The sequence below is a fragment of the Eleutherodactylus coqui genome, chromosome 4 (genome assembly GCF_035609145.1).
Source record: "Eleutherodactylus coqui strain aEleCoq1 chromosome 4, aEleCoq1.hap1, whole genome shotgun sequence".
Taxonomy (NCBI): Eukaryota; Metazoa; Chordata; class Amphibia; order Anura; family Eleutherodactylidae; genus Eleutherodactylus; species Eleutherodactylus coqui.
In genome coordinates this window covers 58,891,606-59,468,321 of record NC_089840.1, presented here as the reverse complement: position 1 = coordinate 59,468,321, position 576,716 = coordinate 58,891,606, and the positions used below count along the sequence as shown (strand labels likewise).

General features: G+C 44.6%; 5 protein-coding genes across 8 annotated transcripts in view; 1 reads left to right on the top strand and 4 right to left on the bottom strand.

Annotated features, from left to right (window-relative positions):
• Window positions 1-36,896: 36,896 nt before the first annotated feature.
• Window positions 36,897-82,269, bottom strand: TRARG1 (trafficking regulator of GLUT4 (SLC2A4) 1). Its single transcript, XM_066599538.1, has 3 exons — window positions 81,633-82,269; window positions 48,186-48,315; window positions 36,897-42,280 (listed from the first exon to the last, which is right to left on the bottom strand). The coding sequence occupies exons 1-3, from the start codon at window positions 82,032-82,034 to the stop codon at window positions 42,270-42,272; spliced, it is 543 nt and encodes a 180-aa protein (XP_066455635.1). The 5' UTR covers window positions 82,035-82,269; the 3' UTR covers window positions 36,897-42,269.
• A 28,024-nt stretch (window positions 82,270-110,293) lies between these two features.
• BHLHA9 (basic helix-loop-helix family member a9) lies at window positions 110,294-114,251 on the bottom strand. Its single transcript, XM_066599537.1, has one exon. It carries the CDS (start codon window positions 114,142-114,144, stop codon window positions 113,386-113,388), a length of 759 nt encoding a protein of 252 aa, XP_066455634.1. The 5' UTR covers window positions 114,145-114,251; the 3' UTR covers window positions 110,294-113,385.
• A 48,219-nt stretch (window positions 114,252-162,470) lies between these two features.
• LOC136625386 (uncharacterized) lies at window positions 162,471-169,402 on the bottom strand. Its single transcript, XM_066599536.1, has 4 exons — window positions 169,093-169,402; window positions 168,024-168,128; window positions 166,334-166,403; window positions 162,471-164,832 (listed from the first exon to the last, which is right to left on the bottom strand). Exons 1-4 carry the CDS (start codon window positions 169,396-169,398, stop codon window positions 164,546-164,548), a joined length of 768 nt encoding a protein of 255 aa, XP_066455633.1. The 5' UTR covers window positions 169,399-169,402; the 3' UTR covers window positions 162,471-164,545.
• A 28,712-nt stretch (window positions 169,403-198,114) lies between these two features.
• ABR (ABR activator of RhoGEF and GTPase) lies at window positions 198,115-559,474 on the top strand. Of its 4 annotated transcripts, none has more exons than XM_066599543.1 (23): window positions 198,115-198,750; window positions 331,090-331,274; window positions 397,553-397,657; window positions 416,607-416,792; window positions 423,620-423,727; window positions 437,943-438,003; window positions 462,841-462,893; window positions 467,214-467,354; window positions 473,087-473,208; window positions 474,098-474,266; window positions 475,396-475,518; window positions 481,535-481,610; window positions 483,530-483,634; window positions 486,584-486,658; window positions 493,476-493,573; window positions 495,689-495,820; window positions 543,540-543,599; window positions 545,985-546,094; window positions 547,954-548,093; window positions 548,176-548,310; window positions 549,711-549,816; window positions 554,886-555,033; window positions 555,892-559,474. In XM_066599543.1, exons 1-23 carry the CDS (start codon window positions 198,261-198,263, stop codon window positions 555,979-555,981), a joined length of 3,018 nt encoding a protein of 1,005 aa, XP_066455640.1. In that variant the 5' UTR covers window positions 198,115-198,260; the 3' UTR covers window positions 555,982-559,474. The 4 variants fall into 4 exon arrangements, with proteins under 4 accessions (XP_066455640.1, XP_066455641.1, XP_066455642.1 ...); XM_066599544.1 differs by lacking the exon at window positions 198,115-198,750 and adding an exon at window positions 257,478-257,538; XM_066599545.1 differs by lacking the exons at window positions 198,115-198,750; window positions 331,090-331,274 and adding an exon at window positions 374,012-374,594.
• An 8,397-nt stretch (window positions 559,475-567,871) lies between these two features.
• The window catches only part of TIMM22 (translocase of inner mitochondrial membrane 22), an 11,568-nt gene continuing 2,723 nt past the window's right edge, over window positions 567,872-576,716 (bottom strand). Inside the window, exons 2-4 of the mRNA XM_066599535.1 lie at window positions 576,190-576,386; window positions 572,395-572,467; window positions 567,872-570,260 (exon numbers count right to left, since the gene is read on the bottom strand). Coding sequence (XP_066455632.1) covers window positions 570,184-570,260; window positions 572,395-572,467; window positions 576,190-576,386 — 347 coding nt within the window. The 3' untranslated portion in view covers window positions 567,872-570,183. The remainder of the gene's footprint in view (window positions 570,261-572,394; window positions 572,468-576,189; window positions 576,387-576,716) is intronic.

Here is a 576,716-nt window from a genome sequence, read left to right as displayed (position 1 = left end):
GGACTGGCCACCAGTATACTATGTTGTACTTTTCAGCAGTTGTCCCTTTAAATGTGTGGAGGAGAGTTTACATCTTCTCAGTTAATGACTGGACATTGCTGCTTGGTCTCTGGAGGTTGTATCAGAGCTTTCTCTTCTGCTAACCTGATCTGATTTTTTTCCACTGAAGAGACCATTAGGCTAAAAATCAGCTTATTTTTGAACAACTCTATCAAATGACTGTACTTACAAACAGTCAATAGCAATAATTCTAATGGAGATATTACCAGCAGCAGCTGCAGGTTCAGTGTACAATTAAATACGATAAGTTTGCCAAGCCTTGTCCCACGGAAAGACATCTAGAGCTTTTAAGCCACGGCTCATCTGATGCTGAACCTTTACCAGTAATGTCTACCTGATGTTATTTAGCCAATGGGTACTTGGGGTGAATTTGTGAAGACTAGCATTTCATTTGTTAATCTTCATCTTATAAGCACTGGATGGAGTAAAATACTCCTAATTCATTAAGAGGTGTGAACTCCTCTGTAGCAAATTTGTCAAGTCACCGATGGACATGCGCCTCCCAATAAAAGGGGTTGTACCAAGATATAAAGTTGTCTCCTATGCTGTGGATTGGGGATACCTGTATGATCGTGGGGCTCGACCACTGGGAAATCTGCAATCCTGACAGTGGGAGCCCTAAGGCCATCTCATGAATGAAGTAGAGGCTTTGCATGTACGACCCCCATTCTATTCATGCAGGGGCTTTCAAGACCCCTGTTGTTGGGTTCCAGCGGTCAGACCCCACCGATCATAAAATTATTCCCTATCCTGTGGATAGGTGATAACTTTATATCTTAGCACAGCCCCTTTAAGCCCCGCCTGATACTCAAAAAAAGGGGCAAGTATGGGAAAAAAGTTGAAAAGTTTTGCACAAAACAGGTATGTACCAAAACATGCGGTTTTTTTAATTTCATTTTTTCCCCCTATCACAATTCTGGCACACAGCCAATGATAATTTCGCCCCAATACTAAAAGAGGCCCATTTTCTAAAGCATTGCTTGCTTGGCAATGATCAGTGAAAAACGTGTCCACTATGTTTTTCGGGTTTTTTTTTGCAAATGTTATAAAGGAGTGAAAACAGACCAGAATAGGATGTACTGCAACCTTTTTAGAATAAGGGAAGGGACTTGTTATTTGTATAGTGCAGCTTATTCCGCAGGAGGGTGTAATAAATAAAAAAATGGAGGATGGAAGGCTGGGTCAAGCCTACCTGGACCATGCAGGGATTGAACCCACAACCTTCAGGTCGTGAGCAAGAGCTTAGGACTGCATTTTGCTGCCTTAACACTCTGTGCCACACAAAAGAATTCGAATAACGAGTAAAGCAAATAGTAACTCATGCAGTTGTAGCAATTGTCAACAGGACTGATGCAGTGTTATAACTTGATGTAATACTGGAAGTAAAATAAGACAGTTGTTATTTGGTGGATGCTCCTTCAATCTGGGTCCATTTGCAATCCACATGTGTTCAGGTTCTGCTGGATGTGGGCCTTGGCATCTACTTTTCTCCGATCCAAGGGGAAAGGGAGCTCCCAGGGTTTGGGAGCAGAAGTTTGCCAGAGCATTGCTTGAAAGGCGATAAGATGACATTTCTTCTGATGGCGTTGATTCTAAGGACGCCTCCCCACTAGCGATATGTTTTCTTGTGATGCAGGAGCAAGTGAAAACACATGATTATGAAACCAATGATTTTCAATGGTTTTATACTCATTTGCGATTTTTCACTCAAGCATCGCAGCGCTAAGAAAAATCTGCAATATTGCTAATTGTTTTCAATGGGGCCGGCGGCAGCAGCATCAGCCCCATTGAAAGCATAGGAAGTACATTGCGGACTTCTGCCACAGCTGTGACAACTGTGACAGCTATGGCAAGGGATTCCTTCATCCCCGCGGGGATGAATGCATCCTCTGCCACAGCTGTCATAGCTGTGGCAGAAGTCTGCGATGCTATCCTATTGCTGCGGCCCCATTGAAAGCAGTGGGTTGCAAGCTACCCTCGCAGCAATTATTTTCGGGGAAGAGCTTGAAATATAAGCCCTTCCCCGAAAATCATCCCTAGCTGTAAAAAAAGTAAAAAAAATAGATAAAATTTTACTCACCTAGTAGAGCAGTCCAGTTCTTCTCTCCAGCTCTGGAAGTCGTCTTCTGTCTTCTGGAGGCCGGAGATTGAAAAATCCCTGCCTCCAGAAAGTGCTGCCTCTGATTGGCTTGACGCTGTGACCAATCGGAGGCAGCACCCAGCCGTCATTGAATGTTTAGAGCATTTAATAGGACCCATCCCATGTCTATATCAGCGTTGCTGGCTGCATGACTCTGTAGCTGACTCTATTCCTACCTGGATTTTCTTGATATTCTCCTCCTTTCAACCATATGGGCTCTTTTGTAGATCCAGCTGCTGATGTTGTTATTAATATGTCAAGTGGGTGGTCTCCTTCACTCACTGTCAATGGGTGAAGAAAACCTGATCTCACCCATTGACAGAGAGCAGAAGAAACCATCCATTTGACACACTGACAGTGCAGGTAGCTGAATCTAGAAAGAGCCCGTAAGAGGTATAAGGTACTCGTTCAAGAGTAAGAGTTGCAGGCTGCAGGTAAAAAAAAATAGTGGTACAACCTCAGGATGTGTGGGTATGGATCACTAAGGAAGTAGTCCATGTAAGGAAAGAAATTGGGTCAATGGCCCTTTAAATTTTATTTAATGATAAGGTGCTTCCATGAGTCATTCATAAGTCGTCTTCTGGGGGATCACAGCAGACGCTGTAATAAACAAAATGTCATTAATAAGATATACCGTAAATGTAGATCGATAGAGAGTGCAGTCATGTGCGGTGTATGACGGGAGAATGCGCTGCTAGGGAGGTGATATCATATGTTGTATCTCACTATTGTTAAATTTGCAATATCTATCAAAACATCTATAAAAATGACCTAACGAGGGAAATTGTTTCTAATCTGATTATAAATAAATAAAGCAAAATACTACTTATGTGTAGCAACACAGGGCTGACATCAAAATGATCAGAAGGGGTATTTGAACTATGGTAAATGCTGGCAGGCTTTGAAAACACTCAATCCTTTCCTGTATACCTTCACTCCATGTTCTCCTCCAGATTCCTAAAGCAAAGAGCAGGGGTGTCCCAAGCCTTTGTGCTGCCTGAGGCAAAGTATGAAATGCCCCCCACACCCCACCCCACCCCACCCCAATAAAACAACATGTATTTTACAGGCATTGAGAGCACTAGAGATGAGCGAGTATACTTGCTAAGGCACATTACTCGAGCGAGTAGTGCCTTAGCCGAGTATCTCCCCGCTCGTCTCTAAAGATTTGGGGGCCGGCGCAGGTGACAGGTGAGTTGCGGCGGGGAGCGGGGGGGGGGGGGGGGAGAGAGATCTCCCCTCCGTTCCTCCCCGCTCTCCCCCGCCGCTCCCCGCCCCCCGAATCTTTAGAGACAAGCGGGGAGATACTCGGCTAAGGCACTACTCGCTCGAGTAATGTGCCTTAGCGAGTATACTCACTCATCTCTAGAGAGCACCAATACACAAGATAGCAACACATGTTTAAACCATTGAGACTTGTCTGAATTAACTGAGTAATAGTGCACCCAGTAGTGTCCCCAATAGTAATAGTGTCCCCAGTAATGGTCCCAATAGTAAGTGTCCCCAATAGTAATAGTATCCCCAGTAATGGTCCCAATAGTAAGTGTCCCCAATAGTCATAGTGCCCCAGTAATGGTCCCAATAGTAAGTGTCCCCAATAGTCATAGTGCCCCAGTAATGGTCCCAATAGTAAGTGTCCCCAATAGTAATAGTGCCCCCAGTAATGGTCCCAATAGTAAGTGTCCCCAATAGTAATAGTGCCCCCAGTAATGGTCCCAATAGTAATTGATACCAATAGTCATAGTGCCCCAGTAATGGTCCCAATAGTAAGTGTCCCCAATAGTCATAGTGTCCCAGTAATAGTCCCATTAGTAAGTGTCCCCAATAGTAATAGTGTCCCCAGTAATGGTCCCAATAGTAAGTGTCCCCAATAGTCATAGTGTCCCCAGTAATGGTCCCAATAGTAAGTGTCCCCAATAGTCATAGTGCCCCAGTAATGGTCCCAATAGTAAGTGTCCCCAATAGTCATAGTGCCCCAGTAATGGTCCCAATAGTAAGTGTCCCCAATAGTCATAGTGCCCCAGTAATGGTCCCAATAGTAAGTGTCCCCAATAGTCCTAGTGCCCCAGTAATGGTCCCAATAGTAAGTATCCCCAATAGTAATAGTGCCCCCAGTAATGGTCCCAATAGTAAGTGTTCCCAATAGTCATAGTGTCCCAGTAATGGTCCCAATAGTAAGTGTCCCCAATAGTCATAGTGTCCCAGTAATAGTCCCATTAGTAAGTGTCCCCAATAGTAATAGTGTCCCCAGTAATGGTCCCAATAGTAAGTGTCCCCAATAGTCATAGTGCCCCAGTAATGGTCCCAATAGTAAGTGTCCCCAATAGTCATAGTGCCCCAGTAATGGTCCCAATAGTAAGTATCCCCAATAGTAATAGTGCCCCAGTAATGGTCCCAATAGTAAGTGTTCCCAATAGTCATAGTGTCCCAGTAATGGTCCCAATAGTAAGTATCCCCAATAGTAATAGTGCCCCAGTAATGGTCCCAATAGTAAGTGTTCCCAATAGTCATAGTGTCCCAGTAATGGTCCCATTAGTAAGTGTTCCCAATAGTCATAGTGTCCCAGTAATAGTCCCATTAGTAAGTGTCCCCAATAGTCATAGTGTCCCAGTAATGGTCCCAATAGTAAGTGTCCCCCAATAGTAATAGTGACCTCCTTAATGGCTCCAGTCACTGGCACAACTATAGGGGATGCAGGGGATGCGGTTGGACCCGGGCCCAGGAGCCTTAGGAGGGCCATAAGGCCTCTCTTCTTCATATAGGGAGCCCACTACTATGAATAAAGCATTATAGTTGGGGGCCCTGTTACAGGTTTTGCATTGGGGCCCAGAAGCTTCAGCTTATGCCTCCATACTAGCCCAAGTAGTAATAGTTCCCTCCATAGTGATTCCAGTAGTAATAGTGTCCCCCATAGCGGCTCCAGTATAAACCCCTCAAGGACATGGTCTATTTTGGGCATAAAGGACGCAACGATTTTTGGGGGATGTTCATCTCCCCTTTTTTATTTTTCCGTTGACACGGCCATATAAGGGCTTGTTTTTTGCGTGGCGAACTGTAGTTTTTATTGGTGCCATTTTTGGGTGCATAGACTATATTGTAAAACTTTTATTAATTTTCTTATGATAGCAGGGAGAGAAAACGCATCAATTCTTCCATTGTTTTTTTTTTTCTTTAACAGCGATATGGGCTTATTTACACGAGCGTATATCGGCCGGCGTTTTTCACGACCGGCTAATATACGCTTCAACCTGAGCAGTCTCCCTCTTCCCTCCCCCTCACCAGCTCTCTTACTCTCTCCTCCCCTCTGTCTGTTTGCAATGAGAGTGGGTGGGATGGGGGTGAAGCTAAGCTCCCGCCCCCTCCTTGCCCCTTGTCCGCAGCCAGCAATGGGAGTGGGTGGGACAGAGTGGATCTTAGCTCCGCCCCTCCCCCTCCCATTGAAACGCCAGAGTGGAGGAGAGAGGCAGAGAGCCAGGGATGGAAGGGGGAGACAGCTTAGATGGAAGCGTATATTGGCCGCCCGTGAAAACGCTGGCCGATATACGCTCGTGTAAATAAGCCCTTATCATGCAGCATAAATGACACAATACATTTTTTCTGTGAGTCGGTACAATTGCAAATATACCAAAATTCTTTTTTTTTTTTAGGTTTTTCCACTTTTTCACAATGAAAACCCTTTTTTTGGAAATAATATTTTTTTCCTAAGTCACTGCATTCAAAGTCCTATAACTTTTTTATTTTTTCATGGACGGAGCTCTGTGAGGGCTTGTTTTTGTGTGTGACAAGCTGTAGTTTTTAAAGGTACAAGTTTGGGGTATATACAGCTTTTTTGACCACTTTTATTGCGTTTTTGGGAGGCAAAATCAAAAAAATAAGCATGTTGCCTCAGTTTTTTTATTTACACTTTTTGCTGTGAAGGATAAAAAGTGTGTTCAATTTGTTGTACGATACCAAATGGATCTTGATGATACCAAATATGTGGGATTTTAATTTTTCTTTTTACATTTTTTTACACTATTTTTATCTTTTTTTTTTACACTATTTATTGCCCTGTAGGGACTTGTGCCCTAACACTTATGATCGCTATGATAAAGCATTGCAGGACTTCTGTACTGAAATGCCTTATTGCTTATAATAGCAATCATAGGCAATGGCAAAGCAGGACACCTGTATCTGGCATCCTGTTGCCATGGCAACCCGTCGACCCTCCACGATTACATCACTGGGTTCTGATGACGTCATAGGGGGAGCGCGCAGGGAAGAGTGAAGGGGGAGGGGGTGGCCACTACTGCTAATCAGTTTGTGACCCCTGATTTCTCTCAGCATCTGCACTATGTACAGGACAGCATCTGCATACTAGAATGCGGACGTCCAGGTTGGGGTGGGGGTGAGGTCAGGGATCACATAATGACTACAGCAGCAGTGGCCATCTCCAGACCAGAGTTACAGACCGAGTGAGTTAAATGCTTGTCAGGTTGTTACCCAGATGGCTCGCAGCTGGCAATAAATGTTTACAAGCAATTAATATGTCCTGTAAAAAATAAATACTAGCAACCCACCACTGCACATATAAGACCTGCAGCTGTCACCTGAGGCAGCAGGCTCAGGCTGCCTCATGGTTGGGGTGACCCTGGAAAGCGGAGAACTCATTATCTGGTTTGCACCAATTTTTTGTGTAATAAAAAGTTGCAAATTTTGCCATACGTCTTTTTGTGGAAAGATTTTCTTATTTTTCTCTCCTCTTTGTTTTATGCCACTCTGGCCACTTTTCAAATATGTTGGCAAGGTCTGGTGGAAGGGACTGGAACCTCTCATGGCCTGACAGATTTACAAAAATTGGAATGAATCATAGGGCAAATCTATGCTAGCCTATAGCTGGTGTAGACTTCATTTTCTGTCACACGGACTGCCAAAGATGCACCAGATTTACTAAGAGGTGTGCTGATTGTATTTTGTGTTTAATAGCTGACACTCACCCACAACAGCTGCAATAGGAGATAATTCAAAGCCACTTAACCACTTAGATGCCACAATATCCAAGATGTTAGCTGGGGGGCCCTTCATCTCTCTATCACAATGCAATTGTGGGATGCCAATGAGTTGCCTGGGTCTTCTGAACACTTTCAGGCCTGTCATGTATTGATGCCTATTAAGCCGTGTCTTTGGCAGGACTTAATAGGCTGACTTTGAAAAATATAATACATGGCAATACTGAAAGGAAGTTTCACGCAGATTTTATTGGAAAAAAGTCACAATTTTTGTGGCAGTTTGTTGCGCCAAAGCCAGAAGTGGATTCAGCGGGAGTGAGAAGTATAAGGATGCTTTCATACCTGGGTCAGTTCAGGGTTTCCATCTCTCTGCTCCATTTGTAGAGGAGAGAAACTGAAATAAAAGGGAAAAAACTGATCCGTTTTTTTCCCTATTGATTTCAATGGGGTTTAAAAAACGGAAAGCAAACGTAAAGCTATCAGTTTGCTTTTGGGCTATTTCAGACGACCGTATATCGGCCGCGTATTCACGCCGGTAGATATATGGCGTCTCTCCCGGCAGCAGTGCTCCGAGCTCCCGCCCCCCTCTCTGCCTCCTCTCCACCCCCTCTGCACTATTTGTAATGAGGGGAGGTGGGACTGGGGCGGAGCTAATTCACAGAGCTTAGCGCCATCCAGCCTCCTCTCATTGCAAATAGTGCAGAGGGGCGGAGTGGGGGTGGAGAGGAGGCAGAGAGGGGGCGGGAGCTCAGAGCACTGCTCCCGGCTCTTCCAGCCTCCTCCCCCTGCAGAGAGAGAGGCCGTATATCGGCCGGCGTGAATACCCGGCCGATAGACGGTCGTCTGAAATAGCCCTTTATTCCGTTAGATTTCCTTTTTTTTTTGGTCGGCTTTCTTTCTAGCCAAATAACACCTTTAAAGTGGATTTTTCTAATTTATACAATCAGATAATTGTGCCAGTAGGAGGGAATAATGTGTAATGGGCAAAAGAAAAGATTGCTTACCTCCAGCTGATAAAATCATAGAAGATTTGTCTGTTGCGAGACGCACAAATTTTGCACGAATATGAACCCCATTCTTTTGAATTTTAGGCCTTATGGTGTCCATATGAAATCCTCAGACGCGGAGATCCCAATACCTCATATATATGGAATCTGATGGAGCATGCCACTATTTTGTTTCTCTTGAGGGGAACCTGTCATGTCCCACAGCGCTATAGATTACGTTATGGTGCTCTTAGGGAACATGACAGGGAGTTGGATGATGTATTTTTTTTATACTCACCTGCTTTTGCAATTCAGCAGTATACCTCTTTGAAGTTTGAGTGCAACTGAAAATCTGACTCTTTTCAAAGTCCTGTGCGAGCGCCCTCCTGTACAAGTTTATGGGAGAGCATGTGCACAGGAGTCTGAAAAAGTCAGATTTTTGTGCCACGCACCGACTTCAGAGGGGAACTTTGCTGGATCGCAAGAGTGGGTGAGTATAAAAAATACATGAGCCTCGTGTGGCGCAGAGTGCAAGCTCTGTGACCTGAAGGTTGCAAGTTCGATCCCCGCATGATTAAGGTAGCTGGCTCAAGGTTGACTCAGCCTTCCATCCTTCTGAGGTCGGTAAAATGAAAACCCAGCTTGGTGGGGGGTAATAAGTAATAATTACCTGAAAGCACTGTGGAATAAGTTGGCAAATACCAAGATTAAACATCATACATCTCCCTGTCATATTTCCTAACAGCACCATAACTATACCTTAAAAAATCTGCTGTGTGCTCCTAACCCCTTTAGGCTAACTTCACACATGGTGGAAATGCTGCAGAATTTCTGAAGCAGACTTTGCTGCGTATATTCCGCAGCATTAATAGCACAAGCCGTATAGAGGAGATTTCTAAAATCTTCTTCACATGGAGTGGAAGGTTTCTGCAACAAATCTGCAGCGGTTTTGAAAAACGCTGATTATAAATCCACAGCATACCTGTTTATATTGCGGATTTCAAGCCTTGAAAAATAAGAGTTAAAATTGGCAGCAGATCTGCTACAAAAACAGCACAATCTAGGTTTGGATTTGGCCACTGCAGTTCTCCAGCTTTTTTGCTGTGGAAAGCCTGCAGCGGATTTGCTACGTGTGAAAGTACCCTCAGAGCTCCATACCAAATGGTGACTTAAAGGAAACTTGCCACTGTAGGGGCCCAGTACATACATGCCTGGCCCCCTCCATAATATCATACATGTCATGTCTTATGTGGGTGCGCTGTGCAAACCTGTCTAGTCATTCTGTTATGTGTATTGGACAGCTGCAGCATGGGATGCTGCAAGTGAGAATATAAATAGGAGTGTGTGAGAGCGGGAAAGTTAGTCTATTCTTCTGGGTTTCTGAGGCTTTAGAGTGCCAGCCACATGGGGGTACCTTCAACCCTCATGTGGTGAAGAATGGAGGAAGAAGAGAGTGTATGTTCCAGAGATGAGTGAGTCCCAATTGAAGAGAGAGAGTGTGAGCAAGCAGGCGCCACTTCCAAGGCCTAGTGCAGAGGTACTCTTTATTTTTCCTACGCGGCCGTCCCAGCTAGTGGATCACCGCATGGAGGTACACCCATTTATTTTCACATCCGGCCGTCCTGAAGTCTGGGATCACTGGATGGAGGTACAACCATTTGTCTTTCACACCTGGCTGTCCTGAAGTCTGAAATCACCAGGTGGAGGTACTCTTAAGCCGGTCTAATACCTGTACTGCAAATCATTGACATTTGTGCCTTGTATGCAAGAAGTTGTTCCAGTAAAGTTTTGCCAGGGTCTGACCGTTCCCAGGGACCTGAGGTATGTTACTTCTGTCTGCGGCTCCATTTATTTACCGTCGAGGGTCATACTAGTGGGTAACAGAATTGTGACGTTACCCGTGACAACTCCCTATCCCTGTTCTCCAATTTATTGGGCCTCACTATCCTAGGGGTGTCCGGAAGAGGCCCAGCGCTGCCCTGGCCAAGGCTTTGTGCGTCAATCTGAGAGGGAGCCTCGTAAGTGCCGCCGTGACAAGCCAGCATCTTGCCCTTCCAGCTCCTCAATGTACTCCCTGTGTCAGGAGTCACCCTACGGGACGCTGCACCACCTCCTATACAAACTTAGTTATGGTCCTTATAATACAAGTCCAATTGCGAGGGTGTAATGTCTATGCTTTCCAAGCTCCCCATTCCCATACTGTCACTCCGGAACATCAGTGCTTTATCTTTTACGAGCCTGTATAAGTGCAAAATACTGCCTCCCTATTTTTAAATAACAATCCACGCACAGGTGCATATATGTATACTAGTAATTATTTGCAAGATTATATAGTACCAGTGTTTCTGGTGGCGCCACACAGCTCTGCTACATGCACGTCACACACAGCATTGCTACATGTACATCGCATACAGCTCTGCTACATACATTCTTCATACAACAGGGATGAAAAGCAGCACAGCAGAGTCCTTCACATATTGATCACCCCCTGGTCATGTGACCCCAGACTGCTCCCACACAGGTGACTGATCACATGACGATGACATCATCACAAGTCCTGTAAGCACAGGGCTGCTGTAGGTGTTCATTAGTATTCCATCCCCTACAAACCCCCGCGGCCTCAGTTGCTGTGGACTACTAACGAACACCTAGCCGGACAGCAGCCGTGTGCGTACATGACCTGTGATGACGCCACCGTCATGTGATCAGGGGCGAATCATGTAACTCACTTGGGATGAAGGACCTGTGATGATGTCACCATCATGTGATCAGGGCGGAGCTTGTAACTCACTCACGCACGGATGGACGAGTGGTCATTAGTAGTTTGATACTTTTAATTTTTTATGCACAACCATTTGCTGTTCTCCGGTTCATAAATTCCTGCCAATGGGAATCATTTTACGTTTACATGTCTCGAAATACTTTACCGGCCCCATGTATGTTTTTTATGCTCATTCTGTTACTTAAGCATTTTAGTAATTTGCTGTATTATTTTAATCTATTTGTTTCTTAATTCAAATATTAAAGGGGTTGTCCGGCCATGCAGGGTATTTTTATAATAATAATGCATTCTTTTCACCAAGCATTGTAAAACACAGCATACAGGGGCTCAAAACGGCAGGAATATTAGCTGTAATGTCTGTTTCTTACTTTGTTAACTGATGCTGTAAGCAGCTTTCAAAGATGGCCCTGTTGTGCTGCATTTCCCATAATGCCCTGCGCCTCTCCCCTTAGGGCGCCCACCCACTGGCGATTTTTTTTTCTTTGCGTTTTGCGTTTTTTCTGCAGAGCAATTAGAATTGAATGTACTCCTGTCCACTGGCATTTTGCGTTGCGTTGCGTTGCGTTTTTTAACATAGGAACTGTCAGTTGCATATGTGTCCTTATTTTTCTCCTAATGCACCCATGAAAGTCAATGGAAATTAATGGAAAAGCCGCGAAAACGCCGCGAAAACGCAGCAAAAAACATCGGGAAAAACGCCGCGAAAACGCGGCGTTTTTCACGCACGAAAATCGCAAACGCCAGTGGGTGGGCGCCCTTACTGTGCACTCTCCCGCTAACAGCAGGACGACGCATTGAACAAAAAAGCAGTGTCTCCTGGCCTTGCACAGCTCCTGCCCAGGCCCCGCCCACCTCCATTGAACTAATTGAAGGCTCTCCTGGCTCCGCCCCCTCTAAGTTCGCTCTACAGTATGCAATGTTCTCCTGCTGTAGAGTGAACTTAGAGGGGGCGGGGCCTGGGCGGGACCTGGGTGAAGTCAGGAGAGACAGTCGACAGTACTGAACGGCCGCTATGTTAGGTGAATGGAGAGGGGCCGGGGAGAGTGAGAAGAGAAATCTTCTGCAGCCGCCCCGCTGTGAAGCAAGGATACCCCCTCCTGTACAAAAGCATGTGAGTGGGTTCTTGCGGGGACGAGTGCCAGGCATCATTTGCCTGACATTCATCCCACCGGCTTAGATACATCTTAAGTTCAATGTGCAGATGTATCTAAGCCAAACCTGTGTGATACATCTGCACAGCTTAGATACAGCAGCTCAGCAGACATATCACCCATAATTGGCTTAGACATATCTAAGCAGACGTATCTAAGCCAATCATGGGTGATATGTCTGCTGAGCTGCTGTATCTAAGCTGTGCAGACGTATCTACGTAACTATTATTCTGCAAAATTGCTTACACTCGAGTGAAGGGGCCCTTAAGCACAAATGATACACATGACAAGTAATCCTATACATCAAGTCAGGGGTATACTTACATTATAAGCGGTGCAGAGTGGCACCCAGCATTACAAATGGCACATAGTTTTGAGGCCCTTTTTTGCATAGAGCTATGAAGGGGTTGTGCCCTATTATAAGGTGACCAGATTTTCCCTGGGTCAAAGCGGTCCCCAGCGGCCTCTTCAGTTGCGGCGCTGCTGGTCAGGTCACTACAGGCTTCTGGGAACCAGAAGCCGGAGAGCACTGACAGTGTGAAATCCTTGGAGGAGGTGAGCGAGAGCGCCCAATAGTATGAAATAAGCTGTGGGTACGCAACTGATTTTGAGTCAAAATCTGCACCAATGGTACGGATTTTGACTGTTTTTGGATCCGAAAATGCTGCTGAATTTGCTCCCTGTCTTTTTTGAAACAGCCATGTAATTTTTATAACAACAGATATGACCCCTGTATTGGCCCCAGTAGTAATAGTTTCCCCTATATTAGACCCAGTAGTAATAGTATCCCCCCCTCCCAGTGGCCCCAGTAGTAATAGTGACCCCTATGTTATCCACACTAGTAATAGTGACCTCCCAGAGTGGCCTCCGTAGTAATACTATTACTACTGAGGCTGATATAGGGGACACTATTACTAATAACAGTGACCTCTACAGTAGCTCCAGTATTAATAGAGCCCCCTGAAACCCATATACTTACCTCCTCCTGGTCTTCAGAGTTGTGCCACTCCTCTTCTCAGCACTGCTGCGGGTGGCAGTGTGTGAGCCCAGAGCAGCGCCTTCTCCTCTCCTCCTGCAAAATTACGTAGGAGAGGTCAGGTGAGGAGGGGAAGAAAATCCCGGATGCACACACTGCCATCAGTGTGTGTATCCGGCAGTGGCGCCGCAGAGTGATTACCAGCCAGGGAGCAGCGGCACCCCGGCTGGTTTTCACTTTAATGCTGACCCTGCGTCCCGAAAGCGAAAAAAAAGGGGACCATCCTGCCTAAATCGGGATGTCTGGTGACCTTAACTATTAGGACATATGAACGTCATAAAGAGGGGGCTTTCACTCAGGAGCCCCTATATTGACAGAACGGGGAGCTGCTCCATAAAAGCAGGTCTCATCCAGCCAGACTGTGTGCCATCTTTATCACTGGGAGTAGGACTGATTGCTCCAGGCACGGCATTCCGAAAAGGATTGTACATGTGAGCATCAGCCCATTACGTTACACCTCTGATTCAAGTCGGAGAGCTCTGTAATAATGTCAAGTAATATAATGTGCCATCCGAGGAGGATTCCTCTGACATTCACATACAGTAATTGATTATAAAAGGGTTGAGACATTCAAGAAGCTAAAGGGAGCAGTATGTGAGGAGGAAACAAGAAAAGTTAATATATATATATATATATATATATATTTATTTTAGATCCATGGATGGATGGATGGACAGTGTGGACATGTCTTCATATCATGTGATCCATGACGCACGTAAGTGTAATCTCACATTGTTTGACATTGACACATCTTTTTGTCCGCACGGCAGGAAGGTAGTGGAGGGGACAAAGGAAATGTAAAAATATCTATCATGCTGAATCAGGGACTGTGGTTACATGCCATCACTGGCTAGACTTGTGCTGACTGCAGTTGTATGCAGACCACGTTTGCAGTCGTTCCTTGTTGTGCAGGGATTCCCTGTGGGCAACTGAATTTCGGAGCGTGAAAGCTGAAGGCTGCAGCCGCTCATTGCATGGTACAGTAACGCAGTACAGAACCAAAACCACTTGTAAGGAGCCGAACCATTAGTTATACCACCCATCTATCCTATGCCCATCATTAATCTATTAACGACTGCCCATGCACCTTTTTATGGCGGACGTTAACAGGCTTTATTCTGATGCATAGACCTTTTTTATGGCGCTGCATCAGAAGCCTGGCACAGGTGCTCAGCTGACTGATGGTAGTCCATCACCTGCTCTAAAGGCGAAGAAACTGCCAATCCCTGCTATTTCACCCTTTACATGCCATGGTCAAGGCAACCGCGGCATATAAAGGGCTGAGAGAGGAAGGGGGCTCCCTCTGTCACCCGTCAGACTCTTGCAATGTGTTCACGGGAACCCGATGGGTTGCTACGGCATCCAGAAGCTTGACAATGGCCTCCGGGTCTGCCATGCACGGTGGCCTATGATGCCCAGCATCTGGCGGAGCTTCATAGGCAATATAATCTAAAGATATTAACTTGCAGTTCCGTAGTGGGACAAAAGTAAAATGTTTTTTGTTTTTTTTTAAAAAGTGTACAAAATAATACAAAAATACAAAACAAGTGAAAAAACAAACTCTGAACCCAACTTTGCAATAAAATCAAACAATCAGTGCATTTTTTTTGTGCCAAAAATGCAGTTGTGCAGGTAAATAGCACATATTGAGCTAATTAACTTAAACACAAATACGCAGCGTGCACAAATGTGCTCATGTGACACCGGCTTAGGCAACCGCAGCATGTTCTACTTTTTTGTGCATTTGCGCACCAAAGGTCCCCATTGAAGTCTATGGAGGGTGTGGAAATTCATGCGCAATACACAAGGGAATGCATGAAACACTGCGCAATTCCACTGGAAAAAGATTGCATCTGCAACTCCTTAGGCTAATTAGCCATTTAAATCATGGCATGTTTGTCTACCGCGCACAAATAAGCATGCCCTGTGGGTGCACAAAGTACAGTAAAATACACCGCCATGCGCGCAGAAAACCTCATTCACAGTGCAAATATGTTGCGCAAGGAACATGGTTTGAGGAGGTAGATTTACATGCATATCAGAGCATAGTACTGCACATTTTGCGCACGAAGGGCCAGTTCACATGCGCGCATGACACCCCGCCCGTCGTGACATTATTTAGCCTAATAAGGTCCAAATGTGTTATTTTTTTTGCGGAATTGCACAGCATATTGCGCATATATTGAGTTCGCATTTGTGCACCTCCCATAGACTTGTATGGGGTCCTTGGTGCACAAAAAATATTTTTCCCACATGTGCTAAATGCATGCACAGATCACATTTATGAAAATGAACCCATTGACATCAATGGGTTCTATCTAGAGATGAGCGAGCATGCTCGGATAAAGCAGTTACTCGAGCCAGCATCGCTCTTCTCGAGTAACTGCTTATTGGTCCGAGCAGGCCCGAGGCGGCGGCGGGGGTGAGTGGAGGGCGGCAGGGTGTAGCAGGGGGGATAGAGAGATCTCTCACTCTCCCTCCCCGCCGCCCCCCGCTCACCCCTGCTCCCCGCTGCACCCCCGAGCCTGCTTGGACCAGTAAGCAGTTACTCGGGAAGAGCGATGCTCGCTCGAGTAACTGCTTTATCCGAGCGTGCTCGCTCATCTCTAGTTCTATCCTCTGTGCATTGCTCATGTATATATTTTACGCACGCAGAAACAGTCGTCTAAAGAAGCCTTTAGTCCCTTCCATCCTGTCTTCATGTCCTTGTCCATAACTACGGCCATCAATCACATTTAATGCAAGTGCTTGCAGTGCATATTGGGACCAGTATCAGTATGAACACGACGATCACCCACAGTGCTGGGGTGAAAATGGCCAGATAAGTATTCGCTTACTTTTTACTTGGCGCAGTTCACACTTGTCTTAATGGGCTCTGCCCAGGTTCCTGGATACTCTTACTTCAAGAATAGCACAGCCATCCAAACTTCAGAAACCCTGTCTGCCATCTGACTTTATGTAATTATACCTATATTAGCTTATATTACATTTCCCTATGCAGCTATATTAAATTTTGATCACCCCTTCTTGCCTTCCATCGTACTCGCCCATCATTTTTGCCATATAATTTATTCATGAGAATCGCTCTCTTTGTCATTACGATGAATGTGATCCTGTCACCTTCTTGTTCCCATTACCACCATCACTCAGCCATAATCTGATCTTATAGGTCACGACCTGTTAGAGTAGTTGGACAGTTTACTCATTTCTCCACCCAAATATGTCTCGCAGGGATCATTCGCACTGGGTAATAGTGGGGCAGGTGTGATTTCTCGTGTAAAATTATTTTAAAAAGTACTTTTTCTGAGTAAATACTACAAAAACAGTTGATTTGCATAGGTCCGTCTCTTAAGATCTCCGATGATCAGCTAATTGTCCAGCCCGTTGTCAGAGCAGTGGGGCTGCCAGTGTAATAAACGGCTTCACTCCCATTTCCATGGGAGTGAGACTGTCTTTGAGACTTCCTGCTGCAACCGCGATGACGTTGCCCGGCCCGCTACACTGACAACAGGCTGTATGATCAACAGATCGCTGGGGATCCCGGATGGGGGATCCTCGAAAATCAACTATTGATGACTTATCCTGAGGTTAGGTCATCAGTACTATTTGACTGGAAAACCCCTTTAACTTTCATTTTTTCCTCATTGATTTCAATTAATTTTCAAAGAAACAGAAAGCAACCGGAAATCTTTCACTTTGCTTCTGTTCCGTTACGTTTTTTAACAGAACAAATAGTAGAAGACAGAGGCCATTGGGTAGGTCAATATGGGCTTTTCCTTTATTTCACACCATTATCACCCCCAGGTCCGACTCCAGGTTTATGTGGACCCTTGGGCGATAGAGTTTCAGTGGGCCCCTTTGTCACCCACCCTGAAAAAAATCCGCTTTTATCTAGATCCGCCATGGGGACATTTTTGTCCTCTTGCCAGTAAGATCACATTTTTTCTTGGTTTTAATCTTGGTTTTAACTACATGTTTGGTTAGATTTCATTTTTTTATGTTATAATAATAATAATAATAATCTTTATTTGTATAGCGCCAACTTATTCCGCAGCGCTTTCAGGCATGGATAAATGCAAAACAATACAACAATTACAATATGAGGTACATTGGGTTAGACACAAATGGGTTGAGGGTGGTACAGGAGGTGCAGGGGGTGGGGAACACAGGCAATAGGAAATTTTATGTACAGATCATTTATCAGAAGGCAAACAGGGTGGAGCACCATAGGGAGGGGCGAGGGACTAGGTCAGGAGATTTGGTATGCTTCCCTGAAGAGGTGCGTTTTTAAGGCACGTCTGAAATTTCGTGCATCGGGAATTGTCCGGATGCCTTGGGGTAGAGCATTCCAGAGGATGGGTGCTGCTCTAGTGAAGTCCTGTAGGCGAGCATGAGAGGTTCGTATTACAGGGGTGTTTAGTCTGAGTGTGTTAGCCGATCGGAGTGAGCGGGCTGGGTGGTGTACTGACAGTAGGGAGGCGATGTATGGTGGCGCAGCGCCATGCAGAGCTTTGTGAGTGAGGTAGAGGAGTTTAAATTTAGTTCTGCAGTGGATGGGCAGCCAATGCAGCGACTGGCATAATGCAGAGGCGTCTGAATAACGACTGGATAGAAAAATGAGTCTAGCTGCTGCATTTAGTATGGATTGGAGCGGAGAGAGTCTAGTGCGGGGGAGGCCAATGAATAGCGAGTTGCAGTAGTCAAGCCGGGAGTGGATGAGCGCAACCACGAGCGTCTTTAGCGTGTCTGTGGTTAGGAACGGACGTATTTTAGCAATATTTCTGAGGTGCATGTGGCATGTTTGGGCCAGAGATTGGATATGGGGGGCAAAGGAGAGGTCAGAGTCCAGTGTGACCCCAAGGCATCGGGCATGCCGTCGGGGGGTTATGATGGTGCCAGACACTGGAATGGAGATGTTGAGGGGAGGTCGGTTAGAAGGTGGAAAGACAAGGAGGTCAGTTTTAGAGAGGTTTAGTTTGAGAAAAAGGGAGGACATAGTGTTAGAGACAGCGGACAGACAGTCGGTGATATTTTGGAGGAATGGTCCAGAGATCTCACGAGAGGAGGTGTATAGTTGGGTGTCATCAGCATAGAGATGGTATTGGAGGCCGAATCTGTGGATGGTTTGTCCAATTGGGGCAGTATAGATAGAGAAAAGAAGGGGACCAAGGACCGAGCCCTGGGGTACCCCGACAGCGAGAGGAAGTGGAGCAGAGATAGAACCAGCAAAGGAAACACTGAAAGAGCGGTCAGAGAGGTAGGAGGAGAACCAGGAGAGAGCAGTATCCTTTAGACCAATAGAGTGGAGCATAGTGAGAAGGAGATTATGGTCGACAGTGTCAAATGCAGCAGACAGGTCAAGGAGAATTAGTAGGGAGTAGTCACCTCTCGACTTTGCAGTCATCAGGTCATTTGTTACTTTTGTAAGGGCAGTTTCGGTCGAATGTAGAGAGCGGAAGCCAGACTGGAGGGGGTCGAGGAGTGAGTTGTCAGAGAGAAAGCGAGTAAGCCGGGAGTAGACCAGGCGTTCCAGTAATTTGGAGATAAAGGGGAGGTTTGAGACGGGTCGGTAGTTAGCAGCATTAGTCGGGTCCAGGGTTGGTTTTTTAAGCAGAGGGGATATAATGGAGTGTTTGAATGAGGAGGGAAAAGTGCCAGAGGTTAGGGAGAGGTTGCAGATTGTGGTAAGGTGAGTAATGAGAGCTGGGGAAAGGGAGTGGAGGAGGTGAGAGGGGAGAGGGTCGCTGGCGCAGGTGGTAGGGCGGGCAGCGGAAAGGAGCCTGGAGACTTCTTCCTCTGTCGTTGGTTCTAGCGTAGATAGTGAGTAGGTGCTGGGTGCAGTGCTGATGAAACTGGGATCAGGGCTAACCATGCAGCTTTCAGAGATTTCTTTTCGAATGTGGTCGATTTTTTCTTTGAAATAGGCAGCTAGTTCTCCAGCAGTCAGGTCTGTCGCAGGGGCCTGTTCCTTGGGGCTGAGGAGGGAGTGAAAGGTCTCAAAGAGTTGTTTCGGGTTGTGGGATAGTGAGGAGACAAGGGAGGTGAAATAAACTTGTTTGGCATGGTGAAGGGCTAGGTTATACATTTTAAGCATGAATTTGAAGTGGAGGAAGTCTGCTGGCAGCTTTGACTTTCTCCACAGCCGCTCGGCGCACCTAGAGCACCGCCGGATGAAGCGCATTTGGGACGTGAGCCAGGGTTGCCGTGGTCTGCGTTTGACAGCTCGCGTCACGGGCGGTGCCACTTCATCCAGGGCACGGCTGAGGGTGGTGTGGTAGTATTCGGCTGCCAGGTTAGGGCAGGGGAGGCGAGAGATGGGCGATAGGGAGGACTGAATAGTTTCGGCAAACTGTTTAGTGCGGACAGGCTGGAGGTTCCTAGAGGTGCGATAGATAGGAGGGTCAGGAGAGATGCTAGGGTGCCTGATGGAGAAAGAGAGAAGGTTGTGATCCGAGAGTGGAAGTGGGGAGTTAGTAAAGTGAGAAGCAGAGCAGAGACGGAGGAAAACTAAATCGAGAGTGTTACCATCTCTATGAGTGGGGGAGTCAGAGATTAGTGATAAGCCAAGGGAGGAGGTAAGTGTTAAAAGCCGGGAGTCAGATGAGGAGCTAGAGTCGTTAGTAGGAATGTTGAAATCACCAAGGATGAGGGTTGGGATTTCACAGGATAGGAAGTGGGGGAGCCAGGCAGCAAAGTGGTCTAGGAACAGGCGGGTAGGACCTGGGGGCGGTAAATAACTGCGACACGCAGAGGCAGTGGGCGGAAGAGTCGCAGGGTGTGGACTTCGAAGGAGTGAAAGGTAAGCGAGGGAGCTGAGGGAATGACCTGGAAGGTACAGTTTGGGGAGAGGATGATGCCTACTCCTCCACCGCGTCTGTCATCCGATCTGGGGGTGTGGGAGAACTGCAGGCCATCATAGGACAATGCAGCGGGGGAGGTAGAATCAGACTGCTGTATCCAGGTTTCCGTGAGGGCGAGCAAGTTCAAGTGTTTACTGGTGAAAAGGTCATGGATAGTTGGGAGTTTGTTACACGCAGATTGGGAGTTCCATAGGGCGCATTTGAATGGGGCAGGGGGGGCATTTTGGTAGAGAACAGTACGGGGTGGGCCTGGGTTGGGGGAGATGTCCCCTGCAGCTAGGAGTAGCAGAGTAGCAAGGGTGAGCACATGGCTAGGGGATTTGTGTGGGTGTCTGAGGTGTTTCTTTGCAGTATTAGGGAGTTGAAGGCGTCTTAGGAAGTTGAACAGTGCATGGGAGCCATACATAGGTGAGGAGAGGAGGGAGGGGCTGATGTGGATGGAGTGTGTTGGGCCTGGGCGTTGGAAGAAAGTGTGAAGGCTTGAAAAGAGGATAGTGAAGGAGATCAGTGCTAAGAGGAGAGCATTTCCCTCCAGGCTTTGGGCAGTTGTGCATGTTACCTGTCTCCTGCTCTGTCGAACTGCGCTGTATAACTGCATCATTCAACAGCATCAAACACTTGTTGCTGGACACATCTGGTGAGGCAGCCCTCTGGTGAGGCATGGAGGGTAGAACTGACTTTAAAGTTCTGGCTATAGGACTTCAGCTGGGAGTGGCTTGTTACATTTCACTAGTCACCCAGCTGACCCCACCTTTAGATAGCTAATGAACAAGATGGGGGGGGGGGGGGCGCTTTATTGCCCTCTTACAAAAACAAACTGTGTCCAGCAACACTAAGATGAGACAGGGAGAAAACTATTTGGGGGAGGTGATGAGGAAAATACATATAGTACAAATAGAGTCAATTCAATTTATATGAAGCAATGGGACATACCATTGCGCACAGATTATGACAAATTTAAAGGTATCACAGCAGGGTCACTGGAAGGAAGGCGGAGCAATCAAATGCAGATGGAGTGGAGCAATGGATGAGTGAAACATACCATTGTGCACAGATTATGACAAATTTAAAGGTATCACAGCAGGGTCACTGGAAGGAAGGCGGAGCAATCAAATGCAGATGGAGTGGAGCAATGGATGAGTGAAACATACCATTGCGCACAGATTATGACAAATTTAAAAGGTATCACAGCAGGGTCACTGGAAGGAAGGCGGAGCAATCAAATGCAGATGGAGTGGAGCAATGGATGAGTGAAACATACCATTGCGCACAGATTATGACAAATTTAAAGGTATCACAGCAGGGTCACTGGAAGGAAGGCGGAGCAATCAAATGCAGATGGAGTGGAGCAATGGATGAGTGAAACATACCATTGCGCACAGATTATGACAAATTTAAAAGGTATCACAGCAGGGTCACTGGAAGGAAGGCGGAGCAATCAAATGCAGATGGAGTGGAGCAATGGATGAGTGAAACATACCATTGCGCACAGATTATGACAAATTTAAAGGTATCACAGCAGGGTCATGTTATGATAGTATTTGGTCTCAAATATCACTAATTAGAAGAATGAGCAAGGTAGGAAAAACGCATAGGGTAAACATTTTTCTTTTCTATAAGCCATAATAACTTTTGTCATTTGTATGGTTTCTCTTGCTGTTATGTGCTACACTATAATCGTCAACAGAAAGGATTGACTCCAGTGGAGATTATTGCTGCATTGAATGATCCAATTGACTCTCGTAGTGACAACGAAGAACCTTAGTTGCTGATCTCAGGTTCTGTGTCAGAGATCAAACCTGGGACCTCCTGTGCTCCAGTCGGCATCTCTCACTGCTGAGCCATCCAGCCCTTTGGACAGTTTCCCTGCATGACCTAAGCCCTGTTCCCAGATCCTGCAATCCGGTGTCTGTTCTAGCTCTGCCCTGTTCCTGACCCTGCCACTGCACAAGTACATGATTATTGTGCCTAACAGCCATAGTCAAGCTCCTCTACCAGCCTGCTCATCTACTGCGAACTGAGACCCACTGTTGCTGACTCCTGGCTCTCCCCTGATTACTCTCTTGATCTGCATGGCTACTACACCTGTGGCTCCAACCTAGTGTCTGAAACGCTACAAAATAATCATGCCTAAGGTGGAGTCTGTGGTGGCCAAGAGTTTTGTGCCTTCTAGGAAAGGGTTGCTGGAATGCAAAGAGAGATCGAGGATTTACAGAGTCAACTTCTGGAGATGTGCAATTCTGTGCCAGATGTCCACATGCCACTGCCAGTGAAATTTGGTGGAGATTATGGCCAATACCAAGGTTTCCTAAATGAATGCTGAATCTATTTCCAGATGCAGCCCACTTTATTTACCAGTGAAAGGAAGAAGGTATTCTTTATCATCAACCTCTTCACTGATGAAGCGCTTGCATGGGCCTCGCCATATGTGGAGACTAATAGTAATCTCCTCGATAGCCTTGCTGCCTTCACGACCACTAAGGATCACATCTTTGATGATCTGAATCACTGTGCCACAGCCAAAAGTAGGTTACATAGCCTGCAACAAGGGTGACGCTCTGTTGCAGAACACACGGCAGAATTTTATTGCTGGGTGACTGATACCACATGGAACCAAGCTACACAACAGAACAAATTTCGACAGGGATTATCTGAGTGTGTAAAGAATGAGCTTGCCAGAGTGGAGACCCCAGATAACATGGAAGATTTCATTCAGCTATGCATCCGAATAGACCAGAGGCTTTTCGAGTGGCGAATGGAGAAACTGCGAGATTTGAGCAAGAACCCTACCTACTCCTTCAGTCAATCCATGTTGAGCCCCAACCAAGGGCTGAAGCTCCACCGGAACCAATGCAGGTTGAGGTAATCCGTAAACCCCTTTCTACCACTGAAAAAGAAAGGTGCCGTGCTGAAATCTTTTGCCTTTATTGTGAGAGCCTGGGACATTATGCCTTAAACTGCCCAAATACATTCCAGAGGTTTCTCGACCTAACCAATGTCAAGACCATGACCAATCCAGCTGTGAATAGGCAGTGGGATGCTGACTTTTCCCCTGCAATTCAAGATGGCGTGAAAACCTTTCAAAATCTTTTACTTTCAAAATGATATTGATGCTAATTTTTTTTCTTCCTCAAAACGATTTATTTTTCAGGAGACAGGTTGGTTTGTAGAGCAGCATGTCTGGCTCGAGGGATAGCAAGGCTGCCTATAGGACAGCAGGGCTGTCTCGTGGGACACCAATGCCTGTTCAGGATGCCACGGTCGCAGTCGTGCTGAAGATGCCCCAACCTTAGTGTGATTACACAGTTAGCTTAAGACCCATCGCGGGTGAGGTGTCAAACCATGACCGTCGAGAAGGAAGAGGGCTCTGTCGACCACCCTGGTCATGGTGCAGATGTCAATGGAGCAGCAGGCGAGCAACCTGACCATGTTGTTGTTGCCCATGTGAACCCCTGTCTAAACTCTCTGTTGGGGAAGTCATTGCAAAGTTAAATAAGTACTATTATCATGCATAACAAAAAACACAGAAGAGATCCGGCAAAACTGCAGTAATGTCAAAAATAGCACTGGGGACAGATGTGTCCCCTTGGCGGTTCCAGGGGGCGCCCAACACCGATGGTCCTAGTGTTAATACATTTGTCTTATCTGGTGGGACCTTCATGCACTAGATAGAAACTGCCCAGCTCCAAACATTTGGCGTACATCATAACAAATGGGATGGGCCATATGCAGCTATGCCACCTAATGCTAGATCGCCCACTTTTTGTAAAAGTTGACAAAGCCCACTGTAAAAACCTGAAAAGTCTCAATTGTTCACATGATTGGACATACTGTAATAAAGAATGATATAAGGTCTACTAGAATGGGAGCCCTTACCTGAGCGGCTCTAAGACCATAAGAGCGGCTCTAAGGCCATAAGAGCTGGAGTTGTGCTCTTGGCACAACCCTTTTAAAGACTTGACCAGACTGCATTTTCCAGCTACTCAGTGACTTAATACTTCCACTGTTTAGCTGCGCTATTATAATACAATGCACTTCCAACAGAGTAGTCATGAAAAACAAATATGTTCCTGCCCTGTGCTGGATAAGTGGATGATGCTTGGATGGAGGAAGGAGAACCAAGTGCCATTTCCCACCCATGTATTATTAATCAGCACATCAGGCTGCTTTATTAATTATTCATCTATCCAAAGCTCTGACTGCTTCATTCCCTTTCCTACATAATATAGGGAAATAGCGCCACTTGGAACGTTTGGCATGCTGGTACCTTGGCCAGTCCCAGATTCCCTGCAGTTGAAGGGGCATCTGCAGTCATTTCATCATAGGTTGTCCCACGATTAATATCTTGTCTGATGCCGGACCCTACTGTTATAATTATTGCTGCCGCACATGCATGCCTATAACCCACAGACTAGACATGAATAAGCACTGGATATCGCTCACTACTAGAGATGAGCGAACCTACTCGTTTCGAGTAATTACTCGATCGAGCACCGCGATTTTCGAGTACTTCAGTACTCGGATGCAAAGATTCGGCGGGTGCCGGGGGGCGGGGGGAGGCGTGATGGAGCGGGGGGTAGCAGCAGGGAACAGGGGGGAGCCCTCTCTCTCTCCTTCCCCCCCCCCCCCACTCCCCGCTGCAACCCCCAACTCACCCACGGGGCCCCCCGAATCTTTTCGCCCGAGTACGGAAGTACTCGAAAAATCGCGGTACTCGGGCGAAAAAGGGGCGTGGCCGAGTAGGCTCGCTCATCTCTACTCACTTCCAATCTTTAATAATTAGTAAGTTCTGTGTAACAAGAATTATTCTTAATTATCCTTTGCTTGCACGCATGTAGATATATCTATACAGTATCTTGCTTTAGGGCTCTTTCATGTGAGTGCTACGTTTTCGCGTAACAAACGATGCTTTTTTGCGCGACTGCACTTTTTCCATCCGCAGGGCATGTTCATTTGCGTTTGGCAAACAAGACACACAACATGAAATAGTTGATTGGTTCTATATGTGTTCCTTTTCCAGCGGAATTACGCAGCATATCACGCATCACCTGCATATTGGATTTATTTGCGCACCCCCATTGACTTCTGTGAGAACCTTTGGTGTGCAAATGAAATGCGTAGGAACAAAAAAGAGCATTTGAATGCACTTATTGAACTCAATGGGTTCTATTTTCTGCGTATTGCGCGCAAATACGTCTGTGTGTAGGAGCCTTTTTAGAGTGAAACATAGATATGGAAACATGTAATTGGTTGAGTTCTTGGAATTAGCAAAATAGTTACCTATAACACCAATTAAAACAATAGACTGGCAGGAAAAAGTGCTGGCTATGGAGAAGTGAAGACATGTTCTGCTTCAGCTCCTGTCCTCTCCTTTTAGGGAATATCCACCAACCTATGTCTTCCAGGGCTTATGCTACTAATAATGGGAAATCAGAAGGGAAGAGTGGCCAGGAGGCTTTCCGGGGGCACTCCTCACCCCACAAGTTCCAAACAAAGTTTTATGAGGGGCACGAATGGAGGAGACAACATGCGGCTTACACCTGAAGGAGCCAAGCTGGCAGATAGCTCCTCTTCGCCACCAGCCTACCCAGCAGCGGTGGCACCACAGATACCTGTTCTGCATTCTGTCCCCACTTTCCGTGATATCCCTTACTTACAGACTGGACAGGTTTCCACCATGCATGATATATACCATACCTCCTGGTTCCACGGCATGAATCCTTTGACTAAACCCAGAGGAGTCTTGATCACCATCCATAAGTCCCTCTCTTACGGGATACTAGATCGACAAGTGTTTCCCATTGTTTTGAATGAGAAGCCTCGCATTGCACTCATATGCACCTCTCAGGCCATGCAATGATTTTTTTGGCCCCATTGAAAACAATGGGTTAAGCGTTCTTAAGGGGAACGCCCAACGATAGGATATGCCATGTTTTTTTCCAGCGGCGCAGTGCAATACTCCGATGTGTGTGAAAGCACCTTCAAAAGACAGATTTTGTAAATGAACACAATGCAGCGCAGTGCGTCAGGCAGAATAACAGAGCGAGGTCTAAGTACCCGATCAAAAGTGGTTTAAACTTTTCTAAAATCCTAGGGAGTTTTAAGAAGAGCAAATGATGGGTAAAAATTCCATATGCTCATAGGCTGAGTGCCAGATGTAGCTATTAAGGCCATTCAACCAGATCTCAGCATGCTGCTGGGTGTAAATCATTGAGAACACTGGAAACATGTAATATGACATACTGTAAATTATATTGTTTGTTGCGTCTTTCCTCTTCTGCTGTGTCACTTTGTGGATTATTCCTGCGCTGTGATGTACGTGCCTGGTGCTGTACAGATGTAACAAACATTAACTTGACACTCAACACATTATAACTTAACTACAATTTAGTACAGTGATGTAAATCGAGTTATCACAATGTGTGGCAGCTGAGCGCAGGCCTTCGGGAAGAGATAGCAGGGATTAAGATGTTTTGTCGACAGCAGCTCTGTTGTCTCTCCCTAGAGCACCCAGGCATGGTCCAGCCCGGCAGCGCACAGTGAAAAAATAATAGAAAGAATGATAACTGTTTGATTTGAAATGTTCACGTGACGCCAGTGCCTCCTAAAGTAATAAAACACACAAATCGAATAAAGCGACAATAGTCCAATCATTGGTTAAACTGGAGGCACGCCGTTTACTTAACATTTATAACATGGGTTTCCTCAGTACATGCTGCAACCGTCTTAGGTAACAACAAATCTGAACCATCTGTTCCATGAGCATCGCCAACCACCTTCTTTTTGCTAACACTCCATCCCATAAACACACTTGCCATCAGCCTCAGGTATCTGATGGTGGATTCCTGAATGAGTGCTTTTGGCGTGGCAGGGAAATAAACAGACAATCTTTTTGTTCGTAGTTCCTCTCGTGTTGAACCTAACGAGCACTCCATACACTCACATCCTACTTGTACTCCAACTAGATGTGAAACCGAACCCGTTGCACCCTTCTGTGGATGGGCATGAAAGTGGGTAACATACTCTGCTGACTTTCTTTCCGACGTTCCGCAGAATCTTCATTCCCGAAGTGATCTCAACCTGACTCACAGTTAAAATGGGTTTCTCTGGCCTTTTCACGGACTGTGACGGCGTCAGAGCCTGAGCCTCCTACACGCGTCCTCCCTTCCCGACTACATCTTGTCTTCTCTCTCCCACTCTCTGTTTTCTGCCCCTAACCTGCCCACTCTTTATTCCCTCAACTACGGGCAGGTTAGGGTGACAGGAACACAGAAACATTACAGTTTGATGACACAAACACTAAACACATACAACACACAAGGAGACAAGAAAGAGTTGTGAGGTCCCTACTGTACTCTGGGACACTACAAATATGCCAGTCATGTTAATGATTGCTACAACTGTAATTCATTTAGCTGGTTGTTTTGTGCTGTAATGTCCTGATGGTAACATTTTCTTGTAGGATTTTTGTTTACTTTTATATCATGATGTATATTATTCTTAAAAAGTCTAGGAAAACCCTTTAAGGGTATGTTCCCACATAGGGGAAAGGGTTACGGTATGTCCACATTTTCTGCTACATGGGAGCATATCCTTAGGGTACATTCATATTCAGCAGAAATAGTTCAGATTTTCAGCAGTGGAAGATCCACACCAAAATCTGCACCAATTTCCACAGCAAATAACAATGATTTTGATGTGGAATTTGCTGCAGATCAGCTTTCACCCAATCAATGGAAAGGGTAAAATCTGCTGCAGATCCACAGAAAGAACAGTGTCAAAATCTGTGTCATAATATGCTGTGGATTAACACCAAAATACGCCTAAGGGCTCTTTCACACGAGGGTAGCTATTTTTGATCGGCTGTGTCACGGCTACAGCGTGAGTGAAAATCTCGTGAATGGGCGCATCAATCTGCCATTTGTGCATCTGTTCCGCCTCTCCCTTTCCACCCTCTTGCTGGCTCTCAGCACGTTCCTGCCCCTCTTGGCTCCTTGTCGGCTACCAGCAATGGGAGGCGGTGGGGCGGGATGGGAGATTAGCAACTAGCTAAGCAATGACCCATCCCGCCCTCTCCCATTGCAAGCAGCTGGCAAGGGGCGGAGAGAAGGAGGGAAGGGAGTGGGAGTTCAGGAGACAGGCTTCTAAACTCCCTCGCACCTCCCTTCTCCAGCAGCTACCATAGGCTCCCATTGGAGTCAATGGGAGCCGCCACCGTATTCTGGCCAGAAGATAGTTCCTGAACTATCTTTTTCAGACCAACGTAAAAGCGCCCAGCCGAAATGAGCTCCTATGTGCTGTCTTGGCCGGCCGGGCGCTTTTACGCTGCGGGAATACGCCCATCTGAACTGATGCATTGTAGACCAATGCATCAAATGGGCAGTGTATATTGGCCGGCCGTGAAAGCGAGGCCAATGTATGCTCGTGTGAAAGAAACTTAAAGGTGCGTTTCCACTTATCTGCAGAATGAAAAAGAGCCAGCGCTCGATGAACCAATCACAGCCATTCAATGGTGGCAGCTATCCCCAGTGAGCTATCAGCCTATTGAACAGCTCCTCTTCTGAATCCTGTCCTTATTCCCTGCTCCTGTTCCTATTTGGCTCTGCCCCATTCCCTTGATTAGGCACACTATTTAAGCCTGGGTTTTTACCTCCCTCATTGTGCGATTATTCAGCTCCCAGTCAATAGTCAAGCTTCACCTTACCTGCTCCTTCATACTGAACAGATATTGCCTGTTACCGACCTCTGGCATTCCTCTGACTACGCTACCTGCCTGCTCCCTTTGTACTGCAACTGATATTACCTGTTACCGACTTCTGGCTTTACTGACCACACTATCTGTCCGCTCGGGTCGCAACGCAAAGCTCCGAACCAGCACCTGATTGTTACAATAATAGAATCAGCAGGTGATGCTGTTCTAACATTAGTCCTGGAATCACAGCTCTTACTTACACAGCGCTGACGGCGGGGGATGACAGAGCCGAACAAAGAGGATGGCGGGGGATGACAGCGGAAAGAATTTAAGCAGCCTGCCGCACCGCCGCCGGAGACACAGACACCGGCTGGGAGGTGAATAAGGAGGGCTTTTTTTTTTTAAAGCCTTCCCTGACTCGAGTATAAGCTGAGGGGGGCTTTTTCAGCACGAAAAAATGTCCTGAAAAGCTAGGCTTATACTCGAGTATATACAGTACTTATGGATTGGATTTAACTAGAAACGATATTTTTCATGGGAAAACCTCTTTAATCTAACTGTCTACAGTCAAATCAACATCAGTCTATACATTGTGTGAAAATTGTTTTGAGCACAGAACAGGAGAAATCTCCTAAGACCAGTGAACAGAGGTAACCAATTAGGCAACCGAATAATCAGGTGGAAAAAAACAATAAAGTCATGCAATAACAAAGAAAAACGGTTGCAAAATGACTCTTTTTATAAATGTGCCTTGTTCTCTTCTCCTGGCAAATAGGAAAAATGATACCAGGAGACTCTTCAAATGCTGCCTGAGACAATACAATTTGTAGAGCCGCGGTAGTAAGACAATAAGAACAATTCATCATGTGTCTCCATTATGGTGACAGCCGTCTTCTGGGAAACCCCTCAGTGTAACTCAGCTTAGACTTTTCTAGGACAAATAGTGTTGTACACGAGGAAACTGAGTTGTCACGCTCCACATGTCCGTTCCCATCAGGTGCAAACAGTATGTTTCACTTATGAAATTTTAATCTTTGAACATTCAGAAAGGTCTGATGAGTTTTTTAGCCCTTTGATACTGTCATTTAAAACATAATTGCATTCTTAAACTTTTACAGTTCAAAGTATACCTGTCCTTACGAAAAGAAATCCCTCTTTAGACAAATGTTGTGTGCAGCCTGCATATTTTGAGGTACTACTTAATTGGGTTGTCCGGTTGTAATTATTGGATGCTATTCTCAGGATAAATCACCAATTGGTGGGGGTATTTTGCTCCCGATCAGGTCTTCGTCGGGCCAGTGCATTCATGTGCTGAACCGAATTCTGTAGGAAGCAGACAGCTCCCTTCTTATTGTAGTGGTCAAACCTGGTATTGCAGGCCAAGTTCCCATTGAAATGAATGATATTCATCTTGATATTTCGCTCTGTTTCTGAAAAGCCCGAGGCATAATGGAAAATGTAGGCCGCATCAGGGGAACCGTATCGAAGGGGAAGAAAGAAATCAAGATGGCACATCAAATAAAACAGGTATACACAAGACATATACAAAAGTCTCCTCCAATAACATCATATTAATATAGTATTGAAAAGAATTATAGCTATCTATCCATCTACCTATATACAGTATATATATATATATATATATATATATATATATATATATATATATTTGCTATTCCGTTATTACATTGCATATTAATTGCATTAATATCATTATCTACTGTAATAATATATTCATTATTATATGCTCTGATAGTATATGCTGCTCTTCACAGGCAGCAAATGCAAAAATAATAGCTGAAGTGCTTCTTAAAGATTTGGTCTATTTCTATTTTGTTTTTAGCTATTATGTGAGCTCCCATAACGCACTGCACTGATTAGATGTTGATGCAAGTTAAAGGGGTTGTCTGGTTACTTGACAACATGCCCCCCTTCAGTGCCCCCTGTGCTAAAATAATAAGAGGAGAAGTACTTACCTGTACCCTGCTGCCATGATGCAGTCCTGCAGACCCGCTGGGGTGCCAGCCTTTGTTGCCACAGATGATGTCACCGGAGGTCAGGTGATAGGTTCAGCATCATTGCTCATTCTTTTGGTATCAGCGCTCATATCTTGGGCACCATGATGCCAGGAGTTCAAGAATGTGATCCTCTGATTAGCTACAGTGGACACATGACTTCTGGTGATGTCAGCTGTCACAGAAAACGCTAGGACCACAGCAGTGCTGCAGAGCTGGATGGTGGTGACAAGGAACACCTAAGTACTGCTCTTCTTATTATTTTAGCATAGAAAGGCACTAAAGGGGGGCATGTTGTCAAGCAGCCAGACAACCCCTTTAAAGGGGTTGTCTAAGTTATAGCTTAATGGTAAAACCTATTCTGCATGCAATAAGTAACAAATAAGCTTATATTCACCTCTCCCCTCTCCGTCTGCGGCGCTGCTCTGGGTCTCCCATCCTACGTCACTGTTACAGGCTTCCCCAGTCTACTTATGGGAGGAAATGTTATGTTCTTGCAGGGCATGTGAACAACGGCCTACACGATTGTAATATATTTATAGCTAGAGGTATAAATACGCAGTCAAAACTGGACACAGAGATCACTAAACATACCAAATCAGAACCAAAATAAGGAAAAAGGGGAAGTCTAAGGCTGGGTGCACACAGGGCGGATTTGCTGCGGTTTTGCCGCAGAAGTACTGCTTCTGCGGCAAAAACGCTTCAAAGGTTAATTTTGGCTTGCGGATTTTCTTGCAGAAAAATCCGCAAGCGTTTTTTTCCGCAGCACTTTTTTACTTTTTGCAGCGGATTTTGCTGCGTCCATAGAGGTCTATGGACAAAAAAGCGCTGCGGAAAAGACAGAAGAATGGACATACTGCATCTTGAAAAACTTTTTTACTTTTTGCAGCGGATTTTGCTGCGTCCATAGAGGTCTATGGACAAAAAAGCGCTGCGGAAAAGACAGAAGAATGGACATACTGCATCTTGAAAAACCGCGCCGCAGTTGCATCTCCGCACTGCGGCTGTGCGGAAAAAATCCGTCCTGTGAGAACAGCTTTTTGCCAAAACTCATGTGTGCTGCATTGCACTGCAAACATAGCAGTTGCAGTGCAGATATGCAACGGCAAACCGCGGCAAAACCGCAGCAAATCCGCCCTGTGTGAACCCAGCCTAAGGCTGGGTTCACACAGGGTTGATTTATTGCGGTTTTGCTGCGTTTTTTCCGTTGTGGTTTTGCTGCTGAAGAACTGCCTCTGCGGCAAAACCGCTTCAAAGGTTATTTTTGTCTTGCGGACTTTCTTGCGGATTTTCCGCGCTGAAAATCCGCAAGTGTTTTTTTTCCGCAGCGCTTTTTTACTTGAAAAAATCCGTCCTGTGAGAACAGCTTTTTGCCCAAACACATTTGTACTGCATTGCAGATATGCAACGGCAAACCGCGGCAGAACAGCAGCAAATCCGCCCTATGTGAACCCAGGCTAACTATACACCACAGAAGTAGGGGAACCCTGCCTAAAAAACAGAAAATCATCCCAATATGAAAGGCTCCACACAGGAACCTAAGGAAAACCTGACTCGCCCTGGGTGGAAATAGGCAGAAGACTCAGATCAGTCAGGGAAAAACAGACAAGAACAGAGCAGCTACAGACAGACCTTAGTTCAGACACAGGTGTCTGCAGACATACAGATGGTGGGAATTCAGACATGAACCAAGCAGGACTTATTTCAAGGGATTCAGACATGAACTCCGCAGGACTCGGTTCAAGGAATTCAGACATGAACCAAGCAGGATTCAGTTCAAGGGATTCAGGCATGAACCAAGCAGAACTTGGTTTAAGGGAATCGGACATGAACGAAGCAGGACTTAGTACAAGGGATTCAGACATGAACCCAGCCGGACTTAGTTCAAGAGATTCAGACATGAACCAAGCAGAACCTAGTTCAAGTGATTCGGACATGAACCCTGCAGAACATAGTTCAAGGGATTCAGACTTCAACCCTGCTGGACTTGGTTCAAGGGTGTCGGACATGAAACAAGAATGACGTAGTTTAAGGGATTCGGACATGAACTAAGCAGGACTTAGTTTAAGGGATTCAGACATGAACCCTGCAGGACTTTTAATTCAAAGGATTCAAACATGAACCATGCAGGACTCAGTTAAAGGGATTCAAACATAAACTCTGCAGGACTTAGTTCAAGGGATTTAGACATGAACCCTGCAGTGCTCTGTTCAAGGGATTCAGACATGAACCAAGCAGAACTTGGTTCAAATGATTCAGACATGAACTCTGCAAGACTGAGTTCAAAGGATTCAGACGTGAACCAAGCAGGACTCGGTTCAAAGGATTCAGACATGAACCAAGCAGGACTCGGTTTAAATGATTCATACATAAACTCTGCAGGACTCAGTTCAAGGGATTCAGACATGAACCAAGCAGGACTTGGTTCAAAGGATTCAGACATGAACCAAGCAGGACTCGATTCATGGGGTTCAGACATGAACGCTGCAGGGCTCGGTTCAACGGATTCGGACATGAACCCTGCAAGACTTAGCTTAAAGGATATATACATGAACCAAACTGGACTTAGTTTAAGGGATTCGGACATGAATCCTGCACGACTTAGATCAAGGGATTCAAACATGAACCAAGCAGGACTTAGTTTAAGGGAATCAGACATGAACCCTGCAGAACTTAGTTCAAGGGATTCAGACCCGAACCTGGCTGGACTCGGTTCAAGGGATTGCTGCAGTTGTTGAACGGGAACTGCAAGACGTTCAAGCTGGCTTCCACAAAGGATGTGGCACCAGAGACCATATCGCGAACCTGTGCTTGATCATGGAGAAGACCCGAGAGTATCAAAAGAATGTGTGCAAAGCTTTTGATTGTGTCGAACATGACAAGCTTTGAAGTGTCTGAAGCAAATGGGCGTCCCAGAACATATTGATTAGCTTATAAGGTCGCTTTACAACAACCAAGAAGCAACAGTCAGGACAGCTTATAGAAACACGGATTGGTTCAGAATCGAGAAAGGCATATAGCAAGGCTGAATTCTATCACTAGTCCTTTTCAATCTATATGCAGAAACTATCATGAGGCGGTGCAATCTGGACAAATTAGAAATCGGAGTCAAAATCGGTGGCAGAAATGTCAACAACCTCCGATACGCAGATGACACCACCCTTATCTAATGAGTGCAAAAGGAAAGTGAACGCATGGAACTGTACCTCAACAGCAAGAAAACTAAAGTCATAGCAACGGTACAGTAAACATAAAAATTAACAGCGAAAAAAATGGAGACGGTCCAAGATTTTATCTTCCTTGGATCTAAAATCAATTTGACCGGGCAATCTGGACCGGAGATCAAGAGACGGATTACACTTGGTAGGAATGCAATGCAAGGAATGGAAAAGATCTAGAAATGCAAGGATATTAGCATTGTAACAAAAACCAGACTGGTCAATGTAGTTGTCTTTCCCATAACGACGTATGGTTGGAAAGTTGGACGCTCAGGAAAATAGACAGAAGGAAAATTGACTCGAAACTCTGGTGCTGGAGGAGAATGCTACGGATACATTGGACTGCCATGATAACGAACAAGGTAATGTTAGATCGCGTCAAACCAAAAATATCACTAAAGGGCAAAATCATCAAACAGCGGCTCTCTTTTTTGGCCACGTGATGCGCGCTAACTCACTGGAAACAGTACTGATGCTTGACAAGTCAGTGGAAAGAGAAGATCAGGACGACAAAGAACAAGATGGCTAGATACAATCAAGGCCACCACCAACATGCAATCACGGAACTGAAAGAAGTGGTGAAAGACAAGAATGAGTGGAGAACATTGATCCATGGGTTGGATGTGACTAAACGGGTAATCATCATATAATGACCAGCACTCTCTAGGGAGATGGGCTACTGTGTGCACAGACCCCAGGTGATTGGCTGGCTAGAGCAAGCCGCACAATCAGCCAGCCAAACAAGCCCCCACCTGCAGCGATGACTCCTGAAGGTGCATAGCACCACAAGGCCCAGGAGCACAAACTATCACGACATGACAGGTCTCAGGCAATAAGAGCTCAGTGCTCGATTGTTGAGCTCTGTTATTGGCTGCAGTGCCTGTGATATCACATAACCACATGTGCAGAGGGCAGGGGACACAGCAGGTGCGGGGAAAGGTGTGTATATGCTTATTTTACTGCATGCAGAATGGGTATTGCCATTAAGCTATAACTCGGACCACCCCTTTAAGGAAAGCAAGTTTTGTGGAAATATGCACAACTTTTTACATAGGGTCAAAAAGTAGAATTTGCCCAATAGGAAATAAAAATAAGGAGGCAAATAAGGAATAATGAATTATATACGGATGCATTGTCTTTTGAAACATGTAGGTAATACAGATCCAGGTTATGGACATGATTTTATATGCTTGTTTAAAACTGACCTAAGCGCTCATTCACATCACCGGTTTTTATTTCTGTCTTGCATTTCCATCGGAGGAGCTACAAATCAATATAAAGCAGTTCAGTTTTAACTCCCAGGGATTTCAATGGGAATTTCTGTGCTTCGGGTCGGATTCACATGACTGTATCTGTATTTGTGCCCGCATGAACGCAGCTTTTTTTGCAGAATGAAACGAATGTTGCATTTTCACGCGTGCATCGCCATATTTTACACCAAAAGCTCGTGCTAAAAATACAGCAGGCATCTTTAAAAGGGTCATCCGGTTCGTGAAAATAATAAATAAAATGTGCCGCACGTGTTATGGGAAAAAAAAACTCTACTCACCTATTTAATGCCCTGCCAATCCAACGCAGATGCTCCAGCTGTCCCTTGCTGGTCTTACGATCTGTCAGTGATGATGTGCCTTACTGGTATATGACTGCGGCACGAACCAGTGGTCATGTGGCGTACATGCTGTACTATTATCATGGCTCGATGCTAAGTGGTGATGCCAACTACGTGTCATGTGCTGGCAGCTTGTAAAAGCCAGAGCTGTAAGCTTAAAGAGGCAAATAGTAGCATTTTTAAAAAAAACAAAAAAACAATAGTCTTTTTTTAATTTTCCACATTTATATGGTGTGTGCTTATTCCACAGCACTGTACATCACTTGATAACCCCATTGAAGCTCACCTATTAGTATGGTTTTGAGTGTGGGCGGAAGCTGGACTACCTGGAGTAAACCCATGCAAGCATGGAGCGATCATACAAACTCCATGCAGCTGTTGCCTTCTGTGGGATTTGAACCCAGGACCCCACTGCTGCAAGGCAACAGTGCTGAAGACTGAGCCACCATGGTGCCCCTTTTCAAAAACTCATTAAGAAATGTGATGCATTTTACTATTCCTCTTAGCCATGCCACTTTTTCTTTTTTTTCCAGTTTTGGGACAAAACTCTGTCCCAGGATGGTGGTGGATGGTATATTACCTGCAGTTATTCTTCTCTGCCACCCATTCGGTCTACCGGTTTTGAGTCCCATTTCTGTCTGTCCATGATAGCCAATACAATTCTCAAACTACATAATCCCCATAGTTCATTGGTCATGTTTGACTACCAATGCACTGCACCTGCTCTCTGATTAGTTAGCACTGCTCACATGATCAGCAGTAGCAACCAGAGAACAATGCACAGTGTGCATTAGCTAGATAGAGAGCACTAATCTTCAATGGCTAAAAACCGGGACCACAACTGGCAGATCCGATAAGAACAAGTGCCGGTAATATATAACCCCAACCCTTCTGGTCCAAGGACAGAATTTTCTGCTAAAACCGGAGGCTCGCTTTCAAGTAGCTAGCAGCTTTCATGATGTCTTAGATCTGTAACAATAGCTTTGAAGCTATAATGTTTAATAGAATAATTTATAGTTTGATTGGGTAACTTAAACTTCCTTGGGTTGGATGACAGTTCTCTGTGAAATTGGAAGCTACCTGAAGTGCAAAGACTAATACTCAGGAAACCCAGCTTGATGGATGTTCCCCTCCTGTGAGCACAACCTGCTCCTTGTTTCATCTCATTTTTCACCATTGATATATTGTAATCCTGGCCAGTTTCCAGCATGTTCAACCATCCCGATGCACATTCTCTCCTTGGTGAAGCTGCCAAAACCATCCTGCAGAAGTGTCTCTTAAATAAAGGGCAAACCAAGCTCTTTACGGCTGTCACCCTATGGGCGAGCAAAAAGATTAGACCCAAGACAAGTGGCCCATGCATTGTCAAACTTTATTTCGTTCATGCCAAAAATACAAAATGGAATGCATTCAATCCCTCACCTCCTCCCCTACATTTCTGTATATATATTCCTAATAACATGCCCTTGTCTTTTGGCAAGAGGGAGTCAGTGTGGGATTTCTGCATGCTACTGTTTGTTGATTGAGTGATATAAGACTCTAGGAAGGACCTCATTATCCGGGGAAGGTCAGCTGTGTACGCTAGAGGAGAATTGTGGGGGGGTTTTATGCAAATGCTTAATGGCCATGCCACTTCTTAGCGAGGGTTGGAGCACGGCCACGTAGCTTCTAGTCTCATGGCATGATGCCCTACCTGCATTGCACCGCATTTCATCATAAATACTTTCCTGCTATGTCTCCATTAAGTGTCTTCTCTAATCAGCAAGAAAAAAAAAGTTGCTGATTACAGAGATTAGAGGAGTTACTGAAAGGGGCATAATGTGATTGTTCTCAGCAAGAGAAACGACGTAATCTTGTAGATATGATACCTTTTAATGGCTAACAAAAATACATGATGTAATAATAGCGAGCTTTCGTACCAACGCAGGGTACTTCTTCCGGCTTAAATGGATTGGATCTGAAGAGGCATGCATATTTATACACACTTATAACATACATACTTATGACAAGGCACAGATATGGATGTGATTGGTTCGCACTTAAAAGGAGTTCTGCAAAACAGAAAACAAACTTTTTTTGTCTAGGCACTGATAGCGGAGTGAAAGTTTTATGGTCTCTAAATTACTGTTGGAGGGGAGGAAAAGGTCAACAGGCTCGAATTGTTATAAGAGATACACAAACATTTTTAGCTAAATACTGATAAGGGAGTGAAATTTTGGAGAATCGAATGCACATTGCATGTCGAACAAAATATTGTACAATGACATTTTTTAAATACTGTGGCATAACAAAATACATATGACATAACAGCAGAGCAGGCAGCTTTCAGCAGCGCAGCAATAGACCTCCGGGGTGGTAGGGGTTAATGGGGTTGTACACAACTAGAATAACATGGTTGCTTTCTTGCAGCCCCTACCTATCTATGGCATGTGCCAGGTATTGCAGCACTAGTCTATTGTGAATGGAGCCTGGCTGCAATACCACACATAACCTGTGAAGAAGTGTAGCGCTGTTTTGGAAGAAAGCAGCCATGTTGTTCAAGTCTTTCATATATGTTTTTCTTATATGAAAGCCCTAAGCTCATTTGTTCTCATAAACACCAGTACTTATCTATATGTAAATATAAATCATGCCATCTATCCAAGGTCTATCGCTGCTCCCAATAACTATAGTACTAATAGATATGAAAGAACAAGGAAAGGAGTGGGTGATAACCTCTAAACTCAAACACCAGGGGCAGACTGTGGAGTAGATAGTCACTTAATGCACGGTTAATTGGGTTGCCCCACTTCTAGCTGTTTTGTTGCAGGAAGTGGGCAGCTCCATACATTGTACAGTGGCCAGCGTTGGTACTGCAGGCTGAGTCCTACTCACTTTAATAGGTCTCTACTAACCTGGGCTACTGTGCAATGTATGGAGCTGTCCACTTCCTGTAGCAAAACAGCTAGAAATGCAACAACCCTTTTAAGGGAAGTGGGCACGATTTGCAGAGTTTTTTCATTCTCTGCCTTTCACTCTTTTACAATTGTTGTATAATGGCACTGGTGGGGAATAATGGAACATGGTACAATTAAATTAATGATTGTCAAACAGTGATGATGCTGAACCTTAGGGACAAGAGGGGGTGCATTTTGAAACCACTGCCTAAGGCTTCATTCACATGGGCGTGAAGGTTTTCGGCTGTCCGTATCTCGACCACAGCGTAGCCGAAAATCATGTGAACGAGAAGCAGCCGTGACCAAGTCAAGACTGCAACTCCCGGTTTAACGCCTGTTCAGACGGCCGAGTGCAGCGATTAAACGCTGCACCCAGAATATCGTCAGGCGGGATAGAAGGTTTAGCTCTGCTAAACTGCCTCCCCCTCACCGCTCCGTCGCCGGCTCTCCGCAAGGGGAGGGGGGCAGGAGCTAATGTGTAAACTTCCGCCCATTGTCAGCTGCCAGGAATGGGAGGGAGTGGGGTTGGGGCTTAGCACACTAGCTCCCGCCCCGTCCTGCCACCTCCCATTGCCGGCAAGGGGTGGAGGGAAGGGGGTGGGAATTTAGCAGACACACTGCTAAACTCCCTCCCACCTCCCTTCTCTGACAGCTCCCATAACAGTCTGTGGGAGCCGCCGCCATATTCCGGCCAGAAGGTAGTTCCAGAACTATCTTTTCCGGCCAGCGTAAAAACGTCCATCCGAAATGCACACTGTATGCGCTATCTTTGCCGGCCAGACGTTTTTACGCATCGGGAATACGCCCATCTGAACTGATGCATTGGAAACCAATGCATCAGATGGGTAGCGTATATCGGCCGGCCTTCAAAACCTGGCCGATATACGCCCGTGTGAATAAAGCCTTAGCCCGCAGGAAAGCTTACCTCACTCCTTCTGACCAGCCACCATGCATATGAGTGGAGCAATGAATAATCACATTTTTGCACTTGTGCTGAAGATTGTCTACTCAGACGTGACTTGAATTCTGAATGTTGCGTAGTGAATACACACATAATAAAACCATACAATAACAATACTGGAAATCATAAACGATGTCAGCGATGAAGATATTTGGCAATCATCAGCAGCATGGCTTATTCCTGACCTGAGTTCCAACTAGACGTCACTTTTTAGCACACGTCAATCACTATTATTGTACCTGCTCACCAAGTGCCGGCTCTAGAGATAATGGAAATGATCGACATATATGAAAAATACTGTAATGTCAGATTGGCTCAGCTCACAACTTTGTGGCTTATCTTGCAAATTGGATTATGTTATTAGGCATACATTATGTTTGTAGGACAGTGTTTAGCTTTGTCCGGGCTGTGTGAGCTTTTAAGTGGTTTTTCAGCACAGAGAATGTTGCTATAAATTATGCATCTTGTAGATTTTACACTGAGGGAACGTCTAAAATACAAGTAAAATTCAGCGTAGAGGACAAAAATGGTGATTGACTGTATACTCGTTCCTGACTCCTGCACATACCAGTTTGACAATCTGAGGTTCGAGATATGTAAATGCACAATACTTTAACATGGTAGAGTTTGCTAATCATGTTCCTGTTTAAGGATGCATTCACACATCGCTGATTTACTGCAGATTTTGTCATAGATTTTGGTGCAAAGATTTAACCCCTTCAATCTGAATTCAATTGCAAGGGTGAAATCTGATGCAGATCTGCTCCAAAATCTGCAGCAAAACAAAAATGTGAGAACGCACCCTTAATCAGGGTTTTGGTTTCCGTTTATAACAAAAACCACCAAATCCATCACTCAGCTGACACCACTTGTGCCTGATGGACTCCATTGACTTATAATGGGGTCTGTCAGGTTTCACCGAGGTCTCCATCATTCTTCCCATCGATGGAATCTACAACAGAGCCTAAGGGGTCATTTTTTTGATTTATTAAATTACGTCTCTTCTAATCTGGGTGAGATGATTGGAGCCTATGAGAGAGCATGTTCTTGCTAATTTATCATCACTGCCACCTCTATGTGTCAGAAGCTGCAAAAACACTGCAGGATGCATAAGAAATCCAAAGGATAGATCAATAAAATATTTAGAACTTTTTGAAATGTTATTGTGTAGAGCTAAATGTATTTTAAATGACTGTTTTGCTCATTAAAAAGTCATTAAAGAGAACTTATAGCTCACACTAGCTTTTAATGGCCTTTCTGGCTATGTTGATATTCTGTTGTCATAAGTAGCCCAACGTAGGAGTATCAATGCAAGATAAAAGTGTATTACCGCATCCAAATCATTAAAATGGCCTTTTGTTGGTGACCTAACAGATAAAAGATGTGTAACTTACTTATATAACTTTTCTGTCTGATATATAAGTTAAGGACATGGTTCTTGGGATATTAGTAACTTGGAGGATCTAATAGCGACTCATCTAAATGTTCTTGCTTATGGAGATATCAGAAGATGTCATTGTTGAACCATTATTAACCCTTTGCAATCAAATTTTGGATTCAGGATTTTCCTAGGGGGATTTCTTTTTCTGCCATTATACAATGGCGCCATCTGCTGGCTAGAGCCAGTACTGCGGTATTGGACATGCTGGAGAGGACCCAACAACAGAGCGGCCAGTAATATACAGTAAGAATAACCTGCTGGATATCTTCCGACATCGGAGCTGTACAGCCTTCAATCAGAATGTTTTGAAGACGTCAGACAGTGGATTGGAAAGGGTTAATTGGTGCTATATATTGGCTTCAATATCCTTGGACACTTCAATTTGCTATAATAGTGGACTGGTGGGCTTATATTTCTTTTTCATATCAATATCCTTCAAGTCTAGTGAAACTCTATCACCTCATTGGGTTGGGTAAAAAGCAGTAGAACTTGTGGGCTTCCTAAATCTTCATGTGAGATCATGTTCCTATCTCCTGAGACGTGTCTTTTGATGCCTTGCATTTCGGTGGCTATGATCTTTGACCGAACTTTTAAAGAAAGAATTACTAGCAGCATTAGCTATATATAACTACTGCATATACAGTATCTGGGTCATTTCCTACAAATGCCAAGTATGCTCTTTGTAGAAGCCAACCCGTGTCAATAACCCCTTGACTTGTATGAATGTCACAGCGCCAGTCTGCTGCAAGCAAAGGAGAAGAGGAGGTGCTTCGAGAGAGCAAGCAACCATGCAAATGGTTAGCTGCAGTTTTCTGTATATGTTGTATTTTCAAACAACCCATGAAAAATGCTAAAAAAGAGATTAAAAGTCCTGTTCCATTTTGTCAGCGAGGAAGCAGCATCATCCAAAACAGGGGGAGGTCACACAGCACAATGTAGTGTCAAGTTCTTTCCTAATCGCAACCCTATATATGGCAGTTTTCAGCTTTATTATTTAATACAGACAATAGCTTTCATTCCTTTGATACAAAAGCTGGAAATAAAAAAGGAGTTGTGCTATCACCTGATTGCCAGTCCCCAGATGACCCTCCATAAATTGTCCATCTGTAGGGTTTTTTTTAGGATAGGAGGGCAACTGCAAGGCAACTTTCTTTTTCCCCTTTTGCAAGTCCCTCTCATTTTGTGCTGTTCTCCTGCATCTCTCTCAATTCCCAAGGGCGTGTAAAGTGCTGCATGCAATCCCTTGGACCTTGGGAAGAGCTGTGCCTGTTCTTTCCTCCAGCCAGCCTCCAAAATAGAAGGGCCTTTTTGCAATGAAGAGGTTAAAAACTGAAGGAAACGATAAGGCAGGCCATTTCTGGATTTCCGTCTGAGCCCCAGATCATCAGCAAATCTTAGTGGAAAACTGTAAGAGAAGTAAGCAGTGGTAATTACAGCAGAGAAATGTTTGAGGAAGGCATTAAGCTAAATGCATTAGTCTCACTTCTAAAGGATTGGAGAACACCATTGAAGTAAATTGTTTCCACTGGGGCATGAGCAATAATGTGATATATTCTAAGAGACAGTTTTCATGACTTGGAAGTAGCCAGTGATACATCAAACAAGAGCGTCTATAAGATGGCCATGGACACTCATGTAGAATGCCAGATGAACATCCCTCTGAAGTAGAACCTGCTAGTTCATGCTAATTGGAGGAGAACCACTGATGATAGGACACTTGAGATTTGCTTCCAGTTTAGCAAGATGTCAGAAGCAACCATCCCGCTCTTGTTCATAGGGCTTTATTTTTTAGGAGCAGATAGAAACATGGGATATATTTTAGATGACAGGGGTATTCTTCAGGAATAAATGAGACAAATGGCGGCACCATCCAGTACACAGAACCAAAATGTGATTGTTCTCGGCAAGAGAAACCAAGTTATCTTGAAGATATAATACTTTTAAATGGCTAACAAAAATACCTCATTGTATAGCGAGCTTTCGAACCTCTTAAAGTCCTTCCTCAGATTTCTCTAGCTGGGAACAATCACATTTTGCTCTACTGGCTAACATGATACCAAACCTTTTTCATTGTACAGAGAACCCACGTGACAGCGGCTGGAGTTAGAAACATATTGCATGCTTAAAATGGTGACGTTCATGTTCCAAGTACAGCGTGTAATCATATGTTTTCTTCACCTGTGTGGAATGGCGCCCATTGGCATTTATGGTCAGTTGCACGAGAAACGCAGTGAAGAGGTCATGGATATGGAAAACGTGCATTAGTGGTGGACATTTCAAAGAAGGCCAAATGTCATGCGAGAACGAACCAAAGAAGCCTTCCAAGTGGTTATAGAGGACTGCCAAATGACGGTGCCGCAAATGTTGAATGACGATCACAAGACTGCACAGTTGTGCCACTTTAGCATCACTGATTTTCCAGTGGGAAAGACAGACCCCAAAAAGAAGTGTTTGCTTCCATCATGCAATGGTGCCGATTTTGTTGTGGTTTTTGCCTCGGAATTTTGTCTAGGTTTTGGTGCGGATTTCCACCTGCAGAAATTACTCCCCATTTCCGCTACGTGTTCCCTCACTTGGACCCCTCCCGAAGAGCCAGAATGGAGAGCCGTTATGTAACAGCAGCTCCCGGTCTGGTGGACTTTCAGCCATCCTTGTATTACAGGACAGCCATTTATCTAAATGGCTGTTATGTAATACCATACTATACTTCCTCTGCCCAGCAGTTGGCCGCAGGTGTCACATTCTGAAAAGAGTTGTGTCTAATGGCACAACCCTTTTAATCATAAAGTAATACAAGAGGTGAAGAAAGAATATGGATGACACTTTTTTGCATACTAGGAAGCATTTTTATAGAACCTACAAAATGTTTTTTAAGCCATGTTCACACAAGTTGTTTTTTTAATTTTGTTTCCGGCTCGCTATTCCATTGTGGGAGCAGCTAAACGGTAAAAAAACGGAAATGAAAAACGAAAGCAACTTAACAGTAATATAAAAAAATGGATTCATTTTGGTTCTGTTTTAAAAACGGAATGGCGATGCAAAATTGATGAACACATTGAAATGGAAGGTCTTCAGTTTCAACCATGTCTATGGCCACAAAAACCGAAGCATTTTTCCCCCGCTTAGCTGCTCCCACAATGGAACAGATACAGAGAAACGAAAAATGCAAGCATGAGCATAGCCTTATTTGTGTTTTCAATGAGTATTCCCATCTCCGCTGACTACCCAACCCACCTGGTGAGGTTATTGCTTGCTACTACACCCAAGTGGAAAATGAATGTGGAGGTGTCTCCACATGTGAGGTTCCCAACATTCTGTTCAATGGGAGTTACGGAAACAGACAAACAAGCATTCTCAGGTGTGTCCATAATTGCTATAGAAGTGAAAGCAGAGAACTATAGACAATTTTAGACACTTTGCCATTCATTCTCCACCTGGATGTGGTGACCGGTAGCAATCTCACCCAGTGGGGGAATGGTCAGTAGAACTCGGTTTTAGGGCTTATTCACAAGAGCATATGGTGGGCGTCGTTTTCACGGTTGCAGATATACTCTACCATCTGAGCTGTCCCCCCCGCCTCACCAGCTCTCTGCCTCTCTCCTCCCCTCCGGCTGTTTGCAATAGGAGGGGGCGGGGTGGAACTGAGCTCCGCCGCATACCCCTCTCATTGCTGGCTTTGAACAAGGGGTGGAGAGGGGGTGGAAGCTTAGCTCTGCCCCCTCCCATTGCAAACAGCTGGAGGGGAGGAGAGAGGCAGAGAACTGGCAAAGGGGAGGGAAGGGGAAAGACAGCTCAGATTGGTAGCGTATATCAGCCGGCTGTGAAAACGGTGGCTGATATGCGCTCCTGTGAATAAGCCCTTAGACATAGATGTGGTTCCTAGAAGTAATACCTGTATCTATGAATCCTGTGGATATGCCATAAATGTCTTTGATGAGAATAACCCTTTAAATTCTGTCATCCGGTTCATGCTGCCCGAACCACGAGGGACAGGGTTGCCTGTTGTCCCTATAGGTGCTTTATTCTAAAATGCTGTAGTGGGCCATACTGGCCTCTTCCTTCCCGCATCTTGCAGAGAGACCGCTATCTCCCCTTTTGTGTATAGGAAGGGAGCTGTCAGTCTTCATGCATTAGGCGGGGAGAAGTCGGTGCGGCTGATCCTTGTGACTCGGAGCTCAGCTCTGACTCAAACTTCAAAGTGCATTTATTCTGAAACATTGCAGCATTTCTGAATATAACACCCATGGAGGCAACAAGGTTCCCTGTCGCCGCTTCATGCCTCCTGCGGTTCGGGCAGCATGAACTTGTTGACAGAATTCCTTTACATTGCTAGACATAAAAAAGATATAAACACATGAGGCTGCGGGCTTGTAACCGTGATTGCTCATTCACATGGGTGTATTTGCACTCTGTATTATGTGCATAATATGGAGAGCTGAAACCCCATTGATTTGCAACGGTTAATCAGATATGTATTTTTCACTCACGAGAAAAAATGCAGCATGTCCTATTTTGGTCCATACTATCGACTGAAATAGCCCATTAGGGCTCTTTCGCAAGGGCGTATGCATTTTTGCGTGCACCACAGTGGGTAAATATGCAATGAATACACATGATATATCCATATTTACACATGCACAAATAATGAATACGTGCAACAAAAAAATATCACAATAGGTAGGGAATATGCACAACTTCAGTCCGTGAAAACGATGCGCATTTCATGGACCACAACTCCATACGCCTGTGTGAATGAGCCCTGAATATGTTGTGTGGTCACAAGGAACATTAAATATTCTAGTACATCAACATGATTGATTCATTTGTGTATATGGGAGAGCCTTATTTTTGTCAATTAACCCTTTGCAAACCAATTTTGGATTCAGGGTTTCCTAGGGGGCTTTCTCTTTCTGCCATTATACAATGGCGCCATCTGCTGGCTAGAGCCAGTACTGTGGTATGAAACATGCTGGACAGGCCCCCAACAACAGAGTGACCAGTAATATACAGTAAGAATACCTGGCTGGATGTCTTTCGACATCAGAGCTGTACAGCCTTCAATCAGAATGTCTTTAGACGGCAGACAGTGGATTGGAAAGGGTTAATATTAGAGATGAGCGAACGTACTCGTCCGAGCTTGATGCTCGGGCGAATATTAGGGTGTTCGGGATGTTCGTTATTCGTAACGAACACCACACGATGTTCGGATGTTCGGGTTACTTTAACTTTCTTCCCTGAGAAATCTTTTCTATATGCGCTCAATGGGGCCGGCAGCAGCAGCGCCAACCCCATTGAGAACATATAGAAGACAAATCCTTCTTCTCTGCCACAGCTGTAACAGCTGTGACAGAGAAGAACGATGTTTGCCCATTGAATTCAATGGAACCGGCAATACAGCCGACTCCACTGAATGCAATGGGCTGCCGGCGATCGCGGGATGAATTGTCGGAAAGGGCTTAAATATATAAGCCCTTCCCTGCAATTCATCCAGAAATGTGTAAAAATAAAAAATATATATATACTCACCTGGTGCCGGCAGACGGAGTTCAGCGCGGCAGGCTGCAGTTCTCCTGAACTGCTCTGAACAGCTGTGAGTAGTATTCAGCAGCCGGGGATTTAAAATCCCCGCCTGCTGAATAAGATGCCTCTGATTGGTCACAGCCTGACCAATCAGAGGCCAGCCCTCACTCACACCCATTCATGAATTCATGAATGGGTGAGTGAGGGCTGCCTCTGATTGGCTCAGGGGGTCTCACTCTTGCCGCTATTGTGGCTTAATAGTGGGACCTGTGAACTTGAGATGCAGCCCAACATGTAGCCCCTCGCCTGCCCTATCCGTTGCTGTGTCGTTCCCATCATTTTCTTGAATTGCCAATATTTTCACACATGAAAACCTTAGCGAGCATCGGCGAAATACAAAAATGTTCCGGTCGCCCACTGACTTCAATGGGGTTCGTTATTTGAAACGAACACCCGAACATCGCGGGAAGTTCGTTTCGAGTAACGAACACCCGAACATTTTGGTGTTCGCTCATCTTTAGTTAATATCATTTTCATGTTTGTATTTTGATTGTCTATATAAATGTATGATGTCTATAGTGTTTTTGCATAACTTGGAACACACTGTCCTACCAAAGGCATTTGGACCCCCCTATCAGTAGAATGCATCGTGTCTTATTAGCATCCTAACCCATGCTACATAAGATGCAGACCCTTGGAGGTGTCAGCCATAGTTTGTGATGGGAGCTGCATGCTATCGGATATACAGATTATGCTTCTGCACAAAAGCTGTTCATCATGAAGCATTATACATCAGCCCATCTACAATTATGCAAAGGTCGTCACCATTGGACATGGGAGAACATTGTATGGAGTGGCGAATCACACTTCTCCATCTTCATATCAGATGGATGCACCTGAGTGTCTTGTGGCAACAGTTAATTACTGTGGGGGTTCCGATATGGTCTGGGGATGGTTTACATGGCATCGTCTTGGTCCATTGGTTGGAACCATGAACACGGAGGTGTACTGTGACATCCTAGACAATAATGTGCTGCTCACAATGTGGTAATACTCTGGGAATGATCAACAGTACTTCCAACAAGACAACGTGCCTTGTCACAAATTCAATGCTGTGTTACGTTGATTTGAGGATATGGATGTTCCATGATTGGAGTGGCTGCACAGAGTCCCAACCTGAACCCTTCTGATCATCATTGGGATGAACTGGAACGTTGGGTCAGGAAATATGAACAGCATCCATCTTCTTTGAGAGAACTCACCAGATGTTTGCAGGATGAATGAAGGGAAAGACCAGCTGAAGTGTATCAGACGTTAGTAGAAAATATGCCATGGAAAGTATCTGATGTCATTAGTGCCAAAGGAGTTCCCACTAAGTGTTAACATGTGGAAATAGATACTACTTTTGATTCTTACTCATGTATCCAATTACTTTTGGTAGGATAATGTACCTTGACGGCATGCCAATGATCGCCATCTAACTAATAATAGAACTACTAAAACTAATATGCTGTTCCAATGATGCGTTTCTGTAATGTGACAGTTTCAATAACTACGATAATGTAATTTACAAGGAACCTGCATGTATAGTTTTGATATTTGGTAATTGACATTTGCATAAAAGTTCTTGGTACACAACTCCTGTTGGAGCCTGAGAATACCATAGCAGACAAGACCACCCGAAGCAATTCTGTTGCCCTGCTGCATGGGAGGTTTGGCATATTATATTTCTGATAATATATGAAGCCTCTGACAAATCTTAAGAAACTTGAAGATATTCAACTTCTTACCTGTTAAACTGAGGATAAAGAGGATGATAATGACAGTTCCCAGCAAGATAGATACAACACTCAGTAGTCTGGCCAAGCGCCCCAATCTCCGGGCTCCATCCATATCTCCCTGCTGCAAGCTGTTCCGTGACTAGTGACATGTGGGGAAAAAAAGAGTAAGAAAAACTAATGTTACTAAGTAGCAACAGTGACTACATACAGACACGTCTCCCTTCTTATGTATATGATGCAGTTTATGACATATTGTAACTTCTCATGTCTCTGTTTTTGTTCTTCAGATGTCCTTTTACAACTTTTTTTGTAGTTTTATAGAGAAGTTTGTATTGCAGTTCAATTGCAGCTTTTATTGAGAAACGGCAAGAGGCTAAAAACTGCATCAAGTCAAACCCGAAAAAAGGAGAATTACAGGACTCAACAGAATCATCCAATTACAGGACACTCCGTTTGATTCGCTCCAGCCTACCTCATCTGGGGTTTACAGATATGCCTGCTGTATAACTGATGTGCTGTAGCTGCAATTATTGAACCTGTTGATTCCTTTAGCATACTGTACTTTAGATTGAATATTCAATTATCTAGAAAGGCTCATGCTACTCTGCATGGAGGAGCAGGCTTGCAGGAATCTGTTCGTGTATACAGAGTCCCATAGAGCACGCCACATTTTCTGAAAATCGGAGACACATGGAGGTACAGTAATGGACCTATGGATGGACCTCTATGGCAACTCTGTTATGGCTTGGTCTAAAAGCTCCAATATGGTGGTTGCATGAGCTCTTAAGGCCACTAATTAGTGTAATTATAGCAGTTAGGGCTCATTCACATCAATGTTTTTGTTTTCCATTCTGCTGTTCGGTCAGAGCAGCAAATCGGGAAAAAGTGCTGTTTTACTTCTCCTTGATTTCAGTGAGATTTTTTGAGCTTCAGTTCTTCTCGGTTGAAGGCTTCTTTATAGGAACTATCTTTTGGGCCGGAATATGTCTGCCGCTGCATGGGCTCCTATGGGAGCCCATAGCAGCGGCCATAGGTGGGAGGAAGTTTAGCAGCGTGGCAGCTAAACTCCCTTCCTCTGCTCTACTCCCCCCTTCCCCCATGCAGGCTCACCTCTCGTCTCCTCCTTGCTCGTTCTGTACAATGGAAAGGGGCGGGCAGGGGCTGAGCTCAACGGCGGCCCGCCCTGCCTCCTCCCATTGATGGCTATGGACAAGAGGCGAGACATGGACGGAGCTAATCTACTGCCCTCTCCCCGCCCATTGTTCACTGCCATCAATGGGAGAAGGCGGGGCAGGCTGCCGCTTAGCTCCGCTCCTGCCCGCCCCCTCCCATTGCAAAGAACGAGCGGGGAGGAGACGAGAGGTGAGCCTGCATATGCACCGGGCCCAATGCCGTGTGAACAGGCACACAAACGTTAGATTTGTGTGCCCGTTCACGAGCTTTTATGCCCCAGATGGAAGCATATATTGGCCGGCCGTGAAAACGCTGGCCACTATTCGCTCGTGTGAAAGAAGCCCTACTGCATTATGTCAGTCTTTAATTTTTTTAATGCTATATTCTTGTGGCAAGCCAGTACACAGAATAGACTGCAGGGGGCTGTAAAGGCCCATTTACACTGGACGAGTGTCGGGCAAACGATGCCCGACACTTATCCCTGTATCCCTGCTCTCCCGGAAGCTAGCACAGCTGGCTCGCACACGGAGTGGCCAGCAGGGGGGGGGGGGCAGTGCAGGAGAGTTCTCTCCTCTCGCTCCCCCGCCTCTCTTCACTCACATAACACAGCCGCCGTTCGCTATTGAACGGCGGCTGTTTAAACTGCCCGATGAGCGTGGTCTTCATCGCTCATCTTTTATGCTGCATGATGTGACATTACAGTTTCCATTATAATAGAGGGCATCTCCCAGTGAGAATTAGAGGTGAGGTTGGCAACAACATCGAATTGTCCTTGTATGTTGGTTAGTTCAGTGTTATACTAGGCTTGATAAAGGCTATATGAAGCCAAAACCTTAACATGTGTAATCCTTATCTAATAAACGCTGAGTCTTATTCGGATACTCCGGTGCCTTGGATTTCATTTATCTTACGTAATCTAGTGGAAAGTTCATACCGAGTTCAGCACGGAGAGATACAAATGGTGCATAAGATTCATGATGTGAATAGTTCAGTAGCGGGAATATACCGTAGTAACTAACATGCATATGTAGTTTGGTGGAATACAGCCCTAGACTAGCATACTGCTCAGACACAACACATTTATTTAACAAAGCCGCGCAAGGCAGAAAAATCTACAAAAATCCGCCTACAGTTTTTGCTGTAGATTTCATGAACCTACATATAAGTGGTGAAATCCACAGCAGAAATTTACATGCTGCAGAGGGGGTCCTATATCAATTGTAAGGGGCCATAGGCAGTGTCCCGCTACTAAATGGGGACACAGAGGCATCGCTATTACTAATTGTGGCCACAAAGGGGGTCACTATTACATAATGGGGCCACAACGGGAGAACTATTACTTAGTGGGACAACAGCGAGGGTATTATTACTTAGTGAGAACTACAGTGAGGGCACTATAACTTAGTGGGTCCACAGTGGGGGCACTATTACTTGGTGGGACCACAAAGGCTGCGCTATTACTTTGTAGGACCACAGAGGGGGCACTATTACTTACTGCAGACATAGTAGGGGCACTGTTACACAATGGGACCACAGTGGGCACATTATTGTTATATAGGTGCACTGAGAAGTTGATTAGGGGTTACTGTCCAGTGCCTGTTGTCAAATGATTGACAGGAGACATGCCAACAGCAGAAGATGAGTCAAGGTATTTATTAAATTTTATAGAGTGCAGAAGGAAGGAGAGAAGGAGAAACTCACATACATGCTGCCTGCAGATAATAGTAAGCTGTTTACTGTGTTTTTAGCTACTTAAATGACATTTCCACTGTTCAGTCATGTACTCTGCCCGACATGATGATATTATGTGTGTGTTGCAGACAGTTACAGAGCAGGATCTGTAGTTTTCTGCGTACAGAATACAGAACACAGCACAGCTGCTAGGCTCGCACCAGTCCTGAGAGAGAGCTGAGAATCAGATATACAGTATGCAGAGGGGGAAATGGGGAAAATACAGGATACAAGTTATATGATGGCCAGATATACTGGTTTTCCTAATGTACACAGATGGCAGCTTAGTCTAAAAGGTCAAAGTTATGTATACTTTAAAGGATCAGCTCTTAGAGAGGTTGCCCAGTTGTAAATTATGGATGACCTATCTTCAGGATACTACATGGATAGATTTTTGTGTTTTCATGATAGGTTGTATGGTAGTCTTGTGTGCACCTTAGAATAATGTTGGCCTGGCAGTGATCAGCATCAGAACCCACTAACCAACTAATATTAATGCAGTTAGTTAGAGTTGTGTATCAAAAAAGGTCACATAAACCAATGTGCACAGTAAAACAATGTAGAAGAGTAATGTACATGTACCGTATACGCCTAGTCGATTAAAGTTACACGTATGAATCTATTCTGGTACATTTCTGATAATCTATCCATCTTTTCCATATCACCATATATTGATTCTGCGTCTCCTTTATTCTCCATCTTACTTTTTCAAAGATACTTAATGCATTTACTTCTCAGAGCCATTCTTTTAGAGCTGCAGTGACTGTATCCTTCCAATACTCAGGTATAAGTGCTTTTACTCCATTAATTAAATGTGTTATCACAGACTTATGATTTAGCCTTAAGCAGAGCCGTTAAGTATAATGCAGCGTGATCAGAGTATAGGAGAGAATTGCATTCGGTCATTTTGATATACCTTTTATGTACAATCAATATGGTTTGCTTGAGCCAAATCTGCCTGGTTGGACTCTTCTTTCCCAGTTTTAACAAACATGCTCTGAGCATTCGTGTAACATCTTTCTGAATTCAGAACTTTGAGCATAAACTATTTTGACTGTAATTCATTTATAGTTCGAAATAGTTTTTTTTGGAGGGTGGTGGATGATAATATGAAAGTAATAATAAGAAGGTTTACATGCATTGGTCGGCAATATTAATCCTACCTACTGCACATTGCATTTGCATGGGCCTAAAAGTGGACCCACCAGCAATCCTGACATCTGTAAAATATTTGCATTGCTCATAAAATAACACTTCTGGCGCTTGGTTTCTGAGAACCCTGCATTGTGCTGTTCCTTTGTTATTCTCCTGGAAATTATGTAATTGATAACTGGGTGTTACGGCTCATTCACACAAGCGTATATTGGACAGCATTTTCATGGCCGGCCAATATATACGCTACCATCTGTTGTACGGGCTCGGCGTATATGCCGTCAGGCAGGGACAGACAGCTTAGCTCTACTAAGCTGGCCGGGGATGGGGTGAGAGTGAGTGTGCTGAGCTTCCGCCCTCTTTCTGCCCCTTGCGGCTGTTTGTAATGGGAGGGGGCGGGGCAGGAATAAGCTTAGCCCTGCCCCTCCCTTTGCAAACAATGGCAAGGGGGTGGAGAAGAGAAAGGGGAGGGAGTTTAGTAGTCTCGCTGCCAAACTTCTCCCCACCTCCCTTCTCCGCCCGCTGTCATTGGCTCCTATAGGAGTCTACAGCAGCGGCCATAGTCTATCCAGGAAAATAGTTCCAGGACTATCTTTCCTGCCTGGTGTTAAAGCGCCCAGCCAAGCACTTTTACGCCACAGGAATATGCCAGTGTGTTTTGATGCATTGGAATCCAATGCATCAGACGGTAGCGTATATCGGCTGGCCGTGAAAGCGGAGGCCGATATACGCTAGTGTGAATAAGCCCTCACAATTTCCTTTTTCTTAATAGGGTGTGTCGTTTTAAACTTTGACACTCTCACCCCTGAGTAGTGGACAGTGTTAAAGTATCAATGGTCATGACCCACTGAGAAGAGTTGTTAATATTTTACATACATTTCCAGGAGGAATAACAGAGGAATGGTGCAATATAGAGTTCTAAGAAAATATGCTGCTGAATTTTTATTTTATGGGCAATGCAAGTATTTACTTAAAGAAGACAAGTCAGCAGAGCTGATAGATCCACTTGAAGGCAAGTTTCACATGAGTTTATATCGGGCGCATTTCTGCATCTGTAATATGGACGTGTGTCCCAGTAGACTGTGGGATTTAATGACTTAAACTGCCACCCTCATAGGAATGAATGATAGTGACAATGTGGGTTAGTAAATCCACGGTCGGCCCAGGGGACACATGTCCATATTATGGACACAGAAATGTGCCCGTTATACACTCGTGTTGCAGTAAGTAAAACTTCACCCTCATCGGCTGTGTAAATGCTAAGAAAAAAAAAACTATGATTTTTTTCTTTGTGCAAAAATATATTCTCTTGGGGGGTCGCTTTAACAGAGTCTACAGCCAGGAGGACAGAATGGAGTAACAATGTATACCAGTGGTAATTTTAATGAGTCTTCCCCTGAGCCAACAGCAGCATCAGAATCAGGTCCTCCAATAGCCATGGGAGGCTAATTACTGTGCATTACAAACATTCTTATGACACTCAGATATTAAATTGCTTTGCCAGGCTTGACTACATCTCTAAGTCATAGCTTACAGTTGCAAAAAAAAGTAAGCGCCCCCTTTGCAATTACCTGGATTTCTGCATTTATTACTAAAATAATGTGGTCTGATTGTGTTTGTCTATAATTGTGACGTAGATAACAATCTAACTAAACTAATAATACACAAAGGGTTGTACCATCCATGTCTTTTATTTACAACATTGAGTAAACATCCACAGTGTAGGGAAAATATAAGTGAACCCTAGAATTTAATAACCTGTAGATCCCCCATTAGCCGCAATCACCTCCACCAAATGTATCCTGTAGCTGCAGGTATGATTTGCACATCTTCCCTACAAAGATGTTTTAGTTCATAAGTATTTCTGGGATGCCTTGTATGCACAGCTCTCTTCAGGTCTTGCTATAGCTTCTCAATAGGATTAAGATTAGGACTGACTTGGGCATTCCAAATTACAATTCTTTTTTTTCAGCCATTCTTCAGTGAATTTACTTGTGTTTTCTGGGCCATTATTTTGTTGCATCACTCAACATCTCTTCAGCTTGAGGTCATGGATGGCTGCCCTTACATTCTCCTATACAATGTTTTGATCCACTATAGAATTAATTGTTGTCTCATTGATCACAAGGCATCCAGGCCCTGAGGCAGCAAAGCAGCTCCAATCCATGATGCTCCTTCCACCATGCTTCACAGTTGGGATCTTGCAGTAATCTTAACAGGACGTCCACTCCTGGGGAAAGTAGCAACAGTGCAGGATTTTCTGCATCTGTATAGTTTGTCTAACTGTGAATTAATGAAAGTTGTTTGCATTGAGGTATGGTTCACACTAACGAATCTATTATGAGAAGAGCAGATTTGTCAGTAACCAGGCTTTGTGTGCCTTTATTTAATGGGCAAAGCACCTGTGAAACTGCAACTTCCAATATCATTTCCTTAACTTAAACACTTTTTGCTAATTAGCTCTTGGAGAAGTCCATTAACACAGAGGTTAACTAACCTTTTCTCTCTCAGCTGCAGATGCTTGCTCCTTGTGTTTAATGAAAGTGTCAGGGACCAGATGTGAATCAGGTTTACCACACACTCATTTGGCTTTGGGAAAATTCTGGAGGCAGCACCTAGAGTACCCCGATTTTCACCTTTTCATCTCACCAATTCCGATCTGGTCTCACTGTTTGCATATGGGGAGAGGACCTGTCAGTCTTCATGCTGAGGGTGGGGACAGGCCGGTGTGGCCTGCCCCTGTGACTCGGAGCTCAGCTGCAAGTCAAACTTCAAAGTGTATTTATTCTGAAACAAAGCGCCATTTCAGAATAAAACACTCACCTGGACCATAAGCAACCCTGCTTTTGGTTCATGTTACTGGTGGTTCGGGCCTCATGAATCTGATAAGGAATCCCTTTAAAGTGCAGCTTATAAAATAAAAGTCCCTTTCGCAAATATATACTAGTATAACTGTACCATCAAGTGACAATTCCTCAATGAAGTCTCGTTCTATACTTACCATGAAGGTCTTCAATAAGTGAAAGGGGTTTTACAGCACTAAACTATTGATGACCTATCACTTGAGATCCCCACCAACCAGTTGATTGAAGTAACAGGGGCGCTTAGGTGAACACCACCGTCACTTTGTTTCATACCAGGCACAGCACCGTACATTGTATAGTGGCTGTGCCTGGTATTGCAGCTCAATCCCATTCACTTGAATGGGACTGAGCTGCTCTTAGACAATGTGACTAATGAACGTGATGTCACATGCCTAAGAAGAGGTTGCACCCGAGAGCTGTGGTCTCTGCATTTAGCTATTGAAGACCTATCCCAAGGATAGATCATCAATAGTTTAGTGCTGAAATCCCCTTTAAGTAAAAAAAATCTCTTAATGCAGTATAGTATGTGCATTTCTACTTGAGTTGCTGCAACATTTTACCATTATTGCCATCAAGGACATAGCAAGAGGGGAGCTCACAGGGTGCCAGGCCATTAGCCCTTGGTGCCAGGGGGCGGAGACACCTGCAATTTAGCCTGTTTTGTCTCAAGAACAGAGATAAAAGGCAAGGGCATAAAACCAAATCTTTACTGTGGATGAAGGAAAGTCTAGCTACAAATCTGATTAGTATTTCTTATAAATATGGAATCTCAGCTAAATCAAAGTAATCATTACAGCAATGTCGATAGAGTCCTGGCTATGAATAAAATAGCAATTTGTTGTGGAGCTGTCTTGTAAATCTCAGTGTACTTTTGCCAGTTATTTGCAGACACCGGAAACCCTGCCAATACACCAGCAGTTTTCTACTGCATTAATTTGCAAAGAACACAAGCTGGATTCAGCAAGTAATCTCAAGTACGTTGCTGCTTCACAAATTCTCTGAAGCCAGCTACTTGTTCTCCAAGGGAGTTTAATGGAGCTTCATAAAGCATATAGAAGGGAAAGCTGTACCGATACTGACATATAAGCAATAGTTCAGTGAAATAAAAACTGAAATTCCTCTCTATATTCACTACATTGTACATTTTTGCTCCCTTTAAGTCCGTTTTGTACGTGAAAACCTCATATACTATATATATATAAAGTGTTTATTCGCCGTATAGCTAGAGCAGGCAGGGTATGTCAGCGTGGTTGAAAGAAAAAAGTTTGGTACCATGTTACCAGTAGAACAAAGTGTTATTATTAAAAGTAATCTTGTAGATATGATATGGCTATCAAAAAGAAATAATGTTACAGCAAGCTTTCAAGACTGCTTAGGATTCTCCATCAGGCTTCTAATATCTAATGACGAAAGCTAAGACATTTTGAAAGCTTGCTGTAACATTATTTCTTTTTGTTAGGCATTAAAGGTATCATATCTACAAGATGACTTTGGTACTCTTATGGAGAACCATAACATTCATAGTAGAGATGAGCAAGTATACTCGCTAAGGCACATTACTCGAGCGAGTAGTGCCTTAGCCGAGTATCTCCCCGCTCGTCTCTAAAGATTCGGGGGGCTGGGAGTGGCGGGGGAGAGCGGGGAGGAACGGAGGGGAGATCTCTCTCTCCCTCTCCCCCCCCCCCCTGCTCCCCCTCGCTCCCTGCCGCAACTCACCTGTCACCCGCGCCGGCCCCCAAATCTTTAGAGACGAGAGGGGAGGTACTCGGCTAAGGCACTACTCGCTCAAGTAATGTGCCTTAGCGAGTATACTCGCTCATCTCTAATTCATCATTAATTTACATGGACGAGGTGGCAGCACATTTAAAAGGGAACCTGTCACCTGCCTATAGCATCATAAATTAACTAATGGGGCTTTTAAGGTAGGTGTTTTTCATACTGCTTAAGTCCAACTCTTGGTCCCGTGCTCTCATATTCCCAGATTCTTGTCTGTAATCTACATCTCACATACAGGGCCCAGATGCATGTGTAACTTCAGTACAGCTCGCCTATCAACTACTCTCTGGTTCCTAGTTAATAGGGGATTGAAGTTACACATGCTGCTGGGCCCTGGCGATTTCCCGGTAGCATGTGTAACTTCAATCCCCTATTAACTAGGAACCAGAGAGTCAGCATCCTGATAACTCTTCTGAGAACCGGACACAGTATTCCAGATAATGACCTCACATGATATAGACTCTATGCTTTTCTTAATACTTCCCAGGATTGCGTTTGCCTTTTTTGCTGCTGCATCCCACTGTTGACTTATGTTCAGTCTGTGATCTCTTAGTATATGCGTGTCCTAGCCTTGTAAAACAAAAAAAGGTTTGGTACGGTGTTAGCCAGTAGAGCAATGTGTGAGTGAGAGAAACCAAGTAATCTTGTAGATATGATATCTTTTAATGGCCAACAAAAATACATGATGCTAATGCGAGCTTTTAGGGATATTTCGCCCCCTTCGTCAGGCTAATGCATGAAACTAGTTTGGATGGCACATAATTATAATATACAGATGCAGAGGCGATGGAAACACACTCCTCTTGATCTAAATAAATGTTCACACACAGAAATTTGAGACTGTTTTGCACTCAAAACTTAAAACAACAGACAAACTGAGCTGGGACATAAATCCCAAATCAGTGCACTGAGCTCAGGACAGTTTTATGATGTGTCTTATCTCTCCTTCAACCTGCACATCGAAGGAGATTCAGCACCACCTAGTGGATGGCAACATTATTACAAGTCAAGTTCTGAATTTTTATCAAGTTTTAAAGAAAGGAAAAAAATAATGATTGTGAAGAGGACATCCCTCTTGACCTCTTTCAGACGTTTCATGTTTTCCACTTATGCAAGAATCCCGGGCTGGGGTTCATTCAATTTTTGAGGGTATCAAACATGGCCATAAATTTCTACTCCCAAATTCTTCTGTGATGCTGCGACTTGAAATTGCCCTTCAGTATATTAACTCTCATCTGCTCTATGTTGTGTCCCTGACCACAAAAATATTTTGCTACAGGTAATTCCGTCTTTCCCTTTCTAATTGTGTGGTGATGAGATCTCATCCTGGTCCTTTGCAAAATGGTGCAGATTTTTAAGCTGATCTTCCACTGTGGAAAAGCCACACCATTTCCGGTACGTGTGAATGTTTCCTTAGTGAGTGTTCCCACAGCATTTTTTCTACGTCGTGAGATTCCATCTGTGGGTTCTGTTATCAGCATTAAGATAGCACCCCAAACAGAGAGGAACTAAACCATTCACTGTCATTAGTGAAACAGACACCACTTTGGTATGTGACAGGGTTTCTGTTCATTTCCGCTATATTTGGAGGATAGAATTAGTTTCAAGGGCAAGGTGTATTATTTTTTTCCAGTGGGCACAGTGTTTTATAATTTATTTCTGAGACACAGTGAGTAGCACTATTTTCAGGTGAAACAGTGTATGGAGCTATTATTGTTAAAGAGGCCCAAAATGTCTGGGCCACTTAGTAGGCAAGAATTAGCTAGAGAAGTCATAAAGGTCTGGAGTAGGTGGAGAGGAAAAGGAATAAGCCCAGAGGACGTCACCTGTGAGTCACTCACTGTCATCATGTGTTCTGTCTCTGATGATGTCCCGTCAGTATTGTGCAAATAAGGACGTATGGAACAATACCTCTACAGCGCCACCTATTGGATGGCAGCATTCCTTCAAATCTCAGACCCTTTATACAGGTCTTTATAACAATGATTTAGAATAGGAAACCAAGCCAGTATTGTGATCACATGTAAGGTCACTGCATTCTACTTTGTAAAACTACAACTCTCAGCATAACCTTACCATTGTTCAAGTCATACTAAGAGCTGCAGTTTCACAGGGTAAAGACTTCTATAGCACATGATGTTCGCCAATAGTGTTATGGTATAATAAATATATCAAAGCATTATCTCAGTGATACGCACATGTACAGTATAGCCGAAATCCTGACAACTTTCATAGTAAATGAATAAAAAAAAACAACAGTGGAATACAGTTCTGCAGTTTTACTGCTGTGTGCTGTGACATACTACAAAGGGACGCACTAAGACTCTACAGTCCAAGAGCCAACATAAACCTGGAGCCGGCCCTGAAAGTAGTAGTAGAGCTGTGTAGCATTGACTGGGCAAGGTTATGCTATACAGCCCCTGAAAAGGACAGGGAGGGGGAGCTGAGCTTGTGCATATTCATAAGACCAGTAAATCAGTGCTAGCAATGCCCCCAAGACTGCAATTTAGGTATGAGGCTATCTAAATGCATGAACAGGAAAACTCAATGAAAAAATAACAAATAAATGCTTTTTTTTCCTGCAGGGACTTAGTAAGATGTGTGTATTGATTTTTCATGCACAAAGGTCTCCATAACCCATAGGCCTCATGTCCACGTACACGCACGGATTCCACTGCTGAATTCCGCAGTTGTATCCGTGCGTGCCCAGGGACATGGAGAGGTAAAGACAGTTTCTTACCTCTCTGGATCCAGCGCGGGTCTCCTCTGAGCCAGACGGATCTTCTTTCTTCAACGCAATGGATGCATCCAGGAGCGTTGTCCAACGTGCCCGGTGCATGTACAGTACTTTCTTTTTTGTTTTTGAATCTCCAGCTTTCACGCGGATCTGTGGCACCTCCACAGTGACAGCTGCAGGTGTGCCGCGCATCAGACAGCTTTCATTGACTTCAATGGAAGCTGTCCCTGCAAGGATCCGCAAGAACATGGAGCATGCTGCGATTTCTTCCCACACGTGTGACCCGCACACCGGGAAAAAAATCACACCCGCATGCTTCCTGTGGGCGGCAAGAGGTGCGGATCTCCTGCACAGGAGACACATGCAGATTGGGCCTAAAGAGAGCTCAGCATCCAACTACTTTGCATCCTCTTAGTTTCTCAGCTACATTTTCTGCTTCCAGTATAGAGTCATAGGTTAGGCCTCAGACTACGTCCATATTGGTAAATCACTGTAGACCTCTCTACAGCGTTATACCGGTGTTTGTAAATAGCGGGTCTGCCGGCAGAGACCATGTATGACTGTGAGTGTACTGCTCATGCCCACGTATCACATGCAGGGTGACGTTTTTTCCTTACTTCCTCGCTCTGTTTTATAGGGGTGTTGCGTATGAAAACTCCGCACATAAACGATGTATTCTGTATAGATAACGTTGTATACGAATGTACAGGGCTCACTCTATGTGGTACGCAGAGAAATAGAACATGCTGCGATTTATTTCTCGTGCGTATCTACACACAGTGTCTACACGTACATGTGCAAGGATCAATGAAAGTCTATTGCCATTCATTGACTCCATTCACTGTGTATCATGCGGCCGTGCAATGAACGCGTAATACGCGGTCAAAAAGCCGCTCGTGGACATAAGCCCTCAGAAAGATGAAATTTATGATTGCATACTGCCTGTCCACAAATGTAATAAATCTAGACAATCGATGGCCTGATAAACACCTTTAGTCTGCGTTCCCACGTACGGGTATCAGCTTTCGGCTGATCCTGCCGATATGGTCAGCAAAATTGTGCAGCTATTGGCAGCTGAGCGGAGTCTCAGCCACAAGACGGTACATGTATGTGAGAAGGCAGCCTTAAACCCCTAAAGACATGGCCTTAGAGATGAGCGAGCGTACTCGCTAAGGCAAATTACTGGAGCGAGTATTGCCATTTTTGAGTACATGCCCACTCGTCTCAAAAGATTCATGGGGCCGATCTCCCTTTCTCTCCCCCCCCCCCCCGCTTCCCCATGCTCAGTCCCGCAACTCATCCCTGTCGGCCCCCGAATCTTTGGAGACTAGTGGGCATGTACTCAAAAATGGCAATACTCGCTTGATTAATTCTTGATTAATTTTCCTTAGCGAGTACGTTCGCTCATCTCTAATGGCCATCTTTCATTTTGGTTTTCTTCTTCCCACTTTCAAATAATTGCAACTTTTGTATCTTTTTCTAGCAACATACTGTAACTGTATGAGGGCTTGCTTTTTGTGGAATGAGTTATAGTTTTCAATAGTACCATCTAATGTATCCTATAATGCACTGACAAACGTTCAGTGCAGAGTTGAAAAAAAACGTAATTAGGCCATTTAAGGGTGTTACAGCATACACAATATGGCAAATGACACTTTAAGGTTACTCTGTGGGTCGGTATGATTACAGCAATGCTAAATTTTATAGTTTTTTTTCTTCGTTGCACTACTTAAAAAGTATGTATATATATATATTTTTTAAATTGCGATTTATTTCAGTGATAATCACCCCGTGTAAAAGTACCTTAATTCAAACGGGCGAATTCACACGGTCTGCATTTGTAACTGAGTAAACTTAGACAGAACTTGGATGCATTAAAATCAGTGCGCTTGTTCAGACAAGCGATTTTTTTTTCCCCACAGACCAATTGCCTATGTAAAAGAGTCATATTCAGAGTAGGACATGCAATGTCCACTGTCCCACACATCGGACAGCACATGGATGATATGTCCAAGTGCTGTCCAATGTGAGTTGTGTCCAAGAATTGGTTGTCTCAATGTGGCCTAAGGCCTTTTCACAGGAGGGTATATCGGACACTGTTTTCACAGCCGGCTGATATACGCTTCCATCTGAGCTGTCTTCCCTCTTCCCTCACCCTCACCCACTGTCTGCCTCGCTCCTTCCCTCCCGCTGTTTGCAATGGGAGGGGGCGGGACAGGGTGGAGCTAAGCTCTCACACCTCCCTGCCCCTTGTCTACAGCCAGCAATGGGAGGGTACAGGGAGGGGGCAGAACTTAGCTCCACCCCCATCCCGCCCCCTCCTATTGCAAACAGCCAGAGTGGAGGAGAGAGGCAGAGAGTTGGTGAGGGGGAGGGAAGACAGCTCAGATGGTAGCATATAATGGCCGGCCGTAAAAAACGGCGGTCGATATATGCTCATGTAAATAAGCCCTAAGACGGAGGTGTAAATAGTTTCTGGCTTCTTAGACTCATTACACGAGAAGCCAAGTGAACTCCTATAATTTCTATTATTTCTAAGATCTACCGTTCCGCAGAGTGACTCTTCCGTGTTTTACTAATTTTATGGAATATAATCTGACATTACAAACTGTTGGCTTGCATACATGCATATTGTAAAAGGGTTTACATGAAATAATGATGTAGTACAAGTTACAGTCTACAAGCTGCGGTCTATTCATTGCCTTCTCAGAGGGAGCACAATACTATCATCATAGAACATTTAGATGTTTCAATTAGTATTTTGAACATCTTGGATAATAGAAGCTGAGCGTCACCTGTAATCACTGCATAAATGATTTAGAAGTTAACTATGTCTCCAGGGGCAGGAGAACACTACCATGATCTGTCTACACTGTTACAGGTTCGTTAGGATACGCTTTACAAATTAGAGGCTGGAAAAAGAAGATTTATTCATATCCAGATTTGCATAAAAAATACAATACTGCTTTCATGCATTTAATACATTAAAAAGTAAATCTCCCTACATTAACCAGAACCAATTCCCAAAAGAAGCCCCATTGGTGTGGCCATTTAAATCCCCTTTTATACTCAGACTACCCACTAAATCATTTACCCTTTTGTGTTTCAGTCATCACAATTTTTTCCTTTTTTGTCAATGTAGCTGTATGGCAGCTTGTAATTTGCAGGATGACTTGTAGTTTTTACCATAACTTATTCCAGCTACATATAATGTATTGAATAACTTGTACAATTTTTTTTTGCTGGGGGCAATAGAAAAGAAAAGCACTTTTATCACTGTCTTTTGAGATTTATTTTTACAACCTTCACCATGTGGGGTATAAATATGATGTTACCTTTATTCTACAAGTCATTATGATTATGACAACACCACAATTATATAGGTTCTATTCTGTTTTACCATTTTTGCACATATAACCAGTTTAGTTTTTCTTAGAAATAGACTTTTTCTGTGTCACCACATTGCAAGACCAGAAGATTTTTTTTTCCGGTCGACAGAGCTGTATGAGGGCTCTTTTTGTGGGACTCCTTGTAGTTTGCATTGGTACTATTTTGAGGTATAGATGACTTTTTGATTATTTTTTATTTCAGTTTTGGGGGATGCAAGATGAAGAGAAAACAGCTATTTTGGCACTTTACTTTTTATTTCTTTTAACAGAATTTACTGTGATGTTTTATAGTATCACTTCAGATGGGTTGTTGACCGAGGGATTATTCCGAATGCCATACCTGGAGTGAGGAAGGATTTTTTTTCTCCTAAGGCCTCTTTCACACGAGCGTCAGTTTAACGTTCAGATAGCCTTGCTAAAACATTGCGGCTATCGAGGGGTTAAATCACGTGAACGAATAGCAGCCACGAGCACTTAGCGGATAGTATTCGTGAGTATGCAGCTCCCCCTCCCTTTGCCGGCCAGCTACTCTAGAAGTCTATGGGAGCCGCCGGCATTGTGCCGTCAAGAGAAATCTTTAAAGGGGTTGTCCCGCGGCAGCAAGTGGGTCTATACACTTCTGTATGGCCATATTAATGCACTTTGTAATGTACATTGTGCATTAATTATGAGCCATACAGAGGTTATAAAAAGTTTTTTACTTACCTGCTCCGTTGCTAGCGTCCTCGTTTCCATGGAGCCGACTAATTTTCGCCGTCTAATGGCCAAATTAGCCGCGCTTGCGCAGTCCCGGTCTTCTTCTTTTTTCAATGGGGCTGCTCGTGCTGGATGCCGCCTCCGTGTAGCTCCGCCCCGTCACGTGCCGATTCCAGCCAATCAGGAGGCTGGAATCGGCAATGGACCGCACAGAAGCCCTGCGGTCCACCGAGTGAGAAGATCCCCGCGGCCATCTTCATCAGGTAAGTAAGAAGTCACCGGAGCGCGGGGATTCAGGTAAGCGCTCTCCGGTGTTCTTTTTTAACCCCTGCATCGGGGTTGTCTCGCGGCGAACGGGGGGGGGGGGGGGGTTGAAAAAAAAACAAAAACCGTTTCGGCGCGGGACAACCCCTTTAAGTAAAAAAATGCGCCTATTGCACTCTTTTTTGATGCGCAATTTTTTTTTGGCGTATCAAAAATCGTTCGTCTGACAGAACCCATAGGAAACCATAGGTTCTTTTAGACACAGTTTTTTGATGTGCCTACTCTGTGTTAAAATGACGCTCGTATGAAAGAGGCCTATATTAGAAAAATTGGCTTTTATCTGATGGGTTTTTTTTTTGTTTTCCTCTGAATCAACATTGGGGAAGTAATAGGCTAAACTGGATTGACATATGTCTTTTTTTAGCCTAACATACTAGATTTATGTTAGTATTGAATGTTATGGATTACCAATTATGTATAGTTTGCTTTTGTTCTCCTTATTTTTTTCATATATAAAAGTCTTGTGTAAGTGGGGGGAAAAAACTTTACATTTTTGTAAAAACATTTAGATGCTGCGGTCAGCAAAATGCAGGGTTAAATGGTGTAGAGGAGTGATTAGATGAGCAAGTCCTCATCTTTTCACTTCCACTCCTTTTTCTAAGAAAAGAGACTGCCATATGTGACAATGATAGAGCAAATATTCTCTCTGATTGATGGGAGGTGATAACATGAAGAAAAGTCCCGGTCAACCCTTCCCTGGGAGAAGGGTAAAGATAGGAATCACCAATCTTCAATGCTGCTTGCTCATCCTCCCTGCTTCTCTGCTCTGTACACAGGATGAAAAGTAACAGCTGTAAAATCAGTATTCCCAACCCCACTTCAAATGCCTGTAGCTTGGGGCAAAAATCTTGTGTTTAAAAATACACTAAAGGTATGTCAGCAGCACTGATGGTATCGGAGCTACAGCCGTTTGAAGTTGGACGAGCTCTATTAGTCCAAAACTGTATTATGCTTTTACTGTAGAATGAAAAGAGTTTCTCCTAAACTGTAGGGGGAGTTAAGGCTATCCACAACCTGTCCTGTCCATACATCTGTAATAGAGATGAGCGAGCGTACTCGGCCACGCCCCTTTTTCGCCCGAGTACCGCGATTTTCGAGTACTTCCGTACTCGGGTGAAAAGATTCGGGGGGCGCCGTGGGTGAGCGGGGGGTTGCAGCGGGAGTGGGGCGGGGGGAGGGAGAGAGAGAGGGCTCTCCCCTGTTCCCCGCTGCTACCCCCCGCGCCGCCACTCCTCCCCCCACCCCCCCGGCACCCCCCGAATCTTTTCACCTGAGTACTGAAGTACTCGAAAATAGCGGTACTCGATCGAGTAATTACTCAAAACGAGTACGTTCGCTCATCTCTAATCTGTAACCTAACATCCCAATACCTCCCCACATGTAATCTCCGGTCGTCACGAGACATCCTTCACGGCTCTCCTCACACAATTATCTCTGAGATTTCTCTTGTGCATCACCTATGCTCTGAAACTCGTTATCTCAACCCATCAGACTCTTCGCCATCTTAGAAAGCTTCAAAAACATCCTCAAACCTACCTCTTGGGAAAGTCCTACAACCTACAGTAGACCTGCTGTTACTATCATATTAGCACCTTTTACCCTCACCTGCTGTCTCCTTCCCCATTCCCTTGTAGACTGTAAGCCTCTCGGGCCGGGTCCTCTCTCCTTGTATTCCAGTTTGTAACTCATTTAGTTCATGTTTATTGTTCATAGCAGTAATTATTATTGGCTGTAATATAAATAACAATATTTGACACAATGTAGTGGATTTCCTCTATAAAAGTAGTTATGAGCTTCATTAGGAAATATTTAGGCTTCAAATTGTGTAGAAGTGTCTAGATTTACTGTAACAAGATTTGGGGTTTTAGCAGAAATACATATTTTATCACAACCAGCACTAATATTCCTATTCCCTTCAACCATCCAAAATTAGGCCGGCACCCCCCCAGAGACTCCAATACTTACCTGCGGATCCCATGACGCTTCGGCGAGCATGCGCAATAGAGCGCGTGACGCGCCGGCCGCATCATATGACACGCCCACAGCGTCACATAACGCGCCGGTAACGGAAGATACCGTGACGGACGGCTTCCATTGACTGCAATGGAAGCCGTCTGCGCGTACACCCGCAACAAATAGAGCATGCCGCGGGTGAGGACGGGTGATTTTACGGTGCGGAATTCCGCACTGTAAGCATTGTGCTATTAGGTTCAATAGAACCTAATAGCTGCGGGCAACGCAGCGGATTTCCGCCGCGTATTACGCGGCGGAAATCCGTCCGTGGGAAGGAGCCCTTAGTTCTTTATTTTCCTGGGTTAGAATATTCTAAAGCATGGACCGGCATAGTGTGTATTTGTAAAGACTCTGGGGGAGATTTATGAAGGCTCATGTACCTAACGTTTCGTCTATAATGTGACTTTTTTCAGTCCAAGTGATGTGCCAGATTTATGAAAGCTGTGAGATTATTTTCTATTATTTCTGCCTGGTCACATCTTTAACTTTTCGTCTGAATTTGCGGACATGATATAGGTGAGGCAATGGTTTACACCTGATTCATAACGTGTGACTTTTTAAAAGGTCGCACAGTTACTCTAGTGCTGAGGAGGTGTATTTCTAGCACCATCTTTCACACCACAGAGGAAGAAGGTATTTGCTCCTAATTTAACATACAATGTGTGACTTTTTGATGACTGTGTCTCATAATAGATCAGTACTCCGACCTGAAATCGCACGTAAAAGTTTTATAGGATAAGATTATCTATAATCCCTAAACAAAACAGCTTCAATTTTGCATTATACCAATATTGATTAGTGCAGGCATCTTTCCATTATAAATGGATGGAAAAGTCTGTTGTTGTTGTTAGGTGTTTAGTGGTTCACGACCCTCGGCGACCCTAGAGGCGAGCTCCCTCCATGTTCGGTTTAGCACTGCTTCTTTCAGTTGTGTGATATCCATGCCAGTATCAGCTCTGACAGTATCGGCCATCGTGTTCTTTGCCGGCCGGGTCTTTTTTGCCTCTGATCTGTCCAAGCATTATAGATATTTTAGCGCCTCTGCTCGCATTACATGGCCGAAATCCGTGAGTCTGAGTCTGGTCATCTTCCCCTCCAGTATATATTGGGTCTTGTATGATTCAGGACTTCTCTGTTTGTTACTCTCACCGTCCAGGTTATACGCAGCAGCTTTCACTGGCACCACAGCTCAAACGCATAAATCCTCCTAGCAGCTTTTTTCGCAGTCCAGCTTTTACATCCATACATGGCTATGGGGAAAACGGTGGTTTGCACTACCCTGCGTTTAGTTGCTACCAATATACCTACTTTTCCAGATTTTGTCTATGTTTAGCATTGCGCTTCGCCCCAATGCTATCCTACGTTTTATTTCTGGCATAGAGTCTCCATCCTGGTAAATTTTTGAACCAAAGGCGATGAAGTCTCGCACGCATTCTATGGTCTCATTTTGATTTGAATTTGGCCATTTTTTCAGTTGTCATAATTTTTGTCTTCTTTAAATTCAGGTAGAGGCCCATTTTTTTTACTTTTAGCTTTAATCTTACATATCAGCTGCTTCAGACCGGCTTCTGTTTCTGCAAGCAGAGTTGTGTCATCCACATAATGAATATTGTTGACGCTTCTGCCACCTATTCTCACCTCTGTTTCCAATCCGTCTAGGTCCATTTTACACATGATCACTTCCACATATAGGTTAAACAACAAGGGTGAGAGGATGCAGCCCTGTCGGACGCCTTTGCCGATCCCAAATGAATCTATGTCCCCATACTGTCTATTCACAGCGGCTTCTCGATTGGTATAAAGAGATTCTATCAGCGTAACTAGATGTACCAATACGCCCAGTTCTTGTAGGGCGTGCCATGGCTTGTCATGGTCGACACAATCATAGGCCTTGATGTAGTCGATGAAGCACATGTAGATATTCTTTTGGTATTCTCAAGCTTTTTCCATGGTCCATCGCAGGTTTGCAATATGGTGGCGGGTGCCGCGTCCTCCCCAGAATCCTGCCGGCGCATCAGGAAGTGCCCCTTCGACTACTGATCTCAGTCTTTCCTGTGTAATTTTGAGAAGGATCTTGCTTGCCTGCAGAATGAGGACTATTGTACGGTAATTGGGGCAATTCTGGGAGTCCCCTTTCTTTGGTAGAGGGATGAAGACATATCTTTTCCAGTCCTGTGGCCATTGTGTGGCTGCCCATACTGCCTGGCACAGTGTTGTGATGGTTTTCACTGGTACTGGCAGCAATAGCTCTGCCGGTATGTTATCTGTGCCTGGTGCTTTATTTTTGGCTAGTTGTTTTATTGCCATAACCACTTTTGACTCCATAATGGAGGCTCCAAGTCCACAGGCTCCACCTCATGCAATGGTCCAGGTATGTGGTTGCAGGCATATAGTTCATCTGTGGTCATTCAGTTTCTTCCCATTTTTGTCTTTGATTCTGCCATTGCATGCCATGAAAGGTTTTCGGACCATCTTGACCGGTGAGAATAGGCCTTGGATATGGCATTTCATGGCTTCTGTTTTGAATTCTTTGCAACGCTCATTCCAGCCCATTTCCTTATCTTTCCTTGCTGCTCACTGAAAATCAGCATTTAGTTGCCAAACTTCGTCTTTGTTGCCGGCCGCCTTTGCTGCTCTTCTTTTATCGGCTCTTCTGAGGGTTTGCTCGGACAACCCATAGCGTCGTTTTTCCTGCTTCTTATAGGTGAGATGCTTACTGGCTGTTTACATATCTGTGGACTGTATATCGTGCCATAGTTCCTCTGGATGCTTTTCTGATGTGTCAAGCAAAAGTCTCCTTCCCCCCCCCCAAAAAATGGAAAGAATAAAACATATGTTTAAAGATCGGAATACGCAGTTTTGGATCACAGACTATTAAAGAGGTTATTAGGATTAGATTTTCTAATGTCCTAGGGCATGGCCAACCTTAGCTCTGTGCAAACTATGCGGTTGCACATGGTGCCAACCACCAGCATGTATTGGGGGGGTCAGGCGATTGTTATGAGCTTACATCTGGTATTGTATATATAATGGGAAACATCACATCACACTTGCGTGCAAATCGCACAACATGCGATGTGTTTGACTATTCCATTGAAAACGATGCATTCTGAGTGATGCAAAAAAATAGAACATGCTGCAAATTTTTACCTCGCTGCATCGCTGTGTAGGAGAAAAAAAAAAATCGCTCATGTGTATGACTCCATTCAAAGGGTCGGAAGGGGCATCATCTCTCCACAAGGAGAGAAGGAATGCCGCCATCCAATAGGTGGCGCTGCAGAGGTATTGCTCCATCTTCCTTATATGCACCCCATTCAAAAGAATGGAGTTATTCCATAATGGAGTTCATATTCGCGCTTCTCGCAATGCAGAACACTTGTGTGAGATTCACACTCACGTGAATGCAACCTTACACATACATCCCATTGGCTTTCATCTGAACTGTGTAATGCTTCATCTTTCCTGTAGCTGCAGTGCAAGGAATTGAACATCTGCTGTTGTTTCTCCACATATAATTAAGCTGATAGCTGGGTGTTTTTCTCGTAAAACTGCTCTTTATTCACTTCTATCTCTTTAATTATTCATGAGATGCGTGAGTATGGAGGGATTGTGTATATCCTTAATGCATCTCTCCATCTGGAGTCCATATATCTGGTTTTTAATGAAAGAATTACATTTCTAACAAAAAATGTAACAGTCCTATGATGATTAATTAACTTTTTTTGTACATAAGAAGAATCTTAGGACTGTGCCAGGGTTATTGTATGACAGATCCAAATCTCACCTGATGGACCGCTATGAACATAATGGGGTCCACTGGGGTTCCAAGTAGCTTTGATGGCAAGAACAGCCATGCTTGCTGCACTATTCTTGCCATCAAAAGTGACGGAAACTCCAACAGATCCTCGGATGGGGATGCCAAATGCAAATATGAATAGAGTTAGTCAGTTAACTCTTTCCCGACTACACTAAAAATATCACAGAGGGCTTTGTAGGACTCGTGAAAGAGAACTTGTCATCTAAGCCGGCTTCCAACCATCATGGCGGTCTGGTGTTTATTATTTTGACAGGTATAGGTTGCAAAACTGGCTCCTCATAAAATGTCCATGGAAATGCGTTGAGCCTTAGGCAGGGGGTTTATATGAGGACAGTCAGCAAGTAGACGGATGAGCATCTAGTTAGTAATACAATGTACTCCAGCAATTATCAGGGCAAGCCAGCTGGGCTTTTCGGTAACGTATTGGATCATATAGCCAGTTTTTGCTTGCTAACTTGATATGGGGATATATTGAGTATGGGATTTTGGGCTGGAAATAATTGAAGGAATTCCAATAACCATAACCCTAATTAACCCTTTAACACCTTGTTTTGCAATTTTGCTAGCTTTTTTTGGGCTGGATTTTGTTCATCCAGCCATTACTTGAACAGGATCTATGGATTCTGTGTTAGCTGGGGGGATCACTAATTTAGGGAAGTGACCTTGGCTATATTGCTTGGTCTAGCCCTTCAGTTGTGAGTACCCCACATGTGCGAATACCCTCCTGATTCTGAATGGGCAGATGCAGGGGTATGTTTTATATCATGGCATCTAAAACCTGTTCCATAACAAATAGGGTTTTGCTACTGTGGGTGTTTCAATGTGAATATGGGCATTGGGGTATAAAAAACATATTATGAGTAACCCCACCACACACATGTGAGTTTCAGGTATAGTTTTTTTTTTTTGGTCGTCCTGCTCGGATATATATTTAATCTAGAAAAAACAAAAGTTAAGCTTTAGGACGTCTTTCTGGGACAACGTCCCGACTACATCACCTAAATATACAGTAGCCTTCAGTAGTGTGCCAGTTTGCAGAGCTGACGTATATTTACAGTCCCCCTTTCCAGGGCAGTCATGGACTTCCCAGTTCATGAAAGGTCCAGCTATGGCTATAAGTAATGACCTCTATGCCAACATCAGGACTTGATTGGTTCAGGTCTGATAACAGAATCTGTACTAAAGGCTGGTTAATTGTCAGATGTCAAACACTCCTGTGCTCAAGGAGCGCTGCGAGCGTCGGGTCCCTGCAGCACAGCTGTCACTTCATCATTTCAGGTCCTAAAGTTAACTTCAGGTCCTAAAAAAACTGATCACTTTTTTTTTTTCGTTTTCCAATTTGGTTTTTGCCATAAAAATCAATAAGACTTCAAAATACACATCAAATGCAAAAACGTGCCTTAAAACAGAGCGTTTATGTGGTTTATTTAGACAAATTTTGACGCTAATTATTTCAGCCCCATCAAATACGCTAAACTGCGCCACAGATCCACATCGAAATCCGCATGCTACATATGCAGATATTGGTTGGTATTTCCACGGCAAGATATTACACTGCGTGTTGTGGAATATTCTGGTGTTTGTGTGAAGGCACCCTAAAAGTTTAATCATTTATTCATACGAACCACCAAATGATTCTATTAAAATGACTCATCCTACAAAAAACACAAGCCACCAGTGTTTTTATTGTGCAAAAGTAGAAAAACATAAAAAAAACATATTTGCTATCATCAGAATTGTACAATGGCGAAATTGCTGTTTTTTGACGTTCTTTCCAGAGAGCATTAATAAAAGCTATTCAATAAGTTACAGTGCGGCTGCCTGTCCACGGGCGGATTTTCATTGCGTTCCCCGTGGCGATAATCCGGCCGCAGGGAACGCAGTGAAAGCTTTCCATAGCGTTGCTATGGAAAGCACAGTCCCCCTGTCCACAAGCGGAGAATCATAGCGATTCTCTGCTCGCGGGCGGCAATTCGCAGCATGCTGCGAATTACTGCAATTCTCCGCAGTCAGCCTATCTGTCAGATAGGCTGACAGCAGAGATCCGTCTGCCGGCTCCTGCTCCCGCCACAGGATACCGCAACGCCCGTACACAGGGGGCCTAAATGTACCACAATAAAATGCAACTCATTTCACAAAAAACATGGCTACATCAATGGAAAAATAAAGAGGCGATGACTCTCAGAAGGCGGTAATGCAAAAATGTAAAAAGTTCCTGAAGGACAAAATAGGAGATTTAGGTGGAATTGTAGACCTCATTACCTCCTTCACATTGATATGCATACTTTCCACTTGTTCAAAGGGAACCTGCCACTGGCCATGAGCACCATAAACTAAGTTATTATAGGGCAGGTTCCCAGGAGTGCAGGGAGGTATTTCTTATACTTACCCACCTCCCGCTGCCCATACTGCCAGCCCCAAAAGTCCGCGCTCTGCTCTGAGTCGATCACTGAGTTCTGTTATTGGCTGCAGTCCCCGGGGAGATCCTGTAAACCCTGCAGGACTGCAGCTGTAAACAGAGATTGGGGAACCAAGCACCGCGTTGGACATAACAGGAGGGGGAAGTATATGCTGATTTGTTATGTTATGCATGTGGAAAGTCTTTTACCAGTAAACATATTTCAGACAACCCCTCTAAGTTAACAGATCTTTCAAGTTGTTCCTAATGTTGCAAACATATAAATGTAGTGCGCTTCAAAAAGTGAAATCGCCAAACGACACTAAATGCATGGTCATGTACGCGGGTACATATTTGCAAAAAATTACAAATGCATCGTTAAATATTTTTTTAAAGGAGTATTTTAAGGCCTATACTAGTTTGCACCATTAAACTTTGCCTATATGCCCACAGCTTTCGTGGTAAAGAACGCAGATTCATGATATGATGCAGCAGGAGGAGTTACAAAAACAGGCAGTTTATTTAGGAAAACCGAAATGTAGGTGAATAACAGTATATGGAAAAACCAGCAATTAAACTTTTATCATCTCAGGAATCCTATTTCAGTGTGTTTATGCACTCGCCCATAAGATGTGTATTTCCAAAATGCTCCGTACTCCAGATATTGCAGATTTCGATTCCTCTGCCCTCTGGTTATTTACTGCTTGTTGTCAGGGAAATAGATGACCTTTTCTATGGAAGGAAATAGCCCTTCTCTCATCTCAATCTGTTGGTCGGGATCTCAGAAGCACATGCACATTAGCTTTTTGGCCCGGCCACCAGCTACTGCTGTGCTGTTATTTCCCTGGAAGAAGCGGTCTGTTTTCCTGGTAGTGAGCAGTAAACAGAGGACAGAGGAATCAATAGCTGCAATATCTGGAGAACGGAGCATTTTGGGGGAAAAAACATCTTTTGGGTCAGTGCATTGTTTTGCGATTTCAAACACATTAAAATATGATTCCCAAATAGGAATACCCCCTTATTGTTACCTATGGATAAGTAGCCCTAGGATTACGACTTCTTGGGATATAATGAAATAACAGCCAGAACAGTAAGTAGGATAACAATACTGCTGAGTAGCGATCAGTTCCTGTGCATTTCCAATGTACGGGGAAATAAATGTGTAACATATCACACAGTTCAGTTTGGTAGGATTAACACTCCATTAAGATCAACACGGTATATAGACAATCCCATCTATGGACTCCAGAATAACATCTCTATACTATGAGCTCCTGCTCCTATATGCTTATCTCGGTCCGCACCTGTGAGCAATATGCTTTTATTCTACAGTCCAATTCCATTAACGTCACAACCCCAATCAGTTTATATGACACCCAACTATCCAACAGGCTTGTGGATTTACTATTCTCGTGCCTGGCAGTGTGCACATCTAACGTTAGGCTTGAGGCCGATCTCACTTACAGTATGTCATTGTTCAGATGCATTCCCCAGCTGGTCTCAGATTGTTCAGTCCAGAAGAACCAGGGGCTCTTGTAGCGGTGCTTGCAGCTCCTTTCCTTTGTGCAGGCCATTGAACCCTCACTTCACAGCACAAACAGTAGACTCAACTCAGCTTCTGCTGCTTCTCTCACCCAGATGCTGTGCTCCCAGTGCTCTTGTGTTGCGTCCTGCTGTTTTTTTCCACCCGCTGGCAGCAACTGCTCTGTAGTTTATACCACTTCTCGTTGACAGCAACTCTCCCTGCGCTCTGCCTGTGGTGCAGCAGAAATTCCTTTTTGTGTCCCAAGCATCAAGCAATTATCCAGCGTCTTTTGGGAAAGCTCAGTTATACTATGCTAACATTTTTGGTGCAAATTTTGGCGCACACAAAAATTTAGTGCTATTTTTATATGCAACTAATAGTCCATCACCTTAGCAACCATTTAACTCTTCAGGGGAGCCCTTTATACAATCCCATTAAAATATATAATCATTACTTGCTCCATACGGATCTGCGTCTATCCAAGCTAGTCACACGGTACTACCCCCATTCAGTTTTCAGACTACCACTGATGCCACGTCCATTGGCTTGCTTCCAGTCCCAGCCAGTGACAACAGCAGCGAGCTAAGCTATAAGAATGGAGGGACAGGACCCGATATTGCATTGCGTTCACGATGCTCTGCCTCCACGTCACCTTTGTGTAATGTAATATGGGCATTGCAGGAGAGATGACCTAGAAGCAGCCATGGCTGGAAATCACAGCTCTAAACAGAGTGGGCACATGGCAGTGGATTCAAGGGGTGTGCAAAAAGAGGCAGAGTTTTTGTGGGTGGGATAATGAGTGTGGGGAACCCTTTAAAAAATATATATATTTTGGCACTGGAAAACCCCATTGGAATGCATTAACACTAAAAAAATGCTTTTTTTCCCCAGAGATTAGAACAAAGACAATACAGGCAGTGGAGGTTAGTCAAAGCAGCATATAGAGTAGATAAAATGTCCAGAACTACTTTACAATGTAAAGACTCTCCAAGAAAGAAAAAATGAACAATAGAGCGGCGGGTAGTTTTTTCCACGTGTTACAGTAGGAATTGTAATACAATTTAACAATAATTTTATCTTTATTTGCCAATTGTCAACACATTGTGAGCTATCATAAGTGAAGAGTTTAGGAGACATACTCTCACCTAGTCAACATAGAACGCGTATGGAACATAAAATATGGCTGACATAACAAGGCTTTTTTAGATGCGGCAGCGCGCGTTATGCGGTGAGTAAATATGTTCCGGAGACTCAAACATTTCATTCTTCAGATGAGAGAAACACATTAAAACTATTGTTTTAATTCTGACACAAAGAATAAAGTTTATAATATTTATTGCACACAGTGGGATTTAATCATTGTGGGCTCTGCAGTAGGAAAGCTGAAGATAAGAATAGCAGAACATATAAATGGGATTGATGAACAGGATAGAAATGCCTCAGGGGCAGCCAAGCATTTCCAGGACTATCATGCTAATTCCTTGGCAATTTTAAGTTTGCAGATATTGAAAGAGTTAAAGTGAATCGGTCATCATGTTGCTCAAACCACGGGCAGCATGAACCCTTGTAAGTAGACTTTTTCGGAAACGCTACAGCATTTGCATAAACACTAGTTCTAGGGTGGTCTTTTTTTCTTTTTTAAAACCCTTTATCCAATAATCAGGGATTATTCCAATTGACAGATTGGAGTCGGGAAGGAATTTTTTCCCTTAAATGGGGAAAATTGGCTTCCACCTCATTGGTTTTTGTCGCCTTCCTCTGGATCAACATGGGGGGTGGGGGGAGGGGGTAATAGGCTGAACTGGATGGACATATGTCTGTTTTCAGCCTTACATATTATGTTACTAAGTGATTTTGTCTGATAAAGAAGATCCTTTTATGGCGCTGGACTGTCTGGATTTTCTTTATATGTACTACTGAGTGACCTGCAGTAAAGATGCATTGAGCCGGAACGATTCATTCCAAAAATCGTTCAAACGAACAAAAGTGAGTGACAATCATTTAGTTTAAGGGCTTATTCAGGCGTCCGTATATCGGCCGGATTTCCACACCCGGCTGATATACACTGCCCTCTTTGCAGGGGGAGGAGGCGGGATGGGCCGTAAGCAGTGCATTGAGCTCCCACCCCCCACCACTATTTGCAATGGGAGGGGGCGGGGATGGCACTGAACTCCGCCCCCACCCTCCCATTGCAAACAGTGGCGAGGGGCAGAGAGGGGGTGGGAGCTCAGTGCACTGCTCCTGTCCCGTCCCGCCCCCTTCCCTGCAGAGAGGGGCAGCGTATATCGGTCAACCATGGAAACAGCAGCCAATATACGCTTGTGGGAAAGAAGCCTAAACGTGAGCCAACGACTGGATGAAAGAGAATCATTCGTCATTTAGTTTCAGCCAGCATAAAAATCATTGTTAGCTTTTTGATACAGTTAAAAACTGATTATTCAGGGTTCCACATAGGGATGTGAAATACTGAACGAGAAGTTCATGATTCCCAATGCTTATTTCCCTGTCTAAATCAGCTGCACGGACGAGCTGGTATTGACGTCACCAGCTCATTCATTCGGGCAAACGAGAATCGTGAGGTTCTCATTCGGTGTAAAAGGGCCATAAGTCCATGCACTGTAGGAACTTTGACTGGTTTCTGTTTAAGTACAAGTCCGGGTGAGTAAGACATTTGCCTTTCTGGTGTACAAGAAGAGTCAGAAGGTATCTGGGGTCTTTGTGGGTGGAATAATGAAGATCACGGCTCATTTTAAAAAATTATTTAGGCACCGGAAAACCCTTTTAAAACATTTTAATAATTAATGAACCGTTATGTAATTCTCTATGGGGTTCGCATTGGACAGGGAACCACAAACGAACTCCTAAGTAGTTTTTCACATGAAATGGGAATATGTGTAAGAACATATTAGTTTTTTACTGTGGAAACAACCAAAACTCATTGCTGCTCTGATTCACTCTTGACTACTGTAACTCAATACTAATTGGTCTTCCCCTCTTTAAACTCCCCCTCTCTAATACTGAATACAGCAGCCAGGCTCCTCCCTTTGTCCAACCACAACAAGGATGCCTCCACCCTGTGCCAGTCACTATACTGATTGCTCATTAACTTTAGAATACAATCATTACTTATCATTCTCGTCCAAACAAAAGCTCTTCACAATGATGCACCGCCCTATATTTCTTCTCTCACCTCTTGCTATCACACTACATGTGCTGTATGCTCTGCTAATTATCTAAGATTACCTTCCTCCATAATCTGAACATCCCCCTCTCAACTGTTTTGTGCTTCACCAGTTCTGTGGAATGTGCTTCCTCGGTCAATCAGGTTCATTCCCAACAGCCACAGCTTCAATTAAAGGTTGCAGAAACATTTTGTGCATGAAAAAAATCAATAAACACGTATCTTACTAAGTCCCTGTAGAAAGCAATTATGCACTTATCTAGTTTTCATTATTGCATTTTCCTTCTTATGCATTTAGAAAGCAGCATACCGAGTTTGCAAGCTCAAACTATTGCTGGTAGGATAATGCTTGTAAATAAAACTTGTAGTAACCACATATCACACATATAGCAATATAACACAAAAAGGATACCAACGGGCGTTCTGCCAAAGCTTCATATATTTCATTTATTGCAAGATTAACCCCTAGTTGCACTATGTTTGTATCTGTTGAGTTGAACCTCACAATTGGGTTAATAAAAATTGTATATATAGAGGACCATACAAATTTCCCTTGCTATGCGATGGCATTATACTTAGCTCCCCTTTTATATAAAAATTAGCCTGCATGTTCAGGAACAACAAAACAAAAAAAATTTAAAAAAAAAAAAAATTAATTTAAAAATTAAAAAAAATAAATAAAAAAAACCTTTTCCTTATTTCTCTTTGTCAAAAGATAAGTACAAACATGAGCATATATGTTGTTTCTATGTACATGATATTAGTCTGACTTGAAGTATAGCCCCCATAAAGGGATCTGATCCCAGAGGGAGAAAAAAATAAATAAATAAATTCCATTTATTTTTTATCCTGGACAAATATACTCATATTGGTTTTCTGCATATATGATGTTTCTATATATATGGTGCAGGTTTGACTTGCAGTATAACCCCCCCCCCCCCCCCAAAAAAAAATAAAAAAATTAAAAAAAAATAAAAATAAAGGGTCTGGTTTAAATGTACTTTCTTCTCTATGTTTGATTCCTGTATATGCAATGCAGGTCTGACTTATAATTTAACCCCTGAGGGGATCTAGTCCCCAGTTTATGGATCCTAAAGGACTCTCTGATCAGTATATCATTGAACGTTGCTTTGCCGCGCCTGTTATTGGTTACTTTCTTTATACCAAAAACATGTGAAACTAGCGGTACTGCATGAGTGTGAATTGATGAAATGATTGGCCAGATTTGAGAACCCGTTTGAGCAAGCAGTGGATCGTGAGACATATGAAGTGAGCAAGTTGACAGCACAGCACACTATTGTCAAGTGTCTTTTTCTGTAAATTACATCCCTCTGCAATAGCATCTTTTTCTGCTCTCTGTCCTGATCTCCTCCACCATCCCCCTCCACTGTCATACAGCCCTCTGTAATAGTATCTTTCTCCACTCTCTGTACTAATCACCATCATCACCCCCGATCTCTGTCATATAGTTCTCAGTGACAGCTCCGTGGAAAGGCAGTGAATGCACCTTCACAACAGGGGAGCAGGCATGGGGTGGAGCTGTCAGTTTACTCTGGCTGAGTTTGCTAAGATTTGAAATCAAACCATTGCGCACTTTTAATGAAAATCACAAGGGTGTACATAGTCTTTAAGCATACCCTACAAATACATCTTAATAGGCAGGTCTACCACATTCCTTAATCGAACTTCTTTCCTTCTAACTTCTAACTCTGTCCCTCTACATTATTCCTCAGACCCTGACCCTTTCTTTCTACAGTACCCCCCTCAATCCATGCACCCAAATGCACTTCATATATGTTCAGACGCAAATACAGTCTCTGACCAGCTCATGCAACTTTATGTATATTAATTTATTTTTTATTGGGCAGAACAAGCACTCTTTACCTTTTGTGCCATCCGTGTTTCCTCACCGGTTGTAAATGAACAGGACTCTTACACTACTTGCTACGGCCTCGTTCACACGAGCGCTGCTTTAGCGCAATATAGGCATGCAAAGAAAGCGCTTTATTAGAACCAATGGTTTCCTATAGAACCATTTAGATAAGGGAACTTTAGACACACTAAATACTCTCACCTAACAAAGATAGGACATGCGACTGCAATGTCGCATCTAAGGTCTGTGGTGCGAGAAAAGATAGGACCTGACCTATCTCTGGTGTGTGCTTTCCATAGACTCCTATGGGAGCTGAATAACACGCACCATGCATCTCCGATCGTGTGACCGTGCAATTTCACAGCTAATTAAAATCACCCATTCATTCGCCTATAATGCGCTAAAACAGCGCTTCTGTGTTTACTAATTGAGACCCCAAGGTAGGTCCAATTTCTAAATGGGGGCACTCAGGGGGTCCTATTGGTAGATTTGGCACTGAGGAGCTTATTACCAAGTGGGGACACGCAGAGGGTCACTATTAACCCAATCCCACCCCAGGACATATATGCATGTCCTGAGTAAGAAGGGATTGCTAAGAAAGGACATATAGGTACATCCTATTGATGGCGCGGTCTCAGGAGGTGATCCGCAGTGGGAGCAGGCATCCTGCTGTAACAGTGGATAGGTGATAAAACTCAATCTTGGTACAACCCCTTTAAGTAATTTGCTACTGTAATGTAATGTCTGATTTTGTCCGTTCATGCAACTTCTGAATTGTAAAGTCCAGTGGAATATGGTACCACAGTATAAATATAGGTTATTGTTACTTAGCAGTGAGTAGATCCAATTGACTATAGTTTCTGATGAAACAGTATATGTGTATATATATATATATATATATATATATATATATATATATATATATATATATATATATATAATTTCCTATTCCAATCCAATTAGCCTTACATGGATAGTACATATCAATGTCATTGAGTTCCTCCCAAAATAATCTAAGCTGTACCATGTTATAATGTAATGCCTGTAATCCGTGACTGTAAACTGTACCTCCCTTTATGACTCATAAGTAGGACCATGGAGAGCTCCTCCCTGGGAATGCCCTATCTCTATACACACTTATCTACTATGAATCTATGTGTCGTATGTACTGCAGTGTCCTCCCTATCAAACTCCATCAGATCTATTCCTACTGTTTCAGAGAGAGAGGGAGAACTCACCCCACCATCATCCCACACATTAACTCTATGCAATACTGCAGTAGCAGCCTACATTTACATAAAATATGCTAATAACAGCTGGGTATTTGGCCAAGCCTAATTTTTCTATCCCTATACAGATGAGTTAAGGATGAATAAAAGTGAGAAACTGAAGTCAACCAAATCTGCAGGTCTGATGTAAATCCCAGAGCCGAGTATTGATCCCCATCTATCTGTGAATCGATAGCAGTGTTTTATTAGGAAATTAAAGGACCCCTCCCATGCAGGCGCTTAATTGACCCTTTGCATTTGTTAAACAGTCAATTCCATGTGACCCTGCAGCACTATACTGTATAGAATACATTGCAACCTAGAGACTGGATGATTAACCAACAATAATACATCAAGACGTGAACATAAGAAGAGCTGAGCTCATCAACATGATTTTTCCATTTGTTTCAATGCAATATTGGCTATGATATAACAATCAGTTACAATGTATCTCAATGATAATGCATCAAAAGAACGAATTTGTAAACTATAAACATCCCCTTTTGCTTAAAGGGAAACTTCCCCCCCTTGAGCATTTTGAGCAAATCCTTAAATATACATCTACAGTATTGCCTGACTTGCTCATTTTGCTAGTAGAAGGAATTGAGGTACTGGGAGACTAAAGACATTTTCCCTGCAGCTATTTTCCTTGAATAGTGAAATCGGTTTTAAAGGTGGAGTTACACTTTATAAGTCTGCATTATATTAATGGGGTTGAGGCATTATTTGCATTCATCTAAGGACATTCCTTGAGTGTGCAGTGGGATAGTCAATATCCTTGCCTTGCTATGTACCCTGGGGTGTATTTGAGGCAGTTGACATAATCATCCATTACTGAAAACATAGCAGCTGAACGCACAATGGCTGGAAAATGCTGACATTTCACAAAACGATATTGGAAGTTCTTGCTCATGTGACACAAGCAAGGGTTAAATGTTGAAAATCCGCTACCGATATGACATAAATCTTCCCCTGATTGCCTTGCATGCTCCCTTCTTTGCTTCTCGGTCTGATTAAAAGAAAAGGCTCAATTTCCAACTGCTGAGATGATCACAAGTATATTGGATGCGGGAAGCAGCAGGGAGGTGTCTGATTCTTGCTATGTCCCATTAACAGAGATGGCATTTGTAATATGGTACAGTAAGCAGCACATGGAGGGCACGCTGCCAAACCCAACCTATACCAGGAAAGCAAAGCTATTTATTATTGCAGAATGAGTAGAAAGAAATATATCACCTATATCATCATGCTCTTGGTTATACTCCAGGTATAGCCTATAGCATATTGACATGTCTGTGTGATGATGGGTTGCTGTTAGCAAGAATTTCATTTTTTCATTCCCACTCACTGCTGGGTGGGGCCTCACATGCATTAGGATGCAGTAGCTACTTTTTGATACAATGTTTCTAATTGATAACATAGTAGCGAAAACAAAATACTAAAAACATAAATATAGTCCATAAAGCATTTCATGCAGTGCACTCTGTGACAAAGTGAGATGCCATGCTACTAGCAATTCCCAGCTGGGACTCTACTCACCATGATAGAGAAGACCAGAGCCACTATGTTGACTGGCCAAACAGGACAAAAACAGGATAAGATGGCCAAGACCAGATAGTCAGTGGGTCTGTTTTGCTCCTGGGCGGTGGTGGTGGCTGTAGAAGAAGCCCTGGCAAGACTGCCCCTGGAAGGTGAGAGGGGAGCAGACTCCAGTTGTCCTGCAGAAACTGACTTGTAGGGCAGACTGTGCCCATTCTGGTCCAGGTCTCCTATTGACTTTTCGCTGGACATGGTAACTGAGAAAGACTTCTTCATCCCATTTTCTTCTTTTGCCTCAGAGGCAGATGTAAGGAGTTTTTCAGTTTCATGAGCATCTGCAGGTAAAGGGTTACCTGATCCACTGAGTGCCTTCTCATACTGGGCATCTGTGTTAATGGCCATGACAGTGATAAGACGTCTCCTCAACACTGTCTATTGCAGTATTTACAAAAAGTGATTAAAAAAAAAACTTCTTTTTCAGAGCCGCTAAAATCCCATGGAGACAATAAGACAGAGGCTAATGCAAAGTAATAAATGTGGGGTATGTGATGGAGGAGAGAGAGGGCTTAGTGAGTTAGAGAGCAGCTGGATGAAGAGTTGGGTGGTGTAGGATCCTATGTGATGCTCTAGCTCTTTGGTAGATTTGCTGCAGACTGCTGCTGCCCTGCCCCAGCCTCTGCTAAAGGCTTCTCAAGTGGAATCGTCCTCTCAGGACGAACCAACTCAGATGCTGGGCTGATGACACAAGCAGATTATTGCAGTTTTCACAGTGAACAGCATCACAGGATTCTCCTGGGTGTTAACAGTGGAATTCCTCAGCCATAAAAGCTTTTATTCTTTACCGATGTTGTACAAATATTCATACCTACTTAGAGTCTTCGCATCGCATCCTGCGCTCATATTTGCATTATGCGGCTGATTTTATTATCAAATACAAGAAAACAATAAAAAAAATACTAGCGATTTCCTTGATATTTAGAGAGTGCAGTAATAACTCCCTTACTGGAAGCCAGATTTGAGTTCAATTCCAGGATGTATTCACACACTATACCTTAGCAGGAATTTATACATATAGGTTAATAAATATGATAATGGTTGTCAAAAAGGCAACAGCTTAGGTAGCCTTCACAGTTCGTTGCAGAAAACCAGTAGCAAATACACCGCAAAGCTGCTGCAGCAAAATCATCGCCTACATGGTTCGGATTTTGTGGCAGATCTGCCACGGATTTTAGCCTTTGTATTTCGAGGGTTGAAATATACCACATGAATCCACAGCATAAATTGCAGTGGATTTAGAATCTGCAGCGTTTTTCAAAAAGGTTGCTGACTTGTTGCAGAAATGTTCTGCTGCATGTGAAGGAGGTTTTAGAAATTTCCTCCTACGGCTTGTACTGTAAATGGTCTGGAAATTTTGCAACAAAGTCCACTGCAGAAATTTAACAGCATTCATGCTATGTGTGAAGACGACCTTGGGCCAGGTTTACGGATTTGCCATAAATTTTCCATCCGCACAGAAAATTTGCAGCATTTACAGTGACAGCAAGGTGGACGAAATTTTCAAAATCTGGTCCACATGCTGCAGGAAATTGACATGTGGTGTGTCATTTAAATCTGCAACTTGTCAATTATCAAAACCATTGCCAGTGGCCATAATTACTGATACACCAGGGCAGGTAAAAGCACCACTTCCCAACAGAATGCACATGGGCAAATTGCTATATGCATTGCTTAGGTGCAAAATACTGATGAACAACCACCCACATACCTACCACATATAAGAATGGGGGGGTTGCTGACTAGTAAACTTACACATAGATTAGGCATATTTTTGTAGGCAGCAGTCTGGCTTTGAAATGTTGGGGAGCTTGGAGTGCCAGTTCTGGTGTGGTTCACTTATGAGGTGCAGGAAAGACCACTAAAGAAAAGCTTTATCATATGGGGTGTCATTAATAGGCTGTAAGTCTGCATGTAAGACAAGGGAACCCGGGCTTGTGAAAAAAAACTTCCTGCTTTATTAATATACAAAAGTGCTTAATACATCAGGATGACTGAAACTGGAGAACGCGTTTCGATTACATTGAACCTTATTCACCTCATCTTGACATCACATCCTGTTTCCTTAAAAACATTACTCATTAAAAACACCTGATTTTTAACATCTTCTTGTTTTTAGGGATTTCAACAGCATGTTAACTCCTTTTGTTTCCACTTACTTAGTTTTACCACCGTTGATTCCCATCGAATACCAAGTATCATATGTAAGTCTGCATGGTTACTACATGTATCAGTGGACTGGCACCCTTTATATGCCTTATCTAAATGCAAGTATAATACTAAGCAAACACCCCCAATAAGTCACAGGAGTGCAATTAGTTGTTCATCAGCACTTGTGTAATGCTCCTCCGCATATCAATCTCTCTGCCTGCATTCTGTTGGGAAGTGGTGCTTATGCCTGCCTTTGTGTATCATGATAGCGTAGGGACTCGCAAGATAACGAGGACCCTTGACGTGGGTTGCAAGCTTGTGTATTTTGGCCAAAGTATTAACTAATACCTCATATTTATTGGTATTTGACATTATTTCTGCAGGAAGCAGTCTGGCTTTAAATGCTGGAGGAGTCCAAACTGTCAATTCTAGTGTAGTTCACTTGTAGGGTTTATAATATGGGGCATCATTAATAGGCTAAAAGCTGTAATGTTGCACTACACATATCATTGAGACTTTCTATGCTTTCTGTGCAAGTATCTAAGCAGCCAGTCCCCTGAATATGTGGCAGGCATTGTGAGTGGTTTTTCATCAGTGTTTTGCACCTGTGCAAGCTCCTCTATATTGCACTATACCTGTCTGTATTCTGCAGTCCACAAAAATATAGAAAAAGCCCCCCAAAATAAGCTAGTAGCAAGGTATATTGCTGTTCAAACCCCCTCAGTGATCAGCTGTAATCCATCAACCTGGCAGAGGGTATTTAACTCCCTTACAGGCTTTACTGAAATCAATGGGCTGTCTTTGTAATGCATGGACAGGCTGGGCTCTCCAAAAAAGAGTGATGATCTTTATTGCTGTTCTCTTCTCTGCCTAATTGATGGAGGTCCCAAATTAAAGATATCAATATATAAAATTAGAATGCCTCAATAGGATATTTGAGGATGGGATTTCTTTAACAAAGTACCCTTTTAAAAGGGGTTTTCCAGGGAATTTTTAGCGATGAGGTATCCTCAGGATAAGTCATCAATAGGTGATCGCCTGGGGTCCACTGCTTCGGACCCCAACCATTCAGCTGTTCGGGCACCCCTGTCACTGACAAAATACACAGGGTACAGAGTGGAAGCAGATGCTCTGAGCCCTGTCTAGTGGGCAGATCTGGTTATTGCAGACACAACTCTCATTTAATAGGGTAGTTTGGGATCTTTTTTACTGATGACCTATTCTCTGGTGATGTCCTGCCCAGCAGAGAAGGAGGAAGTGCTGCAGCAGCGCAGCTCTTCTATTGATTTCAATGAGAGTGAAGCCGGTGCATGCACTTCCTATGCTGACAGCTAATGACAACTTCTGGCCTGCTGCACTGACAGCAGGCTGGACGATCAGCTGCTAAACGGGGGTCCTGAGTGGCAAACCCATTCAGAGGATAGGTCATCTCTGAAAAAGACGGCAGACAACCCCTTTAAATCAATGACAGCTACTACTGCAATTACCAGTGCTGCCCACTACACTGGGGTTGGAGCAATCTGCTCCTGCTCCTTCCCCTTGTATTTTGCTGGTGACAGTGGGTATCGGAACAGATGATCAGTTGGTGTCCCGAGCTGCGGATCCCAGTCAATCATCTATTGATGAACTATCCTGAGGGTAGGTCATCAATAAAAACAGCCCAGAAAACCTCATTAATTGAAAGTAGAAAAACTCAATTCACTGAAATAATGCAAGAAGAAAAGACGTGAATGTTTGTCCGGAGACACCGCAAAACATTTGCTGAATGGATATCTGGACACGGTGCTGACCCAGGAGATGCTGTTATTTAATTTTCTTTACTGTACTTCAAATCTGTGATGGCAAGTCTAGCTGCACCATTCATAAATTATATATTCTTCTTTCAGTGCAGTTGCATCCACACAAAGCTGAACACTTAAAGGGATTATCCCAGCAAAATCCTTTATCACCTATCTACAATGACAGACCACTGGGAATCCAACTGCTAGGCCCTTCAGACATCACAAGAATGACACACCCCAAATCTCCCCACTGAATGGAGTGGTAGTGTACATACATGACCATCACTCCATTCAATGTCTATGGAAATAGCCAAGTGCAAGGCTCCGCTATCTCTGTTAGCACCATAGAAGTGAATGGAATGATGGTTATGCACGCAAACTGCCACTTCATTAACCAAGCAGCACTCGGTTATTACCCACTCAGGGTGAGGTGAAAAAAATGTAAGCCACCGAATCAGAGTCTGAACCTAGAAACTGCAAATATCTACTATTTATACTACTACTATTTATGCTGCCACTTCTTTATACTATTTGGGGTTCTGAGCGATGGGACCCCCGGCCATCAATCATTTATCAACTATTCTGTGGATAAGCAATAAATGATTTTGGTAGGATAACTCCTTTAGCAGGGGCGTAAATAAACGGTCAGGGGCCCGGGTGCAAAAGGTTAGCTCGGGGGTCCCACCCCACCTGTACCTGTACCCATACAGCTGCAAAAAGAATTTACATACATGATCTAGCCCCTTGGCATAAGCCTTCCAAACATGACTCATTTCCTGGACTACATGAAAATTTGTTTATAGCCCCTAAGGCCAGGCTCATACGACTGTATGGTAAAACGCTACGTAAAAATTGTTTTACTGTCATGTGGCGCTGCGTATCACAGTGTTTGTGATCGCGCATACCTGCGCAGGAAAGCAAATCTCACGCATGCTGTCATGCACTGGGTTCCTGGTTTCTTCCTTTAACTTTCCTTCTATTGTCTCTAAGCAATGCTGAGTAAAAACACTGCATATATGCAACGTAATTGTATATGTACAGCATTTTGTACGCACCCAAAGAGAACAATAGGGCTCCATCGTGTGTAATCCGCGGTAAAACAAAAGATGCTGAGTTCTCTTTTTGCGCACGTATTATACCCAAAGAATATACACAAATGTAAATGGATCAATGAAAATCAATGTACTTTTGACTCCATTCACCACGTATTATGCGCGCGTACTTTGTGCATGTCATACGCAATTAAATTACGCTTATGTGAAAGAGCTTTAGCTTGTGCTCATGTATTTTTCTACATTTTTAAACCCTAATGAAAAAACACATCAAAAACCACATGTGTTTTTAAGAAACGTGTGTAAAGTGTGCAATCATATACAGGAGATACCCAGGTTATACCAGCATGCTCCATAGCACTAGATACAGGGAGAGGTATAACTTATACCAGCTGTACATATATAATTATATACAGCAGATACTCACGTTATACCATACTCCATATCATTATATACAGGATGTACAATTTATGCCAACTGTACATATTGTGAGTGATAAGGGGATTTAATAAATTAAGTCCTTGAAGCTTCTTTCACATGGGCGTTGCGATTTTCGGCTGTCCACATCGCGGCCAAATGTCGCATGAACAAAAAAAAGCTGCGGCCGAATTGCTGCTAAATCTCCTGTTTTCTTGCCTGTTCACACGGCCGTTCTGCTGCGTATATACACCAAAGCCCGGAATTCCATGGGCCAGGGTGAGAGACTTCAGCGCTGCTAAGTGTGAAAGAGACCTTAGACTGGGCGAGATGTGGCACCCTGCTAGTATAAGCAGCATCTAAGTCGTTAACAAGTTAAATAGTAAATTCTTGTATTTGCAAGGTTCCGCTTACCCCCACGCTTCGTTCTCATGGGAAAACTATCTTTCTACCTTCTCCTGAGAGCGACTTCACCCCTCTCGCTGATAAGGAGGTGAGCTCCAAACCCCTATCCTTGCATTCTTTAACTTAGTAATCATTAAGCTTAGTTTGTAGTTTCATCTTCTTTGCCCCAAATCAATTTCTTGGAAATTACGCATTTAAATAGTACCATGTGATCAAGGTACACCTTAAGGTGTTGACATATGTTATTCATTAGCGTTTTAACCTATCCTGAATACTCATGACTTTTAAGGGTGTGAATCTCTACTGTTATGTCATTTTGTGTATATATGCAACCTGATGCTATTAGTATACAGAGAACCATTTTGATACCACCAAGTCGCTAATGTCTGTCTTTGATTCTCTCAAAGCTTGTTAAAACCTATTATACTATTAATTTGGTATGAGACATGAGAGGGTTAAGGACTTATTGGTCCAACGATGATACATATATAATTATATACAGGAGATATCCACTTTATACCAGCATGCTCCATATCACTATATACAGGATGTACAAGTTATACCAGCTGTACATATATAATTATATACAGGAGATACCCAGGTAATACCAGCATGTTCCATATTACTATATACAGGAGGATGTTTATCTTATACTAGCTGTACATGGATAATTGTGTACGGGAGATACTCAGGTTATACTAAATAGTAAAAGTAGGTGCCTTCTACAGGCAACACAGTAATTTCACAATGTTTGTGTTCGGGACACAAGGGTGAACACTGATACCTACCTTGGCTCTTGGGGAGCTCAAAGTCATCACAGTAGATGCTGAAAGTGGCCACCACCAACCTCCAGACACTTCTCAACAGTCAACAAGGACAGTCTTAGACTGTTTTGATAAATGAACTCCACCTTCTCCAGAAATGTGAACTGCATGCTGCAGCGTCCAAAGAGCGGGCTCACAGCTGAGGAGATAGCGGTGTAAATAAAGGCATTGTCACAGGGCTCTACCATCAACTCCCCTGGGGGTAGCTTGGGACCCAACCAAGTTACTCCTTGGGGAGGAAGAAGAAAGTCCACTTTACAACACCGGTTTGGCACAATTACAACAGAAGAAGGTGGTGTAACAGAGAGGATTCCCAGGGTATTATGAACAATCCACAGTCCTAGTTATCTGTGAGATCCTGCTCCCGGCGATTCTCTCTCTCTCTCCAACTCTCTACCGGTCAACACTCATGCTTCTGGTGCCTTTCTCTCGCCAACAACAGTTCTTCTGCCTCACTTAGTGCTTAGTAGTAGCACCAGCATCCCCTAAGTAGACTCTTCCCAGGCTACGCATAAGAAATCGCTCCGCTTCTTCCATTCGGTCTACACACAGGCCGATTACTGAAGTGTGGGTGTCAGACGTCTCTCACTTGCAAACTCAGACTCCAAACTCTTGCAAGACTAACTCTCTCCCTCTCTTCTGTCTAGCATAGCATCCTTCCAAACACATATATAAGACATAGTCACATGACACACAACATAATACATTTTCCAGACATAATCCAGACATTAACCCTTTCAGTGCTGCAAAGGTGCAATACACATAGCTCTGATGCATTCCACAATTAAGACACTGACAGGACAATGGCATAAGACAGACATATAACATTATGGAGGGGCCCCACTGACTGTGGAATATGTCGCTACTAGAGATGAGCGAGTATACTCGCTAAAGGCAATTGCTCAAGCGAGCATTGCCTTTAGCGAGTATCTCCCCGCTCGAGACTGAAGGTTCGGGTGCCGGCGCGGGGGAGCAGTGAGTTGCGGCTTTCAGCAGGGGGGAGCAGGGGGAGAGAGGGAGAGAGATCTCCCCTCCGTTCCGCCCCACTCTCCCCCGCAGCTCCCTGCCCGCTGCCGGCACCTGAACCTTCAGTCTCGAGCGGGGAGATACTCGCTAAAGGCAATGCTCGCTCGAGCAATTGCCTTTAGCGAGTATACTCGCTCATCTCTAGTCGCTACTATATAAAGATTACTGTTATAATATGTGATATCCTATAGTACTTTTGAGGCACCATATTCTCATTTTTTTCTGAGGGAGAATGTCTCCATAATTAGGCTGTAGTGGAGCATACTATGATTTTTTGTTTTCTGACAGAGCTTGTGAAAAAAAAAACCGGAGCAACAAGACAATGAAGACATGCTAGTACCACTTATTAAAGGGTACTCCTATTCTGAAGACAATGTTTTTTCAATGTTTCAACCATCCACTGGATGTGTAGTGTTTCAGGTGCCAGGTTGGAGCAGCGGGTGTAGTAGCTGTGCAAATTCAGAGAGTAGTCAGGGGAAAGCCAGAGGTCGGAATCAGGTGGTCTCAGGTTCGCAGTACAAATGGAGGGGCGTGGGTATCGTTGTCAGGAGAAAAGCCAGAGGTCAGGAACTAGATTTAACAAGAGCATGGAACAATGCTAGGTTCAGCAGGGAAGCCTGTGCAGCTAGCCGGATATCTCACTGGGGAGACACACCATCCAGAGCACAGGAGGTCCTACGTTCAAATCCTGACAGAATAGGTGAAAACTGATAGATCGGTGTGGGTCTTATCACTGGGACCCCCACCTACTGATCCTGAGAATGGAGTCCAGTTGGTCTCCAATGTAACAGAGTGGAGGTTACACAGGCGCACTGCTGTTCCATTCATTGCAATGAGAGTGCTAGAGATCGCCGAGTTCAAGTTCATTGAAATGAATGGAGCAGCAGTGTGCCTTCGCAACCTCCACTCCATTCCTTTGGACATCAACTGGACCCCCATTTTTGGGATTGGTGGGGGTCCCAGTGGTCAGACCTCCACCAACCTATCAGTTTTCACTTATCCAATAGATGGGTAAAATGTTTAAAAAAAACTGTAAATGGGCTTTCCAGGCAGAAGCTATTGATGACTTATAAGCGGGCCAGGGGATCAGCTCATCGCCAAGGATCTCGAGCAGACGGTCCCCAGGAATTAACTATTAATGACTTATCCTGGGCATAGGTCATCAATAGTTCTTGCCCAAAAAAACCTTTAAGTCTCCAGAATATCTCTTTAATGAAGCTGAAATTTTCCTTTGATATCAGCCACCTTCATGCTTATGTAAGGAGTAGGCAGTAAAATTCTAAACAATCTATAATTAATATGGGCAACTGAATTGCTGTATCAGTGTCAAAAATGCTTCTATGTGCAAGTTACAAGCCCATTGCACAGAATATTCTCAAATATATATATACTGTATATATTATGTATAAGAAAGATGCACATCAAGAACACAGCCAAATCCTCTCTTTATATTGAGACACCTTAGAATCATCCACTTTACAGCTGGCTTTGTTACATTTACATTTTATATTCAATAGAAATTTTTTGGAAACTAATTTCACTCAAAATTAATCCCTCCCCTAGAAGGAGTTGTCAGAATCGAATGAAACTTTCTATATGCGATTGTAACGTTGATATAAGGAAGTGATTACAATATCAGAGTGACATTATAATTTATTGTGGAAACTGACTCCTTGAAGGGAGGCTCTGGTACCCTGTTGTACCGCCTCTAGCTTGAATACAAGATATGATATAGGCGGGCATGGAGGCTCTAGTACCCTGTTGTACCACCTCTAGCTTGAATACAAAATATGATATGGGCGGGCATGGAGGCTCTAGTACCCTGTTGTACCGCCTCTAGCTTGGATACAAAATGTGATACGGGTGGGCATGGAGGCTCTAGTATCCTGTTGTACCGCCTCTAGCTTGAATACAAGATATGATATGGGCGGGCATGGAGGCTCTAGTATCCTGTTGTACTGCCTCTAGCTTGGATACAAGATGTGATACGGGCAGGCATGGAAGCTCTAGTACCCTGTTGTACTGCCTCTAGCTTGGATACAAGATGTGATACGGATGGGCATGAAAGCTCTAGTACCCTGTTGTACCACCTCTAGCTTGGATACAAGATGTGATATAGGCAGGCATGAAGGCTCTAGTACCCTGTTGTACCACCTCTAGCTTCGATACAAGATGTGATATGGGTGGGCATGGAGGCATACAGGTTCCGTATGGTATCCTGCGGCATATCGCTATAAAATTGCTGTAACTGAGCCTCTAGATTGTGCAAATTCATAAGCTATCGAAGTTGGCATCCCAGATGGTCCAATACATGTACTATTGGTGATAAATCCAACAGTGGGGGCAGTGCGCCACTCCCCAGTAAAGGCAAGATTGAGGCACTCACCCCTAGATGTCCAGACAAAAACACGGCCGTTGTCAGTGCCCAAACTAAGCCTAGATACTTCACTGAAGGTAACACACTTCTACTCCGTAACAGTTGTTTCATTGTTCACTACACCACTGCGTTCAAACTACTAAAGCAACAAGGCAGCGAAGAAGCGCTAAAATCATACAGGGAAAAAAACAAAATATGCAAAGATACGATTAAAACTGCCAAAGAGGAAGCGGAAAGACGGATCGCAAAAGAGAGCAGAAACAACCCGAAGCTATTTTTCAACTACATAAACAGCAAAAGGATTTGCAGGGAGAGCGCTGGCCCTTTAAAAAACAATGCAGGAGAAATCATTGACTGTTGAGGGTGTCCTGAGCCCGCTTGTCTTGTGTGCATGCCTTCATGTATCCACTTGTCCCAATGCTGGTACTGGTGCATCTTGTCTCCACTGGAAGAATGGGTGGAGACATGGGTTGGTCGCCCTTACACACCACCTAGTGAATCTCCAGCCTGGTGCACCCATCAATCTGAAGGCCGGTGCACCCTACCCTGAGGACGGCCTTTTTGGGAAGCAGCATGCCGCTTGTTGTCCGGCTTCTTCAGCTCTGCCGTCCTGAGAGCAGTGTGCTGACAGCGGCCCACACCAAACCATACAGCTGCAAGCTGCAGGTGTAGCACTCCTGGTGCGGAGCACTGCAACATTGCACAGGACAATGCTGCTGAAGAAGTCTGGCTCTCTCTTCAGCAGACCCTCGGCCAATCCTGCCCTGCCATCTGCGCTGGCCATGGTCCCAGCCCCGCTGTGACTATCTCCGCTGGCGGCCTCCTAGCTCCGCTGTAACTCTTGTCCCTGTCGGCCTCCCATTTCCGCTGTCACAGTCCCCGGCACCCTACCATGTGTCCGGTCATGGCACCGCGGTCAGTCTTCCCACTGGCCTCCCCTCTGTGCTCTCAGCTCTGTTGTTACTCTGTTCCCCACCAGCCTCCGATGGATGAATGGATGCGTGGATGGACGGCTAGTAACAGTGGGGATGGGACAGCAGAGACCAGGGGCCAATTGGCAGCTAGGGGCGTGACCAGGGCACTACCTCCAGCTAAGGCCGGTCAGCCCCCACCTGCTGGTGGAGACAAGATGCACCAGTACCCAAAACGCATCCTAATAGTCTGGTCAGAATGGCCCAGGTGGTAGAAAGTTTGTTGATACCACCATCTTCTTGCATTCCCATAGGTACCCCCTGATAAACTCTGTTAACTGGGCTAAATCTCTTAGATTGTATCGTAGAGGCGTCTAGTGATCAACAAGCTCTACAGAAGCAGAAAAAGAGGTCTACTACACACAAGTAGCCACTGAGAGCCTTTTTATAGGCCAGGGGTGGAACCACTTTTAGGGCCTCAGATGGCAAGACCATCCATCTAATCACGGCACACCTCTAATCATTAGCATACTTGCCTGAGATGTAACTGCATGCTGAGTTTTGCAACAAAATAACAACTCCTTCTACATAGTAACATAGTGGTGACATAGTATGTAAGGTCGAAAAAATACATATGTCCATCCAGTTCAGCCTATTAACCCCCAATGTTGACCCAGAGGAAGGCAAAAAAACTCAATGAGGTAGAAGCCATTTACACAACACCTGCTTCACAGGAGCCAAGTCTGTAGCTTGTGATTAATGGAATACCTGCGTGTCTTATGTACAAAATGAACTTGCTTAAAGGGAAATTGTCAGCACCTTTAAGGACCATAAACTACATTATGGGGCTCAAAATTGAGGGAATGGGGAGTCCATGGAGATGTGTCTCAAATTCACCAGGTCCACTGTTCTAGCACTGTGCCCCCAAGAAATCAGCATGCATACACAGCGTGACGCTTTTCGGACGCCTCTCTGAGCTTCTCTCTCATTGATCTCTATGGGAGAGAGCGTGCACATAGCTTTCCGGAAGAGTCCCGCTGTGCGCGCTGATTTTTTGCGGGGCACAGTGCTGGAACAGGAGGTCTGGTGGGTATAAAAAGCAGCTCCCCGGACCACCCGTTCCCTCACCTTTGCGCCCATAATGTAGTTTATGATCCTTAAAGGTACTAACAGGTTTCCTTTAATATGTATAATTAAAAATGGATAGCAAAGTCATAGTCCGGCAATACCGAAGGGCTATGCCTGGAGTACAAGAGGGAAGAAAGAGGAAATGTTTGTTAATATGAAATCAATTGTGAAATAGGAGCAATGGCTGGGGAGAAAGATGTATAGCATGTTATATTCCTGTTGGATTCCCTCCAGGTATCAGCCAACCCGCAGTGTAATAAATGAAGATTAAGTTGGCCAATATTACATTTTACAATGCTAGTAAGGTAAAAATACACTGCAGCATTTGCAGTTGTAAGTATGTACCCCTGTTAATAAGCTTCATGAAGAATCCTGAAACGGTCATATAAGAAATGACTATTATATAATTACATGAAATTATTAAATTTTAGCTTTTTGAACGTAAAGAACATTAAAAATAAAATGTCATCAATGAAAAAAGCCTGCAGCAAAACCTGGAAACAAGTCGTCTGATTATTCTGCCATCTAGTGGACACACGTGATACTTCACAAACATTACGACTTCCAACGTCTTAAAAACGATGGTGCAGATTTACGAATGCTGTCTAATATTTATATAGTAGACTAGACAGTGTGAAATGCACCAGATTTATCATAGTAGCTCTGCTGGATGAGAAATCTGTCAATTTTTTAGACTGACTATTGTAAATTTATACCACCTATGAGTTGCCATAGTGCAAGCCAGAAAATTGTTCCAAAACTTGCAGCAATTTTTGGCACAATTTGGTAGATTTAGGCCATGTCAGCTGGGGAAAAGGGTCCCTCTTGTCCGCCCAGCTAAATGATCCTCTTCCTGAGTGCAACAGTATGAATTCTCTTCCTCCTGGCTTTATTTCCTTTCCTTTGATGTTCTGTGGTGCCACTGTGAGCCAATTGGCATCCCTGCAACTGAATTGCTTAGTTCTGCAACTGTAATAATATGATGAGCTTGGTTCTGGGGCTGTATCTATATACTGAGGTTGGTTTGTGCAGTATTTATGTGCTGAGCTTGGTTCTAGTGCTGCATTTATGTTATGAGCTTGGTTCAGGTATTGTTTCTATGTACTGAGGTTTGTTTCTGCTATATTTAGGTACTGAGTTTGGTTCTGGTGTTTTATTTATGTACTAAGGTTGGTTCTGGCACTGTATTTATTCACTGAGCTGTTCTGGGGTGGGTATGCTGCTATCTTGTGTTACGGCACTCTGCCCCCCGAGCGCCAGTTGGGGTGCCCTGATCTCCCGCACCCCCACTGTCCCTGCCTACTTGCCTCGGCCCTGGCTAACCCCAGGCGGACAACTGGACGGCGGTCCCTGCCCTGGCTAGGGACCTGGCGACTGACAAGCAGGAACCTACCTAATGGGGGGAACAGAGTGCCGACAGAGGAGGCAGATGAATCAGACCAACAAAACTTACAAGGCTGGAGATGGAACTCACAGGCAAACTGGCAGGGTGCTGGATAGCAACTAGTGCTGACTGGGCCAGACTAGATTAGAGGCAAACAGAACCAACTAAAACAGACAGAGTAACAGGGGACCAGAGGGAGCTGACCGACAACTAGGGACTGACTGAGGAGAGCCGCAGACAGACTGGCTAGGTGCATGCAGAAAGAATAACTGGCAATGAGCTCAGTTCACTGCCAGTCTTTTAACCACAAGGTTCCGCCCAGGGGCGGAGAGTGGGAGGAGGTAACTCCCCCCACTGCTGTATAAGAAGCACAGAGGAGTGCGGGCGGCACCCTACGGGCGGGCACGCCCACGCCGCCGCCCACTGGCCAACCCAAGCTGCTGGGATGACCTCGACACAGGGCTCCAGACTGCTGGAGCCGACGCCGGAGCGACGCGCGCCAACCGCGGGACCCCATGCCGCACTGTATGGTAACATTACCCCCCCTCTGATGGGGGACCTCCGGGCCCCCGGAAACTCGACCAGGCTTATCCAGGCAAAGGCTGTGAAAACGCTGTACCAACCCGAGAATGTGACCCTCCTGAGCGGACACCATGGACTGATGCTCAGGTCCATGACTTCGGTAGTCTGTGGCTGCCCCATTTCCTTCAGGGCCCACCGTTGACATATCGTCATGTTTCAGGTCGTCTTCCGAGTCAATGTCCAACCATTCGCCACTGTCTTTTGACCCATCCTCGCTACCAATGACGCTGCCTTCAAAATCTGAGGCATCTCTAACTTTAAAATCACTGTCATCTGAGCTATCATACTCCAAAAAACTCTTCCGGGCCCCCAAATATTGTACGGTTCCTGGACCCCGGCAAGAATCCAGGACCTCCTGGGCCTTGTGTTCAACTTCATCACAGACCAGGGTGGGCGGCGGGGGACCGGAGGTGGGCATCACCGAAGAGACAACAGGTTTCGACCAAGACTTATGGCACCCCGTGCGACCCCTCCTTTTGCGATTTCCAGAGGACCGGTACCCCTTCTGTTCGACTGAGCAGGGGGGAGGGGGAGCGCGATGGCTATGGCAGGACGGCCCCCACTGGGTTAGCTCCCCAGTGGCCCAATCGAATTGGGGGTTGTGCAACGCCAGCCACGGCATCCCTAGTACCATGTCTACCGACATTTTCTCCATCACCAGGAATGATAGACCTTCCGAATGGTGACCCCCCACCCTGAGTTGTAACACTGGGGTCCTCCATCGCACCAAGCCCGAAGCAAGAGGAGTAGCATCAATGCTAGCAAAACGAATTGGCGTCTTCAGCGCCACAAATTCAGCCCTCAGGGGCTCAACGAGACGCATGCTTATCAGGTTAGCAGCTGCTCCGGAATCAATAAACGCCTGCCCTAGGCGGGAGAAGTTCCGGAATCTAACCTGGCAGGGTATCAGAAGTCTAGGACGTACCTGAGGTCCTAGGCGACCCTCCCTGCAGTCGCCTAGGACTGGAAGTCTTTCTGCCGATTCAGACTGTGGACGCTGAGGCCTCCAGGGGCAAGTTATCACCCGATGTCCAGCTTTCCCGCAGTAGAGACAGAGATTATGTAATAACCGAATCCGGCGTCGCTCCTTGGGGTCCAGCGGGTCCAGTTCCATAGGTTCGGGAACAGAGACTGGTACGGACGGGGAGGGAACAGGACAAATGACCTCCCTGACTCTATGGGTCGGTCTATCTTGCTTCCCAGCCCTGAGCCTCCTATCTGCCTTCACTGCTAACTCCATAGCCTCCTTTAAGGACCCGGGAACGGGATGGGAGATCAACAGTTCTTTGACCGCGTCTGAGAGACCTTGCATAAAAACGTCTTTCAGGGCACTATCGTTCCATGCAGTATCACCCGCATGGCGTCTGAAATTGGAGCAATAATCCTCCACACAAAGCGACCCCTGATGCAGCGCCAGCAACCGAGAAACCGCCAACCCCACTCTGTCCGGTTCATCGAAGATGCCCCCAAGTTCCTGAAAAAAGGAGTCCACCGAATGCAGGGAGGGGGAACCCTCGGGAATGGAAAAGGCCCAAGTCTGGGCAGAGCCCCGCAGCAGGGACATTATGAGCCCGACCCTCTGGACCTCCGAGCCGGAAGAGCGGGGACGCATCCGAAAAAACAGGCGACACGCCTGTTGAAAAACAAAAAACTTGTTCCTCTCCCCAGAGAACACCTCGGGAAGAGGGCACTTGGGTTCGGGACTGGTAACAGCATTCTGCTCCTGCGACAATGCCCACTGCTCCTGGGCCACCATGCGAGCTGACAAATCCCGGATCACCGGCACCAGGTCTTGCAGCTGGTTTGCGAGGGCGCTGATCGCCGCCATGAAAAGAAAAACAGTATTTTAAGGGCCAGTTATTATGTTACGGCACTCTGCCCCCCGAGCGCCAGTTGGGGTGCCCTGATCTCCCGCACCCCCACTGTCCCTGCCTACTTGCCTCGGCCCTGGCTAACCCTAGGCGGACAACTGGACGGCGGTCCCTGCCCTGGCTAGGGACCTGGCGACTGACAAGCAGGAACCTACCTAATGGGGGGGAACAGAGTGCCGACAGAGGAGGCAGATGAATCAGACCAACAAAACTTACAAGGCTGGAGATGGAACTCACAGGCAAACTGGCAGGGTGCTGGATAGCAACTAGTGCTGACTGGGCCAGACTAGATTAGAGGCAAACAGAACCAACTAAAACAGACAGAGTAACAGGGGACCAGAGGGAGCTGACCGACAACTAGGGACTGACTGAGGAGAACCGCAGACAGACTGGCTAGGTGCATGCAGAAAGAATAACTGGCAATGAGCTCAGTTCACTGCCAGTCTTTTAACCACAAGGTTCCGCCCAGGGGCGGAGAGTGGGAGGAGGCAACTCCCCCCACTGCTGTATAAGAAGCACAGAGGAGTGCGGGCGGCACCCTACGGGCGGGCACGCCCACGCCGCCGCCCACTGGCCAACCCAAGCTGCTGGGATGACCTCGACACAGGGCTCCAGACTGCTGGAGCCGACGCCGGAGCGACGCGCGCCGACCGCGGGACCCCATGCCGCACTGTATGGTAACATCTTGCTACTTTCTGCACAAGCAGAATGCAAGCAGATTGCCTACCAGGGGAAGGGGGAAAATTCTACACTGTGTGCCATTTAAACTAAGGCCAGCAGTGCCTGTATATACAGTACTGTGTAAACATTTTAGGGAAGTGTGGGAAAAGTGCTGCAAAGTAAGAATTTGTTTTCATAAATTGAAGGCATCTGATTAATTCCAAATTTACTCTGCAGCAGAACAATGACCCCAAACATCTTTGGGCCACTCCACTTCCATTCATTGAGCAATCATAGCTCCTGTGTGAAAGCACAGAAGCGATTATTGTTGGGACAACTGTGGGGTGCTGAAGTTCCCAACGGTCGTCCCGTGTACAATGACCTTTACTCTATAGCATTTTTTCCACGTGTCTAAAACTTTTGATTGATCTCTGGTTTTCTATTGAGCTCTGGTATTCACTGCAGCTCCTGTGACGTCCTGTAAACCAGGTGGGACTGCAGTTCTAAACAGAGACCGGAGCGGAGGATTGAGCAGGACACAGCGAGAGCAACGATAGATGAGTATATCACCAATTGTTTTACTGCTTGGGGAAGGGGTTGTCCAGAGTTTTTACAATTCGGATGACCCCTTTAATATAAAATACTCAAGAGCTCATATAGGTATGATCCCACATATATACGTGCATATGTATGTATGTGAGTGTGTGTATATGTACAATCCGCCCCTTTCTCACCATAGACACACTAAAAATGCTCACTGTCGCCCTCATCCACTATTGGCTTGATTATTGCATCTCGTTGCTGATCGGCTTCCACTGCATCAGACTCTCCCGCCTCCAATTCATCCTGAATGCAGCAGTCAGGCTCATCTTCCTGTCCAGACGCTACTCGGACGCCTCTGCCCTGTGTCGGTCACTGCACTGGCTGCCCGTCAAATACAGAGTTCAATTCAAACTCACTACCTTCATCCATAAAGCTCTCCACAGCACCGCGCCGCCCTACATTGCCCCTCATCTCAATCCACCACCCAGTCTATACCCTCGGCTCAGCTAATTAAATCAGATTAAGCGCCCCTTTAATTCAAACCCCTTATTCCCGCCTCCAAAACTTCTCCAGAGCAGCACTAGTCCTCTGGAACACGCTACCCAAAACTATCTGGGCAATCCCTGACACACAAAACTTCAGGCATGCTCTAAAAACACACCTCTTCAGGGAGGCATACCATATCTCCTAAACAAACTCCTCTGTATTCCGCCTGATAACATGCTCCCTGTCCTACCAACTGCAATCCGTGCTAGCCACAATCAATCACCCCCTGCAGTCATAGTGATTCAACCACTATATGGCTTATGTCTGACTATTGTCTGTGTATAGCATCCCTCACTCTCCACCCCGCCATACCAGGCACATCTCCATCCCCTTTACCTTCTGTATCAACCCGTTATCTGTAGTATGTAAGCTCGTTGGAGCAGGACCCGCACCCCTACTGTTGCCTTAAAATGATTACTTTACGTAACAGTGGTTTTTGTATCTTTGTTTCTTGTATCTGTTCTCTCCTGTTTTGTAAGTGCTGCGGAATATGTTGGCGCTATATAAATAAAGAGAATATACATATATATAATGCTGTCTTATATTAATTTTTGCCCCCAAAAAGGCGCTAGGTCTTATTTTCAGGAAATGTCTTATTACACTTACCTAGCAGGCTCGGTCCAGGTCCCTCCTGCCACTCTCTGGAACTCCGACATGCTTCTTGCTGTTTTTGACTGTGTAGTAGAAATGATGATTAGTTAGGGTAAAATGTCTATTGATTTGTATAAACTAGATGTATTACGCAGCTGTAGTGATTTAACATTGTAGAGGCTAATGGCCGCAGAATTTCATTATGGTAATTGCTGGACAATGGCATGGTGAAAAATGTGTGCTATAACATTAGCCCAATGTAAAGTTCCAGTGCAGCCTCACTAGGGTTAAATTACATTGCTATACAGTAAGACTGAAAGTATATCTATCTTGGGTGTATCCCCAGCCCTTCCCCACTCTCAACTTCTGAGACAAAGAAGCTGGTCTTTGCCTGACCACATTTGAAGAGACAAAGGCTGGCTTGTACACTGGGCCTGAGAAGCACGTGGGGAGGGGATTCTATATGGCTCAACGAATGAAATATATATATATATATATATATATATACACATATATATATGTTACTAATGTCATATGTTATACGCCCATAAAGTGCAGGTATTATGTGTTTTAATAAAACTGGAGTTTTTGGCATTGTACCCAGTTGAGATTCGAGACTAATCGCTTGTGTCTGACTGGTTGCTTTTATCGCATGCGCATGCCATACTACATAATTAGGAAGCTACAAAATACCCCAGAACCTGCTGGAGAAATTGATATCCAGATCAGTGGAGTCCCGGGTGGGCGAGTAAACTGTGATCAGTCGCAGTCTAGAAAATACAGAGATTGACAGATAACACGCAGAATTCAGGGGACCGAAAATCTACAGAACACGGTAAGATTGCTTTACGTTAATCTACCTGTGTGAACTGACTTCCAACTGTTCATCTGCCTATCCTTACTCCAGACTGCTAACAAATCACTAAAAGGCAGGTAATGTAGTTCTGTCTACTCCAAATTTCCACCATGTAACCTGTCTAGGGGTATTCTGTATGCTGTGAATGTTGTGTTTGGGACGGTTAAAGACTGTGTACACAAAACCGAGAGACAGATTTTGTGAGGGTTAATTTGTAGTAGGGCGGACTTGGGCTGTATAGCAGGACACAGTGTGTTCCTATAACCTTTGAGGGAGCATGCCCGGGGCATACTCTCCTATGTAATGGTGACACTTAGAGAGCAGGGCCAGGAAAATTTAAAATAGGCGTATTTACTTGTATGATTGAGTGCGTTATGTTCTCATATGTGAAAAGCGATACGCGGGGATTATAGGCGTGGTGTGTGACGGCTGGATACTCCAAATACGGTTGAGGTTTTGGTCACTGAATATAATTGTTAGTCTTTGTGTATAGTCAAATGTCTTGTCTAAAGGAAGTGCAGGGTTTGGTAATGGGGATTACTAATAGAGGGTGGACTGTTGCACAACCGTCCACAGAAGATCACTTCCTGGTTACGGGATTCATAAATCCTGCATCCAAGAAGCGATGGCTGTAATTGGTTCATAAAGCGCTGCATTGATTGGCTGAGCAGCGGTTGAAGAACCAATCACAGCCATCATGTTGTGAAGGTGGGATTTAGGAATTCGCAGAGCTGCGGCATTGTTTTCCCACTTTGTAAATCTCAATCTGAGTATTTTATATTCATTGATAATAAAGATTTTATTTTAATTATTAGGGATATTCTAATGTGGGCTCTTTTGCCAATAGGATTGTGTGGAGGCACAGATCTGGAGATGGTTCTGAAAATATTTCTGCTGTAGTGAAAGCTCCCAAGAGCACAGCGGCCTCTATAATTTTTAAAGGGAAGTAGTCTGGAACAACTAGGACTGATATATTTCTTTGAAAGATCAAGTGATTTTTGGTCTACAGGACAAGACTCTAAAACTATTATATTATCCCAAATAGTAAATACTGGTACTGTTCATCCTACCTCACCAAATAACGTAATAAGAACTGATCAAGAAAGTGTATGCACTCCAAAATGGCACAAAATGAACCCCAAACTGGTTGGGTTGCATCTGCTAGAGCTACTTTTTATTTGCACCGCTCCACTCTTCCTATTATCAGGAGTGGAGTAGCCCAGTAGTTTATATGCACTAATAGAGCATACAGAAAGGGGGTATCTTGATGACCGTGACCCTTTTAATGCATGCTCTATGTGTATTAACAGAAGGGTATATGTAGCACATACCAAATTATTTAATCTTTGCCCGACACGTTAGTTTTATTTTTTCCCCTTGAATCATCTTTAGCAATTTTGCAGTTTTTCATAGTGCAGAGATTTAATGACTCAGCAGCAAAAAGAGAAAGATACATATTTGGAAAATTAGTTGTAAAGTGCACTTTTTCCTGTGATTGAATGCATGCTTAATGCTTTTGACATTTGCATTGACAAAATATGTAGTGCGTTGTTAAAGTGAAGGAGTGTGGTGATGGCCAAGAATAAAGATAAATACAATTTTCGAACAAAAACCAGTGTCAGGTAACTACACAGTGATGACAGCACACTTTCCAAGTAATGCTTCTATCAACTGCTAAGACAAATAAGCTGTCAGGGACGTGATAAGACTATCGGATAATGACATTTAGGTTTTGAAAGTTTAGGAAATTTTAAGGTGGACATGCACGTTATATAGCGGTCAACTTAACAGCTATACCTCCTGACTCCACCATAATCATGGACACTTGGAGTGGGTCAAAATGCATATGTTCTTCAGTGGGGAGAGGGGAATAAACTGATGCCAGACACCTTTGGTAGTGGCTTATGGTTGGCCATACAGATTAGATCTAGACCGGCTGCACTTGCCAATTTCGGCTGGACTGGCTGATCATCTAATGTGCATGGGGGCTCCTGACTCTTTTCTGATGACAAATATTGAGGGAGACAAGGATTGGGCAGTTGGATGTAAATTGCCTGATCATTTTAGTCTTTGGAAGCAGGTTGTGTAATGGTACAGCACTTGGGCCAAATGTATGAGTGTCTGAGTTGCTTACATACCCCTCCTACTTAGAGAACCAGTTATGTTTGGGGGTTTGCTGCACTTCGCGGGCCGTTACTAGCGTCTTCCTGCCGACTATGCAATTTATGAAGCAGATGATGTTGTGTTGCAACGTGCGACAAGCAGGAAGAGCGGTTTTTAAAGGGTGGCTGAGATGCCATGTCACAGTGGTGATGAGTGCAGTGCTATCTATATAATCTTATGCACAGATGAAGGTAAACAACAGGATATGGTCGACTAATGGAATTAGATGTACGTGATGCCAGTGCCTGATTTAAAAGAACATGGTGGAGAAATAAGACTAACACAACTATTTAGGTAAACCATAGGCACACCATTTACTATTGAACGTGGCAGTATGCAAGAATATTAAATAGTAGAACTTGCATATACACAGTTTAAACCTTGATACATGGATAAACAAGCCCTGGGGAGGCAGCACCTGAGAGCTATAGAGAGACTGACTGAGACTGACAAAACTCTTATCAAACCAACTAACAGTAGATTGCCAGCCTGAAACATGAGCCAAAATTCTCCAGTACTCACTCAGTGGTACCATCTGGAGGATCTCTGATATCTGGAGCTTGCAATGCTGTGTGTGCATTGGCTGTTTGGTGAAAGCAGGGATGAAAGGCACGACTTGGAAGGTTTTAAGGTTTTGAAGACAAATGCAGGCTTCTATTAGTGTAGTGAGTGATTGATCAGCTGCATGCAGAGTTTCTGGAAGTTGTAAGTAAGCTTCACTAACTACAGAACAGGAAGGGAAAGCCAGTAACAGGGCTTCACCTGGCTGCCGAAATTCTCCTACCCTCTCCTTCTGCTTCTCTTCTCTATTTATTAAATACATCTTAAGATTTGTTCCATTATGCCTGAGGAAGTACCCTGTGAGGTCTGAAAGCACACTAAACCATCATGTATTTTTGTAAGCCATTAAGAGGTGTCATATCTAAAAGATTACTTGATTTCTCTTACTGAGAACAATCAATGGAAACCGCCATACACATTAGATAGTAGGCTGGTTATATCCCATTTTGGGGAGTTGTATAGAGAATGGGTGAATCTCTGGTAATGATACCACCTGGATACTAAATGGCTGAAATCGATGCAGAACTTGGCTTCACCTTTAGCAGCCACCTTTTTTGGCAACTACCATGTTCTCCTGAAAATAAGACACTGTATTATATTAATTTTTGCCCCCAAAGAGTCCCGGTGTCTTATAATACTCATCAGCTGCTGCAGGCTGGCCTGTTCTTTTGAACGCCAACAGAATATTTCTCCCTGGTAGCGGGGTTTGAATACTCCGCCTCCAGCAAGCTAATGCTCTGATTGGTTAATCGAGTGCCGCGTCAGCCACTCAGAGCTGGTGCTTGATTAACCAGTCACAGCCATTTAATGATGTCATTCATTTGTAGCCCTCCATCTTGTATTCATACAGCCACGAATGTTCAGTGTATAAATTATAAGGATTGTATAACTGAGTCTTATAGACTTGCTGGAGACCATCTTAGTATCTGCACATAGTGCCACCATTGTCTTGTACTTCTACCATTATTGTCTATAGAGTCTTGTGATCTATTGTCTAATTAATCATGCATATCTATCATCATTGTCTTAAGACTGAACTGGGGCCTTATGTATACTTGGAGCTTAGTGTTGTCATCGTTTTAAGAATCAGTCTTGTTTGTCTGATCTGGTTAATAGTATAAACATTTAATAGTAAAAACATTTATGTAATATCACCTATTTGTATGTAATTGTTTTATTTTATCATTTATTCATTTGTAATAATAAATTGTGTTGTATCAACCCACTTGTCCTCCTTTAAAGCCGTATTCAAACTTGATGTTTTCCAGTTGGCAACTGGTTGATTAAGATGATGATGAATATATTTAAAACTGACAGTGAAGACAGATGGACAGGCATGGAACTGGAAAAAAATTCAGAGAAATGTTGACCCAAACACTAGCTCTCTGTTACGTCTGTCAGCACTTAGTTTATTATTGGCCAGCACACTTTATTCTGCAGGTTCTGTCCAGACAAACCAGGGTTAACAGCTCCTGTGCCTCCTAGTCTAGGTTAATTATTCTGCTAGTGTCTGAGAGGTGTGGCTAGTGATTGACTTGTCTGACAGCCAACCAGCTTCTCCCGCCTTTCTATCAGGTCCAGCTCTTGCTGCCTGGGAGTTGCCGATTATTCTCCAGTGATCCCTGAGCAGTCTTGCTGTTCAGACCTGCTGAGTTCTGGCTCTGGTACTTTGACCTGTTCCCAGTTTATGCCAGGTGTTCTGCTGCTGCTCATAGTACCTGCTACGGGTTTATCAGTAAGTTGTTTTTCTGCATGGGTACGGGGGTTCCTTCCTGTCTTGCCACTAGGCAGCGTAGGGTCAGTGTTGGCGGCCTGGACCTGTCCGCCTTTGGGGCTACCTCCAGGAAGGGACATTGGCGTGGGTTAGAGTCAGGGAGTCCCGAGCCATGCGTACCTGTGCACACTACCAGTATTGTAACATACCCGTGCCGTGCGTTCCTGTGCACACTACTAGTACCGTAACACTCTCCTTACATCTCACTTTAATCTCTCCCTGACCCTGTCCCTCAACAACAGACCCCACTGCCCCTAAATAGTCCTAAATTGTGCCTTTGGGTGTCCCTGTTTTCAACAGTATCCCTGGGAACTGGAGGGAACTAGAACCAAGATAAAAAGCTAAGGAAGCAAATGCTAAAATGTCCCAAGACAGGCAGAAACAAACAAGAAAAGATTAGATAAACCATGAATTACAGAACCACAAACAGGACTAGAAAACCAAGGAGCAAGACCACACAGACTGAACAGACAATACAAGACTGGACTAAAACTGGGTGCTTAGAACTAGAACAAGGAATATTGGATAGAACACATGTTGTCACAGCTATCAGCCACACCACAGTCCAGAAACCAAAAGTATTTAAAGAGGGACTAACCAATCAAACTATCCCCTCTGCAATGATGCTGAGCGGTTTTCATGTGGTGCAATGCAACTTTTACAGTAGGAAATACTACTGTAAAAGCCCTAAAATAAGCCCGAGCTACATAAAAAAAAAAACCAAAAAAAAACAATACATCACCTAACAGGCATCTCCTCGTCGGCTTATTCAGTCGTTCACATTTGTGAATATATGTGTGTGTGTGAATAGTAACGACGGAACTTGCACTATTTAAACTGAGCGCTAAGTGAATGAGTCAACGATGATTTTTATGACTGCTTAAAATGAACGACGAATGAAAAGTAAATGTTTATCATTCGGTATTTGGTCATTGGCTGCTTTTACACTGAACGATTATCGCTCACTCATTTGAACGATATAGTTCTGTCTAAAAAGGCCTTAGCGGTCATTCATTCAGTTTACATACAATACCCCATTAAAACATCTTATTGGGTCCTAATTGCAGTTTATAACAAATTACAACACAGCAAACAACAATGCAAAAAAATGCTAAACTGCAATACCAGGCACTGCGGTTATTAGAAGTACAACTGTGCATTGAGTAGTGGCGTTTCAAACAACTGATCTGCAGGAGTGATGAAAGTCAGACCCCCACCGATCTAATATTAAGGAAAGGCCAGCAATTCTAAAAGTGTAGATTTTCTGGAAGGTGATAGTGCTTTCAGTATGGGAGTCACAAGACGCATTCCTCTGATGAGTTACCTCTGGTCGGAGCGCCGCCTCATTCCTCTCATTCCGTAGCTGCGCAGGAATAGTGTCTCCACTGTCATCTAGAAAGGGAGATGAAATGTTGTATTTTGGGCTGTGAAACAATTATCAGTGGTTATTTCTTGGAATGACATACCCTCTGGCCAGACAATAACTAGTCAGAAAGTCATTTCCAGTAGTGAAAGGGTTATCTGACATGTAGAACACTGCCTTAACATCTTTATATCCACGCTGCCTTCCAGGTAAAGTGCATTAGACACGATCACCTTCATATCCCAGTGTTGACTTATCTCTCTAAGAGCAGACACCCACTTGCGTTTTTCTTGAGCGTTTTTTCACGTGATATCGCTGCGGTTTTCTTATGCGATTATCAATGGGACTTTCTAATGTTAAATACGCATCGCACAAAAATCTCAAAGCACCAACTTGCAATGCGTTTTTAACATTAGAAAGTCCCATTGACAATCGCGTGAAAAAATCACCCGCTCTCTGGCGCAATTTTAAAAGGCTGTGGCGCAGTTAAAATCCTTCAGATTGTCGGTGCCATTTTGGACCTCTCTGGTGCGACAACACAGTTTAAGGCTGCATTCAGACGAACATATATCGGCTCGGTTTTCACGCCAAGCCGTCATACGTTGTCCTCGTGTGCAGGGGGGCAGGATGGAAGAGCCAGGAGCAGGAACTGAGCTCCCACCCCCTCTCTGCCTCCTCTCCGCCCCTCTGCACTATTTGCAATGGGGAGAGGCGGGACGGGGGTGGGGCTAATTTGGGAAACTTAGCCCCGCCTCCTTTCATGGGCCAATTACATGGGCTTTCATTACTTTCTTAATTTAACTGGCATTTGACTTTCCCTTTCCAAGATAGCTGATGATTAACCCTTTATGCGCTGGCACAGATTTAAAGTCACTTTTTAAAGCACAAAAACTCATTTTCTTTCCCAGAATAAGGATCTTATCCTTTCACTTAGGCTCAGAGGATCTGCAAACCTCGTCCTTCCCTTTTTTCCAAGCTCAGAGGGTCCGCAACCGTATCCTTTCCTCGATAAGGCGAAGAGGATTGGGGGAAACATGTCCTTGATTTTGGGGGGGGGGGGGGCTCAGAAGGCTTGACAATCTTATCCCCTTGCTTTAAGGCTCAGTGGATCTTATCCTGTATGTTTTTGGCAATAAGGCACGGAGGCTCATCCTGTTCGGGATGCCCAAAACTGTGGCATGGTGCGGGTGAGAGCAATGACAGTGAAGGTGGCTCTGCTACTCCCCCTGTCCCAAACTGCGCCTGTGGGGAAACTGTACTTTTTTGCACCCTGCTTATGTGCTGTGGTATGTCTGTTGTGCTATCCTAATTAGCGGCAACAGAGGGTATCCACAGAAATAGCTACTGTGGGCAAGAAAGGGAAAGAGGACTTGTATAGCGCCAACTTATTCCACAGCACTTTTTTTCGGTAATTTATTTATTACCCCCCAAGCCGCCCCTGCAGGGAAACGGTAAGCAAGCTGGGTACTCCAGCCAACCTCAGAAGGATGAGTCAACCTTGAGCTGGCTACCTGAACTAAGCGGGGATTGAACTTGCAACCTTCAGGTTCTGAGAGCTTAACACTCTGCGCCAGGCCTCCAGCATTGCATGCAGATATGTGTGTGGAGCTGCTTGTTCCAATGTTAAAATAACTAAAGGCAATCAATTTAAGACAAATTAGTGTAATAAATAATTTGCAACAGTAAATGATAAACACAAATGCAGGACCTGAAACAAAAAGTCAGAGGTGGAGTCCGCGGGACTAGCAGTGATTGCAGGGCGCAAGGAGACTGTGGCAGCAGCGGCACAACTCAGGCACTGGACTTGGGCAGGTCCTACTGAAGTGGGATTATCTGACAGAAAATATTTGAAGCGTCCACTGTCAGTGACTATACAAAGATGTACACAGTTCAGCATTGCGGAATGGACGGCACATGGCATTCCTGGAGTCACAGTTTTACAGGCCGCTTGTATTTGTATTTCAGAGCCAATCAGAGCAGGCACTCGATCATTCACAGCCATTCAGTGATTGACATCACTGAATAGCTGTGATTGGTTCATCGAGTGTCGGCTCTGATTGGCTGTCGCTCAATCCAATCACAGCGCTTGCTTGCTGAAGGCGGGGTATTCAAAGCTCCATTATCAAGAAGAGAATCCTCTGTCAGCGCGCAGAACACAACAGCCTGTCGCAGCACTGGGGAGACAAGTGCGAGGGACCAAGATGCCAGCGGCTAGGTGACTATAAAATAAGACGATCTGCCTCTTTTGGGGCAAACATGAATATAAGACAGTGTCTTATTTTCAGGGAAACACGGTAGCACGTGGTACAATGCTGCTGCCGGCCCAATTGAAAACAATGGGTGGTACGATGCAAGAGCATGCACAACAAAAAACATTCAGGACAAAAACCAAGCGTTAGCCTCCATAGAGGGATATTATGACTTTAACAGAACTGAATTTTAGAACTAAAAAACAAGTGATGTTCAAAGTTGGAGTTATTATTATATATGAATATATTGTGTATAAGGCCACCTTAACTTTGCACTCCCAAAAGTTGGAATATCTTCTGAGTAAAAAGAGATACGAATAGGTAACCTACCACATAATTCAACATAATAACTTTATTAATACTCAACATGACATCATCCATAAAAATGTCATGTATCCCATGGCCTTCTTACCATTGTAGTTTCTTTGGTAAAATCCAAGATGGCTGCCACGAAGGTAGCTGACAAACATCATCGTATTGTCAAAAAGATTTCCCCCACATAATTAAGGGTACACGTGGCAGAAATGCTGCGGAACCTCCGTAGCGAAAAACTCTTTAGCAAATTCCACAGCATTTCCGCATTCATAATCCATTGGTGCGGATTGTGACTTGAAATCAGTTGTGTATGTGCAGCTGATGGCAGAGGATTGCAGCGCGCCCCTCACCTCTGAAGCCTTCGCTCCGTCAGCGCACCTTGTCACCCAGCAGCCTGTGGTGAGCGCAGCGTTGCTGGTCAGGTGATGTGGAAGAGGCATTATCTGACCAGCAGTGCGGCGCTGACTACAGGTCGCCACCAGGGATGCGGAAATGCTGCGGAATTTGTCACCGAATTTCCTCTGGTGGAAATTCCGCAACATTCTAGCTACGTTTAAATGTACTCTTAAGGCCGGCTTCACACGGGCCAGGAAATTGCGTGAGATTTGTGCGTTTTAAATGGGGTCATACACATGTTTTTGCACATCGCACCGCGATGCAATGCGGAAAGCAAATCGCGGCACGGAGCGTGCTCTTCGCATTGCATCTCCCATTGTTTTCAATGGGGCCGGTGGCAGCAACGCACACGTGCAATGCAAGCTTTCCCCGTTGAAAACAATGGGAGAAACTCCGCGATCCTCCGTTGTGGCGGAGGATTACTACTTCACCAAAATAATGCGAGGCGATTGTGACATGAAAATGCTTCGCATTCACGGGGAAATCGCATATTGGCGAGTGCGATATGGGGGCGTGATTCATGGCCTAATATCGCTCTCGCCCGTATGAAGTTAGCCTTAGTGTCCTACAAAGTTTCCTACTTGCATTTGTTTTCATCCAGAAGATATTCCGAGCGGCCTTGCCTTTTGATTCACCTATCATAGATTTAGTGCAAACACACCCATAAAAGCAAAACATATATAAAGAATATAAAATCTTTATTTCCAAATAACAAAATAAATTCACATTACCTTTCAGTGTCGTGAACACATTTTCTTTCTGTCTCGGCACAGATAACAGAACGAAAGCACCTGAGAAATGTATTGCACATTGACCAGTGATAGCATATGATATATATGAGACCAGCGATCACTGAGATCAGAGCTCATTAACTAAAATATACCAAAAGGCAAAATATCTGTATGACAGTAATGTCCTGTATCTGGAGCTCAGTGCTCAGTCCAGAACATGTGAAGGGTTAATAATGACTGCCTTAGGGCCTGTTCACATCATACTAGCTCCATCCAGGGGTCCCATCAGGGTGTATATTTAAAATCCCGAAAACAGAACCCCTGGACGGAATGTATGATAAAAAACTGCTGAAGCAGACCAACAGGTCTCCGTTTCTGCAGATTTCCATTCCTTTGTGTTATTCTGTGCCGGAAAGAAAAGTATTGGAGACCTACTTTCAGGATTTTAAATGTACCCCTGGACAGGGCCAATAAAGAGAAGTGAACAGGCGCTTGTACAGTTATGGCACCAGACCTACAGACAGACGGGAGGTGAATATGTCATGCCGTGTATATTTCTATGGCTGCCAGGGGCCAAACAATCTTTGCCGTAAGAGTTACAAATATATAGAATCTCCTCCATATATCAGATTATTTCCCTATTTGTCTCAAGAAAGCAAAAACAATACTAAGGGCTTCTACCCACTAGCGTTTTTTTAACGCTGCGATATCACTGCATTTTTTTCAATGGGACTTTCTTATGTTAAAATCGCATCGCACAAAAAACGCAAAAGCACAAATTTGCCATTTTTGTGGTCTTGGGCAAGGGAGACTGGACATAGCAGCTTCAGGGCTCATTCACACGAGTGCGCTTGCATGCACCAAATATGCGCACGCATTGCACAGAGAATAGAAGCCAGAGTTTTCAATGGGTTAATTCACACTATTGCTTTTGCATGTAAAAAAAAACCACACGCAACATGCTCTATTTTTGTGCGCATTCGCACACCTAAGGCACCATAGGTGTTTATGGGGGTGCATAAATGCGCACCCGATCCCTACAAAATTGTGCAATGAACTGCGCAATTTCGCAGAGAAATCGATAACACCGGGGACTAATTAGGCTGCACAGCCTTTTCAATCATGGCGCGGGTGTGTCCTGCACTTATGTAAATGGTCCCCGGCAGCGCAGAAAGTACAGTTTCTGCCCATGTGCAGGGGGCCTAAAGAAGAACAGGGAGTCCTGGAAGTGATGATACAGCCCCACAAAGCCCTGATCTCCTCATCATCCAGTCTGTCTGGGATTACATAAAGAGACAGAAGGATTTGAGCAAGCCTACATCCACAGAAGATCTGTGCTTAGTCCTCCAAGATGGTTGGAACAACCTCCCTGCCCAGATCCTTCAAAAACTGTGTGCAAGTGTACCTAGAAGAATTGATGCGGTTTTGAAGACAAAGGGCGGTCACACAATTTGATTTAGATTTCTCTTTTGTTCATTCACTTTGCATTTTAATTGACAATAATCTATTCACACGGGCGTATGCGCAACTACGCTCGCCACTATGGAGCGTAGTTACACATGAACAAGGTAAAAATCTCTTTTTTCTACTTTTCAAACTCTTCGTTATTCCATACAAGTTTGAAAAAAAAAGTGGAAAGATAGGTCCTCGCTCGTAGTATTAACGATATCCAGAATCCCGATAGTGGAAAGGAACACATTGAAAGCAATGGGTTCATTTTGTTCCATTATGCGGCCGTGATTTTCATGGCCGCGTAATGGGACTAAAACACGCCCATCTGTTTAAGTCCTAACACTTGTATTTTTGAAAGCATTGTTACTTTGCAGCATTTTTTCCACACCTGACTAAAACTTTTACTGTATGTGGTGTACAAGTCCACCTTTGCAAATATTTTCTGCATAAGATTAGAATTCTGACAATTCCCCTTCCTCTGTTGCTGACAAACTCCCACTAATCACGTAGGTCTGAGCATGGAAACTTGTCATCATCTGCTGAGGTTCAGCTGTCAGAATGTTGTGCGGCAAAATACATCAAAGATGAACTTGTATTTAAGAATCTTCCTACAGTTTAGGTCAAATTTTTGAAAGTTTTATCTAGTTCTGGAACTTTATCTATTAGTTTATCTAATATTCTGATTCCTGAATCAGCAATTATTTGCTTTTATATACAGTATCTTGTTAGAAAAGAAATTGTATACCATGGAAAGTGAAAGTGATACATGCTATTAAAGACAAGTTTGTTGTCTGTCAGAGAAATGGATTCTTCATGACATTTGCTCGATCACCCCATATCCTTTATCATAAATCCAATCAAGCAGTCCGTTTCATCAAATACAATAAACAGAAAGAATAAGATGGCTGCCCATACATTTTAGCTGGTTGAATGCTAATTCGACAAATGGCTATCTCACCTGACACGCTCATACACATTCATACTTGGCTTGGGTGAGCGTCCATGTGTTGTGAACTTAGAGAGGAGAGAATAACCCTTTAATCGTACTTTATCTCCTCAGAACAAAAGGATTGGGCAGTTGATATCCAGCTGGCTGTCCGATGATCCTTATCTTCCCTGATATCTGCCATCAAGGATAGTCAAGAAGCCTTCATACACATTAGATCAGTGTTTCCCAACTCCAGTCCTCAAGGAACCCCAACAGGCCATGTTTTCAGGATATCCTATAGTAAGAACACCTGTGGCAATGTCTGAGGCACAGACAATATTTACATCACCTGTGCAACACTGAGGAAATCCAGAAAACATGACCTGTTGGGGATCCTTGAGGACTGGAGTTGGGAAACACTGAATTAGATGGTAGACCAGTGGGTTTGGCTGATCTAGATCTAATATGTATGACCACCCTAAGTCCAGTTCAACAAATCCCAAAAATATAGCACATGATACAAAGGACTGATTTTATAAGTTGATGTTACCATCTTGCTTGAAGGAATATAATTCATCAGTCTTATTCCCAAGTGTTTGCGTAGAACCGTTTTTGCATTAGTCTCTCAGATGGTCCATGAGGACATGTTGCAAAACTTCAGCTTAGTGCATGGACAATGAATGTTGATAGCCTGATCCTGGTAAGTAACCAAGCTGCCATGTAAATGGTCCAGAGGAGTGCTCTGAAAAACTGTCCATCTGATGAGGGAAGCAGGTGCCTCTTACTCCTATGCCATGTGCATAGTAAGAGTAAGGGAAGCTTGGCATTGAATTATCCTCTGTTGGGCTTCCAAATTGGCACTGTAAAGAAGTAGACTCAGGTGAGTATCCAGTGTAGTATGGAGAGTGACATTGCTGATGATGTGCGGCCTCCCCATAGCCCAGCTCTGAGTGTACATCTGGATGGGTCTGAGGTGGCCTTATGCAAGCCTGAGAACTGTCGTCATCGATCTCTGGCTGTCGGCAACTTTCATGTTGAAGATGGCATTCTGTGTGGTTGCAAGCCCATTTTTGCTCAGAACTTGAATGCAGAACCATGGACAGAGTAGATATCCTATTGATTGCTCTCCTCAGAGTGGCTATCTTAGATAACCTCTTTCCCCTTAAGTCATGTTTAAGAGCAAGTCGTAATGCATTGAAGGCTTGATTGTAGTCTAGGATCCTCTTCCTTTCTCTGACATTGGCTGCTATCCGCCTGGCCTTTGACCTCACTGGTCTAGTCCTTTTCTTTGCTTTGACATCTTCTCCTTCACTCTCGCTCTCTTGCATTTGCGGTTGTTGTAGAGACGGCTCACCTTTCTCAATTGTTCCATCTTCTGTCTCTTGCTCATCATCGGAGAAGTCTGACTCAATGAGGCTCATTGTAGCCGTTGTCACAGTTCTGGGATGAAATTGGTGTATCTTGAATTTCTCTTCTCCTTTCTCTTCTTTTAAGGATCTTGTGTTATCTTTAGTCCTTCCACTCCTTCCTAAAGTCACTCCCTGTAAGGACGGCCTACTTTTTTTTAATTATACATCGTAAGTATCCTAGTTTATTACCTGCCTGCAGGGAGACAAGGCTTGGTTTGATAGCTTTGTCAAAAAAGATCATAGAAAACATGCAAATTCCTGGAGTAAGTACTCTGACATACTGATGTGCCAAATTACACGGCATCCATAGCTCTCCTTTTACAACAAATTACAGGTCTTTCCTCCTAATCTTTTCTGGCTTGTACTGCCCGAGGGGTCAATGATACATGCAGTGAATACAATTTGCACCTTTGTGGTAGAAAGGATATTTACATGTCATCCACTGCAGAAACAAATGACATGATACTCATAGATCATTTTATGGCATTACTGATGTAATGTGAATGAGCCTGTAAAAAAAACAGCGATTACAGAATATTGTATGTTAAGTCATAAAAAAACATTGTCAGTAGATATCTTCCCCGATATAGTTCTTAGTATGTGAAACCAGCAATTTTGCACACTAGCGCATGAAAGTGTAACTAAACTTTAAGGTGCTAAAAAGTTGCAACCCTTTCCTTACTGCTCTTGATGCTAGCCAATGGCTTGGTCATATTTGACCACTTAGTGGCAATTTTTGGATACTGCAGAAGCAAAAGGTGGACACAAAAATATGGGTATTTTAAGGGGATATACAACAATTACAAGTTATCCACTGGATAGAGAATAACTTGCTTATCTGTGGGGTCTCTGCTGAGACCCCCGCCCATCCTCCTCCCTGCACATCCCACCACCCCCGCAGTGAGGAGGAGAATGATTGGAGCGAGGGTCATAAAGGTGTGCTGCCACACCATTCATTTTCAAAAGTAGCAAGCACTCAGGTATTTCTGTCACCCCATTGAAATGAATGCAGTGCCACTGTTTGCACTGTCTAACCTAATGGCCCTTTTACACGGGCCAACGGTCGGGTAAATGGCTGCAAGAGCGCTGATGTCACCACTGTGGTCGTTAGCGCTTGTGCAGAGCATTTGCACTGAAAGACTTCACCGCTGGATCGCAGGCTTCTCTCGGGCTTCTAATTGAGGCGCTGAGCGGGGAGGGTTTACACGAACGACAAGCCCGCGATCCAGCCATGGTTTTTAAGCTGGCTGAAATTCAGCGATAAACACCTGTGAAGGAACTGTGCATTTACGCTGCACGATTATCGCTCAAATTAGGTCTTATGAACAAATTTTGAGCGATAATTGTCCCGTGAAATTGGGCCATAACCCAACAAAAGTTTAACATTTGTCCCAGCATTCTGCAACAATTCTAAAACGTGTCAACTCCCTCCCTCGGCGCCTCCTTGGAGAGCACAGCTACTTTTCTCTGTATTTTTCAAAGTTGGTGAATGATGAGAAAAGTCACAAATTTTGCACACTTTGGGATTTCCAACTTTTTTGGCTCAGTTGTGGCAGAAACTGATTGGTAAATGTGTTCAATAGGTTGAAGCTCTACCCTCCTACCTAAAGTAATTGGACACCTGAGCAAGAATGAAAAGTAGTATTTATTTACATATGTTAAGGGTGGCTTAACACAGCATATTTTGGAAAATACACTCCCAGTTGTTGATGCAGTTTTTGAGCCAAAGCTAGAAGTGGATTGAAAAGGAATGAGAACTGTAAGAAGGACTTAGACCAGTGATGGGCAACCTTTTGAGCTTGGTATGTCAAAATTCGCCAAAAAAACGGGCCTAACCCAGGTGGTGTGTCACGTTGAGAAAAAAAAAACATATTTATAGTTTAAATAACAAAAATGTATAATTGTAAAGTATAACTGTATTTAATAAACCCAAAACACCCATAGCACAGGCCCTTGCCTCTCGTAGCCTTCCCCTCACTTATCTTAGTAATGATGAGCCCCCAGCAGTGACAGCACCCCCCACAGCAGCCCCCAGCAGTGACAGCGCCCCCCACAGCGGCCACCAGCAGTCACAGTGCCCCCCACAGCGGCCCCCCAGCATTGACAGTGGTTCCCCACAGTGGCCCCCCCAGCAGTTACAGTGGTCCCCCAGCAGTGACAGTGGCCCCCCACAGCGGCCCCAGCAGTGACAGTGCCCCCCTATAGCAGCCCACAGCAGTGACAGTGGCCCCTCACAGCGGTCCCCAGCAATGACAGTGCCCCCCCTACATTAGCCTCCCAGCAGTGACAGTGCCCCTCACAGCGGCCCCCCAGCAGTGACAGTGGCCCCCAGCAGTGATAGCACCCCCCGAGACCCATATACTTACCCACTCCACCTCCTGGAAGCTCTGCTCCTCCACTAGCAGCGATAATCTCCGGCGCACACCGTGACGTCAGTGTGCTGCCAGACGCCTCCTCCCCCAGACACTCTCGTGGAACCAAGTGGTAAGAGACATCGGGGGAGGAGGATCCCGACTGCACACTGACATCACGGTGTTCACCGGGATCAGCGCTGGTTAGTGAATACCAGCAGGGGAGCCACGGCCCCTGACAGTATTCACTAACGGGGTGAACGTCCGACAGCGGCCGTGTGTCAGTGCTGACACGCGTGTCATATGTTTGCCATCACGGACTTAGACTTCTCTTCTATCTGGTGGGTCTACTTCTGGCTTTGGCTCAAAAAACTGCATCAAACACTGCAAGTGTATTCTCCAAAAATATGCTGTGTGTGAAGTCACTCTAAAACTTAGTTGGGGTCAGCACCCACAGCGTTTGAAAAACAATTTATCCTCAACCCTAAAGCAAAAAGTAAAATCACCAATCTTTATAGCCACATGATAGAGGCAGATACGGGAAGGTGTGGGATAGCACTAGAAAGAGAATGGACAAGGGAGTTGGGCCACTCACCCGCCGAGGAGGACTGGAGGAAAGCCTACATCCTAACGCATAAAATAAATATATCAAGCAAATACCAAGAACTCAATTATAAGATCCTAACGAGATGGTATAAAACACCAGAGAGGCTGGCCAGAATCTTTCCCCAGTACTCGGACACCTGCTGGAGATGCCAAAAGGAGAGGGGCACATACACTCACATCTGGTGGTCGTGCACAATGATTGGTCCCCTCTGGCAAGAAATAGGAGCCCTGTATTCCTGGATCAGCAGGGAAACTACCCAGCTAACGCCAGAAATGGCGCTATTATCAATGATACCGGGGTCGCTGGCGAGGACCAAGAGATCATTGTTAAAGTTCTTTCTACTGGCGACCCGACAAGTGATCCCACTGAAATGGAGAGAGTCAGTGACTCCCTCCAGGTTGATGTGGATAGAAAAACTAGACGAGATCGGGTACATGGAGGAACTATGTGCCAGAGACGAAATGCGTCTCAGCAAATACCTAACGATATGGAGTGCTTGGACCTCGCAAAGAAAGACGGTGGAGATCTCGAACTGGGTCCAAAATGGAGCAATTCCCGCCCCCAGGGCTAACACACTTCAAGTTAACTAGAGACAAACAGAATAGATTTGAACGGAAGAATTGACAGGTCAGTCAACCCACCCCACCCCCTCCCCCCTCTTTTTCCGTCCCCCCTCCCTTCTATACTACTTTCTTAACTATATTTTTTCTCTATTTGTTACGCGATTTTAGATTTTATTAGAATATTAATTGATAAGTAGATTATATACTTATATATCAAGTAGTTAATACTAAATGGCTTAAAGATCACTATTAGGTGTATTGTATTGATTGCAAGCAAGAGCCAGATAGACAGCAGTTAACAACAGTTTATTGTCAAAACACAAAATTGATTTGATGTTGTAATGTGGCCAGAGTTACTGGCCCCTGATGATATAATGCCATATTTCTGTTAAAATGAAAAATGAATAAACACATTTTGAACCATAAAACTTAGTTGGGGCTCCTTGGCCTTAATGACATCAGATATTCTTTGTAGCATACTATGCACCAATGTCTGATGCACTTCAGCTGCTATTTCCCTCCATTTATCCTGCAAAAATCTAACAAGTTCTCTGTAAGAAGATGGGTGCTGTTCATATTTCCTGACACAACATTCCAATTCGTCTCAAAGATGTTCAGTAAGGTATAGATCAGGACTCTGTGTAGGCCAGGCCAATCATGGAACATCCATATCATCAACCCAACATAAAACAGTGTTGGATTTGTGACAAAGGCCATTGCCTTGTTGGAAGTATGGCTGACCATTCCCAGAGTATTACCATAGTGTCAGCAGCACATTATTGTCTAGAATGTCAGGGTACACCTCCGTGTTCATGATTCTTGCTGCTACAACAAGTGGACCAAGACCATGCAACGTAAACTTTCCCAGACCATAACAGAAGCTTGGCACAACACACACAGGCAAAAGGCGTTCCCCAGGCCTCCTCCACACCCAGGTTCGTACAACATTTGACAATGGAGTAGCGCAATTCGTCCCTCCGTAGCACGTTCTTTCATTGCTCAACTGTCTAATAATAACGTTCCTTGCACCATTGTAGATGGACCAATGCATTGCGCTTCATGGCAGAAGACTTGTCTGCAATTGTATATGCAATATATCCCATAGCATGCAGTTCCCATCACAAACTATGGCTGACAACTTAAAGGGTTTGCATCTTATGTAGCATTTTGGACACGTGACATGCTAATAAGACACAATTCATTGTACTGATTGGGATGTCCAAATACTGTTGGTAGGATAGTGTAAATTTTCACCAACATTGAAAACTGTATAGTATGGTGGATTCTAGAAGATTCTTTTTAAATCTGTGTTATGGTCTGTATTCATACAACATTTGTACGACATTCTCAAGAATACCCAGTGGTGCTCATTACCAGCGATTTTTCCATTCTCAGTCATATTTGGCCGAAATATGGAAAACCCTTTAAAAAATGGACAGCAGGGCCATTCATCACACAGGAGAACCTACATTGCAGTGCTAGATAGCAGAAAGAGACCTTACTTTTTCTCAGAAAAACAAGTGATCCTCCTGCATCCAACCAATTGTGTCGCTTCAGCATCTAGGCCCTGTAGATGTTCTTAGGACCAGGGGTGTAACTATAGAGGGTGCAGGGGATGCAGTTGCACCCAGGCCCAGGAGCCTTAGGGGGCCCATAAGACCTCTCTTCTCCATAAAGGGAGCCCATTACTATGAATAAAGCATTATAGTTGGGGGCCCTCTTCCAAGTTTTGCATTGCGGCCCAGAAGCTTCAAGTTATGCCTCTGTGCAGCATGGTTTAGGTATAGGTACGGGTACAGATACAGATAGAGGGGGGGCCCAGCTCACCTTTTGCATCAGGGCCCCTGAGCCTTTAGTTACGCCCCTGCTTAGGACTGTAGATATGTAATGTGTTCACGCATTCATTGCTGTTTATCTTCCATTGGTTTCATCATGTAAGATACAGAGATTCATGTATAGTCTGCTATTTAGTAATGTAGCATCCATGCACAAAGGTTCCACAAAAAAAGAAAAGGGTGCAAAATAGTAGACTCTGTCTGCCTTTTCCTCCTTAAAATCCTACAAACAAAAACAGTAATTCTAGCATATGCATGTGTGTTGCATCATTAAAACATATGTTGCCCTGAAAATAAGACCTACTCCTATAATAAACTCTGCCCTGATTTTCAGGGTGTGGGATTTGAAATATAAGCCCCCCTTCCCGAAAATAAGCCCTAGCTACACTGCATGGAAAAAAAACCAATACTCACCTAGCAGGCAGCGTCCGGGTCCCTCACACTGGGCTCTGGCAGTCTTCTGTGTAGTCAGCAGCGCTGAGAGAGCATTCTCTTCCTGGCAACGGGCTTGAATACCGTGCCTCCAGCAAGATATTGCTGTGCTTGGATCACGAGCGCTATGGCTCAGCCAATCAGAGCCGACGCTCGATGAAACAAATCCCAGCCATTCAGTGAACTACATCATTGAATGCTCCCTCCACGCTGAGGACTACATAGAAAGACTGCCGGAGCACCACAGCCCAGCAAGAAGGACCCGGACATTGCCTGCTAGATGACTATTAAGACACCCCCCAAAGATAAGACACTGTGCCTCTTTTGGAGCAAAAATTTATATAAGACAGTGCATTATTTTCAGGGAAACGCAATATTGAAAATGCACCAGTTTTCTGCTACATATTGTCCCAAAAAATGACTTACATTCTTTGCACCACCTTTATGATGTGTTTCAGATAGCTTTTCACATCCAAATTGTGGACGTGGCTTTACAAGGGTGTCATTTCATTCAATTTTGGTGCAAAACTAGCATTAACCCTTTCCAATCCACTGTCTGACGTCTTAAGACATTCTGATTGAAGGCTGTACAGCTTCGTTGTCAGAATACGTCCAGCAGGGTATTCTTACTGAATATTACTGGCCGCTCTGTTGTCAGGGGCCTCTCCAGCATGTCCCATACCGCAGTACTGGTTCTAGCCAACAGATGGCACCATTGTATAATGGCAGAAAGAAAAAACCCTAGGAAATCCTGAATCAAAAATTGGATTGCAAAGGGTTAACTAATAGAGATGAGCGAACGTGCTCGGCCACGCCCCTTTTTCACCTGAATACCGCGATTTCCGAGTACTTCCGTACTCGGGCGAAAAAATTCGTGGGGCGCCATGGCGGCACGGGGGGTAGCAGTGGGGAGTGGGGGGGGAAAGGGAGAGAGAGAGGGCTCCCCCCTGTTCCCCGCTGCTACCCCCGCACCGCCACGCCTCTCCCCGCCCCCCGGCGCCCCCCGAATCTTTTCACCCGAGTACTGAAGTACTCGAAAATGGCGGTACTCGGGCGCGTAAGTACTTGAAACGAGTACGTTCGCTCATCTCTATTAACTAACCCAACTAATAGGTGGTATAATGTCAGATGGAAGTGTCTAGAAATGCTGCGGATTTACTAGCACAGTGGTTCCTAACCTTGTTGGAGGTACTGAACCCCGTGCATTCACCAAACCCTTCGTAATTGGAAAAATAAAATATGATGTTTTCAAATTCAGAACATAGGTATATATTTTATTAATTCACAATATAAGCCGTGCCTCAGCTGTACACAAGGAACTCAATGACTATTTCAGAGACAAGATCGGAAATGCGCGGCTTCACCTTGGCAAGCGCCACTCTCATATTTTTGCAACAAGGTCTGTTCCTTTTCTTTCTTTTTATGTCTACCATTCTCGAAAAGGATTGCTCACAAAGATACGTTGTAACAATTGGTATGAGTATGTCAAGGGCTTTTTTAGCAATAAGATGGTACGCTACGATTTGGTGACACCAAAACATTGAAAGCGTTGAACCTGAAGAGTTGCTATTGAACCTGGCTCTGCTGAAGTTCAATGATACTGTCAAGGTATTCATCATTGACAACTGCTGTCGCAACACTAGAATGTGGACGGCTGTTTCAACCATGCTGGATATGACTCTCTCATGGGGAAGTATCCGTCAAGAGACTTTGCGAGCTAATCTAAGTGCATTGCTTGCTGTCTTGACCTCTGCTGAACCCCTGGGACTGACTTACCGAACCCATGTGGTTCGACTGAGGATAAGAACCACTAATCTAGCATCAGCCACTTTAATAAATACAGTGCATTCAGTTTGTACTGTATAATTATTATACAGTGGGGCACAGAGGCGTACCTAAAGGCTCAGGGGCCCTGATGCAAAAGGTGAGCAGGGCCCCCCCCTCTATCTGTACCCATAGCCATACCTAAACCATGCTGCACAGAGACATAACTTGAAGCTTCTGGGCCCCAATGCAAAATCTGTAACAGGACCCCCAACTATAATGCTTTATTTATAGTACTGGGCTCCCTATATGGAGAAGAGAGGCCTTATGGGCCCCCTAAGGCTCCTGGGCCTGGGTGCAACCGCATCCCCTGCACCCTCTATAGTTACGCCCCTGGTGGGGCATATGTATTAAAATTTGGATGCCAGATTACGGAGTAATGCCATAATGTGCGAGATTTTACCTTTATATAACTAGCTGATTGTTGAGGGTCAGACAACTGGGAGCTCTATCGATTGGGAAAATGGGTGTTTGAAGCATTCCCAAATGAATGGAGTGGTGGTCAAATGCACACCACTGCTACTTTCATTTTAATAGGACCATACCAGATAGCCAAAGACTTTATTTCACTTCTTGTATCATTATATACACTGAACAATCACTGCATTAGGAACACCTACTCATTAATAGATTGGTGCACCTTTTTGGGCGATCATGGGTTTCAGATGTCAGGGAACAGATTCCACATGATGGCAAATATCCTCCATACTCAACTCGAACCATGCCTGCTGCAGCAGCTCCGTCAGTTGGTGCACATTTTGCAGGTAAGTTGAAGCAGATCTCACAGACATTTCCAGCATATCCCAAACACGTACAATGGGGTTACAGTCCAGTAAGTTTGGAGGCTAAGGCAGTGTAGAGGATTCACTGTCGTGTTCGTCCAACCTCTGCCTAATATCCTCAACTCGATGACATGGAGTGTTGTCATGTTCAAAGATGGCACTGTGATCGGGAAAGACTTCCTAAAGTTATGGGTGCAGATGGTCTGCTAACAGGTCCCTGTAGTGCTTACCATTCTAGGATTGTTGTATGTATGTATGATGACCAACGGTCCTAGACCATGCCAGGAAAATGCTTCCCAGACCATGACACTGCCACCACTGCCCTGCTAAACCACAATAGTGAACCCATGGAGTACAGTTTTATGCTGTTTTTGTCATCGTTGTTTACCCATCCATCTGTATTGTTCAACAGGAAACATAACTCCTAACTCCAGATGACCTTCTGCCATGTGTCCAAGGTCCACTGACGTCTTTCATGGGCCCATGCAAATTGTTGTTGGCAATGGGTTATCAGGGTTACTCTTGTGGATCTTTGACTATTAAACTCCAGTCAACACAATGTATACCACATGGTCATAGTCTAAATTTGTCTGACTTCACCGCCTTTGTACTGCTGGGACAGTTGGTCCACTGTGGCATGTTGTTACTGAGATACCCAGGGGCATAACTATAGAGGATGCAGGGGATTCGGTTGCACCTGGGCCCAGGAGCCTTAGGGGGCCCATAAGGTCTCTCTTCTCCATATAGGGAACCCAGTACTATACGTAAAGCATTATAGTTGGGGGCCCTGTTACAAGTTTTGCATCGGGGCCCGGGAGCTTCAAGTTACGCCTCTGGAGATACCAGACATGCCATCTGACACTCTCCACTAGGATCAACCATATGTGGCCTGCCACTGTGCGATTTTCATTCAGACGTCTGTCCATGGTTCAACCAGTCCTGGTACACTCTTGATACCATAGTTTAGAAACAGTCAACAAGTGTGTCTGTTTCGGAAATACTACCAATACACCTCCAGGCACCAACAGTCAGTCAAAGTCACTCAAGTCACCACGTTTACCCATGACTGCCAAATGTTGCCAGATGAGAGGTCGGCACATTATCTGAGAGCAAATCTTGACGCAGCCGTCACATGGTACCGGGTTAATGATCATAAAGTGCCACACGCCAGATGTTCCTAATGCAGCAATCGGTCAGTATATTTGGAGTGCTACTCCTTTTCCATTAGTTTTTAGGTAGAAAGAGAGAGAGTGGGATAAACAGGCCATCATTGAGCGTGATATGCTCCAAATTTTGAGTAATTTGCTTTTACGTACATTTACGTGTCATTGTGAAATAAGTGATTACTTGACAAATTGAAGCTTCATTTTATACTTCCCAGGAGCTCAAAAATCAAAGTCGAATTTAATTTATTAACACAATTTGATTACATAACATATAGTTTTATCAACAGGTACAATTAGTGATGGGACAATTGTCTTTCACAGTCCCTTTTCCCAGCCCTTTGAAAAAGAAAATAATTTCAGTGTCTGAGCTGTAAGAGCCCAATAAATCAGAGGAAGGCTGCCTGAGGGATGAAAATGGGCTGAACCTCACATCAAAGCATCTAAAAAAGGAGAAAGAGCTCTTTAAAGACTATCTCCCCATAATCACCCGCAATTGTTTCGGTTTTAGATCATTACGTGGTGATCACTTCTCTTTTCTTCCTTACCCTGGGTGGAAATGATCTGTGCCCAGAGGAGCAGCTTATCTCCTGCTAAAACAGAACATCTTACCTCTGACATGGCTCAGTAAGTGCTGGTACCATAAGGTTTCCACAAAGAAAATAATAAAAGTCAACCAATTCCCAAAGTGGACTTTACCTAATTAAAAAGACAAACAGTAATGCTTTTGCTTAGCTCATGGCCTCATTGACTCTGTGGGGATGGTCCCGAGAGTGCCATACCTGGATGTGATCAATAGTAGAGTGTAATTACCACCTTTTCCGCTCTACTCATTTCATTTGGAGAAAAAAATCGGATTAAAAATACAGGCTGATTGGTACTGGTTTGGCTTGCGAAATGCTTCTTCTGTTTTCTGCTGTTAGTATAATTCCAATGCACAGTTGAGATATGCACACTATATTATCAAAAGTACTTGGACACCTATCAGTAGAATGGATCGTGCCTTATTAGCATGTTACGTGTCCTACACCATGTTACATAATATACAGACCCTTGGAGGTGTCAGCCATAGTTTATGATGGGAAATGCATACTAATCGATATACAGGTTATGCCTCTGCTTACAAGCCATCCATCACTAAGCGAATTGCATCGGCCAGTCTACAATGGTGCGAGGAGCGTCGTCGTTGGACAGTTGAGTGATGGAAGAACATTCTACAGAGTGTCGAATCACACTACTCCATCTTCACATCAGATGGCTGTACCTGGGTGTGGAGAAGCCTGGGGAATGTTGCCTGCCTGGGTGTGTGTGCTAACAGTTAAGTACAGTCGAGATTCCGTTAAGGTTTGGGGATGTCTTACGTGGCATGGTCTCAGCCCGTTAGTTGTAGCGACAAGAACAATTAACACGGAGACAATAATGTGCTGCTGACAATGTGGTAATACTCTGGAAATGGTCAGCAGTACTTTCAACGAGACAACGCGCCTTGTCACAAATCCCACACTGTTTTATGTTGGTTTGAGGATATGGATATTCCACCATTGGACTGGCTGCACAGAGTCCTGACCTGAACCCTCTAGAACATCCTTGGGATGAATTGGAACGTCAAATCAGGAAATATGAACAGCGTCCATCTTCTTTGAAAGAACACGTTAGAGATTTGCAGTGTGAATGGAGGGAAATAGCAACTGAAGTGTAACAGACGTTAGTAGAAAGTATGCAATGGAGAACATCCGATGTCATTAGGGCCAAAGGAGGCTTCACTAAGTATTAACATATGTGAGTAAATACTACTTTTGAGTCTTACTCAGGTGTCCTATTACTTGTGGTTGGATAGTGTAGATGGAACATACAGTACAAGACTGGTTGCTAGGAATAAACAGCCTAACAGCAGCAGATTTGTGTTGGTGGTCCACATACTCCCATGAATTAAAGGGGTTCTCCAGTACTTTAACAAATGATGACCTATCCTCACATTAGGTCATCAATAGTTAATCAGCAGGGAGGGGTCCTCAACCACTCAAGATCCCTTTTGATTAGCTGATTGCCAGGCCACTGACAATGTGGACAGCAATGAAATCAGATAGCCTTGTTACCATTATAGTGGCCCGATTTGGTACTTACAAGAGGAGCTACCATTGAATTCAGTGGGAGCTGTTCTGCAATACCGAATTTGGCTGCTGCACCATGGACAGCTATATCTCCTTTCTGCACTGTCTGCACTGATAGTGGCCTGGTGATCAGCTGATGGCGGATCCCTGCTATTCAGCTATTCATAACCTACCATGAGCATAGGTCCTCAATAGTAGAAGTCCCTGCGAACCCCTTTAATGACTTGCAGATTTCTCTATAGCAGTAATCGTCTCCATCAAACCTTTCATGTAGCAACAAATAAGATTTGCACAAGGTTGATAAGGAATTTTGAAGAATTCCTCCATGCATATGTATTTCCGTTCATCAATATTTCTGGAATGCCTTAAGGTGAAGTCATACACAGTGGAATTGGTGTAGAATTTTGGCTGTGGAATGCTCCCCAAAATTCCACAGCATTGTACAGTACAACATAAGTGAATGGGTTTTAAGAAACCTTGTACACTAACAGTGGAAAAAAATCGAGAGCGGATTCTGTGAATCTTCCAATCTTCAGCGTGCTGTATTTATTGCCAAAATGCCATGAGTGAATTCTGCTGTGACTATCTGCATCATAATTGCATTTAGCCCACGCTCATCATACCCTTAGCTGCGCAGGACTTAGATCTTAGATAACAATGAGACCTCAAATTGTAAGTATTCAATGTAGAAATCCTAGTCATTCTAAAGCAGGGGTCCCCAACCACCGGTCCGCGGACCAGGACCGGGCCATTGAGCTTTTTTTGCTGGTCCGCGGTGCCGTACCTCCCCCTCTAACATACGGGCACTGGTACTGTTGTATCTTGACGCCACCGAAAGTGGTGGGTGTAGCCGAGTGTTAGGCTGCTTGACAGCCAGGTGATGCCCCCAGTACCTGATTGGCTGCACTCACCTCTCCGGCGCTGATTGGTTGCACTCACCCCTTCGCCGCTGTGTTTTGTGCTGGACTGCTGAGAATGGTCTCCGCCGGCTGCGGTGAGTGATCCCGGTGCTGTGGCTTGTCGTTGGCTCCTCCTCTCTCTTCTCTCATGCATTGAGTGCTGTTTGAAATCTGGCCTCCTAACCCTGGCGGTTGCCGTCAGTAACGCTGCGGCGTGTGGGTTCCCGGATCGGCATCGGCACTGATGGCCGCGGCGGTGGGGGTTCCAACTGCAGGGGAAAGTAGCTCACACAGGCTGCAAGGTCCTAGTGGTGACGGCAGCAGTAGGGGAGGGGGGTGGTTTAGACACAAGCAGATAAGTTCCTAGTAGCGTGGAAGGAGTTTGTGCTGGGATGGAGGGTTAGGGTTAGGGGTAGTTTAACAGTTAGCCGTACATTATTAGCTGTAAATGCTTCCATGTTAATAGCCCCGCCTCCATATGACCAAAACCGCGTCCCTGCTCCACCCACACCCCGCTCTTGCAGGCCATGGAAAAATGGTCTTGCTTTACGCCAGTCCCTAATGCAAAAAAGGTTGGGGACCACTGTTCTAAAGGGTTCACTTAATTTTCTTGCAACTGTTTATGCATGAATGATTATGATGGGAGACCCCCTATATTGTTCACTTCGCTTGAATATTAGATTATCAAAGCTTCAGTTGTGATTTTTGAAAACATATTCTCTTACATACTTCAGACTCCTTGCAGGACAACTTCCCAGTCATAAATGTTTGCAACTGTATGATTAAAAGGATTGCCCAGGGTAAGATAAACATGGAAGTCAATGGGAGCGGAGGTGCAATACCAGACAAAACCCACGGACAAGGGTGGTGCTGTGTTTGGAAGAAAGCAGCTTTTTTTTCTAACCCTGGACAACCTTTTTTTACAGTAGCTGAGCTCCAATTCACTGTAATGGTTACATAATAATAAGAGATGAGCGAACGTACTCGTTTAGGGCGATTTCGCACTCGAGCACCGCTTTTTTAGAGTAACTGACTACTCGGGCGAAAAGATTCGGGGGGCGCCAGGGGGCGGTGTGGTGGAGCGGGGAGTAGCAGTGGGGATCTCTCTCTCCCCCCCCCCACTCCCCTCTGCAAGCCCACGCTCACCCCCGGCGCCCCCCGAATCTTTTCACCCGAGTAGTGCGAAATCGCCCTAAACGAGTACGTTCGCTCATCTCTAATAATAATTTTTTTTTTTTCACAATATGTTATTTATATAATGTTTATATTGGTTATGTGTGTGTAATGGCTTGCTCTGTTTTCAGTGTAGAAATAGAATTTACATATGGAAAAGAATAAATGGTCGGCTTTTACATATAGCGTAAGACATAGGTCATTATGGACACAACTCAAGAGGTGGACATTGAGGAAATCCGTCCTATTGAAGCACTAATCACATTCCTTTTGTCTAGTAATGTAAAAGCGAGTGTCCTAAATTACACGCCAATAGCTCTGTGTTGTGGTGAGTTTTATGAGGCCAGGGCAACGTCCCCGAGGCTGTAAAAAGGTATAACAGGGATTCCTTGTCGTAGTCAGTGGTTCTACAGCAATATTTTTGGTCTCATGGACTCTGTAATTGAGCACTGACTGACAGGTTGTAATTAAAACCATCTACATAGTAAAAATGGAGGTTGTAAAAGCTTAGAACTGTTGAAGACCATATTAAAGTATAGGGTAAGGTCCTGCATGGGACGCTGCAATTAACATGCAGGGATTGTAAAAGAAGGGCAGCAATCTGTATTCTTCATATGCCTTTATTAAAGGATCCTATCATGAGGTTCATAAAGTTTGACTCTGAGCTGAGGTCCGAGTCAAGGGAGTGGACCATGCCAACTTCTCCTCACCCACATCATACAGACTGACAGCTCTCTCCCCTTTTGTGTATAGGGAGAGAGCTATCACTCTGCATGCTGTGGGCAGGGCGAGGCTGGTACGACCCGCCTGCATGACTCAAACTTCATCAGCCTTCTGGCTTGCCCAGGTGATCTTTAGCAAACTGCAGCCGGGCAGCAATGTTCTTTTTGGAAAGCAACGGCTTTCTCCTTTCAAAAACTTGCCATGTACACTTTTATTGTTCAGGGTCCTCCTGATGGTGAACTCATCAACATTAACATGAGCTAATGTGAAAGGCTTTTTCTTGCTTAGATGATGCCTTGTATTCCTTTGAGACCTCATAATCATTGCGTGAAAATGCTGACATTGTTTACTTTTCGGCCGAACAATGATTTTTAGGTGAGCATAAAATCCATCCTTCGGCCGGCGAGCTAATAGCAGGGACCGCATGCTATGCTCTTTATGCTCTTTAGTGCTGATTACATTGCATTCTGCTTGCAGACCCGTGGCAGAACAAAGGAGCTGTATGCAGGAAACAAAAAGCCTGCTGTTCTCTGCATACAGCTCCCAGGGCTCATTTACATGCAAATGAAGTTAATAAGCTGCTAACGGGCATTAGTGCAGCCTATGTTGGTGCTATATAAATAAATATTATTATGCAAAACAATCACTAAAACTGTCAATCTGCCTATCTTTTGAACAAATTTTGAGCGATCATCTTTGTGTGTAAATGGGCCTTAACTCTTGGAGAGGGTAATAATGGTCCTGAATTTCCTCCATTTGTACACAATCTGTCTGTAAACTGGTGGAGTCGAAACTCTTTAGAGATGGTTTTGTAACCTTTCCAGCCTGATGAGTGTCAACAACTCTTCTTCTGAGGTCCTCAGACATCTCCTTTGTTTGTACCATGATACAATTCCACAAACATGTTGTGATAATCAGACTCTGATTAATACTTATTCATTAAATAAAACAGGTCTCCCACTCACACCAGATTGTCATCCCACTGACCGAAAACATCTGACTAAATTCACCTTCAAATTATCTACTAATCCTTAGGCGGGCTTCACACGGCCGTGACGGGCTCCGCCGCGGAATTCTGTGGCGGAGCCCGTCACGGCCCCCCCCAGAGACCCCAAACTTACCTCCGGATCCGTCGTCCCACGTCCCGCATGACGCTTCGGCGCGCATGCGCAATAGAGCACGTGAAGCGCCATATCGTCATGTGACACGCCGACCGCGTCTTATGACATGCCCACAGCATCACATGACGCGCCGGCCGCATCATATGACGCGGCTGTCGGTAGGCGGGGAAGCGGTCTCATGCTATCTTCCACTGTGCTACAGTGGAAGATACCGTGACGGACGGCCTCCATTGACTGCAATGGAAGCCGTCCGCACGTACACCCGCGGCAAATAGTGCATGCTGCGGGTGAGGACGGGTGATTTTACGGTGCAGAATTCCACGGTGGAATTCCGCACCGTAAGCATTGAGCTATTAGGTTCAAGAGAACCTAATAGCTGCGGGCAACGCAGCGGATTTCCGCCGGAAGGAGCCCTAAAGGTTCACATACTTTTGCCACTCACAGACGTTTGATATTGAATCATTTTCCTCAATTAATAAATGACAAAGTCTAATATTTTTGACTCATCTGTTTGATTTGGTTCTTTTTATTTACTTTTTGGACTTGGGACAAATATAAACAGAACTATGAAAAATCCTGAAGGCTTCACAAACTTTCAAACTCCACTGAAATTGGAATACTCTTAAGTATTAGTATTAATTTTTATTAAGTATAAAAAAGCCTATATTATGGGGGTTAATACAGTGCAGTATTATGGGGGTACAGTGCAGTATTTGCACACCCAATAGAATGTGTGGAGGACAGCAATTGTACAAAATAGTAGCTGCGCGAACACCTTGAAAGCTATGGAAATTCCAGTCCTAATTAATACTGTGCGGATTTCAAATTCCACGATACAGAACTAGAAGAATTGACAGGTCAATTCTTGATCCCAGGGGCGTAACTATAGAGGATGCAGGGGATGCGGTTGCATCCCGGCCCAGGAGCCTTAGGGGGCCCATAAGGCCTCTCTTCTCCATACAGGGAGCCCAGTACAATGAATAAAGCGTTATAGTTGGGGGCCCCGTTCCAGGTTTTGCATTGGAGCCCAGGAGCTTCAAGTTACGCCTCTGCTTGATGCGATTGTCGGGCGGCTACATTCAGATTAGACTGGGGCTAAATCCACATGCGGATCCACATACAAATCCAAGACAGAACTTTGAGACTCGGCCTCGAATTCCTCCTGCAGATTAAGTGTTTGAAAAACCTGATGTGCATCCGGCACTTTATAATACTAATGTATTGATGGTTCTGTATTCTGCTCCTACTCCCTACAGTCACAATGAGATCTTTTATAGGAAGTCCTAATATATTTTAAAATATTCACATACCATTCGCGATACCTTTATAGTAAATTTACAATTACACACATCCAGTAAGTATAATAAATGATTCTTCTCATGACATAGTAGGTAAACAGTGTAATTTGTAACATCCTGTTTAACTATATCTGCTAAACGGCTTACACAGCCCTCAGCGGCTATATCTCTTAAATGATTTATAATGAAATTGAAAATGCATTTAAATGCAGGCATATAGATGTGGGTTGTGAATTCATTCCGGTGAGCAGGCAAAATGTGGAACCCAGACAATAAATCATCATCTATGCCATAACATAGGAGAGTAACATCCGGCAAGAGGGTCTTAAATGTATGGCAGGAAAGGCTTAACAAGCAGGAGATGGTAAATTGGGACAGGTGCATTAAAGGTAGCTGGAAAGACAATCAAGCAGGTGGGAGTTTCGTGTATCAATCATTCAGCCCCGGATGGGAGAAGATTACACACATTTTCGAAGGGAGGATAGTAATTTGATAATAGGAAATAAACTACTGTGAGATATAAGTGTAGGGCAGGTGGCGTGACGGAAAATAGAGGAAAAATTACTTAGCAAGTCTAATTCTACACGAAGAGGATTCTGCAGATTGCAAACCAGCCATTTCTCAACTGATAATTTGCACATTATGGATGATACAGAGTGCTCACATGTAACAAAGCAACTGTGTGCAATTAAGAACTTGGTCTATAGTAGTTGAGTTGGAAAACTTATTTGGACGCCTGCAAATATAACTTCTCAAAGAGAACACATCTACACTATCGAATCTGATCGAATTTGAGCAAATTTTGAGCGATAATCATGGAGTGTAAATGGGCCTTTATTAACAAATGAAGGTTAGTAAAGGTGCATTTGCACGCATCAATTATCGCTCAAAATTTGCTCAAACGATGTCTTTTGAGTGATAATTATTGTGTGTAAATGCTACCATCGTTTACTTTTCGGCCAAACAATGATTTTTAGGTAAGCATAAAATCCATCCTTCGGCCAGAGAGCTGATAGCAGGGACCGCATGCTGTGTTCTTAACAGGAGCACTGATTACATTGTATTCAGCTTGCAGTCCCGTGCCAGAACAAAGGAGCTGTATGCAGAGAACAGACAACCTGCTGTTCTCTGCATACAGCTCCCAGAGGATCATTTACATACAAATGAAGGTAATAATCTGCTAATGGGCATTAGTGTCCATTAGCAGTTTATGCAGAATGATTGCTAAAACTGTCAATCTGCCTATCTTTAGAATTTTTTGCGATCATCTTTGCGTGTAAATGCGCCTTAACTCTTGGAGAGGGTAATAATGGTCCTTAATTTCCTCCATTTATACACAATCTGTCTGTGGATTGGTGGAATCCAAACTCTTTAGAGATGCTTTTGTAACGTTTCCAGCCTGATGAGCATCAGCAACTCTTCTTCTAAGGCTTTATTCTAATGAGCGTATATCATTCAACCGTTTTCACGGCCAACCGATATACACAGTGATCTGATGCATTGGATTGCAAATGTAATTTCTCATAGAGAACACATCTACACTAAAACTATGGTGAGGTCTACTCCAAGGTGTTATGTACTGTGTGTTGTTGTTCTAAGTGAGAGAAACCAAGTAATCTTGTAGATATGATACCTTTTAATGGCTAACAAAAACACATGATGTTACAGCAAGTTTTCGGGTCTTCTATCGACCCTTCATCAGGCTAAAATGAAACTGGTTTGGATAGGGCACAAATGCAGAGAGGACACACCTCTTGATTGAAATACAAATGTTCACACACAGAACTTTTAGACTGTTTTGCACTCAAGACTTAAAACAACAGACAAAGTGAGCTGAGAGATAAATACTTAATCAGTCCACTGAGCTCAAGAATGTAACAGTTTTATGATGTGTCTTATCTCTCTTTCAAACTGCACATGAAAGGAGATCGAACACCACCTATTGGATGGCAACATTGTTACAAGTCAAGTTCTAAATTAAAAAAAAAAAAGATTGGGAAGAGGACATCCCTCTTGTCTTCCTTCCGACCTTTCATATTCCCCACTTATGCAAGAATCCCGGGCTGAGGTTTATTCCATTCTTGAGGGTATCAAAGATGGCCTTAAATTTGTACTCCCAGATTCTTCTGTGACGCTGTGACTTAAAATTGCCCTTCAGTATGATAACCCTGATCTGCTGTATGCTGTGTCCCTGACCACAAAAATGTTTTGCCACAGGTAATTCCGTCTTTCCCTCGCTAATTAAGTGGCGATGAGATCTCATCCTGGCTTTCGGTTTTTGCTCTGACAGCCTTCTATCATGTCTAGGAGTAACCTTTTTAAGCATTTGGTGGTACAGTAGCTTTTCTGTTGCATCGGACTGAACGAGTAAGCCTTCATCTCAAAGACAAAATGAGTGGGAAATTGTAAGGAGGATCGCCGAATTAACGAGGTAACGGGTTCAGAGCAAGTTTTGTTAGAAATGTAGCAATCGGTGTATAAATATGCATGAGTGTCACCTCTAGTGGTCTTGCATTATTGTCATTTTTCTTTTGCAAGCATACATTTACTGTTACAATTGGCTGCAATGGGTCACGAAGAGCGCGCGGATGTCGGGGTAACGTCTGCTCACTATAAAAGGCACTTGGGGCCACCACTGATCATACATATAACATCTGCGACCTATGATCTGTTGATAGGTGATAAATGTCGATTTTTGAGAATACGCCCTTAATATTTTACAGTAATGGGTAAAATGAAATTGTAATGACTGAAATTGTTTTCAAGGAGGTCATTAGAATCGGAATTTGCACTAAATGATAACAATCTGCTTATTTCTATTGCTTTTCATAACCCTGACATATGAAAATATGCCCAATTTGTGTAGGGGACATGGAACGTCATTAAAGACAGTAGCACAAATTCATCGCAGAGGGCCAGTGCAGCAATGTTCCTGCTTCACCCCTAAGCATACTGATATAGATATATGATTTATTGTGGCATGACAGATTGATGAGCTGATGCAGAGAGCATGAAATGTGTTGCTGGGGCACTCCCTGAGCACTCTCCCTGACTGATGACAGTGAGCAGTAATTATCAGTCGCCAGCACTAAATCACTGCTATGTCTACATAGCCCCTGGTACTGATATCCTTGAACATATTAACTCCATAATGAAGAGTTACATCTGCATACAGTTGGGTCCAAGAGTATTCGGACAGGGACAGAATTTTTATAACTTAGCCTCCGGCTACCACTACAATGGATCTGACGCTACGCTGTCGATATGTGATTGAAGTGTAGACTTTCAGCTCAAATTTAAGTGGCTTAAGAAAAATCTAGCATTAACACTTTAGAAACTACAGACATTATTTATATTGCCCCTCCCTTTTGACCAGCTTAAAAGTAATTCTACAGTAAATATGAGGATTAATTTTAACACCTGGGTGCAGATACTTTGCAGTCAATGGCTGCCTGAAATCGGGAATACACAGACAGCATGAAATGCTGAGTTTTCTCCCTTCGGTTACTTTGCCAGGCATTTACTGCAGCTGCCTTCACTTTTAGTTTGTTTGTGGGTCTTTCTGGGTTCAGTTTTGTCTTGAGCAAGTGAAAAAGTAAATCGGGTTGAAGTCAGATAAAATCACATTTTCTTCTAAATCTCACTCTCTTTAATATGACTTATTGAAAGATTTTGTTGTATATTGAAATTGGTGTTCCGATCTCGACCAAAATCGGAACACTGCTAATTACAAGGTGGCCGGGATGACGTAAAAAGGTGAGCTACGCTGTTTGTGTAATCCCAAAAATATCATTGGGAGTTATGCAGACAGTGGAGAACAACTAGCTATGCCATTTCTGCCGCTCGTGAGTTAAGGATAGCTTGCTGGGCTACACTGTGTGTGTAACTTTTATTGACTTCTATGGGAGTTAAGGAAACAGTGTAGTGTAGGGCACTCAGCCATTTCAGTCCTCCTTGCCACCACACTGATGGTCCCCAGGGATGGTTGGAGGCCAAACTCCACATGGGTGTGGATTCTAGAGGTAGGACCCACACCTATCCATTGTTTGGCATATCCTGTTCATATAACTCTTGAGATGGGAATACCTCTTTAAGCCTTATGTTAAAGGAATATTCCCATGTCATAAAGTGATGGCATAAGACTAGAATATGCCATCACTTTATAATTAGTGGGTGCCCTACCTCCGGAATCTTTATCAATCCAGAGAATGAAGTGTTTAAGCGCTGTGTCCCCTTCACTGTTACTCTACTGCTAAAAGGCCCCCAGCTTTGCAGTGAACTGCAGTATGACCCCATTGCAGTGATTGGGGTAGGCTACAGTTGCCTACACAGCTGGGTACCCAGGAACTCCACCATGCAGAGGAAAAAAATTACAGTGGCCCTGCATCCCCCTTTCTCTCAAGATCGGTCGCTGTCCCAGAGGTCGAACCCTTCCCTATCGTAAAGTGATGATATATGCTAGCCTTATGCCATCACTGTATGAAATGAGAAAATGCCTTTAGGTGACATTGGCAGGTCAAAGGCTATGCTCACAGCATATTTGATGTGTATGTCCAGTGCATATGGTGAACAATGGAAACCAGCAAACCATGCTTTTCTTCACAGCAGAAAAGGGAGGTCTTATAAAAAAACATGCTGCATGGTACTTTTTTCTTTTTCTTCTTTTTGCAATGAGAGTCAAATCGGGGAAAAGTGCAACTATAATGGTACACAATTGCACATTCCAGGGCTTTATGTTTGACATACACATATATATCTATGTTAGAAAACAACATGAACAGAGCCTAAACTATGAAGGCATATACAGATGTGTCCACCCTTGCCTTGAATTTAGTTAAAGGGGTTAGCCACGAAGGAAAAAAAAGGTCCTCAATGTTGCAGCTAGAAGTAAAGACCCGCGGGTGATTGGGCAACAACAGACTGGCAGAGGTGGAGGCAAGTAGGGTTACTTATTTGTTATTCCACCACTCTGATCCTGTTCAATAAAAGAATTTCCTCCCTAGAAATTAAGGACTCCTTAATTTCCCATGATGCAAAATCAATGCATTCTCCTGCCATCAAGTAAAAAAAATGTATGTTAAATGTATGTTTGTTCTTTACTTCAAACATGGTAGCCGGAGGCTGATGGATGGCAACCACCAGCGACCTTTTTTTCCCCCATTTTGCGCCCTACATTTTGGGATAAATCTAGTCCCTTTTAGAATCATAAACTGCATTATGGCGCTCAAAGCTGAGCAAACGGGAAGTCCGGAGAGGTATATTTTATAGACAACCAATTCCCTGTTCCTGCGCTGTGTCCCTGAAAACTTGGTACATGCAGAAGCAGCATGGCTCTCTTTAGACAGCTGTGTCTGCACGCTCTTCCATTCATCTCTATGGGGGAGCGCGCACACAGAGCTGACTGCAAAAAGTCCCCATTCCCTCAGTTTATGCTGCTCAAAGGTTTTAACAAAGGTTTTTAAGGGAGGACACATCTGTATACCATGTGAATCTATTAGAACAAACTTTTCAAACACAAGACATAATCACACATTTAATACGCAGCAGAAATCCTGAGGCTGAGCACATGCAACCGCATGTGGATTTAGGCCCAGTCAATGCCGCAAATCCATATGCAGCCACCCGACATGGAAACTGCAGCAAGAATGGACAAGTCAATTCTTTTTTTTTTTTTGCGGCACCAATTTCAAAACTTGGACTGTGCAAACTTTGGCACAGATTTCCATAGTATTTAATAGAATGCTAAAATGGCGTTGACTTATCCTTAGCTGTTGTTCACATGGCATAACTTTGCCATGGATTCTGCATTATTTAAATATTCCATTGAGAGCTATGGGAATCCCTATCGTAATGAATACTGTGCAGATTTCGAAATTAGAGATGAGCGAGTATAATCGCTAAAGGCAATTGCTCGTGCGAACATTGCCTTTAGCGAGTACCTGCCCGCTCGAGACGGTGAGTAGCGGCAGTCAGCTGGAGGGAGCGGGGGGGGGGGGGGAGAGGGAGAGAGAGATCTCCCCTCCGTTACGCCCCGCTCTCCCCCGCAGCTCCCTGCCCGCTGCCGACACCAGAACCTTCTGTCTCGAGCGGGGGAGATACTCGCTAAAGGCAATGCTCGCTCGAGCAATTGCCTTTAGCGAGTATACTCACTCATCTCTATTCGAAATCCATGATGCGGAAATGGAAGAATTGACATGTCAATTCTTGGTGCGGTTGTCAGACGGCTGCATTCCAATTTCACTGGGGCTAAATCCACATGCGGATCCGCATACAAATCCAAGGCAGTACTTTGAGGCTCGGCCTTGAATTCCTGCTGCAGATAAAGTAGTCAGATCCACGTTGGAAAATCCTGACGTGCATCTGACACGCTACTTAACCGTGTGAACAAGGCTCTATATATTGTAAAGGTCCGGAAGCTGGATCCTCACGGCTGTCCTGAACAAGGGAGTCCTGTACCTTATTTTAGTGGCACAATCATAACATATGTATAGTCACGAGTAAAAATCACAGAAACCCTTTGGCTTTATTACTAGAGATGAGCAAGCAGGCTCAAGGGCGCAGTGGAGGGTGGGGGCGGTGGGAGGGAGAGTGAGAGAGATCTCTCTCTCTCCCCCCCGCCGCTACCCGCTCCCCAACCCCCGCCGCCCCCCCCCCCCAAGCCTGCTCGGACGAGAATGCAGTTACTCGAGAAGAGCGATGCTCGCTCGAGTAACTGCCTTATCCCCGAGCGTGCTCGCTCATCTCTATTCATTACATATTAAATTATCTCCTGTAAGAACAGTGAAAGTAATGAATGTGAATTGCTGCCATTGTATATAACTGATTGTGCGATGCGATTTTAACATTAGAAAGTCCCATTAAAAAAAAAATACAGCAATATCACAGCGTTAAAAAAAACGCTAGTGGGTAAAAGCCCTAAAACTAGCATTCTCCCAACTGTTCTTCTAACAATGGGACACAATGATCCAGATATGATCATCAAATCAACCAGTCCTTCAGACCTGCAGACTAGCACTTAGATATCACTAGCCAGAGACATAGACTAAAGGTTGATAAATACTTGTGCTAATAACAAATAAGCAAGTAAACGGTTACCATAGCATCACCTATAGTTAATTGTAGCTAAGTAAGTCCTAGAGACATGATTACTTGGTGTAACACGAAACAACTGTAACACCTTTTTGAAGTGATCTCAATACTACTGCAGAAATCAGTACTGCTGCATAGAAATACAGAGTCATTGATATAATGTGCAGTCCTTCTTAGCAGGATGAACACTTCAATACAGAAGTCCATAGAAAATACAGTGTACGAAATCTCTCCAATGAAAGCTTGTTGACTAGCTAATAAAGTCCTCAATGGTGTGCACACCTACGGTAGATTGAGGCTGGCCTCACTAACAGTATGCCAATTGAGAGTAGTAACTTTGACTGACTAATCCAGAGTAGGTAGCATTTCTCAACCAGGGTCTCCAGAAGTCTTTCAAGCTGTCCAGGCTTTTTTCTCCAAACAGTCTCCTGTAGCACTGCAGATAGTCCCAGGTCTTCTTGGGGTGGCAACTCTCACTCCAGCAGCAAGATGTTGATCCCTCTATATCACTAAGGCCGCCTGCACACGAGCGTTCCGGATTCCGCTAGCGGATTTTCACGCGCGTATGGTACCTAAATGTGCTTGCGGATAGGTGCGGATGCGTGAAAAATCACGCGCGGATATACGCGGATGTGTTGCGGAAAAAAACGCGCAGAAAAACCAGCAGACACCCCTTATTGTAAACCCAACCCCTAGAGAACTGCCCATTCCTTGGAAAACAGCTTAAAAACCAACACCCAGACTCCGTTTTGTCCCTCTTGCTTGTGCGAGCACCGTTAAATTATTCTGGCAACATGCTTGCACCCGGTGAGCAAAATGTCTTTGTGGGCATGGTTGATCCATGTAACTTTTTTCAGGCGCTTCTCCAGCGTGACTTTATTTCAGTCACTGCAAAAAAATTCACAAGAGGAATTCATTACTACAGATTTTGCGTTCTTACATCCTGCATTAGCAAGAAATACTACCTATCTCCCTCTACACATTGCGGGTGTCTGCTGAACAAGGCTATTAACCCAATAAATGCCGCTTCAGTGGCACCAGTGGAAAATACAACTGTTCCCACAAAAAACAAACAGGGAGGGCTTAGTAACTTGGGTGCATCCTGGCGGCTGATGCACCCGTCTTCCTGCACAAGACGGCCGCAATGCAGGATGGACGTCTTTCCACAGAGCTGGAGGAAAGAACACAAGTCCGGCAATGGAGCCGGTCATGTGCTCTTTTCTGCCAGTGTTGCGGAGAGTCGCCCGTCCTGCAGTGTGACCGTTTTGGTATCGCTGCATCCGTAAAAGTCTGATCTATCAAAGTAATGTATGATTTACCCTGCACGGTGAATGTGGTAAAAAAAAATAAAGAAACTACGCCCGAAATGCACTTTTTCGGTCACCCTATTTCTGAGAAAAAATGTAATAAAAGGCAATCTAAAAGTCAACTGTATGCGAAAATGGTACCAACAGAAACGTCAGGACATACAGCACAAAATGAGCCCTCACACAACTATGTCGCCAAAGAAATAAAAAAGTTATTGCACGCAGAAAATGGACACAGAAAATAATTTTAAAAAATTAAATATCTTTAAAAAAAAAATACAAGTACTACAGCAAAAAAAATACTATATAAGTTTGGTATCGTAGTAATCGTACTGACCCATAGAATAAAAATATCAGGTCGTTTTTGTTGCACTTTGTGCGCTGCAGAAACAGGACGCACCGAAAGATGGTGGAATGTCTTTTTTTTTCTCTCCGATTACAATTTTTTAAAGGTTTTTCAGTAAATTATATGGTACAATAAATAGTGCCATTGCAAAATGCAACTCGTCCCGCAAAAAAACAAGCCCACATACAGCGACGTCGATGGATAAATAAAGGAACTACGATTTTTTAGGGAGTAGGGGAAAAAAAAGGAAAAAAGCAAAAAAGCTCCGTCACTAAGGGGTTAAAAGTGGGGATGGAAAAAAGCACAATAAAACAAAAGTAAAACTGCTTGGCCACTAAGGGGTTAAAATGGAAAAAAAAAGGACATTTGACGCAATAGCGAATAATACTCACGCACGTTCTTCTTTTCCGCTTCTATTGCGTTCGTCCAGGCATCCCCATAAACCTGAGCGGAGAGTTGAAGCCAGGATTGTTCCTTTCGATTCTTGTTTAAGTACTCTGGGCAGTTACTGTCCCATATGCTAGGGAAGTCCTGCATCATTGCGACAAGTTTGCCCATGTCGATCATTATTCGTTACGCCTGTTGGCTGCAGGCTGGTGGCTGATGGCTGGTGGCTGCAGGCTGGTGGCTTGTGGCAGGCTGGTGGCTTGTGGCTGCTGTCTGGTGGATGAGGTGACTGGAAGGACAGTGCTGCTGCTGAAATTTGCCTGTGAAGCTCTGTGCTGTGTGTTGGGACGCCTCCTACCATGCCTACTTCCTGTAGTCATAGCAACCAGTGACTCCATCCGCAGCTGCACTGCGGATGTACTGCGTGAAAAAACGCACCCATTCACTTGTATTTGAGGCTTCACGCGCAGAATCCGACCCAAATTAGAAATCCCGCAGCGGGATTTCCGCCCGTGTGCAGGCGGCCTAACGCTGTATGCTTCTGGCAGCTCCTTGTCTCCCCGTCACTGTTGATACAATGCTGTGTCTCTTACTTTAGTCTGCAGTAATTGTGCTCTCAGGAACTCCTGTTCGAGCCCCAAACTCAGTGCTCTCTCTTTCTGCCCCACTGCTCTCCTGTGACGCAGCTCCAATGACCTCATCCCTCTAGAAGATTCCTAGGGAACATGCTCAGTACTATAGTGTTGAAATTTGGCACAAATTTTGGCATACAAGGCCACCACTGAACCATTCATATGCCTAAGGAGATTTATTGCACGCCATGGGCACTTGCCTACATCAATGGGATAATGCTGACTTTACATATGTCTGGCAATCTAGAGAGTGTAAAGTCACCTTGGATGGGAATATTGGCTAGATACATTGCACTCAGCGTCACCCCACCCCCTTTCCATTCCATAGGTTCAAATAGGGCACAGGATCGAAAAATGCTGCAGTCAGCATTTTTTTTATCCAATACAGTTGCATTGAAGGGAAACTAGTAGTGATGAGTGAGCACGCTCGGATAAGGCAGTTACTCAAGCGAGCAACGCTCTTCTTGAGTAACTGCATTCTCGTCCGAGCAGGCTCGGAGGGGCTGCGGGGGGGAATGGGGGGGGACGCGGGGTAGCTGGGGGGAGAATGCAGTTACTCGAGAAGAGCGATTCTCCCTCGAGTAACTGCCTTATCTGAGCGTGCTCACTCATCTCTAGATACTACATCCGATCGCTGGACATATGTGAACCTAGCCTAAGAGGTGCAAAAGCCTAAATACTACTTATGACATAATATCTGCATGAAACTCAAATCTTATAATCCTTTCCATTCTTGTGGATGGGGGGGGGGGGGTGCTAGAATCTTGTAGATTATTGATACTAATACATTTTTTATAAAACCTGCACTTTACCCAGATGTACAAATTGCTGGTGCCCAAATTATACTTCCACGAATGATGTATGAGGTTCTGCATAGTCCATCTTCGTTATAAATGACTTTCAAAGGAGAATGCATCATCCATTTGTCATGACAGTGACCTTGTAACTGAATTAAATAGTGATAAGACACCTTTAAAGACAATGCATTACTAGTATGTTTTTATCAATTAAAACCAGATACTTATACATTTTTTTCTAAACTTTTTATTTTTTGACAGTAGATTTTTAACTCTATTTTCTGTATATGACTATAGGGACGGCCATCTTGCCTGAGCTGCTCGTAGCAGCATTCAGAGAGACACTTTATAGCAGCCAGGTGGGACCATGGAGATAACTTATTGACTTCTGTGAGGGTGTTGTGGCATGCCCTGTGACCTATGCAGAGGTCTTTGTGCAGGGAAGGGGAGGAGGAGAGCTGTGAACATTACCTACTGAGAATGGTGCAACTTGTGTTATTTACAGATGCAGTGCAGACTGCCCAGCACTGTAAGCAACATTACACTTATTGTGTAGGGTGGCCACTGCCATTCACTTTAATTAACCCTTTGCAATCCAATTTTGGATTAAGGGTTTTCTAGGGGGCTTTCTCTTCCTGCCATTATACAATGGCGCTATCTGCTGGCTAGAGGCAGTACTGCGATATGGGACAGCGCGAGAGAGGCACCCGACAACAGAGCAGCCAGTAATATACAGTAAGAATACCCTGCCGGACGTCTTCCGACAGCAGAGCTGTACAGCCTTCAATCAGAACGTCATCAGACAGTGGATTGGAAAGGATTAAATGGTGGTCGTGCTACGCAATTATCCTTCAACTCATTACCTCAGTAGCATGCTCCTACATTGGTATAAGTTTTACACTTCATTGTGAACCTGCTTGTAATGATTGTAAATGACTGGTGAAAAAGTTATCTCTAAGGAACAGGAAGTGTCAGCCTATTATGAGGCTTGGGGACTAGAATTAAAACTGCAGTATTTCTCCCAAATATACTGAAGAAAGTGACGTATAAAATAAAATAAAAAATACCAAACACTTTTGTAAAATATGATTTTAAGAAAATACTAAATAGTAGTAGTAAATTGAATTGAATGTCATCAGAAAATGATATACACCAAAGTCTTTGAGTATTCGGTCACTACTTCCAAGTCTTTAAGCTGCATCATTCCTTAAATTTACCTTATATCAGCTTTAGGGCCATAAGGGTCAATACTAGAGATGAGCGAACACGTTCGGCCCCGCCCCTTTTTCGCCCGAACACCGAACCTTGCGAACACTTCAGTGTTCGGGCGAAAAAGTTCGGGGGCCGCCGTGGCAGCGCGGGGGGGTGCGGCGGGGAGTGGGGGGGAGAGGGAGAGAGAGAGGGCTCCCCCCTGTTCCCCGCTACTGCCGCCCGCGCCGCCGCGCATCTCCCCGCCCCCCGGCGGCACCCGGACACTTACGCGCGAACACTGCAGTGTTCGGCAAAGCGGGTGTCCGGGTGCGGATGTGTCCGTAACGGACACGTTCGCTCATCTCTAGTCAATACTGTTAGCATATTCTATTTTTCTATGCACAGTTGCCAGAAGGTACAGAAAAAAGAAAATTGCCATCATCTTCTGCATACAAAACAAAAAGAGATCTTCAACTCACATTCCAGGTTTTATGAGGACCTCAAGTCAAGTAGAGGGAAGAAGAAAATTTTATTATTCATTTTCGACTCGCCTTTAGCTAAACTAAAATAAGCCCTTCTTCCTAACTGCTTGTTAGCATACCAGGACTAGCACCCTTATAGGTGAGCTGTTGGGTCAAGATTTCCCTCCACCCCACCTGTGGGAATATATACCATATTTATGTCTAGAAACCACTTCTATCATTTGTTAGAGAACCCTTGGACAAGAGAGAAGCTTAATCTTACTGACACCATTAGTGGTCCTAACATGCTAGTTTATGCCCAATGTAAAATATAGCAAGTTAATGCTTGCCAGCATTTAATAAAACTAGATCACCACCCAACCACTTTGAGGCTAGTTTCATACAAGCACATTAGAAACGCATTAGTTGACCTGTAATAAGCACACATATCCCAGCCTAACTGCTAGTCTATAATGCTGTGAGTTGGGATCAATAAACCTGCCTCTTAGACAGGAGTACTTAATTTCCCAAAAACTGCCAAAAGAGAATAATATAAAATTATATACTTTCTTGGCATATGTGTGCTCAAAACAGGCAAAGACACTTGAAAATTGAGGAATAGGTGGCTGAACTAAATCCTTACTGAGTCCAAAAATGAACTAAATATATATCGCTAGGCAGGCTGTGAGGGTAATTGTCTTTATTCACAGAACTGTTGGCAACCAATAATCGGATGCACAGGGCGTCAGTTAATAGAGGTGCTATATAAGCAGGTGACACTTGTCCATATTATGGGCACATAAATGCGCTTTTAATGTGCTTGTGTAAAACCATCCTAAAGGACATCTGTCAGCAGGTTTATGCTGCTCTATCTCAGGGAAGCATAAGGTAATGACAAATCCTTAATTATAGCAGTTTGTCACTTACTGGTTTTCTTACATTAGTTTCTGAAACATTGGTCTGTCAAATAGGGATGAGAAAGTTGCTTGATATGTATAGTTTACTCAGCAATCAGGATCACACAGAAGGCATACTGCTCATGGGAGGGGGTAACCCGAAATTTACTTTATTTACAAGTTTAAATTTGTTTTATTTATTCATGTAGCTTTAAATGTTTGCCCATACTAGGCCCCCTGTCCACGGGCGTTGCAAAGTCCTGCGGCAGACCTCCGCCGCAGGAGCTGCTACCCAGGAGCAGGAGCCGGCAGACGAATCTCCGCCGGATTCAGATAGTCAGATAGGCTGACCGCGGAGAATAGCGGCAATTCGCAGTGTGCTGCGAATTGCCGGCCGTGATCGGAGAATCGCAATGCTTCTCCGCTCGTGGACACGGGGCTCGGCACTTTCCATAGCAAAGCTTCCACGGCGTGATTCGCCGGCGATTTACCGCCAGCGAATTCACGTCCGTAAACAAGGGGCCTTAGTTAGGGTGGTGGTGTTGGCATGTGACACAATATGATCCAGTGAGAAGAGTGCCAGTTAATACAGAACGATCCAGAGCTATATAAAATGTAACAAATGTAACTTTTCAGACCTCCCTCATTTGTACAAGGAGGGGAAAAAATGAAGAAAACAAAAAAAAACTGCAGTTCTACATTTCTTCAACAAGTTTGTTGTTGAATAGAGACTGGAGACTTGGATGCCTCAACACAAAAATCTGTCTCCATCTTGGATTGCTACATACCATTTCCATGAAATCACTTTATTATGTGCAGCGAAAAGACCTCTCAGTGGTGTGTGCATGCTGTTCTATCTCATGAGCTGCCTGGTTCCTCGAAAAACCCATTACTGATTGACAACTTTCTTACTGTGCTGCATAATAGGGAGTAACTGTCAATCAGCCACAGGAGGAAATGCAAAGACTCCACTCTTGACTTGTGCTGCACCTAATAAGGTAAGATTTTATGAAAAAAATCAGATTCTCTTTAACATTCCCAGAAGTTACATTTATCAACTGTCGACTGGATAAGTTATTAAGGTGTGAGCATTGGGCCAGCGATCAGGCATTTTGCCATATGTAAGTATGATACATGCTAATTCTGAGAATACCCCTATGGGTAGTCTGACACACAGTAGTTTTTGGAAAACTCCCCTGCAATTGTTTGAGCCAAAACCATAAGTAGATCTAGTAAGAAGCCATCCTTCCATTATATTTCCCATTCATTTTGAATGCGCTTCTGGCTTTGGCAAAAAAAAACCCCAAAAATGTCAAGCCACCCTTAAAAGGGAGCCTCTCGCCTACCTAAAGCACCATAAATTAGCTTAATTTGCTGTTAGGCAAGGAGATATATACTTATATATTTATATTCGCCCACTTTAAAATGGTTAAAAATTATGTTGAGAGGGCATCCTCTACGGTTAGAGGAAAGAAGGTTTCATCACCCCACAGAAGCGGGTTCTTTACTGTAAGAGCAGTGAGACTGTGGAACTCTCTGCCTGAGGATTTGGTGATGGCAAAATCCATAGAGGAGTTTAAGAGGGGACTAGATGTCTTTTTAGATGACATTATGGGATATAGACATTACATTGTCAGAAGCGTTGCTGATCAGGGAATCTTTCAACTGCCGGACTTGCGTCTGGAAGGATCCTTCTCTGAAGAGTGTTGATCCAGGGATTATTCTGACTGCTATGTTGGGAAGGATTTTTTTTTACCCAGGGTGGTGTAAATTGAATTCTGCCTCATTGGTTTTTTTTCCTTCTTCTAGATCAACATGGGGGGGAAGGGAGGGAAGGAAAAAGGCTGAACTAGATGGGCGTTGTCTTTATTCAGCCCAGCATACTATGTTACGTTACTTTCTGGTTCCCGACGCTGAACACAGCGCATAGGATCAACATCTAACTCTTTTCAGAGTGCAATGTAGGCACTCTACTATATAAGTCTATGGGAGAGCACGTGCATGTGACTGTGAAAAGATTCTGATTTTTGTCCGGCGTGTGAACTTCAGCGGCAGGCACCACAGGAACCAGGAAGCTGTCAAATAAAAAAATATATATATAGCACCCAGCTCCCTATCACCTCACCTAACAGCAGAATGGGAAGCATTTAAAGAGACCAGAATGAATGAACATAGAACTTAAACACATGCTAAAAAGGGAAAAAAGGGTGTGTGGCTTGCGCATGGTGGGATAGGACATGCTCTGGAGAGCTCCTGCTGCACTCACCCGACTGAAGCTTAGTGGCTCCGGTAGACAGCACAGGAGAATCCTCGAGCAGACAGGATGGTGTGGAGAAAGACTGGCAGGCTTGATCCTGCTACAGAGGGAGGAAAGTGCGGGTCTATGGAGCGCTTTATCGGTGCACTGCCTACAGTAAATCCAAGACAACGCCGGTCATCACGGGACTGCATGTGCAGGAGGCTCCAAAGGAAAGCACAGTGGCGGGGAGCTGCTAGCAGTCTCTGTCAGTGAGGAGGTGGAGAGCAGCTCCTTAACCATGTATATTCAGGTCCCAGCAGCTCCAGGGAAGCCAGCAGCACTGAATACCAAGAGACTGTGAGTAATGCTGTCACCTACAGGGCAGGAATGCTCTCCACTGTAGGCTCACTTGTCACAGCGCCAGACACATAATGGGGGTAGTAGTCCCATACAGAACATGCCATCAACACCCTATCCAGTGCATTTGATCGTGGCATGGCTTCCAGGAGGGATACAGCCGCTTGTATTGATAAAAAAGATAAGAATGAGGAAGCATGGAAGTCGCGCATTATGGCGATTCCCATATAAGATGAACTAAATGGCCCTTTTTTTGAGATTTAAAGCCTGCAATAAATAGGCCCTTGACCAGATTCACGGCGAAGTCCACCACATAGGCCACAGGCTCCTGCGGGTGGAGGAGGTTCACCGGCCATCTTAGAGTCTCATAAGCAAGCCATGCAAGCTCAGATAGAGCAGATTGCAGGTCTCACAACTCACCTAGATGACCGAGAGAATAGATACAGAAGGAATAATTTGCCAATAAAAGGCCTTACTGAAGGGATAGAGGGGAATCAACTAGGGCCTTGGGCTCAAGTCTTTTTCCTGCGCCTGTTGGGCTGTCCAACTGATCATCAAATTGAAATAGATAGGATCCACAGGGCTTTGGGTCCCAGAACGCTGGATATAAATCACCCAAGAGACATGGTATGTAGAATACACTTTTTCAGAGAAAAGGGCGCCATACTTTGCAAAGCTAGAGATAAGCCAGATCTTCTCTTACATGAGGGCAAGTCGATTATTATTTTGCAGGACCTGGCACACCATACACTGCACTTAAGGAGGGCTCTCAGACCCCTACTGACGGCACTTAAAGAGTGGGGGATTCTATACCCATGGGACTTTCCATTCTCTCTTTCGGCCAAGAAGGATGGAAGATCGGTTGTCTTCCGTATGCTGGGCGAGCTCCCTAAATTTCTGGGAGCATTCGAGCTACCTACGATTGCGCTCCCTGAGTGGCCCACTATACTAGCCCTGCTCTCCCCTACACCACAAGATCAATGGCAGACCACCCAGCCCAGGCAGCAGCAGAATCACCGCAGAGGAAAAGAACAAAACACCTGAATATGCAGATCTTGCGGAATTTTTTTTACAAGGCGTGACCCAAGATTGAAGCTTAGTCTATGCACTGATTGATGGTTATTGTTCTGTTATGTGTAATGTATTTGGAGGGTTTTTTTCTCTCATTTTCTTTTGTGCTGTTCAATAGATGTATCACATAGGTGTTATATTAGGGTGGCCGGGGCCCTGACTTCTTTATAGAGGACCTCATTGAGGTCATAGTATTTCCATTCATACCCAGGGGTGAGGGTAAGTGGATGCTGCATTTATGTCTGTGGTGTGCTTTCACTCTCCCTACAGGGCGAGCATTGCAAATGTCTGTTTCCCAAATCAGGCACAGATGTGGTTCGGTATCCGGATGCTGGTGGCTCTGGCAACCTTCGCTGATAGATCCAATATAATCTTGGGAGGTGACTTCAACCTTGGCATGGATCCTGTCCTTGACTCCTCTGGGGGTAAGTCAGGTGTTTCCCTCACAGCCATACGTAGACTACAGAGGGAACTTTGATAGACCTTTTGTGGACACTGCACCCCAAGATAAAGGATTACAGCTTTTACTCACTGGCCCACAATAACTATCATCGCCTGGATTACCTATTTATTTCACACAGACTATTATATTGTAGTCCCACTAGCTCTATGGGATCCTTCTTATGGTCGGACCATACTCGGGGCCTGGGATCGCTGAGGGAGTGGCGGGGAGAGGGGGTTAGCCATTGCTGGTGGCTAAATTATAATCTCTTAAATGACACCATATGTTTACAGGGCATTAAGAGAGCTATTGAACACTTTAAGGCAGATCACATTTCTGACAATACGCCAGCTCCTGTGAAATGGGAGGGGCTCAAATGCATGTTATGGAGTATTTTTTATCTCCCATGGGGCGCGCCTGAAAAGAGAGAGAGCTAGTTCGCTAGAGGGGCTCCTCTCACGATTGGGCTTACTTAAAGCTTCGAATAAGACCAAATAGCTACTGAAATCTCAGAAGTCCGTAATCCTCCTGCTTCTAGACTAGGCGTCATTTGCTAGAGGGACAGGACGCGGGGAAGTTTCTATGAATATGGTAATAAGTGCGACAGGTTTGGCTAGGGAGCTTAACCCGAGGATTGCACAAACATATGTTTTTTGCATCCAATCACCGGGGGAAGGCATAGTTCATACTAATTCTAAAATAATAAGCTATTTTCACTCATATTATCATAGCCTATATGATCTCGAGGAGGGACGGGCAGAGCCCATTGGGAGTGTGGATCAGGAGAGGGATACTTTCCTATCAAACTATGCCCCTAAGAATATTTTGGATACGGACAGGCGTATTTTGGAGGCAGATTTTACTTTGGAGGTAGTAACGGAAGCAATTCAGTACCTTAAGATAGACAAAGGCCCTAGGCTAGACAGCTTTACACCGCAATTTTTTAAGTTATGCAGTGAAGAATTGGCCCCCCTAATGCTGGATGTAATAGGTAGTAATAACAGTCTTACCTAAAACAGGAAAAGACCCATCGCTATACAGCAATTTTAGATCGATTTCATTGCTGAATATTGATACTATTATAGGATGCTGGCGGCGCATTTTTGGCCCTTCATCCCCTCACTGATTCACAGAGATCAGGTGGAATTCATGCCGGGAAAGGAGGCAGGGGACACACAATAAGAACACTAGCCATAGTGTCGAGGGCACTCAGCATCGGGGAGATCCCTTGTGTCTTCTGTTGGTTGATGCCGAGAAGGCATTTGGTTGAATAGATTGTAGTTACCTTGAGGCAACACTGGGGAAAATTGGTTTAGGCCCTAGATTTTTGTACTGGGCCATGGCTCTCTACCAGGGTCCCTCTGTATGGGGGCGAGTCAATGGGCAATTATCACAATCAATACGGATTAACAATTGAAGAGGCAGGGCTGTCCCTTGTCTCCCTTCCTCTATATTCTAGTAATGGAAACTCTGTCAAATGCTCCTAGAGCATTGTCTAACATTCATGGGGTTAAAGTGGGACAAATGGAACACAAGGTAGCTCTATATGCTGATGACTTGTTGGTTTACGTCTCTAATCTCAGAGTGGCGCTCCCCTGCATTCTAAAAAATTTGAGACATTTGGTGAGCTTTCAAATTTCAGGTATTCAGAAATACTCAATGTGACCATGTTAAATATCGAGACAGACGCCTCAAAGCCCGTGTTTCCTCTCTCCTGGAAGGAGGATGAGATCAAATAACTGGGGGCAGTGATTACAGCAGATATAGACAATCTCTTTGGCAGGAACTATAAACCACTCTTGAGACAGAGTTTGATAGGTGGAGAAATCTCCCGCTGTCTTGGTTTGTAAGGGTTGACATTGTAAAATGAACTCTCTACCAAGGTTCTTGTATATTTTCCAAAAACAGTGCCCATAAAGCTACTGGAATTGTTTTTGTCCCGAATTAGGAAGTCCATGATGAGGTTTGTTTGGGGAGGCAGCAGACCCAGGCGGAACTGGAAGGCCCTTACTAGCTTCAAGGAGACGGGGACATGGGCTTACCTAGTTTTTCATTATATTATAAGGCCTCTTTGACTAAATGCATATTGGATTTATTTCATGGCAGGGACCAAAAGCTTTGGGTGGCAGCTGAACAGGACTCAGTCCCATTTGGGGGGCTCGACCTTGTCTGGCTGTTGGGAAGGGAGAGATATAGGAACTTGGGGCTATCACCTTTCCTTGATAATTTGATTGGAGCCTGGATTGGCCCTGCCACCAGATTAAAGTTTATCTCTAGACTGTGTCCTTTGACTCCTTTAGTAGATAACCCAGATGCCCCCGCCTTCCTCCAAGGTACCTCATTGACGGCCAGGATAGCGGAGCCAGTACCTAGGGTTTGTGACCTGATCAGAGGTACAAGACTTAAGGCCCTAGGGGAGATTCCCCCTTGATCAGTGCGTGGTACTAATATTTACAGCTTTGTCATTATGCTAGGTCTTTGAGCAACATTAAACTTCTAGGGCGTCCCATTACCTCTTTTGAGAGCTTGCTTCTGTCGACTTCAGATAAAATAACTAAAATTTCCACTATATACCGACTGCTTGTAGAGACAGACACTCAAAGAAGAAATAGAACTCTCGAGTTGAATTGGGGAAGGGATTTGGGCAGCAAATCCTCAGGGTAGTCATGGAGGAAGGCCTATATCCTGATCCACAAAATGAACGTGCCCAGCAGGATGCAAAAACTTAACTATAAAACCTTGACACAATGGTACAAGACCCCTGTGGTATTGGTGGGAATCTACCCCCAGTATCCAGATTTGTGTTAGAGGTGTCTCCAAGGCAGGGGGACTTTCATCCATTTATGGAGGTTCTGGCCACTTATCCACCCCCTCTGGCAGGAGGTTGGTGCCCTTCACGCTTCTGTTTTGTAGGAGGCCAATCAGTCTTACACCCGAAATAGCCTTGCTGTTGATGATTCCGGACTCATTGACCAGTACTAAGGGTTCCTTGCCGAGATTCTTGCTACTGGCAATGAGGAAGATTATCCCCAGGAAGTGGAAATCCACTACCCACCCCCCCACCCCTTTAAGGCTGATATGGCTGGAATCATTGGATAGCTTGAAATACATGGAGGAAATGTGTGCTAAAGATGAGCTGAGGCTTGCTAAATTTTACTCATCATGAGCAGTGTGGATTCAGTTTCTCACCTCTCCAGGTCTAGATGCTTGGCTTGTTAATGACACTACCCCACCTTAGTTGACTAGGCCACTTGTATATGTTAATTATGAGGGAATGTCGAGTTTATAGCTGATTCCTATGCTTCCCAGACAAACTTCCCTTGCTACCCTTGTTCCTCTCTCGCTGTTAGTTTTTTCTCTCCCTTTTCCAGTCTGTTTTTACCTTTTCTTCCTTTTATCTCGACTTTTTCTAGCCTATTGACTCTTGACCTTAGACTAAGGCCTCCTTCCCACGAACGGATTTCCGCCGCGTAATTCGCGGCGAAAATCCGCTGCGTTGCACGCAGCTATTAGGTTCTATTGAACCTAATAGCTCAATGCTCACGATGCGTAATTCCACCGCGGAATTACGCACCGCGATTTCTCCCGTCCTCACCCGCAGCATGCTCTATTTTCTGCGGGTGAGGACGGGCTGTACGCACTGACGGCTTCCATTGCAGTCAATGGAAGCCGTCCATTCACGCTATCTCCCGCTGTAACCAGCGGGAGATAGCGTGAAAAAACGCTTTCCCGCCCACCGCCGAGCGTCATATGACGCCAAATGACGCGGTCCGGCCGCGTCACGTGACACGGCCGGCCGTGCACGTGACACGGCCGGTGACGCGAGAGCGGTGGGCGGTGACGAGCGGTGACGAGCGGTGACGCGGCGGTGGTGGGCGGGGAAGCGATTTCACGCTATCTCCCGCAGGTAAGTATAGGGGCTCTGGGGGGCGCCGTGACGGGCTTCACTGCGTAATATTACGCTGCGGAGCCCGTCACGCTCGTGGGAAGGAGGCCTAATACTGGAGATATTGATAATCGCTGCATAGTTAATAAGCATTATTTAAAAAACAAACAAACAACAACAAAAAAAACACCACAAGATGGAACGGTTTTGTATTAATGATGTCTTTTATTGTTATTTCATGATAATTCTGTAAGCACAGTTTGGAATGTTGCAGCTCAAATAAAATTTCAAACCATAAAAGGGTAAAAAAGAAATGTTTATCAAATGGAAAAAAGGGGGAATTTCTGCAGAAACTGTAGAGCAAGTATTAGAAAAGTTAAAGCTAATAATAAATTGAGGCTTGCAAGAGAGGCCAAAAGCAATAAAAAAGGATTTAGGGGTATGTCAAAGGCAGAAGAAAAGTCAAAGATGTTATAGAAGGTTTACAGGATGAAAATGGTGAAATGGTTAAAAACTATGTTAAGGAGGCCGAACTTTTAAATTCCTATTTTGTATCTGTTTTCTCTCAAAAAGTAAATGTAACATCAACTGATATTCCCTGTGCTATACGGGAAATAAAAGATTGCAGGTTATGTATAAACATAGAGGGAACGCTTAGTTAACTTTAATGCATTCAAGTCTCAAGGTCCAGATGAATTACATCCTAGGATACTAAAGGAAGCAGCAGAGGTAATTGCTGAACCACTCGCAATAAACTTTGAAAATTGCTGGAGAACAGGAGAAGTCCCAGAAGATTGGAGAAGGGAAAATGCTGTCCCTATCTTCAAAAAATGGAAGAACAGGTCTTGCCAATTTACTTTAAATATATGTTCTCACAATGGAGTAATAGGTAACTGGAAGCTCTAACAACTAGAATCTTATAGGTTTATGTACAAGCCCACATGGTTTCCATATTATAATGCAATGTACCATTATTTCTACCATTTCTATTATTCTCATTTTTATGTTATAACTAAATGCCAATAAAAAGAGTTGCTGTTTTTTAAATGGGAAGAAGGTGGACCCAGGGAACTACAGACCTGTGAACAAAATGATTAAATAGCATGTATGCAAGTACTTGGATCAGAATGGAGTAATTAACCAGAGCCAGCATGGGTTTGTAACAAACAAGTCATGCCAGACGAATCTAATTTCCTTCTATGACAGAACCATGAATTGGGTAGGTCGGGGAAATGCGGTAGGTATAATATATCTTGACTTTAGTAAAGCATTTGACAAAGAGACAGTGGATTCAAAAAGATCTAGACAAGTTTGTACAGTGGGCGGCAACTAATAGAATGGCAGGGGAGAAATGCAAAGTTCTACATCTGGACAAGAAAAATGGAGAAAAAAAGGACATCTATAATGGGAGAAAATGGGCTAAGCAGCACATGTAAAAAAAGACTTGGGTATACTAATAGATCACAGACTGAACATGAGTCAACAGTGTGATGCAGCAGGAAAAAAAAAGGCAAACACAATCTGGGTTGAATTAAGAGAAGCATAGAGTCTAGATCACTGAGGTAATTATACCCCTCTACTCTTCCTCAGTCAGACCTAATCTGGAATACTGTGTCCATTTTTGGGCACCCCGATAATAAAAATAGAAAAAAGAAAAAAAAAGACAGACAAACTGTTACAAATTCAGAGAAGAGCTACCAAAATGGTGGGCGGTCTGCAAACCATGTCCTATGAGGATCTGGGAAGGTTTAACTTGCAAAAAAGAAGGCTGAGAGGAGACTTAAAGGGGTTGTCTCACGGCAGCAAGTGGGGTTATACACTTCTGTATGGCCATATTAATGCACTTTGTAATGTACATCGTGCATTAAATATGAGCCATACAGAAGTTATTCACTTACCTGCTCCGTTGCTAGCGTCCCCGTCGCCATGGAGCCGTCTAATTTCGCTTTCTTCTGGCGTTTTTAGACGCGCTTGCGCTGTGCAGTCTTCTTCCTGGTGAATGGGGCCGCTCGTGCCGGAGAGCTGGTCATCGTTGCCCCGCCCCGTCACGTGTGCGGATTCCAGCCAATCAGGAGGCTGGAATCGGCAATGGACCGCACAGAGCCCACGGTGCACCATGAGAAAGGACCCGCGGTGCATCGTGGGTGAAGATCCCGTCGGCCATCTTGGTGAAGGAAGAAGTAGGAAGAACGAAGACGTCGCAGAGCGGGGATTCGGGTAAGTAATATGTTTTTGGTTTTTAACACATCCCTTGGGGTTGTCCTGCGCCGAATGGGGGGCCTATGGGAAAAAAAAACAAAAAACGTTTCGGCGCGAGACAACCCCTTTAATAGCCATCTACAAATATCTGAAGGGCTGTCACAGTGCCGAGTGATCAGCCCTATTCTCATTTGTACAAGGAAAGACTAGAAGCAATGGCATGAAACTGAAAGGGAGGAGACCAGATTAGATATTAGAAAAAAATTTCTGACATCGAGGGTGATGAATGAGTGGAACAGGTTACCACGGGAGGTGGTGAGTTCTCCTTCAATGGAATTTTTCAAACAGACATCTGTCTTAAATGGTTTAGTGAATCCTGCCTGTATTGAGCAGGGGGTTGGACCCGATGATTCTGGAGGTCCCTTCCAACTCTAAGATTCTATTTCAGCCTTCACAACACATTTTTTGCTGCGTTTCCTCTCCCCTTCCTCCTAAAGCCATTTATTTCTTTGCTGATGTAGCCATATGAGGGTTTGTGTTTTACATTGCACAGGTGGAAACACCATTGCCTTCATTTCAGGACACAACAGAGGTCCATTCTTGGGATTAGTAGACACTATTATTGATTGAGGGCAACATCTCCTGAGCACAATTATTTTTGATCGGCACCGTGCCGCTATTACTGTCAGAGGCAAAAAAAACAAACACTTTTGATGCACTAAGATTTCCTTTGAGCACCTGTGTGGAACCACATAGTCTTACGCACCATGCTCTCTCACTTATTTATGGTTTATTAGCAGAGATGAGTGAGCACGCTGGGATAAGGCAGTTACTCGAGCGAGCATCGCTCTTCTCGAGTAACTGCATTCTCGTCCGAGCAGGCTCGTGGGGGCGGCAGGGGTGAGCGGGGGTGGCAGGGGATAGCGCGGGGGGGGGGGGGGGGAGGTTGATTGAAAGACATCTCTTTCTCCCCCACGCTACCCCCACTGCTCCCCACTCTCTCCCGCCTCCCCGAAGCCAGTATGATCAGTGCCTAATCAGTGCACTTGTAGAAATTTACGACAGTGAATGGAATACAAAAATGAAAAAAGTTAATTATACAAAGTGTCACTATCTAAATACAAGAGTACAATAAATTGCAAAACAGAAACAATATATGATTCAACATTGTCTAAAACATACATTCCAGCACAATTAGACCATTTATTTCTGAAAGTGAGTCAAAGTGTTTCTGAGAATGCATAAATCTTTTCATTGTACATGTCTCACAAATGCTTTGTGACTCCGAGTTAAGGCGCTTGTGTGATTTACTAAAGGTATTTTTATGCAGGGCGATTATCGCACAAATTCTAGCTGGTAACAGCAAATTCGGGCGATAATCATCTGTTGTGCATATAGCTAACAGAGCACCAAATGAGAAATCGCTCACCTGTCGGAGTCGCTTGGTCTTTACACGGCTCAACAGTCACTTAGTTTTTAGTTCTGCTGAACAGGAGTTGCTCAAAGTTCCAGTGACTCATGTTTTCTGTGAATGTAGCCCAGCAGCCACAACCATCCCGGCCTGCTCAAGCTCCATTCACTTGAACGATTAGGCCGAAAGATAGTTGTCGGAGGCTTATGCTCCCATCAGTTGTGCCGTGTAAAGATACCCTAAGGATTGTGTAAGACATCGTAGAAACATTGATACATTTGTTACGGCTGTCCTACTAACAAAACACTGTTCACAACATGTACATTTTGGTAATATAAAAACTTTAACCCGTCCTTGAGGAAAGAGCCAGTTTTCGTCAATTTCATATTTGTTTTCTGCTCTCAACTTTCAAAAAAAATTTTTATTTTTCCATCTACATTCCTATCTGAGGGCTTGTTTTTTTGCAGCATAAATTGAGAAATGTATATTTCACAGAAGCAGGAAAGTCTATACTATCGTCAATTATGCCCTTCACAGATATAGACTAAAATAATGATTCTTTATTAAGATCCTTTTTTAAAAAACATATATGGGCTATTTTAAACACACACAACATAAACACAAAAGGATATTACAATATCCCTTCCGTACAAGTCTCTGATTCTTATCACGAGATTCTTAGAGATCCAGATAGTGATGTATGACTGGATCACCCTATAATGTTTACAAGTAGTGTATAGAATCACGAATAGATCAGTTGGTATGATCAAAGAGATATGAGATACGAGTGAGCTTAGAGGCTCCGGTTCGTATTATGTTTGCAAGTAGTATATATAGATCAGTTGGTATGATCAAGAAATACAAATAAGCTCATAGGCTCAAACTCAGATCAGTTGGTATGATCAGGGAAATGCAGATAAGTTTATAAGTTCGGGCTCGATGAGTTTATAAGTTCGGGCTTGACGCGTTTCCCCACAAATACGTGGTTCATCAGGAGAAAAACATATATTAGGATAACTACTTGTGTTAGTATACACAGTTTTGTACTACGTGATAAACAGGAATCACTTAGTGATGATCAGGTAAGTTTTATCAACCACTGAGAATAAGTAGATCTCTCATGTGAGGCAGAATATGTTCACCATTATGCGTTAGGTTCTGTTTTTTCTGAGATAGAGCGTAGAAGAATAGAAGTCTCTTTTTTCGTCAGACCAAGTTAAACATTTGTTACAGCTGTCCTACTAACAAAACACTGTTCACAACATGTACATTTTGGTAATATAAAAACTTTAACCCGTCCTTGAGGAAAGGGCCAGTTTTCGTCAATTTCATGTTTGTTTTCTGCTCTCACCTTTTAAAAACCTTTTTTATTTTTCCATCAACATTCCTATCTGAGGGCTTGTTTTTTTGCAGCACAAATTGAGAAATGCTGTAGAAATTCTCAAACAACTGTGGAAGTTTTAATTTATGTGTGGCCCCCAATATTGAAGTTTGATTTGGACCAGACTGCTATATACCTGAAAACTCTGCTTTAACCCCTTAAGGACGTGGCCTTTTTTTACATTTTTGTTTTTCCATCCCCACTTTTAAAAAATAACTGCCTGAGGGCTTGTTTTTTGCGGGATGAGTTGTATTTTTTAATTGTACTATTTAACATACTGAAAAATTCAAAGTGGAGTGAAATGGAAAAAAATAAAACAAAATTCCAGCATCTTTGGTGCGGTCTTGTTTCTACTGTATACACACTATAGCAAAAATGACATGATAACTTTATTCTTAAGTACGACTACTATGACAACAAATTTGTATAGTTTTTTTTATTGCTGGACTACTTTAAAATATAAAATATCTTTGAAAAAAAATTATTTTCTGCTGCCATCTTCTGACAGCCATAAAGGTTTTTATTTTTCTGTCGACATAGCTGTTTGAGGACTCATTTCTTGAAGGCCATGCTGTAGTTTCTACTGGTACCATTTTAGAGTTTATGACTTTTTGATCATTTCGTCACATTTTTTCTGGAGAAGGGGTGACCAAAAAAAGCGCAATTCTGGCGGGCCTTTTTTTTTTCTGCGTTCACCGTTTACGGTAAATAATGAGTTAGTTTGATAGATAGATCGGACTTTATTAATGCAGCGATACAAATATGTTTGGTTTTTTTTATAGATTTTTTTATTATTATAAATATGGCAAAGGTTTTTTAAGTTTTATATAATAATTGTTTCATTTTTTTTAGATTGATTTAAGGTTTTGGTTTGTTTTTTTTAGTCCCCATAGGGAACAAGAACTTCCAATAGTTTCATCGCTCCTACAGTATGATGTAAAACCTATACCGCGATCTGACAGCCAATCTATTAAGCCACAGGCATGGCTTGATAGGCAATCTGCAATGGCAGCCCTAGGGGCTTTCAGAAGGCCCTCAGCTGCCATGGAAACTGAACGGCATTTCACAATCTCATTTCGGGGGCCATTCGGGACCCCAAACTCTGTTACGGGCATTTAAATGTTGCAGTCAGAATACACAGTGGCATTTAAAGGGTTAATACCTGCCATCAGCGGTGGTGCTGATCGGAGCTGTTGCAGGGGGGCGTCAGCTATAAGCAGTCAGCACCTGCATTGTATGGATTGGGATTAACCCCCGATCCCCCTCCATACAAACCCCGAACCTCCATGATGTAAATCTACGACTGATTGTTGGTCTTTTTACAGACTGTCGAGTGCATGAACGTTCGGAGGAGTAAGTACTGCACGTACTCCTTAATGCCACACTGAATTGTGAATTGTCCTTTTATTTGCTTTAGCATAAACATTTTACATTATATGGAAAGCAATGTTTAAAAAGAACCATAATCATCTCCCTGGAGAGCGAATTAAAATGATCCCCTAATTTCAGGACAAAATTCGGTCCCAGCACAGAAGGGTGGTATATTACCTGCAGCTGTTTCCTGCAACCCTCCAATCTGTCAGACCCCATTTTTGGATGTCCAAGTTGGCTGCAGCAATTTTCTAACTAGCAATGCACTGCTGCCTGATAGGCCAGTGCTGATCACGTGAACAGCTCTGGCCAATCAGAGAGCAGGTATAAGTGCACTGGTAGTCTAAAACTACCAATGCACTGTGAGGATTAGCCTGAAGATAGTTTCAGTCATCTTGGACAACTGAAAATGGGACCTGGAACCAGTGGATCAGAGGGACGACAGAGTGAAACAACTGCAGGTAACATACCCCCCCATCCTAGGACAGAAACTTTTCCTGAAACTGGAGGGTTACTTTAAAAGGAGCTACATTCAACACAGTTGAAAATCTCCCGTCATATACACTGAACATAACGTCTTGAGGCATGCCTCTGTATAGTAAACACTTATCTACAATATGAACTTGAAAAGGAAGTGTTGCATTTACAAAAAAAATAAAAAATAAACTTTTTCCCCATTTCTTCTCAAATAAATCCATCTAATTCAAGGCAGCAGGAATCTTGTGACAGGCATCTTTGCATTGAGGAATAATATACAAATGTGAAATGAGGTAATCCATTCTTATAAAAAGTATATATACATTGCTCAAAACATAAGGGAACACTTTGCAAAAATAATCATGCTGGATGATGGTGCAGGCAGTATAAGATTCCCCGCAGCGTCTCCAGACTCTTGCACATCAGTCACGGGTACTTGTTAGACTCTCCTTTGAGGAGAACAGGACATCAGGGGCAGACCTACCAATTCTTGTGCTCTCTGTGGAATGCCAATGGAGCTGCACAGTGCTGGGCTATGCCCACAGGGGCCACTACAGGACATCGGGCCCTCAGTGACCCTCATGGAGTCCGTTTCTGAAAGTTTAGTCAGCAACATGCAGACCAGTACCAGCTGGAGGCCTTTGGTAGGACTGGCAGCGCTCGGCCTGTTCTGATGCTGACTGATGCCCGTCTACTGCCATGTCCAACTCTCCTCGTAACAGCCTGTATCTTCTCCATGCTCTTGAAAATGTACAGAAAGACACAGCAAACCTTCTTGTGACGGCATAGGCTTCAGAATGGTGCTATTACACGAGTGCTAGCAGTTACTGCAAGCTCTCATGTTTTCCTGACAATTGCCGGGCTGAACCTGCAAATGCAAGTACAGCCAGACAATTAGCGCTATTATATGAGGGTTAACGGCTCTCGTGTAATAGAGTCCTAACTGGACAGATTGATATTGCTGATGTTTAAGTGTTCATTAAGCCTAAGGTAGCCTTCACACTGGCGTGAAAATTGTGCGATGTTTGTGCGTTGCGAGACACACAAGTATAAACCCCATTCTTTTGAATGGGTTCATTTACATTAGCGATGTTTTCCTACATGGCACCGTGATATGATGCTATGCGGGACATGTAGCGCAGCATGTTCTATCTAGCTGCAAGATCACCCATTGTTTTCAAAGCAATGGGTGAACGCCACAGCAGAGAACTCCTATTACACCCGCGCGGGGATTCCCTTCATCCCCAAAGTGATGCGAGACTGTTTTCACGTGAAAACTCCTCACATCCATGGGGCTTTCACATGATGGCAAGTGTAATATGGGGCCATGAATCATAACCCGATATCATGCTCACCGGTCTGAAGGATCCCTAAGGCAGCTTTTGTAGTGCACTAGCAATTTATGCTAGAATGCACGCTTTCTCGATAACTGGTGGGTTGCACTTAGCAAATAGTGCCATTATACAAGTGTTAACGGCATTTGTGTAAAAGCACCATAAGCGTCCCCGTAATTTTTTTTTCTTTTTTTGAGTGCATGTACCTCGTGTTTATTGGAAAATTCGACCTTAAATGAAAATAGAAGGACAGATTTCCTAAGGGTTTGTTCACATCTGCATGCAGCACTATTTCATCCTGTGAAATGCTAGGAGACATAACGTGAAAGCCAATGGAGTCAGTTTAGTTCTATCATAGGAGGGATCCGGTTTGGCTACGGATTCCATTTTCCTGTTCCTAGAATAGGATACCAGAACCAGAGGCGTAACTTGAAGCTCCTGGGCCCCAATTCAAAATCTGTAACAGGGCCCCCAACTATAATGCTTTATTCATAGGACTGGGCTCCCTATATGGAGAAGATGGGCCTTATGGGCCGCCTAAGGGTCTTGGGCCCGGGTGCAACCGCATCCCCTATAGTTACGACAGTGACCAAAATCCACAGCACAGATGCCAACGAGTGTTAATCCTATCTAACAGTTTGGGTGCGTTCACACCTGTGCTGGGGATTCTGCTTTCCTGCTCCATTTGGCAAGTAGGAAGGGGAATCCCCAAGGCCAAACAGTTCCATCTCTGGATGGAACCAAACAGCCCGCTTTCCACCCCCCATTTGTCTGTTTTTCGGATGAAAGAAAAAGCGCTGCATGCAGCACTTTTTTTTCTCCTGCGGGAGGTTTTGACGCAGATGTGAAACCTTAGAAAGTATAAGCATAGACCAGGCAGTCTAAAAATGTGCCAGAATCAACCACAGAGGCTCACCCTGGATGATACATTTGGTGCATCTGTAAACAATTGTCTAACTTTATATCACCGTGCCCCAAACTTTTAGCACATTGACATGCAGTCATGAGAGAGACTAAGTACACTCTCTTTCAATTCTATGGTTTTACAGATCAGGACATAATAAAAACATAGAAGGTCTTAGCATTAGGTAACTACTGGGGTGTGAAGACTTTATATCCACTGGACATCTCAGACTGTAAAGACAATTAAAAAAAGAATGAACCAGTATGGCTTGTTTGGAAGAGTTGCCAGGAGAAAGCCTCCTCTTTCCAAGAAGAACATGGCAGCACGGCTAAAGTTTGCAAAGTTGCCTTTGAACAAAACCACAAGACTTCTTGAACAATGGCCTTGATTTATAAATATTGATGTATATTACGCAATTCTTTTTAGAACTCAACAGTCTTAAATTGCGCCCCGGTGCATGGATTTGTAAATCTGGCACAATTTACACTGCTTTACACCAATAGAAGGGCTTCTAAATCATAAAATGACAATCCTGTGTACAACACACAACTATGGCATAATGTAATGTAATCCTGCGATGCCAACAGCCCATTTGTTTATATTAAGACACTCACTTAATCGTTTTTTTCGTATGCGATTTACTCGTTTGAAATAAATCGCTGCATGCTCTATCGTGGCACGTGTTATGCATGCATACACACCAACACAGTGCATGGGAATTGGGGCACGCAACAAAAACACATGTCATTGCATACTTGCTGCATACCAGTGCATGGCACACCAGTTCATACGGTTGTGTGAGCCCAGCCTAAAAGCTCATACTCATGGCCGGGGGTTGGATTCCGACTGCAAAATCAGACCCGACGCCCCACAGAGACTCCATACTCACCTCTCGGGATGTGCCGCAAGCGTCTCGGCTGGCAAGCATGCGCAGTGCATGTCGCGCCGGTGCTGAGCTGTGACGCGGCTTCTCGCGGTACTTCCACAGTGCCCACTGCACGGAATATTGCGGGACGGACGGCTTCCAATGACTGCAATGGAAGCAGTCCACGTGATTTTCCCCACAGAATACAACATGCTGCGATTCTCCCCCACGAGCGGGGAAAAAAAAACAAAAAAAAAACGCAGTGGATTTCTGCTCGTGGGCAGGGGAGAATATTTTAACCTAGCATGTCTATGGACAGTCATTGCTGCGGAACTCGCGGTGGGCATCGGGCCGTGAATTCCGCAGTAATTATCCGTCCGTAGGCATTAGTCCTAAGACACATTACAAAAAAATCTATACAAATAGCATACTTTATTTCATATAGTTACAAACAGATAAAAAAACATGCATAAAAAAAGAGAAATAGTGTCTATTCAATCAGCTATACAAGGTTACAATAATAAAAAATATATGCAAAAATCACACATGAATAGTACATACCGGTAGTGAAATACCTGTACAGACACCGTAAAATACCATGTAAACTGTACCCCACTGCTTGTTTAACCCAAGCTCCTCATCCGTTGTTGGGGTGCAGAATACTGGTGTAAAAAAGTCGCAAACCCTTGCACAAACTCCACTTGTCCAAAAAGTTTGCAACTTTTCTTCCTCCTGAGCCTTCCCTGCTACTTCTCTAAGAAGTAGGAGAATTTCTGGAGAGGGCGCTGCTGCCCCAGACTGACATGTTTATGTATAATTTATGCCACAAACTGGCATAAATTATGCCAGAAACGTACGTATGGGCGGGACCAGGTGTACATATCGCTGATGGCGCAGAGGTACCAGAACAGTGCTAAATACATGGATTAGTAATAGAGATCAGCAAACCTACTAGTTTCGAGTAATTACTCGATCGAGCACCGCGATTTTCGAGTACTTCAGTACTCGGGTGAAATGATTCGGGGGTGCCGGGGGAAAGGCGTGGCGGCGCGGGGGTAGCAGCGGGGAACAGGGGGAGCCCTCTCTCTCTCCCTCTCCCCCCCACTCCCTGCTGCTACCCCCCACTTACCCACGGCGCCCCCCGAATTTTTTCGCCCGAGTACGGAAGTACTTGAAAATCGCAGTACTCGGGCGAAAAAGGGGCGTGGCCGAGTACGCTCGCTCATCTCTAATTAGTAAATTTCTTCCAAGATGTTTTTTTTTTATTATGTCCCAATACATAAAACCATAAAATTCAAAGAAGGTGCACTTGGTTTTTTTTTTCCCCTATGTAAACCGTGCCTCTTTCTCGCTAAGACACAAACTCTGGTCAAGCAAAATGTAGTGCATTATACGGTTAGGTGCATTTGCTGTAAAATTAGGTCTAAAACTTGATGCCATATGCAACAGAAATGTGCCAAATTTAGATGGATTTCATGTCTTAGGACTAATGCACACGGACGGATTTCTGCTGCGTTTCCCGCAGCGGAAATCCGCAGCTATTAGGTTCTATTGAGCCTAATGGCTTTCCTGCTGCCAATGCTCACATGCGGATTTCCGCTGCGGGGAAAAAATTGCAGCATGTTTTATTTCACCGTGGATTTCCACAGTGGGAGGTCTCCATTAATACAGTATTAATGGAGACCGCGGAAATCCACGGCGGAATTCCACGATCACTCGCGTTTTTAAATGCAATACTCCTGCAGCGCAACGCTCGTGGGCATGAGCCCTAAGAGTAAACACTTTAGTAAATCTGACCCAAATGTTTAGTTAATATATGGAATGCAAATGTAGCAACTTGTTCCGGTTTTGTTTACTAAATATAAAAATATGTAACAAAGTCACTACATATTTATAGCGTCAGAGACTATAAGGCCGCCTGCGGACGGCCGACCCGAGCGTCTGCAGAGAGCAGTGTTTCACTCACCTGCTCCCGCGGCCCCAGCTCTTTCATGTGCCAGCTGCCGGCGCATGCGCAGAGCGGGGCCGGCGGCCAGTGAGTGACGTTTCTGTGCGGGGCTCGCACAGAAATAGAGCATGCCGCAATTTGTTTGCCGCATGAGATTTTGTGTGGCCAAATCGCGGCAGTCTGCCTAGTATTGCATTAGTTAATGCAATCCTATGGCAGCTTCCAGGGGCGGAAATTCAGCGGAATTTCCGCCCGTGTGCAGGAGGCCTAACTCCTCCAAGCTGTTCCTTCTCTAGTGCGGACTTGACAGTACAAGTCTCCCTTTCCTAAAGTGCAAGTTTACCCTTCACTAAACTCAGTTCTGGCGTTCCCATTTAATCTCCTACTACAGTAGTCATTCAGTCATGGTGGACGATGCGCGGATCCATTGGCGGAGTGTAGAACACCACAGCACAAGTGATTGTGTAATGCACATCCAGCCATTAGCTGAGCAGTAAATCAGTTGTGTCTTCCTGCAAAAAACAGCATATCCTCAAGACGTTATACTTCCAGCTCAGTCTCGGCATACTGAAAATGAGCCCCATCACAGAGAACAAACTGGGGATTCTTCCGCTTCCATACACTAAAGGAGTCCACCTGTCCTGGCCAACTGGGCAACCGGATCCGCTTCACACAGCAAAAGTCTTCAGCCAGGGAAAGTTGGAAGGCACGTGAGGTGGACTGACCCCAGGGGTTGGAGGACAAAGTTTCACCAAGAAGTTCCCCTACATGAAAAAGTGTGTGACCCCTGAAGTAAGCCAGACAATCCAGAGAGAAGTGGGACGTTTCTGTAAAACAGCAGTAACACACGTCATCCTACTTTCCTTTTAGTGAAAGTGTAGATTCAGTTTAGTAGTTGTTCTCTGCCATTTCTAGGTCCTGTTTTCAGCAGTCCACGATGGTCAATAAAATCTTCATACTAGCTTATTATGACAGTGCATTGATATGATTGGACTACCAATGCCCTATACCTGCTCTCTGATTGGCCAGAGTTGTTCACATGATCAGATCAGCACTGGCCAACCCAAAAGCCACGTACAGTGTGCATTAGATAGTTACAAAACTGCTGCAGCCATCTTGAACGGCCAAAAAAAAGCCCGGAGCTGGTGGATCAGAGGGGCGGCAGAGAAGAACAATTGCAAGTGATATACCCCCCTCCTGCTCCTGTCCCAAGATAGAGCTTTTTCCCGAAACTGGAGAATTACTTTAAGGGTAAGTTCACAGCTGAATTTTCTGCAGCATTTTGCAGCAACAGTAACGTGGAGAAGGTTTGAAGAAACATCATCTACAAGATGCCAAGAGATCCACAGCAAAAAAATCAACCTGCGCTGTGAATTTTACATCTGCAGCATGGTAATTTAAAGGAGATGTCCCGCGCCGAAACGGGTTTTTTTTTTTTTAAACCCCCCCCCCGTTCGGCGCGAGACAACCCCGATGCAGGGGTTAAAAAAACCACCCGCACAGCGCTTACCTGAATCCCGGCGGTCCGGCGTCTTCATACTCACCTGCTGAAGATGGCCGCCGGGATCCTCTGTCTTCGTGGACCGCAGCTCTTCTGTGCGGTCCACTGCCGATTCCAGCCTCCTGATTGGCTGGAATCGGCACGTGACGGGGCGGAGCTACACGGAGCCGCTCTCTGGCACGAGCGGCTCCATAGAAGACTGCTGAAGACCCGGACTGCGCAAGCGCGGCTAATTTGGCCATCGGAGGCCAAAAATTAGTCGGCTCCATGGAGACGAGGACGCCAGCAACGGAGCAGGTAAGTATAAAACTTTTTATAACTTCTGTATGGCTCATAATTAATGCACAATGTACATTACAAAGTGCATTATTATGGCCATGCAGAAGTGTATAGACCCACTTGCTGCCTCGGGACATCTCCTTTAAGTTGTAAGTATTCTGCAGTAATGTATTACAGATACACATACTGCCCTCTGCTGGTCATATTACAAAAGGTCCTCCTTGAGACAATTTAGACACACTACATGTCCTACTGTTGGAAAGTCTATAAATGTCATCACTCTGCAATGAGATTCTGATACTAAAGCTGTGCTATAAAGAAGGCAACTATAAAGGCATATAGCTTTAGTGGGGTATCCCTGTGCCCACCCCATTATGGGCCCCCCATCCATACAAGAGGATAATACAATCCATGTTACCAGAAAAAACACAAAAAGGTTAAAAGAAAATAAATAAGACACAAATGTGTCAATTATAAATCAGAGAAATCAGAGTAGGAAATGAAGACCGAAGAAGTGGGTTTAGCAGAATATAATAAGAAACCGTTACCATCTGCATCCGGCCAGGCCAGGAACAAGGCTCTATCCGGGTGGTTCTCCAACAGTTCAGGACCTCCAGTCTAGAGAGAACAAGAGTTGTAGATTCAGATGCCGCACCTAAACCAGTGGAACAAGTACTACACAGTGCCGGTATATTCCCATGTCAGACCTTCCTGGTATATCCAAAGGACGTGCCATGAAAGTCTGATAGATGCAGGTCCCATCTCCAGGACATGTACCTATCTCTACTTCTGACCCCCAGCCTTCAGATTGGGGGGAGTGTGGTCCCTGAGGTGGTCGGGAGTAGAGATGAGCGAGTATACTCGCTAAGGCACATTACTCGAGGGAGTAGTGCCTTAGCCGAGTATCTCCCTGCTCGTCTCTAAAGATTCGGGGGGCAGGGAGCGGCGGGGGAGAGCGGGGGGGGGGGGGAAGAACAGAGGGGAGATCTCTCCCCCCCCCCCCCACAACTCACCTGTCACCTGCGCCGGCCCCCGAATCTTTAGAGACAAGCGGGGAGATACTCGGCTAAGGCACTACTCGCTCGAGTAATGTGCCTTAGCGAGTATACTCGCTCATCTCTAGTCGGGAGTGACCAAAGACAGCAGAGCTGGCTGAATGTGAACAGACCCTTAAAAGTGGTATTCCACTACTTTTACTATTGATGACCTATCCTTAAGAGAAATCATCAATAGCTGATCAGCCGATCGTCAAGCCGATGTCAGTGGAGTGGGTGGGATGTCCACAACGGTGGTCGGGGCCAGGAGTGTAATAGCTAGCTTCACTGCCATTGAAATCAATGAGCCTCCTATTACACTTCCAGCTCCGATCACAATGAAGAAGCAGAAGTGTAGTAGGAGACATCGCTCCCATTGACTTCTATGGGAACGAAGCTAGCTATCCGATGTGGACATCCCACCCGCTGCACTAAAAGCCGATCTGTGGGGATCCTGAGGATGGGTCACAAAAAAGGCAGATTTGCTGAATAAAAGTCAATGCGTGTTACTGAAAATACAGCCAGCTACATCGACGACTAAAAAAAAATTAAGGCTCTCAGAACGCAACGACACAAAAATATTTTTTTTCCCCTTAAACATTCTTTATAAAAATATATTTTTTTTAAATATACATTTTTGGCATCATTGAAATCATAATGACCCACAGAATAAAGACTCGTTTACACGCAAAGACAAGCTTTCAAACGGTTGAAAGATTAAACATTTTAGCGATCATTTTGCATAAAGTGTTAATGGACACTACTGTCCATTAACACTTTATCATCTGCATTTGCGTGTAAAAGGGCCTCCAGGGCTAACAGCAGAAAAAGAATAAGCCCCCTAGGAAAACCAGGATAGAAATTGGATTGGAAAGAGTTAAGCGTTTCTAAATGCAATGTGTCGCCCACTGAAATCCTTAGGGGGCGTTTTCACGGCTGTCAAACACATGGTAGAATGTTGTGTACAGCGGTTTACTACATTGTTGGAGGCAGCATTCTATGTCACCGGGAGGGAAGGTGGTGACGTCATCAGGAGGGAAGGTGGTGACGTCATCGGGAGGGAAGGTGGTGACGTCATCGGGAGGGAAGGTGGTGACGTCATCGGGAGGGAAGGTGGTGACGTCATCGGGTGCTCTGGAAGGACAAACCACGTAGAGACGGAACAACAATACGGCTTTCTCATCAAGACCTCCGCCGCTCTTACCAGCACCTCCGTGTAACGCATCTCCGGGGGAAAAATGGTGTTCTGGTCAAAAGCCACGACATCCAGTCCACGGGAACGCAGCAGGAACTCCCAATACCCCGTGCCCTGGGCAAACAGCAAAGAGAGGTGAGCCAGCGCCGGGACAACCGCCTACAGACAGTCAGCAGAGACACGAGAGGGACGGGTTGTGGGGCACTTAGGGTCAATCATTCCCCACCACTTAGAGGCCACCAGCACACGAGGGGTGGCGATACACCACAGACAGAGCGGCCGACCTCACCCGGACAATCATCTCATATGTGTGGCGCCTCCTGACTCCCCAACCGCAGGCGTGGGCGGAGGAAATCAGGAGCGACAGCGGGACTTAAGGCATTTGGTCTGAGAGAAGCCGCTGCCAGAAGAGCCCGACTGCAGGTTCCTTCCTCCCACCTGTATACAGCATGCTCCTCCCCCCCACCTGCATACACCACGCATGTACGCTCCTCCTCTCCCCCAACCTGCATACACCACGCACGCACCTCCCCCCACCTGTACACAGCATGCTCCTCCCCCCACCTGTACACAGCATACTCCTCCCCCCACCTGTACACAGCATGCTCCTCCCCCCCTGTATACAGCATGCTCCACCCCCGACCTGTATACAGCGCGCTTCTCCCCCCCCCGCCCCGCCCCGCCCCGCCCCGCCACCTGTACACAGCATGCTCCTCCCCCCACCCATATACAGCATGCTCCTCCCCCCCACCTGTATACAGCATGCTCCTCCCCCACCTGTATACAGCATGCTCCTCCCCCCCCCCCCACCTGTATACAGCATGCTCCACCCCCGACCTGTACACAGCGCGCTTCTCCTCCCCCCCCCCCCCACCTGTATACAGCGCGCACGCTCGCCTCCCCCCATACACTACAGACCCTCACACACGCTATATATTATATATACACACATTATACACTCCCCCATATACAGTGTGTGTATATACATATATACTCAGTATGCAGTCTCCCCTGTGACACCCAGTTTATACACTACAGCCAGCACAGCCTCTCCCTCCCCGCTGGGCGGCGCACTCACAGCTCCTGCAGACACCAGCGGTAAGCCGAGAGCCGCCAGCAGCTGCAGCACCTGCGGACTGGGCACGGAGAAGGAGAAGAGGATCTGCAGCCGCTGGCAGCTGGACGCCTCCTCCAGGCTCCGCAGCAGCTGCAGCAGCTCCTTCCTGCGGGGGGCGGAGGTCTCCGGGTCACAGAACCTGCGCACGTCCGCCGGCAGCTGCTGCATCTTCCACTCGTACAGCCGGTGGTACAGGTTCTCCCCGTCGTGCTTCCGCTGCTCCAGCGTGTCCCACCGCAGCTCGGCCGCCGCCGCCGCCGCCGCCATACAGCCGCACGGGGCGCCTCTCAGCGGGACTGCCGGTGCTCTACTGCCACCTGCTGGAGAGACCTGGCGCTGCACCGTGCACATTGTACAGAAGTCCTACAGTACAGGAAGGAGTTAACCCTCTCATTCCTGCAAATACGGAAAAAGCTTTGTGGAATAGTTATAAAACTCTATTTTTCACTCCTCTGAGACCCGCCAGCACAAGTTCCCACCAAAGGGAGGCAGGACGACGGGTGAGGTTGGATTTCACCTTACCTGATGTCAGGGCTTTTCCACATTAGCGCTGCTTTAGCGCATTTTAGCCACGTGAAAGAGCGCGGCTATGCTGCACTAATGATCGCGTGAACGGGTGATTTCCAGCTATATTAATTAGCCGGTTAGAAAACGCAATTCCAGGCAGACGGCCGCGATTTGTCTGTGTGAAATTACGCTAAAAAAAAATTGTGGCATGCTCTATTTCTGTGCGGGGCTCCCCGACCGCCAGCTCCGGTCTGCGCATGTGCCGGCAGCTGGCACATCAAAGAACCGGAGCCGCGGGAGAGGTGAGCGCCACGCTAGTCTCTGCAGGGGCTTGGGTCTGGTCCCGCTGCGAGAATTCTCGCAGCCGGATCCGACCCGGCCGTCTGCAGGCGGCCTTACCCATAGCTGTTTCTTATTTAAAAAATAGAAAATTCATGTTGCAAAATATTGGTATTAGGAACAGTATTAAAATCATCTTTAAACGTAATTCAAAAGGTGCAGAAACTGAATGCAAACATTGTAGCAAAGTGTCTGTTTAGGAAGTGTGTGTCTGGACTCGAACCCAGGAGTGCTCTTGTACTCTAGGCGACGGCTCTTCCTGCTGAGCTGTTAAGTTCTCTGGATAGCTCCTCTCTAGAGATGAGCGAACCTACTCGTTTCGAGTAATTACTTGATCGGAGCGGGGGGGGTAGCAGCGGGGAACAGGGGGGAGCCCTCTCCCTCTCCCCCCCCCCCCCCGCTGCAACCCCCCACTCACCCACGGCGCCCCCCGAATTTTTTCGCCCGAGTACGGAAGTACTCGAAAATCGCTGTATTCGGGCGAAAAAGGGGTGTGGCCGAGTACGTTCGCTCATCTCTACTCCTCTCCTGAATCTTGCTCTTGTTCCTGGCTAGTGTCTTCTTGATTGGCTCCAAAAATCAATACTTACCTATTCCTCTGTAAGCAGTCTTTTTACAGCATCTTTTCCTCGTTGAGCTTCTCCAGTCCCCTGGGTCATCTTATCTCCAGCCGTCTGGATCATTTTTTTGTTATGACGCATCCATTCTCCGCAGTCTTCTTCTGTCAGGTCAGTGTAGGTTACTTCACTAGTTACGTAACATTCACTGCCTAGGAAGGAATGCTGATCTATTGCCGAGACTGCGCATACAAGCTGTCTCGTCGCAAGAGTTCGTATACTATTGCAGAAAAACCCCATGCATCCTCAGTCTTTGCAATGGCTCAGCACTCCCTGCTATAAACTCTACTTTACTAGTGACCGGTGCATTGCCTTGCAGGAAGGCGACTGCAGAGAATAGACGCTTTGTCACTGGAAGAAGAAGAATTGTCCGGCTTGCGGTGAGATGACCCGGAAGGACCGCAGGAGCCAGGAGAAGATCAGCGGGGAGAAGAAGCAGTGAGAAGACTGACAGAGAAGGAATAGGCGAGTATAGGATTTTTGTTTTCTAATGACAGAACCCATCTAATAACTTTGCTTCTTCACCCTTCGATCCAAAGAATAATCAGCAGACAGACTTCTCTTAAAGGGGTTGTCCCGCGCCGAAACGGTTTTTTTTTTTTTTCAACAGCCCCCCCGTTCGGCGCGAGACAACCCCGATGCAGGGGTTAAAAAAGCAAACCGCACAGTGCTTACCTGAATCCCCGCGCTCCGGTGACTTCTTACTTACCGGTTGAAGATGGCCGCCGGGATCTTCTCCCTCGGTGGACCACAGCTCTTCTGTGCGGTCCATTGCCGATTCCAGCCTCCTGATTGGCTGGAATCGGCACGTGGCGGGGCGGAGCTACCAGGAGCCGCTCTCCGGCACGAGCGGCCCCATTCAGAAAAGAAGAAGACCCGGACTGCGCAAGCGCGTCTAATCTGGCGATTAGACGCTGAAAATTAGACGGCACCATGGAGACGAGGACGCTAGCAACGGAGCAGGTAAGTGAATAACTTCTGATAACTTCTGTATGGCTCATAATTAATGCACAATGTACATTACAAAGTGCATTAATATGGCCATACAGAAGTGTGTAGACCCACTTGCTTTCGCGGGACAACCCCTTTAACTAATATGCAATTCAGAATTAGGAAACACCTCTAGAGAGAGAGTTTTCAGGCAGGAGTCAGACAGAACCCAGACAGTAGGCAGGCAGGAGTATAACTAGCGACCTCTGAGAGGAGGGGCTGAAAATAAATAAACACAAACTAACGGTGATTGGCTGGCTAGATTGTTTCACGCCCCAGACAACCAACCTGCCCATGCATATGCAGAGAACAACTGCATTTGTCAATGCCTAGCATCAGAATGACAGTGAGCATATGGGATGCGTGGGTCACTTGGGCCGGGCTGATGCCATGAAGTCACCCTGGTCCCATTCCTAAATTGCATCCAGTGCGCCCTGGCAAGTACATGATTCTTAGCATAGGCCATCAATGTTTGATCGGTGAGGTTCCAAGTAAGACATCAGTCCTAATAACAGCAGTACATGCCCCAGATCCCAGCAGAAGTCATCCGCCGAGATTAATGATAGTGAAGGGATTTCTAATAACAGTTGTCATTTGATTCTAATGTGTAATGTAATGGACTGACATGTGGATTTCATGTCACCTGAGCTGGAGATCCCCTTTATTCTATATTAATCATGCAGAACACAAATATACCAGATTTTAATGATAATTCGAAAGTGAGACACCAAATACATGTAAATTTATGCTACTTATGTCTGCTCCATTTACTACACTACGATATCTAGTACTGACTCCTCAGGAGTTTATAGGGAAAGTCTCAGACTACACTTCTTCCCAGGGCTTAAAGGGTCTCTGTCAGCAAAATAAAAAAAATTATACTCCCCTCCATCCTGCCCTGCATAACTTTACATTCTAACCTGTGGAAACAGAAAAGTAAAAAAACAAAGCATACTCACCTAATCCTTTTGTTCTTGGTCCGTATGTTGTTCAGGTGCCGTGTGAGGGGGCCTTTTTAAGCGGCTCCTGCGTGCGCATACGTGCTCCCACTGTCCTGGCCTCATCTAACCTCTGCTGTCCACGGAGAGTTGACGGCGAGTGCGCATGCACGCTGGGAAAGGTGGACGTATGCGCACTCGGCATCGCCTCTCCGAGGACAGCAGAGGTTAGACACGGCCAGGCCAATCAGTGGGCGATGCTTCACTTGTGACGCGTTGACCACTGACCTGGGTGGCAGTACTTGCTGTCCGATAGTGGTCGGAGCAGGAGCGGAAGCTGGCACTTTGCCAGCTTCTGCCCTGCGATCGGATGGCTGCGGGAGGGAGAGGAGAAGAGCAGCAGCCTCCCGGTGACCAGCCCCGTACGGCACAGGTGAGTATGATTTTTTTTTTTCATGACAGAACCCCTTTAACCCCTTCCCTCCCCATGACGTAAGGGTATGTCATGGGAGCGGGGTACTTCCTGCAAAATGACGTACCCTTACGTCATAGGAATAGCGCAAGATCATGACTGATCTCGCGCTATCCCGCAGCAGAAACCATCTGTCAGTGATAGCTGGCCTCCCGCTGCAACAGCGGGGGAGCATCAGATATGCGCCCCCCCGCTGTTAACCCCTTCCCTGCCCCGATCTACATAGATCGCGGCATGGGAAGGGTTCACAGAGGGAGCGCGCTTCCTCTGTGATATTGCCAGGCTCTCGCAATATAATCGCAGAGAGCCCGGCCTGTTGCCATGGCAACAGGACGCCAGATACTGGTGTCCTGTGTTGCCAGTGCCTGGGATCGCTGTATAAGCGATAAGGCATGCCAGGACAGAAGTCCTGCCATGTCTTATCACAGCGATCATCTGTGCTGTGTTTTAAGTCCCTCAGAGGGACATAGTTGGTGTTAAAAAAGATAATAAAAATTTGAAAAAAAGAAAAATATAAAAAAAGTAATAAACTCCTTTTTTGTGCTTTTTCTCATATTAGCATAAAAAAGTTTAAAAAAAATTAAAATGGCACATATTTGGTATTGACAGGTCCGTAACGACGTGTACAAAAAGTTGAACATGCTTTTTATTTTGTACGGCAAAAAGCGTAAAAAACCCCCCTAAAAAACAGAGGCAAAATGCTAATTTTTAGCATTTTGCCTCCCAAAAAATGCAATAAAAGTGATCAAAAAAGCCGTATATTCCCTAAAATGGTACCAATAAAAACTACATCTCGTCTCGTAAAAATAAGCCCTCACAGAGGTCCGTACATAGAAAAATAAAAAAGTTACAGGACTTTGAATGCAGCGATATAGAAAAAAAAATAAGATTTCCCAAAAAAGGGTTTTTATTGCAGAAAAGTGTAAAAACCTAAAAAAAATAATAAGAATTTTGGTATCGTTGTAATCTTACCGGCCTGCAGAAAAAATGTAGTGTATCATTCATGCTGCATGATTAACGCTTTAAAAAAAAATCTATGGCAGAATTGATGCGTTTTTTCTCCCTGTTATCATAAAAAAAATTATAAAAGTTTTACAATATAGTCTATGTACCCAAAAATGGCATTATCAAAAACTACAGTTCGCCACGTAAAAAACAAGCCCTCATACGGCCGCGTTGACTGAAAAATAAAAAAGTTATGGCTTTTGAAAAATGGAGATGAAAATCCGCCAAAAATCGTTGCGTCCTTAAGCCCAAAATAGGCCATGTCATTAAAGGGGTTGTCCCGCGAAAGCAAGTGGGGTTATACACTTCTGTATGGCCATATTAATGCACTTTGTAATATACATCGTGCATTAAATATGAGCCATACAGAAGTTATTCACTTACCTGCTCCGTTGCTGGCGTCCCCGTCTCCATGGTGCCGTCTAATTTCAGCGTCTAATCGCCCGATTAGACGCGCTTGCGCAGTCCGGTCTTCTCCCTTTCGAATGGGGCCGCTCGTGCCAGAGAGCTGCTCCTTGTAGCTCCGCCCCATCACGTGTGCCGATTCCAGCCAATCAGGAGGCTGGAATCGGCAATGGAGCACACAGAGCCCACGGTGCACCATGGGAGAAGACCCGCGGTGCATCGTGGGTGAAGATCCCGGCGGCCATCTTACTAAGGTAAGTAAGAAGTCGCGGGAGCGCGGGTATTCGGGTAAGTACTGGACGTTTTTGGTTTTTTTTTACCCCTGCATTGGGTTTGTCTTGCGCCGAACGGGGGGGCTATTGAAAAGGAAAAAAAACAGTTTCGGCGCGGGACAACCCCTTTAAGAGGTTAAGGTACCGAGGTGATTACTTTGTTACAGTCATTTAACCATTTACAGTAACTATTCAGCCCATAAGATTGTAATGTCCATTTCTTTTAGAAATGTTACTGTTAACAGAGAGCTCACACTGTTTCTTCTTCTTGCTATTGTTGGCACAGTTGAGAATCTACGGATATCACATCAACGAATACTACGTAAGTGGAATGAGCGGTCAGAAATGTTACTGCTACAATGTTGCATGTCATCACATGTGACACTTTTCCATCCAAAAATGTGTAAAAGCTAAAAAGTAAGCCAAATATTTATTTTCATAATGCACAAACGCTATATTGTAAAACATACATTCAGGATAGAATTTGTATCATCACTTTAAAACCCCAACTTTCAACTGACCCCTTGAAAAAACCCCAAAAGCTATACTGTACTAATGTGTTTAGAATATCTCTTTTCTCTTCTTCTATTAGGATCAACATATGGATGATGATGAAGATGATGACAAGGTAAAAGCTTCTTTTCAAAATATCCCCAACCAGTATTCCTAATTATAGATGGTAACTAAGGACAGATTTATGCAGGACAACTATTGGCCAAATAAATCGCTCAAAGAAGCGACTTTCAGTGAGAGTTGTCCTGTGTAAAGACAGGACCTGGCAGGGTAATGGGCAAGAAATCACTCAGGAATAGTTAGTGTGTTTTCTCAAAAATAAGACCTACCCCTAAAATAAGCACAACCCTATTTTTTGCTTATTTTTGGGGAGGCTTGAAATATAAGCCCTACCCCAAAAATAGGCCCTAGCTAGACTGCATAAAAAAATGAATACATTACCTAGCAGATCCCTCCCGCTGGTTGCTGAGGTTCCGTAGCTCTGCCGCGCGTCCTGCACTCCTTAGCCGTTGACAGAACATCACTTGCTGGTTGTGGAATTCATAAATCACACCTCCAGGAAGCGATCGCTCTGATTGGTTCAGCGAACACTGCTCTCAGCCAATGACAGTCATCCTGTGTAAATCCACCCTTAATCTTGACCACAGCACAGAATTAGATTTATCGGAGCTGAATGATTGTAATCTTGCACATTTTACACTGATAATTCCATCAGGGAGATTCAAAGTGTTTTCCATTTAAAATAGATATTTTGGGAAGGAAAGGAGGGTAATTAAAAAAAAAAAAAGGATAATTTGGAAATCCTTTAACCGGAACTGACTGACTCGAGACTGAATCTCAGTTTGAACTTTGTTCTCGTGTAAATGAAATGAATACCAGAGAATCTCCTTATAACTGGATTTTCTGTTCATAATTTCTTCAAAAGGTGTTCCTGAAATTGTTCTATAATTCCAATTAAAGTGACAGAAATCAGAAATTGTATAAATGGAAAAAAATCAACAAAACTAATTCTTATATGTTCTATTGCAGCCCATCTACATGACGTTGGATGCAGGCATCAGGATCCCAGAGGATGAAGCAAGACCAGCAGATAATCAGTATTATCACTTCATGATCCCACATCTTCATATCCAGCTGAAATGACATAACTGACATTTTAATTGTGTTTACAGGAACCAGAGATTGAGAACACATCAGAGGATGGCATCACCACTGCGGTGCAGGAAGAACGAGAGATAGAGGATGCCGCAGAAGAAAGCAGCGCCCCTACAGAGGAGAAGAAGATAACACCTTGCTGCGCCGGGCCCCATATACTAAGAAGAATTCTGAGAAGAGCAAGGGCCAGGGTCGCCTCCTTCATAAATAGACTATTCAGATAGTCTAGATGAGAATAGGTAGGTATGGGTAAGTATACTGATAAGTAAGTATATAGCGGTAAGAAAGTATAGTGATATTTATAGTAAATGTACTTAAAAAAAAAGTATTTAGAATATTATAGTGCTCAGGGTGACTTAGAGTAAATGTAGTCAAAAGAATCTAGAAGTAAATAAAACATTGATATAAGATAAAATAACAATAAGTACAAGATATTAGAAATAGGTACAATGTAGTTATATATTAAGTGTAAGAGAGATTCAAGGGTTTTCCAGGCCTTTTCTTTTGGTGACCTATCCTCAGGTAATTGCAATCACAGCGCCTATTAAAATCACTGAGAGCTGCACCTGCATTACCACCTACGGCCACTACGCAGGGGTCGGAGCTATTAGTTCCGCTTCATACACTGTATTTTGGTGTTGACAGCAAGCGTCCAAACAGCTGATTGGCCGAGGCCTTATTGGTGGACCTCAGCCAATCAACTAGTGTGACGGAGGCCTCTTTCACTTGAGTGTATATCGGCCCCCTGTTTTCACGGACGGCTGATATACGCTACGATCTGATGCGTTGGATTCCAATGCATCAGATCACATGGCCATATTCCCGCGGTGTGAAAGCGCCTGGCCGGGCACTTTCACAGCGGCCCGCAAAGATAGTCCTGGAACTATCTTTCAGGCCTAAATATTTTGGCTGCTTCATTGGCTTCTATGGGAGCCAATGACAGCAGCCAGAGAAGGGAGGTGGGAGGGAGGTGACTGCTAAACTCCCTCCCTCTTTTCTCCTCTCTCCTTCCATTAGGCTGTGTGCAATGGGAGGGGGCGGAGCTGAGCTCTTTTTTCCATCCCGCCCCCTCCCATTGCACACAGCCAGACGGGAGGAGAGGGGAGGTGAGCCAGTGAGTGGGGAGGGAGGGGAGGCCCAACAGCATTGCAGGCTCAGTGTGTATGCGCTAGGGCCCATGCCGTCTGAACGGGCGCACAAACGTTAGATTTGTGTGCCCATTCACGCGTTTTTACAGCGCCAGCGGATGCACGTAAAAACACCTACAGCCGTGTGAGAGAGCCCTTGGGCCATAATTACATGCAATATCAGTCACAGAAGCTCAATCTGATATGGAGCTTGCAATGCTGACATTTTTTCTGCGATTGCAATGTGTTTTGGCGAGAAAAACGTATCACTACGCCGCACATGCGATTTCCAAACTTGTTTTTCAACCATGCAAAAATAACATGTTGTTTCAGTAGTAAAAATATGAAAATCCCATCACACTTGCATGAAACTTACATTTACATGCGGGTGCAGTGCTATTTTTTTTTCTTGCTCCATAGGAGCTAATGGGCGATTCCTCAACAGACACACGGGGAATTTTTTGATCCACTATTAGTACGAGCGAAAAATCACTTATGTAAATTAACCCATTCAAATCAATAGGTTGTTTTCCATGTAAGTTCTGTTTCGCATTGGAAAATCGTTCACATAAATACAGCCTGAGGCTGGATTCAGACGAACGTATATCAGCTGGGTTTTCACGCCCAGCCGATATACGTCGTCTCTCTCTGCAGGGGGAGAGGCTGGAAGAGCCAGGAGCAGTGCTCTGAGCTCCCGCCCCCTCTCTGCCTCCTCTCCGCCCCTCTGCACTATTTGCAATGAAGAGAGGCGGGGTGGAGCTAATTCTCGTAATTTAGCCCCGCCTCCTTTCATTGCAAATAGTGCAGAGGGGCGGAGAGGGGGTGGAGAGGAGGCAGAGAGGGGGCGGGAGCTCAGTTCCTGCTCCTGGCTCTTCCATCCTCCCCCCCCCCCCCCCCCAACCCCTGCAGATTAGGACACCATATATCGGCTCGGCGTGAAAACCGAGCCGACATACGTTCGTCTGAATCCAGCCTTAAGGCTAGAACAGGTTGGGCGCATGCGCAAACACCCTTGCTGCTACGGAGCGTAACAGCACAAATTCTTTTTTTATTTTTACCGTAGCCGTCAAATTTCACACCGGTAGAAAAATAAAAAGTAGGAAGATAGGTCTTGCCCTATCTTATCTTGAGTGTAGTGTTAACCCTTTCCAATCCACTGTCTGACGTCTTCCTACATTCCGATTGAAGCTTGTACAGCTCCAATGTCAGAAGACGTCCGACAGGGTATTCTTACCGTCTATTGCTAGCCACTCCGCTGTCGGAGCCTCTCTGGCGCACACACAGTGGCTTTAGCCAGCAGATGGCACCGTTGTATAACAGCAAAAAGAGAAAGCCTTTTAGGAAACCCTGAATTCAAAATTGGATTGAAAAGGGTTAATGCGCGAGAATCCCACTAATGAAAACAAAACTATTGGAATCAATGGTTTTGCTTTGTCATGTTTTGCAGCTGTGAGGATAGGTTATCAATAGAAATAGCATAGAAAACCCTTTTAAAGGTAATTATAAGGTCTGATTATAGCAATAGTTACTGGATAGATTGACGTTAGATATAAAGAAGAATTAAAGTGACTCTCCAGTGGGGGGGGGGGGGGGGACATTTATAGAGAATGTCTGAATAAGTAAATTCAGGGTGGCTTCACACGAGCGTGTTTTTGAGCGTACATATGTGCGCACCTCTTTAAGAGCAAAAACACGTGTGTATGAAGCTGCGTGCAGTGTTTTCAACGGAGCCACGGCTGCTGCCTGCGGCTCCATTGAAGACAGGGGTTTGCCGACACCCCTGCATTGTTTTTCATAGAAGGGCTTTCCATATAAGCTCTTCCCTGAAAAACAAGAATTTTAGTGTAAAAAAACCAAAACTTACCTGCCGCTGCCGTGTCCCCCGCGGGGATGAAGGGTCCAGGAGGCAACTGCACCGCTAGTAAAAAGAATTCCCTAATGCTGCACCTGCGACATCTGTGACAGATGCAGCAAAGGAATTCTTCAATTCCCCACCGCAGCTGTCACACATGACAGCTGGAGTAGAGGATCCTGCTACCGTCACACTGTCATTGGATTTCAGGGAAGGGCTTTAAATATAAGCCCTTCCTTAAAAAAAAAAAACAGTAAAAGTACCGTATTTTCCGGCCTATAAGACGACCTTTTAAACCCCCAAAAATCTGCTTTGCAGTCGGGGGTCGTCTTATTTGCCGGGTATACAGTGTCCGGAAAAAAAAATGAATACTCACCTCCCGCGGTGCTACTGCAGGCTGTCTCTCCCCCGTGCACGCCGGCAGAGCATTGCTTTCTGCAAGCGGGGCTTGAATGCCCCGCCTCCAGAAAGCTAATGCTCTGATTGGCTAACTTAGTCTGGCGTTAGCCAATCACAGCCATTCAATGACCTCATGACGGCAGTGGCGGACAGGTAAGTTTTGTTTTTTTTACACTTAAATTCTTGTTTTTCATGGAAGAGCTTATATGTAAAGCCCTTCAATGAAAAACAATGCAGGGGTGACGGCAAACCCCTGTCTTCAATGGAGCCGCAGGCAGCAGCCGCGGCTCCGTTGAAAACGCTGCACGCAGCTACATACACACGTGTTTTTGCTCGTAAAGAGGTGCGCACATATGTACGCACAAAAACATTACATTATTTAATCTGCAGGGTGCATGGCATTGAAAAAAAAATTTTTAAACGTGTCAAAAAAGCTAATTTAGCCTATCTCACCATACAAAAAACGGAATAGAAAGTGATCAAAATGCTGCACAGATCAACAAATGGTAATAATAAAAGAATACAACTCATCCCGCAAAATAAAAACCCTTACACAGCTCCATTGATAAAAAAAAAATTAAATGCAAAGGTCTTTGAATGCAGCGATAAAAAAAAAAAAATCTTTTTTCTTTTTTTTTAACTGTAAAAAAGTAGCGAAAAAGAAAAAACTATTACAATTTGGTATTGGCATAATCGTACTGGCCTGTAGAATTACTTTAATACATTATTTATACTGCTCAGAGAATGCAGTGAAAAAAAAAAAAAAACATGCCAGAATTACAGATTTTGTTCATCTTGCCCCTAGAGAAAATGGAATAAAAAGCAATCAAAATTTTACATGTTCCCAAAAATTAGTTAAATGAAGTCTAGAGTTCACCCCGCAAAAAACAAGGCCTTCTTTTTCAATGGTAAAATAAAATTACTACGGCTCTTGGAATGTGGCGACACAAAAGCAAACCTTTGGGGGGAAAAAAAGTTTTAAATGTACAAAAATGGCAAAACATTAAAAAACTGTATAAACTTGGTATCGCCGGAATCCTGTTGACTCAGAGAATAACGTTATCACACTATTTATTCTGCACGCTGAACGCTGTAAAAATGAAATCCAAAAAACAAATGGCAGAATTTCTTCCCCCCCCCCCCCCAATCTCCCTACTATTTATTTTACAAAAGTTATGCAATACATTATATATACCCAAAAATGATACCATGAAAAAGTACAACTTGTCCTAAAAAAACAAGCCCTCATATGGCTGTGCCAATGGAAAAATGAAAAAGTTATGGCTCTTGGAACGCGAAAATTAGTTGAAATTAAATGATTGGCCTATTTAAAAAACCTGCCCTGGTAGGTCTGACAGGGTGGTAAGAAACCCGCCACTGAAGGGGTTAAAGGCTAAACATGTGCCAAAAGAGCATTTTTTGCATACATTTGGTCACTGTATGTCATAGCTCTACTATATTTTAAAGCATTGTCCACAATACAGTTCTAAATATACTTGCATACAGTAGCAGTCAATGGCAGATGTATACAACTGTATAGACGCTTAAAGTGGCCCCAATGGACATAGTTGGCAAACTGAATTTAGCCTTATACAGACTGCAGAAGAATATAAGCCTCTCAACCATTCTGTATGTTGTGTGACTCAGTGTCTCAACTTGCTGGACAAATACACAAGTGGGATATATACATTTGGATTAACTTACAAGCCCATTTGATATGAGAACATTCAATCCATTCATATTAGAGGACTGTATCACACTTTTCTTCATCCTCGGTGACAGATGAGGGGAGGGTAATCCCTGTTGTCTACCAGTTCCGTTTGCACTGCTCTGCCAGGACCGCCTGTATTAGACAGGCCACTTTCTTTCAGCCACAGAGCACCTGCCTCACCGGGGGAGTTAGTCAAGGTTGCTCAACAACTTAGGCCAGGAAGTTCATCTACGAGGCCTCCATAGATGTCGTCAGACTCTTAGCTCGCTCATCCACTTTTTCCGTTAGCTGCACATTATGGTTTAAGTGTTGGTCAGTGGAAGCAATGTCCAAAAAGTCTTAAATTAGCTTTTCTTTTAATGGATCTCCTCTTTTGGGCAGCCGCCTTGAAAAATAATTTTGGAGGCCACGGGTGGAAAAGGTTCTCGCCTCCCACAAAATAAATCCAAATGATAAGGAGAACTAACTTTTGCTCCTTTCATTGTTCCAGCCTCCACCCATCTAAGTTGCAGTGGCAGTCAACTAGGATCACAGCAAGAGGCCATATTTCAAGCCATGTCCTTCCATGCACCTCCGTCTGCTGACACTCAGTACCTCTTTGACTAAATCTTTCCGTATGAAGGGTGGATCTCACTCTGGTCATCCATGGTGAGATGGTCTCTTCAGGATATGCCATGGAATTTATTTCCTTCCCCTCAGATTTCTTTTTCATCCCAGCCCTGTCATCCACCCCCTCCACAGCCTCTTTTTTTCAGGTGCTTCAGTGTCTACTTGACCATGGAGTCATCATCCTGGTACCTTCAAATGAACGCTTCACCGGATTTATTCCAACCTCTTTGTAGTACCCAAATAGGATGAGTCAGTTCGCCCAGTACTGGTTCTCAAATGCCTGAATTTTTATGCCAAAGTGCATCATTTTCGGCTGGAGTGTCTTAGATCTACGATTGTTTCTATGGACCATGGTGCATATTTGTTGTCGATAGACATCAATGACGTGTATTTTCACATCCCGATTTACCGGTCCCACCAGTGCTTTCTCCGTTTTTCAGTTCACTCAGATCACTTCGAGTTTGTTGTCATGGCCTTCAGGCTGGGTATAGCACCTCGGGTCTTCACAAAGGTCCAAGTCCACAATCACCTGCTAGATCAGGTCTGCGATTGGGGAGGCCTACTGCTCCAAAGACAGTACACTACCCTTTCAGGTCATGGTCCACTACTCTTGAGCGGTGGGTGCATCCTGGGCAATATTCCATGAAGCACCTGCTCTGCCGGTTTGCAAGACTGCAACATGGTCTTTGCTTCATACAATCACAAAATTCTAAAGGGTGCACACCTTTGCATCCTCTCGCACTTCTCTTAGTCACGGAAATCTGCAGGCAGCAGTGCGCTGGGCACATTGTGCATATCCTTTGCCCACCCCTTTGGACTGATTTTGAATGTCCTGAGATTTTCACTGTGTCCCCCAATCGCACAGAACAAGACAAAAGTTTTGTTACTCCCAATAAGATCTCTTTCTCATCTGTTTATTGTGGCACACAGCACCCACCCATTTTTTTGTTTGCGGGGTAGCAGGCTATTTCTTTATTCTGAGCTGTCCCCTTTAATTCTCTGCTCACATGGTGGATTTCGCTGCATGGATTCAGGATGATTGTGCATCAAATTTGAAATCTGCATTTTAATGAGTCCCATTTAGTTGATTTTCCTGTGCGTGGATTTAAAATCCACATCACCAAAAAAAAAAAAAAAGGAAGTCCTATGTAATTTTGTGATGTGGACTCCACATCAGGTTTACTGCATGCAGATTTGCCTTATTGTTTAAGACTACAATCTGAATGCAAATCGACTTTGCTGCATATACCTGCAGATGATGATGATAAATACACTGCAGACAGGTGTGTTCGGCTTCTTTTGTTCCCTGCCAGGCTGGCACCACTAAACAGGGTTCTTCATGATCACGATTCTCCTCCAGGGCTTCTGATATGACATCATCTGCGTTGTGCATGCCCGCAGCTACAGCATCATGGGCCTAGGTGCAAAAGTTCAACTTTTCCTCCCCCCACCTTCACACTCCATATAACGACCATTACATGACTATATAACATTGTCATAGTATGACTATTGTGACAAGGTGATACACAGAATGGCCTGAAAGCTGGAGCTGAGCTGCTGTGGAAAGCTATGTGCTGCCAGGGCTGCTGTGTTTGCACTGTTTTCTGTGTTTTTGCTGGATATTCAAGAAAATAAAGGTATTCTGACTTTTACATGGACGAAGTTAGACGCTGTGTTGTCGCTGACCCCACCCCCTACACAGACATTGCCACACTATTTATCACCTACATACCATGGCTAATAATACCACTGCGCTTGGACTAGAAAGTACCACCAAGCCATAACTGGATAACATCATCCTAATATCACTAGATAACACTACCATACAATGACTAAATAATACCGTCATACAGTTGCTAAATAATGCCACCATACTGAGTGAATAATAATATTGTATTAAAGGAATTTTCTAAATTGATATTCTCCATGTCTGAAAATAATAAGGAAAGCTGCCATCCAATAGGTGGCGCTGCTGAGGTATTTTTGTGAAATGTTATGATGCTATTGTTCATATTTCTTATTTTGGATTATGTGTTCTGGAAATATTCTCCAATCCCTGGTGTGTAGAGGTCTCCTAGCAATGGTCAGGGGAGTCTTTAGTTAGGCTTAGCAAAAAGTAGATAGCCTGACATGGACAGCTTAGGTCCCCATCACAGTGTGAGCTTGCTTGGCAGTATAAAAGTTAGAGAGTGAGCGGAGTTATCGAGTCTAGTCCAGAGAAGCCTGAGATAGAGACCGTGGAGGAACAAGGAGAAAGCCAGTGCTGTGGGAAGTTAAACATCTAAAGTGTGAGTACTCAAGGGCAAAAACGTTTTAGTAACAAAGGAGAGGGAGAAGAAAAGAGAAGATCTAAGTCAGCCATTCTTACGCACCAAACAGAAAGGAAAGCAAACAGTCATAGACAGGCCCAGCCAGGGAACAGGGCTAAAATGCAGAGCACAGAGGATAAATGTATTTCCTTATAACAAGTCCCTGAGTAGTAGAAATAATGAATGCCTGTAACTGTAACCATTTCTACTAAAGTCTGCCAATGTCAACTGTATGCAACAAGTCAAGTTTATCTCTCATTTGCTCTGGAAGAATAAAACTGTGTTGGTTAACTTTACGATCTGACTCCTGGAGCCACTTACCACCATCTATTCCATCTTCAACATCTGCACTGAGGTACCACACTAAGCACTCCACTTTTTATATTTAAGGTATCACCTTCTTACTCTGCTTGACCTCGCTGGCAGCACAAAATGACAACTACCTAATTTTTCCACTCTAGTAGCACCACGTCAGACCACATTCACCACCTCTCCAGGAGGAGCAATGGAAGCACTGTGATTACCATCTTGTTCCCTTGCTGCTTACCCCCTCTTAGGTCTGGGCTATCATAACATAGTAATAGTGTCACCAAATGTGGCCCTTTATAGTAATAATGCCCCTAAATGTACCTCATTAGTAACAGTGCTCTCAAATATGGCCCCTTATAGTAAAAGTGCCCTTAAATGTGACCCCTTACAGTAATTATGCCCCAAATTTGCCCTCTGAGTAACAGTGCTCCCAAGGATGGTCATTTACCCTAATTTAGTGTCTCGGGCCACCCAGATGTGCTCAAACTTCCTGTCACTGCTGCTCAATCTCATCTTTTCAGCATCAGAGCCCAACTCCTCCTCCTTGTTTCAGACCACACTGGAGACAAGGAGGCTCTGATGCTGCCTGGTTATGTGACTGAGCTGCAGCAATAGGATGTTTAAGCTGATAGCACCCATGAGTGGCCAGAGGCATCATAGTGCCAGCAAACATCATAATGTGGTGAGGGGGACTCATGGGCCCACCTAGCTTAGGGGCCCAGTTGAAATTGCAACCCCTATAGCTACACCACTACCTGCAGCCCTGCATCTGTGTTCTGATGGCTGACCCTGGTCAGTCGGGTGCATGGGCACACAGGTGGGCAGAAGTTGGAGCTAAGGGAAAACTTCTTGGTGCAAATTTTGGAGAGAAGCCCCATCTCAGTTCTAGAATCATAGAATAGAATCACAAAATCATAGAGCTGGAAGGGTCCTCCAGGGTTATCAGGTCCAAACCCCTGCTCAATGCAGGATTAACTAAATCATCCCAGACAGATGTCTGTCCAGCCTCTGTTTGAAGATTTGCATTAAAGAACTCGCCACCTCCCGTGGTAACCTGTTCCAATCATTGATCACCCTCATAGTCAAAAAGTTCTTTCTAGTATCTAATCTGTGTCTCCTCCCTTTCAGTTTCATCCCATTGCTTCTTGTCTTTCCTTGTACAAATGAGAATAGGGCTGATCCCTCTGCACTGTGATAGCCCTTCAGCTATTTGTAGACATCTATTAAGTCTCCTCTCAGACTTCTTTTTTGCAAGCTAATCATTCTGAGACTCTTTAACTGTTCCTCATAGGAGATGGTTTGCAGACTGCTTGCCATTTTTGTAGCTGTTCTCCAAACTTGCTCCAGACTGTGGATGTTGTTTTTAAATTGTGGTACCCAGAACTAGACACAGAATTCCAGATGAGGTCGGACCAAGAAAAAGTAGAGGGGGAAGTATAGAGTCTAGATACCTTATGTTATCCAGACTCTATACTTCTCCTAATACATCCCCGAATTGTGTTTGCCTATTTTGCTGCTATATCATACTATTGACTCATGTTCAGTCTGTGATATATTAGTATACCCAAGTCTTTTTCACGTGTGCTGCTGCTTGGTCTACTCTGCATGTTCTTTTTTCATTTTTCTTGCCCAGATGTAGGACTTTGCATTTTACACTGTTAGATACCATTCGGTTAGTTGCCATCGACTGTTCGAGCTTTTCTAGATCTTTTTGAATACTCTCTCTCTTCTCAAGTGTTAGCTATCCCTCCTAGCTTTGTGGCATCTGCAAATTTGATCCATTTCCCTGCAATTCCTTCATCTAGATCATTTATAGAAAAGTTGAACAACACTGAGTCCAGGACAGAGCCTTGTGGTACCCCATTTGAGACATTTTTCCAGTTGGATATGCAGCCATTTATGACCACTCTTTGAGTGCGATCACTCAGCCAGTTGTAAATCCACCTAACAGTTGCCTTGTCAATCCCATATTTGGTCATTTTTTCAATAAGTATGGTATGAGATACTTTGTCAAATACTTTACTAAAGTCAAGATATACTATACCCACCGTATTTCCCTAATCAACCCAGTCAGTGATTCTGTCATAGAAGGAAATTAGATTAGTTTGGCAATACTTGTTTGTTACAAACCCATGTTGGCTCTCGTTAATTACTCCATTCTCATCCAAGTACTTGCATACATGCTGTTTATTAATTTGTTCAAAGATCTTTCCCGGTATAAAAGTCAGGCTCACAAGCCTGTAGTTTCCTGGATCCAGCTTCTTCCCCTTTTTGTAGATAGGGACAACATTTGCCCTTTACCAATCTTCTGAGACTACTTCTGTTCTCCAGTAATTTAGAAAAATTATGGCAAGTCTATCTCTCTCTTCCTCAGCCGATCTGCGCCGCACATAACTCGTGCTGTGCTTATTTTTCAGCTGCAGTGCTACCCAATCTCTTCAAGGACAGCAGTGGCAGCACAAAAGAGGGGTTCCCTTTGGGGATGGGGGCCCTGAGCAATTGCCCAGTCTGCCCCCCCCCAACACCAGCCTGAATTTCAGTACAGATCTGCAATACTAGGCATAGCCCATGGACGTGTGATGCTGTTTTTAGAAGGAAACAGACATGTTCTTCTAATCCTGTACAACCCTTTTTTGACTATATTATTTACACATGCTATTTTAGTAGCAATTTTTTTTACAATTTATTTTTACTATACAATATACTGGAATTTGAAGAAAAAAATAAATCATCAAAAACTGAAGCCAAACATGTCACATGTAAATACAGCGAAAGGAAGCAGTTATTTAGTTTTTCTGTAACTTCTTTACAGAATACGCTTTGTTTGCAGCAGGACTTTGCATGTGATAGGTGTGACAAATGTGATTTAATAAAACTGTTTCAATTAACACTATCAAGTTCAAAAATACTTCACACTGATTAACACTGTATGAGTATAAATAGCTGCAGTTTGTCATTCTTCGCTAAAGCATATTACAAGCACTATTTCAAGTTAAGCTCAGTTCACATCTGCATTAGGGCTTCAGTCATAATTCCATCTCTCTGCTCCATTTTTGGAACAGAGAAATCGAATTACAATGGAAAAAATGGATCCCTTTTTTCCTCCATTGACTTCAGTGGGGTTTTTAAATAATGTTAAGCCATTAGGGTTCGTTTTTTTTAAATAGAACAAATGGCACTGTGGACCCATTACGGCAGCATCCCAGTTGTACAGGCCCAACAGGCCTGATGCACAGACCCATAGAGACAGCATCTCAGATGCAAGCGGTCAGATGCATAGACCCATAGAGGCAGCATCCCAGGTGCACAAGCCCATAGAGACAACAGGCCAGATGCACAGGCTCATAGAGGTAGCATCCCAGTTGCACATGCCCATAGAAGCAACAAAAAAGCCACACAAAGCCATATGGAGCCATACAGAGCCACAGAGGTTATAAATTCAGTAATTTAAAACAAAAGTAAAATTTAAAAAAAAGTAAAATCCGTAAAGTATTAACCTCTTTCAATTTGCCTTGCAAATCTGATGTTTTTGGGTAACAAACCGTGAGCTCAGCTGGTTTAATCCATACCAAGATGTGCTCTTAACGAGTTGGCATCCGTGTTATCCAGGTGAAGACCAGATGATTGGGAAAAGGCATTCCAGAAGAGAAAGGACTAAAGATGAGCGAGTATACTCGCTAAAGGCAATTGCTTGAGCAAGCATTGCCTTTAGCAAGTACCTGCCCGCTCGAGACGAAAGGTTCGGGTGCCGGCGCGGGGAAACGGCGAGTAGCGGCAGTAAGCAGGAGGGAGCGGGGGCGAGAGAGGGAGAGAGAGATCTCCCTCCATTCCGCCCCGCTCTCCCCCCGCAGCTCCCTGCCTGCCGCTGGCACCTGCACGTCTTGCCTCGAGCGCGCAGGTACTCGCTAAGGGCAATGCTCGCTCGAGCAATTGCCTTTAGCAAGTATACTCGCTCATCTCTAGAAAGGACCTTTTTTAGGGTACATGCTAAGGCGATAATCCACCAGGGATCTACTGTAACATCAATCTCTGTAGTCAGTCTAATAACAACCCCAGACCTGGGGTTGCATTTTGTCATAGGTGGGGGTATGGTGGCGCAAGGCTCAGGATACATTGCAGTAGACAGAGTAACCAGAACATAAAGTATTTATTGGAGAACAAGTAAGTAAAAGGAACATGCTCTACATACTATTTCATTGGGGTAGAATATAAGCTTGCATCTTTTCTTATCTACTAAGGAAGTAAAGGACCAAATAGATTTAAATTTGCATTAGTTGTTTCTTCTTTTCCCTTAGAGAAGATATTGGCAGTCGACCCTTCCCTATAAAAAGAGTTCCAGTGGGTGCAGTCAACATTCTTGGGACCTACTAACTAAATAATATCGTATCTGGCCCGCATAAGGCTTCAACAGTTATAACTTTGGAAGTATTTGTACTTCCTATATAAACTTGCTCCACCTAGAAAAACTAGTTTTACCAGTTTTCTGTAATACAGCTTCAGCATAATAAGTGACAGGGTCAAGGTGAAAAATGCAGTTACTTCTACTTGCAAACAATGATAAGTTACAGAAAGGCTCTTAAAGAGGAAGGCTATCTAGTCTGGGCTCATGATTCTCATTGACAACTGAATTAAGTGAAGATCAAAGGCCCATTTACACGTAACATTTATTGCTCAAAATCCATTCAAATGAGCTATAATTGTTACATGTAAACACGGGCATCGTGCACTTTTCGCTTGAACGATGATTTTAGGGTGAACTTAAAACCTATCCTTCAGCTAGTGAGAGATAAAGTATCTCTCAACAGACCTCATACTGTTATCTCCACCGTTGCAGACAGATAACATTGTAACTTGCTGGCAGCAGTCAAGAGAGCAATGCAGCTGTGTGCACAGCTGGGCATGTGATTAATCACACTGCATGCTGGGTTCTGCAAACAGCTCCTGGAGGCCCTTTTACATGCAAATAAAGATGATAAAGTGTTAATGGGAATTAACCCTTTATGCAAATCGATTGCAAAATCTTTCAGTTGTTGGAAAGATTATCTTTGCGTGTAAATGGGCCTTAAGGATCCGTTTAGACATACCAATTCCTTGTATGAACAAGCGAACAATATTACATGAGTTCGCTCATTCGCTCGAGCAGAATTCTTATACAGGCACATACATCGTTGGCTCATTCAAATTAGAAATTGTTCAGTTGTTCACATTCACTAAAAAAGGGAATGACAACGACTGAACGATCGTTATTTACAGCGAACAAATAGTGAACAAGTAATGATGATTTTTATCCTATATAAAATGAGTGATGAATAGAGATGAGCGAACGTACTCGGTAAGGGCAATTTCGCAATCGAGCACCGCGATTTTCGAGTACTTCACTACTTGGTTGAAAAGTACTCGGGTGCGCTGTGGGGCGGGGGGTTGCAGAGGGGAGTGGGGGGTAGCAGCGGGGAACAGGGGGGAGCCCTCTCTCTCTCCCACTCCCCCCTCACTCCCCTCTGCAACCCCCCGCTCACCCACAGCGCACCCGATTACTTTTCACCCGAGTAGTGAAGTACTCGAAAATCGCGGTGCTCGATTGCGAAATCGCCCTTACCGAGTACGTTCGCTCATCTCTAGTGATGAACGAAAAATGAACAATTTATCGTTCGTCGTTGGCTGCATTCACATTGAACGATTATCGATCGTCTTCGCTCATTTGAAAGATTTTTTTAACAATAATCGTTCCGTATAAAAGGGCTTTAAATTAATGTTTACATAGTTAGAGCTTATTCACAGGAGCATATATCAGCCACTGTTTTCACCACCGGCCGATATACGCTACTATCTGAGCTGTCTTCCCCCTTCTCTCCCCCTTACCGGCTCTCTGCCTCTGTCCACCCCTCCAGCTGTTTGCAATGGGAGGGGGCTCTGCCCCTCCCATTCCTGGTGCGGACAAGGGCAGGAGCTTAGCTCCGCCCATGCCCCACCCCCTCCTATTGCAAACAGCCAGAGGGCAGGATAGAGGCAGAGAGCCGGTGAGGGGTAGAAAAGGGGAAGACAGCTCAGATGGTAGCATATATCTGCCGGCCATGAAAACGGTGGCCGATATACGCTCCTGTGAATAAGCCCTAACATAGTATGTTAGGCTGAAAAAAAACACATGACCATCCAGTTTAGCCTATTTTCTACTCCCCCCAAATGTTGATCCATAGGAAGGCAAAAAACGCCAATGAGCTAGAAGCCAATTTTCCTCATCTATGGGAAAAAAATCCTTCCCAACTCCAATCTGGGAATTAGAATAATCCTCAGGATAGGTCATCAATAGTTGATCAGCTGGAATACATTGCTCGGAACCCCAGCCAATCCTCCGACCCGCTGTTGATGCCTAAACACCGTGTATGGAGCGGAAGCAGATAGCTCTGAGCCCTGTGTAGTGGCCAATGCTAGTAATTGCAGGCACAGCTCTCACTGATTTTAATGGGAGCTGCTTGTGCAATTAACAGTGTTGGCCACTACACAGAGGTCGGAGCTATCTGCTTTTGCTCCATACACGATGTTTTAGTGCTAACAGCAAATACCCAAACAGCTGAGCGGCCAGGGTCCCCGATCAACTATTTTTTGTTAATGGTCTATCCTGAGAACACTGCATGGGAGAATTGTGCCAGCTTGTGTATGGCAACAACAAAAGAACTCTCACTGGACTGTCTTCATACCTCTTATGAGGATTAGGCCCACTGAGTGACATACGGATGTGTGATAGCTGGAAAATACACAGATTTCTGATGCAGATTTCCATTAATATCTGTGTCAGATTTTTATGACACAAATTTCACTGTTTGAACATGCATTCCCAGGTCTTCCCCCTTTAACTCCTATACAGGGATCTGGAATTTGCTGCAGGGGGTTCCCTGGTTGCAACTCTCAGGGTAGTCTCCATTAGCAACAACTGACAACTGCAGATTCGTAGCTTGATACCAAGACAGGAGATGGAAGATGTAGGGCAGGCAGCAAACAGAAGGACATAGTAGAACAACAAGCCCGCTCAGTAACAAAAACTATGAAATACCTTTGCAATAGTCAGAACAATAAGTCATCTTATTGCTCAGACACAAGACATTGGAGGAGGGGTCTTTAAGAATAGTAAGGTGATTGGCTGGGAAATTGCAGCTTTGGCAATGCACTGGCCCAATAAAATAGACTGGGAGTCAACATGCAAGCCCACTAGGAGCAGCCCCAGGGGCAGTATCGATGAGCAGGATGCCAAAAGAGCCTGGCAGAAAAAACTAAACTAGCGGCCACAACAGTGAGAGCCGCGGCACAATATGGTGAGCATGACACAGCTGCTGCTCCACCAGTCTGACGGATCCCATCACTGACTGGTTCTTTGTACAGTAGATTTAATTATAGGACAGAGATGAACCGATTATTTAATTGGGGCTGTCACAAAAAAAGGCTTCCAGCTTCCATTAGAAGGAAGCTGTGCTGCAATTCCCTGCACAGCAGGTGGCTGAGAGTGCTGCAATGCAGGAACCAAAACTGTTAGGGACCACAGGCCAGACTTTGGCAGCAGCATACTCTGCAGCATGCAACTAAAGCTGCTGCTGTGGAAATCCGCAGCAAAATCCACACAGCTGCATGTGGATTTTGATACATTTGAGACATTTTTGAATTCTGCATCAAAATCTGCATGAAAACATGCAGATTTTGGTGCAGAATTTTCCATGTGTTTCAGTGTGTCCTGCAGCCAAATTCCATTCATGTGAAAGGTCCCTTAGGATGAGTTCCCACGGGACAGAAATCCCGCGGAAATCTTGCGGCTTGGCCACACCGAAAAGCCACAAGATTTCCGCGGGAGAGACGCAGCTTGAAAACCCACGGCATTTTGTCCGCCAGCATTCCGCTGCGGCTTTCTCTCCCCATAGAGAGGAGTGAAGCCGCAACGGAAAAAAAAAATGGTCATGCTGCGGCTGTTAAATCCACGCCGCATCGCCAGTTCCGTCTGGCTTTGCTGCGATGGATTGGCCGCTCCACTGGCTGGCTAATGCCAGAATTAGGAACCGCGGGCGAATTTACCGCACAGAAATTCCACACGGAATTTCCGCGCCAAATCCGTCCTGTGTGAATCCAGCCTTAGGGTATGACCACACAAAGGGCAGAAATGCTACGGATATTCCAGAACACTTTTACAGTACAAGCATTGTGGATGGGATAACTTTATTATTTGGCATAACCTCTCTAGGGACCTTTCACATGGAATATACCGGCCCTAAATACTGCACCAAAATCTGCATTGTTAACCGCGGATGTTGATGCAAAGTCATACTGGAAGGAGCAAAAGAACACAATACCATGAGATGAAAACAAATCCGTATCCAGCCTTAGATTCCAGGAAGCTTTCCAGGAGAACAAAGATCTCTTTTGCTTACTGTAAAGATACTTCACCATTTCCTTGAAAGTAGTTAATTCCATTAGTGTCAATTCTACAAGTCAGTGAATATTTTTATATTATGCACTGATACAAATTAAAGGGGCTATACCAAGATTACATGGTATTTCCCATTCACAGGATAGGTGATAAATTGCTGATCAGTTGGGGTCTCACCGGTGAGACCCCTGCCAATCTCAAGAATAGTGGTCCCATATCCTCCATCCTCCTCACTGCGGGGGTTACTGCTCTTCCTACAGTGAGCAGAAGACTGCATGGGGCGCTGCTGGTGCAAGCACACCAATGCTTCATTCACTTTCAATGGGACTGCAGACATAGCCGAGTTATACCTGAGAGGGTATTTACGTCAACGCCATTGAAATGAATGGAGCGCCGGCTGTGCATGCTCAGCCAACGCTTCATTCATTTCGACATTACTGTGGGGGGGGGGAAAAGCGATCCCCACAGTTACAGACAGCAGGACACAGGAGTCCTCTTCTTGAGATTGGCAGGGGTCATAGCGGTGAAACACCCACTCATCGGCAGGTTATATCCCCTATCCTGTGGTAATAGGGGATAATTTGTAATATTGGTACAGCCCATTTAATGTATTTAGTTTTAAATGGCCAGTTTTTTGTCATTAGTATTGAAGCTTCTTGACCCCAATGCAAAATATATAGAGCCCCCACTTACCATGGGCCATTTATAATACAGGTGTCTTATGTGGCAGTGGCACTTTATGACCTGCTTATCACTGGTGTGCATTAGGCTTTGAGTTAAAATGTATAATGTTGCATCATGAAACTACTGTAATTACATCATGTAATTCACTAATATTTTATGGAAAATACCTCCAAATTGAAGGTACTTTTTAAAAAAAAAAATCATGTAGTTTACTTCAAACACATTCATAGGGATAAGCCCTCTCACCCACGAGTGTATATCGGCCCGCCGTTTTCACGGTCGGCCGATATACGCTTTGATCTGATGCACTAGATTCCAATGCATCAGATCACATGAATGTATTCCCGCAACATAAAGGTGCCCAGCTGGCCAGTATAGCGCCGGGCGTTTTTACGTCGGGCCCAAAAGATAGTCCTGGAACTATCTTTTGGGCGGGAATACATCAGCCACTGCATGGGCTCCTATGGGAGCCAATGATAGTGGCCGGAGAAGGGAGGTGGGAGGGAGTTTAGCAGTGTGACTGCTAAACTCCCTCTTCTCTCCTCCACTCCAATGATGATTCCAATGCGAGGGGGCGCAGCTAAACTCCCACCCCCTCCCCGCCCCTTGTCCACAGCCAGCAATGGGAGGAGGCGGGAAATGGGTCCTCCCATTGCAATCAGAGAGAAGAGGTGAGCTGACGAGGGGGAGGAAAGGGGCGACGGCATGGGGCCTCGGCGTATATCCACTGGACCCCATGCCCTCTGAACGGGCACGCAAATGTTGGATTTGTGCTCCCGTTCACAAGCTTCTACGTCCCAGATGGTAGAGTATATTGGCCGGCTGTGAAAATGGCGGCTAATATACGCTCATGGGAATGAAGCCTGAGTGAGTGACTGTGAGACGTTGCCGCTACCTTAACAATTTCCCAAATTCCAATTCCATAATGTTTGGGGGCTTCTACTCCGGAAATATTCCATCTTGTGGTTCAGATCCAGTAGCATTATTAATAGAGTATCAGTGTAATTGCCTTTTAAGACATAATTCATTTTTCCTAAGGCAACTCTATTACTTGGTTGACTCGTATGCATTTTGGGGCTTGAACCCTAAACATGGTGATTCTCCTTTATGTCAGTTTTTTGTAAAGGCAACAAAAATAGATCATGTTTTGTAATTGCCATCTTTAGATGAATTAGTTAACCTTTGCATTGTTCCCCACCCAATGTGGTAAGAGCCAATATGGGTGGTAGTAGCTATAGTTCCCCTTTGATGGTCTGCTTCCTGTTCTGATCAGTAAGTAGTATATGGATGGCTGATGTGAGACGAGGACTACAGAGACACTGGGATACGTTATTGATCCTTTATGGGATATATCTACAGTAACAACCAATGTATTTTATGGCTCCAATGAAACTAAAATGACATATGAAATAACTTGAGTATTTTGTGTCTATAGTTCCTATGCAGAACTATGTGTCTTCATGCTAATAGACTGCAAGCAAGGTATTATGGCACACTGGATTGGGTCTGGGGTGATGTAATGACGTCAACTGTGGCCAAATGTGATCTTGGCATTGACGCATGTGCTGTTATTTGGCGCAGGGCACCGATATGAGCAGTATTTCAGGTGGTGTGGGGATTGATTGGTTGGTGGGAAGGGGGTTTCCCCTGCCAATCAATCATTTTGGAACACTATATATTCCTGTCCCTCCTCTCAGAAGGCACTAGTTATTCAGCTGCCTGCTGATGTTCTGGTCATGTGAGCGTCCCTGCACTGTGCCAGGTGAGTTTGCTGTGTTGATTCCTGTTTTGGGCTTTGTGCTGTTACCTTGATCTGCTGGGACTATTGTTATTTACAAGTGTCAGTTGTCACCTCCCTCATTACCATCTGGGGTCAGACAAGGTTGCCTTCAGTTCCGAAAGTGGGTCTGCCCTCGTCAGGTCGATCGCTCTGCTTTTAGGGGTAGGGATATCTCATATTAGTACAGTAGAGTGAGATTTGCCCACTTTTTAGTTTGATTATTTTTGTCCTCCGCATTATAACATTGTTCTCTTAGGACAATAAATATGTCCGATCCGGATACAGTGTTTTGCGTCCAGCTCGGACGAAACACAAGCTCCGTATCGTCTGGTTCTGTAATCTCATCTATCTGTCCTCTACTTCTTGCTATCAAGCCTGAACATTCCTACAAATGCTTGTTCGTCTGACAATCCGTCTATGTAAAAGGACCAATGATCATCCGACGAACCAGCAAACGCTCATTCATCGGCTGATCATGTTATTCAGGTGAGCATAGGAATGTCTGCTAGTCGGATGCACATCTTCCCGTGTAAACGAGAACATTTGCAGACAATCAGTGATGGCTCTATGGGGATGAACGATCGTGTACCTTATGGTCGTCTCCAGAGAGCACATGATCTGCCTTTGTGCACAGTGGGAATGAGCACTAAAGGTGCTTCTATACGGGATGACCTGTTGAGCGCAAGATGCCCGACAAGTTGCCCCAGAGATAATGGTTCCTGTGCTTTTACACAGGAACGAGTATCACTAGTCAATTGGGGTGGAGGGGGCCGGGGATCATTCCGGCCCGTCCGCCTCCATGCACAGTAAGCAGGCAGTCATTCATAAGTGAACAACTGCCTGTTTACACGGGACGATTCATCGTTCGGGTTTCTTCATGCAGATACTGAATGGTAAACAAGAAATGAACGACTTCTTGTTAATTGTTCAAACAGGGCATGCAATTACACTGAATGATAATTGTTCAGATTCTCGCTGGATTGTGGGAATCCCAATGATTACGGCCCGTGTAAAGGCACCTTAACCAATGTGCTCATTGGTCGTTAACATGGGTGGATTATCTGCCCGTTTAAAGGACCCTTACTTACCACTGAGACACAAGTCTTTCTAATGACAGGTTATACCATGTTTGATGTATGGGTTGCTTAAGGCCGGGTTTACATTATTTTGTTTTTCTGTTCTGCAATATGTCTATTTATTACTACAGAAGGTCCGTATGGCTCCTTGTTTACTACAGGCACACAGTGCGGATCATTGTTCATTACATGGGGACGGTGCGGCTTGTTATTCGTTACTCAGGGGACGCTGTGAGTTGCACTGTTAGGGTGCGTTCACACGAACGTATATCGGCTCGGTTTTCACGCCGAGCCGATATACGTCGTCCTCATCTGCGGGGGGGGGGGGGGGGGGGGGGGAGTATGGAAGAGCCAGGAGCAGGAACTGAGCTCCCGCCCCCTCTCCGCCCCTCTGCACTATTTGCAATGAAAGGAGGCGGAATGGGGGTGGGGCTAAGTTCTAAGAATTAGCCCCACCCTGTTCCGCCTCTCCCCATTGCAAATAGTGCAGAGGGGCGGAGAGGAGGCAGAGAGGGGGTGGGAGCTCAGTTCCTGCTCCTGGCTCTTCCATCCTCCCCCCCCCCCCCCCCAAGCGCATGAGGACGACGTATATCGGCTCAGCGTGAAAACCGAGCCGATATACATTCGTGTGAACGCACCCTTATACAGTATTTAGGGGAAACCATGTTTGGCGCTATTAAAAGTTTATCCTAATATAGCGATTACGGATATGAAAAAGTAAAAAACCAAAGACATCTGTATGGCAACCTCTGAAGAGACAAATTGTGACCGGGAGAGGTTGTCATGTCGGTCTGGACGGGATGGAGAAGAAAACGACAATGCTAATTAGAGATGACGTCATGTGTGAGTCACAGAGTCCTTGTTTATTCTGCCACCGGCTGCCTCTGATCAGTCCTGCAGTCACTGTATGGTCTGTAGAGTGATGAGGGGTAGTAGCATTCTTCTTTGTAAACTTACAACTCCCATCATACTTTACCATTGTTCGGGTTGTAGTAGGAAGTACAAAATTAATTAGCAAGTTCTGACTTGATGTTACAGTTTTTCCCTTGAGCTTGGTTCTGGTGCTGTATCTATGTAGGGTATAACCATGAGGCAACTTTTTTTGCCTTTGTCAATTTTTTGGAAATGGTGTATCTATCTACTGAGCTTGGTTCTGGTGCTGTATTTATGTAATGAAGTGATCTAATATTATCTAATATATATATATATATATATATATATATATATATATTTATTTTTTATGTTATTTTTAAACGTTTTAAAAAAACTTTTATTTCTTTGTTGTCAAGGGCTGTTTTATTATTTTTTTTTTGGGGGGGGGGGGTGATTTCGCTATTTGTCGCAGGCAGCAGAAAAGATAGTGGCATGCCCTGCAATGAGAGCGACAGCAGCAGGACGCCACCTGACACTGACAGCTCTGCAGTGAGCACTAACGTAGCCCCGCCCCTCTCCCGGGGCAGGCGGGGATACCCATGACGTCATGGGCACCCAGCCACGCCCAGTAGACGGAAGCCTTGGAAGAAAGTTTGTCGGCGGTAGGGATGCGGCGCACCGGTGGTCAGCGCGGTGCTGTAGAGATAAGCGGCCGCCGCTGATCCTGAGTGTGAACTCCACCTGAGCGCAGCAGCGCCGTCCCCCTTCCCAGGTGCGGACATGTGGGACCCCAAGGAGTTCGAGCAGCACTGGCAGGCGGAGTTCCCGGGTGAGGAAGCCCCAGTGATGCGGCTGGGCTCTGCGGACGACATGCGGCAGGAGCTGGAGCGCTGCAGGGAGAACCTCAAGCGGCTGCAACAAGTTCTGGCCGAGGAGAAGTTTAAGGTGGCGTACCTGGAGAGCAGCCTGTCCCGCCAGCAGAAGCCCGTGCCCCGCCAGCGCCGCAAGGTGCCTCCGCCGCCGCCTCCCAAGCGGGTGTCCATGCGAGACCTCCTCCCTCCTCCGCCGGTCATCGCTCCCCCACCTGCCCCCGACCCGGACTACGAGGAGGACGGCGGCCACACCGAGAGCTTCGTGCTGGGGAACCTGCTGGAGGGGCTGCGGGTGGGGCTGCTACTGGCGCCCGCAGGAGACTCCCCGCGGCACAGCTCCCCGGAGAGGAGCAGCAACGGCTACCTGAGCTCCGACCGGGAGGACGACGACTCAGTAGGTGGGTGCCAGCCTGGTTGGGCAAGGGGTGCATGGGCATCACGTGACTTAACGTGGTATAAACCAGTTGGCACTGCCAACTGTGCAAGCAACCATGGCGGAAAAAATTGGCGTAATAGAAAATGTTGTATTCTGCATTGCAAGAGTTTACGCTACTTTATAGATTCACCCCCGAACAGGGTGCGGACTAGAAGTGCCAGCATGACCGACAATCTACCATATCTAGTTAGGTGCCCACCGCCTCGGATATTATAGGTAGCACTAGGAAATGATGACGACTTCTATGATTATTGGCCCGCTGGTGCAATCCTTTCCCTGGACAGGTGTGATGGGCAGCGGCGGCATCCTGTGGGCAGTCACGGCTCTTGACTGGGCATGGTAGGGGCGTCTTTACACGAAACGACAATGTCCAAATAATTGCTTGATCGAGCGAGTGTAAGTCATAGCTGTTCTATGTCGACGCGGCCGCTAACAGGGTGATGAGCGCCAGCTCACCTAAAAATAGTCGCTGGATGATTTAAAGGGAACCTGGCAGTACTATAAACTAAGTTATGGCGCTATTAAGAGACGTGACCCGAGCGGGTGATGTATTTTATTTTATGCTCGCTCCTACAATACAGCGCTCGGAAATCAGACTTTTTTCACAGTCCCGTATGAACGCTCCCCTATAGACTTGTCTAGGGGAACATGCGGCTGGGACTGTGAAGAGTCAGATTTTCATGCCGCATGCCAACTTCAGTGGGCAACAACGTTGGATGGCAGGAGCAGATGAGTATAAAACAAATCGCCCGACTCCCGGTCATGTCCCTACAGGGTTACAACTTAGTTTATGGTGCTTCGGGGGTGACAGGTTCCCTTCCTTTGCACAGGATCGGGGATAACTTGCTGATCAGTGGGGTCTCGCCGCTGATCCTGAGACTCTAGTGTCCCCTCATTGCAGGCATACAGCACCCTCTGCAGTCGGGAGGCTGAATGCAGTGCTGGGTGCGCGGGTCCGCTGACGCTCCATTTATTTTCAATGCAACTGGCAGGTATAGGCAAGCACCTGGGTATTTTCGACAGCCCCATTGAAATGAATGGAGCGCCAACCTCGCATGTTTGGGAGTGCTCCATTCGTTCTGATGTCACTGTATGGGGGGGGGGGGGGGGGAGCGCGCTAATTGCTTTCAACGATCGCTCAGTGAATGGAGGTGGAACAGGCCGGGGATCGCTCCGGGCCATCCGCCTCCATTCAGAGTAAACAGGCAGTCCTTCAATGATGAACAACTGCCTGTTTACACCGAATAACGATTTTCAGGTCTGCATGAAAGATCCGATCAGCCATAATCTAACTATTAATCGCTGAACCTTTTTTTTCTTTTTTCACCGCACTTATTTACACCTTAGGCCGGGATCGCACGTAATATACACAATAAATATATGCAAGTGTGAACGGAGCAATGGAAGTCAATGTACTTTCATTTAAGCCCTTCGCAGATATAGACTAAAAAATAACTTTTATTAGGATCCTTTAAAAATAATTCAGCATAATGAACATGTTCCAGATTTTAAAGTGGTTTTACTGGACTCCAATGTTCGTTACTGTAAGGAGAATTTGATTGTCTTCTCCTTGGTAAACAAATTGGATCTGATGTAGAAGTGTGGGCCCTCAGGAGAAATACAAATCACACCAGCCTGTAGCAGTATCAAGTGATTTCTAATTTATTTAAAGTTGCATGTGGCTTATATACCATAAATGACTTCACAGGAAAAGTACATACCTCCAAGATGAATAACAATACATGATAGGCTACAGCTAAAATGTTTAACATGAATTCACACCTTTTTAAGGTGTAACTATAACATACAATGAAACGGTTATGATTTCAGAGAAGGAATGCAAGAGAAGGGGGTCTGAGGGACTATCTTATCTTCTGTCTTACCTGCACCACTCACTGATATATAAAAATGGTTTCATTTAACCCCTTCACTACTTAGACTAGCAGCATGCTATATCTACCTAGTCTACAATCCAATAGCAAAAACAATTAACTGATACATTGATCTACAATTTTCTTAACAGTGACTTATCAGGATCGGTCATTAGTATTTGCTTGGTGGGGGTCTTCTACTTGGGACCCCTCTGATTAGCTTTTTGAGTGAGCGCTGCGGCCTCTTTATTCATTTATCATGTGACTGCAGCTCAGTCTCATTCAAGTGAGCTGCTATACCTGGCGCCGCCGCTATATGTTCTGCATCGGGCGTACTTTGCAGTGAAGTTGCCCGAGCCTCTTACTTGTTGCACTGAGAAGCTTTATTGAGCTACAATGGGGCTGATCAGCATGCAGATCCACAAGGCAATCCGCGGCAGAAATCTTCAGTTTCGGTTGCTGATTTCCGAGGTGCTTTATCTTAAAAATACATAGTCTAGATTTTCACTGGGGAGATCCACTGTGACCATACTGTAACCGAGAATATGTAGTATAAAAGAGCAAAAAAAGTTCCCTGGAGGACTTTTTTAACATTTTAGGGGAGAAGTTGTACAAAAAAATTAAAGTAAAACAATAACATACCACAGAAAACCCCCAATAACTCCTGCCGCATATGTTCAAGCAGATGTTAATGTTGTTTCATTGGAGCAATTAAAGGGGTGATCCTGGGAGTGAAAAGCTAACTTTGTCCAGTTGGGGTCCAGCGCCCCTGGAGTCTCTAGTGGTATGATTGATGTCAGTGAGGCTACTGCAGGGGGCTGGCTGTTCGTCTCACTTCAGTAACTATGGTAGCCCCCCTCACCGCTTCTGCCGTGAGAGAGAAGGGGGCGGCTTTAGTTAGGCTGCTTTCACATAAGTGATCTTCCTGATGTGAAACGCTCATAACTCTTAATTTTCCCAAAATTGCTAATAAGGTCGTCATGACAGTCATTTTTAGGTCTCTGTTGAGTAATTCTAATGTGCTTTCCCACCCAAAATAATTAAGAGCTGGGGCGTGTGCGGGTGGCAGAGAAATTGGATTGGGTTAAATGTGCGCCGTCTGCGCTGCCAACGTGATAAATGCTCTAAATCATGATTGCAATCTTATCATATTTATACGTAGGTAGAGCTGGAGTAGCTATAACTCTGTATTTCTGCCATTTCTGTCCCCTAGTTCTCTCTCTCTTCGTTCTGGTTAGTTTACCTGGGGTATAAGCACAACCTCTCCTCAACATTTCCACTGACTGCGTCGTACAGACTGCTATAAAACTGAGCTGCGGAGAATCCCTCCCTTTACAGGAAAGTTGTAAGAATATCCCTATAGGAGCCATCGGCACATTAGATGGTGCGGCAGCAGTGCTTGTACACCCTGACCGCTGTGCTCTCCACCGGTGACTTGTATAGTCGCCCTCTTGCCAAACTATCAGTCGATCGGCTCCCTATACATGGAGCGATAAATCATACGCACGAGCGAGCTATGACTAAGTCTACTTGTTCTCAGCGTTGGAACCTTCGTCTGGAAGTTTCCGTCACAGATCCTATTCAAAATACCGGAAGAAAAAGCGCTACAGAAGCTGGGCAGCTGGATGGAGAATGGATGGATCCCATTGTAGTCAATGGGGTTCGGCCAACGCTGTTTGGTTCCGTCCAGAGACAGAGCCGTTCCTGAATGGAGCAGGAAGGTGGAACCCCCACCGCAGATGTTAAACCACCCTTAACTGTCTTGTTTCATGTTTAAACATACCTTAAAGGGGTTTTCCAGTGAAATGCTATTGATGACCTATCATCAGGATAGGACATTAATTGTTGATCGTCTGGGGTCTGTCACTCAGCACCCCCAACCGATCAGCTGAGCGGGTGCATGCAACAACACAGAAGTCGGAGTGGAAGCCTCTGCGCCGACCTCCGTGTGGTGGCCAGAGATGGTAACTGCAGGCACGACTCATTGAAATCAATGGGAGCCGTGCCTGCAGTTACAAGCATCGGCCACTACATGGGAGGTCGGCATGGAGACTTCCGCTACAAATGCACAGAGGTCGGAGCTGAAGCTGACCTCCCATGTAGTGGGCCTATCCTGATCATGGGTCATCAATAGTATTTCCCTGGAAAATCTCTTTAATTTAACGTATTTGCCTTTTTTCTGACCCTGTGTGTGGTAAGTCTGGACCCCTTTTTAACTGGTACAATGAGAAAACCGACTTCCAGTTTGTGAAAGAATTAATTGGAAGGAAGGTTGTATTTTTTTTTTTTTGTGGAGGCGACATTTTCAGCAGCTATTTTGAAATCCGTCATATTGAATTAAACTCCGGTTTTTCAAATGGGAGGGGGTCATATGATATATCAGTCTTGGAAAAAATTTCTCATAAACACACTGGAAGCATTAGTTGTGCCCTATCCTTAATTGTTCAGGAGTTAAAAACCTGAGTTGAATTCAGTATGGTGGATTTCCAAATGGCCACTAAAAACGTTTCCTCCACCAAAAAAAGGCAGCCTTTCTCCCAGTTAATACCTTCACATACTGGAAGTCAATATTTTTCTAATCACGCTAGTTAAACAGGTGTGTCAAGACTTTTGCTTCGCCCTCTCTCTATACATACATACACTGACAAAAAAAGAAAAAAACATGCAAGTTTCTCGGACCTATATTGCACTCACCCATGCAAATGTACCCTTACAATGCAAGGAAACACCTGGCAGCAGATATGGCCACTGACTGTAGGTAATACGGGCATCTGGGGTGCACAACACAACACTCTGCCATAGAAGTCAATATAGTCGCCTCTTGACAGAAGTGCTTGTCATACAGTAAATTTCTTTACACCTACTCAAAGCTGCATTTTGGGCCGACTGGAGTTCGGCACTTAGATTGGATACTTAGATGAAGTGTAAGTATTTTTTTAAGCTACACTCCTTATCAAGAGTTAAACTGTTATACGATAAATTCTCAGCTGTGTGGAAATAAATGCATAACATTTGCCCCATTGGCTTTCATACTGATTGCCTCCACATCTGTTAGAGAACCTGTCATGATGACCTAATTACGGGCCACCAGATAAACCAATAGGCTTTCTCATTACAAAGTGCTACAATGTTTTAGATTAAACCTCAAGAAGAAGCGTCCGCTGAGCGGCTCCCCTCCGGCTTCTACATAAGTTCAGTTTGACAACTTTGTCCTTGCAAGCAAGTTTAGGGGAGCAGAAGGAAGCTGGAGGGGAGCCGCCTAAGGGACTCGTCTTCTTCCCACGTAGCCTTTTTTTCTCCTGAAGTGTTGCCGCACTTCCGAGTAAATGTATAGTAGCTCTTAGGGAACCGGCCGGTATATTCTTGTGGTTGATGCAGCAAGAAGATGCAGATTCCCTTTAAGAACATGATTGCAGAGCAGAAAGTTTGCAAGATGAGAACTAGTTTTGCCGTCCTGATCCAGACGTCCCCCCTTTTGATTTAGGGACCTGAGGGGGAACTGGCATTTCACAATGTTTGCTTTGTGAACTGTCTGCGAGGTGGAATAGCCGAACTTGGACTGTCAGTTACCATGGGGAAGCAGCATTATGTCCGCAGGGCCGCACATAGAGAAGTTCAGGCTCTTTGTGAGTCATTTGTTGCAAATAAACCGTAAATCTCTTTTGTATTGAACTTTCGGCTTTTCGCAGGTTTGTTCCTTTAACTTCTGATTGTCGGTAAATAAAATGATGGAGTCAGAAATGCTAAATGTGTTGACTCATTTACAGAGAGCTCTTTGATTTCATATACACGGGGCAGCTGTCGTTTGAATGGTTGCTCAAAATGGTAATGCACTGAAGGTTCAGTTTCACAGTCGCTGAGCGAATTGTTGAGCATTTACATGGTCTGAGATATTCGACTACGGGGCGTGATCTTCTTTGGCGGGCTGTACAAGGGGTGGACAAAAATATGGAAATGCCGTACAAAATGCATGCCTTAAAGGGGTTGTCCCGCGGCAGCAAGTGGGTCTATACACTTCTGTATGGCCATAATAATGCACTTTGTAATGTACATTGTGCATTAATTATGAGCCATACAGAAGTTATCAAAAGTTTTATACTTACCTGCTCCGTTGCTGGCGTCCTCGTCTCCATGGTGCCGACTAATTTTCGCCCTCCGATGGCCAAATTAGCCGCGCTTGCGCAGTCCGGGTCTTCTGCAGTCTTCTATGGAGCCGCTCGTGCAGAATGCAGGCTCCGTGTAGCTCCGCCCCGTCACGTGCCGATTCCAGCCAATCAGGATGCTGGAATCGGCAATGGACCGCACAGAAGAGCTGCGGTCCACGGAGACAGAGGATCCCGGCGGCCATCTTCAGCGGTAAGTATTGAAGTCACCGGAGCGCGGGGATTAAGGTAAGCGCTCCGGTAAGCTTTCTTTACCTCCCTGCATCGGGGTTGTCTCGCGCCGACCGGGGGGGGGGGGGGGGGGGGGGGTTGAAAAAAAAAAAAACCCGTTTCGGCGCGGGACAACCCCTTTAACATCTGTCTCTACATGTCTTATTGAAATATGATTTAGAATCCACTGTAACTTAAGTGGTGGTAATATCACACAGATGCTGCCGGGCGGAAGTGGACATCTGCCCAAACAACAAGGTTCCATTGGTCAGGGGTTTGAGCCACTCAGCTGCTGTAACCATCTAGATCCCCAAAACCACCCAGAGCAGGGCAAGAGGTAAAGTAACCACAAATTTGGCAGGAAAGCTCTCAGCCAAGCAGGGGTCGAAAGGGGCAGCTCCGTGCTAATGGTTCCCATGCATTTTGTTCCCCCCAACTGTATTTGAAATTTTCAACCTCTCCCTATCACACGCTCATTGGTTGCTGAGTCCACTCAATGCACATAAATATGTGCGATATGTCTTCAAGTGAACACTCACTGTTGTGGTCTCTAGCTGGTTCGACCGAACGGTCGGTGCTGTAGTGAGTACATCTTGGAAGACCAAAACCAGTCAGATGACTGTATTTAGGCCACACAACTTTCAGTATGGGGTATGCAAGGTAGATCACGTTCTCATAGAAAAAAACATGTAGAAGAATATCGGAACAGCACACCGGGTAAATATATTTGTGATGAAATTTTATTTATTTCAACTGCCTCAAAATCTGTAGTGAACAGACTCAAATTGGCATGTAACGTTTCGAGGAAGCATACCCTTCATCAGGCAGGGATTACAGCTTTAAAGTATTAAGATAAAGGCCTGGCCCAGGCTCAAAGAATGAGAACTAACCACTGGTGCCATGTAAAAGACCACCTCCTGCTCTGTTGTTCTGGAATTCTTTGATTCTGGGCCAGGCCTTTATCTTAAACTGCAGTCCTAGCCTGATGAAGGGTATCTGTAATCGAAACGTGACATACAATTTTGAGCCTGTTCTCTAGAGATTTTAAATCAGTTGGAATAAATAAAGTTTCACCACAAGTATATTTACCCGGTGTGCCGTTCCGCTCTTCTCCTATACAAAGCCCGTAGAAGCAAGTAGTCTTTTGAAGACCAGCAAGGACTGTTCAGTTGAAGATCGCTCTCACGTATTTGTTTTCGGGAACCAATGAGCGTTGAGTGGGGAGGGCAAAATGTTTGAAGAAGAAAAAAAAAAAAAGGGGGGGGGGGCAGGAACCAAACAGCATTTGGTGTGAAACCTCCTGTAAAGTTGTTGGCTAGTCATTGAAAGATGACCTGTTTACACCAGATGAATTCCCACTCTTCACCCGGTTGGTGGCAGTGTTCACATGGAACAATTGTCACTTAATTCGCTCTATCGAGCAACGATTTGGACGATAGTTGTCCCGTGTAAAGCTACCCTAAGGTGGCAGAAGATGGTATACATGTTAAGTGCTTATTTCCATTATGCTAGACCAGCCCATTTTTGGCTTTTCCAAGCCTCATGCACACACACACTGGGCCTCATAATATGGTGCTAATATTCTCAAGTAATTTTTTGTACTGCCTTGTGCCACCATATTGTAAATGCAGTGAATGTGGCCCTTTACGAAAATTGTGACATGCTCATTGAATACTACATGGATGATGACTTTCCACCATAGAAGTCAATGGAAGCTGAAATATTTAATGCGTTAAAAACTCCATTCACGTCGTTCCTATAAGGGTTTCTAAGTACTAGACTATAAGTGCATGAAGCGTAAAAACGCTAAAAAGAACTACAGTTGCAAGTACAAGTAAGTGAACCTTTTGGAGCGACCTGAATTTCTGCATTGATTACTAGTAAAATGTTTGATTGCTTTCTGAGTCACAGTTCTAGATAAAGACTTTCTAAGTAAAGGCCCCTTTACACGCAATTATTATCGCTCAAATTTTGTTCAAACAGCCGAAAGTGAGCGTTAATTGTTTCGTGTAAACACGGGCAGTCGTGCACTATTCATTCACTTGTTGTTAGCCGCGAGGTTATAGCCAGCGTAAAAAGCATTCTCAAGACGCTCAACATTCGTTCCATTTCAATGCAAATCGTTCAGTCTTTTGAGCGACTGCAGGATGGTTTTTGTTGGCCTTGCATTGTTTCCTCGTGCCTGGAGAAGACAATGGAATCTGCTGGCTAGATAATCCCCCGCATAAACACTCCTGACCTCCTGACCAAACAACTGAGTTTACTTAAGGTAATGAGGGCAAGGCTGAGAGCACACGGGTGGAAATTCCACAGTGAGATTTCTCGTGCAATTTCCGCTGTTGCACGCTGCCATAGGATTGCATTGGTTTATACAATCCTATGCAGACAGTCGCAATTTTGATTGCGGAAAACTCGCGTGATAACAAAATCGCGGCATGTCCTATTTCAGTGCGAGGCTCGCACTGCGGCTGTGCGCCAGCCAGCCCATCCGCAGAGCGAAGACGCCGGACAGGTAAGCCTCGGATCACTGCAGGGGCCCGGGTCTCAGCCCGCTGCGAGGATCTATTGTAGCTATAAATACAGTTTGCACAAAGGTACGGAAGGATTTCGGGCCATTCCTCCCTGCAAATGTGTTTCAGCTCATCAGTATTTCTAGGATGCCTTGTGTGCGTGACGTTCTGTAATATAGTCACCAAATCTGTATTCTTGAATATTACAGTGCATGTGATGTTGTACATGTAAAGCAATGAGAGGTTTTCCCTTGGAAGAGAATGTATAAACTTTTATTGCGTAGGCCAGTTGGCTTTTGCCTCACATTTATGATTTAGGGGTCAAACCTAAAATCCAATTTTGCTGCAGGTTACTGCATGGCACACAGCTGCTAATGTTGTCTGGGATAGTTGCCAAGCTTTGCTCCAACTGATCTTCCATCCTTCGCTGATAAATGTGAACAGATAATGGGGATGGCAATACCCGTTTTCTCACCAGCAATGTGTCACGCAGGACAACTTTTTGCTGACCTTTATTTTGCTACACTTTGTAGTGATGTTGTAAGATCATTTCTGCATGTTTCGCAATGACTGACACATCCTAGATTTTGTTTGCTTCCGCTCTAGGAAATAGAAGCACAACAAAAAAAATCATTTCTATATACTAGACCTCATGCCCACTGCCGGATCCTGACTGCGAAATCTCACAGTGAATTTTGACCCGGTGACATCCGGAGACCCTTACTCGCCTGTCCAGATCTGCCGCGAATGTCTCTAGCCTAAAAAACAGAAAACTGAACAGAAGCAAACTAAAAGCTTTCCATTTTCTAAAAAACATGGACATCAATTGGGGAAAAAAAACCTGGATCCGTTAATTTCTGTTTTACTTTAGTTTCTCTTTCCAAAAACGGAACAGAAACGGAAAGTCCTAACAGGGCTGAAACCCTACAATGGGGTCGGAACCTCCGACCGGAGGTGCGAAAGCTGATGAGAAAGCGGCCTACATTAGGCATGTTTGTGAGCCTTTTCACTAATTTGCACTTATTTCTCTGCTACAGGACTCCAGGGAGGGGGGGGGGGGGGGACTACTCGTGAGCTGTTAGCTCCCAAAATGAAAACTTTAGGAGCCAAATTACATTTTTCGTTGCCTTACATTTTTTTATAATTAATGCTAAAATTTAAAGTACTAAATTGTATGGTACTTTTAATGACATACGTATCCAGAGTGCCACCTTCCTAAGTATAATGTACACAGATTATTTAACCCCTTCGCGCTCCGGCGTCTATGTATGTTTGAAGAGAGGTCGCGCGGCGATCTCTCTTCATACTGCGCAGGCGTCAGCTGTTACAGCTGACACCCGCGGGCAATAGCTGCAATCGGCCGCGTGGCCGATTGCTGCTATTGACCCTTTAAATGCTGCTGTCAATTCTGACCACAGCATTTAAATCCCCCAGGGAGATCGGGGGAGCTGTGCAGGTGTCATGGCAGCTGGGGGCCTTCTGAAAGGCCCCAGGGCTGCCTTAGGAAACTGCCTATCAAGCCATCCCCGTGGGGTGGCTTAACCCTTTGCAATCCAATTTTGGGTTTTCTCTTTCTGCCATTATACAATGGTGCCACCTACTAGCTAGAGCCAGTACTAGCGTGTTGGACATGCTGGAAAGGCCCCTGACAACAGAACGGCCAGTAATATACAGTAAGAATACCCTGCCGGACGTCTTCCGACATCGGAAACTGTGCAGCCTTCAATCAGAATGTCTTTAGACGTCACAGTGGATTGGAAAGGGTTAATAGACTGTCAAATCGCAGTATGACGTAATGCTGTAGCATTACGTCATACTGCAGGAGCGATCAAAGCATCGCATGTTGTAGTCCTCCAGGGTGGGGTGGGAGCTTGTCATTAGGGGGTTAAAGGGCCTCTCCCAGTAATCGTACACAACCAAGAGTGAGGCCCCTCGAGTATAATATTCACAGTGTGACCATATAGTATACACATCCAGTGCCTCCATGTTGCGGCGCAGTAGTTGCGCCCAGAGCCTCCACGTTGCGGCATAATGACAATGCGTGGCTCACCCCTTCCCCCTTTTGGTGGCCATCTGGAGCCCTGAGGGGTCTCACAAAAAATTTCCTTTTGCATAAGCAACTAGTGTTCTGAAATCTCTTGCTCCGTGGTCGCTCATGTGATGCTGATGTAATGAAAGGCTGCATTCGCAAAACCTTTCTTCTCAACTCTAAGCTGCTACGCATATATCTACATGTTGAATGATCTTGGTTCTATAGAATGAAGTTGTCAGTTTCTTATATAGTAACGCTGTATAAAATCCTTTCCATACTTCTGTCTGCAGTAACAAAACAAACTCCTGAACAAGAAGTGGCAAAACTTTCGGTTCCAACTTTGTGCAGACTTTTTTTTTTTTCGTTTCTCAGCAAATGAAATCTTTGGTATTTATCTCGGTTTCCTGAAACTGGAGAGTGAAATTTTTTTGGACTAAAACGGAACCAACCCAGCCTTTTTCTTTCCTGCAGTGTAATATATTGTCACACACTCTGACCAAGAAGAACTGTACCATGTGAGCCTCCACTAAGTGCAACAAGCACCCCTCCCATACATTGCGATATATACACACTCACTATGTTCTGTATATTAAAGGGGTTGTCCCGCGGCAGCAAGTGGGTCTATACACTTCTGTATGGCCATATTAATGCACTTTGTAATGTACATTGTGCATTAATTATGAGCCATACAGAAGTTATAAGAAGTTTTTCACTTACCTGCTCCGTTGCTAGCGTCCTCGTTTCCATGGAGCCGACTAATTTTCGGCGTCTAATGGCCAAATTAGCCGCGCTTGCGCAGTCCGGTCTTCTTCTTTTCTCAATGGGGCTCCGTGTAGCTCCGCCCCGTCACGTGCCGATTCCAGCCAATCAGGAGGCTGGAATCGGCAATGGACCGCACAGAAGCCCTGCGGTCCACCGAGAGAGAAGATCCCGGCGGCCATCTTCAGCCGGTAAGTAAGGAGTCACCGGAGTGCGGGGATTCAGGTAAGCGCTGTGCGGATTTTTCTTTAGGTCCCTGCATCGGGGTTGTCTCGCGCCGAAGGGGGGGGGGGGGGGGGGTTTGAAAAAAAAAAACCCCGTTTCGGCGCGGGACAACCCCTTTAAAGAGTCCCTGTCACCTACTTTTCGCCCTGCAAGGTAAGATTATGGATTAAAAGTAGGTGAGCTGCTGAGTCCGGGGGTGTGTTATACTTACCTCCCCCATCATTTCCCCGGTGTCGGCACTGGAAGCTGCCGCTCAGTGCATCGAGTGGTGCTGAAAAGTAGTCCTCCCATTTTAAAATTAGAACGAGCAGACTGCTTAGCAGTGGCAGCACTGACACCGATGGAACAACGGGGGAGGTAAGTATAGCACAACTCTGAACTCAGCGAGTCGCCTACTTTCAGCTCCTAAGTTATGGGGAAAAACATAGGTGACAGTCTCTTTCAGTGTAAACTATAGGTCATTAAAGGACGTTGCTTGGCAATAATGCAATTGGAATATAGGGTATACTCACATGGCACATTTCTTGTGAATATTTCTGCATCTGCCCTATTCATCTGAAAGGGGCTTACCTCCCAAATAATCCAGTAGCTAAATGTAATTTGAGACTTAATTCATTAAGAAAAAGTTCTGTGCCATAATTTATTTGCCCTTTCAATAGCTTGTCAATGGCTTTTGTTGTGTTAAAGGGGTTGAACCCAAATTGACTATTGCCTAGTCTCACAGCTGAGGCCCTGACGACCCTGAGAACGGGGGTCTCATTTTCCCCTTCATCCTCACTGCACTCACTTGTAGCGAGGAGGAGATTGAATGAAGCGGTTGTTGTGTATGAACAGTGCTGATCTATTCTTCAAGCAATCCGCTATCAGCCCCATTGAAATGAATGTAGCGGACTGTGTGTGCAAGTCGTTACTCCATTGAAGCTTACGTCACTGCGAGTGGGTGCAGTGACAAGAAAACGTAGACTCCTTTTCAGGATTTGTGGGGGTCTCAGCGGTGAAAAGCCTCCCTCCGTTCAGAGCCTCCGACGCAGTTACGGCACGAAATACCGGATGACAAAGTCTGGCAAAAATGCTGGACAGAACCCGAACGAACGCCATTATAGGCAATATTTTCTAGAAGGTAACTTTTTGCAAAGTGCGGGCAAGTTCTGGATGGAAACCTGCTGCAGCATGCAGGAGGACTGTGATTTGGGAGATTTTTTTTTTTTTTCCCAACAAGATGTTGATCAATACAACCATTTTTATGCAGACTGAAAGGGGTATTCCCATGTCACACGTTTATGGCCTATCCGCCAGATAAGTCATTAAAGTCTGATAGCTGAGGGTCCCCGCTCTGCTACCTGCACCTATCTTGAGTTAGGACCCTGACCATCATGAATGTAGTGGTCGAGGAATGGAAATTACCGAGCACCCTGTGCAATCTGATTTCCGTAACTTCCATAGTTTTCAACGGGAGTTGCACAAACAATGTGGCACAGTGAGCTACTCTGTTTCCATAACCCAGGAGCTGCAGAAACTGCATAACTCATTGTGCTATACTGTTTGTTTTATTCCCATTATCTTCTGTGGGCGCTATGGAAACAGTCTAGCTTAACTAATCTTGGTTGTTTCAGTCAATCCGGCCACCTCAGAATCAGCAGTGTTCCCATCACATAATGTTATATCATGTTGCTGAGAGATCTGGAGCATGAAATGATCGGTGCACCTGTCCACTTATTGTGCAGGGCACTGCTCGTAGCCGCTCCGCGTTAGAGGGGAGTTACAAGCAGGGGACTACTGTGTTATAGAGCGTATGGACAGATGTTGCCTTATGAGATAACCTATTTAACATGAGGATCTTCCAATGTTCGTTATTCATACCTCCACACCACATTTCAGGTGGGCTCTCCTCTTGTTTGCCAACTCTTTCCTTGTGGAAGGGAAGGGCCACTTGACCCTTGGACTGGTCTCTGTTTGCTATACTTTGCATTGGGCCTTGTACGGGTTCACATAACTGAGGAGGAGGTGGAGCACATGGCTGCCTTTATCTAATTCTTCTCAGAAGTTGGTGTACCTGTATTTCTGGGATTAAGACCTCTTTCACACGTGCGACAGAGTTATCGCCATGAGAAAATCGCAGCGATATCGCATCCATGTTCTGTGACATTCAATACGATGGCTGTGATCAGTTCATCGAGCGCTGCAGTGATTGGCTGAGTTCCGGCACTCAGAACCAATCGGAGCCAGTGCTTCTAGGAGGCGGGGTTTTTGAACCCCTGACCAGTAAATACTGGCTGAAGACGACAGAAAAGTGCGCCGCAGCTGCAGAGGAGCCCGGGCACATGTTTTAAGAATTTTTATTATTTTTTTTAATGTAGCTAGGGGTAATTTTAGAGAAACAGGATTTTCTACTGTAAAAGTTGTATTGCACCGTACAAAAACCATGTTTTTGTGCGATGCAACACAAAAGCAAGGTTCCACAGGGAAACATGGGCTACAAAACAGCGCAAACCGTGGCATGCCGCAATTTTTTTTTCTCGCAATGTAGCAGCCTACGACATATCGCTAATGTAAAGGAACCCGTTGGAAAGCATGGGCTTCACATACATGTGATTCGTAGCGCTATCGCATCGCAAGAAAATTGCATGATTTTGGCACACGTGTTTGGCACACAGCGGCCTAATACTTTTTACTATAGTTTGGATTTTCCGATTTACTAGTGTTTTTGTAAAGTAACCATTAACCCCTTGAGTGGCACGCCCGGAAAATTTCCCTCGACGAGCTCCACTGCTCATAGCAACATAGCCCGGAAGATTTCCGGGCTATGTATCACTATGGGAGCTGCAGAGCACAATGCCACAAGCTGTGACAGTGTGCTCTGCCTGCACAGACCCACACAGAGCAGTGCAAGGGCTTTGAAAAAACAGCAGAAGATATTGCCGACATGTCGGCAACCTCCTGCTTTGTTTACAGGTTGCCATAGAGACCATCGGCTTGTCAGAAGCAAGCCGATGGTCTCTGTGGCAGGGAGAGCTGGTTGTTAGCTGTCAGAGGACAGCTAGGTACCTGCTCTTACAGCAGAGATCAGAGAAAACCTCCGATCTCTGCTGTGTTAACCCTTTACATGCTGCAGTCTATGTGACTGCAGCATGTAAAGGGTTGTCACTGCAGCATGTAAAGGGCTGTCACCATCGGACCCCCGGAATGTGATCAGGGGTCCTGATGGGTCCCTGTGGAAGTCCCCTAAAGGGACAAAAAATAAAAAAATTTAAAAAAAAAGTAAAAAAATTATTAAAAAAATAAAAAAAAAACACTTGTCTCCCTTTACTTTGTAAAAAATCAAAAATACAATCACACATCTGGTATCCATGCATCATAATGACCCAGAGAAGGAAGTTAATACATTATTTAACCCCTTAATGACATGGCCCCTTTTTTTCTTTTTTCCCCATTTCTTTTTTTCCTCCCCCCTGTTTAAAAAATCACAACTTGTCCCGCAAAAAACAAGCCCTCATATGGCCGTGTCAATGGAAAAATGAAAAAGTTATGGCTCTTGAGACGCAATTGCAAAACTAGTTGAAATTCAATGATTAGACCATTTTAAAAAACCTGCCCTGGTGGGCACGACAGGGTGGTAGGAAACCTGCCACTCAAGGGGTTAAACAGGCCTGTCACTGGTCCTGGCACTTCTGTTTTAGTAAACACTTGTATACCCCATAAAATAAAGTTATTTTTACATGGGCAGTTTCCACACACCGTTTTTGTGAGCCACGAGATGCATAGAAATCACTCGTGAAAGGAGCCCGTTAGGCCTCATGTCCACTAGGAAATTCGGGCCCGCGCGGATTCTCCATGCAGAATCCCGTAGCCGGACCCTCCTTTCCCGAGGACATGAGGCCTGAAAATAGATTTTTCTTAGCTGTCTGGACGCTGGGGGTTCCTGTCTGTCGCGGCCGGATCTTCTTTCTCTTTGCCCGGGGGATGCGCTCGGCACGCCGGCAGCGTGCTGCGTGAATGCGCCGTGCACTCCTTTTTTTTTTGTTCTTCACCTTGAACTCCTGCGCTCCCGCGCCGGAGAGTAGAAATTCAGCTGCGGGTGTACCGCGGGATTAGACGACTTCCATAAGCTACTATGGAAGCCTGTGGGAGCCGTCCATGCGGCAGACCCGCAGAAAATGGAGCATGCCGCGTTTTCTCTCACATGCGGGAGAAAACGCAAATCTATTAAAATGCCATCCGCAGGTGCAAATTACTATTTAATTGCCTGCGGATGGCTAATGGATCCCTATGGGCAAAATTGAATGCGAATTCCGCAGCGGAATCCGCAATTCGATTTTCCCAGTGGACATGTGGCCTAAATGTTTGGAATGCCTTCTCTTAGGATGCAGCGTTGTGCCGATCCTCCTTTATTCCTCTAAGGATTTCTGCACACGACCGGGTTGGATTCCGCACGCAGAATACCACAGCAGAATCCGTCTGTGGCCCTGATTGGCGACCCCTTGTACCTGCAAATCCTGTACAGCGGAGGTTTGCAGGCGATCATACGCAGTATGCCATTGTTAATTGCGGATGAGCTGCGGATCGGACAGCCCCTATTGACTTCAGTACAGGCCGTACGCAGCAAAATGGTGCATGCTGCAACTTTTTTTTTTCTTCCGCTCATGGAATACGCAATTCATATCCGCAAGTGTGAAGGAAAAAGTGAAAGTACATACCTTTCAATGCCGATCACCGGATTCCGCAGTAGGATTCCGGTCGCGTGAAGCCGGCCTTTGGCTGTATTTACATTGCCAATTTCCCTGGCGAGTTCCATCTGATTGCGGTATGGATAGAACTGGCATGAGAAAATAAACTATTTTCTATTTCTTTATAGACGTGGGCGATAGAAAAGTCACGTGCACAGGTACGTTGTTTTTCTCTTAAGAAAACGTTGCACTTGCAGGGAAAATCACATTTGCAAGCGCATCACTTTTGGAGCGATCTCGCACTTGCCTCTGTAGACACAGCCTCATCTGTACATTAGATGGTGTATAGAATCGGCGTTTGCCATCTGTATGGGGAATAAGAGGATTCATTTTGGGGGGTAAATATCTCTCATTAAACTACCTTAATGGCTCCTTCAGATGAGCGTATGCGCAAATATGCTTGCCTCAGCGCAACGTCCCTGCACGTATATATTGGTGCATTGTAATGTACTTCTTGCGCACACAAGGCCTGCTCATATGCGCACGTGACACTCGCCTTAATTTAAAAGGCTATTTAGCCTAATGAGGGCCCCGTGGGCGCTTTTTCCCAGTGGGTCAGCATAGTATATTGTGAATACCGTTGCGTATTGCGCTCCTGCCATAGACATCTATGGGGCCCTTTGGTGTGCAATCATGCAGGAAAATAGCAGGTCCTATTTTTTGCGTGCTTAAGAAATGCGTGCTAGAGGTCGCTAATGACCTAAATGGGTTCTATTCATTACGGGCACTAATTTTGCACACGAAGATGTGAAGCCTCTAAAATAGAAGGCGTGATAACATATATATTCCATTTTCTGCTTTTTTCCCCCTAAAAAAATCAATACAAAGTATGACTATGAAAGGGTTGGCGTACACCGGAGTGTTCGCACGAGTCGTGTCACTTTACACCCTACATACTGCACGTCGGTAATCTTTTGATCACTCAAACCTTTATCTTTTGTCTGTCACACTTCTGTGGAATTAATTTCCATATATTCGCAGTCACAGCCGCACATGAGACGGCGGGCGAGGATCTCGTGAGGAACGGCTTTCTGTTCTGTATAATTAGATTTGGGTTTTCTTGTCCTAAAAGCAAGGAGTTTATTTGTCAGTCTAACTTTAGAGAAACGGTCCAACGTAGTGTTGCTTTCTGACACTTTATTAACCTCTTCCTGACAGCTGATGTATATGCAGTGTATAGATCTGACACACTATATCCAGTAGGTGCCTGCTGTATTATAGAGCTGATGCTCGCCTGCGGTGGTTGGGATTGAAGAGCTCTGATCCTGGACGTTTAACCATTTAGATGTCATGGTTAATCGCAACCACGACATCTAAGTAGTTAGACGGCTGGAGGGGACTCTGCCAACTGATCGACCACCCTGCGGCACGATCACTGGTTCCGATGGGTTGTCACGGCAGTCTGGGGCCTGATGTAGTTCTTGGTCTGTTTTAGTATTCCTGTTAGGCTCAGTAATTTTGGTTGCTGTGAATACACTGGTTAGTTTACCCCTTTTTTTAATGACCGTAAGATGGATTTCCTCCAAAAACAGAGCAGAAAGACGGCAACCCTAAACTGAGACCTACCACAAGTGTGAAAGCGGCCTTTCTCTCTGGACCAAGAAACGTAAAAAGACAGTTGCATGTATTAGTATTGATTAACCTTCGCCATCCCAGCCACCATTGAGGACTGCTGCTAAGGGGGTCCCTTCCTCCTGCCCACAATAGATCATTCTGCGGGAAGCAAAAATGTATGTTCTTCTCTTTTGCCTATTCCTGTATGGGACATTGTCATTCAGGGATGTCGCTTCCTCTTGAGCCCTTGGTCACAGCTCAGTTGGCGTTGCCGTTAATTAAGGAAACACAAACCCATAAAGGGAAGTGATTCTCTTTTTTTAAAGTGCTAACACTTGGCGTACAATGACAATATTCAGCAGGAAGCGGGATGCAAATATACGTTCTGCGGCGCAGCACGCCGCTATAGAATAATCCGCTGCGTACAAAAGAGATCAGTGTTCTTCCCAGCAGCGTGAATGGCAATCTGTGGGAGAGACTCTTTAACGAACTTCCCGTTACAAATGTGCCGCTCTGTACTTTATCCCTCTTAGTGGGGGTGAGTAATGTATCCTGATGACATCACGCCGTCCTCACGGTCATTGCTGGGCATTGTTGTCGATGTCTTGCAGTTTCCCAAATCATGGCCATTTCTATTCTCCATTCGGTGTATTTTCTTATTGCAGGTGTATCTGCTAAGTACATGGTGACATGGCATTTCAATGAGTGCATTCATTTGCCATGTGCAAATGACCAGAAAACATACAGTGAAATTCGCCAAAAAAACCCTAATTTAATGCGCACATAGGTTGTGCTGAGGTGCATGCAACTGCACTTATGCCCGTGTAAAGCCAGCCTTACTTAAAGGGGTTGTCCCGCGCCGAAACGGGTTTTTGGTTTTTTTTTAACCCCCCCCCCCCCCTGGTTCGGCGCGAGACAACCCCGATGCAGGGGTTAAAAAAACAAACCGGGTAGTACTTACCCGAATCCCGGCGGTCCGGCGTCTTCATACTCACCTGCTGAAGATGGCCGCCGGGATCCTCTCTCTCTGTGGACCGCAGGGCTTCTGTGCGGTCCATTGCCGATTCCAGCCTCCTGATTGGCTGGAATCGGCCCGTGACGGGGCGGAGCTACACGGAGCCGGCATTCTGCACGAGCGGCCCCATTGAAGACAGCAGAAGACCCGGACTGCGCAAGCGCGGCTAATTTGGCCATTAGAGGCCGAAAATTAGTCGGCACCATGGAGACGAGGACGCCAGCAACGGAGCAGGTAAGTATAAAACTTTTGATAACTTCTGTATGGCTCATAATTAATGCACAATGTACATTACAAAGTGCATTAATATGGCCATACAGAAGTGTATAGACCCACTTGCTGCCGCGGGACAACCCCTTTAAGTTTCCAGGGAGTTGTCATCCAGCTTTTCCAGACTTTTGAACAGCAAATCTGCCTCGATTTGCAGGAATATTGGATGAGAATCCATTAGAGATGAGCGAGCATACTCGGCCATGCCCCTTTTTCGCCCCGAGCGCCGCGATTTTCGAGTACTTCCGTACTCGGGCGAAAAGATTCGGGGGTTGCAGGGGGGAGAGGGAGAGAGAGAGGGCTCCCCCCTGTTCCCCGCTGCTACCCCCCGCTCCGCCACTACTCGAAAATCTCGGTGCTCGATCGAGTAATTACTCGAAACGAGTACGTTCGCTTATCTCTAGAATCCATTGCTGCGTGTTTAGACCAAGAAGTTTGGGAGTGATGGGGTTAAATTCTGCTGGTTGTTGTGGTGCCCATGATATTGTTTGAGCTTTTCCAGAAACTGCTATAACTAGGAAACAGCTGAACAAACTTAGCAAAGTGATTGAAGGAACTAGAAGAGCTTGTTGGATTTAGTAATGTGTTTTTCCCTTCCTTTGGCTGTATTGAGGCGGTGTAGTCAGAGCTGCACGGGGTTTTACCACAAAGCGCCGCGGTTTTCTGTATCAAAGATTTATTCATTTTCAGTAAAGGAAATGCAAATCTAACGGTCTCTGCATCAAGATAAGAGTTTAGCATCTATCAGTGGAATCAAGTCCCTGCGTAGAGGTCCCTCCAACCAGATCACATGGCCGAGATTGTCACGCAAGTTCTGTCTGTGTCCACGGCAGGCCGGACTTGTGTGGAGAAATTAACCCATTCATTTAAAACGGTTCTTTTCACACGACCGACTTTTCATTCGGACCTACGGTCTAAGTTTGAAAAATTGCTTCATGACGCGTTTTTCTGTGCGCCTCTTACGAGAGTCGGACGAGCGATGTCCCGCACATCGAACAGCCCACGGATGGGGTGTCTGTGTGACACTCGCTCTTGGCCATGTGAATATGGCCTTACACAGTGCAAACTTAGTCTTAAAAAGGCAGCGTTATCACCATTGGGGCTCATTCACTTAAGTGTATTTCCGTGTAATACGCAGTAAATAGAAACAATTGCTTTCAATGGGTTCACATGAGCGCATTTTTTTCATGTAATGTGCAATCGCATGAAAAAATACAGGGCATGACCTATTTTTAAATCCCCGTCTGCTGAAAGAACTTCACTACACTGCCGGGAGATCAAGGGGCTAGACGCACCTGAGCCCGGACCGCAGCGGAGAGGTGAGTATGTTTTTTTTATTTTTTATCTTTTACACGTTAGGGATGATTTTCAGGGAACAGCTTATATTTAAAGCCCTTCCCCAAAAATCACTGCAGGGCTTGCCGGCAACCCATTGCGGCCCTATTGAAGGCAGTGGGCACGAACCTGCAGGTATTAGTGTATCTTGATGCCACCAGCAATAGCTGGGGGAGTGAAGATTGACAGGCGTGTGACGCCCCCTGTAGCTGATTGTTTAGTGCCCTTCCCGGACCTTGTGTCAAAGAAGCTGCACAGCCAATCTAGAAAAGGCATGGAGCGTCCGCCGAGAGTACAGCCACACCTGCAAGTTCCCCAGCGGTGCCCCATAAGGTGGAACCCCTCCCACCACCACCACCCCCTCACTGCACAAGCTTCAGCATGGAGGCAAAAGGGAACTGACAGTGTTAGCTCAGGCAAACACCTGTCAGCGGGGTACGTGGGGGTGACCGGCACAGAGCTCAGAGCTGTTGGCCGGCACACAGCTCACAGCCGGCGGCCATAACTGAGCTGACAATCGCCAGCTGCCACGGAGCTCACAGACGCCGGGCGATACAGCCGGCGGCAGGGACGGACTTCTCAGCAGCAGCAGGGACGGAGGTGTCAGGCCGCCAGCCGGGTGAGATAGATGGCAGAAATGCCGGCCGGGACAGAGGTGGGACGCTGCTGTGTCTCGATCCATTGGTAGTCGGCCCTTCTGGCTTACGCTGACGTTTAGTTGTGTTCTTTTGGCTTACATTATTACATGTTAATGCTGCTATTTTACTGTGGTAACATGCCAGCATTTACAGCTTATAATGTAAGGCAAAGAAGACGACTAACCGTCTGCATAAGGTGTGCTGCTAGGACCTTGCAGCCTTGACCCTATCGGGAGCTGGGGGTGTGAGAGGGGCGCTCCTCCTGTCAAACCCCTAGCTTCCGGTGGCGTCAAGATACAATAATAGCGGACCTGCATTCACCTGTGTTTTGGCACGTCCGTGGATGCGCAGGTTTGTGTGCACATATGTGCGTGCAAATGCACGCTCGTCTGAATGAGGCCGAAGGCTGGATTCACATGAACACATTTGAGTGCGCTTGAGAAATATCTGCCTGCCATACGCAGAAAATAGAACCCATTGATTTGTTGTGTGCGTTTCTGTTGTGCAAAAAAATAGGCAGCATGCTTCGTTTTCCTGCATTTGCGCCTGGAAAAAACACATCTTAAGCTTCTTAAACTAATTGGCCGTCTCAATGGCTGAGAGCATTGGTGCGTGGTTTTTTTTTTTTGCGTGCGCAATTACACACGACTTGCATTTGCAAAAAGCACAGTAAAAGACGCAGTTATGCATGTAAACACGCAACGCCCGATGTGCAAAAACGCAGCGCAAATAAACACACTCTCGTGGGAATCTGGCCTAAAACTGCTGTTCGTCTGCTGGAGCGTCTGAGAACTGCGTTGCTTTATTAAACCACGTCGCTGTGATTTGTGGTCGCTTTGTCTGACCGATGCTAAAAAGTTCTATATTTGTCACTACTTTTTGCTTCCTTTTTTTTTTTTATGTGATTTCTCCCCCCCCCCCCCCCCCCCCCCCCCACATTATTTCTGGCCTCTTAGAGAGCATGACCCTCGGTGAGTCGCAACTCGCAGGCTCGTCATCTGAGCGCTGGCTGCAGGTTATAGTGACGCTGTGTGTAATATCATGTGACCTCGGTAAAAGTTAGTAGTACAAGTATAGCACTTCTTGTTTTAGTAACCCACCCAATATGTCAGTTCTAACCCCCACCCGACCCCGGCTGTATCTTTACCGTTATTGTCCTTGTCGTCGCATTGGAATGCGGTGGAGTACATTCCGTGGTCAGAAACATGATTTTAAAAAAACGAATGCAACGATTATTAAAGCCTAAAAGGGGTTGGTTCATCCCAAATATGTGTCACGTATCTGACTGCTGGATTCCTCAGGAATAATGAAAATGGCGCACCCTGCAGGGATCCGCAGTGAGCATGTGTGTCCGCCATTCACTTCTATTGGGGAAGTTCTGTTCACACCTTACTTTTCCACCATGTTCCCTTTCTTTACAAGTGGTGCCTGTTGGATTTCAGTCGTGGTATCTGGCGTATCACAGGAGCGATAGTTGTTCAGTGAATGGAGGCGGAGCGCGCCAGATCACATACGGCAGTGAATTTGCACTGTGCGTGCAGCGTATCTCACGCACGCTGTCTTGCGCAGTCTGACTTTCGTTTTTATTTTTTTTATTTTGCGCTCTGTCGCTTATCGAAGCTGCATATAAATACTGCACGTACGCAATGTAATTGCATATGTGCAGCATTTGCTATGCACGCATAGAGAACAGTAGGGCTGCATGTGTGTAACATGCGGTAAAATAGGATATGCCACCTTTTTTTTTTTACGCATATGCGCAATGAATATACGCACGTGTGAATGGCTCAATGAAAATCAATGTACTTTTGTTGACTCCATTTATCGCGTATTATGTGGGCGTAATACGTGATTAATGTACGCTTGTGTGAGCCTGCCCTCACACTTTAAAAAAAAAAAATTCCCTTAATCCCTCAGGCTGAGTTCACACGGGGCGCTTTTGCCGCTTTTCTTCCGTGCATTTACGGTATAAGCTAAGTCAATGTGGTTTGTGAAATGTGCTCCTCACATTGCTGAGCATTTACGCATGTACGCTGTGCGGAAATATTGTTGCGGTGTGGATTTATGAGCCGCAGCATGTCAATTTTGGTGTAGTTCCCGTTTGTCCGTAGGCCTCCATAGTACAGTGAATGCGAATGGCTAAACGATCTGCGAGCGGACAATTTATCTGCCTGTATAAACAGGCTGCACAAGCGAACTCTGACATCATTCGATCGTACGAATGATAAACCGCTCCATCTAAAAACGTGAGCGCTGTCGAGCCTTCTTGTCTGTTACCTCATGCTGCTGAAAATATTTACCTTTCTGGCGCGGTGGGCGGCTTCCTTCCTTGTGGCTATGGTTACATATGATAAGTCCCTCGCCATACGGTGTCGGCCGTTGTGTAGAATCCTTGAGGGAGTTGGGGTTTTTTTGAGTGATGGTTAAGTGTTAAATAATTCTAAGTGACTTTTGTTGGGTCTCTTGAGTTCCGCCATTACATGGGCGGCGGTGCTGCGCGCCGGCATGTGTGCTGTGACGTCTGGGTGACCATACTGATTGGAAGGAACACTTAACACTGAAAAGACCCACAAAAAGGAATGAAGAACTTAAAGGGCAGCCACTTCTTGATGGGGTTTCCTTCTCGTCCGGCAGCGGACTCGCTCCTACTTGTGGCTCGTGGAAACTCCCTTAATATTTTTCAAGGCATCAACCACCGGTTCACTTTAATTCTGCTTCTTGCAGGATGTGGTTCATCGGTTCCAGCGAGTCACACAATGGTTGCTTGTTCTTCTCTCAGGCTGGAAAAAATGCTTCGCTGCGTCCGGGAGGAGGCAGCTGGATGAAGTGGTCTGAAATACAGATTTACTTAAGGGCTTTTACCCACTAGTGTTTTTTTAACACTGCGTTTTTTTTTTGTTTTTTTTTACTGCAGATGTCAATGGGACTTTTTAATGTTAAAATCGCACTACACAAAAATCGCAGAAGCGCAAACGCACAACCAGGTCGGATTCCGGATGTGACTTCTGCAGCGGAACCCGACCCTGTGTCCAGCGTATCTGCAGCTGTCTTCTTTCTTCTGTGCTGCGGATGGTCCGGACGAGTCGCCCGTCGGACATGTGCAGTACAGAAATTCAGCTGTCCATGCCAAGTCCACACAACAATAGAAATGCTGCGCTCCCTCCCCCACCCCCCCCTCCGGAAGCGGAAGATCGCATTTGATTTCGGCTCGTGAGCAGGAAAAGGCACCTTTCCATAGTGTGTTACGGTGCTGTATTTTCTGCAGAAGTCGCGGGTGGACGCCCACCGCGGATTCCGCACTTCAAATCCGACCGTGTGCATCCGGCCTAATAGTTTCACGGTACGACTTCACGCTGCTTTCACACCTGCGTTAGGGACAAGTTTAGATTTTTTTTTCCCCCGCCATTGATTGCAATGGGGTTTAAAAAAAAAAAAAAAAGGGGGCGGGGGGGGGGGAAGCAAACAGGCTTCCACTGGCTTCCATTCTGTCCAAACTCGAAACCTGATCGAGTGGAAGCAAGGGGAATCCATTCTGTTTTTTTGAAATACCTTTGAAATCAATGGGGTGAAAAAAAACCTTTTTTTTTTTGTTGTTTTTTACCCTTTTTTGATCAGTTTCCTCTAAAAGAGGAGTGGTGAGATGGAAAACCTGAGCTTTCACATGGCCGAGAACATGGGGCAAAATTTGTGCATAGCGAGATGCACAAAGCTTGTACAGATACAAACCCATTCTTTTGAATGGGGTCATAAACATGAGCTATTTATCTCCCCCCCCCCCCCCCCCCACCAAACTTTTTCATCGCGGGGAAAAAGATGGCGGCATGTCATTGGGCATTTCCTCAGAACGCCTTGTGTCATCCATTGTTTTCAATGGGGCCAGTGCACGAGTGCGATGTGAGGTTTACCCGTTTACCCAAAACAATGGGATACACTCCGCCATCCCCGAAATGTTGCAAAGTGGTTTCAACACACAGCTCCTTGCATCCATGGAGACATCGCATGTTGGCGAGCGTGATATCTGGCCACGTTTCACGGCCTGGTATCGCACTCGCTCGTGTGAAGTTAGCCTTAGATTAGGCAATCTTAAAAAATGTGCCAGATTTGTCACGGACGGTCGCTCTGCAGAATTTTAAGACTGTCTCCTATAAATTTCTACCATCTTTTAGTTGGTTTCTTTTCCACCAAAAGTTGATCCGTGCGTTCCTGGTGCACGATGGCACGTTTAGGCCACGCCCCTTTTCTACAAAGGAACCCATCTTTGTCACACGCGGCCAAAAGTGTCCAGTCACGTTCACATAGTACATTTCGGAAAAGAGATCTGAAGCTGCAAATGTGTGTTGGCAGGACACGATCTAAATGGGGTGTCAAATGTTTCCATTCACTGACTGCCAGTCTTGAAAATGATGAAAGATTAACACACCGAGGATTGGGTATTAAAGGACTCGTTCACACTGGCGCTTTTGGGTGCTTCTTAATAATAGAGCAGGAGAGTTGCATCCAGTGGGCAAATGGGACCATTATATGATGGCGCCGAACGGACCCCATGGGTGACTAGAATTCACCCAATTGGTTTTCAGCTGCGTTTCTGGCATTTTACAGGACCAAATAAAGCAGCATGCAGTGTTTTGTTTTTTCCCCAGTTTTTTTTCTAAAAATTCAGTGATGGACATGCCATACGGAACCTCATATGCTGCCGTGAAGGAGCCCTTATGCTGGTACATGGGGCATCTGTTAGTAAATCTGGCTGCAAAAGACTCCCAGTTGAGTCATTTAATGCCACTTTTAAAGGGGTTGTCCCGAGGCAGCAAGTGGGTCTATACACTTCTGTATGGCCATATTAATGCACTTTGTAATGTACATTGTGCATTAATTATGAGCCATACAGAAGGTATAAGAAGTTTTTCACTTACCTGCTCCGTTGCTGGCGTCCTCGTTTCCATGGAGCCGACTAATTTTCGCCGTCTAATGGCCAAATTAGCCGCGCTTGCGCAGTCCGGGTCGTCTTCTTTTCTCAATGGGGCTCCGTGTAGCTCCGCCCCGTCACATGCCGATTCCAGCCAATCAGGAGGCTGGAATCGGCAATGGACCGCACAGAAGCCCTGCGGTCCACCGAGGGAGAAGAATCCGGCGGCCATCTTCAACCGGTAAGTAAGAAGTCACCGGAGCGCGGGGATTCAGGTAAGCGTTGTGTGGATTTTTCTTTATGTCCCTGCATCGGGGTTGTCTCGCGCCGAACGGGCGGGGGGGGAGGGGGGTTTGAAAAAGAAAAAAAAAACCCGTTTCGGCGCGGGACAACCCCTTTTAAGTGAAAAAATGTTAGAAAAAGTTAAGACCACATGGCATTGTGCTGAGTGCCGCTCATTTACTTTGTGTTTATTAGAACACTGCTATAAATGTTAATTGTTTTTCTTTTTGCCTTCCTCTGGATCAACACTGGAGGGTAATAAGCTGAGCTGGATGGACATGTGTCCTTTAGGTCCTACATATTGTCTTATTGTATGCCCCATTGTGTACTAGGCTGATGCAAAGCGCGTCATTCCACAGTGGTTGTGTTACCTACAGTGAACCGTAAGGCGCCTGCTACATAATATATAGCTTGGATGTCTATAGTTGGCTTCTGCCTGAGATCGATTTTCCTTTAGACTTCTCACTTGTTCAGTATTTTTCTTATCTGACTGGTTTCCTGCATTGTTCTGCACAGAATTATTTCCTGTGTCCTACCTGTGCAAATATGTCGCAATGTTTCAAATGGATCTTTTTATTCTCGCCCACAAGAGGGCGCACCCTTACTCTACAATACTGATATCTGGGAGGTTTCTGTAGCATTGTATTTCTTATTGTTATAATGTCCTTTTTCGATGCCTGGTTGTTATACAGTATATATTGGTTATTCTATGCCTGGTTGTTATACAGTATATATTGTATATCGTATATATTGTACATGACTCCATACGGAAGCCGATGCTTCCTTGGCTAGTATCAGTTTTTCTCTGTTTTTGCTTCGTTCTCTGTTTGCTCAGGAAATGGCTGCACCTCGGTGTTCTGCAAGCAGATGGGTAACTAACCACAAAAGGGGAGAATCTCTGAAAGCCGAACTCTGCATAAACAACAAAGCTGCATTCTGTCTGACACCTCCGTCTGCTGAGTCAGTGTGGACTTCTGTGTGGGTAGGAGTTTGAGGCCCCCAGTTTTTTGGTATGAAGAAAGTTTAGTAACTTTTGTCTTGAAAGAAAGCTAAACCATTTCTTGCATCCGGACCTCTGATTCTTCTGTTGGCCGCTAAATACCAGGAAAATATAAAATATTCTACCTTTTTATGGTTCCAAATCAGCAAAAAAGCAATACCCCTGCACAAGCAGTACAGTTCTATTAAGGGGGCTGAAATGCATCTCCATTCAAATCGGTTTCGCTGTGTTGTAGTTCTCTGCATGGTTGAGTGACTGGGACCATTGTATTAAAGGAGAATTTCTTTTAAAGGGGTTGTACCACCATTGCAAGTTATTCCCTATCTACAGGACAGGACGTGGAGTCAGTAGAAGTGCACCTATCTAACTTAGAGCACTGACTGAGCATGATTGGTCAGTGATCCATTCATTTCAATGGGATTGACAGAAATGCCAGAGCAGGTGTGGCTCAGGTATATTGGCAGTCCCATTGAAAGTGAATGGAATGCGACTAGCGCTTCATTCAGTCTCCTCCCCACTGCAGGGAGTGCAGTACCTGCAGTAAGGAAGACTGGGGACACTGCAACCCCGTTCTTGAGATCGGCGGGGTCTCAGCAGAGACGTCCACCGATCAATCAGCAAGTTATCCCTTATCCTGTGGATGGGGGATAATGTGAAATTTTGGCACACCCCCTTTAATCTCCTTCTTTGCTTCTATTTTCTCATATCGCAATTAATACAGAAAAATATCAAAGGAAATCTTCTCTGTCCGGGGAGACGATCTATTTAGGAAATGTTACGCTTTGATGCTAAATTGCACAAAGGCGTCCGTTGAGTGTAAAGTGCTAGGTGGCGTTTTCACAGTGTTGTGTCTAGTTACAGAAAATATAAGGGCATGGGGTAGAATGTGATTTTACGAGGGTGACTCCAAAGTAAGGCCTCCACCGTCATCACAACCTGATTAATGAATAGATTAATGCAAAAGTGGCAGAATATAGCCTGAAGTCTCCTGGTTGTGAAACTACATAGTCGCCATTACATCATACATGTACGCCATTGTTCAACCTAAGTATGAAATCCAGTTTGGGAAAGCTGAGGAGTTTACTTTTGTGCTGATCTGGCAGACTTTTTAAAAATTTTTTGGAATGTGAAGAACCACTATGGCACCATTCCTTGGATTGAACCCTACTAACCAGGTCACCGACTTGGCACAAACGTTCTGATACCCCAACTTTGTAATCCTCACTTGTACGGAACTACATGTAACGCATCAGCAACACCCTGGACTGCACTGCGTCTGTCGCCTTGGATCAAATCATCAACACGTTGTGGGTTCTTATCGGTGACTAATGTTGACGGACGGCCACTCCTCGGCTTATTTGCTGTTTCAGTTTCTCTTGCTTGACACTTCTTCACCCAACATCGTATGTTGCTAATATCTATTATAGCGTCTCCATAAACATTCTTCTGCCAATTACGGGTTTCCTTTGGTGCGCACCCCTGTTCACCAGAAATACAATGACCACCCTTTGTTTTAGAGCTACGGTTCTAATCGCTCAGTCTGATGAAGAAAAGCATACATTAGTAGAGTAAGGGCACCTATAGAACGTCGTTCATAGCCATTCAGTCACTCGAATACATAAAAGCATTACTTCTGGATTCATCCCCATTTTGCATATGTCAAAAGTGTAACAATTGTTGCAACATCAAAAAGGTTTCACAAATAAGGCAGATGGAATAAATCCTCCACAGTGCCACCTATTAAAAGGCAGCATTCCTTCAAGCCAAAGTCAGACTTTTTATACAAGCCTTGTTACAATGACTGAGAATTAAAAGCAAAGCCAGATTCCATGTACATACAGCTATTTCACGGTTTTTGCTGTTTCGGGGAAAGGGGGGGGGGGGGGGGGTCAGAAACACTATCTTTTCTCCTTAGGGAGAGCAACTATAAACTAAGTGAGGAGACTCAAATGGCTATGCACGCTCCTCTGGATAATATGCAAATAAGGGAGATAGAATAAATCCTCCACAGTGCCACCTACTGAAAGGCAGCATTCCTTCAAGCCAAAGTCAGACTTTTTATACAAGCCTTGTTACAGTGACCGGGAATTAAAAGCAAAGCCAGATTCCATGTACAGACAGCTGCTTCAGGGTTTTTGCCCTTCATCAGTGTACAGTAGGAGTCTGGCTTTGCTAGTGAGAGGCCTGGGACGGGAGGGGGAGGGGGGGGGGTCAAAAACGCTATCTTTTCTTCTTAGGGAGAGCAACTACTGTATAAACTAAGTGAGGAGACTCAAATGGCCATGCACGCTCACACCAACACGCCTACTTGTAAACATTTAGTATGTTTGCACTGCTGCCTTCAGGCCGTGTTCACATTTGCTGAGGATTTTCTCGGCAGAACCTCTGCACGTAAATCAGCGGCATTTATAGTAGCAGCAAAGTTGATGAGATTGTCCAAAGCTTGTCCACATGCTGCGGAAAAACTTTGCACAAAACCCATGCGGTGCAGAATTTAAATCTGCAAAATGTCCATTTTTATTGCTGTTTACACTGGCAGAACCCGCCTCTTCTCAATGACGGGGCCAAAATCTGTGTTAAAAACTGTATCTAAATTAGCACCAAATGGTGCGGGTTTTGATGCAGACATTATGCAGCAAATCCGCCCTGTGTGAACATGCCCTTGTACAGTAGATCTGATGCTGAGATGTGGGATGATACATTTACGTTCTGTGCTGATGGCTCATCTCTCCGGTATGTTTACTTGCATTATTCCCTCTATTGTCAAGCGAAATGACACATCTGTGTGGGATTCATCTCTTCTTCCCTGTCAGACACCCTCCATTGTACAGTAAGAATGATGGCTGAGTCATCTTGGATTTTAGTGTCATGTTAATGTGCGCTGCCTACATGGCACTAAACTTTGCAACAAGTCATACAGTAGAGGAGTCGGTATTGAACTTTTTGTTCACAAGTCTCAAAACTAGTTACTGAAATCTGTATTTTCAGTAACTATTTTGTCTGATACAAGGGCAGGTATCGATACACCCCATCCCTCAGCTTGCAGACCGGCAGAACTCTACAGAATACCACAGGGGCACAATACTGATCAACTGCTTTTTGCACACCCACCTCAAATTAGGGGGCTTTGCTTAGTATTATACTTGCACATAGATAAGGCATACAAGGGTGCCAGTCCACTGATGTGTGGTGCACCATGCAGGATTACAACCCATTAAAGGGGTTTCCAGGGAGAATACTATTGATAACCTATACTTAGAATAGATCATCAATAGTTGATGGGCTGTGGTCCATCTCTCGGGTCCCCCGAGTTTGGGATGTTATGATAGGCCATAGGTTGCAAACTTTGCAAGAGATTTTAGATGGAAGAGATCCCCCGACCGGAGAATGGTATCAATACTTGCAGTTGTGTCACTATTTGAGGTCACTTGGCAATTTACAACACTTGGGGATACCGATAACTACTTTTGAGAAGACCTGTTTATCGAGTCCTGACGTTCCCCTGAAAATCTCCCTCTTCTATAGATCCCTCTCAGTGGCTGAGATGTCGGAGGAAAGCAGGACACTGGAGTTGGCCTGGGAGCGGGACCTGGGTTCGGGCCTCTCGGGGGAGTTATGGAAAAAGGCCTACGTCATGACACATAAGATGAATATATCCAGCAGGATGCAGGAACTTAACTATAAAATCTTGACACGATGGTATAGGACGCCCGAATGGTTGGCCAGAGTGTATCCTCAGTATCCGGATCTGTGCTGGAGGTGCCTTAGAGAGAGAGGAGGGACTCTAGTACACTTGTGGTGGTCCTGTGCGCTAATTCAGCCACTCTGGCAGGAGGTAGGAGCGCTGTACACAGCGGTCTGCAAACAGGTAATCAATAAGGATGAGCGAGTATACTCGCTAAGGCACTACTCGTCCTTAAAGATTCGGGTGCCGCCGCGGAGCGGGGAGCTGCGGGGGAGAGCGGGGAGGAACGGAGGGGTGATCTCTCTCTCCCTCTCTCCTGCCCGCTCTCCCCTGCTCCCCGCCGCGACTCACCTGTCAGCCGCAGGGGTCCCCGAATCTTTATGGACGAGCGGGGAGATACTCGGCTAAGGCACATTACTCGGACGAGTAGTGCCTTAGCAAGTATACTCGCTCATCCTTCGTAATCAACCTTACCCCTGAAATCGCCTTGTTATCTATGATCTCGGGTTCGATATCCCCCAAAAAAGGCTCCTTGTTGCGATTTTTCATGTTAGCCATGAGACAAATCATTCCTAGGAAATGGAAGTCCACGATTCCCCCCACGAGATTGATGTGGTTGGAGTCCCTAGACCATCTAAAATAGATGGAGGAGCTGTGTGCGAAGGACAAGATGCCTTTCACCAAATTTTACTCAATATGGGCGGCGTGGCTTCAGTTCCATTCCTCCCCAGAACTGAACACCTGGTTGGATAATGGTGCCTTTATTCCCTGATGGGCTTGAGATACCCCTTGCTAAATGTAGTAGATGCAGTGATAGGACTGAGTGTACAAGCTGGAACCATGGTCAATGTGGACAGATTATCCCTATCCCCTTACCCCACCCTACGTTTCCCCTTCCTTTCTTTCCTGTCTCTGTCTATCGTCTTTGTTGTGTTTACTTTCCTCTTTACTTTCCCCAGGCGGTTGGTTCTTTCGGAGGAAGTTGTACTGGGGAACTATATTAGAACTACTGCCTAAAATGTGGGGTAGCTGAATAGCAAAACAGAATGGGTATTGTGTTGATACTACTTTATTGTAATCATCTTCTCATTCTGTATGCTTTGATATTAATGTGGCAGTGAATAAAATATTTTTTGAACCATCTCTCGGGACCCCGACCAATCAGCTGAGCGTGCGCATGCTGTCAGCACCACAAATACACATAGGTGCCTCCGTGCCGACCTCCGTGTAGTGACCGGCGCATGTACAGTGGGATCACAATCTCCCTCTTTCTACTGGTTATACCTCTAGCTATGCAGCCCAAGCATCCTACTTGTTTTCTTTGTAGCGTGACCGCACTGTGGACTCATCTTGAGGCTGTCGGAACTCCTAAATCCTTCTCTTTTGAAGTCCTGAATAACACAAAACAGCCAATTGTGACCCACCGGCAGGCCGTTAATAATTGAGAATCATTGCAACTCTTTACAATTTTGATTATGTGCATAATTCTACCATAAATACGTAAGATACATTAATGTCAAATAGTCATTTTACCCTCTCCTTCAATGCAGCCTTCAGCCTAAGTTTAGAGTACAGTATTTCTTCCGACTCCTCAGTTATAGTATCCTGCAGGGTGTGCACAATATGCGCACTAACCGCAGATACTCCGCTCTCATTTGTACACTTAAACGTGGAGTACATTCTATCGAGCAGACGGATGACGTGCGGTGGGGTTGATGTTACAAGTCACTGAGCTGTGATTACATTTTCGCAGCTAGAAATGCCCCTGAAACATGGAATGATTTTCTGCCATGTGCTGTGTGCAGCTTCCAGCCCAGAGATCCCTGTAGGAGTAGGCTTTGATTTAAGCCCAAGAGTGCGGTTTCTCTATTTAATTAGTCATTTCATCATCCGACGAGGCAGAGTTAGAAATTCCCTGCTGAAAATGGTAATATCTGAATGTTTTCTTGCTCCTGTTGAACTGATTATGATTGAGAGAAGATTAACAAAGTATCTCTACTATGTGGTTTCCTCCTTCAGGGTATGTTCACACAGGGCGGATATGCTGTGTATAGAGAATAAGCAATGCCTTGCAGTAGCAGCGAAGTGGATAGGGTTTAAAGGGAACCTGCCATCGGTTCTGGACACCAATAATGCACATTTCCAAAGTTATTTTGTTAGACATCCTGATGAAATCAGACCTTTTTCAAAAAGAGCTTCACATATCCTGCATGCAAATCCCTGCGGTCCAGCGGGTTGGCTGGACTAGGTCTGGTGGCTAGCCGGGCAAGCTCTGCTGCCCTCCATGCTTCTCCTAACGCTGCCTCTTTCTGCTACGGTTACGTGGAGATGTCCTCCATATCATTCATTAACATGGTATTCAAAATCTCATGCGTGCTCGGGAGCTCCAGGACAGTTGCGTCTACTGAATCTGCCTACGAAAGGGACAGATGGATGAACTGCGCATGCGCCAGTTCCTGTGCATACGCAAGAGTTTGATTACTGCATTGATGATATGGAGGATGTGTCCGTGTCACAGTATAGGAGAGGTAATAGTGTTTGGGGAGGTATATAGGCCACCACAGATGGTGCCACAAGAATTTGGAGTGCTTGCTGGACATTTGCATGCAGCGCAGGAAATATGAATTGCTTCCATTATTTTGTTAGACATGTTGGTGAATTCTTACCTTTTAAAAAGTAGTGTGCATTACATAGAATCCTAGAATGGTAGAGTTGGAAGGGGCCTCCAGGGTCATCAGGTCCAACCCCCTGATCAGTGCAGGATCACTAAATCATCCCAGACAGAGGGGGAGATCTCTCTCTCCCGCCCCCCCCTCACTCCTGCTCACTCCCACGACACAACGTTCACCCCCGCCGGCACCCAAATCTTTTCTCACGAGCGGGCATGTATTTGAAAAGCACAATAGTTGCTCGAGTATTTGTCCTTAACGAGTATGCTCGCTCATCTCTAGCAGCTACTTTATAGTTTTTGCAAAATGATCACTCAGGGCTTTCAGATCCTCTGCATCTTCTTCCCAGTCCCTGGCACTGGGCTTCAACATCTCTTCTTGCTGGGAATTGGAAAATGCCCGTAACCTGGAAGCGCTGCCTCTGATTGGCTGAGTGCTGTGATTCTCAGCCAATCACAGCCATTCATTGGATGTGATTGATTCATTGAGTGCTGGCTCTGATTGGCTGAGTCGTGGTCGCGATGTACGTGTTTTTTTATTTTTTTAAATTGCAGCTTGGGCTTAGCTTAGGGCTTTGACAGTAGGATTTCCTGCTGTCAAAGTTGCACCGCATAAAAACCGCGGTTTCATGTGATGCAACAGAGGGGAAGGCTCCATAGATAAACATGGGCTACAAAACCTCACAAGTCGCATGCGTATCGCGACACCTGCGAGGTTTTTGACTCGCAATGTAGCATGCTACGAAACATCGCTAATGTGAAGGAACCCAAAGGAAAGCATGGGCTTCACATATATGCAATGTGTAGCATTGTCGCATCGCGAGAAAATCGTGTGACTTTGTCACCTGTGTGAACAAGGCCTTTAAAGTCACAAAATTTATTGCAGGCTCTTTCCAGTAGGTGGCGTGAAAAGTAACTCCACATCCCTAAACATTAACCCTTTCCAATCCACTGTCTGACCTCTGAAGACATTATGGTTTAAGGCTGTACAGCTCTGATGTTGGAAGACGTCCGTTGGGGTTCTCTTACTGTATATTGCCAGCCTCTCTGCTGTCGGAGCCTATCCAACGTGTCACCTCATGCAGTACTGGCTTTAGCCAGCAGAAAGGCCGTTATATAATGGCAGAAAAAGAGTAAACCCCCTAGGAAAACCAGGATACAAATTGGATTGGAAAGGGTTAAAAGATGCAACAAACTTATCAACATTGTGCTACATTTGTTGCAAATAATAGCAACATGGCCCCAAATAACTTGACTAAAAATGAAAGAAATATATGATAAATTCCCCCCTTGTTTTTTGTGACCCTTCTCCTCTTGGTCTGATTTGAAGAGGCTCCCAGAGGTGGTGGGCATGTGAGGTGGTAAGCTATTGCCTAGTCACCTGGTTGGCGCTCACAAGGGACTAATTCCGAGTTGCTGCAATCTCCAGAGCGGGGGATGTTCTCGCACATGCAGTGAGAGGTGTCTGATGGAGGGTGACTTTTGAAGCTCTCTTGTTGTTTCTCTCTCCTTTTCTGTAATCCTCAGCCCCCCAGACATGTGGAAGTTCTATAGAGACCTGCGATCTGTCACATGTAGATGTTCTTGGTGTACAAATACTAGGACTGTTGAGCGCATTGAAGCTCCAGTGGCTTACAGAGAGGTTCTGCTTTGCTCCATCCCTACATGCTATGAGTCAAGTTGACTACACGACTTGATATTCCTGGCCAGGATTGGGTTGTAAGGAGTGGACTGCCTGTTAGGGTGCTGCATGGCCGGTTGTCCACATAAAATAAGGTGACGGGCTAAAGTCAGGGCCGCAGGCCTTGTGTTCGATGTATGAATTACTACTGGGATTTTTAGGGGGGGTCGCTATTAATACTGGGACTTTGGGGGGGGGGGTGTTTGCTAGAACTTCTGGGATTTTTTTGAGGGGGGTCGCTATTAATACTGGGACTTTAAGGGGCGTCACTATTATGACTGGGACTTTAAAGGGGGGTGGAGGGGAGTATTACTACTGTGTTCTATGCGATATCGCAGCGTTTTCTTTTGCTGGGATTTTCATGGGTGGGGGGGGTGGGGGGAGAGCTTGAAATATATAGGCCCTACCACGACAATAAGTCCTGGTTGCATTAAAAAAATACAAAAACACAATAACAAGTGTGGTCAGCTACGCAGGTCCCCGATTTTTGTCACCCGTGTGAAAGCAGCCTTAAGGGTATATTTACAATAAGCAGATTTATCAGAGAATTCTAAGGCTGGGTGCACACTGGGTGGATTTTCAGCGGAATTCTCGTGGAATGGCCGCACAGAAAGACCGCGAGCAGCTTCTTAACCCGCGGCCTTTAGCTGCGGATTTTGAAGCTGTTTTGCTGCCAACATTTCGCAGCAGCTTTCTCTCCGCATAGAGAGGAGACGGGCCGCAGCGGAAACGGAAAAGAGAATTGACATGTCACAGAATTGATTTCCGCACCGCACGTCCGTTTCCGCCCGGGTTTGCCGCAGCGTGTGGATGACCTTTTTGCAAACATTCCCTCTGCTGGCTAATCCTGGGATTAGGAGCCGCGGGCGGAATTGCCGCATGGAAATTCCGCGACAATTCCGCCCTGTGTGAACCCAGCCTTGGCCTGAAATTCTGTTTCATTCATCTTAATTGGGTTGATGGGACGGCAAGCACATTGCCATTCATGTGAGTGGGGCCTGCAAAAATCACAGTTTCAGATACTTCTGCAAGACATCTGCCACGTGTGAGTTTACCCCAACTGTAGTCGCACACAAGTGGTCAAGATTTTGTTGTGTACCTTGTTAAAGGGTTTATCAAAGGTTAGAAAAACACGGCTGCTTTCTTTCTGAAACAGCACCACACTTGTCCATGGGTTGTGTCTGGTATTGCAGCTCCGCTCCGTTGAAGTCAATAGAGCTGAATTGCAATGCACCTCATAACCCGTGGACAGGTTTGACAAACGTGGCACAATTTAATTTTTTTTTCTTGCTCCCCCAAAGAGAACAGCCATGGTAATCATGGACGTTCACTTTTAAAGGGGTTGTTTGGTTGTAAACTATATATGCCCACTCCTTAGGACTCCTTAGGACATGTCCCCAATAGTAGATCATCAGTGGTCAGTCACCCAAGACCGCTGCCAAATGTCAATGTGCTGAGGTCAGCATGCTTGTGCACTGAGCTAAATTCTGCAGGAAGCAGACAGCACTGTTCTTACTGCAGTGGTCAGTCTTGGTATTGCAGCCCAGGTTCCCATTCATTTCAGTGGGATCTCTGCCTGCAATACCCAGGCCAGCCACTGCAGTAAGAACAGAGCTGTCTGCTTCCTGACAATCAGCTCAATGTATGAGTGCACCCACCAAGCTGTTATTGATTACCTGTCCTTAGGATAGGCCATCTCTAGTTTACAACTGGACAACCCCTTTAAGCATTGGATTCTCAGAACTTTATGTGGAAGTGATTTGGGGAGGACTGTTCCGGTTTCCTCCTGCACTTGCATTGTATGTGCCTTTTACTGGAGGTATAGAAAGTAGTAGTGACTTTCAGAGAGAGTTTGGAAATTTCCTGTAAACCTTTTAGATAAATGCAAATAAAGGTTCTTCCCACCCGTCACATTTATCCGCTGTTCTCAGGAGGATTGTAGCGGTCTGTCAGCCATCGCTGACCTCATGGGGCGGCTAGCTCTGTCACGCTGTGGGTCCATCCGACAGGTTCTCTTTACTCCAACCTAGACACATAATGTGACACGATCTGGTATAAAACGTCAGATTTTCGTCTGTCAGGAATGTCGCACAAAAATTCATAATGGTCCACAGGATAACAGAATGGCTGATTTCCCCCCCTACATTGAAAAGTATAAAGTGCCTGGAGGAGTAACGGAACAACGACATAAGATGAAGTAACTATTTTCCTCTTCTTTGAGTTGCAGTAGAGGCCTCTGTACTGTGACCCGTGGCACATGAGTAATAAAATACTGACAAGGGCGATGACGGGCTGTGATCCACGGCCCGATATCGCGCTCCCAATCCTTCTGTGAAAACCCCTGGATGCGAGGAGTTGTCACATGGAAACCGCCTCGCATCCCTGCTGGGGTTCCCCCCATCCCCGCCGCTGCTGTTACAGCTGCTGCAGGAGATCGTGATGCTCTTCTCTCTGTGCTGCTGTCAGACCCATTGTAAACAATGGGCAATATCGCAAAAAAGAACATACTACGCTTTTTTTTTTTTTCACGCAGCATTGCTGAGGTGAAAACATCACAAATGAGAATGAAACCATTGAAAATCATTGGTTTCATAATCATGCGTTTTCACTCACTATCGCATCGCAGGAAAATCGTGTAATTGTCTCGCCAGTGTGAAGGAGACCTTAATCAGTAATAAACACACAAACCACACACATTGGATTATAAAAGGTATTTATTTAAAGGGTTACCCAATTTTAATTTAATATTTTAGATACATATGTAAAATTAGCTTGGTACCCATGACTTCGTCTGCGTGGAATTTTTAAAAAATCTAACCTGTGTTTTGCTCTGTATTGAAACGTAAGAAGTTAAAATGGTGAAAGGAGTGTAACTGCAATCTGCTGTCGGCACAGTTCTGTACGTTTTTGGTCTTGTCAGGTCTTGTGGGCTGTATACATGTGAGCCGCCACGTACACCTGCTACCGTAAGTGTTTGCCCTCGAGAATTATTGATGGTGTGCTTTTTAGAGGGAATTGCGGTCTTTTGAATTGAAAAGTCTGTGTTGTACTTTCCTGCTTTCATATGTCATACTACTGAGGTAAAATATAAAAGCTGCACTGTGATTGGTTGCTCTGGGCAACATTTTTATTTTTTTTTTTAAATAAATCTCAATCCATGTTAATGTGTCTTTGGTTTACGTTTTAATCCCGGGCAACGCTGGGTATGCCTGCTAGCTTAATAATCACATACGTGCGGCAACGACGTCTGCCCGAACGTGTCTCCCATTTGGGGAGGCCTAGCTTGTGATGTGCACCCCCTTCCCCTCCGTAGCAGAGTGGAAGTGCGCCTGCGCATTACCAAATAAATCTGTCTTGTTGCGCTCCCTAGAGAACTCTTTAACTTATCTACCTGCCACATTTCATTAAAATCGCTTCAGCGGTTTAGCCGTGAAAGGATAACAGAGTTACCTTCGCATCTGTATTATTAGTATGGATCTATCACTAACCTGTCCAAAGACTTAGGGCCCTTTTAAACACGATTATCCATCGGGACTGATAAGAGGGGACTGCACGCTGAGTTCTTTGTGGGCAGCGCTGAGAACATTGTTTCAGCTGCTGTCCCGCTGGAGAACAATAGTGATGTATTTAAAGAACAGACCACCCATTGTTCTCTGAATATGTGCAAATTAAGCAAATTAGCTACTAATGGGCTGACGCAAAATGAACGCTCAAAACTATCAGTTTCTGACGAATTTTGAGCAATCATCTGTGTGTGTAAATGGGGCTTTAGTCATACTGACTCAAGTCTGCCAAGTCCAAAACTGAACTATTTAAACAATGCCCACCCAAGTGAGGTGGGCGACAGCATGCTTAATACAGTAGCTGCAGCCTACTTTGGGCAGGGAGACGTCCGGTCTTTAATCAACATCTAGATAGCACGGTCCCGCTTCTTATGGGCTCCAGATCCTTCTGCCGGCCGCTGGACCGCCAAGCCACCTGATTCTCCAGGCAAATGTTCTGGAAAATGCTCAAGAATTCGTCAACTGAGCCTGAAATAATCTGTCAGCCTAGGGGGTGTTACACAAGCACCCTCTTAATGGAGGGAAAATCCAATCCTATTAACCACTTAACGCCCTGATCCCATGTGGCCTCTGCTCCTAAATGTCCCATTAGCCTTATATTCTATGTGCAGGGCTCCAGAGGGTGGACTATCATGTGGAAGTGCCATCAATGCTTGAGATGGGAGAATCCCATAAACGTTCCATGAACAAGCCTTTCCGTCATCCAGCTGCAGGGCTCCTATTGTACAGATTGAATTGTGATCAGAGCAGTTTTCTTGTGTTTTGGCAATAGTTTTGTTTTAGGGACCCTTCTTAACACTCCTGTTAAGAGGCCAGCCTGCTCCCCTGGCGCATGGAGCATTCAGGTTATACAGGTTGCAACGTTGGTACCCCAGTGATCAAACACCACCTATCCTATGGATAGAGGATGGATGGGTTTCATGGAAAAAGCCCTTTAAGATGAAATCGTTCATGTCTTCCTACGCTGTCTGTGGGCAAGTTTTATGTCCATCTCTTCCGCTTTACATGCTACATAGACCCACTGTGCTTTTTGCTTGTGGTCAGGTATAGCCTATACACGTTGTGCTCGGGTCTTGTTCCTGTGTGGAATATCTCTAAATGTAGATAGAAAACAGGAAGCAAAGTAAAACCATTTGTGGTTATTCATTCTGTCGCATTGTTGAGAGTACAGTTGCCAGAAGTTATGAGACTTATGCAAGGTTTATTTTTCACAAAGTTTGCTCATAGAACCATAGAATGGTAGAGTTGGAAGGGACCTCCAGGGTCATCTGGTCCAAAAACCTGCTGAATGCAGGATCACTAAATCATCCCAGACAGATGTCTGTCCAGCCTTTGTTTGAACACTTCCATTAAAGGAGAACTCAGCAACTCCCGTGGTAACCTGTCCCACTTATTGATCCCCCTCACTGTTTAAAGGGGTTGTCCCGCGAAACAAAGTGGGGGTATACACTTCTGTATGGCCATATTAATGCACTTTGTAATGTACATTGTGCATTAATTATGAGCCATACAGAAGTTATTCACTTACCTGTTCCGTTGCTAGCGTCCTCGTCTCCATGGTGCCGTCTAATTTTCAGCGTCTAATCGCCAGATTAGACGCGCTTGCGCAGTCCGGTCTTCTTATTTTCTGAATGGGGCCGCTCCTGCTGGAGAGCGGCTCCTCGTAGCTCCGCCCCGTCACGTGCTGATTCCAGCCAATCAGAAGGCTGGAATCGGCAATGGACCGCACAGAAGACCTGCGGTCCACCGAGGGTGAAGATCCCGGCGGCCATCTTCACAAGGTAAGTAAGAAGTCACCGGAGCGCGGGGATTCAGGTAAGCACTATCCGGTTTTCTTTTTTAACCCCTGCATCGGGTTTGTCTTGCGCCGAACGGGGGGGCTATTGAAAAAAAAAAAACCCCGTTTCGGCGCGGGACAACCCCTTTAATATCTAATGTCTCCTCCCTTTCAGTTTCATCCCATTGCTTCTAGTCTTTCCTTGTACAGATGAGAATAGAGCTGATCCCTCTGCACTGTGACAGCCCTTCAGATATTTGTAGACGGCTATTAAGTCTCCCCTCAGCCTTCTCTTCTGCAAGCTAAACATTCCCAGATCCTTGAACCGTTCCTCATAGGACATGATTTGTAGACCGCTCACCATCTTGGTAACTCTTCTCTGAACTTGCTCCAGTTTGTCTTTTTTTTAAAGTAGGGTGCTTCAGTTTTTGTCAATTTGCATTAACTGTAGATTGTTATGAAGAATGACCAGATGAATTGGAAAAACTGTCAGTCATACCTTGCCATGAAAATTAGCTTAATCACAAATACCCCATTTCCACTGTACTTCCCCCTTTCCACAAAATGTTCTGTCATCATCATTTTGGTCATATTCTCATTTGCTCAGGAAAAAGTGATAATTCGTTTGTTCAGATCGTGCAGGCATAAGAATGAAACGACGATTGGCCCGTGTAAACAGGTAGTCTATCATCTATGAACGACTGCCTCTTTCCAGTGAATGGAGGCCGGTGGGCTGGAACAAGCTCCGATGATTGTGAAAACATGGGACCGATCATTGCTGGGACGGCTGTTGGGCGCTTTTGCACTCAACGGCTGTCTTGTGCAAAAAAGCCCTAAGGTTACTTGCAAAAAAAAAAAAAATTAATGAATTGCCCCCCCCCCCCCCAAAGGTGTCCGTAGTCTCTAAGTGCTTTATTATAGCTCATCCACGTGGCCATTTGAATTAAGATGGATTTTTACAGCTTTCACAGAGGATGAAAAAGATTACAAAATTCCATTGTATTAGGCTTTCTCTGAAAGTAAGAGGATTAGGCCTTGTATATACACATAAGATTTTGGCTGCCATATGTACGGAGGCCTCCTGACTGTCGGCAGATGTTAGATTTCAGCATGCCTCATCGTTTTGGTCTCCTGGAAGACACCTCTGAATTAGGCTGGTCTCCCTTTACACGCTGGAATAAGCATACGCACTTCGGTTAAAGGGATTGGCAACTTTTTAGTTTTGGGCAAAGTAGTACAAATTTCTGTTGCATCATTTATTTAAAATATTGGATACTGTGCTGTCCCTGTCCATAAGAATGAAAAGGGTGGCAGACACATGATTTAACCAAGACTGGTTCCGTCCACCCTTGTACAGGTGCAGATACAGGTTCTTTTTGCTGCCTGCATTTGAGTGCTGGAGCAGAGGGAGCAGCGAGGGAAGTGGTCACGTGGTTAAATCTAGTGACTGCCGCCATGTTTATTTTTATGGATGGGGACAGCACCACACCCAGTGTTTGTATTGGTTGGCTGTGGGCCTTGAAATTAAAAGGGTTTCTTCATGACAGCTTTTACCTGTCAGGCAGACACCCCAGCCACAGCCATCCCGAATTGTATGACAGTGGGTGGTTGTGCATGCGCTTACCACAGCTCCACTTACTAAAGTGGGATTGTCCGAGCTAGCTGAGTGTTTCTCCAATGGCCCCATTGAAGTAAATGGAGTAGCAGTGCACATGAGTGGCCACCCGCCACAATACGCTTCAGGACGAACCGTAGTTGGGTGTCTGCAAGACAGGTAAAACCTGCCATGAGACAAACTCTTTAAGAACAGGTAAGCGCTGTCACTTTGTGGCCAGTTTCGTACAAGTGAATCCACACAAGTATTATGCTATAGATAATATAACGTATTTTGATTATTTAAAATTGATACCAAAGATTGTTATGCCCTATTCTGCGGGGTACCAATCCTGACAAGGACGATTCCGCCCAGAACCTAAACCCTAATCGCCCTATTATTCCCTAATGTCAGGGAAAACGGGGGAGAAGGGTAAAAAAAGAAAGGTGTTGGAAAAATGGAGATGCGCACACAGGGTCCAGAATATCTACAATGATACCTGAATAAGAATTTCTCACTTGTCCTCAATTTTTGACAGTCAACTACTCCCTGCTACCTCAAACACACTTTTTGCTTGCCATCACAGACTTGACCCTCTTCTGGATTTTCTCTTTGCACACAAACCAAATATTTAGCGTGTACCCGAACACACCCCCTCCTTGTCTTTTTGTGTCTTTCAATAGTTGAATGCTGGGGGTACGCAAGTCAGAATCTAGGATCCCTTATGATTGTCGGGCCCGCTATCAGTGCGGACAGTGCTAGAAGCAGATGGTGCTGTCAAAATTGCAGCGACCCACCTTGGTACTCTCGGCATAACTCCCACTGAATTAATTGAGGGCTGTCCCTACAGTACCAACCCGGGGCACTGCAAAATAGACGAAGAGATCTGCTTCTAGCACTATTTGCACTGATGGCGGTCCCCGGTATTGGCAGTAATCCCAAGCAGCGGACCTCTAGAAGAATAAACTTGCGGATGGGTCCATCAATAGTAAAAGTCCCGGACAACACCTTTAACAAGCAGAAGACTTAGTTTCATTCATCTCATGTATTTCCCCACCGGACCCATCATTCGCAGTCAATGGCTCCATATTTTCCCCAGTCTCTGAAGTCTGCTACCACAGTAATATTTCTTGAATCTGCTCTCTCCAACTTCAAGCCAGGAAAAATGCTAGTGCATACTGTCCGCTCTTGCCGGGACTTCTGTATAACCTGCTATCCAACACTCTTGTACTCCTATAATCCATCATGAACTTCATAATGTTATCAGTGGCATACAAGGCCATCCATAACCTGTCCCCTCCATACATCTCTGATCCTCACAAGACCTCCTTCTGTGTTCTTCTTTTACCCACTGGTGTCACACAACAATCTCCAAGATTTCTTCCATGCATTCTGCATACTGTGGAACTCACTACTCTAAACAGACTCTCCTCCACCTCCGAAAACATTTCAAAGCAACCTGAAAAGCCCATAGTAGCCACACTGCCAAATGCACAGCGTCTACTCTTGCATGTTGCCCCCCTCCTGCTACCATTGTAGATTTAAGCCTTTGCGCGCTGGATCCTCTTTATCTGTACCAGTCCGTCTATTATTGAGCTAATGGAGAGGTTGCGAAGTCCAACACCATGGGCATCTTACTATGCGTCCATCTGTCCAGCATACAATGCTTGTCTTACTGATGTTTGTACTTATAGTTAAAGCGACCCTTTGGTTTTGAGACCAAATTCTGTCCTAGAACTAGAAAGTGGAGGAGGTATATTACCTGCAGCTGTGCTTCACTGAGGTCTCTCCGACCTACTGGTTTTAGGTTTCGTTTTTTAGATGTCCAACACGATGTTCCAACTTCTTATTCTCCATAGTCCTTTGGTAGTGTTGGACTACCAATGCTCTGTACCTGCTTTTGGATTGTCCAGAGCTGATCAGCACTGGCCAATCTAAGAGCAGCACACAATGTGTAATTAGTTAGATGTAGCAGCCATCTTGAACGGCCAAAAAATGGGACAAGAACCAGAAGATTGGACTTCTAGCAGCAAAGACCAAGTGCAGGTAATACACCCTCTGCCTCCTCCAGCCCCAGAAAGGAATCTTGAACTGAAACTGGAGGTTCACTTTAGAAAGTATTGTATTGTTCTGCACTTTTGACACTTAAATGCCTGTGCGTCTTACATGGTGAGTGTGCTTTAAACAGAAGTTCCTCTGTCTTCTGTTAGGTGACGGAAGTGCAGGAGGGGTTTATGGCTGCAAAGCGGTCCAGAGCATCTTCTCTGTTTTATCTCTGTTCCCTAGGGTCAGTTAGCCGGCCGAGGGTGCTGGAAGGCTTCACAGGATTCTTCAGAGGGGCAGTTGTAAACCATCTCTCCAGCAATGATGAGGCAGGGTAATGGCCAGGGGATGAAGGGTTAGGAGGGGTCTCCCTGCACAGGAATTGTGCTCATTTATGGTCTTATGCCCTGCTCTCCGTTGAAGCAGCGTCTTACCCCCGCTTACAGTCCCAGTGCGATCATCTCCAAGACTGAAGGGTTGCGGGAGCTTGCGGTATAGTATAAACAGTTTTCTAAAATACATTGAGGCAGATTTACTAATTTTAACCATTTAGACACTTACTAATACTGTCTAATTATAATTAGACACTACGAACTTAGGTGGCTTTCACAACTGCGTTAGGGTTAGTTCAGGCTTTCCATCTCTTCTCTGTTTTTGGAGCGGAGAAACTGAAATAAACCTGAAAAAAAAATTCAATTTTTGTTCTCCCTTTTGATTTCAATGGAGTTTTAAGAAAACCGAAAACCTAATAGGACAAAGGCAAACTAATGCCCGGGGTGGGGGGTGGTAAGGCAGTCTGCAATGTTGTTTTCCATCCCAAAAAATAGAAACCTGATGGAATGAAAGCGAACCAATGCCTTTCCGTTTGCTTCCGTCTTTTTGTTTTTGAAACCCCATTGAAATCAATTGAGGAAAAAATGCATCCGCCCCCTCCCCCCCCATTTAATTTCAGTTCCTCTCCTATACAAACGCAGTAATGTGCACATATACTCTGCATTATAGTAAGTACTGCTATATCCTCATGTCAGTTGCATATGATTTTGAAGTATTTTTTTTCTCTATTTTCCGGCTACATCTTAGTTGCGTCTTATCATTCGAAAAATATGATACATCAAAAAATGTATGTGTGTGGGCTATTTTTTTTTAAAAAAATTTATTTCCCCAGTCGTCTCCACGACAGCACCAATTGAGATTGCCTCCTCCTGATAGGACAGGAACATACTGAGAGGTTAAAAGCTCCCCCCCTTCTCCACTTTCCTCAGTGTCTTCCTGTCCTGCCAGGAGGCAGGATCTCTGAGAGGGGCTGGTGGAGAAGCCAGCCAGAAGCTACTCACAGGCGGATCGGAGGGCTGTGGGTCAGCCTGTCCTCCCTTCCAAGCCAGACGACGACTCCCGGGACGCCACATGGGGTGGTAACCCCCGGGCCAGGTTCCTCCCACGGCGGCCCATGGGGGGTACAAAGCGGGAGCCTCAGTCCCCTTCGTCCTCCCTGCAGAAGTTACAGCGCGGCGCTCCAGGAAGCCCTTCGGCGGGGGGCGGGGTGCCGCATCACGTGTCCAGCGCGATGACGTCATTGCGTCTCCATCAGGAGCGGAGGGGGCGGGGCTTAGCGCAGGAGCCGGAAAATGTAAAAAAAAATAAGAACCTGAGAGAAGCCAGAACAAACCAGCACTACAGGTCGCAGGGTGTCTGCAGCATCGGTATAGTAATGAGTGCTCCCGCCCCAGAGACAGCTGAAACCTCAGCCTCAGCGGCCGTAAGTAGCCAGTGCGGCAAAAAATACAATGCAAATATCCAGTGTATTGTGTATAGAAAATTGCATATTTACCCGCAAAAAATGCTTGCTTTGTCAGAGGGATAAAAAAAGACATACCCCCCCAGAACAAAACTCAGAAAATGCGTAGAATGCGGGATAAAACTGCCAGCTACATACCAGAAGCCTCTATGCAAGGCATGCGTAGCTAGGCTAGTCAAAGCGGAATCGGGGGGATTCATGGAGGACGTTGGGAAGCTGGTGAAAGAAGAGGTTAGATCAGCCCTAACGTCACAGCTGGCGCCGCCAGCGAAACGCCAGAAAAGGGCGTATGTTCCTGACGAGCCTTCCGACTCCGAGAGTTCTATCGCGTCGGAGCAAGAGGAACAGGCGGCCGAGGAGTCCTCAGATGAGGAGGACTACAAAAGATACTTATTCCATCAGGACGACTTAACTGAATTGATTAAGTCAGTCAGGGCTACACTAAAAATGGAAGAGCCCAGAGAACCACGTACCTTACAAGATGAGATATTCGGGGGACTAGGGGAGAGGCGCAAGCATACCTTCCCTGTCCACAAGAATATCACCAAAATAATCCAGAAAGAGTGGAGGAAACCAGACGCAGGTTCCTTCTCCGCTAGAGGGGTAAAAAGAAGGTACCCATTCGAGGAGGAAGTTTGCGCAAGCTGGGAGGAGGTACCTAAGGTAGACGTCCCAGTGGCCAAAGTAGCCAGGAAAACGACCCTGCCCTTTGAGGACGCCGCACAGTTAAAAGATCCCATAGATCGCAAAGCTGAGGGCCTTCTAAAGAAATCATGGGAGTCAGCGGCAAACATACTTAGGCCAGGGATCGCAGCCACTTGTGTGGCGCGAACTCTGGGGGTATGGCTAGAACAGCTACACCTAACCAATAAGACGCCGAGGGAACAGATCCTAAATTCCCTTCCGATCCTGCGTATGGCAACAAATTTCCTAGCGGACGCCGCGGCCGAACCTGTCAAACTCTCGGCGAAAGCTACAGCTCGGTCTAACTCAGCCAGAAGAGTGTTTTGGCTGAAATCGTGGTCAGGCGACCTAGCCTCAAAAAATAAGCTATGCGCCCTCCCGTTCTACGGCCAGTTTTTGTTCGGACCGGACCTTGACAAGATTCTAGAGAAGGCGGACGACAAAAAGAAGGGATTCCCGGAAGAAAAGCCACAGAGAGGGAAGACCTTCTTCCGGGCCCCAGTGCAACAGCCAGAGGCCTACCGAGGCAAGGGCAAGACAGGCCGCTGGAGTTACCCCAAGGGGGGCGGGGGGCAGAGGAAGGAACATCCTCTTTAACCCCCACCAGGGGGAGCCAAAGCAGAGACCCTGACGCCACCCCCGTAGGGGCAAGGCTGGGGAGCTTTGTGGATCAATGGGCCGCGATTTCCGAAGGCCCATGTCTCCCAAAGATCTTACAGCAGGGATACCGGATAGAGCTGGTGTCCCTCCCCAGAAGAAAATTCATTATCACGGGAGGCTCCAAACAACAGTTACACCTACTAAGGCAAAGCGTTGGGGACCTGCAACAACTAAATGCAATATCCCCCGTACCGCAAAGCGAGGAAACCCAGGGCCATTATTCCAGGCTCTTCCTAGTAAGGAAACCCTGCGGGAAACAGCGGATGATAGTGAACCTGAAACCTCTGAACACCTGCATCAGATACAGAAAATTCAAGATGGAGTCCATCTCCTCAACGATAAAGTTGATTCCCAAAGGAGCCTACATGGCATCCATCGATTTAAAGGACACTTATTTCCATGTACCGATCCACGAGGGGTCCCGGAAATACCTAAGGTTCGCAGTGGATATGGGCAAAGGAATAGAGCACCATCAATTCAGATGCCTGCCCTTCGGGATCTCCTCAGCACGCACAATCTTCACCAAAATTTATGGCAGAGGTAGCCGCCTACCTGAGGAAGAAGTCGGTCCTAATAGTACCCTACCTGGACGATATTTTAATAATAGCAGAGTCCAGAGAACTCCTAACGAAACACCTGAGGATAGTGCTAGAACTTTTCCAATCCTTAGGATGGATCATAAACTGGGAAAAATCCAGCCTAGCTCCCGACAAACAGAAAACGTTTCTGGGTATAACCCTCGACTCAGAATCGCAATGCTCCTGCCTACCCGAGGAGAAAATACAAAAAATCCGACGGCTAGTCAAAACCTTTCTACGGAGACTATTATGCACAATTCGGGAAGCCATGTCTCTCCTGGGAAGCTTGACTTCATGCATTCCCAGAGTAGCATGGGCCCAGACTCACACCAAAGCCCTGCAAGCCTCAGTCCTATCCACGTGGGACAAAAAGCAGTCCTCTCTAGGGACAAGAATGTACATCCCAAGCGCGGTGAAAACATCCCTGCGTTGGTGGGCATCCCCAGAGAACCTGCGGAGAGGGGTTCATTGGCTACAAAACCCAGCCACTCACATCACAACGGATGCAAGCGCCTGGGGATGGGGAGCGCATGTGGGGAACCAGTTCTTTCAGGGCCCATGGCCTCAAAGGACAAAAGAACAGTCCTCAAATTACAGGGAACTACAGGCCTTATGCCAGGTCCTGCAGCAGTTAGGGAACTCGCTACGGGACCAGCATATAAAGATACTGTCAGACAATATCACCGCGGTCGCCCATATACGACACCAAGGGGGCACAAGATCTCCCACCCTGCAAAACATCGCACAGAAAATTTTCCACTGGGCAGAGGGCCCGATCCTCTCGATCACGGCAACCCATTTGAAGGGGACGCTAAACCAAAAAGCGGACTTTCTCAGCAGGAGGCAAATAGACCCAGGAGAATGGTCTCTCTCCCTGAAAGCATTCAGAATCCTGATCAACCAGTGGGGGGACCCCACAATTGCACCTGTTCGCAACCAGGGAAAATGCCAAAGTAAGCAATTTCTTCTCCCTCCGGCCAGGAGATCGTCCGACAGCAGTAGACGCCCTAGGCAAAGACTGGGGAGAGGGGCTGGTGTACGCCTTTCCTCCTATACCGTTGATCCCCAGAGTCTTACAACATTTCAGAACCCAGGTATGCACACTAATCGTGGTGACCCCCTTCTGGCCCAAGAGAAGCTGGTTCGGTCTTCTAGCAACATTGAGCGTCCAGGACCCAGTCACCTTCCCTACCTGGACAGATCTTCTATCGCAGGGGCCACTGAACCATCCGAGCCTAGACAAGCTCCACTTAACAGCATGGCTCTTGAGGAATCCTCACTAAAAGAGAAGGGATTCTCAGAGAGAGTAGTAGAAACGTTAATGTCCAGCAGAAAAAAGACGACCCACCTGATCTACCAGAAAGTTTGGAGAAAGGTTTTCCTCATGGAGACAGGGAAGGGATCGCGGGGATTCTATCCCGGACATCCCTCTAATCTTAGAGTTCTTGCAGGAGGGCCTAGAGATGGGCCTCTCTCCAAGCACCCTGAAGGTCCAGGTCGCAGCCCTTAGCGCCATATGTTCGCAGACAACAGATGGGTCAACAGGTTCCTAGCAGCAGCAACTAGATTACGGCCTAGGCCCATAAATCTTTTTCCAGACTGGAACCTTAATTGGGCCCTAAGGGCCATGACAACGGTACCATTCGAGCCGATCGAAGCACTACCCATAAAAATGCTTACTATCAAGACCATTTTCTTAGTAACCATCACCTCCGCAAGCGGGTTAGCGAGCTGCAGGCCTTGTCCATTCGCCACCCGTTCCTGAAAATCTCGGACACCAAATTAGTATTTAAAATGGACCCGGTGTTTATGCCAAAAGTAGTATCACATTTTCATAGGTCCCAAGACATAATAATCCCCTCATTTTTTAGTAAACCTAAAAACGAGGAAGAAAAAACCCTAAGCTGCCTGGACGTTAGGAGAGCAGTCCTAGGCTACATAGAGGCGACAAGCCACTGGAAGCGGGACGACAACTTGTTCGTCCAGTTCAGTGGCCCAAAAAAGGAGCAAAGCAGCGAAAAGCTCCATAGCCAGGTGGATCCGCCTAGCCATCATAGAGTCCTATAAGGCCCTCGGGAAGGAAATCCCTTTTAGCTCTTAAAGCCCCTTCTACAAGGGCAATAGCATCCTCATGGGCCGAATATAGCTCAGCCTCGGTCGAGCAGATATGCAAGGCCGCAGTCTGGAAAAAACCCCACACGTTCGTTAAACATTATAGGGTAAAAGTGCAGCAGGACGAGGACATGGCCTTCGGCCGCAATCCCACCCTAGGGAAACTTTAGTTGGTACGTCTCAATTGGTGCTGTCGTGGAGACGACTGGGGAAAAAATAGATTATACCTACCCGATAATCGGGTTTCCAGTAGTCTCCACGACAGTACCCGTACCTTCCCCCGCTAAATGGATAGAAAAGAAACTATAGAATATAATATAAAAAATATATATATATAATTTTATTTAAAAAAAAAAAGAAACAAAAAAAAAACCCCGGTTAAGGGAAAAAATTTAAGTTGAGCTCCTACCCGTGCAATTCGTAGAATCCACTGAGGAAAGTGGGGAAGGGGGGGAGCTTTTAACCCCTCAGTGTGTTCCTGTCCTATCAGGAGGAGGCAATCTCAATTGGTGCTGTCGTGGAGACTACTGGAAACCCGATTATCGGGTAGGTATAATCTATTTTTTCTGCATACATTTGTGCTTTTTTTTATTGTTTACGTGTTTATTGATATTTTTTCATATTTTTGGACCATTACAAAATGTTAAAGGATTCCTTATGTTTCCAAATAATTTCTAGTGGTTCAGCCCTTTTCGATGTATTCTGTATCTGTCGATGTATACAAGTGAATTGCCCCTACTGAGAGAATAATAACATGTCTGACAGGTTCCGTCTCCGTTAGTTTACCCTACACTGAGAATTGTACAAGTCTTGGATATTTCGCATTGCACACAATTTGTAGCGAAGTCGCCAAGCTCCTGGCGTTTAAGACTTCCTAAAAATGTTCCCTCTCTGCCAGCTTCCCCTGTTGAGTAATGCTTGTAATCTTGTTAATTAAAAACAGTTAATCCTCTGTACAAATAAGAAATGAAATAAACAATTTTACATTCGCCAAACTTTTTCTCTCCCAGTAAAAGAAAAAAAATTTATCAGTTTATTCCAGAACTCCCTGCTGTCATTCTGTTTAATTGAGTACCAATTAGACATCACTGTTTTAAGTGGTCCGGAGATGCTTTTATTATAAAGATGCATTGCTGTTATATGTTTCATGCCGCACTGGAGAATTTGTAAAGAATGTTTATTATAGCTGCGGAGGGGTAAAGAAGCTGTAAAGTTTCACATCTGAGCTGTAGCTAGATAATGAGGTCATCTAATATTGTCTGTGTGTCTAGTAGTATCTTTCATGTTGGAGGGCTTGTACTCCATTGGCCATTTTTGTATTCTTCCAGTAGCTGAAGACTGCCCCATACAGTGCTTATGTAGCCCTCTGTAGGGCGGTTTTCAGCTGGCGCTCTTTTTCATATCCGTTTCAATTGTTTGTATTATGCTTTAAGTCTTATGAAAGTGTTGAATCATATTTTATGTATCGTGTGCATAGCAAGAAGTACGTGTACAAAAGACACCTTGTAGTTTTACTAACAGGCTCTCAGGCGCTGAGCATACAGCTTTGTTATAATTAACATTTGTAATGGTTTCTGAATATAGAAGTATCACACATGCTGTAGACTTTGACTAATTGACTTTGTGGGGTTGTTACACTATATAACTTCTTGCATTGCAACAATAAAACAGAAGAACTTGGAAACATTACTTAAGTGTTACTCATTGTACTCTATATACATCGTCTATATATAATTAAGCATACTTAATTGATAAAACTAGGATACCCCTTGAGTGTCACCTAAATTAAGTGATTAATGGTTTTCAAGGTTTTTGGATTTGGATTTGTGGGACTTTGATATTAATTGCCTATTCTTTTATCAGCTTGATGTCTGTGTGTATGGGTCTGACAGGATAGGGGATAACTTTATGATTGTGGGAGTCAGTCTACTCGAACCCCTACCGATTCTCAGAATGGGGGTTGTGTTGGTCCTAGAGTGAATGGAGCAGAGGTAGAACAGGTACGCTGTTTCAGTCACTGTAATGACCACGCTGGAGGTTGCCAAAGCGCTTCAACTCCATCTCTGGTGCTGCCTTTGAAGTGGCGGTGCACCTTCGTGACCTCCACTCCATTCGTTCAGGACCTGGGATCAATGAGGTTCCCAGGGGTTGGACTCTCACTGATAAAGTTTACTCCCATTCCTGTGGATAAGGAGTAACGTTTTATAACTTGGCACAACCCCTTTAACTTGAATGGGACTGCGCTGCAGTACCAGGTAGAATCGCTATGAAACCGATAGAACGGTGTTCATTAAATAAGGAAGTTTCAAGATAGGTCATCCATATCCAAGTCCTGGAAACCCTTTTAAGAGGGTTGTGTGAAGATAGTAATCCTTCTGTCATAGGGAAGGGTTCCCCGCTTGGTTACCTCACCACCACCACCTATGGCTGGAATGCAGAACCACTCATTGGCAGGATGGCCATTAGTTTAAGGTCAATAGACTGGAGCCAAATTTGCGTGAGGATCATCTGCATGACTGTGCTCCAGGCAGAGGTAGTTTCCGAAGGCATGGGAACTAGAGAGGAAGGGCTTCTACTACTTTCTGCCAGATCCACCTTTGACTTTATGAAACCTACCCGATGCTAACAAATTATTTCATACCGGCTGAAGCTCTACACCAGGTTTGACCTGCAGATTTCCATGGCTGCACTTAATGCATTGATATATATTTTGCTAATTTTTAGGCTCCCTATTGGATATCCTGGGGTATTATTAGCAGTCTTAAATTTTGGAACGGTTTGATAAATATGGCCCACAACACGGACCCTCTTATGCCATTTACCTACAACACATGGGCATGTTGATGTCAAGTAATGGATTTACTTAGCTTAACTAATATGTTCTTGATGACATTAGTTGAATTGTAGTATTATAATATACAAGTAAAAGAAAAAAAGGACTCCCTGTACCCAACAAGCTCTTATTCTCTGTGGTTCGGATGCGTAGAATCAGCTGTGTGTTCCTTCTCTTAAGGAGTTGAGCCCTTTGTGTGCCGTCTCCGGTTTGGAAAACCACAGAACAAAGGATCTGCAGCCAGAGTAATGCGAGATGCTCTGGGGTACAACTAATCATTAATGTTTTCACAACAGCGTTTTTGTGTAATTGCTGCTTTGCTTCCAGCCTCCGGGCTCGGGACCAAAGCAGTGTGTGTATGAGGCATGAAAGGGATGGGTTATGCATAGAGCTGCAGTACCTATGCTTGTTAACCTCCACGGCTCTGACCGTTCGGGACTGGCAGGGAAAGGCAATGGACCACTTACAAACCCGGTGCATATTGAGTTCCAATGCGTGGCAGGCCATAGTTAGTGGAAACGGTCATCATGTAAACAACATGAAACTGTTGGGGTCTATGTATGTGTACAGAGGGCAAGCTTTTTTCAGCAGTGAAAACAAAATTATTCCTCCTTTTTAGGCCCCAAAAAGTTTTTTTCTTTCTCTCTCCAGTGGATTCAGCGCTGAAATCCACATTAGAATCGGCATCATTTTTACCATTGGAATTAGTGCTTTAGTTAATGCAGCATGAATTGAAACTTAACCTATGGTTTAGATAGCAATTAGCATGCTCAATTGACAAAACCTCCCTCCTCCCCCCACGCTCTATCTAATTCTCAATTTTTCCTGAGCTGTTCGGTGTAGACTAACTGCTATGATGTTTCCCATACACTGCACACAGAGCAAAGGAGCTTCTGCTCCCCTCTCTCTCTCTCTGTAGCACATCCTCAGAAGCAACAGCATCATGGAGGACATTATACAGCAGTACTCTGTAGTGTAGTGATAAATCCACTAGTGAACTAGCACTAGAACTTTAAGCTTTGTCTCTTCCTCTATAGCTGTTCTCTCCTGATAACTGTCTTCACTGAAGACTAATCTTAGCAGTGTATTGATAGTATTTGATCAGCACTGGAAGCATTATATAGTTGGGAGCAGATTACCCCTTAGCTCCCCAGGATATTAAGCCGAGCCTGCTCCATACATGGTCTTTGACAGAGGACACCTTGCTACAACAGCTGAGATTAGAGTTCCCATCATTATCAGCTGTTAACCCATTAAATGTCCATGTCAGTTCTGACAGCAATGTTTAAATGCCTCTATTGGTATTCAGGGGTCCCCGACACACAGACATCATGAGAGGTCTGTGTGTCATGGCAGCCTTCTAAAGGCCTCCAGGGCTACTATGTGGTTCTGCCTGTTAAGATGTAACTGTGGCCTGTCTTACTACAATGCTGGCAGAAATGCCATATACTGAAGTATAGCAGTATATGGTATAAGTGATCAAATGTTTGCAGGATGAATGGAGGGAAATACTAGCTGAATTGTATCAGACGTTTGTAGAAAGTATGCCACGGAGAGTATCTAATGTCATTAGGGCTAAAGTAGGCCCCACTAAGTATTAACATATGAAAATAAATGTTTCTTTTGATTTTTGCTGTCCATTTTACTTTTGTGTGTGTGTGTATATATATATATATGTTTGTGTGTGTGTGTGTGTGTGTGTGTATATATATATATGTTTGTGTGTGTGTGTGTGTGTGTGTGTGTGTGTGTGTGTGTGTGTATATATATGTATATATATGTATGTATATATATATATATGTATATATGTGTGTGTATATATATATATATATGTGTATATATATATAGTGTATGTGTGTGTGTATGTGTGTATGTATATATATATATATATATATATATATATCATATTCTTTCAGGGCTCTTAGGGGGAAATTTACTAAGCCCAGCATTTTATGCACTGGCCTTAGTACAATTTCATCGGCACACTGTGTGCTGAATATTTGATGAGGCACGTGCCACTTCATGTATTCGGCGCATCCCCGGCAGTTTTGTGTGTCTAGATAGAAGTATACGCCAGGCCTGACGTGGCGTAAATTATACGTAAGTCACTTGGTCCAGGGCGGCCATGACAAAGCCAGAAAAGCAGGCATTCGGTACAGAAAGGAGAAAAGTTTCACATTTTTGCACAAAAATTTGCGCGAAAACTTTTTCGCCAGCTACTGGTCTGAAACATTTCAAAAAAGTATCCCATCATCTATAATTACACTATTCTGCAAGCGCTGATGATGGTGATGCGCCTGTGCGCCGCTACTTACCAAGATGTAAGAGCAGCGAATCCGTATGCTTGGGTCTTTTTTGCATAGTCCTCATCTCCTGACTGATCTTGTGCCGTATACAGTAATGGCGTCGTAGACTAGTGTAATATCCTCCTTCCTCCCCGCACTATGCCGCAGTCTGTAGCATTTATTTATACATTTCTATGCTGGTGAATTATTTAGGAGCACTGAATTATATACCGGTGTGGTTTTTGTTAGCTGTGTATTGATGCTATTGTATGACTTATGGCATAAATTGTGGAAACCGGCGAATCCTTGTGGGGATGAGTTTTATATCTGGAATCTTGGGTCCACTTATGTATGTTAATTGCATGAGCCGAACTATGAATAAGATATTTTGGTTTATGGTTAGTATTGGTGCGTTATTTATTATATATATGAGGTCTGATGTGTTTGTGGGATCTTCTGGGTTATTGGCTGAGAGGATGTTAAATAAAGCTGATGCAATTGGGTCAGAGCATCGATATCCGCGCCACTAACAATACTTTACTCAATAGCCGCCTTAGTGGAGTTGTCATCCCCAGCAACAGTTGTGTCACAGAACAATGCCAGTTTGGCACTACGGGCCAAAAAAAGGGACAGAAACGTTAAATTCTCTGCCATATTATGCAGATTTTTTTTCAGACAGTAAATTAGAACCGCAAGGCATATATGAATGAAGTCCAGTATTTACCGTGAGTCGGCAGTAGTCTAAGACGCACCCAGTCTCTTAATTGGTTCAGCTTTTTACATTCTCCACCCCTGCAGCCCTTGCCTCTTCTGATTGGCTGATGTGTATAACATAAGCCCCCACAACAGGCTCTCCAGAAAGCTAGTACATGGAGAGCTGATTTCTAAAGCAGCAAGGGTGGGACTGATTATAAAGTACAGATAACTAAACCAACTGTGAGAAGAATGGTAAACGTGAAACCGCCATATACATACTGAGGCTTGGGGATCATTCAGACTGGTGTATGCAAATTTAGTTTGTGAAAAATGGACCAATTTCACTGCGTTTGTTTGTGTGTTCCAAACATTCTTGTTGCATACTATGTTTAAACGAAAATAAGCCCTAGCCGGATTTTCGGGAAGGCTTGAAATATAAGCCCTACCCCAAAAATAAGCCATAGATGCACTTCATTTAAAACAAAAGAACTAAATTACCTAGCAGGCTCGGTCCAGGTCCCTCCCACTCCTCTTCATAGTTCAAATGCGCGCTTCCCCGCAGTCCTCGGTGCTCGTACATCACTTCCTGGTTATAGGGTTCATAAATCCCGCCTCCAGGAAGCGATGGCTGGGATTGGTTAATCCAGCACTGTATTGATTGGCTGAGCAGCGGTCGAAAAACCAATCGCATCCATCATTTCCTGGAGGTGGAATTTATGAATCCAGTAACCAGGAAGTGATGACTGAGCGCCGAGGACTATGGGGAAGTGCGCACTGGAGCTCTGTAAAGGAGCGGGAGGGTCCTGGATCAGGACCGAGCCACCTAGGTAAGTATAATAAGACTTAGTGCCTCTTCTGGGGTAAAGAATGTTAGACAGGGTCTTATTTTCGTGGAATGCAATTTTTATGTCTGTCATCCTTTTTTTTTTTTTCTTTTCTTTTTATGGGTGTAAAAAAAACCCACAAGAAGGGCCGATGCGGTTTGCGTTGCATTTTACTGTACTTTTACTCCTCGCAGGGCTTGTACATTTGCGCACGGGACTCAAAGACACGCCGATTGAAATGACTAATTCGTCTGAGTTCCAGATGTGTTCTTTTTCCAGCGGAATTATGCAGTGTTTCACATTTCTCCTTGTGTATTGGTGTGGAAATGCGCAGAAAAGCGGAATGTTCTGGTTTTTTTTGCGTCTGAAATGCACGCACGAAAATAATGAAATGTGTATGAACCTATTGAAATCAATGGGTTCTATTCTCTGCATATTCGGCATGCAAATTTTTAGTGTGCTAATATGTCCCTGTGAAGCCGGCCTAAACCGTAAAAAATACGAACAGCACGCAGACCGGAAATATGCGTGTGTCAATGGGCCCTCGGGAAGGAAAAGCCTGGAGGATCACATTAGGTCTGTGGATATCCATGTGAATGCAACAAGTTACTCTATAAACGCTTCCCCTATTCTACAGCTCCAAGTTCAGTGTTGATGTCCCTTTAAATGGGAATCCGCCAAAGATCTTCTCTATTAGGCCAATAATAGTGGCTGAAATTAAAAACCTATTTGTTTTAATGATATAGTCTGGTGTCCGCAGGCGTCATCCTCCCAGCGAGCTCATCGATTTGTTGGCTGACACAGTAGCAGTTCTGCTTACAAGACTTAACACATTTGTGCAGACACAGGATTCCTTTTCATTACAGAAAGCAAGTACTGCTGGCACGGACGGCGGCTAATTGGTTAACACACTTGTGGTTTCCAGCAGGTTTAAAGGGGAGAGAAGGTATTGGAGAACCTCCATGCATCTCAGCAGCATAATTGCCGTCTAGCGTCCCCCAGTCTCTGCAACAGTGGTCTTCTTTTGCAGATAAGCGTTGGGTATTGCTGCTACCATGGAGACCCTCATACAATGAGATCATCTTATCAAGGGGTTTCCCTTGACAAAGTAGTAGTAGTGGGATTTGCAGTCATGATAATGCAGAACTAGGCAATCGGCTTCATTCTTGTAGGGGGGCTGGATGCGGGCAGTGGTCCCCGGCAGGTGCCTGGAGGGAGCACAGGCTCTATAGTGAGGACACGGCTGATTACCATCTGCATCCAAGGGGAAAACCATCCGCCCATCTGTCAGTTTCAGGACAGAGCTTCCCTTAACCCACCCCCTTCTCCCTTTCCACCTAACGCAGCAGCCCCCTCCCCTGCATCCTCTCAGTGTAAACACACAGAGAACTTCAGGGGCACAAAGCATCAGCCCTCTCCCTCCATTCATGCCTGAGCTTGCAGCTTTTTAGCATCCTTGGTGCCTAAGGATCCTCCATCCTCTGCTGCTTTCCCACCTCCTACCTTCTGCCATATACACTGAGCTCCTCTTCCTCTGCAAAGCTTTGGCCTGTCCCCTGCAGCGTTCTGCGCTTTTTTTTTTTTTTTTCACCTAGCGCTCCCTCAATGAAACGCTTACCTCCCCAAGCAGCTGCCCTCCAAGCCTGACCATCTTCCCTGGGGTCACTAGTCTCTGATGAAATGCAAGTTGGGATCTGAAAGACTTCCTGAATCAGACACCATGGAGCCCGTGAGCCACCAAGGAATGCCTCGTCTCTCCTGGATAGATACTCTTTACAGCAGTAAGTATTCTGGAGGTCTTCACGGTAGATATGTTATATCCGTCATTCTTCTATTCATTCATACGCGATATGAAACACTTACGGTTCGCATTGGCTTAGTGCAGACACCTTACAACTACCTGAGTACTAACTCATCCTTGACGCTCTTCCTAAAAGCTTAAGACTCGGTCAACATCGTTTATTGGCACCTTTTCCATGTCTGTATTTTGTATCGCGCATTTCTTGCCATGTGTGGGTCATTTGGAGAATTAAACCGTTCGTACATATGGGCAGCGTGCCATATGTACGGGCACGGGAATCTATAGATGAGACAGAAGGGTGCCTAATACATATGTTCTAGTTGTGTATCATGAGAGGTGTGATTTCCTGTGGTCTGAGACAGTGTGTTGGTTTATATATAATGGATACATTGTTTCAAATCGTATCTACTGTCATTCTGCTGCTCGATGAGCTTTTTGCAGTCGCTTTCCTTTAGACGTGGCCTGCTTGGTTAATAATTTGGGTTTTTACCTTTGTGCTATGCAGTGAGCTTGTACACAAAATGCTCCCGGCCCCTCTTACTTCTCCCCCCCTACGTGATCCTGTTCACATCTGGTATTCTGCGCTCATTTGCTCCCAGCTGGGGCTGGCATCGCTGTGCAAATGAGTCTGGCATGGGATTGATCAGCTGTCTGCGCTTGTCTAGATGTGTGGCAGACCCAGGCCCTTTGATTCCCTTTTCCCTGCAGACGTACAGTATATGTGCGAGCGTGCGTGTGGAATGTATGGAAATCCATACAGACGTATACACGATTTAGGGGAGAATATGTAATGTTGCATCAGCCTGCGTACTCCTCCACTGCCTATGTGTAGGCATAATACGTAGGCATAACGTGTGGTTAACGAGCCTGGAGGTTTGCAGGGATCCCTAATTACCAGTTTGCCTATGTGCATGAGATTTATATGAATATTTGGGCCAATCCTATAGAACGGTCGTGTATTTTATTGTCCTCTGTGAAGTGGATCCTGTCCAGAAAATGACCGCACAGCGAAAGGGTGGGCAGCACGGATACATTGGCGTTCTGTCTGGGTTCATAATTATGGATGACTTGGTTTTATCTTATTAATATTCTAATCAAAACTTGTCATTTGCATTCAGAGGGCGACTGGGGACGGCTATAGACTGGAACGGAATAAATACTTGCGCTGTCATATTCCATCAGCTGAGATTGATGGGATGATCTACAACTAATTGCTGTGTTGCATTTCAATGTATTTTTATTTTTTGTCAATTTTTTGGGGAAAAAAAAACCCTGATGTTTTGATGGCACAGGGCGCAGCATTCTGCGTGAGTGCCATTTTTTTTGACTGACAGCCTTGTTTTATGCTGTGCTGATGGCTGTCTGCTGAGGGAGCCGGTTAGGGAGGGAGCATTGCTGTAAAAGCAGCGTCTGAAAGCTGTAAAATTCCTGTATTGCGATTTTATTTATTTTTTTGTAAACACCGAATCGCCTGGAAAATGACCCGGCGCTGTGTCTTATAGATGTGCGTTGGCGTCATCGGTGATGACATGACACTGACCTACCGTGCTGCTTGCTTAGTGGTGATCATGTGTTGTGCTGGTGCTGTCATGTATGTATTTGTATATGGGTACTGATTACATATTTAGGAAAATGCGATTTAATTGGGCAGCAGTAATTACTTTTCATTCTAAGGGCTGTCTCAAGTGCGGGTTTTTTTTTACTGCGCATATATGTGGTAAACTTTACTTTACTTTCAACTGTGCCTCATAGACAGCGTGCGAAACGCACACAAAAATAGGAAGCATGTGTTCACTTGGCGCAGATACACGCCCAGATAGTGCATGGGCATTGCGTACTAATGTAAAATGCTTGTGCGAGTGTAAATAAAAATCATCTGTTTTGCAGCGACTTAAGCAGGATTCGCACAAGCATAAACCTATTTGCGTGCTTTTTTTGCAGAATTGGGCATTGCATATTTTCATGTACCTTTTGCACACGCAGGTCGTCCCTCTCATGGAGCCAAAACGGCTCTGACCCGTTGAGGTATGAGCTCCACAAAACCTCTGAAGATGCCCTTTGGTATCTGGCACCAAGACGTTTTCAGCAGATCTTTGAAGCCCTGTAAGTTGTGATTCGGGGCCTCCATGGATCGGACATGTGTTTTCCAGTGCGTTTCACAGATGCTCGATCAGCCTGAGATCTAGGGAATTTTGAGCCCAGTCAACACCTTAGACTGTCAGGTTCCTCCAACCATAGTTAAACAATTCCCAAACAATCTTTACAGTATGTCTGGATGCATCATCCACTGCCAGAAGGGAATGCCATGAATGGATACATGTGGTCTCCAACCATATCTAAGCAGATGGTATATGTTATAATAAGGCTTTGAGCTCCTGGCATATACGTCATATTTGTCGATAGTACTCCATTCGCCTGATAGAGGCCGAAAGAGAATGTCGTAATAACCTCTGTTTGACTGGGCTTCATCTGTATACGTTCCTATTAAGCAGCAGACTGCATATTTCCTATATACTGGGCTGCCATGAAAGGTATAGATCAAGAAATCTTCCTGACATCACACGTGTGACAATGGGCTTGGACATGGTGTGCACAGAGCCCAACAACCACGTGAATGCCGAGGTTTGTCAGCAGAACACACTGCCGGTGTTGGCTTGCTGCCTTCCTGTAGTGTATGCTGGCGCCATCTCTTCTCCAAGGAAGTGTTGCACATATATGCGGCCGTCCACTTGATGTAGAGGAAAACATGATGCGTGAGATCGGGCCACCTCCGTTCATTGCTGCCAGGTCCAGTTCTGATATTCACATGCTACTGGTAGATGCTTTTGGTGGTGGACAGAGGTCCACATGGGTCACTGGTTCACCGGTTGTCCTTTTTTGATAGGTATGAACGACTATATACTGAGAAGACCCTACAAAACCTACTTTTTTAGAGATGCAGTGAACCAGTCATCTAGATATTGGTCCGTGTCTAATTCTAAGGCTGAGTTCACACAGGGGCTGGTCTGCAGCAGAAAGCCTGCCTCCACAGCCGCGCCATTTTGGGCGGGTTTTATTGCGTATTTTTGAGTGAAATTCACCCCCTCATTGAGAAGAGGTGAATTCCGCTGCGGAAATGGCAATAAAAATGACATGCTGTAGAAATGAATTTCGCACCACATGTCAATTTCCGCATGAGTTTTGTGTAGATTATTTTTAGTTTGTAGAGAAGGTTTTAAAAATCTCATCCACTTCGCTGCCATTATAAATGCCACAGAACTTCCGTGCAGAACGCTCCGCATTGAAATTCCACAGCGAAGCTGCCCTGTCCGGACACCCCTCCCCCTCCTTAGACAGGCACAATAGGATCATATGACTATATGGGCCCGCGTTAGCATAGTGTTGCGCAATAAACAATTTTTATCTGCGCATCGGCATATTTTACTGTACTTTTTGCGCCTGCAAGGCATGTTCTTTTGTGCCGGCAAACCATGACACACCAATTTAAATGGCTAATTAGTCTGAGTTCCAGATGTATTCTTCTTCCAGCGGAATTACACAGCATATCACACATCTCCTAGCATATTTTGTGCGCTTTTGTGCCCTCCCTTTGACTTCTTTGGGAGTCTTTGGTGCGCAAACGTATAGGAAAACAGAGAAGGCTGTGTTTTTGCTTGTGTGACAGAAATGCGCGGGAAATACGTGCAAGTGGTCGTTAATGGGTTCTATGCTCTTCGTATTGCATGTACAAATAGGTCCGTGTGACACCATCATATTTGTGCATGCAATATGCAGAGCATAGAACCCATTAACTTCAATGGGTACGACCAGTGGGAGATACTTGGTCTTTTTCTTTTTTCCCCCCTGCTTTTGAAACCTCAGAACTGACTCTTTAAACTGCCCTTTGTTGCCTAACATATTCTACCTCTCTTCGGGTACAAGTGTAAAAAGCTAATCCATGTTTAAAAAGGAAAAAAAGTGCCCTTAATCATCAATGAGCATAAAAACTATTGCACACAAAAAGAATCATAGAATGGTAGAGTTGGAAGGGATCTCCAGGGTCATCGGGTCCAATCCCCTGCTCAGTGTAAGATCACTAAATCATCCCAGACAGATATTTGTCCTGACTTTGTTTGAATACTTCCATTGAAGGAGAACTCGCCACCTCCCGTGGTAACCGGTTTCACTCATTGATCACCCTCACTGTCAGAAAGTTTTTTCTAATATCTAATCTGTGTCGCCTCCCTTTCAGTTTCATTCCATTGCTTCTAGTCTTTCCTTGTACAAACGAGAATAGGGCTGATCCCTCTGCACTGTGACAGCCCTTCAGATATTTGTAGACAGCTATTAAGTCTCCTCTCAGCCTTTTTTTTGCAACCTAAACATTCCCAGAGCCTTTAACCGTTCCTCGTAGGACATGATTTGCAGACCGCTCACCATCTTGGTAACTCTTGTCTGAAGTTGCTCCAGTTTGTCTGTCATTTTTTAAAGTGGAGTGCCCAGAACTGGACACAGTATTCCAGATGAGGTCTGACTAAGGAAGAGTTAGAGGGGGATAATTACCTCACGTGATCTAGACTCTATGCTTCTCTTAATACATCCCAGAATTGTGTTTGCCTTTTTGGCTGCTGCATCACATTGTTGACTCATGTTCAGTCTATGGTCTATTAGTATACCCAAGTCTCTTTCACATGTGCTGCTTAGCCCAATTCCTCCCATTGTGTATGCGTTTTTTTCATTTTTCTTGCCCAGATGTAGGACTTTGCATTTCTCCTTGTTAAATACCATTCTGTTAGTCGCTGCCCACTGTACAAGCTTTTCTAGATCTTTTTGAATACTCCCTCTCTCTAACCTAGTGTTAGCTATCCCTCCTAGCTTTGTGTCATCAGCAAATTTGATCAGTTTCCCATCAATTCACTTCTCCAGATCATTTATAAAAATGTTGAACAGCAGTGGGCCTAGGACAGAGCCTTGTGGTACCCCACTTGATACATTCTTCCACATGGATGTGCAGCCATTTATGACCACTGTTTGAGTACGATCACTCAGCCAGTTGTGAATCCACCTAACAGTTGCCTTGTCAATCCCATATTTGGTCATTTTTTCAATAAGTATGGTATGAGATACTATGTCAAATGCTTTACTAAGGTAAAAAAAAACTATATCCACAGCATGCTGGCTCTGGTTAATTACTCTATTTTCATCCAAGTACTTGCATACATGCTGTTTGTATGCAAGTACTTGGATGAAAATGGAGTATATAACCTGTTCCACTCATTGATCACCCTCACTGTCTGAAAGTTTTTTCTAATATGTAATCTGTGTCTCCTCCCTTTCAGTTTCATCCCATTGCTTCTAGTCTTTCCTTGTGCAAATGAGAATAGGGCTGATCCCCCTGCACTGTGACAGCCCTTCAGATATTTGTAGAAACCATTAAGTCTCCTCTCAGCCTTCTTTTTTGCAAGTTAAACATTTCCAGATCCTTAAACTGTTCCTCATACGACATGGTTTGCAAACCACTCACCATCCTCTCTGAACTTGTACCAAAGAAGAGTAGAGAAGGGGTAAATAATTCAAGTGATCTAGACTCTATGCTTCTCTTAATACTTCCCAGAATAGTGTGTGCCTTTTTCTACTGCTGCATCACACTGTTGACTCATGTTCAGTCTGTGATCTATTCGTATACACAATTCCTTTTTACAGGACTTTATGCGGAATGTGTACATTTGGGAGGTGCTTTTGGCATAACCACCAATGTATCCATAGGATTTTAAATCCAAATTAAAGTTGTCTAGGTTCGACCGCACACTTTCAAGCGTTAACGTATGAATAGCGGCTAAAAGCAAGTATGTTGCCACATATGAGTAGATAAATGAATACTTTCTATTTCTTGCCGTCTTTTATTTTGCAGCACTTTCTAATCATTGCCTTTGAGTTTACATGTCGGGTTTAGTGCCCTTTTTAAATTATCTGCTATTGATTAGGAATAAAGTGGCTATATTCTTCTCACGTATTTAGTTTTGGAGGATCTTAGAACCGGAGATTCGAGAAATAAGAGGTGCAGACATATTTTTGAACTTCTGTCTGTATCCCATTGAAGACACTACAGTTGAACTACTCTGTACATTTACACTGGCTGTATGTATACTATCAGCAATGGTAAAACACTGCAATGCAGGATGAAACTTCCTACGTTACTAGTGCCAGTGGCGTTTTAGGTCTGGTCCTACAAACTCAGGAGGATGCAAGAACACAGCACCCTGGGAACACCAAGTTAACACCTAGGCTGTCTGTCCAGGGGTGAGTTGTTGTTGCGTTATCCGCGGCTATCATCCGGCTGTGTGTAACACAGTGAACGCTTTCAATAGACTTGACTTTGGAAAGCGGAGCCCGACATCCATGAGCAGAGAATAGTAGCTATTCTCTGCTCGCAGGATTCAAATTGCGGCATGCGATTTTCCGTGGTGAGCCTATGTATTAGTCATGTTTAATACACTAAAGTAGTACCTGAGCATTTTATACTTAGGCTGCCTGTCCACGGTCGTGACAGAATATCGCTAGCGATATTCCGCCGCCGGGGAGGAGGAGGGAACACTCAAAGTTCTCTGCAACGAGCCTATCTAATAGATAGGCTCAGCACGGAGAATTGCGGCAAATCGCAGCATGGCACGATTTCAATACCAAGAGTGGAGAATCGCTATGATTGTCCACTCATGGACGTCAGGCTGTGCTTTCCATAGTTGGCCTATTGAAAGCTTTTCATGGCGTGATCCGTGGGCGATTTATCGCAAGCGGATCATCGCTCGTGGACAGTCGGCCTTAAAGATAATAGTTTGAAATCCTCTCTATTTCCCTCATTAGCTAAAGTAAACACTGAATATCTTGTTTGCTCAGTTGAGCGTGTGTTTATGTTAGGAATCTCTGGCCTGGAGGTTTTTAATTAGGCTAGCTACATATGACCAGGTCGGATTCCGCATGTGCGAGCCCGCAACGGAGTGCGAGCCCGCAACGGAATCCAAACCCTCTGCCCGAATTTTGAGCAATAATTGTTGCGTGTAAATGGGCCTTAAGTGAGCATCACAAAGCAGAGAACCTGATTAATTGAAATGCACCTTTCTTAATAGTATCATATCGTATCTGGACATTAGACCCAAGATCGGGGAGTACATGTCAGATTTTTATTGGAAATTGAATGAAACCAGATTGTATCTGTATGACTAAAAACTTGCATCTGATCACAATTATCAGTGTTATTAGAGTATTCAGAAGCTTTTAGATTATACTGAAGGGGAATTGAAGTCTCATCAGTCAATGAATCCAAATTATCGACGTCTGCATTGGAAAAGTCAACATAAAAATAACACTTGTGAGTTTCTGTCATTTCTTCTACTTGATTATTTTAATGCAAGAGCTTATATAGTGTGACAGCCCTCTACAAGGTTAAATAATTCAAAATCTGCAGCATGTGTGATTACAAAGGTTAATTATGACCAAGTTGCATGCTCAGCGTCTGATACCTTGTTAGTAAAACAGTACGTGTCTTTTGTACACGTATGTCTTGTTATGCTCAGGAAACTACTGCATAAAATATAATTCAATACTTTCACATCAGTATGACTGTGGAATATAACATAATTCAGAGGTGATCCAGTTATGTGGAATGGGATGGTTTCATTTTTTTTAGGTTGTCTGTTGAAATTTGCTAATGGCCGGGCCGCCGCACCTGTAGGGGAGCCGCGAGGCCAGGCCGCCGCGCCCCTAGGGGAGCCGCCAAAATCTTAAATGACATTTTGAGGCTGGACTGCCCCTTTAAGCAATCGGATTGACCAATCAAATTGCGGGATGGTCTGAATATGGTGCAATGTTTTCAAAATTCATCGAAATGGTGCATGCGGCATTAGATGTGTGAAGCAACTCCTTAGAGACTTTATTGCACATTTTCAGAAAAAAAAATGTTGTACAGAAAAAGATAGAATACATTTGCTTCAATCAATAAAAGCCTATATAAAGTGAAGTATTTCATTCTGATCGATGCTCCCTTCCTATTGATGCTGTATCTGCAGCTCTCTGTCGCGGCTGCCGGTACTAGATCAGGCTTGATTGGATTATAGACTGTTTTCAAACATATACTAGTTTAATATACTACAGAGCTCATAATAAAACCCACTACAGGGGTGCCAATACATAATTAACTCTATAAATGGTGCTTCCTGCCACTGTATTCCCCCATAATTAAGATAACATATGCCCTGTCACTTTAAAGGGCAACTGTAAAAGAAGAGGGTGTCACATCATACATATTCATTCAAGATGTCAGACTCCTTAAGCAGTAATGAGTTCTCTGTGTGTCATGTTGATGGCTCTATGTGCTCTTCTACACATTCACTATTGTCACTCGCTCTTGGGTATGATGATGCATATTCATATAGTTTTACTTTAGCCTGTATGTATCTGGAAGGGGGAATATAGGACTTGTATTCATTGGCTGTAGATGTATAATAAAATGCTGAGGCTTCTTAAACGCCCCCTTTCCCAAATCCACTTTCAACTCCTGTCTTTCTGCATGTATGCCACCTGTTATAATGAAAGACTGGGGAAATTTAAAGGGGTCCTCCCTCTTTTTCAGTTTGAAAAAAAAAAGAACATAAAATGAATGGATGTGTGATATATGCTGGATGTGTGATATATGCTGCACATACACGATCTTAAAGTATATATTTGGAAACCCTTATTTCACATATTCTGAAGGCCCATTTACACCAGCCGATCGCTAATAATTCGCTAATCGGCGATTGTCTTAGCACTAATCGGTGCATCTAAATGTGCGCCCATCATGCGCTTTTTTGGGCACTGCTAGCTGATCGTTAAATTCAGTCCGACCTAAAAATCATCTGTTAGCCTTATCAGCAGTTCTCCACGGGGAGTACTGATAGCATTGTTTCACCATGGAGAACAAAGGATCTGAACGCAGATAAGAGCCTTCAGGCTATTAACTGCTTTCAGCTAAGTCTTCATTTGCACACTTAATTGCTATTAAGTAGCTGAGTAGCCACTTAATAGTGTATGCAAAATGATCACTCAAAGCTGTCACTTGAACTCTCCTTTGAGCGATCATCAGCCCATGTAAACCAGCCTTAAATCATGGTATTGTACATAAATGTCCATTTACACACACACATCTTTCAAAAGATTAGCCATTGTTTTGCATACAAGTACTAATGGGCACTAATTGCTATTAGTACTTATCAGCTTCATTTGTATGCAAATGAGCTGCTGGGAGCTGTTGCAGAACTCAGCAGGAGGTCTGAGCTCTGTAATTAGCTGTATTCAGCCGAGGGCTCCCCTTGGAGAATTCAGCACCATGGACAGCAGACAGTGTGCCTAAGGTCCTGCTAATCAGCTGTTCTGCCAGTGAGGAAGAGAACTGAGAACAGCTTCAACAATGTTATCAGATCTCCGCTGGCAGAGCAGTGTGTGGTCCTGCTTATCAGCTGCTCTGCTGAAGGAGGGTTTTCAAGCAGAACTGAAAACAGGCGTTCGGCAGAAAACTGAAAGATGAGCACATTTAGACACAAAGATTATCGCTCAAGACTGCTTTTGAGCCATAATCGTTGTCTAAATGGGGCTTTAGATTTAGACCCTTGGAGGTGTCAGCCATGGTTTGTGACAGGAGCTACATGCTATTGGATTTACAGGTTATTCCGCTGCTCATAAGCTGTCCATCATGAAGTGCAATGTATCGGTCTATCTACAGTAGTGCAAGTATCATTGGACAATTAAGTAATGGCAGAACGTTCCATGGAGTGATGAATCGTGCTACTCCATCTTCAATTCAGTTGGAGGTACCTGTGTGTGGAGGATTCCTGGGGAACACCTTTTACCTGTGTGTTGTGCCAATGGCTAAGTACGGCAGAGGTTCCGTTATGGTCTGGGGATGTTTTACATGGCATCGTCTCGGTCCGTTGGTTGTAGTGACGAGAACCATGAATACAGTGGTGTACCTTGACATTGTAGACCATAATGTGCTGCTGACAATGTGGCAAAACTCTGGGAATGGTCAGCAATACTTCCAACAAGACAACACACCTTGTCACAAATCCAACACTGTCTTACATTGGTTTGAGGATATGGATGTTCCATGATTAAACCGGCTGCACAGAGTCCCAACCTGAATCCTACTGAATAGCTTTGGGAAGAGTTTAGGGAAATACCAGCGGGAGTGTATTAGACGTTAGTAGAAAGTATACCACGGAGAGTAACTGATGTCATAAGGGTCAAAAGAACCTCTGTGAAGTCAGCACCCCATCTTTCAAAAAAGTTATTTTTTTTATGAGTTCTGGATGCACCCCAAAAAGTTCTAGAGTTCCCTATTAATTTTTAAAATAGTTCTAGCGAATTAGGCAAAAAAATCAACAAATGTATCTCTGCGGTGCTAACTTCCAAAAATGATATTAATAAATCAGCGAGAACTTTGTAAATATGGGTATTAGAGCTTCGAGCATTAAGAGTTTTCTTCAGAACTCTTGAGGTGCTACCCAGAACTCTTATAAAATCGCGGGATTTCCCCAAAAATTTTTTTACACATAATAACTGAAATTTTTTTGATCCGGCATCTAAAAATCAGCGAGAACTTTGTAAATATTGGTTCTAGAGCTTCGAGCATTAAGAGTTTTCTTCAGAACTCTTGAGGTGCTACCCAGAACTCTTATAAAATCGCAGGATTTCCCCAAAATTTTTTTTACACATAATAACTGAAATTTTTTTGATCCGGCATCTAAAAATCAGCGAGAACTTTATAAATATTGGTTCTAGAGCTTCGAGCATTCAGAGTTTTCTTCAGAACTCTTGAGGTGCTACCCAGAACTCTTACAAAAATTGTGGGATTTCCCAAAAATTTTTTACACATAACTGAAATTTTTGGATCCAGCATCTAAAAATCAGCGAGAACTTTATAAATATTGGTTCTAGAGCTTCGAGCATTAAGAGTTTTCTTCAGAACTCTTGAGGTGCTACCCAGAACTCTTATAAAATTGTGGGATTTCCCCAAAATTTTTTACACATAACTGAAATTTTTGGAGGCGGCATCTAAAAATCAGCGAGAACTTTGTAAATATTGGTTCTAGAGCTTCGAGCATTAAGAGTTTTCTTCAGAACTCTTGAGGTGCTACCCAGAACTCTTATAAAATCGCAGGATTTCCCCAAAATTTTTTTTACACATAATAACTGAAATTTTTTTGATCCGGCATCTAAAAATCAGCGAGAACTTTATAAATATTGGTTCTAGAGCTTCGAGCATTAAGAGTTTTCTTCAGAACTCTTGAGGTGCTACCCAGAACTCTTATAAAATCGCGGGATTTCCCCCCAAAATATTTACACATAATAACTGAAATTTTTTTGATCCGGCATTTGAAAATCAGCGAGAACTTTGTAAATATTGGTTCTAGAGCTTTGAGCATTCAGAGTTTTCTTCAGAACTCTTGAGGTGCTACCCAGAACTCTTATTAAATCGCGGGATTTCCCAAAAATTTTTTTTACACATAACTGAAGTTTTTCTGATCCGGCATTTGAAAATCAGCGAGAACTTTGTAAATATTGGTTCTAGAGCTTCGAGCATTAAGAGTTTTCTTCAGAACTCTTGAGGTGCTACCCAGAACTCTTATAAAATCGCAGGATTTCCCCAAAAATTATTTACACATAATAACTGTAATATTTGGAGCCGGCATCTAAAAATCAGCGAGAACTTTGTAAATATTGGTTCTAGAGCTTCGAGCATTCAGAGTTTTCTTCAGAACTCTTGAGGTGCTACCCAGAACTCTTATAAAATTGCAGGATTTCCCCCCAAAATATTTACACATAATAACTGAAATTTTTTGGATCCGGCATTTGAAAATCAGCGAGAACTTTGTAAATATTGGTTCTAGAGCTTCAAGCATTCAGAGTTTTCTTCAGAACTCTTGAGGTGCTACCCAGAACTCTTATAAAATCGCGGGATTTCCCCCAAAAATATTTACACATAATAACTGTAATATTTGGAGCCGACATTTGAAAATAAGCGAGAACTTTGTAAATATTGGTTCTAGAGCTTTGAGCATTCAGAGTTTTCTTCAGAACTCTTGAGGTGCTACCCAGAACTCTTATTAAATCGCGGGATTTCCCCAAAATTTTTTTTACACGTAACTGAAGTTTTTCTGATCCGGCATTTGAAAATCAGCGAGAACTTTGTAAATATTGGTTCTAGAGCTTCGAGCATTAAGAGTTTTCTTCAGAACTCTTGAGGTGCTACCCAGAACTCTTATAAAATCGCAGGATTTCCCCAAAAATTATTTACACATAACTGTAATATTTGGAGCCGGCATTTGAAAATCAGCGAGAACTTTATAAATATTGGTTCTATAGCTTCGAGCATTCAGAGTTTTCTTCAGAACTCTTGAGGTGCTACCCAGAACTCTTATAAAATCGCAGGATTTCCCAAAAATTTTTTTTTACACATAACTGAAATTTTTCTGATCCGGCATCTAAAAGTCAGTGCGAACTTTATAAATATTGGTTCTAGAGCTTCGAGCATTAAGAGTTTTCTTCAGAACTCTTGAGGTGCTACCCAGAACTCTTATAAAATCGCAGGATTTCCCAAAAAATTATTTACACATAACTGAAATTTTTGGATCCGGCATCTAAAAATCAGCGAGAACTTTGTAAATATGGGTTCTAGAGCTTCGAGCATTAGGAGTTTTCTTCAGAACTGTCGAGGTGCTACCCAGAACTCTTATAAAATCGCGGCATTTGAACAACAAACAATATCGACTTTATATCAGATGTTGGTTGAGGAGGACACGCGCAATTGCGGGAAAGACATTGAAAGGAATTGGGAGCGAGAACTAGGTGTCGCCCCCAGAGGAGTCTTGGAAAAAAAATCATACATCCTGTCACATAAAATGTCGGTTTCTAGCAAGGTGCAGGAGTTAAACTACAAAATACTAACAAGATGGTACCAGACCCCAGTGAAACTAGCCAGGATATTCCCCCAGTATCCGGATAAATGTTGGAGATGCCAATCGGAAAGAGGGTCATTTGTTCACCTCTGGTGGTCATGTCCTCTGATGCGCCCATTCTGGCAGGAGATCAACACTCTTTACTCCACGGTATGCAGAACTCAGGTCCAGTTTACGCCAGAAATAGTAGTACTGTCTATGTTCCCAGGATCAGTGGCACATTTGAAAAGCTCCCTACTCAGATTTTTTATACTGGCCATGCGACAGATAATCCCCAGAATATGGAAATCTACGACACCTCCCTCTAGAATAATGTGGTTGGAAGCTTTAGATCACCTGAAAGATATGGAAGAGCTCAGTGCCAGAGACGAACTAGGACATGAGAAATGTGCCTCTATCTGGATGATCTGGAACCAGTTTCGATTTTCTCCGGACCTAACAACATGGTTTCATTTCTTTCTTTTCACCTTCTCTCTCATCTTCACTTCTATTCCCACTCCATGTTTGCTTGATATAATCAGTTTTCTAAGGCTGGGTTCACACGGGGTGGATTTGCCGCGGAAATTCTGTGCAGAATTTCGCTGCGGCAAATCCGCATGCGGCCGCTAATCCCGGGATTAGCCAGCCTTGTGGACGAGATTTCTCAGAAATCTCGTCCACACGGGACGGCAAATCCGCTGCGGCTAAGCCGGCGCGGATTTGCCGACCGCGGCATGTTCATTTTTTTTTCCCCGCTGCGGGCGCGCTCTCCTCTATGGGAGTGCTGGCCTCAGCGGAAGAGCGGGCGGCCGGGCCGCTTCAAAGCCGCCGCGGGTTTTGCAGCGGCGGTACTCCTGGCGGAAATCTTGCGGTTTTTCGCTGCGGCCAAACCGCAAGATTTGGCCTAGTTTCACTGGGGTCTGGTACCATCTTGTTAGTATTTTGTAGTTTAACTCCTGCACCTTGCTAGAAACCGACATTTTATGTGACAGGATGTATGATTTTTTTTCCAAGACTCCTCTGGGGGCGCCACCTAGTTCTCGCTCCCAATTCCTTTCAATGTCTTTCTCGCAATTGCGCGTGTCCTCCTCAACCAACATCTGATATAAAGTCGATATTGTTTGTTCAAATGCCGCGATTTTATAAGAGTTCTGGGTAGCACCTCAACAGTTCTGAAGAAAACTCCTAATGCTCGAAGCTCTAGAACCCATATTTACAAAGTTCTCGCTGATTTTTAGATGCCGGATCCAAAAATTTCAGTTATGTGTAAATAATTTTTTGGGAAATCCCACAATTTTATAAGAGTTCTGGGTAGCACCTCAAGAGTTCTGAAGAAAACTCTTAATGCTTGAAGCTCTAGAACCAATATTTACAAAGTTCTCGCTGATTTTCAAATGCCGGATCAAAAAAATTTCAATTATGTGTAAAAAAAATTTTTGGGAAATCCCGCGATTTTATAAGAGTTCTGGGTAGCACCTCAAGAGTTCTGAAGAGAACTCTGAATGCTCGAAGCTGTAGAACCAATATTTACAAAGTTCTCGCTGATTTTTAGATGCCGGATCCAAACATTTCAGTTATTATGTGTAAATCATTTTTGGGGAAATCCTGCGATTTTATAAGAGTTCTGGGTAGCACCTCAAGAGTTCTGAAGAAAACTCTTAATGCTCAAAGCTCTATAACCAATATTTACAAAGTTCTCGCTGATTTTCAAATGCCGGATCAAAAAAATTTCAGTTATTATGTGTAAATATTTTGGGGGGAAATCCCACGATTTTATAAGAGTTCTGGGTAGCACCTCAAGAGTTCTGAAGAAAACTCTTAATGCTCGAAGCTCTAGAACCAATATTTACAAAGTTCTTGCTGATTTTCAAATGCCGGCTCCAAATATTACAGTTATTATGTGTAAATAATTTTTTGGGAAATCCCGCGATTTTATAAGAGTTCTGGGTAGCACCTCAAGAGTTCTGAAGAAAACTCTTATTGCTCGAAGCTCTAGAACCAATATTTACAAAGTTCTCGCTGATTTTTAGATGCCGGATCCAAAAATTTCAGTTATTATGTGTAAATAATTTTTTGGGAAATCCTGCGATTTTATAAGAGTTCTGGGTAGCACCTCAAGAGTTCTGAAGAAAACTCTGAATGCTCAAAGCTCTAGAACCAATATTTACAAAGTTCTCGCTGATTTTCAAATGCCGGATCAAAAAAATTTCAGTTATTATGTGTAAATATTTTTTGGGGAAATCCTGCAATTTTATAAGAGTTCTGGGTAGCACCTCAAGAGTTCTGAAGAAAACTCTGAATGCTCGAAGCTCTAGAACCCATATTTACAAAGTTCTCGCTGATTTTTAGATGGCGGATCCAAAAATTTCAGTTATTATGTGTAAATAATTTTTTGGGAAATCCGGCGATTTTATAAGAGTTCTGGGTAGCACCTCAAGAGTTCTGAAGAAAACTCTTAATGCTCGAAACTCTAGAACCAATATTTACAAAGTTCTCGCTGATTTTCAAATGCTGGATCCAAAAATTTCAGTTATGTGTAAAAAATTTTGGGGAAAACCCACGATTTTATAAGAGTTCTGGGTAGCACCTCAAGAGTTCTGAAGAAAACTCTGAATGCTCGAAGCTCTAGAACCAATATTTACAAAGTTCTTGCTGATTTTTAGATGCCGGATCAGAAAAATTTCAGTTATGTGTAAAAAAAAATTGGGGGGAAATCCCGCGATTTTATAAGAGTTCTGGGTAGCACCTCAAGAGTTCTGAAGAAAACTCTTAATGCTCGAAGCTCTAGAACCAATATTTATAAAGTTCTCGCTGATTTTTAGATGCCGGATCAAAAAAATTTCAGTTATTATGTGTAAAAAAAATTTTTGGGAAATCCCGCGATTTTATAAGAGTTCTGGGTAGCACCTCAAGAGTTCTGAAGAAAACTCTTAATGCTCGAAGCTCTAATACCCATATTTACAAAGTTCTCGCTGATTTATTAATATCATTTTTGGAAGTTAGCACCGCAGAGATACATTTGTTGATTTTTTTGCCTAATTCGCTAGAACTATTTTAAAACTTAATAGGGAACTCTAGAACTCTTTGGGGTGCATTCAGAACTCATAAAAAAAATAACTTTTTTGAAAGATGGGGTGCTGACTTCACAGAGGTGTCAAAAGATCCCCGCTAAGTATTAACATATGGAAATAAATGCTTTTGATGCTTGCTCATGGGTCCAATTGCTTTTGGTTGGATAATGTACAGCTCCAGCACAGGCAACTACGTGTCATACAGTTATATATTTGACCTATGCACTTTATTTATGAATGCCATGTACCGATAATCACCTACTTGCGAATGTTCTTGTTAAGAACTTCGTTAGATCTGAACAAAATTGTAAGTGATCGGACAAGCAGTCTATCAAGCCATGCCACAGGCATGGCTTGATAGGCATCTAAATAGACAGCCCTGGGGCCTTTCAGAAGGCCCCCTTCTGCCATGGCAACCTGCAATCTTATCGTGAGGGACAGTGCGGGATACCCGACCGTCTTTCGGTACATTTAAAGGATTAACCGCTCCGATGAGCGGTATGGTTTATTGGAACTATTGCTGGTGGGTGTCCAATAAGCGGTGGGGCTTATCGGAGCTGTTGCGGTCGACTATAAGAAACAGCCAGCACCCACATTGTATGGAGTGATCCCCCTCCATACAAACATGTCTTCAGACACACTGTAGTTACAAAAACTTCCTGGAACGGAACCTGTTCGTTAGTGGGGGACTATACGCTTTTTTTTTAAGGGATCCACTTGTTTTGAAAAGCATGGTCAACGGTGCTATTCATTACTTAATAGCAGTCTACAAATATCTGGTCTTGGATCAAGTTGTGCTTTTCAAAACAGACTTAAAAGTGACCCCTCCCGTAGGGGTTGTCACCCGGTTCTCCCAAACCTAAGAACAGCAATTACATGATACAGGAGCGGATTAGAGAGCATGATTAGGGAGATTTGTCTCTTCGAAGTTAAAGCTATTACATCCAGCTATAATGCCACATTTATGGTCAATTAAGAAAATTAATGGCACGCTGAGAAGTGTTATTTAGAAACGGTCAGTGGCGTAAATAGAGACGCAGCCGCATAGCAAAGATCAAAATACGGGCATAATTAAGGTGTTGGATTTTGGCACCCAGGGCAGAAGGGTCTGGTGTTTTTGGGGTTTTTTTCACATCCTTTCCATGACTGTTAAGCCGTTTCCAAAAACTACATGTTTTTGACCAATTCGTCTTCACTGGAGAAGGAATTTCTGCAGTGATCACAGCCACGTCGATGGAGAAAGGGTGGAAGCAAACCTCACTGAGCCCATCTTTCCACGAGCCCCACAGCAACCTCAAATATGCCATATTAGTGCTGAGCTTTGTATATACTTGGTACACAGGGTGCGTCATTGATATATGGGAAACAGTCCACAAGATCTGCCGTTTTGGAGATGCTCTGACCAAGTCTTCTAGCCATCACAGTATCGCTCCTGTCCAGGTCGCTCAGATCTTTACGTTTTGACCTATTTTTTGCGCTTTAAATGTATTGACTTTAAGAACAGACTGTTCGCTTACTTCTAAATATATCCCACCCCATGACTGGTGCCGTTGTCACAAGTTAATCACTTCATCTGTCACTAGCTTCAATGTTATGGCTAAATGGTGTGTATATATAAATGTATCAGGGTGTATGCAGTTTAGAGTTAAAGGGAACCTTTCACCTTAGAACAGCACCATAAACTAAAGGCCCATTTAGACACAACGATAATCGCCAAAAAGATGTCACTCAAGCGACTTTTGAGCGATCATCGTTGTCATTTACAGCGCAAGATGATCACTCAAGATGAGCGATCACCATGCGCTGTCAGCAAGGATGCAGAAGACAACGGACAGTATCTCGTGTCCTCCATCTAGACTTGCTCTTCCACACTGGTGATGGGTGTAAAAGACATCCCTCCGGTGTAAACTTCTTCAGACTCTTCCTAGACTCTTGGGCATTCATACTTGGGGTAATCTAGCGTTTTACTGGTTTTGTTATTGGCAGAAAACGCAGCACACAGAAAGATAAATTGCTGTTAAATCGAAATTTAGGTGACTTTTTTTTTTGTACGAAGTGATCAGGGATAACTGGTGGTGATGTCTGATGCTAAGCCATGTGCTTACATAATCCCTAAATCAGCAGGATTTAATGCTGAGAAACCGCTAATAGTTGGTAATCCACTCTATGCAGCTGGGAATCCCCATGGGTAAAGGCTTCCCTGGCATTATTCTATATCCTAGTGTATGCTCATCACTGATGCCAGTCAGTCATCTCAACAGCAGTGCCACTAAGTGCCAGTTTACAGGGGCTGCTCTTCAGCATCGTTAAGTGGCTCGTTTAATGCACTTTCTGAGGGATTGAACCTTTCAAACACATCCTGCAAGAAATCTCCACAGGAAATGTTGATGAAGGACATCTATATCTGAAGATCAGAACAGGAAGAGATTTTAGATCTGAGTGTAACAAACTATAAAACTTCAGCTTCAATTCACAGCGGACTCCTGCACTCATATCTCCAGGGATGTCGAGCTATAGAAATGATCTTAACCCCTTGGAGACCATAATGCCAACGTTTTTTTTACTGACCTCATTAATGGGCTTTAAACCTGCATATACATCTTTGTAAGGCGGTGGCTTGGCTGACTACTGACAGCCAGGCTCCTGCTCTAACTGTGGGGAAACCTCTGATCCTGGCAGCTTAATCACTTAAAGGGGTTGTCCCGCGATAGCAAGTGGGGTTATACACTTCTGTATGGCCATATTAATGCACTTTGTAATATACATCGTGCATTAAATATGAGCCATACAGAAGTTATACACTTACCCCCTCCGGTGCTGGCGTCCCGGGGTAAGTGTATAACTTCTGTATGGCAAATATTTAATGCACGATGTATATTACAAAGTGCATTAATATGGCCATACAGAAGTGCATAACCCCACTTGCTATCGCGGGACAACCCCTTTAAATATGCCACAATCAATAGCAAATGCAGCATGATGACGAGAGAAGGGGGCTCTTTGTCACCCATTGGCACCCCGCTGTGTGATCGCTACGTACCCATGGTTTCCAATGGCAACCAGAAGCCCTACAAAGGCCCCCCCCCCCCCATGTCTGCCATGTAACTCAGCCTATTGGGCCCTGGCTAATAGGCTGCTTAGTAGAATGCATTACATAAGTAATGCAGTGCACTATCCTAGAGATGGAAATATTGTACCTTCAAGTCCCATTAAAGGACTAAAAAAAAGGCATCAAAAATGTTAGCTAAAGTTTTATTTAAAGAAAAAAAATTCAGTTACAAAAAAACCTTTTTTTTCTCCACAAAAATCCTTTTTAAATGGAAAAAAATATGAATTTTTAAGAAGTGGCGCCCAATAGGTATTACCATGTTCATAACGACCCAAACAATGAAAATACTTTATTTGTCTCGCATGGTTAAATTGCTATTTTTCTTCTCCTCCTCCCCAAAAATGCAGTAAAAAAAAATCCAAAAGTCACATGGACTTCAAAATAACACCATTTAAAAACTACAAGTCTTCTGCAAAAACCAAGACCTCACACAGCTCTGTTGCTAGAAATGCAAAAATGTTAGGGGCTTTAGAATGCTGTGATGCAAATTTAATAGTTTTTCTCTGAGTGAGGCTATTAAAATACGCAGATCGTCCCAAAAGCAAAACACAAGCCTACGCCTATTGCAATGCGAGAATGAAAATCGCTTGGTCTTTAAGGCCCGAAATGGGCTGGTCTCTAAGGGTTAAAGCTGGTTAAGTGTGGAACATTCCGGCTGCCTTCACCCTTGCGAGAAAATCGCACGATTTTTGAGCGATGCTAGAAAACGCGGAATTTCGACACCCATGCTTTTCAATGGCTTCATTCCCATTGGCAATGCTTCCTGTCCTACGATGTTGCAAGATTTGAGAAAAAAATTATCTTTCTGCGTTTTGCGGTCTTTTATTTATTTTTTTTCTCGCCTCTGTTTTCCTATGGCGCCTCCGATTTATCGCATCACAACTATATAGTTGCTGGTCAGTCCTTCTTACCCATTCTCCTCGAAGCATTTAAGGGGGTTTCCAGTGAAATACGAAATAACACAGGTCGGAGCGGAAGCCTCAGCGCCGACCTCCGTGTAGTGGACGGCTCCTGTAACTGCAGACACGACTCTCATTGAAATCAATGAGAGCTGTGCCTGCAACTACCAGCATCGGCCACTACATGGAGGACAGTGCGGTGGTTTCCACTCCGACCTCTGTGTTATTGCGGCTCTGACCGCATGCTCAGCTGGTCAATCCGGGTCCCAAGCGACGGACTCCGGTCGATCAACTATTGATGACCTATTCTCATGATAGGTCATCAATAGTATTTTACTGGAAAAGCCTTTTAAGTAAGATGCACATTAGAGCTGAGGGCCCGATTTGTTCCCAAATCACTCTATAGGGGATCCAAAACGCACCCCTTATCTGAAAGGGATCAGAGACCTGTTCTAGTGCTACCTAAAATGTTGTATTCATATGATGGAAGAGGTCAAGAACACAACTGCAAGTAGTGGCTTTATGATAAAGACCTAGGTCTGGTAAACCCGCTCCCTCCTTGTACTTTAGGTCAATGTCTTATAACTGGCGATGAGGTTCTCCATACTAAGCTAGTGGTCAGCTTTCTGATATTCTCCAAGAACTGCTTGGGTATATCCCAAGGAATGGTCTGCAAACCAGTGTAATCTTGGAAGAATATCCATCTTTAATGCATTAATCCATGATAACGGGAGTTTATGCCGGTCTCGAAGTTCAGCTTCAAAGATTGGGAGTAAGAGCTGCAGTTTTCTAAAGTAGAGGGATCGATCCCTTTTAAATTGGCCTCAATCAATATACTCTAAGGCTGGCTTCACACGGGCACAAGCGCATTTGCGCGATGGGCGTTACGCTTATGAACGTGACTGTGTGTGTTTTATTTTACAGTGTTTTTTGTGCTCACATGCGGGTCTTGTGTTGTGTACAAAAATGCTCCTATTGATTCCCGTGGACAATTAATACAAAATTAAACTAATTTAACTTATGTTCATGTGCAATACGGTGGAAAATAGTACATGCTGCATTTTTTTTTTTTGTCAAACAAAGTATGCTCAAACAAAGTTACACGCAACGTTTGCTTGTGCAAAACGCTGGGCAAATGGATTTTGCAAATAATCCCATAAAGTATCACCCAGTAAGGGACCCCGTTCGTCAAACACTTAATTGGCAGGCCACATGTACTGTAAAGTAAAGGCCCATTTACACACAACGATTATCGCTCAAAATTAGTTCAAACAATGTCTTTTGAGCAATAATCGTTGCATGTAAATGCTACCATCGTTAGCTTTTCGTCCGAACTGTGATTCTTAGTTGAGCATAAAAACCATCTTTCGGCTGGCTAGCTCCATAGCAGGGAACACACGCGAAGTTCTCCATGGGAGCACTGGTAACATTGTTTTCAGCTGCTGTCTCGGGAGAACAATGGAGCAGTATGCAGATAACAAGACACTCACTGTTATCTGCATACAGTGAAGGGAGCCTCATTTACATGCAAATGAAGCTAATAAGCTACTAATGGGCATTAGTGCCCATTAGTCGTTTATGCAAAATGATCACTCAAACTGTCATTCAAGCTATCTGTTGAATGAATTTTGAGCGATCATGTTTGCGTGTAAATGGGACTTTAAGGCCCTTTTACACACAATGATTATTGCTCAAAACTCGCTCAAAAGCAATCTTTACTCTTCTGCCGAACAAGGATTCTATGTTCTGCATAAAATCCATTTTTAAGCAGAAGAGCTGATAGCAGGGACTTCACACTGGTTTCACTGCGGGAAGCGCTGATCACATTATCTCAGCTGCCCCCACGGCAAAACAAAGGGAATGTATTCAGAGAACAGACCATCCGCTGTTCTCTGAATACGGCTCCCGACATTAATACGCTACTAATTGGCATTAGTACTAATTCGTTTTTTTTAATGCAAAATGATTGCTCAAGAGTCCTCTTTTGAGCGATCATCTTTGTGTGTAAAAGGGCCATAAGTCCACAATGGAATTTGACTTGTGTTGCAGTTTTAAAATCCACAGCATGTCAATTTATTCTGTGGGTTTTCAGTACAGATTTCACGTCTTAATATAAGAGTATAGTCACACTCTCCTTATTCACTGCCCCAGGAGATAATTTGCAGCTGCAAAAGTTGTACCCTTTTAGGCTGCCTGTCCACGGCCGTTTTTTGCAGTGCGTTCCCCACGGCGATAATACGACCGCGGGGAATGCAATCATGCTTTCCATAGCGTCGCTATGGAAAGCGCAGCCCCCCTGTCCACGAGAATTATTACAATTCTCTGCTTGCGGCCGGCAAATTGCAGCATGCCGCGATTCTCCGTGGTCAGCCTGTCAGATGGGCTCACTGCGGAGATCAGTCTGCCGGCTCCTGCTCCCATGCGTCGCTTTACGCGGTGGAGATCCGCCGTGGGATATCGCAACGCCCGTGGACAGGCAGCCTTATGTGAATATTTCATGTATGCTCCTTGTGAGTATAATATAACAATGTGTGGGTTAGGCCGGGCTCACACGAATGTATTATGCAGGATATGTATGGGACTCAGATGTGAGGGAGCGGGAAGGGCTGTGTATTACCAGGGACCCTGTTCCAGCGCTGATTCTCCGCACAGACGCACGCCCACAGCATGGCTCTTTGTGGCCGGGTGTGTGTGCGCACTCTCCCATAGAGATGAATGGTATGTGTGTGTGCTCTGTGTGCGTAGAGCTCCGGAAAGGGAATTTCAGTGATTATCACACACAGCTTCCCGGGCTCCGTGTTCTTCACATTTGAGTCCCATAACATTTTAACAGTTTATGGGGCGCAAATGTGACGACAGCTTCCCTTCAAAATGCCAGAAAGCAAGCCTGATAGCAGGGCTGTGGCTGTGACATCTGGAGCTTCGGAGTACCAGGCTTTAATTGCCAAGTGGCATGGTAGCGTGGCAATTAATAACTACAATCTAGTCTGATGGTTTAGATACAAATATCGAGGATTTATATCAAGGTCATTGAGAGTCTACAAGTTGTCTTAAAGATTTTAAACTCCATAATATGTTTATTATTGCCATAGGTTAACGCCACTGAATTGCCATGGGGCTACTCTGTGCGGCGGTGCATTGGCCAATTTGCAGCCTAAATTCCAGTTTCTGCTGTAGATTCCTTAAAAAAAATCCACTATGGATTTGTACAAATCCGTGCTGCGTGAGCATCGTTGACAAGCGAACTAACGACTATTTTTATGCCGTTTGGAAGTGAACGAATAGTGCCCGCCGGCTTCGCGTTCACACGTGTAACGATTATCGCTCGTTTGAATGAATTTTGAGCGCTAATCGTTGCGTGTAACGGGCTTTTAGTCGTAGACCTCTCTACTACCGGTCTTCCTTGTGTGATCAAACCCCTATTGTCTACATCTTGCTGACTATTGCTCAGCAAGCCTTTAAGAAGTTGACATCTCATACATTTGATTCATTGTTTCACAACGTGTCATAAAGGAGGTGAAACCAACGACTTCTATGGATTATTGTCCAAAGAGCGAGCTACGAACAGCACAAAATACATGTTATACAAAAATGGTGAACCTTTAGATCTTGGATAAACCCAGTTTTCTCTCCTGACTCGGAGAATCCTACAAGCATCGTAGATATGGAGGGCTTTATGGAATGGAAGCCTCCCTCATTCCGGATCTCTCGGTTCATGACGGAAGCGTTCCCCCAGGGGGTGATGCAGCAGACAGTCATTGTCTGACCCGTGTCTAGTCGGATGGGCTTGTCATGGCTGACTCTTTTGAAGTGACTGGTTTGTTTTTAATAGAATTCAGCTCACCTCTGGGGGCCCCGTGTTTCCCCCGATGATGAGAGGCCTTGTGCATCTCCATTCCTCCTCCTGACAGGCGCTGGGGAAGAATAAAGAGGAGGCTACATATTTTATGATGTGCTCTTTCTTTTTAGATCCTATACATTCATGCCTTATTGATGTATGCTTCTATGGAATGGTTAGATCCAGTGAACAGTTGTTTGATGCTTTTTTATTTTTTCGTACTGGATATTTGGTTATTTTTTTTCCAGAATTACGTTTTTGGCTATTGTGCAGTTATAAAAATAATTTAATCCCTTTTTCTGTTAAAAATTGCTAGAATGGTGACCTTTACCAAGCTACGGCTCATTAAGTATGTTGTCTCTCGGATAATCCTCCTAGTAATAATAAAAATCCCGTTCCGTGTTTATAGCAGATGGCGGTAGGGGGGATCTTAACCCCTCCATGTTCTTTATGAATCCTAAAGGGAAACGGCTAGTATGCTACTCACCATCAGCGGTACTAAAGCGATGCTCCACTCAACATACTCATGGAAATTGAGGAGTTGACTTGAGCAGTTCGTCTTTCTCTTTTGAAGAAGGAATTGAGCAATTCGACTCTCCCTACTAACGTTTTATTATTTCATGTAAGGCAGATAAGTTTTTTTTCTTTCCTATGTTTGCACATTGGATGCTGATTTACATATCAGTATGCTGCTTGCTACATGAAAGTGCCATATGGCTGTACACGGAGGACCAAACACTTTTATTGTTTGCCTCCTTTCTGCTGAGAAACTTTTTTAGTTTTTTTGCTTGGTAGGAAATGTAAATGCTTTTCCACCCAGTCTAAAAAGAATATGTAAATTAGGAACTTTGGGTGGGATTTGTCAATGGCGGGACACCATAATTTAGTGCGCCTGTCTCTCTCACTGTGCAGCATGAAAAGTGTTAAATCTTATTGAATCCTCACACTCTCCTCAATATTTGGGTTTGTCAAAAATGGCACAGAGGCGGCACAAATATAATTTTTAACAAGGGGCTATGTGGTTTTTCCTACTTTGGTAGTCAGTAGTAGATGCAGGCAGCTGCATAGTCACACATTCCGATGCACACTTCAAACATCCCTGCCAAGCTTTTTCTCCAAACAGATTTTAAACAGCCTAAGGCCCGCTTCACACAAGTATAAGCGCGTTTGCGCACACTTGTGTGCTGCATTTTTTGGAACAATACTTTTTTTGCGCACGCATTGGTGTATAGTGGTGTGCTTTTTGCCCCTGCAAGGCATCCTCCTCTGCACGTGACAAACAAGCGCACTGATTGAAATGGCTAATGTGTTTCACGAATCTCCTTGCGTATTGCGCGTGCAATTGTGCAAACCCCCCCCCCCTCCACTCCCAATTGACTCCCTTTTTTTTCTTTTGGCACGACCAAAATTCCTGCACATAATACAGAAATTTGAATGAATTCATTGAAATCAAAGGGTTCTCCTTGCTGCATATTGTGTTTTGCAAATGCGCCCATGTGAAGCAGGCTTAAGACTATGGCAAGACGTAACCCTTTCCATTCCGATTTGTATCCCGGTTTTCCTAGGGGGCTTATTCTTTTTCTGCCGTTATACAACGGCGCTATCTGCTGGCTAAAGCCAGTACTGCATGAGATGACATGTTGGATAGGCTCCGACAGCAGAGTGGCTGGTAATATACAGTAAGAGAACCCCGCCGGATATCTTCCAACATTGGAGCTGTACAGCTTAAAATCATAATGTCTTCAGAGGTCAGACAGTAGATTGGAAAGGGTTAAAGCATTTTATATGAAAATTCTCTTTAAGGCCATTTTCACGCGGTCGAGAAAATGGCGAAAGATTTGTGTGTTTCGATGCTGGAAACAAATCACATGTCCTTCCTTTGGCTGTGCCATTGCATCGCCCATTGTTTTCAATGGAGCCGGCAGCAGCATTGCACCACATGCTAGGTGCTCACAGTATGATGAGATGCGAGGTTCCCCCATAGAAATCAATCACTACTTTCCACAAAGTGATGTTGAGGCAGTTTTGATATAAAAACTCTTCGCATCAACCGGGATATCACATGTTGGCGAGCGCGATATCAGGCTCGGAATCACAGCCTGATATCGCACTCACCCGTGTGGCGTTAGCCTTAAGAGTTGTCTGGGACTTTCCTGTTAATAACTTGTCCTCCAGAATAAGTCGTTAATAGCTGGTTGGCAAAAGTCCGCCGTCAGGATTCTTACCAGTCAGCTGATGACCAGCACTGCTGTCAGTGCAGACGGAGCTGGATGTAGATGGCGTGCTCCGTATTGCAGGCACAGCCCCCATTAAAATCAGTGGGAGCTGTGCCTGTACTACCGAACCAGGCTGCTGTAATGTTGATTTTTTTCTGTCCTCATCAATAGTAAAAGTCCTAAAGAACCCCTTTAAGGATGCCTTCCAAGAAACTCGGACCGTTGTCATACTCTTAAACCTGCGATTTTTGCCTGCAAGTGCAATGCATTGTGTGAGAAAATAGAAATCATATGTTGTTCCAATAGTAAAAAATGTAAAATCGCATAGCACTCTTTTATACGTGATGCAATCTTTTTTAACCCTTTCCAATCCAATTTTGGATTCAGGATTTCATGAAAGGCTTTCTCTTTTTGCTGTTCTACAACAGTGCCATCTGCTGGCTAAAGCCAATGTGTGCCAGAGGGGCTCCGACAGTGGAATGGCTGGCAATAGACGTTAAGAATTCCCTGTCGGAGGTCTTCTGACATTGGAGCCATACAAGCTTCAATCAGAATGTAGGAAAATGTCACAGTGGATTGGAAAGGGGGTAAATCTCGAGGAAAATCCTTCATGTTAATGAAATCATTGAAAGTAATTGGTGAATTTTTACGTGTGACATCTGACCATATTACAATTAGTCTGATGATATAAGTGAAAATTGTCATGAGAAAATCATACAACAGTAATCTCACACTTGTAAACATGCGATTTTTATCTTTATTTTTTTTATTTTTTTTTGAGATTGTAATGCATTTTGCAAAAAAAGATCACTGTACATGATGCACATGTACATATCCAAATGCATGAAAAAAAAATCGCCTGTTGGTCCAATGTTTAAAATAAAAAAATGCATCGCACCTGCATGAAGATCACATTTCCATGCCAGTGCGATACAATTTTTTGGCAGCTCCCATAGGAAATAATGAGAGATTGTTAAACAGTATTGCCCAAAATTAGGACATGCTATATTGGACTCTTGATCTGAAAGAAAAGTCACCCATGTGTATAAACCCATTGAAGAAAATCGGCTTTTTGCTCTTGCAAGTTGCGTTCATATCACATTGAGCAGAACTGGCATGAGTTTCTCACGCGGGTAGACGCACCCTATCGCTTACTTGACTGCTTCTGTATTTTCTATACGTCTGTGTAAACGCCTTCCATCATAGCTGTCCATAATAGGAAGAGGGGTGATTGTTGTTTGTTTCCCAGTGGTCAATCCTACAGATGCCCCATTAGAGCGGTTGTCCAGGATTATAAAGAAAAATGGCTGCCCTTCCAAAAACTGCAGCACACCTGCCCACTGATTGTGTCCGGTATTGCGGCTCAGCCTTGTACACTTCTATGAAGCTGAGTCACAATACCAGGTACAACCCATGGACAGGTGTGGCGCTGTGCTTGGAAATGCAAAATTCCCCCCACCCCTAATTTTTTCGGACAGTAAGGGAAGAGCATGCTGTGAACTGATCTTAAAGAACTTGCTCTGTATAGAAGTTTGTAATAAATGATGCCAAGGGCCTTTTGAGCGAACTCTTATTCTAAGCGTACCTCAAAACTCTATTACAGCATTTGTTAGTATTTATCAATCGAGCTACGACTGCTAGAACCAATGACTATTTAAAGGGGTTGTCGGGCTACCGGACAGCATCCCTTCAATAAGTCTGCCTGTAGTAAAATAATAAAATGAGTTAAACTTGCCCTTCCACCCCTGGTGGGCTCCAGTTCTGTGGTCCCGGCATATTTTGTTTATAGCTGTCACCGGAAGTTAGAGGCTGCAGCCAATCAGAACGGGACGCTGCAGCCTCTGATTGGCTGCATTGGTCACCTGACTTCTAGTAATATCTGCTGTCACAAAAACTTCAGGACCACAGAGGGGTGCATCGCTGGATCCCGGCAATGGAGGAGAGCTAAGTAATGCTCAATTTATTTTACTACAGGAAGACCAATTGAAAGCATGTCATACGGTAACCGGAAAACCCCTTTAATTTTGCCAATCACTACGAGATTGTGTCAATTTAGTTTAAATTTACAAAAACTTTAATGGACATCACTGATTAAAACAAAAAGAGAATTTTCGCTTTTCACCAAGTGTAATTGTCTTCTGCCTTATGTTAATCAGCATGGCAGCTCCGCTTCATCCTAATATATGCAGAGAGGCCAGGTTGTCTGCGCTGATTGACTCGCCGCATACATATGTTTTAAGAACTTAGGGGGAAAAAAATCCTGTAATTAAATCCCATAAAGATCCTTAAAATCCCCGTGTTTCAATCCAATAATGATAATGGGCAGCATATAATTTGACCTATTAATGGGATCGCCGCCGCTCTCCATGATAATGCCGTATTAATATGTTCCAATCTGCAGGTTTAAATGCCTTTATATTGTACCCCGTGTCTCGGCACTCTGGATTATTCATGAAGGCGACCCCCTATTATTTTATTACAGTGTTATTTGAATGGGAGCTGATTTGCCACTAGCTCTTAGCATTTACGTGTGAGGTCGTGCGCGGCCGCGTGGAAAGAGCGAACAGAGGTCAGTGGTGCAGAATGCTCCAACTTCCTTCCTAGCAACGCTTCGGGCATTTGTTAATGGGTTGGAAATCAAGGAAGTCCGTTACAGCTACGGCATCGAGGTTAATGGAAAACAGCTGAAATGGCAGATGGCTGTGATGTTGTGCTGTAGTATCTGTTATAAGACTATTAGAACAGCGGGAGATACATAGTGTGTTTAAACCGTCGCCGCAAAGACTGCCAATTTCTGGCATGGAGATCCTGATACGACGGGTAGCGCCACTCGAGGGTTTGCGCTGTGATGGTATAAAATTATATTGGTTAGGACCATGGTTCAGTCAGAGTCTACATCTCGCATAGGCAGCCTTTAGGAAAGGGTTACTTAAAGGGATTGTGTCATGTTTGAACGTTACCCCCTATACACCAGATAAGCCATAATTTTACAGAATAGTGGGGCAACCGACTGGTGGCGCTCAGTGTGTACTGAAGTGAGGGCAGTGGTGGTCCCACATGCACACCGTTGCTCCATTAATTTCAGTGGGACTCTTCATTGAACTGAATGAGGCAGCGATACAACCACCGTCCTCACTTACGGAGGTGCTGGAGTACCAATCTCAGGTTCTGTGGGAAGGAAGCGGTAGGGTTCATTCACATCTGCATATTTTTCATGCAGTTTTCAACCATGTGATAAAACAAGTAGCATGTCCGTAATACGCCCCAAAATAAGTCATAGATGTAAATGCATCAGCGCAAATAGCCAGTAAACCTGCACTGTTCTGCATCAAAACAATTGGCCCTTCTGCGTAGTTTTTGCAGGTGTAAATCTGTTTCATATTCACGTACATTAAAAAAATGCAGAAGGATAGAAACGCGCGTGGAATAGGCATTTTTTGGTCCGTGAATACGCAGCATATTACTCGCACCCATGGGAATCGGCCCTAAGAGCAAGGCTATTGCACATGACCGTGGAAGAGCTCATCAGTGTCGCGGTCGCAAAGCCCTGACATGTTTTTGTTAGAGTGCAGTTCTGTGTGCGGTCCACGAGTCTTCTTCATCTGTGCGCTGTATGTTTTTGGTGTGCTTTTAGGTTTATTTCTTCATTTTTTTGCATCCCCATTGACTCGGGCGAGATATCTGCAGATTGGATCAGGAAAGTGTATGTACCTTGTCTTAGGCCTCATGCGCAGGTCCCTCACGGAATCCAGCCCTGACTATGGAGGTCATCTTCGTCTTCGCTGGCGTATGCACGGACCTGTCTTCCGGCTTCTCTGGACTGCAGCATCGCATGGCACTCGCGTGTAGTGTGATGCGCATGCAAGTGCAGTAGACTGCAAACGAGAGAATTGTAGAAATAAAGGACTTCTCCTAATTGATTTCAGTGGAGAAATGGGTCACTAATGGGACTTCTTGAATCAATGAATGTGGATTCTGGCATCACTGTTTTCCCAATAGTTGAGGGTCTTAATGGTGAGAGCTTCTCACATATCAGGTATTTTTGGCATTACCCCATGGGTATACTAGAAGCATTTAGAGGGAATATATCATTTATACAGTATATACAATGGGGAAAAAAAAGGATTGTCAGACACCCACTTAAAAAGATGAGAGGCCTGTAATTGGCATCATAGGTAGACCTCAACTATGAGAGACAACATGAGAAAACACATCCAGAAAATCACACTGTCTGATTTTTAACGAATTTATTTGCAAATTATGGTGGAAAATAAGTACCGTATATACCGGCGTATAAGACGACTTTTGAACCCCGAAAAATCTGCTCTGCAGTCGGGGGTCGTCTTATGCGCCGGTAATACAAAAAAAAAAAAGTGTAAAAAAAAAAAATTTTATTACTCACCTCCCACGGCGTTCTGTCGCGCTCCGGCAGGATGTCGCTGGCTCCGGCAGGCTGTCGCTCGCTCCTCGTCCCCGCCGCAGCATAGCTTTCTGAATGCGGGGCTTGAAATCCCCGCTTCCAGAAAGCTAATACACACGCCGGCAGCCATGACAGCATTGAATGGCTGTGATTGGCTAAAGCACACGTGGCTTCAGCCAATCACACTATTCAATGACATCATTGAATGGCTGTGATTGGCTGAAGGCGCACGTGTTAGCAATCACACCCATTCAATGATGTCATTGAATAGTGTGATTGGCTGAAGCCACGTGTGCTTTAGCCAATCACAGCCATTCAATGATGTCATGGCTGCCGGCGTGTGTATTAGCTTTCTGGAAGCGGGGATTTCAAGCCCCACATTCAGAAAGCTATGCTGCGGCGGGGACGAGGAGCGAGCGACAGCCTGCCGGAGCGCGACAGAACGCCGTGGGAGGTGAGTAATAAAAATTTTTTTTTTTTCTCCACTGAATACCGGCGTATAAGGTGACAGTTGGGGGGTCGTCTTATACGCCCTGTCGCCTTATACGCCGGTATATACGGTATTTGGTGAATAACACAAGCTCATCTCAATACTTTCTTATATATCCTTTATTGGCAATGACAGAGGTTAAACGTTTACTGTAAGTCCTCACAAGGTTGGCACACACTGTTGCTGGTCTGTTGGCCCATTCCCCCATGCAGATCTCCTCAAGAGCAGTGATGTTTTGGGGCTGTTGCTGGGCAACAAAGGTTTTCTATAGGGTTGAGATCTGGAGACTGGCTAGGCCACTCCAGGACCCTAAAATGCTTCTTACGAAGCCACTCCTTTGTTGCCCTGGTGGTGTGCTTGGGATCATTGTCATGCTGAAATACCCAGCCACGTTTCATCTTCAGTGCCCTTGCTGATGGAAGGAGGTTTGCACTCAAAATCTCATGATGCATGGCCCCATTCATTCATTCCTTCATGTATACGGATCAGTTGTCCTGGTCCCTTTGCAGAGAAACATCCCCAAAGCATGATGATGCCACCTCCATGCTTCACAGTAGGCATGGTGTTCTTTGGATGCAACTCAGCATTCTTTCTCCTCCAAACACGACGAGTTGTGTTTCTGCCAAACCGTTCTCCTTTGGTTTTATTTGACCATACGACATTCTCCCAATACTTTTCTGTGAGACCCAGAAATCCTGCTTGTTTGTAGGCGACCAAATACTTATATTTCAGCATAATTTGCAAATAAATTTGTTAAAAATCAGACAGTGTGATTTTCTGGCTGTGTTTTCTCCTGTTGTCTCTCATAGTTGAGGTCTACCTATGATATCATTTACAGACCTCTAACATCTTTTTAAATGGGAGAACTTGTACAGCTGGTATCTGACTTAATACTTTTTTCCCCACTGTATGTATTTCTTATTGTTTTGTGTGTACATGACTAGTGGGGGTGGCCATCTCGACATTCAGAAACTTGCATTGCAGCAGCCACATAGACCTTGTAGTCTAGCAGCGACTTATTAACTGTGGGTATGAATTGTGCGAAGTTCATTGTGCAGGTAGGGGAAGGAGGTGAGCTGTGACCATCACCTATTGTGAATGGTGGAATATCTCTATCATTGTAATGACTGTTGAAGTGTTTTCTCTACAGAATAGGAAGTGTCAGGCTATAGATGTAAGAAAGTTGAACTTGATTACAGTAACTTTCTGAGACAAGTTCTCTTATGCCCTTGGAAACCTATTGATATCGTAACCTGACAAAACCCATTGTCGAAAGAGCAATTAAGTTATCTTAAGGCCCCTTTAGGCCTCATGTCCACGGGGAAAATCGGGCCCGCTACGGATTCTACATGGAGAATCTGCAGCGGGTCCCTCCTGCCCCGCGGACATGAGCGCTGAAAATACAAATAAATAAGAATTTACCTATCCGTAGCGGGCGGCGAAGCTCTGCTCTTCCTCACGGCCGGATCTTCTTTTTCGGCCGGCGGATGAATTCCTGACGCCGGCGGCACGTCGCCGACGTGCCGCTCGCATGCGCCGGGCACATCCGCCGAGCCGAAGCAAGGGAGATGCGGCCGTGAGGAAGAGAAGAGCTTCCCGGCCCGCTGCGGGTGAGTAAATGCTTTAAATTCCTATTTTAGGTCTCCCGCGGATCCGGACGGCTTCCATAGGCTTCAATAGAAGCCCGCGGGAGCCGTTCCCGCGGGAGACCCGCACGAAAATGGAGCATGGTCCAGATTTTTTCATGCTCCATTTTTTTTAAAATCCATTTTATTGACGATCCGCGGGTATTTATCTACCCGCGGGTGGTCAATGCATCCCTATGGGGTGCGGATCCGCGTGCAGGTAATCCGCTGCGGATCCTAAATCATATTTTGCCCGTGGACATGAGCCCTTACACGGGATGATAGTTTTTTTTAAACAACCACACTAGCACTGAAGTCACCGTTAAGGTCGTCGGCGCTCGTGCAGAGCATTTAAACTGAAAGTCCTGCCGGCGACTCGCGGGCTTCTCATCCACTTCTCGCTCAGCGCTTCACCTCCTATGGGAAGAGCTGAGCAGGGAGCATTTACACGGAATGACAAGCCAGCGAGCTAATTAAGCTTTTAAAGCTAATGCTAACTACAAGCGAGTGTTTTTGTTTTTTGCCTTCACACTGTACGATTATTGCTCACATTAATTTGTTTGAATGAACTTTGTGTGTTAATCGTTGTAAGCCGTAAATCAAGTTAAATGTTGCTACATTTGCTTAAAGGGTTTGTCCGGAACTCTTTAGCTTATTTTCTGCTGATGAGCTATCCATAGGACAGATCATCAATAATTGATTGGCAGGGGTCTGCTGCTCGGATGCCCGACGATCAGCTGGTTAGTGACACTACTGACACTATGGAAAGGGGGGGCCAAAAAAAAAAGATGTCAAAGTAAGTTTAAAAACAACCCTTTTTTTATTAGAAAAAAAATCTTTTTTTTTTTTTAAACCCTCCCTTTTCCCGCAATTATAATTAAAAAAAAAAAAAATCAAGGAAAAAACTCACACTTGGTATTGCTGCGTCTGTAAAAGTCTGATCGATGGATCACAGTAACATATTGTCCCGCATAATAAGCATCGTCAGAACAAAAAAAAAGTCAGCAGAATTGCGCTTTTTTTTTTTTTTTGGCGTCACCCTATCCCCAAGAAAATTTTTTATAAGTTCTCAAAAAGTTCTATGTACTCCAAAATGGTACCAATTGAAACTGCAGAACGTCCTGCAATAAACGAGCCTCCACACAACTATGTTGATGGTAAACGTTTTTTAAAGTTATGGCGGTCAGAATATGGCAACGGAAAATAGTTATATTTTTTTCTAAAAGTAGTCTGTTTTTTTAAGTAGTACAGCTAGGGAAAAAAACTAAAAATTTGGAATCCTCCTAATCCTATTGACCCACAGAATAAAGTTATGTCACTTTTTTGCAACAATATGTACACCGCAGAAACAAGACCCACCCAAAGATGTGGGAAGTTGCGTTTATCTTTTTTCATTTCACTCCAGTTTTTGTGGTTTTCTAGACATGCTGTTCTATATTGTGGCCAGAGGGCTGTGCTCTTCGCTAAGGAAACTGCAAGCCCCTCCGTGTTGGGAGCTGTACTGCACATGGAATTGTATGTCATACCACCGCAGCTGAAGCCCATGCTGGGCAGATGTTTAGCAAAAGTTTTCAGTAAACTGTCCGAACCGAACTTTTCATAAGTTTGCTCACTGCTATTGGTGAAGAATAGACCGAGTCTTGGTTAGTGCCATTTTCCTGTTTGACTCATGCTGCAAATTATGAAAAATATTCTCCACAAGGCCAGCAGGTGGCGCTCCAGAGCTGTACAAATGTCCTGCTTCACTAAAGTGTGCATGAGCAGGTAGATGACTACATTTTTAGCAAATACATTATTGTGGCGTAGCGTTTATGGCTTGTGTTAATAGAAACATATATTTTTTTCTTGAAATTAGAAAATTTTGATATCGCAGACAAGTAAAGCCAAACATATTTTAGTTTGGTTTCACATCTGTGTTGGAACCCCTGGCAGCTGGCAGAAAAGCAAGTAGACCCCATTATAGTCAATGGGGTCCGCCCGGCGCTGTTCGGAGCCATTCGGCCACGGGGATTCTCCTTTTCTGCTGCCCGAATGGAGCAGGAATGAGGAATCCCCAGCGCAGATGTGAGATCACCCTTATATAATCCGCAACCCACCCCAGAGACCTGCTGTGGGTCTGGAAAGCCTTCAGACACTTTCAATTTTTTACATTTTTTATGTTGTGATCTTTTGCAAATTGAAAAAAAAAAAGTTTTTCTCCATCATTCTCGCTCAGAATGTTAGAAGTCAGTAATAAAAAATTTAAAAAAATTAAAAACTAACAGTTGTCAGATTAGATGGGGGCCGTTTGTGGACAGCCATTATCAGGTCTCTCCAGAGATGTCCGTAGGGGTGCTATGGAGCTTGGCTCTATAAGTACTCTGATGGGGTTTTTCTGGATTGCATACATAGAGGTGCAGGGTGTAAGTGCGCAGGAAGTTGTATTATGCTCCAAATACAAGTGCCCCAGCAGGCTTTCTATGGTGTTTGTACCTTTTTCTTTCTAGATTGCCGACAATGTAGTTCAAGAGAAGTTATGGTGCGCCACTTGGTCAGTTAAAGGCCAAGATGTCCTTTAAGGCCAGGTTAGATAAGTTGGCCCCTTCCCACCTCTTGAGCATCGAGCTTTCTACCTTGGTGGGTGGCTACGGTGCCCGGGTAGGGCTGTCAGAGTTGATCCATCACCGGTGAGTTGCTGAACAGAGTGGTGTTGGAGGTGCGCCGGAGCTCAAAATCCAAGATGGCATCAGCTCCTTGTGCTAGAGCTGCCCCTCAATGCCAAGCACTGTCTGTGCCCTCCAGCGAAAGTGGAGAGCCGATCCTTCTGTGTCCAGACCTTAAGGGCTATATAAAATGAAGAACGTTTGCCCGATCATCGGGTCATGCAAATATTTGCCCACAATCAATCATAAGAATGCTTCCTCATTGGCTATACATTTACTCGTGTAAATAGGGCGATGTGACCTCACCGGTGATGGCTGTACGGAATAGTGACGCTGTGGGCTCTGAGTCGCAGGCAGCGGGCACCTGACTTATACTGTCAGCACAGACTGGGAGAATTGTGGAGTTGCAGCGCTAGATTGCCAGGCCTGAGGACGCTTAAGTACCGCTTGTTCTATTGTCTCCGGCCCAGCGATCCTCTGTCATGTATGAATGATGGTAACCAAGCACCTATCGTCATGCTTTGTTGACTGGTGCTTCATACAACAGACCAGCTCTTGGCAAGAGGAGGTTAGTCAGTGGAGTCCACTCGTTGCTGTTGGTATCTGGTGTATGATGGATCCAACACTGTTGCAACTTTCATTATATACAGAAGTGTGAACAGAGTCTAACTGCTTTAAACCCTTTAAGGACCAAGCACTGTAAATATACGGTGCTTGGTCCTGGGCTTTAATCCCCTTTGATAGCACATGTACGATGCCGGAGTAAAGCTTCAGCAATGAAGCAGGATTAGGTTGGGTCCTTGGTTGTCAGGCACACCTTAGGACCCGGAGGAGAAGCGGTTTTTAGTCCTCTGTCACAGCAGAGCTCCAGGGTGCTAGCAGACTCTGATCAGCTAGGGTACTGCCAGCTAAAATGACAAAATGTGTGAAATTAAGAAAATGACAAAAAAAAGACAGTGTAAATGATCTCTCAGAGGTCTGATATGACGTTATGGGGGGTGTGTGTGTGTGATATATATTACAAAATAATATGTATATATGAAAGAAAATTTTAAAAATAAACTACTATAACTTAAAAATGGCAAAACCAAAAAAAGGAAGAAAAAAAAAGAATCGGTGAAAAAAGATATAAAAATAGCTCTGTGTGTCATGGAGAAAGAAAATGCTGCAAAAATACTTTGGTAGCAGAAGAAAAGGGGCAGTAAAACCATTACACGGGTAAAATCCCTAAAAAGTGTCTGGTCCTTTTTAAGATCAAAACACCCTGGTCCTTAAAGAGTTAAACAAGTGTAAAAAAGACCCTCAACTTGAAAATGCAATAAAACTGATATACTTTGAGTCTGCAGAATTTCTTGTGTACAGATTTCTCCATTTTATGACCGGACCAAAGAATTTCCAAGGCTGCTTGTTACATAGGTGTCGCTTTACTTGGTCTCTTGCTTCAGTTCTTGATGGGTAATCTGGAAGAGATGAATGTTCATCGTAAGTACAAGGTTCTCTGCGGAGACCTAAAAGAACATCGAGTAACAAACTGGGTGATGGAATAGGAACATGGGAAATTACCTCTTACCCTCCGAGCCTATGGCGCTGTAATATGTGTTGCTAAATTGAGTCCTAGTCTTCAATTCTTCCCATGAGATTACCCCCCCCCCCCCTCTAATACGTAAGTTTGGTTTCACATACTGGGATGGAGTTACTGAGCTCTTTACAACAGGTTTCAGCCATAAGAAAACTTTTGCGTATTTTTGCAGCATTACATTTTTTTGAAAAGTGGGCGGGGCTTAGTGTTGGGGATTTTGGCTTTAGGGCATGGTAGATTAATCGCAATTTTATGCCAGAAACGGGCATATATTGCGGTTGAAGTCTACACCAGCTCATAGCTAGCCCACCCAAACGGAGCGCCATCACCAGAATACAGACCCCATCCCATAACGGCTCCTCTGATCATTCAATGTTCGTTTAATCATTAATTAAAAGCACAATATTATTGCCATGATGATTAATGGAGGCCTGTATTCTGTGCATTGACATTTACCAGCGCTATGAAGTTGTCTGCTGGTAACCCAGATACAGAAGTAGGTAGACTGACATCACAGGAGGGCGCATCCTACTCGGGAGAACTTTGAGCTGTCATTCTTCTCCCACGTAATCCCCACACTTGTATAATGATGGCAGCACCCACTGCCTCGCTCACGGCGGCACTCATGAATATTAGATGTGCAGGTACCTGGCAATTAGCCTGCCGTTTTGTCATTCAGTCTTCATGGACGTAAGCGACCCACTTAAATGTTTCCTCTCCGTTTATTGACCCTTGATCTGTTCCAATAGCACTTAGTGTCATTTTAGAGAGTCGATTCTCTCTCTTTTACGAAGATCTGCTAAACAATATAAAGTTTTTTGCTGTTGCAGAAACTGAGGCGAACTGAGGACACATTTCAGGATGAATCCCTCAAATAACTAATTAGCAGCTTTTTTTAAATTCAGTAGATTTTATATCTGTGCAAACACTTGTTTTAATGGTGTGAGATGATGCCAAATGCAAATGAGGAAGATGGAAGGATACCTCTGCAGCGCTACCTTATTGGCATTGCAGAGGTATTGTTCCATCTTCCTTATTTGCATAAACTACCCAGAGGAGCATGCATGCCCGTATAAGTCTCTTCACTCATTTTTCAGGTATCCTTTCACACCCCTTCTGCGTGCTCTCCTTGGGGAGAGATGATACCATCCTCCAACTCACCCCCTTAAGGAGAGATGACACCCCTCTTGACCCTATGATGCTGAATTACAGGTCTAAATAGAAGATCTGTGCAGAGAACAATGGGAAGTACAACGGTTTGTCTCGGGGATCAGGAAGAGTTTATGGTGGTGGGGTGCTGTCGTCACAGGTGATTTGCCTGTCCATACATATTCTCTAGTATAGTATTAGCAGGAAAAGTTTTAGTTATAAAGCCATTATGTCAACTTCATTGTCTGATCATTTAAAATGATGGTATTTGTATAGTGCCAACTTATTCCACAGCGCTTTCAGGTTATTTATTTATTACCCCCCCACCAAGTTCTCATTTTACCGACCTCAGAGGGATGGAAGGCTGAGTCAACCTTGAGCCGGCTACCTGAATCATGCGGGGCGGGGATTGAACTTGCAACCTTCAGGTTGTAGGCGAGAGCTTTCACTCTTCGCTACACAAGGCTCTGTTCTATCCTCTCTACTGGTCATTTCTGCTCAAATCTTTTGAAGTTGGAAAATTAGTTCCAGGCATCTTGGTCCTTCGAGACGTTGCTAGCCCCCAAGAATGGAGTAACCGTTGAATCTCCAACTCGTGTCCCTATCACTGTCTCATATACAGAAAAGCAGCAACGAGAAGGTCATTTTAAAGCAGCGTCGGTGTGATTTCAGTGCTGGGGTGAGAGAAACCGCTTACTAAAGTCTTCAGCAGCGTCTCTTTCTGTGTATCCTATGGGCAGCATGTAACCTGATCCCTCTGTGAGCAGATTCATCTGGAGATGGATTATAGCAAGATTTTAGAGTGAATGATAAGTGCAGGAAGAGTAGTTGAGGGGGTGGAGGTGTAAGTCGTTCATAAAGGCCCATTTACACTGGACGAGTGTCGGGCAAACGATGCTCGACACTTGTGCCTGTGTCCCCGTATCCTTGTATCCTTTATGCTGCATAAAAGATGAGTGATGCAGATCCTCGCTCAACATGGAGTTCAAGCAGCAGCCGTTCAATAGCGAACGGCGGCTGTGTTATGTGAATGAAGAGGGGCGGGGGAGCGAGAGGAGAGAAATCTCCTGCACTGCCCCGCCCGCCTGCCGGCCACTCCGTGGGAGAGCCAGCTCTGCTAGCTCCTGTGCAGGAGCACTGGGATACAGAGATGAGTGTCGGGCATTGTTTGCCCAACACTTGCCCAATGTAAATGGGCCTTTAGTGGAGAAGGCGGCATTTTTCTTTAAATCAGAAAAAACTTTTCTTTTTTAAAAAAGTTTTAAAAGTTTCTTCTGACTATTGATTTATGCAAAGTTCGTTAAAATGACAGTTTCTGGGCACTGTACTATTTTTCATAATCCAATCCAGAGCGGTACAATTAAACTTTATACAATATGTACTCTTTACCTATTCTTACTGTATTTTCGGCGGTCCATCAAGTAACCCATCACCTGTCTAATTGTGATGCTTCCATTGACATCCGTTTCAGAGCTTCCTCCCCGCTCATAGCCTCTGACACGCAGCTCTGACAAGTGCGAGGCGGGCGAACGGGCTGAAGCAGCGTAATTTCCAAGAGTATGCACAGTGGTGGCAGTTCATACATCATAGAGCCTGTAGGTGAGAGTCTGTCATTGTATCTACAGCAGAAGTGATGCATGTAAACACAGCAGCAGATCGCCGGCTGCCCCCGGGGGGGAACAAAACGGCCCTGAGCAGCAATGATTTGCTCTTTTGCAATACCGCCAATATTACAGCTGTTGTAAAAATTTTCATTTCAAGCCTGGAAAAACACCTTTAACTAAGGCTACTCACACAGACCGCCATTTACCACTATTAACGCGGCATCCCGAGCGCCGCGCTAACAGTGCTACAACACTCCCATTAATTTAAATGGGGCTTTTCAGACTTCCACTTGAAACGCCACGATTTTGGAGCGCTGTTTGTTCTATTTTTTCATGCTTTTTTTAACGCATCCCATCGCAATGATGAGGTATGCTATAAAAAGCGCAGAATATATATTTTTTTCCTCTTTTAACTCTTTCCAATCCACTGTCTGACGTCTAAAGACATTATGATTTAAGGCTGTACAGCTCTGATGTTGGAAGACGTCCGTCGGGGTTCTCTTACTGTATATTGCCAGCCTTTCTGATGTCAGAGCCTATCCAACGTGTAACCTCATGCAGTACTGGCTTTGGCCAGCAGATAGCGCCCTTTTTATAATGGCAAAAAAAGAGTAAGCCCCCCTAGGAAAACCAGAATACAAATTGGATTGGAAAGGTTTAAATTCCTTGCTCTGTTTTAGAGCAGCATTGCGTATGAAAACTCTGCCCATACGCAATGCATTGGATATGGACAGCGATTCAAAAGTTGCCTATATTGACATATAGGGCTCACGCTGCGGGGTACCCAGAGAGAGAGCACATGCTGCTACCTATTTCTCATGCGGATCGATAGGACACGAACTTGACTGATCATTTCGGATGACCTTCTGCCACGTGTCCAAGGTCCATTGATGTTTTTTTTCTTGGGCCCACTCAAGACGTTACTGGCAATGAATGATGCAGGGTCATCTAGGGCGTCCTTGTCGTCAGTCTTCAGCTATTAAATTTCAGTTGATGCAAGGTACACCGCATGGTCATTGTGGAAATTTGCCTTACTTCCTTGGTGTTGTACTACTAGTTGGTTCACTGTGGCCCATCGTTGCTGAGATACCAAATATGCCATCCAGTGTTCGCCTCTAAGTCAACCACACATGGCCTACCGTTGTCATCTTCTGCCGGATGCCTAGCTATGGTTCAACCGGTCTTGATACCATGGTGCAAGTGCAACTCTTTTGGAAATACTGGCACCACACCTCCGGGCACCAACAATCTGCCCACGGTCAAAGTCACCACATTAACCCATGACCGCCAAATGTTGCCTTATGCTGTGTAGAGGACAAGTCAGTTCGTTATCTGACAGCAGATCATGACCCGGCCATCGTGTGGTACCGCTTTTCTGATAAGTCGTCATGCCCTAGCTGTTCCTATAGCAGTGATGGCTCAGTGTATGATTCACTCCCATCATTCATGGATGACAAGCCCCACCATCTAAGGATCTTCTAGACGTTCTCCTTGCAATCTGACATTACTAATGACTGCATAGAGCTTGTCATACGTGGCATGTGCCATCCTACAGAGAACATTGCCCTGCTGCTGCCAGTCTGCCAGCCTCCGAGTGCATAATGAGTGACATGATGTGTTGGAGGAAGATTAGCCTGAATATAATGTATATTATTTTTGGCTTAATTGGATTTCTTGAGGTTTGTGGACATCTCCTTTTTGCTAAAAAGATTACTAGCGGCTTAATAAGATTTTACGGTCTAATTTGTATATGGAAGACAGAACAGACCCGGCCTTGTCCATAAACATAAATGAGAACATCGTGGCTTGTACGCTCATACTTGTTTTCCTAGGGGCTCCCATATTTTAGGTTCTCGGTGTTTCCTGTAAGGCATTCCTGACTTCAGCAGTTACCAAGAAGAACTTGCTGCGTATTAGTCAATTGTACCTTGCAAATGGAATAATTTAGACCATTGCAGTAGTAAGGGCGAGTAGCTTGTCTGATTGCACAGACTCAGGATTGCTGAGCAAATCCTCCGCATAAGTGGCCTATGAAAAATTAATTAAGCCATATGCAGTGCTGGGTCTACCCATTAAAGGGACAGACTCGCCCCTTGCACAGATGAGCATGTGTCTAGATAGCCCAGCCAGCTGCAGTAATATTGTGCCTCGGGGGTGGCATGGTTCGGCCCTGATGCCAGGTTTCATTAATGTTCTATCACAGGGAACTGGAGTTTAAAGGGACTACCAACCGGTGAAAGTATTGATGGAGGGGAGAATGGATTTCTCTAAATAGGAATAAATCCAGTGTCTCTGAGTCAGTTAAAAAAACAAAGCTGAAAAGATATGGGATATTAAATGAAGTGTGATCGAAACAACTGTGAACTACTTTAAGAAACAAAACTAAAGATTATAATTTAGGAGCACCATTCACACTTTGTTTAAAATGGGTTGTGCCACTGCTAATTGTTTTGCTGCAGGAAGTAGACAGCACCGTACTTGATGCAGTGGCCCGAGTTGGTACTGCTGGCTGAGTCCCATTCAGTTCAATAGGACTCAGCCTGCAATACCAACCGGGGCCACTACACAATGTACGGAGCTATCTGCTTCCTGTAACAAAAGAGCTAGAAGTGGGACAACTCTTTTAAATATTATTGGTATTCTGTGATTAGATTTTATGGTTCAAAATATTTTTATTGGGTTTGCACACATGAACAATTTCGAGAGAATAACGTATTAACTTGATATACACATTGCTTCAATGGCTCTTGTGCATTTTGTCATTTTGTCATAAATGTCATTCAAATAACATTTCGTATAAACTAGCGAAAGAAATAACTAGATTAACATAGTGGAGATTAGTAGTGAAAGAAAAAGAGAAAGAAATAGATAATAGAGGACAGAACGGGGGGGGGGGGGAATGGGTCAGTGGGGCAGGGTGAGGGAGGGGGGTGTGGAGCACTAATGGCCACACTAAAGCAACTTGTGTTTTAGTAATGTGTACCTTAGGGATAGTGGATTCAGGTTGGAACAACGCCCGATTGGAGCCAGGTCTTTAGGTCGTTGGAATTGCGAAATAGTATCCAAGCTGACCAGATTGAGTAGTATCTCTCTCTTTTGTTCTCGTCTCGAGCCATTATTTCCTCCATTTGTGCTATATGGTCCACAGTCTCCAGCCATTGGATCCTTGAGGGAGGTAGGGGAGACTTCCAGAGCCGTGGAATTATTTGTCTCATGGCTATTAGGAAGAATTTGAATGGGCTTTTTTTGTTTTTGGTTATGGAGCCAGGGAGTATAGATAATAGTGCCGCCTCCGGTGTAAGGACTACCGAGTCCCTGAAGATAGCGTTATAGAGGTTAGTTATATCGCTCCAGAGGGGGGAGACCAAAGGGCACTCCCACCAGATATGGAGGAGACTACCTCTTCCCCGGGAACAGCGCCAGCAGGTATCTGGGGTCTGGGGATACATCCTGGCCAGAGTTGTGGGTGTTCTGTACCACTGTGAGAGTAGTTTGTAGTTGGTTTCTTGAAATTTAGATGAGGTTGTTAGAGTGTGGGTTAAGACAAAGGACTTAAGCCAGTCTTCCTCTAGGAAAGTTTTCCCCAGCTCTCTCTCCCATTTCCCCTTAAAAGCCACAGCATCATTTTGAGTCTCTGCCGACACGAGGAGATGGTACATTACCGAGACCCCGGACCTAATCGGCGTGGGAGCCACACAGAGTTTCTCAAACTGGGAAAGAGGAGAACAGAGAGCTTCCACGGGTCCCTGGATCTGGACAAAAAATGTCTTATTTGAAGGTATCTTAGCCACGCTCCAGGTCTGGAGACCCCATCTCCCAGGATCTCATTCATAGGCTTAACCCCTGATGTGGAAATGACGTCTTTAATTCGCAGGGGAGGACAGGTCCCCTCTGGTAGTTGGGAGAGCTTCTCGTTTAGCAAGGGAAATTCTGGATTCCCTGACAGAGGGGTAAGGGGACCTGGTCTGGAAACTAGTCCAAAGCGATTTGCGAAACTGTTCCAGGTGTCCATTAGCCGACCTGTCAGATGTGGTATAGGTGTGACTCTGCGAGATGCGATTGGCGAGAGCCAGAAGAGGCCCATGATTTGCGAGGGGATACTCTCGTGTTCGAGTTCGACCCAGAGCTTGGATGTCCTATTGTGAATGATGTCCAGAATGCAATTGCAGATGGATGCCTTATGGTATAAAGAGAAACTTGGAAGGCCCACTCCTCCATCTCTCTTTTGGCGTATTAGAGTCTTGAATCTCACACGGGGCCTGGAGCCACCCCAGACGAAGTCGCGAGATATCTGGTGTATTTTATCAAAGTACGATTTAGGCAGCTTTAATGGGAGGGTTGTGAAGAGGTATAGAAACTTAGGGAGGGAGTCCATTTTTAAAGCATTAATTCTCCCGAACCAGGAGATGGTAAGGGGGCGCCATTTTTTTAAGGTCCCTTCCTAAGTTAGCCAGAATCGGTTTGTAATTTAGGTTAAACAGATCGTTTGGGTCGCTAGTTAATGCGATTCCAAGGTAGTTAATGTGATCACCCTTCCATTCTGTGATTAGATTTTAAACATGCCGTGCATGGAAGCTGAACAGTAAATGTCCTTTACTTCACGATTTTCGCCTATTTTGCAATGCAAGATCCCTTGTCCCGGTTTCTATAATTTAGTAGCAAATGGGCCGCTAGTCGCTCATGTGCGGCCGTGGCTCCAATCTTTTCAATGGGACAGACAGACATCCAAGCGCTAAGCTCTGCTGTTTTCATCAGACTCATTGAAATGAATTGAGCAATGCCACTCCATTTCAATGGGATTAGCAGAAATAGGTGTCCGCTATGCAAGGCTCTCTGTCTGCCCCATTGAAATGAATTGAACAACGGCCGCACATGAGCGACTAACGGCCCATTTGCGGCTACATTACGGAAATACAGGGAAGGAATCGGTCATTGTGGAATAAGGGTCACTGGTCCCACATTTTCAGGATGGGTGGGTGTCCCAGTGGTCCGTCCACCACCAATCTACCCATCCAGTGGAAGGATGAAAACTTTAAATTTTCTCTACTAACCTGAATACCCCTTTTTAAAGAATGTCCAGTTAGAAGAATAAGTCTGCTTTCTTCCAAACACAGCGCCACCGTTGTCTGTGGGTTGTCTGCTATTGCAGCTTGGTCCCATTCACTTCAATGAAGCTGAGCTGCAATACTACACACAACCCTATATACAAAGATGGGGCTGTGTTTGGAAGAAAGCAAGAAATCTGTGCATGGAACCGTGCAGAAAGTCACAGATTTTGACACTGTTTTTAGAGACGGAATTAGCGCAGAAAACTGTTGTAAATTCCCCTGTCCCAACGCATGCTAAGAGCACATTCACGCTTAGCAGATTTTGGTAAGGATCTGCACCACAATTCTCAGCAAATTTTCCGCTGCAAATTTTGATGCAGGCCCGCATCAAAATCCATGGATTTGGATGTGTCTGCAACAGATTTCATCCTTTTAGGACTGCGGTGAAATCTGTTAGACACATCAAATGACTGGGAATTGAAAGCCATCTCCCTTATTTGTATATTAGCCAGAGGAGCATGAATGGCCTTATAAGTCTTCTCACTCACCTTCTAGGTGCTCTGCATAATGATAAAAGAGAATGTTCTTGACCCACATCTATAGGCCTCTCACTAGCCAAGCCAGAAGCCTACTGCACACTGATGAGGAGCAAACACCCCGAAACAGCTGTCTATGTATGGATTCTGCTTGGCTTTCAATTCCCAGTCATTGTTACAAGGTTTGTATAGAGAGTCTAACATTAACTTGCAGGAATGCTGCCTTCCAATAGGTGGCACTGCAGAGGTATTGTTCCATTGCCCTTATTTGCATATTACCCAGAGGAGCCTGGATGGCCTTATTAGCCTCCTCACTCACCTTCAAGGTGCTCTCCCCAAGGTGAAAAGGTAGCATTCAGTATACATGCGCTATATAAGTAAAGGGATTATTATAGTGATATAGACAACTGCTGCAGAACCTCTTGGAACTATGAGCTACTGCTGGTGACCGAGCAGCCTAACAAGTCACTATATATGCTTCCTGGATAGACCTCTCCGCTTGCGTGCATCTTGCAGCCGCTCTTGGATTTCATTCTTTAATGTCTTCGGTGTTCTGCTGATGCTGTTGGGTTTTTGCAGGTTGAAAGCCCTATAGTGAGAGCGGCTGTAATTTCCTGCCAACTTCCTAATGTTCTGGGGCCCCCCTGCCGAGAGAGTGTGAAGGAGCGCTGCGGGCAGGTCATGCTTCTGAGCGCTGCCTGCTGGATGTACCCGAAATCTCTGCTGAGATTTACTGCTGGCTCAGCATCTTTTTTTCCTACTCTAGCAATGGAAGTTGTGCGGTTCTGGGATTATTGGTGGTGAGACCCTTCTGTATGAGCATGCATCTTCACATGGGCAACGCTGGCATCTACGCTGTTTACCGTTCTATATTCCCCCAATTAGGCGCATTCTGTACGAGCCTGTTACCATGGTGACAGAAGCGCGGTTCGTAGGAGGATCAGCACGCCTGGTTATAATAATAGAGTCCAGATATGCTAAGCAGTGGCTCAGGGCAGGGCTCGGCTTTCTTCTGCACTCGGGCCTTTGATGTATTAGAAGAAAATCAGCAGACTGATGTTGTGCTGAGAAATGGCGTGACCGTATTTTGTACCCCGAGGATAACCATGTATGGCGAAGCCCCTCTTTATCGTTGCTGTATAAAGATACCGGAGTTTTCTAAGCGCCTGCAGTCTATGCTGTAGCAGAGCTGAGTATGCTAGAAAACACATTGGTTATTGAGTATATATTTATATGTAATTTTTCTGGCTAATTGGCAACATTTTTCGACCTAGCGATCACCGAGACAGTCGGTGGTTAAAATCTGTCAAGTGTGCATTTAGCGTTACTGCTGTAGATAATGATAAGTGATGATAAAGTGAAAACAATTGTTTTTGTCTAAAAATTAAAAAAAAAAATTTAAAATTGCTATGTGCAAAGCCAACTTTTTATTTCCCAGCTAGTAACTCAGGAGCCAGGTGTAGTTCTTGACGCTCCCTGCATGCAGCTCCCCAGGGGTTTGCAGCGGCACTGGTAGTAGCAAGGATGGCATAGCGCTACCAGAGTGTCGCACCAGAGTTACAACTGTATTACTGGCAGTTTAAAGCAACCTTCCGGTTTCAGAGCCAAGATTCTGTCTTTTGGCAGGGGTGTTATAGAAGGGTACTTTTACACAGGCTCATAGTTGCCCAAGTGGTCACTCAAAAGCAGAATTAAGGGTGAATACCCACTTGCGTTTTTCTTGGGCGTTTTTTTCATCCGATATTCCTGCATTTTTTAACAGCATTGTCAATGGACTTTCTAATGTTAAGAACGCATTTTTTTACATTAGAAAGTTCCATTGACAATCTCACGTGAAAAAAAAAGCGCAAGAAAAACGCAAGTGGGTATTTCCCCTAAAAGCAACTGTCGTTCCGTGTAAACACGGCACCCAACAGGAAAAGCAGCGCACACTATTCAGAGTGGCTTGGTCTTTACCTCACCTCTAAACCAACCACGTGTTGGCCCGTGTAACTAGGCGGTCGCTCATCTATGAGCCTGGGTACTCTGAGTGAAGGCGGACTGCCAGAAGAGCTCTCCAGCGCACTCAATCTCCATTCAGTGAGTGTAAAAGCACAGTACTAGTAATTACTGGGACTACCGGCAGTTGGTCATCTCTACTGCCCCTCCAATCCGACACTCTTAGTCCAGGTTTTCGGCCATCCAAAAGGTCTGCAGCGGTTTTCTAACTCACTAACGCGTTTTGTGCACTCCTTTCTGATTAAAGAATCAATAGTATAACGCTGTAGGGATTAGGTAGACTGAAGATTGCATCGGCCGTCTTGGATGGCTAAAAACAAGACCTGAAAATGGTGGATGAGTGGGACGGCAGAGAACTACGGGTAATTATACCCCCTCTTCCTCCTGCCCCGGGACAGAATTTTTGTCCTGAAACTGGATGGTCGCTTTAATGGGTTTGTACAGCTGTGGAAAAAAAAGTTTTTTGCAAAATTCAAAAAGTGACACTTAACTTATTGATCTCCCACCAATCAGCTTCTAACTCCTCCTGGTTCCCCCATCATGTTTTGTAACATTGTCTTCTTTTAGCCTAACATACAATGTCCATCTAGGTCAGCCTGTTTCCACCCCCCTTATTGATCCAGAGAAAGGCAAAAAAAACCTCAATGAGGCAGAAGCCAATTTTAGCCCAGTCGGGGTAAAACAAATTCCTTCCAAAAACTCCATAATGGCCGTCAGAATAATCCCTGGATCAATGTTTTGAAAGTTCCTACCTGACTCCAAGACTCGGATCACGAAAACCCCACTAGTTATTTAATGTCTATGTCCTGTAATATCCTTGCGCTCTAGAAAGGCATCTAGACCTCAGGCAGAGAGTTCCTGCAACTATTCATTGGCTGTAGCAGCCATGCGGCTATACGGCATTTGATCAACTGTAGGAAGTACAGTGGCCAATGGGGAGCCGGATCAGTGAGGGGAGTACCAATTTTTTGCTTTTTTTTTACATTTTTTTTTGCTTTTTTTGCAAAGCTTTTAGGCTATTAAGAAAAATGCTTGCCAACCGCTTCAACATGTGTAAAATCTTTATCAATGCTACAAGTCATGTGTTTAGCCGTTTTTTGTTTTTTTTTCACCTTTCTAATATCCTGCGTGGTTGATCACCACTTGCGGTATTATCAAGTGTCTCGCCGCCCCCAAACAGTCGGGTCGTCTGGTGTACAGTGTTCTGTCTATCCCAGTTGGTTCCTTTGTGATTCAGCCCGTTTGCAGACAGAGCGGTCTGGCCTAGCATGTGCAGCCTGAAAGGTCACGTAAAGACTGCCGTGTGCCAGTTTGGCATGTAATTTTTACTGATCCCTGTGCCAAGATGGCCTTAGGCCAGTAGCAGTGCTGATATTAACACAAGGCGACAGTTCTGGGTTTTCTCTGCAAAGTATTTTCCAATGCAGTTGTTTTTGTTGTAAAATCTCGGATTGATGAAACTGAACTAGAGCCGAAATATCTGCACAGGTTTTACACTATTTTCTTGCTACAATTAAATGATTGCAGCATGACAGCTGCTGTTCACACGTGGCACAATTGTGTATTCATATTGCAGTGTACTAAATCTCTGTTTTATGCAGAATGATATTCAGAAAATCGTTCAAATGAGTGAAACTGAACTGTAATACTGTTTCCCCGTAAATAAGACCCTGTATTATATTAATTTTTGCCCCAAAAGAGGTGCTAGGTCTTATTTTCGGAGGAGCTCTTATACTTGCCCCAGCAGGCTTGGTCCACGTCACTCCCGCTGCTCTCCACAGCTCTGGCGCTCTTCCCGCAATCCTCAGCTGCTCATACAACATCGCTTCCTGGTTATGGGATTCATAAATCCCGCCTCCAGAAAGCGATGGCTGTGATTGGTTCTTCGACCACAGCCAATCAATGCAGTGCTGGATGAACCAATGTAATTGCTGTGATTGGTTCATCCAGAGCTGCATTGATTGGCTGAGCATCAGTCGAAGAACCAATCAGCCATCGCGTTGTAGAGGCAGGATTTATGAATTGGCTGAGCCATGACCAATCACAGCGATCGCATTGGTTCATCCAGCGCTGCATTGATTGGTTCTTCCACCGCTGCTCATCCAATCAATGCAGCGCTGGATGAACCAATGCGATCGCTGTGATTGGTCATGGCTCAGCCAATTCATAAAACCTGCCTCTACAACGCGATGGCTGATTGGCTGAGCATCAGTCGAAGAACCAATCAATGCAGTGCTGGATTAACCAATGCGATGGCTGTGATTGGCCGTGGCTCAGCCAATTCATAAACCTTGCCTCTACAACGCAATGGTTGTTCATTGGCTAAGCAGCGGTGGAAGAACCAATCAACAGCCATCACGTTGTAGAAGCAAGGTTTATGAATTGGCTGAGCCACGGCTAATCACAGCCATCGCATTGGTTCATCTAGCTCTGCATTGATTGGCTTAACAGTGGTCGAAGAACCAATTACAGCCGTTGTTTCCTGGAGGTGAGATGTATGAATTCCATAACCAGGATGTGATTTATGTACGAGCGGCTGAGGCCTGCGGGAACCATTCCGAATCTCTAGACAGCAGTGGGAGGGAACTGAACTGAGCCTGCTAGGTAATGTATATCTCTCCCCCCCCCCCCCTAATGTAGTGTAACTAGGGCTTATTTTCAGGGTAGGATTTATATTTCAGGCCGCCCCCCAGAAAATAAAAATTGGGCTAGGGCTTATGTTCGGGGTAGGTCAATTTTCGAGGAGACTGGGTCGTTCACATTAAACGTGCCAACGACTAACGAGAATTGTGAGGTCCTCCGCCGCCGTTCATTTTTCAGCCGGCATAAAAGTCAGCTTCGGATCCAGCATTTGGCAGTTCATAAATTAGTCAAAGCATTATAGTGATGTCCAAAAAAATCTCATGTTACTGTATGAACGTGTCTAAGTTTCTTAAAGGAAACCTGTCCTCATGTTTGAGCCCTATAGACTGTTATGGGAACCAAAGTTGATGGATCGGGAGTCCGGGGAGCTGTGTCTCACCGGGCGTCTCATTCCAGCGCTGTGTCCCCTTGACATTAGCCCATGCACACAGGGAGACACTTTTTAGCCCACTTGTTGTGCACCAACTTGGCAGGAACACTGCGCTGGAAATGCCACAGTCTAGTTCTATGGCAATAGGCTCAGCTTGCCGAATGTGGACAATAAATGGGTGTTGAATGTGACACTTGTCATGGCTTGATAGTGAGCTCATCAGTTAGCGGTTAACACGGTTTCTAGTAATTGAATGTCACATGGCTGCTAAGGCAGAGGGGTTGGCAGGAAAGGTCACATTGATTTATGCCCAAAAATAGACGTCATTATAGATTAACTTTAATAATGCCACGCAAAGCATGGCTGCCCAGAACACAGAGAAGATATGTGGATCCAGACGCTGCTCGAGTGGCCCGCACCGCATCCCCCAGCATTGCCGGTCTCAGTAGGACTGATTTTAGAGTCCGCTCCTACGCCTGGTAAGGATTGTGTATTTGTCAGATACATCTGTAGGTAATCGGATAGAACATGACACATATATTGATTTCTATGTATACGGCCTTTAGCTTGACCATGGATGTAGCTTCTGCGGTCAAAATTAATTTGCTCCCTGCGATGCGCAAGACTTGTCTCTCCCCAGATACTCATTCATGAGTCTGTTTTTTTCATAGCAAAGGAATCAGGGCATTTACTATCTCACAGCATATATATATACCCCAATACCCCTTTATCAAGTACCCCAAGTAGACGTACTCTCCAGAAATCTGAAAATGCTTTACGCTTTGGTTTTTTTTCTGTTATCAGCCCAGTAAAGTTGTTGGATTCTGCGAACAAATGATATTCATTCTCTATAAGAGGACCTTCAGACTCTCCGTAGACACAGTAGTTACTGATCCACAGCTGTGCCCTATCAGAGCTGAGCAAGATTTGAGGCAATTACATATCGAGTAATCGTCCAATGTAGTTAAAAAGTAATAGCATTTTTGAGCTTGTGACTGGACAGTCACCTTAAAGGGGTTGTCCCCCTTGTTTAGCTGCAGGAAGTCGGCAGCTTCGTACACTGCACAGTGGTCCAAGTTGGTACTACAAGCTGAGTCCTATTGAAATTTAATGGAATTCAGCCTGCGATACTTACCACAGCCACTGAGCGAAGAAAACGAGCCAGCGCTTAGGGGCCAAATTGAAATAAATAAATGAATGGTAGCTATATTAAAGCATTGATAGAACTTCTAAGAGGGGCCAGTGGAGAATCCCGTCTACCCTCTTCCTGGTCCGCCTCTCACAGTGTATGGTTCACAGTGATCGAAGCATCAGCCAGAACCACAGATGTGTAATTTGGAGTTTTTGTTTATTTTGGTCAGTGAACAAGCGCAATGCATCAAGAACTTCTTCCTCGGCCTGCACGCTCCCTGGACCTTACGCCTTGTAATTTGTTTTTTTCTCCCTCTGGAGAGTGTTACAAATAGTCTACATGCCCCCCTTGCCACTCACCATGCACGATCTGTGAGTACAGATCACGGAAGCCATTGCATCAGTCAGTTGTGATACCCTACAACGTGTATGGCAGGGACTTGACTACAGGCTTGAAGTGCAATGAGTGACAGAGGGCCACACTGATCACCTCTGATGGGGAACACATTTTTGATGTGCAACAAAACGTTTTGAGCTTTTCCATTGATATCAAATTTAGGTATCTGTCATTAAACGTGAGTTATGAGGGTTTCATATCGGAAGATCATTTGTAATCTTATATCTGTAAATGGTGGAACCGAATAACCTAGATACAGACTTTGGTGGGGGGAGAGTCTTAATACGATTGTCTATTGGAGCATTGTTGAAAACTTTTGACAGTCTTGCTATGTATTACTCAGTGGTGACACAATATGATACACTGTAAAATTTAGTTGTGCGTAATAGGACTATGCAAATAAGGAAAATGGAACAATACCTCTGCAGAGCCACCTATTGGATGGCAGCTGTCCTTCAAATCCATGCTTGACCCTTTAAACAGGTCTGTAGAGCAATAATAAAAAAAAAATCTTGGTATTTGTATAGCGCCAACTTATTCCGCAGCGCTTTCAGGTAATTATTATTTATTACCCCCCACCAAGCTGGGTTCTCATTTTCCAGACCCCGGAAGGATGGAAGGCTGAGTCAACCTTGAGCCGGCTACCTGAATCGGGCGGGGATTGAACTTGCAACCTTCAGGTCGTAGGCGAGAGCTTACACTCTGCACACAGACAGCTGTTTCTGGGTTTTTGCCCCTCCTCAGTGTGCAGTAGGATCCTGGCTTGGCTAGTGAACGGCCTGTGATGTGGGTCGGGAGGGGTATCATCTCTCATATTACCCAGATGGATGGCCTTATAAGTCTCCTCACTCACCACCTTGGTGCTCTCCCTAAGGAGTGATGTTACCCCTCTATAATATGACTATAACACTTTACCAAGGTGCTTCTATGTGATGATATTTCTTGTTTATGACCAACTGCTCGTTCAATTTTTTTTCCCTCTATACTGATAGTATTTGTGGTCCGTGTACTGATAGTATTTGCGGTCCGTGTACTGATAGTATTTGCGGTCCGTGTACTGATAGTATTTGCGGTCCGCGTACTGATAGTATTTGCGGTCCGCGTACTGATAGTATTTGCGGTCCGCGTACTGATAGTATTTGCGGTCCGCGTACTGATAGTATTTGCGGTCCGCGTACTGATAGTATTTGCGGTCCGCGTACTGATAGCATTTGCGGTCCGCGTACTGATAGCATTTGCGGTCCGCATTCCTATAACAGCTGTTCAGGAGCTGACCGCCAGCCCAGTCCTGTAAGGACCGTGGATAGCTCCAAGAACTGTGTTGCCTGTGGTCCTACGGAGTACTGTCTGATGATACAAGCTAGTTGGGACGCTGCCAGCTTACTAGACAGAGAAGCCGTGTCAGCTGGAGCCGTTGCTTTGTAGGCGAGAGTAAAACCAGGCAATGCAATCCCCCCCGTATCGTTAAGTGGAATCCGATAGTGCTGCTCCCATATCCATCATGGTTCCATAAGCCTTTTCCATCCTCCCGGAGGTCCCCGCCCCGCACACTCTTACAGGCATCCCCAAGAGAGCCCCCTGTGCCGGTAATTGACCGGCTTCTGGCCCAAACACCCCCCCTCCTTCACATCCAGGCTCATCTCTCAGACGAGCAGATATACTGACAGGGACGGCTCCGTCGCTTTCTTTTCCGGTTTCCTCCATGGATCTGTTGTGTGCAGTGGAAGTAAAGTGAAGGGATCAGCGGGAGCTGCAGTGAAGATTGAATGGATTGTACTGGGGGAGTTTGCAGCCGCCTAACACTGCACAATTAATGGAGTGGCTGCAGGAGCAGGGTGAGTGCGGACCCTGCGTGCGCTGCCGCTCGTCAGCGTGGGCTCATTCAGGGTTGGTGAAGGCCACGGGGTTTCTGGGGAACCTTTTGTTTTTAGATCTGCTTGCATTTTCCCCCCTGATATCCATTCCCTGATGATTGAAGGGCTCATGTTGTGCAAACTGTAGTGACCTTTTCTGCGGCCACTTAGCCTCTGCTTAGACAGTGGCTGAAATTGGAATTGATGGGTTAATACATTCCGTTTGCAATAGGAGTTGTCTCTTGTAATAGCTAAACAATACATATGTCTGTGCTCGGTGTGCTCTAGTTATGTCTATCCAGTCTGATTTCTTGAAGGAGAACTGCATCTCCTTACAAGTATTTCCCCCTCCTCCATGGATTGTAAACAGGGACTATATATCTGTCGGAGCACTGTATGGTGATGTTGCGCGCGCTATATATATATATTATTATGCACAGCCATCTGGGTTACAGACCTCTTTATGTTGCTTTGCTTGAATTATTGCAGCCCATTCGATGTGAATTTGTTTAGATTTACATCCATCTTTAGCCCACCACTCTCTTTGCATCCATCTTTAGCCCACCACTCTTTTAGGTTCTTGTTGGACAAGTCTCTCAATCAAATTTGACTTGCATACTTGAAAAATGACAATTGCAACCTTATTTGAGTTTATGGAATAAATAAGAGTAATGGTCCAAGTGTCTGCAGCCTATACAATCACCTGCTAGAACTGTTACATTGTTGCTATCTAGTAGGATAGTCTTACCACCTATCTTGCATATTGCAGTGCTTTGTTTTCTTTTACCCCATTGCTCTTCCAGCTGATGTACAGAGATCAGATTGGTACAGCACCCTGACTAATTCACCATTTACACCAGTGCCATGTAAAATCACTCATGTCCAATTACGGCATCTACTGCACAGCACAATAAATGGCTACAGAAACTTCACCGGTCACATGCCCCTATCCTGCAGAGCCGGGATGGCGCTACAGCAAGGGGTTGCGTGTACGGGTATGGATAAACAGACACTCCCATATATTTCCGTCACGTGTCTGGATGTAATGAAGCTCTGGTCCCAGAAGAGTTTGCTGCAATGTTGACTGGACTTTATGCAATCGGATCATATGATCTGGAAACCACACTTGTCTGCGCCTTGCGGTGATAACATCTCAGGCTTGCGTATGACTGCTTCTTGTTTAATTGCAGAGAAGGGGTTGGATTTCAATAATGAATCTCCTTAGGGGTTATGTGCAACTGAGCAAGTTGGGTGCCCCTCGCTGGTCATCCACTGCAAGTACTGTGAAGCAGTGCAATACTATACGAAGTACCGTGAGATGTTCAGCTCTAAGTGCAGACATTCTGCAAACTGCTTTTCATTAGCTAGAAAAATATTTGGATGAGCAGCACATAGTTAATACATTTTTGCCATAACAAGCAGTTATGGGTGACTGTTGGCTCGTGATAAAGCGGCACCCCGCGAGGTACTGAGTGAGAAGTCGCTCAGTAGTCACTAGAAATCCCATTTCAGCTCACTGAAACGGATTAACTAGGGAGCGAATTCTCACTCGGCATAATCGGACAGTCATTCATCTTTGAATAGTCTGTTTGCAGTGAATGGAGACCAGAAGAGAACTCTGCGCACTCCACCTCCATTCACTGAATGACTGTTGCGTCTGTCTGAAAGCACCGGAGTCATCCCATCTAAAACCACCCTAATTAAAAAATAGTCTAATTGTTATCGAAGTTACAATTATAGACTAGCACAATCTAACTCGACTAATAGCACACTGCTATTCATGTCGTTCATTGAGCACATTGAGTTAACATCCACAGTGCAGGAACAAAACGTGAACCCTTGAATTTAATAATCTGCAGATCCCCTTTCACCTCCACCAAATGTTTCCTGTAGCAGAAAATTAAGATTTGCATAATGTTAAGGAAGAAGTTTTAAGCCATTCTTCCCTGCAAATGTGTTTTCAGATCATCAATATTTCTGGGATGCCTTGCATGCACAGCCATCTACAGATCATGCTACCGCATCTCGTTAGGATTAAGATCAGGACTCTGACTTGCCCATTACATCTGTGTTGAAACCTCCCCAAACGGAGCAGGAAAACAGGACCTGTGCCGCAGATGTGAAAGCAGCCTTACTTGTGTGCTTTAGGTCATTGTTTTGTTGTATCGCCCAGTGTCTCTACGGCTTGAGATCATGGACTGCTGCCGTTATATTCTTCGGTTACATTTTTTGATCCACCATAGAATTCATTGTTCCCTTAATGATCCAGGCCTGGAGACAGCCAAGCAGCCCCAACCCATGATGCTCCCTCCATCATTCTTCACAGTTGGGATGAGGTGTTGGTGTGTAATGCTTTTTTCCTTCCAAACAGTGTTGTGCATTTGTGTCGAAAAGTTGCACTTTTGTCTCATCTGTCCATAAAACATTTCCCAGAAGCATTGTAGAACATCCAGATGCTTTCTGGAAAACTTGAAATGGGCCTCTTTGTTTTTTCAGAGTTCCTTCCTGGCGTCCTTCCATGAACACCAGTTTGTATTCTTCACTAGGTGTTTAGCTATTACCCTTCAGTTACTTCTCATCCTAACATGATGCTCACACCTATGGAGAGTAGCAAGGGTCCTAAATTTTCTCCATTTGTGGGTAATTTGTCTAACTGTGGATTGATGTCCACCAGGTTTCTAGTAATGCTGTTGTAGCTTTTTCAGCAGATGTCAGCAACCAGGCTTCGTGTGCATTTTTTAAATGGGCAAAGCATTTGTGAAACCTAGACTTCCAATATAGTTTCTTTAATTAAAACACCTTTTGCCAATTTGCTCTTTGGGAAGTCCTTGACACAGAAGTTCACTAAAGGTACCTGTACAGGGTATGACTAATGCCAGACAGTTGTACCAGGGATTATCAATCCTCTGCTTTACAGCCCGCCTCTATTCAGTGAACAGGAGTCGTTCATAGATTGAGCATTTCCTGTTTACTAAATAAGAAGACGCTCAGCAGTCATTCTGCTGAAACGGTTCGACTAGTGACAGCTGAGCGACTTCTCACCTAGTGTCCTGTCGGGGGACATGTGCTAACGGGATGACAGTCACCCAATGCCTGTTTAGTAATTTATTTGTGTGACTATTGGCCTGTGTAAGGCCAGCTGCACATGAATGGATTTGCATTGCGGAATCCTCAGTCGGCGCCTGCACCGCGAATCCGCAACAAATACCGTTCGTAACCTGGTATGTAAAAGCACTTCTGCGATTTCGGTGAGCGAAGGAAAAATCTCTGCATGTTCTATTTTAGTTAGGATTCTGAAGTTAATGGAAGCTCTCCGACCCACGGCCCATCTGCAGTTGAAGTTGCGGATAGGTCGCAGGTACCTGCGCCATCGCCAAGCAACGGTGCGGGGAAGAGAAACATTTAAAAAAAAATCTATACTGTGCATAACCGACAGCGGCTCACAGCAGCCACCCACAGTACAGATATAGGAGTCGTGACAGTTACGTGCAGACGCCGGCTGCGGTCAGGGCTGGATTCCGCTGTGGGCTACCGCATGCGGAATTCGACCCGTTCGCGTGCAGAGGGTCTAAAGATACCTTTTTAATTTTTCTCCCGGCAATGTGAATGTTTACTCCATGTGCTCAAAAGACATGACCGTTACAAATGTTTGTGGGTTTAGTTAGATTGTGTCTGTTTATAATTGTAGCTTAAGTAACAATCAGACAAAAAGGGTTCACTTACTTTCCTGCTGCGTGTGGCCGATCAGCATTATTGCTGGCGCGACTTTCTGCACTGCACATGTGCGGCGGTGTGCCAGCCGGCACATCCGCAGAGCAGAGAGAAGATGCCGGACAGGTAAACCGAGAGTCCCCGTCGGGGCACAGGATCTGTTTCCGCTGTGAGATTTTGCAGTCGCAATCCGACCTGCTCGTGGGCATTCGGCCTGAAGCTCTTAAGCAATTTGGTAAGGAAAGGTGCTTGGAGAGGTCAGAATGATGCCCACTTCTCTCTGTGCCTCCTCTGGACAGTAAGGGTGCCTTTCCACTAGCGTTTTTTTAAACATGATTGTCAATGGCACTTTCTAATGTTAAAAGCGCATCGCCAAGAATCGCAAAGCACAAACTTGCAATTTTTGTGCGATGCGTTTACCCTATAAGGGCTCCTGCGTTTTTCTTGCGTGTTTTTTTCATGCGATTGTCAATGGGACTTTCTAATGTTAAAAACACATCCCAAGTTGGTGCTTTGCAATTTTTGTGCGATGCGTTTTTAACATTAGAAAGTCCCATTGACAACCGCATGAAAAAAAAACACGCAGCGATATCCCGTGAAAAAAACACGCAAGAAAAGCGCAAGTGTGCAGGGGGCCCATGTTCAGGGTGGTCTCACATCTGTGTTGGGACCTCCAGTCGAAGGTTACGTTGTTGATTTGGCACAAAATACCGGAAGAAAAAGGGCAAATACTGGGGTAAAAGTTGGGTAACTAAGTGGAAGGCCAAAGGACCCAATTATAGTCAATGGGATCCGTTCGGCACTGTTCGGTTCCATCCGAAGATGGGGCAGTTCGGCCACAGGGGATTCCCCTTTCCTGCTTCCCGAATGGAGCAAGCAACCGGAACCCCAGGCGCAAGTGCGAGTTTTTAATCTTCCTCTAGATCAGATTTATAGTGTTATGGATTGGATTTGACGAGCCTGTTTGTTTTGTTTCAACTATGTAGCTGAGTATTAGTAATGGGGAATTTCCAGATACATAGTGCTACAGTATGTTGTTAGAGAGATGCACAATATTTGTGAGTTGTTGCTCATGTCTCCCGCGTCCCCCACCACCATCATTACCAATCATTAATCATTTTATGGAGCCGGGTACAGGACATCCATCCCCTTTCTTTAGTATCACGAAACACATGCCCTCTTAAAGGGGTTGTCCAGGGTTAAAAAAACATGGCTGCTTTTTTACCCACAGGTCGTGTGTGGTATAGAGCTGAGGTGCAATATCAGAGAGAACTCATGGACAGCTGTGGTAGGGTTTCTGAAAGAAAGAAGCTGTTTAATTCCTAGACAACCCCTCCATAGGGGATCTGTCAGCTGATTTGACATGTCCATTTTTAGTAAATACTTAAAGGGGTTGTCTCGTGAAATCAAGTGGGGTTCAGCACTTCTGTATGGCCATATTAATGCACTTTGTAATATACATCGTGCATTAATTATGAGCCATACAGAAGTTATTCACTTACCTGCTCCGTTGCTAACGTCCCCGTCACCATGGATCCGTCTAAATTCGCTGTCTTCTGGCGTTTTTAGACGCGCTTGCGCAGTCCGGTCTTCTCCCTGGTGAATGGGGCTGCTCGTGCCGGAGAGCTGGTCCTCGTAGCTCCGCCCCGTCACGTGTGCCGATTCCAGCCAATCAGGAGGCTGGAATCGGCAATGGACCGCACAGAGCCCACGGTGCACCATGGGAGAAGACCCGCGGTGCATCGTTGGTGAAGATCCCGGCGGCCATCTTGGTAAAGGAAGAAAGAAGTCGCCGCAGTGCGGGGATTCGGGTAAGTAATAAACTTTTTTTTTTTTTAACCCATCCCTTGGGTTTGTCTCACACCGAACGGGGGGCCTATTGAATAAAAAAAAAAAAAACGTTTTGGCGTGAGACAAACCCCTTTAAATGCTAAATGAACAAACCTACATTCATACGAACAGACCTATTGAAATCAATCAGCTCTATTCTCTGCGTATTGCCTGTGTGAATCTAGCTGTAGTCTGCAACATCACGTCCATTGGTTACATGGCCTACATACTTCTCGGCTTCTCAAGTAAATAGAATTAAACTGCAATATGAGGCAGCACCCCTACAAAATGTATGGCGCTATGCTTGATGTCATGTGAAGATTCCGCATCATTCACCCATGCACCATGGCCAATACAAGCCAATGATCTGTTGAAGTACCTGGGAATCTGTCCTCAACAATCAGGATAGGCCATCAATATCAGATAGATGGTCAGTATTTGAGTCTTGGAAAACCCCTTTAATTAGTCATTTGTTGATGATGGTCATATGTGATGTTGTATGACTAAAGCTGAAAGCAGAAGGTCTCTGATGATGCTTCATTTAGCGTACATCACGAGCCATAAACTGAAGGCCAAATGTAGTCTTGGAATAAGTGAATCAGTCTTTTGCTGTCATACAAATCTACATGATTTGGAATTAAATTATCAAGTGCATTCACTTCTGATTTGGCTGTTCTGTAGTCAGAAAGCTTTACAACTAAGACCCTTCTGGCGTTGTTGGGGCCCCTTTACACAAAATAGCCTGAACGAGCCACTTTCCATAGAGTCAGCCGACTATTCTATGTGTATGAGGGCCTCCCTTCCTGATTTACGGCGAGGGATAGAAGGTTCGGCATAATGAATTTCAACACTCCGAACCTTTTGTCTTCCCTGGAGATAAGCTGCTGCCAGAGCTGTCTGGCGGCCTCTTTCTCCGCTCTCCCCATGGAAAATGCATGAACTCTCTGGCCAAACCGGAGGGAGGGGGACGAGAGAGATACTTGTCAGCCAAACACTCATGAGGCCGACAACTATTGAAGGTATATGGGCACCTATTTTTCTTATTTAATAGATAACCTGTATCTTTAAAAATCCCATGATGCTTTGTTCCACTCCATATTTCGTAGAGCTCTTTATCTAAACGGTTAACCCAGTATCTCGCCTGCAGGAGTTCTTTGAAAATAATTATAGTCCTCCCACGGCTTATCACGCAAACACAAGATCTCATTCTGCTCATCTCTCCCTCTGCTTCTTCATTAACCTCTCCGTATCTAAACTCCATATATCCTGTTCTCCGGGCCTCAAGTGACCATTCAGACTGGACTGTCGTCATCGTCTTATTACAGCTCTTAAGATTCTACTTTGAGAACATTCCTCTATTTAAGGGGAAATTAGATTTCTTTGGGTAAAAAAAAAAAATAGCAGTGAGTCAACTAATCAGCAAGGTGGTCATAGAGATGAAATTCTGAGATTAGTACTGACATGCATCGAGAACACTAGTTTAGGCAGAGAAGCTACCTGGCCAAGATACAAGCCGAGACTTAAGGCTGGTTTAGACTCGGCGATTATCGCGCAAACAAAATCTTATGAGTTTTTTTAATTTTTAATTTTTTTGAGCGATGATTGTGTTATTTTTACAGCCATAGCTGGACCTTTCATGAATTAGTTAGTTGGTACACCCTGCCCCGTGCTTGGATGGCTATGCTTGCAGCATCTGTAACTAATCGTACTTAAGGCCAGGTAAACACTAGGGTACTGCATAGATGACCTATCCTACTAGAAGTAATTGGGCACCCAGGCTGGAATCAAGCAGTATTTATGCCCATATGTTACTACTTAGTGGGGCTTCTTTGGCCGTAAAGATATTGGTAGAAAGTATTCCATTGGAGGGTATCCAACATCTGATATACTTCAACTGATATTTCCCTCCATTCATCCTGCAAATGTCTGGTGAGTTCTCTCAAACAAGATGGACACTGTTCATATTTTCCTGACCCAACTTTCCAGTTCATCCCAAAAATGTTTAATAGCATTCAGGTCTGGATTCTGGGCAGCCATCCAATCGTAGAACATCTAAATCCTCAAACCAATGTAAGATAGTGTTGGATTTATGACAAGGTGCGTTGTCTTGTTGGAAGTATTGCTCACCATTTCCAGGGTCTTGGCACATCGTCGTCAAAGTTACACCTCCATGTTCATGATTCTTGCCATTACAACCAACAGACCTAGACCATGCCATGTAAAACATCTCCAGACCATTAACGGAACCTCCGCCGTACTTAACTGTTAGCACAACACACTCAGGTAAAAGGTGTTCTCCAGGATCCTCCACACCCAGGTATGAACATCTGATGTGACGATGGAGTCGCATGATTCGTTACTCCATAGAACGTTCTTCCATTGTTTAACAGTCCATTGATGATGCTCCTTGCACCATTGTAGATGGTCGATGCATTGCGCTTTGTGATGGAGGATTTGTGTGCAGTGGCATAACCCATATATCCAACTATGGCTGACACCCCTCAAGGGTCTGCGTCTTATGTAGCATGATTTTGGACATTTGACATGCTAATAAGACACGATCCATTCAACTGATAGAGCTGTCCAAGTACTTTTGGTAGGATAGTGTACATAGATATCTTCAATAGAGGCTCCAAATGGAGTCCCGACACATATGTGGACGGAGCCTCAAGCCGTTTTTCTCCCCCCTCATGTGTAACAGCTTGTGTTTCAGAATTAGATGTGGAATTTTTCACATGATTTTTTCACAAAATTGCATTTAGGTTTTATGCTCTGTTCACGTAAGCATCGTAGGCTCCATTTTGGTCCTCCGGTGCCTCAGACATTCCTGTTAAAATAGCGGAGCATGCTGCACTTTTTTATCTACGAAGATTCTGGATGGATCCCATTATAGTTTTTCGGATCTATTGGCACCTTGTGGTTCCATCATAGTACAGATCTGTCCTGTGCAGGATTTCCGTTTCGGGAATCAGAAGCCCAAACACAGATGTTAACAATCCTTAGTTGTCGATTAGTGATGAGCGAACTTTTCAGAATTTTGGCAAAGTTTGGTTTGCTTTGATATGGTTCGAACCAAACTGAAACTTCACCAATATCCCCAAAACTGGTGTGTAACACTATCTGAAAGCCATGAAAGTCCTAGTCACCTAGCAGGTATCTCTGTATTTTTAGCTGTTTTGAGGCAAAGAAGAGGAAGAAGTGTCTGCAAAGCATTATGGGATACCCTGAGGTCATGTGATCCTTCCTCCTTCACTTTTCTGCCATGTGGCATACTCCATTTTAATGAATTTAGCCAAGACAAACCGCTTGAGGCTTGGGTACATGCCAAGCTGAACGTTGAGCAAATCGAAACAGTTCAACCCGGTTTAGGTTGAGCATTGCCAAACACTTATTGTCGGGTCGCCAATTGATAAAACAATGTCTGATTTTATTAACAAAAGAATTATTTGCTTGTAGAGAAAATTCACACCAAGATGACGCCTTACCAAGGCCACTTTTTTAATATCAGACTTGCCAAAATTGGCCAAAACCTGCTGTTTTACTACATGACCTGCCAATATACAGTATTTTACCTTCATCACTTATGTGCAGTTGTTTGGAAGCAGTTTTATTACTATATGTTGTATATTTGTTTGGGAGGCACAGACTAAGCTCTTCAACAGTCATCTGCAAGAACAATATGGGTGGTTGAGTGGTTAGCCCTTCGGCTTTGGCTTTGGATCTACCCGGGGATACAGATAAATGTGGTTTTGCGTTCTCTGGACAGGGTTTAGTGGATTTCGTCCAGCTTTTTTAAAAAACTCTTTGTCATGTCCATTTTATTTCTTGAATTAGTTGTACTATGTGGTGTGAAAGTCATTGTGATCCCTGCTGTTGAATGTCTGATGCGACTAAATTCATTATGTTTTAAGGCATAAATGAATGACTTGCTGAGTTAGCAGCAATATTCTAGCTAGAACACCGCTTCCTACCAATGTTGCCTTTCAAAATTTGTAGCTAGTGACTCGGAGGTTAGGGACCTGGGTGCTGCTCCTCCGAAACTGGGCAATCCAAATCGGTGGAAAATAAGCATTTACTTTATAGTGTCAAAATAGTTGCTATAAATGGCTACAGTAGTTATTGGCTTTATGGTAACATTGCTGGGGTGTAGGACATTAATGTCTGCAGCCCTGGTGGTCTAGGGCAGGGAAGAGGATAATGTGAGTAGCCATGGTGATCTCAGGCAGAAAAAATGGTTAATGGGGCAAAATTGGTGTCCTACGAAGTATTCAACTCTCAGGCTGCAGCATTGTGTCTGTAGTAGGAAGGCTAGAACTAGACTGGATGGACATCCCACCCTCACACAGACTACGGCCTGTGCTCCTCACGATTCACTCTTTCACACATGCTTCCTTATGGTTTTTTCTCTGTTAGACTGCTCTCCTCTATGCTCTGCGCTCACGCAGACGCACTAGACTGCTTCTCATGGTTCCTCCTATCTCTTACAGAGAGATTCACTTATGCCGCTTTTCACACAGACTGCTCCTCATGGCTCCCCCGCCGTTACGCAGACTGCTCCTCATGGCTCCCCCGCCGTTACGCAGACTGCTCCTCATGGCTCCCCCGCCGTTACGCAGACTGCTCCTCATGGCTCCCCCGCCGTTACGCAGACTGCTCCTCATGGCTCCCCCGCCGTTACGCAGACTGCTCCTCATGGCTCCCCCGCCGTTACGCAGACTGCTGCTCGGGGCTCCCCCGCCGTTACGCAGACTGCTCCTCGGGGCTCCCCCGCCGTTACGCAGACTGCTCCTCGGGGCTCCCCCGCCGTTACGCAGACTGCTGCTCATGGCTCCCCCGCCGTTACGCAGACTGCTGCTCATGGCTCCCCCGCCGTTACGCAGACTGCTGCTCATGGCTCCCCCGCCGTTACGCAGACTGCTGCTCATGGCTCCCCCGCCGTTACGCAGACTGCTGCTCATGGCTCCCCCGCCGTTACGCAGACTGCTGCTCATGGCTCCCCCGCCGTTACGCAGACTGCTGCTCATGGCTCCCCCGCCGTTACGCAGACTGCTGCTCATGGCTCCCCCGCCGTTACGCAGACTGCTGCTCATGGCTCCCCCGCCGTTACGCAGACTGCTGCTCATGGCTCCCCCGCCGTTACGCAGACTGCTCCTCATGGCTCCCCGCCCCCCCCCCCGCCGACTGCTCCTCGGGGCTCCCCCGCCGTTACGCATACTGCTCCTCGGGGCTCCCCGCCTCCCGCCGACTGCTCCTCGGGGCTCCCCCGCCGTTACGCATACTGCTCCTCGGGGCTCCCCGCCTCCCGCCGACTGCTCCTCGGGGCTCCCCCGCCGTTACGCAGACTGCTGCTCATGGCTCCCCCGCCGTTACGCAGACTGCTGCTCATGGCTCCCCCGCCGTTACGCAGACTGCTGCTCATGGCTCCCCCGCCGTTACGCAGACTGCTGCTCATGGCTCCCCCGCCGTTACGCAGACTGTTCCTCATGGCTCCCCGCCCCCCCCCCCCCGCCGACTGCTCCTCGGGGCTCCCCCGCCGTTACGCATACTGCTCCTCGGGGCTCCCCGCCTCCCGCCGACTGCTCCTCGGGGCTCCCCCGCCGTTACGCATACTGCTCCTCGGGGCTCCCCCGCCATTACGCATACTGCTCCTCGGGGCTCCCCGCCTCCCGCCGACTGCTCCTCGGGGCTCCCCCGCCGTTACGCAGACTGCTGCTCATGGCTCCCCCGCCGTTACGCAGACTGCTGCTCATGGCTCCCCCGCCGTTACGCAGACTGCTGCTCATGGCTCCCCCGCCGTTACGCAGACTGCTGCTCATGGCTCCCCCGCCGTTACGCAGACTGCTGCTCATGGCTCCCCCGCCGTTACGCAGACTGCTGCTCATGGCTCCCCCGCCGTTACGCAGACTGCTGCTCATGGCTCTCCCGCCGTTACGCAGACTGCTCCTCATGGCTCCCCGCCCCCCCCCGCCGACTGCTCCTCGGGGCTCCCCCGCCGTTACGCATACTGCTCCTCGGGGCTCCCCGCCTCCCGCCGACTGCTCCTCGGGGCTCCCCGCCTCCCGCCGACTGCTCCTCGGGGCTCCCCCGCCGTTACGCAGACTGCTCCTCATGGCTCCCCCGCCGTTACGCAGACTGCTCCTCGGGGCTCCCCCGCCGTTACGCAGACTGCTGCTCATGGCTCCCCCGCCGTTACGCAGACTGCTGCTCATGGCTCCCCCGCCGTTACGCAGACTGCTGCTCATGGCTCCCCCGCCGTTACGCAGACTGTTCCTCATGGCTCCCCGCCCCCCCCCGCCGACTGCTCCTCGGGGCTCCCCCGCCGTTACGCATACTGCTCCTCGGGGCTCCCCGCCTCCCGCCGACTGCTCCTCGGGGCTCCCCGCCTCCCGCCGACTGCTCCTCGGGGCTCCCCCGCCGTTACGCAGACTGCTCCTCGGGGCTCCCCCGCCGTTACGCAGACTGCTCCTCATGGCTCCCCCGCCGTTACGCAGACTGCTCCTCGGGGCTCCCCCGCCGTTACGCAGACTGCTGCTCATGGCTCCCCCGCCGTTACGCAGACTGCTGCTCATGGCTCCCCCGCCGTTACGCAGACTGCTGCTCATGGCTCCCCCGCCGTTACGCAGACTGTTCCTCATGGCTCCCCGCCCCCCCCCGCCGACTGCTCCTCGGGGCTCCCCCGCCGTTACGCATACTGCTCCTCGGGGCTCCCCGCCTCCCGCCGACTGCTCCTCGGGGCTCCCCGCCTCCCGCCGACTGCTCCTCGGGGCTCCCCCGCCGTTACGCAGACTGCTCCTCATGGCTCCCCCGCCGTTACGCAGACTGCTCCTCGGGGCTCCCCCGCCGTTACGCAGACTGCTCCTCGGGGCTCCCCCGCCGTTACGCAGACTGCTCCTCGGGGCTCCCCCGCCGTTACGCAGACTGCTCCTCGGGGCTCCCCCGCCGTTACGCAGACTGCTCCTCGGGGCTCCCCCGCCGTTACGCAGACTGCTGCTCGGGGCTCCCCCGCCGTTACGCAGACTGCTCCTCGGGGCTCCCCCGCCGTTACGCAGACTGCTCCTCGGGGCTCCCCCGCCGTTACGCAGACTGCTCCTCGGGGATCCCCCGCCGTTACGCAGACTGCTCCTCGGGGCTCCCCCGCCCCTGCCGTTACGCAGACTGCTCCTCGGGGCTCCCCCGCCCCTGCCGTTACGCAGACTGCTCCTCGGGGCTCCCCCGCCCCTGCCGTTACGCAGACTGCTCCTCGGGGCTCCCCCGCCCCTGCCGTTACGCAGACTGCTCCTCGGGGCTCCCCCGCCCCTGCCGTTACGCAGACTGCTCCTCGGGGCTCCCCCGCCCCTGCCGTTACGCAGACTGCTCCTCGGGGCTCCCCCGCCCCTGCCGTTACGCAGACTGCTCCTCGGGGCTCCCCCGCCCCTGCCGTTACGCAGACTGCTCCTCGGGGCTCCCCCGCCCCTGCCGTTACGCAGACTGCTCCTCGGGGCTCCCCCGCCCCTGCCGTTACGCAGACTGCTCCTCGGGGCTCCCCCGCCCCTGCCGTTACGCAGACTGCTCCTCGGGGCTCCCCCGCCCCTGCCGTTACGCAGACTGCTCCTCGGGGCTCCCCCGCCCCTGCCGTTACGCAGACTGCTCCTCGGGGCTCCCCCCCCCCTGCCGTTACGCAGACTGCTCCTCGGGGCTCCCCCGCCCCCCCCCCCCCCGCCGTTACGCAGACTGCTCATCGGGGCTCCCCCTCCCCCCCCCCCCCCCCGCCTTTACGCAGACTGCTCCTCGGGGCTCCCCCGCCCCTGCCGTTACGCAGACTGCTCCTCGGGGCTCCCCCCCCCCCCCCCCCGCCGTTACGCAGACTGCTCATCGGGGCTCCCCCTCTCCCCCCCCCCCCCCCGCCTTTACGCAGACTGCTCCTCGGGGCTCCCCCGCCCCTGCCGTTACGCAGACTGCTCCTCGGGGCTCCCCCCCCCCCCCCCCCCGCCGTTACGCAGACTGCTCATCGGGGCTCCCCCTCCCCCCCCCCCCCCCCCCCCGCCTTTACGCAGACTGCTCCTCGGGGCTCCCCCGCCCCTGCCGTTACGCAGACTGCTCCTCGGGGCTCCCCCCCCCCCCCCGCCGTTACGCAGACTGCTCATCGGGGCTCCCCCTCCCCCCCCCCCCCGCCTTTACGCAGACTGCTCATTGGGGCTCCCCTCCGCCTTTACGCAGACTGCTCCTCACACCTATCCCCTCACCCTCTCACACTACCTTCAGAATAACTTTGGACCAACCATAGCAGGAAGCTAAACTGCCATCTTCTTCAATGATCTTAGAGATGAGTGCAGGCAGGGATGGAAAAGACTGCACCTCCTGTACAGCGGCACAGTTCTCTCCTCTGATCGGGTAGAACATTTCAGGAGTGCTCTACTCCATCATTAAGGGAAAGCTCAGTGAGTCTACGCAGCAGCCGATGTTTCCAGATCAGGTGGGGGGGACTTTTGAAATTGTGTAACTGTACAGCTTAAGGCCGCCTGCACACAAATGGATTTTTGCTGCGGAATCCGCGGTCAGCGTCTGCACGGAGAGTCCACAGCAAATACCTTTCAAAGCATGCTATGTAAACTCGCTCTTTCCTTCACGCTCGCGGAAACTAATTTTGATTTCCGCAAGCGGAGGGAAAACTTGCAGCATGCTCTATTTTGCTGTGGATTCCGTGCAGACTGCTTCCATTAACATTGTGGATAGGCCACGGGTACCCGCATAATCGCATAGCGACAGCATGGGAAAAACATTTAAGAAAAAATAAAATAAAATCTGTACTGCGCATGACCGACGGCGAGCATCCTCTGTCATCCGCAATACAGCAAAAGCATGTACAGGGGATCACTGGACGGGAACTCACATGCAGAATCCAGCTCTGCCGTGTGCAGGCGGCCTAAAGGGGTATTGACTGTTACCTCAATTACGGTGTCGATACACATTGGACCAAACTCTGACTTAGGCCGGTCTCACACGGGTGGATTTGAACAGTGGTATCTGCTGTCGGAGTCCACACTCAGGATCCGCAGCAAATGGCATGCATTGAAGGTATGCAAAAATCGCTTTTTCCTGCAGAATCGCAGAAACTAATTGCGATTTCTGCGAGCGGAGGAAAAATCACAGCCTGCTCCATTTTGCTGGGAACTTTACATGGACAGCCCGGCGGATGTGCTCGGCACGTCGGCTGCGTGCCGCGCGCATGCACCGGGCACATCCGCCGGCCCGAAGCAAGAAGATCCGGCCGGGAAGAAGGGAAGACACGCACGGCCCGCAGTAGGTGAGTATATTCTGATTTTTAGGTCTCCCGCGGATCGGATGGCTTCCATAGGCTTCAATAGAAGCCTGCGGGAGACCCGTACCTAAATGGAGCATGTCCAGATTTTTTCCTGCACGCGGATCCGCGTCTGCAGGGAAAAATGACATCCGCAGGTATTTAACTACCTGCGGGTGTCTAATGCATCCCTATGGGGCGCAGAACCCCGTGCAGGAAAAATGCTGCGGATTTTAAATTTTAATTTACAAGTGGACATGAGGCCTTAGGCTGAAAGAGATTTTCTTTTTAGAATTTGTTTACGCCTAAAAATGTGCTATAAATGCACTGATTTACCATTTGGGATCTGACACATTTATTGAGTCTGTTTAACGTCTGCACTTTGGACATATAAAACTGTACGATAAGAGGGAGCTGGTGGATTGGTCATATCCTTCATGTGTTACACAAAAGGGTTTTTGGGTTACTGATTAGCTGAAATAGTTGCAGAAAAATAAAAAAATAGGCTGAAGAGTAAGTTGCCTCTTCCTATAGAGGGCCAAAACTGAGTAGTCCTTGATCAACTCCAAAGGGACCCCCTATTCTTTATTTTTAATTAAATTTCGTCTCTGTGGATAATACTGAACTTCTAAGGGCACAAAGTTTAAGAAATATCATCCTTCATGTCATTAAGAAGAGAAAACCTTTCAGTGACCTAAAGTATTCCTTAGTTGAGTGTTGCCGTCTCTCTTCGGTGAACCTGCTCTTTTGCAAGTAGTTATACTTAGGTCCTACAGTGTTTACTAAGTATTGTGCACTCAATGGGTAAAAGCTATTGATCTGGATGTACTTTTCCCTGACTTTACGTATGCTTTCTGCTTTTACTGTACATTAATTATGCAAATGAGTACTAATCTATCCTGGAAAAGTCTAGGCATGCAGTGGACTTTCATGCTGGTGAAGGGTGGAGATGACGTTTATGGGTTTGGAATTCTTGGTACTCCATTACGAAACTCAAAACTACTACTCCTTAATGAAAAGGACTTTTTCTTACCTTCCTAAAGATATCTTAACTGTAGCTTGATTGTGTTATTTGGTTATGGGCTCATGTAGACAAAACTACTATCACTCAAAATTCGCTCAAGACATCTTTTGAGCAATTAATCGTTGTGTGCATTTACACAGGAGATGATCATTCAAAATTCTCTCAAACAGCAGTTTTAGTGACAGTTTTCAGCGTTCGCTTTGCATAAGTGTGTAAATGTAGGCTTACGCTGTATGCAGAGGACAAGCGGGACCGCCATCTTCTGCATACTGCTGTTTTCTTCTCGGAACGCTCAGCTGGTATACAGCTGAGCGCTCCGAGTGCGGTATGCAGAACACAGCTGGAGCGCTGTCTTCCGCATACTCCTGCTGTGGTTCACGGAGTGCTCAGCTCGTATACAGCTGACCGTTTCGAGTGCTTTATGTAGAACACAGCTGGAATGCTGTCTTCTGCCTTCTCCTGCTGTCTTCTTGGAGGGCTTAGCTGGTATACAGCTGAGCGCTCCGAGCAGAGTATATAAAACACAGCTGCAGAACTGTCTTCTGTATACTCATGCTGTGTTCATGGAGCGCTCAGCTGGTATACAGAACACAGCTGGAGTGCTGTCTTCTGCATTCCCCCTGCTGTGTTCACCGAGCGCTCAGCTGGTATACAGCTGAGCGCTCCCAGTGGGGTATGCAGAACATAGCTGAAACACTGTCTTCTGCATTCTCCTGCTGAGTTCATGGAGCTCTCAGCTAGTATACAGCTGAGCACTCCGAGCGTGGTATAGAGAAGACAGCTGGAGCGCTGTCTTCTGCATACTTCTGTGTTCTCTGAGTGGGATACCACCTGAAACAATAGTATCAGCGGTATCCCACTGAGAACTCAGCACGTGGTCCTGATCAGACTCATCGTTAATGAAAACTGTGCAATGTCCACACGTTTAGACTCAATGATTCTCGCTCAAAAGACTGCTTTGAGCGAATTTGAAGCGAGAATCGGGTCTAAATGGGCCTTTAGTTGGGACCCTAAGTGGAACTATATTTTAGGAAAAAAGTTTAGATTATAGAAAAATCTCCATGAGCAGTAGTTCCATAGAGCAGTTTATCGGTGACCTTTATGCCCCCATCCAGTTATTTATTTTTTTGTTTTAACGGAGTAAGGCAAAAAAAAAAAGGCATGGGAGATGATCTTCAATGCTTATCCCAGGGAGGAGAAAGTATCAAATTGGTTAAATCCATCCTTTCTGATAATAAATCGGAGACTGGGCTCCATAGACATTAGATTGTCATGGATCCTATACAAAAAAACATCTAATGCCTGGCAAAGGTAAGACTGAATTCACACTGTTCCTTGTGAGATTTGTGCTCCTGCCTTTCGCTGAAGGTGACCAGTTCCCAGCACATGGTATAGAGGAAAGATTCCTAAACTTGGGATACTTTAGGCCCCATACATAAGAGAGACAAGTCATCCAAATCCGCTGACTTCAGCCATACCAGCTGACTATCTGATGTTTGTGGGGGTCTCCCAAATATCCCATCATAGATGATGATTGGAGAAAGGAGGTTTTTTTTTTTCAACACCCAATCCTTTTGTTCTCACTGGAGATAAGCCGCTGACAAAGCTAACTCCCCTCTGCCCATAAGAAATGAACGCTCGGCTGAGTTGAGCATTCATGTGCATAGTGGAGTCATTAGGAATGGTTGTTGGACAGATGAACATTCATCCACCAACAATTAAAAGTTGCTGGACACAGTATTCCAGATGAGGTTTGACTAAGGAAGAGTATAGAGGGATAATTAGCCCACGTCATGTAGACTCTATGCTTCTCTTATACATCCCCAAATTGTTTTTGCCTTTTTTGCTACTGCATCACACTGTTGACTCATGTCCAGTCTTTGATCGATTAGTACACCTAAGTCTTTTTCACATGTGCTGCTGCTTGGCTCAATTCCTCCCATTCAGTATGAAAAAAGCACATACAGAATGGGAGGAATTGGGCTAAGCAGCAGCACATGTGAGAGAGACTTTGGTATACTAATAGCTCATAGACTGAATATGAGTCAACAATGTGATGCAGCAGCCAAAAAGGCAAACACAATTCTGGTATGTATTAAGAGACGCATAGTTTAGAACCTCTACTCTTCCTTAGTCAGACCTCATCTGGAATACTGTGTCCAGTTCTGGGCACCCCGATTTTAAAAAAAGACATTGAACTTGCTCTAGTTTTGTCTGAGAAGAGCTACAAGAATGGTGAGTGGTCTGCAACTCATGTGCGCTATACTATGAGAACTGTTAAAGGATCTGAGAATGTTTATCTTGCAAAAGAGGCTGAGAGGAGCCTTAATGGCTATCTACAAATATCCGAGGGGCTGTCACAGTGCAGAGGGATGAGCCCTATTCTTGATTGCACAAGGAAAGACTAGAAGCAATGGGATGAAACTGAAAGAGGAGACACAAATTAGATAATAGAAAAAAACTTTCTGACAGTGAGGGTGATCAATGAGTGGAACAGGTTACCACGGGAGGTGGAGAGTTCTCCAATAGAAGTCTTTACACAAAGACTGGACAAATATCTGTCTGGGATGATTTAGTGATCCTGCATTGAGCACGGGGTTGGACCTGATGACCCAAGTCTACTATTCTATGAAAGTATATGGGCAATTCTACAATATACTGACTTGTTGGGCTAGATTTTTGTGAACCAATTCAGTTGTTATCATACTCGTAATGATTGTCTCTCCAACCATTGCCAGAATTGTCAGATGTACCACGGTCTTCTATATGCCATTCATCTGTAAGAAACTATATTGGTGTGTTCACATGTCACTGATTTGTAGCAGATTTCACCCCTTCAATTGATCTGCTGCTGACTTTTTCCATTCCAGAAAATCTGCAGCAAATCTGCCACATGTGAACACATCCCATACTTGTGATTGTATAAATAATCCTCACTTTCTGTGCCGTTTTACACCTGCCTTTCCTATGAACAGCCTCACCAAAATGTTCTGTGAATTAGCTTCGCGGATTGACGAAGTTGTACTTTGGCATAGCGCCAGCCATCAGCCATTTACTTGCGTTCTTTTCACTTTTTTTCCTCTGTTTTTGTTTCATGTCCATTCTCTTACCCTTCGTCAAACCCACTCCTCTCACCGGTAACCGATTAGGACTTTGTAAAGTGTCTGCACATTTGCTAAAAAATCCTGCTTTGAAGGTTGCTATGGTTACCCCAGTTCCCGGGGCTTAAGGCCTATGGTTTAGAGTTAAATCTTAAACATATAGAACACAAAACGGCGCTCTCGGGGAGAGAGAAAAAAAAAAACAACAAAACAATTGGCAAAGAAATCCAAGCAGTACTCCACAGTAAAGGTGTTCTTTTTTACATGTACCTTTTTATAAATTGTATTTGTACAATAACTGGAGCTTTAAAATGGAAACCGTGAGCCCCCACACCCCCCTTCTGTCTCTCTGACTCAGAGAAGGAGGCAACGAGCAGGGCCCGGAATAGCTCTGATGCTGTCATCTGTGGACAGCCGCTGATTTTCCAGTTTTCACAAGCCTCACAGGCTTCCCCTAATCCTTCAGTCGTAGTGTGTTTTTCAGAGGTGGTCAACTGACCCTCCTGAATCTGCCTTGAACTGCAGGACTGGCTCTTCTGGCTTCTTCTCCAGCTTTCCGATGCGTCTCCTTTGCGTTGTGCCTTCTGTCTTTCTATGCTCTTCTCATAATATCTCTCTTCATCGTCTATTTTTGCCTACTTTTCCAGCGTTAATTTATACAATCATTTCCATGTCGTTGTTACATTCTACTTTGTATTCCGGTAACTCCATTTCCCAGTCTGTACTTTCCCTAACACATCCTCATTTACATTTTTAAAGTTGTTTACACCCTTTTTTATTATATTCCCTTCTCCGCCAGCTTCCTTCTTCCCTGTCGTGTGTTCATTTCCAGCCTATTCCCCTTCTTTGAGTCTCTACAGCTTTTATTCTTCTCCCCCCGTGCTTCCCCTTTTATTTTTGTCTTTTCACTTCTCCTCTCAAGAAGCTCAGATGCCAGTATGACCCCCAGGCATAAGCCATACTCCTCTTCGTTGGCCGCCCTTATCGAAGGCACTCAACGGCCTTTCTTATTCCTTGTCACAGATTTCAACTACGGCACCGATGGGTATGACGCCGAAGGGAATGAGGAGCAGAAGAGCTCTCGTGAGGGGTCAGAAACTATGCCCTACATCGATGAATCTCCTACCATGTCCCCACAGCTCAGTGCCAGAAGTCAAGACAGTGTGGATGGAGTCTCACCTACTCCGACAGAAGGCTTGCTTGCCGAGGTAAGAGATTTCCCCCCCCCCCCCATTGAGTACATCATGTTGTTTTTTGTAACCGTTAATCCTGTTTTTAACATATAGAATTTGTAGATCAGCTGTAGAATCTCGACTCTTATCGTAGACTGCTTTATTTAGTCCTTATGACATTGAACTCCTGGCATATTATTATATACTTAAGACTTTCTACTAAAGTCTTCACCAAATAGTTTTCTATTTATTGTTTTACTTTATTAGTTGTCATTCATAAGCTTTGCTTTTGGTGGAGAGCTAATTTGCATACCTTTTCCCAGGGAGCATTGCCTGAAAGACTCCCTACACCAGCTGGATCTCCACAAGGAGAAGCAGTGCCTTCCAAATTAAGCTTGGTGGTTATTTGAGATTTTCCTTTCTTATAAAGCATTGACTACCCAGTAGATAAGCTGCTCTTTTTTCTGTTCGTCTTATTGCTTATTGTAATTAGGAAAGTTTTTTAATGCAAATAGAAAACCAATAAAGGCTTTAGAGTTCTCTGTTGGTGGAACAAGACCGCACTTAAGGCGGGATATCTGTTGTGTTTTTCTCTGGTTCTTCTACCTCGTTGCCTGGATATTTGGTATGTCAGAAATTACTCAGATGTGATGTGTGTGGGGGAGTGATTTTCTGCGTTCTCTAAGTGCCGTTAATTTAAGGCACGTTGGGAAAAAAAAAAGCGGTCTATGGCTGTTTATGACCTGAATTACTCCCTATTGTCAGGCATTATGTATAAAGAAGGTGACAGACGTGGTGAGCTTAGATAGGTGTCTGTTACAGCCGAGGTTCTTTTCCACTTTTAAGGGCTCGTTCACACGGATGTATTTTCTGTCCATGTGTCTGTATTTTTTACTACCTGAATGGCGTACCTAGAAGAGATGGGACCCCGTAGCAAAAATTAAAATTGACCCCTCATTATGGTGGTTGCATTTGCCACCAAGAACAAGAGGGCTTGGTTTCCCATTTCATGCCCTTTAAAATGACCCTTCGGCCAGTTCTCTCTCTCCTTGTTTGCCAATTATGCTATTCCTTTTTGGAGGAAGGTGCTGCATATATTCCCAGTAGTGAAAGGGATGGTACAAATCAAAGCTGGGGCCCCATTCAAGGGCCCCTTAAAAATTGCCCTTGTGGGACAGCACACACACATTAAAGCAAATTGGTATATTCAGATGTGTGTTTTATGCAGATATGTTGTGCGTGCAACAAAGAAAATTGCAACATGTCCTGTTCTGGTCCGTATTGACAAACCAAAATCTCCACGACAGTCTATGGGAGCTTAAAAAAGAAAAAACAAAAGAAAAAAATCATAGAGGTTACATGCGTGCTTTTTTTAATGCACGATGCCAGGAGGCAGTAAAAACAAAGAAAGGTGACATTTAATTGGATCCTCTTCACTTTTTTTGACATACTGAAAAACAGATGACACATGGATGTAAAAAAAAATGCACATGCGGAGCAAAAACACCCGCAACACGCACATACACATGCAGTGATATCTGTTTTTCACAGACCAAAATTGCAGATGTCTGTGTTGTTGAGCCACATTGAGTATAAAAGGGTGAAAGCCTACGAAATCAATATATTTGTGATTTGATATAGCTTTTGTGTTGGTCTTACGCTTTGGCTTTAGTATTGCTGTGACGTCCTCGGTACCAATATTGCACAATGTATTGTATCTGCAGCTGCCAAGAGCTAGGGAGAAGCATGCGGGGAGTCGGTGACCACTGGGTGGGGAGCATTATTTTGCATTATTGTTACCCCACCCCCAAAATAATCAGTATCAGTATGGTCACACACAAAAAAATCCTCCTGCATACCTTATTGTGTATATTTGTGAGTCTCCAGCAGTTCAGTGATGATTAATTCTTTTACTGCAGCGGGCAATTGCTGGGTATAGGAACTTGTGATTTCAGGTCTATGATTGTATCATAATCATCATCCTTCTTTCAGCTGTAGATGACACATAAATGTCATAAGTAATAAGCAGCCAATACTTCTACAGATTGCTAGCTTTAGTCACACTGCTGACATCCTCTGACTTTGGTGATGCTTCGTGTACAGACCAACGACATACTATTGATTGGACTGCATGTGGTTGTACTGCCGATGACTGTGGTTTTCGAATGCCTCTTCAAGCGGTTGTCCGGGACTTTTACTATTCATGATCTATCCTCATTATAGGTCATTAATAGTTGATTTCGGGGGTCCGCCACTTGGGATTCGGGCTGATCAGCTGTGTGTTGGGTCCACTGCCAGTGCAGACAGCGCTGGAATCAAATAGCGCTGTGAACATTAAGGCGGCTTTGGTTGGTACTGCAGACAGTACCAACCTAGGCCACTACAATATGGACAGCGCTATCTCTCTTCGATGTACTTCCAGTGCTGTCCGCACTAGCAGTTGAGCGGTGGGAGCTAGCTGACCAGCTATTCATGACCTGGGAATAGGTCCAGCGATGGTAAAAGCCCTGCAAAACCCCTTTTTTATTCTCCTTTGTTCCCCCTTTTTTGCCTCTTTTTGCAGGTTACTTAAAAAAATCATGTGATCATTAAAGGAGTTTTCTGGGATTAGAAACACATAGCTGCCTTTTTCCAAAAACAGCACTCGCATCCATCTGCAGGTTGGCTGTGGTATTGCACCTCATCCACTTTCCTGGAGCTGAGCTGCACAGACATAACCTGTGGACGCGTACGGTGCTGTCTTTCAAAAAAAGTAGCTATGTCTTTCTAATCCCGGAGAACCCCTTTTAGCATGGTTCTCCAAGAATAGAAAAAATATAGCGCTTTTTTTCTTTAATATACTAACTATTTGTGTTTTTTCATGGCAAAGAACACTTAGTTGTAGGGCACTAGGAAATATGAATTAAACCAGGAGAAATAAAGTATGCTTTATACCGTCACAGTATCTATATTAAGCCACAAACATGAAACATGGCTGGAGTAGCAATATATAGGAAAAGGGAAGAAGATTGATATTTTGATATTCATGAAAGGAAGTCATAAATTTAAAAAAAAGTCATCTAATAAGAAATAAAAAACAACCCATTTCCTCAGTAAAACTCAGATAGCAAAGGTAAAAGAAAGGGGTTGTCTGTCTGGTTGCTGGAGAAATTTCAAGAATAGGCTCAAATGTGTTAAAATAGCAAAAACAGGGGTACTTGCCTGTCCTGGGCTGCAGCCCTGTGGTCTTCCCAGTATATGTTTGGGAACGGCTACCATCTGAGTGCTGTAGCCAATCAGAGGCCGTAGAGGTAGAGTACCAATCCCAGCATCTGAGTGATGATGCCAGGAGAGCGGCACCACACTACTGTAGCAATCAGGTGGTATCTATTCTGGGAGGATAACGGTTCACTGGGGCAAAAGACAGGTATATACCCCTGCTTTTGTTGCTTTAACACATTTGAGCCTACACTTAAAAAAAAAAAAATCGTCCGTCAACAGGACAACCCTTTAAAAACATCAAAAATAAATAAGGGGATGTAAATAAAATTAACATAAAAATGAGTAAAATACAAAAGCAAATAATAGATTAGGAGTAGAGATGAGCGAGCATACTTGCTAAGGGCAATTACTCGATCGAGCAGTGCCCTTAGCGAGTACCTGCCCGCTCGGAAGAAAAGGTTCGGCTGCGGGCGGGGAGCGGCGGGCGGGGGGTTGAGCGGGGAGGAACGGAGGGGAGATCTCTCTCTCCCTCTCTCCCCCCCCCCCCTGCTCACTGCCGCAACTCACCTCTCACCCGTGCCGGCAGCCGAACCTTTTCTTCCGAGCGGGCAGGTACTCACTAAGGACAATGCTCGATCGAGTAATTGTCCTTAGCGACTATGCTCGCTTATCTCTAATTAGGAGAAAAATTCTGACTTTTTATCATGTTGTATACCTGTAAGATGTAATTCCCAGAAGAACCACCAAACTTCGTTTTAAGGCCCGGAAGGATAATTACCATATACATAATACAATGTAAATACAAATTATAATTTGCAAATCTTCTGTGGCATAAAACATTGGCAACCTGTTGGTAACATCCTTCCATTTTCCGATGGGCTTTGAGGGTGGTCCTGATTATAAATGTGGGAAAGTGTGCTATGAGTGAGTACCTGACATTAGCTGTGATCAGCAGCCCTGTGACATCAGTATGAGAGCTAGGTAAATAATCTGGGGTTTGATTTTCGGGTGAAAGCCATTATGACATGGTTAATGATAGGTTCTGTTTAATTACAGTTCTTCAATCTTACATTACCATAAGAACAGTCATACGGTGTATTTACTCAGGTGAAGTCATTCTGCGCACTGTGACTAATGGAAAATTTGATTCTCGTGAAAGATATATTTTATATTGATTTGTTTATAAAGTGGCATATTAGTATATTGTGTTTTTAATTGTGCTCTGCTCCTTAAAGGAGCAATAACTCTTCTTGACAATGTATGTTTATCTACTACCTTGGGGTAGTTTAATCATTTCTGTAATATACTTGCATTAAAAATTTAGTTGCTTTTACCGATGTAAATCCCGTTTGAAGTGGCTGCCACTAGGGGTCACCCTTCCAGTTGCTTTGCAATCCACTCTTTGTCGTTAGATACAAAGCTTCTCTAGTAACAAAAACGGATATTTCCATATCCACAGGGGGAGGGGCTATCTTCATAGGCAGCTCCTATGCACTCAGAGGCTGCAGGCTGACAGATCTGCAGATACTGTGATAAGGACCTCCACATTCTCTGCCTCACCTGCTGTGACAGTACGTACGTGTGTGTGTGTGTGTGTGTGTGTGTGTGTGTGTGTGTGTGTGTGTGTGTGTGTGTGTGTGTGTGTGTGTGTGTGTACACACATTTTGGTGGGTTTACTAACCATTTGGCTAGAACTTGTCTTGAATTGTTTGGGAAAGAAGAGGGGCAGTCATTCAGATACTGCCTCCCTGCTGATTGGACCAAAGACAATACTGCATGGGAAGAAAGGGCAGAACGTTCAGAACAGAACTACTGGCAGAAGGCTAGGCTTACTCATGCCCTTTCCTGTAGGTGGATTGCAAACAGCAGGACAGCAGAAAAATGGAAAAAACCACCTAAAAATTAGAACTTACAGACATGAAACAGGTACAATCCACAGTAAATGAGTGGGGAATATCCTCCTCATGGAGGACAACATGCAGCAGTAATGAGCAGTGTAGCAGTAAATAACTTACTATTAGCTACAACTATGTCTGTGTGAATCTCTGCTTTTGCTCATCCTGACAGACCTCTATGGGGAGCATGAGACAGCAGCAAATAAAGATACCACCACTTCCTGCACCCTATCTCAGCGTCTCTATTACTTTAGATGGACTTCACATGACAACAGGCAGTGGACAGAAAGTTAGGAGGAAGGGAGACCCCTAAGTCACCAGCACTTTTGAGTGAACTTTCAGCACAAACACAATTATCTGTAACTGAAGTGATTTACGCTTTTGCTATTTATCACATTGAGAAAACTTGTGTTTAATGTGATATCCAGAGTGCGATAACCATTTAAGCATCCAGGACACATCTGAGATTCAGACAGAGTAGAGAAGTTTTATGTGGAGGAAACTGTAGAAAGTAGAGCTTCTCCCCGGAGTACATTAGTTGAGATGAGTACTGCAGAAGACATCCACCCACCTCTTATCAGCAAGATTATAGATAATTATCAGGCTATAGTTGTTCGGTTACATGAAGTGGAATGGATTGGATGCCATCATGTCATATCCTCGCTTGCAAAGAAACCCCACTACAAACTGCAGCACAGTGTTGGTGAACGGGGTTTCAACACTACAAACCTGACCTCTATCAATTTATCCCGAACACGAACTAATAGAGCGCCAGAGCTAGCCAGCCAATCCAGATCAGGGATATGAAGCATCCACTTCTGGAGGGCCTTCTCTTTTTAACGGAGCTATTTTTTGTACAGCGTTTTCCTACGCACCCGTAGAGAACAATAGGCCCCTATCATGCGTAATACACCGTATAATAGAACATCCGTTTTCTTACGCGCATGGTATACGCGATGAATATATGGAAGTGTGAGTGGAATACTCAATGTATTTGAATTGCTTCGATTTACCCTGTATCATACGCGCGTAATAAAGAATTCAAATACACTCGTGTGAACTCGGCCTTAAGGGAAGAAAGGCTCAGAGTTCAACCAGTTCCTCGGCCCAGTCTAAAAGAGGGGCTAGATTGACAACATAAAAAGTAGAAACGTATTTGGTGACCCATATGCCCAAGTTAGTTGTTTGATACACCAAACTCCATGGGGCAGGCAGGGGGAGCAGGGACAGCTGCCGAAAGATGGGTCTTATCCGAATTAAATCTAATACCAAAGTAAAGACTAAATGCATCGGAAATGGACACTTCAGAAGTGAGAGGATTCTGGATCATGCAAAAAATATATATATATATATATATATATATATATATATATATATAATGCAATGCTTTTTTCGTAATTGAATTTGAAGCCTACAACTGCTGGGTGTATATACGTACTTGGATCACGAGAGGTTCAATAGCAAGGCCGTAGACGGGGGGCAGCCTGCATAGAGATTTGCATATTAGTTCTTATGCTTGCTGCCAGTGAATTGTATAGAATTTGTACCCACTTACTAAAGACTGGCCCAAACCCAAATCGGGCCGTCGCTGCTCACACATGCCTCCACTTTACTGAATCTAAAACTTTAGCCTAGTCAACGAACACAAGTGTATATTCTCCACATTCAAATGACTATAATCCCTACAAAAACCCCTCTCCCTCTATAATAATGAGGGCCTCCTGTATAGTAACTGGCAGAGTATTATTCTGTAGGATAGAGTTATAAAGTAGCAAGAGTTTAGGAGCTATGAAGTCCACTTTCTGTTAATACTATTCAATGGAGAACCTATCCGTACCTAGTGACTTCCTATTGTGAATGCTATTCAGTCCTTCCTTAAATGTCATCTTTATTCGACAACCCATCCAAATAGGCTACACTACTCTGGAGCAATGTTGGAGAAGGAATGGGGTCAAGATAGGCAGCCAACTGATCAACAGAGCTGTCCAGCCAAGTAGTATACACATTGGTTTAAAAAGTAATAAGCGTCCGATTGAATAACTCCAGAACGCCCACTAGGATAATAGCAGCATCATGGACAGCCATAATTGGGGGTAAGGCACTATCTTCTCCGGTTAAGTAGGCCAACGGATGTCCGTTTTTACCACCCTGATCAAATATACGTTGTTGTGAGAAAAGGGAGTAACTCAGTGGCAGACTCTTCATTAGTACCCCAATACATAACTGCCTCTTCAGTCTAATCATGTACCTATTGCTGAGCCTGCCACAGAAGACTATGCCTCCACAGAGGGCAAGAGCCACGTAACCCTAAGATCTGGGACTGGTTGAAGGGGTGAGTGCTCCTAGATACCCCAAGGTGTATGGGAAACATCACAGACCATCAGAAGACAATGCAGGGCGCCAAAGCATAAATCTGAGAGAAAATGTGCTGTGTGAAAGGGAATGACGCATAAGCGGTGTCATGTGGGTACCATAGGCGCCACACCTCCCGCAACAGATAGGAAATAACCCAATTAAGCAAATGAGACGTCAAGGGAATCACTCAGCTGAGACGGTCACGCTTTGGATCTGAAATATGATTTAAATTACCCATAAATACTACATGAGCTGCTTCAAACATAATGACCCGAGTCATCAACTCATTAAGGACATGGAGATCATCAGGGAGTGGCGAGTACACATTAACCAATGTAAGAAACTGCCCATGGAAAGTGTCTTGGAGAATAAAAATTCTGCCTCCAGGATCAGCATGAGTTTGCTTAAAGACAAACTGGACCGACTTGGCACCCAGGATACTGAGTCCTCTAACACAGTGTTCCCCAACTCCAGTCGTCCGGGACCGCCAACAGGTCATGTTTTCAGGATTTCCTCAGTGTTACACAGGTGATGTAATTATGGTCGGTGCCTCAGACATTGCCACAGGTGTTCTTACTATAGGATATCCTGAAAACATGACCTGTTGGTGGGCCCTGAGGACTGGAGTTGGGGGACCTCTGCTCTAACATAGTTAGAATGGGTAGCGTGATAAGCTGAGCAAATGAAGACCCGTTTTCAGCTCCAAAACCTTAAGGCGCACTCTCCTCGTGTTTCATAGTTTTAGGAAACACCTCTGCAAGGCTCTAGGGAAGGTGAATACCTAGGCTCTTTCAAATTTAGAGTTCAGACCTCTGACATTCCAAGAGACCAATATGAGGTAAATATTAGCCATCACAGTGCAGATATGATCAACATAAGCCACCGATGTAACACCGGAGAAATAGTCGTGCCAAGGGGAATAAATACCCACAAAACATGTGGACATGGGAATACAAATCGAAACCCTTCGCACCCTACCCATCCACCCGAACTCACGAGGAAAAAAAAATTACAACTTCAACTGCAACTTTCCCCTTTAACAAAAAGCGTTGGAAAAAAATTAGTATTGATACAGTCTGAACTAATAAAATGTAATGTTGTTTATCCCTCACTGCCAAATACAATGCCAGAACTGCTATTATAATAATAAAAAAAATTATTAAAAAGCCGTAAAATCATATTGATTCCAAAATACCCATAAAAACTACAGCTCATCCTACAAAAGCAAGCCCTCGTACAGTTAGTTTGATGTGAAGGAAAAAATGTCTCAGAATATGGCAACAGAAAGCATTTTTTTGCTTGTAAAAAGGATTCTATATAGTGTATGTATATATTATATGCATGTATTTATATATATTTTTAAAGCGGTAAAACATGAAGACTATATAAAATTGGTATCACTGTAATCATACAAGTTGGAGAAAATGAGATCCCCAAAAATGACGACACAATTGCTGTTTCACCTTAAAAAAAAAAAAAAAAAAAAAAATCTCACTGGAGTGACCCTTTTAATTGTACGATGTCGTGTACCATATAATGTACTGAAAACCTAGAAAACTTTTTTTTTTCTTTTTAAAAGTCATTGTGTAACTACAGGAGTCCCCCGGTATTTCGTTTTTCCCTTTCTATCTGAAAATCCCTAGAGTCCTTTTTTTCAGATGGGTCATATAGCTCATTGTGACTGCCTGGGAATTACTTATTTCTGTTCTCTCCAGGAATCAGTACTTCAGCCTGATGAACTGCATGGGCTCACTAGCTCTTTATAAGGGGGCACAGAAATGTCTATTACAATTAATGCAAGTATAATGGAGATCACATTTCAACTTCCCTGACTTATATATACTTATGGTCTTTAGCTTACTTAAGATAATATAGACGTTAATGATATTTACACTGTCCTCCCAGCAGGCAGAGATGGTACAGGCCCTGTGTATTAGGTGATTGCTAGCCCAGAAACCTAAACATCAAGGAGGTGTCTGTTAAGTAGGAGACAGGAGGCTGAGCTAAGAAGACGTGAGTATATTAGATGTCCAAAGTGTCAGAAACAAACATGTAAGGAAGGGGGTGCAGGGATAGACAAATGTGTCCTCTCCAGAGGGGTCCTTTTTACAAATTAAAAGTTGTCCCGCAAAAAACAAGCTCTTAGATGGGAGCACAACATGTGAATAAACATGATGCATGCAACAAGTAGGAAAATCGGAAGTCAGAGTACAAAGTCAAAGGATGATTGAAACTGTGAACAAAGATGAATTGACAAACATTTTTTAACCCTTTCCAATCCAGTTTGTGTCCTGGTTTTCCTCGGGGGCTTCCTCTTTTTCTGCCATTATACAACAGCACTATCTGCTGGCTAAAGCCAGTACTGCATGAGGTGACACGTTGGATAGGCTCCGACAGCAGAGAGGCTGGCAATATACAGTAAGAGAACCCCGACGGACGTCATCTAACATCGGAGCTGTACAGCCTTAAATCATAATGTCTTCAGAGGTCAGACAGTGGATTGAAAAGGGTTAATTAAACTTCAGCAAGAAGCTGAACATAGAAGACTGATAGCACAAGGCAGTAAGAAGACTGATCTTTAGGATATTATGTTTGTTTTTCTATGTTTGCAGGGAATGGAAAAATAATGGTGATCAGCAATATATAACAATGTTGGTGGAGCGATTCCAAACGTAACACTGCGGTTAACAGAAGTCTTGGTGTGAAAACGATTAGTCAAAATGAATCTTAATAAGGCACCTGGACCACATGGCTTACATCCAAGAGTCCTTAGAGATCTGTCAGTCATGCACCATGAATTATTTTTTGTATTGATCATTTCATGCAGAAATAATTTGTAAAAGTTGATTCGCACGATGCATTTAGGGACCAATATTGCAGTGCACCCCCAAACCAGTAAGACTTGGGTGCCAAAGGACTGCATTGCAAGTGGCATACTCTGTTCTGTGGAAACCTCATAGAAAGGTAACCGTTTGGGAATAAGGCGCAACCTGAGAAATGTACACATACAAAGCAGCTTTAGCTCAACTTCTCGGTTTCATTAATACCAGTAGTTAGAACGTGTTTCGAGGTGAAAAAACACCTTTTCATCAGTAATTGCTAGGAACATGCTTAAATCCTGTAGACTGTATACCACGTGGAACTGCATCCGTGGCACAAGGCCGTACAGCACAGTCTCTTATTCCACCATGGCTAATGGCATTCCAGAAGGCTTCTTTGGCATGTCAGACCTGCTGACCCCTGATACACGTCATATTAGGGGGATGTTTTCGCCTGTAACTGGGGCTCCTATGGATGTTGCTCCTGTGGATGCCCCAGCTACAGTGGGAAAGTATGAAATAAAAACAAAATGGCATCAGTGTCCCCCCCCCCTCCCCAGAGGTCTTATATGACGTCATGGGGTCAGATATTAATAAAAAAAAAAGTAGGAAAAAAATAGAATAAAATAAAAATATGTATGGAAAAAAAAATCAACTCACTGCTGACGCCAACTTAAACTATCCCTATATTCGCTCTGAAATACGAGATTATACAGATTATCAAAACATCCAGAACAATGATGAACCCATTCCTGTTCTTTAATATAAATATAAAAATTTTAAAAATGAAATAAAAAAACAAAACAACCTTTTGTACACATTACACCATATAAAATAAAAACCAGAAAAATTTCACTGAAACAAGGTATTGAAAAATAGCCCCATGTGTGATGAAAAAACACGAGAGCCAGGAAAAAAATAAAATCCCCCCCCTCCCCCCCCCCCCCCCCCCATTAGTAAGATTCCTAAAAAGCCTTGCCTGTTCTGGAATGACTTCATCCATTATGGAAGAAGAGACTGTGCTCTTCAGCCTTGTGCCATGGATGTGGTTCCACCTGGTATACAGTCTCCAGGTTTTAAGTGTGTTCCCAGCAATTACTGATGAAGAGGTGTGTTTGCCTTGAAACGTGTCTTAACCGCTGGTATTAACTAACAAAAGCATGCAGTAGCATGGGCTCAACTTCTCGGTTTTATGTTCCTCAGCTTGTGCTTTGTTCCCAAATGTTAACATTTTTTTGATGATGTCACCGACCCGTCGTGGGTTTGACAGTATTTAGGTTGGCTGCACCTGTAAACTAACCATTAAAGATACTAATTGTTGGGACGCAGTCTTTCCCCCTGAGAACTTTCACTCCATCCGTCCCCATCGGTTCATTGGCCGGACTATGCTGTGCCCCTGGAAAGTGTCGAGGGTTGTGTTGGAGTCTGGATTTTTTTTCTTTCACTTCAGTACTGATCTATACTCAAAGAGCATGGAGTAGTTTGAGTACAAAAACTCTTGATAATTTTTGGCAGTCTGCTAACAATTAGAGATGAGCGAGCATACTCGCTAAGGACAATTACTCGATCGATCATTGTCTTTAGCGAGTACCTGTCCGCTCGGAAGAAAAGGCTCGGCTGCCGGCATGGGTGAGAGGTGAGTTGCTGCAGGGAGCAGGGGGAGAGAGGGAGAGATAGATCTCCCCTCCATTCCTCCCCGCTCTCCCCTGCTGCTCCCCGCCCGCTGAACCTTTTCTTCCGAGCGGGCAGGTACTCGCTAAGGGCAATGCTCGATCGAGTAATTGTCCTTAGCGAGTATGCTCGCTCATCTCTACGAACAATACAAAGTTAAGCAAATGAAGTACTTTGTATGATATAAAGCTTATATGAACATACTTTATTTTGGCTTTTAACTTTTCTATGAATTGTAAAAAACTACAAAATTGGATCTATTAAGTCCATAGAAATGGTGAAATTAAAGTGTTTCTTTGGGACTTTTACTATTCATAGCCTATTCTCAGGACAGGTCATCAATAATTTAGTGGGGTCCACCACTCAGAATCCCACTTGATCCACGAGTCTGATGGCATTGCAGACAGCGTCGGAAGCAGATGGCACTGTCCATATTGCAGCGGCCTGACTTTGATTTCAATGGGAAAACTGGGCTGCTGCAATGCTGAAATGCTATCTACTTCCAGCGCTGTCTGCTTTGGTGATGGACTTAGTGATCAGCTGCTTGGCGGAGATCCTGGGTGGTGGACCCCTGCCAATAAACTGTTGTTGACCTATCCTAGAGTTAGTTCAAAAGTTGTTACAGGACCAAAAAAACCTTCTAAGCTTTTCAACATGATTGCTTTATATGTATGGTCAACAGTCTTCGAATAATATACTATTGCCATATTATTATTGCTTTCAGTACATACAAACTAGTAGAAATAGCTTTTTCACTTGCGCTATTTTTGGAATCTGTGCTTGCCGTACGTAGAATTGTTCACCAATTTTTACAATGGCTGTTAAAGGGCTTTTCCAGACCCATGGAATCTGTTATAGGATTGTATAAAAGAACAAACAAATACTTCTCCCCTGATGCTCCCATGTTTATGCTTCTGTCGTTACCCAACAGTCTTTGTTTACCATGCAGTAATGTGGCATGTTCACATGTGACCGCTGCAGTGTCATCTGTACACCACTGGGGTCACTTCTGCAGCAGTCACATGCTGCGATGACCCAACATCACTGGTGCCGAAGTAGATGAAGCCCGTTAGGGGTCCAGGAAATTGGCAGCACAAGAGCAATAGAGGGAGTGCTAAGGTATAACTCATGGGGTTGAATACTTGAAACAAGATTTGATTATGTTCAATGTTTTGTCACAATTTGCTTTCCCCCTTTCCGGGCCTCGGCCTTGCCTTGCCCCTTTCCGGGCCTCGGCCTTGCCTTGCCCCTTTCCGGGCCTCGGCCTTGCCTTGCCCCTTTCCGGGCCTCGGCCTTGCCTTGCCCCTTTCCGGGCCTCGGCCTTGCCTTGCCCCTTTCCGGGCCTCGGCCTTGCCTTGCCCCTTTCCGGGCCTCGGCCTTGCCGTGCCCCTTTCCGGTCCCTCGGCCTTGCCGTGCCCCTTTCCGGTCCCTCGGCCTTGCCGTGCCCCTTTCCGGTCCCTCGGCCTTGCCGTGCCCCTTTCCGGTCCCTCGGCCTTGCCGTGCCCCTTTCCGGTCCCTCGGCCTTGCCGTGCCCCTTTCCGGTCCCTCGGCCTTGCCGTGCCCCTTTCCGGCCCTCGGCCTTGCCTTGCCCCGTGCTAGCAGTAGAGTAATTTTGCTTTCTATTCAAGTTGAATGCTTCAGTTTAGAGCAGGGAACCTGGAGAATTGCAAGAACTGCCACTTTTTAACAGCAGGGATTGCAATCTCAGCCGACTCCTAGATTCTTCCCAGGGGTATGTGCAAAGCAGTCAAACCTTGGCCAAGATAACAAATTATGCTCTACCAAAGCTTCTTTCACGCAGGAATGGGAAAAGGGGTTCCCTAAGACTGAAAACATCTCAAGGGTTCCTCTATGTTAATAGGATTGGGAATGGCCGGTATACAATACCCGGTAACTTGAGCCTCCACAGTACAGCGCATCATTAATGCATGTCATTTCTTTGTGAAAACATAATTGCTAAACAAAATATCCGCTTATGCATACCTGATGGGTCTCCGGAGCCACGTTAACCCTTCTTATTGTCACTGATTAATCCGGACTGCGGGAGGAGTGTAATGCTGCGTGTTGGAAGTATCGTTTATAGTTCAAAAAATTGTTAAAACGAGCAAAAGTGAACAATCGTTCAATTTAAACGCGAACCAATGACTGACTGAGAAGTTACAACAGGACTAAAAATCATTGTTGGCTCATTCACTTATCGTTGGGTTTAAACACTCCCCGCTCCGTGTGTCACATAGGACTGTGGGTCAGACTGTAAGTGAGGAGACTTATAAGGCCATGCATGCTCCTCTGGGTAATATGCAAATAAGGGAGATGGAACAAGACCTTCATAGGAATGTGGAACACTGAACGAGAAGTGACCGATTCTCAACGATGACCTTACGGTCTCACAGTTTGAATGAGCTTGTTCAAATGAGAATTAGTCCGTCTGAAGAGGGGCATTACTCTGCCAGCTCCAATGCTGCCAGCGTTAAGTAAACTGGAGCATATTTACTGGCATTAGAGCCTCTCTAATTCGTTATCGTCTACCCACGTTGTATAACACATTCCTAGACCAGTTCCCAAATGGGACTTTGCCTCAATGCTGAATTTTATATACATGCTGCTATGTTGGTACATATTTGAAATCGTAGTCTATGGCTTTTCTCACTTTTTAGGAAAAGCATATGTGTTGCAATTAAAATAAACTGCATAAAATTGCTATACAGATGTACAGAGCAGTTTCTTCATGGCAAACTGCAAGTTAATAGGGAGAGCCCCACTGATTGATGATGTACATGGATTCATTCAAAGGGAAATATATATGTATATAGATAGAGATATATATATATATATATATATATAGATATATATAGATATATATAGATATATATAGATATATATAATATATGTATAATATGTACGTATACATTTTTTTTTTTTTACCTTAGGTGGATCTGTGTTCGTAGTCAAGAAACCGTTTCCGTCTTTTAATTCCCTAATTTGCAGCTCCCATCTCTATATATCGCCGTCAAAGTTCTGCCTGCTCCGTATGTAATTCACTGGTTGACTGTCCGATGGGCAGTTCACCTCTGCAAGCGGTCCGGGTTCTCTTGCTGCCTTTTCAAATCAAACATGCCTTCCTTCTTTGCTTAATAACTTCTCCAGCTCTGCCCGCTGGAGGCATCTTGCGGTCCACCAAACGTTCCTGCGCCACACTGAGGGATCAGGCGCATGTGCTGTGACCTCTTTTTGGGCAGGAATGACATCAAGCGTGTGCGCAGGATCCCCGAGTGTGGCGCAGGTGTGCTTGGCGGACCGCATGCCACCTCCAGCGGGCAGAGCTGGAGACCTTTATTCAGCCAAGGAGGGGGGTTGTAGAGTTGAGACAGCTCGGACAACTTGCAGAAGTGCTGTCAGATGATCCACTGCTAATATAAGCTGGAAGAACTTGAGCTGCGATCTCAAGATGGGAGCCTAAGCTGGAAAAAAAAAGATATTGCTGCGTTCCTTGTTCAGACACACATACATGAATGTACTGCGCTAATGGGACAAAAATAACATGACCGACTACCTTTTTAAAAAACGGGCCATTAAATGGACTACAAAAGCTGAACTGAACGGAAACCTTTCCGTTCAGTTCCATGACCTATTGAGTACAATGTTTGTTCGATTTTTGTTTTTTTTAACTACAAAAGCGTTGCAGTCTTAAAAAATGGAAAGTAGATGGAACCAAGCAGAGCCAGAAAGTCCTATTGAAATCAATGGGATGTAAAGCTCCACCTTTTTTCTGTTTTTTGCTGCTCCTCCGACCGAACTGCAGAAACCAAAAATGCTGATGTAAGCAAGCCGTTAGCCAGTCATCGGGAATTTATCTATTGATGCTCGGCCTGCCACCACTAGCAGGTTTATGATAGCTGTCAGCCCGGACGCATCTTCTCCTCTTCTGGCCGGGGATTCAAAAATCCTGGCTAAGTATCAGCTAATCACAGCCAGGGCTCAATGAATGGCAGTGATTGAACCAATCACTGCCATTCAATCACTGCCATTCATCGAGCGCTGGCTGTGATTGGCTAAGCTTCAGCCAATCACAGCCAGCGCTTCCAGGAGGTGGGTTTTTTTGAATCTCCGGCTGGAAAAGAAGTTGATCTGTGCCGGGGACCCGGGCAGAAGATGCGGCCAGGCTGACAGCGCAGGACAGGTGGTGTTGGTTTTTTTTCTTCTTCTTCAGCTACGGCGTATTTTCGGGGAAGGGCTTATATTTCAAGCCTCCCCTAAAAAGCCTCGCATGTGGTGCTACAAAGTCGTGCTTATGAAGGGGGCCTTATACTGAAGCTACTTCCTACAGCAGGGTTTCTTTTTGAAGTGTGTTACAACTTGGCTATGGTTTATGATGGTAGTTCTACATACGTTACAATCTTCCACTATTTTGTTTGTTCCACTTTCTGCCTTCTACCTTCATCCCTCATAACTCCTTTCTGCCCCCCATGTTCTCCCGGTTTTCTTCATCGTCTCGCTCTTTCTACAACTCTCTTCTTCCCAGGAAGATCTGCAGCTTTTGTTTGCCTATAGGAAGCGATGGCAATAATACACATAGCCGGAGCCCGGTGTACAGCCCACTGGATGATGAGGTTGTGCTACAAGCCACATCTGGCTTCCATTCAAGCAGCGTTGGGACTAGACATTGATTTAGAGAACTGCAGAACTCTGCAGAGAGAGAAGCCTACTATAGCCCGATTCAGCGTTTTAACCCTATTGTCATTGACTGCAAGCCATATTTTATTCTAATGATAGTCGCAAACCCAGCTTGTTTGTGCGCTCTCCTTTTCACATCGGAGGAACACATCAGTGCATCATTCAAGTTCTTGCACCTGGCTTATCATCTTAGCAGCATTAGGCAAGCTTCATGGCTGTTTCTTTTCTTCTCTCTTCCTTTATATGGATGTGCCACATGAAAGCTAAAACGGCGAAGAATGAGAATTGTTAGTGGTTGGTTTCCAACATAACGTGCAGGTTTTTATGCAAATCTACTCCAGAAGGAAGAAAACGGTGGTCTTAAAGCCATCGATAGAAACGGTAATTTCCATTAGTTGGTTATTGGCTGGCTAAGAAGCCATTATGTGCTGACAAAGGGGGAAGAACCCCAAAACCACTTTCTAAAGATGGCTGTCTTTCTTTTGGAGGAGACTCGGGCTTGGCTAAAATACCTAGTTCTGTTTCAATGCTCCTTATAGGGGTTGTGCAAGGTTGTAAAGTTATCCCCTTTCCACAGGATAGGGACTAGCTTTACGATCTGTGAGGGTCCGACTGCTGTGACCCCTACCAATTTTAATTACGGGGGTCTGGCCGATCCTTGAGTGAATGGAGTAGAGGTTGTGCTGGCGAGTCTATCCATTCACTTCATTGACAGTGATGGAGATTACGGAGTTCAGGCGCTTATGCAATCTCCGTAACGGTCACAGTCTCTGTTCACTCAGGGACTGACCATTCTCTGGATAGCTGGGGGACCCATCAGTCAGAACCCCACAGATCATAAAGCTATCCCCTATCCTGTGATCAAGAGATAACTTTACAACTTGGCAAAATCCCTTGACTGAAAAAGCTGCTACCAATACATGGCTTTAGAGAGACCGTTTTCTTTCTTTCGGAGGAAAGCTAATTTGCATACCCTTTCCCAGGGAGCATTGCCTGTGTAAGACTCTACAGCAGCTGCTGGTCTCCACAACATGTCTTGGAAATGTAGGATTGTAGACAATAAGGCCTGTTTCGATAAAACTTGATAAAGACCCTGCGTGGTCGAAACGTCGCCTTTTAATTTTTTCATAGAGGAATATAGTATCTGTAATTTTCCTGCACCTATCGATGCTGCCACATGTATTTTCTTGAAGTGTGAACAGTGTCTTACATTCAGTTCTTGATAATGGCTATAGATCTCCATGTTCTTTGTCAAGTCAGTTGCTGTAAGTGATATAGATGTTCTCCACCTAAATTTATTGATAAGAAATCCTGGCAAATTGTACAGATTGGCATGGCGAAAGTCCAGTGCTTGATAGTTGGCAGTTGGCTTTGACTTTGGCTGGTATGGGCCCAGTGCCAATTCTGCTGTGCCCAAATGAGTCCTATGAGGCAGGCTGGTTGCTGGAGATATACTGTTTAACAGCTATGGCCATTACCGGGGTGTTTCCATCTCCGCTTTTCATGGCTGAGATTGGAAAATCTGTCACACGGTTTCCGACCACATGTGGGAAACAGCAGAGCGCTTCACACGGCTATCTCTGTAGGCACCAGCCGGTAGCTATAGCAGCAGTTTCCCATCTCGGCTACAGAAGCCGAAATGAAATATCCCTTTAATGTAGGGGTGTCGCACAGTATGCCCCAAGCAACAAGTTGATCCCGGATCACTTGAGTCTTCAGCTTGAGATTAAATGCCAAGTATGAACAGGATCATGCTTAGATGTAAACCCAGCATGAGCGCCGAGGGCTTTTCTGAATGGCAGACCCCCACCAATTGGATATTGATGGCCTGATCTTAAGATAGCCCATCAATAGTTAAAGACTGGATGACCCTGCAAAGGGGGTTTTTCATGACTCGAAAATGATCTAATAGACAATGGTGTAAAATAAGTAACCTATTCCCACCTCCTTAAATGGCCAGCCCCAGGGATCTTACTTGCATTTTTTCTTTACCATTGCCTGTATATTAGGTATTTTTTCTTATCAGGTCCTGTAAAAGCTATTTATTTATTTTTTGAGTGCTTCCAGTGAAAAAATACAATATTTTTGTTAAAGTGTAACTAAACTTCCAGCAAAATGTGTAACATGTCTTGGGCCTCATGTCCACAGGTGGGTCAGATTTTGCGTACGGTAGCCTGCAGCGGAATCCCACCCTGCCCGTAACCAAGGATCCTGCGTACCTGTGCAGGCAGGTGGCGGCGGATGTGCGGACCTCTCTTCTGCCAGGACATCTGTACTGCGGATGGTCCGCACGGCTTGCTGTTGGACATGCGTAGTACAGATTTTAAAAAAACCCAAAATCTCCTGCTTTCCCGTGGGCAGGTTGCGGATCGGATGGCTTCCATTAAAAGAAAATTATAGATCAATGTATCAGTTAATTGTTCTTTTATTGGATTGTAGACTAGAAAGATATATCCATGATGCTAGTATAAGTAGTGAAGGGGTTAAACAAAACTTTTTCTATACCAGTACTGGTAGACAGACAGCAGATAATTGTCTCCCAGACCCCTCTTGCATTCCTTTTCTCTAAATTCATAACTGTTTCATTGTATGGTATAGTAACACCTTAAGAGGTGTAACTTATGTTAATCATTTTAGTTTCAGCCTGCATGTATTATTATAAATCTTGGAGGTATGTACTTTTCCTGTGATGTCGTTTATGGTATATAAACCACATTCACCTTAGAATAAATTAGAAATCATCTAATACGGCACAGGCTGGTGTGATTTGTATTTCTCCTTGGTCCCAGACTTCTGCATGAGATCTGGGATCATCTTCTCATTGATAAACACACAAATTCTCCCTACGTTAACTTCAATGTACGCCGTCGGTGCGGGATCTGCACTGAAATGGAACATGGTCCGATTTGTTTTTAGGACAAAAGGGTCTGCAAATCAAATCCGCAAGCTTTAATTACAGTGCGGGCGCCCATGCTTCCCTATGGGCGGCTTGACTTGCGGATCTTCCAAGCCGATTCCGCTATTCAAATCCACCTGTGGACATTGAGCCTATGTGACATGTCAAAAGTTTGATCTGTGGGATCCTGGTGTTGAGTTATGGGATGACAGGGTTTTATGAGTCTGACCGTCACCAACTTATGACTTGCTGCACCCAGTGGCAGACTGCAGAGTCAACTTATTTCCAACCCCCCGGATCCTGCACTTGTGCAAGATAGAGCCAAAATCGCACCCTGTATGGCCTAGCATGCCCCAAGAACACAGCTTAGACAGCTTCTCATACTGGGTCTCTATATAGTCCAACTGAGCTATTGGATTATAATGGGTAACCCATTTATGGTTATCTGGGATTTTTCTTATAAGGGTACTTTCACAGAGGCATTGTGGGTTTTGGGCATGTAAATATGCTGCGCTTTTGCAAATATAAGCAATTATGTGGTGGTGTTTTGTAGCGTAATTTAAGCTCTCCGTATACTTAATACAGTACTTCAGCATGTAAATCCGCATAAAGATAGGACATGCTGTGTGTGTGTTTTTGTTTCTTTTTTTAGGGGGGTGTGTGTTATGGGACTGACATATACCCCGAAAATGCAGAAAAATGAATGAATCCAATGAAATCTATAGGTTCTATTCATGGGAATTACAAGCGCAAAAAAAAAAATGTGTAAATTTTAATGCTTGTATGAATAACCCTAAGAGCGAAAGAAAATTTATAGATTTCCAAAACATGGTTTTATAGAACTTCAGGTCATGTAGTGCCATCTAGTGGAGGACGTGTAATATGTTGGTTCATGTACCTGAGATACACGCCTTTATAATCTTACAAGTTGTTCCCAGCACTTAGTCTTGTGTTTCCTTTTGCATTCTGGGAGATGTTGAGTGTTTTGTTTTTTTAATTGCATTTTATGTTTTTTTTTTGTGCTATATTTTGCTGCGCTTCTGCTTGTTGGGCACAAAATGGTTACCTAGTTTTATTCCACTTATGTGTGTTTTGTTTTTTTTAAATCTTAACTTGTTCCCTTTGTTTCCCTCTTCCTAGAATTACGATGATAAAGGGAATATTTCAGAACACACATTCCTTTAACCCTTTTCAATCCACTGTCTGACGTCTTCCTACATTCTGATTGAAGCTTGTACAGCTCCAATGTCAGAAGACGTCCGACAGGGTATTCTTACCATCTTTTGCCAGCCACTCTGCTGTCGGAGGGTCTCTGGCGCACACATTGGCTTTAGCCAGCAGATGGCACTGTTGTAGAACAGCAAAATTGGATTGGAAAGGGTTAAATGATTTGTTCAAAGGAAGACGTCAGCAGAGACAACAGTCAGCAATCTTAGTTGTTCAGCCTTCATATTCCTTGTTGGCTCTTGCACAATCTACATATACTTAGGCCATTGTATAGCAAGAGACTCATTGGAAGGCCACTTGTTCTTCTCTTACTAGTCAAGGGCTTGTGGAGCGGAGAGGGGGAGTGCTGGAGTTGAGATACATTGGTGTTCATATTTAGATCCAAGCTTTGGACGGAACCGGAGAAGACACCAGAAGGTGTGTTTGCTCCTTGCTAGAGTCCCTCTGCTGCTGTTCTTGAGGACATGTCTGTCCTTTTATAGATGGGATGTGTGCAGGTCTCTATAGAGATGGTTCACTGGGCAATGTGTACTGGCAGCTTTAGAGAATATAAGAGCCTATAAGACTCAATGTGTGGCCCCATCTCTCAAAAACCTTCAAAACCCAACTCGCCTGAGGGTGCACGGAGGCAGTGAGCTTGGTTTTGAAGGTTTTTGTTCACAGTACAGTTTCCCATATGTGAATGCTGTTGTCAACTTCTTGCTGTCCCTTTTTTGTCTGAAGATTACCCCGCAAATAAGTTTATAACAGGTTGTCTTACTGCTGGCAACTGCAGGGATTAGCTGTTATCTGCTGCAAGCAACTGTTACATTTCTCTGCAGCACCCCCACAGGGAAAGTGAAGAATTACATTGTACTTATTAAATCAATGGGTCCCAATACATGTTGGGACCTATAAGAAAGAGATGCTATTGGTAGCTGCTCTATTCTCCAACTTGGGTTACATTCACACGGACATATTTCCTTTCTGTGTGCTGTCTGTGTGATTTACAAACAGCGCAAGTCACTTGGGCTATTTACACAAGCTTTTTTTTCCAAACGGACTGATGTCCATGTGAGAAAAAATATCAGCATGTCCATATCATGGACCAGAATTGGACATGCAAAGTCCACTGCCTATGGGATTAGGCAGCATACGGACTGAGTGTCTGATGCGAGTTGCACCCAAGAATCTCGGGTACCTGAGTGAATGGGCCCTAACTGATGGAGATCCTAAACTAGTGACTGCCCTCTGTTACCTCCTCTGAATGCAATGACCACTTTAGGGCTCATGCCCACAAGCGACGCGAGTTACACCTGCTGATTTACGCTGCTTGAGTACCACGATTTAAAACAAAAAAAAGTGCCTGTGAGTGATCGTGGATTTCTGCGGTCTCCATTAATTCTATATTAGGCTGAATGCACACGGCCGGAATTTCCGTGGCGAGAGTTTGCGCAGAATTTCCGCCGGTCCATGTTGCCATAGGATTGCATTTGTTTATGCAATCCTATGCAGACAGACGCGATTAGATCGCGTGAAAACTCATGCATGCGCGGCTGTGTGCCAGCCGGCGCAGAGCAGAGAGAGGAGACGCCGGACGGGTAAGCGAGAGGTCAGTACTGGGGCACGGGTCACATCCTGCTGCGAGAGTCTCCCAGTCGGAATCCGACTCAGCCATCTGCTTTCACCCTAATGGAGACCTCCGTGCCGTAAATCCGCGGAAAATAGATCGCACCACGTTTTTTTCACGCTCCAGGATATCCGCAGTAGAATTTCACATGTGCAGGCAGAAAGCTTTTGAGTTCAATAGATCCTAATAGCTGCGGAATTTGCGCTCGTTTTCCGCAGTGGGAAACGTGTAGCGATTCCGTCCGTGGGCATTAACCCTAAATGTTTCCACATATCTGGTACAAATTAGCAGGATTTTGGTTCTTGAGCACCACTAAGACGCAGTTATTTGCAGAAACCTCAGTCATTAAAGGGATATCACTGTCTAGGGGTACTTTTACACGGGACCACATAAGCCCCGACAGCCGTCCAAATGACTGTAGTAATAGTTCTGCTGCAAACTTCACAGCATTTCTGCAGAAGGCAGAGTCCAAATCTGTACGATCGGTGCGTAATTTGACTAGAAATCAGCTGCATTTCCACAGCTGACTTCAGCAGCCACAGCGCTCCTAGAGGCGAGGAGGAGCATTGTGGCTGCTGACCTTCTGTCAAAGTCCGAGCCAAGGGTGTGGATTTTTCCTGTTTCTTTTGCGGAAATGCGTATTTTGCCGTGGAAAATCCGCAGTACTTCTGCTACATGTAAATATTCTCTATAATGGCAAAGGTCTGCACTTCCATATATCATGAGACAGCTAAAAAGAACACATCAGAATATTCCAGAACTTCTCGCAGTGAGTACTGGAATTACAAAAATGGTAACATTGGTTTGTTTCTAGGTGCAGATCACGCCAGAAGTCTGCTCTTACAGATGACAACTGTTCCTGTTGCTAAGACTCCTCCATAGTGATGATAAAGAAGCGGGGCTCATGCAATCATTACATTACAAAGGCAATCAGTGTGCAAGCTCCATTATCATATTGTCTCCATAGTAACAGCAACACGTTGCCCACATTGCTGTCGTTGCGCTATTTTTGATTTTGTCTATCCCAGTTAATGTGCTTGTTGAACCACTGGGTGGTGTCAGATGGCAGCGTACGAGGCAGCAAGAAGACGTGGAAGTAAGAGGACTTTCAAGCAGCAAATACTTTTTGCCCATTTGCAGCCGTAGGATACATCAGGGTGGATAGAAAGGTGGCTTCATGTGTATGGATGCTACAAAGTATCTGGCATGATACTACGCCGTGTCCGCATGAAGGTATGCAAAGAAGACATGGCTAATTGTCTTCCTAAAATAATCCACTAAACCGTAAATTAACCCTTTGCAATCCAATTTTGGATTCAGGGTTTCCTGGGGTTTTTTCTCTTTCTGCCATTATACAACAGCACCATCTGCTGGTTAGAGCCAGTACTGCAGTATGGGACATGCTGGAGAGGCCCCTGACTACACAGCGGCCAGTAATATACAGTAAGAATACCCTGCCGGACGTCTTCCGACATCGGAGCTGTACAGCCTTCAATCAGAATGTCTTTAGACGTCAGTGGATTGGAAGGGGTTAACAGTGCATACTTTTTTGAGCAGTATATATTTAAGGAAACCCCTAAATCACACATTGGATCTTGAGGAACAAAAGAATCAAGTTGAAAAGCTTTACTGATATTCTGTAATTCATTAAAAGGACTATGTATCACCGGTCAGTCGAAACCAAATGTATCAACCACTTCAGAGCTGGATTCCAAATCACCCAGAAAATCTATTTATCTGGCGTTTGCCAATTGAGCAGCACCGTTGTGGGCTGTGAGGTCCCAGTATAGGAGTCCAGGTCCTCATGGGGTCTGTGTCAGTTTGGTGAGAACCTTGCAGTCCGGTAACCCGCTGGAGGTCTTTTTGTGGGCTCTGGTAGCGCTCCTCCTCTGCCCGCTGATGCTGGTTGATGCCCTTCTACGGCCATGCCCACTCTCCCTCTATAGCAGCCCGTGTCCTGGTATCTCTCCATGCTCTTGAGACTGCAATTTCCTCACCACCAGACTCCTACTTCTGTGCATGGTTTTTTTTTAGATGTATTGAAGCAATAAAATGGCAATAACAGAAATTTCAGTGAATTACTCGGTCCACTTTAACCGTTTCCAATCCACTGGCTGACGTCTGAAGACATTATGATTTAAGGCTGTACAGCTTCGATGTTGGAAGACGTCCGCCGGGGCTCTCTTACTGTATATTGCCAGCCTCTCTGCTGTCGGAGCCTATCCAACGTGTCACCTCCTGCAGTACTGGCTTTAGCCAGCAGATAGCGCCATTGTATAATGGCAGAAAAAGAGTAAGCCCCCCCCCCCCCCCCCTAGAAAAACCAGGATACAAAATGGATTGGAAAGGGTTAATATTCCAGACAACCTAGAGCAGATGTCGGCTAACGATACATAATTATGCAGTGGACATTAGCTGTTGCTCGTTGCAGAGAGACAGTTTTACTTTGCAGAACAGTATAGAGGGTGATGTGGAAGTTCTCAGCATGCACTTTATCTTCTGTGTGGGCGTCATACCAACTTTTATTGCACCCAGAGCAGCACAATCTTGAAGTTGTTATTATATTTCCAAACTCTGATAAGAAGAGTGTTTCCTCCTAAAATAAGGCAGAAATGATTTATCACCTCTAAGTGTATTTTCCCCCTATTTTTATGTTTTTCTTGAAGGCCCAGACAATGGATCTGTGCATTTTACTGGTATGACACACATGATTAGCCACATCCAATTAGTAAATCACACTTGGAGAAAGTTAAGTAGCCCTTTCCTGTAGTACACTGTGCGCCCCCACCCGCCCTGGCCACCGCAGCAGCACTGGCAATCTGTGTGGTGTGCGGATTTCCAGTGAAAATTGTAAACTTATGGAAAGCTGGGAAAACTAACGACAAGTAAGCCTGGGGGTTGTGAAGAATGAATGTAGAATGGCGCTAAAATGCCGCCGAATGTCTGTTAGATCACATATTTCCTACTATGGAGTGTTATTTCCCTCTTTTTAAAAAGAAAAATGCTTGACAAGTCATGCCCGTGCCCTTGTGTTCGTACTCTGGCTTAGTATATGGTCGTCTGTGCTTCTCCCCCGCCTCCTGGCTTTCAGACTAGAGCGAGGAAGAACTTTGCTAATTCCATATTGCCATTTAAATTTGGTCATGAGCAATCTCCGTGGGCTGGATGCCCATCTAAACATAGCCGCTTTTATCTCGTAGACTTCAGTTTATTTTTCCACCCTAAGGAGGGGTGCGTAGTTTTAAGAACAGCATTTATGTCCTCTGCCTTTGGTCATACGAAAGCAGAGATGTAGAAAAGTGTTATCATCCCCTTCATAGAGTTCTGAAGAAAGGATGAAATGGCAGTACCTTTATGTAGCGTTAGAGCCCTTTTTACACAAGACTACCTCTTGGGTGCAGATGCCCGACAGGTAGTCTCAGCAATGATTGTTCCTGTGCTTTTACTCAGGAGTGATCATTGCTAGTGAATGGAGGCGGAGTGGGCCGGGGATCGTTCTGGCCACCCACCTCAATTCACAGTAAACAGGCAGCTGTTCATAGATGAATGACTGCCTGTTTACACGGGCCCATCGCCTTCAGTTTTTACAGAAACTGACAATTGAATTTTATCATTTGTTGTCCAATCGGGGCATGCGTTTAGACTGAACGATAATTGGTAAATTATTGCTGATCGCAGGAATCTGATCCACTTTTGGTTAGTTTCTCAATCCGGTACCCTTGCTTGATGGTGGGGAATACGCTTTTCGACCAAGTTCACCTCATGTTAATAGCAATTCCACCAAGTACTGATTTGGCGGTCTCCCTTCTTTTGCTTTATCCCTGATGGGTGCCCCCAGTCATCCCTGATGGGTGCCCCCAGTCATCCCGGATGGGTGCCCCCAGTCATCCCGGATGGGTGCCCCCAGTCATCCCGGATGGGTGCCCCCAGTCATCCCGGATGGGTGCCCCCAGTCATCCCGGATGGGTGCCCCCAGTCATCCCGGATGGGTGCCCCCAGTCATCCCGGATGGGTGCCCCCAGTCATCCCGGATGGGTGCCCCCAGTCATCCCGGATGGGTGCCCCCAGTCATCCCGGATGGGTGCCCCCAGTCATCCCGGATGGGTGCCCCCAGTCATCCCGGATGGGAGCCCCCAGTCATCCCGGATGGGAGCCCCCCAGTCATCCCGGATGGGTGCCCCGCTTCACTTGTGCATGCACTTCCACTCAGTGCCTGACGTCACTCAACACAGGAAATATCTCTACATCCTTGACAATGGTTACAGCCATTGGAACACACATACGCTAGTCGCCAATCACAAATAAATTAAAACGGCAGACTTTAAAGGGACAGTGTCCCCAAAATTCTGCATTGCAATAAATAAAACTTTAAACTTGCCTGCAGTCACGCTGCTGCAGCGTCACAATGTCTGTTGTTGCTGGAGGAGCGCTGTGCAACTGCGCCGGGTCAACATCATGACATCATGACAGCGCAGTCTCAGTAGGCTGACAGATGAGGGCCCATGTGTGGATCTGGACACAGCAGCAATGTTTGCCTGCAGCAGAGCCCAGTCCAACGGGTGCCAACTGGAGGGAGTTTTCTGAAAAGGCCTCCTCTTTATGGATATGCAGCTCATTTCTTGTGGATTAGAGACGTGGCTTCATGGAAAAAACATGGCCGCAGTGCACATATGATATAAGGGAGATTTCACATCTGTGCTAGAGATTCAGCTTTCCTGCTTCGTTTGGGAAGCAAGAAAGGGGAATCCTTGCAGCAGACCGGTTCTGTTTCTGGACGTAACCGAACTGCATCGGGAATACCCCATTGACTATAATGGGGTCCAACGCTTTCAGTCCAACTGGCTGGCTTTTGGGCGCTGCATGCATTCTAACCGGTATGTTCTGCCGCATCTATGATAGAACCTCTGACTAGAGGTTCCGATGCAGATATGAAATCTGCCCCTTTCCCCAAGTCGTTAGACGTCGGGACGTCTGCATCTCTGAACCATCTATCTGATATGGTCAAAACTTTTATATCACCACGTTGGTATGAAATGCCTTTTGGTAATAGAAAAAAAAAAGTTTCCTCTTTAAATGGGTGTACATATATTTTTTTTAATCATCAGTTGAATTATTTTAATAAATGTAGTAAAATTGGATTAAAATGTATGAGCTAACTTTATGATGGGTGTCCGCTTGACTTCACCGGGGTGTGGATGTTAGCAATCATTTAAAATGTTTACTTCATATGTTCAGGAAATGGGTTTGCCTTCCAGATCATCACCGTTGGTGTTTCACCAAAAAAGAAAAAGAGGCGACTACCATGAGGGCATTTGTCCTCAGGAAGACCCATATGGATTTAGGCTACTTTAACAGATCAACAGTCGTGCAAATAACCGCTCAAAAAGTGAGTTCGGGCAATAATCAACCCTGGAAACTCCAGAACCTGACAGGGCAAGGGAGTTAGAATCGCTCACTTGTGAGCTTGCCTAAAAACCAAGCAACTGTCGGTCCTTTTAAGCCGGCAGCCATCCATCTTTCAACAGCTGCCCGTTTACTCTGAAATGGAGCTGGGCAGTCGAAAGATCTCCAGCGTGCTCCATCTCCATTCAGTTGAGTGATGGTTGACCCTATGTGAAAGCACAGGAGTTGGGACGGCTGTTGGGCACTTCAGAAGTACCCTTGCACAGCATGGCTATTATGTTGCAGATTGGATCAAAGGTAAAATCCACAGCAGACTGCATGCAACACTTGCAGATTTGTGGGCAGATCCAGTGCAAGTTGTTTCTGCCCCATCTGACCTCTTCCTTAGGTAATGGAGGTTATGTTGTACATTTTCCACTATGGATTTGCATATGGAGCATCTGTAGCGTATTAGAACAGCAGCAAAGTAATTGAGTTTTAGCAAATCACCCCACTGTGCTGAAATTGACTCGCAATGCAGATTTCAAATCGGCAATATGTCAGTTTATGCTGCCGGTTTTTACTGAAGAGTCAATCCACAGCAAAACAGCGAGTGACAAGTGGATTCTGCGGCAAACAATGCCCCCCCTATGGCCGTACCCCAAGGTCTCAAGGCCAGAACAGAACACGGCATGACTTCAAATACTGCAAGCTTGAGGAAGGCCATCACGGCCGAAACGTCGCTTTTTATGTGTTGGGGCAATAAAGGACTTTTTTGCACTATTTACATCCGCATATGCTGCCATTTACTCTATTACTGGATTCAAATACTGCAAGTGGATGCAGCAAGCTCATCTCTATTGGTTTCCCATCTGTGACCAGTTTTTGTTTTTCAAGTTGTGCTGAAACAAATTCATCCGTCGGCTGACATTCTGCAGTTTTAATGTTTCTATCTTCCGTTTTTTCCTAATTCGATGTAATTCTAAATCTCCCTGCAGATCTCCGTCAGAGCGGGTCCTTTACACTCATCTGGCATCACTCAGTTTTCTGAATGTTAGCCACTAATTAGTCCCACTGATCATACTGTTATCAGACATAAATGCCGCTCTCTGGACGCCGTTACTTGGAGGAAAATCTGCTTCACTTTTTCACTCCTGCTTTAAAAAGTTCAAAATATAACATTTAAAAAAATTGACTTTTTTAGAATTGGACATCTTCATATGTCTCAACATTTTGGATGTTTGCAACGAACATCATCTCCTCCTTCCCTATTAATGTGTCCTCAGACACCACGTATCTGAAGTAGTAAGACGGGAACATGATTTAGGTTTACGCTGCGAGTTCTCTATGTACATTAGATTGTCATTGGATGTCTCCAAAATCTGTGAAATCCGCGGAGTGCTGTTTGTGTATCAGATGTGATATGAAAATATGACTTTAGTCACAGTGTGACTGTTCAACAGTAAGAGGAATTTTACACCTTTAAAGCAGGGGGCACAGTAGAGGACGATGGGGGTTGTTTGGGGGTGTAGTGGGGGACAATGGTGTTTTGGGGCACAGTGGAGGACGATAGTGGTTTGGGGCACAGTGGAGGACGATGGTGGTTTGGGGGCACAGTGGAGGTGGTTTGGGGGCACAGTGGAGGTGGTTTGGGGGCACGGTGGAGGTGGTTTGGGGGCACGGTGGAGGTGGTTTGGGGGCACAGTGGAGGACGGTGGGGGTGGTTTGGGGGCACAGTGGCGGACGGTGGGGGTGGTTTGGGGGCACAGTGGCGGACGGTGGGGGTGGTTTGGAGTGGGGTGGCTCAGTGGAGGGCAATTTTTTTTTTTCTTTTTGGGGGGGTCATGCAGTGGAGGATAATGTCCTGGATAGTTACTGTTTGTCTATTTAATCCAATGTGGCCCAGAGAGGCCAAAATGTTGGACTCCCCTGCCCTAAAGCATAACTGAATTTCCAAAAAAATTTACAAAAGCTGCCCAGGTTTTCATTGGCTGCTGTTTTGCTGCTGTTTGCGTCCAGTTTGAGCTCTATAAAATCAGTTTTCCAGGTAGATTTTTCTTTTGTTTTGCAATCCACTTACAGGTGGGGTGCATTCTATGCCAGCCATTCTGCCAGTACTGTTCTGGCCAGGACTTCCTCTCCCATGCCTCCCATGCTGCCTTGCATAGCCCTACTTCAATCAGCTGCAAGGCAGCCTCTGAATAGTCGCAGTTGCATGTAGTAACTAGCATTTGATCAATCGCTAGTAATTTGATCAAAATATCAAACTTGGGCGATGGGGCAGAAAATGTTTAAGAACGTCTGGCTGTGGAGATTTAGGTTATATATCACATTGACTCCCAAGCATCCTATGTCCACCCTTCTGCTATTGTTACCATGTACATGGATCCCTCCATCCCCACACCCATCACCATTTTCCGCCCTATCCCTGTTATGTTTGCTCTTCTCGGTGCCAATCTTCTCCCATGACAATGTGAACAATGAACTCAAGACGTGTAGAAAATCAATACTAATATGTCCCAGGCTTTCAGCATCTATAAATAATGTCCAAGTCCTGGATCCTTATCTTATTATGTGCAGCATTATTTCCATATCTAATGACTGCTCAGTGCAAAGAATACTTTAGTGCATACAGAAGAGCTTTTAGTATCAAGAATCGATGTACAGTAATAAACACACAATGCTGCCAATTTAGAGTACGTTATTGTGAATACGCAATTAGCCTGTAGGGAAATATTTAGCAATAAGAGTCCCATATCTTACCGGCGATGATAACGGGGCGGGCTTTATATTTTGGCCAAACGTTTGCAAAGAAGATCTGTGTGCAAAATGTGCATTTACCATTGATAGGTCAACTACTTCAACTACTCTTATTGAGTCAAATGGGCATGTTATTGGGAGATAAGTGACAGACATATCGATGGGCCATTTGGGCTTCCCTCATATTCTAGATTGGCACTTGGTCATGCATTGACCTTGCCAATGGTCGAAGTCTATGCCAAAATGAACTGTCCTTCCAGCTGAACCCAATATATCTCTTGCCATCTGACTCCCCAGCAGTGACCCATCAACAGCTGGATTATCGCACCGTTCAAGAAGGGGTTCTCTGCATTGTCAATGGGGCTGATATCTATGTCTTATCTGAAAAAAGAGAATTCCCATAACCTAGACTAACTTCTCTCTTGACCATTATCAGCTACGTTACTCTTAGTTCATGTCTGCGTTGGGGCATTTCGAATTCCTATTCTGTCTTGGAAGTAGACAAATAGAATACCAGCCGATTGAGGATCCGTACTATAACTGTGTCGGGGTCTGTTGGGCTTCAGACATGCTCTCCAGTATTTTCCCAGACAATGTAGCGCAGCATACTGCATTATTTCGTCCAGGATTTTGTGCTAGGTCTCTGCTGCATGATCCAAATGGATCCTCCAGTGCAGATGTGAACAGAATGACGACGATTCCCATGTACACACAGACAAAATAGTGTGTGGGCATCTCCTGATTGTCTGGGATGATTTCATTTTCAGCATGCCTAATTATTTGCCCATCTCACAGCATAGCAACTGTTAAAACGGTCACCCTCTTCTCATCAATATGAAACTCTGGACCCTCACCGATGGAAAGAGTGATGGCATTTCTTCTTAAAGTGGGAAAACCCCCTTAATATAAGTGGAGGTAGGTAAAGAACCATGGTGCACCGTGGACTGTAATTTTGTATCCCCTTCCTTAAAAAATTTTTTTTTAAAAATGGGCAGGGTGATTCAAAAAGAATGATACACGTGTAAAGCTGATTTCTTCATACATGAATTGACCTACAACAACCAGAATGACATGAAAAGATAAGTGAACTCTTCAAGTTTGTATTGCACCTTACAGATGTTCGATGTGGGTGCTGTTGGTGACATCGTTGATATCAAGTCAGTAGTCCGATTTCTGCCCAGACATGTTCTGGCATGTCTTCTGTTATTCCACTACGGCGGCGATGTGCCGTTTTATGTTGTCTAGTGCTGCCAATCATACCTCTATTGAACATTTGTAAGGGGCATTAAAAAATATATGAAGAGTTGTATCTTTTCATATCCTTCTGGCTGTTGTAGATCAATTTATGTATGAAGAAATCCGCTTTACTTTTGCACTGTTCTTTTAGGATCGCCCCGTATTGATCTGATCGTGACACTCCTGAGCGCTTTCTCAGTCCTCGTCTGTTGCCGTGGCTCGGGGACACGCAATTTGTTTTGAAAACGTCGAAACAAAAAAGTAACACTACTTTAATTGCACTTAAAGGTGAGCATTACATAACACATCTTAACTAGAGATGAGCGAACTTACTCGGTAAGGCCGATTTCGCAATCGAGCACCGCGATTTTCGAGTACTTCACTACTCGGGTGTAAAGATTCGGGGGGGCGCCGTGGGTGAGCGGGGGGTTGCAGAGGGGAGTGGGAGAGAGAGTGGCTCCCCCCTGTTCCCTGCTGCTACCCCCCGCCCCACCACGCCACGCCCCGCCCCCCCGGCGACTCTGAGTACTTCTCACCCGAGTAGTGAAGTACTCGAAAATCGCGGTGCTCGATTGCGAAATCGGCCTTACCGAGTACATTCGCTCATCTCTAATCTTAACCCTTTGCAATCCAATTTTGGATTCAGGATTTCCTAGGGGTCTTTCTCATTCTGCCATTATACAATAGCGCCATCTGCTGGCTAGAGCCAGTACTACGGTACGTGACAAGCTGGAGAGGCCCCCGACAACAGAGCGGCCAGTAATCTACAGTAAGAATACCCTGCCGGACGTCTTCTGACATTGGAGCTGTACAGACTTCAATCAGAATGTCTTTAGACATCGGACAGTGGATTGGAAAGGGTTAATCTAGCCCAGCCTAAGGCGTCATGCACATGGGATATGCATATCAGTGCAACATTGCCAATAGCATCATTCTGTATGATTTCAGTAATGGAGTATGGTCTGGGCACGGTCAGTGCGCAGGAACCATTAGGCTGTTTATGTGAAAGCTAATGATGGCAAGTTTAAGTGAATCTATTTCTAGCACAGTATTTTATGTATTTCCTATTTCAGCGGCCCAACACACTTGCTCTGTGGGGTCTTCGTGTGCTGTAGGCGTGAAGAGCTTTTATAAATGTTCACATAGTTTCACGTTTGTACTGTTCATTGTATCTCAGCAAGCGATGGACCTGGAAAATAAATAAAAAAATTCATATTTTCCCCTCGTCATCCTGACAGCATACACATGGAGGATGTCCACTGGACCCCTGTTGGGACAGGAAGCGGAAAAACATACAAAAGGCACCTCCCGCCACCAGCTCACCAGTGTCTTCCTGTCCCTACAGGACAGTCCAAGCGGAAGCCTCCAGGTGTATGCTGGAGGCAAGAAGAAAGAAGAAAATTCCTATGCAGCCTGTCCGCCCGTGGGGGGACGACTCTCTGGTCGGGCTGGCAGAGCTTGCGCGGGTGAGACCCTACGTGGGGACCCTCACCCGCAGGATCCAAAACCAGCACCACGTTCCCTGCGGGGAACCCTTCCCTAGCGCGCTGCCCAGTGGGGTTGTCGCACTGGGAAGATACAGCCCGTACCTGCAGGGCTTGGAAGCCTCCTCCGGATCAGGCACCCGCTCTGGACGTCGGCCCGGGACCCTGGCTTCCAGCGATCCTCTGTCGGCGTGAGCAGGTATGCCAGCGAGGGGGGGGGGGGGGTAGAGCGCGCGGCGCGGGCGGCGGCTGCGCTCGATCCGACGTCCCCGGACATCTATGCGCCCTCCTCAGAGCCCGACGCAGAGTGTATCCCCCGGGTCCGGCGCGGCGGCATGACGTCAGCACGGCCGCGTCACGGGGGGGCGGGGCCTCGAGGAAAAAGGCGCCAAATTTGAAAAAAAAAAAGGAAGAAAAGGAGAAAGCAGGATTCCCCACATGTCTTCGGTCTGCACCTAAGTAAAGATGTCGGCCAGAGAGGACACGGAGAGCAACCCGCTGGTGAGTAAACCTCCGGGGGCTCACACCAGGGGTAACGAAGGGTCAGGTGCTGGAAAACCCCCCCCTTTTTTTCTGCTGTCTCCGTCTCTTAGGACAGAGAAGCACAAAAGAGCAGAGAGGCCAAGAAGCGCGTGCGCAAGTGCCCAGTCTGCCTGCGGCGACTGGACGAGGGACACACCAAACCCTTATGCGCAGCCTGCACAGAGAAGGTGGTCCGGGAGGAAGGCCCCTCGGGCATATCCGACATCCGAGCTATGATCCGCGAGGAGATCGAGGCCTCTCTCTCGTCTCTTTCCGTTCCGCCCCCCACGAAAAGGGTAAGGCGGTCACGGATTGAAGAATCAGACTCGGAGGAAGGGTTCTTAGAGGATTCCCCCTCAGAATCCATACCGCCCATGGAAGAAACGAGGAAGTACTTCTTCGCATCGGCGGATCTGGGGCAGCTACTAACAGCGGTCCGTCACACCATGCAGGTGGAGGAACAGGCACCACAGCAGCCATCCCTCCAGGATACCCTGTTCCGGGGACTCATACCTCAGCCCAAACCATCATTCCCGGTCAACGATATCCTAAAACAGCTCATCTTGACCGAGTGGAAACAGGCAGAACGCAAGTTTTTCCTGTCTAGGGAGTTTAGAGAGCGTATAGTCTTCACCCCGGAAGACATTGAATTCTTGGACACCGTCCCGAAGGTGGATTTGGCGGTCGCCAGGGTCTCGAAGAAGGCTGCCCTCCCCTTTGAGGACATCTCCCAGTTGCGGGACCCACTGGATTCACGAGTGGATGCGGCAATGAAGAAGGCCTGGGAGTCGGCGGCCCTCACCATGAAGACCAACATTACGGCCACGTCGGTAGCGAGATCCATGACGGTCTGGCTAGACCAACTCCAGGCCCTGGTCTCGCAAAGGGGTTCGAGGGAAGATATCGCCAACTGCCTTCCCCTCCTCCAACAGGCCACCGGCTTCCTGGCGGACGCCTCGATGGAGTCAGTAAGGTTCGGGGCCCGGTCAGCGGCACTTTCGAACACCGCCAGGAGGGCCGTCTGGGTAAAAGCCTGGACAGGGGACAATGCCTCCAAGAACAGGCTTTGCTCTTTGCCCTTCCAGGGACATCGCATCTTCGGACCTTCCCTGGATACACTCCTGGAGAAGGCCTCAGACAAAAGTCAGGGGCTACCAGCAGACAGACCCGTCAAGCGGCCTTCCTCCTCCTACCCTCCTCCCTTTGTCCCCCCGAGAACATACAGGGGGAAGGGGAAAACCGGACGCTGGTCTTACCCCAAAGGCGGAAAGGGTGAGAATCCGCCCATCGGGATCCGGCAGGTGGGGGGCAGACTTAGGGGGTTCGCCAATAGATGGAGCGAAATAACCTCCAATCCCTGGGCCCTTCGCCTGGTCTCAGAGGGCTATACAATTGAGCTTTCCGCCCCCCCTCCCCGGAGGTTCGTGGTTACCCCCTGCCAGTCACCCGCGTCGGCCCGGGCCCTCCAGTCGGGGGTACGGGACCTGCTATCCCTGGGGGCCATTATCCCAGTTCCCGTAGAGGAACGGTTCAAAGGCTGCTACTCCCCCTTGTTTCTTATTAAGAAGCCTAACGGGGCCTACAGAGTTATAATCAACCTGAAATACCTGAATAAATCTATAACATACCGAAGATTTAAAATGGAATCAGTAAGATCAGCGATCCCCCTAATCACACGAGATAGCGTCATGGCCACGGTGGACTTAAAAGACGCCTATTATCATATTCCGATACACTCAGACTCCCAACAGTTTCTTCGATTCGCCCTGATGATGGAAGGGTCAGTCTCACATTACCAATTCGCATGCCTGCCGTTCGGGATTTCCTCCGCACCTCGGGTATTCTCCAAACTAGTATTGGAGATGGTAGCAGCACTAAGGACGGACAAAGTACTAATTGTCCCATACCTCGACGATTTCCTGCTTATAGCAGGATCACCCTCGGAACTCCAGCACCGGGTCAACCTCACCCTCCGCCTGTTCGAGTCGCTAGGTTGGATCATTAACTTCGACAAATCCAATCTTCAGCCCGAACAAAGCAAAAAGTTCCTAGGGGTTATCCTGGACTCACACCACCAGTGCTCTTCCCTCCCGCTAGAAAAGCAAAAAACGATCCAAGACGAAAGCCGGGCACTTTCGTTAGCCTCCCAGGTTTCCCTTAGGAGAGGCATGAGGGTCCTCGGTCTCATGACAGCCTGTATTGGAGTAGTCCCGTGGGCCCAGTTACATGGTAGAACTCTCCAGGACTTTATCCTGAGCAACTGGGACAAATCTCCAGCTTCCCTGGATCAGGAAGTCACCCTCACTCACAAAGTAAGGTCCTCCTTGGGGTGGTGGACGTCTATCCCCAACCTCGCCAGGTCCACAAGTTGGGACCCGGCATCCCCAGTATCCATCTTCACTGACGCGAGCGCAACTGGCTGGGGGGCCCACTTAGGCTGTCGCTATGTCCAGGGGGTCTGGAACCAGAAAGAGGCCACTCAATCCTCCAATTACAAGGAGCTTTGCGCGGTCTGGAGGGCCATCCGTGACCTCGAGACAGAGATCGGGGGTAGACCCATTAAAATATTCTCGGATAACATAACAACTGTGTCCCTCATTCGCCACCAGGGATCCACGCGGAACCCCCGACTACAAGACCTGGCGGCGAAAGTGCTCGGGTGGATAGAGCAGCGGATGCCTTCCGTTTCAGCGTTCCACGTAAGGGGCCCAGAGAACGCCATGGCGGACTACCTCAGCCGCAGGAGGATAGACCCTGGGGAGTGGGCACTACATCCAGAGGCATTCCAACTGATTACAGAAAGATGGGGGACTCCAAAGGTGGATTTGTTTGCCTCTCGGGAGAACAACAAGTGTCCCCGGTTCTTTTCCAGGGGGGCAGACGGGGGCTCCCTGGGAATAGACGCACTATCCCAAGCATGGGAATGGGACCTGACATACGCCTTCCCACCTATTCCCCTGATCCCTCGGGTTCTAAAGAAGATCCAGGGGTCCCCGGGCTCCGTTATCCTGGTAGCCCCATTCTGGCCCAAGAGACCTTGGTTCCCGCTCCTGGCCGCTCTATCAACACAGGAGCCCCTACATCTGCCGTGGAGAGACGACCTCCTACAACAGGGTCCCCTGATTTGCCCAAAAACCCGACAGTTCAGACTAGCGGCCTGGAAGCTGTGCGGGTAAAATATCTGAACCAGGGCCTATCAGGGAGGGTGACCACCACCTTATGTGAGAGTCTCAAAGAGTCCACCAGGAACATATACACCAGGGTGTGGGACACCTTCTCTAGGTGGTTGGGGCACAGTATTCACGACCTCCAACAACCAGACATTAATAAGATTCTAGAGTTCCTTCAGGATGGACTGGACATGGGCCTAAAACCTGGTACCCTTAAGGTCCAGGTGGCCGCCCTAGGAGCCTTCTTTGACTTCCCGTTAGCCGACCATAGGCTAGTCAAAAAATACCTTAAAGGAGCAGTTAGACTTCACCCCTTTATAAGAAGAACCATGCCCCCATGGGACCTGAATCTTGTTTTACAGGCCCTTTGCGCACATCCCTTCGAGCCCCTGGAAGAACTCTCAGTTAAGACCCTCTCATATAAGGTTGCCTTCCTAGTGGCCATTACATCCGCCAGGCGGATCGGGGAAATCCAAGCTCTCTCTATAAAAACTCCATATATGACCATCTTCCCGGACAAGATAGAGTTTAGACCCGACCCCTTCTTTCAACCGAAAGTCCTTACGGACTTTCACAGAGAGCAAAAAATAGTACTTCCCTCCTTCTGCCAGGAACCCCGGAACACTACGGAACAGAGGTTCCATAACCTAGACGTGAGACGAGCAGTTCTGAAGTACTTAGAGGTCTCACATACCTTTAGGAAATCTAATAACCTCTTCATTCAATTTCAGGGTCCACGCAGAGGAGGGGCCGCTACTAAGGACTCCCTAGCGCGGTGGGTCAGGAGGGCCGTAGAAGAGGCATACAGATCCCAAGGGATCCCACTCCCGGGCGAAGTTAGAGCCCATTCTACTAGGGCGGTCGCCTGTTCCTGGGCGGAGAGAGCCCAGGCGACAACCGACCAGATTTGCAGAGCCGCCACATGGTCAAGCACCCATACTTTTGTAAAACACTACCGTCTGGACGTGGGGGCCAGCCGGGACACTGCCTTTGGGCGGAAAGTTCTGCAAGCAGTGGTCCCTCCCTAAAGCCCTTGATTGTTGGTACTCCTCCATGTGTATGCTGTCAGGATGACGAGGGGAAGACAGGAATTAGGTTTACCTGTTAATTCCTTTTCTGGAGTCATCCTGACAGCATAGGGGCTTTTCCCTCCCCTTCAGTTATCCTTCTCTACGTGAAGTAACGTATTGTACTATAAGTTTCGTTATTAAAAATGAGTGATTAAGCAAAGCCGGGTCACTGTAGTTATTTGGTACACACTGGTGAGCTGGTGGCGGGAGGTGCCTTTTGTATGTTTTTCCGCTTCCTGTCCCAACAGGGGTCCAGTGGACATCCTCCATGTGTATGCTGTCAGGATGACTCCAGAAAAGGAATTAACAGGTAAACCTAATTCCTGTCTTTTAACTTTTTTCTAAAATTATTTTCAGTAATGCATGACACATGGATAGTCTGCACAGGGATGGTACAAACAAGTACATGCCAGCCGTATAACGCTGTGATTTAGGCCTCTTTCACACGGGTGATAGTGATATTGCCACAAGAATATCGCAGCGATATCCCTGCATTTTCTTGCAGCGCTATCACGATTTTGTGGCGCTCTTTTGCAAGGATTTTTCGGGGAGCTTCAAATATAAGCCCTAGCTACATAAAAAAAAATAAAAAATAGCCAAAAAACAATACATTACCTAACCAGCGCTGTCCACTCTGCCACACTTCTCCAGCAGTTCCGCGGCACTTGTTTGTAGTCTTCAGCCATCACTTCCAGGTCAGGGGGATCAAAAATCCCACTTCAAGGAAGCGCTGGCTCTGATTGGCTGAGCCACGGCATCAATCACTGCAGCGCTCAAAGAACCAATCACAGCCATTGTTCCTCTGATACCTGAGATTGAATGCCAGAGTAAATTGCTGTGGTTCTGGAAGCCAAAAGAGGTTGAATGCTCTACTAGATTGGGCGTTTCTAATAAAGTGACAGTTCAGTGTACACTACCCGGCCAAAAATATTTGGACAGCTCTATCAATAGAATGAACCGTGTCTTCTTAGCAGAATGACTTATACCCGAGTGTGCTGTGCCAACACTTAAGTACGGCAGAGGTTCTGTTATAGTCTGGGGATGTTTTACGTGGCATGGTCTCGGTCCGTTGGTTGAAGTGGAAGAACCATGAACACGGAGGTGTACCGTGACATTCTAGACAGTAATGTGCTGCCGAAAATGTGGCAATACCCTGGGAATGGTCAACAATATTTCCAACAAGACAACGCGCCTTGCCACAAATCCAACGCTGTTTTATGTTGGTTTGAGGATATGGAGGTTCCACTATTGGAGCAGCTGCACAGAGTCCTAACCTGAACCCTACTGAACATCTGGGGTGTGACCTATAGCATGCTATGAGCAGTGGAGACACACCAGGAGAGCTCCCACCTGTTATGCTACCTTCCTAGCTGGTCCCTGGGCCTATGGTTGTGCTGCATCACCGTTCCGGTGAAACGTAGGACAAGGGATAGCAGAGGCTGCTCTGTTTAACAGAGTTGTGATGACGAAGAGGAAAGAAGCCGTCAGTGCACATGCGCTTTATGATGGCACTCAGGTGTAGGTATATGCGAACACTACTGCGAATACTTTACAGTCTGAAACCACCTGTGCAACATTGGAGGCAATATCAAATATTGAGCGGCGTGGTCGTCCGCAATACATGGAACATTTTGACCATTTTGATTGCCTTACTGAGAAATGCCGCAATGCTGGGAACAGATTGGTAGTACTTGCTCTTTCAACTCCTGCAACCCCGGTAATAAGAAATGCTCATGAAACATCTATAGCTGTATTTGCCTGCTACGATGGGACTCTTAATACGTTATCTCACTCTGTAATTGAGAAGTGTAAGCATGGCCCTGTTTTATATGCTTCATCTGCCTCTGTGAATACTATTATGCATGCCATTTCAGCTCAAGCTAGTGATGTGGATATACAAAATGATATATGAAACGAACCTACCCTACGTGATTTTTTTGTGTGGCTGTGACTAAAAGTAATACTGTTTTGACTTCCCTCTCTGCTCAGGTTGGTAGCCTGAAAGAGGATGTTGGATTTAGAAGACACGATTTGCAGAAAGTGACTGAGAGATCGTTTAAAGCAGAGATACTAGTGAGGAAATGCAAGGAAAAAAATTATTTTCACCATGGGACCAGAGAAGGGTAATTTCTCTGGAACAGATACATGGGGGTCTTTTTTTTTATTTGAGTTTTTTTAGTTTTTGAACAATTTACATACCTTTACGATGTTCCCCATAGTTATTTTTTCCAGTTCCTTCACAAGTAAACACATGTTTACTTCTCAGGTCCAGTCAGTTTTTGAAAAATGGGAAATACATTTTGGCCATATTGGTGAAGATAAATGGACGTTGTCTCACATAGATTCATCTTGGAATCATAAAGTCAACGTATATTGCAATTGTATTTAGTGCATGGAGTGTATCATACTCAATTAAAGGGGTTTTTCCATTACTAAAAATTGTTCCAGAGCCACTCTGTACTTCCTGGTTTCTGTTGACCAGCAGTGACTTTCTATAGCCAGTGATTGGCTGCAGCAGTCACATGTCCTGGTCAGCAGAAACCAGCAAGTACAGAGTGGCTCTGGAACAATTTTAAGAAATGGGAAAACCCCTTTATTGGACTACGATAAACTCCATGCACTAAATACAATTGCGATATTAGTTGACTTTCACATAGATACATCATTGAAATTAGCTGCGGAGCAACTTTTTATTAGTGGGAAAGCCCCTTTAAAGTTGTTTAACAAGGTTATTAGAATACACTTAGACTGTCTGAAGTGTTATATGGATGGTTCACATTTTATGCACACTGGGATTGTGTAAAATTGTGTGAATTTTGGAATGGGGTTATAGGGCTAATTAAAAAATCTGGTCAATATTGGTCTTAATCCCACAACTTGTATATTGGGTATTGTTGATGGGTTTGATGGGCACACTGTTTTGGGAATTCAGAGCGCATTGCATCAGGCATGAAAGCTGATTCCTATTGATGGAGGGGTGAAGTAGACTGTTGCAAACATAAGAGAAGTTACATCTTCGGAAAGGGGAATTTATTAAAAAAAAGAGGCAGTTTGACTGAGTTTGAGGAAGATGGTGAGATATATAATGGATAGTTCATATCAAGTGCTAGTTATTGACCTATTGTAGAAACTCTGATGAGATTTGCAGGAGGTGTGGGGAGAAAGGTGCAGAAGAGCTAGTTTTGTTTTTTTGTGCCTTAGGCCAGGCTCACACGAAGATATTTGAATTGCGTATTCGGCACTTATGATACGCAGTAATTAGTGGGCAATCAAATACATTGACTACGCTGTTTCGCTTACATTTGCATTTATTCGTTGAGCATTGCACAAGCGCGAAAAAAACCCGCAGCCTGTTCTATTTTGCTGCGTATTATGTGTTGTCTATGGGCGCGTAATCAATGCTGTGTACGCAATTACATCACACATGGGCGGCATTGATACGCGCCGTTACAAAGTGACTGGAGGAAATGTAATAAAAACAAAACAGGAAGACTGCATGATGGCGGGAGTGAGTTACAGGGTCATGCGCAGTACGAAATTGGTGCCATTCGTGGTGATACGCTGAATCACCGCCGAGTCCACAGCAGTAAAACCTTGCGTGACTCGCACAGTGTTTTACGCATACGGGGGTGTGTGTGTGTGTGTGTGTGTGTGTGTGTATATATATGTATATGAGGGGGCAGGGATGGGGGTGATCATGATTTGCTTAAATATAGTTCTGAATCATTGTATGGTTTAGTTGGGGTAAGGATATAAATGCATGTACAAATGTTTTAAAATTTAGGAATAATTGTGTTCAAAAATATAATTTCGTATTAGTAGAAAGTATGTCAAAGACGTCATCCAATGTCTTTAGGGCCAAAGGAGCCCCACGAAAAGCTCATGTCCACGGGTGGGTTGGATTTCGCAAGCAGGGGCCCGCAGCGAAATCCGACCCTGCCGGTAACCCTGCGTACCTGTCCTGGTCTTCTTTTTTCTGTACTGCGGTTATGTGCGGAGGTGCCATCCGGCGCACATGCGCAGTACAGTTTTGTTTTTTTTTAAACTCCTGCTTTTCCGCGGATTGGACGGCTTCCATTGACTATAATGGAAGCTGTCCACATGGAATCCGCACTAAAAGGGAGCATGCTGCGATTTGTTTTCTGCATGCAGAATCCGGAAAGCAAATCTGCATGTGTAAATTTAAACGCAGACGCCCATGCTTTCCTATGGGCGACTTGAACTGCAAATCAAATTCGCCCGTGGACATTGGGCCTAAGTATTAATATATGGAAGTTAATACTATTAATTCTTTCTCAGGTATCCAATACTTTCAGTTAGGATAGTGTATATAATAAAGGAGAGCTGGAGACATGCTGACGTCATATATTACTTTTTTTCCCAGATAACTACTAAAATCAATCTCTATATCTGTCAGATCGGGGATTTATATCCCATAGCTACTTAGAGCGCTCCTCGGTAATTTGGAATAATTCCATTACTAATGATACAAGAAAATAGCCGATTATGCAGTTCCTTAATTTATGTAAAGCAATTGCCTCAAGTGTTTCCTCTTTTGACAGAAAGTATCATGTAAACTTTGATACATTCCGCTAAGCCCTCTTTCTTCTTTGGCTTTATTTGCACCATCCTGTACCTGCTGCCCCACTGCAGGAGAGAGAAGAGATACATTGTTACTTTTATTTTTCCCATGGTAAGATATGGAAAGTCAGGGGTTACTGCGAGCCTTGTGAAGAAACTGCAGCAGCCGCCCCGCCTGTGAAGGCCTGCCCAACAAGACAACATTTCCTGTGTGCTGAGAACCAGTTCAAACACAGCAGGGAAAGTTTAATGAGCAAGACAGCCGATCTCTCCAGGACTGTGTGCAAGAGCAAGCGAGAGAGCAGCGCTGCTGCTGGGGAGGGTTAACTAAAGGAGGCCAAGGAGGAGAAAAAAAAGAAGGAAGAGTGTTTGAGGAAGTGGCAGAAATTCCCCGGCTCCCCCTCCTTTCATCTTGCTGAGTGGTTGAAGTGAAATTTCAACAGCCGTGGGAGACTAGAAGACATAAGATGATGGAGAATAGGTCTACTTAGCTCTCACGAAGGGCCATGGCTGGGTTTATTCTAGGTGGTCTGGTCCTCCGAAGGTTTTCAGCATCGGTAAGGAAAATGAGCAGCGGACAAGCATGACATGTACTCGCTTGTCTTATTGGCTTGGAGAAATTGGGCATAGAACTTTATGGAGAACGATCCACCAGCTGCCTTACCCAGGATGGAGGAGGAAGAAGAGGCAATAAGGTTCCTTGACCGTGTTCTGGAGGATGAAGACGTTTTTTATGTTGAAGATGGGGAATGCCAGACCCCTACGAGTCCTGATGGGCCGACTACTTTCCCAGAAACCCCTAAGGTATGCCTTGGACCGTGAGATGTTCTTATTAGAAGGGTCTGAATGTCATGTTTTGTTCTGAACTTTCTATATACTTTTTATGGTACTTGGAGGAGGTGTAGGATAAGATTATTTAGCAGCTGATGGAATAGGAGATTGGCTCTGCACCTGAGTTATACTTCAATGTCCTTAAAGGTGATTTAGTAGGCTACGTCGGCGCTGATGCCTTCGGGCAGTCACACCTTCTTAAGAGCTGATTTCAGCCGAAGCCAGGTGAGGAGGAGGAGGAGGAGGAGGAGGAGGGAGATGTTAATGTTCAGTAATACGGCCTTGCTATGACTGTGCATGCAAGCAAAGTGCAATTAGATCATGTAATCTCAACAAAATAGGTGGAGTTCATGCCTACGGTGCCAAGATAAGTAAACCATATAAGAGGCAGTATCAGCCAGAGAACGTCAGCATGCTGTAGATACCATATTCTTTCCATTGCCCTCTAACATATAAAGATTTCTAGTATTTTTGACAAGTCGAGCTCAGATGTTGATCCTAAGCTGTTCATTGTAAGATGTTCCACTCCTTAGGAATCTAGGAGAAAATCGTGCCCTGAAAAAAATCGGACGTACAGTATTGGGCCTATAGGGCCGAGAATGGCTCTTGTGCACATGTCTCCTATGCAGCTGTAATAGGTACCGTTATGGTTTACTATGGACCTGTAGACCTCAGGCTGTGGTGCCTCCGAGCCACCTTATATGCCCTAGAAGTAATGCAGGTACTGTGCAGGCTATGTACAGAGTGCTGTATTGGGTCTGGTTCACATTAGTGTTTTGTATCCTGTACTTCTTTCTGTTCTATTATAGAACGGATCTGTGGCACTGGCTCTAAACAAAGCCTTAAAGGGGTATTCCGGACACAGACTAACATTTTAAAATCTAATGTACATCAGCACAATAAGTAATTTTGTAATAGTCACTGTAACTGGTCTAACTGCTTTCTTCATTTTCTATCTGTCATGTGGCCCTCAACCTGAAAAATATTTCTACTTCCTCTGACAGTCTTGTCTGCATTTGCTACTTCCTCCTCTAGCTATACCCTCCAACTTCCTGTGAGCAGTGCATGATGGGAGGACAGGGGTGGAAGCAGAGTGCTGGAAGGTCCGGGCTTTCTTCGGCACTGAGAAGGAGGTTAGTGCTAGTAAATTGCAGGACCTGTGAGCTGTGGGCGGAGCTATAGTGCTGGCCAATAAGCAGGCTCTATGCATACCGGAAGTTGTAGGGAGCGGTCTGCTGTTGTGTTTACTGTGGAAGCGATGCATGTGAACAGCGGCAGATCAGAGACTGCACAGGATTAAGAAGAGGGTCCACAGCAGCAGATGAAAGGTTGCTTCTACTTAGCTGTGCCTCCTAGATTTCAGAATTTTAGGCCTCATGTCCACGGGGAAAATCAGGCCCGCCTCGAATTCCTGCGGACATGAGGCCTAAAAAGAATTACTCACCTGTCCGGACGCTGCGGATCTCCCCTCCGTCGCGGCCGGATCTTTTTTCTTCGGCCCGGCGGATGTGCTCGTCACGCCGGCAGCGTGCCACGCGCACGCACCGCGCACTCTATTTTTTTTTAACTCCTGCCCTCCCGCACAGAGAGCAGAAATTCAGCTGCAGGTGTGCTGTGGATCCAGACGACTTCCATAAGCTTCAACAGAAGCCTGCGAGACCCGTCCATGCGGGAGACCCGCACTAAAATAGAGCATGCTTCGGGTGTTTTCCTGCAGATGCAATCCACACCTCAGGGTGAAAATGACATCAAAAACCCCTTTTTAAGGCTGAGTGCATATAGGCGAGTGTGATATCGAGCCGAGGAACTCGTCCTGATATCGCACTAGTCACCGCGCATTTACCAGCGGATGTGAGGCGATTTTCAGGCAAAAATGCTTTGAATCACTTCTGTGAAGTTCCGATTCTCTCGCGCAATAGTGGATCGAAAAAGGTTCTCATTGATTCCAATGAAAAACCTCACATCGCACTCGCATGCACATCACACACGGTAAGTGACAGCCATGTGTTGTATTTAAGGGTCCCATGGAAATCGATGGGCGATGTATTTCGAGTAACGTGGCAAAAATAGAACATGCCATGATTTTTTACCTGGCAGCATTGCTGTGAAGGTAAACATTGCTCATATTTGCGTGAGTTTCACAGCCTGAGATTAGCGCTTGTGTGAAACCAGCCTAAGGGGATGTACAGCAGAGCTCCTTACAGGGGTTGTTGGGAATTTGGGGGACTTTTACTATGGATGACCTATCCTCAGGTCCTAGTGGTAGTCAGCATTAAAAATGCATCGCACTCTCATGAAAATCGCTTGGCGTGTGAGTGCGATGCGTTTTGTTTTTTTTTCACATTCCCATAGAAAATGATGGTTGATTCTTGAACAGGAATCGTCTAAAAATAAAACATGCAGTGATTTTATTTATTTTTTTCTAACTCTGAGTATCCGTCCAAGAAAGAATTCGCTCCTGTGAATTAACCCATTCAAATAAATAAGTTCTTTTCCCATGCGAGTTCTGTCCAACTCAGAATCAGTCCAGAACGTCTGCGGGAAAATAGTCCGTGTGAATACAGCCTCATTTGTTGTGAATTCTATCCTGATTTAATCAAATACAAGTGAGTCTGCAACTTTCATACATTTATGCCGCTCACGCCACTTCTACAAAAGTAGACCTGGCTTATTGAAGGGGTTGTGGCCGCGCTGACCTGACAGATCTTAAGTATAATGTATGCCAGAAACTTGCATGAATTATACCAGAAATCGACTCCGGGTAAGAGCTGATGCAAACTTTTTTGCCTTTCCTGCATATGGATGGCCCGAGGTGCGCCTAAGGTATTAAGGGGCGTCCACCTCTAAATACATTAAGTGCATCTTACTCTTACAGCAATCTTATGAAGACTGGCATTTGAAACGCCAATCTTAAGAAGTTCCTTCTTCTGTCTGCACTTTGAAAAGTGGGTCTGGAGTTGCTACGTTGTTGCAGAAGTGTTCTAGGTATAAGACGTTCTAAGCACTAACTGTAGTATCTAACAGTTGGCCCAACTGAATACATTATTACGCCTGTCAGCAGAGCCGTTAGTTTGTGACTGTGTTGTTAGAATGAAATCATTCTTGTTTTGGTATTTACTGCCGGTGACATCAATTTCGGATGACGTCCCCCTTCTCTTTCCTGTGCACAACATGTGACTTCCATTTTCCGGTCAGTTTAGCTCCTCTCATAACTGAAGTCTTAATAAGTAAGCAGCAGTTACTTCCACTATATAATGCATAAGTGAAAAAATTATACGCCTGCCATCCTAGAAGATAACTGCAGCTCACCGCCTGCTAGACATAATAATAATGACTCTCATCTGGAGTTTTATTAGAATTTCTGAAGTGGCAGTAAGTTGTAATCTCTTACCTCCAGGGCTCTAGCTTCCAGAATAACTTTTGACATTTCGGTTGCATGAGCTCTATGACATTTTTTTTCTGTTGTTGACCCTATTTCAATGAAGTCGACGATGAGCTGTAAAACCAAAGGCCAATTTAGTGGTGGGTGCCTATCTGCTTACTTTGCTGCAGTGGTAAGAAAAGTTAGTTGAAATGAAAAGTACAGCCAAATAGTCTGTAGTGTCGGTATAAAAAGCTGAAATTGATGCAGTAGGAGTTTGTTTTTTTAGTCAAGACTTTAAATATGTTGAGTCTTTTTTTTTTTCCTCTCCATTTTGCATTCTGGCAACAGTTTATATGACTTTAAAAAGGTTGTCCCACTTCTGTTTTTTTTTTTTTTTTTGCAGGAAGCAGGCAGCTCTGTTTATTGCATAGTGACCCCGATTGCTACTATAGGCAGAGTCCTATTAAAGTGAATAGAACTCAGCCTGCAGTACCAAGCCGGGCCACTATGCAATGTATGGAGCTGTGTCTGCCTCATGCAGCAAAACTGCTAGAAGTGGAACAACCCTTTTAAGAAGAAGTCTAGAGGGATTGGGTTTGGGAAAATACTGCCTGAAATCCCTATTTAAAAGCCTGTGTCTGTTAGGTTGAGTATCTTTAGACTGTCAGACATGAGTCTTGTTTCTCGCTAAAAGCTGGATTGGCTGAGAGAGGGTATAAAAAAGGCTTCAAAGAAAGTCAAACGCTTCTATTGCGCTCTTCATGCTGCTAGATTAAACGGGGGACTGCAAAAATTACATTTAGCTGCAGAACCAAGAAGCTCCATATTAACGGCAAAGTTCCTCCTGCCAAGACTCGCTCTTCCATTTAGCGCTGCCGACCTACCGCTATCTTCCCTTCTGTTGCAGCGCAGTCACACTGCACATGATGGCGTGCGTGAGGTCATCCGCAGTGCATAATCACTGCCACACACAGCGATAGGCAGCTCACTGCTGGCTCCAACCGCGGTAAAACGCTGCAGCGGTTTACGTATACGGCCGTTGGAAAATATTAAATGGTCACTAACACTTCAAACAACTTCTGTCTATAGAATAACCAGCATAACAACTAGCAAAAATGCAAATCAATATATTTGCCTACAATTACTTTTTTTCTGCTGAAAAAATCCCTCTAAAGTGCTGGCCACTAGGGGCGCTCCTTCTGATTTGCTGTACTCTTCCTTCTGCCATCAATAGTAAAAGAGTTAAAAGGGGGAGAACAGGAAGTGAACAGGGTGATGACTCATGCTGTCTATAGAAAAGAGAGTCTAGAAGAGAAACACAGAAGGACACGACTACTACTTGCAGTTAATACAGGATTGTTTACTGTATTACAGCTACTGAAATAATGTCTATACTGCTCAGTACTTCTCTAGTGACCTCTATGATGATGTGTCTGTGTGTTTTATAGATGGGGAACACAATCTACAGTTTTCTCAGTGGGCAGTGTATGATGATGAAGATTCAGTTTAGTCGTGTCCATCACTCTATGGATCAATGTTCTCAACGCCTTTCTTTCACGGCTTCTTTCAGTTCGGCGATTGACATGTTGGTGGTGGCCTTGATTGTATCTAGCCATCTTGTTCTTTGTCGTCCTGATCTTCTCTTTCCACTGACTTGCCAAGCATCAGTACTGTTTCCAGTGAGTTAGCACGCATCACATGGCCAAAAAACAGAGCCGCTGTTTGATGATTTTGCCCTCTAGTGATATTTTCAGTTTGACGCGATCTAACACTACCGTGTTAATTGTCATGGCGGTCCAAGGTATCCGTAGCATTCTTCTCCCGCACCAGAGTTCAAACGCATCAATTTTTCTTCTGTCTGTTTTCCTGAGCGTCCAACTTTCACAACCATACATCGTTATGGGAAAGCCGATTGCATTGACCAGTCTGGTTTTTGTTACAATGCTAATATCCTTGCTTTTCCAGATCATTTCCCTTTCTTGCATTGCATTGCATTCCCACCAAGTGTAATCCATCTCTAGATCTCGGGTCCAGATTGCCGGTTGCAATCTATTTTGGCTCCAAGGAAGATGAAACCTTGGACCGACTCTTCTTCTTCGTTGATTTTTATAAAATTATATATGCAGTGTATAAAGAACCTTATAACAGCAGTCTCCTCCCACCAGCTCAGAGAGAACTGAAAATTACAAATAAATCCTGCAGAGGAGAAAACTAGTGATAAATGCAGGACGCAAATCATATGAGGGCTATAAATACTTTCATTCTACATGTACAGGAACCTTTCTGACACAAGTTACTATTCTACAAAGTATCATTGCTAGCATAGTGGGATTGTGAGGGAAGACTTAAAGGCATGTTTCACAGTGGAAAATTTGCACCAAATCTACACTAACTGGTGCGGATTTCACCCCCCTAATTTGAAGAGATGGAAGCCACACTGAATATAGGCGGCATGAATTGACATACTGTAGATTTAAAATCTGTAGCACAGGTCGATTTACATTGCAGATTTTGTCAGATGGGATTTTTAAATACTCGTCCACAACGCTTGTACTGGAAATGCGGCAGATTTTCCACCGTTAATTCCGCTACAGACATTCTGCCGCATTTCCTACCTTTGAGAACGTACTCCTACAGTACTGACAATGTGCAGTTTATGGGACGGTTAGTATCACTTCTTGTTTTCTTAAAGGGAATGCCAAATGGGGAACAATAAATTACAGAGCCTTCCAAAGGTTCTGTTGTAGCACTAATGTCCTCATACCTTTTTATAATTGAGGTTTTATCATTTAATGGGGTTGTACCAGAATTAAAAGTGATCTCCTATCCACATGGATGCATACTTGACGAGCGCTTCATTCAGTATGACATCACTATAAGGATGCCTCTCGCTTGCAGTGACGTCACGCTAAATGGAGCATTGGCCAAGTATGCGCGGTCGGCGCTCCATTCATTTCAATGGAGCTAATGGAAATACCTGAGCTTTCGCTACTCGGCTCTTTCCAGCAGTCCTATTGAAATAGACTGGAGCACTAGCGCCGTTGCTCAACAGTTGCTCCGCTCAGTCTCCTCCTCACTCCGGGGGTAGAGTGAGTCTGCAGTGAGGAAATCTGGAGACGCGGAACACTCATTCTCAGGATTGGTGGGAGTCTTGGTAGTTTGACCCCTATCTATCAGCGAGTTATCTCCATCCAATGGATAGCGAATAACTTGTAATTCTGGTGCAGCCCCTTTAAGCCTAGATGGTCCAGTAGGCAGGCCTGGACAGTCTCTGTTGCCTACACTGTGCGCCAATCCTTGGCCGTTCTGTTGTGGATGAGGTTTTCTGCACTTTTATGCTATTCTGTGGTGTGGCCCATATTTTGATGGGCCTGTGCATGACATAGGGGTATTATTTGACCTTATTATAGTACTATACTGGGGCCTATGATGGTAAGCTGTGCTGCCACTCCAAAACAATTGGACTCCTAGAACTTCAAATCCCCCCCCCTCCTACACACAACAATGTGACAGTGTGATGTGCAACTGATTTCTAATTTTATGATGTTAGAATGAAGAAACCAGTCAGTATTTTACTTCCTGTCTCACACGCTACCAGAAAGGCAAATAATGGGGAACTGGCTAGACGGCACTGCTGAGGGTGGTATACATCGGATGTTCTGTGTATTCTCACTTTTACCTAAAATTATATTTTTCAAATCTAACTGGATCTTGTTTATTAAAACTGCCCAACAGGGGAATCAATCAACCATATGGTGCTTCTTTCTTTCTGTATTACAGCATTTGACGTAACATTGCACTTTTTTTTTTTTTTTTTGTTGTATCGGCCTTAAAAATGGAGCGTAATTGAACCAAAGCAATAGAAGTGGTCTTTTTTTTCCTTCTTTCTTTTAACAAATCTGTCCACTGGATCCACTTCTGTTTTTTTTCTTGAGTTTTAAATATATTTTCTTATTTGTTTCAATCAAGTAAAGTAAAAGCAAAATGCTAACGTGAACGAGCCCTAAAGCAGAGCTCATTCAATTTGAAAAGGCAGCTAGTAAAAGGCTCTAGTTCTATTATTGCTCCTGAGGTGACTTTGGGGGTGTTTTAAATCCAAGAATCTTTGCTTTAAAGGGACGCCAAAAGCGTGTTGGTAGCACTAATATAACCGGAGCTCCCACCTTTTGAAGTAGGGTCGGGAATACTGGATTTACAGCTGTTATATCTGTGTGCAGAAGGGGGAGCAGGCAGCAGAGAAGAAGGATCTGTGATTCTCCTGTCTTCCCCCCCAAAGATAGCATGGACTGTGCTTTATCATCCCCCATCAGCATATTTGTTCTCTTATTGTCACATATAAGGGCCCTTTCCTCTCCTCCTGCCCCCGCAAAACAGTGAAAACATGAAGACTTGCTCATCTAATCAGGTGCTGCAGTCATTGCTAACCTTGGCATCTTAAACATGTTTTAGAAAGAGGTAAAACAGACAAAAAAAAATACACACAATGAATATTGCCACATCCATAACAACATGTATTATAAAATTATATTATTTATCCAGCATGGTAAATTCCATTTAGTAGTAAAAAAAAAAAAAAAAGGAAAAAAAGAAAATGCCAAAATACCCATTTTGTGTTAATCTTGCTTCCTCAGAACAGGAATAAAAAAGACCCAAAAAGTTGTTTTGTATCTCAAAATGGTGCCTATAAAAACTACAAGTCACCCTACAAAAAAACCCCCAAAAAAACAAGCCAACATATAGCCGGTCAAAAAGTAAAAAAAAAAAAAAAGATTCTCCGGTGCTGGAAAGCAGTGAAAGTTGTATTATGAAGTTTTATATTGTGCAAAAGTAGTAAAACGTAATAAAACACTTAGAAATTTAGTGTAAACAGAATTGTAATTGCGCATAAAATAGGGTTAATATTTATACCACATGGTGAGTGTTGTAAAAATACAATTTTTTTACAACACTCACCCCAAAAATGAGGAACTTGCTATTTTTCTTTGTCCTGCAGCAAAAAGATTGATAATTTACAGTATTCAGTAATAAAGAATAATAATATGAACTCAGTTGGATCGAATGAAACCTCGAACTCGTCCCACAAACTGCAAGGCCTCATACACCTACATAGATGGAAAAAATAAAGATATGTCTGCTGTAATACAAGAAGGGAAATTATTTACATGTGGCATAAATATTTGAATGATAGTTGTGATTTTTTTTTTGTTTTGTTTTTTATGTTTTTTTTTTTAAATGTTCTCTCTGTCTCCAGCACTCCTTCATGAGTGCTGACCGGCAAAACCTGCCTTGCATTCACACTGCCCTGCCAATTTTTGAGGCTTTCTATGGAAAATGGTGTAAACCTCCTTAATATCCTCATTGAACCTGCCAGCACTTGAGTCAGCGCTCAAACAATGGCCGTTCTGTTTGCCACTTTCCTTTCTTCTGCCTTCGTCACATTTTTACGTGGCTCCTCCAAACTTTCCACTTCTGTACAGGACAGGTAGAAAACCGCAGAACACTGGATCCTTTATACTTCAGTCCCCAAGCCCTTGTCTTCACTTTCCGGGATGCCAGTCGTTCTGGGCTCCGCAGCCCCGTCTTGCGCCGTTCATTTGAATGTTTGTACATGCAATTCAAATTCAGCAACAGAGGCCTAAAAATAAATGTTGGCAGAACAGCTTGGAATTTTGTGTTTTGCATCAAGTTAATTTGTATTAGGGGAGGGGTCTGGGGATCGCTGGAATTGATTGCTATTGTGTATGCAGCACCCATTATACTACATCTGGTGATGGCTACATGACTGTAAGGGAGGAAAGTCACTATACAAAGAGCCGGCGCACTATAATAAGACCCCTTGTAGAACGCCCTCATTCATCTTCCACGGAGATGAGTAGATCGCACACGCTACGCTTTTTTTTTGTTTTTTTTTTGCCATTTGGTTTCAAATGGAGACTTTGATCTTTGTGACATTGAATTGGGTTTCTGTGGGCAACGCAGTGATTATATTGAACAAAGGCAAATATTGTACGTTTTGTGGCATTTAATTAGACACATTATTTACTTCGCCTCCAGCTTGTGTGTTCGCGCTTTCTTTATTCTCAGTGATTTGCGCTATTCATAATATATCCTGGAATCAGTGTAATTTGCGGTCGTTGCTCATGCATAGGACGGTACGACACCTGTGCTTCCATCCCCTCCGCATACACACCATTGTTTGTCAAAAGCTAATAATGCATCACATTCTTGACATGTCATGTGTAGTCGTAGATGGGAAATGTTTGCGCTGTTAACTGTTAGTGGCGAGTTTGGAAGAATGTTAACATTGTTTGCAGTGGGTGCCAACTTTTTTGTGGGTGGTGCGTTTATACAACAAAGGCAGTAGTCACTGGGTTGTCCAGTTATCGTACGATATTGCCCATATGCCACTGTGTGTAAAAATAGCCAAGAGCAGTATTACCCATCCTCTGCCATTGGGATAAAATGCTGTAGCCCTGCCATTTTCCCGATGTTGGTTGAGGAGTTGTCATAGGAAGTCACTTGACCACTGCAGCGTCGCCACTCGTTCTCCTGGCATCCGCCCTCACATCCGGGCACCATGATGCCAGGAGTTTAGAATGGTAACTCTACAGCCTCGGATTGGCTGCAGCAGTCAGCTGACTTCCTGTGACATCATCTTCCATAACCAACATTAGGAGGACGGTGGGGCTTTGGCACTGGAACCTTGTGGCAAAGGAAGGGCAAGTACTGCTCTTTTTATTTTAACATATGTGGTGGTATAGGGGCCATGTTGTCCGATAACTGGACAGTTCCTTTAAATTATGAGAACACTGAATATATTCCTAGGTGGGAAATTGAGTACTAAAATATCCTATTGTTGCACCAGTCAAATTTGTTACCTAAATCGAAAGGTGATGCTCAATGTAAATTGGGGTATAATGACTCTTCCCGGAAGGCAGATGTCTTCTGCTGGGTTATCAGGCAGTTGGATCTCAACTTGCCCAATCCTTTTTTTCAATGGTTGATAAGATGCTGCCAATAGTGTTTGGACGAGAACGCTTGGCCAAGCTGAGAATGTATGCCTATGGGGGTGATGGAGCAGTATCGGTCAGCCCAATGAACATTTGGCTGTCATCTGTGTGAAGTGTATGGCCGCAGATATGAGATTATCTGCAGATCAAGCTTATTTTGGTAGCATTTGTCTCTGGGGTTTCCTGGGAATTTACTATTGATGACCTATTCTTAGGATAGGTCATCAGTAGTTGATCAGTGGGGGCCTACCGCTTGGGATCCCTGCCAGTTAACCAATCCTCAGAGCAGTTGAACAGGGAACCTCAATGGGGTTGGTGCCGGAAGTGTAATAGAAGGGCTTTGCTCCTATTGAAATTAATCCATTTAACACATTACTTAGATACGTCAGAAACGGTGCAGCCCAATGGTAGCTAACCGGCCCTCTGAATTAATGTCTGCGGGAGGATGGTTTGGCAGTGCTTTTTAACAATTGACAAGCTTTCCGCTTGTGGGAACTGGTTGTCGGTACATGTTGCAGCCAGTTCTTCCTCCTCTGGTGGTTAGAATTTACTGTACTGATATTTTTAATGTATTTATTTCCTTATTCAATTTGCTGTTCTCAAGATAAGGACTTACGAGGCCTGAACCCTCCAGCTGTTCATGGCACCATGCAAACTATATACATACAAGTGCAGCATTGCTTTCCCTTAATTTTAACATTAAAGACGACCTTCTGAAGTTGGGGCACAATGGGGTACAGTGCCTGCAGTTGTGTTCTGCCATTCCTCTAATCTGCTAGTTCCAGGTCCCATTTTCAGCCATCCTAGATGGCTAATACAACCTTTTTGACTGCCTACGGTTAGACTACTAATGCACTACATATGCTCTCTGATTGGACAGATCCGTGATCACATGAGTAGCACAGGCCAATCTGACAGCAGTACACATGCTGGATGGCTGCTAATGGGACCCAAAAACAGCGGATTGTCGGGGTGGCAGAGAAGAAAAACTACAGTAATATATACCCCCTCCTCTTGTCCCAGCACAGAGTTTTGCCCAAAAACCAGAGGGATGCTTTAACTTATGTCCTGCTGCAGCATTATTGTATTATGAACCTATAGCAATGTTCATCCTGAGCTTCCTGGTTTATTAATATGCGAAACACAGAAAGGCCAGACCTACTGTGATACTTAGTCTGTGGATCCATAATCCGACACCCATAAAAATCTATTAACCCTTTCCAATCAAATTTGTATCCTATTTTTCCTAGGGGGTCTTACTCTTTTTCTGCCATTATATAACGGCGCTATCTGCTGGCTAAAGCCAGTACTGCATGAGGTGACACGTTGGATAGGCTCCGACAGCAGAGAGGCTGGCAATATACAGTAAGAGAACCCTGACGGACGTCTTCCAACGTCAGAGCTCTACAGCCTTAAATCGTAATGTTTTCAGAGGTCACAGTGGATTGGAAAGGCTTAACCTATAAATTATCGGCCTATCCTTCAGATTTTCTACAGTGACACTGCATGCCGAATCAGGCTAGAGCTACTTGGCAATTTCAACCGCCACGGGGGTCACCCAACTAAATATTACTTTGTAGCCTTGTGATCTCCTTTATGTCAATGGGATCACATAAGATTTGTAAGTGACCATGACCGATAAATCACAAAAATCCCACTTCGCTGGACTTATTGATATCCGCATGTTGCAGTCGCGACAACTTTCACCCTGGAAGCCTTGCCTAAGATACCATAAAACAGAACTCTTGGTCCTCTGTAGCTACCATACTGACTTTAGTAATGAATAAATGGCTGAATGTATTATCAATACTTCACACAAGTGGGATTTTTAATGGTATATTTATAGTTTATTATGTGCTTTATTTTTAGTGTCCACACAGAATATTGTCATAATAGTATAAAGCTAGTAATTATGTCAAGTATACAAAATAAAAGGGCAGGTTCAGAAAAGCCTAAATCCGACATTTACTTGTAGTTGATATATGTATGATATGGAATGTATCGGCTTTAGTATAAAGGAAGTTCTTGGATCTTCATGGAGGCGGCTCACCTTTTCTTTTCGTCCTTTTAATCTCTATACCACAAATGCCGAGCACCAGTTTAGATACAAACATTAGAGGATTCACTGGAAGGTTTTCCATCACTTTCATTAAGCCACAAGTATATTTAGCTAAGTGAATGCATGTCTGTTCTCTAGTTAGGTTTGTGGCTTCCATTTCTGGGAATGGCATAAATGATGTTGGAAATGCAGCAGTTACTTCAATCGTGGAGGATGGGAAGTAGCAAAGAGGTCAAAGACGGATTTAATCCTTTTGAAGACATTGGGCGGTCATGACACAGCTGACACCAGCGAGCGGCCTCAATATCTTGATGTATTCTAGTTCATTCTGTCCATTAAGATAGAAAATTACCCACCTCACCACCATATTCAACTTCTCCTTAATCTCAGGCATATTCCTTTTCTCATTCAAACACTCAATCATATCCCCTCGGCTAAAAAAAACACCAAAAAACCTTGAACCGACTGATGCTGTCAATTACCGACTCATCTCAAACCTCCCCTTTATCTCCGAATTATTAGAATGCCTAGTCTATTCCCACCTCACATGCTTTCTCTACCCCCTTTCTAACGTTCTCTACCCCCTCCAGTCCAGCTTCTGCCCCATACACTCGACCGAAACCTCCCTCACAAAAGTATCAAATGACCTGATGATGGCGAAGTTGAGAGCAAACTACTCCCTACTAATTCTCCTTGACCTCTCTGCTGCATTTGACACTGTTGACCACTACCACCTCCTCGCTATGTTTCGCTCTATCTGCCTAAAGGACACTGCTCTCTCCTGGTTCTCCTCCTACCTGTCTGACCGCTCTTTGTGTCTCCTTCGCTGGCTCTACCTCCTTTCCATTTCCTCTTGCTGTTGGGGTCCCCCAGGGATTGGTCCTCGGTCCCCTCCACTTTTCTATCTACACAGCCCCAATCGGACAAACCATCCACAAGTTCGGCCTCCAATATCACCGCTACGCTGACGACACCCAGCTATACACCTCTTCCCGTGACATCTCTGAACCATTCCTCCAAAACATCACTGACTGTCCGCTGTCTCTATTACTATGTCCTCCCTTTTTCTCAAACTTAACCTCTCAAAAACTGACCTTCTTGTCTTTTCGCCTTACAGCTGACCTTCCCCCTCAACATCTCCATCCACAAACAGCATGCCCGCTGCCTGGGGGTCACACTGGATTCTGACCTCTCCTTCACCCCACCCTCACATCCAATCCGTGGCCCGAACACGGCACCTGCACCTCAGAAGTATTGCTAAAATCTGGCTGTTCCTCACCACGGACCCGCTAAGACACTTATCGTTGCCCTCATCCATTCCCGACTCGACTACTGCAACTCGTTGCTGATTGGCCTCTTCCCGCACCAGACTCTCCCCTTTCCAACCCATACTAAACGCGGCAGCCAGATTCTTTTTCCTATTCAGCTGCTTCTCACACGCCCCTGAACCATGCCAGTTGCTGAATTGGATGCCCATCCATTGCAGAACTAAATTCAAACTTCTCACCCTCACCCACACAGCTCTCTATGACGCCGCGCCACCTTCCCTCGGCTCCTTTCTGTCCATATATCACCCAAACTGCGCACTGTGATTAGCCAACACACTTAGATTAAACGCCGCTCTAATTCGATCCACACCTGCTCGCCTCCAGGACCTCACTAGAGCAGCACCGATCCTCTGGAGCGCACTACCCCAAAACATCTGGACAATACCCAGTGCACAAACTTCAGACGCGCCTTAAAGACGCACCTCTTCAGGGAGGCATACCAAATCTCCTGATCTAATCCCCCACTCCCCACAACATGCCCCTCTCTTTGGTCCCGCACACTTTTCATTTTGCCTATCGTACCCATTTTCTGCTGCTGTACCTCCTTATCGCCCCCCCTAACCGTTTTTTTCCCCCTTAATGACGAAATACCACACGTAATCTTCGTACTGTTTGTTCCCCCATGCCCCATCTCCTGCCCCTGTACCTCCTGTATCACCCCCACCCCGTCTCTCTCTAAATAATTGTATACAGCATGTAATAGTTGTATTGTTTGTGCTCCCCCATACTTTGAAAGCGCTGTGGAATAAGTTGGCGCAATTATTAAACTTTTAAAATAAAACATTTCAAATCTTGGGTTTTCTTTCTCCACATGAAAATGGTCAGATAAAAACTGCACCAAGTCTGGTCTACTCTCCTCCATCAATGCAAATTGTCTGGCGCTCTTTAAATCTATCTCTAGACCGTATCTTTCCATTATACTCTCATGTAAAGCTGATGAAAACGTCCCTTTGCCTTGTGCAGTGATGTTATAGGTCACACTGCATTCTTCTAAAAGTGGCCACATGGGCTCGGCTGAGCTTATAAGTGTTTTCAACGGGAGAAAGTCTCAACTGGACTCCTCTGGCAGTGACTTCTCTTACAGAAACGCATGATCAGGCATGTTGAAGTCCAGAATCCCTAATCCACCTTTTCCTTGACATCTACCATTAAGGGGAAAGTCTGTGGCTGCCATACATATTAGGCGTCTTACACTCCTTGACCAAAAAAGAAAAAACGCACCCAGGTACAAATCTCAGATTGCTGCAAAACCAGACATGTAGTTTGGATTACAATTGTGGTCTGATGAGACACGGGGTCTTGCCACCAGAGGCTGCAAAAGTACTTTCCCCGTTGGCCCATACAAAGGCTCTCTAAGGCTACTTTTGTGTAACTCTTGCTAAGAGATTGTTGACCTCTAGACACTTCTGCGATGCACTAAAAGCCCTTTTACCCAGTTAACAGACTTTAAGAAGAGGTGCATTATTGGATTAAGAGAAGCTTGATGGTCATTTTGATGAATTGCCCGCCATCTAGGCCATTCTGGCCAAGCTGTTGGGAGTTGTTGGGAGCAGTGGTTACGTAAAGGCATTCACACACTGTGAAGAGGCTCTGGACAACCTAGATAGACCACCAGTAGAGGATTGTTTGATTTGCCAACAAGCACAAGAAGGTCCAGTAGTTTCGTCATCCACCATCCAGACACAGGTGGCACCTTCATTACAGACTCTGCCAGGACCATTTCCCAGCGTTTAGCAGAAGGAAATTTGGTATCACGGCACCCATTACATATCCTGCCATTAACACCCCGACACTGTCACGTTCATTTGCCTTGGTGTAGTGAATGAGAAACCTGAACTGCTACGGACTGGAACCGTAGCAACAAATCCCTGGTTCTCTCTAGGAACTGAGGAAGGTTGTGTTAGAGTATTTAGGCCTCATGGTGGGCACATCAATCCTGCTTTTGCTGTGGTGCGACACAGTACCCCAATTGCTGGTGTGGTGATCTGTGGAGCCGTCGCATATGATAGTCTGTAAGGCCTCGAATCGCTATGAGGGACACTAATAGCTCAGTGATATGCTCCATAAAATCTTCGGCCACATATGTTGCTTCTCATGGCAGGCATATCAGCATGCATTTTTTAGCATGATGATGCTTGCCCATTCCTAGGTTTCCTAGGAATGCCTCAATCGGGTTGCCATACTTCCTTGGCCTGCCCAGTCCGCCGATTTATTGCTGATTGAGCATTTATGGGACCAATTGGGACACCAGCTTCTGCAGACTGAGTGTGCGGGATCTAGTGGCTCAGTTACAACATCTGTGGGCAAATGTGCCACAGGATAACATATGGAGCCTGTATGCATTCATACCCGACCGGATATCATCATACATGCGGTGGTTTCTTGTAGATGACAACAGAACTATGGGGGTTCTGAGTTGGACATAGAAAAGCAGGTGTGGTGAGGGCACAGTATGCTTCTTGGGAAAAAAATATAGGACATTGAGACGTCGTTACATTCGTTGGTTCCATCTTCTTTTGTCATCTTTGATGGCAGTTTTAGTTACTCCATGTAGAGTAACTATCGCCATTTGTACAAACAAAAGATCCCCCGGAGAACGTCTTGTCCTAGCAGCATTTCATTTAATTACACAGGATCGAGTGTTTTTCTCTTCCTTTTCAGCAGCACTATCGTTTTTAATTATTGTAAATGTGCTCTTAAACATGGTGAGACAAGACCTGGGTGGGGTTTAGTTTCCTCCGGCTGCAAATCGAGGATATTTAAAAATTTTTGTTTTAATGTTGTAAAATGACTGGCATGGAGACGTTCCCATTCTTACACACCCTTACCCTCTGCTGAAAGCAGGAAAGTCATGTCCTGGTATACAAAGCAAATGGAAAAGATGACTGTAGCCTTATATGTGCCGTTACTGGGGACTTATCTATCACACACTGTGCTTGTTTTTGATTTAGAGATATTAAGTCAGGAAATAATCTTTGATCTGTAACACTAGATTCATATTGCGTGCACAACTCTGTTTAGGGCTTGCATCCCAGGGCTCCCATTGAAAACTGTGTCCACATAGATGACTGAATGGCTCCATAGACTGTGATTAGTAGAACAGAGATGAAAACCGCAAATATTTGCCCGCCATTCAGATAATGTCTGGGATGGAACCACTTAAGCGGGGTGGGGGTGCTAAACATAGTATGAATGTAGCCAATGACTGATCGGCATCAGCTCTATTCTCATTTGTACAAGGAAAGACCAGAAGCAATGGGATGAAACTGAAAGAGAGGAGACACAAATTAGATATTAGAAAAGGCTTTCTGACAGTGAGGGTGATCAATGAGTGGAACAGGTTACCACTGGAGGTGGTGAGTTCTCCTTCAATGGAAGGGTTCAAACAAATGCTGGACAGACATCTGTCTGGGATGATTTAGTGAATCCTGCAATGAGCAGGAGGTTGGACCTGATGACCCTGGAGGTCCCTTCCAACCAGTCTGAGTCTGAGACCTGCCAGAAGACATTCCCCTTGACATTTTGGGGAACTTTTTCAGACTTTTTAAATAAAGAGGCAAGGCGTAAATTGTGCCCAAAAATGCAACAAGGTTTTGGTGTAATTTTTGGTTCAAACTAAGCCAACTAATGTTATAAATTTAGACTAGTTCTTAACCTGGGCTCGATCAAACCCCAGGGGTTCGATGAGTCAGCCTCGGGAAGAATGAAAGGGGGAATCCCCGTAGCCGAATAGTTCTGTTTCTGGATGGAACCAAACAGTGCCTGGCAGCTCCTATTTACTTAAATGGGATCGTCCCACTTTCCGCCAACCTGCCTGGTTTTTGGATGCAAGAAAAAGCGCTGCCATTATTTTGAGCCAGATCTGTGATGGAACCTCCAGCCGGAAGTTCCAATGCAGATGTGAAATCAACCAAATTGTGAGGCACAGAGCGAAATAAAACTAGTATGATGGGTTCAGACATGTTCACTTTTCTAGATTACTTGGTCATCCTTTGCGCTTTTGCTGACAATAGATGTTTTCCTGAATTTGGCCGTCAGCGTTGATAATTTCGTCAACTTCCTGTTTCCTTCATGAAGTAATGTACTGTTCTACTATTGTGATTGTTCTCATTACGTTGGTCGGTTTGCATTGGCTGGCATACTGTAAATTGTTTGTATGTAGTAAACGTTCTTGTTCGGTCTGCCAAAGGGGTTCAGCTGGAGAGAGCCGGGCTTAACTAGTTGTGTGTCGCACATCGCATATCTCTGGTACTCCTTTATGGGTTTCCAATAGGACTGCAAAAAACATGAAAAATGCTATAGTAATAGTACTGTAGATGTACTATTTATGAATAATGTAGAAAGGGAGATTGAAAGGTACTTGGTTACTTATAATGGAGGTCTCCGCTTTGTAAGATGACCAAGTACAACTCACAAAGGTCCAGATGACAGCGCACAGACAGATTATAGCCTATGGGACTATGCATGCTACCCTTTTTTGCATGCAGACCAATAGCCGACATGAAAAAACTCATTATACTGTCTGTATAATGGTTGAGGATTAGCACATGCAAAATACATGTCGGTGTGAAAGCCAGAGAGGTGTCCAATGCAGAGTATGCCTAAGCCTCTCGGGTATAACTCAGACACACGGCAAGTGTGTCGGTAGCCTAGGAAGTGTGAGACCATTAGGCTCAGTGGTCAGTATGGAAACTGCAGCGTTTTGTAGAATGTTTTATCATTTTTTTCTAATATTCATAGTGACTTGGAAAATTGGGGGAAAAAATTGCCAAAAACCCCCCATAAAAGTTTATTTCAACATTAGGACATTTTGTATTGACCCAGTCTCTTTACATACAAGTTCTACTTCTTTATTTCGCCATGTAAGTGAATAGAATTACGGTAGTAGTACAAAAAGGAAGGGGAATTTACAGACCAAAGACTTAGCAAATTTCTACCCTTTTTTTTTTTACATCTCACTAATGTAAAGTGTAGTGTTACGGCAGAGAGATGTTTCACTATTTTCTCGCGCAAATTATTGGTGTACATGTATTCCATCCATGGCATGCACCTAAGGAAGAGGGATGTGTATCTAAGGGTGAGTTCACACACATCAGAATTGTTGCTCAATTTTTGCTGTGGAGTGTGTACCAAAATTCTACCAAAAAAAAAAAAAAAGTACAGTGAAATGTAAGTAACTAGGTTTTACCAAACCCCATTCACAGTGGAATGTAGTCATGGTGCGGTTTTTCAAATCTTCAGCAAGCTCTAGGTGGCGCAGAATAGCGGTGAGTTTTTACGGAATGTTTTGTTCATTGCAAGACAGTGAAATCTGCTGTGAAAATTGGCAACAAAATTGGCACCAATGAAGCCGTGTGCCGTTGACGTGCGAGGAAAATTTCCCCCATGAGCTCACATACCCTAACATGCCTACCTAGTTGGGCCATATGTGTTATGCCATTAGGAAGTTTAGGAAACATTTTGCACAATTTTTGTAAATTCTACAAAAATTCTACCGTCAAATCTCCATTACTTCTGTAAATATCCCGAGAGAACGTTTTCAACCAATGAAAATATTAATTAATCAGAAAAATCGACCATGCTTAATACATTTTGGACTAATGCTGCCTTCTCACTGTTCTGGGAATGCACACTCGTACTTTTCTTTTTTTAATGAACAGGAAAAAAAAAGATTCTAGTATATAAAAGGGAAACTTTCCGCAGCACATTGTTTGGTGTGAGGGCGGCCTGACATCTCTGCAGTCAATTATCAGTATCTCAATCTTTCAAGGGCTTCTCTTTTAGAACTGGAAAACTCTCGCTGCGTATGTTTTACCCACTTACAGACATGTTTTGTATTTCATTTGCAAATTTAGGTAAGGTTCCAGTAATTTGCATACAATTTGTCATATATACCCATTCCAAGCATGTCCTAGACATGTCATGCAGAAGGTCTGTTCTTCTCCAACATGCATTATGCCGTCTGTAGGAGATCACTTTGTGGTTGAAATGTTCAGGGTTTGCTTTAAGAATCGCCTAAAAGTCTATGTAGGAAAGTCATTCCTTGGCTTGATTCCAGCCTGTGGAGTAGTGAGACCCCATTAAAGCATTTTTGATGAGCATGAATTTGCCATGGTTTGAAGTAGCTTATGATTCCATGATCTGACATGCAGATAACTGTTGTGCAAAAGCTGGAACTTATGTGGGGAAGTAATGCAACTTTTAGGCGAGCCAATTATCGTTTGAATGAGCGAGTGGCCTCAACGCTAACTCATTCGCACTCATTCAGCGTGTTTAGACAAGCATATCATCGCTCACTTCTCGTTCAGTGTTTCACTTTCCCATGTGCAGGAATGCTGCCTTCCAATAGGTGGCACTGCAGAGGTATTGTTTCATCTCCCTTATTTGCATATTACCCAGAGGAGCATGAATGGCCTTATAAGTCTCGCCACTCACTCCCCTTCTAGGTGCTCACCCTAAGGAGAAAAGATACCGTTAATGACCCACATCACAGGCCTCTCGCTAGCCAACCCAGAAAGCTACTGCACACTGATGAGGGGCAAACACCCTGAACCAGCTGTCTCTGTATGGATTCTGGCTTGGCTTTCAATTTCCAGTCATTGTTACAAGGCTTGTATAAAGATTCTAAGATTGACTTGCAGGAATGCTGCCTTCCAATAGGTGGTGCTGCAGAGGTCTTGTTCCATTTCCCTTATTTGCACATTCCTATGTCAAACACTGATTGGGAACGGTTGAAACGAAACGAGAAGTGAATGAGCCAATGACTATTTTTAGTTCTGGTGAAACTGAACAACTAATGAAAGGGAACGATTCTTATTCGTTGTTTCTGTGGCTCGCTTTTAAACCGAACAGTCATAGCTCAATTTAGCTTGTTTTGACAATTTTTTTTGGAACGCAACTTAATTAGTTACCATTTCCAAGATTGTAAAGACTGCTTTTCTAAGTAGATCTTTGCACTATTTTTTTTTTTTACAAAGTGGAGAGGAGGTCCTGTGCTTAAATAAAGTTTGACAGCCTATCCAGGGCATTGAGAACCAAAGTTTGGTCTGACTCAGTGCCCAACAGTCATCCCAGGGTTTATCACAGGAGCTATCAATGAATGGAGGAATCCAGAGAGGGTTTTTGAATTGTTTCGTGTAAAAAGGCCATTCTGTCCCGGGATTCCGCCTGAATTGCTGAAAACCACGTTCAGACAAAACCCTGAATGGATCAATAGGTTTTTTCGTCAAACAGAAACCAGTAAGGTTTCCATTTGACATTTTTGTGTTGTTTTTTGGCATTTTTGCCAGACAGAATAGCGGAGTTGATAGCACTTTTCTGTCTGACACAAATGCCAGAATGGAAACTTAGGTGGTTTCTGTTTAATGAGAGCCTAAATTTTATTTCAGAGTTCTATCATAATGACTTTTTTGGAAAGGTAAAGTTTTGGGAGCACACTGAAACCTAGTCTAAAATGTATTGACGGCCTTAGGCAGAATGCAGACGGCTGGGTCGGAATCCGAACGCAAGATTCTCGTGGGATGCGAATCTGTGCTCCTGCAGGGACCTCCGGCTTACCTGTCCTGCGTCTTCACTCTGCGCTGTGGCTGTGCCGCAAATGCGCAGTACAGAGCCGCCGCATCAGTGATGACGTGGCCGTGCAAGCCTGTGTGAGGCTTACACTGAAATAGGACATGCTGCGATTTCCACCACACGAGCGGACTATAGCAGTGGATTTCCCCTCGTGGGCTGGAAATGCATTTTTCAATGCATGTCTTATGGGCTGTATTTGGGATTCCGCAGTGCAAATACGGCCGTGTGCATTGGGCCTTAGGCTAGAGGCACATGCTTGTAATGTAAAGTATAGAATCATAAAATAGTAGAGTTGGTAGGAACCTCCAGGGTCATCTGGTCCAACCCCCTGCTCAGTGCAGGATTCACTAAATCATCCCAGACAGATATTTGTCCAGCCTCTGTTTGAACACTTCCATTGAACAACTCACCACCTCCCGTGGTAACCTGTCCCACTCATTGATCATCCTCACTGTCAGAAAGTTTTTTTCTAATATCTAATCTGTATCTCCTCCCTTTCAGTCTCATCTCATTACTTCTAGTCTTTCCTTGTACAGATAAGAATAGGGCAGATCCCTCTGCACTGCGACAGCCCTTCAGATATTTGTAGACGGCTATTAAGTATCCTCTCAGCCTTCTTTTTTGCAAGCTAAACATTCCCAGATCCTTTACCCATTTCCCATAAAACATAATTTGCAGACGTTCACCATCTTGGTAACTTTTCTCTGAACTTGCTCCAGTTTGTCAATGTCCTTTTAAAATCTGAGTGCCCAGATCTAGACACAGTATTCCAGATGAGGTCTGACTAAGGAAGAGTAGAGGGGGATAATGACCTCACGTTATCTAAACTCTATGCTTCTCTTAATACATCCCAGAATTGTGTGTGCCTTTTTTTTGCTGCTGCATCACAATGTTGACTCAAGTGCAACTTCCATGTGCTGTTCAATCTACATGAACCCTGCACATTGAATACCTTCATTCGTATGTGAAAACCGACTGAAATAGGACATACTATAAATTTTTTCACGAGAGCCATTGATCCATGAGAAAAATGACTCGTGTATAGCCTTCTAGGCTATATAATGGAGCTGTGTACTACTTTGGAATTCCATGGACAGCGCACAGCCTGAAAGTACATCTGTGTGCCTTTAGCCTTAGGATAATTCCAACTCTATTGTTTGCTAACTTATTGGTACCTGATAAGATGGAGAGTTCTATGCATGTAACCACAGGCCATGAGTAAAGTAAACTGGACTGACCTAAGCTAGGGCAATATTACCTTCACAGCTTTCTTAAGCTCTTCGAGGGCTACCTGAATGGTAGTAACAGCATGGGTGAAGTCTAGCACCAGAAAAAAATAATAAAGGTCAAAAATCCAATTTATTGATACGCGTTAAAAATTCATGATTGTTCCAGTTTACTCGTATCAAACTCCCCCAAAAAACAGGTTTTTACTCATAGCAGCCAAGTTCTTATCTTTGTTGTACTGGGTTGCTGATCACTCCTTATAATCTAATATCTGCTCAGTGCTATGGAGCATTTTATTGATGGTTTTATATTTATAACACTGTTACGTTTCCAACCTGTATGTAAATATTGTCTCTTTTTTTTTTTTACAGGGAGAAAGCGAATCTGATAAAGGGCTGTTAATGAGAAAACTTGTCCTGTCTGGGGTCCTGGCAAGTGAGGAGATCTATATTAACCAGTTGGAAGCACTGCTTTTGGTAAGGAGATCATTATATATTTATGAACAGTAATAATATATCACTTCATCATCTGTTGAATAATTAGTTTACGGGAAGTTGTGTCTTACTGGTGGAGGGAGAGAAAATCTCAAGTCATGTTCTGTTTACTGTAAGCCATTATCACATCAGTATGGTATATCGATATTTTAAATATCCCTACTGAGGAGCCTCCTGTTAAGATAATATACTATATTAGACATAAAGCTCTGGAAAAACAAACAAACCATATGCACTCACATATATGTTCCCAAATTATAGTACATAAATACTCCGCTCGAAACCCCCCAAAATAGCTCCCCAGTTGAGTCTTGTTGACGGGGTTTGTTCACACTGTGGAGTTCACTATGCAAAAATTTCACTTGAATTTTGCCTCTAAAAGCCGTATGCACTTCTTTGCACGGATCCGTAAGCGAAATTTGTCTTGTCAATGAGCAAAAATCTGCATGTGGAAAATCACATTTCTCTGCGTCTCCGCATCAAGAAGTGACCTATCACTTCTTGATGTGGAAACTAGATTTTCCACGTCGAAATTCAGCCTGTTGATTTTGCCCATTGACGGGGCAAATTTTGCATGCTGTTGTATGTGAAAAACTGCATCAAAAAGACGTAGGTTTTGGAGGCGGAGTGACTTCTGGACCCTATGAGATTAATCACCGGTTTTATCCGTTGCCCGTGATATTCATGATTTATGTCTACCTTTTTTGGATGTTATGATCAAAAAAGTTGGGGTGGATGACCACTAGAGATGAGCGAGCACCCAAATGCTCGAGTCCACGTTATTAGAGTCAAGCTTTTCGTAAAATTCGAGAGCTCTACTCGAGTAACGAACCCCATTGACTACAATGGGAGACTCGAGCATTTTTGTATGTGGGACGCCAGGCCCCGAGCTTTTTTTTTTTTTTTCCCCCCTCGGTTCATCTCCCTCTCCCTCCTGACAAAAAATTTGCCAATGACGCAAGCTGCGTCGCTGCAGGGAGGGGCCGAAACAGGCACGTCACAGCGGGGAGGAGCCAAAAACTGGGGCAGGGTCGAACACTGCTTGATGCTCATTCGAGACACGAGCACCATCAAGTACGCTAATAGTCGGACGAGCATCAAGCTCAGCAGAGTATGTTCGCTCAACTCTAGTGACCACCTTTTGGAAACAGACTTCTTCCAATAACTTATTAAGGAGGTATAGTCACCATCCACTTAGTTCAGGAAGGGTATTCCTAAGGGCCAATTCATGTGTATTAGGTGGAATTGTATTTCTATGGTGGACTTCAAAAGTCGAGCTTAGAATCTCACATATCAGTTTCTTGAAAGAGGATATCCTTATTCTATTCCGAATGATGTCTATGAGCATGCACTTAGAAAAGATGGAACTACTTTATTGACATCCTGACTTAAAGATGATCAGGATAATCTTATTTGTCTGATTAGAATTTTTGATGGTAGGAGTCGGTCAGTTTTTGAGATTTTGACATTACACTGGGGGCTACTGAGGATTGACTAGGACCTATGTGAACTTTTACCGAATTACCCTAATGTTACTTTGAGCAAAGATAGGTTTCTTAGTGACACAATCGTACATCGGCTTTTATAGTAAGGAAACAGTCCAAGATACATGGCTTGGGTAGACGTCTTTTGGGTATATATAGATGTGGTGACTTCATAGCTTGTCCCTATATCTAGACAAGTAAGACCTATACCAACTTGGTTACAGGTAGGGTTTATAATATTAGAAGGCGGGGTTTGTGTATGTAGGTGTAGTTCTCCATTGGAATATGTAGAGAAGACAATGAGGTAGTTAAGGAGGAGGATAGGGCACCATCTCCGATACATACGTCATAGATGTGATACACCAATAGCCAAACATGTATGATGATGTCATAATGGTGATTTGAGTACATTGAAGTTTACTGTCAGGCAGAATATATTCATCACATGAAGACGATGGTTCCTATGGGTCTGAAATGAGGTGCTGTCTTTCACCGGTTATTAACAGGCCACCATGATACATAAATGACTGTCTATAAGCCTTTTTCCCTTATCGAACAAAATAGTTTGTGGGTTTCATCATATAGGAATATGGTTACAGAATCTTTTTATTTTTGATGCCCGGTAACCATGTACTTTTTGTGAGATCTCTGGGCTCCGTCATTGGCTGCAACACAATTAAAACAAGGACAGTTCTCCAAGGCTTAAAATATAAATAAAATGAAAAGTTCTCCAAACTGGACCCTCAACATTTAGGACATCCAATAAAGGAGAGTGTCAATAGGGCGTCCGAAGGAGAAACTACCTCAGTCATAAATGCACAAGACTCTGTCCTCCGAAATGCGCTGCACTCCTAATTCTATTTGCACCATAAGTAAATGGTTTCATTCAATCTCTATGGGCCTGAGATATCAAATATGGATGCTAACAGCATGACATTCACCCAAATAGGGCTGGACGGGTAGGTTGCACCGCCACCATATTTTGGTCACAATCCAGAGAGACCAATCCAACAGACTTGAAAAAGACTTGCTAAGGGTCGAAACGTTGTATTTTACGTCTGGAGGAATAAAAAAGTTTTTACTTGCACCAAGTTGCTGTCATCTTTACCTCTTCTGTGAATCTCTATGGGCCTGGATCCTAAGACACAGCTTTGAGTTTACATTATAGTACACCTGAATTTTGGGGGTCGGTGGGAGGGGTCTCCTTATTTGGAGTTCTTTTTATTTTATGCCAGTATTTTGAGCCTGTTTGACCATTGGAGCACTGGGATTTATTACTTTCTGGCTGCTACAGTCTGTGATGTCACATAAACTGGATGCTGCTGCAGCCTGTAAGCAGCACATTACATTAGAGACTGCCGGCAGGGAGAGGTATAAGTATGAACTGATTTATTATTTTTACATATTGGCGACCTGAGTTAAAGAGAGAATTTGTCTAAATACCTATTTAAATGTATCTAAGGCAACATTTTTCAACACAGCGGATTATATCTTTGGTAGGCTATAGATGCCATTAGCCATCATGAACATTTGTTCATGGGTTTCTTTCAGGCAATCATCCTTGAAGTGGTCAAAATTGGAAATTAAAGGTGAATTTCCGTGGACTTATGGCTGATCGATGAGGGTCCACTACTCGTGATCTCCGCTAATTCTATGGCCCGTTGTCAATGCAGCGGACCCAGACATCGACATGTGTGGTCAGGGCTGGAAGTGTAATAGACTACTTCCCTCTCAATGAATTCAATGGGAGTGATGCCTTCTATTACACTTCTGCCACCTGACTGCAGTCAGAGCCAGAATTGTAATAAAAGGCTTTGCTCCCATTTATTTCTAGGGGGGTGAAGCAGTCTATTACACTTCTGGCCCTGACCACCAATGCAGTTGCTCGGCTTTACTGCATTGACAGCAGACCTGAGGATCACCTGATTTGGCTAAGGGTGGGTCAGCAATATTAAATAACCTGGAAAACCCCTTTAATGCCATTTGTATGGCCAGCCTCATGTGACCGATGGGTCTTTGGCTCTGTCAAGCACAAGGACCCTGATGTGATTGCTGTCTCTGCACCTCTTATCGTTTCATCGCAGTATATAGGGCAGCCACGCATTCTGTTAAACAGAGGAAAAGCATTTAAGCCAACACTGTCGGAAGCTACGATAAGCTCACAGAACCTAATTATAACCCCTCCACAACACGGGACGTACGCTTAATGCCTGTGACTTGGGGTTTGTACGGAGGGGGATCAGGAGCCGATCCTGCTTCATGCAATGCGGGTAACGGCAGTTTCCCACAGCTGACAATGATCGCGGCTGTTAACACTGAACACCCCCCACCCCCACCACCAGTTTTGCAGGATCCCAAACGACTCCACCCCCCGATGAGATCTTGAGGTGCCGTTCAGATGCCATGGTCGCCTGGGGCCTTCTGAAATCCCCCTTTCCCCTAGTGCTGTCACGACCTATTGAGTTGAATGCTTGTCAGATCACATCAGGCAATGATCAAGCGATCAAAAGTTCAAGTTCCCTATGGGGACTAAAAAAAAAAAATGTTAAAAAGAAGTTAAAAAAACAGTGATTTAAAAAAAAAAACCACCAAAAGCATTAAATGTTGAAACAAAAGATCAAAACAAATACACAGATTTGGTATCGCCACACCCATAAAAATTCGATCTATCAAAGTAATGCATTATTTATCCCGTGAAAAATAATACGCACAACGCCAGAATTGCACTTTTTTTGGTCCCCCTGTTTTCAAGAAAAAATTTAACAAAATGTGATCAAAAAGTCATATGCGCACCAAAATAGTACCAATAGAAACTATAGAACGTCCCACAGGAAACAAACCCTCACACAACTATGGCGATAGACAAAAAAGGTATGGCAGTCAGAAGATGGGGACAGAAAATATAATTTTCATTTTTTTCCCAAAGATATCTAACTTTTTAAAAGTACTACACAGAAAAAAAAATTAAATTTGGTAACTTATCGCACTAGCACACAGAATTTTTGCCTCAGTGTGTACACCTCAGAAACAAGCCCTCACTACCCCCCAAAAATGGAGAAATTTCTTTTTTTTTCTATTCGACGCCACTTAAAAAATTTTTAAACGTCTTTCAGAACGCTACACGGTACATTAAATAGTACCATTAAAAAAACAAGCCCTCACACAACTACGTCGATGGATAAATAAGTTGATTTTTTAAAAAGTGGGACGCAAAAAAAAAAAAATTTTCAAAGTTCCATGTCCGAAGAGCTCCTGCACACTGATGATTGCACATCGTTGCGTCTTTTTTTTTTAAAGCAAATTTCAATAGGACTTTCCAATGTTAAAGCCACATTGCACAAAAATTGCAAAACACAAACTTGGGGGGGGGGGTTAAGCTTGGATGGAGGAGCAATAAGCCCAGAGAGCAGGGAAGGAAGTATATTCAAATTTTTTTATTTTTTTTAGGTTTTAAGGCTGCTGAGATCAATTTTTATACTATGGGAAACCTCTCAATGTGTATGCATTGGTTTAGGCTGGAAATGTTTCTGTATTCAGAACTGGTTGTCGCTTCCTGTCTTTAACTAATAGTATGCTAACTAATCTGTGCTTCCGCAATTTGGGTCCCATAGACAAAAACAAACCAAAATTTATTTTTGTAAGTTAAAAAAAAAAAAGTAATCAAAAAATAAACTACAGCTAAACTTCTCACACATCCGGAAGAAACCTCTACAAAACCCATCAAACCTAAAAAGTGCGGTGAATGCATTGATGCCTCCGGGTGCTTTCGCACTACAACTTTAGTCTGTTTACCAATGCACTGGAAACTCCACACAAATATGGTAAACGGAATCATATACCCCTATTTACCCAATGGAGGATAAGTTGATCTGTGTTCAAGTGGTTTCTGTTTTTTGCTGCATAAAACAAAGTAGGAGGCATTCACAAAAAAAACCCGAAAATAAACCTACTAGGGCAGATTTACTACCGAAAATGTGACACTTTTTTGGCTTAAATTGCGTCGGCGCACTGTGTTGCGTGCTTTGCAACGCGTTTATCATGTGCTTTTAATGTTGGACACTTTTTATTAACTGACAAAGGGGCGTGGCATAAGTGTGACACTCTGCAGCAAATTTTGGCCCAAAAGTCAGTTTATAGGTGCTATAAAGTTATTCTATGCAGCCTAAAGATATGCCAGATGGGTCTATTCACATGGGCGTTTGTAGCTTGAATAGTCAGAGTAAAGAAGAAAAATAAATCCCTGCGTGTCCTATTCTTGTCAGAATTATGGGTGAGAATAGTACATGCAAATGTGTGGCGTCCTGCACATCATACAGCACACAGACGGGGGTCTGTCTGCTGTCCGATGATGTGTAGGCACGAGTGATGGCCGGCCGGCAGTCCGTGGGATGCCTGTCGGGCTCATAGCCGTGCCGTATAAAGGGATCTTTAGGCATTGCAAAAAATTGTAAATATTTGTCGGCCTTCTATAGAGGTATGTCTCAAGGTTTAATTGCACAAAAACGTAAAAGTTGGCTATACACATTACATAGTTGCCTGTCAAACACTCATTTGTATGACAGCTAGTTCACCAGACTGCACCATAGGGCTCCTGTCCACGTGCGCTGCGATATCCCACGGCAGATCGCTGCCGCCGGGGAGCAGGGGAGAGCTGACTGCTCTCAGCGCTGAGGCTATCTGATAGATAGGCTGACCGCGGCAATTCGCAGCGTGCTGCATTTTAAATCCCGCGAGAGGAGAATCGCTATGATTCTCCGCTCGTGGACACCGGGGCTGCGCTTTCCATAATCAGTCTATGGAAAGCTTTCACTGCGGTCCACGAGGCCGGATTATCGCCGCTGGGAACGCAGTGAAAATTCGCCCGTGGACAGGAGGCCATAATTGTGCATGCTTAGTGCGGCCAAACATGCATGTTCATTTTATTGAGAGGACTGCTTCAACCCCCAACCAATCACATTAAAATTGAAAAAAAAACCAAAACTTGAAACTCTCACATTTTTTAGTTTTGATTTTTTAATTTGCACTCAATATGAATTCAGTGAATGGCTGAACGCTGTGATTTGTCACAGCGCTCAGCCAATTGGCATTCAATGGCTGAGCACTGTCTGTGATTGGCTGAGTGCTCAGCCAATGAGACCAGCACTTTCTGGGGGTGGGGATTTTTTTTTCCTCTGCGCTGTGAGGCTTGGGAGTAAAAATCACAAATGAGTATAGAACCATTCAAAATCATTGGTTTCATAATCCTTTGTTTTCACTCGCTCTCGCATCGCAATAAAATATATCGCTAGTGGCTATGGCTTGTTTTTTGCTGCTCAACTTGTAGTTTTCATTATTACCCTTTTGTAGTCCATATGAATTTGATTATTTTCTATACCTGTTTTTGGTAGGCAAAATGAGCAGAAAGCAGCTATCCGGGGTTTTTTTTAGAATGGCATTTACTATTCATTTTATGCTATGGGTCGCTATGGATGCAGAGCTAATTATATGTTGCATGTTATTTTGATTTTTTTTCACCAATAAAACCTAGTGTAACAAAAAAAAGTTTCCATCACTGTAAACCCACGCTCATATAGTCATTCCATTCCTGGAAAAAAAACAAAAACATACATGCGGCAGAGAGCACATATACTTTGTAATTGGTAAGGTGGGAGGGGTGATATGAAGAATCCCGTGTTGCCTCTTTCCTTTCTGCACATGTATGCTAAAATAACAGCAAGTTTAGTACATGCAACTTGTCATATCCGGCTAGACCAGGACCACATCTCTTGGCTTTAAAACAAGATCAGAGCCGTAGTAGCAGTGTTCTAGCCAGAGACATAGATGTTAGCATAGCAGATCCCTGCCAGAATGCTGCCCAGGCTAAACTGTAAGCTCCTATCTCAATGGCTGGACAGAAAATGTTAGGGGGTTAAAATGCAGCTAGATTTCTGTGGCATCGGCTTATCTCGTTCAAGAACAAAGGATTGAGATTAGTCAAACCCAACATGACTGAGATTTTTTCCCCTAACTTCTAAACAATAGGGGAGAGTCAAGAGACTCCCATATACATTTTTTTTCTAGTTGTGAGATTAGGAATGAATGTGTTTTGTGTGGTTTTGTATTCGTTTCATGAAGTGCTGCAGCATATGGACCTGATGACCATGAATCTGTATAAACTAGCCGCATCTACAGAAACCAGACTAGCTGTGCTGTCAGCCGCTGTAGGAGTTAGTCACATGTTGTGGTTGTTTGATAATTGTGGTACCAAATGCGACTTGACCTCACTATGCGAATACATTTTGAGTGCACAGCTCATTGTTTTTCCTTTCCTTAAGGGTGACTACCCACTACAGTTCTTCTTCATTGTGAAATTTGCAGCGTTTTTTTTTTTTTTCTTTTTCTCCAGGGGTCTATGGGACTTTTCAATGTTAAAATCGTGATTACGCGGTAAATTGCGTTTTGTATTTTTTTCCTGCGATGCGTTTTTAACATTAGAAAGCCCCATAGACACCTGGAAAAAAAACACAGCAAATTCGCAAACGCTAGTGGGTAGTCACCCTAAGGCGAACTTCACACGGACGCGGGGAAGAAGCAGCGATCTTTTGCCGTGGCTGTTTTCAATGGGAGACCTCCCAGCGTGTGCACCTACCTTGTGGTGCAATGCTGCCACCAGCGCCATTGGAAACAATGGGAGATGCGAAGGGGATCACGCACAAAAATAGAACCATCGCGATTTGTTTCTCGCATCATGGTGCGATGTGGGAAACCGTTGCTCATGTATTTGACCATATTTAAAAAAATAGGGTTCATACTTGTTTGAGATTTCTGTATCTTTCAATGTACGAATCTCGCGCCGGTGTGAATCCGTCCTAAGGCCCCCTGTCCACAGCAGTGATTTCGCCAGCGGTAAACCACCAGCGAGTCACGCCGGCAGACGCTTCCCATAGCATTGCTATGGAAAGCGCTGGCACCTCTCCACAAATTGCCCCGATTCTCTGCGGCCAGCCTATCTATTAGATAGGGCTGACCAGCGAAGATTCGGCGGGGGCTCCAGCGGCGGAGCTTTGCCGCGGGATACCGCATCGCCCGTGGACAGCCGGCCTAAAGGGGTTGTTCATATTATGGAAACCCCTGTCACCAGGTCCCCCATTCCTTTTAAAATTAAAAAAATCAGCAGTCACACACTGCACTCCCCATTCATCCTCAGCCACCGGCTACAGTATCCGCTGCGACGTCACTCATCAATTGTGGCTGAGCGCTGTCATTGGCTGCTACAGCAGGTTTACGTGATGTCACAGCTGCCTGTTAGCAAAAGTGGATACTGTGTGTGTGAGGGGATGAGTTACAGGTGATTAATTATTTCTGTAGAAAATTGGTAATGGGTCATTCCACATCAATTGGACCAATTTTCAAAATCGTCCCCACTCGACCGTCTCCGATTTTGCTGAAAATTTACTCAGATATATGTATATGTTTGAAACGAGGTTCTGTGAAGTTTTAGCTCCAGATCTTAAATACCTGTGGCACTGTCGCCTTTACACTGGAGGTCCCACTGAGCTCGCGGCTTCAGCTACAAGGATTTTGCAAACTTTGGCACATAGGCATTATAGAAATATACTGGCTATGATGCTGAAATTGGACATACTAGCTCAACTTTTGCTGGTGAACACAAAAAAATTAGTACCGGCTATCACAAAAGAATATATCGGCCACAATTTTGTGTCAAAGTAGCTTGAAAATCACGCCGCATGACATTTACACCAAACTTTGGCCAAGTATAGCTCAAGACCAAAAACCACTTGTAACCGGTGCTTTGACCAGTACACCAAACAGCTATATGGCTTTGCACTGCTGCAATATCACGGTCAAAGCATATGTATTTGTGAAGATATTCACACCCACATATGATGAAAAATGTTAAATGATCAAATCTGACCTATTTTTAAGGTCAAATATCTAAAAAAGGGTACCCCTCAAATCTATTTATTTTGATATCAGTCGAAAGAGCAAATTTTTCTCTACAAGGATCATCATTTTATTTTTTGGAGTCTTTCAGTTTAAGAAAAGAAAAATGCCACTGAACATGGCGTTTTTAAACATACGCAATGAATGATAAATGCACTATTCAAACCCTTGCGTTGGTCCATGGTGGTTATACCACTACCAATTCCCTAAGAATTGGTATTATAATCCTATTAAGAATTGTAATAATGCCAAATCTTTTGAGAATTGGCAGCCCCATCGCCTAGGGGCCACGCCCGATAGCCGTGCAAGGCCAGCCACGGGCGGTCTCTTTATCACAGGTTCCGAAGCCTGAGGGTGGGTGTCTTAGCCTAGGATCCCAAGCCTAATATTGGGTCTCTTTTGTTGGTTCCCAAGCCATAATGTTCAGTCTAAGTGGTCTGGAACTGTTGCTGAATTTGCAACATAATTGGCTCCAAGAAGCTGTATTGTCGTCCCATTGCTGTTGCAGCTGGTGCTGGCAGTATTGCAATGATTGACTGCTCAGGAATCCAGCAGGTATCATTTCTCACAGGCCAGTGAAAGAAGCTAGCTGGTCCATGAGGATGCATGAAATTTATTAATGCATCATGGTCGTCGACTGAAATTTCAGAAATATTTCCAATCCACCAGTTGTTATCGTAAATGCAGGCAATGTATTGCCCTGGCTGGAGGTTTGCAATTGGCACAAAAGGCATTTCTGATCTGACAGATCGATCTACATGGGCAATGAAAGATGATGTGTCATTTGACACCCTTGAAATGCGAATCTTTTTGTCATCAATTGGCACAAACTGGTGATTTTCTCGTGTTCCAGCAATTGTATGTCCATCTTTGAACCGTTCTTCTTGAACTACCCGTATTTCATCAATTTTTTCTTTTGGAACAAACAAAAACTTGATTCCATGCAGTTGCTCATTGCAAAAGTTGAATAAATCCACCGGGGTCAGTATTTGGTTTTCAGTTGGGCGTTGAAGACTGGCACGAGCTGCCAACCTCTTTGCTGTCCCTCCAATCCCATCACAGGGCGACTTTCCATGACTGGTACCAAAAAAATTCCATTCAGCACTGATATTGAAATCAGCATTATGGTGGCACAAGTTGAGAAAATTTTTGAAATTTTTGTACTGGGCTGCAGATCCATCGCTGAAGTAGTGGATATGACGAATTCCATAGATGAGTCTTGAGATACTCCACAATTACTGTTAAAGTGTGGACTGCAACTGTGTCATGTCGTGAGCAATCACTGATTATGCACAAGCGGATGTTCTGCGCAGCTTCATCATTTAACTCCTTGAAGTAAATGACAAATGGGTGTACTGTAGCTTGACTATTTTCCCAGTGGAAACCTTGAACGGCATCTTGAACAATGAATGAGTAATTTTCAGCAAAGTCCATAAGGATCACAAGCTCTCCAGGTCTCAGATTTTCCTTCAATGATTTCAGATAGCAACTTTGATGCTTGGCAATGTAGTGATGGCTGCAAAGGTTAGAAATTTTTGAAACCAATTCTTCAATGAAATCTTCTATAGTCAATTGTCTTGTATCAAGCATGTCTCGATCAGTGTGAATCCATTGTTTGAACTCAATAATATCATCAGCCCAACTGAAAACCAAATACTGACCCCGGTGGATTTATTCAACTTTTGCAATGAGCAACTGCATGGAATCAAGTTTTTGTTTGTTCCAAAAGAAAAAATTGATGAAATACGGGTAGTTCAAGAAGAACGGTTCAAAGATGGACATACAATTGCTGGAACACGAGAAAATCACCAGTTTGTGCCAATTGATGACAAAAAGATTCGCATTTCAAGGGTGTCAAATGACACATCATCTTTCATTGCCCATGTAGATCGATCTGTCAGATCAGAAATGCCTTTTGTGCCAATTGCAAACCTCCAGCCAGGGCAATACATTGCCTGCATTTACGATAACAACTGGTGGATTGGAAATATTTCTGAAATTTCAGTCGACGACCATGATGCATTAATAAATTTCATGCATCCTCATGGACCAGCTAGCTTCTTTCACTGGCCTGTGAGAAATGATACCTGCTGGATTCCTGAGCAGTCAATCATTGCAATACTGCCAGCACCAGCTGCAACAGCAATGGGACGACAATACAGCTTCTTGGAGCCAATTATGTTGCAAATTCAGCAACAGTTCCAGACCACTTAGACTGAACATTATGGCTTGGGAACCAACAAAAGAGACCCAATATTAGGCTTGGGATCCTAGGCTAAGACACCCACCCTCAGGCTTCGGAACCTGTGATAAAGAGACCGCCCGTGGCTGGCCTTGCACGGCTATCGGGCGTGGCCCCTAGGCGATGGGGCTGCCAATTCTCAAAAGATTTGGCATTATTACAATTCTTAATAGGATTATAATACCAATTCTTAGGGAATTGGTAGTGGTATAACCACCATGGACCAACGCAAGGGTTTGAATAGTGCATTTATCATTCATTGCGTATGTTTAAAAACGCCATGTTCAGTGGCATTTTTCTTTTCTTAAACTGAAAGACTCCAAAAAATAAAATGATGATCCTTGTAGAGAAAAATTTGCTCTTTCGACTGATATCAAAATAAATAGATTTGAGGGGTACCCTTTTTTAGATATTTGACCTTAAAAATAGGTCAGATTTGATCATTTAACATTTTTCATCATATGTGGGTGTGAATATCTTCACAAATACATATGCTTTGACCGTGATATTGCAGCAGTGCAAAGCCATATAGCTGTTTGGTGTACTGGTCAAAGCACAAATTACCAATGGTTTTTGGTTTTGAGATATATTTAACCAAAGTATGGCTTAAGTTTGCAAAATCCTCGTAGCTGAAGCCGCGCGCTCATTGGGACCTCCAGTGAAAGGGCAACAGTGTCCCAGGTATTTGATATCTGGCCCTAGAACTTTACAGAACCTCGTTTCAAACATACATGTACATCCTTATAAATTTTCAGCAAAATCGGAGATGGCCGAGTGGGGACCACTGGTCCACTTGGCATGGAATGACCCTAATTGCTTCAAAAGCCCCAAGGTTTCCCAAAAGTGATGCAAAATGAGAATTTAAGAAAACTAAGTGGACAACTAATACAGATTAAGCAAGTTGGTCCATATAAAAGTAAGAGCTGCTGGAAGCTGTAAATCACTTACTATGGAGAGGACAGCAGCTTCTTCAGGGTCTTCAGTGTACTAGAAACATAACCTGCTGGTGTCCAAAGGATCGTCTCATCCCGACACAATTTCTAGTGCGACTGGAGATGATAGTGCTGCAACGCGTTTCGGCGCACATAGGCGCTTTTCTCAAGCATACAGACTGTACATATGAGCACAAATATAGTACAAGTAATTACTGGTCTTTGTGTCTTTTTGGGTGTTTCTTATCCTGGAGACCCCCTTTTAAGTAAGTGATTTCACTTCATTCACAGTTGTGCTCAGACCCCTTAATTTATTGTTTTTGCTCCACGGTTTTATCTGTGGTTATTGTGTCTCTGATTGGCTGAATGCTCCAGCAAAGTGCGCGGGCCGCAAACTCGGATTATGTGTTCCAATACCCAAGGAAAGACCATTGTATGCTGAGGACTTTGTAACTGGAGGGACATCTGTATCCATTCTCTCTCCTATCACCTGCATCACTCTACCTGTGAAAGAAATTTGGGTATGATTCACACCTGTGTACTTTTGGAAAGCTTTGTTTGCTTTGGATGGGCCGACACCTCCTGCCAGATTTGCATCAATGTAAATACAGTTCTAATTTTACAAACCTGAAATGCGGAAGTGCCGGAACAATTGTTCTGTTCAGATAATTAAAAGGAAAACTCTGTTACAATGTTTCCTTTATATAGTTGTCCGTTGTAAAGTTTCTATTCTGCCTTTTGCCATTGTATATACACATTGTGAAATACCGTGTCACCCCGAAAATAGGACCTACTCCAATAATAAAACCTACCCCAGTTTTCAGGGGAGGCTTAAATTATATAAGGCCTCCCTTGAAAATAAGACCTAGCTAACCTGCATTTAAAAAAAACCAAAACACAATACTCACCTGGTCTGCAGCGTCCCGATGGTCTCCGACGCTGTGGCAAACTGCAGTGTCCTCCCCGTCTGTGAGCGCTGTGATTGGCTAATCATGCGCCAGCACCCAATTACAGCCAGCACTCGATAAGCCAATCACAGCCACTCAGTAAATGACATTACTGAATGGCTATGATTGGCTCATCGAGCATCGGCTGTGATTGGGTGCTGGCGCTCCATTAGCCAATTACAGCGCTCACTTTTCTGGAGGCGGGGTATTCAAAGCCCTGTCACCAGAAAGAAGCTGAGATGGCAGATGGGGAGGACACTGCAGTTTGATGCAACATCACTGGACACCATCGCGAGGCATTCCCCCTCCTGAAAATAAGACACTGTGTCTCTTTGGGGACAAAAATTAATATGAGACAGTGTCTTATTTTTTGGGAAACACTGTACTACACACATACTTGGTTACCAGTTACATCTTCCCAAGCACACGGCCATATTAGGCTATATTCACTTAGCGTTTCGAGCCCCATCCAGCTGGCATACAGATGAAAGGCTGAACGACCTCATAGGCTATACTGAAACGGAGACCAAAACTTCAAGCTTTGGTCTCCGTTTCACCAGGTTTTGGCTGGACAAAATGGCCTATTTGACTATGAAGGGGAAACCTGCTGAGACGGGGTCCAAAGTTTGGAACTTTTTCTTCTTGGTCTGCATTTTAGTAATGATAGCCTATGGAGCTGTCCCCGGTTTCTGGCATGTCAGACGGAATCCTTGGAGGGGGAGGCTGGATTGTGGGCAGCTAAATCATATGTGAATGTAGCCCAACGGATCAATGCGGTGCATCCACATCATAGCCTGTTTTGGGCTTGTACTTCACATATGTCTACCTCAAATTTAAAGTGCATGATGTTTCATTGTATGCCATATCCCATTGGCATTCTTCCCTAAAAACAATCCTCCTAGCGCTTACATACGCTGCGTGTAAGGTCCTCCCTGTGCCACAATGTTACTTTATGCTGTTAGGGCTAATAGGCACTGCAAACCTGGCTCTATAATGCCATGCTCTAGTGTGGTGGGTGTTCAATGCTGATTGATGCGCCGATTGAAATAGTTAATTAGTCTGAATGCGTTCCAGATTCTTCCTGTACATAAGGGAGATGGAACAATATCTCTGCAGCGCCACCTATTGGAAGGCAGCATTCCTGCAAGTCAATGTTACTCTTTATACAAGCCTTGTAACCATCACTGGGAATTAAAAGGTAAGCCAGAATGCATACGCGGACAGCTGTTTCTGGGTGTTTGCCTCTCAGAAGTGTGCCATAGGTTTCTGACTTGGCTAGCGATAGGCCTGGGACAGGGGTCAGAAAAGCTATCTTTTCTCCTTAGGCAGAGAACCTAGAAGGTGAGTTGCGAGACTTATAAGGCCATTCATGCTCCTCTGGGAAATATGCAAATAAGGAGATAGAACAATACCTCTACAGTGTCACTTATTCGAAGGCAGTATTCCTGCAAGTCAATGTTTTCCTGCAGAGTTCCACAGTATTTCATGCATGTCCTTGCGTATTGTGCGTGCATTTGCACACCCCCCTCATTGACTTTTATGGGGGCTCTTGGTGCGCAAACGCACAGAAAAATACATGTTCTATTGTTTTTCTTTTTTTTTGCGCGAGCAACATACACTCACAAAATATAGAAAAGTGAACAAACCAATCGAAATCAATGGATTTTACTCACTGTAATGGACTTTCATTCTTCCATGCACTCCTGCGTGTGAGTGCTGTGTATCAATACGCAGGAGGAATAAATCGCAGGATGCTCCGTTTCTCGGCTTATCATACGCAGCCCTTGTATGGGCGCGTATGATACTGTCCATACGCATGCATTGCGTATGGGTATTGTTTCCAAACGGAGCCCATATGGCTCTCATAGAGCGTATGGGCTGTAATGTGTAAAATGCATACAGTTTGCGCATACGGCCATATACTAGACCACAAATTTAAAAAAAGAACATTGTACTCCCTTGCAAATGCAATTTTCATTGCAAGTGTGATGCCATTTAAAATAAATATTTATTTTAGCTGTTGAAGCAACATTCGGTTTTTTCACGTGTGAGAGAAATGCATGTGCAGCAACGGTGCTTCTTGCTTTCGAAACTTTTCACAATCGCAGGTAAATTCGCAGTTTACCAGTTTGATATTGGTCATAGTTTCTCTTACCTGATATTATGCTTACCGGTGTAAATTGGGCCCGATCCTTCATTACATTCACACTGGGCAATTATCGTTGGTCAATTAAAGGGGTTCCTCTGAAGTTGTACTGTTTTTGACCTAGCCTCAGTATAGGGTACCAATAGTTGATTAGCGTAGGTCCCTGGGCCTGCTGTCAGTGTGGACAGCCATGGAAGCAGATAGTGCTGTCTGGATTTCAGCAGCCCGGTTTGCTAGTGAAGGCGCAGCTCCCATTTAATTCAGTAGTGGCTGTGCCTGTAGTACCAACCTGGGCCACTGCAATGCCAACAGCAATAAATAACCTAGTCATAGTAACATAGTATGTAAGGCCGAATGAAGACAATGTCCATCTAGTCCAGCCTGTTATCCTCCTGTGTTGTTGATCCAGAGGAAGGCAAAAAAAAAACAAGAGGCAAGAGCCAATTAGCCCTTTGTGGGAAAAATTCCTACCCAACTCCCTAATGGCAATCAGACTATTTCCTGGATCAACCCCTAATAGTTCCTACCTGCCTGTAAACCCGGATTAACCTAAGATTTATATCCTGTAATATCCTTCCGCTCTAGAAAGACATCAAGTCCCTTCTTAAACTCCTTTGTGCATTTTGCCATCACAACGTCCTCAGGCAGAGTTCCACAGTCTAACTGCTCTTACAGTAAAGAACCTCTTTCTATGTTGGTGATGAAACCTGCTTTCCTCTAGACGTAGCGGATACCCTCTTGTTACCGTCGCAGTCCTGGGTATAAACAGATCATGGGAGAGATCCTTGTATTGTCCCCTCATGTATTTATACATAGATATTTGATCACCCCCTAACCTTCTTTTTTCCAGGGTAAATAATCCTAATTTGGATAGCCTCTCTGGGTATTCCAGTCCCGTCATTCCATGTATTAGTTTAGTTGCCCTTCTTTGAACCCCCTCCAGCACTGTAACATCTTTCCTGAGCACCGGTGACCAGAACTGGTCGCAGTATTCCATGTGAGGCCTGACAAGTGCCTTATATAGTGGGAGGATAATGGTCTCGTCCTTCGCCCTTATACCTCTTTTAATGCACCCCAAGACTTTATAAGTCGATTGGCCCTCTGCCCGCATATCCTTCTGATGGCGGTTGCGCCGACAAGAAAAGCCCCGAGTCCAGTAACAAAGACTTTGAAGTCTTGGATTAATGGTGCCAAAATGTTCTTAAGTAAAATAGAGAGGGTCGACAATAGAGAATCATTAGAAGCAATAAGGTCTACCAGGCGGGTTTAACAGACTTTGGTGAATTTTACAAAGAGTATAGAAAACGGGAATTATAGGATGTGGATCGATAAGAAACTCAAAAACTTTCTGATCAATAGTTTGTGCTAACAGATTGAATGATGATGTATGTCTAAAGGGAACTTTAGACGAAACGACTCTCGAACACAAGCGCCGGACAGCCGTTCTAGCGACTATCACTTCTGTGCTTTCTAGTTTGAGCAATTATTCCGCTGGCTATCTGCTTTTGTAAAGGTACCTATAGAATGATCTATGGACAGTCTAGGATTGTGCTCCAATCATTGATGAACAGTCTCGCTGGTAATCTTACCTCTTTCAAGTAATGGGATCTCTTCTGAACCACCACTCCTCCTCCCTCGTCTGCTGGTTACATTATAATAAGCAGACATTGCCTGCTTATTAAGATTATTCGTATTGGCCCTAGCCCTCAATTTGCTCGGTGAAACCTCCAAATTAAAGTTCCTAACTTCCTTCTTAAATTGCTCAATAAATGTTTACAGAGCTGAAGAACTTCTGGGAGGAGAAAAACAACTCTTAGATCTCAGACCCAAATCTGTCAGATTAATCATGGATGAATTCTCCGCAGTAGACATAAGGCAGTGAATTTCTGGGATCTGAAAAGAAAACTCTCTACATCGGGTTCCTGTAGAACCTTCGGAAATCCATATCTAACTGAAAAGAATCAGATCCATAGGTAGGACAGTACGATAAGCCTTTCTGAAACAAACCTGGTTTCAGAAGGACTCAAAACTTCTAGAAGAGAGAGTCTTCACTTGAAAGTGGGTAGTCATTTTATGACGACCATCCCTTCTAACAGTGCCGCCGCCTCTTGTGCTCTTCTTTATTGGAATCATTGGCGTGGACCTAAAAAGATGACGTGACCACTGTAGCCATCACCTGTGAACATCACTGAGGTCACTGCTGCTGCAGAGATGTCACATAGTCACCGGCGCAGGAAGAGCAGAGACTAGCATTGGACCAGGAAAGTATCGGTGCAGTTTTGACCGAACTCATCCCAAATTTTTAAAACATGGAAAACTTCAGCCTTAAAAGGGGTATCCCCATCATATCTCCGGAGCCACTGCCAGTTGTTAGGAAGGATAGTCATTTCTCCTTCTCGGTGGCATTCCTAGCAAACCTCTGAGCAGTAAAACCTCTTTCAAGTGAACGGGGTTAGGTGGCAGTTCCCTGTACTCCGGGGGGCAGTGACTGTCTTAATTAGTGGTGCTGCACCTTCATTTTGAGTCATTTTGGGGCTGGCAAAATGTCATCACTTTCTATGCTGCGAAAATACATTTTAACGTGATCGTCTCATAAAAACCTCCCCTGTTTAAACTGAAGCTCCCCCAGCGATCAGTTTATTGATGGTGGTTCTCTTAGAGGGGGATCCTTAGTGAGGGACATTCATAGCGTGGCATTCATTCTTTTGTTGATGGCTACTTGAGGACACTCGGACCATGTGCGCTTAAGTCAGCCTTACATTTTGCAAACGACTTATTATTTATGCTTGGTCTGTCATGGTATTGTCTTTTACTACAATAATTAATACAGTCAATGACTGACTGATCTCTGCGGTGATGTTTGGCTTGGTCTAGGCTTCTATTCCATTGATGGAATGCAGATCTGTTATTCGACATGACAAACTTTCAACCTGTAGCACCTGATAACGACCCAAAAAAGCCAACATAGCAGGTCAACCTTTCAACAGAGATCTTCAACTAGTCCTCCTCGATTATGGTTGTTCATGTTGTGAAAAGTCTCTGTGGTCAGCAGAAAATTGACCTTCTCAGCAATCCAAAACCTCTAGTGTATGGATTGATTAGCTGTTATGTTACAGTATAATACATATAAATTGATACAGGGGCATTTTCTTTAATTTTTTTTTTCCACTTGGAACTTATTGTATCCATAAATGTCTCAACTGATACAAATTACCGGTTATTTTTGTGTTTTACAGCCAATGAAGCCACTGAAAGCCACTGCCACAACTTCACAGCCAGTTCTAACTATGCAGCAAATAGACGCCATATTTTACAAGGTCCAGGATATCTATGAGATCCACAAGGACTTCTATGACAACCTCTGCCCTTGCGTGCAAGAATGGGATAACAAAACTACTGTTGGACACCTATTCCAAAAACTGGTAAGCAAAAAAAAAAAAAAAATTCTGATGATGGTTAATGATCCCCCCTCAGCAGATAGTCCCCTTACTTCACTTACGTTATTACAGGGTCACCGCTATGAGCGGTTCTCACTTTCTTGGTTACATCTATATGCACCTTTTAGGTATAGAGTTCAGCTTAGTAACCAGTAAGGCCCAATGCACACAGCCAGATTTGCATTGCGGAATCCGGAGCAGGCGTCCGCCTCCAGATTCCGCAGCAAATACCTGCCAGAGCATGCAATGTAAAAGCCTACGAGTGGAAAACAATTGTGATTTTTCCGCTCGCAGGTGGAAAATCGCAGCATGCTCTATTTTGAGACGGATTCCGTGCAGACGGCTTCCATTGAAGTCAATGGAAGCCCTCCGTCCCGCGGCCCTTGCACAGTCATCATTGCAGAAAGGCTGCGGGATCCGCGTCAACACCTAGCGACAGCGCGATCACATCTGTTCTGCACGTGCGCCAGCACATTCGCAGTACAGAAGAAAAAGCATACAAACAGGTACGCATGGCCCACCAGCCGGGCACCAGGTTGGATTCTGCTGCGGGATCCCACATGCGGAATCCAACCCAGTCGTGTGCACTTGGCCAAATTTAAGTATTACTGGCTGATCCACATTCTTACTTTTCCAGGCTCTGCTGTCAAAGTGGTCCTTGTCAAACCAACTATCTCATCTTGGTTCATTCAGCTTTAACCCTTTGCAATCCAATTTTGGATTCAGGGTTTCCTAGGGGGCTTTCTCTCTCTGCCAGTATACAATAAAGCCATCTGCTGGCTAGAGCCAGTACTGCGGTATGGGACATGATGGAAAGGCCCCCAACAACAGATCGGCCAGTAATCTACAGTAAGAATACCCTGCCTGACGTCTTCTGACTTTGGAGCTGTACAGCCTTCAATCAGAATGTCTTTAGACGTCAGACAGTGGATTGGAAAGGGTTAAGACCTCTACACAGATATGCTTTATTAGATACAGTTGTTCTAGGATGATTTGAATAAAATAATTTTCGCATAGAATTATTGTTCTGCTTAAAGAACTGCACTTTTTACAAACTTTTAACATGTCAGAGGGACGCAGCAAAAGTTCTGACCAGTGTGGGTCTCGATAGTGGGACCTTCGCTGATCGCTCAAACGAGGGGGTTACATCACTCACCAGAGAGCTGTGCCCCTTCGGCTGTCTTCACTGCTTTTTGGCTCCTTCTGGCAGCTGAATACAGCTACATAAAGGTCTCTATAATGGTGGTTAGGTAATGTTACCTGGTGCCTCCACATTTTACAATGGATCTACTGGTTCTGGGGCCCCACTTTGGTCTTTTAAGATGGTCACCGCGCATCTCTGACTACCCGATTCACACTGCTCTATGACTGGCCACAGAGTAGCGCTAGCTATTTAGAGAGCAGCATACACTATCATAGATTACCAATGCACAGTGTGAATTGGTTCACATGAGGAGCACTGCGGGCTGTACAGGAGCTTGGAAACTGGCATATAGAATGCCATAAGCAAAGGGCTCCATGTGATATTACTTCCCCCGCACCCATTGTAAATTCAGATTTTATCCAAGTACAGGAGGGATGCTTTAATAACATGTTCACACGGGGCATGAGTACTAAAGACTTTCCATAGCATTTGCAGTACAAGCCATGCAAATGAGATTTAAGATATCTCATCCACATGGTATGGAAAACCACACTAATTCCACAACGGAGTTGACATCTGTTGCGGATTTTAAATCCTCAGCTTGTCAATTGTTCGCTGTGCCTTCCACTTTTTGCATTGCAGAGGGTGAAATTTGCTGCTAATCCATGAGAAAATCCCCAAAATCTGCAGCAGATCCAACCTGTGTGACATACTCTAATACTCCTTTAATAGGCATCCAAACTCTGCTTCATTTTAACCCTTTGCAATCCAATTTTGGATTCTTGGTTTCCTAGGGGGTTTTCTCTTTCTGTCATTATACAATGGCGCCACCTGCTGGCCAGAGCCAGTACTGCGGTATTGAAAATGCTGGAGAGGCCCCCGACAACAGAGCGGCCAGCAATATACAGTAAGAATACCAACATCGGTAGCTGTACAGCCTTCAATCAGAATGTCTTTTGATGTCAGAAAGTGGATTGGAAAGGGTTAAGATGCGTCTGTGTTCATAAATGTCATGTAATCACAGTAAAAGGGTATTCCAATCAGAGTCTTTAATGTCCACAGTCTGATAGGTGCGGGCCCCAGAGGTGATTCTCGCATTTATCTCTACTTATGGCATCTCTGAACCCCAGCCCCAATAAATATAGTGTTTGGGGTGGTCAGGACTTTCAGAAACTGCACAAAAAGTTGCACTGTGTTGTTCCCATTACTCCCATAGAAGTCGATGACAATTATGGAAATGGCGTAGCACGGAGAGCTGTGCTGTTTCCATAACTCAGGAATTGCAAGAACAGTGCAGCTCACTGTGCATTTGCTGGGACATTCAATGTGGGCTGTTCTCAGGTTCATTGAGGGGTCCAGCAGTCAGACACACAGCAATCAGATATTTATAGGGGGTGGAAAAAAATATGGAAACACCGTAGGAAATACATGCCTTAAAATCGATCTCTACCTGTCTTATCGAAATATGATTTTATAGTCCCATGTACTTTCAGTGGAGGTAATATGACACAGATGCCGGCAGGCAGAAGTGAACATCTACCCGAGCAACAAGGTCCCATAGGTCAGTGGTTTGAGTCACTCAGCTGCTGTTACTAGCTTCTCCCAAAACCACCCGGAGCAGGGCAAGAGGTGAAGTAAACACAAATTTGGCATGAAAGCTCTCAGACAAGTAGGGGTCAAAAAGGGCAACTCAGTGCCAATGGTTAAAATCCCATTCATTTCGTACGGTGTTTCCATAATTTTGTCCACCCTCTGTATATCCTATCCTGTGAGATTAAGTGGAAAAACCCCTTTAAAATATATTCTATTTTTTTTACTCTCTTCTATATGTATTTAATTACTTATGAAAACCACTCCGATGATGGTAAACATTGGTTCACTGTTAAGTCACGCGTGCCCTTATATACTAGATTTTCCGGCGATTACGAAGACGTGCCAGCGCGGCTTGTTGTGCTCATTTTTTTTTTTGCCCTTCATCCATTTATTTTCATAGAGATGTGTTTTTACACGACATTAACAGGTCTAACAAATCTGGAGGAGCATCAGTCACACCGAGAGGCTGTTACTTGGCAACCGTGACATTGCTTAAATTAATGAGTCTTAAGGATGCAGCATATCTATAATTTCCCAAGAGGTGGAGAAGAGCAAAGACTTGAGGGGCTCGCTGTTACATTACCGGAGCGATTATCTGGAATTATTACATTACTTTAGGCGAGGCGATTGCTCCATGTCCGTGTACAGCAGCGCATGTTCAGCCAGACATCGCTCAGCTCTAGTAATAAAAAGTGATGTGAGGTTTGCTTTATTGAACTCTACATGGTATATTAGGAAATTCTACAACATTAAGATGCCAGCTCCGAATGGGGAAACTTACCTCCTAGATTGTTCGTCCCTGGCCAGTAGGATGAAACTTTACTGTATCCAAAACACATCTTCTATGCTACCATACACTATCCTATCAAAAGTACTTGCACACCTGAGCAAGAATCAAAAGTATTTATTTCCATATGTTAATACTTAGCGGAGCCTCCTTTGGCCCTAATGACATCGTATACTCTGTGGCATAGTTTCGACTAACGTCTGATACACACATCAGCTGTTTTTTCCCTTCATCCATCCTGCAAATGTCTGTTGAGTTCTCGATCTAGGAGATGATTAATCACAGCACTCCATCTTCAATCAGATGGACATACCAGGTGTAGAGGATGCCTTTTACCTGAGTGTGGTGTTCCGACAGAACATGGCATGGTCTCGGTCCATTGGTTGGCAAAAACCATGAACACAGCGGTGAACCCTGACATTCTAGACAGTAATGTGCTCCTGACAATACTCTGGGAATGGTCAACAATACTTCCAACAAGACAACGATCCTTGTCACAAATGCAATGCTGTATTACATTGGTTTGAGGATATGAATGTTCCACGATTGGACTCCCGACCTGAACATCTTTGGGATGAACTGGAATGTCGTATCAAGAGATATGAACAGTGTCCATCATTTTGTAGATAACTCGCCAAACGTTTGCAGGATAAATGGAGGGAAGTGCCAGCTGAATTGTATCAAATGTTAGTAGAAACAAATGGAAATAAGGAAAAGTGACTCCTGCGCTCAGTGTAACACGTGAGATGCCGATCGTGACGTCCTTAGAGGTGGACGTGTAGATGTGTGGACCTTAGAGGTCCGTAGAGCAAGAGGGGAACAAGAGCTGTTCTCTGTATTAGGATAACTTCTGGAGCTCTGTATAAATAAACACCTTTTTATCCTACTACAGAGAACGCCTCTTGTGTCCCTCTTGATCTACGGACCTCTATGGTCCATACATCTACACGTCCACCCCTAAGGTAGTCACGGTCGGCAACTCACGGGTTACCCTGAGCGCAGGAGTCAGTTTTCCTTATTTCCATTTGTTTTTACTTCTGGAAGCTTAAAACCCCCTAGATTTTTCTCCATGCATGCTCTCTTCCGATGTCTCTCCCCCCCCCCCCCCCCCCCAACCTGTGACCACCACAAGTCTTTCTTATTTTCTGTGTGTTCCTGATGACAAAATATCCCAGGTACACAAGAGGCGCTGTCCCATTTCTTCTACTCCATTCTGGAAATGTTAGTAGAAAGTATGCCACAGAGCGTATTGTATCCCCCTAAAGATCTTACAGTGTTAGAGGTCTTCCTGCACTAAAATATTGATTAGCTATCTTCAGTGTGGCGCAGAAAATGGGGGGGGGGGGGGGGGGGGGGGAACGGGAGCGCAAAGCATCTGTTCTGTCATCAGAGTTAAGCCTTTGCAATCCAATTTTGGATTCAGGGTTTCCTAGGGGGCTTTCTCTTTCTGCCATTATACAATGACGCCATCTGCTGGCTAGAGCCAGTACTGTGGTATGGACATGCTGGAGTGGCCAGTAATATACAGTAAGAATACCCTGTCGGACGTCTTCCGACATCGGAGCTTTACAGCCTTCAATCAGAATGTCTTCAGACATCAGGCAATGGATTGGAAAGGGTTAATACGGTTGGCAATAATCACTTGGGGTACTTTTATGCAGGCCAACAGTCGCCCAAGTAATGGCTCAAATGAGTGATTACGGGCAACTGTAGGCCCGTGTAAACATGGGACCCTGACAAGGCAAGTCAGCAACAATCACTCACTCGTTGGAGTTGCTCGGCTTTCAGCTCACCTAAAAAATGAGTGACCATCGGCCCATAACTACCTGCTTACTGCGAATGGCCGCCGAAAAGATCTATAGCGCGCTCCACCTCCATTCACTGAGCGATTATCACTCCTGTGTGACAGCACAACAGCAATAACCACTGGGAGGACTGTCAGGCGCTAAAGCACCCAACAGTCTTACTTTGTAAAAATACCCTTTCCTTATGTGAGTAGTATTCACTACCGCTCTGCTTTATCTCAGCACATGTATGATATGTATAGTGGCTGCATCAGTCCTTCTGGTTGCCACAAATCCACTCCATATGCCATATCGTAGAACCGGAGAATAGATTCCTACATGGACAGTTTTGGAAAGCAACAATGTAGCAATTCCGTTTCACAGTGGAAAGCATAATGCGCCTCCTCGTTCCCCATCAGCCTGTAATCAAATCAGGCCACATGAGAGGCACTGAGGCTGTGACTAGTTTGATTACAAGTTGACGCAAGTGGAATTGTTGCCTTCCATTACTGTCCATGTAGGAGGTCCTCTCTGCAGCTTTCTTTTTCTTACAATCCTCAGCATACGTCATCAGTATCAGATTGCGGTGCCTGGTATATAATGAAGAAGCTACAGCTCTCATCAGAGGACGGTGGCCCTTACAAACAGTTGATCATCGGGGATGCTGAGAATTGGCCCCTCATTATTGATGACCTTTCCGGAGGATTGGTCATCAATATCCGAGTCCCAGAAAATACCCTTAAATTCCCTTATCTTTTATGGGCTTCCCTTTTTCTAAGCTGAAGGCATTAAACCTCAATTAAAGGGGTTGTCCAGGACTTTGGGCAGTTTTTCTATTGATGACCTATCCTCAGGATAGTTCATCAATAGAGGATTGGCAAGGGGTCTGCCATTTGGGAACCCTACTGAGCAGCTGATTCTCAGTGGTGCTGTTGACATAGACTGTACGGAAAGCAGACTACGCCGTCTATAGTACAGTGGCCCAGGTTGGTATTGCAGGCATAGTTTCCGTTAATTCAGCGACAGCTGTGCCTGCATTACTGAAGCGTGTTCGCTGCAATGTTGTCAGAGTTGGCTAGGTTTACAGCTTTGACCCCACGGGCAGCGGCGCTAGGAAAGCAGCAAACCCCTGACTATCTTCTATTGATGACCTATCCGGTCATCTCCATTATTGAGGGGTTTTTTTGTGTGTGTTGCAGATATGTATGTAATTGCAGGTGTTTATTAATTTTAATGCTCCTTTGTTAGGAAATTGCATCGTGACTTTAATGCACGGGTTAATGGTTTTCTTAGGAACTTTACTTGCTTGTTCGGCCTTGTACGCGCCATTGTCACATTATTGCCCAACCATATTGTCATGGAAACTCTACTGGTCCGAGTTCAGAAGCTAAATGAATGGCTTCCTCCTTGTATACTTTCATATAGATGGGGAAATATACGTCCTCCAATCTAAGCGTGTGATTACTTTCTATGTGACCTTCATTTTCTTCTCTTTTGTGCTTAGGTCAGTCAACTGGGAATATATAAGGCCTTCGTGGATAACTACAAGTGTGCCCTGGAGACAGCAGAAAAGTGCAGCCAATGTAATAACCAGTTCGCTAAAATCTCGGAGGTAAGGATGTGTCTCAACATCTGGTTATTTCTTATCAACCTCTTGCATCTGATAAAGCGTCTTTTTTTTTTTTTCCAGCCAAATTCTCCCTTTGCATTTTGATGCAGTTTTTGCATGCAACTCAAAATGGATCTAAAAAGAGAAATGTGAAGTCTTAAGCTAAAAATAACTACTGCCCCTGATAAAAATAATAGCAAAATCTCCTTGTACCAACAGCAAATCCCCAGTAATACTTAAAATGGTTTTCCAGAAGCAAAAACTATTAGTGACCCATCTTCAGGATAGGTAACCAATAGTAGATTGGTGGAGATCTGCTGTTTGAAGTCCCCACTAATCGGCTGATGACACTGCTGTGTGTAGCACAGTGGTCTGACTTGGCATTACAGCTCTCTCCCTTTTAAGCGAATGGGAGAGTTCTGCAGTACCAAACAGGGCTACGGATGGTGCTTTGACAGTTTCGGCTGTCCATAGCAGTGTGTTATCAGCTGATTGGTGGGAGTCCAGAGCTGTGGAGCCCCGGACGATCTGCTATTGGTGACCTATCCTGAGAATAGGTCATTTAATAGTTTTGCTCCTGGAAACCCCTTTTAAGGGGTTATTCCAGGATTAAAAGTTTTCCAGTTATCCCTTATCCATAGAGTAGGGGGATAGCTTTCAAATCGGTGGGGGTCCAGCATGTGCACTACTGCTCCATTCGTTTTGAAGGGACTGCCAGACATAGTTGAGATCTCGAATTCAACCAAGCTGGATGTTATCGCTTGTCCTATGAATTAATCCTGGCTCCACTCATTTAAGGATACGTCTATACAGGATGAATTCTCTGCAGCGATTACATGTGGATTTGCTGTGGAATTCACCCTATGCATTGCAAAGGCTAAAATGCACAGTATGAATTGAAATCCACATCACAGATCAATTTATACAATAATTTTTTTTTTGCAGCCTATGTCGATGAGATTTTGTAAAATGCTCTGTGGGAAATCCGCAGCATTTACAGCCAATGTGAACTTTTAAAATAGCTTTTTTTTGTCATTCAGAAATTTTTATAAAAAATAAGTTTTTGAAAACTTCAATTAAGGGCATAATTTGTACAAAAGTCTGAGAATGTAAGATTTGACACACATAGTATAAAAAGCAATACAATGTACAAGATTTACTAACGCCTATTAAAAAAAAAAAAACTTATGAAAGAAGAAATGGAAAGCAGTACGGGGATTTATAACAGGGATGAGGGCCAAAGAGACAAGTAATGAATCCAAGGGTTCCACATTCGGTAATAATAATGTAGCATATTATTTTGAAGGGCGTACATTTTCCATAGGAAGGGTCCGATATAAGAGAGATCAGGGCTGCGGTAGGAGACATGGGGACCTCCAATTTCTAGCTATAATCAGTTTTGCAGATAGGAGTATAGGACTTATTAATTTCCTGAAGGGAGAAGGTATCGAGTTGGAGTGAAGTAGCAGAAGGACCATTGCTGAGTGATTAGAGATAGCCACTTCAGTTAGGTTTCTTATTAAAGGTGACAATACTTCTTCCCCATACGAGGTCAAAAACGGACAGAGCAGGACATGTGGGCAGTGGAGCCAGCGTGACAACAATTCATCCAGCACAAATTACTCGAACTAGAGAAACTTTTAGTTATTTTGACTGGAGTCAAGTACCATCTAGTTAGAAGCTTGTAGTAAACCTCTATAAGGGAGGATTTGTTAACCCAATCACCGTTGAAAACCATTGGCTCAAAGAATAATTACTACGGTAGTCACATCTCTTGCCCGATTTGGAAAATGAGCATTTTTTTTGCATTCGCCCATGTCTCCCAACAGCATACTGTCTATCTGACGTACAAGAGAATGACTACCTAAAGAATTTACATAGTATATAATGTAGTTTTGAAGGGATGACCACTACAAATGCAAACCTCCCCTCTTAAAGGGAACCTGTCATCACCTTTGACTCCATAAACTATGTCATGGGGCCTAAAGGGGAAGGAGCGCTATTGTTGATACCAGATGCCCCATTCCGGGAGGCATATTAACATCATCTTCATCAGCACTTCGGCCCTATTCAGCAATTCCAGCAACCTGATTGGTTCTGATTCGGAATTCCAGCAACCTGATTGGTTGTTTGGGTTGTCTTTCACAATTCCAGCAACCTGATTGGTGAATAGGGCTGAAGTGCTGATGAAGAAGTAAATATGCTTCCAGCACTGTGTGTCCACAAAGTTGGTGCGTGCACTCAATGCGACTCTTTTCAGCCAACTGTGTGCACTCACTCCCTTATAGAGATGAATGGGAGAACGCATGCACATGGCCGACTGAAGAGTCATAGTGCATGTGCACAGGGTCACAGCGCTGGAACGGGGTGCCAGGTGAGTATCAAACACAGCTCCCCTGACCCCCTGTTCCGTCATGTTTGAGCACCATAGTTTATGGGGCTCAAAGATGATGACCGGTTCTCTTTAAATACCCAGGCCAGTCTTTGTTCTGCAGGCACGATATCCTTATTTATGGCAGGTAACCCCGGTGATTGGCCGTATCAGTTGTGCGTCGGGTTGGCACGTCATCAACAGAGCTGGGGATGTTAATATGCATTTCTTTAATCTCATAATTTTCACATTGAAGCCCAAAGGGAGAAATCATTACAGAACCATGACAGATGTGTTAACAAACTGCAGCATGCCTGGAAACTGTGAGGCTCGCAGCCATGTGACATAATCACAATTTTTTTTTATCCCTTCAATAAAATGTAATTATAATTGTCGCAGCATCCACAAAGCAACTAAATTGATACATATGAGAATACCATAATGTAGAGTCCAAATTCTGCACAGCTGCCCTACATGCTCCTTGGTGGTTCTTCCACTTGTAAGGCAGCTGCTCCCGTCACAGGTTAGTGATTTGATAGCCTGCTGGGGAGCAACCGTTTTCCTGGAACTTTTTTCCTACAAACCGAAGCCATTAAAGGGGTTGCCTGGCCAGTTTTTTCATATCTTAAAGGGGTTGTCCCGCGCCGAAACGGGTTTTTTTTTTTTCAACCCCTCCCCTCCGTTCGGCGCGAGACAACCCCGATGCAGGGGTTAAAAAAGAACACCGCACAGCGCTTACCTAAATCCCCGCGCTCTGGTGACTTCTTACTTACCTGCTGAAGATGGCCGTCGGGATCTTCTCCCTCGGTGGACCGCAGGGCTTCTGTGCGGTCTATTGCCGATTCCAGCCTCCTGATTGTCTGGAATCGGCACGTGACGGGGCGGAGCTACACGGAGCCCCATTGAGAAGAGAAGAAGACCCGGACTGTGCAAGCGCGTCTAATTTGGCCATTAGACGCTGAAAATTAGGCGGCTCCATGGAAACGAGGACGCTAGCAACGGAGCAGGTAAGTGAAAAATTTCTTATAACTTCTGTATGGCTCATAATTAATGCACAATGTACATTACAAAGTGCATTAATATGGCCATACAGAAGTGTATAGACCAACTTGCTTTCGCGGGACAACCCCTTTAAAGACAGGTGCAGATGTACTAAATTAAAAAAATCCAGCGTTGCAGACCTGCAGTTGTCCTAGTTCCTGACAGTGGAAGTCAAGTTATCGCCGTCGGCCAATTAGGGGCTGCGGTGTCGCCGCTAGTTCTTCTGGCAACCTGGGTGCCAGGAGTTTAGAACTTTTACGCTGCAGCTTCTGGTTGACAGCGGCCACCTCAGACTGGAACAACCATGAGGCCGCAACGCTGGATTGCCGAGGATGGGTAAGTACTACTGGATTTGTTATTTTAGTTGTATGCATTCAAATGTATCGCGGTCCGTGTAATGAAGTCAGTTCTGTAAAATCACAAAGACAAAAAAAAAAACATAGGTAGTACGAGGCCCAATTGCAACGTCTGTGGGCATATATGCTGCACGGTGCCTCTATGCCTGACCGTATCTCATCATGTAACCAAGCTAGAGGGCCACGGGGTACTAGAGCCTCCTCTGATATCCCAATAAATATTCTTTCAGTCTAATATTGTAATCCCTTTCATATATCATCATTACAATCACACATAAAGTTTAATTGGATTCCAACAACTCCTCCTCGGCGCGTTATTTTTTGTCGATGAGTGTACGGGTTGCACTACTGTCTATAGAAGACCGTAATTTGCAGAAGAGATCAGAACAAACCTGAAGTATTACAGGTTAGTTGTTTTTGTACGTAATATTTAACACACAGGCTCTATCCTTTGGAAAGCACCTCATTATTGAGCACAGTGATTAGGGTGCAGTGTCTTCTTTTACAAACCATGATGGTTGATTGCCACGTATGGTGACGGCAGCCCCCTAAGGTATAGACTGAACTTTAGTGACCTAGTATTTAGATCAAGAGTCTCTTGTGCGGCGGTCTAATTACTCAATGCAGTTTAATCTAATTCTGAGCACACTGTCCACTGCCTGTGATTGCACTCATGTCTTGTGCAGGGCTGTCTTATAGAATCACACATACTGTACCAGTGATGCTGATCATGAGAATGTAGGTCTGGTGTCCCCCTGTGAGATTGGAGTGCTGAGCAGGTGGCTGCTGCTCTATTCATTTTAACGGGACTGCCAGAGATAGCCGAGTGCTTGAAATCTGCTACCTCCCACAGTCACATTGTAAATGGATGGGGCGGCTTGAAATAAAAGCCCTATTCCGAATCATCCCTAGCTGCAGAAAAAAAATTAACTCACCTAGAAGCACAGCTGTCACTGAATGACAGCTGAGTGCTGCCTCTGATTGGTCACAGCGCTCAGCCAATCAGAGGCAGCGCTTTCAGGAAGCCGGGATTTTTGAATCCCCAGCCCCCCAGAAAGACAGAAGAAGACTGCTGGGGCCCGGTCCCATTGAAAGCAATGGGATAGCATTGCGGTCCTTTAATACAGCTGCAGCAGGGGATTCTTTTATCCCTGCATGGAGTCCCATCATCACTGAACACTGTTGACAGTGCTGTCACAGTGTTCAGTGATGATGGGACTCCGTGCGGGGATTCACAGAACCGTCGGGGAATTCCCTCATCCCCGCGGAGATTAAGGAGTTAACAGCAGGACATTTAAAAGGTGCTTCTCGTCAGAAGTGCCTTTTAAATGTCCTGCTATAAGTAGCAGGGAAGCTCTTGTCAGCAAGGAGGTTTGCATTAACTGCTGCTCCATTAGGAGTCAATGGAAACTCCTGCAAAATGTGCACCAACCCTGCGCATCATGTCCTATCTTTTTTAGGTGCACGCAGTTTTGCGCTTCATATTCCGCACATATGAACTCTTCTATAAGAATCATTGGTTCTTTTAGAAGCGTGCATTATGCGTGCGCAAAACACACGCTCGTGTGAACGAGGCCTAAGGGCACATCTTTTTAGAAAGAAGTAGTGTGGGTTCCACTTCATAAATCCTCTATAATTGCTTTTTACCGTGGAGGTAACTGTTTGGCTGATAATCTCCCCACTGTAGGAAAGGAGATGCATCACACAACATCAGTAGGTTATTTCATGCCAGACCCCACGTGGTGGCTCCCTGTTCTGGCTAACATCCCTCTGTTTTGTCCATATGTTCATATTGGGCATATCAAAAGGGGTTTACATAAGAAGAGCACCTTTTTAATGCTGTTCTTTACATTAATATCCCTATTCTCTTGAAGCACTATTCAGCCGCCACTTAATGATTGCAGTACTTGAACAGCTCCACGCCCTTAGCCCGATTTACATTTATCTCCATTTAGTTACGATTAGGTTAAATCTTATGAGAAACGCAAAGACCTTTTCTTCAGCTGTGCCATAGCATTGCCATTACTACTTTAATGTACCCTGTTTCCCCGAAAATAAGACGCTTCTATATTAATTTTTGCTCTCAAATATGCGCTACGTCTTATTTTCAAGGGGTGTCTTATTTTTCAATGAAGAAGAATTCCCGTTTATTGTTTAGCAAAAAAATGAACATTTATTACCGTATATACTGCAGTACCGTAGTTGTCACCACAAACCAATATAGCTAGAGAAACTGTGAAAACAAAGCAAAAATTACTCAATGACAGTCATGTCGTCATTTTCTGGCACAGAAAATTTGCCTGACTCACATACAGGGCCACAAAAAATAAGGGCTGTAAAGTACCTGGCTCCCACACAGTCTGGAGACTGTAATGCTCACCCCCTAAGGCTGGAAATACACTCTGTGAGAACCCAGCCATAAGAATCACACACAGGTTGCCTGACTCTTGTAAGCAGGGATGGTGTTGCAGCTTCCGGCCACCAGGGGGAGCTCATCACAGCAGACATGTACAGCAGCAACAGAACGACAGTATGGACTTTTCCAGCCAGCAAGGGGAGCTCACAACAGCACACTCGTGTACAGCACAGGAGGAGGTAGGAGACAACGGGGATGGCAGCAGGGAACAGGCCTCTCGACTTGCCTGCACACTTTAGTATGCCTTATTATCGGGGTGTGCCTTATATTTGCAATTTCTGCAAATTTCTTAATGTGTCTTACTTTCGGGGGTGCCTTATTTTCGGGGAAACACGGTATATCTATAGGGTGCAAATTCACTAAGCATAAATCTAAGATGGAAAATGGTAGATTGTGTGTTATAATCAGCAGCAGGCCTACCTTCATGTACAGAGAATGTCTCAGGCCCCTCCTACTTCGCAGCGCCTAAGTGCCGGTTGGTAGAAAGTCCAGATTTGCGTTGCGGAATCCGGAGCGGGCGTCCACTTCTGGATTTCCTGTCCACAAGCAGAAATCAATTGTGATTTTTTTTTTTTTTTTTTGCTGCTTATGGAGGAAAAATTGCAGCATGCTCTTTTTCAGTACGGATTCCGCACAGACTGCTTCTATTGAAGTCGTCCGACCCACGGCCCTTCTGCAATGACATTGCAGAGATGCCGCAGGTACTCGCGTCATCACCTAGCGACCATGTGGGAAAAGCAAAGATTTAGTAAAACAAATCTGTACTGCACATGACCGACGGCTCGCCGTGCGGACCATCCGCAGTACAGTTAAGAAGTAGAAATGTCAGGTACGAGCGGATGCCAGCTAGGCACAGGGTCGTCTGATTCTACTGCGGGCTCCTGCATACGAAATCAGACCCGGTCGTGTGCAGCCGGCCTTAGGCAGAATATTGAGAAAACTACTTCACTTCCCCCAAGATACAGGAAACAGTGAGTGGATACACTTGCAATCAAATTAATTTTTTCTGCATTACAAATTAGGTTTTTTTGTACAAACGTTCAGCTTTTTGCGAATAACCAATCAAGCCAGAACTAATAGAAAAAGTGGTTACTCCAAAATCAACACACAATTACACTTTTAATGACTACTGCAGTCTCAAAATGATTCAACCCCTTCACGATCAGTGATGGTAGCATTTAGTATAGCACATGTTTGTTATGACGATTTACTGCAAACGTGATGCGTAGCCGGACAGACGCTTTTGACATTAGGAATCTTCACCCAATCGTCATGGGCAATGGCCTCAAGTTTACTAATAATCTTGTGTTTGGGTGCAGCAACGACCCCTTCAATTCCCACCAAAGAGTTTCTATGGGGATCAAGTCAGATGACAGTGAAGGCCTCTCTCTAATCTTCAAGGACTACTTCTGAAACCAAGCCTTGGTGGACTCTGAGATATACTTGGGAGCATTGTCCTATTGGAAGGTCCAATGTTGCCCATGCTTCAGCTTCCTCACAGAAGACATGACATTTCTCCTAGGATTTCCTGATACTTGGTTGAATCCATCTTGCCCTCCACACGCTGCAGTTTGTCTGCCCTAGACATTTCCATAGTAGCCCCAGAGCATCACTGAGCAACAGCCACGCTTCTCTCCAGGCACGCTGTTCTTCACAGCGTATGCTTCATGCTTCCTCCACCTCACATACCGCTGATCCATAGGCCTGAAAAGTTCCAGTTTTGTTCTATCACTCCTCAGAACAGAATCCCAAAACTTCTGTCACTTATTTATATGGTTTTGATCATATCAGAGCCAGTTTTTCTTGAGCTTTTGGGTCAGTAGAGGTGTACGCCTTGAAGTTAGGGCACGAAGACCTTCGGAGTTTAGTATTTGCCTTACCGTGTGAACGGAAATCTTCGTGTCTGCTGCCACCAAATCTTGCTTCAGGTCTTTTGCAGTCACTCCAGGATTCTTGACCACCTGCAGAATCTGGTGGCAGCTGGTGATAACTCCCTCTTTCTGCCATGTCTAAGAATTGTAGCCAGCGTTACTTTCTTTGAACTTGCAAACTGTGCTTCCAGCCGTATCTGTAGGAACATTCTGTGATTGTTCTCAGTAAGAGGAACCAAGTAATCTTGTAGATATGATACCTTTTAATGGCTAACAAAAATACATGATAATGCGAGCTTTAGAGCTTGCGCAGAATTTGTTCTTGAAGTCTTAAATGAAGTAGATCTGAAGAGGCATGCATATTTATACTTATGACGAGGCACAGACATGGATGTGATTAATTTGAACTTAAAAGGGTAGTACAGCAGAAATAGAAACGTTTTTAAATAGTCAGTCACATAAAGATGTGAAGGTTGTGAATTAGTGTTAAGAAGTCACCAGGTCATTCAGTGCTTTTTCTATCTTTTTGCATCCTTTTAGTTTTCTTTAACTTTTTGGACCCTTTCTTTTGACTTATGGCCCTTTTACACGGGCCGACAGTTTATTTAAACGATGCACGAGCGCTGACGTCACAGCTGAAGTCGTCGGCACTCGTGCAGAGTGTTTAGACTGAAAGACTTCTCACTGGATCACTGGGCTCTCGCTCATCGCTTCACCTTCTATGAGAAGCGGGGAGAATTTACACGTCACAGGAAGCCAGTGATGACCAACTGTGAACGAATTGTGAACAGTTTTTTTTTTCGCATTTGTACTGAACGATTATCGGTCAAATTCGTTCGTTTGAATGCATTTTGAATTATAATAATCGTTATGTGTAAATGGGCCAAAAAATAGAGTTGAGCGAACATACTCTGGCAAGCTTGATGCTTGTTCGAGTATTAGCGTACTCGATGGTGCTCGTTACTCGAACGAGCATCAAATCGCGTTCGACCCCGCCCCAGCTTTTGGCTCCTCCCTGCTGTGATGTGCCTGTTTTGGCCCCTCCCTGCCACGACGCAGCGCGCGTCATTTGAAAATTTTTGTTCTGGCGGGCAAGGGGAGAGGGAGAGAGAGAGACTAACCAAGAAAAAAAAAAAAAAGCTCGGGGCCCGGCGTTCCACATACAAAAATGCTCGAGTCTCCCATTGTAGTCAATGGGGTTCGCTACTCGAGTAGAGCTCTCGAATTTAATGAAAAGCTCGACTTGAATAACGCGGACCCGAGCATTTGGGTGCTCGCTCATATCTAGACATAAACCATCTTTCTAACATGCAATTAAACCTCACAGTCATCAAAGCCCCAGTCATATTGGCACAAGTTCTGTGCTCCTGTGAATGTAGCCTCAGGGTGCGTTCACACATGCAGGTTTTGTTCATGGTTTTTGGTACAGTTTTTGAAGTCAAAACCAGGTGTAGATCCAAAAAAGTGAAATTATACCCAGTCTTTATTCTTTTATCTCCTTTTATGATCCGCACCTGGTTTGGGCTTCAAAAACTGAATAAAAAAAACCCGAACAAAACCTGCATGTGTGAACACACCTTTATTAGGGGATTTGTCCAGGGGGTTGAATAATTCTGAGAGTGAAGTAGTAGTTTAAAAAGGGCCTTTTGTGTTGAATTTGGAAAACCACTTGTTATATTAGTTGTACTGAGCTATTTAAATTGTTTTAGTTTTTTTTTTTGCAAGCAGCTGAAAGTTTGTAAATTTGGCAATTAAACCTAATTGGCAATGGGGATTTGAATAATTGTGATTGCAACTGTATCTCTGAGAATTGTTATACAGAGCTGCTAGCAGAATGGAAATGATAGGCACCACTCACGTTATTGTTTGTCTTGGGCCAGGCTCAGACAGCCATAATTCGCGGCAAGGCACGCGACAAGTGCGCAATAACATTGTGTACTTGCTGCGTGTGCCGCCCATTGCCATGTACTATCTCGGCGTGTTTGCGCACATAATACGCGCCAAGATAGAACATGTTGCAATTTTTCTGCCTTTTTCTGCACAATTTATGTGAGAGGCCGCCCATGGGAAAATCTGCACCAAATTGGGCATGTTCTGGGGCATATTATCTGCTGCAGGATGTCAACTTCAAACATTCCACATATTCGTCCTGTGTGAACATGGCCTGAGTTAGAAAGGGGAAAGTGAGCAATCTAAATGACTTCCAATGAGGCTTGGTCCTCGATGCCAGATTAGCCGGGGCCCGGGTTTCACTGCCTCATGCAATGATGTCAAGAGTAGAGATGAGCGAGCGTACTCGGTTCGGGTGTTTTTGCACTCGAGCACCGCTTTTTCCGAGTAACTGACTACTCGGACGAAAAGATTCGGGGGGTAGGGGGCGGCGTGGTGGAGCGGGGGGAAGCAGTTGGGAACAGGGGTGAGCGCTCTCCCCCCTCCCCCCCCCCCACTCCCCTCTGCAACCCCCCGCTCACCCCCGACACCCCCCTAATCTTTGCGTCCGAGTAGTCAGTTACTCGAAAAAAACGGTGCTCGAGTGCAAAAACACCCGAAAAGAGTACGTTCGCTCATCTCTAATCAAGAGTAAACCGAGAATTGTTTGATTGAGGGAAAAAATTCAGCAAAAGCGGTTCTGTGGATGTTCAGAGCTCGTTAACAAAAGGGGTCAGAAGAATATGTCAAGGTCCCCTCTGATGAACAGACGGTGCACAGTCAAGCAAGTTTGCCGCCGGATTCACTGGTGCTCCAACTAATGTGAATAAATGAGCAAGTCTTTTTTTTTTTTTTTTTTTAAAGCATTGGATAAGATATAACAGCAAATCATTAATTTGAGTGCCATTGCTGTCTAAGAAACAGGCAAAAGAACACAAAAATTGGATTACTAAGCAGTGGAAAAACAATGTATTTTCAGAAGACTCCTGTGGTATTAGTGCAGTATGTTTTCACCGGACGTATGGGTTGGCCGGGCATAGGTACAGGTAATGCCCAGGTCACGTCAAAAGCTGGCTAAAGCTCCTGATTGGCTCTCCCACACATACCTTCACAGATTCCTGAGGTCCGAGCTAAGCTGCCGAGCAAGCGATTGTCCCCAAGGTTACAGCCACGCCAACCCCCGAGCTCCCGAGCAGGCACCACGCCCAGCTCCGAGCTCCTGAGCATTACCGGTTTCTGCTCAGCAGCTTTCATGATGCCTTCTCGGAACAATTGCATGCGCAGGCCTAATTTCGGCAGTAAAGAAAACGTTTGTTAAGGTTTGGAGCTTGTGCGTGGCATGGCTGTAGCCTTCTGGCCATTACCTGTAGGTGAGCCTGGCCAACCCATACTTCCGGTGGAGACGTACTACACTAATACTGACTCCTGTTTCTGTTGCACCATGCAGACAGGAAGATTAGAATTTGGCACAAGCGGCATGAATTGATGACTCCTTCCTGTCAGCTGTTCAGAGCAGGTCGGCACCTCCATCTAACTTGCGGCAACTACAAGAAGCTATTCTGTCTGCATATTGGGACAATATGGACTAATATTACTGCAGAATGATTTCAGCACCTAGTTGTCATGACGAAATGCTGTGGTTCTAAAACCCAAAGGAATTAAAGGAGTTTTCCAGGTAGCGATGGCTGTGAAATGGGAGCTGCGCTTGTAATTGCAGGCACAGCACCTATTAAATTCAATGAGAGCTGTGCCTGCAATTACAAGCGCTGGTCACTACGATGGTCGGAGCAGCGGCTTCCGTTCTGATCCTTGTGCATCCCTGAAATGACAGCCATCACTACCTGGAAAACCCCTTTAAGGGTCCATTCAGTGCATGTTATAGTCCTACCAAGCATATTATTTCCTGTAATACTTTACCGCTTTGTGTAAGGAGACACTTCAGCTCTGAGTGCTTCCACCTTGTACTACTATCTAATTATCTATAGATAAAGCTTGGAGCAAAACTATTCATTCTCTACAATTCATACCCCAATCCTCAGCCTGGCGTAATTTCATCTTTCAGGGAAGCGAGGAGTTGTAAAGAAGTGTAGCAATTACAGGCCATTCGATGTAGCAATAAGGATAAGTGAAGGTTACTGTCCGCTGGGCTCAGGTATCACACAGCACCCAGGAGGGCTCTACTAGTTCTGCTTCCTTGGGTTAGGTTACACAAAGCAGTGTGCTATTCAGCTATTAGCCCCCGCACTTTGATGCCTTTGACATGTTTCTGCATAGTGTCAGCGTATTCTGATGACTAGCAGCCATATTAAATGAAGACACTGAAGCAAAAAGAAGAATAAAGGCTTAACTGTGTATTATGCATCATTTTCCTTCCAGAATTACTACGTAAATCAGGGTTTCTCTAACACATTAGCATTAGGTAACTTCTGTGCCAAACGTCTCATCCTGGACATCACCTACCAATTATTTTTAATCCCAAAAAGTTAAAGGAATCTGTCAGCTCAGACTTGCTGTCCAAACTGCAGGCGTGATGTTATAGAGCAGGAGGAGCTGAGCAGATTGATATATATGGGGAAAGATTTAATATGGCTTGTCTTTTCATTATTTAAAGCTCTGCACATTGTGAGCTGAAGAGTCCAGGGGGCGGAGCTATCAGTGATCGTTAACTATGTATGTCTGTACATACACTGAGTGCTGTCAATCACTGCACATTCTGAGCTGACCAGTCGAATGGGTGGAGCTATCAGTGATTGACAGCAATCTGTGAATGTCTGTACATACAGGGAGTGCTGTCAATCACTGATAGCTCCGCCCATTGGACTGTTAAGCTCAGAATGTGCAAAGGTTTAAGTAATGAAAAGACAATCCATACAACTAGATATCAATCTGCTCGGCTCCTCTAGCTGACAGATTCCCTTTAATATGTACATTCTTATAAAACCTTGTACTGATGACATCTGTGCAAAAAAATGTTCCAGACATGCAAGATTTAAAGTTTATAATGATGTCAAACCCCCAAAATGATTCAGACCCCAGATGTCGCACTACACGACCTTGGACCCCTAAATTCAGACCTCAGAATCCATTTAGCATTGATTCCTGCTAGGCTACTTTGTACTGTGCACCTCACCTAATTGAATCTTTGCATGTAGATTTCAGGCACGCTTAGAACTGGTTCACAACCATAGATGATGCATGTAATCTTTCTGGTGGCTTGTAGTACCCCGGTTAGGAAATGCAGACCCAGATTTAAAGGCACAATAATCCCTTTAAGAGAACCATTCACCGTTTTTTTTTTAAATGACGGTTCACAGCTATTTCAGTGGGCACGATGGATTTCACAAAGTGACACTTAGCATTCAATAAACTTCAATCTTTCATCCAAGTCAAAACTCAGCTTGGAAGAGAATACCTAGACAGGTTTATTCAATGGAAGACCGCATTGAAAAGCTGTACATGAAGCGTGCTTTTCTGCCATGGACTTGCATATTGACTGCTGCGGCTCCACATGTCACTTTTAGCCTAATGCAATGGTACTAATTTACATGCGGAAATAATGTCTAGACGTGACATTTCACTTTTTTTTCCCTTCAGCAGGTTGATTCAGATCTGCACGTAGAAAAACTCTGCGCCGTATAAACTACAGCAATGATTGCGATTTGAAAAAATGGGCTTATGCTGAATCCACCATATGAACAGGGATGAATTACAGAGAGGAGTGGGCTTGTTTGTTAGCATATATGACAAGTGAGGTTCTGCTCACATCTGCGTTGGAGGCTCCTCGGCACAGATCGGTCCCGAGATCCTGGATGAAATAGCGCTAGCTCAGATCATGCTGAGCTTATTTCATCCCGTAAAATGCCGCAGGGCATGATGACAGCTGGTTGGACCTCCTTCTAGTCAAAGGGGTCCGTCCAGCATATCTGTTCCCAGCATGGATTCCCTTCTCCCTTCCATGACGGAATCGGAACACGGAATCTGTGAACACAGAGTCCTAATTTACAGCCTGTAGAGTGGGACATGGCAGGTTTAGTTTGGGCACAGCGGTACCCTCTAGGAGCTGGCATTCGTTAAGGCAATCTTAAATGTTTGGTAAACATCATTGACTCGAAGAACCGTAAATTTGGACCCTGTCATCACTCTACAGTATTTAAGATGGGGCACATGATATGTGATAATCTTATAAGAAGGCTTTTTCCTTTTTTCCCATCCTGACTTCAGTTGTCTTTTTCAGAATCTGAAGGTGAAAGGCCCGAAGGACTCCAAGGAGCAGCCAACGTCGGTCACCATGGAAGGTACTCGTCAGTGCTGGATCCCAGCCTTTGTGTCTGTCGCCCCCTATGATCACCTTCCTCCACCGTTGTGAACATCTGCCGTTTGAGCCATCTCTATCCCTTATAGGAAACACGTTTCCTCAAGGTCACTTTTGCGACAGCTAGCTAGGCCACCACACAAGAGACAGATCATAGCGCCCTGATTAGTACTAACTACACCGGACTCCGGTTTAGCCGAGTCACCCTTTCCGTGCCAGACCCTGGCCGCTCATTATTCCTTTGCCGTGTTCTGCATCTGAAGCCGCACGTGTTCTGCTTTTATTCTGCCGTCTACCCTTCCTCAGTTAAGCTTGCTCAATGAAATCTGTCATGACATCATTGACTCGCTCAGCTGTCTAATGCTCTTTCACGCTCGCTCTAGATCCTCTCGTTTTCAGCACCAGCTATTGATTTTAGTACATCAGAGACAATGCATTCCCTAAAACGCGTAGAAGTAAGGGAGGGACAGTTTTTTTTTTCCTCTAAATCCCCTCTTTAAAATGCCGATGATGTCCACCTTGAACACTCCTCCCAGCGCCGCTCCTCCTCCCATCTCTCCTCATTGCATGGAGTGCATGTCTATGTGTTTGCCTGCATGTTAGGTGACTGCTATTGTGCTGAAGCCAGCAGATTGGCTTGTGCCGGCTGGTGATGGGGAGTGGGACGAGACATGGCTGGATGCTGGGGCAATGGAAATACTCTTCATCTTTCGTCTTTGCTGTAATTGCACTTATGGTAAAATGGCTTTTTTTGTCCCTTTTCTGCATGCTTTTCTTCTTCTTCTGCATGTCTTCTCTAAATCTTTTAATGTCTTGTATGTGTTTCCGGTCACCACATTGCAATTCGTAGGAGTTAATGCATCGTTTCGATAGACTTGTAGTTGATTCCCGTTCCTATAGAGTTAATGTATAGTGTTCTAAAGAGATTGAAGGCAGTTTCTTCTTGCCATGTAAGAGAAGCGAGCGGTAGCCTGTCGCTTTTTCAATTGCAAGCTTCACTGCACAAGGCTGTCTTTACCTATTGTGTCATCTGTTTCAGTCGGTCTTCAATAGCCACGTTCCGGCTTTTCGTCTCCAGCCGCGCTCGTTCTTTGTCTTATGGTACTTGTAGATAGTGAGAACGGCATTCATCCACTGCAAAGTGCCGAGAAGGAGAATAGAGTTCGGAAAGGGTTTTGTATATACTCAGCCATGTGTCTCCTTGTCCAGGGGGTTGGAGCGAGAGCAGCATCAGGTTTGGGGGAATTTGCGCTCGCCTTCGTTGATGCTTGTGCATTGAGATTTAGTTGCAAGTATTATACCTCTAAAGTCTACCCTGTGACGAGGGGCGTTTCTAATGGTGAAACTCTGGTTTCTAAGCAAACATGAGGAGGGCTCCGTATGTGACTGGAGCGTGCTTTCGGGGAGGGTCAGACACACCGCAGACTGATGCATTCAGGTCACTGGCGGAACAATAGACATAGGTGGAATGGTCTGCTGGGGTGGGTCAGCTAATGAAATCCCGAGACCCTTGAATGCCTGTGCCCTATATGGAACACTATATTGTGTTATGTGACCTTGTGTGGCTCAATGCTTTGCCATGATTTACAACTTTTTAATTTGTGTATAACTCCAGGGATAATCTAGATAGAGATTACAGTCCTGTGCAAAAGTTTTAGGCAGGTGTGGGATAAAAAGGTTGCAAAATAAGAATGCTTTCAAAGATACAAGTGTTAATACCATAGGGTTGTCAATTAACAAAGTGAATGAACATAAGAGAAATCCAAATCAAATGGATATTTGGTGTGACCGCCCTTTGCCTTCAAAACAGCATCAATTCTAGGTAGATTTGCAGAAAGTCAGGGATTTTGTAGGATTATAGTCAGGTGTATGATGCACCAATTATACCAAACAGGTGGTGATCATTATTTTCATATGTAGGTTGAAACACAGACACTTACAGAAACAGCTGTGTAGAAGGCTTAAAGCTGGGTGAGGAAACTGTACTACAAAGGTGAGGTTGTGGAAGACAGTTTCATGGCACAGGTTATTTATCATTGCAAGACTTAGCACAAGACTCAAGGTAGTTGTACTGTATCAGCAAGGTTTCTCCCAGGCATAGATTTTAAAGCAGACTTGGGATTTCAAGGTGCTGTTCAAGTTCTTTTGAAGAAGCACATAGAAACAATTAACAATGAGGACGGTAGACGCAGTGGTCGGCCAAGGAGACTTAGTGCAGCAGAAAGTTAAAACTTTTTTGCAGTACTGTATATAGAGAGATACAGTGTACACACACTTAACTCTATTTCAGATACCTTTGTAACATTCATTTCTCACTTTGTATCCAAACCTGAACACGGATTATTCATGCTGCTTCTGCTTTGTAGATTTGCTAAGGAATGTTCAACTACACTTTCACCAGAAAAGCCAATGATTTCTTTATGACCAACGGTGGCGGTAAAACTTATATTAGGTGCTAATGTGGGTGAAATGGTATGTGATGGAATAAAGTCACCAGTTTTGCTTTGATTGACACAGTCGATCATTCTAAGTTCTTCTATGCAATATGTGACCTAACCTGCCCGTCGGGTTACTGCGTTCTCGTGGCATTGACCCAATACTTGCTGGTGTGACTTCTTATTAATGCTGTACGGTAAGCATCTTCATCTGTTTGCGATACTATGGGAATAGATGTAAGGAAAGGAGCAAAAATTGTTGCAGTCAGTACCTCTTAAGTAAAACCACCGGTGAGAGAAGAATGGGAACAGTTGGCCTATGTAGGAATGCTTTATTCTTCTCCAATACACCTAAAATGACAAGGCACTTTTATGAATAGTTTTGATTAAAATTACCGTTTTGGGTCTCCAGCTCTTATGCAATGACATGTTTATGCTGGATCCGACTATACAGAAGGTTTGTCTGTAGATTGTAAACCAGGGCTTTGGAGTTGATAGAAATGTACTAGTTCTGGCTTCGAAATAAGAGTATATACAGTATTAATATGCACAATAAGCATAATATTACCATTTTTCTAATTATAATTATTATACCTTTATTATACCTGAGCCATTTATGAGGGAGCTGGAATCGGAGTATGGAGAACTAGAGGAGTCAAAAGTTTTGGCTTATCGAATCCACAACCCTACTGGAAGCTTGAGCTGGGGAGACAAAATGTTAGGCAATTAAGTCCATTTAGCACCAAGCATTGTGTGTAATAAATAAAATATATATAAGATATGACGCTTGGTCCTGGGCTTTCATCACAGCCAATCATAAATATATGGCTTGGGTTTAAAGCTTCTGCGGTCTAGCAGGGGCAGTTCGGCTGTCAGACCCTATGGAGAAGTTAGAAGCCGTTTACAACTACTTCTGCCTTCTCTTTTCTAGTCTACATAGTGCATATAGAGAATAGAGGAAGCAGAGTGCCATTTCCTCTATTGGAGCTTGTGATCACCGGGTGCCCCCTGGCATGCACAGCTTGCAGGGTCTTAGCAGATCTAGATCAGCCACTACTGTCACTATAGGATGATAGTTTTACCTGCAACTGGGATTTCTATGTATGCTGCTCTTATGGATGCCCCAATTACAGTGGGTGGAAAAAGTGTGAATGTCCCCTGGAGGTCTTATAGGACATCATGGGGGACATAGATGTTTTAAAAAAAGTTACAGAAATACATATAAAAGTTTGCAGAATAATATACAAATATATTTTAAAAAAATAAAGTTCACCAAACTGAACTGTTGCCATAGCCGCCCTGTAATCGGGGATTATACAAACTATATATCAAAACGTCCAAAACAAAATGAGAAACCCATTCCTGTGTTTTTTTTTGTTTAGTTTTTTTTTTGCGTACCTACATTACCGTATTTTTCGGCGTATAAGACGACTTTTTAACCCAGGAAAATCTTCTCCAAAGTCGGGGGTCATCTTATACGCTGGGAATACGCTGTAGAAAAAAAAATCAATACTCCCCTCCCGCCGCGCTGCTGCAAGCTGTCGCTCCCTCCTCCACGCCGCCAGAGCGTTGCTTTCTGGATGTGTGGCTTGAATGCCCCGCCTCCAGAAAGCTAATTCTCTGATTGGCTAACTCAGCGCGGCATCAGCCAATGAAAGCCGGCGCTGGGTTAACCAATCCCAGCCATTCAGATGCCATGTAGTGCACGGCTACCCAGGTCCAGCAGCGTTAGAGCTGCTCTTCTTTAGCGTCTCCCCTTTCTAACTCCTTTATTGGGGTCCCAAGTGGAGCGACCCCCTTCTGTGATGTCCATATAGCCTAAAACGGCGTGTGGATCGAGATTTTAAAAATATTCATGAAACACAAGCAATGACGAGAAATAAACTAGAGGATTCTCGACTGGGGGGACTCCCTTTGTTCTCCCCACCTACTTCCTCTTTATTTTAAAATGAAAAACGCTCCACACAACTTTATTTAACAATTTATGAACTTGATCCAAATTCTATCAAAAAATTTAACTCTAACGCTTCCCACGCTTGACAGAACCCCCCCCCCCCCCCCCCCCCGATTTATTTTATTCCGAAAGCCATTGGAAAGTCCCGCTAAACTCGGGCTTGTAAAGCACCCTTCTCCAATCCAACTGCTGGCATGGAAAGCAAAGATCCGCCTGCAACTTCTGAAACCGCTGCATTCTGTTGGTGCAAATGGACGATAGTTTTGTTCGATTTGTCTACTAAAAAATAGTCCAAACATTTGACAGAAATGGCGCCCATTCATTTGAATAGGTTTATGCACATGGACTTTTTTTAATCAGGCAAATGGAGTAAAAAAAAAATCACATCCTGTCTTATTCTTATGATTTTCAGACGAGAATTAAACATGAATGTGTTTTCTCCCGCACATCGGACAGGAAGTCCGTGTGCTGACCGATGTGAGTTGCAACCAAGAATCTTGGACGCAACTTTTTAGTTGTCCATGTGCAAAAAAACTAAAACAGCAAAAAGGCACACAAATCTTCACAAAAAGTTACACTCTCTGGTTACACTCACTGGCATGTAACTTTTATTGAAGCCCCCCAAGGCATTATTTTGCACTATAGCTGATATAATGGGAGAAAGTGAACTACGGCCTGGGAAAAAACTTTGAGGGTGCATTCACACGACCGTATATCGGCTGGCTTTTCATGCCCAGCCGATATACGGCATCTCTCTCTGCAGGGGAGGAGGCTGGAAGAGCTGGGAGCAGTGCTCTGAGCTCTCGCCCCCTCTCTGCCTCCTCTTCACCCCCCTGCACTATTTTCAATGAGGAGAGGCGGGACAGGGGCGGAGCTAATTCCCAGAACTTAGCCCCATCCCCGTTCCGCCTCTTCATTGCAAATAGTACAGAGGGGTGGAGAGGAGGCAGAGAGGGGCGGGCGCTCAGAGCACTGCTCCCGACTCTTTCAGCTTCCTCCCCCTGCAGTGAGAGACGCTATATATCGGCCGGCGTGAATACCCGGCCGATATACGGTCGTGTGAATGCACCCTTAAATCGTCCTGCTCCAACTAAAGGAGCGTATGGCCCTTTTTTTTTACCTGTGCTATTCTGAAAGATGTCAAACCTCACACGGTCTGCTCATTTTTGTGCTGTATAAGGGGAATGTAAAGAAATATCATTATCACTCAGTAGAAAATATAACCTTGAAAATACAAGGATCTATTGACTTTTTTTCTAACATGCATATTACATTTCGGTATTCTAAAGAATGAAAGGGACACCTTGGAGCTTCCTTTCTACATACCGTAGTTGCTCAATTTCAGCAAAACCTCCCTCGCGGCAATACCCTCTGGCATAGTAGAATCTGTCACTTATACAGTGAGTTGATGGAAAAAAATCAAATACGTAATTAATATATTCAACCGAACTTTTTTAAAATTTTCATGCAGGAAAACTGAAAAGATTTTCCATCAAGATTACTTTTTTTAACACTTCTGTCTTTGGAGGAACAGCAATTAGCAGAAATGTTAATGAAATGTAATCTTGCTAACACATGGCAGTGTGAAACATTACTGATTGGTATCCTTACAAGGGTTGTACAGGATTAGAAAACCATGGCTTCCAAAAACAGTGTCATGTCTGTCCAAAGGTGGTGGGTCAAATTGCAGCTCAGCCTTCTTTACTTCAACAGATTTGACCTGCAATACCTGACGTTACCTTTTGACAAGTGTGGCACTGTCTTTGTAAATAGCGCTACATTTCAATCAAGCAAAAAAAGGATCTGTTAAAACGTTTCATAACGGACATCTAACTGTTGCATACTAAAGCTAGCGGCCCTTTTTATTTTTTGGTTTTGAAAATAAACAACTGATCCATTAATGGGGGAACAGAATGCTGATGTGAGCCCAGCCTTAGACATTTCCTTTTTTGTGACAAAGATCTCCAGAAGAAAAGCTGGTCAGAGCTTCTTGCTACTTGGATCATCACGATCAGCTGTATTCTCTGGAGGAACCTGGCAGGAAGTGTAAAGTTTCTCTCTAGCACCACCACTGGAGAAACAAGACATTACAGAGATCTCTTCAAAATCACTGGTTTGTGTAATGCATGAATGTCCCAGATCCTCCGGATTAAAAAATGCTTTTGGTAGCCATTCTATACTCTGGCTAATAGATGGAGGACCGGAAAGAGAGAGGCCCTTGTACCTATAGTCTCTTATAGGGGGCATTTGGTTTTTTTTTTAACGGTGTTGTCCATTCCATTGTCTTATCCTCAGTATAGGTCATCAATAGTTGATCATCAGGGAGTGTTGCTGATCCCTTTCCAATCCGCTGTTTGTTGTGCTGCTGTCTGTGTACGTTGCTGGAAGCAGACAGCTCTGTATGCTTTGTAGAGGCCAGTAATGGTAATGCAGGCACAGTTTCCATAGGAATAGTGCCTGCAGTACCAATCTAGGCAATTGCAAAGTGTAGAGAGCTGTCTGCCTTCCAGCACCGTATACTTCGAACATCTGTTCGCTTGGGGGTCATTCATCAACTATTGATGACCTTACCTGATGATATTGTCAACATCATGGGAGTCTAATAACTGTTAACCCTTCACTAGAATTGTAAGGTTTTCCATAGTGTTAGTAGGCATTTTCATTATTTACCTCCCTTTAGCCCATGACATTCCGGACTTCATTAAAAATGCAGTGAGGCTACTATGAATCAGTCGTTCAAAACTATACCACTCTTAAAAAATATACAAAGTGCATAGTGTGTTTATGATGTACACTTACCCTGTATCCTAAGAAAGCTCCCAACATACATGCTAAATGTGTTCTTAGGGTTACATTGGCTAGATGGAGGCCAAGAGAATGTCCTTTTGGCCTCCGTCTGTTGAACATACTTGAAGAATGCAATCACATACTAGACTGTATACTAAATGTGTATTTTTTACAGTGTGACCCTATAACTATTAGATGCCATTTAGCATACATGTCCCAGCATATACTTTGAACAGAGACCATAAATGTGATGTGAATAGAGGCTATCTAAAGTCATTGGGCTAGATGTTCAAAACTGGTGTAAATGAAAGAGTTTGGAGATTTGTCAATAACACCCAATCAGATTTTCGCATTATTTTTTTGCAGAGGCTCATTTGGAATTGAAATGTCAGCTTGATTGGCTGCGATGGGCACCACATTTCCCTTGCACTAGTTTTGCTAAATCACCATTGACTTAAGGCCCATTTAGACACATTCACTCAAAACCCATCTTTTGAGCGATAATCATTGTCTAAATGTGCCCATCTTTCATTGTTCGGCTGAACGACTGTTTTTAGTTCTGCTTGAAAACAGTCGTTCAGCAGAACAGCTGATTAAACAGGACCACACGCTATGCTCTGCCTGCGGAGAGCTGATTACAGCTGATAACATTGTATCAGCTGTTCTCAGTTCTCAGCTCTGCCAGTAGAACAGCTGATTAGCAGGACTGCAGGCTGTGTTCTGCTGGGGAGAGCTGATAACAGCTGATTGCTTTGTCTCAGCTGTCAGCCCCATGGCAGAACAGTGGAGCAGGACCGCACGCTGTGTCTGCTATTCATGGTGCTGAATTTTCCAAGAGGAGCCCATGGCTGAACAATGGAGCTACCGTGTTTCCCCGATAGTAAGACACCCCCGATTGTAAGACGTATCGGGGGTGTCAGGGGGGGTCGGCCAATGTAAGCCGTACCCCGAAAGTAAGCCATACCGTAGAAAAAAAAAATCATTACTCACCTCCCCCGGCGTTCTGTCGCGCTCCGGCAGGATGTCGCTCGCTCCTCGTCCCCGGTGCAGCATTGCTTTCTGAATGCGGGGGCTTGAAATCCCCGCCTCCAGAAAGCTAATACACACGCCGTCAGCCAGTTACAGAATGGCTGTGATTGGCTGAAGGCGCACGTGGCTTCAGCCAATCACACTATTCAATGACATCATTGAATGGCTGTGATTGGCTGAAGGCGCACGTGGCTTCAGCCAATCACACCCATTCAATGATGTCATTGAATAGTGTGATTAGCTGAAGCCACGTGCGCCTTCAGCCAATCACAGCCATTCTGTAACTGGCTGACGGCGTGTGTATTAGCTTTCTGGAGGCGGGGATTTCAAGCCCCCGCATTCAGAAAGCAATGCTGCGCCGGGGACGAGGAGCGAGCGACATCCTGCCGGAGCGCGACAGAACGCCGGGGGAGGTGAGTAATGATTTTTTTTTATTATAAGACATACCCCGAAAGTAAGACATAGTCTGGCTTTTGGGGATAAAAAGAAAGTAAGACACTGTCTTACTTTCGGGGAAACACGGTAATTACAGAGCTCAGACCTCCTGCTGAGTTCTGTAACAGCAACCAGAAGCTCATTTGCATGCAAATGAGACTAATAAAGTACTAATAGCAATTAGTGCCTATTATTACTTTATGCAAAACGATCGCTGATCTTTCAATCTTTTGAAAGATATTTGTGTGTGTAAATGGGCCTTTATACTGTTCTATTATTCTGTCCAGTGGTTATACATTACAGTGTGTTCAGCTTGTTCTTTATAACATTTTCTAAGAAAGAAGAATGATAATTTGGTCCATTTTAAGCTTAGGGGTCCACGGTGACAGTCACCTCAGATTTGTATTAAAATGGGATTACTTATAGCTGACATCAATGCTTCTCTGGGGAAGAGAAAGTTCAGAGCGACCTTGTAAAAACTGCAAAATAAAATATCTGACATTGTCCCTGGCAACTTTCTTCTCCATAGGGATGCTGCGGTAATGCCACTATTGTTAGTCTTATACCTTCAAAGTTGGCTGTTGCCAAGACTGCTTAGACTCTTAAATGACAAATTTGGATGGGGCTATGAATCACAGCAGATACAGAGTGATTCAAAAGTTAGTGCCAGCTGGAATATTTTCTGAATGAAGAGATACAAGTAGTAAACTTTTATAGAATGCTTCGATGAGTGGGGGGAAAACATTTTGGCACTATGATGGTGCTTGCCAGACATCTTGGTGGCAGCCATCTTGAAATAAGCCCAAGAAGCTTCAATGGAATGGGAGTCATGGAATACATGATGTAAGAGTTGAATTTCATCAAAAATTGATAGGTACAGTCATTTTTTTTCAGTGCCTTCAACCATTTTCAAGTTATGGATAAGGTCAAGTTGAGCATTGAGGTTATGTTGAGTATTGCTAAAACTATGTTGAATTAACACTTAACATGATCTCATCTGTAACTTGAAAATGGTTGTAGTTATTGAAAAAATGACTGCGCTTATCAATTCCTGATGACGCTCTACCCTTAGATAATATATCCCATGACCCCCTTTCATTGCAGTTTACTGGGCTGAGTCCAAAGATAGATCCCACCAAGACCACCGAAAGGCACCACTCTAGTGCCAAAAAGTTTTCCCCATCCATATGTGTTCTACAAAGTTTCCTACTTGTATCTCTTTTCATTCAGAATATATTCTAGCTGGCACTGCTTGTTGAATCCCCCTGTATGACTCTACATATTTATCATTTAGGAATCTGGTATAAGCTAGGTGTCGCCTCCCAGAGGAGTCTTCAGATGCCAACATGCTCGATATCTCGCAATTTAAATTTTACGTGAACTCTTAACTTTTCTTTCTTGGTGCTATTATGTAAGAGCCTCGCTTTCTGACTCACTTTATGACTCCTTGCTGCTTTCTGGAGCAGGCAATCAAAAGGATAATGCTGATGTTAAGGAGAAGTGGCTTGCACAGTGGAGCACAAACACTATTGTGTCTGACTTTCCATAAAAAATAGAAGTGGGATGCGTTGAATGATAAACCGAAAAGGTCTGTGCCGCGGTGTTGGTGCAGGCTGTTTACATGGAGCCAGATTGTAATGTTAGTCATTCTAACCTTTTTTGTCTGCACCACCGGGAGTTTGGTGATTCATTCATTATTCTGGGATTATAAAGGATAATGAGTCATCCCGGCCTCTTGAACGTAAACTTAATATCTCATTGTGTTCCCCCATGAAATTCTCTCCTTTCTGCATTTTTATGAGTTTTTCATTTACTCGTACATGTGGGCCTTTGTAAATCTTCATTGAACATAATATAGGCCTACACTTGCTTTTAGTACCGTCTCTCATGAGTGATGAATGAACTGAATGTTTAGTAGAACTAAGAAGCACCTGCCCATAGACCGAAGTGCTCTGCTACTGGGCATAATCAACATCAAGTCAAAATGGGAGGTAGTCCCATGAAAACAAGTTACCCAACATCCACAGGCTAAGAGATAACTATGAAGAGTGCGGGTCTGACCGCTGGGACCTCGACTGATTATAAGAGGAGAGGTCCAAATGATCCACTCCATTAATTTCATTGGGACTGCTGTCTATTAGCAAGTTCTTGGCTATCTTTGACAACGCCATTGAAATGAACGGAGCAGAGGTGCACTTGCTCAAGTACCGCTCCATTCATTTAGGGGCCTTCGGGGCCGCCGTTCTTGGGACCTTCAGACTCCTATCGATTAACTAATATGTTCTGAATAGAGGATAACTTGTTTTTGTGCAACAACCCCTTTAAGCTGGCCATGCACAATAGCTGTTGATCGAGCATTGCCTTAGCAGAGAGCCGTCTGTATCTCCTGACCACCATGAACATGCACGCTTGGCTGCGCATGCATGTTTATCTCCATAGGGGAAAATGAGCCACTGCCAGATCCTCCCGGATTACGCAGCGGTGCAGGAGCCCTTTACTTGTACCCTTTTATGTGCCTCTGATTTCATTTGGAGGTTTTCTCTATTGGATGTCATACAAATTAAATAGTAGCATGCTCCATTAGACTGATGAGTTCTCCAATAGTAGTAATGCTTCTAGAGGAGTATGCGGATGTATTATTTCTGATGGAGGCTTTACTGCTCCGTGCAGAGTTCTTCACCGTGAACTTGAGCTCTAGATTCAGTATTTTGAAAGTCAAAGCTGATATTCGTACTTCTTGTGTGCCGTGTAAGTATGACCAGATTACGACGGTGATGGCTGAAGTGCCAGCCGCTCGTATGCTATTAGTAATATGGAGTGATTCAGAAAGAATGGTGCGAAAGTAAGGCTAATGTACTCACACATGAACTGACCTGCAACAGCCAGAATGACATGAAAAGGCAGAAGAACTTTTCAAGTGTTTAATGCACCTTGGGGTGGTTTCACATCTGCGTCTGTCCCTCAGTCTTTGTTTTTTGTTTTGTTTTTGGGGGTTTTTTTGGTTTTTTTTTTTAAACTGAAGCGAACTTGCCCATTGAGAGCAATACATATTTTTTTGCACTCCGTTTGGGTTCAGTTTGATTCCGTTCACTTCGGGGTTTTTTGAACGGAAAAAAAAATGCAGCTTGCAGCATTAGGCTGGGTTCACACGGGGCGGATTTGTCGCGGTTTTGCTGCGGTATTTCCATTGCGGTTTTGCCGCAGAAGAACTGCTTCTGCGGCAAAATCGCTTCAATGATTATTTTTGCGTTGCTTGTTGTCTGCGCTTTTACGGCGCAGAAAACCTGCAAGCGTTTTTTCCCGCAGCGCTTTTTTACTTTTGCAGCGTATTTTGGTGCAGATTTTGCGGTGTCCATGGCCAAAAAAGCGCTGCGAAAAAGTCAAAAGAATTAACATGCTGGATCTTGGAAAAACCGCGCCACTGCGGCAGTGCGGAAAATAATCCGTCCTTTGAGAATAGCTTTCTGCCCAAACACATTTGCACTGCAAACACAGCGTTTTTTTCCGCAATGCGGATATGCAACGGCAAACCGTGGCAAAACCGCAGCAAATCCACCCCGTATGAACCCAGGCTTATTGTTCCAGCCTGCAAAAACAAACAGAAAGCGAGCAAATGGAATGCACCTTTCTGTTTTTGTATTTTGCATTATAGTCAATGACAGAAAGAAGCAAACTGTAGGGCTTCCATCTGCCTTCAGCGTTGAATGGATCCTTTTTATCAATACACTGCAAAGCAAAACAATAGGTGACCTCAGGGGGAGGGGATAGGAAAGAGAAGAGAAACCAGGAAGAGTCGAGAGGGAGGAAGAATCCCAGCCACCACCCACCAGCCAGGAGTGTGTATTGTGTGGAATTGGTGGAAGAGTGTGAAACTTGTGGAGTGTGCAATGACCTGTATATCCAATATCCACTTCCACCCCCAAAAAAGGTATTTGCGTGCATGTATCAGTTCTGCTTCAGTTAGTAATCAGTCCACATTCAGTTAAAAACTGATCAGTTTTCAAAGGACTCCAAACGCAGGTGTGAAACCACCCTTATTACAGATGCAATACCTAAACACCACAGAACCTATAACAGATGACCTAAAACAACACATTTTTGCTGCAGTGGAATTGATAATGGAGAATATTCCAGAACGCATCTGAGCAGAACTGAACTACAAACGTGACATCTGCCATGTCACCAGCGGCGCCCACATCGAACAACTCTGTAATGGGCATTAAAAACTTGAAGAGTTCTATCCTTTCATGTCATTCTGGCTTTTGAATGTCAGTGTATGAAGAAATTAGCTTTACTTTTGCACCGTTCTTTTTGAATCACCCTATATATCTATTTAATAAAACTAAAAACATCTATATTAGAAACTAATCAGCAATTTTCCTATAGACCTTCTACTAGTGGGAGTGATTCTGCTAATAAGATACAGCATAGCTGTTAAATTAGTGTTCTTGTAGCGTTTCTGGTGCCAGGTATAGAGCCGTGGGTGTAGCAACCGTGCAGGTCCAGAGAGTAGTCAGGGGAGAGCCAGAGGTCGGTATCAGGTGGTCTCAGGTTGCAGTACAAAGGAGGCGGTGGGCATCATGGTCAGGAGGAAAGCCAGAGATCAGTACCAGGTGGTCTCAGTTGGTAGAGGAGCTTGACTGAGGGCTCCCACACACTTGCGTTTTTTAAAGGTTGCGTTAACGCTGCGTTTTTTGTAACACGAATGTCAATGGGACCTTGTAATGTTAAAGACACATCACAAGTTGGTGTTTAGTGATTGTTGTGGTATATGTTTCAATGTGTCTGTGGATGGCGCTTATATCTGTGCCCCTAGACATATGCCATCGGCTGATAAACGGCGCAGTTATCCGCATTATTATTCCTCGGAGAGGGATGGTGTCCGATAAGGAAATAAATCATCATTTGTTGACTTATTGAAAAAGCAGACTTTAGCTAAAGTTAATCTTGGAAGGCGCAATCCTTTGTTGCATCGATGACTTAGATAGATTTCCCTATAGTTTTTGGAAGATAGCCAGCTACAATTAACGTTAAGCACTAATGAGATATGTGCAATCTCAGACATTCTAATTGTCTAAAACTAGGGCAATTTCCCCGGTTCACATGGCCTGGGGCCATAATGTGATGTGAAATTATCCTTCAGCTCACAGGTAATTATTTAGCTCATTTATGAAGAGTCCGGAGGATTGTGACAGCGCTGTCAATATTCTCTTCTCTCATCTTATGCCAATATGGGTCAGATGGGATGTATAGAGTTACATGCCGTCATTTGGGAAAAGCTGCTTCGATTTCTTTGCATTGTTTTACTGAGCGCATATCTTTACGTGTTTGGCATTTTAGACGAGATAAAAGGAAATGGTTACTATTAATCTCCCAGTCACAACCTCAAGTCCCACCTTTCTCAAGTAAGCAAGATTGTCTGAAGTGAGGCAATCGGTGGATCGAAAAAGTGCTGAATAGGATTCTTATACATTACATCTCCAATTTTGCAAGTAGTCCTTTAAGCTGGATGAACTGGATGTGCATATACAGGGCGGTAAACTGCACGCTGTGTTATCTAATGTCTAGAATCGGGCTCTTGTTTTTCCATTCGCTTTAAGTAGCCATGTTATTAGAAATGACAAAAAAAGTATTTGATTTGTATTTCAAAGGGGAAAAAAATTACTATATTTTTTAATGCTATTTATCATCCATTCTTTTTGGAGAGCAGCGTCTTTTTCCTTGCAGTCCTGCCACGCACACCATTGTTGTTCAGTGACCTCCCTATAATGGTCTCTGGAACGTTGGCTAATGTGAGAGAGGTTTTTAATTGCTTAGAAGTTGCTTTGGATTCGTTTGTGACTTCACAGATTATACACCTTACTCTTGGCGTGATCTTTTTTGATCGACCACTCGTGGGTCGACCTATTGTAAGCCAACAGTAATTTATCTGTGTAGCTCTACAGCAGAAACTGTTATAATATACTATTTGGTGAAGGTGAGCAATATTTCTGAACTGTGACTGATTGAACACACCTGACTGTAATATGCTAATCCTAAGGCCCCTTGTCCACGGGCAGAGCCGCCGACCTGGGAGCAGGAGCCGCAGATGAATCTCCGCCGGTCAGCCTAATCTGATAGGCTTACCGTGGAGAATCGGGGCGATTCGCAGCATGGACAGGAGGCCTAAAGGTTCGCATACTCTTGCCACTCAGACGTGATATTGGATAATTTTCCTCAATAAACAAATGACCAAGTCTAATATTTTTGACTTTTTATTTGATTTGTTCCTCTTTGTCAACTTTTAGAACTTGCGTGAAAATCAGATGATGTAGTTTTAGGTCAAATATAGGCAGAAATATGGAAAACTCTGCAAAAACTTTCAAACAGCACTATAAATTTTGTATCTTCAATTCAACAACTATGTGGTTGAACATTCACTGTACATTACACGAAGCGTAGCGCCATACATGTCTGATCATATGGCCATTTAATCCGGTAATCCTGTTGCTTTATTTTTACACCGACTCTTATATTACTACTAGAGATGGGCGAGCGTACTCGTTGAGGCAAATTACTCGAGCGAGTATCGCCATTTTCGAGTACATGCCTGCTCGTTCAAAAAGATTCAGGGGGTGAGCGGGGAGTTGTGGCAGTGAGCGGGGGGGGGGGGGGGGGGGGAGGAGAGAGATCTCCTCTCTAATTACTACTTATGGCCATGTGGCGGCTGTACAATGTTGGGTTCTAACCAGAGGTTGCTTAATCTTTTCTGGTACAAGGGTGACATTATGATATTGACCCACTCCCAAGGGCTGAAGCAAAATTTGGAGCTATTACTAAAGATGAGCGAGTATACTCGCTAAGGCACATTACTCCAGCGAGTAGTGCCTTAGCCGAGTATCTCCCCGCTCGTCTCTAAAGATTCAAGGGGTGGGGAGCGTCGAGGGAGAACGGGAAGGAACGGAGGGGAGATCTCTCTCTCTCTCCCCCGCAACTCACCTGTCACCCGCGCTGGTCCCCGAATCTTTAGAGACAAGCGGGGAGATACTCGGCTAAGGCACTACTCGCCTGAGTAATGTGCCTTAGCGAGTATACTCGCTCATCTCTAGCTATTACCATTAGAGACATGGGAACTGGGTAGATGAGGCAAAAGCCGCTGAACACGGCTCCAAGTCATACAACCCCTTCTAGTAATCAGAATGTAAAAAAAAAAAAAAAGAAAATTCAGCCAAATTCCATATTGGACCTTTTTACGCTGCACTGGGGCCAATTATTTTTCCTACCAGGTTATAATGCAAAGAGGTCAAGTATCCATCATATGCGCCAAATATGACTGCAAGTCTCACAGTGCAGTAAGTGCTTCTGTAAGCTTCCTCCACAAGGTGCCTACTACTGCTATACTTTGTTTTATTAAGGCTCTAGGACACAAGTAATGTTATGCTGTGTCCCTAATGATGCCCGTGCAATCTTTATTACCAGGCTCTATATTTTTATTGTGTGTGTATTTAGACAAAAGGGTTTTGCTTAAGTTTAGGGAGACACATTTCTCACTGCTGATAGTACTTTGGTCTTTGAGCCATTACAGCACTTGCCTGAAAAAGTTCCTTCCAGTGTTTAAAAGTTAGAAGCAAAAAGTGGTTATATTCACGAGTGCGCTAAGTGACGCTTCCCTCCAATGCTTATTTGCCTCGATCTCTGCCTCTTGTAGTAGTAGCGATAATAAAGCAAGCTGCTGGGAACTTGAAATATGGCTTCCTGCAATGGCATGTGTCATAGATACTCAGTGGTGTTGTGCAAGTCTTGTGCAATAGGCTTTACCTTTGTGTAATAGAAGAACAAGCAGGTGAGAGAGCAAAAATGGAACTGAAAGTTTAGATAAGAAGGTGAGAGGGCTCATTTACACATTTTTTAGAATAAGCTGCCATGTGAGTGTACACAAGGCAGTTACATAACTTGTATCCCACATTTTCCACTTTCCCCCTCCTCTGCAGTGTGTTCTCATTTGTCTCTGGACTGGTGGGAGGAGCCTGGCCTATGTTGTCTTCTATAGACTGGAGCACAGAGAAATGCAGATTCTGGTCTCCCTCTATCATGTAGGACAGTGTACAGCAGTACTGAGCAGTGGAGATGTGAACAAATAGCAGCAGGTCTGTGTGTGTCTCCTCTTCTCCCCCGCCTAGGGCTCTCATAGACTTCAATGTGCACAATGACTTATCCCCTTCCTCCACTTCCTGTTGTGCAGTTTTCAGTAACACACTTGACAGTAGGCAGAGGAGAGCAAGTTAGAAGGGAGGGAGACCTCAAGCAGCCAGCACTTGAGTGCTTTTTTTTTTTTTAGCACAAAAACATATTTGTAGGTAACTAGAAAATTTCCAATTAATTACAGTATCACAGAAGCACAAGCGATTTAGTGACCATCTAAATGGACTGTGTCATCACGAAATGGCCTATTGTATAAAGCAGGTTATGCTTTATACAATTTTGGGTTATTTATTTATTTTTTTACGTTTATTTTCGGTGTCATGATTTATATTTAGAAAAGCCTAATATCTTGCAGTTTTCACTTTAGCCACTAAGCCTAATAATCGTCATTATCATTAGGTTACAATGAAAGGTAACACCTATATACAGATAACATTGGATCTTTCATTCACAAGACGTGATGGTCACAGTTCACCTCCTTCTCTTTCCTGCACACTGACCTCTGCAGAGGTCACAGAGCATGCCCACAACACTTTCCTGCAGACAGTATGCAATAACTTTATTCTGGGGGTCCATTGAACAGTTCCATGCACATATTACCCGTTTAACATGCTGTACTCTGCCTATTAGCATGTATTGCAGTGGGTGTACAGCGCCTATAGAAGTCAGTGGGCCCCCTCCTATCCATTGTGTATGTGGTGCATGAAATTGTGTAAAGCATCTCTAAATGTAACTGAGGCAAGATGGGCGCCCCCATGCTCATGTACAGCCAATAGAATTAAAGAATCTACAATTTAAAAAAAAAACATTAAAAAATGTGTTTTTTCTGGCTTTAGTTAGAAGAGAGATAAATCTATGTAATACATTCACATCTGCATTAAATGCTCCCACTTCGCAGATTGCATTAAAAAAAAACTGGTAGTATCTGGCATAAGAGCAAGCTGGCACGCCATCAATTACCGAAGCAGAACGGAAATGAAGAACAGCTATGTGAACAAGGCCTAAGATCATTAAAGCGGCCTTCCAGGCCTGGAGAGATGAAGATGGCCAAACCACTTCTCTGACTATCTGATGCCCACTGTAGTAGTATATATTGGTAGTCTTAGACACTGCATGCTCATGTGGGCAGCACTGGACAACCCAAGCCGGTGTAGTGCCTTAGACTAATGATCTATACTAATGTACAGTGTGCGGCCATCCTCGTTTCTCCCGGCCCGGAAAGTCGCTTTAACGAGGACTTTGAAGATGCTTTACTTGTATGTGTAATAAAATGAGTGCTAAATAATAATTTTTCTTGTCCGTATCATTGGGGCCCACAGCCTAGACCATGGGATATAGCCACTGCCCTAGGAGGCCATACTAAGCAAAAAGTGTTAGCTCCCCCCCCCTGGCTATATCCCCCCTGCAGGCGCTCAGCTAATTAGTCTTTAGCTTAGTGTCTGCTAGGAGGCAGACGTGGCTAGTCACGGGAATCCGGGGAGTCGGGGCTTTTCCCTGGCTCTACTGGCCTCCCGGGGTAGACGCAGGCAGGGGGTGTCTCCACCACTTCTGCGGCGTCTCACCCAGAGAAGAAAAAGGGGCCCGACCCTGCAATGCGCATTGGCGTCGGTTACCCGCCAGCCATAGGGCTCCCCCTCCCTGGAGTGGCGCACTGTCTGACTAGTGACGCATAGGGGGCAGCACTGCTGGAGACAGGTCGACGTGTGGCCAGGCTGTGGCTTCCCTGACAGGACGCAAAGGTACCTTAGGAGCAGATGGCAGAATGGACAGCGTCATGATGGCAGCGGCAGCAGCAGCTCTCCCAGCAGCAGGCATAGGAGCACGGCATGCTAGCAGGACGCCGGGGCGCGGCTGGGCAGGTCACTTCCGGCCGGGGGGCGGGGCGCCGACTCTGGGCCGGAAAAAAAAAATTTTTTTTTTTAAAACGTCACTTCCGGGTCGCGGGCAGACTTCTGGGGCAAACCACGCCCCCTCCGACCGCGGCAGACTTAAAAGAAGCAGCCAGGCAGGGGAATGGCCACTCTCAGCAGCAAGACAGTCCCCTTGTCTGACGCTACTGAGCCCAGCACTGTGCGCAGCTCTCAGCACGCAGCACCCAGCGCTTATACGGCCCTGCAGACTTTTTGCTACAGAGTGAGCACCCGGACAGCAGCAGCACCTTCTGTAACGGGCACCAGCAGCTGTAGCAGCACTGCAGCAGTTCCTGCCACATACCTGCCAGGTCACCAACGCTACTATTTCCGTGTGATGGACCCACGTCGACACCTGACGGCCTTCAAGCTTCAGGACCAGAGGCTCCAGCTGGATCAGGGGAACCGCTTAAACAGCTGTTAGACCGGGTAAGCCCTGCCAAGGCAGCACTTCGCGGTGTCTCCCCTTCCCCTCCCCTGTCCCCCCTGCAGGTACTCCTGTGGCAGTACGTAGCATCCCCTCTACCCGGAGGTTTTCTGTTTTGCCATGTCTGACCCTAGATCAGAGGGTTCCAGCCCGGCCAAGGGGAGGGTGAATCATTACGCTTGCACAACTTGCAGCGTTAAGTTTGCCTGTGGTCAAGTCGACCCCCGCTGCGCTAAGTGTACCACGGCACGCACGGTTCCAGGGATCCCGGTGCCCCCCGCCGCCCCTGTGGAGCCAGGGCCCGAACCCCTATGGGCGAGGTCCTTGGCCGTGGCCGTTTCTGGCCTGGCCACATCTTCTGCGGCAATTTTACGCCGGTTAGAATCGAGCTCTGAAGCTTCCTCTTCGGAATATGCGCGTGGGAGGGCACGTAAAAGAAGGAGGTGCCTCAGCAGCGAGGACACCTCCCGTAAATCTCGCCATACCAAGAGGTCGTCTAGACCCTCCAAGTCCAGGCGGTCCAGGGACTCTCATGCCTCCCATCGGTCCAGGGAGTCCGTCCATACTTATCACAGATCGAGGCATTCTTCGCGGTCTCGGTACTCTGCAAGACCGGCCCGGGCCCGCCATGACTCTCCCCGGGCATTGTGCTCTCGGGCTTCTCAGGATACGGCCCAAACAGCGGGTGAGAGCAGTGGATCACAAGACGACGAGCGCTCCGCAGTCTCGTCTGCTTCTGATCTGGACCATGAACAGGTTTCGCGGTTGGCGAGCCTAATGGACAGCCTAGTAATAGCTGTAAGGGAAACCCTCCAAGTAACGGAGGAACCAGCAGAGACTATTCCTTCCAAGGTGTCGTTTAGACGGCAGAGGAGATTGCGACAGGTATTTCCAGACCATCAGGACTTTGCGGACGTCCTTAATAAAGAATGGCAGAACCCTGACAACAAATTTAGGCAACCCGGGAAAACTTGGGAAGTTACATACCCATTCCCAGGGAGTCTGAAAAAGAGTTGGGCGGTACCCCTAGTAGTTGATCCGCCGGTGTCACGGCTATCTAGAGGCACGGCGTTGCCAACAGCCGAAGTGGCACCTCTGGCTAATCCTCAAGACAGAAAACTGGATACATTGACAAAATCAGTGTTTCAGGCTACGGGCACCGCCCTGCAGCCGATCTTTGCGGCCGCATGGGTCAGTGAAGCGTCCATAGCCCGGGCCAAGCAGCTGCGGAAAGACATTCTGGCAGGCACTCCACCTAGTGAACTACTTGAAGCAACAGACAATATCACACAAGCGAACAAATTCGTATGCGCAGCAAAGCTGGATGCAGCGAAGTTCGTGGCTCGAGCGTCCGCCGCATCTGTTGCGGCAAGGCGAACCCTCTGGCTAAAGAACTGGTCAGCGTCCAAGATGGTCCTAACAAAGTTGCCATTTGAGGGAAATGGGCTCTTTGGACCCAAGTTAGATGACTTGATAAAGGACGCCACAGGTGGCAAAAGCACGTCATTGCCACAAATTCCAACAAGAAAGGAAAAGGTTCCATTGAAGAGGAAACCGTTTTTTAGGTTCTTTCGGCGTTTCTTGTCCCGCCCGGGGTCAGGGCAGTGGTCCCAATCTAGGAGGACCCCGACTGACGCAAGGAAGGGTCCAACCTTCAAGACGAGACAAGCATGGCAGTCCCGACCTGGAACATCTAAGGCGGCGGGATCAAAGAACGCGGCATGAGTCTCCGCCCCCACCCAGTGTCACCAGGGTGGGGGTCAGACTCTCCAATTTCGGGAGACATGGTGGAGTCGCGTGAGAGACAAGTGGGTGCAGGAGATTGTGGCATCCGGGTACGCGATCAAATTCGCGACTCTGCCACAGGATTCGTTTTGCAAGTCCAGAGTGCCTGCCACCCCGGAAGGAGTAGCCAATCTACAATTGGCAGTGGAAAATCTTCTGGTACAGGGGGTTGTAAAACCAGTGCCAGGGGCGCAAGAGAAGCGAGGGTTATACTCAAATCTTTTTCTAGTGCCCAAAAAAGACGGCAGGGTCAGGCCAGTACTGGATTTAAGGAGACTAAAGCAATTCATCAAAACAAAGCATTTCCGGATGGAGTCGATCAAATCCGTGATAGCCTCCATGCAGCCGGGGGAATTTTTGTCCTCAATAGACATCAAGGACGCATACCTTCATATTCCGATTCGGGAAGCACACCAAAAATTTCTTCGTTTCGAGACGCAGGGAAGGCATTTTCAATTCACGGCTCTGCCATTCGGCCTGTCAACTTCCCCAAGGGTATTTACGAAGGTACTAGCAGCAGTGATGGCACTACTCCATGCAAAGGGTATAGCGGCCATACCATACCTGGACGATGTACTAGTAAAAGCACCATCACGGGACGGCAACGTCAGGAGTTTACGCGTCACGATGGAAACTTTAGAAGAATTTGGCTGGATAATAAACCACGACAAATCGTGCCTAATACCAACGGCTGGAGTTCTTAGGCATGATATTTGACACCAGCCAGCACCGAGTTCTACTACCTCAAACAAAAGTAGACAAACTTCTACACGGTGTTCGGTCTCTAATGCAGAAGAGAACGTTCACCATCAGACACTGTATGAGTATTCTGGGCCAGATGGTAGCAGCCTTCGAGGCGGTCCCCTTTGCCCAGTTCCAGTCAAGGATGCTTCAACATCTGATATTGTCCCGCTGGAACAGGTCCACACTGACCCTGGAACAACGAATCCGGATAACCCCTCAAGTCCAGGATGCGCTGAAGTGGTGGTTGAAACCTGGGGGACTTCAGGTGGGACGGTCGTTGGGCCCAAAACGATGGATAGTATTGACGACGGACGCAAGTGGTGGTTGAAACCTGGGGGACTTCAGGTGGGACGGTCGTTGGGCCCAAAACGATGGATAGTATTGACGACGGACGCCAGCCGCTCAGGCTGGGGCGGAACACTGGGGGGCCAGTCTGTTCAAGGAGTTTGGTCTCAGGGAGAATCAACGTTACACATCAACATCCCAGAATTACGGGCCATTTACCTGACTCTTCGGCACTTCGGGTCCACTCTCAAGAAGAAGGATGTGCGCATCCAGACGGACAACACCCCAGCGGTAGCCTATGTCAACCATCAAGGGGGCACATGGAGCACGTCGGTAATGGACGAGGTAGCTCGCATACTGACATGGGCGGAGAATCATCTGAACTCAATATCAGCAGTCTACATTCCCGGAGTAGACAACTGGGGGGCAGATTACTTAAGTCGGGAAACGGTGGATCCCGGCGAATGGGGGTTACACCCAGAAGTATTCCGGACGATATGTCAGAAATGGGGCACGCCAGACGTGGATCTTATGGCGTCCAGACTGAATTACAAAATCCTTCCGTTTGTGGCCCGAGCACGGGATCCGCAAGCAGCGGCAACAGATGCACTGACCATCCCGTGGGGGGTATACAAACTCCTGTACGTGTTTCCACCAATCCCTCTCATACCAAGAATCTTAGGGAAGATCAAACAGGAAGGGCGGCCAGCGATATTAATAGCGCCAGACTGGCCAAGAAGAAGCTGGTACGCGAGCATCATAGAAATGTTGACCGACGCACCATGGCACCTACCGGATCGAAGAGACCTGCTATCCCAAGGGCCTTTAGTACACCCGGATTCCAGGTCTCTACATTTGACGGCCTGGCCGTTGAGACCGAGGTGTTAAGAAGAAAAGGTTACTCGGAGAATGTGGTTCAGACAATGATACGGGCCAGGAAACCAGCCTCGTTGGCTATTTATTACAGAGTCTGGAAGCGTTTCTTCACCTGGTGTGAAGAGCGGCGAATGCAACCGATGCAATTCTCGGTGGTCAGAATACTGGCATTTCTACAATCAGGTCTCGAAATAGGATTAAGGGTAGGCTCGCTAAGGGGACAGGTATCAGCACTGACGGTGTTGTTTCAGAGACCAATCGCAAGCAGAATGGCTGTGCGTACATTCCTACAAGGAGTCGCCCATACGACGCCCCCGTTGAAACCACCGGTTCAAGCATGGGATCTTAAACTCGTATTGGAGGCTATGACAGACCAACCGTTTGAGCCGCTGAAAGAGATTCCTATACGGCTACTGACCTGGAAGGTAATCTTTCTCGTCGCTATTACCTCTATTCGTAGGGTCTCGGAGCTGGCGGCCTTGTCTATACAGACCCCCTATATGACTTTCCACCAAGATAAAGTGGTACTGAGACCATCATCAGAATTTCTACCAAAAGTAGTCTCGGATTTCACATCAATGAAGATATTGTCTTGCCTTCCTTCTGTCCAACACCAGTACACACAAGGGGAAAAACACTGCACCGCCTGAACTTGGTGAACTTTATGTAAAAAGAACCAAAGAATTCCGTAAAACTGACACCCTCTTCGTGATTCCGGAGGGGGCCCGGAGGGGCTCGGCAGCCTCAAAAGTCACCATATCTAAGTGGATAAGGTCCTTGATAACAGAGGCGTATCGCACCTCAGGGCGCACGCCACCATTTCGGGTTATGGCCCACTCCACACGGGCGGTGGGGGGCCTCCTGGGCGGTCCGGCACGGAGCCTCGTCGCTTCAGGTGTGTAGGGCAGCCACCTGGACTTCCTTACATATGTTTTCAAAATTTTATAAGGTCCATATTTCTGCATCATCGGACGCCGCTCTCGGCAGGAAGATCTTGCAGGCGGCGGTCCATGGACCACACGGTCAAACTTGTAAATGCCCACCCAATATATATATTTTCGGGACTGCTTGTGGACGTCCCATGGTCTAGGCTGTGGCCCTCAATGATACGGACGAGAACCAGATATTTTTGGTATAACTTACCGTAAAATCTCTTTCTCGTCACGTTCATTGGGGGCCACAGCACCCACCCCTTGTTTATTAAGGCGGTTCCTGGAACTTTCTGTTCTTCGGTCATTGTTTGGCAGAAAATTATGCCAAAACATGGTATTTTGTTATGTATAAAACACAATATGTATAATCGTACTCCCACTGGCTTCCTACTGCTTGCAGACAGACTAATTAGCTGAGCGCCTGCAGGGGGGATATAGCCAGGGGGGAGGAGCTAACACTTTTTTGCTTAGTGTCGCCTCCTAGGGCAGTGGCTATATCCCACGGTCTAGGCTGTGGCCCCCAATGAACGTGACGAGAGAAAGATTTTACGGTAAGTTATACCAAAAATATCTGTTTTTCTGTTCTTCGATGGTTTATTATAAAGCTGTGGCCACCATAGTAGTTATAGTAGGTCGCTGGTGTACTATATACCATGTCTGTAGGAAAGAATGGCTACATTTGACCAGCATATTGCGTCTACATAATTGAGTTTCCTACTTCTGCATTCGCCGCTCTTTCAGTATTTTTACTACTTTTGTATATTATATTGAGACTTGGGGACGTGGCAATGTCTGCAGAGATATTATATAGTAGCCTTGATGATTCTGCAATAAGCCCTGCTGCACCAGCAGATTGAATGTAGGGCTATGAATGTTAGTAATATGGAGAACACCACAGTATAAAGGATCTCACATTCTTCTGCAGCGTTCCGTTCCCGACTTCCTCTTTATATGTGCAGTCCACCCCTTTTCTCACTTGACTTCCTGTGTTTTAGCTTATCTGTTCCTAATAACCCTTTCCTTTTTTTTTCTCATTGCAGCTCTGCTCTACAAACCCATTGATCGTGTGACGCGGAGTACCTTAGTGCTTCATGTGAGTAATTAAATGTTAGCAAATAGCAGTTCACATCTGTTAGGCCCAAAGTCCAGTTTTCCTAGCAGCGAGTTAAGCTATTAATGAGCACCTTAAGAAGACAAGACTTTTGATAACGGTGTGAGCAAGGAAAAATAACGAAGAAAATGGGATCCTGTAGATATAAGCAACTCATCAATAAAAGGGATCAGCAGAGGATGTCAGAAGTATCCAGCTATATATGCTGATTGGGCGGTCAGAATTTGGGGCAAGCGGCATGATTTGATGAACCCTTCCTGTCAGCTGTTCAGTGCATGTCAGCACCTCCATCTAATTTCCTCCAACTGCATAAAGCCGTCCTGTCCGCAAGCACCAATATTCCTGCCGATTGAGTTCAGCACCTAGTAGAGTCTATGCCACGATGATCTGCTGCGCTTCTGAAGGCCAAAGGAGGTCCAACAGGCTACTAAATGGGGGTCTGTAATAAAGTGGCCTTTCATCGTAGCTCCTGGTTATTTGGAAGAGCACCTGCTGCCCAACACTGCCTGTCCTCCCCTCTTAATAGTCACCACAAGTTGCCCATACCTAGAATGCACCCATGACACATTTTGGACACAAGTTTTCAGGCTTCTCACTAATGTCTTTTGTGGAGTTCCTCTGAATGTGTTCAAAACCAACCTGTTCAGTATGAGGCCAAATATCCCGTCATTTATCAAACCCCCTATTCAAATCAGGTTATCAGTTTATACCCTTGAACTAAACCCCAGTCCTGGAGTTTAACATGGAAATCACACATTTTCAGCTGGAGATTCCCAGAACTGAATATTGTACTACAATGTGTCTTTTTTTTTCTGTTGTCAGCATGTAGGGAATGTACGCTTTGTTTTAGGTCAGGGGATGCTATAATGAATATAAATTGGAAGCTGTGACTCATGAATCACATGGCCTCTAAATACCACAATGATCTGAGATGGTGAAAGCTGCACAATCATACTACACTGCGGTCGGGCCTCCTGTTAGGAGAAGAACGTAGTGGGCCGATTTACCATAAAACTGTCTTACATGGTTTGCACCACATTTATCACATGTTTTTATACAGTTTGGATGCTCTTTATAACTCGTCCATCAAAGGGGCATTGGCTCCTAGAAAAGGGATGTGGCCTAAATGCAACAGTGTGTGCTAAACATTGTGCCAAAGTTTGGTGGTTTTTGGCATAAATTAAGCGGTATAAAGTTAGATGTAGACAATCTGCAGATGTACCAGATTTATCTTTCAGCATGAGCCGCTATGATAAATGTGGCACATCTTAAGACTGTCTAGTCCGAGGATACTTTTACACTGGACAACTTTCGAAAACTTAAGTGCCGACAACCGTCCAAGTGATAATCTCCCCTGTTCCTTTCACAGCAGAGATGATCACTCACTGAACGGAGGTGGAGGGCACCACAGATCTCTTCCGGTCGCCCGCTGCCATTCATAGTAAACTGGCAGTTCATAGATGAACGACTGCCAGTTTACACGGACCAACAGTTGCTCGGTTTTTAGGGGTGCTGAAAACCGAGTGACTGACAAGTGAGCCATGTGGGGTCCTGTATTTACACAGGCCGACGGTCACCTGAAATCACTCTTTTGAGCTATTACTTGAGCGACTGTCTGCTTATCTAAAAGTATCCTAAGTCTTCACTCTTTATTAGACGGTGTTAGTAAATATGCTCAATATCTGTAATATCATTAAAACTTTTTTTTTGTACTAAGCATTGTTCTTAAGCAGTGTGTAAAATCTGTTTTCAATGTTTTTAAATAGTTTTGTTAAAAAAAAATAACCACCATAGACCTCCTGCACACTGTATAGTTGGATTCCATATGCGGTATCCAGCCCTGGGAGCACTGGCGTCCATGCGTACCTGGTTGCTTTCGTTTTCCTCTGTACTGCTGATGGTCTGCACAGTAAGCCGTTGGATATGAGCCGTACAGATGTTTTTTTTTTTTTTCAACTACTGCAATTCCCGCGTCATCACCTAGCAATGACGCGGAATCTGCGATCTTTCCACAATGTCATTTCGGAAGGGCCGCAGATCAGATGGCTTCCATTGACTTTAATGAACACCGTCTGCGCAAAAATGAAACATACTGCGTTTTTTTCTTTGCTTGAGAAAACCGCAATTGGTTTCCGAAAGTGTGCAGGATGAATCTATTTCCCATAGCGTGGTATTTGCTGCGGATCTGCAGTCCGGCCTCCTGCTGCAGATTCCGCAGCAAATATTCCCCCATGGGAAGGAGGCCATACACTACCGCATGGTACTCAGTTGAGTGGTAGAGTGCTATAGTTATTCTTCCTTATTGTTTAAAGGGAACTTGCCAGCTCGAACTTGCAGTCCAAATGGCATCATGTTCTAGAGCAGGAGGAGCTGAGCAGATATGAGCACCGTGTGGCACAGAGTGCTAAGGCAACAGAATTGCAGTCCTAAGCTCACACTCACGACCTGAAGGTTCCAGGTCCAATCACCGCATGGTTCAGGCAATCCACTCAAGGTTGACTCAGCCTTCCATCCTTCTGAGATTGGTAAAATCAGTACCCAGCTCGGTTGGTGGTAATAAATAAATTACCTAAAAGCGCTGCGGAATAAGTTGGCGCTATACAAATAAGATTTATTAATTTAGTTTTTATTTATGGGGAAAGTTTCAATATAACTTGCATTTTCTTCATCTCAGCTCTTTCTAGAGGTCCAGTGGTCAGTCCTATCACTGAATGACAGCTATATCTGTATGCACAAATATACACAACTGTCAATCACTGGTAAAACCGCCTATTGGTCCACTAAGCCCAGAATGAGCAGAGATGCAAATAAATGAAATGCAATTTATATTCTATTTTTTCCCATAGAACTATATAGCAATCTGCTAAGCTCCTCCTACCTACCGAATGGACAGCATGTTCAAGCTGACAGATTCCCTTTAAGGGGAGGATACCTGTCATTCAATGGAGAATACCTTAAAGGAAACCAAAGACATCTAGATGTACAGTAGGACTTTGTGTGCCTCAGAGTGCCCTCTTACAGCTTCATGTAGCAGGAAGCATTTTCAGTGTGATCAGTTTGCTGGTTGAACGATTCATGACTCGCAGTCACTGACCTGAAAAAAGAAATGCATGGAGACAGCAAACTCTTTAATCGACAGTGGGGTAACCCAAAGCCTACTTAAATGGGTTGTCCCGCGAAAGCAAGTGGGGTCATACACTTCTGTATGGCCATATTAATGCACTTTGTAATGTACATTGTGCATTAATTATGAGCCATACAGAAGTTATTCACTTACCTGTTCCGTTGCTAGCGTCCTCGTCTCCATTGTGCCGTCTAATTTCAGCGTCTTATCGCCCGATTAGACGCGCTTGCGCAGTCCGGTCTTCTCCCTGGTGAATGGGGCCGCTTGTGCCGGAGAGCTGGTCCTCGTAGCTCCGCCCCGTCACGTGTGCCGATTCCAGCCAATCAGGAGGCTGGAATCGGCAATGGACCGCACAGAGCCCACGGTGCACCATGGAAGAAGACCCGCGGTGCATCGTGGGTGAAGATCCCGGCGGCCATCTTGCTAAGGTAAGGAAGAAGTCGCCGCAGCGCGGGGATTCGGGTAAGTACTAAATGTTTTTGTTTTTTTTAACACATGCATTGGGTTTGTCTCGCGCCGAACGGGGGGCCTATTGAAAAAAAACAACAAAAAACGTTTCGGCACGGGACAACCCCTTTAAGAAACGTTTACCTATAAACATGATGCGATTTGTCTTCATTCTTGACCGGAGTGTTCCTTTAACTATACTCTCAGAGCATGTCCTCTACAACGGGTAATATGTTCGGAGTGCTCTATGTACTCATCACACCCATAAAGAGCCTGCTCTAAGTGAAGCGCAATATTTATTATGTGGCAGGCATTTATTAGATAGCCAATTAAAAACTATAAAACACTTTGTGGCGCACACAGCAGTTCATTATTTTTTTTAAATGCTTGTTTCATTGAATCATGAAATAAAGCAAAGTGTACAGAACATGCGAACAGTAACAGTCACTGCCCACCTCATTGTCACGTATAAAGTGCAATAAACAGATGCAGGTATCGCCTACGGGTGTCGCAACGTTTAACCCAATGCTAGTAACTTGCTGCAAGAAGTTATCCAAACATAAAAGCTGTTGAAAAGGCAAGAAAATAATTATTTGCCGCAGTTTCTTTACCATGTTAAGCGTCAAGTTAAACTTTGCTAAGTCTGTGTTATAGCTGGACCACTTAAGGTGTATCTTTGGAGTTGATTAACTATATATTTACACCTTTTTCTGTGCCCAATAATGTTGCAGGATCTTTTGAAGCATACACCTGTTGACCACCCCGACTATCCGTTGCTGCAAGATGCGCTTCGCATATCTCAGAATTTTCTGTCGAGTATCAATGAGGACATTGATCCACGGAGAACTGCAGTGACGACACCAAAGGGCGAGGTGAGACCATGGTTCTTGTCGGGGATAAAGATATCTGACTGTATGATCTGTCCATCAGGCTATATCTAAAGCGAGTATGGCTTAAAAAGAGTGCAAGAACTTTCATAACTAAACCAAACTTGCCAACATGTAGAAAAAAACCATCAGTGGTATCTGCTGGAAAGGTCATTTGTACGGATGTGACAAAATCTCATCAGAGGTCTGCTGTCATGGGATACTTTAGATTGGACAGGTTGGATTTTGCAGGTCCATGTTCCCTAAAATAAGCAGCACAAGAGGTGTCAGACACTTGTCTTACTTGCTCAGTAGGTTGGGCTCACGTGCTTCTTAAAGGGGTTATCCAGCCAAACAAAAAATTTTGAAAGCAGCTCACTATGCTGTAAAAACATTGGAAGTATGCGCCTCACCTCATCCTCCTCCGTTCTGGTTCAGACGGTACTCCCTTTGCTCTCTACTACCTACTGCTGCACTTACGATGTCACAACAAAGGGGGCAGCTACTCAATAACTGAAATGAGCCTGTGATTGGCTGCAGTGGTTACACGTCTCTGTGTTGATAACCTCATCTTTGCACCAGGAGTAGAGTTGAGCGAACGTACTCTACCGAGCTTGATGCCCGTTGGAGTATTACCGTACTCGATGGTGCTCGTTACTCGAATGAGCATCACGCTGTGTTCGACCTCACCCCAGTTTTTGGCTCCTCCCCACTGCGACGCTGCGCACGCATCAATGGCAAATTTTTGGGCAGGCAGTAGAGAGGGGGTGAGGAAGGGGGAGGAACCTAGGGGAAAAAAAGCTCTGCACCTGGCGTCCCACATACAAAAATGCTCGAGTCTCCCATTGTAGTCAATGGGGTTCATTACTCGAGTAGAGCTCTCGAATTTTAAGAAAAGCTCGACTCGAATAACGTGGACCCGAGCATTTGGGTGCTCGCTCATCTCTAACCAGGAGTTAGAGAGCATTAGACACCATGCACACTAGAGCAGCGGAGAATCGGGTGAAGTGAATGTCTCTTATGTTTTTACAGTATGATGAGCTGTTTACAAATTTTTTTTTGATTAGCTGAATAACCCCTTTAATGAGCACATTGGTCATTTTAATTCTCAAAAATGTTAAAGAATTATTTCATATCTGTGACAGCATCGTTCGTTCCACTTAGTTGCCAAATTTCAGCAGAAAGTTTTAGTTCAGTCTGAATTAGTTCAAACTGAACGGTAACTTTGCCAGAACCCCTAAAAATTGTGCATAACACTGTCTAAGAGCCATAAAGGTCCTCCTCCTGTTGTGTTTTTCCTCCTTCTCTGCATTTTTGTTCTCCTCTGTTTGTATTTTGGGGTTTTTCTCTTCCTCTTGTTTTGCATTTTGTTTCTCCTCCTCTTCCTCCTTCTGTATTTCTTCTCTTCCTCCTGCTTTGTATTTCTTCTCTTCCTCCTGCTTTGTATTTCTTCTCTTCCTCCTGCTTTGTTGTTCTGTTTCTCCAGCTTTTTTGTGTTTTGTTTCTTCTTCTCCTACCCATGCTTTGTATTTCTTCTCCTTCCCATGTATTTTGTTTGTTCTTCTCCACTTCTGGGATCCTAGGTTGAAATCTGACCATACAGATGCCGTTCTTGGTTGATTCTGAACTTCGGAGGCTAGGGACCCCATCACTGTAAGGCAATGGTGCGAAACACTGAGCCGCACTGTGAGAGATTAGCGTTTAGGATCGGTAGCAACCTGGGCATAAGCAGTCAGAGAAAGTGACACTTGCGATAAAGTCTTTAGTCCAGGCTTTGCCTGGGTTTATTTCCAAGCAAACAAAGCAAAATACAGGCCTTAACATCAGGCAAACATAAAGGAAATCCTGCTCGTCTGAGCACTTACTATACATGTAGCGTCCCTGTCTACACACTAGTAACCAAAATGGCTCCTGCACACAGCCAGCCAGGACTCTCAGACCTGCAGAGGTCTCAGCTCCCCCTCTAGGCCCTGTAGGCCCAGGCTTTATAAGGCCTGGTACCAGCCTCACCTGGTACGTGGGAGTGACCATCCCACCCTTCACTTTGGTCACTCCAGGAAAAGCCGGCCCGGATTATGCGGCTTGAGCCACCTACTTGCTACAACGTGTTAGTAGCTTAATGCTACTAACACTATACTGCCGGCTTCCTCCACCGAGCCCAGGCTGCTCGGTGGCACGTATCTGCCCAAGCGCTCCCTAAAGCCGCATAGGAGAGCATCCTAGGTGAAATGTAACGGCCCTCCAGCACTTTGCCGGTCACTGTCTCACAGCACCTATAGAAAAAGGAACTTTTAGCTGGTTTGGCTGAAACAAAGCACCCGAGGTTTAGGTACACACTGAACTGAACTTTTAGCAAAGTTCGACCCGAAACAAGGTTCAACAGTTGGTGTTCGCCCAACACTAGTCATAGTATTTTTATGATTTTACATATAGTACAGAAATAGCTTAGAGCGCACAATGCGCATTGAATGGTCTGTTAAAAAGCTCCATTGTTCGGTCCTCTTACCACAATGTGGCATCTTAGCGGCATTAGCTTGCAGAAGTTGAATCCAACAGCTGTACATCTGCTGACAATGTGCTCTTTTAGAAAAGATGGAGGGTAATGATGATGTTTTATAGTGCAAAGAGTGAGTCTTAATTGTGTCATCAAACATGTGCCCTTTTATAAGAGTTTCAAAGCCTCACCATATGCGCACAATTAAAAATGTTCTAAAATTAACTTAATTAAATGTTTACTTCAGTGATAGCGGAGGGATTCAGTGTCAGGTAGCTGCTGCTAAAGCATGTGTTCAAGATGGCAGAGAGAGGGCGAGTTCCAGTTAGGTTATAGCAGCTGATTGAAATGTATTCAACTGGTTAAGTAAATTCGAATGAGTCCCTTTAAAGCGACCCTCCAGGCCTGGAGAAACATGGATGGCCGAAATGCTTCTTTGACTGCCTGATGCACACTATATATTAGTATGTATTGGTAGCCTAAAGGCTCGTTTACACGCAAAGATGATAATTCAAACGACTGAATGAGTGAAAGATTTTGCAATCTATTTGCGTAAAGTGTTAATGGCCAGTAATTTCCATTAACACTTTATCATCTTCATTTGCATGTCAATGGGCCTCCAGGGGCTGTTTGCAGAGCCCAGCTTGTGATTAGTCACACACCCAGCTGTGCAAGCAGCTGCATTGTACTCCTGGGGCTGCCAGCAGAATACAATGTTATCTGCTGGCTCCCTGCAGAGAACACAGCCTGCGGTCTACTGGAGATAAATGAAACTGCTTTATCTCCAGTAGCTGAATGATGGATTCCAGTAGAACATATCAAGTTCTACTGGAAGAGGTTGACAAACCTTGGAGGGGATATATTAGGAGCAAGATTTCATACATCCGTTATGGGTAGTGGGAGACTGAATATAGGGAGAAATGTATAAAACGGTTTACTCCAGATTATGGCATAAAAGAAAGATGCAAATTTTTTACGCAAGTCGTAATTCAACAAAAAATTTTCTGCATTCTCAGCTGCCCTCGCCACTTTTTTTAAAATGGGGAGCTAGAAAGGAGAAAGCAGTATGACTGGTATAAATTATACTGGGGATCTACGGCAGATTGTACCTGGCGTAGATTTCTGCATTTGTTACATGGGTGTCCCAAGATATGACAAATGTCGTAAGAGGTTTGCTCCTCCTGTGACATTTGGCGCATCTTACTGAAGTGTTGCTTCTCTAAGACTAGTGTCTAAAATACCGGTCTTGGATAAATATGCCCCATAGTGTTCTTTCTACAGACTCTGGACAGGGAGTCCATCAAGGTAACTCTTTGATCACTGCAGTACTTTGTCGCTTATCTCTACTTCTGAGATCTTTCAGAGAAATATGCACATATATATATTAACACACATTGTCAAAAAATTCAAGCCCTTAGGAGTTTCCTGAATCAAATGATTGACAATGTTGTGGGGGTATTCCTGTGACCCCCTTGTATGTGCGGCCGAGCATTATCCTGCTGCCTCTTGGAAGCCGCCATGAGAGGAACACATGTGGCTGCAGGATGTCCTGAACATATCGCTGAGCTGTCATTGTCCCTCGTACCACCACTAGGGGGGGACTGACTGTCTTATGCGATGCCCCCCAGACCATCACACCAGCAGGTGGCAGTGTGGCGCTCCACAGCCAAGGCAGGATTGAGGCGCTCACCCCGAGGTCTCCAGAAACGAACACGACCGTCGTCGGTGCCCAAACTAAACCTGTATTTGCCTCTGAAGACAACCCGGTTCCATTCCATAGCTTCCAGTTTTGTTATTCACGACACCACTGTAAACTGAGGTGATGGTGGGTGTCAAAGGCAGTACATGTAATGGAAACCGTGAGACAAAATATCCTTCAGTCTGGAAATAGTTCCGACAGACACAGGGGCCCGTAACAATGGTGCCATCTGCTCCTGGGTGCACCAACAACAAAACCGTTAAAGCTGCTCGTGCTTGTCGGATGATCAGACGATCCTCTTTACTGGTCTGTCGAAGGCATTCTGAGCCCGGTCACCTTGTATTCGTGCCCTCATGCATCCACTGGTCCCAACACCTCCTTACAGTTTGGTCAGAATGGCTCGGGTGGTGGGCATTCCGTTGATACAACCATCCAGCTTCTCGCATTACAATAATGCTCCTTTCTCTCTTTTAATCGGTCAAAATCTCTTCTCTGTGTCGTAGAGGGGTCTAGTGGTCAACAAGCTCTACACAAGCGGAAGAAGAGGTCACTACACACAAGGGGCCTACGAGAACCTTCTTATAGGCCAAGGGTGGAACCACTTTTAGGGCCTCAGGAGACTCATCATTTACATATCTGCCTGAGATGTAATCGTATGCCGAGTTTTGCAGCAAAATGACAATTCCTACTTGGGGCGGGATCTTTTTGTTTAAAAAAAAAAAAAGTGTATATATAATGTGTGGATCTTATTATTCACTTTCCTCTTACAAGCTGCCTATGGACACCCCAATATCAATAATGGCGTTCTTAGATGAATGCTTGGGAGCATTTGGTTGAATCACAGTAAGGGTTGGGCTACATGTTGAGGGGCTCAACTTTAAAATTTTAACTTTATGACGTTCCAGCTAAAGTCCAGAGGAATACTTTGAGTTGCATTTAGCATAACTTCCATGGACTTACGAATGTCACCGATGTCTGAAAACGTGTCATGCCGTCCCCCAGCCTATTAAAACAATAACCTATAATTTTTTCTTTCCAGTCCTTCATTTTATTCCCTGCTGGTGGCTGCTTTATATAAAGACATCGTCTGCTTTAACCCTTTCCAATCCACTGTCTGACTTCTGAAGACATTATGATTTAAGGCTGTACAGCTCCGATGTTGGAAGACGTCCGTCGGGGTTCTCTTACTGTATATTGCCAGCCTCTCTGCTGTCGGAGCCTATCCAACATGTCACCTCATGCAGTGCTGGCTTTAGCCAGCAGATAGCGCCGTTGTGTAACGGCAGAAAAAGAGTAAGCTCCCTAGGAAAACAAGGATAGAAATTGGATTGGAAAGGGTTCAGATTAATTTACATGGTAAAAATATGTGCTATTTTTTTTTATATGGGGTGTAAAGTAAAAGTAAAAAACTTTTATGCATGTGCTTTGCCAAGCTATCCAGAATACCATAAAGGAGACTGCATTACCGGTGTTATATGGATATATCCATAACCTATTTGTGTTGTATTACTTAATTTCCTCTCCTTATATTTTTTTATTCTTTAGACTCGGCAACTGGTGAAAGATGGTTTCATGGTTGAACTTTCGGAAAACTCTCGCAAATTGCGGCATCTTTTCTTGTTTACAGACCTCTTGCTTTGTGCCAAGCTCAAGAAGGCGACTGTTGGGTAGGTGAAATGTACAGAAGGGTTGGCGGTATGAGTTTTCTTCCCAGAAGGCATTGCTTGGCAGGCCTGTACAGTACTTGCAATGAATGACGTCCCGCTATAGGCCATAGCACTTACCCTGTATTGTGTTTCACGTCATTCAGTGGCAGTTTCATTATGCCCCCCGTGACCCAACGGCATCTGATATATTTTTTGTATGTTTACCACCTTGTTCCTTACAAGACCAACCGGTCTAGCTGCCACTTGCTGCTTTTTTAAGTGTTCATTCATATATGTCAAGAGGCACGAAAAAACAATTCTACCCATTGCTGCCAACCACGTACCCTGTACAGCCAAGAACAATTAGTCAAGAAGGTACGACTGCGGTTATAATTTATCTCCCACAGTCACCACTTTATGCCCTTTGTGCCCAACAGTGTTGCATGTTTTTTTTTTTTGTGCCAAGCCTACAGTGGCATATGCATGTTTGTAAAGGCGTGATAATGAACACTTGTGTTTTTTTATGTGCTGGCAGCCACTAAATACAGCTGGTGATGTTTAAAAGTTTCTCCTCCGAAATCTGCCAATTGTGGTGTTACATTACTTAGAGCGGGGAAACTGGAAGCCGCTTGTTGCACCTGATTGTTTCGTCACTTTTAGGTGTTAGAACTGCGATAAGGGAGTTGTACCACGTAAAAATTAGTTTTAAAAAGTTGCAAAAACAACCAAAAACGCTGCTCACCGCTACAATTCCCGCTGGTTCAGCACAGACTCTCTACCACTCTTTGTTTAGAGGCAGTTTTCTATTTTGCTATCTTTAGGCTATTTGAGTTTCATCTTCTCGAGAAAAACTTTGGAAAGTTTATTCGTTGCTGTGTGAGTAACATAATTTTTTTTTTTCTTTGCACAGGAAACACCAGCAGTATGATTGCAAGTGGTACATTCCCCTGGCCGATCTGGTGTTCCCCTCCGTGGAGGAGTCGGAGCCCATCCCACAGCTGCATGCCACGCCTGACCATGAGATAGAAGAGATGAAGGCAAAGATATCCGTTCTTAAAAGTGAGATCCAAAAAGAAAAGGTTAGTTGATCGATGACCACACTGTCCTTATGATCCCACCTTTGTCTGAGGGGCTTTACAGGTGCGAGAACAATAGTCTGCCATGGGAACTTCACAAGACCCAATGGTTAAAATACGGTAAGTGTGTGGAGTTCAGAGGGTCTTACCAGCAGGGGAAAGAAAATGTCTATAAACCCAAAGAGAGTATTTTTGAATGCCTTGTCTAAAGGTTTCCATACACCACCACACTGGTCATCATTTGAATAGTTTTCAATTCAAAGTTTGCCTCTGGCTGTAAGAAAGCAAAAAAGGAGGGGAGAGATGCGGGCACTACCCACATTAAAGGGGTTCTACCAGAATCATAAGTTATCCTCTATTCACAGGATAGGGTATAACTTGCTGATCGTTGGCAGTTTCACCGCTATGTCCCCACACCGATCCTGAGAACAGGGGGTCCATGTCATTCGTCATCCTCACTGTGTCATATTGCAACCCACAGTAAGGAGGCTTACGCTCCATTGATTTGCTATGGGATAGCCCAATGACAAGCACCCAGACATGTCCGTCAACCAATGAACCGAATGGCAGGCATGCATGTGCAGACATGGCTGTGTTCAATGTCACGTCACTGTAGGTGGGAGAAACATCCCCACAGTGACAGAAGGGGGGGTGTGGGACCCCATTTTTCAGGATTAGTAGCTGTTGGCTGAACGTTGGTTTGGCCGACTGCTATTAAAACACTTGGTTTGGCCGAGTGGTCATGTATTCTACGTGGGAACAGTGAAGAACGCCATAGCTAGACAGTTCTGGTAGCAGCTTATCTCCTAGTAGACAAACGGGTCAGGCATCAAAATGCAATCTGCCCAATCATTCTTTTTCCTGACGTTACTTGTTCGGGAAAGTCGGGGGACCCTCATACATTTGCAAGAGTTGATCAGCTGGTTCAGACAGTTGCTTTGTAATATGTATAATGGCCTTTAGCCTTATAGACATGCAAACTATATATGAAAGGATGTAATAAAGTATATGTCTGTGCCTGATGAAACATTATTACCTGGCATTGACGTGACACATCACAAGTGTCTCTGATCTTTGCCGTCTTCCTTCTCAACCTTTTGTCTCACCGTTGTCCTCCCATATATTTCTGCAGAAGTCAAATAAAGGATCAAGTCGTGCTATTGAAAGACTGAAGAAGAAAATGTTTGAGTATGAATCGTGGCTTCTGCTCTTCTCCCCTACAATTCCTTTCCGAATCCATAACAAGAATGGCAAGGTAATCCTTCATCGTGGCTCGCCTGTAGCTGGCAGCTGTATCGCCCTGCTGAGATGCTAGATGAAGCCAGTATTGTATGAGAGATACAAATAGGAATCCGCTTTTGGTTTTCCCACATGGGGATTGTGGAAAGTCAGCAATGGTTATTTGCATACTTTGAACATTTAGATACGGAGAGGATGATGCCAGGAGGGGAATTCTGCTGTGTCTGATGTGAGGAGTGAGTCAGGACGCCAAGGGAACAAATGCGTGGGAGCCATATGAGCTCCACACAGAACTTCTACTGATTTGGCTTTAAACCCACTCTTTGCCTTTGAGTCCAAATTACAAGGACACATCGCTTTAAAGCCAAACCTTCAAAGAATTCATTTTAGCTACAGACCTCATGTTGTTGTATTGAGAAGTTGAGCTAGCAATGGGTTTCCAGAAAACGGAATAAACGAAAGAAATATACAGAATGTTGTAGAACTAAGAAGAGCGGTGATATACAAGAAAGAACAGGGGCTGTACTACTAAAGTGGCACCTTGGTCACTGGAGATCAGTTACATCAGAACTGCCGTCTAGCAAGCAAATCAGGAGAACATGCAAACTTATAGGGGATAAGCGATCTGTATCATGTGATGCAGACTAAAATTTTTGTTGTTTTTTTTTGATCAACACATGTGGGCCCATGCATCACCTCCAGGCAAACCTTGCTGGATGGATTTCTAACTGTAAAAGATAACTCTCTTGGGGCCAAAGCCTTTAAATGAATGAGAAAGCTGGATACCTGGCTATATACTCTTACTGAAGTGCCTGGGACAAATGAGTGAATGCCGTGCACAACAAAAGTGTAGCCCCTCCTACACAAATGTGAATACAACAAAAAGCAAAGTCAGCACTTTCAACAAATAAATGTGAAGGTGCACCTAAGCCATGGCTGCAACAAATACAGTAACAGAAACACATGCCTCAGCAATCCTACACATCCAAATAAAATTGCACAATTGTAGGTAGTACCAACCACATAAAAATCTCCATCTGTCTCAGGTGCTTAGGTGAGAGTGTGTAGCCAGATATCCAGTTTTTCTTATTCATTTGGAAGCTTTTGGCCCAAATAGTGGAGTCCTTTAGAGTTGGAAGACATCCAGTAAGGTTCACCTGAATGTGGCGGATGGGCCCACATGTTTTGATCAAAATGTGCATCAAGAACCGTACATTTTTATGTGGTTGGTGTAAACCGTTGTACAATTTTATTCAGATATTAAATGTGTACAAGTGCTGAGGCACGGGTTACTGTATTTATTGCAGTCACTGCTTACGTCCACCTTTTGCATTTAGTTTATATGTTGAAAGTGCTGGCTTTTTTTGTTATGGTCTCGTACTGTCAGCTCTGATTGGGCAATGGTAAATTGTGCAGAGATGCCTCCAATGGGTAACACACAGCTATCTGTATATTCATATAATAGAAGAAGTAAAGAGTTAACTCGAGTTCTAAAAAAAAAAAAAAACACTCCTGAATTATTTCCTAGGAAACCGAGAGTTTAGAAAGATTAGCATTGCCAGGGTTATTGGGCCGCTGAGTCACTGGAAAGACGTGCACCCATGTATTACACTGTCACTCTTTTGTTGGGTGCCGCATTTTGACTGCAAGAATAGCATAGTAGTGTACAGCACAAAACCATAAACCTGACAGATCCAGTATAACTCACTGCTACCCATCGAGACTCATTGAGATCTGTTTCAAAACAGATTCACCAAATCTGTCATGACTGCATTACCAATAAAAGCCAGGAAGCTCGTGTGACTAGAGACTAACGCTTAATATCGCCTAATGTTTCAGAATAAGCGCCCGTGTATATGTGAGGAATAACGCCTATATCTGTCTTGTAGACTGCGGTTTTCCATATTTTAGTCTGTGGGATGTACACCTGATTCTCATGTCTCTCAGAACTGGTGGGAAGAGCCTGTCTCCTGTGCCATGTTCTCTATATACTGGGGCACAGAGAACTGCAGATTCTGCTGTCTGTAACACACATGATATATGACAGTGTGCAGAAGAGATGTGAATAAATAACAGCAAATACCTCTCCATTAGCTCCTGCAGGACATACATCTGTTTGCAAGTATCTGTTATCCACCCCCTCCCCTCTGTTCTCATAGATTTCAATGAGTCATACTCTTTCCTGCACTTTCTGTTCTACCACAGTGCCCTCTCCTGTAACACACTTGACCGCAGGCAGTAGAGTTAGAAGGAAGGGCCCCTAGTGTCCAGTGATTTAGAGTGTTTTTTTTTCAGTACAAAAACATCATTTTAGGCAAACAAAAGTAAATTGCAGTGTTGCTAGTTATCACACCGGGCATCCTATAGACAAGCTAGTGGAACACGTTTAAAAAGTTGTACACAACATTTCATGCAGCTCATCAGGGCTGTGGTATCAAACTTGTGTCCATCAGCATTTAGAAAGTAGAGACCCATTAGGGCATATTTATGTATACTGGTGCATCCGTACTTCTTTTCTACTGAGCATGCCCCATATCTGTTAATGCAGCGCATACCATGGGCAAATATACTGATCTGCAGCAAGGTTTTGTTGCCCACAAGAATCTTACCACTATTCTGTGCGAAAGTGGCAGTAAGTCGCACTGGGTGCAATTAACTATAAATCACGATTTCCTTTTCTGACACTTTGGCACATTTCTCTTTAACACTTGCATTCACCCTGAGCACATTTTTTCAGACTGATAAGCATGTTAGTAACAAGTGATATATGCACCAAGTATCTACAGGATATATTAACCATTAGCCTCCACTTCAGACGAACTACTTTGTGAAACACATATGATATACCTTGTGCTGTTAGGATGTAAATAGCCATCCACAGCAGATGCTGTGTATATAGCGGGCTCGGGAGCCAAATCCGCTCCGTACATAGCGGACATCTGCTGTCTCTTGACAGCTGACAACCGCCTGCAAAAGTCACAATCAGAGAAAACTCTGATGTCAGCAGTTTACCCTTTAAATGCCGCTGTCAGACATGACCGCGGCATTTAAATGTCTCGATTGAGATTTAAATGTCTCGAACTGCCCCCGTGCAATAGGATCACAGCTGTTCGGGTGTCATGGCATCCTGGGTGCTTTAGGGCTGCCATGATAATTTGCCTATTAGAATACAGTACAATGCAATACCATAGTATTGCAATTTTCTGTATAAGCGAACAAGCTATTCTAAGTTGTAGAAATAAGAAAGGAAAAAAAAAGTGTGTGTATATATGTGTGTGTGTGTGTGTGTATATATATATATATATATCTCATTTATTATTTTTATTTTTTAGATTAAATAAAAAATACTATAAGTTAAGAGAAAACCCTTTTCCCAGTTGCTGCATCTAAAAAAAATAAAACAGAAGTCGGTATCACTACATCCGTAAAGATCCAATGTATTAAGATATCACATTATTAATTATATGTATGTTTAACTCCATCAGAAAAAAAATATGCAATGGCCGGATTGTGCTTTTTTGATTACTCAGTCTCCAAGAAATATGAATAAAAAGCTATCAAAAAGTGGTATGTTCCCCAAAATGGTACTCGTACAAACTACAGGCCGCCCTGCAAAAAGCAAGCCCTCACACAGCCCCATCGGCAGAAAAATAAAAAAGTTATGGAGGTCAAGAATGGCAAAATAAGGCAATTCAGGGGATATTTAAGAAGGCTTTACACCAGTTTTCTGGCCAAGAAAAGTTGCAAAATTTGGCGCAAAAAATGTGTGACTCCTACACCGACTCCACCACTTCCGGGAAAAGTTAGCTGGGCTTTTTAGAAGGGAGCGCCCCCGACAGACAATATATGTAGAATTTACAACAGAAACTGGTGTAAATCATGACAGAAATGTATGGCCTGGGGCGGACCAGGTAACCGTTTAATGTTAAGGCGCACTGAGCTGCTGGGGGTGCGCCTAATACATGACGAAGCCTGCGCCTCTTCGTGTAATAGGGGGTAAATTATACCTTATTTATTTAAGTATTACTGTATAAAAAAAACTATATAAATTTGGTAAGACTGTTAGTAACTGTTGAAAAATACAACTCGTCCCACAAAAAACAAGCCCTCATGCAGATAGGTAATCAGAAAAATAAAAAAGTTATGATTTTTTGAAAGTGGGAATACCAGAACTGCAGAATGTGACCGGGACGCAGAAGCAGCAGGGACCCTTTGTTATGGAAGGGTTAAGGTTAGATGACAACCTCAGAAGTTGTGTCATCATGCAGGTGCGGTACAAGGCCCTGCAGCGATAAAGTTACATATTGCAGTGTGGCTGAGATGTCTTCCTCATTACTCTGAGGTCAACCATGTGTAATTCTAGTGGAAACTTTGTATGCTAGGAATTGAGATAGGAGTCACAAAATAGTTATTTTATATGGCAGCATTTCTGCCAGGCTATTGAAGCAGACAAATCTTAGCTGATTTCTGCAGTAAGCAGACAGCTCCGTTCCCACCGCAGTGGCCAGGCTTGGTATTACAGGCAAAGTTCTCACTGAAGTGAACTGCTTGCAGTACCAAGCCTGGCCACCACAGTGGGAACGGAGCTGTCTGCTTCCTGAAGAAATGAGTTAAATGCAGCATCACTAGTTTACAACCCCTAGTGGGCAACCCCTTTTTAAAAATGGCTCCAGCTAAACATTATCATGAAAAAATTCTGAATTACTATTGTAGTATACTATTTTTACTATTGTAAACCTGCATAATGCCACAGGCCTATATCTCCAAACGGTTCTATTTATTTTATATACCTATAGACATCTTGGCTGTGATACTATGTGATGATTGTGTATACCGGTGATGACATGCAGTCTATCAGATTAGATCACTTCATAATCAGCATCCCTGACACACATGGGGAACCTTTATGTAGAATTCAAAGGAGAGGTCACGCGGGTGTGGTCATACTGGATTTAACGGTAATGAGGAATACTGCGGTGGTTCGCCGCCGGTCATGCACAGTACAGTCGGACGCCACCATTGACTTTAATGAAGGCTGAGTGCGCAGAGTCTGCTGCAAAATTGAGCATGCTGTGATTTTTCTTCCGTTCGCAGAATACGCAATTCGTATCCGCGAGTTTGAAGGAAAAAAATCGAAAGTTCATGCCTTTCAATGCCTGCGTTTTGCTCTGGATCCTCCGCGTGGACGGCGATTACAGATTTCACAATTCTGTGTAAGACCCTGCAATTACCGTCCGTGCAGAGGATCAGCGGCAAAGCGCAGGCATTGAGAGGCATGAACTTTCGATTTTCCCCTCACACTCGTGGATACAAATTGTGTGTTCTGTGAATAGAAGAAAAATCACAGAGTGCTCTATTTTGCTGCGGACTCTGTGCTGACTGCCTCCGTTGAAGTCAATGGGGGCGCCCGACCTGCAGCCCATACACAATATTGTATATGGAAAATACAAAAAAAAGTGGAAAAAACTGTACCGCGCATGACCGCCGGCGAGGCAACACAGTCATGTGCAATACAGTTAAATCAGTTACACAGGGTCACCAGACGGTGCCAGAAAACACCCGCAGCATGCTCCATTTTAGTGCCGGTCTCCCGCAGGCTTCTATTGAAGCCTATGGAAGCTGTCTGGATCCGCGGCACACCCGCAGCTGAATTCCTGCTCTCCATAGCGGGAGAGCAGGAGTTTAAAAAAAAAAATGAAAAGAAAAATTGTGTGCCGGGCTGCAGAAAGAAGATCTGGCCGCGATGGAGGGCAGATCCGCAGTGTCCGGACAGGTAAGTAATTCTTTTTAGGCCTCATGTCCGCGGGAAAGGAGGGACCCGCTGCGGGATTCTGCATGAAGAATCCGCAGCGGGCCTGATTTTCCCCGTGGACATGAGGCCTTGGGGAATAATCTGCTATTCAGGAGTATTACAATGCATGATGTGTATACCAGCTGGAAGACTCACTGTCTTATGTAGGATTCATTCTGTGCAGGTTTTTCCTTAAATACTCCTGTATTGTCTTACCGCTGTCATGGCTTTGTCTCTACAGAGTTATCTGTTCCTGCTGTCCTCCGATTATGAAAGGTCAGAGTGGAGGGAAGCCATTCAGAAGCTTCAGAAGAAAGGTAAGGACTCCCATTATCCTACACTGACAACATTCCCCACATGATGGACTAATGCCTCTCCAGCCGTCTCATACTGCTGCGCATCATTGGAAACCTTCAAGTGTTAATAAGAGTCGTCAAACACGTAGTTATTGTTCTCTAATGATTGTTACACTACAAAAACCTCATGCAGTTTACTGCCAGTTACTGCGGGTTACTGCGGTTTTGCGGCTAATACAGGTGAAGCACATAAAAAGTTTTCCATCACACAATCGCTCTCTGTGGGCACCCTAACATCTCAAAAGCACACTAATGGGTTAATTTGTTTCCTGTACAGTGTAAGAAGTATAAGTTGAAGTCCTCTATGGGGACTAAAAATATAAGTAAAAATAAGTTGAATAAAGTTTTTAAAAATATATTTTTTTAAATATTAAAAGTATTTAAAAAAAACAAAAACTTTTTCCGTTTCTCATATAAAAATAGGCATATTTGGTATTGCTGCGTCCATGAAGTCAGCTCTATTCAAATGTATCAGTTATCCTACATGCTGACTGTTTTGAGAGAAAAATATATAGTGCCAGAATAGTGTTTTCTGAGCAACCCTGTCTCCTAAAAAAAAAAAAAAAGTTATACCCCAATATGGTACCAATAATAACTACAGGTCACCCTACAAAAAATTTCCTCACACCGCCCCATTAACAGAAAATGGAAAATTAAAAAAAAAAAGTTGCTCCTGAGAATATGGCGACAGAAAGCAATTCAAACTAGAGTTTTCTTTAAAACTGATACTACACTTATAAAACCTGCATACATTTGGTATCGCCACACTTGTGCTGAAGGAAAGGGTTAAAACTGATACTACACTTATAAAACCTGCATACATTTGGTATCGCCACACGTGTGCTGACCCACAGAATAGTTATGTCATTTGTGCTGCTGCAGGAACATAAAAAACAAAAAAAAGACAGTTGCACTTTTTTTCCTGGTTTACCCTACTAAAAGCAGAGCCTCACAGGAACGGATTCTAATTGCAGAATCTGCGATCGCGTCCACTCAGAGGATCCGCAGCAAAACACCGTCTTGTAGTTTCAATTTTTTTCCTTCACACTCGCGGATACAAATTGCGTATTCCGGGAGCGCAAGAAAAATCGCGGCGTGCTCTATTTGCCATGGACTCTGCGAATCAGCCTTCATACCGTGTTTCCCCAAAAGTAGGACTTACCCTGATTTTTGGGAGAAGGGGGGGAGGGGCTTGAAATATAGGCTGTACCCCAAAAAGAAGTCCTAGCTACACAACATAAAAAAAAGCAATACTTACCTAGCAGGCGTTGTCCGGGTGCCTTCCGCTGGTCTCCATAGCTCAAGCACTCTTTATCTTTCAGTCCTCAGCAGTTCGTAAACCGCACATCTAGCAAGCGATGGCTCTGATTGGCTCAGCAGCAGTGCTCGAGAACCAATCAATGCAGCGCTCGATGAACCAATCACAGCCATTCAATGGCATGGCTGTAATTGGTTCTCAAGTGTTGAGGCTCAGCCAATCAATTCAGCACTCGAAGAACCAATCGGAACTCAGTTACCAGGAAGCAATGTTCTGTCGGCTGCTAAGGACTGAAGCAAGAGCTCCGGAGAAAAGCGTGAAGGAACTGGATGGCGCCTGATAGGTAAGTATGATAGGACATCCCTGAAAGACCTTGTGCCTCTTTTGCGACAAAAAGTAATATAAGACAGGGTCTCCTTTTCGGGGAAACACGGTATGACTATGTTTACAGAAAAAGCTGTAGCCATTTTTTTTGCAGAGCAAAAACGTAGATCACAAGGATGGGATGAGCATAATGTGACTTCAAAGCAGCGCTACTCCATACATACAGCGATCATCGTACACACAAGTTTATATTATATTCTGCCTGACTTTTAAAAGCCTTTATTCCCTTCTATTGCAGATCTACAAGCCTTTGCACTCAGTTCCTTGGAGCTCCAGGTGCTCACTGGATCCTGCTTCAAGCTGCGCACAGTTCACAACATGCCTATAATCAGCAATAAAGATGGTAAGCTGCAGTACAGATATGCCGCCACTGGGTGGCACCAGAAGGTTGGGTTTTGCAATTCCCAAGTTTTTAGGATAGTCGGTAATGGTTATCTAGAAAATAAAGAACTTCTCTCGAGTAGAACGGTGATGAATGTATTCCCATCTCAAACATTTATGACATATTCACAGGATCCGCTATAAATGTCTGATAGATGCCGGTCCCACCTATTGCCAGGACAGGTGATCGGGAATACGAAAACGGATAGTCTGTTCTATGTTGTTTCCATAATTTTCATGGAAGTGAATGGGATTTTCAGAAACATTTCTGCATCCAAAATCCGCACCGTGCAGAAGTAATAAAAGTGTAAACTCTGGCCTGGAAAGTTCTAATGCCCTTTTACACAGATGAGTTGAACCGCACAAAAATAAACGATAAGCAGTGTAAACAGGACTAAAATCCTCACTCATCATTTGCCGGCCGTTCCGTTAAAAAGGCGATTGTTCAGTCATTCGCAAACCCTTTCCAGGCTCCCCTGAAAGACCAACGATGGCCGAAATGAACTACCTTGACTTACAAAAGACATTTAACCCCGTAACACTGCAGGGGCATCTGGTTACGTCCTGCAGCTTCAAGGCAGATCGCGGGTTGATTCTGCTCCATACAATGTGGGTGCCGGCTGTTTGTTATAGCCGTCACACACCCGCAACAGCTCCCATAAGCCGTGCTGCTCATCGGAGCTGTTAACCCTGTAAATGCCGCTATCAATTCTGACAGCGGCATTTAAACGCCCCGACCGATGTCCGATGAGATTGCGGGGTTGACGTGCCGTTGTCATAGCAGCTGGCTGCCTTGGCAGAGTGCCTATCAAGCCGTGCCTGTGGCGTGGCTTGATAGATTGCCTGTCAGATTGCGGTATAATGTAATGCTATGGCATTGCATCATACTGCAGGAGCAATCAAAGCATCGCAAGTTCTTGTCCCCTCTGGGGGCTAAAGAAAGTTTTTTTTAAAGTTTTACTAATTAAAAAAAAAAAACTTTTGCCATATTTAAAATAAAAGAATCTAAATAATACAAATTTGGTATCACCGCATCCATAAAAAAACAATGTATGAAATAAATGCATTATTTACCCAGCACGGTGAACCTCGTCAGAAAAAAAATAAACTAAAGAACCCCGAATTGCACTTTTTTTTTTTTTTTTCTTTTTGGTCACCCCATCTCCAAGGAAAAAAAGCAATCAAAAAGTTGTATGTATTCAAAAGCTTCAGGATGTCTCACAAAAAATGAGCCCTCAAAAAATAAAAAGTTATGGCTGTCATGAGATGGCAGCAGGAAAAAAAAAAGTGTCTTGGGTGTTATACAGGATGTCTAATCACGGCGCTTCTCCCACTCGCTAACCTCAATTATACAGTAGTTTCACTTCAAATTGTAGGAGAAACGACCGCTACGTGAAGGGGTTCTACGGGTTTAGTGAAACATGGCTGCTCTCTTGCAGCGGCAGGGTATCCTCTGTCCACAGGTTGTATGCAGTATTGCAGCTCAGTCTGAGGGCTCTTTTACACGGAACCAAAAATTATTTGAGCGAACAGTCGTTTGCTTTAAAATGATTTGTTCAGTGGAGCCAAGCTGCAATACCAGACACAACCTCTAGACAACTGTGGCGCTGTTGCTTGTCTTGGTGTCTTGGACACCTCCAAATAATTGGCTACGTTGGCCACTCCTGTTGTATTAGAATGATTCTGGCAGTCCATAAGAGCTCGTTCACATCAGCTCTCCCACGTTCTTTTTCTATATTACGTTCATCTAATTTACGGACAGCGTACAACTCCATTGATTTGTATTCAGTTGAGCGCCTTTTCACCGACCAATATGCAGTAGTGCTATTTTTTCTGTATTTACGGACCAACATTGCTCATTTAAAGTCGATGGGATTGCATAAAAACACAGCAAATACTATTTTTTGTGTGTGTGTTAAAAGTGACCTAAATTGGTCTTTTTTTCATTATTTTTCTGAGCACATGAAAAACCCAGTGAATACGAATGCAATGTGAACGTAAAAAATGTGCAGATGCAACAAAAACGCATGCAACATGTGGGTGGGTTTAAATTTCATGCCCCCTTTCCCTTCTGAAAATCAGGGTAGGGCTTATTTTTAGGGGGAGCTCTTATTTTTGGGAAAACATACAGTAGTAGTACCCCCTACCTGGCATACAGGGAGAGAACTTTCAATCAAGAAGCCCGAGGCGAACAGTCTAGCGGACACTTTTCGCCATCCCTGGCTCCGCGCAGTGCCTGATAGTAATGCGGGAGCCTGTCAGTATTTCCTGCTACCCCTCGTTTGACCAGCGTGAGTCTGCTGACAGGTTTCCTTGGTGTTCCTGCGGGAGCCCATCAGTATTTCCCGCTGTCCCTGGTTGGAACAGCATGAATCTGCTGACAGGTTTCCTTCGTTTTCCTGCTGGAGCCCGTCAGTATTTCCCGCTGCCCCTGGTTGGACCAGCATGGATCTGCTGACAGGATTCCTTGGTGTTCCTGCGGGAGCCCGTCAGTATTTCCCGCTGCCCCTGGTTGGACCAGCATGGATCTGCTGACAGGTTTCCTTGGTGTTCCTGCTGGAGCCCGTCAGTATTTCCCGCTGCCCCTGGTTGGAGCAGCATGAATCTGCTGACAGGTTTCCTTGGTGTTCCTGCTGGAGCCCGTCAGTATTTCCCGCTGCCCCTGGTTGGACCAGCATGGATCTGCTGACAGGTTTCCTTGGTGTTCCTGCGGGAGCCCATCAGTATTTCCCGCTGCCCCTGGTTGGACCAGCATCGATCTGCTGACAGGTTTCCTTGGTGTTCCTGTGGGAGCCCATCATTCCCGCTGCCCCTGGTTGGACCGGCATGAATCTGCTGGCAGGTTTCCTTGTGCTGTGTTCTTGGCTATGTGACCTCCTATTGACCGTTTTCATATTGATGTCTTCTCTAGATGATGAATCTTCTGGACTGTATGGTTTTCTGCATGTGATTGTTCACTCTGCCAAAGGCTTCGACCACTCTGCCAGTAAGTACTTGTGTCCAAATCTGTGAGCTCATCTGTTTATATGGGTTCTCTGCAAAGCTTCCTTACACCGACGCTGCCGTCATGTGGAATACGTGTTCTTGTAGTAAGGGGAAGGCTGTGCAACATTTCTAGCTAATGGTAAGGAATATGTATCTTCGAAGGCCTCATAAGAGTAACTTGCGCTGTCTTAACTCCTTCCTGACACCCATACGACTATATACATTGTAACTGTATCAGCCCCCTGCAGTTAGGACGTATGTAGACATCCACAGCATGGACGGTGTATGCAGCGGGCCAAGAGCCACATCTGCTTCATACATGCTGAGTATTGGCTGCTTTGACAGCTGACGCCTGCGATCAGAGATAACTCAGATAGCAGCTGTTGACCCTCTAAATACCCTTTAAATGTCCTGATTGATTGGGATTTAAATGTCCCCAACAGCCCTGCCGTGATGAGATCGTGGGGGTTCCATCTGGGTGTCATGGCAGCATGGAGCCTTCCGAAGGCCCCCAGGGCTGCCATGATTGTTTGCCTATTAAGACGTGCCTGTGGCACATCTTTAATAGGAAGCCTGGTGAAATACAGGAAAGCTCAACTTCCCATGGGAACTTAAAAAGAATGCAAAGAAAAGTAAAATAAGGGTTTTTTTTTTTCATAATAAACTTTATTTGTATAGCCAACTTACTCTGCAATTATTATAAGAATTTAAAATAAAATAACCTTTTATCGGTTGTAAATCACATTACTAATCCTGCATATTAAGCACAATCAGGGGGAAAAAACAGTACTAGAATTGTGATTTTTTTTTTTTTTTGATTTTTTTTTTTTGTGGTCACCCCGTCTCCAAGAAAAAAATAAATTAAAAAGTTATATGCTCCCCAAAATGACACAGGTTGACCTGCAAAAACCGAGCCCTCATACAGTCCCATGAACAGAAAAATAGAAAAGTTGCTGGGGTCAAAAATGGAGATTAAAAAGCTGTTTTTTTTTGTTTGTTTTTTAAGTAGAACTACATAAATGTGGTATCACTATAATCACATTGGCCCACAGAATGAAAAGGTCATTTTTACTGCACCGTGAACGCCTTAAAAACAAAGCCCAACAAAATGGTGTTATTGTGCTTATTTCCCCATTTCTGTCTGGGATGATTTAGTGATCCTGCGCTGAGCAGGGGGTTGGACCCGATGACCCTGGAGGTCCCTTCCAACTCTACCATTCTGTGATTTCATGTCAGTTATGTTTTCAAGCTTTTTAGTACATTATATGGCATGTTTAATGGCGCCATAAAAATACAAGTCATCCAGCAGAAAACAAGCCCTCATGTCGCTGGGTCACCAGAATAGTCTTACGATTTTTTGAAAGTGGGAATACCATTATTGCAGAATGTCACCTGAACGCAATCATACAAGGGTAAAAAAATCTAGAAAGAACAATACAAAATAACTCGGAACATGTATTTCCTCTTTTCTAATCCTATATTGTCTTATGTGGCCATATAAGGGGGTGTTCACACCACTTTTTACACTGTGTCCCTGGTTTCCATCCCAGGATTCCACTTAGATTGTCAAAAACGGCAAAAACCCTGTAGGGGGGAGCCATATGCTTTCATTCCATTGATGATGATGATGATTTATCCGTTTAGTCGTTGCCGACTTTCGGGTCACCTTGTGGATCAGCGTACGCCATGCTTCCCTGTCTTTGGCGGCTTCCTTCAGATTTTCCATAGTCATGTTCGTGCCAACCTTGATTGTGCCTAGCCAGCATGTTCTTTGGCATTACTCTGCCCAAATGCAGCAAAGGAACAGATACTTGGTCAAACGGAGACCTTATTGATCTCCTTTTCACTAGTAAAGCCTATGGCTCCAACCGGATGTCGTTTTCGGTGAGACAGAACCCCTCACCAGAAATCAAGGACTTGGGGTCCCAAAAAAATACCTTTCACAAATGAGCATCGCTAATAGTGTATTCCTATTAATAACCTTCCGTATACTGCCCACATGTGACTGCTGCCGCACTTCGTATATGTGCAGCTGTATGGGACAGGTGGGACTTACCTGGAGCAGAGCAGTTCTCTCCTGCGGGGTAATGTTCTGTATGCTGCATTGTGTGATTCCTGCTAGCGCTCCGCCATCCGCCCGCTTCCCTGGGGTGACGAGTATTATTAGAAAGACAGGTTAAATTCCTCTTCTATAGGCGATGGAGGTGGCCCCTTAAGTCATTAGCGTCTTTGTATTAATTACTGCTGCCTGAGAACACGCGGCACGGGGAGATATATTGTTTAGCACAATGTCAAGTCACAGATGAATTAAGCGTCGTTTCTTCTCGCTCCCCTCACTCTGTACATTGTGCTCGTTTTTCACAGAACACACTTAACCCTTTATGGTATTTTAGTCGGTTTTTTAGAAACCGTTTAGTCATTACTGTGGATTTAAAGCGACTTTCCGAGACTTGTTAAGGTTTACCCTGGGGCTGATAAGTGTTTAGCCCCTTTAAGAAAAAGCCTGTTTGTGCCATAATGGCCAAGCCGAATTTGGAAATCTGGTATATGTCACATTAATAGAGGGCAAACGCTTATTCACACGGATGGAGGCGGTTTCGGTCATGTAAATACTCTACATATTTACGAGCCGGAAAACACCTATTTTCTGCATATTTCAATCGATCAGCATTTTTTTTTTAAGCGCATCAATACAATGCACAAAATGGGCTCTGTTCACCGCATATTACGCACTTAAAACGCAGCAGATTTACACTTATGTGAATGAGCCCCGACTCCGTAAAGGTTTTGCGCATCCCAGGTATTCTGACCTTGTTTTTATGTCACCTACTGTAATGTATTTAGGTGCTAAAAGTAGACGGATACCGTTACAAAAAAACACTAAAATTAAGGAACGTGTAAAAAGAATCGCAATGTTTCCAACTGCAGTGCGTCACACATGTATGTACGTATTGAACTAATTTGCGTCAGATTTAGATTACCACTTGTTTACTTTGGAAGCACATTTGAAAAAATTTGCGTGTTTCTAATTAATTTAGGAGACTTTCAAATTTAATAATTTTTAATATTTTTTTTAAATATATAGGATAAGTCATTAATAGTTGACCGCCTGGGGTCCACCGGCCGGGGGTCTCCGGTTGATCAGCTGACCAGGCTCCCGCTGTTTGCTCCGCCATACACATGGAGTCAGAGCAGAAGCACGGTCATTGAGTTTAACCCTTTCCAATCCACTGTCTGACGTCTAAAGACATTCTGATTGAAGGCTGTACAGCTCCGATGTCAGAAGACGTCCGGCAGGGTATTCTTACTGTAGATTACTGGTCGCTCTGTTGTCGGGGGGGCTCTCCAGCATTTCCAATACCGCATGTGCTGACTCTATCCAGCAGATGGCGCCATTGTATAACGGCAGAAAGAGAAAGCCCCCCCTAGGAAACCCTGAATCTAAAATTGGATTGCAAAGGGTTAATGAGAGCCGTGGCTGCAGTTCTAAGTGTTGGGCAACTGATTCCGCTTTGACCCCCTGTGTATTTGCAGCCCGTACATAAGATATTGGACAATCTCTTGCACTTTCAGCGTTGACGGTAGCAGCAGAGTTTTTTTGCAATAGTGCAGCAGAAAATCCGAGGCGTATCGTCTTTGTGGGGCTTAACCCTTTAAGGGTGAATATAGCGACCTATGGCTAAAAGTGTAACACTAGAAGTGGTCTTCATGGGTTTTATAGTACAATCCAGTCTAAATGTAACACAGTTAAATATGGCATATTTTTCCTACCAAGGATTGGGGATATCTGGCAAGATACGTCTTAGTAGATTAGGCATTGCCCTGAACTCCCGTGTTGTAAAGTAGCTTTTGATGTAAGGCAGCTAAGTGAAGCTGACATTTTAAGCCCCGGCTCCTTTCATGTGCGGGCTAACTGGATCCTGCAAGTGTGACAGGGTCACGCTTAATATTTATCAGGTCTTCCAATGATGAATCACTTGCTGGAGTTCAGTAGAAAGGTCTGAATCTCGTTCCGTCTAGTTGCCCTCAATTCATTGCCATGCTATTTCTGGGAGCCGAACTTTGATGTATAATACCAAGGCTTCACCCTGCAACTTGATCTCCATATCCAAAGGCGATCTAACTTGACATTCCCTTGAAAACTCGGCCTATACGCTGCCATTTTATCGTTCACAAATTTAATTGAGGGTTAACTCTGTTCTTCAATTAGGTTGCACTTCATTTCCAGATCAGATGGATGCGCCGAGTTATAATTCTGTATTCGGAATCTGCTCTTTATCATATAACCTAATTAGAGATGAGCGAATATACTCGTTTCGAGTAACTACTCGATCGAGCGCCACGATTTTCGAGTACTCAGGTGAAAAGATTCGGTGGGAGGCGTGGCGGAGCGGGGGTAGCAGCGGGGAACAGGGGGGAGCGCTCTCTCCCTCTCCCCCCCCACTCCCCGCTGCAACCCCCCACTCACCCACGGCGCCCCCCGAATCTTTTCACCCAAGTACGGAAGTACTCGAAAATCGCGGCGCTCGGGCGAAAAAGGGGCGTGTCCGAGTAGGTTCGCTCATCTCTACACCTAATACAATGTCGCCAAGTTCTCAACAATTCAACGCTGCTCCATTATTTGTAAGGGGTTTTAGTCACTACTCAAAAACATTTTCTAATATCCAGCCCCACGTAAAGTTAGGTGACCGCTGCAGCCAATAGTCTCATGATCCCAAACTCCTGGCATCATGGCGCCCAGGATGTGATTACTGATGCCAGGAGTTCGAACGGTAATGCTGTAGGCTCTGATTGGCCAAAGCAGTCACCTGATTTCCGCCACACCCTACAGCCGGAAACTGGCACTGGGCAGTCAGAGCAGCTCGGCTATGTACCAGGCATCTGAGGAGGGGCGAGTATGCTCTTTTTTTTTTTTTTTTTTTTTTTTTTTTTTTTTAAGCAGGACCCTGCTGATAGAAAATGTTTTGGGGTAGTGGCAAAAAATGCCCTTTAAAGCAACTCTCCAGTCCTGGAAAACAAAGATGGCCACATTGCTTCCCTGACTACCTGATGTACACTATGCATTACTATGCATCTTTCGTCTAAGACAACTACACCAGCTTTTATGGTGGCCAGTTCTGTCCATGGCCGGTCACATAAGCATGCGGAGTATTAGAGTACCAATACATACTAATGCACAATGTGCATCATATAGTCAGAGAAGCGGTGCAGCCATTTTTTTTTCTTGTCCAGGACTGGGAGACACTTTCACGCTGAAGTGCCCCTGCTCCGTTAACCGTTTTCAGCTCCTTTTGCAGAGGAAGATGGTCCCATATAGCGATTAGATCTCACTATATGGGGCTGTATTCAACTGCCGGGAGGAGCTGATAATGACTGATGGAGCACGAGTGCTCAGCATGAAAGAGCAGGTACTCTTTAAAGAACTGCGGAATAAGTTGGCGCTATACAAATAAAGATTATTATTATATTATTACATCTCTCCATTCCTCACATAATCGCAGACATTGCCTAAAATAAAAAAAATCTAAATTCTCTACCAAGGCAGGAAGAGGCCGGTTTTGGGCCAAAATTTTGATTTTGCAGCTATTCACACTGTGCGCTCTTGGATTGGCCAGTGCTGATCCCATGAGCAGAGCTGACCAATCAGACAGCAGGTAGTCTAATGCTAGTGCACTGTGGGGATTAGGTAGTCTGAAGATTGTGTTGGTCATCTTGGGTAGCTGGAAATAGGATCCGTAATTGGTCGATCAGTTTGAGGGTAGACAAAAAAGTTGGAAATCTAGTATAGAACTTTTCCCACTTAAGCCCCAAGACAGAATTTTGTTCCTAAACCAGAGGGTTGCTTCGATTTACAACTCTGCATTGTAGTGTTCCTCTGTCACTCCTCCTGGAAATGTGTATAGTGTATTTCTTTACTCAGTCGGACACTGCCAGCCCTGATCAGATGAAGTCATTGATTGTTGACGCACACACAATTGACAAGGGGAATGATGACTCTCATTTGTCAGTTTACTCACACACATCCAAGGAGAGTCCGAAGGCAGTGTTATATCATTATTTTATGAGGAACTAAATATTTGCTAAATGAAGCATGTCAAGGACTGTACAGGTCCTCTGGGATTTTATAAATGACTGCAAAGCAGCCCAAAACAGGTTACTATCACCAGAATATCTTGCAATGTGGAAAAATCTGCATCAAAATCCGTACGTCTAACATGCAGATTCGAAAATGTTGATGTGCGGATTGTTGCAATAAAATATTCTTCTACATGTGAAAGTAGCCTAAGACAACATCTCTGTTCAAACGACCGAATTTGAGCGATAATCATTACATGTAAACGCGGACATTAAGTTTTCGTTTGAACAATGATTTTAAGGCGAACCTAAAATCCATCGTTCATCTACTGGAGATAAAGCAGTCTGCATTTATCTCCAATAGACTGCAAGCTGTTATCTCCACGGGGAGTTGGCAGTTAACATTGTATTCTGCCGACACCCATGACGAGAACAATGCAGCTACGCACACAGCTGTGCGTGTGATTAATCACATGCTGGGCTCTGCAAACAGCTCCTGGAGGCCCATTTACATGCAAATGAAAATAAGAAAGTGTTAATGGCCATCAGTGGCCATTAACGCTATGCAAAAAGATCGCTATCACTTTCAGTCGTTTGAAAGATTATCTTTGCGTGTAAATGTCCCTTAAGACCGCACATATTTGTGACATCTTTGGGGACGCGGTTTATAGCTTTTACGAATTTGTAATGTAGATTTGGTTCATGTCAGAATTCTGCTGATTGTTCATTTCTTGTCTTGTCAGATTTGTACTGCACTCTAGAAGTGGACTCATTTGGATATTTTGTCAGTAAAGCTAAAACCAGAGTGTTTCGGGACACTACAGAACCTGAGTGGAATGAGGTGAGCACTAAGGAGCAGCTTCCCAGATTTGTGTTACTTGCTGGTTGGTTAGTACTTCATTAAAGGGGTTGTACCGGGATACACGCCCAGAGTAACAGTGCTGGACCAAATGCATAAGTGGAGTGGTGAGCCGTGTGGGGAAGCACCAGTAAATCGAAGATCTAATAGGACATAACAAAGCATGTAATTGATATATACAGAGATTATTAGGAAATGTAGAATAACTTACAGACTCGCTACATAATAAAATAAAGCGGTAAGGATCAACGATATAGGATGGGAAGGGAGGGATGGGAGAGAGAGAGACCAGACAAGGGGCAAAGGATATGGCGCCGCCCCGTGTATGCAACAAAAAATAACCCTGAACCAGTAAAAGAAAACAGCAAGAGGACAAGCAACAAAAAGACCAAAGAAGAAAACAAACAAGCAATACAAGAACTGTTACTATTGGCTACGATAAAGCACATTGTTTAATTAGAGACAGTTTTACCCAAAGAACTGAACACTGAGAGAGAGATCTTAGGGGGGGAGGGAGAGGGGGAGGGGGGAGGGAAGGGGGGGAAACCAAAGTTATGTAAGAAATGTTTTAATAATATGTAAAAGGTGAAAAAAGTTTAATAAAAAACACTTTAATTAAAAAAAAAAAAAGGGGTTGTACCGAAATCTGAAGTCATCCCTTATGCACAGGATAGAGGGCAGCATTATGATCGGTCAGAGTCCGAATGCTGGGTGAATGCAGCGGAGGTCGAGCTCTCATATTTGGCACTTTGTCTTTAACACTTAAAACTTTCTTCTTCTTTTTATATTTTTTGCGTTCCCTAATAGGACTTCGATGATATTTTTCTGTATTGCAGTATATTGTAGTTTTACGGGCAGCCAGAGCAGAGAGTGGCCACAGTATAATACTACATTTCAGTTGCAGTAGCCACTACAGGAGAAATGCATTGCGGGCCACCTCTTCACCTGGGCAAGAGTTGCTTGGGGGTGCGCCTGCGGGGGAGCAGGACTCCAGCGATCAGCTGATTGCCCTGATGGCTGTATTTCTGAATAGTATTGACTCTGAGCAAACCTCTTTAATAGCAAGATATAGTCAACCAAACATCCAAATAAGATGCATGGTAACCATGAATGATGTGGCATTCAAAAAAGTAGAAAACAGACCTACAAAGTTCAAGGAGAGGTACATGTGAGTCCAAAATTTCAAGAATGGAGAAAACCATAAATAAGAATAGTAAGTAACCACAAACTTAAGCCATAGTGGTAGAGAGACCCCATACATATTGCCTCACTAGGCTTCGTCAGGGTAATAAGCTAATGGCAGTAAGGGCAGGTCTGTGCTCCTGCTATATTTTCTTGAAAACAAGCCCTAGCCTGATTTTTCAGGATTTTCGAGGAGGCTCAAAATATAAGCCTTACCCCAAAAATAAGCCCTTGTTACATTACATACAAAAAAAATAGGAATACATCTCCTAGCAGGCTCGGTCCAGGTCCTTCCCGCAGCTCTCCAGAGCCCCCTGGTACAGTTACTGCAATCCTCGGCTGCCCACACTGGATTACTTCTTGGTTACGGGATTCATAGATCCCTCCTCCACAAAGCAATGGCTGTGATTGGTTCTTTGAGCGCTGCATTGATTGGCTGAGCAATGCTTGAAGAACTAATCACAGCCATCGCTTCATGGAGGCAGGATTTATTTGCGTGGGCAGCCGAGAAATACAGGAACCACACTGAGCTCTGGAGAACAGCGGGAGGGACCTGGACCGAGCCAGCTAGGTAATTAAAATAAGACATCCCAAAAAATAAGACCTAGTGCCTCTTTGGGGGCAAAAATTTATATAAGACAGTGTCTTATTTTCAGGGAAACCGGTTATGACACACAAACATTGTGTCACTTGGCTGTTAAAAAGCAATCAGAGAATACACAGGACACAGTCGAGTCCTTCCCTCTCCTTGACGATGGCTGTGGGAGCGCTTTACAGATTCGCTTTAACATCAACTTGCAATGTACAATTGATTGTAGTCTATGCATGCGGTACGTCCATAGGACTACCTAGTAGAACTGCCCGAGTTCTGAACAGTGACAACAGATACGTTTAATGCTCTTTCCACCCCGGCAGGAATTTGAAATAGAGCTGGAAGGTTCTCAGTACCTGCGGATCTTGTGTTATGAAAAGTGCTATGACAAGAGCAAACTCAACAAGGACAACAATGAGATCATGGACAAGATCATGGGCAAGGGACAGATCCAGGTACAAACTGGGCTGCAATGACATGTTCTCTTTAAATACAGTTATGTATACCCTGCCAAAGCCTTGCATGCTGCTCCTTGTGGTCAGGGATCTGGGCGAGCGCTAGATGCTGCCCAGCAGTACTTTATCCCAAAGTGCTTTTATTGGCCTTGGTTATTTTGGCTTGGCCTTCATGGCTTTATCTGAAGACTCCAGTAAATTCATATAATAGTCATTGTTTTCCTGGAATGAATTTTCCTTCTTTGAAATTTAAATAAGTATATTGAGGCCAGAACTTTGTCAATTGGGTAAGAAAAAGCAACAGGATTATTGTCCAACTTGGCCAGATCTGGGTATATAAATCCAGTAATAAGTTCAGATGAATCCCTCTTGGCCGTCGTTACAGGCTGCATTACTTAAAGGGAACCTGATGAACATGCTGCTATGTCTTTTGGCATATAAAGGGTCCTTTCACATGTCTGATTCTTGGCTTCATGAAGGAGCGTCGATCATCAAGCAAGCCGAACGTTGCTCGTCTAGTCTTCTTTCGGGGTGTGATTACACTAACGCTATTAACCCTTTGCAATCCAATTTTGGATTCAGGGTTTCCTAGGGGGCTTTCTCTTTCTGCCACTATACTATGGCGCAGTCAGCTGGCTAGAGCCAGTACTGCTGTATGGGAGCGCCCAGTAAGCTACAGTAAGAATACCCTGCCGGACATCTTCCGACATCGGAGCTGTACAGCCTTCAATCAGAATTCCTTCAGACGTCACAGTGGATTGGAAAGGGTTAAAGCTCATACACTAGTGCACATTGTCAGGCTGCAACTGAACTTGCAAGTGCAGCCCGGCGGGTATCGGCGAAACGCGTGCGCTAGCAGCAACCGCTAGAATAGGTGGAATAGCAGTCTTGGCCGGGTGAAGGAATGTTTTTGCCTGACGATCAGACTGTGTAAGAAGAGCTTTAGTTTTGTAGGAAAACATTTAACCCTTTCCAATCCACTGTCTGACGTCTGAAGACTTTCTGATTTGAAGGCTGTACAGCTCCGATGTTCTAAGACGTCCGGCAGGGTATTCCTACTGTATATTACTGGCTGCTCTGTTGTCGGGGGCCTTTCCAGCATGTCTCATACCGCAGTACTGGCTCTAGCCAGCAGATGGCGCCATTGTATAATGGCAGAAAGAGAAAGCCCCTAGGAAACCCTGAATCCAAAACTGGATTGCAAAGGGTTAATATAACTAAGGGAGCTTTTACACGGGACAACATGTTGGGGTGCAGATGCCTGACAGGCCGCCCGAGAGTTGATCGTTCCTGTGCTTTTTTTTCATTGCTAGTGAATGGAGGCGTAGTAGGCCGGGGATCATTCCGACCCGCCCGCCTCCATTCACAGTAAACGGGCAATCATTCAAAGATGAACGACTGCCTGTTCACACGTGCCGATCCGTCATTCAGTTTTTATGCACGCAGACACTAAATGGTAAACTAATTTATCATCCTTTTTCAGTCGTGCATGCATTTGGACTGATAATCGTTACGATTGTCGCCAATCGCAGGAATCTTAATGCTTTTTCAGTCTGTGTTAAAAGGACCCTTATTTATAGGGACTGACATTCCTGTTCACTCTGAGCTAATGAGTCTGAATGGAGTAACTCAACGATTGATGGCCATCCCTGTGTTACATGCTCACAGCTGTCAATCATTCCGCATGGTGGTTTCTCATCTGCGTCCGGGACTCTGCTTTCCTGCTCTCTTCTGAATCATCGCGGCCAAACAGCCTAGATTTTACTCTATTTACTATAGTCGGAAGAAAAAGCGCTGCATGCTGCGGCGGTAGTTCCAACGCACATGTTAACCCTTTCCAATCTACTGTCTGACATCTAAAGACATTATGATTTAAGGCTGTACAGCTCCGATATTAGAAGACATCCCTCAGGGGTTCTCTTACTGCATATTTCCAGCCTCTCTGCTGTCAAAGCCTATCCAACGAGTCACCTCCTGCAGTACTGGATTTAGCCAGCAGATAGCACCATTTGATAACGGCAGAAAAAGAGTAAGCCCCCTAGGAAAAGCAGGATACAAATTGGATTGGAAAGGGTTAAACCTTACTGAATCTCTTCCCGCAGAAGTACATATTAGGCTGCTCAGCTCATAACATGCAATAGTTGTAAACTGACCACATACTACATACAATGACTGATATGTCTTAATAACACCATATATAAGAGCACCATATGTTTAATTGTTCACCAATGAAGGAATCCTATTGTTTTTGCGCCAAATCCAGTCTGTTTAAAGTTGGATATATGTTAACTTGCAAAGACAAATCATTTCAGTGTAATGCCTATATTGTTACTTTCTCTGCACACATACTAGATTTCAGTCATTTTCTAGCTGGTATATTCCACGGTGTATTCTTGTTACTTTTTACATGTTAATCAAACCTTTGTAGCTGGAAACATTTCTTATGGGCAGATTTTGTTGGAGGGACACTAAAACATAAAGAAATACGCAAGCAGCATGAAGAAGGGATGGCACTGAGTGTGCTGTAAGTGCTCCTCCGTGTTGGTATTACTGTTACCTACTTGTTCTGGCGCCCCCTGGTGTTTTTGATTCCCTCACACAATTTAATGAGGCAAATGTACTAATGTGCTAGCTCCAAGACTTGGTTGGAAAATGCGGCCAAGTATGGCGTGCAATGTCACACTTCCTTTCAGACACATTTTGGGTAGCATTAGCCAAAAAAAGGAATCTGCCATGCACAGCAAGGGGTGTGGCTTAGTGGTAAAGGGCATGACTCAAAGGCAACAATACGTGCCCAAATTTAGGCACAAACTAAGCCAGGTAATGGGTGGTGTAAAGTTAGACGAGAGCTGTAAAGTTGCAGCAAATTTATCATTCAGTCCTCCTTCCCCAGCCCCCCCCCCCCCCCCCCCCCGCGACTCCTTGCCCAGCCCCCCGGCTCCTTCATATAGAACTCGTGTTTAGATGGAGGCTAAATTATGTTTTTTGGAATAAGGACAAGGCAATAACTGACTTTCTGTTGCTGTTTTCACATCCTGTTTTTCATTACATTAGACGAATAGCGCTTATATTTATAGGACATTACAAGACTTTTCTAAATTCCTATGAAAGGAAATATGTAACAATTGCTGCATTGAATTAATAATATTGTTAAACAATGTAAACTTGGATCAGAGCGTCTAATAATTCCCAGGGCCGTGGAGACGGTCGGCGTTTAGTCCCATTTTGGTGGAGTCGAAAGAATTGTACCAACACAGACTCCAGCTTGTAAAAACATAATGTAGCGGACAGGATTAGTGCATCTGCCTCAATGTGTCCAGTGCCAGTGGTCACAGACCGTGGAGTGATTGCTGCCATTGTGCAGGTCACACACCAAGAATCAATGCAGTAGGAGCCCTGGCCAGCCATAGGACACTGGCTGCCATGTTATAGGTGGGCCAGTAGGCAAATGTAGGCTGGGGAAGATTATCCCCCTCAAATCAACCTAGTCAGATGATCAGCTTCCTCAGTGCAGCAGTGTCTTAAGGAGCTCCAGAAATCCTCATCCTCCTGGCTCTGTCTTCTCCCCTCTGATGTTCCAAGGTGCCCTCGCAAAAAACTGCTTAGTGCTGCTACTGTGTTTGTGTTATGTGATTCGTTCTGTGAATACATTTCTTATTAACTAAGTTCTGGTATCATATCTATGTACTGAGGTTGGTGCATGTCATATGTATGCTCTGAGCGTGGCTCGGGCACCATATTTATGTTCTGAGCTTGGCGCCGTAATTATGTTCTGAGCTAGGCGCGGGCGCTGTATTTATGTTCTGAGCTTGGCGTGGGCGCCGTATTTGTGTTCTGAGCTTGGCGCGGGTGCCGTATTTGTGTTCTGAGCTTGGCGCGAGCACCGTATTTGTGTTCTGAGCTTGGCGCCGTATTTGTGTTCTGAGCTTGGCGCCGTATTTGTGTCCTGAGCTTGGCGCAGGCGCCGTATTTATGTTCTGAGCTTGGCTCGGGCACCGTATTCTTTTTTTTAAAATTTTTTTTTTTTCCGTTGAACTGTTCTGCTGTGAATGTGCTGCTATATTGCTGTTTCTGCAAGAGCAGAAGGCTTATCAGCGCAATATATGTAGTTTTTTTTTCTTATAACATGAAAAGGGGCAAAATAAAAGTCCACACAGGGTGCCATGTAACCTAAGGCCAGCGCTGCTACATCTACACACAGAAGCATTTTTGTAAGATAATTCCAACTGGAAAATGTATGTTTTACCAACGAGAGAGCTATATTAGCTGCCTGCCGTTGGAGCATCTGTAGATTCTGGTGCACGGTTCTAGCATGGACCATGCATAAATTACAAGGCAGTGGCAGCCATACCGGCAATGATTAACGGCCTGTTTCGCATCTGAAATGCATCTGTGTTCGGGGTCAATGTCTCCAGCATCTGGAATTTATGGATTTCACACAAAGGTTTATTTTTTAATCCATGGAGCTCGGATCATCCCACCTATTAAAAAATCCTACCTTAAAAACAGAGAAATATACCATTTTAGGCCGGCTTCACATGACCGGATTCCTATTGCGGCAAGTTGCACGCATTAAAAGGTATGCCCGCTTTTTCCTTCACACTCGCGGATGCGAATTTGCGTATTTTGCAAGCGGAGAAAAAAATCGCTGCATGCTCTGTTTTGCTGTGAAGTCAATGGAGGCCTTCTGACCCGCGTCCTTGTCTAGCGATGACACGTAAAATACAAATATTAAAAAAAAAATCTGTACTGCACATGACCGACTGCCCAGTACGCGGGATAACAGCCAGACCCTGCATGCTAAATCCGACCCGGTCGTGTACAGCCATCTTAACTGTGGGACAATTCATGTAAGCTTATTCACCGCAGACCCGACCAACATGGAGCCGGTTAGTAGGAAAACATTTTTGGCTTTTATCCGCTATATTAAAAAAAATATATTTATAGGAAAAAAAGTACAAAAGTTGTATGAAAGCTACATTGGGGCTTTTTGGGCACTTTTTATGTTCTTGTGGTTAACATTGCGTCCTGCTGTGAGATTGATGTCTGTATAATATAAGCGTTCGGCGTCTCACAATGTCTTGCGCTCTATTATTCAGGATCGAGATTCTTGTGATGTAATGCATAAAACTTGCAATAATTGTCACACTTCTTATTCTTTAACTCCTGGGGGGTGTTTTACTTTCTTCTGCAATGAATCTTTAGGGAGAAAGCAGGAATGCATCAAAGTTAATTTCTTCCTTCCCTCCTAGGAGATCTCGTCAGACCACAGAGCCCCTTCCACGGCCCCTTGATATACCATATAATTACCTCTTGCCCTTGAACTAGGGTCAGGCTGGAGAGGTGCAATGTTCAGAGGGATGAAAGCTGTACTAATAAACCGCAGGTTAATATGTGATCCCTTCCCGGGGCTGGCACCGTATGGTACATTACGCGGGGCATTGCTTTAATTATTTTTGGGGTGACATGTGAGATAACCCTTCACTAGTGAAGTAATGTGCATTTCACCCCAACGACCTGGAAACTCTGTATATAATCCCGCAGTGACAAGAAGGATTTCTCTCTACTTGGGAGAAATGTCCATCTCGCCAGCTGCTCCTAGATGGGAATCCATTTATTCTGGCCGTTCGGCTGTAATTTGTTTTTTTAGTGATAAGCCTTTAAAGCACAATATAGTCCTTGTATTTTAACTCCCACATCCAAGACAACACTGGAGTATGTTCCATTTCATCTTTTATCATCATATATCAGAACTTGGTCTGCAAGGAACCCTCTTCTATGAGAAAATGTCCCGGATGTGGCGTGTCTACTCATCACTACTGTAATGATCTTATCGCCCGCTCCCCGTCACATAGTAACCAAGTTCATGGTGATGTAGCTAGTTTATAGTAAATGTGTAGCCTGGGTTCTGGCTAATATTAGGAGTTTTAAAAAAAATGCCTAAATTCTAGAGGTGTAACTACAGAAGGACCAGAGATTGTGGACGCACCCGAACCTGGAAGCCTGAGGGCGCCTTAATGGTGCATACACTATCCTGCTAAAAGTAAGGAGAAGGAATCAAAAGTAGTAGTTATTTCCATATGTTAATACTTAATACGACCTCCTTTAGCCCTAATGATATTGGATACGCTTTGTGGCATATTTTCTGCTAAGGTCTGAAACGCTTCTGTTGTATTTCCCTCAATTCATCCTGCAAATGTCTTGAGAGTTCTCTCAAAGAAGATGACCACTGTTCATATTTTCTACCCCAATGTTCCAGTTCGGCCCAAAGGTGCTCAATAGGGTTCAGGTCGGGACTGTATGGAGCCGCTCCAATTGTGGAACATCCGTATCCTCGAACCAAAATAAAACAGCATTGGATTTGTGACAGTGTGTTGCCTTGATGGAAGTATTGCTGACCATTCCCAGAGGATCGTCACATTGTCGGCAGCACGTTGTTGTCTAGAATGCCGTCTTCTTGGCTCTTGCCACTACAACCAATGGACTGAGACCATGCCGCGTAAAACGTCCCCAGATCATAACTGAGCATCCATCGTACTTTAAATGGGTTGTCCAGTTGTAAACTACTTATGATCTATCCTTGGGATAGGACATCAATAGCAGATTAGCAGGGTTCTGTTGCACAGGACCAGTCAATCAGCTTTTCTCTGGACTGCTGTACTCTTGCATCAAGCTGATTTCCTTTTGGAAGCAAACAACTCAGTCCCAACCACTTGGTATTGCAGACCAAGTTTACATTGAAATGAATAGTAACTTTGCCTGCCATACCAGGCCTGGCCACTGCAGAGGGAATAGAGCTGTCTGCTTCCTATGCATTGTGCTTCATGATGAACGTCTTGTGTGCGGCAGCATAACCCGTATATCCAATAGCGTGTAGTTCCCGTCACAAACTATGGCTGACACCTCCAAGGGTCTACATGTTATGTAGCATGGTTTAGGACACGTAATATGCTAATAAGACTCGATCCATTCAACTAATAGGAAAGTCCAAATTTTCTTGGTAGGACAGTGTGTATCACCACCAATCCTAGTAAGTCATTTTTGGACTGCCTTAAGGATTCTGTTCGCTTGCCCTCTTTCACATTCCGTGCAGATGAAGGATCACAACTGTTGCCTTCTTCGCCAGCTTTGACGTGCCTGTTCAAAGGTCTAAGACACCCAAGAGGAAGGTGGTTGGGGCCACTTCGAGTTCAGGATCTTTAATTGTATTGGCCGAGTAGCAGCTGGTAGGGCTGGCTGTGTGATACACATTAAAAAGGGTTTGCAGGACTAAAATATTAATGACCAATTCTCAGGATAAGCCATCAATATCCTATTGGTAGGATGACGGCTCCCAGTCCACCAGCTGATCAGCTGTTTGAACAGGCCACACTGTATTTCGGTGAGCTTTGCTGCCTCTTATATGGCCTGTGACGTCACCTTATACAGTCACATGGCCTTTGTGTGGCTTAGTCCCCTTCAAATCAATGCAATGTCACAGTGAGCTGCAGTACCGAACACTACCACTAGAAAATCTACGGCGTTCTGCCTGATTTGCAACGAAGAGGCCGCAATACCCTCCTGAAGCCAAAGAGCTGATTGGCTGGGGTGTCGGGAGTTGGAGTCCCCCAATGATCTGATGTTGATGACCTATTCTAGGGACAGGTCATCAAAATTGTAGAAAACCCCTTTAAATTAGTTTAAGTTGAATTCATCTCAGTAAAACACTATATTAAATCTGTTAAATCGCCGCCCTCTGTACCCCTTTGTTTAACTGTAGCAGTGTGAAGTTTAGTTGTTTTTTCATTTTCCCTTTTTCTTGAGTTTAGGTTTACATTGCTCCTGTCAAAGTGTAACAGCTTGTGATTGAAACAAGGGTGCAGGGCCTCGCTTTTTTTTTTCTTGAAATGCTATTTTGGCTCTTTTAGACGTTTCCCAGGCCGTGCCATGTCTGACTTTCCCTAAATAGCTTCCTGAACGTATCTGATGTGTACTTTGGTAGAATGCGTGTTGGGGAGCTGAGGTGGCCGGTCACGTACCGCACATTTCCACAAAGGACCTACGTTTTATGAAGAAAATATTGCATAATGCCGGACAGAGCAAATTTTAGTAGATAACCAATGTTTATTAAGGTTATCGGCAGCAATATTCGACTGCAGCGGCTCGCCGCAACCGTATGATAATCCATCGCAGTGTTGCTTAACGATAATGTATCATCAGAAAGTAACCTATTTTACCAGGAAAGTTCCTAATACAGGGGCGTAACTAAAGGCTCAGGGGCCCTGATGCAAAAGGTGAGCTGGGGCCTCCCTCTATCTGTATCTGTACCTGTACCCATACCTAAACCATGCTGCACAGAGACATAACTTGAAGCTTCTGGGCCCCAATGCAAAACCTGTAACAGGGCCCCCAACTAGAATGCTTTATTCATAGTACTGGGCTCACTATATGGAGAAGAGAGGCCTTATGGGCCCAGTAAGGCTCCTGGGCCCGGGTGCAACCGCATCCCCTACACCCTCTATAGTTACGCCCCTGTCTTAATATCCATGAGGCACCATAGTCGGATGAAGGCCAGAAGTGTCTGTTATTGGCACCCATTTTTGAGTATACAGCACAAAAAAGGGTATGGAATAGCTCAGTAGACCATGCTATTCCATCCTGTCGTGTGCAGTACAGTATACCTTAAAAGTATTTTTAAAGAAAGAGAGAAAAAACAAACTGTCAGAAAAAGGAGATCCGCGCTCACAGAAAAAATGCACTGAGGACAAATTCACGTGTAGACAGTGGTGAAATGAAACACTTACTTGGAAGGAGGGGGGTATGATGCACAAATGCCCCCTCCTCAGAGTGTCCACCACAAGGTATAAAGCTAAGCTTCAAGTCACCAGATGATTCTCCAGTCGTTGAGATCAAACAGAACTTTTAATACGGCAACGCGTTTCGGTGCAGAATAAAGCACCTTTCTCAAGCCATTAACATATAAAACAATATACAATGCAGATATTTATACACAGTTAAGAACAGACAATTAAGAAAAGACATACCCCTCCCATGTTCATCTGTGCTGTGTGTCCAGCGTTCCCCAGGCTGGGCGTGCACTGATGACATCAACGGCACCATGTGATCTGGTAGCCGTACTTTATATGTACTAATCAAGTATCTAAGATGAGACATTCATTTAAGCTAACTCACACTAATGTCAGAGAGTGAAGTAACATTTCAGTAGTACTCAAATGCAATAATCTAATTGCCGAGCGGGAGGGGAGGGGGAGGAGCCTAATGATGCGTTCTGCATCATAGAGTTACGTGCTGTAATTAATCCAATCACGCCTGCTTACATCCCAAAGGATGGGGAGAAGCCCCATGGCACGTCCTGCTAACCTAAATCGTGCGCTGGTGTTAATAAACTGCCGCTGGCGTGGTCCGGTAACCAGGCAATGGAGGCGGGGCCTGGTGACGCGATCAGCGTCATTGGGTCACATGATGAAATGCCGCCGGTATAGAAAGGATGCCGGGTAGTTACGTGCTGTGATTAATCCAATCACGCCTGCTTACATCCCAAAGGATGGGGAGAAGCCCCATGGCACGTCCTGCTAACCTGAATCGTGCGCTGTTGTTAATAAACTGCCGCTGGCGTGGGCCGGTTACCGGGCGATGGAGGCGGGGCCCGATGACGCGATCAGCGTCATTGGGTCACATGATAAAATGCCGTCGGTATAGAGAGGATGCCGGGTAGTGATGGGAAAATCTCCTGACGCGTAACGCGTCATGGTGTCGGACGGTGTAACCCTTGGACTGCCGGTGATATGATACAACTTGCTGGCAGTGGGAGGGGGGAGAGAGAGGAGAGAGAGAAGGAGGGAGGAGGGGGAAAGGGAACCGGAGGGGGGGGGGGGGCTGTTGTAATGGGGAACATAGCAGCCATACAATAAAAGTGACCCCAAAAAGAGGAGCCACCATAATTATATTGTTATTAAAGGCAATGCCAAAAAGCCAGAAAACGGGGGGGCAGGATGTAATAACATGAATAATAATGGTAATAGTCTATAGTTAGGATATTCACCTACAATCAAAATACAAATAAAAAATATTAAAAAAAAAAAAAAAAAATATTATGTTATTGTTATACATGTGTTATATATTTATACATTGATTATTTATTTATTCTCGGACAGAGTATCTGTTCATCAACCATTGTACTCACTGCCTGGTTAACCAATCGCTTTACTTTATTTATTAATATATAGAATTTATATTTCTTTTTTTTTTTTGTATTATTATTATTAGTATTTCACTTTTATATAGAAGTCTGTATTGCATTATACTCTGCAACTATTTATGAGAGTGGCTATACAGTAGTAGCCATTATGTTACATTATGCTACATTGCTATATTGTTTTTTGACTTTGATTGTTATGAGGGTAGTCTCAGGCAACCATAAGTTTCCCCACTAACCTAAAACACAGCTTGGTATTATATGTCAGGTATGACGTAAAAATGATACAGCACATGTCAGACTCCTGTACGCTGTAGCACATAGCATCATTATGCATGATGCACCATCATGTCAAATACCTGTATGTCAAAACATCTTAAGTATCTAGCGCCCTCACTTTTTTAATTTTAATTTTAATTTTTTAGAATTTATGACTCAGAATAGGTTTTTTTTTTTTTTTTTTATATTTTTTATTTGTATTTTGATTGTAGGTGAATATCCTAACTATAGACTATTACCATTATTATTCATGTTATTACATCCTGCCCCCCCGTTTTCTGGCTTTTTGGCATTGCCTTTAATAACAATATAATTATGGTGGCTCCTCTTTTTGGGGTCACTTTTATTGTATGGCTGCTATGTTCCCCATTACAACAGCCCCCCCCCCCCCTCCGGTTCCCTTTCCCCCTCCTCCCTCCTTCTCTCTCTCCTCTCTCTCCCCCCTCCCACTGCCAGCAAGTTGTATCATATCACCGGCAGTCCAAGGGTTACACCGTCCGACACCATGACGCGTTACGCGTCAGGAGATTTTCCCATCACTACCCGGCATCCTCTCTATACCGACGGCATTTTATCATGTGACCCAATGACGCTGATCGCGTCATCGGGCCCCGCCTCCATCGCCCGGTAACCGGCCCACGCCAGCGGCAGTTTATTAACAACAGCGCACGATTCAGGTTAGCAGGACGTGCCATGGGGCTTCTCCCCATCCTTTGGGATGTAAGCAGGCGTGATTGGATTAATCACAGCACGTAACTACCCGGCATCCTTTCTATACCGGCGGCATTTCATCATGTGACCCAATGACGCTGATCGCGTCACCAGGCCCCGCCTCCATTGCCTGGTTACCGGACCACGCCAGCGGCAGTTTATTAACACCAGCGCACGATTTAGGTTAGCAGGACGTGCCATGGGGCTTCTCCCCATCCTTTGGGATGTAAGCAGGCGTGATTGGATTAATTACAGCACGTAACTCTATGATGCAGAACGCATCATTAGGCTCCTCCCCCTCCCCTCCCGCTCGGCAATTAGATTATTGCATTTGAGTACTACTGAAATGTTACTTCACTCTCTGACATTAGTGTGAGTTAGCTTAAATGAATGTCTCATCTTAGATACTTGATTAGTACATATAAAGTACGGCTACCAGATCACATGGTGCCGTTGATGTCATCAGTGCACGCCCAGCCTGGGGAACGCTGGACACACAGCACAGATGAACATGGGAGGGGTATGTCTTTTCTTAATTGTCTGTTCTTAACTGTGTATAAATATCTGCATTGTATATTGTTTTATATGTTAATGGCTTGAGAAAGGTGCTTTATTCTGCACCGAAACGCGTTGCCGTATTAAAAGTTCTGTTTGATCTCAACGACTGGAGAATCATCTGGTGACTTGAAGCTTAGCTTTATACCTTGTGGTGGACACTCTGAGGAGGGGGCATTTGTGCATCATACCCCCCTCCTTCCAAGTAAGTGTTTCATTTCACCACTGTCTACACGTGAATTTGTCCTCAGTGCATTTTTTCTGTGAGCGCGGACCTCCTTTTTCTGACAGTTTGTTTTTTCTCTCTTTCTTTATTATATCTGGGGGAGTTCTTCTTCTAGAACCCCCAGCCTGTATCTGCAGCTCTCCTTTATTTTGAAGGATTGGAGCGCTGAGGAAAAGACACTTTGTGACCGTATCCACACAGCGTATCTTGTGTGGATTGGATCTACCTGTGGCGCTCTCCACTTTTTTCTACTTCCATTAAAAGTATTTTTATTCTTTTTTTTTACTAACTTTTTTGGTTGGTGAATGCTTTTCAATAGCTTTTGTGACATACTACCGGTAGTAGAAAGCCCGTCCCACCAGCAGCAGCCAACGGTTGTACGAGCCAGCTGGTAGTATCGCCAGGATTGGGTGGCCATTGGCTGCTCTGGATGGACGGGGTCTTGGTTGCAATCTCTTTTCACTGTCGGCCACAGGAATGTGCAGATTTCTCCTGCCCTGACATTGTTATAGACCAGGAGCTGCAGACCTGTGATTGATTTGCAAGTCATTAATTGAACAGATATTCTCTGTAGTATCTCAGCTATGTCATGTGTAATCGCTCATGTGGAAAGGTGGAGTCACAGTGCTGGGTATTGTGTTTTCCATTCATACCTTTCCTTATGTTTGTAATTATATCAGTCCCTTCCCCACTGCATCGTTATCTTCCAGCAAAAATCCCTACTTAATTATTTTTGTGAGTGAGTTGTGCAAATGAACATACCGGACCTGCTATAATGATAGCCAGAGGTGTTGAAAATTCAAGCCTGCCTTGTAAGGCGTTTTCCAGTGCTGTAATATCGATGTCCTACCCTCAGGATAGATCAGCCACAGACCGCCTGGAACCGCACTATGCAGTGGCCGAGAATATACGCTGCTCTCTCCCATTCACTTCAGTGAGGATAGATAATCAATAGTGTTGAGCGAAATGAAACAGTCAAACCCTGTTTCGGGTCAAACCTTGCTAAAAGTTCTGTTCAGCGTGAACCCGAACCTCGGGCGATTTTGAAGCAGGTAGTGATGTGGATGGCGGGGTGACAGGGCACTTTGTGACCATATTACTAACTATCATCTTAGTTATTCCATCATCATCCTTGCACTCCGTATTACCCAAGGTCAACGGAATGCCAACATCCTAGCCGAATGCACCGTAAGTGCCAGAGTACTAAATCTCAGAGCTCCGTGTCACTGTGGTCTGTACTCTGTGGCCCCAGATCTTAGGGCCCTCTCATGCACCAGTCTGCCGTGTGCTACTTCCCCAGCATGTGAACAGCACGCTCACTCCGCACCATTGCCATTAGAAATGGCTATCGCCATGTCCCCAGACACTCTGACGTCTTTCTCGTCACTCAGCTGCTGGGCCTTGTGCTACTTCCCTCATGATGCAGCTGAAATTTCTTTTATAGCCAAGATGGCCACTGGTAGTCTTGCCATCGGTTTTAGGGGTATTGGTGAATTTTGGGTTGGTTTCAAACTAATTCGTACTGAACTAAACTTTTTTTCCCAAATTAAACAAACTGGCCGCACCGAACATTTGAGAACTTTCCTCCTCACTAGTGGTCACCATTCTAGTACAGCAGCAGATTGACGTGTCTTTAGGTACGTTCTTCGGTGTGCCTTGCAGAAATATTCTGCACGTGTGAAGGTCCCTTAGTCATCGATCTGTACATAAGAGGTGGCAGCTGGTTTTTCTCGACAGAAGAAAATAAGTTTTGTAGTTGAGCGCCTCCCATATGCGTTTTGCATTTTTGCGCAGTCCCATTTATTCTCTGAGCCCTCGAACAGAGGCAGTTTTTCACAGATGAACTCGCTAAATGTAAAATCCTTTTTATTGGCCAGTGAAAACAGATGTAGCCGTTTTATTTGTTACACTGTAATCTCAGTACAAGTTGTATCATTTTACATTGGTTTGCTGGTACTGCAGTGGATAATGCTTTAAGTATTGCAGCATACCATAAAGATGGCAACACATCAAACTTGTAGAAAGTGAAACTCCAAATCTATAAAAATCCTTAAAAAAGGTTTGCTGGCACTGTAACATTGATGGCCGGCCTGTCTTTAGTGTAGGCCATGAATGTTTGTTCAGCTGCGGTCTGGCCTATGGGATCCTGACGGTCAGCACAGTGAATGGCCCGTGGCGCTTGCTTTCTCTAATGGAACGAGCCGCTGGGCCTATGTGTAACACTACTGTGCTAATAAATAAAGGGGGTCAGAGGTCAGACCCCCATTAATAAAGTGTAACGGCCCATTTACACGTAACGATTGTCACTCAAAGTTCATTCGACTGAACCAAAATGCATGATAAACGTTACGTGTGAAAGCGGAGCCGTTGTTCGCTTTTTGTCTGTCGCTCTGTTTTTAGCATGCATAAAAATCATCGCCGGTTCGTTTATTCCTCGTTACTTCTAAATACATAGGAATGTGAAGCGCTGATTCTCGGTGGTGACGTCATTCGCTCGTACGGTAGTTTGAACAAGAATCGTTCAGAGTAAAATGGGTATAAGTGCATTCTAAAAACTTTTGACATTTTTTTTTTTTGCACAACCCGTTTTCTGTGGGTTGGAACAAAACCATCATCACTTGGGCAGCCTTTGTTGTCTTTTTCTTTTTTTCTGCATGTGTGAACACTGATGCAACATTGAAAATGCTGTGTTTTTCATCAAAATTGCATATACGCATGTAAATGGGTCCTTAAGTCCCTTTTACACGGTACGATTATTGCAAAAAGGAAAAAAAGGCCCATGTGCATAGAGCCTCTTGTGGCGCAGAGTACTAAGGCAGCAGTACTAAGCTCTTGCTCATAACCTTGAAGGCTCAATCCCTGCATGGTTCAGGTAGCCGGCTCAAGGACAACTCAGCCAAAATGAGTACCCAGCTTGGTGGGGTAATGAATAAATTACTTGAAAGCGCTGCAGACAAATATGATTACACCCATTAAAATTAATGAGTCTGATTTTCAGACTGATTTCTTTAGTGATATTGTACCCTAACTTCCCTGTATTAGAATAGCGAACTTTTTAAACGTTTGGTTCTTACAGTTCGCTAATTTTGGGCAAAAAGTGAAGTTCAGTACGACTGAAGTGCCCATCAGTCGTGCCATGTAAAAGGGCCTTAACACTTGAGCATTTGTTCTTTCTCACTTGCATCTTCTTTCTTGTCTCAGTGTAATTGTCTTCAGCTGGACACACCTTGTAAATATATCGCCCCCCCCCCCCCCTTTTCCTTTCCTGTCTTGTCCAGTAGGCAGGGGAGAAGCTGTATGTCGGGGCCACAGCTGTGCCATGCGGGGATGATTAATGATCCTCCCAGTGGTGTCTTGGCCTCATTTCATTACCTACTCGTGCAGTGAGCCACGTGCGCAGCGTTGTGCAGGAGGTGGCGCATCGGAATGCTCCGCTGCTTCGGTTTTTATGAGCAGCTTGCACACTACAGCTATTCCTGAGCAGAGAAAAACACAAGCTGTATCGTTACACAGAAGATATCTGGATACTTTGTATTTAATGGCCTAACGTTTCTATGCCACAGGCTTCATGCAAGAAAGCTGTTAAACATCTGCCAACGTTTTCTATGGTAACAGAAGTCACTTGGATGCCACGTCGATGTCCTGCGGGCCGTACAAGGGGAAAAGTCTGATGACACGTTAGCCAGTAGAAACAATTGTTCTGCGTTCAGATCGACAAACCAAGAAACAAACATGAGCACCAATAGACTCCAAAAGTGCCCAAAACTGTATTACTGATATTAAAAATACAATACCACGCTGAGATAAGTGCATGTCCATAAATCCAACGTCATGCATAACTGTAGAATAATATCTAGAATGATTAACCCTTTCCAATCCACTGCCTGACCTCTGAAGACATTATGATTTAAGGCTGTACAGCTCCGATGTTGGAAGGCGTCCGTCGGGGTTCTCTTACTGTATATTGCCAGCCTCTCTGCTGTCAGAGCCTATTCAACGTGTCACCTCATGCAGTACTGGCTTTAGGCAGCAGATAGCGCTGCTGTATAAACGGCAGAAAAAGAGTGAGCCCCCTAGGAAAACCAGGATACAAATTGGACTCGAAAGGGTTAAAAGGCAATCAAATATGCTGCAAACCCAAAATATAATCCATTGACCCGTACTACAAGTCCCATACCTAACAAGTCAATGTAACAACTAAAACGTCATGAATGCCATTAATAATACTGAAAACTAAAAAGCCATAAATGGCACTTAAATGACAATCATAAGGAAAGCGCAACATAGTACCCGCAAATAGTCCTGTATTCCTGCGCCACAACATGCGTTTCGCACTGCTTTGTAAAAATGAACTATAGACATCACATGATAACATAAGACCCAGAAGGAAGCAACACTGCGCCAAAAAGAATGAACAGTACATGCGCCGGGCATCAAAAACTCGATGGAAATTGGCAATACCAATAGATGCCAACGCCAGTGGTCACATGACATCACCACTGCAAAAAAGTTCTACAGTGGACAGCACCTGGGAGCGTCAGGCCGTCAGATCACCCGCCAGTAAAAACAGCAAACCTCATGTACATATTGTGTAACGGGAACTAAATCCCCCCATTAGAAATGACCAGGGACCACATGTGGCATCCATAACCTAATGAAGAAAGGGGAGACGCCAGTGATTTCAGTACGAGAAACCCAAGTCTTGTAGGTGTAGTACTTTTTAATGGAAAGCTTTTTTTTACTTCCGTCTGTGAGCGGTACTTCTCATTGTATGTAAGGCTAAAAAAAGACACATGTCCCTCCGATCCAGTTTATTAACCCCCAATGTAGATCCAGAGGAAGACAAAAAAAAAACGAGGTAAAAGCCAATTTTCCACATTCAAGGGGAAAAATAATCCTTCCTGACTCCAATCTGGCAATCACTTGGTTAAAAAAAAAAAAACGCAAAAAACTTTGGTACGGTGTTAATAGAAGTTTTTTTCTTCATTTCATCTGTGAGCAGAACATAAGAACAAAAAAAATGGCGTGTCAGAAACAAGCGGCGCCTGAGAAAACTTATTTTTAACCAAAGTGGATGGCATTTATGGCATTCAGCAGTGCAAATAAACCCGCAAAGTGTTCAAGAAATCCTTGTCACTCGCAATCCATTGCTTAACTCATTCCAATCCACTGTCTGACCTCTAAAGACAATATGATTTAAGGCTGTACAGCTCTGATGTTAGAAGACGTCCGTCGGGGTTCTCTTACTGTATATTGCCAGCCTCTCTGCTGTCAGAGCCTATCCAACGTGTCACCTCATGCAGTACTGGCTTTAGCCAGCATATAGCGCCGTTGTAAAACGGCAGAAAAAGAGTAAGCCCCCTAGGAAAACCAGAATACAAATTGGATCGGAAAGGGTTTATTGCATTCAACGAGATTACACAACACGAATTTCGGGATGCCCTAATTGAAGGAGGCTAGGGTGGGCCAAAACATATCTTGTGTATCTTGATAAATGCAATACAACACTCCAATAAGCTGTTAATTGAGAGTGCAGAGAATTTCTTGATGACTTTGTCTGATCCCATTGTGGGTTCCGTCTGGTTTCCATCATCGGAATTTTTTTTCAGCATTTTTTCATTTCTTCAGCGACTAACCACACCATGTCCGGTTGTGCCACTGCAGAAAATCTGTCGCAATTTACTGATGTGGTAATTGGATGAATGTGTAAAGTAAGAGTGTCACCGGTATAAACATGCCGCCAACTATCACATCACATAAACCACATGCAGTTTTTGACGTCCTATAGCTGCATTAACAGAGTTCTGCTCTTCTGTGGGTCTTTTTTATAAAAAATGGGAACGGATCCAGCGCAAGGCAGAAAGGAAACCTTCGCTAATAGATGTCCTAAGAGAATGTTTCCCTTCACCATTCTCATTCTGTATGGAAGACGATGTTCAGGAGAGCGGATGTGCTGAGCTCAGTACAAGTGCTGCCTGACTTGTGTTGTAGCTAACCAGTGCTTGTTAGTGAGGTATGTAAAATAGAAGTATTGTAAATTCTGTTATACCGGGGCGTTATGGTTCGTGTTGTTTAGGTGCATGTACGCTCTGCACGTTATGCATCAGTACTCTCATCAAGCTTCATGGTGCCCTTGAAAAATGTCAAATCATAACCTTTGCCGATTTTATTAGAATACATTGCAATGAATTGTCAGAAATCATATTCATTCATATAGTGTCCTGGATATAAAGCACTGAACTTCTTATCTACTTAAGGAATGTTTTTTTTTGTTTTTTTTCCTTACTGTATCTAAAGGGTACCTGGTGTAATACTGTAAAAATAGCTTCAGGTACCCTTTTCCTATGGCAGGAATTTAAATTTAAAAAAAAAACATATTACTATTCCAGGAGTCTTGATAAATGGGTAAGGGTGGTGGATCTTGTGCCCAGGCATTTGAAGATTTTAAAAATTTCGAGGAAGATCTTGAGTAAGGGTGGCATTGGGCACATAAGTGTCTGACAGTTGTCCCAAAACATATCGCTCCTGCGCTTTCACACAGAAGGGATAGTCATTCAGTGAATAGAGGCGGAGCGGGCTTGAGCTCTCTTCTGGCTGCCCATCTCTATTCACTGTGAACAGACAGTCATTCCAATATGAACGACTGCCTGTTAAGACTGAATGAAAGGTTGACGACTAGCCACTTCGTTTCCGTGAGCTGAAACAAGTTGACTAGCGACGACGCATTGACTCCTCGCTTTGTTGGATCCTGTTTACACGGGAAAATTATTGCTGAAAATTGCTTGTTTGAGTAACTTTTCGGCGCAATGGTTGTCTGGTGTACATCCACCCTTAGGCACAAAAATAAGTGAACCATAATTTAGTGTCTTGGCTATTAATATGTTGCTGTTTATTAAATCTCTTTGATATTGAATTCCTACCATTGTGTTTAGTTGGTAGTTTAGGTTTCCGAGGTGGGTGTGTTTCCTCCAAGCTGACACCAGTTGTAAATATGTTCATACTATAGGCCCTTTTACATGGGTCGATGATCAGGCATGAACATTCGCCCAATCATCAGCCAGTCTGAATATGACCATAATCGACCAACAAACAAGCAAATGCTCGTTTGGCATCTAATTTGGATCTTTCATGCAAACCTAAGGGCAATTTTTATACTGCCTGATTCTTACCTGCTGTAAATAGGACCAATTGACCAATAGTATGTTAATCGGCGCTCATTAAGTGGATTTTACATATGCCCCAACTATAATGCTTCATTCATAGTACTGGGCTCCTTATATGGAGAAGAGACCTTATGGGCCTCCTAAGGCTCCTGGGTCCGAGTGCAACCGCACCCCCTATAGTTACACCCCTGAATCAGCTCATCTAAAAAGGCCTTAAAAATGCTTGTCGGCAGCACATTACCCTGTTTAAAAAGGAGATGCGCTGCTGTCAAATGCTATCTGTATGCGGACGAAGGATTGTAATAATCATCCGTTTCCACACATGATCTGCTTGTGTAAAAACCACTTAACGAGCGCTAATTGACATATTTGACAATTGGTCCTCCTTATAATAGGCGGGCTGTGTAAAAGGACCCTGTGATATTTCTTGTTTTTGGCACATTTTCTGCCTTTACTCTACACCCTCTTGACCATCACTGGTGGTCTACGAGTAATTACAAGAACCCTACTAATGGCCAGACCTTTCACCATGTGTCCCCGTATGTGAAGCACGTGTGCCTACAGCAGGCCGTGGACTCTTTGGGACAACCTATAGTACTGACACAGCTGTCATCTCTGCCCCCCTCTCTCGGGTTCACGCTGTTATGCTGACAGATTGGGGTCCTGACCTCTTCTCTCGGTCCTATAAAGTCTTGTTTAGACTAAGTGCTCCCACCGTCAGTCTTCTGCTAGTGCTGAGGGGGCTGACATAGTAATATATGTAGGAAGGCTACGCCGCGCTCGGAGTGGGGCTACATGGGTGGTTTGTGTGCTTCCTCTGCAATAAATACAAGGCTTAATATGGAAGTGCATAGGGTTATTAATCTAATCAGAGTAAAGCCCTCTACTATATGAAACGTGGGTGTTCTGGATTACCAATGTGGAAACCCGAGTGACTGTCACAGATTTATGGAGTGAGATAGTCTCCATACATAATATACTTCATAGCACCAACTGCATTTTTTCTTCTATAGTACGGATTGCAACTCTCCTGTTCCTCTAAACCTCCGGCCTAAACACAGAAAAAGTATAAATTAGTTTACTTTCTGTGGATGTCACTCCTGGTTTTAGCTTATAGGTGCTGGTGCCAAATACTGCTGTGTGGACATGGCCTATGACCAGCTGAAGTGAGCCCATCAGGCTTTTCTGCCTACAACACCAATTGTCCGGTTTACCTCTATGTAGTGTATACAGGGAAAAGTATCAGATAGTCTGCGGTGGGAACCGGACTTTTGGGCTTAGTTTTTGAGTCTCAGCAAGCAACTACAGATTTTAATACTAGAATACACCGTAAAAGGGATGTCCGCACCAGCTACATCTGTTATCCAGAGGTGGGATCCTACATAGCCTATGTGACTGGTTGAAAAATATAAAACTATATATGTGCTAACCCTTTTTATACATCGCTTAGATGGGGCAGCATTGGAGACCCGAGAGATCCACGTAAACCTAACAGAATTACTTTTATATTAACTGAGAAATTGGAAAAATAAATAAATTTGGCCCACTTTCCCAATATACCTGATGATGCTAACCTGCTCCATTACTATATCACACAGCACGTTTCTGTTCCCTCATGTACATACTCAGGGGTCTCTAGGCGGTAACATGTAAAAAGTTTTATATGACAGGAGACCACAAAGTATTTTACAAGCTACTACATAAAGCTCATTTGCTACCAAACTTTTTGTTTTTGTATTTGGACTTAAAGGTGCATTTATACACACAGATGATCGCTAAAAATTTGTCAAAAACTGACAGTTTTGAGGGATCATTTTGCATTAAGGCCCATTTAGACAAGATTATTGCTCAAAAGCCGTCTTTTGAGTGATAAGCGTTGCATGTAAATGCGCCCATCTTTCAATTTTCTGCCAAACAACGGTCTCCAGTTCGGCTTGAAATCCGTCGTTCGGCAGAACAGATGATAAGCAGGACCGCATGCTGTGCTCTGCCCTGGAAGCGCTTATAACAGCTGATTGCATTGTATCAGCTGTTCTCAGCTATCAGCTCCGCCGACAGAACAAAAGGAATTCAGAGAACAGCAAGTGGTCCTCTGAATAAATTCAGCTCCCAGAGGCTCACACGCTTTAATACAAATTAGTACCAATTAGTAAATTGTGCAAAATGATCACTTAAAAGCCATCTTTTGAGCAATCATCTTTGTGTCTATAGGGGCCTTTAGGCACTAATGGGCTAATCAGCCCATTAGCTAACTAGCTTCATCTGCATGTATTTAGAGAACAGCAGGTGGTCTGTTCTCTAAATACATCGCTATTGTTCTTCAGCAGGACAGCTGCTGAAAGAATGTTATCAGCGCTGCCCATGGAGAACTAAGCGTACGGTCCGTCTTATCAGTCCCGAGGGATTTTAAGCAGGGCTGAACTTAGGCGATGGACGAAAAGTGTACAGTAAGCGGATGATGGGCATACATTTACACGCATCACTCTTTGAGCTTTTGAGCGAATTCTGAACGATAATCGTTGTGTGTAAAAGGGCCTAAACATTTTCTAACGACACATATAGTTTGGCATGTGTTTTTTTTTTTTTTCTAAATGTCATTAAGTTTTTTTAAAGGGATATTCCAAGACAACTGAGTACAAAAATACTACTATACTGAGGTCCCCCATATGAACATAAAAAGTGCACCCTCCGTATAGTTCAGCCTCTGCTTACTGACCACCAGGTAGCAAGATCCCCAATGATTCAGGCAAATCTCATGTATTGTGTCCAGAATCGGATCTGCTTCAATTTCATGCCCATCAGTACAGTATCAATGGTCTATCTGTAGAACCTATAGTGTTCTTCACCTTGACTTTTTTGGTACATAGTCAGAATTATGATTGATGAAGACATACACTTACACAGGAAGTAGTGAGAGATAATTAAAAAACGTGGACACATTGACAGGTCCACCTGTTCCAGCGCTGTGCCCCAAGACGTTGGCGCATGTGCACGCATTCTCCCATAGAGATCAATGATAGAGACGTAGTTTATAAGGGTTAAAGGTGCTGACAAGTCCTCTTTAAAGGAAACATCCCCTATTAATCCCCACTGCATACTAGAAGGCCAGGTAACACAGCCAGGACCTTCTATTCTTCCTCATTCCTACCAGATTCAGTATGAGTAACTGGGAATGTGATGCCACGCTCTTCCCTCTCCTCTTGGCATTTCTCTTTATCACATTAGAGAAGGCAGATTATGCGGTCCTCCTTCCGGTCGCGTTGCTGGAATGTTAATGCTTTGCAGGGTTTATAGGACGACATTGAGATGCTTTCCATCCTTCACTGTTTTTCCGCTTTGCTCCACATTCAGCTAAATGTGTTTTAACCAAACATCCGCCGCTCTCGAAGGAAGGCAAAATGTGCGATCTTACACCGAGCAAATAAACAAAGTTCTCATTAAGTTTGTCTAGATGTTGAGGCTTCCCCAATCCGTCGGAGAGGGCGATAGGTTTTTGTTGGCTTTCACAGCCCAATAACTATAACTTCCATCGTGTCCTTTTCCGCATTTTTTTGTTTTTAGGGATAAAGCAAAATTCATATTGAACCGTTAGGAGTATAATATGACTTTATGGACTAGATCCCAAAAAGCAACATAAGAAAAGATAGTACACGTGCTCCCCTCTAACACATACCACAACTTGTGAGGACTTGATTGGCGAAATCAAAGTAAATCTTGACTAGCGGCTTTCTCAAGTCTCACGAAGTCGCTCGTCCAGGGGTGGAACACGTAGCTGTCAGTTTTACTTTCCAATAAAGTTTTAAAAGTTGTGTGTGCTGGATTGGAGCCATTGACTACCTTTTTTTCTGGATCCTAGGTCCTTGAATGAACAGGACTGGCCGCCCACAAACTTGTGTCTTCGCTGTTTTACACACAGCTGTTCCGCTATAGGTGGGGCTGGGGGGGGGGGGGTTCTGCCACTACATATCTTACACATGAAGCACTTTTTATACTTTATGCAATGCAAAAACATATGAGAGATGTATGTGTGGTAGATATAGAAGTATATGAAAATAGGTGAAATACCGGATCATGACTGGTGTTAATGGCACCTGAATGACCCCCTTGACTATAATGGGGTCCATCGGGTTTCCAACATGCCCTTTGGCATTTCACCGGATGAAATAGTGTAGCATACTGCACTATTTTATGTCGGATCTGTTCCTGATGCTACAAACAGAGCCTCGGATACAGATGTGGGCTGAACCTTAAAGGGGTTGTTTGGTTACCGGATAACATACTCTGTTTAGCACTCGCTGTACTAAAATAAGAAAAGGAAGTGTATACACCTGTTCCCTTCCAATGTAATGCAGCGCTGCAGCCCCGCTGTGGTCCTGGCATTTGTTGTGTCAGATGATGTCACCAGAAGTGACCATTGCAGCCAATCAGAGGCTACAGCATCACCGCTCTTGCTACTGACGATGGGATGTCATTTGCTTTAGTTAAGCATGTTGCTGTTCTATTTGCCACCCATATTAGGGCTAACCTGTACACTGGCGGGTCGGATTCCGCATGCGGAATTGGCCCTGACAGCAACAGCGCCCGCGCGTACTTGCCTTTCTTTTTCTTCATCTGTACTGCAGATGGTCCGCACGGCTCGCTGTCGGACATGTGCAGAACATTTTTTTTTTAAACTCCTGCTTTTCCCGCAGCATTGACTAGCGATGATGTGGAATCTGCGACCTTTCAAACTATCTGCAATGTCAATTGTGGAAAGGCCGCGGATGACTTCAATGTAAGCCGTCTGCACGGAATTCGGGCAAAAATGGAGCATGCAGCGATTTTTTTTTTTTTCCTCCGCAAGCAGAATCCAAATGGCTTCCGCTCGTGTGCAGGAAGAATCACTTTTCCATAGCATGCTATGGAAGCTATTTGCTGCAGGTGGACGCCCGCTCCTGATTCCACAATGCAAATCCGCCACTTGCTGTCACCCGGGAAGTCGCTGATTGAACAGACTCATCTCTTCTTTCATTGTGTGCATGCACGCTCTTCTCTATTGGTGGCACGCATGTGCACTGAGAGCAGAAATGAGACCACTCGGTGCACAGAGTCATTTTTTCCACATCTGACACCATTTTCCAGTTATGGATGATGTCATGTTGAGTGTTAATAAAGGTACATTGAATTATTATGTGGTATGGGAAACTCTAATCGCACATCTTTTTAGGTAATAGAAGATACCGTTAACAATCCAGGACAGAATTGAGATCATCCTGATAATCCTGAACTTCTGAATCGGGTTCCTGACAGTTCCTGCTCTCACTGGCCATCTACCTGGGTGTTCCTTATTGAAAGCCTCGGCCACCCCACGTGAACTTCAATTATTGACCATCAGGATGATCTCCGTTCTCTCCTGGATTGTTAATGACTACTTCTGGTACCTGAAAACACATGCAAGGAATGTTTTCCATACCACACAACTCAGCATAACTTTATGAATATTCAACATGACATAACTCGAAAATGCTTGCAGATTTGGAAAAAAATGCCTGCACCCATCCATTTCTACCCTTAAATCATGTACCCCATGATCCCCTTTCCATTTGTCTCTCGGGCTGAATCCAAGATGATGGCCAACAGGACCAACCATGGTGCAAAAAGTCCCCCCCCACCCTCCTTTTTCTAAGTGTTCTACAAAGTTTCCTACTTGTATCTCTTCTCATTCATAAGATATTCTGGGTGGCCCTGACTTCTGAAGCACCCTGTATATATAACACACATGCATATGTTTAATGTAACATTTAGGTGCCATATGGGATCGCACAAGAATCTGCTGTTTTTATATCATGTGAAATTGTAGTCTGTAACGAAATTCAATTGGATCTGAAGAGCGGACACATCTGTACGGCGAATACCTTTGAGGCCGCTGGGACCTCTGAAGAATATAACACCCAACAGACGGCTTGTTTGTATGTTGCATACTTTCTGGAAATTTGTGCCTGTGATGGGTTACTGCCAAAGCCTCTCTCTGCCATTACTGATTTCGGCCCATCTGGGACTTTGGGGCCTGCGATTGAAAGCAGATGTGGCTTACGGGCATTTCTTCTGCTGGATTTTTGTAAAATGTGGATTTCATTTTCACGATCACATAGCTGGGACATCTTTTGTCAGTTTTGTGCTTTAACCTTTAACCAACGGGTAATTGAATATGTGCTTGTTTTTTACTTTATTTTTGTGCTAATACAGGACCAAGTAAAACATCAGAACTTAAAGGGGTTTTCTGGGACCTTTTTATACTGATGACCTATCCATATATCATCCATAGGATAGTTGGTCAATATCAGATTGGTGGTAGCTCGACTCCCGGCCCCCACTCCGATCAGCTGTTTTATGGGGTCTGTGGTGAGCTGTGTTACCTCTGCGTTGTATGCCGAGCACAGTGTTGTACATCATGAAGTGAATGGGAACTTTGCATGTAACAGCAAGTTGGATGGAAGCTGTCTGCTTCCTACAGAAATCTGCTGCGGTCAGTAATGCACCAGCCGGGCACACAGCTGACTACTAGGGGTCCTGGGCGAAAGACCCATGCCGATCTACTGTTGCTAAACTATTCTGAGGATAGGCCATTAGGAGTTTACTACTGGGCAACCCCTTTAACTCCATTATAAAGTAGTATATAGTTAGCTTCTTTGCCTCTCTAGTGGTGGCTGCAGGTTGTCCAGGACTTTTAGGAACTGATCAGCAGGGTTCCGCCCCTCTGGAACCCTCGCTGTCAGTAATGGTGGCGCTGGAAGCAGATTGCGGTGTCAACATTGCAGCTGCCCGGTTCGCTATTACAACCCAACTCCCTTTGAATTCAACGGGAGCTCTGCCTGCAATACTAAATGGTTCACTGCCATACAGACAGCGCTGTATGCACTGACAGCTGGCCTGATGATCTGCAGGCATCCTGAGCAGTAGACTCCCAGTGATCAACTATTGATAACCTATCTTGAGGATGAAGGCCCATTTATACGCAAAGACAATCTTTCAAACGATTGAAAGATTGACAGTTTTAGCGATCATTTTGCATAAAGTGTTAATGAACACTAATGTCCATTAGCACTTTATAATCTTCATTTACATGTAAAAGGGCCTCTGGGAGCTGTTTGCAGAGCACAGCATGTGGCCTGAGCTCTGCACACAGCTCCATTCTTCTCGCAAGGGCTGTCAACAGAATACAATGTAATCACTCCCATGGAGAACACAGCGTGCGATCCCTGCTATCACTGTCCGGCTGAACGATGGATTTTAAGCTCACCTTAAAATCATCGTTCAGCCGAAAAGTGAACGATGGCAGCGTTTACAGGCAACGATGATCACTCATTTGCGGTTGTTTTGCCGAATTTTGAGCGATAATCATTGCGTGTAAATAGGCCTTAAGTCAACCCCGTTCATTCAATTGTCTCTGTAGAGAATTTGGACTTGGGTGTCAGACTCAACCACTATAAGAATATCTAACGTATTGGCACAAAATTCTGAAGATTTAGGTTAACCCCCCCCACACACACAAAATGTTTAATATTGGTTATTTACTTAAAATTCTTCTTTTCCTATCTCGTATATTCTTTATACATATGTCACCCCAGGAGCCACTCTTCATGGCGGACCCCTCTCTGGCATGATGGGTCCAGGCGCTGGTGCCTTCACATCTCCATAATGCTTGCCATGAGCAGGGAATAGCTTCATTTGATAGTTCCCCTCATTTCTTTAAATCTTCTCATTGAGCTAAGCAGACTCCCTGAACAAATGAGATTTATCTCTTCCTTTATTTACGCTGGATTGAGCCGCCTGGCAAGCCATTCTTTGTCGGGGCTTCAGAAGGAGAACGTATCAGGCGGAAGAACCATAGAGGTTTTGTCTGGCCAAGGCCGCTGTTATCAGTTACAGTCAGGAGCTGCTATCATAAAATGGCAGAAAATCCGCGGCCGTGAAAGGTGACCGTAGCGGCAGCTGCATGGGTATAAAACATACATGATGGGAGCAATAAGCATCCCGCGACACCAGAGCGAGGAAAGACCGCGCTCCGTTTTCATTAGTCCCTTGGCTCATCTGCATCATAAGGCAGTAGCCAAATGTGCTACTAGAAAATGACCTACTTAGAAGTACTTCTTACCGGTAACGGCTCACTCACTGCTTTAAGAACTTTCCAGATATTGGCATAAGATTTGCATCCTGGCGTACAATAAAGCTGCTACGTGTTAAAATCCCTTTCTAACGCCAGCCTCACCCAGTCAGTTGGCTCTGCCCGCTTGCAATCAGATGTCTGTGGGAACGAGCAGACAGGATGTGTCCTGCCAGCTATACTGTATATGCTGCTAGGTTTAGTCTTACGCGGAGTGATGGCTTGATGCCTATCGTCTTGCACACTTTCAACTGTGAAAGTAAAGGTACCTTTACACTAGTCCAATATTGCCGGAAAATGACATTTTGGGCGATAGTCGGCCCATGTACACACAGCCACTGAGCGAGAAAGCGCTTACTAGTTGCAGTCGATTTAGTTTTTGACTCCTCTAAAAACCAAGCCAATGTTGATTAAACAGGCAGTCCGTCTTTGAAGGACTTGCTGTTCACAGTGAATAGAGGAGGGCAGCTGGACGAGAGCTCCATGGTGCTTCACCACCATTCACTGAATGACTATCGCACTTTTGTGGAAGCACAGGAGCGATTGTCGCTGGGATGGCCATCGGGGTTTATGCACCCGACAGTAAAGGTGCCTTAGGAGTAGCGCATTACTTTCTCATAATTAAACTTTACTTCCAAAGTACACTAAGTAGGGGACTGGTGGGAGTATGACCACACAGGGTGGGATTGTAGCTTGTTACCATACATAGGTCTGTGTAGAAGCTATATATATATACGCATCAGTGGGATATCTTTGTTTAAAAGCGTTTGCAAAGTTGTTTCATATATTTATCCTCTGTTTTCGGGCAGTAAAAATATCAGACGCAAAGGAGGCCATGCAGTTTCTATAATATGCACTGCATGGGTACTTTATTAAAGAGACCCGTGCCCTTTCACGGTCAGGGCTTCTGTGTCTGGAGAGTAGGCACAGGATCTTCCAGTGCTGCATAAAATCAAGTGAGAATTATTTGTGGATCAGTTTGTGTGAATCCACCTTAGATTGGGAAAACTGAGTAGCGTATGCCGGCCATGAAAACGGCGACTAGTATACGCTCGTAAAAAAAAAAAAGCCCTAACATGGATTCTGCGTAAAATCGCATATGGATTTTTCCCATTGACTGTGCTAAATCCACATGTGGATCGCGGCTCTACCCAATGAAAGTCCATGTTGGAAATCTGTGGCAACCACACGGATTTCGGATGTGGATTTTCCTTTAAATTTACCCCGTGTGAACAGCACAAGAGACCCAGCAATGCACCAGGGTCCGTGAGTGTTTAGCTACACCCCTGAGTTTTGAGTATGGCCAAACCCAAGAATTGTGCCGAGATGCTGTTTGCCACTGTTTCCAATTGTTAAATAGCTGCACAATTTTGCAAGCGAACAGCACCGTTAACTTCAAAACCACAGGGCCAATAACGGTCAATTTAGAAACTGCCAACATGCCAGTACGTTTTTCAGCATCACAGATGCCCAGAAGCCGCGCTCTCGGATGTCCATATCCGGACTCCACAATATAGGAACCAGATAGATTAAAAAAAAAAAAAAAGCTTATGTTATATTAATTCATTACTTGGGGGAGGGGGGGGGGGCAGGGCAGGGCTGCATCTTCGCCCCTGGTGCTAGAAGACTTAGCTACACCTCTGATATAAGTCAAGTATTTCTGCATTCTAGATTAGCCCCGTGTGGCGCAGAGTGTCAGGGCAGCAGGATTGCAGTCCTAAGCTCTCGCTCACTCCATTAGGGTTGCCAGTTAGTCCTAAACTCTCATTTACTACATGAAGGTTGCGAGTACATTCCCCGCAGGATTTAGGTAGCCGGCTCAAGGTTGACTCAGCCTTCCATCCTTTCGAGGTCGGTAAACTTGAGTACCCAGCTTGGTGGAGGGCAATAATTAAAAAATTACCTAAAAGCGCTGTGGAATACGTTGGCGTTATACAAATAAGATTTATTTTATGTGTTGTGTAGCATTGTACCACATTTTTGTTATCCACTGAAGTAGCGTTTGCTCTTAATGAGATGGGTAAACAAGAGCTCTGCTCCCAGTCATCTGGAGTGAAGGTTGCACTAAACAGAATTTGTGTATAGAATGAGACTTTGTGAGCAGACCACCTTGGGCATTAAAATTTGTCTTGGCTCCGTTTCGGGTCTTACACCATACAATTAGAGTAATCTTCAGACAATGCTTTGTTATATCCCATTCATACCCTTTTGTTTTGAAATACAGCAAAACGATATAGAAGGAAGATAAGTGAAGGATGTTCAGGATGGAATTCGCACCTGGCGCAGACGCGGTAGAACAGCTCCGCATTGTAGGATCTATTTCCTGTCCGCTGCATCTTAGAGGAACGTCAGTGGGTGTGAGAGCAATCCGGGAGGGGGGGGGGGGGGGAGAAAACTCATCAACGGGGCCGGATGACTGCTCAATAGAACACAAATTAATCTGTGAGCCATATGTGCTTCCAGATAAGACATCTAAAAGGCATGTCGGGGATTGTCCTGTTTTATGTCTGGCTTTGAAGTCATTTGCAAATCTTGATAAAGATGTCCCGCCACTCCATCATATTTATAACATACACTTGATCTTGGCTGATTATTTCACTTTGGTCACTGTGCAACATATTACATTCTAGAGTCCTCTTTCTGTTTTTATTACATCTTCAAATAAATCTGGAACCCCGTGGGACGAGAAGGGAACATATTGCAATAATATGGGAATATACTGAAATGTGTCTCTGGAGGTGGGGGATATTCTGTCAGAGGAACATCTGCAGTGTCTTTTGATGTGACTGCTAATGTAAGTAAATTCCCATTAATGTGGTATCAAATTTTGCAAATAGATGGAATCCACATGGGAGGTGCATGAGCACTAGCGGGTTTTCATTTGGCCACCGCAGCGCCGGAGTATATGGTCCCCATGGACGTATATATTTTGAGTGTTTATGAAATCCAATTGCTTTTCAATATGTCACTTTGGATGCATCTTCAGTTACCTGGAAGACCTATTCAACAACCAGCTGTAGAATATAAATTTCCATGTGTCTTGGACTGTACTCCCCCATTCCCAACATTATCCACCCCCTACTTGTCCTAAATAGATTTTCCAGCGGTTGCCCCATTCATCATCATTGTGTGGTAGATCCAAGCGTGTCTAAACAGGACAGAGTTTCAGTATTAGGAAATGAGATTAGTTGTGTGGGTGCTTCTCTTCGGGAACTCACTTAACTACTGTAGGCTTGGAAATTACCAATGTTTTTTCCATAACCCTTGTTTAAGGTATAGCAGGAGTGAAGTAATCCCGTACAATTTACAGAAAGTAGTAACACTTTATGGTCAAATCGTGGGAGATTTTTTTTTCTCACTTTTCTGGTTTTTTTTTGTTTTGTTTTTCATCAAATATGAAATACTTCCTAGCAGAGGAGAGAAGGGTATTATTACAGTTGGCATTGCCTATCAATGAAGAATACTTAATTTATATATTGTGAAAGTTCTGTACTGAATCACATCTTTTTCTTCTTGCGTATGAGTGGAGTTGCTCAAGGACCTGCAATTCATCCATTTACAGCATGTAGAGGTTCTAGAGCTCCTCCAGGACCTTTCACATAGTCATGTGAAACTTTAGTACTTCATTATGGCTAGGGGGTGAAGATCAGAAATAACTGGCCCTGAGAGGGAGGGGAGTAGCAATGCAGCCCTTCCTTGAAGATCTTAAACATGACAAATCCTACTTGTGCCAAACAAAGACTGAACCAATCGCTATAGTTGAAGCTTTATGGGCAGTGGGATATTTTCAGTTGTGCCAAAAGGTGCACAAAACCTCATGCGCTCTACAAGACCATGTGTATGTCACTGCGCCAAGTTTTTGTCGTAACCTCAGCTAACTAATAGGTGATATAAAGTTAGAGTAGACAGCCTAAAAATGTCAGATTTATCATTCAACACAGTCACTATAGTAAGTCTGGCACATTTAAAGACTGTCTAGTAGAGATGAGCGAGCGTACTCTGTTCGGGTGTTTTTGGACCTGAGCACCGCTTTTTCCGAGTAACTGACTACTCGGACGAAAAGATTTGGGGGGCGCCGGGGGGTGAGCGGTGGGTTGCAGAGGGGAGTGGGGGGGGAGAGAGCTCCCCCCTGTTCCCCACTGCTACCCCCGCTCCACCACGCCGCCCCCAGCGCCCCCCGAATCTTTTTGCCCGTGTAGTCAGTTACTCGGAATAAGTGGTGCTCGAGTGCAAAAACACCCGAACAGAGTACGCTCGCTCATCTCTACTGTCTAGTATAAAGGCCCTTTTACGCTGCAAGATAGATTAGAGCGCGCATGTGAAGAGTGGTGAACTAGCGATCATAAATCGTTCGGCAGTTACTGTACTTTCGGTCGCCTCTAGTCAATCCTTCTACCACTCGTTTCTAGTCAACATTTCGTTATGGCACCTCTTGATACAAATGTGTTTGCCACGGACAAATGATTTTTAGGTCAACGCGAAAGATCCGATCAGCAAGAATCGCTAACGCTTTAGCACTGACCTTTCAGTCACTGTACATGTTTACACCGAACAGTCATCAAGCAAAAGTAATACCATGATTACAAGTTGATCTTCTATCCACCACTGAGACCCCCGCCAATCTTGAGAATGGGGGACCCATGTTCCCCATCCACCCATCCTATTCATTGTAGGATATCTGCACCCCACCCCACCCCCTCCCCACAGTGAGGAGGCTGAATGGAGCGTGCGCCAATGCTTCATTCACTTTCAATGGGACTGCGGAAATACCTGAGCGACAAGTGCTGGGGTACTTCGGTCAGCCCGACTGAAATGGATGGAGCACCAACCATGAATACTCATCCAGCGCTCTATTCCTACCTAGAAGTTTGCATCAGACTGCTGCGGAGAGTCTTATACTTGACAGTGAATATGGGGTTTGTTTTCTTTTAGGAAACCTCTAATTCCATATCTTTACAGAGATTTGTTGTAGTTGTGGATTTGGCTCTAGTTAAAAGAAATAATACATTTGGTGATTCCTGCATTGTGTAGAGGAGTTGGACCGGATGACCTTGGAGGTCCCTTCCAACTCTACGAGTCTACTGCTAGATGCTCCATAAGCCGTAGTGCTGTTTCCTAGTATAAACCACAGATACCAGTATCTTGCCAGTTCCCGACTAGCTGAATCCTTTGGGATTTTACAGTTGTGGTTTGGAATCTCCCTCAGGAAGCAGTCGAGCCCCAACAATCTGGAATGTATCACCTATCTACAACATAGCTATATACTGGTGATAATATAGCTTGTGATACAGGGTCCAGCAATGTCTCAGAACAGTCAAGGCGGCGGACCAGATGGCAAAGGTTCTGTCTACAGGTGCCATGTTGGCGAATATTGGTAGGGTAAATACAAGCCCTATACTGTGCAGTAGACTCTTCTAGCTCACTTCTAGAAGTTGTTCCGTACAATAATTCTCTCGGTTTTGGTATTTTGATTTTTGCCTGATATCAGCAGTATAATTTGCTCCATGCTGCAGAATGCCGGCGTGTTCTTTGTAACTCCAATGTAATATGATTCCCTTCTAAATGAAGTCTGGATAATGTAAGATGTTTTCAAGTCCTGCAGTAGGAAACGGGTTTTTAATTTCGCCAGTGCAGTCAATACTTGTAGAGACTTTAGAGATTAAAGGCCAGAGCTTAAATATCCGATTTTTGAAAACTAATGCATTTAGTTGGAGGCCTCCTTCTAATTTGACCTCTTCATAGCTGCCATCTGACTTTGACCTCAACGCAGGAGCTTTCCTCACTATTAGAATTAGTATTCTACACCATAGAAAGAATGAATTTCAGGATTGGATTTATTTTATGTTCTACAGAGAGTATTGCAGGATTGGATATATTTGGTATTCTGTACAGGAAGTCTGCATAGCTTCAAGATATGAAAATAATATAATTCTTACCTTTTACAATGCCTCACCATTTGCCTGCTGCTGTTTAGGTCTTCACAGCCTCTGATTTATAGTCCTGATATATGACGTACTGTAAGTGGGCCAATCAGTCATGTACTGAGTATACGCTTGACATACGACGTACTGTAAGTGGGTCAAACAATCACTATTCGCATGACGTGTCATCCATACCGGCAACACATCATGATGTAGACATATACGCCGGGAAGTGACTGGGACCCGACTATAGGCAGCAGGGGACTGGTGAGACATTCCAAAAGTAAGAAGATATATAAATATTTTTTGTTACAAATCTGTCATTTTGGCCAAGTTTACTCTTCAGAAGCCTCTTAAAACAGTTTTAAATCCGTTACAGAGCAAATAAACCTACGCAAAAAAACCCCAAAATACTGCAATTTTTATCATTGCAACTTAGGCTCCCTGTCCACGGCCAAGGTGGAATATTGCTAGCGATATTCCGATGAGGGGGGAGACCTGTCAGGTCTCTGCGATTTTTCGGACCACACACATACTTCACCAGTGGACACCACAAGAACGAGGGAGAATGAGTATAAAAAATACATCCCCCGTCATCTCCCTGAGTAACACGAAAACATAATTTATGGTGCTGTTTCGAGGTGCTAGCTTAAGGGTAGAATTTCATCGGGAATTGAGTCATTTTTTCTATACCTGCAACGATTTTTGGGTTATGGCTGATGTCACGTTGAGTATTAACCCTTTCCAATCCAATTTGTATCCTGGTACTCCTAGGGGGCTTACTTTTTCTGCTGTTATACAACGGCGCTATCTGCTGGCTAAAGCCAGTACTGCATGAGGTGACACGTTGGATAGGCTCTGACAGCAGAGAGGCTGGCCATATACAGTAAGAGAACCCCGACGGACGTCTTCCAACATCGGAGCTGTACAGCCTTAAATCATAATGTCTTCAGACGTCAGACAGTGGATTGGAAAGGGTTAATAAAGTTGTTGAATGTTGTATGGGACATACTAAACGCATGTCTTTAAACGTATCGGGAGATGCAGTTGTGTCGCAGATTTTGGTGTCAATCTTCAGCAGATTTTATCCTTTCAATTTGAATTCAATTGAATAGGTGAAATCTTCCACAGATCCGCACCAAATCTGCATGTGAATGCCCCCTAAGGGTATATTCCCTCAGTCGATTGCAAATTCGGTCTGTAAAATTGCTCTAATTTTGTATGCATCGTTCATGCGTCTAGCGCTTTTTTTTTTCATCTGTATTGCATGCATTTTTCATAAAAGTATTTTAAAAAATGTCATAATCTCGTTTATGGTTCTCATGGTTGCTTGCATTAAAAACCGGTTGCACTCCCATCATGCACGCACTTGAATGGGCATTTTGTTGTCTGAAAATTGCAAGAAAATAGGACCTGCTGTGATTTGGTTCATTTTGCTCAGACTGTTCGCCGATAAATAAATCGCCCAAAAACTTATTATTTATATAGCGCCAACTTATCCCGCAGCGGTAGTTGGATATAATCCGTTCCAATGTCTGTGTGTGTAGATGTGGAAGGTGACCTACGTATTGCGGTGACCCGGGTTGGTAACACAGGTGTAACTTTTATTGAATTCTACCCCCACTGATCAACTATTGATGACTTATCAATAGTTCAGTCTTGGACAACTCCTCTCATGAGTCCTGTGCCAAATCTGTTTAGGTAGGAGCAAACAAAATCTAGCCAGTATTGCTATTTTCATGGGGGTTGTCACCCATCTTTCCCAGAATCCTGAAGGGCATTTCTTTAGTTTATACATTGATACCTTCCCCAAGGCAAAAAGATTTGACTTTAAATTGTGGGAAATCTCAGTGACGGCTCATGAAAAGTTGTAATCCTGGTCTTATTGCTCGTCACACAGCTTTCCCAGAAGTCGATGTAACTGAAGACTCTTCAGACAACCTCTAAGGCTGCTATGGAGGAGGCTCTTGTAAGGCTGCAGTCATTCAGTGACTGTTGATGTATGACCTTGTTCTAGTGACCTTTGTGTCGCTCACAGGTTAATGATTAGCATCCATTCCCTGGAGTGGTATCTCAATGGTTAAGACGGGAGGGGGAGAGTCTGGGCAAAAAGGAGGCGTATAGAGGGAGACAAGGGGCCGCCTTTTGCATCCCCTAGACGCTGCACAGTTGTATGAAGGCTTCAGGCTGCATTGTCAGATGCAGGTCTCTTAGTAGGACGCTGAGCTGTGATTTTCCTACATGCTGACCGCAGTCCCTTCTCATTGATTTGTTCTTGTGCAAGGAAGGCTTTCCTGGAGCTGTAGAGGAGGAATGAGCAGGGACAGTCACAAGAAGGACTCTATCCCGGTGGGTGGGGGCAGGACGTGCTTCTTCCCCTTACACAGGTGTCTTGGTGCCTGAGGAAAGTGTGACAGCCTGCTCGGGAGTAAAGAGAAAGTGTTCCCAAGAGCTTAATACCTGCGGCGAGCCATGACGGAGGTGATGGTGCAGACAGACTGCAACTTAAACTCTGTGTGTGACCACCTGGAGCACTGCTGCCTGGAGAGGCTACAGGACACGGGGGCCAAACGTCCATCCAACACAGGGGCCCGACTCTGGGGCAGAGTTCGGAATAAGCTGCTTAGACAAAAGGTAATTATCTACTTCTGCATTGTAAGGTTTGGACGCCATGAGGATACTTTCCATCAGCATTGATCCAGGTGCCGCAGCGCCGCTTCCTAGTATTAACTACGACTACCAATATCCCGGTTAGTTGAATTCTTTGGGATCTTACAGTTGTGATCTGGAATCTCTCTTCCTCAAGAAGCCCAGACCCCAAAATATTAGCCATCTTTTAAGTACAGATGTTCCTGCTGCTTCGGTAGATGAATACGTTCCTGTGGCTGACTAGGTGAGCCGCACAGATGGCACCGGCGGTGCTGGCAGGCTTACCAGTGCGTTCGTTGTAGTCGTTTTATTTGTAATCATGCATGCTTTCCAATTTTTGCATATTATGGACCATTTTATAGAAGTGTGTAAGACGTCTAATGTAGCAGAGTTGAGTGTCATTTCACTCTTGCATAGTCCTAGTTCCATCGGAAACAACATTTAGAACACATATTGATATCGTTATGTATTTTGGCAAACTCAGCTCTTCCACATTTAACAGAATTTTGCTACAAATGTAACAGCAGCGCTGTCTTATAACGTAATGTAGATGGCAGTCGCTACAAGTGTTACATAGGGCAATTGGCTACATTGAGATCTTTTTTTCCTTCCTGTCCAGGTCAGTAATATCACATTCCTCATGGTCACATTGATCCTTTTGTGGAGTCTGTTCTCTGTTGCGCAGATTGTTACCATCTGCGTCCTGCGAGGGGGACTTAAGACATCAAAGCATTAAAACCACGTTTAACGCATACAGAGCTTTAGCATTAGGTCCTCTTTTATGGGTGGAAGTTGGGACTGGGAGAAACTTTTTTTTTGTCCTGTGACTCCTGTCCATATAGTGCATATGGTATCAGGCTGGGGCTAGAGAGCAACGTCTGTCTTGTGACTCCGGGCGTAGATGTCATGTCACAGTAAGGTTTCATAAAAATACATGAATGTGATGGTTTGGGGATTTTTCTCTTTTTTTCTTTTTTTGTTTTTTTGGAATTTTAGTATAAAGGAACTCAATTGACTTGTAAAAATGACTGTGACGTTGTGCATGTAGACGGCAAGCACAGCCTTGTATGGTGACTGTGGTATCAGGCGTATATTCTGTAGCTCATGAATATGTGCCGTATACGCTGGTATCACATTGCATTCAGCCTGCAGTCAGATGGAAGTGCACAGAGCTGCACCATTGATGAACTGCCCAGAAGTAATCTCCAATCACTAAATGACTGTGGCAGGAGAAATGGCCTTTGTGTCTGGAGATAACTCACTTCATTGCGGATGAAGGCGGCCGCCAGCTGGTGCGCCCGGCAGCTGTCAGGAGAATGTGTGATATGATCTACTATGCCTGTCACCCCATTCCATGAAAGCCTGGGTGTGCTCACACAATGCCATAGACATCGGGCATCCCTGGCATAGTTATATGGTATGCAGACGTTGGTTATGGGTAACAGCTGAAGAAGGTAGAGGTGGCTACTGTAGCCTCCTGGTTTTATAAGACAACTCAGCCTGGTCTGGTTTCTTATTCTAAGAGGAAATCTCCTGCATTATTAATTTGGGGATTGTAATAAATAGGTGATTTTTAGCACTCCGGTGATTTTTTTTTTGGTGGTCATATAAATCCTAGACTAAGTAGTTTTGTAAACCTCTTGCATTTTATGTGTCTTTCTCCATCCTTATTTTTACCGCCCCCCCCCCCCCCCCCGAATTTCTCCATCGCAGCAATATTGGGACTATGTTCTATGTTCTACACTGAACGATCACTGCATTAGGCACAGCTGGCGCGTAACGTTTTGCGATCAGTAATGCGGTACCGCGTGAAGGGCACGTGCCATTCTGCTCTCAGATATGATGCTGACATCTTCACAACAGAAGGTAACATTTGGCAGTCATGGGTGATGACTTGAGTGCCTTTGGCTGCGGGCAGATTGTTAGTGCCCAGAATGGTGCCAGTATTTTTGAAAGGTCACAACACTTGTTGGCTGTTTCCAAACCACAGTACCAAGAGGCTACCAAGACTGGTTGACTCATGGACAGACATCCAAAAGAAGATCACACAGCGGCAAGCCACGTTGGTTGATCCTAGAGGCACATCTAGCATCTCAGCTACAACGTGCCAAAGTGGACCAGCTGACCCAGCACTACAGCAGCAGGGGAGTTAGACAAATTTCCCATAATGACCATGTGGTGTATCTTGCATCCACTAGGTTTCAGTAACCAAAGGCCGACAATAGTGCCCCTAATGACTTTGCGTCCTCGCGAACAACACTTCACATGGGAAAGATGTTAATGGACCTTGGACACGTGGCAGAAGGTTGTCTGGAGCGTCAAGTTCCATTTCCTGCTGAACCATACGGATGGCTGGGTGTAAACTACATAAAGCCATATCCTATGGGTGCACCATTGGGGTTTAATAGGCCGATAGTGGCAATGTCATGGTCTGGGAGCATTTTCCCGAAGTGGCCTAGGACGGTTCGTCACCCTCACAATCCTTGAATGGTGAACACTACAGTGACCTGTTAGCTGACCATCTGCATCCATATCTTCAGAAAGTCTTCTTCCACCACAGTACTGTATTTCAACAGGACAACACTTTGTCATGGACCTCGGATCACTAGGTTGTGGTTAGAGGAACACATCATTGAATTCCCCACACAGCTTCGGCCCTCAAACTCACCAGACTATAATGCCATTGAACACCTTTAGGAAAGATCTGACGTCACTTATCCGCAAAATGTGCACCAGCTGACGGAGCTGCTACAGCGGGCATGGGTCGAGTTGGGTATGGAAGATGTTCACCACCTTGTGGAATCGGTTTCCTGACGTCTGAAAGCAGGCATTCGGAAGTGGGTCGTGCAAGCTAATGGTGACCCCCGACTGCTACAGAAACCGTGAAACACCCAGGAGGTCACCGTAGTCACATAACCCAACGAAATTTGAAGAAAGGCAGAATTTTTTAGGGAGAAAGCGGCATTTAAAAAAGTATCGATGACGGTTCCCTGCATTATAACGCCTGCCTGTGGATACAAAAGACCATTTTGACCGGAATGCTACTTTAACTTTGGACTGACACGGTGGGGTGACCTACTGCACCGTGCTTATCCCTCTCTTGCATCTTGCACAGAACTCCATTTGCCAGAAAATAAAGCGGGTGTCAAGAGCAAGAGCCGCTGTAGGGTTTCCAGAGGATTTCCTGCAGTGCACTATAAATGTGCTATTAATCTGCTGTAGCTAATTTCCACTGATAACACAGCAAGGAATGTGCTAACAAGAACATTACAGTCAATGAGCTTGTCAACTGTGACGGCCAACTGATCCTTTGTTATGGAGAATCTCATATTGTCACAGTAATGTTACCATTTAGGTTCAAGGACTACTGTTACCGTATTACAATGGGAGCTCCTACTATGACTACAAGTAAATGCTGGGGTTCAGAGGTGCGGACCTCCGCATCTGTAAAGGGGATGTCCTATGAAAAGAAGGTATTCCCTGTCCGTCGATTAGGGATAACTATTTGATCAATGGAGGTCCAACCACTGGGCGCCACCAATGATTTTGAGCATCTGTGCCGCAGCTCCATTCATTTTAATAAGACTTTCAGAGATAGTAGAGTACAAGCACTTTCCTACCTCCAGTAGTGCCATGTAACTGAATGGAGTGGTATTGCACGAGCTTAGCGGTGACGTCGGCGCTCGTGCAGTCAATTAGACTACTCTCGTCCATTCTAAATGGGACATAAGTCCACCTTAAAGGTGCATTCTCATGTAGCGGAATTCTTGCAGGCTTCGATGCTGAACCGTAACAGATTTCACTCCTTCAATTGAATTCTAATTGAAGTGGTGAATTCAGTTACAGATCACGGCTACATTTAGGTGCTTGTAATGCCCCCACATTTTAGCATTTGTGTTCATCCACAATACCCAGACCTTCCATGGTTCTGGAACCTCAGGTCATCTGGGTATTGTATACCTTAAAGGTAGGTTCACTTATAGCTGAATTGGTGCAGATTTTCTTCTTGGGGTAACTCCATCAATCATATTGATTTTAACAAGAGAACAAATAGTTGAATCCAAGATGGTGGCATTCAAAGTGATCGCCATACTGGTAACATGGCCTAACGAGTTTCTCTCTTCCTCCACAGCTTGCGTCTAAAATTGGATCATCATCTGCCAAACCATTTTCACTATATGGGTGTTTCCTTACTTTTAAGACACCCTGTGTTTTAGCCATATAGGAGGCAATAGAAGAGTGGTTACCAAGAATCTGACTTCATTTAGCGCTCCTGATCTGGGGCAGGTATAGTGTGGATACCAGTTATTTACCTGCACCGATCCCATGTTGTAGTAGACGCTAATTAATTACTCATTTTCTAAAGTGGCAGTAACATTTACGTCTTTGTCTATCTGGCTGCATTGTAACCATTTACTCATGGACTGATGGTTTCCCGTAGACTCACGTTTATGACCTTAGTCAGATAATAACTGGTGAAATGTAACGGAATGAACTCGAGAATGTCTAAGAAAGTGCTCACATGTCTAATGACTCAGGATGAGCTGGTATGCAAGCAGGGAAAGTGATGCTATTAATGACATCCCAACAAGTGGAGGCTGTCGGGGCCGGCCACACTGACGAGAATTATTGTAAACCATTAACGTCTGTCTAAAAGTAGACTAAGTGCTATTCTGTGAGTCTCACAATAGAAAGAGACCCCCGTGTGGTGTTCTCTGTGACACCAGGGCTGTTCTTTAACCATCTGCTGGATATTTGAGAAGTGGGATGACCTGGGGGAGTTGTCAGAGACATGTCAGCATCGCCTGGGGTGCTTGCTTCGGTTTAATTGGTGTAATAGACATAATGTTTCCATTTGACTTTCTGACATTCTGAACTCTTGAGTATTTGTTAAGCCCTGATCTGGAGTTCATGTTTTTCTACAGGTTGTGTTATTTGCTTATTGTTCCTAAGTAGCTGTAAGTATACATCGAGGATATATAAGTTATGTACATAGGCATGCCAAAAAATATAGCACCTCCTAACAAAACGAAATACATGTGTAGGTACAGATCTGCTGTGACCGCAATTGAAAAGCTAATGCCGTGAGCGCTATGATATACGCAGACATTAAATTATTGCATTAGAACGGTTTCATATCTGCGTGGGAACCTCCGGACGCAGGTTCTGTCACAGATCCGGAAGAAAAGGGCTGCATGTGGTGCTTATTCTTCTGTCCAAAATCTGGGCAACTGGGCGGAAAGCAGATGGACCCCATTACAGTCAATAGGGTCCGTTGAGCACTGTTCGGTTCCGTCCAGATATGGAGCCGCTTGGCCATGGGAATTCTCCTTTCCTGTTCCCCGAACGGAGCAGGAAACCAGAATCTCCAACGCAGGTGTGAAACCACTCCTAATGCTTTAATTACGAATTGGGCCAAGTCGAGGAGACTTCCTACAAATGGGTCTACTAGATGGACTCTAGGTATTTGGTTCCTTTCTGCTCTAGTTTAAAAACAGGCTATTGGTCCTTCTACATAGACAGACTATGGTATCTGCCCATACTAACGACCACTGACCAACAGTGAACATGTGAGTCCGCATTCGTTACCTTTGTATATATAGGCAGATTAACTCCTCCATGGGGACCAATCGTTAATATGATTGTTCATCCCCACATAGCTGTCATTGATCATTTACATGGGGAGATGTGCAGCTGAGCCTGGAGTTGTTTTTTTTTATGCTTGCTTAAACCAGATGATTACCCGATGAACGTGCAAACTGATCGTTGGTCCCTTTATATGGCCTTGTTATCGGCCCGTGTAAAAGCGCCATTAGACAGGCTGGAGGAGTCCAGGTTGAAGATAGAGGAAGTCGCCACTTTGCAAATGGTAGCCAGATATCCATATTTTTAATGAAATACTAAATGGTTAAGTGTATCCATATACATCTTGATACTGTCTAGGTGCTTCTGCAAGGTTAGCTTCAAGGTGTTGTCCCATGAAAAGACGTTCCACCCTAATCACAGAGTAGGAGATAACTATCTGATCAGTTGGAGTCCAACCACTTGGAACCCCACCAGCACAGGGACAGGGATCCTAAAGATCCCAATATGAACAGAACATTGCTCACACATGTGCACTACCACTCTATTCCTTCCAGTTGGACGGGCAGAGGTAGCCAAGAGCCAAGTGCTTGAATGCCATCTTCAGCAGTCCTATTGAAATGAACGGAGCAGTGGTGTGTATGCATGACTATTGCTCCATTTGAGGAAATTCTTATGATAGGTGGGAGTCCCAGTAATTGGACCGCCATTTATCAGCAAGTGATTTCCTATCCTGTGGATAGGGCATGACGTCTTGTTGTGGGACTGCCCTTTAAACACCGAGTGATCACATAACACGTTTGCTAAATTTTGAGTGGGGAAATCTACACAATAAAATCCAGCGCTGTACAATGCATGTGAATGGGTCTTAAAGGGGTTGTCAAGGACTTCACTACTGATGCCTATCCTCGGGTGATCGTCTGGGGTCCTCCGCACATGATCCCCACCAATCAACTGTTTGCTGGCTCGATGTCATTGAGGACAGAGCCGGAAGCAGACCGCTCTGTAGCGCAACGACATGGTTGGTATTGCAGACGGAGCTCTGAATGAATACAGCAGGAGCTGCACTACAGACAGAGCTATCTGCTCCCAGCTATGTCTGCAGCTACAGCTGGCACATTATCAGTTGATCAGCAGCGGACCCTTGCCGATCAATGGCAAAGTCCTGGACAACCCCCTTAACAAAACCCTGTATGCAAGCAATGGAAAAATCGAAACATATTGTGGGCATGCAGTTGGACTTCAGCAATGATTCTGGATCCACACAACGAAGACGGCAATTACATCTGACCAGCGTAGCAGAAGATTGAATGTAGTTCAAAGTGCAAAACAGCATGGTCTAGATTCGGCGAGCCACGGCAAAAAGTTTTTAAGCTGCCCATAGAGAACTGTTGATTCTTAACCCTTTCCAATCCACTGTCTGACATCTGAAGACATTATGATTTAAGGCTGTACAGCTCCGATGTTGGAAGACATCTGTCAGGGTTCTCTTACTGTATATTGCCAGCCTCTCTGCTGTCAAAGCCTATCCAACGTGTCACCTCATGCAGTACTGGCTTTAGCCAGCAGATAGCGCTGGTGTATAACAGCAGAAAAAGAGTAAGCCCCCCTAGGAAAACCAGGATACAAATTGGATTGGAAAGGGTTAAAGAAGAACTGCAACAATGTTTAAATATATTTGGCATTAAATGGCTTTTACAGTCCTGTGCTGCTTGTATTTGCGGAGGTCCGATAACTTCGGAACATTAGGACCAGAAATGTTTTATAAACTTCTGATAACTTGAAGGATGTCTCATTTATCTATAACTGTACTTTTATGATGGAGATCGATTTACTTTGGTCACACCAATAGAACATCCACCTTTTGGGTTCAGGTTGTTTTACCCTTGGAGCAGACCTTGCTTCTGTCTTTTATTGCAGGGTGGTAAGCTGCATTGTGCAATCTCCATAGAGCTGCCTGCATGAATGTACAATATTTCTTCTGCTAATTGAGGACTCCTAGATGCCTTGTGGATAAGCTTCATTCCTATAGAATAATATAGTAATCCTTCCCTTCAATTTCATCATCAGCCCTCGGAGCATAAATCCTACCACAGAGGTGGTTTTGTACTCTCTGTCCTTGCCAGGACTACATTCTCTTGTTGCTGCAGTCATCGGGAACTGTAGAGCAGTGTTTTCTTAATACAGACAAATGGCTGCCAGTCCGTTATGTAATGTTATTTCCTTCGCACATAGATGTGGTTACAGTAAATGTATCCTCACAAATGGCCTCTTCCACAATCGGGTTAATAGAAGATCAGTGCTTCTTCACAATTACATTTGGGTATCCAGCGTCTGCTCATTTCCCCGTATTTCCTTTTATCGTGCGTACAACTGGCAGGGTAATTGGAAACATGCGGAGGGCATCGGCTTCAGGTTGTTGCTGGGTGGAACCGTTTCCATGGATGAAGCTTGTAATATTGGAGATTAAATAACAAGGTCAGTGTAACTGGTTGGATGTAGATTGTGCCGTGCACGCTCCTGTCCACATCACCATCTCCAGTCCCGTGCAGCACGGCTCGTCGCGTCTTCCAGTTCAGACTCTTGAAATGTTTTAGGATAATTTTTTCTTATTCTCTTGAGTAATCTAATTAGTACTTGCTAGACATGTGGTGGAAAATTATGTTCACAAGGCGGATTTTACTGCGGATTTGACGGGGAATCTCTTTTTAGTTGCCTCGCTGCAGGAAGCAGACAGCACCGTACATTGCACAGTGGCCAGGGTTGCTATTGCAAGCTGAGTTCCATTCACTTCAATAGAACTCAGCCTGCAGTACCAAGCAAGGTCACTACGCAATGTATGGCGCTTTCTGCTTCCTGCAGCTAGAAGTGGGACAACCCTTTCAATGGCTACTTAATTTTGCTGATAAACCGTTTTATTCACAAAACCGGCAGCTGCTATACTTGTTTGCATGACCACGTACAGAATGAGAAAGATTATAGACAATCTCCAGCCTTCAGCAGTATTGCCTGTAGTGGTGCACAATAGACAACGTGTTTCCCTAGTGTAGGATACCATGAAGCCGGATGTTTCATGCACCATTACATCTGCTATTTGGCTATTAGATAAATAAATGGATGTTGTCATCAGCCGGTCATTTACTTAAAAGTAATCTTTCCCTCTCTTCTGAGCTTGAATGGTCCCCATTGTGCAGCGCGGCTTCGGAGAGAGGTGATGGAGAGTCCGCTTGCCGGTCATTAACGATCGCTACCTGCAGACTCATCAGCGTCCTACAGCTGAATTGCACTTACTCAAGCTTGTTAGTGGCGCATGCATAATCTTCTCTATCCAGTGTCTTGCAAGCATCCCTTTGAAGTTGCTCTGGATGGGGCACTCGGGACTATTTGCTGGACGGACTCTGGAGAGGATAATGTTATTCAGGTCTGTTACTCCCTGTAATTACATCAATAGGATGGGCTCTCCGACTTGTTTGGTAGCATTTGGTCAGTTTTACAGCACTTTTAGATCTATGTTCCAATGGGTTCACACCGGGACATTGAATGTGGTGAAATCTGTACCGGTTAGCGCCCAACAAAATGATGGGGTCTTTGCTCAGTAGAGCTCACGGTAGTCATGCAATTTGTGCTAATGCTGTGATGGGGTGTAAAGTGTGACTTGTATGTTGGTGGATGTAGTATACAACCTCTTTGATGATTTTGCCAATTGCATAAAATTCCACATTTTGCACTTTATTTGTACAGTATTAGGACTGTGTTAACAGATGTGCCACTTATATGAGTGACGTAACGATGCCCAAGTCCAACCTACCATTCACTGTAGGACATGGGCTGGACTTACCCGTCTCATGTCAATTCTACAGAATTTTACTTCATTATCAACCAGCACCCATTGAAGGAACCAACTTCTTTAAAGGAAACCAGTCCGTGCAGTCCAATCTGCAAGTACCATGTCTCATGGACTCTGTGCAGCCGGTCCAATCATGGAGCATCCATATCCTAAAACTAATGTAAAACAGCGTTAGATTTGTGACAAGGCACGTTGTCTTGTTGGAAGTATTGCTGACCATTCTCAGTGTATTGCCTCATTGTCAGCAGCACATTATTGTCTAGAATGTCACGGTACTCCTCCATGTTCATGGTTCTTGTCACTACGACCAACAGACCGAGACCATGCCACGTAACACATCCCCAGACCATAACGGAAACTTTGCCGTACTTAACCATTGGCACAACACACTCAGGAAAAAGGTGTTTCCCAGGCACTCTCCACACCTATATATGTCTATCTAATTTAAAGATGGAGTAGTGTAATTCGTCACTCTGTAGAACGTTCTTCAATTGTTCAACTGTTCAATGACGAAGCACCATTGTAGACAAGTTGATGCATTGCGCTCCGAGATGGACGGCTTCTGTGCAGCAGCATAACCTGTGTAGCTAATAGTCTGCAGTGCCCACCACAAACTATGACTCTGGTTTAGGACACGTGACATGCTAATAAGACATGAACCATTCAACTGATAGGTGTGTCCAAATACTTTTGGTAGTACAATAGGTAAAAGGTATAAAGCTTCTAGAAAATGGGTCTGCTACATGTGTCTCCCAGGGGGGTTGCAGTACTTGTCAGCCCATGTAGAAATGCTAATATAAGCACCTGCTTGGGGTGCAGAGTCAAGCACTACATCCTCATCCTTGTCTGCTTACTGTGGGTCAATGCATCGGCTGTATGTGTGGTCCGGCTGTATGTGTGGTCCTGGTACGAGACCTTCCCCTATAGCCGCCCTTATAGCTACATGTACATTGCTCCGGGACTGTTGGTTGTACTGCAGATATATGCAGATAATGACTTGTGTACATGGAGGGATTTTTTTTGTAACCCTGGGCAAAATAACCGCCAAGCAGGAAACGGCTGGCCGAGTTTCCCAGGGATTATAAATAGATGAGAAAATGTTTGGTAGACCCAACTCTAATGGAAACTTGAACTTTCAGATTCTCGCCTGTTTATCTCATGGATAATTGAATGGAAATAGATTTCCTCTGGAGTTCTTGGGAAATACTTGCAGTTTTCTGGTAGGTGTAAGAATAGATTACAAGGCGCTTCGCTCTACCTTTAGTAAAGGTTTCTGGCTCCCACCATTGTCCACATTAATGTCCTTGCATTGTCGGAGAACTTCAAGGTATTGGCATCTCTAACAAGACATGAAGGTGTGTTGGGGTAGTTTCACACGTGGCCGTTTTCGGAAGAACGCCACCTGTTAATGTCTTCTTTCTGGGAGTTGCTTGTTTTGGTGTTTTTCAGCAAACAATCAGTGACCTAGATGTTAGCAGATGGACAATAGGGCATTATTAAAGGGTTGTTTTGGAATGGCTACCACGTGGCAGCTAATCAGAGGCCGCAGAGGTCAGGTGCCGTTCCCCCAGCGTCGTGGCTCCCAGCTTCTGAGCGGTGATGCCAGGAGAACAACATGTGACCATTGCGGCTCCTGATTGGCTGGTGTAGTCACGTGGTACCGTTCCAACAAAGACCGGAAGGACCTCAGGGCACAACTTTGGTTCGCCGTGGGTAAGGCCGGCTAAGAACTGCTTTTATTGTTTTAACCGATTTGGATCTACTTTTAAATAGTTGTATAACACCTGGATAACACTTTTTTTATTAAATGTTCTTACAGAGGTTCTTTTTAGTCGTCACTTTTTCTTCATGTGCCACGTGTGTTTTTGCTTTTATTGTTTTTGTTTGTGATTGCAGTTTGGCCATAGGCTTGGCATTTTTGCTGTATACTAGTGCAGTGGATCACTATTTACTGCTTTTACAAGTCCACTCTGACGAGGGGCAACACATGCACAGAGTTTGCTCTTCACTGTGTCCTCCTCCTTTCCTTGCTCCCCCTATAACTACCTCCAAGTGTTTCCTCCCCTACACTTTGTACTCTCATCCACAGTGGTCAGTAACTTTACCTTGAGTTAGGCCCCCTGTCCACGGCAGTGATTTCGCCGGCCGACACTTCCCAGAGCATTGCTATGGAAAGCGCCGGCACCTGTCCACGAGCGGAGAATCATTGCGATTCTCCGCGGCCAGCCTATCTATTAGATAGGGCTGACCGGCAGAGATTCGGCGGCGGGATACCGCATCGCCTGTGGACAGCCAGCCTAATTAAGGGACTGTGGAATATGTTGACACTATATAAAACTAATGTATCTTTCTCTTGCTCTGAAGTGGTTGCATTTATCTGTGCTACATGATGGGAATCTTATGTAAAGCCACCAAGACTTATATGGTATATTTTTTCATTTTAATAGTTGGATCCTCAAGCGGTGCAGAGCAAGAACTGGCACATGGATGTGATCGAGATGAACGGGGTGAGTAACAGTGATTAGCATTCTTTATTGGTCTCACCATTACAGGCTGCCATACACTTAAAGGGGTTGTTCTAATCTTGTCTTTCATCACTTATCCACATTAATAAGCGTGATTTGTTGGGGTCTCACTGCTGAGACCCTCACCAAGATCAAGGATCTCTTATACCCCTCTTCTCATCACTGTGGGCTCCCTACACACCCACATATCCCCCTTTCTGTAGTAAGGAGGAGATTGAATGGAGCGGCAGTAGAGAATGTGCAGTTCCTCTTATTTCAGTGGGTCTGACAGAAATAGATGATTGCTTGTACTTTGCTATCTCCGGCAGTCCCACCGAAGCGGCACCATACATGCTCCATTCAGTCTTCTCCACTGCAGTGAGCCCACAATCGGGAGGAGTGGGGGAGCATCCGTTTCAGCTGCCAAGAGGAGCCATCAAGCAATGATAGCTAAAGGGGCGCTGCACCCCATTTATTTCAGCGATTATTGGGGTCTCAGCAGTAGGACCCTCACTGATCAACACTTTTGACTTATCACTCTGACATATGAAGAGTTTTTACAATTGCAGTTCCTCTTTAAAGCACCGTCCATGGGATCATTTATACAAACCAGCTACAGTACCTCAATGATTCTATGGCCATGAGATGGTAGGAAATAAGTCTATACTCACCTCATTGCATTCCCCATTCAACGCGGGAGCCCTGGTCACCACCACTCCAAACCGGGAGGAGGGTGGTAGCGTTTACATACAAGGTGGACGACATACGACCACATCCAGCTTCCTCCAGGTTTGGAGAGGTGGTGACTTGGGCTTCTACCTGAATGAAGGGATGTTAATGAGGCGAGTTGACCTATTTGATACCATTCTATGGTTTGCACAAAATGGCATGATCACCTGGATTCAGGTGATCACGCCACATGCATGCAATTGTAGCTGCTGCCAGACAGCCTAGCATGTTGCATTACTGACAGACAGATGTCTGCCATCACAAATGATCATTTGCGTTAATATTGCAGCCGTTCGTCACCTGACATTTCCGGTGATTTTTCTCTCAACTGTATGCTCATTTTAAGACTGCCATAGGGATTTGTGCAGCTTTATTCCATATGTTGTGAGGCAGGATAGCACGGTGTGTCCTGGTTTTCATCCCAACCAAGTACAACATCTGCATGGAGTTTGTATGTTTGCTGTGTGGGGTTTGCCTCCAGGTTGTCTGATTTTCTATTTGTTGTTGTTCTCGCTTCGTATCTCTCTTTTTGGATGTTGCAAAAAAACCTGCACTGAGGACTTATTTTTATCGTTTCCATTCCATATCTGAGTACTTGTCACACTGTGTTAATCATTTACTAAGCCATTACACTATCAAGTATTTGTCTTGAAAATTCCCCAGACTTGGAGTGTTTGCCTTGGAAAACATGCCAAATATTTTAATATTCGAGCGCTCAGTCCAATCTCTGTTAGTTGATGAAAATGTATCACCAAGATTCCATAAAATCATAGATTCTTCCTCATCCCCAAACCATAAATGCTTTATTGTGGCCACATATCCCACTTAAGGGGTTTTCTAGGTTTAACCTATTGATGACTTACCATTTAGAATAGGTCATCGATAGCATATTGGTGAGGGTCTGACATATGGCACCCCTGACGATCAGCTGTTAGTCGGAGCCACGGTGTGCCGGAAGCATACAGCTCCGTATACTGTGCAGTAGGTGGAAAGTACTGCAGGTTCAGTTCCATTTACTTGAATAGAGCTGAGCCTTTAGTACCATTCCGGGACACTGCACAATATACAGAGCTGTATATTTCTGGTACACAAGGTTCTGTCCAGCAGCATAGTTGCATAGGCAAACTGCTGATTAGTGGGGGTATTGAAACCCCTGACGATCTGCTATCAATGATGAGCATAGCAGACTGAACTTCTCAAAAGTTCAGTTTGGCTGGTTCACCGAATTTCTGAAAAAAAATTAGTTTGGTCTGAAGTAGTTCAAAGTGCCACAATAGTTGAGTTCAGTCACTTCTTTCAGCTGGCAAGTGGTTGTGCTTCCAGAGGGGTTCATCACACTGGTCTGTAATGTTCGGCTCTGTTCACTTCTATGTTTGCGGATTCCGTCAAGCTTTCTCATATTTTTGACAAGAGTAGTGCAGTCTGCAGCGGTGTTCTCGTTGTCAAAAATGGTTGCTTGGTATATCAGACCACCGGTCCATCATAGAATCGTCACTGCCATCATGCACAGAAGACATGACACCTGTCCCTTCCTCCTTCCTACATTAGCTCATTTCTACACCTGCCATAGATGATGACCTATGGCTGGTACATAAATCCTACTATTTAGATCTAACGTGACCCAAAGAAAGTGGTTATATTTTTTTTTTATATCTACAGATAAAAGTGGAGTTTTCCATGAAGTTTAGCAGCCGGGATATGAGCTTGAAAAGGACGCCCTCTAAAAAGCAGACGGGAGTTTTTGGAGTTAAAATCAGCGTGGTAACAAAGTAAGTACAGACCGCCGATAACGTCCTCGCTTTTAGCCTATATTTACAAGGGCGAGCGCGAGATCGGTTGAGTTTCTCTGACCAATATCGCACTTGCAAAACATGAATGTTTGCCCGCGAGTGTGATGCATTTTGAAAAAATGAAGATCACATGTTATTCATTAGTGAAAATAAAAAAATTGCATCACAGTCGCGTGAAAATGTAATCTGCATACAAGGGTGGTGCAATTTTCTTTTTTACTCACCCATAGAAAACAATTGGCAAATTTTCTGCAGAATCACAGAAGAATAGAATCGCCTTCAGCTTTCTGTCTCGCAGCACGTAATCACACATATAAATATACCGATTGCAAATAACGGGTTGTGTTTCTGTGCGAGTTTTGGGCATAACGCAATGCACAAAACTAGCACAATGAAATCACCTTGAATATAGCCTTAGATTTACCAAGCACTCATTAAAACTAAATGTGTCAGTTGACTTTCACCAAGTAGCACAACAACTCTGAGCATAAAGCCTCGTTCACACGGGCGACACTGCATCACCACGAGAAAATCGCAGCAATATCACATCTCTGGTCCGTGCTATATTGCTGTGGTTTCTTGCGGTGATACCGCGACTTTGTAGCACTAGAGAGTCTCGTGGTGCTACAAAGTCGCACGACTTTGTAGCACCACATGCGAGGATTTTCGGGTGTGGGGCTTGAAATATAAGCCCTGCCCTGAAAATAAGCCGTACCTGAAGAAAAAAAAATATAACTTATATATCCCCTAGAAGCGCTGTCCGTGGCTCCGCTGCATCTTCTCCCCAGGTCCCCAGCACTGGTCGTCGTCTTCTCTTCTGGACGGGAATTGAAAAATCCCCACCTCCTGGAAGCTCTGGCTGTGATTGGCTGACACTTACTCAATCACAGCCAGCACTCAATGAATGGCTGTGAATGCTTCATTGATCGCTGGCTGTGATTGGCTGAGCGTCAGCCAATCACAGCTAGCGCTTCCAGGAGGCGGGGATTTTTCAATCCCCAGCCAGAAGATGATAAAGAGAAACCATGCCGGGACCCGGGGAGAAGATGCGGCCGGGCTGACAGCGCTTCTAAGGTGATGTATACTGTTTTTTTTATTTTTTTCCCTGCAGCTAGGGCTTAGATTAGGGCTTTGACAGGATTTCCTACTGTCAAAGTTGCATCGCACCGCACGAAAACCACGTTTGCATGCCATGCAATGCAACAGAAAGGAAGGCTCCATAGAGAAACATGGGCTACAAAACCTCATGAGTTGCGGACATATCGCCGGACCCACAAGGTTTTTGGGTCGGATTGTAGCATGCTACAAAACATCGCATGTGTGAAGTAACCCATAGGAAAGCATGGGCTTCACATACATGTGATTTGTAGCAACGCGACTTTGTCGCCTATGTTAATGAGGCCTTAGGGTGCAATTACACAAGCGCTTACATTTCCCCGGCGATTGCCCGGCTGAACCTGCAAGCACGATGCAGCCTGGCAATTAGCTCTATTATCTATTATAGACGGATATTAGAGTGCTATTACAGGAGCACATTAACGGTCATATAACAGTATTGATTGCTGGGCTGCACTTACAGGTCCAGCCCAGCAACTTTCAGGAAAATGTGAGTGTTGGCCGCTAGGGCTTGTGTAATAGCAGCCTTACATGGCAGCATTTTTCTCTGTTTAAAAATGTACCAAAAATGCACTTTTTTAAAGAACCATGTAAAAAATGCACGTGTTTTACATCACTGAGCATACTTATCAGGCCGTGTAAAAGGACCTTAAGACTCCTTTCTTGTAAGACCAGTAAGCCAAGTTCATTACTGATGGGCACATTTCTGTCTCTTCTGCCAGGCGGGAAAGATCCAAGGTGCCATACATAGTCCGTCAATGTATAGAGGAGGTGGAGAAACGTGGCATTGAGGAGGTCGGGATTTATAGAATATCTGGAGTGGCCACTGATATCCAGGCCTTGAAGGCTGCGTTTGATGCCAGTAAGTTGACTACATGTATAATATAACACGGGTTCATGTGAATGTTTTCATCATACGGGGCTTCTCTCGCTCCTTTTCTTAGATAGTAAAGACATCTTGATGATGCTCAGTGACATGGACATCAATGCCATCGCTGGAACATTAAAGCTGTACTTCCGGGAGCTCCCAGAACCTCTCCTTACGGACAAGCTGTATCTGGCATTCATGGAAGGCATTGGTACGTCTCCATTCTTCGTTCTATTACAGTTGAACTAATACAGTATAGTCAGTTAGAGATTTCTTGACATATTTAGTCTAAGATTTAGTGGCTGCTATACGAAGTCTATGTAAGTCCTTCAACTGTTCAACAACTGAGCCTGATTTAAAAAATTCCGCCGCACACATGTTGTTGTCCAGGTTCGTACGAGCGTCTTGTGGATGCATCTCTGTTCATGTATTACGGCTGCAAATCCTGGTCTGATCACCTTAAGTAACAGTATCCTACTGTAGGTCTTGATGATGCTGTTAGATTGATCATAGTCTGGGATTTGCAGCCATAATATAGATGTAGAAATGTGCCCCTACTACGCTCATGGAAAACTGCCGCTATATATTGGAATGGCCAAATCCTTGTGCTCTTCATTTCCACCATGACTTCTTTTAGAGGGGCTATCCAGTCCCCAATTTTTTTTAAAACCTGCTCCATGTATTGAAAAAACTCATATATCACCTAACCACTCCCACCTGGACGGTGCCCCGCCCTGACTATTCTCCACTTCCTGCTGCAGCAGGGATAATGTCCTAATAATGTGACTGCTGCTGCTGATCTTTGGCGGAAGTGAGATTGTGGCTAGCGGCGGCTGCTGATCTCTGATCTCCCTGCTTTCAGTGTCTACGTCCCTGCACGAGGAATCGGTGAGCGGCAGGGGATTGGGTGAAGGAAGCAGGACACTTTTTGTTTTTCCTACACACTGAGCAGGTTTAATCCCTTAATAAGGATGTGGCCATTTTTTTCATTTTCTCCTTCCTGCTTTCAGAAAAATACAACTTTTTTTTGTTTTTTCATCGCTATAGCCATCTGAGGGCGTGTTTTTTTTGCAGAGCAAGGTGTATTTTTCAATGGTAGCACTCAATGTACTATATAAAGTATAGAAAAAACTTTTTTAAAACTTCGACGTGGGATGAAAGGGGTAAAACGTAAATTCACCAAACTTGATAGAAACTTCTTTATAGTATTTTACTGGCTCTATTTACCATAATGTTCCACACTAGTATTTCCAATTGGTTGGTACCACCTTCCTATGAGATGCACCCAATGAAGAAGTGCTAGTGGCGGCTCTTCTACAGGATTGTGGGCAATTCTTGGGGAAAGCGACAGAGAGGCATTCAAATATTCTATTTCATATTGTTTAAGTTTTTTTCTTCAGTATGGTACTTTTATATCAAATGGGGTTATACCAGGGTACATGCACATGTATATGCATCAAAGCCCAGCCATTCCTAGAGCTGGGCCTGGAAATATTTGCATCTTGATGGGCTGTTGTACAGCTGTTTACAAAGCTCCATTGTTGGATTTATCCTCTGGTTAATTGTGCGCCGCTTGTGACTTCTAATCCGCTTGTGTTTCTATGGTTACAGCTCTGTCTGATCCAGCTGCCAAGGAAAACTGTATGATGCACCTTCTGCGCTCCCTGCCCGAGCCCAATCTTATGACCTTCCTTTTCTTGCTTCAGCACTTAAAAAGGTAACCAGATGAAACACGGGCTCAGTAAGCACCTAAAATTGCAATTATTATTATCATTGTGATTCCTTTAAAGACTATGAAAACCTTTTATGCGTGAAAAATGAATACGTATATATTTAACTCCCTGCTGAAAAAAATGATGCACTTTTCTGGGGTTTTTTTGCATTGAGTTTTCCTTCTGATGCATTTAGAAAGTGAAAAGCAAGTATGAGGCTATCTCATAACATTCACGTTTCTGGCTATGGAGTGTTCCCAGTACTGATCTCTCTCATGGTTGTACATAAGCTCAGCTCCTCCTCCCTTCTCCGAGGCTGTGTAGCATAATCACACCCACTCAATACTACACAGCTATCTCTACCTTTCTCTGAGTAGTTACTGGTCTGTTCCCCCTCACTTCTGATAGGAGCAGAAAAATGTACCTGGAGTGAATTGCAGCCCATTGTAATAGTAGCTTTCTCTGCTCTCTTTCCTCCTGGTCTCCTCAACTAAACCCCATCACTATCATATGGGCCTCTGTTGTAGCTCAGTGGAAAGGCAGTGAGCGCAGGTTCACAATAGGGAAGCAAGCTAGGGGTGGAGCTGTCAGTTTACTTGGACTGACAGAATGTGCTAAGATTTTAGTCTTCCCGTCTGTAGAACCTTGGTAAACAATACAAGCATAGAAACCAAACAGGCATTTTTAATGAAAACCGATTACAATAAGTCTTCAATTCCAAAGACATACTGAATAAAAAAAAAAGAAAGAGTGCACAAGTGTATACAGCCTCTAAATTAACATGCCGTCATGTTGTCTGGATTTTGGCAACTTGCTGCTTTCCATCATATCCAGACAGAAATGGTCTTCAGTTATAGTTCTGGAACTCATGAAGAGTCTTCGGTTACTTTCTACCACGCATCGTACTGAAGGTAATAAATCCCCAGGACGGGCGCTCTTCAGTATAATTAATGCCATAATTGGCTGGATGGTTTGCACTTCATAGTACTTAATCCCCACAATTTCCTCTGCCTACATTGAGCTGACTGTACATAGAATGAGCCGAAGTTCCATCCAGGTAACGATCGGGACTGGAACACAGAAAATCATCGTGGGTCACAAATTGTTCCTTGGTTACAAATCTTCTTTAAGTTCCTCTCGTATGAGAACCAGGCCAAGAGTGCAGATGGAAAGTCAAGTTTTCCATCTGAGAGACGGGTACTTGCCAGCTCCCACATCTGCTCCTTGGAGGGGGACCAGGGATGATGGGAAGATGAGGGGAGGGGAAATCCAGCAGCTGTTTTTCTCATCTCAGATCATGTGTGGCAGAACCTTAAGACGGGACAGTGTGCGTCGGTGGGAATGTGCAATGTGCTGCAAGTGTCTTGGCAGGAAGGGGGCTTTTATATCTGTAGAACATGTTATCATTCCAGCACAGAACACACACTCTTATAATGGTTTGTACTGTCGGGTTAATAAATAATCAACGTCCTTTGCGGTTTCCTGCAATCAACATGGTATTGTGGTGCCAGGTCATGCCAAGCTTGAGAGAAGCACTTGACGCTGCAGCTTCTCTGTTTTACATTCATCCGGTGATGTCTTGGGGCATTTCTTTTTAGAAAACTAGGTAGACTGCCTACTTGTAAGATTTAATCAGTCTGCATGCTTTTTCTAGCAGGACCTCATGCCCATGGCACATGCTGATTCCGCATGGGAAATCCCGCACGGAATCCGTCTGTGTCCCTGACCGGCGACCCTGCGTACCTGTTTGTGTCTTCTGTACTGCGGATGTGTGCGGGCGCACATGCGCAGTACGCATTTTTTTAAATCTCCTGCTCTTCCTGTGGAATCCGCGGCCCGTCCGCAATGCCAAATGCAGACGGGCAGTGGGTTGGTCGGCCTCCATTGACTTCAATGGAAGCTGTCCATGTGGAAACCGCAGTAAAATAAAGCATGCTGCGATTTTTCATCTGCAAGTGGAAAGCGCAATCGGCCTATTGCGGTGCATAATACACACCAAAATAGGTCATGCTGTGTATTTTTTCATGTGACTGCACATGGTGTGAAGAAATACACTTATGTGAACAAACCAATCGAAATCAGTGGGTTCTAGTCAGTGCTGTGTAGATATGCTCATGTGAACGAGCCCTAACTATACGATTACAATTGACCCTTTGAAGGCAACCATAAGCCTAATGTGGCCCTCTGTGAAAATGTGTTTTATACCCCTACACTACAAGGTACATGATACAATACCATGCGGCTGCCCAAGGGTAATGGCAAATATGATGGCAGAAGACTATTATTACGGATGATTGTCCAACTTACAGATATAAAAAACGAGGGATGGGGCTGAGGGAGGAGACGCTCGGGAATACAGTGGGAAGGGAAGTTGGGGAATTTCACACAATTACCTGTTTGTAATTACCTGAGCAAATAGAATTGTCAAAGAACCTCCTTGTATTTGGTGTTGTGGGAGTGAGTCATGTTTCCTGTAATATGGCTCTTGTGCCTCTGAGGGATATTTTGGCCACAACAAAGCTGCTCGCCGGGTTGTTCTTTGCATTACTTGTGCAATTTTCTGGTAATTTTGTTTTATTTAGCTGCTGTTTTAGCCTCTTTACACTTCTATATGATGCGGCTATTTATTAATGTCTCCTACTAGTTGAAAAAATTATATGGTGCAGATTTCTAAGCAGACGTGCCAGAGCCGACCAGAACCGCACCCCGGGGGGAAGCGGGGGGGATGATTGTTACTGAAATCATCAATTGGCGTATTGACATTATTAATTTAACCTAGAAGAGCGGGATTACCCTGAGAAGCATTATAGTAATAGAGCCACAGAATCTTCTAGCGTACAACTGTTCCATCAGGAATGAGTTCTTTACAAACCGCAGGGTTTCCGTAATAGATGGAGACTAGGGGAGTTTCCACTATTTGGCAATGTTAAAATGTGCAGCAATTATTATGTGACTTACTACTGTTTTTGCAAATTGGGGAATTATCATTACCACCAAGAGAACAAAGGCCCAAAGACATATTGGAAATAGCTAGAGATGAGCGAGCATACTCGCTAAGGACAATTGCTTGATCGAGCTTTGGACTTAACGAGTATCCCCCCGCTCGGAAGAAAAGGTTCGGCTGCCGTTTCGGGTGAGAGGTGAGTTGCGGCCATGAGCAGGGGGGTAGCAGGGGGGGGGGGGGAGAGGGAGAGAGAGATCTCCTCCTCGTTCCTCCCCGCTCTTCCCCGCCCGCCGCCAGCAGCCGAATCTTTGCTCCCGAGCGGGCAGGTACTCGCTAAGGGCAATGCTCGATCGAGCAATTGCCCTTAGCGAGTATGCTCGCTCATCTCTAGAAATAACCTTTAAGATCTTAAGTCAAAAACCCTAAATCTTCGGGCAGTGCCACCATATGTGCAAGTCACATCCCCTTATAGGGGTTTTTCAGTTAAATGCTATTAATGAGCTATCCTCAGGATAGGTCATCATTAGTTGATCAGCCGGGGGTCATGGCTCAGCACATGCTGTCAGCGCTGCAATAACACACGGGTCAGAGCGAAAGCCTCGGGCCGACCTCCATGTAGTGGCTGGCGCTTGTAACTGCAGGCACGGCTGCCATTGATTTCCACTCCGACCTCTCTGTTTGACAATCTGCTAACGTAGAGTCATAAGAACCTGAGATTCCACCTGAAGTTGGGTATGGGTTGTTATACAATCTAAACGCAAGTTGAGGGAATATATGGCCAGATATACTTAGCCTGGATAATGCATTTCTGATATGGAAAGATTTGTAAAAGTCTCCCTTAGACAGACCAAACTCATTTTGTATACCTAAGAAAGGATCTCCTGTGACTTGGTTTATAACGATTCCCAATAGAAATCACCCCCTGAGACACCCAGCCTTCCAGAGGAAGGTCTGGAAAAAGAGAGAATACAGAAATCTTGGAGGTGAATGTTTGATAGAAATTTACTCTGACAAATAGAGTTGTGATATACTTAATTGATGCAATCATACTGGGTGACCCGTGCCTAGAAGGATTTGGAGGGTTAGTGCCCATAGAAGTCTATGAGAGAGATACAGAGGCTGCTGCAGCTAATAGTAAGTGCTGCTATCTCACAGCTACTGAAATCCGCTTTATACTGCTCAGTAGTGCTGTATAACGTCCTCCATGCTGCTGCTGGCTGTTCTTGGTGCATGATGGGATAGGGGAGCAGGGTCTCCTCTACGTTCTATTCACAGTGTACAGGAGACGACATAGCAGTTATCTACACCCTCCAGCTCAGGGAAAACTTGAGAATTAGATATGCAGCCTGCAGAGGGTAAAACTGCCCCAAAAAGGCAGGCTACAAGTCATATGATGGCCAGAAATAATGATATTTCTCATGTAGACACACAACAGCTTTTTCTGAAAGTGCAAGTACGCTGTAAGGTAAAATGTTATGGAGGATTAGTGTATACTACTTCAAGGGGTTTTCCAGGGAGAATAGTTGATCGGCCAGGGTCCGTCGCTTGGGACCCCAACCAATCAGCTGTGCAGGTGCATACTGTCACCTCCGCAAATACACAGAGGTCAGAGCTGAAGCTGCGGAGGTCTTTACACCGACCTCTGTGTAGTGGCTGGCGCTTGTAACTGCAGGTACGGCTCACGTTGATTTAAATGAGACCCCAGCATGCAGTTACAAGCGCCGGCCACTACACAGAGGTCAGCGCTGAGCATGCACTCACTCAGCTGATCGGTCGGGGTTCCAAGCGATGGACCCCAGCCGATCAACTATTGATGACCTATCCTGAGGATTACTATTCTCCCTGGAACATCCCTTTAATTACCGCAATGTCCGGTGTTACTGTAGCTTTAAAAAGACAATCGGACCGTGGTTACTTGCTGCTGTTTCTATGCCCACTACAAAAACATTTTTACATTAAGATTGAAAAGGAAAACCCGTGTTTGAGTCATCTAGTTGCCTCATAAACATGCGCTCCCAAGCCAGAATGTCTGGATGAAGCTACCAGTATGAGCGCATAGGAAAGTAATTGGGTTTCATACTCGTGCGCTGCTGACGTTTGTCATTCCAACATTTTTCTCTTATTGTCTAGGGTTGCAGAGAAAGAGCCAATCAACAAGATGTCACTCCATAACTTGGCGACCGTCTTTGGTCCTACATTACTAAGACCCTCTGAAGTGGAAAGCAAAGCTCACACAAATCTGGCATCGGATATCTGGTCACATGATGTTATGGCACAGGTAAGCATGGGGTCTTCCTCTGAACCTCTTGACTTCTAACACAGGTCCTTGGATGCGGCACAGCGCCACACCTGCCGACAGGTTGTGTGTGGTATTGCACCTCAGCTTAACAACAAATGCACTCCCAACGTCTTTGCTGAGAATCCCATCAAAATAATTAATGCAATGTATTTACAAAGTTAATTAGCGTTTTAAGTAGATTAAAGGGGTTTTCCAGGCAGTGCCGGCTGTCGGTGCCGTATACACTGGGGGACAGAGTGGAAGCTCTTACTGAAATCCGTGAAAGCTGCGCCGGTCGGAGCAGTGGCTTACAGTCCTACCCTGGCGTAATAGCCAGCGCTACGTGGAAAACCCCTTTAATTTTATATGTAAACTATAGTATGCTAATGGGAAATTGAACAATGCCTCTAGAGCGCCATCTATTAGAAGTTGCGTGCTTGCAAGTAAATGTCCAACTTTTTAAAAAGCCTTGTAACAACAACTGGGAATATACGTCAGAGTCTTTTCCAGAGGGAAAAGCTAATGATGTACGGACGGACTGTTTGGGGGGTTTTACCCCTCATTAGTGTACAGCAGGTTTCTGGCTGAGTGAGAGGTGTACGATGTGGGTCGGGAAGGGTACAGTTTCTCCTCCTTGAGAGCACTTGGTAGGTGTGAGGACACTTATAAGGCCATGCATGCGCCTCTAGAAAATTTGGTATGCAAATTGGCCATGGTCCAATGCCTTGGCAGCGCCACCTAACAGAAGGCAGCTCTCCTGCAAGTCAATGTCGGACCTTCTAACAGGCCATGTAACATAGGCCAATGATATAATATCCTGATGCAATTATTCAATAGCTTGTTATGTTTCTTCCCCAGGTCCAGGTTCTCCTTTATTACCTGCAGCATCCCCCAATCAGTTTCTCGGAGCTGAAGAGGAACACTCTGTACTACTCCACCGACGTGTGAGCCTTCGACCAGGAGAAGACCAGGCCGCTTTGTACATTTGGCAAAAGACATTCGGAGGAAAGAGTAGGATCCCCCCCAACCCAGAGCGCCCCCCAACTTGCTCCTGTGCATTTCTTGAATCCTTTTGTACAGAAAAGTGGAAACAAAAAAAGAAAATGAGCCAGCACCGTGCTCCCCTTGTAACGAGCTGTATTTTGTATATGGGTTTTCAGGCATTATTTTATGTAGGAGCACATGGCCCCGGTGGAGCAGAGCCTTGGAGAACTTTTTCTTCTTGTTATCCACATTCCACATTGATGTGAGTAAACTGTTTGGGAAATTCTTTACAACTCTGCCGACCTAAAGGGTCTTTTTAACCTGCCATATTCTCAAGACCTCGTGCTGGAGACTGCACTGTATCCTTCCTCACCTCGGGGACCACATGGGGCCAAAACATGAAAGGGATTGTTTGACGAGTGCCCCCCCGCACATGGAGAGTGGAGGTCGATGAACATTCGGGATGCTCTGCTCAGTTCGACGATATTTTCCTTCATAGACTTGGCAGAATATGAGCGGACTCTCTTGCCCTAACCTTTTTAATTCTAAACAGTTGCCATGAAGTTCTCTTCTACTCTTGTCTTCTATTGTGAATGAAAAGTGCTTTTGGTCCTTTTTAACTTTTTTTTTTTTCTTTTCCTGGTGGATGTTACTTGTGATTTTGCTGCTTTTCAAATGGTGGTACGTTTCTGTTACTTCACTGGGCATGAGGAAATGACTGGTACCCAACCATACACCAGCTGGCGAGGTGGCGAGTCTGCCCTGGATCATATATATTAAGAGAAGTCAGCTGTCCCACACTGAAGCCAACACACACAGCCCCCCAGAAGTAAAGTTTAACTAAGTTATAAAGACAGATGGTCAAAAAGTCCCGTGTTTGTTATATCCTTTCTTACCAAGTTCTTCTGTATGGACTGTCCATACCGCCAGTACACAGCACATCTATAGGTATAGTATGTAGAACAAGCACATCCAATCAGCGTGGGCTCCAAGATCCCCGCCTGGGGGCCATATTGACATGGAGCATGCAGTTTTTAACACTCTTCATACTTGAAGCGATTTTTAACTCTAATCCAAGAAAAGCCTGTTTAAGTTCCAGCTTATAGATAATGGGGAGCGAATATACCCAAGTGTTACGGTAAATCTAGACACCCCACTCTGATCATGGAAAGTTGGGTTGTACCGGCGTTCATAATTCTATAGGATGATGTTGGTATTTACCTTTATCTAAAATGTAAGAAAAATGGGATATTCTTAAGTGCATATGATGTAAGTCATTGTCTGCTTTGAACTTTTTGTTAGAACAGCCCCCTGACAGAGGGTGCGGTACCTCCAGCAATCGGGTAAACTCTGTAGGGGAATTTGGTAGTATGTGTTGAGTTCTTCTATAGCACCACCACAGGGGAAATCAAAGGGCTTGTGCCGGATTGGAAAAACATGACTGCATGGCTGTTTTGTTGTTTTTTTTTCCCGGAAACCGTGCCAAACCCATCAATGCGTTGCATCTGGTATTGCAGTTTAGCGGTATTGCAGTAAATCTGGCTCAGCTGCAGTAGTTGGACACGTAACCTTCGAAAAAGTATGTATGATAGAAAGCTGAGGTTTTTTTTAAATCCTAGACAGCGTCTTTAGAGGGATAGGGAAAAACTTTGATTGTGGGGGTTCAACTGGTGGGATCCCAACAATAGGGTCCAGTCAAAATGGAGCCGAGGTCGTGTAGGCGTGCCGCTGCTCCATTCATTTCATTGACAGTGCTGGAGATTTACAAGTTGACCTCCACTCCGTCCACTTGGAGACTGAACAGACCCCCATTCTAGTGATCGGTGGGGGTCCCGGTGGTTGGACTCCCACTGATCATGAAGTTATTTCCTATTCCCTATGTCTTTGCACGACCCCTTTAACTATTACACAACTAACATCTTATTTACTGTCTGGGTGATGCATGGACGGGCTGCATCCTCCAAAAGGCGTCATTCTTTGCCGCTGCTCCGATCACACATGCACGTGATAATCCATGGCAGCTTGTTGTGAAGTAGCTTCTACTTTAGAGTTTTATTTTTTATTTATTTGTATCACAGGTTAAGAGAGTAAATCGGAAAAGGATATTTATACACAGAAGAGAGGGCAAAATGGGGTTGGGTGAAACGCAATGAGATTTTTGGTTCTCCATTCATTGTAATGACACTGAAGCGTCCACTCATTACCAAAATCATGATGCAGTTATAGAAGCCCAGATGAGGGAAATAAGAGGGTTGTCCAGTTGTAAACAATTGATGGCCTTTGTTCAGGATGGATCATCAATAGTAACTCAGTGGTGTACCGCCAACCGGGATCCTCTTTGAAGAACTGCCTGCGTTCCAGCACTGAGCTGATTTCTGCAGGAAGCAGACAGCTCCGTTCCCAGTGCAGTGGTCTGGCGTGGTATTACAGGACAAAGGTTCTATTCACTTCAGTGGGAACTTTGCAATACCAAGCCTCACCTCTGCTGTGGGAACGGAGCTGTTTGCATTCATGCACTGAGACTATTTCTGCAGGAAGCAAACTAAGGAGGTCCTGAGCAGTAAGTCCCATTGTTGTACCTTTAATGGCCTATCATGTGGATAGCCTTTCAATAATTTACAGCTGGACAACCCCATTACATTTCTGTTAAAAACTACTGTTCGTCAATCACCATGAACAGCTCTGTACATGGTAGTATGGAGGACGGGCTACATATGCAGCACTTAGAATAGGCTGGCTACTTGTATGGCCTCTTCTCTGCTTGACAATAAAGAGTGGGCCTGGCACAGGGGACCCAGGTTAATGCACTCCCCGGGTGATAGAGGTGACACATTTCATGTTTCTTGGCCCACTCGCTCATCTGTCCAGACTTTTCCTCTCTTTGGAAGAGAGTCTCTAAATAATTGTTCACGGTTTGCTGCAATATAGGTTCATTTTAGAATGGTCATTTGGTGAATGGTGGGTTTCCGACATTAGTGGGGGTTTTAATTGCAAAGCATGTGAGACGATCCAGAGCTGCTGGAATGGAATCCCATAGTCATCCGGTTTAGTAGGACGCTATCATACATGCATTGTTGGGCATCCCTGCCCTATAGAATGGCTAGTACAGTTTATTAAATCCACATTTGGGACAGCATGTGTGGCTATAATGAGGGGCAGAACAATATGCCCGTATTACACTGGAGTGATACCGGCCTCGGATACACAGAACCGTCAACCATCCGCTCCTTGTAATGGCGCCTCATTCTCTTAATCTGACAGCAATGTTTCCAAAAGCACAAAATGAAAAAAAAAAGGGTCCAAAATCATGAAGCGTCAGATGAGAAGCCCGGAAGTGATGGTTTCTGCGTTCTGGTTGGATGCTGGGATCGGACACTATGCGTTCAGCGCCAGCCGGATTAAAGCGATTTTACTGTAAAACATTGCAATTTGCATTCCATAAAGTACTTTTGCTCCATTTATGTGTTTTGTATATTTTTGGTCGATTACATAGGATATACATTGTAATACTGTCAGTTCTGCAGAGGTTCCTAGTGAAAACCTGCTTTGGATGGCGAGCCTTATGGTCACTTTTATTACAGATTTGGGGGTTCTTTTTAGAACTTTTTGTAACTGCAGCACAAAATTCTTCTATTGTCCCTTTTTTCCAATATTTTAAGTGCAAAGTGTTTTTTTTTTTGTTTTTTTGTTTTTATACTTGGAGCCAGAAAATAGATCCAGATCCATAAAATGGTTATTTTGTGCATCTGTTATCCAAAACTGTTAATGCATCGTTAGGCCAGTTTCAGATGGCTGCAATATGGTCACATCTTATCATCCGCAGCTGGAACCCCCCCAGTTTTAGAGAACTCTATAGTGATGTGATCAGTAGGACTGTAGTCGGAGGACCAGGGACTGTCTGAAGCAGCACTTGTGGCATGCATGTACCGTAAGTAGTTTATAAGGCAGGTAGGTGCTGTGCATTGAACACCAAACATGATATTGGATCGCATCATGGGAATGAAGGAAAACCTATCCAAGAAGAAAAAGAAAAACTTAGGCAAAGTTTTGACTTCATTCCCATGTTGGGACTTGATCCTGTAATGCTACATATATAGAAATTCCACTTGATGCCGTAGTTATCGAGTCCGAAGTGCGTAGCCGGATGCGGAGGTTATCAAACTCTACTTCAGTCATTTTATCAGAGGCTTACAGAATAGAGGAATTACCTCTAAATGACTGAGGCTGTATTTACACGGGTGAGTGCGATACAGGTCCGAGAAAATCTGTCCTAGATTGCACTCAGAAACCTGTAATTTTCAGGTTTCTGTGATGCATATCGAAAAGATGTATGTCTTGCATTACTGTACATGTGTTTTTCACGTGCTTGGAAAAAAAAGTTGCCTTCAGTAGTTAAAATGGGAAAAAAATGCATCACACTCATCAAAACTGCATATATAGATGAGGGCAATGTGTTTTTTGGGCACTCATATAGAATAATTGGCAATTCCTGCAAAGGAATCGCCTAAAAAAAGGATATAATGCAACTTTTTTTTTTTATCTTGCACTGCCAGTGAAACCTCACTCCTATAAACTAACCATTGAAAATAATGGATTAGTTAAATTGACGAGCCTAGAACTCACACGTTATTATCGCCCGTGTAAGTACAGCCTGAGAAAATCTGCAAGACCTTGCAATGTACAGAACAGCCTTCTAGAAGTCTGGCTGGGAAAACTGGTCCATCATTGCCATAAGATAAATGGGAGAGGGCTTGCCTGGACTCTAAATGAGACATGGCGGAGTACCGGCCCAAACCCTTCACATCCTTACTCACACTTAAAGGGGGAGGAGGACGAAAAATGGATTTGACACATTTGTAATACTTGGAATCACTATGGGATGAAAGAGAAAACTTCGATCCTCTCTGTAAGCTTATTTTGACGTTGGTGCCCCTTTAAATGTAATGTCATTTAACTGTGTTTGAGGCCGATGTTCCATCTGTCTGACGCTCCGGCAGCTGAGAACTGAAGGAATACATCTCTGTTTAGTGTCGGGTTTTCAGATAAGCCGTGATTCTGTGCTTTGATCCGTCCCTTTTACTTTCCGTTTTCCCATGGTGCAGTGTTAGAAGTTGGTTTCTATATTAATGACTTCATAAATGTTAATGTCGTCTTGAGAACATGATGAACTGCAAACAATTGGGGTCATCTGGCAGAACTACACTGTTGCTGGTTCTAATGCCTCGTGGATGCTGGTAAAGTCATCAGTCGTTCCAGCTGGAGTTTCCAGAAGAACATGTGCCTGCTACTGAGTTTAGTATTAAAGGCTGTAGTGTCTGTAGACTCCTGCAGGTTCGGTATATGGCGGGCCGGATGCATTTACTCTAGCCTGACACGTAACACGCTCTGCAATTCACCTCAATAGTTCTGCTACCGTCCATTAAAAGTAGAGATACATTGTGTTACATATCCTGATCTGGAAGTTCTACAGCCTTCAGAGCTAACATTGTCCAGCACCCCTTGCTGGCTCAGTGTCTGCACAGAAGTTCCTCTGGTGCTTTAAATGCTGGGTTGTCATCTTTACACCAGGCTCTGCTCGAAGATGATCTGCTTCTCCCCCTTGGATTGTAACCTCTTAGCCGAGGCCTCGTTCATATGATTTCCGTTTGAGTTGTTTGTTGTTTTTGGAGCAGAAAAATGGAATTAGGGGTTTCTGGTTTTTACCTGATTGCTTTAAAAAAAATGGAATGCTTTCAATTTGATTCCGTTCCATTATTTTTAGGGGTACAAATAAATAGCGCAGTCAGAAGGGCTATGAAACAGATGGAAGTCACTAATGCAGATGTGAACGAGCATGGGTCTGACAAGGGCTTGTCGACTGTTTCCAATGACAACCAATAAAACTGCACCCCAATACACATAAATAGGGCAGTCCGTTTTCTATATGAATCATCTTGATGCATTCTGTAAAATAAAAGCTTTGCAGTTTTGAGAAATATCTAAATATAGATTTTTCACAAATTACCCATTTTAGTCCTCTGCAATTGGAAACCGTAAAACTTGATTCCCACTTTGCATACCGGCCGCAGAATTTTGGCTGGAGGAATCCATCCTAAAACTTTGCAGTGTTAGGCCCAATGTGCACGTGCAGATTTTATTTATAAAACCTGTGTGTGGCCCCACACGGGGGATCCGTGCGTCTTGCCGCCCATCGGGATGCTTTAGCATCCGTAGGGCAGCTAAAAGCATGCACGGACAGCTCCCGCGGCTTCCATCGAAATCAATGGAAGCTGTCCGTACCTGCGGCACACCCGCAGCTGTTTTCGCGCTGTGCCGAGGATACCCGGGAGAGCAGGAGTTAAAAAAAAAAAGTATACACTGCGCACATCCGCCAGATCGGGCCGCGATGGAAGGGAGACCCGCAGTGTCTGGACAGGGGAGGAAAATGACAGCATACTCCCCATGTCCACGGGCACGCAGGGATTCTGCAATGGAAATCTATCGGCGAAATCCCTGCATGTAAATTGACATTAGGCCTTGGTAAACGGCGCCCTAACAAACTCAATTTACTCACAGAGGAAAAATAAATCAGCGGATTTTCAAATTTGCGGCACGCCCGACCTGTTGTAGAAACGCCATGGATTTCATTCATTGCAATGACTGAAATCTACTGATGATTTCCACATGAATATCAGCATCGCAATCCATACGTAAGAGCATTTATACGGGCCGCCCCAACAGGTCGTGCCAGCGATGATCATTGCTGGCGAATGGAGGCGGAGCTTCTGGGGATCGGTCGGGTCAGCAGCCTCTATTCACAGTAAGCAGGCGGCCGTTTACATGGAACAATATATTATTGCATCCAGAAACTGGACGACGACCGAGAAGGGAAAGACTTCTTGTTCAGTCGGCGCATGCATTTACACCGAACGATACTTTCTGGGTTGGGGAAATCGGAACGATGGTTACTACCAGCAGACCGGCTCTTCAGAGAAAGAAATGTCTATCATTCCAGGATTTACTAAATGTCTCAGTTCTCTTTGGGAAGACGGAGTCCATAAACTTTAGTGATAGAAGAAATAGAATAATGGATGCTGCAGGGCCAACAAATGTGAATGCCAATTCATATTCCCTCCCAGGCTTACATGTAACCTCTCCATGCTGCAATACTCTATTAGTAAATTACTACACAAGGCAATTACCCAGGAACCTGGCTGCGCTACATCTGTACATCTGCTGCCAAAACCAGGAGCGGATCCCATCAGTGGAAAGCAGAAGCAATCCACAGACCTAAGACCGCTATCACACGCCGCTGGTCTTGTCTGTTTCAAAAGGCACCAAAAAATGTGCGTCCGCTTTACAGTTATCACTGAGAATAATTGACATTGATTAAAAACGCAAAATGTGTGCTTCTAGGGAGCATTTACACGTCGCTGATTTCCACACCCTTCAATTTGAATTCAATTGAAAGGATGAAATCTGCTGCAGATCTGCATCAAATGAGTGATGTGTGAACAGTCCCTTAAACACAGACAATAATAATGATCTGCCACGATTGACCAATAAGGGTGCAGTTACAGGTGGTGGATCTACTGAGAAATCCACACCAAATGGTGCAGATATCTTCCGCTGCAGCAAATCCATTAAGTGCGAATGCACTCTAAACCCTTTACGGTATAGAGATGTGCGTAAAAATTTTTTTTATATATATATATATACATACATACCCCAACTTAAAAACACAAGGGCTGTAGTAACCAACTGCATTGCAGGCCAGCAAAGTAGTGCCTCTACGCTTCCTTACCATAGGGGACCCCAACATCTGCCTCCATGTCAAAGCTGTTCACTGACTCTCTGCCAGCCCCCGGGTCTTAGTAGAGCTTTCTTGTCGGGATCTTCTGACTTTGCATGCTTCTTACTAGTTCTCCCATCTCTGTTGGGGAAGTTCTGCTGCTCCTTGTGAATCTAACCGGACCCGAGGAACAGCAGGACTCTCCGGCCCCCGGGATGGGAAACCCTCGTCTAACTGAACAGCACCTACCGGTATCTATTTTACGTTCTCTATTATAAACTCCTACTTGTGTGTCTCATCTTGGTATTCTCCACATTCATCTGTAGTCGCCATTTTTTTCAGAACGGTGTAGAACATCCCCCACGCCTTTATCTGCCCAAGCATTGGGCTTGCCTATAAGTAGCCACCTCGTTCCGTGGTATCCGATCCATCCATGTGACGTCTAGTCACACAAACTGCACAATGAACTTCTTACTGTTCTGGGGGACATAAAGGAACGAGAGAACGTTCCATCTGCACTCCGCTTTTCAGTTGTTAGCAGAGAAAAATAGTTTTTCTAGGACTTCTGTTGGAGGAGTTTGGGTTTATTTTGCATCAATATTGTATTTATGAAGCCCAAGGAAAAAAGAAAAACTCAAGGGATGAAAAAAAAAAGACGCCTTGTATATTTTTATTTTGTGTCTGTACTGTTGCCTTGTATGTATATTAATATGATGCTAGAAACAGAGCAAAAATAGTAATGATAATGTTAGTTAATAAAAAGATTTACAAAACAGGATTGCGGGTTTCTCTTGAATAAAGCTCAGGTTCTACAAGGAACGGTCAGTATTGGAGGAGAGGCTGCAAGAGCTTCGCGAACATTACTGTCTGGGATCATACAAGGTAGTCAAGGGGTTGGAAATATACAGAACTGTGCACATGTTGTAGGCAGGTGTGGGAAAATGCTGGAAAGTGAGAATGCTGTCAAAAATAGGAGCGTTAATAGTTTATTTTTTCAATTAAAATACAAAGTGAATGAAAAAGAGGGAAATCTAAATCACATCAATATTTGGTGTGACCACAAAACCGCACCAATTCTTCTAGGTCCACTTGCACAAAGTCAGGGATTTTGTTGGATTATAGTCAGCTGTATGATTAACCAATTCTACCAAACAGGTATAATCATAGGTTGAAACAATCATTAGCTGAAACAAAACAGCTGTTAGGAGGCTTAGAACTGGGCGAGGAACGGCCAAACTATGCAAAGGTGAGGTTGTGGAAGACAGTTTCATGTCACAGGTCATACACCATGGCAAGACAGAACACAGCAACTAGATAAAAGGTAGTTTTACTGCATCAGTAAATACTCTTCTAGCAAAGATTTTCAAAGCAGACCGGGGTTTCATGATGTGCTGCTCAAGTTCTTTTGAAGCAGCACAAAGAAATCGGTAACGGTGAAGACTGTTACCACAGTAGTCGGCCAAAAAATATGCAACGGATGGAAGACAAATCATGCACACTTACCTTCAAAACTGGAAGATATCCAGCAGTAGCATCAGTTCAGAACTGGCAGAAACCAGTGGGCCCCGGGTACACCCATCTACTGTTTGGAGAAGTCTGGCCAGAGGTGGTCTTCATGGAAGAATTGTGGCCAAAAGGCCATATTTATGATGTAGAAATAAAGCCAAGTGACTCAACAATACACAAAAACACAGGAACTGGGGTGTGGAGTAATGGCAATAGCTGCTCTGGAGTCAAATAACAGAAGGCAGTTTGTTCGTCGAGGGGTTGGACAGCATTGCAATAATGTGTCCAGCAGGCAACCGTGAAGCACAGTGGAGGTTCCTTACAAACTTGGGGCTGCATTTTAGCCAATGGAGTTGGGGATTTTGTCAGGATTATTGATATCCTCCATTCTAAGAAATACAGGCTGATACTCATCCATCATGCAATATGGGAGGCGGTTGGCTCACAAATCTGTTCTGCAGCAGGACGTACAGTCAATGTCCTTAAAGGGGTTCTGACACGAATCAGATTTTTATGCTTTAGCAGCCATTGTTCCCTGGTCTGCCTAATGGATACAGGGAACCCACGATCAATGGCTGCTAAAGCATAAAAATCTTACACTTACCTTTGTTTCTGATGTTGTTCTGCAGCGGGGTCATCTCCCAGCAGGCTCCTCTTCATCCTCCGACAAGCCGCCCCCCCAATCTCCGGGAATCCGCACATGCACAGTGTAGAGGTGCCCTCCGACAGGAGTCAGGATAGGCCGTGTCTCCACTGCCCATCCGCAGAACTCCGACTTCAGCCAGGATGGACGGGCCGCCCACAGCAAGCACTGCTTGTGACTTGCTTGCTGTGGGCGGCCCGTCCATTCACCTCGGAAGTGGCTGACGGACAGAGTAGAGCAGGAAGTGGTCATTTTGACCGCTCCTGCTCTGCTTCTAGAAGCCATCGAAGAAGATGCCCGACGGAGAGGACATGGCCAGGCAAGGTGAGTAAAATTTTTTTTTTTTCGTGTCAGAACCCCTTTAAGAACTACTGAGTTTCCCCCAAAATAAGACATTGTCTTATATTAATTTTTGCCACAAAAGAGGCTCAGAGTGTTATTTTCCGGGGGTAAGGGGTGTCATACTCACTAAGCCGGCGGCATCTTGGTCCCTCGTGCTGGTCTCCGTCTGCCTACAGTGTAATCCTCAGCATGGACTAACATTCTTCTTGGTAATGGGGTTTTGAATACCCCGCCTCCAGCAAGTGAGTGCTGTGATTGAGCATCGGCGCTTATGATCCAATCATTCACAGCCATTCAGTGAATGACATCACTGAATGGCTGTGACTCTTTCATTGAGCACCGGCGCCCGTAATCCAGTCACAGCAGTCGCTTGCTGGAGGCGGGGTATTCAAAACCCCATTACCAGGAAGAGTGTTATGTCAATGCTGCAGCCTACCAAAGACCAGTGCAAGGGACCCACACGCTGCCGGCTAGGTGAGTATTGCTGTGTTGTTTTTTTTCATGTATTTTAGCTAGGGCTTATATTCCAGTTACTGAAAAAATCCAACTACAGATGACAGGGCAGTAGGGAAAAAAAGACCCTTAAAACTTTGACCGAAGTTGCATGCAAGCACCAGACTGTGTGTAATGATGTCTGATAGCACGGTGTGGGTCACCGTGTAGCCTCAGCCACAGAAAGCTCTGATGAGTTCTAAATTACCTTTGTGTGACAAGTCGTAGGTTGCTTCTACGAGCTGTTTATAGACCTACAAGTGTCCTCGGTACAAAAAGTTTTCTCACTCCTGTCATACTAATATAATGCAGGCTCCCTGCATAAAGTGGCCCATTTGCAGGTGTTCGCCGTAATGCGTTGTTAGCGGGGCCTGGTTTGTGTCCAGTGTAAGCAGCAACTCTTTCAAAACCAACACAATTTACTTTGAGGTTAGAGAACATGTGGTTAAAGAGAGTGACTATTTGGAGAAACATTCCTAAAGTGTATCTATAATACAAACAGGAACTCCAGCCGGAGTCGCATTAGAGGTGGAATCCACTCAGCGCGTACTGGTTGTTATCCAGGGCACATTCGTAGTCTGAGAAAGGGGACAACTGTGCGTCACGTCCACATATTACTGCCTGGATAGGAAACCGAGATGTGTGCATAAATGTACTATTCTAGAATATTAGGTCCAGGCTGCATCGCCCTCTGGCTATAAATGTACTATTCTAGAATATTAGGTCCAGGCTGCATCGCCCTCTGGCTATAAATGTACTATTCTAGAATATTAGGTCCAGGCTGCGTCGCCCTCTGGCTATAAATGTACTATTCTAGAATATTAGGTCCAGGCTGCATCGCCCTCTGGCTATGGGAAAGGACACCCCACTGCACCATTTGTTTCTATAAACTGGTATTCCGGTAAGGGCGTATTCACACGGACTATTTTAATGTCCAAGTTTAAACTGGCAGAACTCGGACTCATTAAGGTCAAGGTGTGTATTCACATATTTTGCCCTTCTTTGACCAGAATCAACCATTCAAGAATATGGTTATTTAAAAAAACAAACAAAAAAAAAAACAGAATGCACCCACGTGGCATGCAGGAACATCCCTTTAATTTTCACACCCCGCTTGACTTCAAGGAACAGTTTGAATTACATCAATTGAGACACCGTCTGTATTTTTTTTTCCATGTGCATGAAAAGCAGAGTGTACTTGGATTACATTCATGTATTAAGAATTAGAAATTGACCACAAACTGATGTAAAATGCACTCACCTGTGTGAGTATAGCCTTAAAAAGGTTTTCCAAAACTTACAGATTGATAGGTTATCTGAAGGGGCCATGGTGCCCCTATGGAGAAGTCCATGTGCCTGTGTAAATACAGTGCACATGCAGGTACAGCCGCTGGCCGACGGGTCCCTGGTGTAGAGCCTCTCCCAACCCCTCATACATTGACGGCCTACTGTATCCCAGCTCCAGTCCTCCAACAGTTCAGGTTTCTAGGATTTCCTCAGTATCGGTTGGGTGATGTAATTAGTATCGGTGCCTCAGACATTGGCTCCGGTCTTCTCCCTAGCGCTGGATTCACACAGACTGTAAATGTTGTGGATATTCCGCAGCATTTACCTTACAAGCCACGCGGAAGAGATTTCAAAAATCTTCACAGAGTGGAAAAAGTTCCGCATTCAATCTGCAGTGTTTTTGGAAAACTGACGCTTCTAACTCCACATCAGGGCGCCTGCTGCTACGGATTTAATCCTTTTAAATACGCAGATTAAAGTTCGCAGCGAATGCCGCACGATTTAGATTTGCGGAGTATTTGCAGTGGGATTTCTGCTACGGGAAGCCCTCAGCGGATTCTCTAACTGTCCTCAAATCATGGCCTGTTAGTGGGGAGGGTTGTGAGGATCGGAGTTTGCAAAACACTGGTATACAGCAAGTTTGAGTAAATCCATTGACGGCATTTGTACACAAACATTTTATTACAAAGTAGTTTTTTTTTTGCCAAACCAAAAAAAAAACATTGCTGCCAGATATTAGTCAATAGGGAATTATGGAATGCTCTACAAAACACTTCTGGGGGGCCTTTTTCTTTGCAATCACACCTTTTTCTGGCGCTTTTTTTTTTTTTTTTTTGCATAGGCTCACCATAATTAACACTTCTCTAGCCATTACACTGCATACTGATAAGTATCAATGACAGCGGGGTGAGCAGCACCTCATGAATACCTGGCACTCCTCTCTCACCGAGCGGCTTCTCTCTGCAAGTGCTCCGACTCTACTAAACCTTGTCCCATACAGGACAGCACTGGAAGCAGCGGGTCTGTCACTCCTCTAGGCGGCTCTTTCTGATGGCAGGATACATTAAACATTTGACAGCCCAGGTGAATAAAGCGAATGTGATGTTTAATGGAAGATGAAGAAAAAGTAGCACCTGGAAACGGTCTATTTCATTGAACAGTGTCGTGTAGTAGTATCACTGCTCTGTCTGACAACCCTCTTACAGGATTGATGGGAGGTTGATGTGGTTGAGCGCAGAACTGGAGGTCATTGGCCTCTTTAGAACTGTTGTAAACTTGTTCTGTCAGATGATCTCTAGACCTCAGCAGCTTGTTCTGCAAAATTTGGAAATTGAAGGAATTCTGTCACCAGATTTATGCTGCCTGCACCGCAGACAGAAGCCTAATGTCCTCCGGACTACTTTATTTTTAAACACTGCTGCTCAGAATAAATGTACTTTGAAGTTTGGCTTGGGAGCTGAGCTCCAAGTCACTGGGGCAGGCCACACTGGCCTCTTACTGCCCACTGAGCCCCAAGTCACTGGGGTGGGCAGCACTGGCCTCTCCCCGCCCGCTGAGCCCTGAGACGCGGGGTTGGGCCGCACTGGCCTCTGCATGCAAACTAACAGCTTATCTCCCTATTGACAAACAGGGAAAGATAAGCTACCAGTCTTCATGCTGTTGGCAGGAAACACACCAGGAGAAACGTCCACACTGTGTTATACATCATGCAGGACCTAGGGGTACGATGCACGATCCAAGGATCTAAAGAACACCAGAAGAAGTCATGCACCTCCCCACTGGCCCTGTACTAGGCATAACACCGGGTATACAAGTCTCCTAGCATGTAGCTGTAATGCTACCGCAGAAGCATACAAGATGTACAGATGAATAAAGCTCTTGTTAAGACATACAATAATATATTTCTTTACAGATAAATAGACGTTCTGTTTCCTCTCCTGCACCTCATAATCTCAAGGATCTCTCTCCTGTTCATGGAAACTCTGGCTGCGTAAAAGAACATATCTTCGGTTCAAGTACAAAATCAGAAGAACTGGAGACAACGGCAGACGTCCTCAGTCCTCAGGGCTTTAAAGTACATAATGAAGTCCATGGTGCAGCAGCGCCACCTGGCTGCAGAGAGCTTCTACCGCAGGTAATAGTCTATGACTGCAGAAAAAGCAGCAAATCCTCCGCAACCAATGGCTCCAGCTTTGACGCCAGCTGTAAGAGAACACAGGAAGGAGATATAAGAAAAGCAAATCTAATCAGGTTCTATATACAGTGCCCCAAAAAATTTAAAGGCTTTTCCAGTGAAATACTATTGGTGACCGTTTCTCAGGATAGGTCATCAAATAGCTGATCAGCCGGGGTTCGTGACTTGGGACCCCAACCGATCAGCTGAGCGGGCGCATGCTGTCAGCACCGCAAACACACAGAGGTCGGAGCGGAAGCCTCCACGCCGACCTCCTTGTAGTGGCCGGTGCTTGTAACTGCAGGCACGACTCCTTGAAATGCAGTTACAAGCACTGGTCACTACATGGAGGTCGACGCGGAGGCTTTTATTGATGACCTATCCTGATGATAGGTCATCAATAGTATTTTCCTGGATAATCCCTTTAAGGTAAATTTAGACTGCATTCACACTGCGTTTTTGCTACATTCATGAAATGCAGCAAGGAAGGAAAAAAAAAGTATCCCAAAAAAAAAAAAATATGCATTTCTTGGATGTGTTTTTTTTTTGCTAATGTTCACGAATGAATGAAAAACACATACAAAACGCCTTGTGTGAACAGAGCCAGACTTCAGGGGTACCAATCTGTGAATCAATTTCATCCTTCAGGATGGCACATCCATGGACGTGGCGTCACAAGAAGGTTTTGGGAAGTCTCCCTGCACAGTCTCAAGAGCATGGAGAGATACCAGGACACGGGCTGTCATACAGGGAGAGCCGGGCACAGCCGTAGAAGGGCATCACCCAGCATCAGGGGGCACAGGGGGAGCGCTGCCAGAGCCCACGAAAAGACCTCCAGTAGGTTACTGGGCAAACACTGCCCTCATGAGGAGCCGGCCTCCTATAGTGGGACCTCACAGCCCAAAACTGTGCCACTCAATTGGTATTCGCCTTTGAAGACAGAATTAGCAGGTCCTCCATTGTTTCCCCCTTCTCTTCATAGACTATAGCAAGTTCACACTGAGCATGTGTGACAGACGTGAGTCTGCAGATGGAGATCTTCTAGAGACGATTTTGGCTCTTTTTTTTTTGTTAGGTTTCTTTTTAAGGTTTTTGCCACGCTGGATAGATTTTTTTCCCATTATGTCCCTGTAGAAGAACTGAACTCGTGAAGCCGTTCTGCAATGTATGATTACTTTTAGCCATCATAAGCAACCCATCGTCTCTCTGCGATTACATTACAGCAGGCTGGTGATGTCAAAGAGGCAAACCCTTTACACACCGCAATAAACACAGACGGTGGCATGATTGGGACTAACAGTGGGGATCGTTGTTCTCACTGATCCCCACTATTGAAGTGGGAGGTGACTGTCAGTCACAGCCAGCTCGGCTTCTGAGCCCGTGCCATCCGTAGGATGTAAGTTTACGTCCATCTGTGGGACAGCTTCCCAGCCAGGACATAAACTTACGTCCTGTAGCGGGAAGGGGATAAGGGGGCTTTCAGATCAGTGGGAATATTTCCGCAAGATGTAGCCGAATACCATTGCTGTAGATGAAGCTGCAATACCTGCATGCCCATTAGAATTCTCCAGACCTTTCAATGTGATTTGCAGAAATACTCTGCATATCTGAAAACACCCTTAAGCTAACTTCACGCAAGCGAGTGCGACATCAGGCCGTGATTCACAGGCCGCCTTGCATCACTTCAGGAAAGTAGTGATCCTCCACCGCGGCTGACAAGCATGGCGCAGGATTGCAGCGTTCCTCTAATTATTTTCAATGGGGAAACATTGCATTGCGTGCACCTAGCACGTGGTGTAGATGCTGCCGCCGGACCCATTGCAAACAATGGGAGATGCGAGGCGAGGAGACGCCCAAAGATAGCATGTGCCGCGATTTGTTTTCCATGTCGCAGTATGAAAGGGGACAAAATAAAAATGTGGACTTGCAGGCAGGCTTCAAGTCTGTGGATTTTGTTGCAGAATGTACATGTTAAAGGTCCCTATGGGCACTGTTTATACTTATATCATAGTCTCTGCTTATAATGGAAACCAAACATTACCAGATACATCCCAAGATGGATATCAGTGACTAAAACCAGTAGTTGCACAGAGCCGTGCCGAGTCTCCAAGGATTCGTCATGATTGCGGCGTGTGCCATGTTATTACCTTTATAACTACTTACCTCTGAATCCAATGGCGCCCCCGGTAATACATCCACTAATTACACTGTTCTTCCAGTCCGACTTTCCTCGATACTAAGAAAAAAAACAAAAAAAAAACATTAGTACTATTATCCCCATCACTCAGTGAGCAGGATCCTGACACTCATGTTTCTACATGCAGAATATAATTAGCGCCAATCACTGCCCTCCATCAAAGGGATGCATACAAAACATCCACATTCAATGACCCCCGTTGGATTGCAGATGTGATTTTCGCAGTATTTCCCATAGATTAGCTGCATTATGGGGGATCCGTGGACCATATAACCTTTAAGGCTACATTCACACAGAAGAGAATCTCATGCAAGTTTTGTGTGTTGCAAAATACAGAAGTTGTTCGTGGGTCACATGACGTATACGGCAGAGAAGCGAGCGCACCGGGAGAGGAGATTGCAGCGTGTGTGGGCAGCGACTGCGCACAGAACATTTCTATAGACAAACCTGGAACTTCACGTCGTTCCTCTCTTCAGTTTGGCAATTACTCGCTAAAAATAACACAAAACCAGCCCACACACCATTACACGGTTATGTAACCTACAGCTGTAGTCAGCCGCAGGATTCCTCGCTACTAGATGGAAATCACAACCCCAGCATCCGACCCCGTCCCAAATCATGCTATAGAACACCCGGGGGCATCAGCACATGGCAGATCCAATACAGGATCTATAGCGGAAAACCAGCAGCCAAGAGTGGATTTACAGAACGGACTTTTCTGGGACGAGAATTGCTCATTATTTCCTACGGGCACAAGAAAATAAAAGTCGCATTGCACTCAAATGCTGTCCAATTTGTATGCAAATGCGATGCGTCACCCCCCCCCACATTATAAGTATAGGAACAACATGCCAGAATCTGGATGATATCGGCCCGTGGTAATGCATGCAGAGACTGGACCAGAATTGTTCCATTTCTGCATACACCTGCTTGGGTTGACCGGCACTGTGCACATGACCAGTGCCAGCCAGTCAGAGCAGCATGTAGAGTCTTAGACTACCAATATATACTAATACACATTAGCATCAGGTAGTCAGAGAAGCGGCTCCGCCATCTTTGTTTCTCCAGGCCCGGAGAGACGCTTTAAGGACATTGGCCCTTGTACAAACACTTATTCTTCATCTTCTCAGACACCGGTAAGGGTAAGAGCGTCTTTCATACATCCTGGCATCTAACATAATCCAAGTATGAAGCTGTGAAGTTTGAGCACTTCTGACATTCAGGCGGCCCGCCGACTGCAGGCGCCTGTCATACTTTATTTATTAGCGGTCCTTCCTGCATGCAAGAAACATTTGGCGGTTGCCAGCTGCATCCACTTCCTGCAGCAATGAGATAAGCGGGTTCTCTAAAAGGTCACAATGAAGTGTGTTGACTTATTATGGGGCAAGCAGAAAGCCAGAAGCAACCCTGACAGAAATAGTGAAGCCATGAAGATGACTACTGGCTGAGATCAGTCCAATAACTGGCATTACTAGTCACAATGCAGTCCGAAGGCAGCGGACGGGAGCGGGCCATTCCTGCAGAGCAGGGGAGACGGACACTAAGTACAACAAGCTTACTATTAAAACACAGACATAAACCGCCTCACAGGGCATAAGATTGGTATTCTGCGCATGTACAGAGGGCAACGGCTTAGTTGTTAGCTGTTGTGCAAGAGGCACAATGTATGTAGGGGTCTACACTATCCTACCAAAAGGATCACAAGTAGTATTATTTACACATGTTAACACTTACTGGGGCTCCTGATGACATTGGATACTTTCTGTGGTATACTTTCTACTAATATCTGATACACTTCAGCTGGAATTTCCCTCCAGTCATCCTGCAAATGTCTGAGGAGTTCTCTCAAAGAAGATGGACGCTGTTCATATTTCCTGATATTCCAGTTTGTCACAAACCGGGTCAGTAGGGTTCAGGTTGGGACTCTATGCAGCCGGTCCAATCATGGAAAATCAATATCATCAACCCAAAGTAAGACAGTGTTGGATGTGTGACGAGGCACGTTGTCTTGTTGGAAGTATTGCTGACCATTCCCAGAGTATTGTCACATTATTGGTAGCACATTATTGTCTAGAATGTCAGTGTACACTGCTGTATTCATGGTTCTTGTTACTACAGCCAACGACCGAGACCATGCCATGTAAAAGATCCCCAGACCATAACGGAACCTCTGCCGTACTTAGCCATTGGCACAACACACCCAGGTAAAAGGTGTTCCCCAGGCTCCTCCACACCAAGGTACAGCCATCTGATGTGCGAAGGCGTAGTACGATTCGTCACTCCATAGGACGTTGTTCTGTTGCTCCACTGTCCTATGACAAAACTCCTCGTAGTATTGTAGATGACAGACTAATACATCTTTGCTACGAGAAGTTTTGTCATAGGACGTTTGCAAGATGATTGGAGGGAAATACCAGCTGAAGTGTATCAGATGTTAGTAGAAAGTATACCATGGAGAGTATTCGCTGTCATTAGGGCTAAAGAAGCCCCACTAAGTAGTAACAAATACTACTTTTGATTTTGTTTAGGTGTCTAATTACTTTTGGTAGAATAGTGTAGAAGTGTGGTGATGTTACAAGTAAGGCCGCCTGTATACGACAGAGACGGATTTCGCATGGTGGTTCCTGCAGCAGTCCGACTGAACGCGGCCAGTGACTCTGCATAACTGTCTTCTTTTCTGTACTGTGGATGGTCGCAGCGAGCCGCTGGACATGCGCAGTACAGATTTTATTAATTCATGCTTTTCTCGTGGAATCTGCAGCCCATCCACAATTGCTGCGGCTCACACAGTTTCCATTGACTTCAATGGAAGCAGTCTGTGCGGACAACACAGGAAAATAGAGCATGCTGCGATTTGTCCTCCACGAGTGGAAACCGCAATTGGGCTCCACACGTGTGCAGGAAGAATCACTTTTCCATAGCATGCTATGGTCGGTCTTTGCTGTGGAACCCGAAGGCGGACGCCTGCCCCGGATTTCGCAGCAAAAATCCACGCGTGTGCAGGCAGCCTAAAGGAAGAAGAATCAATCAACTTTTGGGCATTGCAGGCTGTGCCAGAAAATGTTATCACACGCTAAGCGGTTTATTGAAGATAAATGTAATGGCTATAGAGCCACAAGTAGAACAGGGAGTGTAGTATGAAAATCTTTCTTCATACACCCTGCTCAGGATCCCCAGCACATCCCTACAGACAAAGCACAGTTCAATGTGACACTAAAAGGCGTCCAGTTAGTGGAGCAAATTACAGGTCGATGAGTGAAGTGATAGATCGGTGGTGGTCTGATTACTAGGACCCCCACCGACCTATCCTACAAAAGGGGAACCCTTGTCTTCTATTTTGCTGTGCAGTCCTACTTCTCCCTGTTTGGGAATAATTAATGATCCCAATTATGGAAAAATTTGGGACTTTTTGAAGCTAAAATTCTATTTCTGGTTTTAGTGTAAAAAAAAAAAAAAGTTGACTTTCTATTGGTTTACGCCACCAACCTTTTGAAAAGTGGGCAGGGTTTAGGAAGAGGAGCATAGCATTTCATGGCCCAGGACAATTATTATAATTTATGCCAATTCCGGACATAAAATTATAGACTGACTCATGGATACCATAGATTTTCTTCTCTGGAGCACAAGACAGCCAGAGACGCGCCTCTCAATAAAGTAGGTGCACTTTGCTCCGGCACAGCCTATGTGAATACAAGTGTAGGAAGCAACCAGAGCCGACATCACACTGCGTATATAAGAACAACGTGTATATAGAGACTTACAGATTCTACTAAACACTCTGTACAGGAGAACATGGCACCAACAATGGCAAAGTTCTTGGCATAGGACATTCCTCTCTGCCCCATGTCCTTCAGTACTTCTCTGGCCGTGGGCGTGCGATACGGATCCTTAGGGTCAAAGCCAACATTGGTGTCAATGCCAGCGGTAAAAACGCCAAACGCTCCACCCAGGACAAAACCTGAAAGAGAAGGGAGAAATCTTTAGATGTGGAACCGCTGGACTAATCCCAGTGTCTGGTGGTCCGGCCATGCCAGGAGCCCCGACCGCTCAGCCGATTGTGTGCCTGCTGACAGCACCGCAATTACACAGGGGTCGGAGCTGCATTTGCAGTTACAAGTACCGACCACTACACAGAGGTCGGAGCAGAGAACTCCATTGCAATCCCTGTGTATTTGCGGCGCTGTCAGCTGATCGATCAGGGTCCTGAGCGACAGACCCCAGGCGATCAACTACTGATGCCCTATCCTGAGGGGAGGTCATCAGTAGTATTCTCGCTGGAAAACCCCTT

What these genes read in the sequence shown, in the direction of transcription:
- TRARG1 (XM_066599538.1), bottom strand. Translation starts at nt 82,034, where the DNA reads ATGGCCATTAACACAGATGCCCAGTATGAGAAGGCACTCAGTGGATCA. An exon ending in CTCTGGTCTTCTCTATCATG is followed by an intron (nt 48,316 to 81,632) that starts GTGAGTAGAGTC and finishes ACATGTCACTAG; the next exon opens with TCACGGAACAGCTTGCAGCA.
- BHLHA9 (XM_066599537.1), bottom strand. Translation starts at nt 114,144, where the DNA reads ATGAGCCTCATTGAGTCAGACTTCTCCGATGATGAGCAAGAGACAGAA.
- LOC136625386 (XM_066599536.1), bottom strand. Translation starts at nt 169,398, where the DNA reads ATGGCGGCGGCGGCGGCGGCGGCCGAGCTGCGGTGGGACACGCTGGAG. An exon ending in TGCGTTACACGGAGGTGCTG is followed by an intron (nt 166,404 to 168,023) that starts GTAAGAGCGGCG and finishes TGTTCTCTCTAG; the next exon opens with ACTGGAGGTCCTGAACTGTT. An exon ending in GGCCTGGCCGGATGCAGATG is followed by an intron (nt 164,833 to 166,333) that starts GTAACGGTTTCT and finishes GCTGTTTTACAG; the next exon opens with AAACGTCCCACTTCTCTCTG.
- ABR (XM_066599543.1), top strand. Translation starts at nt 198,261, where the DNA reads ATGTGGGACCCCAAGGAGTTCGAGCAGCACTGGCAGGCGGAGTTCCCG. An exon ending in GGAGGACGACGACTCAGTAG is followed by an intron (nt 198,751 to 331,089) that starts GTGGGTGCCAGC and finishes TCCTTGTCACAG; the next exon opens with ATTTCAACTACGGCACCGAT. An exon ending in AACGTCGGTCACCATGGAAG is followed by an intron (nt 438,004 to 462,840) that starts GTACTCGTCAGT and finishes TTCTCATTGCAG; the next exon opens with CTCTGCTCTACAAACCCATT.